This window comes from Callospermophilus lateralis, chromosome 14, assembly GCF_048772815.1.
Source record: "Callospermophilus lateralis isolate mCalLat2 chromosome 14, mCalLat2.hap1, whole genome shotgun sequence".
Taxonomy (NCBI): Eukaryota; Metazoa; Chordata; class Mammalia; order Rodentia; family Sciuridae; genus Callospermophilus; species Callospermophilus lateralis.
Window position 1 is genome coordinate 71,341,825 of NC_135318.1, and position 576,716 is coordinate 71,918,540.

General features: G+C 37.2%; 5 protein-coding genes, 1 long non-coding RNA gene, 1 other non-coding gene and 5 pseudogenes across 10 annotated transcripts; 5 read left to right on the forward strand and 7 right to left on the reverse strand.

The window, feature by feature from the left end:
• Nucleotides 1-2,151: 2,151 nt before the first annotated feature.
• On the forward strand, nt 2,152-3,462 carry LOC143380022 (alpha-globin transcription factor CP2 pseudogene; annotated as a pseudogene).
• A 20,087-nt stretch (nt 3,463-23,549) lies between these two features.
• On the reverse strand, nt 23,550-58,209 carry Suclg1 (succinate-CoA ligase GDP/ADP-forming subunit alpha). Its single transcript, XM_076833984.1, has 9 exons — nt 58,098-58,209; nt 49,826-49,929; nt 44,778-44,894; nt 41,363-41,575; nt 41,148-41,205; nt 37,905-37,988; nt 35,995-36,146; nt 25,424-25,612; nt 23,550-23,798 (listed from the first exon to the last, which is right to left on the reverse strand). The coding sequence occupies exons 1-9, from the start codon at nt 58,192-58,194 to the stop codon at nt 23,772-23,774; spliced, it is 1,041 nt and encodes a 346-aa protein (XP_076690099.1). The 5' UTR covers nt 58,195-58,209; the 3' UTR covers nt 23,550-23,771.
• Nucleotides 58,210-87,561: 29,352 nt separating this feature from the next.
• Nucleotides 87,562-341,236, forward strand: Dnah6 (dynein axonemal heavy chain 6). The gene is made up of 77 exons (XM_076832916.2): nt 87,562-87,617; nt 88,368-88,600; nt 93,039-93,212; nt 96,210-96,472; nt 115,407-115,674; nt 118,593-118,727; nt 118,815-118,935; nt 119,977-120,106; nt 121,989-122,157; nt 122,583-122,699; nt 133,815-134,015; nt 137,188-137,308; nt 146,107-146,258; nt 148,067-148,219; nt 151,732-151,983; nt 156,346-156,474; nt 159,855-159,968; nt 161,622-161,765; nt 165,475-165,687; nt 166,398-166,490; nt 167,793-167,912; nt 172,096-172,276; nt 173,392-173,488; nt 174,744-174,963; nt 176,258-176,422; nt 176,539-176,652; nt 187,220-187,345; nt 187,432-187,587; nt 187,862-188,023; nt 192,144-192,281; nt 195,182-195,349; nt 197,148-197,296; nt 198,606-198,713; nt 202,936-203,491; nt 204,401-204,523; nt 213,345-213,527; nt 213,996-214,139; nt 225,746-225,967; nt 226,763-226,910; nt 229,539-229,696; nt 233,602-233,733; nt 238,036-238,207; nt 240,414-240,560; nt 241,047-241,120; nt 242,684-242,838; nt 260,066-260,297; nt 261,853-262,005; nt 262,802-262,942; nt 264,305-264,547; nt 265,800-265,967; nt 267,005-267,240; nt 268,232-268,493; nt 269,813-269,936; nt 270,466-270,662; nt 271,991-272,194; nt 272,877-273,002; nt 275,699-275,863; nt 278,302-278,369; nt 281,645-281,825; nt 285,626-285,805; nt 289,327-289,560; nt 296,426-296,561; nt 297,617-297,783; nt 304,069-304,259; nt 310,972-311,132; nt 311,368-311,456; nt 312,224-312,370; nt 314,289-314,427; nt 315,403-315,522; nt 316,379-316,500; nt 320,700-320,829; nt 323,085-323,212; nt 326,776-326,961; nt 327,450-327,522; nt 333,069-333,220; nt 336,195-336,417; nt 341,133-341,236. The coding sequence occupies exons 2-77, from the start codon at nt 88,376-88,378 to the stop codon at nt 341,234-341,236; spliced, it is 12,474 nt and encodes a 4,157-aa protein (XP_076689031.2). The 5' UTR covers nt 87,562-87,617; nt 88,368-88,375.
• On the forward strand, nt 317,418-320,498 carry LOC143380682 (phosphoglycerate kinase 1 pseudogene; annotated as a pseudogene).
• On the reverse strand, nt 328,161-330,381 carry LOC143380240 (ankyrin repeat domain-containing protein 13C pseudogene; annotated as a pseudogene).
• Nucleotides 341,237-349,728: 8,492 nt separating the features above from the next.
• On the reverse strand, nt 349,729-369,969 carry Trabd2a (TraB domain containing 2A; the record flags this gene model as incomplete). The annotated part of the gene is given in 7 exon segments (XM_076832766.1): nt 349,729-349,943; nt 358,012-358,092; nt 358,095-358,185; nt 369,450-369,591; nt 369,593-369,676; nt 369,678-369,759; nt 369,762-369,969. Coding segments are annotated over 7 exon segments (903 nt in total), but the record flags the coding sequence as incomplete, so codon positions are not given.
• Nucleotides 369,970-413,764: 43,795 nt separating this feature from the next.
• On the forward strand, nt 413,765-414,833 carry Tmsb10 (thymosin beta 10). 2 transcript variants are annotated; one of them, XM_076833281.1, is made up of 3 exons: nt 413,765-413,870; nt 414,169-414,283; nt 414,552-414,833. In XM_076833281.1, exons 2-3 carry the CDS (start codon nt 414,184-414,186, stop codon nt 414,584-414,586), a joined length of 135 nt encoding a protein of 44 aa, XP_076689396.1. In that variant the 5' UTR covers nt 413,765-413,870; nt 414,169-414,183; the 3' UTR covers nt 414,587-414,833. The 2 variants fall into 2 exon arrangements, with proteins under 2 accessions (XP_076689396.1, XP_076689397.1); XM_076833282.1 differs by having other exon boundaries at nt 413,806-413,870; nt 414,181-414,283.
• A 10,773-nt stretch (nt 414,834-425,606) lies between these two features.
• Nucleotides 425,607-430,204, reverse strand: LOC143380201 (heterogeneous nuclear ribonucleoprotein K pseudogene; annotated as a pseudogene).
• Nucleotides 425,607-468,543, reverse strand: LOC143380202 (uncharacterized). Of its 2 annotated transcripts, XR_013088597.1 has the most exons (8): nt 468,294-468,543; nt 464,564-464,621; nt 453,145-453,224; nt 450,512-450,631; nt 445,721-445,822; nt 435,872-436,016; nt 434,366-434,515; nt 425,607-426,641 (listed from the first exon to the last, which is right to left on the reverse strand). It is a non-coding gene; the product is annotated as an uncharacterized LOC143380202 (long non-coding RNA). The 2 variants fall into 2 exon arrangements; XR_013088598.2 differs by lacking the exons at nt 425,607-426,641; nt 434,366-434,515 and adding an exon at nt 434,723-435,744.
• LOC143380818 (U6 spliceosomal RNA) lies at nt 463,296-463,401 on the reverse strand. The gene has a single exon (XR_013088695.1). It is a non-coding gene; the product is annotated as a U6 spliceosomal RNA (small nuclear RNA).
• Nucleotides 468,544-468,728: 185 nt separating the features above from the next.
• On the forward strand, nt 468,729-547,231 carry Kcmf1 (potassium channel modulatory factor 1). 2 transcript variants are annotated; one of them, XM_076833014.1, is made up of 7 exons: nt 468,729-469,057; nt 514,271-514,438; nt 517,795-517,934; nt 535,717-535,818; nt 538,779-538,953; nt 541,117-541,399; nt 545,159-547,231. In XM_076833014.1, the coding sequence occupies exons 1-7, from the start codon at nt 469,042-469,044 to the stop codon at nt 545,418-545,420; spliced, it is 1,146 nt and encodes a 381-aa protein (XP_076689129.1). In that variant the 5' UTR covers nt 468,729-469,041; the 3' UTR covers nt 545,421-547,231. The 2 variants fall into 2 exon arrangements, with proteins under 2 accessions (XP_076689129.1, XP_076689130.1); XM_076833015.1 differs by lacking the exon at nt 468,729-469,057 and adding an exon at nt 469,466-469,553.
• LOC143380683 (cleavage and polyadenylation specificity factor subunit 5 pseudogene) lies at nt 484,294-496,308 on the reverse strand (annotated as a pseudogene).
• Nucleotides 547,232-576,716: the final 29,485 nt, after the last annotated feature.

Here is a 576,716-nt window from a genome sequence, read left to right on the forward strand (position 1 = left end):
TTTACAGTTTAGCAACATTAAACTAATATGCAAATGAGCTTTTAACTATTGAAGAATTTCATCCAAAGTCATTTTTATAGCATTGAGAGGAAGAAAAACAACTTCTGAAGAGAAAAAGAAAAAAACAAAGAATACTCATAAGACTGTGTGATACATGGTTTTATTAGAATTTCTGCTTCTGAAAAGGAAAAAGAAAGATGAAAGTTAGTAAACCAGAAAAAAAAAATTTAGGGCTCCTTAAATTGAAAACATGGACCTATCTAAGAGTCTGGGTTGTTAGGAAAAAAGCCAGGAGTGACTACCTCACCAAGTGGCCATGTAGCAGTAACTCCACTGAAGGAACTTTCTATATATGTCCTTATTATGACTGATTTGTCACACCCTTATTTTAATAAAAAACATTTTGTATGGGTAAAATACAAGTGGTCAGAATGTATGTATCTCATCAATCAAACAGTATTTTCTGGGATTTTGTTACACACACAGCACTCTGTTAAAGATCGAAGTGGCACCAACCTACTACAAAACATGGTCCCTGCCACATAAAACTCACAATGCAGTTGGAAAAGTAAGCCGGTCTTATTAAAATGGGGGGAAAAAAGCATATCAGAAGTAAGAATGATGTTGTTTATGATTTACAGAACAAGTCCTTTTTCTTTATAGTAACTCTATTTTTTAGTTTTATTCATTTGTTTAACAAATATGAATCGGGCCAAGTATTGGACTAGACTCTGGGCATAGAAATAGGGACATACTTCTTACCATTAAGAAGCTCCTGGTTTGAAAATAAAGGCATTTAAACATGTATTTAGCAAATATATGGTGAGAACCATAACAAAGAGATGCTCTAGGTACTATGGAAACAGAAGGATGCAGCAAATCATCCTGGGCTCAAAGTATCCTGAAAATTTTCATAGACAAGGTGACCCTGAACTGAGGCGTAAAGTACAAGTGGGAAATTGTCCAATGTATAAGTTGCATAGTAGAAAGAACTATGAACTCATCCCACAGATGAGTGGCACAGGCAAACCCGGGGAGGCCTAGCAAAGAAGGCATTCCAGAATTGCCAGTGAGGTCAGGCAGCTAGAGCAAGTGGCTGCAGGAGGAAGTTGCAGAAGAATGGTTACCTGTGAGCATGATGGGCTTCCATATACAGAAGCTGATAAAAAAGGAAGATAAAAAGCAAACACTCCAATTAGCAAAATGAATACAAGTATATCAGTAACTTTCACAGATATAACTAGAAGAAATTATGACATTAAAAGACATGGATTTTCAGATTAAACTAAAAAAATGTCAACTAAAGGTTGTGTATAGAGAAGTACCAAAAATATCAATACTCACAAAAGTAGAGTAGGGAAATAAAAATTTTCAGAGACAAAAAAAAGTAGAGCAGGGAAATGAAAATCAAGGAAAGCAAATGTAGTAATATCAAACAAGACAAACATCAAGTCAAATAGTATCGTTGAGAGTTTTTTTAAAAGATCATAAATGATCAGAAAGATTTAATAATTTAGAATTCAGTAGTCACCAGCAGGGAAAGGAGGAGGGTGTCATGATTAATTGAACGGTATAATCTGTCTGGTTTCCAAACCATGGGGGCCTATAGAGAGCTATGAGTCAGTTACTTGGCTTTGGTTCTAAGAGCCATGGATGATCAGAAGTGATTTTTAACTCACTGGAAGTGAGGCCTGGAGGTGAAAGAGAGAGCAGTCCTGGAGGGAGAGAACTTCCAGCAGGAGCAAGAAAGGGTGCTGGACAGGCTGCAGGTAAGGAGGTAAGTCTGTTGCTTCTAGAGGTCTATCTGGGAAGCAGCAAGCAAACAGTATGAGCCCAAGAGGATAATCCAAGGAATAGGAAAGGGAGAGTCCAGGGCTGCTTCTTTGAAGTCTGGAATAGTTGAGCAAAGAGGACTGTACTCTGCTGAGAGCTTGGCAGAAGGGATTTTAGATGTCTGAGCAGCCCTGAACAAGGAGCCATGAGTTAAGAGATTAACTGGGTAGACAGTGTGGGTAAGGTTTGGAGCTAAGAGAGAGAGGGCATCGAGTGGGAAATCATTGTTTGTAGTTTTCTACTAGCTTGTCGCTTTCTGTTTTGCCTTTATAGAAAAAAAAAAAAAATGGTGTCTCTTGGGTCAAGGAAGGAGCCAGGATGGCTTGGAATCTGAAGCTACCTCTGGCTGATAAAATCATTGCCTCTGGACAGCTGCAGCACTTTGATGCTAACCTATTTAGGATTAGTCAGGAACTGGGTGTTCACACTTCTAATTTTTAAGCAAGAAGAGTCAAGTTTATTTCCTAATTATAAGGATAAAAATCCTAACTTTTTGATCTGTATTGCACTGATCCCTCTACAGCAATACCATCATGATAAAACCCTAACATATCTTGATCAAGGGCAGTCTTGTGAAATCCAAATATTAGACATCAGGAAACTTCAAAAACTTTAAGGAATTGAGGGCAAAGTAGTGAAGAGTATATCCCATGTAGTGCTCCAAGACAGAGGGTACAATACACTGGACATGAGTAGCTGAAGGGCTGGACGTGGAGCCAACCTCAAGATAGCATTCTTGGCATAAATATCCCAATGTCTGTGAGTACAATCAATTTTAGAGCTAAGCCAACCCAACTGAATGGAGAGGAATCCCTAAGGAATACAGCAAAGAGGACACCTGTGTTTATTCATTAACACAGCGTTTATTATGAGGAAACATGGTGGGGCAAAGCGGGTGCTGTTCTGAATGATTGTTGAAGGAGAATGAGAATGGGAAATATACTGAGCACTTACACTGGGGCAGCTACCAGATCAAGGTCTTCAAGCCCAAAGGTACAGACAAAAACAAAAACAAACGGGGGAAATGAGAAAAATGAACACCTCATGAAGAAGAGAACTATCAATCTTCCTATGAGACAACCATATTCACAGAGTGCACTTTATGGCCCCTATTAAATGTCAATAATGTCTCACTCTCTGGCTTCAACAGTCTCCATAGAAGTTTTTCTTTGGAGGAAAGAAATGGTTCATAAGATACCAGCCAGAGCCACTCCCTCCAATCACATATAACCTCATGCCAACAACCACACCTTAGGAAACTCATTAGTGGTTGCCTGGGGAGCATTTTTCTACATTGTCAAAGCTTTTTGCAAACTTTTCAGGGAAAGAAGTATATTGAAACTAACTAGAATTGATGTGACCCAAATATGCTGATGGAATCAGATTTTTTTAATGTATTAAAAGGCCAAATGGAGCATCCAAGGTTAACCATTTATGTTTGTCAGGAATCATTGCCGTTGAAGAAGCAGCAGCAACAGTAATAAAAGCATAAGGATGGAGATTCAAATGATACTCTTCATGTCTGATTCCATCTATCTAAAACAACTAAAATCTGTTGAAGTGACTAAAAAGGATAGAAAAAGAGCAGGTATCGCATGCTCCATTGCCAGTGTTTCCTTCACCTCTTGAAAACTGCCCTCTTGAAGAGGGACACAAATGGAGATTTTAAAGTCTATAGGAACCTGACCCTTCTCACTGTGTATGGGGATTTGTCCAAGCCATGAAGGCGGAATCCCAGGCCTCTGTGTTGGCCCATGCTTTTGTGGCACACACAGACTACTGCCCAACATGCAGCTCTGCAACTATATCTTAGTTAAAATTTCTAGACCATGTTGTTGAATATACTAGGAATTGCACTCATTTAGAGTATATGTGTAGGAAATAATAATGATGAAAACTGTGTGACATTCAATGGTAAGATGTTAAATGGAGATCTTCAAATATTCATTCTTGTCCCCTCTTCAAATATCAGAAATGGATATTTTCTCAGATGAGCCATGAATTTCTTTTTCTAACATATAAATGAGCAACTGTATTTATCAGACTATAACCTCAATCTCCTTTGCATCAAACATACAACTGATACTTTTGCTTTATGCCACAGTTGATCCCCGGATTCAATGAGGAGAAATAGAGGATTTTTCTTTTGTTTCCCCTGTGATACTACAACAAATAGTAGTCTTAACAAACATGTATTGAGCTAGGCAGTGTGATAAATTCTTTGAATGGATTATCTTCTTTAATCCTCTTAATAACCCTACACGAAGTAGATACTATAGTGATTCCTAACTGCAGACTAGTGAGTGGTAACACACAGTGGCTAAGCAGCTTGATAAGTAAGAGGCAGCTAGCAGGTGGTGACACTGAAATCTAAACACTGGCAACTTGTCTCATATTACTCACCATCCAGTTTTGCCAAAGGCACCCTTGATAGTCCGGGTTCAGCATTGTTCCTTGCTGTGGGTCTTCTGATGAATAGGACATAACACTGAGTGTGAATTGACGAATCGACTGCTTAAAGAGACAAACCATACCTGAATAATGAGAAGCACCTCAATACCTACAAAGAAATGAAAACATCGGTGCTTTCAAAGTATCATCAGGTATCAGAAGTGGATCTTTTCTCAGATGAACCTTCAGGTATAATCCCAGCAGAAGACCTAGTCAGCTAGTACCTGGATTCCTGGCCAGGGAAACTGTCTTAAGTGACTGTGGTAATTTGTTGGCAGCAATGAAAACTAACCCAATCTCCTTCCGGATCCTTCAAATCCTCTTTCTTCTTTCTGTCATTATGTCTGCGGACATTCATTCATTCATCAAGCCACTATATATGTGTCTCTGTACATACAGTACACCACAGAGAGAGTGGAGAGGGAAATAGGGAAAGGGAGAGAATGAGAATCTATTCTGTTTAATGTCAGATTTCTGGACCAGGTTTCAAAGATACAGCAAGGATTAGAACAGAGAATATCCTTGTCCACTTGTAATTTACTTTCTGTTGGAGGAAGTTAGACAATAAGAATATAAACAACTAGAAAAAATGTTTCAATAAAAAATGATGAACAGAATATAAACAACTATTTTTTAATTTTGTTCATAGTGATAAGTAGTTTGAGAAATTAAAATAACAGGGCGCCATGATTTAATCCATTCCTATTTGGGATGTTTTTAATTTCTACTCCCCTTTCCTATCTCTTTTTCAACATGGGTTAATATCCCTTGAGCAAAATAATAAAATTCAAGGTGTCAAGGGTATGACCCAAGCATCATTAATTTACCAACAGAAAGATGTTTAAACTAGTAGATGAAGGATACATTATGGTGAAAAGAAAATGTTGAGACTAGGAAAATAAACATAGCTGGGACTAGGACTCTCATTAAATAAGGTTTTAAATCACATATAAATCACCTTATTCAACCTCCTTTTTGCTATGCTTTTCTAAAGATTCAGCCCATTCTGACACCTTCAATAATCCCTGCCAAAATTAACAAACCCCCTCCTCTTCTTTCCTCTCATCTTTTACCCACTTTTTCAACCAGTTGAACACACTGTTAAAGAATCTGGGAACAACGTCACAGAAGCAACTCATGTAGGAATTTGAGTTTTCACCTAACAGAAAACTAAACCAGTATGCTAACAGGACACTAAATCAAAGGGTTCAAGTTGCAAACAGACTAATTCCAGACAAGTATGAAAATTTTTTTTCTAGAATTGAAACTTGTTCAACATGAAACGAATTGCCTAAGAAACTTATCCTGGGAGGAATTCAAGCAGAGCCAATCTGTCTTCCTTTTATAGTTGTTCTAAGTCATTTCCATCATTTTTAAAAATGGGTCCTTTAAGACCCTTAAGTTTAATAATGTAATTTGAGTTAGAATGTTAAAGACTGTTGATGAAGTAATGTATTAACCCTCTGTATCTGGGTTCAGATGCAGAGGTCAGAATCTGTTCTAGCTACTTCAGGCAGAAATGAATTCATTGTGTAGTATTAATAGCTGGCAGAAATACCAGAAGAGCATGCTCAAGACAGACTTCAGGAACACTTTCAGCACCACACAGCTGAACTCACCCTCTGAGAGAGGCTCTGCCACATCAGAAAGAAAGTTGAGGAATTAGGAAGCTCCCACCACATCTGCTGGCTTTGGGACCACATTGCCATGCAAATGGAAGCCTCTGTCTCCTGATATCTGCTCTGGCCATGGGGGACAATCTCCTGGGGGTATGTCTGCTTGATGGAAGTTAGGACATCTGCAGAGCCCAAGACATAAGAAAGTCTGGGAAACACAGGCCTCTGATTCAAAGGAGGCTCAGTAAGACTTGGGGATTCAGATTCAAGTTATCTAACTCATCCCAAATGTAATCACTTTCCACTTTAGGTTCTTCTCTTTCACATCAATGCTTGACTTCCACATGTGAGCTAGTGAGGATCTCCGCCTGTGCTGTAATGACATGGCCCCTCCCCCACACACGTGCAGAATCCACAACTGATCTTGACTAGATCAACTCTGCAGCAACAAGAGATGGAGATTGTTTTAGGACAGAAGAAACATCAGTTTTCTGGCTGAGTCTTGGAATCAGAATTTTAAGATTCTAGTCATTTGTTTAAGTTATCAAATGCTATTATATGTAGCCAGCTCAAACCCATGGTGCTTGTATTGCTATCCCACTGTACTCAGAATGGGATACCCATGATTCCAATAAGCACTTTATTCCTAGAACTTATATAACTTAAGTAGCTTTTGTCTCTTCCTACCCTGGTCTATCAGTAGCCCATCCATCCTCTGTTGGTTATCAGAACTTGGACACTTTCAAACTCAACCATGCCATATAAACCACCCCAGGTTCCCATCTCTGAATTGCTGTTGCCTGCAATCATTTCTAACACCAATTTCATTACTCTATGTTCAGGGAACTCAATAGAAGTCACTTTAGTTACTTCTAGTATAAAGAAATTTAATACTCAAGAGATAACTTGTAAAAAAAAAAAAAAGTGGCTTGTAAAACAAAAACTAGAATAGTTGAGTGGAGATTACAGGAATGAAATGACCCACAGAACAATGCAGAACTTGGCCACCCAGGGAGTGCTGCCTCTGCTATGCTTAGGAAGCTGGGCTTAGAAGTCACCTATTAGCATCGAAACCATCATACTTCTTCTGTAATCCTCATCAGCAAATTAAATATCTTGCTTCTTAAAACGCCCAAAGCTGAAAACACACACTAGAATTGGGGGCAGAGGGCAGAGTTCCTTCACAACTATATTCTCCTCACAGTGTTCATTCTTTCTTCCTTGTAAACTCGCATAAAAGGGTCAGCTTGGAGGAAGCTGGATCATCTATAAAATAAAATCTAAGGAAATCTCAAAAATGTGCTTAGCTTTCCAGACTCTAGCATTTACTTAGACACAATGATGTCCAGGTCTCAATCCAGAATATGAAGACTGGACTTTTATTTTCTATAGTTTGAATGTTTGTGCCCCTCCAAAATTCATGTTAAAACTTAAGTCCCCAATGCAACCATATTAAGAGGAAAGGCTTTAGGAGGGATTAGTCATTGAAAGCTCCACCCACAAGGATGGGATTAGTGTCTTATAAAAAGACCTGAGGAAGTTAGCTGCCCTTTTCCTCTCTTCTGCCATGTAAGTACACAGTATTTGTCCCCTCCAAAGGAAGCAGCAATCAAAAGTGCCACCTTGGAAGCAGAGTCTGGACCATCACCAGGCATCACAGCCAACATCTTGATCTTGGATTTCCTAAGCCTCCATAACTATGCTAGTAAATGTACACTGCTTATAAGTCACTGAGTCTACAATATTTTGTTATAGAATAGAAATGAACTAAGGAATTTAAAAAGCTGCCCAGGTAATTTAATGTTTAGTTAAGGCAGATCCTTCTTCTGCCTCAGCTAGGGGGGCACTAGCCACGGAAATAAGACTAATGTCAACATAAAGACTCAGTCCTTTCTAGGTTAGTGCTATGATGTTCAACTCTTACCAGGTTAGTGCTATGATGAGTGCATGCATATGGATGTTATTTCTGTCTTGAAGAATAGTATAATTTTTATGTGTTCCCCAAATTTCATGTGGTACAAGGGTCAGCAAACTATGGCCAGGTATCAAATTTAGTTCATTCCTATTTACAAAATAAAATTTGTTGGAAAACACCACACCCAAGCTTTTGTGTGGTATTGTGTGGTTGTGTAGGCGCTGTAATGGTAGCGCTGAATAGTTGCATCAAAGACCATTTACCTGCAAAGCCTAAACTATTTAGTACCCGGTCCTCTATAAAAAATGTTTTGCTGACCTCTGCTTTTATATAATGACTCTGTTGATAAGGGTGTGGTGGTATGCATCTGTAATCCTAGTTTCTCAAGAAACTGAGGCAGAAAGATCATGAATTGAAGCCAACCTGGGGTAAGACCTTGTCTTAAAAAAAAAAAAAAATGGGCTTAATAACTCTGTTGAGTGGGCCTCCTCCAACCTTGCACAGTAGGGAGTGACGAAACACCTCACCCAAGAGTCTCTAATCCACATGTCTGGGAGGCTAATGATATATTGCCTGTCTTGATAATTAGTACTAAGAGACCAAGTCTTTAATCAATTAATGATAAGTTCTTGAACCAAAGAGTCACTGGTGGAAATCCAGAGTCAACACTGCAGCAAATCAAAAGCAAAACCATGCCAAACTTCTAGGGGAGCAAAAAGCTCATGAATAAAGAGGAGAAATAATGGAATACAGAGATACTGAGACATAGTCCAAAAGGCCCAAGAGAAACTGAAGAAGTAGTTTTGGCTCTGGGCCTTCTGGTTTTAGTCTCCGTGTCCCCAAGCCATACTTTCTTCAAAATTGCAATTAAAAGACTGCTTGTCTAATCCTTAAGGAGTTTCTGTCCCTTATATACACTAATCCATACCTAGGACATAAAATATTATAAAATAGCAAGTAATCATTCATTGTAAAAACAAAAGGACAGATAGTGGATGAAGGATGAGATTAGAAAAAGGTGGGTGGCTTCATGAAATCTGGAGACATGAGTTCAAATCCTACCTCCAATTCTACCTTCTTATTCAATTTTAGAAAGTCACTTTAACTCTCAGTGATTTTTTTTTTAACCTCTAACATGAGAATAATGTCATCTGCTCAGTTTAGTTTCCTGAAGAGTTATATGGGATACTAAATGAGAAAATAATTTTTTAAAGTTAACTCTTCTATCAACAAAAAGGCATGGACCAAGTATAAAGCAAATATTCAATAAGTTATCCTGGACTTTAAGTTAATGACTATGGCAGGCTGGCCTAAGAAAGCAACTCTTGAGTTGGTGGATGCAACTGGTCATAGGGGATGCAGAAAGCAGAGTAAGCAGGATAAATCATGTTCACCTTCCCTAGCATCTTAGAAATACATTTAAATAATGTCTTAGTTACCCCCAAAGTGCTTAGTCTTCAGGAAGTCAAAGACAGAATGATCCTTGGATGATAAACCAGTGGTTCTTCAAATGTGATTCCCAGACCAGTAACCTTTAATGCCACCTGGGAACTTATTAAAAATGCAATTATTGGACTTTGCCCCAGGACTAATGAGGTAGTTATCTATTGCTATATTTAAAAAAAAAATTGTTCCTATGGGTCAGGGAATCTGGGCATAGCTTAACAGGATGCTGTTTTGTTTTGTTTTTTTTTTTTTTGCATTCATACTGGGAACATATTTATTGTTTTCCTTTTTATTTTTTGTTTTTTAGTTTTTAATTTTTTATTGCTTCTTTTTAGTTATATATGAGAGTAGAATGCTTCTAGCCTAAGTTCTATCATAAGGTTGCAATCAAGGTATGGACTAGGGCTGTGGTCATCTCAAGGAACAATTTGGGAAAGATCTATTTTCAAGCTCATTCATATGGCTGGTGGCAGGCCTCCTATCCTTTTGGCTTCCAGTGAAGGAAGAACATCAGCCCTGGCCATGTGGACCTCTCCAAAGAGCAGCTCATGACAAATAGCTGGCTTTCCTACGAACAAACAGAATGGGAACTATAGGCTTTGTAACATAACCTCAAAAGTGATATCCATCTACTTTTGCTGTACTACATTCATTAAAAGTGAGTCACTAGGCCTGGTCCACACTCAAGGGTAGTGAGGCACAGAAGGGAATGAATACCCAGAGATGGGATCATTGGGGACCATTTTAGAAACTGTGATCTCTGACCTATTGAATGAGCAACTTCGCACTGGAGCCCAAACATCTGTTACAATGAGGCTTCAAAAGTGATTGTTACACACTTCACTGGTCTAGAGCAGGCACAAGATTGTATGCTCAGTAGAAACCTACGAGCATTATCCATTTAATCCTCACAAGAATCCAGGGAGGCATATACCATTATTTTCATTTGGCAAATGAAGATGTTGGGGCTCAGAAAGTTAAGTGAGTTGCCCAGGATCAATACATATAGTAAGTAGCCAACTTGAGAATCAAACCCAGGCCTTCTGGTTGCAAGTTAAATGAAAATCTAGATTGCTATGCCCAAACACCTACAGCTAAATAAATGGTTCTTCTGTGTATTTCTCCTGGTGATATTTCTCTCTTTAATACCCTGACATCCCAAATAATCAAGTTTCAAATCACCTTGTCCCCATTAACTATGGACCTGATAAATCCTACCTGACCTATCTTGCTGATGAGAGCAAGAGTCAGGGGATCAAAAAAGAAACTCCAGGTCTCAGAGTCCTGTTTTCCTTCACAAACTTTCCAGCCCGCAGGGACTTCTTGGTTTGTTCTTTCCACACTAGTGAGAGGGGAAAATGGATCATAGGCTGAAAGCCAAATTTTCTGCTCGTATTTGTCACAGAAAACTGAGTTTCCAGTAGAGAGTCTATGAACTCTTCTTCAGAAAATGCCCCAACCGTGTTAGTTCCTCCAGAACAGGGTTTCTTGGCCCTGGCTGCACATTAGAATCACCTAAGTGTACTCAGTGGTGGACTCACTGAAGAGATCCTGCTGTAATTGTTCTTGTGAGGGGCCTAGGCCCTGATGCTCTGCCAAAACTTCTTCAGCAAGCCTCCTGTGCCCAATTTGAGGATCATAGCTTCAGTTTTTTTCAGACTCTCTTTAGAGCTGCCAATAAAGAGAATATGACTTTCTTGTACCCTCCTACTAAAATCCATCATCCAGGGTTTTAGTGAAACAGAAGCAGAAACCAGGAGGAGCAGGATGGGCTTGGAGGCTCTTCCCCAGCTAAGCTAATCCAGTGGAAAGTCAGACAGGCATACCGATTGCTATGGTTTGGCTGTAGTTTGTGCCCCAAAGGTTCATGTATTAGAGGTTTGGTCCTCAGTGTGGCAGTGTTGATGTGGTAGGGCTTTTAAGAGGTACACTAGTGGGAGCTCATTAGGTCTTGCTGAGGATACTGCTCTTGGAAGGGATTAAGGTAGTTCTTATAGGACTGACAATCATTTATCTCAAGAGGGAATTGGAAAAAAAAAAAAATAATAAGTCTGATCCCTGAGTCACACTATGTCTTCCTGTTTGCAATATAATATCTTTTTCTTGGATGTTCTTCAGGCTCACAGTCATTTTGCTATGAGGTCTTTACCAGGGTCAAAGTGATATAAGCACCATGCCTCTGAACCTCCAGAACTGCAAGCTAAAATAACAATAACAAAAAAACTCTATTTAAAATAAATCTACCCAATCTCAGATATTTTGTTACAGTAATGAAAAACTAATACATCCATGTAGGTCCTCAAGGTAAATAATTGGCACATATCACTGAATATGTATTACACTAGCACTGGGAAGGGCAAAAGATGATATTTTCTTAATTGTTATATTTTAGCACTCATCTATGTGCCTGACACAAATGATAAAGACATGAGTTCTATCTTCTAAGGGGAGAAATGTGCAATGAAATAAATAACAACATAAGAACACACAGCAAAATAAAACAAAAACTAAGCTATAAGGCAATGTGATTTTCACTCAATGCACCTGATCATTAATTCCTTAAATATTCAGTGTGCACACATGTGTGTCAGGTCTTGAGTCTGAAATGAATATGTGTGAACAAAATGCATTATCTCTACTTTCACCATCCTTGACGTCTAGGATGAAAATAGATAATTAAACAGATAAACATGTAAAAACTCAAAGCCAAGTATGTATGATAATTTTTAGGGTACAAATATAAGCAGACAACAACTAGGAAAGAGAATTAACAAGGAATGAGAAGGGTTTTAAGTGATGATTTAAGACTCAGAGAAGATAAACCTAAAGAACAGCACAAGGCTAATATGTGTGTCTGTGGGCCAGAGTGGGCAGAGAGAACTATATGTGAGGTACCCCAGAGGTGGTTACAATAACCCTTAAGTAAAGTAAGTGGACTGCTGTTAGTGAGATGGAATGAAGGGGAAAATAGGGGGTAGCTAAAGAAATCTAGGAAATGCACAGTATTTCCTTAATACACAGATCTTTTGAACTGGGCTTGAAATACATGTTGATCAAAACAGGTCTTAAGGAAATCAAAGTGGGATTTGAATGAGAAATGCCTTAGGTAAAGCCACGTTGGCCTGAAGTTTATGAAGCTATAAGGAAAAGAATGCAAGATGGGAAATATGAACTTGCTACAGCATTGAAGAGTCTTGGAAGCTTAGTTGACTTTGTGATGAATTAATTAGCCTAGTTACCTTTATTTTAATCTTGCTTTTCCTATTGCCTCACTCTCATGAAAGCCTCCCAGGGAGCTGCCTAAATAAAATTTACACCTCATTCTAAACACTCCCATTCGGGTAGCATCCTGAAGAAAACAATAAAGTGGGCAGTCAGGATTCATTTGATCATTTAACATATACATATATGTATTAGACTAGATCTAAAATGCATCAGTTTTCATTGAAAATTATAGCACACTTAGTAGGTTAAAAGCTTGACAAGAGGTAATATACTGGACTAGGTCTAGATGTGAGTTAGGTTAAGACACATGTTGGTCTCGTGGATTGCATGTCATACATCAGTCTGTCTTGCAACTTTTGAGTAAGAGAAGGCTTCGGGGCTTCTATGTTAATCTAGGCTAATGATCTGGCCATCATAACTAATGACTTCCCAGAGAGTATGACAACCTATGAAAGGAGGACAATCTCAAAGATTCTCATAGAAAGAGAGCCTACAGTGTATATGAAGAGTGCACATAGTACATATAAAGTCAATGTGCATGTAGCATGTAGACTCAACACACGTCAGATATTGAGTCTGTGCAGTGAGTCTGCTCCTACTTGTAAGACATTTTAGGTGTATCTAGCAACTAGTTTGATTTTGTAGGTGGAGATAAAACTTGGTGAAGAAGGTTTTATCTCTTTCCTAGTTGTTGCCTGCTTATATTTGTATCCTAAAATAAACAGCATGCTTGGTAAACACAGGACAGATATAGGAAAGATAAATGACAGGAAGGAAGGGGCTTAATTTCTTTAGGGGAGTTTCCAGAAGATTGAGAGCAGAATCCAGCTGTGGCAATGGCAATGAAGGCTGGATTCCCAGAAGCTTATTCTGAATAACCAACGGACTTGAAATAACTCAGATAACTAACGACTCTGAGAGAGAAGAGGGGAAATGTCAGGTCAGCGCTTATTTTTTAAAAAACGTTTTTAGAAGGAGACACATCCTCAACAATTATCATTATCTAGTGCACAAAAGTAGAGTGCAGGCTAATTTGAGTTCAGGCTAAAAGTTCAACAGATTGACTTTGAATGTCCCTGCAATGGGATGTGATGGAGAGTTTATAGGTTTAAATAACCCAGACACAGAATTTGGATCATTCAAAATCTTCTACTGTTTTCTCCCTTTCCTCCTTTCACAGAATACACCAGTATCTCAGATGGCATCCATTCAATGACCTCCAAGTAGTTCCTGTATCAGAATGTCATATTGCCATTTCACCTAGAATAGACCTAACCAGCATTGTCCCAACTGACTAACTGCATTCAACATATCCAGAATTTCTGATGATTCCTTCCAGTGTGAATTAACTTTATGGGACATAATTATTCTGGTACAGGGTAAAAGCCTTTAATAAAATGTTCAGGTGTGATTTGTTTTAGATATTACTCCAGCAGGTTTTGTATATGACTCTAGGTGACTGGGGGCCCTGTACCCTTGCATGTCACCTCCTATCTGTTAGATAAAACAGAAATATAAGGTAATTTGGAGTATATTAGAGGCATAAAGAATCTAGAAAAACATACCTTTGAGACATCATCAAAATGAAGAATGCAAAAAGAAACGATTTTGCTGGGGTTTTGGCTTTTTATTTCTGAACTTGGTGCATAAAACAATTCCTCGGAGTTATACAGAGCAGGGTCTAAAAGTGCCATTTTCCTTTAGTATTTATTGAGCACCAAGCAAGTGTAGGGCATGACACCACGAGACACAAAGAGAAATAAAATGCAAGCTGTGCCCTTCGAAACAAACAGTATGCTTGGTAAACACAAGACAAATATAGGAAAGATAAATGACAGGACCCAGTCAAACACCACAAGGAACTTAATTTGGGTTGTAGGAGGACAAACATCAAGTTTAGTCCCTAATGGCTTTGAGGCAGGTGACATATGACAAACACCGATGGAAAAGAAGAAGGAAGCATTTGGGTTAAGGTATAGGACAGTTAGACTTGTAAGAAGATGGATTTTCAGCAGGTGAGGTGGTCAAAGCCAAGGGGAAAACATACATAGTTCATCTCAGGGCTTGCCATAGCACCAGTCTTAGATGGTGTTTAAGGATGACTCTTTCTCTCATGTAACACTTTCTTGGATTCAGCACCATCTTACCCTTCTGGAAAAAATCACCTGCAGGTGATTTGTTGAAGAAAACACTTTCCTGAAATCACTTCTTAACCTTCCCCAGCTACTAGGAATTTCCACAGTACAAACCCGATCACATTTCAGAGGACCCCTCTACTCCCTGGGGTCAAAATTAAAGTTCTCAAATATTGAAACATCATTAATTCAGCTGCTAAGAAGATGTGTTCCTTTCCATATCAGAATACTAATGAACTAAAAGTTATTAAAGCCAGAACTCCTTTATTTGAATAAAATCGTTGAGTACTGACCTTCACATTGTCAGTTCGATTTTCCCTTGGGTTATAGCATACCTAACCAGGCTTTGATCATGAGCAATTTCTAATTTCAGTCTGGATTGGACAGAACTAACATCAAAGATAGCCAGACCTGTACAGCTTTGATGGAATTCATGATAAAGTGAAATTGATATGGAACTGCAGTTCCTTTCTTTGGTTAAGGCCTTTCCTAAAGCTCTCACAGCATCCCTGCCGCCCGCCCGCCTTGAATCATCCATCTCAATGGATGAGGAGAGTTCCAAATCACAAAACCAAAAGGCAAGGCCCTGACTCTTGCTTGGCTCTCCAGTGTTACTTCATATTCTTAACTATGCCCTTTCCTAGAGTAAATCTTTATATTCTAAAATATTTAAAATTGCAAGAGAGCAGGTCACATGCATGATTCACACTGAAGAACTTTTCTGTGGCCAACCATATCCCAGAAAATGCTGACTATTCTAAGCCCCTTCCCTTTTACCTCTGAGTCACTTTGTGATAACTGATGGGTATGCCCTCCTTAGGCTCCACCAAGCAAGGCACAGAACCGGGAGCTAGACGAGGTGACCTTAATTCAAGTTCCAATTTTGCTGCCAATTCAGCTGGACTTTAGGCTTAACCTCCACGAATCTTAAATGAAAGATAAAATTAGGTCAATCTTGATCTTCTCTTAAAGACCCTTTCCATTATCCAGAAAACATGGGACAAAACAACTATCTGAAAACCATCTAAAGAATATTGTATCCCTGGACAGTACTACCTGTCTGTGAATCTCAGAGATGAGTCCCATTCTGCCTCTGTGTTCTGGGCAAGAGGCTCCTGGTTGAGGGACCTGAGGAGGAAAAGCCAGAGAACTGCCTGGGCCTAGACACAACTACACAAAGTTATCCCACTAGGGATAACAAAGTTCCCAAACAGTTCTCTATTTTCTATCTGGGAACTACAGAGTGTGAATCCTGGACTCTCCAGTGCTTTGCACTGGCCCAGCCTCCTGTCCCTGCTGCTCTCAGATCCCAGGCCCCTCACCTCCAGGGCTCCAGGATATTTGTCTGTAGCTATCACCTTCACTCCCTGGAACAGTCCTTTCTTCTCTTGTCTCATCAAGTCCTCGAAAACCCTAATACCCCAATAAACTCCCTTGCAAATGCCCTTTTATCTTTCAACACCTCCAAGAACACATAAAAAATGAACAGCCCCCACCTCTCCAGGGGAAAACCCGCTTAGTAGAGAATATAATGCAAAAGTCTGCCAAGCACTTTCCTGGAGTGTTTTAATCAGTTTTTTTGCTACTGTGACCAGAAGACCTGACAGGAACAATTTTAGAGGAGGGAAAGTTTATTTTGGGATTGATAGTTTCAGTAGTCTCAGCCCCCTATATGGCTGATTCCATTTCTCAGGGTCTGAGACGACACAGAACATCATGGTGGAAGAGTGTGGTAGAAGAAAGTGGCTCAGTACATCACACCAGGAAGGGGGGAGAGAGAGAGAGAGAGAGAGAGAGAGAGAGAGAGAGAGAGATATCCATTCAATAAAGACACAATATAAACCCCAAAGGCACACCCATAGTGACCCACCATCTCCAGCCACACCCTACCTGTTTACAGTTACCAGTTAATCCCTATCAGCAGGTGAATGCAATGATTAGGTTAAGGCTCTCCTAACTCAATCATTTCACTTCTAAACTTTCTTGCATTGTCTCACACATGAGCTTTTGGAGGGGGGCTAGGGGGGCACCTAATATCTAAGCCATAACATGGAGGCATCAGGTGTTGTTCCAGACATGCTCTCTGCTTACCTCTCACAATGCTTAATATCTAGTTTCTCTCCAATTTCCCCCCAAAGGGATCTGCTGCTGCTCTGCCAACTGTGAGGGTCAAAGAGGGTGAAATTGTGATATTCTAAATGAGCCCCTAGATCTATTATCCACCTTTCTCCACCTTTTCCACCCTTGTGTGTATCCCCCAGGAGACTGCTGCTCTGGGTAGGCATCATCTGCACTTGCGTACTCTCTGCCTTGCAGTGGAGTTCATCCAGTTCTACTAGCAGGATGAGAGGTGTGTGAGGTCAGGGCATTCCTTTTCCTCACTTCGTCTATGAGAGGCCTTGGCTTGGGCAGTGGTGGTTCCTCTATGCAGGAACTCAGCTCTGCCAGGGGCTTCACATAGCACTAGTCTTGGCAGCTTCAGAACTGGCTCCCACCCCTTGTCAATTCAGGTCTAAAGGTGGTAATGGCTTCTCAACCCAGGGTGTTTCAACTTTGAGCATGTCATGTGTTAGACATATACCAGGGACAACTCAGGATGCTAAAAACCAACAGGTCCCCCAAATAAAATCCACTGACGAGAACCAAAGTGAGAGAATAAGTCATAATGCCCAATTTAGGAATCAGTCCAGGAATAAAGTAGGAAAAACGGAACCAGAAAGTCAGAACCTACAGAAGACTAGACCAAATGAGTGAACCTGGTCATAAACAGGCAAAGGATCTTCACCTTCCAAAGGGATTGCCAGTGGGAAATCATGTTCATTTTCTTGCTAGCAGGTACAAGTTGCTTAAATAGGATAGAGTGGCTTCAAGGATGAGGGACACAATGAATCCTGTAAATCCCAGGTGAGATTTTGGTCTTTCCACTCAATATTAAAAGGCAAATGCCTCAGGGAAGGGTCTAAATCAAGCATTTTAACCCTGAAACTCGGGTTGTGAAGGTGATTATTTCTGGAAAAAAATCCATACATTCATCAGATTTGAAAGAAATCTGTCATCCAAAGTGGTAATGTTTTCCAGTTAGCTTTACAGTCCATCTTACTCTCAGCCTACTCTTTTTTCAGGGGAAGAAAATTAGCTCCCTTCATTATCTCAGCATTGATATTGATGTACCAGCAGGATGGTGCACTCCAACTCCATGGGGACAGAAGCTCCTGTCATATTCAATGGTCACATGTCAATGGTCTTGTCATATTCTCCTCTTCAATCTGTTTCTGAGTTGTATTTTTTTTAAAAAAATAAAACTAGAATCATAAGCCTAATGTTTTCAGAGTTCTGTGAGTCATCCTAGCATATTATTGAAACTAAGGGGATATGGAAAGCCTCAGATTTGTAGCCAAACAAGACAGAAATGTGAATGGACACAGGGACTTGCAACTGGCATCTGAGGTAGGGGCATCTTGTGAGACTGGGTCCCCTAACCTGTAATATTCCAAGTGGGTAGTATCAGAATCAAAGTGAACCTTAGGACAGCCAGTTGGTGTTGGAGAATTGGTGTTAGGATATGGACAGAGGTTGGGAGTTTGGGAAGCAGGACAAGAGAAGAATTCCATCTTGTTCTGACATCAGAATTCCTTGCTGGGGACACCTGTGATTAGGATTGTTTAGAGCATTGTTTATAGATTGTTAATGTGTTTTATCTTGAAGACCAGGACTTCCTAGAGAGCTGGGACATGTAGGAATAAGACACAAAAAGTGCTGAAGGCTCTGCAGAAGAAATCAAGAGTGATTTTCAGAGCTGGCAACAGCTGGAGTTGGAGCAGTGGGGAGAGGCAGAGCTAACTTAATGGCAGGGGAACTTGGGTGAGAAAGGGAAATTGGCAGCTCAGCCTGAGATGGGAGAAGCAGTGGGACAGGCCCTAAAGAAGAAAGGTTCCCTGGTTAAGAATTTCTCTGTAGCCTTGGCATAACCAAGGAAACGAGTAACTGATACTTGCTCCTGGCTTGAGCACACACTACGTCTTCTCTTGGCAGGTCTATCTATGACATGAGAAGTCTCTAGAATAGACTGCAGAGAATGCAAGGAGAAGAGGTTATGTTCTGTTTGGGGTGTTTGGACCCTAGGAGAAGGCAAAATGTGTGAGAAGTTCAAAGTAGTAAAACATCAGCATTATAACACCAGGCCAAGTGGCCAAGAGAGCTATGGACCACGGAAATCACTTCAAACGGCCTTGGACTTGAACCATGATGTGAAGTATCACAAAGCCATTGCATGTGATGATCACAGAACGGGGTGAAACCCAGATATCCACAAATCTGAGTATCTCTGAGAATGATGTGCCTCACCCTGTTCATTACTATTCCATTCCAGGGCAGGAATGAGAGGTCTGGAACAGAGGGCCCATTTCACTTCTGTGAAGAGAGACTTTATATACAACCAGAGATATGAAAAATTGTGCTGTATATGTGTAATAAGAATTGTAATGCATTCTACTGTCATTTATTTTTTTTAAAACAATCAATAAAAAATAAAGTCATTTCTTAAAAAAAAAAAGGAAGAAGAAGATTCAGTGGAGGAGTTCCAGCTTCCAGCAATGATGGAATAGTTTGATAGCTGAAGATAATAATCACTGTACCTGGACAAATTATTCCCTAAGAAAACCGTAACCTGAAAATACTGCATAGTGACCAAAGTTATGCAGAAGATACAATAGATTCCCTGAGAGAGAGGAACAACAAGGGAGAGATTACTGAGTTTGAAACTGTTGTCTAAGGGCCCTCCCCAATGTTTAGTAGATGATAAAAACTTTACAAAATAAACTAATATATGTATGTATGTATATATATATATATATATAAAACCATGTCCAATAGGAAATCTTGGAGGCCCCTAATCTACCAAAGAAATTGAATTTGCAATAACAACTGTCACAAAGTACATTTCAAACTAGTGAATTTTCCCATTTGATAAGGGACAACTATGAACATCCTTGTGCTACCATAATCTATCAATCTTTAAAACAGGTATGAAGATTATAAAAGAAACAAGATGTATCCTATTCATAGATGATATAAATTTTTATAGAAAAAAAGTCCTAAACAACTTATTTTTTAAAACTAATGAATGCATTCAGCAAAGTTTTAGAGTACACAGTTAGTGTACAAAAATCAATTTATATTTGTATATTTTTGCAACCCAAAACTGGAACACAAAAGACTCAATTGTTAAATGACAACTCTTCCCAAACTAAAATTCAGCTCAATCACAATCATAATCTTATAGGAATTGACAAGTTTATTTCAAAATTTATATGGCAATACAAAAGACCTAATAGAAAACAGTTTAGAAACAGACCCACAACTGATCTTTCTACATAAATGAAAGCAATTTATGGGCAATAAAAGGAATTTTTAACAAACATTGCAAGACCCACTTAATATCTTATCAATAAGGAAAGAAACCCAAAGAACACAACCTCATACCACTCACAAAAAATTAAATAAAAGGTGATAGGAGCTAAATGTATAGGCTCTTAAATAGCAAATAATAAAATTTTACAAGAAAGCAGAAAACTATCATCATGAACTTGGGATAGAAAAACATTATGTATAATAAGAAAGCTATAAACAAAAAAAATGATTTTTATTCTTTGTCAAATTGAAAACTTCAGTTCATCAAGACATAGTCAGGAAATAAGGGGGTAACCTGTAGAAATGTGAATATTCATAAAGTATATATCTAAGTCTCATGTCCAGAATACATAAAGAATTGTTACAACTCAGTGGTTAAAAACATAAAGTAATACAAATTGGGCCAAAGATTTGAAAAGACATTCTAGGGGAAGAAATACATTAGAAAGTGCTCTGCATCATTATTCTTCAAGGAAATACTAATTTAAAACGTGATGTCACTCAAACTCCTACTAGAATGGCTAAAAAAATCAAAAGATCATAAAACACCAGATGAAGAAAACCATACTTTTGTATCTTCCTGGGATAGAATGTGAAAAGGTACAACCAGTTTTTTAAAAAAGGTAATTCAATATATGCATGCCATTATATCCAGCAATTCAACTCCTAGGTATCTCACCAGGAAAAAAAAAAGAAAATTTATGTTCACAAACATAATGATTCAGAGCAGTTTTATTTATAAATAAAACCAAAAAGCTATAAATAACACAAAAGGCCAAGAACTGGATAATGGATAAAGAAAATGTGGCATATTCATACAATGGAATAATACTCAGCAACAAAAAGGAATGGATTACTTAGACAAGCAATGGCATGTATGTTTAAGAAATTATGCTGAGTAAAAGAAGCCAAACAACTTATGATTTCCTTTGAATAAATTTCTAGAATAGATGCAACTCACTTAAAGGTGAGTAAAAATATAGTAATGATCACCTATGGGGGGAAAGTGTTTGGGATAAGATGGAATTTTCTGAGATGACAGACATGTTCTATACCAGGAGAAAGACATGGTTGCATTGGTTATTCCATTTGTCAAATATGTAGAGCTGAGATTTATATATTTCAATGTATGTAAATTTTAATTCAACTAAGCAACTCTAATAACATCACCAAGGAAGTCAGACTGGAAATACAGATCATACAATAAAGGCAATGTGTTGAAAATTTCCAAAGCTAGATTATGAATGTATTAGACTTTTTTTTTTTTTTTTTGGTGGTATTGGGGACCAAACCCAGAGCCTCCCACATGCCAGGTAAGCATTTTACCATTGAGCTACATCCCTAACCCCAATTATACTCTTTATTTCATGTGTTTGAAAGTTTCCTTAACGAGGTTTTAAAACTGCACTGGAGTAATGAATTGTACTTTCACTTTTTGTTTGTAAAACTGAAATAGGAAAAACCAGAACTAAATACCCTGCCTGTTATTTGAGCTGCTGAAAGGAAGTGGTGATGATTGCAGGAGGAAAGAGGGGAGAGGTGGTCAGGAGGGGATGTCTCCACAAGATCCTGGGAGGGGGGAATGAGTGTAAGTAGGAAAATGAAAGAGAATGGAACAAATGAAGGCAGGGGTTGAAAGAAATGGAAAGGTCATGGGGCCACTAAGTTCCTTGATTTATCCAAAAGAAGCAGAGGAGTGAGGACAGAGAGGTTGTCTTGGGATGGATTTTTAGGGTATAGGGCAGGGTGTTGACTTTCCTAGTCAGGCCTGGAAAAACTCATGGCTGAGGTGGACCCTGAAAAAGATCACTCCTGTCAGGATTATTCAATGGACTGAATGTTTATACCACCCCACAACTCTGCGCCCGTCCCCCTCAATCCATTTGTTAAATTAGAGGTAATTAATTACAGGTAGGGTCTTAAGGACATAATTAAGTCATATGAATGGGATAAGTGAGCTTGGAGACCAGAAAGCTAGTGAGCTCTTTTCACTATCTAAGGACATGACAAGATGGCTTCTGTAAACCAAGGAGGGGCCTATTCCTGATATCTTGGACTTCCCAGACTCCAGAATTGTGAGAAATAGATGTCTGTTGCCTAAGCCATCCAATTTATAGTATTATGTTAGAGCCTCCCAAGTTAAGACAGGTCCACCTCTTCCTTATCTGAATTGTGTCCATCACAAAGCTACAGTTGAGTTAGACAAAAGAACATTTGTTTTATAGGGACCTTGAGTTCAAAGTGACACAGAAATGAAGCATCTTCCTCCCTGGCAGGCAGTGCCAGCCTAGGTTGTCCTTAGGACAGCAGGGGACATGGAGGAGAGAGAGGAGATAAAAACATAAGCCCACTATTCAATGAGCACACCCCACTTTATATATTTTACCCAGGTACCCTGTGGGATTGTCATTATCCTTGTTTCCAAGATGAAGAAACAGCTATAAGGAGGAGCCAGTTTAATCAATTCCAAAGTCAATGACTATGTATCCACAGAAGGACGGAATCTCTTGGGCTGTGAATCTACTCCTGACACCTGTTCTTTGTAACCTCTCTGGCAGCCTGGGTACCACAAGGTCATGTGAGTTCTCAGAATGGGTTTCCCCAAGACCCCACAAACCTCCTCTAACTCCTCCCAGTACACCTGATGTTTCTTCATCTCCTGAAAATGAGCTCTTCTTTCCCTGCCTTTGTACTGATGGTTGGTTCCCCTTACCCGTTGTTCATCTTCCCTTTTCCATTTCTGATGCCTTCACAGCCCTCAGATCCTCTCCCCGAGGAAGGCTCCCCAGTTAGTCTTTCCTCAAGTTTCTAAGGAAACTTAATACCTAAGTTCTTGTTTGTTTTCTTCAGAGCAATTATATAATGTGAGAATATTTTGTGTCTCTCCCTCTCCAGAACATATGTTCCTATGGACAGGCACCCTGTCTGTTTAGTGACAATTACCCATTGGAATTGCTTCTTGTCCCTTTTAAACACAAAGCAGGAAAGCTAACAGTTCGCCTGCTTTCTTGCAGTGAAATGTCCTAAACCATAAACAAAGAATAAAGCCTCTGGAAGGGGAAGGGGATGGCTTTCTGCAGAATCACAGAAAAGCATGGCATTAGTGAAGACACTTTGTTTCTCAACTAGGTAAAGTTTCCTAACTAGGCAAAAACTAAAACACAGATGATTATAGGTTTCTGCCTATAATCCTGAAGACAATCATGGTGACAGTAATGGTGGCCTTATTACATGCCTGGGACTTTATATACTTCTCTCTGAACTACCCTGCAAGATGGAGACCTACATATGCATATAAGAAAACTATAAATTCAAAAGAGACCTAAGGTCATTCTATTGATAGTTCGACAAACGTCATACTGAATATATTGCAATCTTATTCTCTCAAGTTTTAGTTACAATGTTCTCTACATGGCCCATTTAAACACACAAACATATATTATTGCATTTCTCCTACTGTCTCTCATCTCCTCCCTGGCCCGCGCCACAATGGAATAATAAAAAGTCTCCAAAATCATATTCAAATCAAATGGTAGATTTATTGGCCATCTCTGTTATACAATAGGTGAAAATATCTCAATTTAGGACATTCTAAACTTAACTTTGGCTTCCTGTTATGCTGAAAGACCAGGGCCAGGCACAAAGGCTGACAATCAGTGGACAACAGAAGTAAACTGCTGATGGTTCACAAGTCTACATGATTCATTCCACAGTTTTAGGATCTTTTTGTTTTTGTTCCTTTCATAGCATCTTCCTCTTTTCAAATTCCTTCAGAAACAGAAGAAAAGGAGGAGAGAGGGGAGATAAAAATATAAAAGATCCAAATTACATTCATAGTCACAATGATTCTCAAACCTATTATCTTTAAGATCCTTTGAAGAACCAAATTAGAAGAATTAAAATATACCAGAAAAGAGGGTGCTTAATACAAAATAACAGCTTTCAAATCAGTCTATGTCAGCTTAAATCTAATTAAGCTATATGCAGAGCTTCAACTTTATGTCTCTCAACTCAGAAGTTAGAGAGAGGCTATAAATAATACTTATTTTTTCACTGGAGTGTTATTATTAGGAGGGGACAAACTTTGTTGTGTTTATCCAAACCACAACAGGCCTTTTACTAAGGCTATGGAAACAGATTTGCTTACTTTCTCACAGAAGAAAATTAAGTAAAGATTCAGTTAGAATTGGAACAAACTGTCAAAAAACATTAGAAACACTTAAAACAGAAGAATACCTTAAAAGAAGACTTTGTTTAAGGAAACAATACTGAAAATTACATTTTTCTAGATTGTAACAAATAGAACCAGATAAAATGTATAGATGCCTGCTGCCACTTACTGGAGCAAAATGGTAACACACATCTCCAATGTGAATTTAAACATTTATTTTTCTCCTTTTCCTCCACTTTCAAAAAGAATTCTTCCTACACTTTATTAATCACCCAGACTGATTTCAAACATTATGGCACACAGTGTTATATTCCAAACGATAGGATATGAAAAAATTCAATACACAAGTAGTTCAGAAAATTATCTCTAAGACAAGAGCAAAGAAGATTACATATAGTCAGGATTTTTAAACTCTATCTGAATATTGTTTCTTTCTGGGAAAACAATTTTTCTTGTTTTCACCATGCTTGAAAAATAGGGTTTTTGTTTTTTTGTCAAAGCTATAGTCCTGACAAAAACAGAGGTAGAGAAGCCTTAAATGATCACTCAAAGAAACAAGCTAATAATCACTATAGAGATTATGGAAAACAAAAGATCATTTATAATATTTTAATCATAATATGGTATTAAAAAGGAAAAGCAAAGAAAATGGTTTAAAAGTTATTTCTCCAACCTATAAGTGACATGGCATCACAGAACATCAAGGCCAGAAATGAGAACCTGAGTCTCCCCACTCTCCTCTTTAGACTTCCCTCCACCCCAACTCCCTCTTTATAGTTTTAGTTTCTTGTTACTCAGCCTTCAGCCCCTCTCCTTGGAAACAGAAACAATAAAACAATATGGGGTCAGGTGACTATAACCTAAAGGCTTCTTTTCCTTCAGGGGAAAAGAAGAAGAAACATAAGGCAGTTTTCTACACACACTCTCTCCATTCCCAAAATCATGGGAATGAAGAAATCATGGCATTCATGGCCTCCAAAATGTCATTTTTGCATGTCATATCTTATTGTTTATAGAACAGCATATCCCAATATTTAAAGAAGACCAATTTTTAAATGAGAAAGTTTCTTACTTAGGGGATAAGAACATTAATAGAGTGCAATCAGAATGAAATAAAAAATTAAGACCCAGAAGAAAAGACCATGATTTCCAGGCATCCAGTGTCGTCCCACACTGAGAAGTCCCATAACTTCAGAGCACTTGGGCCATTATCAGTACTCACCTTGTAAATGGTGGTGCCCAGTTGTGCAGGAGACATGCTGACTACAACTCCTGCACTCTGAAGGGCAGCAATCTTCTCTTTAGCTCCACCTTTTCCTCCAGCAATAATTGCTCCTGCGTGACCCATTCTCCTGCCCGGGGGAGCAGTTAAACCAGCAATGAAGGACACTACAGGCTTGGCATTTGGACCCTGCAGAGAAAGCGATAACGGTAAACAATCTAATGAAGAAGTTAATCAAAATCATGACTGTTGGCAAATGGTAAAAGCCCCTCATTCATTCTAAAAAAAAAACCCCATACAAATACTGAACTATAATTGAAACCACTATATGCTTCTTAAAGATGACTCAACTTTCCAAACAAACTCAGGAAAATAATCCTGATCAAATTTTTATATCTGTTGAATATTAACAGCTTCGCTGGCACAAGCTGGTTTTTAAAAAATTATTATTTTTAGTTGTCTATGGACCTTTATTTTATGTGTGGTGCTGAGAATCAAACCTAGTGCCTCACACATGCTAGGCAAGTGCTCTACCACTGAGCTACAACCCCAGCCCCACAAGCTGTTTTACAAATATATATATATGAATCTTACATTTGAAAAACACAAGAACATACCTGAAAATTTGTTATATGACTTATAACAATAATGATCTAAGACCCAAGATTGGTTTGCCTTATTTTAATGGAATTTTATGTCTCAATTCCTTTTTAGTTAATGCTTAAAAAATGTGTAAAAAAAAGGGGGGGGGATACACTGTTAAGACCTAGGACTCAAGATTCAATTTCATATTGACTAAAGTGGATTGCCCTTGGATAAGACACATCACTTCTCCAGACCTCTGCTGCTTCATCCAGAAATAAAATGGCCGAACTAGATTGGTGGCCAACAGCCCTTTCCACTCAAATTCTATAGTGTCTAAGAAGATTAGGATTGCTTTTATTCAACAAAAATTCATTTTAATGTGCCACCTCTGTACATATATCACTGTACTAGATTGAGGTTTAAAAAATGCATGAAAACTTAAGAATTTCTGGGCTTTGAACTTACAATATAATTAAAGAAATGATATTAAATAGGTTTTCATATTCATCAGCCAAGAAATGACATACAGCAATGTATGAATATATGGTTAAATTTTACATCGAATGATGCCATATAATAATACTTACTATCTTAGAAATTAACACTCAAAACTTATAAGTATATTTCAATTCATCTGAAAAGATAACTTTTTAGAATGGTATTAAAAACATTCTTGTGAGAAGAGTGGCATTTAACAAGAATTTTGGAACTCCTGTTTAATAAATGACAAATGATACTGCTTTTGCATTCAATCTGTTATAAACGTTATTTTAGTTGAATTATTTTAGATGAAAATCTGGACTCACCCAGATATGCAGCTGAAAATGGAAGAAATATTTTAATTGCTTTACAGATAATGGTGGATATTCTTCTTTGATATTACACACTTCTATTAAAATGGCAATTTTTTAAAGGTTAGATGCGATGTTAGAATCTGACACCATAGTAATGAACTTTTTGTCCTTTGTTATTTTGAAATCTATTAGTCTGTCTTGTATTTTGAATAACTCTTCTACTCACACAATTTTATAGCATGCATTAAAAACTGCATGAAAATGTAAGAATTTCTGGGCTTTGAACTTACAATATAATTAAAGAAATGATATTACATATTCATCAGGTGGAAAAATATCCTAAATGCTGACATACTTCATTATTCAGTTTCAACAAATCACAGCCATCGTATCACTACCAATCTCACTGGAAAAGCCTTTTCAGTAAAGGGAAGTTACTAAACTTCCTGATGATGGCAGGTAGAAGTTTTCCAAAATTTTAATATTCATTTGAAAATTCAAATTTTATCAGTACCCATAAATACTATCAGTTGTTTGATAGTATGGTAAGTTTGCTTTGTTTATTTTTGAGAAAACTTCTGCCAAATAACCAAGTCTGAATAATTAGTTTGTTTGCTGGTCATCTTTTCAAGTAAAATTGGTGTTCCTTAAAGCAGTTTGTTTAGTTCACAGCTCAACTGCAAGAAAACTTCTTTCCTATCTCGTCACAAAATACTGATGAGGACCAAGATTTAATAAAACCAGTAATTTTTATTGCTTCATCAAAAACTTCTTTTAATTAAAACTTTTTTATTTATTAATTTATTTTTAGGAAAATGTATCAAATGAAACAAAACAAGTACGTTTAGCTTTTTTTTTGCTAAATTCTAAGCTACTCCACAGATGCAGAGTTAGGGAGATCAAAGATGGTGGATTAGAGGAAGCCCATATAATCCAGTCACTCTGTCTTGAGATTTATGCAGTGGAAGTACTACTTCTCAGGAAGGTGGATGATGAAGAAACTCACTGAAATTCAATAATGGATAGAGAAGCATAAAGACCCAGAAATGCAAGTGCTACAAAAAGAAAACCAGAAAGAGTACATTGGAGTGAACCCAATGGCAGCAGTGGTGCCAGTTCACTGCAAAGAAATGCAACACAAACAGGGAGAGAAAGACACAGCAGACAAATCTGCCAAGGGAAAACGTGTAGAAGAAAAACCAGTTTGAACTTAGGTGAATCAGAGGCTGCACAGCAAGCTGGTATTTAAAAAGTGCTCCCTGTTTTTCAACTGGCAAGTAGAGAACTGAGACAGGGAGTCATCTTAAAGAAGCCACACTGCAGCTTGCTGCTATGGGAGCCCAGAAGATCATAGCAAATACTGTCATACTGTCATGCAATTTCATACTGCATAGCCTAGGGTGTGCCTAGCAGAGTGTGACTGAAACAGGCAGAATGCCTTATGCCTAGGAAAAATCAGGTTAGGAATATGAGGGGGCTTGTTTTCCCTTTGAGTCTGGCAGCTCACAGGAAAAGCTGAGAGGATCCTGAAAGTAAACAGGTGGGTGTGACTATAATTGGGAACTGAGCTTGGGAAGGCCACATACATGGGTAGTGAAATGTGTGAAACCTGTGCAAGGTTGGTCATCCTACTCCCCAATTCTCAGAAGGCCTGAGATCCAGATGTTCACATCTTCTCAGAGCTAGAGTGTGTTGACCTAACATCTCTGGAGCAGATATCACCTGACAAAGTTCTGAAGTTTCAATCAAAGCTTAATCCCAGGCACTGAAACTTTCTATTTAGAACTTTGCATCATATTTCTTATACTTCTGTGTTGGATTTTATGCATCTGTTGAGATGGATTTCTCTTCCAATAATAAATGCTGGAAAGGTTATAGAGAAAAAGAAACACTTTTACACTGTTGTTGGGATTGCAGATTCGTACAACCACTGTGGAAATTAATATAAAGTTTCCTCAAAAGACTAGGAATGGAAACCGTAAGACCCAGCTATATCACTCCTCCATATTTATTCTAAAGAATTAAAGTAATCATACTACAGTGACACATGCATACCCATGTTTATAGCAGCACAGTTCACAATAGCTGAACTACAGAACCAGCTTAGGTGTCCATCAATAGATGAATGGATAAAGAAACTGTGGTAATGTACACAATGGAGTTTTATTCAGTCACAAAGAAAGATTAAATTTTTCCATTTGTAGGAAAATGGATGGAATCTGAAAACATTATATTAAGCAAATAAAGTCAAACTCATAAGGTCAAGCGTTGTGTTTTCTCTCATATGTGAAAGCTAGAGAAGAAAAAGGAAAACAAAAGAATGTGTGTGGAGAGTGATTTATGAAAATGAAAGGGAGACAGGTAAAGGAAAGGGACCAGGGGGAGGGAGAAGGGGAGAGAAAGGGGAAATAGTGGGGCATGATATTAAGCAAATTACATTGTTATATTGTGCTCTTGTATGAATATGTAACAACAAATCCCATCATTAATACAACTATAATGGATCAATAAAATAATATGGGAATAAATATATCAGCTCTATTAAAAAAAAAAAAAAAAAAAGCTGCATCAGCCCCAACCTGGGAGTATATCAATCTATAAGTACCAAACTTCAATTGACAGTACTTCCCTTCTGTACTACCTTATACTGGTGAGAAAGGGAAGCTGAGAGCTGTTTTAGATGCTTGAGTTCTAGGACACTCTAGCTGGCAGCTTGGTAAGCAATATTAAAAGAGGTTAATAACCCTCAACACTTGTTCTCTCTAAGGGATATGTAGTCACCACAGTACAAAAAGAAATACAAAGAAGGGCAGTCTGGCATAGGCAGTGAACATTCATCCTGATTGACAGTTTTGATCACTTCAGTGGAGAAAATTCTGTCAGTTCTTTTTTTTTTTCCTTTTCTCCTTCTTCCTCTTCCTTTTTTTTTCTTGTTCTTGCTGTGTTGTTTTGTTTGTGAATATACACATAATTGTCTTCTATTTTTTTTTTCACTTTTTTCCTCTCTTCTTTATGATTTGTATTTTGCTTTGTCTTTTGAGGATTAGAAATTTTTGTTTGTTTGGGTTTAATTTTGTTTTTCTCATTACTCTTTCTCTAACAGCAAACTCTCTTGTTCTTTCTCTATTCTATTTCTTTCACTTATTTTTTCTTCTTCTTTATAAGTATCACTTGCTACCTCTCTTCTGCTTCATCTCTATTCACATTTTAAATATTCTGAATTTTCTTTTTTCTTCCCTATGTCATTTTTTTGAATTGTAATTTTGTCAACTTTTATAATTTGTATAATTCCTTCCCTTACCATTCATGTTATTACAGTTATTATTATGTGGATAGTGTTGTTGACACCTACTGCTAACTTTAAGGTTAGATCTTACTCATGGCTATTTATTATTGTTGATGTTGTTAACTGCTGACCTCACTATTCCTCTTTTTGTGGTAATTTGTTTTGTAGATATCATACTAGGCACTGTGGGTGTATTTTAGTGCTGTGAATTGCTGTTGTTTGTTTCTCATTTTTAAAAGAGGTGCTGGTAATCTACTGGGATGCTACAAATTCCTAGTGTGGAGGCACTGCTCTGAACTACACCCACAACCCAGCTGAGACACAGTGCACTTTGCCCACATACAAACTAATCCTGCTCAAGCTTCAATAATACTTTAATGTGTAGAATAGGGGAGAGAAAAACCTCAAATCAATGACTAGCCCCTCAGAGAAAATGGCCTAGGGGACTCTTAAAATCCACTCATGGATACCCACTCCTATAGCAAAAACACAGGTGGCTCAGAGGAATCCATAGTGTTGAAGCAGTTCTCCAAGAGTAAATTAAATCAGCAGGTCTGCAATGGCTAATTAGAAGCATCGAAGGTTGAAATTAACGCTTGGAATACTCTAGGCCTATGTGTTAAAGCTAAGATATACAGACAGCACAGAACTTATTACAAAAGAGACAACTGCTCATAAAAGGAACTCCTTGTGAAAGAGGAAGAGGAATCCCATCTCACACAAAGAAACAGGAAAACAAGTCTCCTGCCCAAATTTATAATCCCCTAACAAAGGAACACAGACATTGAAGAGAATGAAATTCCAGAGAAAACGAATTATTAAAACAACTAATGAGCTAAAAGAAGATCTTAGAGATGATCATCTCTTCAGTGACCCTGATGTGCTTTTTACATATGTCTATTATTATATTCAATACAGTGGCTGTGACATACTTCCAATGTATTCTCATATTAAACAATAAATTCCCTGAAGACAGGAACACTGTTCTCACTCATTTCTGTATGTCCAGCAACTACTGTGGTACCTGTGGAATAGAATTAAAAGGACTCCACAAGTCATTTACTCATCTGCTGGTGATCTCTGCATAGAAATATGAGAATCTTATATCTGAGTGATAATAATTTCCACTTGATCCCTCCCTGACAGCCCCCCAAAAGTGGGGATATGAATAGGAAAGTGTTGGGTTAAATATTAATCTGTGCTTAGGAAAGCTTGCAATAATATAAAGTTCTAAAGAATGTAATAAAGAAGGAAATGGAGAGTGGAAGCTGGCTACTTCTCTTGTTTCCAATCTTTAGGTGAGGATCAAAGCAGAGGGACTTTGTTGTAAAGTAAAAGAATGTACTCATTAATATCTGAAGAAATCTACTTGAGCAGTGGGTATGCAACCTATTCTATACATTCCCCCTGCTTGTAGGTGTGATGAGGCCCTCCATTGTATCCTGGCCTACCACCATTGAGTGAGCAATAAAATATCCAAATCCTCTCCATTGAATCCTCCAAGTTCTTTCTTTTGAATTAGTTAACAGTATGCTTGGGACATTTGCAGCCCTGGGGTTGCAAACTACCCTTGTCTGCTGATGACATGATCTTGTATCTAGAAGATCTAAAAAAACCTCCACCAAAAGACTCTTAGATCTGATAAATTCAGCAAAGTAGAATAAAATCAACATACAAAAATCAATAGTTTCTCCCACACTCTCATAACAAATCTGCTGAGAAAATAATTAGGAAAAATAATTTTATTCTCAATAGCCTCAAAAAAAAAATCTAAGGAGGTGAAAGAACTTTACAATGAAAATTATAAAACTCAGAAGAGAAAATTGAAGACTTTAGAAGATGGAAAGACCCCAATGATTCTGGATACACAGAATAAACATTGTCAAAATGGCTATAATACTAAAAGCAATCTACAGATTTAATGTTAACTCCATTAAAATATCAATGACATTCTTTGCAGACCTAGAAAAAAGTCCTAAAATTCATATGAAAGAATCAAAGACCTAGAATAGTCAAAGCAAACCTGAGCAAAAAGAGCAATCCTGGAGAAATTACATTACCTGATCTCAAATACTACTACAGAAAAAAAACAAATTATTCTACAAAGCTATAACAACAAAAACAACACAGTATTGGCATAAGAACAGACATGAAGACCAATAGAATAGAAGACACAGAGACAAATTCCACATAAATACATAGAACCTTGACAAAGGTACCAAAAACATGTGTTGGAGAAAAGATAGCCTTTTAACAAATGGTGCTGAGAAAACTGGATATCCATATGTAGAAGAATAAAACTAGGTAGCTATCTCTCACCCAAAGTTTATCAAAGACCTAGAAATTAGATCAGAAATACTGCAAGAGCTAGAAGAAAACCTAGGATCAATACTTCAATATATTGGCACAGACACCAACTTCCTTAATAAGATTCCTCAATCCTAAGGAACCAAAACAAGAATCAAAAAGTGGAATGGAATCCAATTAAAAACACAGCAGGAAATGACAATGCAAAGAGAAAGCTTGCAGCATGGGAGAAAACCTTTGCCAGCTATTCTTCCCTTATATATTCAGAATTTATAAAGAACTCAAAAAACTTAACTCCCCCCAAAATTAATAATCCAATAAATAAATGGACAAATGAACTAAACAGACATTTCTCAAAAGAAGAAATACAAATGGCCAACAAATTTATATATATAAAAAAAAAGTTTAACATTCCTAGCAATCAAGGAAATGCAAACCAAAACTATGTTGAGATCCATCTCACTCCCACTAGAATGACAATCATTAAGAATATCTGCTGGTGAGGATGTGAGGGAAAAGGTATATTTATAAACTGTTGATGTGACTGCAAACTAGTATAACTACTTTGGAAAGCAATATGGAGATTTCTAAAAAGAATAGGAATGGAACCATCATATGACCCAGCTATCCCATTCCTTGGTATTTATCCAAAAGAACTAAAATCAGTATTCTATAGTGATACAAGCATATCAGTATTTATAGAAACACAATTCACAAGAGCCATGTTATGGAACCAGCCTAGGTGCCTGTCAATAAATTAACAGATAAAGAAATTGTGGTATACATATACAATGGATATAAAGAAGAATAAAATTATGTGATTTTCTGGTAAATGGATGGAATTGGAAAATATCATATTGAATATAATAAGTCAGACCCAGAGAGTTAAAGGTCTAACCATTTCATATGCAGAAATCAGAAGCCAAATGGATTGGGGGGATAGATAAAGAAAGCAGGGATCTCATAAAAACAGAAGGGAGACCAATAGAGTAGAGGAAGGAGATCTAGAGGAGGGCATGAGGAAAAACTGGGAAACAAAATCTACCAAATTATGCTATATACATGTACAAATATGCCATAATTAATCCTGCTTATATATAAAATGATAATTTACTAATTAACATAATGATAGTAATAGAAGACAGTTCAGTAGAATAGAAAAAGGGGATGCAAAGGGAGGAGAGAAGGGAAGAGGGGAGAGAAAGGAAAGGTACTAAAGAAGGAGAGTGAGCAAATTATGTTAATGTGCTCATATGAATATGGCATAATGAATTCCATTATTATGTATAATTATAATACACTAAAATCTGTTTTAAAAATTTTTATTCTAATTTGCTATATGTGACAGAATATATTACAATTCATATCACACATACAGAGCACAATTTTTCATATCTCTGGTTGTACACAAAGTATACTCACACCATTCGTATCTTCATACATGTACTTAGGGTAATGATGTCATTCTCATTCCACCATCTTTTCTACCCCCATGCTCCTTCCCTTCCCCTCCCACCCCTTTGCCCTATCTAGAGTTCGACTAATCTTCCCATACTCCTCCTCCCAACCCCACTATGAATCAGCCTCCTTATAACAGAGAAAACATTCAGCATTTGTTTTTTGGGGATTGGCTAACTTCACTTAGCATTATATTCTCCAACTCCATCCATTTACCTGCAAATGCCATGATTTTATTCTCTTTTATTGCTGAGTAATATTCCATTATGAATATATAGATCACATTTTTCTTTATCCATTCATCTACTGAAGGCCATTTAGGTTGGTTCCACAGTTCAGCTATTGTGAATTGTGCTGCTATAAACAATGATATGACTGTGTCCCTGTAGCTGTTTTTAAGTTCTTTGGGGATAGATTGAGGGACAAAAGAGGAAAAAAAAAAATGGCTAGGCATGGTGGCCCACACCTATAATCCCAGCAATTGGGAGGATAAACAAGGAAGACTACAGTTCAAAACCAGCCTCAGCAACTTATCAAGACCCTGTCTCAAAATAAGAAATATAAAGAGCTGTGGATGTAAAGCACCCCTGGGTTCAATCCAGTACCAAAACATTTAAAAAAATTAAAAATTGAAAAAAATATAGACAGAAAAGAGTCAAAGAAGAACAAGTAAGATAAGACGCAGACCCAAACCAGAACAGAGGAAATAACTATAGATGGAATTCTAACTCTAGACATACCACTAATACACAGCTTAGCCACTGGTAGAAATGGGAGTAAAGAGAAATAAAAGATGGTTCTGAGGTTTCTGCCATGGAAATTGTATAAAATACAAGGTTAATTATGCAAGATAATCATTCACATCTAATGAACAGACACATAAAATAGATCCAGGGGAGGAAAACTAGGAGAAAAACAAGAGGACTTAATGGACAGGATGAAGAATGAATGGAAGCCACTGGAGACTTCTGCAAAAAACTGTCAGAAGAGGAAGGAGATTAAGTAACAGTAAACAGCCAATAAAAGGGCATATTATGTACCTGGCACTACTTTGCTATATGTTATTGAGTCATTTTAACTTCACAACCCTTAAAAAAATTCTAGAAGGCTTGTACTAATGCATGAAAACTAAGACAGCAAGGTTAAGAAACATTCTCAAGATCACATCACTTCTATGACAGAAGCCAGATCTCTGGGGATTAGGTAGAGAATAACAAGTTAGGAAAAAGATCCAGAAATGTGTGGAAGGTTGAGTCGTATCTTATATTTCAATTAGGGCTTAAAACCATGACAAAAGAAAATCAAGTATACTTCAAAATAGCCCTTGAAAATTCCTTAAATAAATGTGCACTGTTTTTTGTATATGGGCCTGTAGGTGACAATATTGGCTCCTTTAACAATCTAGTATTCATTTTTTCCCTATGACATTTAACTTATTCACTCCTTAATTTTTTTCACAAGCATTAAGAAAAAATTATATCCAGTCTCTTGTCTAGTCTTCTGAAAATGCTTTTTCACTCACTCACTCATCAGTACCAGAGAAACTCTCAAAATCATTTGCATGTTTTCCCACAGCTCTGAGACACAACAATGTCCAGAGTACAGTTAGTGAGTGGGGAATGTGGGAAGGGAACTGCGTCAGTCATAACTAAGCCTCTTCCCAACCACTCACTTCACCCTAGGAAAGGAGCTTAATTATAATTCTTTCCTTCAGTTAAATGAAATTATAATACAACTCCAAATTTACCCCTTCACACATTTAATTCTAAGACAGAGGTTTTTTTAAGGAAAGGCTTCAGAGGACATGGATAGAAAAAGCTTTTCTACATGATCTTTTAAGGAAAGTGCCATTCTACAAGAAAAGATTGAAACTAGGAGGAGGCAAGATCTTACCAACCACAATGTGAGAGGTGATACCTGGGAAGGAGGATTCAGAGTAGGGAAACAAATCAGGCACTGTGGGAAAAGAAAGCGAATCAACCCAGAAAGAGGAGTCCAGTAGAGAAAGCCCTACTCAGAAAAATTGTTATCTTTCATGTTTTCTTGAAAAACTCATCTTTGAAAAAATAAAACTAATTCCTAAAACAAAATTCTGATATTATTCAGAGCAAAGAGCTATATTCTTAAAAATTTAAACTTACTGAATTATTTTGCTTCAAAAACTCTGCAGCATTTTCTTCTGCATCACCACCAATTTCACCAATCAATATTATGCCTTCTGTGGTTGAATCATTCAGAAAGATTTCAAGGCAGTCAATAAAATTAGTTCCATTAAAGGGATCACCTCCGATACCTGGGACAATCAAAGAATATCAACATCAATTGAAAATTTAAGGATAAATTATGAAATTCAGGTAAAGAATATTGTTTCAACTGATTTTCTTTCTCTTGGATCTTTTAAAACTTATCATCACTTTTGCATTTAATATTCAAAAATCACAAAATGCTACACTTATTTCTGTTTGTTAATATTAGGCAAATGTAAATGGATGTTGGTTCCTGGTCTGCACAAAAACAACCCTCTTTTTGTTTTAGCTCTTTCATATAAGCTTCTTCTCTAGCACAAAGTTACTACAGACTCTTTAGAATGATCATTTTAGAAAATGTGGCTTTGTGCTATAAGTTGATGTTTCACCATAAGAGATTAAATATTTAGCAAATTTCTTTCCTCAGAGGAACTAATTGATAAAACAAACTCCAGTATTTCCACTTACAAGTTTCAAGGTACAAGTATCATGAGTGACAGAGCATAGGGTATCCTGACCCTCTTTTCTTTAGATTCAGAGTGACTGATGAGATAGCCTATACATGACATTTAAGAATGAGCACTTTGAAAGGATTAAAGTAAGTGTTCCCAATAGACTGGGTGCCTTTTTTTTTTTTAATTATAAATTCATTAAGAGCACACTTGTATCTCTGAAAAGTGAAGTTGAAGAAGGAAACTAGCATTTATTAGGTGCCAACCATTGTATCAAACCATATACTTTATTTAGCATACTTTACACCTGGTATTTGCTAATTCCTCCTCCAAGCTTTCTGTAAGATAGGTCTTATTATCCTACATTTACAAATTAAAAAACTGAAGCTGGAGAAGATGGAACTGGCAAATCTATTTCCAAATCTGTTGTTGTTCTACACATCACATTAAATAATCCTGTGTCAAGATCATGCTTTAATGTCTTCAATTTGAATTTATGGATTCAGAGAGTAACAAAACTACTCCAGAGCTATGTTTTATAATCTTTTATTACATAAAAGATATTTCTAAAAGATATTCTAATGGGCTAGGGATGTGGCTCAAGCCACACTCGCCTGGCATGCGCGGGCGCTGGGATCCTCAGCACCACATAAAAAAAAATAATAATAAAATAAAGATGTTGTGTCCACCGAAAACTAAAAAATAAATATTAAAAAATTCTCTCTCTTTCTCTCTCTTTAAAAAAAAAAAAGATATTCTAAGGCTTTGAAGAAATATTATAAAAATGAGAAACTGGCTTGGCTTTTCGCTAAAAAGACTAAAATTATTCTAAAATGTAAAACTTGTAAGCATTTTTATTTTTTGAAGTGGGAGACATTGTGGTGTGGCAAAAAGAGATGACTTAGGGCTAACTCAGCCCTCCCCAACCTTGACTTTATGCCCCCAAAGGCTATAACCAACTTTTAGCTGAGAGGTACCTCAGAGGGTTGCCTTAGGAACAAAATAATGAATGGCAAAGAATTTCACAACTACAAAGCACTGAAAATAATTACAATAATAACAAAAGTTCTAATATAAGGAACCATTTCTTCACAGTTGCAAAATAGTGACATTTTCAGGGAGAAGAGCTCTCCCCAGGAGCCACACATCAAAGGATGGTTGTTTGCAACCTAAAAATCAAATCTCGGACTAGGAAACTTGAAAAAATACACAAAAGCTTCACACTTAGGCAAATTAAACTTTTTAATAAAATGATATTAAAACCTCATAAATAATCAAATAAATAATTATTACTCTATTCATTCAATAAAGAGACTACATTCCAATAAAATGATTTTAGCAAAAATCTCTCACCAACACACAAAGATTGCCCCAATCCAACTTGTGTTGTTTGGTGAACTGCTTCATAAGTCAAGGTGCCAGATCTGGACACAATACCTTAAAGTAAAAGAATTCAAAGATATTAGATTGCATTTATGTAATAGATTATTATGTGGTAAACTACATTAAATATATTCTGAATTCATCCCATGATTTGCCATCCAAATCAATTCCTTCAAATGACACGGTGAGAAGAAAAGGGAAGTTATTAATATTAGATGAATAAAGTACATTATTAAGGTTATTTTATGGTTAAAAAGCAATGCAAGAAAATCTTCTGAGAATCTTTATGAAGGAGATAATAATATCAATATAAACTTGGCAGACACAATTCTGCTTTGGATGGTAGAACATAACAGATTGACTTCAGGAACCCCAACCATTAAACCATCAAAACCAGGATGAGTCATATTCAGCAAGGCTATCTACCTTCCCCACACTATTTTCTGAAGAGTTTTCCAACAATACATAAGCAATATCCCTCTGAATTCATCAAGTCTCCTTTATCCGCAATTTCCCTTATACAATAGTCTTCTCTTATAGTTCATAATGCATGATTGAGTTTCTGCAAAGGTAATTTATCCCCATGCCACAATCTGTACAATACATTAGAACAAAAGATACATAATAGGTGTATCTCTAATTTGAAGAGGTTGAAAAGTATGAATAAATAACTTTAATTGTTGAACATATTAAATTTAATTTTAAAAAAACACAAAACTTTATATGGGCTAAGATCAGAGAATTGGCTCTGGAGTATAACTATAGCATGTCTATGGTTTTCCTTTTTTAAACTTCAGCTATGGAGCACATTTTTAAGAACTCAAAAGACCTTTGCTAACATTATGATGCCCAAGCAGATTATTGCCAGATTGAGACAAAAACGATAATAACCATAAGCTTCCTTAGATTCAATGCAGCATATTCACATTTGTAAGAAAAGTGTTGTGTCATTGTTGTTGTATATTCGGGGGGTACAAAGTGTGTGATTGGTGATAAATACACATTTTCCCACTATAAATTTAGGTATACGTAACTTTAGATTCTTTGCATCAGTCAGTCGAATGAGAGAAAGGCATGCAAGTATCTTGGTCACTGCTAGACAGTACCTGACAGCACATGTAGTTCTTTCAGATGAATTCTACCAGACAGTGACAGCTAGGTCTCTCCCTGAAAATGCCTCACTTCATGTGGAACTCTTCTCTAACACAATCTAGCACAGGCCTTGCCTCCCTTCCCAGACTTGATTCCCTTTATTTCCCTACTCTGTAAGAGTATTAGGTTATTTCTCACTTCATGCTTTTGTATCTTTCCATATTTGTTCTATTTAAAATGGAACATTTGACCATCTCATAAAAATTCTCACTATCTTTCAAGGCCCACATCAAAATCTTAAATGTTATTTTCTCTTAGAAGTCTTTCCTGATCATCCCAAACAGATGGAATAAAATCTCTTTCTCTAAATCTCCTCAGTATTTATATATTTCCTGTCACCCTTAATACTGGGAGATAAGGACAAAATGTTATGTTTTATCTATCACAAAGAAACCATAAGCATTTTTTTTGTGTGTGTAGAAACAATTTCTTCCACTGAATGGTTTACTATTATCCCCAATGTTAGTATAATGCACTGTAAGAGGGCACACACCACAATCAACTCCTTCCTCTTGAGATCAAGGTTGGTACTATTGCCAAATATTGAGAATAGAGGCAGGATTATGAAAAGAATAATGAATGTCCTACAGTGATCTACAGGTAGCTATTTTTTCCCCTAGTGTCATAGCAAATGCTATGAAGTATTAACAGTACCCATTCAAAAAAGCAGACCAAAGAATATAAAGAATATTCAAACATGTATTAGGATAAGACATCAGTGACTATATGGATCAGGCCCCAGTGGAGTTCAGATGGCCTATGGAGTTTCCTGTAATGTCCCTAAGCAAAGCTATCAAGTTTACTATTGGCAGAAGGACTGACAGCTCTAAGAAACATTAGTAATAAACAAAAATCATGACCTTTAACCCAATTCTGCAAACTATGCCATCAACATTTACCTACTATCATGATTATTATTTAGTTTTAAGAGCCTTGGTATATAGACAGAGAACACTGTAATCATCCATTATTGTAGAGAAACAGTGTATCTTAGTGACAGTTATGAAGAGTCTAAAAACAGTCATAATGAACCTAACTTTGAAATATTAGTTTGGCCATTTCCTTAAAGAGCTAACCAACCAGCAGGACAATTTTCCCAAAGCATTTTGAAAAAGTTCGTGATATCTAAGAGAGTAAAGTAATTTTCAGGATCTTGGAAGACTAAGGGTAAAAAATATTCACAACACATATATCTGACAAAGGATTTATATCCAAAATATTTATAAAGCCCCTCATAATCAACAATAAAAAGACAACCCCTAAAATATAACAGGCAATAAACTTGAAGTGATATTTTGCAAAAGAAGATACACGCATCCTCTAAAGCATAAGAAAAGATGCTTTACATGATTAATCATGAGGGACGCTAAAATTAAAAACACAAAGAGATTCCATTTCATTGCCCACAGAATGCCAATAGAATGAAATTTAAAAAGGCCAATAACACTAAATGTGAACATGCAAACAACTGGAACTATCATGCATTAGTTGTAAAAATATAAAATGATATAGCCAGTTAGTTCACTGAACTATTTGGTAATTTCTTAAAGAGTTGAATATACTTAACCCTCTGATTCAGCAATTCCATTCTTTGATATTTTGCTTAAGAGAAATGAAAATGTGTCCATAAAAAAAGCCTACAGACAGATGTTAGCTTTATTCATAAAGCTTAAAACTAGGAACAACTCAGATGTTCATTACAAGAGATCAGATAAACAGCAGTAAAACTACAAATAGAATACTATTATATAATCAACTACTGACATGTAAACATATGAAAGAGTCCACAGACTGTTTTACAGGAAAAGAATCTTTAAAAACTCCAAAATCTTTACTGATTCTATAGAATTATAACCGCTTCTCAAATAAATTAATTACATTTGGGATATAGAATTGAGTCACTATAAAACTTCTTTGGTAAATTCTACTAAATTAAATTAATCAATAGAATAAATTTGATTTTCAGAGTCACAAATTCTCTGAGTTTTGAGCGTTTGGAGCACAGAGTTTTTTGTTTGTTTGTTTGTTTTAAATCTACAATTAAGTAACAAACTAACTCACCAATTCTTCCTTTCTTGTGAATATGGCCAGGCATGATGCCAATCTTGCATTCTCCAGGCTGAAAGAAAATAAATCACTGTCTCAGAAAAGTTAAAAAAAAAAGAAAAAACTGTAAATCATAGATCATATACATAAGTACCCTTAGACTGGTTCAAAGCTGTTTAGCTTTGTGAGAGGCTAAATCTGAGCTTCTTTTTTATTTTTTTTGCACTCACATTGATGACTCCAGGGCAGTTTGGCCCAATTAGCCTTGTCTTTCCCTGACGCAGCAGTTTGTGCTTGACCCGTACCATGTCCTGTTGTGGGATACCTTCAGTAATGCACACAACCAAGGGTATTTCTGCCTCAACAGCTTCATCAATGGCCGCAGCAGCAAAAGGAGGAGGGACATAAATGACAGAAGCTGTTGCTCCTGTCTGTTCTTTGGCCTGAAACATTAACCATAAAGCACTTCATGATTGGTTAAGTCATAAACATTATATAAATTCAATACTATGATTTTATTGATGTCTAGGAGTCAGGAAACAATGCCACCAGGAGACAACACAGGTTGCCCTAATTCCTGCCATCCTCCAGTTCACAGTGTCAGAAAATAGCACAATCAAAGCCTCTTCTCTAACTCCTTTGAATGCCACTGTGGATTGAAAGGTTCTGTGACATCTCATTCCTTCAAATGATGGCATGTCAGTAGACCCAAAAGCACTGCTTGTCTTGCATTTGTGTCCCCTCATTCCTGTTTATTCCAGACTTATCATGATTAAGAAATTATACTATTCATTAACAAAGCCCCTGTACTTCTCCAGAAGGACTAGTGAGCTCCAAATGTTCAAAACTCAGCTCACAGATACCTGTTTAAAAATATATTATATTCAGAAGAGAGATCAGTGGAGTAGAGGGAAGGAATCAAAGGGGAGGAAAGAGGGACAGGAAAAGGGAGGAACTGTGGAATGAATCTGACCAAATTTTCCTACATACATATATAAATTTTCCTACATATATATATATATATAAATTTCACCTTTATGTATATTCATAATGTGCTAATTTTATGTATATTCATAATATGCTAATTTTAAAAGACTATAAATAAATAGAAGGAAGATCAGCAGAGTACAGGAAAGAAAGTGAGAAGAAGGAAAGGGGAAGTACTAGGGATTAAATTGAAGCAAATTATAGTCCATGTTTGAATGTCAAAATGAACCTCAACATTATGTGTAACTGTAGTGAACTAATAAAAGCAGAAAAAAATATACACTCAGTAAATATTCACAAAAAGAATGAAGTTTTCTTACCTTTTCTACTATGAATGCATATTTATTAGAAATATACCAATTACACAAAAATGCACATTGCAGTTTTAACACTGTCATCTTTCACGATGCAAAGCACTTGGAGGCCACCAATTTGACCACCATTATTCTCTCTGTGGACATGAGCCTGGTCTATACATTTGGTCTTTACATAGTATCTACATATATCAATGCAAAGGTATCCTTCTACCCACTTCTCTGTGCAGCTAAGTCTTCTACTGTAATAGAAGCTCCCTGAAGATAGAGACTGTTGAAGATTTCCCTCTAAGAGTAGCAGGACTGCATCACAATCCTGAATCTTAGTATCACCATTTTACAAATCAAGATAGATGCTGAGGCCAAGATATATTAAAGAACCGTTCAAGGTCACATAAGGAAACAGCAGAGATAAGATTTAATCCTGGGTATACCTGATCCCAAAGTATCCACTCAGGTCTATTATAGCAGGAATCTCCACATAAATGATAAAACTGTTGCTGAATCAAAATGGAAATCAAAGAATTTTGTAAGGCTGTGCCATGTGATGTATATGAGTACTAAGCTAAAGAACATACCAGTTCAACTAGAAGAAGGGACAGAAGTAAAAGACAATATCTTCAAGAATCATCCCTGAATAATTCCTCACATTTCCAGATATCAAAGAGCTTTCTCTACTACATTCCTAATAAAGACTTTCTTGACTATGACAGAAGAAAAACTACCAAGGATGTTGATAGATCATCTACAAATAATGCCAGTTTTATAAATAATTTTTTAAAAACTCTGTTCAAGATGTTGATGGAGTGGGTGAACAAAAGTAAAGAAATATGAACTAGGTTGGAACCAAAAAGAAGTCAGATCATGGGCATAACTTTATTGAAAAATGATAGTTCTCAACTCTAAGAGTTATAAATACTGCCAGAAGTTAGACAGTGACAAGTACTATGTGATGGGAAATCAGACTGGATAAAAAGTATCATTCCTACTCATGCAGAAAATTCTTTCTAAGAACTGAACAGGTAAGAAATAAACAACATCTGTCAAAGAATTTACAGAACATTCCAAATGCCACATCTACTTGTGTCACTATGAATAACAAATAAATTGCTTAGCAACAAAACTTTCTTTTTTTAAAAAAAGCCCATGACAAAAGAAAAGTCTGTCTCAAAGAATTCTGACAAACCATCTCCTCTCTCTGTTTTGAGGTTATAGTCAGCCACAATAGAATTTAAAAGGAAAAAAAAATTTTTAATTTGAAGAAAAAAAAATCTATATAATTCCTTTACAGAATATGATTTCTAATATTTTATTTTATTTTTTTAAATTTAAATACAGCACACTTGAATACATACACATAATACAGTCTATATTCTAGCTTAAAGTAAAACGAAAAATTTCAATTTGAAGGATACTTGCTTTTTTCTGCATTTTAGGATTAAGAGTATCTTCTATTCAGCCAGTATTTAGATCTAAGAGATTAGGTCTGTAAATCTGTACTTTAAAAAAAGCAATACCTTAAGATATACCTTTAAATTTTGCTAAGAAGAGGAGAGGAATACAGTTAGGATTGATCTATATGCCAATCCTAAGTATTGTTATTCCCTATAATTATTTTTATTAAATAACCCAAGAATTTGTACTATGGTTTCTTTTAAAAAACTGTAATTTTTATATAAATTCAGATAAAAGTAGAGACTAGAAGACACACTGAGCTTAAATTAGTCCTCTAAAGCAGCAAAATCTGAGCTGTGGAAAACATTATAATATTAACTTAAGTTAGCTTTATCTACACTTTATAATAAGCACATATTAGTTTTATAACAAAGACCTAAAGGTTAATTTAATTCATTACTAAGAAATCAGCGATTTAGAGAAGTAGGACCCTGTGATTTGCCAATCTGACTTTATAATTCAGTTTCTTTTACTCTGAGCCTGTGAGACTACTTGTAAGACCCTTAGCCTCTTCACATTAGTACCATCCTTGGCTTTAAAACAGGGATGAAAACTACAGGTTCCTCAGGGGATTGTGATGAGGCCTGAATTGGGCATTGTGCATGAAGTACCCAGAGGTACTGCTGACATTTATACTACTATCATCCTAGAAGAAAAATAAGAAAAGACTAACAAGCCAGATGGAAGCCAGGCCACGATGCTTTTTTCCCTGAATAGATGATGCATGTCTATAAGCCAAAATGACATCTTGGTTTTTTACCACAATTCAAATTTCTTCATGTTACTGAGTATTCAAATAGCAAATGACCATCCCAAAAGGGACACAATTAAGATCTCTGTCTATTCCCCTGCTTTTCTTTTCTTGCCAAACTCATGTACCATTAATTACCTCCTTCACAGTATTAAAGACAGGTAAGCCCAGATGTGTCTTCCCTCCTTTCCCTGGAGTGGTTCCTCCAACAAGTTTGGTGCCATAGTCCAATGCCTGCTGGCTATGAAAGGTGCCCTGAGGAGAAAAAGCAAAAGATACATGAAGAGGCAGACCAAGAAGCCTATAGAGAAGCAAAGGCAATCTTAGCAACTTAGGAAAAGAAAAATAAACAAGTTAACTATTCTCAGGTAATAACACATATCCATATTCCAGCTTTGCACTTCGGAGCAAAACAGGTGTCAGTGAAGCCAAAATAGCTATTAAAACGGTCTTTTTGAAATTCGGTTTTCAAATTTGGCTGATCATCACAAACAACCTGTTATTTACTTAAAAGATGATCTCCTTTTCATTGTTCCTCAACAACTCATGTCCTCGAATACTTCTTTATCCAATTTAAAATCCATAGTTGATCAGTACATTCACATAAAAACCCTGGCTCGCTCACACTTCAATTTACACATATGACAAGATGACAACTTGGTTAAATCCAAGTTTCCATCTACTCTAAGAATGCACATGTGCCACCAAACAATGGTTAGAGAAAAACAAATCCATTCTCAAGTTTCTCAATTTAAGTTAATAATCAGTCTTTAACAGTGTACACCCATCATTCTTTATTTCCCTATCCATTCACTTTCCCTCCTCAACCAAAGCATTAGTAGTAGTAGCAGCAGTATTTTGTACCAGGAATTGAACCTAGGAGTGCTTAACCACTAAGCCATATCTCCAGTCCTTTTTATTTTTTATTTGAGATAGGGTCTTGCTAAGATGCTTAGGGCCTCGCTAAGTTGTTGAGCTAACTTTAAACTTGCAATCCTGCTGATTTAGTCTTTTGAGCTGCCAATCACAGCATTATTGATATTTTGGACATAATGATTCTTTGTCATGGGAGATCATCCTGCACTTTGTAAGATATTTACCAACATTCCTAGTCTTTTCCCATTGGGTGCCAGTATACCCTCCCTGCAAACCTGTCCAGTTGAAACAACAAAAATGGCTCCAGGGATTGCAAGATTCATTTCACTTGACTTCTGGGGCTCACTTTCCCCGGTTTTCTTCTTTTCTTTTTCTTTCCTTAGCCTTCTCTTTTTCATCTAAATGTGTGCCTTTGGTGATATCATCTCTTATCAGGGATGTATAGTGACTCCGACCACTCCACAACCTTATATACCTAACCAAGACCTTTGTCTTAAATTCCATACTTACATTGTCAATTGCCAACCTAACATCTCCACATCTCAAATTTAACATGCAGCAAATTGAGTTCCTGATCACTCCCCTTCTCAATATACCCTATCTCAGTTAATAACAACTTCATACAAATGTTCAGACCAAAGTTGCTGAAGTTATCCTACATTCTTCTCTTTCTTATATCACATATTATATACATTAGTAATCTTACTGTTCCACTTTCAAAACATAATCAACAACTTCTCCCCCGTCTAGTGCTAGCTACCACCTATGTTTGTAAATATAGCAGTGTGACACTGCTGCAACTCTTACTATATTTCTACAAAAGTACTGATCCACATTAGATAGAAATTAAAAATGACCACCTAAACCGATCTTTTACTCCAGATAGTTTTGAGAAGCACTGTCCTAGACTACACTACTAGGTAAATTCAAATCACCTTAACTCAACAGATCATTACCTTGTCCCCTATGAATCTGTTCTTCATAGCAACCAAAGTGATCCTGTTAAAATGTAAGGAAGACCATATAACTCCTCTGTTCAAACCCTTCAGTCTTTTCTCATTTCATTCATAGTATAAGCCAAACTCTTATACTGGTTTACAAGTTAATATACAACCTGTCTCCCACAGGAGACAGAACCTCTTATCTGAATGCCCTCATTTACTGTTCTCCCATTGCTTACTTCAGCCACACTGCCCTTATAGCTTACACATGGCAGGCTATGTCTGCCTAATGATCTTGCTATGCTCTCTCCATGGAATACATTTCCTTACCTATCCAACCAGTTCACTTTTACATCTCCTTTAGATCTTGCTATCCCTGAAATCAAACTATCCCTGACCACTTGCTGTAAAAATCTCCTTCTCCCCCATTCCAACCACAACTCCACATACACTTTCCTTTCTCTGGTTTGTTTTGTCCATAACAATTAATACTTTCTAACAGACCACAAAATTCACTCATGGATTTCATTGATGAATTTCTCTCAACCATAACTTAAATTCCATAAAAAAAAATTTCTATTTTGTTCACTGAAACAAGGCACTTAAATTACATACAGCAGGTACTCAATAGTTATTGAAAACTAAATGAGTCTGTCTGGTCATTCTACAGGGACCTAAAAATGCTGAGCCAACTATTCAAGTTCTTAATTATTTAAGAAATAAAACTTAAACAAAGTGACAGAGTCTTAGAAAGAACAACAGGCCAGTGTTCTTTCTCTTAAAACAATGCTATTCAAAGTATGATGTGCAGACTCTGCTAGTATGCAAGGAAGCAAAACAAAAGAAAAAGAAAATGATCCAAGGAAGGAAGGGAGGGAAAGAGAAAATTAAAAATCTAATAAAAATCTAGGCAAGGTGATGCACAATTGTAATCCCAGCAACTAGAAAGGCTGAAGCAAGAGGATCCCAAGTTAGAGGGCAGCCTCAGAAACTTAGTGAGACTCTAAGCAAATTGGTGAGATGCTGTTTCAAAACAAAAAATTAAAAAAGGATTGAGGATATAGCTCAGTTGTAAAGCGCCCCTGCATTCAATCCCCAGTATAAAATAAATAAATAAATAAAAATTTTTTAAAAAATAAAACAGAAAATGTTTTTAAGGGTTGGAGCTGTGGCTCAGTGGTAGAGTGCTTGCCTAGTACGCATGAGACACTAGGTTGAATTCTCAGTACTGCATATAAATAAATAAAATAAAGGTACATCAACTAAAAAAAATTTTTTAAAAAAGAAAATGTTTGTAAACATAGCAGTGTGACACTGCTGCAACTCTTACTATATTTTTACAAAAGTACTGATCCACATTAGATAGAAATTAAAAACGACCACCTAAACCGATCTTTTACTTCAGATAGTTTTGAGAAGCACTGTCCTAGACTACACTACTAGGTAAATTCAAATTTTCCAAAATTTTAGGCCTAAAAATGGTGCTAAACAGAGAGCATATCCATTTAATATGTAACGTACTTTCCTTAATTTTCCATTAACAGCATCCAGTGTACAGTTAAGAATAGGAGTTATTTTGCTCATAAAAGCTAGAGAAATCAGATGGTACCCATTAGAAATGTGCACTGCACAGTCCAACTTATTTATAGAATCTACTCCATAAAACAAACAATACTCCTTCATATATGGAACAGTGTGTGTACTAAAGAAAGAACTAAAGAGAATTGAAGACTTCCTTTTCCAGTAGAGGTAAGCTCTAACTTTTACACCTTATTATAACCTCTATAATAATAGAATTTCAATCAACAAATCTAACTGGCAATTAAGGCTCTTCACCTTAAAAACCCCAAACTAGGAAAGTGAATGAGAAACATTTGATTGCAGGTAACTGAAAGATAATGAAAATGACCTTAGTTTTAAATATTTAGGTAAATCATTACCTACTTAAGAAAGTAAAGATGTTTCCAAATAGTGCTTATACCATAGGAAATGTTCTTACCAAAAAAGCTCAGAGGTCAAAATGGCATAAGATCACACAAAGTTTAGCAAATAGAAAAACAAAATATGTATTATTAACTTAAGTGAGAAATTTGTGTTTATCAAGCATTTGATTATATGCTAATAATATATTGAGAGATAAAATATATATGCAAAAATAGACTGAATGTAATTTAGAAGAGAATGACAAATTAAAATCAAATCATGAGCATCTACTTCCCTTAGAATGTATATGTAGAAGTGATACTCAGAAAATGTCTGGCTATTTAGATATCACCCTCTAGATAAGGGTTGACAAACTATGGTCTGTGGGATTTGTCCTGCCATCTGGCTTTACAAATTAAGTTTAATTGGAATTCAGCTATACCCATACACAGTTCTGTAATATAAACTCTGTAAAATACAAATAATATAGGTATAAATGTTTGTATTTTTAAGAAAAACATCTGGAAGAACACAGACCAACTTATTTACAGAAGGAATTCTTGGTGAGTAGAACCATAAGAAAGGAGAAGAAGAGATTCTTATGTTGTATTTCATTACAGAATCACATCACAGATTTATTTAAATTCATGATATAAGCAGGGAAGAGGGAGAGAGTCTAAATATAAGTGGCAAACAAATTAAAATACTTTAAGCAATTCTGCCTACTGACTTCTTTGATGAAAGTTTGTGCCAGAGAGATTATAACATGGGAAAAAGTCAATGTGCTTGTTCCTCTGCCTGTTTCTAAAAGGCTCCCTGGGTTTATGTACTTCTTCACACTGAATGTGGATTTCATGTTTAAAAATGAATATTTCTGTGTACAAAGACCTAGACACAAGTAACCTATTTTATCTTGTTTAAGACCTAGTCACAAGCAATCTACAGTGACCTCTCTCAACACTGGAGGAATAGGGTGTTGAGTCTCCAACATAGCCTATTTCTATGCATTTTCAAGGAAGTTTAAACACAGTTTTCATCTTACAGGCTAACTATGGCACCTCTTCCTAAGATACAATCCCATTTCTGCACAACAAATTTTTCTGCATCAATCATATATTATTACAGGTAGAAAATAGCAGCCAGTGCACACTGTAATTTCAGGAACTCAGGTGGTTAAGGCAGGAGGATCACAAGTTTGAGGCTAACCTCAGCAACTTAGAGAGACCTGTCTCAAAAATAAAAGAATTGGAGATATAGCTCAGTGGTAAAGTGCTCCTAGGTTCTATTCCTTATAACAACAACAACAACAAAAAAAAAACCACCACCACACACACACACACAAAACAAAAACTTGTTGAGTGAATCAATTTTAAATAAAGTAGAAAGTAGCAAAATTATTTGATATTTTTGAATCTACACTTTAAATAAAAATCTACACACACATACCTGCTTACCAGTGAAACCCTGGCAAATGACCTTCGTATTTTTATCAATATAGAGATGTTTCCGGGAAGCTGTATAGGAACAATGCCGAATTGCATTCTGTTGCACTGAGAAGTAAAGAAAATATGACATATTAGAATTTTTCCAAACTTTTGAACAATGAATTTAACTTGGTCACACATACACACAAAATCTCTAATGCAAGAGCTGTACTGTCATTATGGTAAAGTTAAATGTCACTTTTAAAATGAGACACACAGACCACATAAATAAATTATAAAAACAAACAAAAAAGGCCCTACTCTATTCTCCAGGATCTTCTCTTTATCGAGAAAAAGCTACAATCTTGAAAAAGAAATTAAAAAAGAAAAGATGAAGTTTCTCATTTTCAAACTGAGGTTCAAAGACTATGACTCAAATTAAACCCAGGGACTGAAACTAGTAATTATCCCCACTAATAATGTTTACAAAATAGTCACAAGCTCTCACTAGACCTAACTTTTAAAAGTCTAATACCTATAAATAATAAGCTAAGAGGCAAATTTTGTCACAAACTATGAATAAGAACTACTCTAATGTTCATTCCCCAATAACAATATATTAAATGTAAAGGTGTAGAATAAAGTTTGTCTAAAATATAATCCAAAATCACCTAAATTGATCTTTTCTGGTGAAAAATTCAATAACCCACTATAGAAGAAACAGGGAAAATAAAATAAATAGAAAAGTAGATGAGAGAAGAAACTTGTTTAAAAAGGAAAAAAAAAGTACGTAATTTTCAGCATCCTACCTCAAGGACAACTTACTACAACAACTCCTCCCACTTCAAAAATCAGTAGGAAAAGGCACACGTTACTTTAAATTTGTGGGCTACCTCTAAACCTCCACTAGAACCACCAACCCACCACTCAAGGGCTACTTTCAAAGTAGCCAAGCCTTCTATCTACTGCTGAGTAGCCCAAGAAAGCTAGCTCCAGAACAAAAAATATCTTATCATATTTTTCTCCAGGACCCACCCAATGCTTTCTGCTTTGAATCACTATAAATGGCTACCTCATGCCTCCTAAATCTTTAGACTTCAGGTGCCACAACTAAAAGAACATTGATATGTGCTTCCAGCAGAGGTACCTGAAGTCCCCACACCTGTAGGGTACAGAAAAACCCAGCTTTCACTCTTACCATCCAGAAGAGGAATGTTTCTGTGTGCACACAGAACTACTAGGTAACAGCTTTATTCTTAGACTAGACTACGCTGCAGGGGTTGAGGAGCGGGTGTCGGGGGTGTGGGGTGGAGGGCATGGGGGGGGGGTCAAGAACTGGCACAATGGGCACAGCAAGCACCTGACCCTAGGTCACAATAGTATTTATGGCCTAAGAGACCGCCCCCACACATCTGTACACTAGGGCCCACCCAGTCAGTGCTATCAGAGATTATACTTGCCCTAAGCTAGCAGACAAACCAATAAAGGCCATAAACAAGAAACATAACTGATGACAAATGGTATTATCAACATATGATGAGATGTCTAATTTTACTAATAATGAGAAAATAAGCATTTTAAATTAAATATCAGGGCAAGGCCTGAACTTGGCCACCAGTTATATTCTGATGGTCAGGGCTATAGCTGCCACATTCTGGGTCAACTCTAGAGGATAAACTAGCATCACCTTCTCTTCAAATTCTTAGAAACTGGTCAGCCTAACCTTTGTAATATGACCCAGGAGCAGCTGAGAACATTGTCTCAGGAATCAGACAGGCCAGGGCTTGCGTTTAGGCTCTACAGCTCACCAGCAATGTGACCCAGGGCATATCTTTTGATCTCCCTTAGCCTTGGTCTTCCCATCTGTAAATGGAATAACAGCTGCCCACAAGAAGACTGTGATCTTAATATGAGATGATGCCTGTAGATTGAGAATCAAAGTGCCTTGGTACACTCCCCAAATCCTACATGAGCACAAAGGTAAATCTTTTCCTAAAAAGAGAAAAAATATAGTTCATATTTTAAAATCAAATAAGTCCAACCAGAAATGTTCTAAATATGTCCTCACATACACTCTATATACAAATGTTTATGTATAAATATAAATATGTGTAGCACACACAAATATATTTGTAAGTTTTTAATTAGGAAACATTTTTAAGGTGCAGCCTCATGCTAAAAATGGGGATGATAATATATACCACATTGGCCAATGTAAGAATTAAAATGAGTTAATATAGAGAACATGTAAAACAATACCTAGAGTACAGTTAAATGCTATATCACTAATGGCTTATTTTATTATCATTATTTTTTACTGATAAAAAATGAGCAGATAAAACTGTTTTGAAATGTTCATGGTGGCAGGCTATCTGCCATGTGCTAGGGATTCATGAGTAAATTAGACTAGGTAGGGCTCTATCCACCTGGAGTTTCTTGCTGTGTAATAGCTAAATGTTAACAAAGAAATACAAAATTACAAAAAACACAACCTGCAAAAAGGATGCTGAAATAAAGGGACTGAGTAACCTGCAAGAGATGTGCTTTCAACCGGGGTGGTGAATTTATATCAGTTAGGCATAACTGAGTCCTATTTCCCATAGATAGCAACCACTTAAAAGATGTATGGTGGGATTAATATTGCAATCTATGGCTAAACAGATACCATGGCCTTGTATAGACTAGTACCATGCTCCTAACAGGTAACCTGAGATTCTGTTAGTGAAAATACTCCTTCTCTAACTCACAACTTAAACTATGTCTGTGTTACTAATTTATTTATGCATATATTCATGAATTTAACAAATGCATACTTATTAACTGTATCAGCCCATTTTCTTGATAATAAAATACCTGAGGCTAGCTATTTATAAAGAAAAGAGGCTTACTTAGTTTACAGTGGCCAAAACTCCACTCTAAAATTCCTCATTTGTTATGCTTCTGGTAAAGGCTCCCTTGGCTACATCATAATATTGCAGAGAAGCAAGAAGGAAAACAGCCCCATGCAGAAAGGGCTAAGCACACAGGGTTGCTTTGCTTTATAATAATCCATTGTCTCAAGAACTCACTCCAGGAGACTAACATTAATCTATTCTTAGGGTGGTGCCCCCAATGACCTAGCTACCTTCAAATAGCCCTAACCTCTTAAAGGTGCTACCACCTCTCAACATGGCCACACTGGGGAATGAGCATTTGGCCCATGAATGCTTGGGGGATACACTCAAATGTGTATAAATTATAGCATTAACCATATGTATTATGTATATGTAATTTACAGGCTCATGTGGTTCCCACGTATAGTATCCTAAAATACAGCAGCATAATTTAGCTGTCACTTACCCCCAAATCCAAACAACCTACTATTCAAATACAAAATTATATATTCATTGATTGTAAATACCACATTTCATCAAATCTAAAACATCACTGGTTTTCACAAAGCACTATTAACAGTACTAGTAAAAAAGAAAAAATACTGCCAATATTGGTAAGATAACATCAATTACAAGATACATCCTAATTTTAGAAATTTAATAATGTAAAAAAATATGGATCTATAGATTTATATGTGGCAGATCTTACTGTCTCTACATATTTGGAAGTGTTAGTTTGTTAAAGAAATGATAGAGGTTTTGAACTACTAACAGTCTTAAAAATGAATTGAAAAACCTTTCACACTTTTTATGGTGTTAGTTTCTTTTACTCCATGATAGTGATTCAGATGACTCTGGATCTTGAGATAATGGCTTTTCAAAGGTTTCTTATATTTTGTATCTCTTCTGAACATGAATCACCATTTTAAAGTTTTGACATTTGTATCAAAAGAGAAGTTGGGGAAATCTTCAGAACATCAATAACTTAATTCTGCTTTAGACTTGGGAAGTATTTGATTATGTTTGATAAATTCTGTCATGCATGCATTTCCTCTTCTGCCAGCAAAATCAAGGGAACACAGCCTTTTTTATATGAGATAGGTCACTTCTAGAGGACAACCCAAGATTTATTAAAGAAAATACTTCTATATTGAGAGTATATTTAAATATGTATTAATGATGTGTTTATAATTTGTTTCTTTAGTTAAATTTTGGAATTTGTGTATATTGAACCATAAGCTTTGGAAGAGGTATGTAAATTAGGAAAGTTTTATTTCTGGGAAGTTGTGTGGTTCACTATTTGGAGACCTAGGAAGGTATTTCTTGGTAAGAGTAAGGGTTCATCAGCACAAGAAATAAAAACAGTGATTTTTTTTTTTTTCTTAGTGTATAGTTGTTTTACTGGCAATATTTAATGTTAGATTTCTATTTCAGCATATAAGTATATGAACTACAGTATGAATTACATTCCCCAAATTAGATATCTGCTTCAGTAGATTTGTTTGCTGTGAAGATTACTTTTCAAAAGACAAATGTTCATATTGGCTTAACTTTTTGATTTAAATATTTTTGTAAATGATATATTTCTTTTGACTAAACATGGAAAAAGAATGTATTATATTGAAAAGTTTTTTTACAGATTTTGATTGGAGATCATTTTTGCAGAGATGGTATTTTATATGCTCCTAGTATTTAGAAAAGAATTAGTTAAAAGGAATTCATATAGTTTAAATATTGATAAATTAATATCCAAATAATGTACTTGTTTGATTTCTTAATAAGCTAGGGGAGGTGGGGGTGGGAATTATAATGTGTAAATAAGTGGTGATCTCTACATTAATTTTCAAATCTTTAATATATATAATTGCTAAACTGTAACACATTGTTACTTTTATATATATATATATAAAGAAGTATTACTGTTAGTAAAGCTGCTGATGGCTTAAAAAAAAAAGGAACTCATCATGTAAGTATTTTCTGTATGTTATGTTGTGCCAACAGGTTTAACATTAATTTGCTAAAAAACTTAATGATCTTTTTTGATTTAAAAAATTTTCTGTGAAGTAATTTATTTACAGACATGTTCTTCTTCCCTTGTCCTTTTAACCTTTATACACACTACAAAATCAACCAAACTGTTTTTCTAATCTGAAACTGAAATTTAAATCTTAATGATAAAAATTTAAAATTTGTTGGCACATCACACCTTAAAAATATTTTTATTATTTTGTAATTTAATTTCCAAATGTACCATAAGTTTATAATTTAATGTCTTAATTGTAATGCTCCAATAAAAACTACGAACATTAGTTGAATTATAACATGAAGGGATTTTCATCTTGCTCTTTTGCTGTATAAAGAATAATTGTTCTCATGTTGGGGGTAAAAACAACTTTTTTCACTATGTAAATTTTATTGAGGGTTCTTCTGTACTAATAAAGCGATTATTGAAAAAAAATGTGGGTCTAAGATAACAAAATGTCTATCCTCTAGTGAAATAAAATTGTTCCCTTGTACTTAAGAAGATGATTTTCAATATTCTCTATGAAACAAGTTTGAGATGGGAAAATCAAATCACTTTTTCATGGCTACATTACACTTTTTCATCTTTTTTTTTCTTTCTGAAATAAAAGATTTGGTTCATAGAGAAAAATGGGAAAAAAATACTAGAATCAGAAACATTACTGTGAGTACCTCCTTTTCTAAACTACACTTTTAAATGCTCCCCCAATTCAAAAAAACAGACCTATACAATTTGACAAACACATGAAAAGTTAAGTGGTACCTTTGAGCAGGGTTGTGACCTTTTCAACAAACCACTGAGAATACCCCCTCCCCCCAAAAAAATCAAAGCTTCAAAAAAGGAGGCTCAAACTATCACACAGCCCACAAAAGTGGAAAGGACAGACTGCAAGTTCTAGTACTCCTTCTGATACTGCATAGGAAACCTTCTGGATTTATTTTCTCATTTGCCAAACAAAGGTGTGGGACCAGTTGAATTTTAAGGTTCACTTTCTGACATTAAAATATAATTCTGAGACTGAAAAATAATTGCTCTCATTTCCTATTTATTCTAAAAAGACTCAATTTACAGGAACTCCTGACATGTTTAAAAAGACCTGATTTTGTACTTCTTTTTAAAAACTTCACTATTTCAACCTCAAAGTACTATAAAATTTTTAAGCTTTCTTATAGAAGAAATATTTCTCTTTCATCTTATTTTCTCTTTGCACTTCAACTTTCCTTTCTATCATAAGGTATAAAACTGAAGTGGATGGGGGGGTTGGTACAGGAATTTCTAAACATTCTAATTTGCCCCTCCAACAGGGATCTGGAAGGCATCTTGCTTTTTTTTCTTTTAACGAAAATCAATATTGCAACATGTATGACCTTAGCTGTAATGTGCCACCAATTGAAACTTAAGAGAGCAGAGGGAATAAAATTCCCTGGCATCTCTAGTTCTTTTAACCTCAGACTTATGACCATTTAAAAAAAAAAAAAAAAATGAAAGGGGGAAAAAAAAAAGTTTGCCAGGTGATGTTGTGGCTATTTTCCCAGTGGGAATGAAAATAGGCTTAGAAATATGCATACTGACTTAGAGGTTTTTATACAAGAAACACTGCCATTTGTAACCCCACCTCTAATATAGGAGGTATCTTGGTTTAGATCTAAGACCTCCCAGAGCCTTAAAAACAGGTTAATCCCATGATTTAGATGATTCAAGCACTCCAACAACAGAAAGCTAGGTGGGATGGTCTCAATAAGGATTTAGGAAGAAAATTCAGTTCACTGCTGCTAGGGTGGGTTGAGGAACCAGATCTTTTAGACACACTTTCTTTTTTCTCTATGTTCTTTTTCCTGTTAGGACAACAGATCTACTAAAGGGTATGATCTTTCAGACTCTCAGACCAGCAAGACCTCAGGAGAAAAAGACATCCTGTGGGCAAATTCCTTCCCCGGTTTTCCTATCACAGTGGCTGTGCTGCACATCTGGCCTTCTACATCCTAACCCATAACCAATGCAGATTAAGCTGATTTAGGCCTGTATCCAATCTGACCTCATTCTTGGTGCTCACACTCTATTGAGCAGAGAAATTAATGAGTACATCTTTTTGGGGTTTTTTTTTTGTTGTTGTTGTTGTTTTGTTTGTTTTTCCTTTTGCCTAAAACACCCTCCTAAGAATTCCATAAAACTTTTCCAAATAAACCCAACTCTTTCCTACCTGCCAAAGTTATCTAGCCAGACCTTTGTCCTCAGGCACTTTGGTAACTAAGTGTAGCTGTTGAGTACACACTCATTATTGCACACTTTTAGAATACAATCTTCTCAAGAAAAGAATTAAGTTAGAAGCAAGGTGGAAACAAGAAAGTAAGGAAAAACTTTAACTGAATGTCTAGTTTATATGAGGTACTTCATATAAATTCTGCAGTGCACACAAATCGTCCTATGTATTATCATTTCTAAAACACAGTTTTTCCACTTTTTAACATCTTTTAAGTTAAGATGTATCTGATAAGCAATCACTTCACAATTTCAATTAGCAATTGTTTACACTGTTTATAGTAGGCCAAATAATGGTGAACCTTATAAGTGGCAATGCCTCAAATCCATTAAAATATGGTATTATTGGCACGTGGTTTGAAACATTGGTTGAAAAAACTACTAAGAAAAAAACCTAGAGTCATAACACAGACTGTAAAGGGACTAGCCAAACCCTGATGTGACTGATTTTAAAGTTTCTTTCTTCAATCACCCATCCACCAAACACAGAGACTTTGAACCTGACAAGAATTTTCAACAGTCAGCATTACTCAGACTAGCAACCTTGGGTGATAAATTTTCAGGAAGTGAAATGAAGTGTGCACACTGCCGGATGGAGACAGCGCAAATAAGTTGGTTAAAATCCCTGATTTTAACCCAGTTGGTTAAAATCCCTGCATCCCTCAGGATGCAGAAAACGCCTTTCCGCTGACCCTACAATCCACAGAACGAACAATTCGAATTCTTTTCAATTCTCCAATTTCCTACCGACATACTCTTCCCCTACCTCTCAAAATCAGACATTCACTCTCCCAACTGAGTTTATCTAGACCTCTTCACCTTTAGCTCCAAATAGGGCCAGTCTAGACGCCACCTCCAACTCGCCACTTGTCACCATGGAGGCAAAAGCATGATCCCAGGTCTACTAAGCTCCTAGACCCGCATCCTGACTGAGCCACCCAGGTGGCCATCTGGCCCACATAACCAGCAAAACTCCCTCCACCCTAAAAGGGTCCACATGAGGTTCGGGCCCCCAATGGCTTCCTCGCCCAGGCCAAGGTTCCGCCCCGGAGGGACAGCCGTGGCCTGAGCCTGGACGTTATGTTCGGCGGGGCCAGGAAGCACGGAGGTCAGAAAGACAGAGCCCCGGCCCGACTCACGCAGGAAGGCGCGCGTCAGCTGGCGAGCGGCAGCTAGGCCGCTGCTGCCGGAGACCATGGTGGCGGTGGCAGCTGCAGAGGCTAAGCCTGCGGTCATCCCCCAATGACACTCCCAGGACCCCCGGGGACCTGATAGGGGCCGAGGCAGGAAGAGGAGGGTGGCTGTAACAATAGCCTGAAAGAATTTCTCTCAACAGAGGACTCTTCACTGAACATAATGGGTCGCATGTGGAGAATAAAAAGAAGCACACTATATAATATGTAGATAATAATTTGTCTCTTCCCTGAAAGTGAGTTTGGTTTACTTTAACTACAACGGCAATTTAGGGCAAACCCTATGCGAGCCTGGTTGGCGCGGGGCGTTGTGGGAAATGTAGTTTGAAATCCCGATTTGGAAGCTTAAAACGGGAGCGGGCTGGGAGCGCTGCAGAATGCTTCCGGAGTCTAACCCAAGGGCGGAGGACTGACGGAAGGAGTGAAGAAACAAGTGAAATGCAAAGAGTAATGCCGGGTCCTAGGCCAGTCTTCTGCACCTTCATTTCCCTCTTCTGGCGTCCAGAGAGGATGAAACCCCTTCCACCCTTTCAAGGACCCGGAAGAATCCCCCCACTCCCACCCCGTAATAGTGAATCTATTCTCCCCCAAGAGTCTAGTAAAGGAAAAACGCGACGAGAAAGACCAAAACCTACTGACTGTGTCTTCTAATGTAAATCCCTTGGTTAAGCAAACTATCATACACCTTTGATTATGACTAAGTTTATGAGTGCCTCTTTCCTAGGGATCCTAAAGACTGAAATTCGATGTCAAAAGTGATTTTGCCCAATTTTGCCCAATTTAATAACTTCTGTAAGAGCTTTGGAAAGAAACTCAAGAGTCCCAGAGTCAAAAGGTAAATAAGAGATAAAGTAATCTGCACATGATATTCCTCATCATTATCATTAATAAAATTTTTATTCTACTTTACTAAAGTAGTTTGCATCAAGTCATGCAATGGGATTGCCGAATGAGATTGCCCAATATTTTCTCTATGACCCAGATATCGTCCTAGACAGAACAAGACTGCAAACTCTTCCCTTATCTAGTGGGTCCTGTCCATGGGATAGTTAAATAGTATCAGTGCATTCCAAATATGAAGACTCATTTCAAATAGCTAAATTCTTCCTGAGCCTTCACTTGCTAAAAGTTACACATTTAGTTTCACTTAACTGGTAAAATGCATAATGCAATAAATATAATTTCGGTATGATTTAAATGAATTTGTATTTTCATGAAGAAAGGGATTTTAGTTTGGTTTATATGCTATATCCTGAACACCTTGAACATTATCTGACACAAAAATAGAACTCATTATGTGTAAAACTGGATTGATATAAGAAATAGTGGTATACACATTATTTATTGAATCCACAATAGTTGATGAGCATAAGGATATTTCAATCCCTTGTGAAACTACACTCCACACCAATTCTCTAGCTCATAAGTTGGGGACAATTGCACTAAACAGTAAGTGTATCATTATATATGTACAGATTGAGTTTTGGAAACAGATATGGATTCAAGTTCTAATTCAGCCACTAGATATGTGACCTCTGGGTTACAGTTTTTCTCATATCTCATGAGTATTGTAAACAATTAATACATTCAGTATGTAAAGCTCTTGATGTATTTCATAAGCATTTGGTAAATGGTAGTTATTAAAGATTAAAAAAAAAACTTTTCTTCATATAGCAGAGTGATGTTGAATTGATGTGAATAACCAGATGTAGAATAGGATATTTCCATTTGACTCAAAACTTTGGCTAAAGCCCTAAAGCTGAGGACAACAGGATACAAATACCCCCACATACTAAGGAGGGCAGTCCAAGAGCACTCTGTCTCCAAAGTTTGGAGAAGTTTGGTAAGAAGTGCCAAACTTTTCTTTGGATTCTCACCATCACAGCCCAGCCCACTCTAGTAAGAAAGACAGAAATTCACTGTGTCAGATCAGTCGGGGGAGACTTTATTGAGATATCACTCCCTGGAGGAACTCGATCAGACCCACAAGAGGGGACAGGGGAAGGGTCTGAGGAGAAACCGCGTGGAAGCTCGGGGACTGGACTTTTATGGGGCTTACAGGAGGAAGGGAAGGTCTTGGGACAGGAAAAGGTGTTTCTAGGGTCCCTTGCCCCCTTGAAGTTGGTCAGGGGAGTTGGCTGAACTCCAGGATTGGTCAGGGGGTCCTGTTGATTGGCAGGCATTAGTCAGGAGATCTGGCTGATTGACAGGCGTTTCCGCCTGCATCTGATTGATGTTCTTTTCCCGGTGCGGGCTGCTTTGTTCTAAGTTGCCACTAAGTCGCCACCAAGTCGCCGCCACCGACCTAACACACTGATTGAGGGGATTGATTCTTCTGGGTCTTCAGGTGTCAGCTTAATATTTCCCTTTCCTTCCTCACCCAGCTAAGCTGATGAGGAAGGGTTCCTTACCAGAAGAAGACTGGCATTAAATTCCTATAAAACTGCAGAAATTCATGACCCCACCTCAGTGCCCTAAGGTACAATTTGATAAAGAATGCTTGGGAAAACTTGAACTTTGAAGGCAGACGTAAACATGGAGAATTATGTCAGCTTCCTGCTTAGAGAATTCTAAAGGCAGGAGGCTGATTGGCAGATAAGACAGTATTTGGTATAGCAAGATATATAGCATTCCCAGTAGTGAAATTGATGCCAGGAAGGGAAGCAAAGCCCCTTCACCCCAGGAAGATCGTCTTTTGGGGCGAGGAATCCTATCTTTTAAAATCATAGAAGACCCCTGGAGAAGTTACAAGAAATAAGCCAAAGAACACATAACTCACATTATTAGGGTGCTATTTAGATGAAGGTACTAGGCAGAGGAATGGGAGAGGAGCTTATAGAAAAATCGATAAAGTGTCCATAAAGATCCAGTGTTCCAGAGATTATGAACCAGTAGGAGAGAACCACAAATAGCACCATTAAAGAGATTTTACCTAGACTTCACTCTGCTTTTAGAGGAGCCAAGAGCAAATGGGGAACAGGAGGAGTAGTAGAAGAGGAAGGAGGAGAAAGCAGGCACTGACCCTTGCCCAGCTTCAAGATTTGAAGCCAAAAATCATGCCAGATCTGAGAAGGAAGGAGAAGCTTTAAATTAGGTCTAAGGCTGATGTTTTCCGTTGGCTCAAATGGATCAGAGAGAGAGAGGAAAAAAAAAAAAGAAAGGTCAAAAGTCTGATGGGCTTTCTGCTTGATAAGTAATTTTTATAGTTTTTGTTGTAGTTGTTATAGTTCAGTATCTTACCTTGATTTTAATATAAGCCTCATTTTTTCAGGATTTTCAGATCCTCTAGTTTTCATCAGAGTCTTATCCAAATCTCTGGACTAATGCTAGGGTAGGGTGGATGCAGTGAAAGAAGGATTTGGTCTTCTGGCTTGCTGGCATCACCTGATATGTCCATCTTTCTACAGCTGATGGTCCAAGTGATTGCTACATCATCCCTTGCTTCCACTTGCAAGGCCCCTTTGTTCTGGCTCTGTCAGCTCCTTTGAGCTCTTCTCAGGCACGTAGAGAACCTTTCAGCTTCTCTGAGCCACCAGAAACATCTTTGCTTGCCCAGGAATACCATTAGCTGCATCTTGCCACTGCTTCATGGACCCCTCAAACCAGTCTAGTGATGCTAGGGATTACTTACCTCCTTCCACTGCAAAGCTGAGGACATGGAGGTAGGGGATCAACACCTAAGCTTTCCTTCTTCTTTCCTAGCCCAAAGACCATTTTCTGATCTCGGAGACATTAATTCACAGATTTGTCCTAAATCTAAATTATTTCTGTCCTCAGGTGTCTGTAGTAGACTTGTTTTCCTGGAGCAGTGTACCAAAAATAACAAATAGAAATTGGTATGGGAAAGAGGTATAAGTACTGGTGATAAGAGGGTCAGAAAGTAGAGGGAAATTGGAGGAGGAAAAGCATCTATTAGTATTATAAAGTATGTTCCTGGTGTTATTTGGCTGTGCTAAGATTTTGTGTGTATTCACCCAGGCAATCTGACTCTGACATGTAGAACTGGAATAAGAAGAACCTTCTCTAGGCCCATTGTTTGGACTTCTTTCTGGGGAAAAAAAAAAAAAAAAATCTGTCTTCTAAATGCAGTAATGTCTGCTTCATCCCTAGTGATAACAAGCACACTTGAAGAGAAACCTATTGTAGCCAAGAGAGGCTGGGACCTCTAGGGCTGATGAGCCAGCTTAAGCCCTTAGGCGCCACCACAGGTATCATTGATCCCTTCATCAAACAAATAGGCTAGGAAGTTGTACCCTTGTCCTTTATTATAGAAGATGGTGTAACTTGCATCAGAAACACCTAAACCCAGACAAATCTTCAGCATTTGAAAGTAAGGAAGAGAGATGAATCAAAAAGATTTGATGTTATTTTCATCTAAAGTACAGTCTCAAAGAGAGAGAGAATGAATCACAATGAACCAGCTAACACTACTTGCTAATTTGAGCAGAGAATTTTGAGCAGTCCCTGAAAGGTACTTGAGCTACTAATTTGGTTGCCTTTCTTAAAAAATAAGGACAAGGAATTTTCTGAAATGTACTTACAGAGTTCCCCTCAAAGCCAATGACAGTTAATTGAATAATTTATCTACTTAGCACCTCTGAAGAGGTAGTTACCTTTACACTGCACCCTAAAGGAATGTCAAAAGCTTTGATCTTTCCTCTAGAAGAAATGAATTCCAAATACAATTTCTTTTCCTCATACTTGAGCTCTACTGTGGATTTATTTCATGGGAAGCAGACTGAATATTCTGGACAAGACTACCCTAGGGACCAAACCTATTAAGGAGTGGGGAAGAGAGCAAGATAGGTCAGAAAGAGGTCCAGCTATTTGTCACAAGCATGATATATGTAATTTTGGCTAAAGCCCTTAAAATGCTCTGAATTAGGCCAACATGGCCAGGCCTCTGTACCTCCACATGGATCATCAGCAAATCTGAGCATCTCTGGAAAGGGGCTTGATCATGGTTGAGGTATCTCTCTTCATCCAGGAAATGCCTGAAAGGATGAGCAGACAGCTGAAGGGTCTCTACTAATAACACTTCCAGTAGGAGGGCAGCATCTCCTTCATTGAAAGGCACCTGGGTGTTGCATCTTTGTATCCACCCAATGTTCCTTCAGGAGAATATTTGATGTGAAAGTAAGAGTCAGTCCTGAGCAAAACTATAAAAAAGATAATTTGGTTTAGGTGTCCCTCCTTTTCCCACTCAGTGACCATCTCCTTCCTCTGAAAGTGACCATTTTTCCCTAAATATCCAATGTTCTCATACTATCCAGCACACGCTACCACTAAAAATTTTAGACTTTTGCCCTGTTTCTTGGGGCAGTGTTGTCCCTTAGGGATTAGAAACACCAGGCCAAGTCTTTGACCTAGTTTAATATATTCCTCCCAAATTACATTTTCAGTTTAACAGAAATGGCTGATTTCTTTGCAAAAATTTATGAATCATGTTGAAAATTCTAGAAAGACACCGAGAAAGAACAAGATTTCCTGAGACCCTGGAATAGAGCTAAAGACATTTAGACCCACTCTGCAACTATGTGGAGTGGGGAGTGAGGAGGGGACCAATAGAGTCTTAAGAGTTTCTACTATAAAAATAAAAAGAGGAAAGATAAAGTCCTGGGGCCTATGGAAAGGAATGGAGAGAGTTCTTGGAAAACTCATTGTGGCCTGAGAAAGAACTCTCTAAGGTGGAGAAGAATGATCTATGATCCTGAAGGACAAAGGATGCCTTAGAGAACATCTCCAAAGACTACCAGGTTATAGGAGTTTCTGGCTGTGGCTCCATCACTAATTTTGCTCAATATTTTCATTGCTAAGGGCTATTAAAAGTTGCCATTTTCATTGGGACTTTATATAATTTTAAAATTAGTGAGAGTTGGGTTTTGCAGAATGATATCACCTGACAAAAATTGATGGGGTCTGTTTGGACACAAGAGGAAGCATGCCCTTTCTGTGCCATTCTGGAACATTGTCTAACAAGCCCACCAAAGAGTTATTTCATTCCCTGCAATGATGAGCCTTTATTGACTTAATTTCATAGTTCATGCTATAGTTTGGAATCAGAATGTTCCTCTGAGGTCCATGTGTTAAAGGTTTGGTCCAACTTGATGCTATTGGGAGGTGATGGAACCTGTAAGAGGTAAGTCCTCGCAGGAGATCTTTAGGCCATAGAAGATGTGTTCTCAAAGAGAATAGTGGCGCTCCAGCTTCTTCCTTTCTTTCACTGCCTAGCCACATGGTGAACAAATTTACTCTGTTACATGCTCCCACCATGGTTTGCTGCCACAGGCCCAAAGCAAAAGATCCAAATGATCATGGACCCTAACCCTAACCCTAAAACTATGAGCCAAAGTAAACCTTTTCTCTTTTTAAATTGATTACTTCAAACATTTGTTACAGTAATATAAAGCTTACTAATACAAAAGTAATATGCTTTTGTTAATTATAAATTTTATAGATGATTTCTATTTTGGGATTTGTTCTTTTAAATATCTTCTAAGCTTTTCCATTTTCCACATTACTTTTATAAACAGAAAGAACATTTAGTAGTTTTGCTTGTTCATAAAAATGATGTAGTTAGGATCTAGACTTTGAAAGCTTGTAGATTTTTGCTGACCGAGATACAAATTGTTTATACCCATCAGGAAAAAATAAATAAAAATTATGGTTTTGTTTCCCCATAGATCATTTCCCAGTTTTATATTCACCTGGAAATCTGTGTGCTTCAGTTTCCTCACTTATAAAATAGGGATAATAATAGTCCCTACTTCATAGAGTTGACATTTAAATTAAATAAGATAATCCATGTAAAATATTTAGAAGAAAGACTAATAGTAAACAATAAATGTTAACCATTATTTCCATAGACTAATTTAACTAAAAAAAAAAAAATAGGGCATATCTCTCAGACAGCTAGGCCCAGTTGCTCAAATAGTCATGAGGGCTTGCCTCACTCTAGTCTTATATCTTCAGAGTTCCAACCAGATCCTTTACTAAAAAAATGCTTCTGTCTTGGTTCCCATTTCAAACATCAGTGTTAAGAGAAAGGCACGCTTGTACTTTTAGATGCAGATGCCAACAGTGGGCAGCAGATGGCAGCACACATTCTAGGCAGAGGTAAAGGCACAGAAATGGCTCCATATCCTGGAATCTGTGTCCTGCTGCTATTATTTGAGACCCAAAGGCTTAGGCTTTCAAATGCTTAATAATAACAAAATGGTATCCCTATTTTAAAAATTATTCTTTTTGAACTTAGCTCAAAGAGAGACAAGATACGGTAGTAGACAGGAAAGAAACAAGGGCCTGGAAAACAAATAAAAATAACCTCTTTATATTAAAAGTGGAAGTGGTACTGCTCACTTCATCAGACAGTCTAGAGCTCTGATCTGGGCTCCAGCACTGTAGTAGTGTCAATTTGGGAAAATCACCTAATGTCTCCAAGTCTAAGTTTCCCCACTTGTGTTTAATGAGGCTGAAGCAGAGTTCTGCTTTGTTCCCCATAAATAGCCAGAGGTCAGCATCCATCGTTTATTCATATTTCTACTTCTTGATGTTTATGACAATTCTAAGAGAGCAGGAAGTCCTCTGTCATTCTGCCAGAAAGAGTTAGAGGTAGCAGAGGTTTAGACTGCAGAAGTCCATGTTGCCAAGCAACACTGCCAAACACCTACACTCTATCACCTTACAAGCCCACCATCCTTCCTGGCATGAGGTGACCCACTCTTTTCTCTATACCATCTCTGGCCCCTCTACACCATCTTCCAAGAGAAGTCATATCTTGTGATCCTAAAAGGACACACCATTCTCATATAAGAAATCTGTTTTCAAAAGCTCCCAGGTGATTTTTCTGCCTTTACTTCTGTTATGACAGCTGAAAACTCCTTTTGCCAAAGAAAAAGAACCAAGCTGTGTTTTTCACCACTGGGACAAACTACCTGAGAAAATCAACTTAGAGGAGGAGTGATTTACTTTGGCTCATAGTCAGAGTATCAGAGTATCAGTCCTTAGTTAGCTTCATTGTTTCTGGGCCTATAGTAAGGCAGTACATCATGGTAGAAGAGTGTGGCAGAGCAAAGCCACTCACCTTTTGGAAGCCAGGAAGCAGAAAGAACAACAAAAACAAAAACCCTTTCAGGACACCCCCAGTGACTCACCTCTTCTAACTAGGTCCCATCTCCTACAGTTTTCCATCTCCCATTGATGCTATTCAGCTAATAATAATCACTCAATGGATTAATTAATTGATGCGGTTAGAGCCCTGTGATCCAATCACTTCCTGAAATCCCTACCTCTGCATTGGGGGCTCAGCCTTCAACACATGGGTCTTTGAGGGACATTCCAGATCCAAACCCCTCACATGTATGCACACACAGACACACACACACACACACACACACACCCCTTTACAAATTTAATTTGGGAGGGTAACACTTTTGTATGGCTTACATTGTATATATTATAGATCACAACACCTATTCACAGGATCATTGCAAGGTATAGAAAAAAAATGACAATTCCAAAAGTGCTTTGCACACTTCTTGTCCTGCAGAAGGTCTTTCATAAATGCCAGTTCACCTTCCTTCTGATCCACTTATTTTTATAATGGTATTATAACTGATATTAAATAATGCCTCCATGTGGAGTAAATGGTTAAAAGTTTTGGATCTTCCTGAAAATGAAATAATAGTAGACAGTCACTTCATGAATCAAGCTATTGAATATAGCCTTATCTTATTTTAAAACGATAGACTTAAGAAAGAGTATAAGCTGTTCCCTCCTACAGGAAGCAAAGCATGTTTTGTCTTCCTGGAGACTTAAACCAGCTTAATGATTATCCAGTCCAATCATTGTCTCACTTAGAGCAGGCAGCAACCCCAAACTCACAGCTCTGTTTTCTCTAACAACTATTCTGGAGGCAGATCCACAGAGCAGATACAGTTGTAACTTAACACACTAGGTTTTGTAGTAGATTTGCTCTCATTGGAGACCAACATAGTGCTCAGAGATTACAACATTAATATAGGAGGACTCCCAGGCCTCTGACTTTCTTTACGGTAGGGGACCTTCACTGCCAGTTAGGTACCCAAGAGGAGGCATTTTAAAATGCGAGTGTTTGATAACCCTGTCTCAGACTTCCTTTAACTCAGTGTTATTTTTCACAAGGTTAAGCTTTGCCTAAACATTCCTCTATCACAAGGCAACTAGCATCTGTTAGTGTCCTACTCCTATGTGCACTGGTAATGGCTGTGCTATTTGTTATTTAGAGCATTTGGGGGAGGGGGAATGATCAAATATTTATGAGTTTCTGAAGATGTCCAGAAACCAGTTTTCTACAGTTATACCCTAAACCCTTATGTTCACTTCTACAGTGTTACTTCTTCAATGAAGATTAAATAAATGCCTTCCACATTAAATAAATAAATAAGCAAGACAAGTGGGAGGTTAACAAAGCACTGAGGGCAACATGTTTTATTTAGCTATAGTCCTTTCTTGCATTCCATTTTATTCTGAAAATCTGCATAAACTGGGGAAGTAAAACCTCTCTGTCACTACAAACAATACAAACAAACAAGAAGATACCAATAAAAGAAGAAAGAAATGGCATACCCAAGGTCATAAAGAGAGAAGTGCTTCATACTTCCTACCAAACAGGAAACAACTAAGTTAGAAATATAGACTGCAGACTTGAATATGGATCTTAGCAATGTGCTCAGTCATGTTGAGTTGGTCACTTTCTCTCTCTTCCTTCTCCTTTCCTCACTCTCTCAGTATAAGCATGAGAGGATGAGAAAGAATATAGCCAAATTTTTGGGATAGAAAAAACTTTTCATTTTGAAGTAGTTATAAATTTAAAGCAATAGTAAATTATAGATTTACAGGAAGTGCAATAAAAAATAATCAGGAGCTGGAGGATGCTGAATGGTGGTAAAAATTCCAGCTTCCCGTTTGGCCTCCCTTGACACCACAGGCCAAGAGAGAGAAAGGCACTTCATTACTTCTGGGTGAGGGTAGAACTCCAGCATTCACTTCCCTGACCCCTTTAAATGAGGGTTTCATTATTCGTAAGTAGAGGTGACAGTCTTAAACTCCCTACTCAGGCATCTCTTCCTCTCCTCTGTTAAAATTAATTTTAAAAAATATAAAACTAGGCTAATTTTTTTGTCTCTGATGTTTCACTGCACTATCCTTTCCTAATCTTTTTTTTAAGAGAGAGAATTTTTTAATATTTGTTTTTTTAGTTTTCGGTGGACACAACATCTTTATTTTTATGTGGTGCTGAAGATCAAACCCAGCGCTCCACGCATGCCAGGAGAGCGCGCTACCGCTTGAGCCATATCCCCAGCCCTCCTTTCCTAATCTTTTGGTTAGAGAGAGCATGATTTTATAATCTTATTGGTGTTTCTGGGTGGCTGGCTTCTCCAGAACCCAGTCCAGTATATATGAGGCAAGAAACCCCAGGAAACATACCATCATCTCATCCCTTGAATCCCAATATTCCTAGTCAGTATCCCATCATCTCTATACATTTTCAGAGTCTTCTTTTATATTTAAGCATAGGAATTTTACTTGTACTTAATTGGAGTAGTTGGGAGAAGTGTGTCTACTATAGTTTGGTCTCTAAACAATACCTGACAGCAGAGTTTTGTGCAACCAAATGCAGGCACAGTGTTCATCAAAACTGAAAGTTGATATTTGAGCCCAGCTCTTAAGACTTAAAATCTCAATAAGTCCCTTTCATCTTTTCATATTGTGAGAGTTGGTGCTGGTAAAATATTCTAAATATATTGTTCTAAGATAAAGAATGAACACCCAGTCTAGAGGCTAAGAATTGTATGAGCACAGGCTTGAAATGCTTGGCAGACCAGGTGAGGGATGATGGTATATCAGTGTTCTAATAAGTTGATTTTGCTAGGAAAGTGCCGTGTTCTCCAGCAGCAATGGTTTTGTTGCTCTTGTTTTCAATAGTCATTGAGATAACTCCTTATATTCAATACCAGGTTTGGGTCATCTTGAATCTTAAAGGAAATGGGGGAATCCAGGTTAAAGTAAACTTGCGCCTTCCATTTGAGTAGCTTGTGATTTCTCTAATCACGAGACTATGATATCATCATCATTGTCATAGTGTTACTAGTGGTTAAAGGCAAAAGGAAAGTTGGCGGGATGTGGGAATGATGAGGTGCTGAAGGATTTATAAGATTTGGCTAGGTAGAAGAAGAGGAAAATGGGAGGCATTGGCATAAAGAGTAATTCCCAGATGGTAGAAAGGATCTGTACAGAGAAGTAAAGATGGAAGGAAAGCTGAGGCCGAAATGCACAAGCCTTGAAAACCAAGCAGACTGAGGAGCTTTGCTTTGTAGTAGCCATGATATCAGAGTTTATCAATTCTATCTGGCTTTAGTATTATGATTTATCATTACTTACACTTTTTTCTTTCTTTTTCCCCACCAGTACTGGGGATTGTACTCAGGGGTGCTCTACCACTAAGCTACATCCCCAGCCTTTTTTATTTTTTATTTTTGAGACAGGGTTTCATCAAATTGCTCAGGTTGGCCTCAAACTTGCAATTCTCCTACTTTAGCCTCCCAAGTTGTTAGAATTATAGGCCTGTGCCACCTCACCTGGCTCTTACTCTTGCTTTCTTACAGATCTGATCTCTGAATAATAATTAAAAGGGGCTTGAAGACATTCAGTCTCCTCCAAAATGTAAATGTTTAGCATGTGTAGTAATCGGCTTTCTTTCACTGTTATGAATCACCCAAGACAAACAAAGTAAGAAAGGTTTATTTTGTTTCATGGTTTCAGTCCACAGTTACTTGGCCCCAACTGTGGGCTCATGGTAAGGAATAATATCAAAAGCAGGAAGTATATGATAGAGCAAAACCGCTTTACCTCATGGCAATCAGGAAGGAGGTGGGAGGAGGAAGCAGTAGGGGGGCGGGGTGAAACAAACAACGGGGACAACCTTCAAGGATGTGGACTCAATGATCTACTTCCTCCAAGTAGGTTCCACCTCCCAAGCACCACCAACTGGGAACCATGCCTTCATCATATGAACCTTTGTGAGACATTCCAGATCCAAATTATTATAGCATGGTACGTGCATGATAGACAAGAAACGCTTTGCTTTATCAATAGTCAAGAAGGAAAATGCCTCCTCCAGTCACAGTCAGAACTCTCTCTCTCCTGAGACAGTCTATACTTTCAGTCCAGATCAGAGGAAAACGGGAGGCATTGGCATAAAAGGCAGATTTCCCCAAACAGCCATTGATTGCCAGCATTTAATTGAGTGTTAGCAGTTAAACCCAATGATTTGGGGTCAAATGTGAAATTGATGGCTATGTCCTCGTAGCTTATCTCTACCCAGTAGTTTAAAATGCTGACTTGGTTCTTTTCCTCCCTGATCTTTGGAGAAATGATATTTTAGCTTAAAAAGAGTTATACTGATACTATGAAAATGAACTTCATACAGGTAAACTCTCTGGTATTCTAAAATAAAATAATGTAATAAGGTGTGATTTCACTTTACACAGCTTCTTGAGAGGTGTTGGGGGAAGTATTGTGAGCTATTATATACCTGTGCATGGCTTTGAGCTTCTCCTGAGCAAAACAGAAGTTCAAGAACCAACTGAACTATATTAGATGTATAGGAGAGATTTTAGGGTACACACACTCCTTTTAGGGAATCCCTGCCCATAGGAACTTGTCCTACAGCCCTTAACTGACTGGGGCAGGATAGAAAATCTAACTCACAAGTATCCCTTGTCAGAATTGCCATTTACTTGTGTGGAATTGGGAAATAGAGACCTGTGATGCTAAGTTTTGAACAATCAAGATAGAAAACAATACAGAAGAGTGAAGCTGCCATTTGGAGCCATGAATAATATCACTATAGCTTGGATCTTAAATGTCCCTCAAAGGCCCATGTGTTGGAGGCCCACGTATTGGAGGCTTAGCCTATGGCACTTTGGAGAAGTTGTGGAGCCTTTAGGAAGTGGAGCCTAGTAGATGGAAGTTAAGTCACTGGGGGCATGACCTTGAAGAAGATGTTGGAATTCTGGCCCCCGTTCTTCCTTTCTCTCTTGCTTTCTAACTGCCATGAGGTGAGCAGCTTCCTCTACCACATGCTCCCATCACAACCTGTCTTGCTTCAGGTCCCAAAGCAGTGGAACCAACCAACCATGTACTGAAACCTTTGAAACTATGAGCCAAAATTAAGTTTCCCTTTAATAAGTTGATTATTTCAGATATCTTGTCACAGTGATGGAAACCTGACTAATACAAATATGAAAACAGAAAACTAGATTATCATAAATTTGGTACATTACAAAAACACTAATCTCTAATGATTTTGGGAGTCTCACTAAGTTGAAATTAAAATGATGGGGTTATATTTTCTACTGAAGGCTGTAAGTGAAATTTCATTTTCTTGTCTTTTCCAGCTTCTGGAGGCTGCCTTGGCCTGTGGTCTCTTCTTGCATCTTAAAGACCAGTAATGTGACATCATTTTTAATATTCTTCCCTAGGCACATCTCCCTCTGACCACAGCCAGGAAAGGTTCTCCACTTTTTAAGGACTACATTGGAGCCACCTAGATAATCTGAACCTCATTTCCAGGTGCTTAAGCTTAATCACATTAACAAAGTCCCTTTTCCATGGAAGGTAGCACAGTTACAGGAGCTGAGGATTATGGATAGCCATTATTCTGCCTACAACACTCCAGTAATTCAAGTGTGCCAATAGACTTGAAAACACTGAACTAAATGATATTCCAAAGGTTCATTGTATTATAAAGATTCTATAATTCTGTGATTGCCACCAGTTCCAGTGTGGGTGCTGTGAGGAAATCAAGAGAAGGGAAACATTTAGTGCCTACTAACAGCTGAAATGGAAATACTAAGTCTAAGATATAAGAAGCAGTTAAATAACTGTATGATGGGATTACTAACTTCCTTTATTTATTTTCCTATCAAAATCTCTAATGGAAAGTGAGGTTAAGTAATGATACATTGAATTTATGCTATGACAATTGGAGATTTATATGTAGATGCTATATGATAAGAATTAGCTTATTAGTCTTTTCATTGTCCTTCCGGGATGGAACCTGGAATGAGTTTCACTAGTCTCAAACACAGGGTGGAGGTGAGGCAAGCTGTAGGTAGAATTCTGCAGAGGGCAGAGGGTTAGAAGGTGAAGAAGAGAAGATGTCCCCTCAGGACTGACTTTTTAGAATGAAAAAAAAAAAAACCTACTGGGGTCAGTAAAGAAGTGATTTGTACCATCCTCTGGGATCTAGCTGGTTTTATGATCTTCCTGGAATGAAAGTAGGGTGAATAAGTAGCAGTGAATAGCATGCACAGAGGAGCAGAACAAGAGGATTGTGTAAGGCTATGCAAGTGCCACTGTAAACACCCAGTAAGAAGCTCACTCTTCCCTGCCCAGAAATAGATTTCTTTTTCTTGAACATTGAGAAAAATATTTCCATTCTTCCAAGCTCATTCTGAAGGCCAGTCGTGTGCCCAGCTCAGTGTTCAACTCAGCTGTGTCCCTTCACAGCTAGAGTGGACTTCGTGAAGTAGCTCTCTGCCCCTATAAATTGGTGTCCTCTGTGGGATCTTCTGCCCCTGTCACACTAATGGAGCTCTCACTCCTCCTCCTCCTGTGCATCTGTTGGGCTTGGAAATATTTCAGGTCACACAAGATGCATTGCTGGCTTTCTCCCAAAACTCTGACCACCTGATTATATTTCCATGTGTTCAGAAACAGAATCGAAAGAAAAGCTTTAAATCGTGTCTCATATTCAAAAATTTGCAATCACCATTGCACAAATGTTTAAGATGCTAAGCTTTTAAAAAAAGTTTTGTGTGATTAGGTGGAAAATATTTTCTCTTAACTACTGGCCCTTATCCCTTCCCTGACTGGCTCACTGCCTTTTCTGCCCCATTTCCATTAGTTTATCTCACACACTTCACTTACACTATTCAACCTTTCTCAAACATCTTAACATTTTCATGATTCTATACCTTTAAATGTAAAATGTAAGGACTCTTATAATAGGAATAGACTAAGAGGAAGGAGGTGGAGAGGGAAAAAGGAAATACCGGGGAATAATAATGGCTAAATTTTATTGTTATATTGTGCTCACGTACAAATGTGTAACAACCAATCCCACCATTACATACGATTATAATGCATCAATAAAAATATGGAAAAAAATATAAGGACCCCAATGTTTTGAGAGGTTACCAGTGAGGAATTATGTTGAACTTTGCCTTAATGGTGCCAAGACAAGTTTAAAGTCATCAGTGTCTTGAAGCTCCCTCTCTTCCAGCGTTATAACCCCTTGGTCTACCAACTGCCTGCCTAGCAGTGACTTCCTGCACCTCAGCCTGCCTAGTATTTATTAAAACCTACTACTGCCACCTAGATCCAGTTGGAGAAGAGGAGAGAAGACAAATGTACACTGTGATTGCCTAAGGTCTTAATCTGCCTTACCACCCTTGACAGAAAAAGTCAGGCAGGGGCCTCCATAGGGAGGTGCCTAGAACATAATAAGTGGCTGACTTATTTTGTCTACTGGTTAATAACTAACTAGCTTGTCTCCTTTATTGCCCATTCAGATCTAGATATTTTCCTGGTCTGTGCAGCTATTTGTCTTTCCCACAGTAAGAAAATATTTTCTTTCACTACAAGTGTAATAGAAGAATAAAACATTGAGAAGACAAAAGACGAATACCAAGGGAAACCTATTCTACAAAACTATTTGCAGCATCCCTGGATTTGTGGCTAAAGGAAATTTAAGAGTTAGAATTCATCAATCACTTATTTATTCAACAATATTCAGCACTTTCTGTGTGTTGCAACAGTGCTCAGTGGTGGGTTATATGGTGAGCTGGGGATAATACCACAGGAGGCCAAAATAGACAGGCCACAAGTCTAAAAACCTGTATAAGTTGGCTTTACACAGGTTTTTATTTTTCTTTCTTACTCATTTTCCTTGAACAGAAGTAGAACTATGGTCTGGGAGTCAGGAGCTATGACTATGGTCAGAACTATGGTCTGGGACCTTGGATTTGAGTCCTGACATTAACTAATTAATCAGTGCTTGCCTAGCATGTTTGAGGCCCTGAGTTCAGTCCCCAGTACTAGAAAATAAATATTTTTAAAGGTGCAGTTTCTCCATGCATTAAAGTCCCATCTGTTAAAAGACAATATGTATTTCTGCCATCCCATGATTTAGAACTATTTGGGGGATGTGCATTGATATTCTACTGGACAATATAAGATGCTATATAATGGAGGATATTATCATATTATCCAAATGCTTCAAATTCTGGCACAACAATTTTAAGTGGCATAGCCTGGGACTTGATAAACCCAAATAATCACTGTCATCTTGATCAAATGCAATGTTATATATGCCCCATAGTCACAGGGAGGCTAGGTCATGTTGTATTCCCAGATGACAAAAAGTAATTTCTGCAGAGCAAATGAGCTATCACCCCTGACCTTTGGAAGGAGGAGACAACACAAAATTATTTCCTGCATTAACGTCATAGACAAAAATAAAGCTATTAATTGGGGACCTAAAGCCTGCTATTGCTGGGATTTCACAAACATGTGGGCCCAGTGGTGGAAGAATTCAGAGAGCAAGGTCAGGTCCCTCTCCAGGTTAGCAGAAAAGCTGAAGTCAGCAGTTAAAGCATGTTACTGAGTTGCTGACTAAACTCTTTGGACCTGGTACCAAGTTTCTGCCTATGAGGAAAACTGCAGAGGAGAGTACATCCCTGGGGTCAAACACCCTACTCTAGGACACCATGAAACAGTGGGATAGATGTACAACTCATAGCTGTATTTTTAAAGGAGTTCTGTCTCTTGTCAACTGGTAACTCTAGAAACTCCAGTCCATTTTAGGGAATATAAATTGGGTTCTCTGTTCTTTTTTTATTATTTTTTTAAAATTATACATGACAATAGAATGTGGCATAATTATAGAAGCATGAAATATAATTTGTTCTAATTCAGACTCCAGTATTTTCTCTTTCCCTCCCTTACTCCCTACCTCCTGTTCCCTTCCCTCTTCTCTATTGATCTTTCTACTATTTATTTGTAGTTTGTTTTAAATTAGTGTCTTGTAGATGTACATGATGGTGAGATTCACTGCGGTATATGTACACAGGAAAGTTAGGTCACATTCATTGCACTGATATTCCTATCCAATCCTCCCTCCCTTCTTTCATTCCCCTTTGTTTACTCCTCTGATCTTATTTCTATTCAATTTTTTTATCTCACTCCACCCCACTTTATTTTAGATTAGCTTCCACATATCAGAGAAAACATTTGACCTTTGATTTTTTGGGACTGGCTTACTTTACATAACACAACAGTCTCCAGTTCCATCAATTTACTAGCAAATGCCATCATTTCATTCTTCTTTATAGCTGAGTAATACTCCATTGTGTGTGTGTGTGTGTGTGTGTGTGTGTGTGCGCGCACGCGCACGCGCGCACGTGCACGGGTGTGTGTGAATCACATTTTCTTTATTCTTTCATCTGTTGAGGGGAACTGACATTGGTTCCATAGCTTAGCTATTGTGGACTGTGCTACTAGAAACATTGATATGGCTGCATCACTGTAGTATACTGATTTTAAAGGCTTTGGATATATACCAAGAAGTGGGATAGTGCAGTCATATGATAGTTCCATTCCTAGTTTTTTGAGGAATCTCCAAGAGTGCTTTCCAGAGTGGTTGAACTAATTCACAGTCTCAGCAACAATGTATGAGTATACCCTTTTCCCCACATCCTTGCCAACATTTATTGTTATTTTTATTCTTGATAATTGCTATTCTGACTGGAGTAAGATGAAATCTCAGTGTAGTGTTAATTTGGATTACTCTAATTGCTAAAGATGTTCACATTTTTCCATATATTTGTTGATTACTTGTAGTTCTTCTTTTGAGAAGTGCCTGTTCAGTTGCTTTGTCCATTTTTTTGATGATGATGAGGAGGAGGAGGAGGAGTGTGTGTGTGTGTGTGTGTGTGTGTGTGTGTGTGTGTTTTAAGTGTTTTGAGCTCTTTATATATCCTGGACATTAATGACCTATCTGAGGAGCAGGTGCCAAGGAATTTTTCCCATTCTGTAGGCTCTCTCTTCATGCTCTAGATTATTTTCTATGAGGAAGCTTTTTAATTTTATGTCATCCCATTTATTGATTCTTCATTTTACTTCTCATGCTTTAGGAGTCTTATTAAGAAAGTCAGTTCCTGAGTCAAAATATTGGAGTGTTGGGTCTACATTTTCTTCTAGCCAATGCAGCATTTCTGATCTAATTCCTAGGTCTGTGATCAACTTTGAGATGACTGTTGTGCAGGGTGAGAGATCGGGATTAAATTTCATTCTTCTACATGTGAGTTTACAGTTTTCCCCACACTATTTGTTAAAGAGATCATCTTTTTTTCCATCATATGGAATACTTTTATATTGATGAATAGTATAATCCATTTAATAAATGTATTGCAGTTTGATTATCCATTCACCAATTGATAGTTTTTGGATTATTTCTAATTTTTGCAGATTAAAAATGAAAAAGCAAGAAACATCTGCAACACAGTTTTAAGTAGACATAGGCTTTTAAATTTTCATTTGGGTAAATCTCTAGGAACAGAATGTCTAGGTCATATGAAGAGTATTTTTTAAATTTCCTATGAAACTGACAATCTGTTTTTCAAAGTGTCTGAACCATTTTGCATTTCCTGCAGCAATGAGTGCAATGAGTTTAATATTTTAACCTGCTATCCTGTGGCAGACATATTTCCCATTCAACACCTTTTTGACTATTCTTCCTTATTGTAGAGTTCTAACTGTGTATGTGGTATGGAGAGATAGGTAGCAATACATCCAGTTTTGGGCAATAGATCATGATTGTTACAAGCCACTCATACCAGTTCTATTTCCTACATTCTCTGTCTTCAAGTTATATGTGACTTTTGGATTCAGTTCTGGTCAATGAGACATAAATTGAAATCTGAGGGGCTTCTGAAAGAGCATTTGATACTTTGCCATAAAGGAACAGATATATATATATATATATATACTTCAACTTTATTCCCTTCTTCCTTAAACGTAGACCTATGGAAAGGGCTGCATAAAAAGAGGATTCTCTTTCCCAGATCCACATTTTAAAATTCAAGAGAAAGTCTTATCATTGCAGCTTGAATCATGCTTAAATTGCTTTTTTAAATTGCTTAAATTGTTTTTTCCTGTTTGAATATTTTGATTTATCTTTTGTATTAGAGGCCTTCCTTGTATAGTTTAACAATCCTCAGTTGCCTACTTAGTTTTGAGAGAGAGGGTCTAATGTCACCATTGGAACCTCCATGCACCTGGTGAAGCTTGTTCACTATGAGCCTTACTACAAGGTTGAGTTGAGTGGGCCACTTTGTTATAGAATGTCTAGTGTCCAAACTTTCATGTCTTTCCCTTTGGGCTGCTCAAATATCCCAAAGGAGATATTCCCAGCTACCTGCCTGGAAGGTGGAGGTATAACTGCCAGTATTTTGAGGCTAGAGTGACCTTGTTTGTTCAGGACCGTCATTGACTTAAAACTGAATGTTCCAGTTCTTGGAATGTCTTTAGTACCAAGGACACTGAAATGGTTGGACACCCTATGCCAACATTCTGGGAGCTAAGTAGGGAAAGAGTACCATCATGTATGCACACATTCAGGTAACCACACTGTTTCAACATGGTATCCACTTTCAAATGTGCCTATATGTCCTAAGTCTAGAGAGGCTCTGTATTACCCACCCCAGAGAATAAACTAGTTTTCTGGAGGTTAGGAAAGATGGCACAGAGTTAAAAACCTGTCCACTTATTGAATAGATCATCAACCAACCTCCTTAGAGAAGTCCCATCTCCAGAGACATCTGGTACTGCCAATTCCAGAGTCTTTAGAGACTCTGTAGTGTATATCATATTGGGTAGGTATTAGGGGAACAGAATCAACAGAAAGTATAATTATAAAATGGGACTCTTTAGATTGGCATATGCAACCCTCTTTAGGTTGGCATATGCAACCAAAAGCTGGATGGATAGTCCACAATGGCAGTCTGTAGGCTGGAGAGCTAGAAGAACCAGTAGCTGCACAGTCCAAGAGGCTGAAGCCCCAGAACAAGAGGGCTCAATGGTGCTAGGCTAGTCTGAGACTGAAGGCTTCTGGGGAATCACTAGCAGAGTCTACTTTGGAAGAGTGAAGAACGAGAGTCCAATATTCTCAGACGATGGCAGCAGCAATCAAGAACCCATTCAAGAAGACTTGAGCTTGTATCTACTGCTGCTTCCTTGTTCTTCCAACTTTTACTCCATCCAAACCATCATGCTATTGGACAGTGCTGCCCAAACTTAGGGAGCATCTTCATTTTAGTTGGCTATCCCACATGACATTCATTCATAGACACACCCTCATCGACACACAGGAAGCCTCTTAATCCAATCAAGTTGGCAATTCAAATTAGCCATTACAGCTAGTCTTATTTCCCACCATTGCTTAGAATCCACCTTTTGTTTGTGTCTGTTAAGTCCTTCACCACTCATATTTCTGCCTTCCAGATACCAAAGTTTTAGAGTACAATTTCTTCTCCTATACCTTGAAATTCTCTATGTTTATAATTTTAAGTTACATATTTTAGTGGAGTTTTAAGAGAAAATGTTGATAATTTGGTATATTCCAAATACTATATTTGCCCTATCATCTATAAGAATAATCTTTTTCAAGCATCTTTTAGCCAAGTGACTTGGGAGAAATGTAATTCTCAGAGCTTCCTACTCTTGCCCACTGTGTGTCACTATCTTCTTACAATTTGAAAGCACAATCTCTAGAGTAATTTTGGCATTAACTGAGTTCCAGTGTCTCAAGATAAAAATTAATGAAACAAAAAATAAGTAAAAAATAATGATACAGATTACAAAATCATGACAGGGAAAATTTAACAGCAATGAGACATTTCCTAAAAGACATAATCTACTGATGTTAGAATGGTAATTTTTACCTTGAACTGGTAACTACTTAATACACAACACACACACACACACACACACACACACACACACACACACACACACACCAGGAGTTGGCAAACTACTCATTTGAAGGACCAGAGAGTAGATATTTTTTACTTTATGGGTGATATGGTTTCTGTCACATTTCTCACTCAGTTATAGAAATTCAAAAACAGTTTTAGAAAATATGTAAACAAATTGGTGTGGATTTGATCCAATAAAACTTAAGTTACAAAAACATGGAGCAGTCTGAATTTGACCCATAGAATAGTTTGTTAACCTCTGATCTATACTATGTATGGACATTATATGTATACAGATTCTACAGTATATGTATAGACTATATACAATATGTATGTCTTTTCAACAAAATGTAATAATGCATTATTTGAAATTCACAATTTCACTTAATGTATTGAGTAAATTTCCCCATTCAATACAAATAGCTCTACATCATCATTTTACTGACAGTGCCATTTCAATGTGCATCGTATTTTATTTAAATGTACATAAAAATTAAAAATCCTTAAAATAGCCTTAAAAATCCTTAAGTAGCCAGGTATGGTGGTGTAAGCCTGTAATCTCAGGGGCTCAGGAAGCTGAGGCAGGAGGATCCCAAGTTCAAAGTCAGACTCAGCAAAATCAAGTTGCTAAGCAACTCAGGGAGACCCTGTCTCTAAATAAAATACAAAATAGGGCTGGGGATGTGGCTCAGTAGCTGAGTGCCCCTGAGCTCAATCCCTAGTACCACCCCCCAAAAAATCCTTAAATGAAATATTTATATAAATATCTTTGCCCTTGATTAAATATTTTAAGGCAGATTCCTAAAAGAGATGTGTATACCTTTAACAAATCAACAAATGTTATAAAATTTCTCTCTAAAATATAATGCTAATTTGAACTCTATGGGCAAGAAACTTTGGCTAAGCCCAGATTATTTAAATTCTTGGAGTAAAGAGGTGAGTTAAAGAGTTAGCACTCAATTGAAATGTTTTATATGGAATAGACATGTGAATACTATGCAAGTGGATCAAATGGTCCAAGAGGAAGCCAGGGTGGGATAGCCTAGGTAGACACAGCAGCCTCAGGCCCAAAAATGGGTAAGAGTGGGATGCTGAAACAATATTTAGAGAATAACTGATTTTGAACTGGCCAGGATAAGATGCTTGCTTAGTTTTTAGTGACTGACAAGAGGAAAGAATTCCCCAAGGTACACAGCATGGTATGGTCAAGCATAAGAAACTAAGCGTACAGGAAGAAAGACAGGAGTGGTCTCATTAGTTTGAATTTGGAATCAAAGGCAGGAGTGGACAGGCTGAGATCAGAGGCAGCAGGTGGGGTTTGGAGGTTTTCCCTGATAGCCACAGAGAAAAGGGCCATCTCCGCTGGATATGGTCCTAGGAGAAAGGGTTACGGGACAGGAATATGATGATGCTGATGCTGTTCATCCACGGATCACACTTTGATTAGGAAGGTCTTATGCCAAAGATATCCAGAGTTGGCTGCACATTGGAATAACCTGGAGGAGAGGAAACTTAAAAATGCTGATGCCTGGGTGCCTCACTCTTAGAGAGTTTAATTAGTATAGTCTGTGGCCTGGACATCAAGATTTTCAAAACTCTCCAAGTAATCTTAATATGCAGCTTAATTGCCTTTCAAAAGACCTTTAATTCCTGGAATATAATTTTATCTGGGCTTGGACATGGCTTTTCACTTATATTTATTCATACTGTATCAACATTTTGAGGAGAACTTTGTAGTAATTTTTATTTCTCACAATTTGTAGGACATTAATACCTCAAGTCCCTTCCAAATCTAAGGAACCACTGCCTCAGTTCAGTCTTTACCTTCTTTAGCAGTACATTCATTTAACCACAAGGTGGTAATGAAGTACACAAAATACAGCATCATGAACTCCTTGAAAAGTTGAACAACTCCTCTGTGACCTACTTTAACACTCAAGGACAGCACACTTGCTGAGTTGGTATAGTTCCCAATTCTACAGAGTGATAGGTCACAGACTCCCTAAAAGTCCGATCAAAGTTACAGGGAAAAGAACAAACACACAAACATTAATATAATTTTAAGCACTTCACAGAACCTGAAATTAGAATATTAACAGCCAAGACTAAAGAATGGTTACTAATTCCCCATATAAATTATATGTAGCTTCTACCACTTCCCATCTCTATCCTTCTCCACAGCAGATTGTAGCACATCCTTCATAGGGAAAATACAAATCTGGCCCCAAATATTCCAATTTACCTAATCCACTGCCATTTTCTTTCCATCAGATAGAATGATTCCTCTGCAAAATTCAGGCTTTCTTATATTTTTTGTGCTTATTGTGAAATAACTCATTTTTCTCAAATTTAAAATATTATGTGGCCTTTATTTTTATATACATAGATGTATCCATAAATCTCTTAAAAAGAGATTGTTTTTATATATATTTGCTTAAGAGATTATATATATATATATATATATATATATTTATTTGCTTATAAAAATATAATCATGTTAGGCAAAATGCTTTTATGACCTGACTACTTAATTCAATATAATTTTAAAACTTTTTCACCTTTTATCTGCAGATGTTGTTATTTAACTAGTAATGTTTATATGAATCATCTATAAAGATTTCTCAGCATATACTTGCCTGGACACTAATTCCAGAAATTCTAATTTACTGAATCTGGCATAAAGCCTGAAAATCTGTATGTTTAGAACACCCCATTTGTGATTTTGAGGTGTAATATTAAGAATGTAATTTTAATCAACTTTACTGTTATAATTTACATATGATAAAATACATTCTAAGATATATAGTACATGGAATTTTTACATATTTGTATACCCATGTAACCACCAAAATAACCGAGATGTAAAACGTTTCTATCATCCCTCAAAATTTTATTGCTTTGTCAGTCAATCTTCTACCTGACTCCCAGGCCCCAGCAACAACTAATCTATTTCCTTTTATTATTGATTAGACTTGCCTTCTCCAGATATTGATATAACTGTAAGTAGACAGAATGTACTCTTTTGTGTCCAATTTCTTTTGATCAGCACAATTTTCATTTTAGATTTAACCACACTGTTGCTTATATGAGCAGTGTGTTCTTTTTTATTGCTGAGTTAATAATACATTATCCCATGGTATTTTTATACTACAATTTTCCTATCCATTCACCTGTTGATGCCAGGATTTGGCTATTATAAATATAGGTGCTATGAATATTCACCCTTACAAGTCTTTTTATGGATACATGCTTTCATTTCTCTTGAGTAAATACCTAGGAATAAAATGCCTGGGTCATGGGCTATGTCCTCCTTTACTGACAACTCACTGGTTATGTGACCTTGAGAGAGTAATTTTACTTTTCTGAACCTTAGTTGTCAAATGAGATTAGCAAACCAGAATTTCAAGCCATTGACCTGCCCCAGGATTCTGTCATAGGCTATTGTTAGGGAGTGTTTAGAATAATAAAAAATAAGTTGAAAACTTGGCTTTTTATAGCTCAAGAATTCAATATGATAACATGTTTTTATGAGTAGATATACTGTAAGTTAGTAGCAAATGCATTATTAAATAACCAAAGTCCTAATATTAGAATAAAAATAAACTTCAGGAAGGGACTAGTTAGGGGTGGTAAGACATCTGGTCAAACTGGTGGTATATAGCATTAGAATTGTAGTCACAAAACCAATAATGATCCTTTGGAAAGCCACGTGGCCTTTGACTCAACCTTTCCCCACCCTTTGGCATTTTGGTTTTATCCTGTCCCTTTCCAGCCTTCCAGTTCTCCACTGTGAACTTTGGACTGTTTGCTGTGTACAGGAACGTCCTTCTAGACAGGGTAGGATTTTGTACCTAAACTTCAGCAAGACCACCAATCAGGCCCTGCATTGAACAAAACAACTTGCCCAGAACTTTCCTGAACTTCCCAAAGGTCTCAGAGAAACCAGATACTACAGGTGGGATTTTTTCCCCATTCTTCTTTCATGAATCTGTAGGCTAAGGTACCCACCTATACTACCCAGTAGTAGGGTTCTCAACTTTGCTCCTTTGGTAGCATCACTGGTCTTTAGACTTTCAGCCTGGACTTTGCAGAGGTAGTTGGCCCCCAACTTACTACATATTCAGAGCATGTTCAAAAAAATCTTGTTACTATATATAAAGCACTAGCATTTGTTAAAGTTTACTTTTTTGGTTTTGGGGAAGTTTTATTTGTTGTTTTAGAAAAAAAGCCTGCTTACCAAGCATAGTGGCTCTTGCCTGTAATCCCTGCAGCTCAGGAGGCTGAGGCAAGAGGATTGCAAGTTCAAAGCCAGCCTCAGCAAAAGTGAGGCACTAAGCACCTCAGTGAGACCCTGTCTCTAATTAAAATGCAAAATAGGGTTCAGGATGTGGCTTAGTGTCTTAGTGCCCCTGAGTTGAATCCCTTATACCTACCCACCCCAGCACCCCCCCAAAAAGAAAAGAGGCCTGCTCAAATTTTTAAAATTGGAAATATGTTTTTTAACTTCAAATACTTTTAAATTCCAAATATCTGAATTACTAGCCTGGCTTTACAAATATGTTCTAAGTTGGGCAAGATTGATGGATTTTCTAAAAATAATGTTAATGTCTTTTGTTTTATGTTGAAACAATAAAATGCAGAATTCTCTATATAGTCATTATTTTGAAGTATTTAAATAGTTTTAATTTTATTACATTACAAATTGATTCATTTTATATTTACTAGTTTTGTAGGAGATTATAGCATTTTGTTTATTTTTATGTTGTTTTAATTAATAATAATATAAAAATTGAACATATTTAGGATGCCCATGTGCTATTTTGATATATGTATAAATTATATAATTTTTGAATCAGAGTAAGTATATCTATTCAAACATTTCTCATTTCTATGTGGTGAAAACACTCAAAATCCTTTCTTTTAGCTCTTTTGAAATATACATCATCATTATCCATAGTCACCCTTGTATACATAGAATACAAGAACTTATTTCTCCTATCTCACAGCAACTTAGTACCCACTGGCCAACTTTTCCCAGTCCTTCCCTGCCCAAAGAAATTGGCTTTTTTACTTACTAAGTGATTTAATGAGGTTCTAGATAACATCCAGAAATTCAGGCCAAGTCTAAAGACTTGATGAACAGAGTTGAAAAAAAAAAAAGTAAAAATAGTGCCAGACATGGATGTGCACACATTAATTCTAATGACTCAGGAGGCTGAGGTAAGAGGATCACAAATTCAAGGCCAACCTCAGCAAGCGACATCCTCAGCAATTTAGTGAGACCCTGCCTTAAAATAAAAAATAAAAGGGGTTGGGGATGCAGCTTATTGGCAAAGTGCCTTTGGGTTCAATTCCCACTATAAAAAAATCAGTAAAAATATGCAAGAGCACAAATAACCCAATCAATAAATGGGCCAAGGAACTGAACACTTTGCAGAAGAAGATATACAATCAGTCAACAAATATATGAAAAATGTTCAACATTTCTAACAATTAGAGAAATGCAAATCAAAACTACTCTAAGATTTCATCTCACTCCAGTCAGAATGGCAGCTATCAGCAATATAAACAACAATAAGTTTTGGCGAGGAAGTGGGGAAAAAGGCACACTCATACATTGTTGTGAGACTGAAAATCGGTGCAGCCAATATGGAAAGCAGTATGAAGATTCCTTGGAAAACTTGGAATGGGACTACCATTTGATCCAGCTATCCAACTCCTCAGTTTATACCCCAAAACAGCATACTTATAACAGCATACTGCAGGGACATAGCCACATCAATGTTTATAGCAGCACAATTCACAATAGCTAAACTGTGAAAATAACCTAGATGCCCTTCAGTAGATGAATGGATAAAGAAACTGGTATATATACACAATGGGATATTACTCAGCATTAAAAAAGAATAAAATTATGGTATTTGCAGGTAAATGGATGGAGTTAGAGAATATTATGGTAAGTGAAGTAAGCCAATCCCCAAAACACAAATGCTGAATGTTAGCTTTGTTATGAGGATGCTGACTCATAATGGGGATGGGGAAGCATGGGAGGAATGGAGGAACTTTAGATAGGGCAAATGGAATGGAGGGGAAGGAAGGGGGCATGGGGAAAGATGGTGGAATGAGTTAGATGTCATTACCCTAAGTACATGTATGAAGACACAAATGGTGTGAAAATACTTTGTTACAATCAGAGACATGAAAAATTGTGCTCTATATGTGTAATATGAATTGAAATGCATTCTGCTGTCATGTATAACAAATTAGAATAAAAAATATGCAAAAGCAACTGCAAATGCATTACCTATTGTGTAAGCCAAGGTCCCATCAGACCTTTCTTCCTACTTATGTGCTGAGTACCAACCTGTCTCATATTCTGCTCACACCATAGTAATGGAGTTTTCAACCTTTCTCCTTTAGTAGTGTCACTGGTCATCACCAGTTTAAAAATAAAGACCACTACAGTCTCAGAGATGCAGTTCACTTTCCCCGTTTTTGGTAGCTATTATCCTTCACTTTGTCCCTAGGGTTTTCCTAGTTGACTACATTATCTCTCTCAAGCGAGACACTCTCCTATCTTTTATTTACCTTTTGTTTCCAAAGAGAGGCACACAGTTTTATTCAAAAGGTGTTATTGAATATCACAAGAGATAAATAGGAGCAAGTTGACACGAGTTTTAAAAAAAATCTACTGAAATGTCAAAAGTCATAGTGCCTTTTCTATAGTTCTTGAAGCTCCTTGAAAAGATTCAGCTGCTCAGTAATTATGAGATCCATTCTGCTACAATTCTACATCTTAATCATTTGGATACCATGAGCTGAAGCATAATCTAATTCTGATAGAATATCATCATCTCAAATAGGTTTTATCCACCTCAAGGCCAAGTCTAATCTAACTTCAGCTCGGGAAAATTCTCAGAAAATGTCCTTATCTGCCAGTATCTCTGAAAATACCCCATTTTTTTCTTTCCTTTCCTTCTTAGACCAGATTTTAGTGAAATTTAGACCTTCCTTCAGAATCCTCTTATGAATCTTACCTTCTGTATTTTCCATCATTAGATTTTTATGCCTTATTTTTTTAACTTCTTTCTAATCTTCCAGATAACTTATTTTCTCTTGAGTTGTGTCCAGTCTGCAATCTATTCAACAAATTTGTGTATTAAACACAACATTAATCACTACCGATATTTAGTACATTCACACTATTGTGCAATTATCACCATTACCTAGTTCCAGAATATTTTCATCAGCCAAATGGAAACATCGCACCCATTAAATTTCTTGCCCTGGCAACCACTAATCTGCTTTCTAAATCTCTACAAATTTGCTTATTCGGGCTATTTTATGTCAATGAACCGTACAGCTTGTGACATTCCTAAGGCCTTGGGGAGCATCTCGGTGCGTGGGGCAGGGACTAGGATGGTGGCCCTTGGAGAGTGGGATTTCAGCTTTCTACACAACACATCCCTCCCCTGAGATTTTTCAAATCTTCCAACTAGCGAATTTGATATTAAAGCGAACGTCAAGTCAGTATTTAGCCTCTTGAGGGAAAACAGAAAAGAGATTCCTGTAAAAAGAGGTTGAGATAAGGAAACGAACAGAATTAATTCTGCCCTTGCCCTGTCCTGCAACACCTAGACGGCACTCAGTTACCTGCTGAGAGAAGAAACTGGGCGACTACCGCAGGCTACCTACCAACCAGCCACCTAGGAAATATTCCGGAGGCACTGATTGGCTCAGCTACTGGCAGCGCCTCAGGACCGAGAGCAGTGGCGTGCTAAGGCGTTACCGTGGCAATGGGTTACGCAGTGGCGCCGTGGCGCAGTGGGTGTCGGTAGGGGGCGGGGGCTGGTGGCTGCTAGGCAACAGGAAACAGTACAGACCAGAGCTTCCAACTCCTAGACCAACTCCTAGACCAGGCGTTGCTCGCTGTTTGGAGACCCCTCCGCAGTGTCTGCTCTAGTCGAACCTGGTGAGTCTTATGGGACCGAGCCTTGGAGCCGGCCTCCGACTTCTGGGCCAGAAACACAGCATAGCTTTCGGAGCACAGAAGGAAAGGTTAAGGGAGACATAGAAAGTCATCGTAAAGGCATTTCACTAATTACCTATTTACCTATCATATTCCAGGGGTGGAAAGTGAAAAATAGCAATATAGGGAGTGGTCAAATATTGACCTTTCGCTATTCAATATGGTAGCCGCTAGATATGCGTGGCTAGTCCTGCATTGAATTGTGCCCAAAATGAGGCTTTGGATATGTTAGATAAAATATAGTTAAAATTAATTTCACCTGTTTTGTTTCTTTTTTCCTAGTTACTTGAAAAATTAAAATTGCATAGAAGGCTCTCAAATTTCTATTGGCCAGCACTGAACTGGATTAAGACCTAGGTATGCCAACACCTGGTTTAAGAATTTTTGTGTTATAATACTATTTTGAAGTATACCCCCACCCATCAAATGGGATGAGAGTGTGGGCAATGATAAGGAGTGCAAGATTTCTACAAAAGGCTCACAGTTCTAGTGTTTTAGGACTTTACTACTCAAACTATATGAATCAGAATCTGAATTTTAACAACCTCTTCATGTGATTGTCCTGCACAGAAAAGCTCCAGAAACACTATTAGAATTTAGTCGTCAATTCTTTGTTTCTTGTTTTTTTTTCCCCTTGAGTATGTAGATTTTTATTTCTCAGATTGTAGGTATTAGGATCACCTGCTTAAAGAAAGAAAAAAAAAGGTTCCCAGGAGATGTTTTGCATACTCAAATCTAAAAAAAAAAAAAGAAAAACATTGATCTCAAAACACTGATCTTAATGCATTTCTCTTCATCCTTTCAAATCTCTACCAGTGTGGTTCCCAGATCAGCCCCATCAGCAACAAAACCCAAGCACTTGATAGAAATGCAAATCCCTGGGTTCCACCCCAGGGGTTCTTGTATCCCAGACATAGTTCCTAATTTTTATTCCTCTGGTTTAAGTCCTCAGTTTGTAAAGACTGGTATAACTTTGATTGGTATTCTTTAGGGGATTTCAGCAAATTAATCTCTTCCCTATCCTTAGGTCCTCCTCCACCATATATCTCCTCCCCCAATCCTTCTGCTTGACTTTTCATTTTTCTTTTTCTTACCTGTTCTTTCTAGAAGTAAGGATGTCTTTTCAGCCCACAAATGATGAAATCGACCTGGAAGATACTGAAGATACTGTAGAAAATATTGTGCTTTCGAGACTGAATAGTATAAAAGCAAGGGGAAGAATGAGTTCTGTAAAATCCACAGGAATTGAAACTGATACACAAACACTGACATTTAAGCACACCACAAAAGCACAGGAGAGGACAAGAAAACGACAGCAACCTATAAAACTGGAACCTCTGGTAAGTTAAAAACCTAGTATTTTACCCACTTTCAGGCTACAGAGAAAGTTGCAAAATTGCTTTAGGGGAATGGATGTCATTTCCAGCCTTTTGACCAAGAAGGCATGAAAACCTTAAAAGTTAAGAACTTGTTTATGAAGTTATACACACTGTAAACATTTATTCAATGAATATTAAGTTTTAGGCACTATTTAAATTGGTGGATACAGAAGTGAACCAAGTTTTCTAGCAGATAAATCCTATCTAGAATTATGTAGAATACAGATTCCTAACTATGTAGATTATAAGACTCTTTTTAAATATCAGTGTATTTATTTAATACTCCCCAGTATAATTATTACATATAGTTGTGTAGTTTTTATTATTTTCAAAGTACATTTCTAGTGTCCTGAAAATTTTTCAGCATTTTTGAAAATACTATATTTTAAGAAATAAGTTATGTCCTTGAGTAATTGTCAATGCATATAAAAGGAACTGTGAAAATATATAAGGTAAAAAATAAAAGCTCTTATCCCTTATCCTCAAATATTTATTATAACTAGTTGTTATGTGCTCTTCAAAATGTTTTGTATGTTTTTAACTATATTTGCATATATCAATGTCTATAAATATGTATAGTTTAAAAGTAAGATTATGTAATATATACTGATCTTCAAGTGTTTATTTTACTTAAATATATAAAAAGTGTTCCAATTCATGCACATGGAGATATCTTTAACAGGAGAATTGTATTTTGTTGCAAGGATGCCCTAATATGGTACACATTAACTGGTCAAGGGGAATTCATTCTTTTTGTTGTTGTTGTTTTATGTTTTGATTTTTTGCTATTTCAGATAATGTTGCATTGAATGACCTTGTCTTTGTACATAAAAAGATTCCTAGAAGTACTGTTTTGTAGGTCACAGAATATTGCCCATTTGCCCTCCAGAAAGGTTTAAACAATTTTTCCACTAACAGGGAGGAGAGTGCCTGTTTACCCACATCTTTATCAAAGCAGATGTTATCAGTTCTTTTATTTTTGCAAGACTGAAAGATGTTAAATGACATCACTGTTCTTGTTGCAATTTGCATCTTATTTTTTTATTAATTATTTTATTAGAACTAGATATTGAACTTAATCAAATGCCTTTATTGTATGTATGGAGATTATCATGTGGTTTTCCCACAATTCACATCTAGCATTTTCTTATTTTTTTGCAAGTTTTGTTTTTCATCCTCAGTGAGACTAAGAAGTTTCCTTTACTAAAGCTGTGTACTTCTCAAATAAATTCTTAACTACTTTAGTTTACTTCACTTTATACTTTATTTTGAAAAGATTTCCCTCCGTTTATTTTCAGTACACAGAAAAGCAAATGGATTTTGTATGTTTATTTTTAACCAGAATTTCACTAATATCATTTTAAATTCTTATATTTAGTGTTAAGCTTTCGTTTTTTCAAGATATATAAGAAACATCATTGACAATTAGATAAATTTGCCTTTTTTGTGTGTTTACACCAATAACTTTATTTTCTAGATTAGAATTCGGCAAACTGTGGCCCACAAGTCAAATCCAATTCTGTAAACTTTTTTAAAATAAATAATGCTTTATTGGATCACTGCTACATCCATTTATTTACATACCATCTAAGACTACTTTTACAGAACTATGGTAGAGTTCAGTAGTTGTAACTGAGACTGTATGACATCCAACCCTAAAATATTTACTATCTGACCCTTCAGAGAAAAACTTTATTCTAGATGCTCCAAATAATTTTTTTTTTTTAGAAAAAAGAAAAAGAAGGTTACTGCTTTGCTAGCAAAGGAGAAACACAGGGGACTCCTGTCCCAAAGGCTGTGATTCTCTAAATTAAGAATTTAATTATATAGGTGAGAGTGAATATAATGATCTTATTCTTGACTTAATAATGGCCTTAAGGTTTTCCTATTAAGGGTAATAGGCATGTGCTATTGATTTTTATAAGTACTCTATAATTATATTAAGAAATTTATTCCTATTTTATTGAAAATTTCAAATACATAAAGTTAAGAAAAATATGTAATCAAAATAATGTTGGATTTTGCCTAGTTTGCTTTAATATCTATTTTTAAAGGAATACCCTGATATATAGCTCAACTGCCTTTTATGCCTCGTTCCAATCTTAATGCTGTCTCAGAAAGAGATAACCACTACTAGGATTTATATGAATCTATCCCACTGTTTGTGATTTTGACACTTTATTTTTAATATTCAACTTCTTCCAATTTTTTCTTATGAAAACTTTCAGATATACAGGAAAGTTAAAAGAAGAACACAATGAATACTCATATACCTTCCACTTATATTCCAAGAATTGTCAGTATTTTGTCATATGCTTATGACATATTTTGTTATATATGCTGTTACTTCATTATTTGAAGTAAATTGTAAACAAAGTAACACTTAATTCTCAATACTTAGGCATGCAATCCTAAGAAGTTTCCTGCATACCATAATTCTATATTCACACCTAAGAAAATTACTAATTCCATAGTATCATCCAAAATCTAGTCCACACTGAAATTTCTCCATTTGTTCCTGAAATATATTTAATAACTTTTCACCCCTAACAAGGATCTAATTAAGATTAAAGTATGGCATTTTGTAGTTATGTTTCTTTTTTTCTCTTTATCTAGAAGAGTCCTATAACTAATTTTTTTGGTAATATTGACTGAAGAGTCCCCGCCTACCGTGTAACACCATTGCACATTCTGGATATGTCTGATGTTTTCTTTATTGTGTCCTTTGACTTTACACTTTTTTCTGACTCTCTGAGTCTGATAAGAGTCAGCTTAAACATTTTTGGTAGTAATGCTTCATAGGTTATATTGTGAACTTTATATTTTACCAGATCAGGAAATATATAACATCTCTACTCATGATGTTTAAACACTTGTTTAAAATTGTGACTGATGGGCTGGGATTGTGGCTCAGTGGCAGAGGGCTTGCCTCACATGTACGAGGCACTAGGCTTGATTCTCAGCACCACATAAAAATAAATAAATAAAACAAAGGTATTGTCCATCTACAACTAAAAAATATTTTTAAAAGTAAAAAATAAATAAAAGATTGTGACTGGTAAGTTAATAGGTAATCTGCAGCTGATATTTTCACATTGTGCAAATGTCACATTTCCCAAAAACATTTTACAAAATAACTTTAGTCTCCACTGATGATTCTTACCTGAATCAAACATTACACTGGAGAAGGCAAAATATGGGTTTTCTAATTCTATCATAACATTTATGATTATGAGTTATGATCTTCTAATAATAAGAACATTACCTTCTCTCTCTCTCCTCTGACATTAAAAAATCCATGGATTCATGGCTTTTATTTATTTAATATATTTAAATTGACTATGTACTTTGATACTCAGATTATTCTATATACTTAATTAGCATTCTTTTATAGAGAACAGCTGTATTTCCTATCTTAAATACTTTAAAATATCAGTATGGATTTATAACTTTTAAAAAATTTAGTATTGTACTTAATCTGTATAATTTTTCATTTTTATATTTAAAGTATCTGGGGGCATATCCTTAAATTTCTATATCTTTTGACATGTCGACAACAATTTTTGAATACTTCCTTGCTTTCCAGCATGACAAGAGTTCAAGGTTTACCTTGTATTTTTCATGCCTTCAACAAGGAATTAGGCACTCATTTTAGCAAGAAATGGAATTTTATAACCCAAGATGTAGTCACAATGTGTACATATTACTTTGGACATAATTGCATTTAGAACTTTAAATACATAGGACTAAAAGGTGTGTATATGTGTATGTTTGTAATTTTTTAAATCTTGAATTCACACTAACATTTTTAATTCCAATCTAAAGCCTACAAGTTTTTCCTTACCTTCTCCTTTCTGTATTTGTATTCTAATCTTCAGTCTCAGTAACCTGAGAATTTGAGTTTGAAGAATGCATACATAATTTCCCTTTTATTCTATTTTTCCTGCCATATTTTCCACTGAGTATTTGTTGGAAAAATTAGGGCTCCCCATTCTCATAGCCATTGCTTTCCCTAATGACTTCCCTCTGCTTCCTCAAGTTCACAGATTGTTATATTGAAAATTCCTTCTCACAATAGAGTGATAATGAACAGTGGTAGTTTGTGCTGGACACTTAGGAGACATATGATTTCATGCTGCTGAGCTTTTCTGTGATAATCTTACTCCCAGAGGTATTCATTAGTAAATTAAAGTACAAAATTAATGGAAACCAAGTAGAAAACTCTTATTTAAGCAATAAGTGAGGGATAGACAATGGTAGTAGTTGCTGTTAGGGCTGAGGCTTTTAGGAAATTAGGAAGGAGATTAGTTTCCTACAGGGAAAGAGTGTAAAGGTAATGAAGAACACAGCAGGTTCACACTAATGTTAAAAGATTAACATGACTCTGTATTCCCCAAAGCCAGTGCTAAAAGTCTATCAAGATCATCAGCAGCCAGAATACATATATGAACAGAACCGATCGCAATTAAGAACTCGTGGAATCCTTAAACGATCACCAAGCTCAGCAGAAAGAAAATCTATCAAATCACCTACTTCATTTGCTGAGCCTCAAGATGATGTGAAAAAAAAGCAGGTATGATACTGATACTTTTAATTTTAATTTTGTACAGTGTCACTAAAATGTTTTTAACTCATAAAACAGGAGGTAAATCATTTTTAGAAGGCTGCATATGTGATTGGGAAACATTTCTCAGTTCTTCCTACTTGAGGAAAACTTGGACAGTAGAGGAGAAACATGAAAGAAATTTTCAGCATATGCATAGTGTCTTTTATCTCTTTCATGCTAAAAAACAGTGTATTGAATGTTATATAATTACTTTAATTTTTTCATCATTTTTTACCAAAAATGGAAATCTTTGAGGACTTGGGTGACTGGCACTAAAATAGACACTGAGTCAGTTCAAAAGACAATGTTTGTAGCTGGTGAGAATTGAAGAGTGGGTAAGTTGCCTTGCAAGGCCAAATGTAACTTAGAGGAGAAATTTATTAGAGCTCGGCTTTAATTGATTATCTATAGATAAAAAGAAAGAGAAATGGGAGAAAATGCAAAGACCATACCTATAGTAAAGATACCAATAGAGCCAAGATTTCTCTGAGCTTTTGGTTGGAGGACATTTTGATACTTGATTCAGGCATTGGGCTATAGTGCTAGAAATACCAAGTTGAAATTCTGTTCTTGAGAACTTCAGAGTTTGGAAGTGGATAGGTGGACAAGTGAACACTCAAGAACAGTAGGGTGTAGTAATAATTGTGCTCATTTAAGATACAAAATGATGAACTGAATGAAAGGAATACTTCCACCAAAAACCCCTGGTGACCAGGGGACAGTCAGTGGAGGAAAAGCCACCCTTGAGAGTTGTTCTAAGCTCAGAGGAATGAGTGGAAAGTTTTTGAGATTGAGAAATTAGGAGAGATAGGGGTTTGGGGAGAATCCAGGTAGACAGGAGCTCACCATGGGTTTGAGTGAGGTCAGTCCAAGAGAAAGAAAACAGAAGAAAAATTATATAGAATTCTATAGCTTCAGTTAATAGGGTTTTTGTGAGGTGAAGAGAGACCTATCTTAAATACAGCCAGAAAAGATTGAATGCTCATAGACTAATTAACTTGACATAAAATGGGTTCCAAGGGCTTAAGTTTGAAAAGGAAGAAAAGAATAATTGTATGGATATCGGGGTTGCAAAGGGAGTTTGAAAGAACTGTTAGGTCCTGTTAGACTATGCTTCCTGGTTGTATCATTCCAGGGAAGAATTCAATAAAGAGTTAGGGCTTACAGGAAAATGTGAAAAATAGATTCCGTGCAAAAGGAGAAGGTATTTATTCTAAGGAGAAGGCAATTTTTCAGGTATTGACTTCTTACGATAAATTTAGAATGGAAATGCACAATAAAGATTTCCTAGAAGAGGTAGGAAGGAAGGGAGGGAGAGGAGGGAAAAGAGAAGAAATGAAAAGAAAAGGGGAGAGAAGGAGAGGAGAAAGAAAAAAAGAAGAAAAGAGAGGAGAGGAGGCCTCTGGTAATTAAGGAAGATATTAGGCACATCCTATAGGTGTTCTATATTTTCTGAATAAACGCTTCCTTTGTTCCTCATCGTAACATATGTAACTGCTAAATCAACATTTTCCCACCATTACATAATTAGAAATAAGTCCTCAGATGAAAATGTGTAGTCCTGTTTCTAAAGAATGCAGTAAAACTTTTTTTTAAAAAAGACACAATAAAGAAAATAAATGTATTTCTGTTAAAATGTTGATACTTTAATCTTACAAAAATATTAAAGTTGACTGTAGCCCTTGTTGAAACATTGAGATAAGATGATACACATTTTCCCTGATCTGGGTATCAGTTTTGGCCTATTCTTTCACATCAAAGAACAGTGTCATTGCTGCCATCTCTGGCCAATAAGTAAAAGAAGCATATTTTATCTTTAGGAGTTCAAAAATGTGTTTCTTTTAGCCCTGTTTGCTGGGTTTCTCCTCTCAAACTACTATTTAATTGGGTATATTTAACCAAAAATGGAGAATAACAATCCCTCTGAATATAAACTTTCTGGGAAAATTGTTCCACAGAGTTTGTGGTAATAAACTTTTATAGAAATGACATCCTCTATCAATTATGCAGCAAGCAATAAAGTAATCATATATATTTTTATGTTAGTCATTTAACAAAGCAGATCCACTATGGTTATTCTATTATCTTTAAACTAGTTACCCTTGTACTCTCAGAGATATAAGGTGATAACTTTTGGAGGTAGGGTCAAATTTCCTCAGACAAGGAAACTTTATGAAAGGAAAGAATGTGGCCAATGCCACCTCAAAGGGTTTTTGTTTTTGTTTTTTAAGGAACAAAAGGGTGTGGGTGGTACAGAAGACACAGGTAATGAAACCCAAAGAGAAGAGCAAAGCTCAAATATGTGATTGTGACAAGGATGATACTTAGCCTTGCTGTTCCAAGTGTGGACAGTGGGCCCACAAGACTCACATTGCTTATGATCAGGTTAGAGGTATAGCATCCCAGGTTCCACCCCAGTGGTACTGAATCAGAATCTGTAGTTTAACAAAATATGTGCACATTTATGTTTGAGAAGCACTGGCATTCGGAGCAGGCAATTATTTGTTACTAAAATAAAATCATTACAGCATGATTTCTAATACTGATTGTATTCACCCCTCACATTTATCATGAGTAGTTTATCATGAGTTATGATAACAGATGTCCAAGATTTCACTCCCTGAAAAACATCAAGGTTGTCAGAACAGCTGAGGAAGTTAAGTGGAGATGCCACAGCCAGGATTGAAGCAGAGCAAAGGAGAGTGGTGAGCTCTCCTGAACACCAGAGAGTTTATAGTATTTGGATGTAATAAACATGGACTTAATAGAGAGGAGAAGGGAATGGGAGCTGACACTGGTGGGGGGCTGTTTTGTGGGAATGGAGTGGGCATATGGATAGGGAACACTGAGAAGGACAATAGTTTAAAATTTTTAAGTTTCAAAATGCTTGACTTTAAGGGTAATATTTCATATTTATCCTTTTTACCTGACAAAAACTCATGTTTTTTAATTGGCTTTGTTTAGATCCGTCGATCCTCTGAAGAGGCATTCGCTCCTTCTCCTCAAAAACAGCCTCGTACAGGTATTGGAAGAAGAGGTCTTTTTGGGAGTAGGTCATCAACTTACCCCACGTATATTTTCCATGACCCGGAAGAAGTCATTAAAGCCAACATTCGTGATCCTTTGCAAATCATCAAAATAATACGTGAAAATGAAAATCTTGGATTTCTTTATATGATTCCTGCAGTGCCAAAGTCTTCCATTGAATACAATACATATAATCTAAAGTGAGTTCTTTTTTATGAATTAATTTATTCAGCATTAAACATTACAGATAAGAATATAAATATTATTCATAATTGATTAGATATTAATGATAAATGTGATAAAACAATTTTAATTATCATCAATGATAAATAAATCTTGATTACAATTCTGTTTTTCCCATTTATCTTCCCTTTATCTATTTATAAAAATTAACTGTTTTATGGAACACTACACTGTTGTACTTCTTATTTATTTATTTATATAATGCTAAAACATCTATTTTAATGAGTTTTACAAACATTTTTGGTATTTTGTGACTAATGAGAATAGTAGATGACAATTTATAAACAGTAATGATACTTGATTCGTTTATATGTCATTCCAGCTTCCCTTCATAGAGTAGAAATAAGGAACTTTTTAAATAAAATGAGCTTAATAACTTAGGGTATTCATAGAGATTAATAGTACATACATGCTTTGCTTCCATTGTTGCTTAACACACATTTTTTGTTGGTATAATTTGAACAATCACATAATTGTGACTCTGATTTGCTTTAATGTTCAGCCTCATAGATGATAGTTGGTTAGAATAGTTGAAAGATGATACTGGTTTTTCTCTGTTATTTAGTTGAGCTGATGGCAATTGTTAAAACAGTCTTCCTTGATGGTGATGATAGTTTAGTTTTGCCACCAAATTCCTTACTTTGCCTTTGCCATTCTCTGTTCTATTATTTCTCCTTACTCAGGGCTGTAGTTTTGATTAAATCAGATGACACTGAAAAGTTTTCCTTCTGGGTTAAAGGAAAAGAGAAGAAAATGTTCTAATCAAAATGTAAAATGGGAGATTTGTTGTAAATCTAAAATATTTTAATAAGAGTGAGAAATAATTTGTAGAAAGATCAAAGATCCTTAGAAACATCCAATAAATTACTTTAAGTTTACTGAGAACCCTTTCTGGAACAGGAACTTGTTGAGGTGCCAGAGATATATTAGTGACCCATTCAGATCAGAATTTTTGCCCTCAGGGAGCTTGCATCTCAACAGAGGAAGAAAATAATAAATATAATACATGAACAAATTATGTAGAAAGCTAAAGGATCATAAATACTGTAGACAAAATCAAGTAGGATAATAGTGCTAGGTGAGAGGCTGTAAATTAATTGTGATGGTCAGCAAGGGCCTTATTGAGAAACAGGTATTAAAATAAGGACTTGAAGGAGATGTGAATTATGTGATGGTGCAGGGGAAGAGTACTCCAGGCAGCAGGAAAATGGATGCAAACAAAGTGGGAGCATAGCTGACATGTTCAGGGAGCAAAGAAGAGGATGATATGCTTACAATAGAGTGAAAGAGATTGGGGACGGATCACATCAGTTTTTATTTTATTTTTCTTAGTTGTGGATGAATCTTTATTTATTTATATACAGTGCTGTGAATCAAACCCAGTGCCTAACACATGCTGGGCAAATGCTCTACCACTGAGCCATAATCTCACTTTAGCTTCTACTGTGAGGGAAAAAAATGGAGAACCATTGAAGAATTTTTAATAAATAAGTGTCACATTGATTTAAATTATATTCTGAAAAGGATCACTCTGGCTAATGTGGAGAAAAGGCTTTGGAAAAGCATGTGTTGAATCAGGAAAAGTAAAAATCAAAGCCTTTAATTATTCAAGTGAGAAATGGACCAGGTGGTAGTTTGTGGTCAAGTGGTGGAGATGTAGGACTGATTCTGGAATTTGAAGAGAAAACCAACAAGATGCTTTTACAGATTACATATAGGTAGAAAACTAGAGAAGAGTCCAGAATAACCTCGGTGAGCCATTTGAGCAAGAGGAAAAGTAGAGTTGCTCTTAACTGAGACACGGATGACTAAATAGACAAGATTCATCAAGAGAAATAGCCATTTGAGTTTGAACATTAATTTTGAGATACCAAAGGGAAAAAATAAATGGGATGGTAGAAGAAGGAGATTTGGGATCAAGAGAGAAAGAAGGAAAATAGAGAAAATTAAAATAGAGAAAATTAACATAACTGAACTTAAGGCCCGTAAAGGATCTTAAAAATAGTTTTAATGTTTAATTTGACATTTTAATTCCCATCAATAACTTACTACTTTTTAAAATATCTCTTTTTTATTAAAGTATTTATTCTAATTTGTTACATATGATGGCAGAATGCAATTCATTTCATATTACACATATAGAGCACAATTTTTCATGCCTCTAGTTGTACACAAAGTATTTTCACACCATTCATGTCTTCATACATGTACTTAGGGTAATGATTTCTCATTCCATCATTTTTCCCCATGCCCTCTCCCTTCCCCTCCATCCCCTTTGCCCTATCTGAAGTTCCTCCATTCCTCCCATGCTCCCCACCCCCATCACCTTATGAGTCAGCATCTTCATATCAAAGAAAACATTCGACCTTTGGTTTTTTGGAATTGGCTTACTTCACTTAGCATTATATTCTCCAACTCCATCAATTTACCTACAAATATAATGATTTTATTCTCTTTTAATGCTGGGTAATATTTGATTTTATATATATATATGTGTGTGTGTGTGTGTGTGTGTGTGTATACACCAAAGTTTCTCTGTTCATTCATCTACTGAAGGGCCATCTGGGTTGGTTCCATAACTTAGCTATTGTGAATTGTGCTGCTATAAACATTGATGTGGCCATACCTGTAGTTTGCTGTTTTGAAGTCCTTTGGGTATAAAACAAAGGAGTGGGATAGCTGTGTCAAATGGTGGTTCCATTTCAAGGTTTCCAAGGAATCTCCATACTGCTTTCTAGATTGGCTGCACCAATTTTCAGTCCCACCAGCAATGTATGAGTGTGCCTTTTTCCCCACATCCTCACCAACACTTATTGTTGATAGCTGCCATTCTGACTGGAGTGAGATGAAATCTTAGAGTAGTTTTGATTTGCATTTCTCTAATTGCTATAAATGTTGAACATTTTTTCATATATTTGTTGATTGATTGTATATCCTCTTCTGCATAGTTTTTGTTCAGTTCTTTGGCCCGTTTATTGATTGGGTTATTTGTTTTTATGATAAGATTTTTGAGCGCTTTATATATCATAGAGATTAGTGTTCTATCTGATGTGCTTGTGGTAAAGATTTGCTCCTATTCTGTAGGCTTTCTATTCACCTCACTGATAGTTTCTTTTGCTGATAAGAAGCTTTTTATTTTGAATCCATTGCATTTATTGATTCTTGGTTTTAATTCTTGCACTACAGGAGTCTTGTTAAGGATGTTGGGACCTTATATGACATGATGGAGATTGGGGTCTACTTTTTCTTCCATTAGGTACTAGGTCTCTGGTTTAATTCATAGGTCCTTGATCTACTTTGAGTTGAGTTTTATGCATGGTGAGAGGTAGAGGTTTAATTTCATTTTGTTATATGTGGATTTCCAGTTTTCCCAGCACCATTGTTGAAGAGGCTATCTTTTCTCCAATATATATTTTTGGCACTTTTGTCTAATATGAGATAGCTGTAATTATGTGGGTTTGTCTCTGTGTCCTCTATTCTGTACCATTGGTCTGTTTTGGTGCCAATACGATGCTGTTTTTATTACTGTTGCTCTGTAGTATAGCTTAAGGTCTGGAATAGTAATGTCACCAGCTTTACTTTTTTTGCTAAGGATTGCTTTGGCTATTCTGGGTCTCTTATTTTTCCAGATGAATTTCATATTACTTTTTCTATTTCTGTGAGGAATGTCATTGGGATTTTGATTGGAATTGCATTGAATCTGTATAATGCTTTTGGTATTATGGTCATTTTGACAATATTAATTCTGCCTATCCAAGAACAAGGTAGATCTTTCCAACTTCTAAGGCCTTCTTTAAGTTCTTTCTTTATTGTTTTGTAGTTTTTGTTGTAGAGGTCTTTCACCTCTTTCATTAAGTTGATTCCCAAGTATTTTATTCTATTTTTTTTAGGCTTTGTAAATGGGATGGTTTTCCTTGTTTCTGAGGGTTTGTCACTGATGTACAGAAATTCCTTTGATTTATAGGTATTGATTTTATATCCTGCTATTTTGCTGAATTCATTTATTAGTTCTAGAAGATTTAGGGTGGAATTATTCTAGATATAGAATTACATCGTCAGCAAATAGTGATAATTTGAGTTCTTCTTTTCCTGTCCATATCCCTTTAATTTATTTTATCTGTCTAATTATTTTGGCTAGAGTTTCAAGAACTGTTAAGTAGAGGTGGTAAAAGAGGGTGTCCCTATTTTGTTCTAGATTTTAGAGGGAATACTTTCAATTTTCTCCATTTCGAATGATGTTAGCCTGGGGCTTAGCATAGATAGCTTTTACAGTGTTGAGATATGTTCCTGATATCCCTTGTTTTTCTAGTGTTTTGAACATGAAGAGGTGATGTATTTTATCACATGATTTTTCTGCATCTATTGAGATGATCATATGATTTTTATCTGAGGCTATTGATGTGATGAATTATATTTATTGATTTTCATATGTTGAACCAATCTTGCATCCCTGGAATAAACCCTACTTAATCATGGTGCACTATCTTTTGATATGTTTTTGTATTTGATTTGCCAGAATTTTATTGAGAATTTTTGCATCTATAGTCCTTAAACATATTGGTCTGAGGTTTTCTTTCTTTGAAGTGTGTTTGTCTGATTTTGGAATCAGGGTGATATTGGCCTCATAGAATGTGTTTGGAAGTGTTCCCTCTTTTTCTATATCATGAAATAATTTGAGGAGTATTGGTGTTAGCTCTTCTGTAAAGTTCTTGAAGAATTTGGCTGTGTATCCATCTGGTCCTGGACTTTTCTTGGTTGGTAGGCTTCTGATGGCATCCTCTATTTCCTTGCTTGAAATTGATCTGTTTAAATTGTGCATATGATCCTGATTTAGTTTGGGCCTATCATATGCCTCTAGAAATTTGTTGATGCCTTTGATATTTTCTATTTTCTTGGAGTACAAATTTTCAAAATAATTTTAAATTATCTTCTGTATTTCTGTGGTGTCCATTGTGATATTTCCTTTTTCATCATGAATGTTAGTAATTTGAATTTTCTCTCTCTTTCTGTTCCTTAGCATGGCTAATGGTTTGTCAATTTTATTTATTTTTTTAAAGAACCAACTTCTTGTTTTTTCAATTTTTTCAATTGTTTGTTTCAATGTCATTGATTTCAGCTCTGATTTTAATTATTTTCTGTCTTCTACTGCTTTTGGTGTTGATTTCTTTTTCTTTTTCTAGGACTTTGAGATGTAATATTAGGTCAATTATTTGTTATGAACTAATTAATGGACTCTATGCAATGAACTTTACTCTTAGAACTGCCTGCATAGTGTTACAGAGATTTCGATATGTTGTATCAGTATTCTCATTTACCTCTAAGAATTTTTAAATCTTCTCCTTGATATCTTTTGCAACCCATTGTTCATTCAGTAGCATATTATTTAGTTTCCAGGTGTTGGAGTAGCTTTTATTTTTTATTTTATTATTGATTTCTAATTTCATTCCATTGTGGTCTTATAGCATGCAGGGTAGTATCTCTACTTTGTGGCATAATATATGGTCTATTTTGGAGAAGGATCCATGTGCTGCTGAGAAGAAAATGTATAAAATATTCTATACATGTCAGTTAAGTTTAAGTTATTGATTGTATTATTGAGTTCTATAGTTTATTTAGCTTTTGTTTGGAAGATTTAGCCACTGGTGAAAGAAGTGCATTAAAGTCACCCAGAATTATTGTGTTGTGGTCTATTTGACTCATGAACTCTCAGGTTTGATTTATGAATGAAGATCTCCATTGTTTGGGGTAGATATATTTATAACTGTTATGTCTTGTTGATGTATAGTTCCCTTACACAGTGTAAAATGTCCATCTTTATCCCTTTTGATTAACTTTGGCTTAAAGTCTACTTTATTTGCTATGAGGATGGAAACCCCTGCTTGTTTACACAGACCTTGTGAATGGTACATTTTATCCCAACCTTTCACCTTCAGTCTGTGGACATCTTTTCCTATGAGACGAGTCTCTTGAAGGCAGCATATTGTTGGGTCTTTTTTTTTAATCCGATACCTGTCTGTGTCTTTGATTGCTGAGTTTATGCCATTAACCTTGAGGGTTATTATTGAGACATGATTTGTATTTCCGATCATTTTTGTTTATTTTTGGCATTTAACTTGACTTAGTTTCTCCTTTGGTTGGCTTTTTCTTTATTGTAGTTCTTCCCTTTGCAAATTTTCATTGTTGTTTTTCATTTCCTCCTTGTGAAATATTTTGCCAAGAATGTTCTGTAGTGCAGGCTTTCTTGCAGTAAATTCCTTTAGCTTTTTATTTATCATGGAAGATTTTTATTTCATCAACAAATCTGAAGCTTAATTTTGCTGGATATAAGATTCTTGGTTGGCATCCATTATCTTTCAGAGCTTAGTATATGTTGTTCCAGGATCTCCTGGCTTTGAGGGTCTGGGTTGAAAAATCTGCTGAGATCCAAATTGGTCTTCCCTTATATGTAATCTGATTTTTCTCTCTTTTGGCCTTTAAATTTCTATCTTTATTCTGTATGCTAAGCATTTTCATTATAATGTGTCTTGGTATAGATCTGTTGTAATTTTGTACATTTGGTGTCCTACAGGCCTCTTGTATTTGATTTTCCAATTCGTTCTTCATGCTTGGGAAATTTTGTGATATTATTTCATTGAAGAGATTGAACATTCCTTTGGTTTGATTCTCTGAAACTTCCTCTGTCCCAATAAATCTTAAATTTGGTCTTTACCTGTTGGAAGTATGCTCAGAGAGAAAAGAGGATGGGTTAGAAGTTATTGGCAGAATTCTTTTATTAACTGATACTGTGGATGTCAATCACAAAAAGTTTACTGGAAGCTCTTTTCTTTAATCAATCCTAGACATGCAGGGCACAAATCACTGTTTGCCATAAATACAATATATGTATGAAGGAAAGGTGCTGTATAATTTCATATTCCAATTATCACTAAAAAATTGTGCTGTAGGAGTATTTTCATTTAGTTGTGAGCTAGGATTTAGGCTGGAAAAGGTGGATGAGAATCAGTAGCATCTGAGCACTGAGTTGTGCTCCAAGAGAATATTGACGTCCAACAATTTGCCTTCCATTCTTGACTTTGTTGACAAACAGAATGAAAATTGTGAATCTTATAAAATAAAACTATTGAATATGTAATTTTCTACCATCATATTCATGAAATAGCAAGTAAGATTTTGTTTCCATCATGAAATATACAGACTGAGAGTAACCATGCCCATACAAGTTTTTGAAGTGAAGAGTAAGATTTAAAACATTTTATGAAACTAATAATGCTAGTAAAGACAATTTCTATGATCTAGGTGTTTTGCTTAAGGGATATGCCTTAGAAATGTATTTAGTATTTTTCATAGATAACCTTATCAAAATTTTCCATTTTTAGTTATACATGAGAGTAGTGTCCATTTTGATATAATTATACAAACATGGAATATATCTTATTCCAATTAGGACTCCTTTATTGTGTTTGTTCACAATAATAATGTGATATATTTATATATGTACATAGGAAAGTTATGTCCATTACACTCATTCCTTTTCTTATCACCCCTCGTATTCCTTTATTCCCCTTTGTTTAATCCACTGAACTTCTGTTTTCCCCTCCTCCTACCCTTTATTGTATGTTATCTTCTACACATCAGAGAAAACACTTGACACTTGTTTTATGGGGACTGGCTTATTTCACTTAGAATGATCACTTCCAGTTACATCTATGTACCAGCAAATTTCATAAAGCTATTCTCCTTAATGGCTGAGTAATACTCTGTTGTGTATATAGACCACATTTTCTTTATCCATTCGGGTATTAAAGGGCACCTTGGTTGGCTTTATATCTTAATTGTTATGTATTGTGCTGCTATAAACATTGATGTGGCTGTGTCACTGCAGTATGCTGATTTTATATCCTTTGGACATATACCAAGGAGTGGGATAGTTGGGTCAAATGATGGTTCCATTCCTAGTTTTCTGAGGAATCTCCATACTGCTTTTCCAGAGTGCTTGCGCCAATTTTCAGTCTCATCAACAATGCATAAATGTACTATTGTCCCAACATCCTTGCCAACATTTATTGTTACTTGTAACTTTGATAATTGATATTCAGGCCGGAGTAACATGGAATCTCAGTGTAGTTCAATTTGCATATCCCTAGTGGCTAGAAATGTTGAACATTTTTTTCATATATTTGTTGACCATCTATGTTTCTTCTTTTGAGAAGTGTCAGTTTAGTTCCTTTGCCCATTTATTGAGTCAATTCTTTGTGGTTTTGGTGTTACAATTTTTTAATTCTTTGTATATCCTGGAAATTAATGACCCATCTCCAGTGTAGGTAGCTAAGATATTTCCCCATTCTGTAGGCTCTTTCTTCATGTTTTTGGTCATTTATTTTGCTGTGAAAAAGCTTTTTAGTTGATGTTATCCTATTTATTAATTTTTTATTTTAATTCTTGCTCATAAGAGGCTTGTTAAGGAAGTTGGTTCCTGAACTGATATGTTGGAGTGTTAGACCTACATTTTCTTCTGGTGTGTGCAGGGGTTCTGGACTAATTTCTAGGTCTTTGATCCACTTTGAGTTGATTTTTGTGCAGGGTGAGAGATAGGCATTAAATTTTTATCCTACTACATTTGGATTTCCAGTTTTCCCGGAACAATTTATTGAAGAGGGTATCTTTTCCCCAATATATGTTATTGGCACTTTTGTCTAGTATGAGATAACTATGGTTTTGTGGGTTTGTCTGTGTCTTTTATTCTGTTCCATTGGTCTTCATGCCTGTTTTGGTGCCAATACCATGCTGTGTTTTTACTATAGCTCTATAGTATAATTTAGAGTTTGGTATTGTGATGCTTCCTGCTTCACTTCTCTTGCTAAGGATTGCTTTAGCTATTCTCTTATTTTTCCAAATGAATTGCATGACTGATTTTCTGTTTCTATGAAGAATGTCATTGGAATTTGGTGGTAATTGCATTGAATCTGTATAGCACTTTTGGTATTGTGGCCATTTTGATAATATTAATTCTGCCTATCCAAGAACATGGGAGGTCTTTCCATCTCCTATGGTCTTCTTAAATTTCTTCCTTTAGTGTTCTGTAGTTTTCATTGTAGAGGTCCTTCTCTTCTTTTGTTAGATTGATTTCCAGGTTTTTTGTTTTTGTTTTTGTTTTTTTGAAACTATTGTGAATGGAATGGTTTTCCTAATTTCTCTCTCACATAATTCATCATTTGAGTTTAGAACACAATTAATTTATGGGTGTTAATTTTGTATCCTGATACTTTGCTGAATTCATTTATGAGTACTAGAAGTTTCCTGGTATAGTTTTTTGTGTCTTCTAAATAGAGAATCATGTCCTCAGCAAAGAAATAGTTTGAGCTCTTCTTTTCCAATTCTTATCTCTTTACTTTCTTTCTTTTGGCTAACTTCTCTGACTAGAGTTTCAAGGATTATGTTGAATAGAAATGGTGAAAGAGAGCATCCTTGTCTTGTTCCTGTTTTTAGAAGGAATGCTTTCAGTTTTTCTCCATTTAGAATGATGGCCTTGGGTTTGTCATACATAGCTTTTACAATGTTGAGTTGTGCTCCATCCATCATTTTTTGTAGTGTTCTAAACATGAATGGATGCTTGTGTTTTGCCAATGCTTTTCTGAACCTATTGAGATAATCATGTGATTCTTGTCTTTAACTGTTTATGTGATGAATTACATTTACTGATTTCTGTATGTTGAACCAACCTTGTATACCTGGGTTGAAACCCACTTAGTTCAGGGTGCACATCTTTTTAATATATTTTTGTATGGAATTTGCCAGCATCTTATTAAGAATTTTTGCATCTATGTGTTCATCAGAGATATTGGTTTAGTTTTGGTATCAGGATGATATTAGCTTCATAGAACGAGTTTAGAAGGGTTCCCTCCTTTTCTATTTCATAGAACAATTTGAGGAGGATTGGTATTAGTTCTTAAAAGGTTTGGTAGAATTCAGCTGAGAATGCTTCCAGTCTTGGGCTTTTCTTTGTTGGCAGGTTTTTGTTGCCTTCTTCAATTTCATTACTTGGAATTTATGTGTTTAGAGTTTCTATACCTTCCTGGTTCAATTTTGGTAGGTCATATGTCTCTAGAAATTTGTCGATGTCTTCAGTATTTTCTATTTTAATGGAGTATAAATTTTCAAAATAGTTTCTGATTATCCTCTATTTCAGTAGTGTCTGTGGTGATACTTCCTTTTTCATCACAATTTTAATAATTTGAGTCTTCCCTCTGTCTTGTGTTAGCTTGGCTAAGAGTTTATCAATTTTGTTTATTTTTTCAAATAACCAACTTTTTCACTGATTTTTTTGAATTGTTCTTTAAGTCTCAATTTAATTGATTTGGGCTCTGTTCTTATTTTCTGTTTTGGCATTGATCTACTTTTTTCTTTTTCTAGGACCTCTTATCAAAATATCTTTAAGGGAAGAACACAATATTGGAATTTTAGGCCAATTAAAATCTAGTGAAAATAGCAAATGTTTCTTACTCTTTCCAATTTTGCTGATTGAAGAAAAATAATTGATTATGTATTAATAGGCATACTCATCCAAAATTATCTGTAAATGGAAAATTTGAGGAGATACTTTTTAATTCAAATGCAACCAAGAGTTGATAAGAATTTTACTACCATAATAGAAGTCCTTGAACTTGCAGCTTTAGAACATAGTGTACTTGTCAACATAGGTATCAGATTCAATGCTAAAAGAAGACTTGAGTGAAATGATCAAGGAATTCTGGATCTACAAATTGTCCAGAGATCCACAATTATGAAACTGACATTGCAGTTACATGCTGCTCATTTCCAATTACAAAATCGTCACTTTTCTTTTAATTAAAAAAAACAAATGATAAGACTGGGAAAAGGAACCAGCTGAGTGTTAACTCTCATCTATGGCTCATACTACTCTTCATTGAGCTAGAAAAAGAGAACCTTGTTATTAATTTTAAGCTATTATGGCTTATATTTATTATTTTCAAATTTGTGATGAGACATTTATAAAATTTACATAAAGTTTATGGCCTGAATAAGTGCTGAATGCTCACTAAGTTGTCCTCAAGTGCCGAATGAGTAGTGTTAAGTATGGAGGGCCCAAGGAAGGCACTTGAACCAGAAAAAAATGGGTACTGATTTACCTAAGTTATTTATGGAGACCAAATTTATTTTTTTAATTACAATTATTCAGAAATTTACCACAGCTGATATTTTTTCCTTATATCCATATGCCTACCTGGTTAAAGTTCCTGAATTCAGAAAGTATTTTTGTAGGTAAGACTATATGGCCCCTTCTGCCAGAGATCAGCTTTGTGGTGAGAACATGGCACCCTGCCTGTTTCCTGTAGAATCATCCCAAATAATTTGATTCTACTGAGACAGTAGACCCTGTCCTTAGAATCCTAAAACAAGTTCAATTTATCAGTAAAATTCTGTGTTTTGTGTGCAAGAGAAACAAGAAGGAAATTCTTGTTTAATTTTGTTTTTTATTTTGTTTGCTTTCTTCAGTCTTCCTATTAATACAGATACACAAACATACATATGTATATTTATATGACATTGCTGTTATTTTCATAGTATTATTTAGTAGTAGGTGTTCCTTAAAAGTAAATAAATGTTTCTGATTATTTTTTTCAGCTCTTTACTTTCCTCTCATTTAGTTTTTGATGTCATAAGCTAGACAAAATCTGACTCTTAATTGAATTTCAGAAGTACTTGTTTTTAAAAATTAAAAAACAAATTTTCAAAACATAATTTGTAAATGTAATCTAATAGTTTGGAAAAAGAACAATGTCGGCCTTTGTAATTTTTAAAATGTTTTTGTCCATTCAAAAGCATAAATAATAATTATATTTTAATTTTTTTTCTTAATTTTATTTAAAAAAATAGTTGTAGATAGACACAATACCTGTATTTTATTTATTTATTTTTTATGCAGTGCTAAGAATTGAATATAGTGCCTCACATGTGAGAGGCAAACACTCCATCACTGAGCCACAACCCCAGCCCAATTTTAGCTTTTAATGACCTTTGTATCTCAATGCTTTACCACGTCCTTGAGTTTTTAAAATACTTTAAACAATTTTAAATTCGAATTACATAAAATATTTTTAGAAGTTCATTTTTATGACACCATTATGGTCTACAGTTCTTTCAAATACTTTATGATTAAATGGATTTTATTTTCACAAACATCTTTCCATTTACCATATTGAACAAATTTTTATTAAAGCTGGAATATTAATAGATATATAAGGCAAACATAGTAGTTTAAAAATATTTAAAATTATATAATATAATTAGAATTATCTCAAACTTGGTTTTTCTAGTAGCTGATGGATACATATCTATGTAGTGCCTCACCTCAGTATTATTTCAGTTAGATAATGTTATGCTCGAATTCGGGACCCCCAAAGACCACCAGAGACCCAAGATCGATGCAAGCAGCAAAGAGGTGTTTATTGCGAGCTAGCTCGGTCCTCCGTGCGCACACACAGCAACTGGTGATGCTGAGAGGCCCCGAGCCCAGGGTTTGCAGCAGTTTTATACATTCTTTGGAGAAGGCAGGGACTTCACATACATCATAGCAAATCATCACACACCTCGGGAAAATCAAATAACAACTCTAAAACATGATTAGTACATTCACTGGCGGGATCAAGTTGGATAGGGGTGATTGGTCAGTACAAAAGGGGTATTCATTTGAACTGATTGGCTTAAGCCAAGAGGGGTGTACGTGCTGAACTACATGGTTTCCCAACACCATAAACTACTGGGAGGGTCATCTGGCATCCCAGGTATTTCCCTGTCTCATGCTGATTGGTGGCTGCTAGGGGGCTGCTATGGATCCCCACCTAGCCTGACTGAGTCAGGGACACCTGGTGCAGCAATCTCTCCTGTTATTTGTAGATAAACAACTCAGCAGGGTGGGAATGTGCTTAGGAGTGCTCTGTGGGTTTTTCCAAGAACTAAGGTCATGTCCCTTCCTTGGACAGGCTTTGCTCTGAGGTAGAGGCTGGTTTTTCAATAAGTCCATATTTTGCTCTTTTATTCATAGAAAATAAACTTGGTCACCCCAGTAAGGGTATTAAGGCAGCCACATTAGGGTACTAATGTCAATGAGTGAGTACTGCAACATGACACTATCAACACTAACTCTAGGGTCTACTATCTCAGTAGGATCAAATTATTTGGGATGATTCCACAGGAAACTGGCAGGGGCTGTGCTGTGTTCTCACCACAAAGCTGATCTCTGGCAGAAGGGGCCATATAGTCTTACCTACAAAAATATGTTTTGAATTCAGGAACTTTAACCAGGTATGAGTATAAGGAAAAAATATCAGCTGTGGTAAATTTCTGAATAATTGTAGTTAAAAAAAAATTTGGTCTCCATAAATAACTTGGGCACATCAGTACTCATTTTTTCTGGTTCAAGTGCCTTCCTTGGGCACTCCATACTTAATACTACTCATTCAGCACCTGAGGACCACTTAGTTCTAAATGTTTTATATATGTATTAACTAATTTAATCTTCATAGCAATTCTATAGTATAGGTAGAATTAAAAAATTCATTTTACAAATGATGCAGCATTTGAGGCCCAGATATGTTTAACATTTACAGTTAGTGAATCAAATAGTGGAACTTTAGAATTCAAGCTGTCATGTACTATGCCTAATATAATAAGCCTCATGATAACAACTACTCTTGACATTTGTGCTGCACATACTATACTAGGCATTGTACTTAGTGCTTTCAGACATTAATTTTATTTCATCCTCATAAGGGCATCATTAGAAAGGCATTATCCTCAGCTGAAAGAAAAGAGGTCTATATACACTGAGGAATTTACTACTTGATGTTGTTTTGTGATTTGCACATAGGAAATTTAGGATAATGTCTGATACTGTCTTCCAATTCTATGACTTACTACTCTGTCCAATGTCAATTTTAAAGCTATTAGAATTTAATGGCTAGGTCAGACTATATGACAGACCCCTCCCCAGATACCAAGCATCTCTAAGGCCCATGGAAAGCCATGAAAGAGGACACCATATCTCACACTTCAGTGTTTCCCAGTGTATTTTTTCTAGGAACATTAGACCTAAATTACATTAATAGGTATATGTTAAAAAATGTCTTCTTTGATTATATAAATTGTAAAAACATTTAGTTAATCAGAGGTTGAGATTAGGAACCTAAGGAAATAATTATATATGGTGGACTGTTAAGACTATGTAAAGTCTCCTCTGAGCTCAGAGTAGATTTAATCACTTTCTAAGTGATTGGAGTTAATTCTTTGATTTTTGTTTTACAAACACTTTCTAAGTGATTAAGTTGATACCCAAAGTATTTCTAAATCTGATATTTAAAAGTATTTTTAAGCAGCTTTTTAAATTTCAAATTAAAGCTATTCTATCCTTTAAGATAGATTGCATTTTTAGTGGCCTAGAATAGATAATACAGAGAGTCACCAGCTTGACATATTCTCATATGGCAGCATTCTGGTTTCCATGTGAAGTTATAATTATTTTTAAAAACTCTACTATGAGGTTTATATATTATATATTAATAGATCATTTTGAAGACATCAGAAACTTCACCAAGTTGTCTAATACAATGACAGCTTTCTTAGGCTAGAACATGAGGAAACTGAAATCTAATAAATATAATGTTGGTCAGCAGAGACTCTGTAGGCCTTTGAATTTTCATTTGTGAATGTTGAAGATCTTTGTCTCCAGATTGTCTTTCTATATTTCTTTCATATTCTCTCTCTCTGTCTCTCTCTCTCTGTCTCTCTCTCTCTCTCTCTCTCTCTCTCTCTCTCTCTCTCTCTCAATACACACACATTCTGACACTGCCCTGGAGCTATGACAATGTATTGAATGATAGCTTCCTTTCATTAAAAAAATGGAAGAATCTATAGTAACATCTCTAAGCTTTAACTCTACCCCCAGTGATTTATTTAATTGATTTGTGGTGGAACGTGACGAACAAACAGTATGTCTTTAAAACTCATCAGATGATTCCATTATTCAACCAGAGTTTAACCCTATAGACCCAGAACAGTAAGTTCTCAAGCAAGCCCCAAAGGACTTGTTAAATCACAGATTATTAAGTTCCCAGAGTATCTATAGATTTGGGAGGAGGTCTGGAAATCTGCTATTCCCACATAATGCTGATGCTGCTCTTCAAAGAATCATCTTCTAAGAATCATTGTCCCAGATCACTCTCTTCTGTTGAAACTTTACAATTTCCTTTTAGTTGTGTGTTTGTTTAATTTGTAGGTAAAAAAGGAATTTTTATCAGATAATTTATTATCTTTGATTAATCAAACCAGAAGTAAAGCAAGCATTTATCTTCCCTAGTTTAGGTATAAAATCTAGACTCATATTGAATATGGTGTTGACTATCATGAAACAAAACTCATTTCTTCCCAGGCATGTGTTTTCTTACTTTCATCCAATAAATGGATTCAAATCACAACAATTAAAACTGTGTAATAATGAAACTAGAGAACTTGAAATTGCAGAGGGCGACAGGAGCTTATCTAATTAAGCAGGAATTACTCTTTCTACTTGTAGAAATCAGAAACTTGATGGATGGAGGAAATAGTGAACAGACATATGCATGCATTCACATATGACCAACAAAGGACATGATAAAAAAACAGCCTGATGAAAATGGGCGATTTGTGACCACCGAGAAGCAACTAATGTGAAACAGGAGAATGCCACAAACATCTGGCACAATAATTAGGACTTAGCAACACAAGCAATCAGAGGTTATTCAAAGTTCCTGAGCAGAAGGGTCACCTGAGGCAAACCATGTTTCAGCTTTATTGGTCTGGCGGACTGGTTTAAAGATAAACAGAAGTATTTCCCATCACTGCAGGGTATAATAGAGCTGCTTCCTGAAATAACAGATCGAAATTAAGTTTTATTGTTTTGCAAAAAGTCAAAGAATTAACTCCCAAAGAAGACTTCCAGTAGGGAATCACTTTGATTTGTAGATGAAATGAAAAATAATAGGACAATTTATGATTCACCACAAGAGCCAGGTAATTTTCTCACTCCATTGGATTCTTTCAAACAAGACACAAAAGTTGACTTAAAGATGACTTAAAGTTTCGTATCAGATTGATAGAGATTGTATAGTAAAATCATTAGACAAGGGACCCCTTGATCCTGCATTGAACAACAAATCATAGTAGATATTTTTTCTAGTTTGAAGACAGTATAGTTAAATGTAATTTTATTAAAGATCTTTTTCTTAGCCTGATTCATTATCTAGCCAAGGATCTCTGTTTAGGTAAATGTATCATAAAGTCATCTTTTTTAGCAGCAAAGTAGGAATTTTATTCTTGAAATTTTTTTAAGTTCTCTCTTCAGGTTGTAGGGGAAGTTCAATGTTTCTGATTATCTTGTCAAAGAGAGGACTAGCAGAACAAACATCCAAATCGACTATCCAGGAGGCAGCTGAAGTTGGAATCCTGAATGCCAAGAAATGCTGAATGGGCAGTCACCATTATAAGTGGTGGTTCAACTCCAGAAACTTCTAAGTACTCTGAGGCAGAGCATATACAGCAAAGCACCAAAATCCAGCAGGGTCAAGGAAAAGCTTTCTACACACAAGAGAGAAGTTCTGCACAACTTCAGTTACAGAGGAAAGGTAGTCAGAAGACTAGGAGAGTTAGAAAACAACAACAACAACTTCTCTTTGGAGGAAAGCATGAGATATATACCTAGGAAGGAAAGCATAGTATGTAGATTTTTAAGTGACAGTATGAAATAGAGATCAGGTTGTTAGTTCTGTTTTTGTTGTTGTTTCTTTCTTTTTAGATACAGTTTTGTGGTTACAAACTTTGTACATTAAAATCACCCAGGCAGCTTGTTAAATCAGGAGTCTCACAATACATGAAGATTCTGCTTTTGACCCAGACATCTAGATTCTTAATAAATACTCCAGATGATTTTGATATTGATCAGTTAATCTTTGAAAAAGACTCACATGTGTTCATTTACTGTGTTAACAGTAGAGGTGTGTAGAGGGAAAAAAGCATAGGGGTTTGAGAATGAATGTCTTAGAAGAAAGAAAAATACAAATAAAATAATTTCTAAGTGGCATTGAGGGCCAACAAATTGAAATTCAACATCAGGGATCACATTTGCTGCCTTCTAGCAGGGCTGTCAGTAGAAGATAAACCACACAGAGCAAGTGTTCCAGACTTGAACCAAGGGGTTGGTCAGCTATTCTAGTTTCTAGGTTGGTTTGATGTTTGATGTTAATGAAACATCTGAAGTTGATTATAATTTCACTGGCAAGTGTTACGTTTTGAAGTTTAACATTTTGAAGAGAATCACTCCAAGAACGTCCTATTTATATCTTTAGCTATTGAACAGGGAAAAAAAAATTGATGTTTTCCATGTATCTTAGAGCATCATGCAATGCTTGACTTTTGCAGAAATTTCTGGTGTGAGTTAATTAGAACACATAAAAAAGTCAGTTAGTGGGGCCAGGTAAAAGCAAAAGAGGTTTTCCATTGCAGTTCTGAAATAGGAGAATAATCTTAAAGTTAGTTATCAGCTCCCTCCCACACTCCACAGTACCACTGCCCCTCAGTTTTCTTTGTGGGCTCATATGAACAGCTCTTGGGTTTGCTTTCGTTTTGGTTCTGTATGTCACAATTTACAAAAATATTCTTACTGTTTTATTATTTTTTAATTTTTAAAATTACTTATGCCAACAGTACCTGGCTTTTTGACAATGGACCCAAGAATTTTGTTCCAGTCCTTTGAAAACTGACTATGCAAATGCACGTGAATTTGTTTATATACAGCAATTTCAATCATTTCATTCCAGGTTCAGAATACAGAACAAAGGAATGCAAGAGAACACAGACAAGGGAAACAATTCATTTGCACTGGAATGTTACTAATATACATACTTTTGCATAGTTTTAACATAAAAAAAATTGGGTTTTGTATATTATTTAACCTTTATCTTATTCTAAAATCTCAGAGAATCTTCAAGGAATATTACTTTCCTAAATTCCTAAGTGCATATTAATAAGGCGCTACATCATATTTTATATTTATTTTAATATTGATTAAGTTGCATATAATATGTAATGTTATAGCTAATATTATAGGAAATGTCTTTTTACTGTAAATTCTTATTTTAAAATTTTTTAGAGAATTAGACCTTTCTGTTCTTGTTACTTTTTTTATTTCTTCTGCTCCAGTTCCTGTTTTTATACTGTTCTTGATTTTCTTCTTTACTTGATCTGTTTCCTTTTATATATACAGTTAAGGAATGCCCTTGACGATCATTAAAGAAAGACATAACTTGATCTAAATAATTTCTGAATAATAATTATTTTGTATGTGATGACTTAGGCAAAAATTTTATCTTAATTTGGGTCAGTTCTTATCTAATTTATGTTTTCTTTCACATATTTCATAACTGTGAATACTAGATAGTTTAAAACTATTTTATACTATTAATATTGAATAATTTCCAAAGAATCAATAATAAATTAAAAACCCAGTTCCCAATTGTTTTCAGTCAGAATGATTAAGCTTTAATATTTATAGTAGGTTTTTTTAATTGTAAAAATCATGTAACTTTGATATGGGCATATTGCCAAGAATGTGAAATCTTTATAATAAGACCAAAGCTCCCCTTTCTTTTATTGAGTAAATTATTCAATCTGAAAGTAGTTAGAATTTTGTTCAATTTTAAATAATATTAAATTATAAAATTTAAGTAGTATTAAATTTTAATAATTTTCAAGAAATTTATCTTCTTACAACAAAATAACTTCAATTGCTTGACTTTGTATTGAACACTTTATTCATTTGTCTAAATCTCTATTTTTTCATAGAGTTGTAGCTTATGAGAACATCAATAAAAATGACTACTATACGATTAGCCAAAAGGCAGTGACACACGTTTACAACGATGAGATTGAATTTATTGAAATTGATCGATGGGAACAGGAATACCTATATCACAGAGAACTCATTAAGATCCCCATATTTTCACTTTTCCGGAAATGGAAGGCTTTTAGCGTATGGAGGAAGAATGTACGCTCCACGAAAATCAATGAATGTCGAAAATCTCTACAAAAAGATTTGTTCATTGTTCATCCTGTATGTATTTATTAGTTGTAATTTAAAGAATTACAGAAAAAGAGAATGTGAATCTATTATAAGCATAGATAGTCTCTGAAATGGAATATTTCACCTTTTTAAGAGAATTCACAATTTTTAACCTGTCTAGTCTATTAGGAGTTTGGCAATCCAGTGGCATTTCTATATTTTAACTATGGTTGCAAAATGCAGAAGTACAAGAGAGTTGTACAGGTCCCCTTTGATTAGAAACAGGCTCAAAGTCTTGGATTTGTAATCCCCTTTGTTGTTGATCAGAAAGCTGTATGTCTTTTGAGAACAGTGAATTGGCAGCCCTATTACTTCCCCTCTTCTCTGAAACCTTCTGGACTTCATGGCCCCAAATAATCTGTTACTTGTTTTCATGGGCCAGTACCTCTCAGTAGATCATATAGGTTCCTTTACCATGGATTCAGACAATTGGGGAAAATTTAACTTTTACTTTGAATGATAGGAGATGATAGGAAAAAAAACTGCTAAAGAATGTGTGGCCATATTCAAATTCCACTCAATGAATTTCAACTTACATTAGAATTTTTGTACTTGACTCCTGGGAATAACTGAAATTATTACTGGCACATTCAAGAGTGCTATATCCTCAGCTGTCTGTTTCTATGACACTAAGTCACTACTTTTTCCAATCAAAAGCCTTTAGTTTTCTTTTTACCTTCAGTTCCTTCACTTTGCATAAAGTAATCTGAAAGATTTATCACCATGTTAGTCACACAATCAAGGAATATTCAGAGACTACACTTAACACAGATATTAGTGCTAAACAAATATATATACCATCTGGAGTCCTCCATCTCATCCAGCATTCTGAGTTGTGGGAAAATATTCTAGTCGTTGATATAAAATTCAATCCTTACACACATCTACTTTCTTCATTTAAAGATATTTCACTACCTTTCATCTTTTACCATGTCTTGAATACTATCCATATTATAAATTTGTTACTAAACATGCAAAATAGTTCTTCCTAGAATTGCCTCCAAATCAACTCACTCAATCAAAACTCACTCTCTTATTTTGTGTGCTTAAAAGTTATCATTATTTCCTGTGCAACATTCATACCAGTGGTGCATTGGCTTTGATAATATCTCCTCTTGAATTGATTCTAGAGGACTAGAATGTTTTCATGCTTTCAAGCTGCAATTGACATAAATAGCTGTCCCATTTGAAAGAAAAGTGGCACAGAATGATCACACACACCTGGGATAAGAAACAGATTTATTGTCAAGAGCCTGACAAAGCTACTCTGCACAAAGAGAGGGATAGTGGCAGCAAGGAGGGAGAGCAGTAGCAACTCCCCCTTGAATGTTACCTTTTATAGACTAGAACCATGGCCATGCACTAAGGGCAGGTTTAGTTTTCCTCTGATCTTGTGGAAGGCAAGTTTGATTCTTGGGAACAGAGATAGGCAGTTTTCCTATCTCTCAGAAGGGGGAACAAGGAAACAGGCATGTACCTTTATCTTCTCAAGGAGAGAGCAGGGAGAGACCTGCATATCTCTAGACCTGCATTATCTCAGGCTATTTTCTATTTCTTGGGAATAAGAACAGTATTCATAAAGTGGGGGTGGGGAAAAGGAAGATGGCTACAATTATGCTAACACCATTGAGATGGTTTGAATATCTGTTAGATGCTAACTCACACTTATCACAAGTCTTATAATTACAACTACTTGACTAGAGTGGCTGATTCTTCTAAACTGGGTTGAAGAAAGAAATATTGAAAGAAGTTGTTCCAGAAATTTTTATTTTTAGACATTTTCAATAACCAACTTTTTTGGCACCTGTGCCTATATTTTCTCGTAACAACTTTATGGATATGACATTTATATACCATAGAAATCACCTTTATAAAGTACTTAATTCAATGATTTTTAGTGTATTCACAGAATTTACCAATAATCACTACAGTCAATTTTAGAACATGTCCATTATTCAAAAGAAAAACTCCATTATTCACATTCCCTCTTTCTTCCCAATCCCTCTTTTCTCCCTCACCCCAGCTTTAAGTAACCACTAATCAATTTTTGTCTCTATAGATTTGCCTGTTCTTTACATTTCTTTTAAATGAAGTCACAATATTTTTGTTTGTTTGTTTATTTGTTTTTTTGTGACTGGCACTTTTCACAAAACATAATGTTTTTAAGGTTCATCTATGCTATAACATTTCTTTTCATTGGCATTTTGTTCCTTTGTGTTATTATGCCTATTTATTTGCCCACCCATCTATTAATGGAAATTTGGACTGTTTCCACTTTTCGGCAATTATGAATAATGTTGTTAAAAACAATCATGTATAAGTTTTTGTCTGAACATATGTTTTTTATTTCTCTTGGTCATACCTATAGGAATAAAATTTCTAGGTCATTAGTTACTCTATGTTTAACCTTTTCAAGAAACATAAGTTTTCCAAAACTACTTGTTGCCCACTAAAATTTAAAGTCAAATTTAACCTTGTTTTCTGTCATAGCCTTTTAGATTAATAGATGCTTCCTTCTGTTATAGTTGTGACTGGATATTGTAAAGTTCTTAAAGCATCACAAGAATCTTTATTAGCAAAAACTAATGAAATGTAAGATATTGCCCAGTTTTTTTTACTTGCTCTCATTTTTGTTCTTTAAATAGCAGAAAGACATGTATGTATTTTTAAACTGAAAAGGAAGGAATTTGACAAACTAAATCTGATAATTCAAAGAATTAGTTTACAAAAAAAATTTTCAAAAGTGTTTCTACATAATATATGTTTTTTGTAGTTGTAGCTCAAGTTGACATACAGAGCTGTTTATTTTCCTTATTAACCATTTTTACTATTCACAGGCTTTTATACTTTTAAAATACAGAACTTTTTTTTTTTTTACTAAACAATGATAAATTCTTATTTTCATTCAGTATTTGCGACCAGCTCTTCTTAAAATAAATGAATTGTGTTATCAATTGAGCTTTATGGGACTTTATTATATTGAAAAATGTCACACCTACACCCTGCAGGAGTTCAAGGCTGCACAAGTCGCAAGACTACAGGAGGTAAGAAATTTTGCCTATAAGGATTAAGTTTTTTCCCTATTATTGATATTTTGATATCACTAATTATGCATATTCATCAATCTCTAGGTGACAGAGCGCCTAGAAGAATTTCGAAATGAGGCAAAAGAAGTGGTCAGGAAGGCATGTCGATTTGCTTTGCGTGCTGCAGGATTTATTCCTGATGACTGTGCATTTGAACCTACTGAGGGTATGAAGGGCATGGAACCTGGGTATATTAGAAATGTCCGCTTTCTAAAATATCAGTTATTCTGTATTCTCCTTGTCCTAGGTTTAAATAATGATCCTTTTTCAGTTCTTTCAAACTGCTTCTTGGTATGTTATAAATTCAATATACTTTGTGGAAGGGGATAAAATGATAAATATTGCATCTTCTTGCATTTCTCTCATTTACGTAAGTATTGTTGAATTGTACACAAAATATTAATTCATAAGCCTTCTATAGTGGACTCTGGTTGAGACTGTCTTCTTAAATGTATGTCTGGCCTACTGTTGGAGTCAATAGGTTTGTTAAAAATTAGGGACTGAATGGATCTCAAGACTGGTCCCAGTTGGCATGGATTGTAAAGGATGATAACAATACAGATGGATCAAATGCTTGAGAGTCAAGGTATTCCTGAGAAAGGTAACATGGTCTACTGATCATCTCCTGTTAAGGAGCATGTTAAAAACTATCTATACTATTTACTTGAATTGAAATCAATTGATAAAAAATTCCTTTGAATAATTAGACTTCTTTGTAGGCTTTAAATGCGTTATGAACCAAAGGATTTTGTTGTTTTTACATTTTATTTGTTCTTTCTTTGAATGTATATTGAAAGAAATGGAATTTTTTCATTTACATTTTAAAACTTTTAATAATCTGTACATGAATACACATTAGATAAAAGTCTGTGAATTATTAATATATTAATGCAGTATTCTAATCTGATTCAAAATGGGGTTGGGAGGGAGAGCAAGGGAGGAAGATTAGGGAATAGGGGTGGGAGGGAAAGAGAGGGAGAAGGGGAATAGCATGACTAGTGGAAGGAGACCCTCATCATTATACAAAATACATGTATGAAGATGTGAATTTGGTGTCAACATACCTTATATACAATCAGAGATATGATAAATTGTGGCATAAAGGTATATTAAGAATTGTAATGCAAAAAATAATTTGGCATGAACATACTTTATATAAGAAATGAAATTTTTACACAAAAATTCTTGTGTCTTCTGTTGTTTTTAGCTTGCTATGCAAAAATAAGTGGAGTAGGTTTCAGTGATGTGCTGGTTGAGTTGCCCTCTTATGGAGATTCTGAAAAAATGACATATACAGAACAGGCCAGCAAAAGGCATCATTGCATGAGGCTAACATGGTAAATGACTAGTATTTATTTTAAGAAAAATTAGATCATCCATCCTGCTCAAGTTTCATTAAAAATTAAACCTTGGAAGATGAGGAATATGTTAATTTGTATGACTGGAGTAATTATTGTGTTCTGTATGTCAAAACATCTTGTGTCCTACTCAAATATGTACAATGAAAAGTTAAACCAAAACATAGAGATATTTTAATGTTTTTAATTTTTTTAAAAAGGCAATGTTCATTTCCAAACATCTCCTTTTAAAAAAAATCAAACCTGTCACCATAGAGTTCTCTAATAGTTATGAGAATTTAAGGAATATGGTTACCTAAATGCATGCTCCAGAAACCCATCCCTTCAACTGCCACTCAGCAAAGTAGCTGCTGGGACAGGCAGGCTGATAGTAAATCCAAGTCCAAGAGCTCCTCTTTGATATCTAAGGCTATGATTCCCTCTGGCCTAGCCTGGAACAACTCCCTGCAGTAAAACAAGTTGTGCGAAGGAGAAGCCAGGCACACAGAGATTTGTGAACCTCCGCAAGTAGGTTAGGAGGGCCTGCTCTAATGCTGGGTGACCAGCACCCCGCCAAGGTAGGTTCCTGCTCAGGAGGTGTGAGCAGCCTGGGAAATAAAAAGTCTGAAATAGTAAGATATAAAGCCAGAGCCAGAAATTAGATAAAAAGGGGAGCGCATCTGATGGGAGCTGGAACTGAACAACTGAAAATTGGCCCTGATTCTTTATTTAAGGAGGAGTACATCAAAGGCAGGAATAAGGTTTCAGGGAAGGAGTCTTTCTTCTCAGTGTGGCAGGGTCTTGCAGTAAACAGGTCGATTGGCATTTTGACAAGCCACACCCACTTCCAGAGTCTGCATAGCTCCAGGGGGTCATTCCATCTCTGATGCTGTGCTGAACTTGTGATGGAGCTAGGTAGGAAGCCACATGGACCAGGCATTCTCAAACCAGCAGGGTTGCTGCTGGGAGTTCTGATACCCTACTTTACTACCTCATGGTTTCAACATTGTTTTAGTTCACACACAGTGCATGGATGACTTCCTGCACTGCTCCATTCTTTTGGTCACTAAGGAACTATGGCAAACTGGAAAATCACATAAAGTTCCACCCTATCCCTAAGGCAGCTTTTACAACTGGGAGCCTGGAAGGGAAGTGTTCCTCCTAGTACCTCACCAGGGAACTTGCTATTAGCTGTGCCATCTGTTTACCTAACTCCATCTTGAACTTGACTATTTCAGAGTTTAAAGTTTCCATCATTCTAAAGCCTTATGATCACAAATAACTCTTACAAACAAAATCACCAAAGATTATCTGAAAAATTGTGAAACTATAAAGCATTGATTATTACTATTTGGTGTTCACTAACTTAATCTATCAATTAAAACCATTTATTTAATGTACCTTAATTGTGTACTCTTTTATATATGAAAATGTCTGCATCAATGAAAGTCAGTGAAGCTGTCTCAAAGGCCACCATCAGGTCCTAGAGATACAAGAAACCCTAAGGCTCCATTTAAGCAAACTAAAAAGTTAATCTAAATGTAACAGTTGTTGTATACATTAAGTTTCTCTTTAAAATACTTAAAAAATCATATAGCCCTTTGCATTTTCCTTAATAGCTATATTGCTCATTAAATAGACTATAAAGAGTTAGAACACCTAGCTAAAAACTGATGTTGCATATTTGAATATAATTGTGTTCTAAATGGAAGAATGTCTAAGAAAAACTCTTCTGGACAATAAATCTCTGATGTTATAATATAATTAGGTCACAACTCAAGGAGAAATTATATTTTAACATTTAAATACTTGCTTTAGAGTCATGATCAAAAATATATAGTGATTATAGAGAACTGAAACAATATTTACTTTTCTTTTCTAGCTTTATCTATCTAAATGATTATTTAATTGAGAACACACTGCATATCTTAACAGTAAATTCTGCTAACTCTCTTCTGAATTATCTTACTGATAAACTGAAAAGAACACCTTCAGCAGATGTCATTCAGAAATGGATCACTGAGGAGAAGCCTGAAGTCACTGACAAAAAGGTATATTCAGATCAAACTAAGAATCACTATCAACACTTATTGATGAGTTCTTACTATAAATCATTTTCTGTATACTAGAAAAATAGAGAAATTTTCTGTTGAATGTTTCTCTTGAAGTATTTGTTGTTAGTTTTATTTCTATTGAGTATATGAATTCCACTTCTATTTAAATATCAACTTTGTTGTATACATTATTAATGTTTTCCCAGTTTATTGTTTGCCTTTCCATTTTGTTAATAAGTGTTTTTATAGGAGAGACATTATATGATACTATATCATCTTTAAATATTTACCCTTTCTCTTTTCTTTTCACATGCCACGGTTATAAATTCAGCTAATTATATAAACTTAAGTTTACATGTCTTTGTCTTAATTTATGCCTTGGTACTAACGTCTTTATAACACTGCAAATATGCTCATTTTAGGGGGCTCCTGTAGTGGAAAAGCAGGAAGAAGATGAGTCTCTCGTTCCCATGTTCATCACAGAACTGATTTTGACAGTCCAGTCACTACTCTTTGAGCCTTCAATGGAAGATTTTCTGGTGTGCTTCTTTATATAATTTCTGCATTATGTACACATTTTCTGGAAAATAAGCAACTGCTTTACTATCAAAAGATTGGCAGGACTATTATCAATTCTCCAAAACAGAGGAAAGCATTGTTCTTTCATAGCATTCCCTATACATAAAATCTATCTAAAAGTATAGCACATTTTCTTTAACTTGAGGAAAATTAGGGGCTTGGTAAGGTACACCATCAAGAGGACATGTTCTGGACTGGGGTTGTAGGTCAGTGGTAGAGCACTTGCCAAGCACGTGTGAGGCACTGGGTTCGATCCTCAGCACTATGTAAAAATGAAATAAAGATATTGTGTGTCCACCTACAACTAAAAAAAAAAAATATTAAAAAAGAGGACATGTTCTACATAAACTTTATAATGGACTATAGGCATCCCTCTAATAAGAGTCCAAGAAATCATTCTTGCAAACACCATTTTTAAAATATTTTTAAAAGCATTCTGCATCTGAGGGAACTTAATTGTTTTAGTTATTCATTGCTCTGTAACAGATTACCACAAATTTTGCAGCTTAAAACAATCATCATTTTTCTCAGTTTCTATAGGCCAGAAATCTGGGAACTTGCTAATTAGCTCATCCTCTGCTTTAGGACCTGTCCAGGCTGTAGTTCAGGTGTCAGCTGAGACTGAGATCTTTTTTATCCCACACTTGATTGGGAAGACTCTACTTCTGAGTTCCCTCAGATTGCTGGAAGAATAGAGCTCTGTCCAGCTATTGGACCAAGATCCCCATTTTTTGCAAATGTCAGCCAATGATGACCCTTAGATATAAGAAGTACCCTGTAGTCCCTTGGTATATGACCCCTTCTGTAGGCAGTTCATAACATAGCTCTTGTCTCTTTAAGGTCTATTAGAGAATTTCAGGAAGCCCAATCTCTCTTTGAAGTCTTTCCCATGATTCAGTCATGTCTACCCAGGATAATCATGTTTTTGATTAACTCAGAATCAGTTTATTTTAGACCTTGATTCTGTCTGCAGAATCTTTCTGTCTTTGCCACATAATGTAACCTAATCCCTGGAGTTATATCCCTTTATAATCATAGGTCCACCCACACTCAAGAGCAGGGCATTATATAGGTAGGTGTGTGTGTGTACAGTGGTGAGCAAGAATCTCAGGGGCCATCTTATTTTGTCTACCACATTTGTGTACATGTGTAGAATAGTAAACCAATCAGTCCATATTTTCTGTTGTTAACTGGTATATATACTGTAGCGCAAAAACACTAGTACTTGGTATCTCTAGATTTTAGTCTTGGCTCTACAATTAATAAGCACCCTGGGGTTTAGTTTCTTCATTTTTAAGATGAGAAGGCAGATGAGTTCTTGGGTTGCCTCCTCTTGCAGCAGTCTATGATTCTGTAATTTATGAGATAGGATATTTTAAGACATTTACAATGACAGGCAGACTGATAAGCTCTTAGTGTCTGGAACTGCTCTTGGGAGATCCCAAGCAGAGAAGCACTGAGCAACTATGTTTTCTCCTGGCCACAAAACTCATGTCCTTCACCTGGGATGCAGGTACCCCTGTGTTACAAGTGACACAAGGAAGCTGTCCCCAGCAAGCAGTTTGTTATCTTTACTCCCAAGTGACAGGTCTCAAAAAACTCAACACTCTTCTCATTTTCTGTTGTAGAACTCTGCTTCACATATAGTTATTTTTAATTCCTACACATGACTGAGCTCTGGGAATAATCTGCAAGTCATGTGTTCATATCAACGTAAGATTTTACTTCACATACCCAAAATTGGAAGTGTAAATAAGATTTTCATTCATGAATTTTCTCCCTCCCCCCAAATTATTTTGGTCATTAGTCTTAATCATCTCCATCTGGGTTTCAAATACACATGCATATATAGGACTGCAAGAAATTATATGCTTTAATTTTTTTTTTAATAATGACTCACTCTTTCTATTCCTTTATTTTAATTTATTTATTTTTATGGTTTGCTGAGTTTGAACCCAGTGCTTCACACATGCTAGGCAAGTGCTACACCACTGAACTACAACCCCAGCCCAGAAAATTATATGCTTAAGTCATGACATTGTTCTTGCTTAGGTTATCAATGTATTGAATTCTTGATTCATATTTACTTTTCAATTTTCTTCTGGTGTTTGACAGATCTCCTATTGCATGTGATTTTATTTATTGCTTTCACCTCATGAAATAGATTCTTGGTTAAATTCCCCTTGGTTCTATTCTGTATCTACATTTTTTCTTTCCAATTCTTCTTTTTAAGATCTTTTATGTCTGACCCTTGATTGATGCTCTCCTAAAGTGTTCCCTCCTCTTCACACACTATGAATTTCTCTTAGGTGCTCTTTTCCATGCCTATTGTTTTAACTTCTAGGTTACTGATTCATAAGTATATATTTATATCCAGTAGTTTTTTCTTAACCCCCAGACTTAGAGCCAACTGCAAATGTCCACCAAAATGTTCCATGATCAACTCTAATTCACCAAAATTAACTAAATTATCAACTTCTACCAAAACTTGCTCCTTCCATGCTTTTGCCATCTCAATGAAAGGCATTATGCAGCTGCCCATGTCAGGGATCTGGGAGATAGCTTAGATTCTCCCTTTGCTCCCTGAGGTCCAGTCACCAGGTTTTATGTGGAGCTTTAGTTGCTCTCTCACTCAAAACCTCATCATCTCTATCTGGCCTAACATAATAGTCTGTTTCGATTTGCTTGTTTCTCTTCCCCATTTTCCACATTTCTGTTAGCAAGTCATTCTCATAGGCAAAGCTAATCATGTCACTTTCCTGCTTAAAATTTCTCCATTACCTATGGTAGCATTTTTCAAAGAGTGCTCTGTGAGATGTTGCTAGTCATTCTAGGAGAAAGGGGGTTATGATACACTTACATATTAACCAATGTGAAAGTCCTGTTTAGTGTGTCCTGAAAAGACTCCTGTTTCCTCAGTTCTTGTCTTCTTGAAATATTTAAGTCAAGAGAATTAGAGAATAAGCATAAAGTATTTGTTTAGTTTAATGGAGGTAAGCTCTAGGAGAGCCTTGCCTCCCTGAGAATAGACTCCCTCCCAGAGAAGAAAAGACCTAAGGCTTTCCACAGGAAGAGTTTTGTTTTATAGGTACTAGTGATTGAATCCAGGGGTGCTTTACCTAGTGACCTGCATCCCCAGTCCTTTTTATTTTTTGTTTTGAGGCAGGGCCTCACTAAGTTGTCCAGGCTAGACTGAAACTTGAAATTCTTCTGCCTCAGCCTCCCAAGTGACTGATTACAGGTGTGCATCATATCACCACACTCCCCATACTGGGTTTTTATACTTAGTCTTGGAATCTCCTTCCCCTTCAATGATGAACTAACTTGCTGAGGTGACTGTGGTTTGGGGGCCATGGCCTACTTCCCTGTGCTGGTTTCACATGTTGGAAAGTTTACATTGATATCCCAGAAAAACCTACCCAAGTTTTAAAACCATAATATAAATTACAGTGAATCAGGATCTGGCAAGCAATGCCTCTCTGCATGTTTTGAAGTTGGAAGTCTCTTAAACTGGCTATACTCACTTCTTCTAGTTTAAGAAGGTAGTACCTGAGCAAGAAAAAGGAAGGTTTGTGGGTGGGATTTCCTGTCCTCTGAGGGAGAGTTATTTTTCATCACTCAAGGTGGGGAGAGCCCTATGTTTCCTTCCCCTACCTGCCTGCTCACATCCACCTATCTGTTTACCTGTGTTAACACATCTGCCGCACACTGTTTGTCCACACTGGCTCTGTGCTCCAACACCTCTTGGTGGGGGCCCCTTCATACACAATGACAGAGAGAATGGGACTTCTAGGAGTTTTGTACTCTTGGCAAGCTCCAGCTCATATTTTAAGACTCATCAAGAAGTACTTTAACTAATTTTCTTTAAGGTATTTGTTCTAAATTATAAACTAATCCATGCTCATTGAAGAGAATTTGAAAAACACAAAGATCATTAAAATCATCCAAAATCTTGTCAGAAATAGAAATGACCACTGTTTTTATTGTTTTCAGCATACTTACTTTATCATGAGATTATATATATAGATGTAGATACATTTTTAAATAGGGATAATATCATACATCAGTTCTCTCTCTCTAACTTAACATTATATCATAAACTTTTTCCCATGATATTGACCAATTTCTGGAGACATCATTTTGAAAGGGTATGGAATTTTCCATTGTATAATGCACCATAACTTGTATAACCATTCTATTCATTTTGAATACTTCAGTATATCTTTTTATGTAAATTTTTAATTTACATATGACAGGAGAATGCATTACAATTCTTATTACATATATAGAGCACACTTTTTCATATATCTGGTTGTATTCACAGTAAATGCACACCAATTCGTGTCTTCATACATGTACTTTGGATAGTAATAATCATCACACTCCACCATCATTAATTACCCCATGCCCCCACCCTTCCCCTCCAACCCCTCTCCCCTATCTAGAGGTCGTCTATTCCTCCCATGCTCCTGATCACTATCCCACTATGAATCAGCCTCCTTATATCAAAAAAACATTCAGCATTTGTTTTTTGGGGATTGGCTAACTTCACTTAGCATTATCTTCTCCAACTCCATCCATTTACCTGCAAATGCCATGATTTTATTCTCTTTTATTGCTGAATTATATTCCATTGTGTATATATGCCACTTTTTTTTTTTAAAATCCATTCATCTATTAAAGGGCATCTAGGTTGGTTCCATGATTTAGCTATTGTGAACTCTGCTGCTATAAACATTGATGTGGCTGTGTCCCTGTAGTATGTAGTCCTTTGGGTATAGACCGAGGAGAGGGACAGCTGGGTCAAATGGTGGTTCCATTCTCAATTTTCCAAAGAATCTCCATACTGCTTTCCATATTGGCTGCACCAATTTGCAATCCCATCAGCAATGTATGAGTGTGCCTTTTCCCCCACATCCTTGCGAGCACTTATTGTTGTTTGTATGCATAATAACTGCCATTCTGATTGGAGTAAGATGGTATCTTAGGATGATTTTAATTTGCATTTCTCTAATTGTTAGTGATGATGAACATTTTTTCATGTTAATTAATTGTACATCATCTTCTGAGAATTGTCTTTTCATGTCCTTGGCCTGCTTATTGATTGGGTTATTTGTTTTTTTGGTGTTTAGATTTTTGAGTTCTTTATGAACCCTAGTGATTAGTGCTCTATCTAATGTGTGAGGGGTAAAGATTTGCTCCCAAGATGTAGGCTCTCTATTCACCTCACAGATTGTTTCTTTTGCTGAGAAGAAACTTCTTAGTTTGATTCCATCTCATTTATTGATTCTTGATTTTAATTCTTGTGCTACAGGAGTCTTATTAAGGAAGTTGGTGCCTAACCTCACATGATGGAGATTCTTCTATTAGATGCAGGGTCTCTAGTTGTATTCCTAAGTCCTTGATCCATTTTGAGTTGAGTTTTGTGCATGGTGAGAGATAGGGATTTAATTTCATTTTGTTGCATATGGATTTCCAGTTTTCCCAGCACTATTTGTTGAAGAGGCTAACTCTTCTCCAATGCATATTCTTGGCATCTTTGTCAAAAAAAGATAATTGTAGTTTTGTGGATCAGTCTCTGTGTCTTCTATTCTGTACCGTTGGTCTACCAGTCTGTTTTGGTCCTAATATCATGCTGTTTTTGTTACTATTGCTCTGTAGTATAGTTTAAGTTTGCCACCTGCTTCACTCTTCCTGCTAAGGATTGCTTTAGCTATTCTAGGTCTCTTATTTTTCCAGATGAATTTCATGATTATTTTTTCTATTTCTATAAGGAATGCTATTGGGATTTTTACTGGAATTACATTAAATCTGTATAGTGCTTTTGTAAGTATGGTCATTTGATAATATTAATTCTGCCTATCCAAGAGCAAGGTAGATCTTTCCATCTTCTAAGGTCTTCTTTGATTTCTTTCTTTAGGGTTCTATAATTTTCTTTACATAGACCTTTCACCTCTTTTGTTAAGTTGATTTCCAAGTTTTGTGTTTTTTTTTTGAGGCTATTGAAAATGGGGTAGTTGGGGCTGGGGATGTGGCTCAAGCAGTAGCACGCTCGCCTGGCATGCATGCAGCCCAGGTTCGATCCTCAGCACCACATACAAACAAAGATGTTGTGTCCGCCGATAACTAAAAAATAAATATTAAAAATTCTCTCTCTCTCTCTCTCTCTCTCTCTCTCTCTCTCTCTCTCTCTCTCTCTCACTTTCTCTTAAAAAAAAAAGAAAATGGGGTAGTTTTTCTCATTTCCATCTCAGAGGATTTGTCACTGATATACAAAAATGCTTTTGATTTATATCCTGCTACTTTGCTGAATTCATTTACTAGTTCTAGGAGTTTTTTGGTGGAACTTTTAGGGTCTTCCAGCTATAGAATCATATCATCAGCAAATAGTGCCAATTTGAATTCTTCTTTTCCTATGTGTATCCCTTTAATTTCTTTCATCTGCCTAATTGCTCTGGCCAGTGTTTCAAGAACTATGTTAAATAGAAGTGGTGAAAGAGCGAATCCCTGTCTTGTTCCAGTTTTTAGAAGGAATGTCTTCAATTTTTCTCTGTTTAGAATGATGTTGGCCTGGGGCTTAGCTTAAATAGTCTTTATGATGTTGAGATTATGTTCCTGTTATCCAAATTTTTCTAGTGTTTTGAACATAAAGGGGTGCTGTATTTTGTCAAATGCTTTTTCTGCATCTATTGAGATGATCATATGGTTCTTTAAGTCTATTGATGTGATGAATTACATTTATTGATTTCCGTATGTTGAACCAATCTTGCATCCCTGGGATGAATCCCACTTATCATGGTGCACGATCTTTTTGATATGTTTTTGTATTTGATTTGCCAGAATTTTATTGAGAATTTTTGCATGTATGTTCATTAGAGATATTGGTCTGAAGTTTTCTTTTTTGTTTGTTTGTTTGTTTTGATGTGTCTTTGCCTGGTTTTGAAATCAGAGTGATATTGGCCTCATAGAATGAGTTTGGAAGTGCTGCCTCTTTTCCTTTTTCCTGAAATAAATTGGAGAATATTGGTATTAGTTCTTCTTTAAAGGTCTTGTAGAACTTGGCTGTGTATCTGTCCAGTCCTGGGCTTTTCTTGGTTGGTAGACTTTTGATGGTGTCTGCTATTTTGTCACTTGAAATTGATCTATTTAAATTGTGTATATCATCCTGATTCAATTTGGGCAAATTATATGACTCTAGAAATTTGTCAATGCCTTCGATATTTTCTATTTTATTGAAGTACAGGTTTTCAAAATAATTTCTAATTATCTTCTGTATTTCTATAGTGTCTGTTGTGATATTTCCTTTTTCATCACATATGTTAGTGATTTGAGTTTTCTCTCTCCTTCTCTTCATCAGCATGGCTGAGGATCTGTCAATTTTATTTATTTTTTCAAAGAACAAACTTTTTGTTTGTCAATTTTTTCAATTGTTTCTTTTGTTTCAATTTCATTGATTTCAGCTCTGATTTTAATTATTTCTGTCTTCTGTTGCTTTTGGTGTTTATTTGTTCTTCTTTTTCTAGGGATTTGAGATGTAATGTTAAGTCATTAATTGTTGACTTTTTCTTCTTTTAAGGAATGAACTCCATGCAATGAATTTTCCTCTTAGAACTGCTTTCATAGTGTCCCAGAAATTCAGATATATTGTATCTGTGTTCTCATTCACCTCTAAAAACTTTTTAATCTCCTCCTTGATGTCTTCTGCAGCCCATTGTTTATTCAGTAGCATATTATTTAGTCTCCAGGTGTTGGAGTGGACTTTATTTTTTATTTTGTCATTGATTTCTAATTTCATTTTGTTATGATCTAGTAAAATGCAGGGTAGTATCTCTACTTTTTTATATTTGCTAAGAGTTGCTTTGTGGCATAGTATATGGTATATTTTAGAGAAAGATCCATGTGCTGCTGAGAAAAAAGTATATTCTCTTGTTGAAGGTTGGAATATTCTATATATGTAAGTTAAGTCTAAGTTATTGATTGTATTATTGAGTTCTATAGTTTCTTTGTTCAGCTTTTGTTTGGAAGATCTATCTAATGATGAAAGAGGTGTGTTAAATTCACCCAAGTGGCTGGGGATGTAGCTCAGTTGGTAGAGTGCTTGCCTCCCATACAAAAGGCCCTCAGTTCAATCCCCAGCACCACAAAAAAAAAGAAAGAAAGAAAGAAAAAAAATTCACCCAAAACTATTGTGTTGTGGTGTACTTACTTGACTCTTGAACTTGAGAAGAGTTTGTTTGATGAACATAGCTGCTCTGTTGTTTGGGGCATATATATTTGTAATTGTTAAGTCTTGTTGGTGTATGGTTCCCTTGAGCAGTATGTAATGTCTTTCTTTATCCTTTTTGATTGACTTTAGTGTGAAGTCTACTTTATTTAGATATGAGGATGGAAACCCCTGCTTGTTTCCACAGTTTATGTGATTGGTATGATTTTCTCCAACCCTTCACCTTCAGTCTGTGAATGTCTTTTTCTATGAGATGTGTCTCTTGGAGGCAGCATATTGTTGGGTCTTTTTTTTCCTTTCTTTTTCTTTTTTTAATTCAATCTGCTAGTCTATGTCTTTTGATTGTTGAGTTTAGGCCATTAACATTCAGGATTATTATTGAGACATGATTTATATTCCCAGCCATTTTTGTTTATTTTTTGGTGTTTAACATGACTAGGTTTCTCCTCTGATTAAATTTTCCTTTAATGTAATCTCTCCCTCTGCTGATTTTCATCATTTTTTTTCATTCCTCTTCTTGGAATATTTTGCTGAGGATGTTCTGTAGTGCAGGGTTTCTAGTTGTAAATTATTTTAACTTTTGTTTATCATGAAAGGTTTTTATTTTATCATCAAATCTAAAGTTTAGTTTTGCTGGATATGAGATTCTTGGTTGGCATCCATTTTCTTTCAGAGCTTGGTATATGTTGTTCCATGATCTCCTAGCTTTGAGGATCTGGGTTGAAAAATCTGCTGAGATCCAAATTGGTCTCCCCCTATATGTGATCTGATTCCTCTCTCTTGAAGTTTTTAGGATTCTATCCTTATTCTGTTGCTAGACGTTCTCATTATAATGTGCCTTGGTATAGATCTGTTGTAATTTTGTACATTTGGTGTCCTGTAAGCCTCTTATGTTTGGTTTTTCCAATTTGTTCTTCATGCTTGGGAAATTTTCTGATATTATCTCATTGAAGAGATTCTGCATTTCTTTGGTTTGAAACTATGTGCCTTCCTCTATCCCAGTAACTCTTAGATTTGGTCTTTTGATGTTGTTCCATAATTCTTGGATGTTCTGTTCAAGGTTTCTAACTTTCTTCACTATATGATCAACTTTATTTTCCAGATTATATACTTTGTCTTCATCATCTGATGTTCTTTATTTCAAGTGATCTGGTCTGTTGGTTATGCTTTCTACTGAGTTTTTTATTTGATTTATTGTATCCTTTATTTCAAGGATTTCTGGCTTTTTTTTTTTCAGGGTCACTATCTCTTGAAGTAATATTTTGCTACCTGTATTTGCTCTCGTATTTCATTGTTGGAGTGATCAATTTTTGCTTGTATTTGTTTATATAAGTCATTCTTTAATTCATAGATCATTTTAATTATGAACCTTCTGAATTCCTTCTCTGACATTTCATCAACTTGCTCCATAGATTCTGTTATTATAGTGTCCTGGTTTGTTTGAGGCACTTTCCTCTCTTGTTTTTTCATGTTGTCTATGTGTCTTCCTTTCTTGCAGTGTGGATCTGAGATATTACAGTTTCTTCTCTATATTATTGTAGTATCTTGCAGATTGTCTGTAACTCACCTTGATGTTTGGCTTCCAGACCCTGCTGGTGTCCCTCAATGGAGGTTACTGCATCCTGTGTCAGTTGGAGTGGGTGGATCTGGGCCATTGGGCTTGACCTCCCAAGATAGGCTGCTGGTAGGAAGGGGCAGTCTTATTCCAAAGGCTAGACTCTGGCAGTGTCTGCCCTGCTGGGGGAGGGGTAAACCCGACTTAGTGAAATCCTGGATCCCACATGGGCTGTTGTGAGCCATCTAGAATGAATTTCAGCTTTGGGGTAGTGCACTGGTCAGAAGGGGTGGTCCTGCACCAGAGGCTAGGCTCTGGTGAGTGTCTATCCTGCCGAGAAAGGGGTGGACCCAGCCTGCTGTGCACCTGGGCCCTGCAGAGGCTTGTGTGGGTGGATCTGGGCTGCTGGGCTTGACCTCCCAAAGTTGTCTGCTGCTAGGAAGGGGTGCTCTTATGCTAAAGGCTCTGGCAGTGTCTGTCCCGCTGGGGGAGGGGTGAACCGGGCCTACTGAAATCCTGGATCCCAAGTGGGCTCTCTGGGCTGGATCTCTCTGCTCTCGGGGTAGTACATTGGTCAGAAGGGGTGGTCCTGCCACTTCAGTATATCTTTAGGTATTATTATGAATAATACTGTATTGAATGTACTTGCACAAATCTTTGTTTATATGTCTAAGTTTTTTTTTTTTTTTTTTAATCTCAGGTTATATATTTTTTCTTTGTGGTACCAAGGATTGAACCCAGGGACTCACATACACTAAGCAAGTCTTCATCTCTGTACATCCCTAGCCCTAGATCTCTAAAATATAAATTACTACTCAAACAACTTCTTCTCACCATGCCCCCACACATACTCATTCTCCTCCTTCTCCATCTTGGTAGTATTTTTCTAGATTGCCCAGGCTGACCTGGAATTTGTGATACTCCTGCTTCAGCCTCGGGAACAGCTGGGATTACAGGCATAGGCTACCAGCCTTGAACACACAAGTCCTCCTCTCTGCCAACAATCTAAATTCCTTTAAACTTTCCTTTGGCTTTCCTTCCTTATGACCCTCTGGTGTTTTGTTCACACTTTGAATGTGGATCTCTTTATAATGTGCTACTTTTTAAAAAAAAAAAAAAATACCTCTTTCTCAGTTAAAAAATATGTGTCCTAAGCAGGACTGTGTTTTCCAATTCATCAAAGAATCAACACAACATCTGGCCTGGTTGACTGAGTATTCATGTTTAGTAATTCAGAATATTCATAAATATAATCATTTGTCTTTTCATTTATGTTTATGCTTTTCTCTCTAACAGGATGGTATTTCGGATTCAGTTGATAATTTTCAAAACACTGTGTTATCAGTTCCTAATCTCGTGCCTGATACGTATTTTGATGCTTTCACCAGCCCTTACATTAACAACAAACTTGAAGAAAAAACATGTGGACCTGGGCCAAGTTTATCATCTGTGTTTGATGATGATAAGAATTATCACATAATTGTCTATCAAATAAAGGTAAATTTACTTTTACTAAAACTGTTTTATATTTTCAATTTTTAAGAAATTGAGTAATATATTTTCTTTCTGTCTCATCTTTAAATATTTTATTTGTGAAAATTGGAATAAATGTAATCTCTACATGGTAAAATTTGAAAATAATGTTGATACCTAAAATATTGCCCTGTTAAGCAAGAGATAACTTTTTAATAACATTAAAATATCTGGCAAAGCAGTTACATATCATTAGCAATCTATATGCATGTGCTTCTAGTGAGGCAATAATGGCTATTGAGAATTCTTACAGACACAAGCAGAACCTGGATGACGTACCAGCTAATACAATATTTTTAATTGAAGTCATTTCCTATTAAATGTTTTGTGCTTTATAAAAGTATAATGTAATTATTTGAGGCTCATTAGAAATGTAATAATATCTCTTGATAACTCTTCAAAAGCACTGTATCAAGTATACTTTGAACTTAGCATTTCATATGCTAACATTTTCAGCTTAAATGTCCCAACTTTTAAAAACAAAAGCACATTTACAGAGAATATTGATGTGAGAAGGGAAAAAGCAGGTCTATTCTTTGGTTTAATTGCCCAGATATCAGGAGAATTGCAAGTTCAAAGCCAGCCTCAGCAACTTAGTGAGATCATGTCTCAAAATAAAAAATAAAGAGCTAGGGAGGTAGCTCAGTGGGTTCAGTCATCCATGAAGAAGAAGGAGGAGGAAGAAGAGGAGCAGCAGCAGCAGCCAGTTGCTTAGATATGGAATTAAGCAAGATGCATTTTACCTGATTAATGAATTTAAAAAATGTGGTATATATTCACATTGGAATACTCTGGCCAAATAATGAAATCCTATTCTTTACAAGAACACTGATGGAATTGGAGATCATTATGCTGAGTAAAATAAACCAGACACAGTAAGATAAGGACATGAGATCTCCCTCTAAAAAGATTGATCTCATAGAAGTTACTAGAGGTTGGGGAGAGCAGTGGGGAGGGAGGGCTAGGGAAAGATTGATCAATGGGTATAAGTTACAGTTAGATAGAAGGAAGAAGTACTGGTGTGCTATTGCACTGTAGGGTGACTACAGGTAACATTTATGTACTATGTATCTCCAAAAGCTAAAAGAAAGGATATTAAATGTTTTCACCATGAAGAAATGATACATGTGGAGGAGGTTAACTATATCTCCTAACTTAATAGTTAACCTAACTTAATCTAAACATAACATGGTACCTTAATAATGTCCAATTTTATGTCTTTATGTTTTCAATTAATAATAAAAATGAAATGAATATGCAAAAGTATGATGAGAAACAAGATATTTATATAAGTTCAGAGCTTCTCTTCATAACATATTTAGTGATTTCAAAGGGGAAAGTAGTGTGAGTTTACAATGATAAGCCTAGCAGATGCCACTGTAACTAATCTGTTAACATTACAAATAATCACACAAATTCACATTGTGTATCTTTTGATAGGATGGCCTGAAAACACACATCATTTTGTGATATTATAGCCAGAAATGTATAGCTGAATCTAAACATTAGGAAACATAAAACACAAATGCATACAGACAATCTTAAAAAATGTAAAGGTCATGAAAAAAAATAAGATTGAGAAAGTCTTCCAGATTAAAGTAAACCAAAAAGCTATAATAAGATGGCATATGATATCCTACATAGAACAGTGGACTAGTACTATTTTTTCTTTCTTTTGTTATGAAAAATATAATGTGACAAATGACTGACTTTCATAATGTTTATAGTTGGATAATACAAATATCAATGTTCATTTTCTGATTTAGACCATTGTATTATGTTTATGCAAGAAAATATCCTTGCATTTGATAAATAAATTCTGAAATGATTAGGGGTAAAGATGCCACATTTGTAATTTTCTCCCAAATTGTTTAGAGTAAAATAATAGATATAGAAAGAGAATAATGAAGGAAATGTGGCAAATTGCTGAAATTCCCGGAACTAGGGTAAGCAATGGAATTCTTTATACTGATCCAGCAACATTTTTTCAATAGAAATTATCTCAAAATTAAAAAAAAAATTTAAGTCATTTTGAATATCAGTGGAGCTTTCCAACTATAGGCCTCATATTATGTTTTTGTCACCCATATATATGTTTATATCACACACATATCAGTCAGCTCAAAAGAGTAACAGTTTGACATTGAATTTTAAAATTTTTATTGTAAAGGCACAAATATTCTGTAAGATTATATAAGAGCCTAATAAAAGAAAATAAATGAAACAAATAATTAATATAGACATTTAAGGTATTTACCATTTTTTGTAAGCTAAATTTTCTAGTACTTGTCTACCATCTATAAAGCATGACTCTGAAACATTTTCCCTATCATTGGTATGTTGGGTTTGTGTAATTCCATTAATTGTCTTTAGTTTTCCATGAGAAAAAAAATGTTCACTTGCAAGAAGTCTTGAAAGGAAATAAAAAGGTAAGTTTTGGGGTACAACAAGGAAGTCACATGTCAAGACCAACAACAAATTTAAACTGCCTTTTATAAGCATTAAACATGTGATAATATATGTCAATATAGGTATTAAAGAGACTGAAATAAGTGCAAGTAATTATTTTGGGTTGGCAGGGGTTGTGGGGAAATAAAGGTTGGAGCCAAATGTAAAAAGTGAAGGAAAATGTTTTATTAGGGCAATGTATGAAGGACATTTTGGAATGAAAGACTGGTCAGTGCAGAGAATTTGTCAGTAAGTATAACAAGTGATTTTGTAGGCATGCCAAATAGTTTTGCTTTTACTCAAAAATACATCCACTAAAACATAAAATTTGCAGCTTGGAAAATGAAAAGGCATTAACTCTTTGCCAGGTTTACTAATGATTTATTGTCTACCATGAAGCAGAAAAAATTGACAAGTGTTCTTCTTTTCAATCATCAGGAATAATTCTTCAAAAATCAAATTTAAAGAGTATTTTAAAAAAATTTATAAGTTTCTTCTTGAGTTCATTAACTTCCCCTTGACATCAAGGATGTGCCTTTTCTAATTCATGTATTCCCAAGTCAAAGCATATTTCTGGACACAGAGGCACTACTTGTGTGTGCATATATGTATGTGTCAATGCTAAATTGAATTCTGCTTAAGAAAAATATAATGGTTTTATTTTCATCTGCTTGTTTATAACATTTAGGAAACTGTTCATGCAGCATTTGAATCTGCCTACTTATATGCAGCTACTTTTGAAAAGATCCATTTATTCTTTAAGGAAAATGAGAGTCTTGATTTGCAAGCTCTTAAACTTCAAGAACCTGGTAAGTCTTTCATTTGTCCATACTAATTATTTTTTATAGAAATACCAAGTATGTGGTCTTGTAGTTTTCTGTATGGGGGTATTTGGTGACAGAAAGAGTAGCCCTAAAAAGTCCCAACAAAAGTCAAGAATTTATTTATTTATAGATTATTTTCCATAGAATTACTTTCCCCCTTTATCTTTACTCAGTACTGCTATTTTATTTCAGGAAATTTGGGGGAGCAATTTCCTCCTAATGGCTTATCTTTTAATATGATCTTTTATTTGTGCTAAGGCTGTACAAACTGTATATAGGAATGAGTTGAAAATACTATATACATCTCTACCAGTTCTATTAAATGAAGCTTATATAACTTTTTTCTTTCTTAGGAATTTGAGTAATCTTTTTTTGGGGGGGGAACCACATTGAGACCTGATGGGTGTGAATTAACAAGTCTTAGTCATGAAATTATACCAGGGGGAATTATTTTAGTAGACATATTATCTTTGAGAAAAGAAAATAATCTAGAATATTAGATTGAAATTTTAGGCAAGGAAATTTAGATAATTATAAAAATTAAGTACATATTATTTGTTATTGCTATTTAAAACATAAAGTACAGTTCTTGTTTTATGAACTGGTTTTATTGCTTTCTTTTAATATGCAAAATAATCATTTTGATACTTTGCCTCATGAACCAGCATTAATTTTTCTATAAGTTTTATGTTTTTATTTCAATCCTTTATTATGTTAAAGTATTTTAAATTAGACTTTCCATCTCTAAGTTAAATAATTCAATATCCATCCTACAGAACCAAAATATTAGTATCACATACCACCCCCCCCCCAAAAAACTTAATTGTTTAAAAAATTGCTAAACAATTGTTAAACTTGTTCCATATTCAAAATTTCCCAGGTAAACCAGATTATATCTGACTTGGCCCAAGATCTAGTACAAGACCAGGCGTTGTATCTGGTTGTTATGTCCTTTAAGTTTTAAAAATCTGTAACAGACATTTTTTTTTCTATTTACTAACTTAATAAAGACCTTACTTTAGAAAAAAAATTGATAAGTTTTATTCCATTGTTCTTTGGAAACACTCTCAATTGAGACAGTGCATGTTGAACTGAAGTGAACTGACAGGGATACAGGACATCATGCCTTGTGTGCTGGGCCATTGCATCATGGGGTCAGTAAAGTAAATAGCCTGACATTTCAGCACTATGTTAGTAGGCCTAATTCAAACAACTATTTAATCAATTAGTTCTTCTAAATTTTCAGAGACTGGAGAGTACAAGATTTTTTCTTAATTTTTATTTCTTCTTTTTAGTTTTATATGACAATAGATTGTATTTTGACATATTGTACGTGCATGGAGTATAACTTCCCCTTCTTGTGGTTGTACATGATGCAGAATTACACTGGTTGTGTATTAATGTATGAACATATTGAATTATGTCTGATTCATTCTACTGAAATTTCTATTCCTATTCCCCCTCTCTTCCCTTCATTCCCTTTTGACTAATTCAATGAATTTCTATTCTTCCTCCCACTCCACCCATGTTTTGGTATTAGCAGCCGCACGTCAGAGAAAACATTCAACCTTTGGTTTTTTGGTCTTTTCAGGTTATTCTATATTTCTTATTTCACTTAGCACAGTAGTCTCCAGTTCCATCTATTTACTAGAAAATGCCATAATTTCATTCTTTTTATGGCTGAGTAGTATTCCATTCTGTATGCATACCACATTTTTCTTTATCCATTCATCTATTCAAGGGCACCTAGGTTGGTTTCATAGTTCAGCTATTGTGAATTGAACTGCTATAAACATTGATGTGGCTGCATTACTATAGTATGCTTATTTTAAGTCCTTTGAGTATATGAAAGGAGTGGGATAACTGGGCCAAGTGGTGATTCCATTCCAAGTTTTTTGAGGAATCTCCATACTGCTTTCCAGAGTGGTTGCACCAATTTGAAGTCCCACCAGCAAATGGGACAGCAAAAACCATGTATGAAATGTATGAGTATACTTTTTTCACCACATCCTTGCCAATCTTTTGTTACTTGTATTCTTGAATTACCATTCTTACTGGAGTGAGATGAAATCTCAATGTAGTTTTAATTTGCACTTCTCTAATTGCTAGAGATGTTGAACATTTTTCATATATTTGTTAACCATTTGTATTTCTTTTTCTGTGAAGTGCCTGTTTACTTCCTTTGCCCATTTTCTGATTAAGTTATTATTTTTTGGTGGTAAGGTTTTTGAGTTCTTTATATATTTTGATATTAATGCTCTAAGATGCAGGTGGCAAAGATTTTCTCCTATTCTGTAGGCTCTGTCTTGATGCTTTGGATTGTTTCCTTTGCTGTGAAGAAGCTTTTGAGTTTGATACCAACCCATTTATTGATTCTTGTTTTTACTTCTTGTACTTTAGGAGTCTCATTGAGGAATTTAAGCCAACATGATGGAGATTGGGGCCTACTCTTTCTTCTAGTAAGCACAGGGTTTCTGGTCTAATGCCTAGATCCTTGAACCACTTTGAAGTGATTTTTTGTGCAGGGTGAGAGATAGGGTTTTAATTTTATTTTGTTACACATGGATTTCCAATTTTCCCAGCACCATTTGTTTAAGAAGCTATCATTTCTCCAATGTATGTTTATAGCACCTTTGTCTAACATGAGATAACTGTTTTTATGTGAGTGTCTCTCCTCTGTTTTGTATCATTGGTCTTCATGTCTGTTTTGGTGCTAATACCATGGCATTTTTGTTACTATAGCTCTGTAGTATAGTTCAAGGACTGATTTTGTGATGCCTCAGCTTTGCCCTTCTTGCTAAGGATTGTTATGGCTATTCTGGTTTTCTTATTTTTCCGTATGAATTTCATGATTGCTTTTTCTAGTTCTATGAAGAATGTTATTGGAATTTTAATAGGTAATGCATTAAATATGTACAGCACTTTTGGTAGAATGGCCATTTTGACAATATTAATCTGCCTATGCAATACTATGGGAGATCTTTCCATCTTTTGAGGTCTTCTTCAGCTTCTTTCTTTAGTCTCTGTAGTTTTCATTGTAGAGGTCTTTCACCTCTTTTGTTAGATTGATTCCCAAATATTTTTGAGGCTATTATGAATGGAATAGTTTTTCTAATTTCTCTTTCAGTTGATTCATCACTGATATATAGAAACATAATTGATTAATGTGTGTTAATTTTATATCCTGCTACTTTGCTGAATTCATTTATGAGTTCTAGAAGTTTTCTGGTGGAGGTTTTTAGGTCTTCTAAATATAGAATTACGTTGTCATAAAATAGTGATAATTTGAGTTCTTCTTTTCCTATTCTTATCCCTTTAATTTCTTTAATCTTTTTAATTGCTCTGGCTTGAGTTTCAAGGACTGTGTTGAATAGAAGTGGTGAAAGAGGGCATCCTTGTCTTGTTCCAGTTTTTAAAGGGAACACTTTCAATTTTTTTCCATTTTAAATGATATCAGGCTTGGGGTAAAATTTGTAGCTTTTATAGTGTTGAGGTATGTTTCTAATATTCCTAGTTTTTCTAGTGAATGGATGCTATATTTTGTCAAAAGCTTTTTCTGCCTCTACTGAGATAAACATGTGATTCTTGTCTTTAAGTGTATTAATGTGATGAATTACATTTATTGATTTCTATATATTGAACCACACTTGATCATGGTACACTGACTTTTCAATATGTTTTTGTATGCAATTTGTCAGAATTTTATTGGGAATTTTTGTATCTATGTTCTTAAGGGATATTGGTTTGAAGTTTTTTTTTTTTTCCTTGAGGTGCCTTTGTCTGGTTTTGGTATCAGGATGATACTAGTTTCATAGAATGAGTTTGAAAGGATTCCTTCATTTTCTATTTCTTGGAATAGTTTAAGGAGGATTTAAATTAATTCTTCTTTGAAGGTCTAGTAGAACCCAACTGAGAATCCATCTGATCCTGGGATTTTCCTTGTTTGTAGGCTTTTGATAACATCTTTAATTTCATTATTTGAAATTGATCTGTTTAAATTTGCTATGTCCTCCTGATCCAATTTGTGTAGTTCATATGTCTCTAGGAATTTGTTGGTGTCTTCATGATTTTCTATTTAATTACAGTATAAATAATTTATTATTATTATCTGTATTTCAGTAGTCTCCCTTGCAATATTTCCTTTTTCATCACCAATTTTAGTAATTTGAGATTTCTCTCTCTTTTTATTCATTAGTTTGGCTAAGGGTTTAGCAATTTCATCAAACAACCACCTTTTTTGTCAATTTTTTGGATTTTTTTTTGTGTATGTGTGTTTCAATTCTATTGATTTCAGCTCTGATTTTAATTATTTCTTGTCTTCTACTGCTTTTGCTTTTGATTTGTTCTTATTTTATTAGGGCTTTGACATGTAACATTAGCTTATTTATTTGTTGACATTCCATGCTTTTAATGAATGAGTTCAATAAAATGAATTATCCTCTTAGAACTGCCTTCATTGTGTCCCAGAGATTTTGATAAGTTGTATTGGTATTCTCATTTACCTATAAGTATTTTTTTTATTTAATCCATGATTTCTTCTACTATTGATTGAGGTCATTCAGTAGAGTATTATTTAGTCTCCAGGTTTTAGAGTAGCTTCTATTTCATTATCATTGATTTCTATTTTCATTTCATTATGATCTGATAGAATGTTTTGTAGTTGCTAAGAATTGCTTTGTGGCACATAATATGGTTTATTTTAGAAAAGGATCTATTGTGCTGCTGAGAAGAAAGTGTATTCAGTCATTGATGGATGGAATATTCTATATATGTCTGTTATATCTAAATTATTAATTATAACTTTTAGTTCTACATCTTCTTTGTTGTTTAGATGACATAGCCTGTGGTGAGAGAGGTGTGATAAAGTCCCCAGTAGTGTTATGTTGTGGTCTATTTGCTTCTTGAAATTGAGAATTGCTTATTTGATGTATGTAGAAGCTTCATTATTTAGGGCAGAAATATTTATGATTGTTATGTTGTATTGATGTATAATTCCCATAAGCAGTATGAAATGTACTTCTTTGTCCCTTAACTTTGGCTTGAAGTTTATCTGATATTAGGATAGAAACCCCTGCTTGTTTATGAGATCCATATGAATGATATGTTTTTCCCAGTCTGAATGTCCTTGCCTATCAAGTGAGTCTCTTGGAGACAGCATGTTGTTGGGTCTTGTTTTTAATCCATTCTATTAGTCTGTGTCTTCAGATTGATGAGTTTAGGCCATTTACATTAAATGTTATATTGAGAAATGATTTTTATTCCCATTCATTTTTATTTGTTTATGGTTTTAAACTTTAATTAGTTTCTTCTTTGATTGACTAGTCATCTAGTGTAGTTACCCCCTTTGGAGATATTCTTTTTTATGAGATATTTTATTGAGTATTTTATAGTGCAGGCTTTCTAGATGTGAATTCTTTTAACTTTTATTTGTCATGGAAGGTTATTATTTCATCCTCAATTCTGAAGCTTAATTTTGGTGGGTATAGTATTCTTGGTGGGCGTTTTCTTTCAGAGCTTGGTATATATTATTCCAAGACCTCCCGGCTTTGAGGGTCTGGGTTGAGAAATCTGCTGAAATCTGGATTGGTTTCCCTCTAAATATGAAGTGTTTTTTTCCCTCTGGCAGCCTTTAAAATTGTATCCTTGTTCTGTGTGTCAGGCATTTTTATAATAATGTGCTTTGGAGTGGGTCTGTTATTATTTTGTGTATTTGGGGTCTTTCCTTTATCTGATTTTTCCATCTTGTTCTTTAGTTTTTGGAAAATTTTTAATATTATTTCACTGAAAAGATTGTGCATTCCTTTGGTTTGTATTTCCCAGTCTTCATCTATTCTGATAAATCTTAAATTTGGTCTTTCCAGATTATTCTATATTTCTTGGAAGATTTGTTCATGGTCTCTTAACATCTATACTCTTTGCTCAACTTTACTAAGAAGATTGCCTGAAACTCTGTCTTCCAAGGGGTTCTAGTCTGTTGGTGATGCCCTCCATTAAATTTTTAATTTGTGGGGCTGGGGTTGTGGCTCAGTGGTAGTGCACTTGCCTAGCATGCATGAGGCACTGGGTTTGATTCTCAGCACCACATACAAGTAAATAAAATAAAGGTCCATCAACAACTAAAAAAATTCTTTAAAAAATTAATTTGCTATATTGATTCCTTCATTTAGAGGATTTCTGCTTGATTTTTTTTCTGAGTCTCTATCTCTTTATTGAAGTGATCTTTCACTTTCTATATTTTCTCTCCGATTTCACTGCTTAGATCATCCTTTACCTTGAAGATCAGTTTAACTATGTACATTCTAAACTCCTTCTCTGACATTTCTTCCACTCTAATGTAGATGGAGTCTATTATTGAAGTATCTTGGTTTGTTTGGTGCTTTTTCATAACGTTTGTGTGTCTACCCATCTAATAGTATGGCTCTGAGGCAGTGGAGATTCTACCCAGTGGACTTATAGTGTCCTGGAAGGTTTCTAGTACCTCACTGTTTAGGGGGAGACAAATAATTACAACAATCAATGCAAACAGTATACAGCATTAAACCAAATCGTTTCTGCTACGACATCTATAGTTTTAATTGTCACAATAAACAGAAAAGATATAATCAACTGTTGCCTACAATAAAAAACAATAAGTTTGCAAAATGGTTTATAATTTGAATGGTGGATAGGGAGAGAACAGAAGGATGTATGATGTGATGATTATCAGGGAGGAGGAGAAAAGGTGTAAAAAATTAAAGGAATAGTGAAAGAGGAAACAATAGAGATTGGCTATTAGCAGAAGAAAAGAGAGAATGATAATCAAGGGAAACAAATAAGTAAGAGAAAATATATATATATATATGGTAAAAAAAATTAAAAATAAATAAAAATTAAAGAATACAAAACAAAACTGAAATATACTAATCAAACTCCCTAGTCTTCAAAAAATGGATCCATGAATAATAACTGGTTTCAAAAATGCTAGAAATGAGGAAAAACAGCAGATATGAATATGTATAATGTCCAAGAATCCATTATGGTCTAGTTAAACAGAGAAAAGGAAAAAGGAAAAAAAAATCAATGAAGGGTTAAAGAATTGTTTCCATTGTAATTCAAAAAAATTCTCAGCTTCCCTTCTCCAAAGGGTTAGGTGGGCTCCTCTGGAGTATGGTGCTAGTTCTACCCTCAGGGTGGGGTTGCTGAGTTTGATTTTCTCCTGGTCACTTGGGCACACTCTGTTATGCAGTGTGAATTTTCCAGGCACATATTTTAGGCTAATCTTGGGATTGCCAGGAATTGGCTCTTTAGCTGTCAGCTCCTGTGCTACAGTTCCAAAATGATTCTTTCCTCTGTCCTCCACACACACCTGGGAGAAATGTAGATTCTTCCCCACACAAGGATATTGTGCAGCATATCTTTCAGTTTAATCAGGCAGTGTCTTTAATCTCTAAATTCTCCATACCCAGACACACCTAAGGCCTCCTAAAAATGTGCATTCCTTGAATTCCCTCATTCTTCTACTTTGCTTGCAGAAGGACTGCTTTGGCTGGTGTACATTCTAATCACAGCTATAGCAGTGATTATGGCACTGGAAATTTCTTCCTTATTTTATTATATCCAACCTCTTGATTCCCCAGTCTGCTTTTAATGATCATTATTAAATTCCAGGAAAGTCCCCTCCCTTTTAAATTTTTATTTATTTATTTGTTTAATGACCTTGTGGAGAAGCTGCCTATCTGCTTTCTTGGTTTCATGCCACAGAACCACCAGAAAAGAGACTCTCTTTTCCACCATCTTGAAAACCCCCATGATTTTCAAAGACAAGTGTCAGAGTTTGGAATTGTATATGCATTAGAAGGAGTTGGTTTTTAAATAATGACATGATAAAAGTGTATTCAAATATAATCAGGCTTCAATTGGTTCCAGGTGAACTGGAGAAAGAAAAAAAAAGGAGACTGGAAGATTGTCCAAATGCAACTGCAATTTATGACAGATGCAAGTTGTCAAATGCCTTAACATAATGTAAAGAGTAGGAATGGCAGAGAAGTGTTAGGAAGATGAATGGAGATAACTTTAACTATATTATATTTGAGCTCCTTTGTTTTAAAATTTTGTTGTGAATATCCTCCAAAATGCTTTCCTTTCAGATATCATGTGAGAGAACCCTTAGATTAACCCCAACTTCAAACCAACCTATCTCTAGAATCTAGTCCACTCCAGAATCACTGCAATGATTCATAATGAATAATAATTCATCAAGTCACATTGTTTTTGTTTTCTAGTGCATATAAAAGATACAAAAGTTATGTTTACACTATAGTCTATAAAGTGTGCAATAGCATTATGTCTAAAAGCAATGTATAAATCTTAATTTAAAAATACTTTGTAACTAAAAGAGTGCTAACAATCATCTGAACTATTGAAAAAATGTCACCAATAGACTTGCTTGATGCAGGTTGCTACAGAACTTTAATTGGTTAAAAATTAATTATCTGTGAAGTGCAATAAAGTGAAGCACAATGAAACAAGGTATGTATGAAGAAGTTATTCTCGTCTGTTCTTTCTTAATAGGAACTGGAAAACATGTTTATATTGTAAAATATTGGACTTTTTATTATAATAATAAAATATCAAACATTCTGAGTTAACAGATAATGTACAATATTATCTAAGTATAATATTATCTAAGTATAGATAATAACATTATAAATGCATGTATATTCAATTATTTTAATATATTTTATAATGACCCTTTAAAATCCAATATGATATATTTTATGATTTATGTGAATTGTTTTATGTAGATGTTAAGTACTTTAGTGACCAACTGGAAAAATATCACAAACAGCACAAGGATGCACTGGCTCTAAAACCCACCAGAAATGTAGGATTGCTGCTCATAGACACCAAGCTGCTAAAAGAAAAATTAATTCCATCACCTTTGCGATGCTTGGAGGTAACTATAAACTAGGAAAAATTTTAATTATGGTCTCTACAATCATTTCTTGGTTTCAACAACAAAAGTAAAATAATTTTCTTGTATTGTAAAGATAGAAATGAATAGAAGACTACTTGTCATCCTTAATTTCTAAGAAAAATTTTGTGTTTTTTCTATCACAAGCATAATCTGCTTATAGATTTAATAGAGAAGAGATCTGCAAATGTCAGACTAACCTCTTACTCCTACTTCTTTTTCTTTTGTGGGAATGTTTCAAGACTTCCAGGTAAGAGACACTACTGTTACATTTCAGTGTCCTAGTAGCAATGCTGGTTGATTCTATGATATTGAGATCTAGTTTAAAGAATCATTTCCTTATTTGGAATATAGAATAATTCATACAAACACGACAATAAATTCCTTTGGAGGCAGCATGTATCTGTATTTTCTCAAATGACTCCAGGGAGACAAAGCTATAGAATAGAAATTGGAGAAATAAAAGGTCAATACAGCCTGCCTCTTGCTTTATACACAAGATTATCAAAATGCAACTACAATCATATGCCAGATGGAGACTGACAAATGCCTTAACCATTATGTAAGGAGCAGGAATGGCAAAGAAATGTGGGGAAGAAGAATGGAGCTCTTGAGTTTCAAAATTTTATTGTCATTCTCAAAATGACTGGAAGACAGTTGAGACACATTGTCTATGGCTGCTTTCTTGCTGTTAAGGGCAAAATTGAATGATTACAACAGAGATTGTATGTCTTGCAAATCCCAGATATTTACTATATGACCCTATGGAATATCCTTGCTGACTCTTTATGTAGGTAACAGAAAATAGAGTAATGCTCTAAGTGCCAGTATGTTCTGTCATTAATTAGTTGTATGACATTGACTTTACTCCTAGGTCTTTACTTCTTCATCTGTTAAAAAGAAAATGACTATACATATAATTAGAGAAAACTCAACTTTCACAAACATTTTTGAGCACTAGTATATACCAAGCGAAGAAAATCAAACTCAAACTCTTTTTTTTTTCTTTCTTTTTTTTTTATTGGTTTCAAACTGTCTTAAGCAATCAGAAAATGTATGGGTTTATGCAACCAAACATTCCAGGGATTAGGTAGACAGGAAGTTTCATCTAATGGTCTGATATTACCATGGACCAAATTTCTTTCATTTTTCTTTCTGGGCTCTCAATGTATCATCTTCATACTAAGGTGAGCATTTTTTTTTCCAAATATTTGTTAAATGGTTGTTGAAAGCTCCTCAGGCCAATTATCTCCTTGTTTGTATACAAAAAGAAAGTAGAGATTGGGCTCCTGTGTACACATTCCTCTCAGCCGGGAACAAAAGTCCCAGGATCAGTTAAGGGAAGACATCCATCCTAATCCAATCAGCATGCTCATGTTTGCCTAGAACACTCAGACCCTCTCTTTGTTCCTGAAGTAGAGATCAATTTCTCCCAGACCATATAGCTACCACCCAACATGAAAGGAAAGAGAATAACGCTGGAGAGAGCAGCACAGAGCACACTACATAGAGCAAAGAAGCAGAAAGTACACTTGTAAGATTTGAAAGAATTTAGGGAAACTGTTTAGTAAGCTGTGCAGCCTATTTTGTCTAAAAATGATCTATAAAATTTGGTCTTTTTAGTTCATTTGACTAGCAATGATTTAATGAGAAAAAATATTCCCTTCATATGTATTGCTGTTTCCAAAACTTGACGATTTAGCATATGTCCACTTACGACTTATTTAAAATATATAACAAAGTAGAAATATTCATGTATTTATGATTAACATTTTCTTTCTCTTTCTTAGGTGCTGAATTTTATGCTTCCTCGTTTAAGCAAGAAAAAAGTGGATGCCATTATCTCTGAGGCCCAAGATGCAGAGTATAAACTTGAATTTGTTCCAAGCACTACCATAGAATATGTTAACAGTTTAGTATTTCTTGATGAAATTCAGGAACGGGTGAGTTTATTAGCTTACATAACTTAATATTCTTGTTCTTAAGGTAGGAAAATAGTATGTGTGATAAGAAAACTTGAGGGACTATGAGTCAGAACCACTGTCAAAATATCAGAAATACTTTCAAAGTAAAGGCACCCTACATTACAGCATTAATGCCCCCTTACATTTACCAAACTCTTACTCCTAGTCAGGAATTTTGTTAATTTTTTTACATGTGCTAAATTTTTAATCCTCACAAAAGCTTGAGAAGTATGAATAATTTTATCCTGATTCTACTGATGAGGAAACAGGGACTAAAATAGGTTATGCTGTCCAAAATCACAGAACTTGTCTGTGGTAAAGCTGGAATTTTGACCACAAAAACCAAAATTCTCAACCTTACTTTATTGCAATTCTAATTTTTAATAAATGGTAATAGAATGGTAACCAGATATTAGTCACAACAGAAGTCTTAACCCTTAATACATAGCTGCATAATAGTCAGTAACCTTTCTATTAAAAATGGACAAAGTTACAAACTCTGAACAACTTAAGTGGGAAGGTGGGAGTGGGGAGTAAAATGTATATATGGATACTGAAGTAATGCAAATGAAAGGGTCAGGCTCTCTCTCTCTCTCTCTCTCTCTCTCTCTCTCTCTCTCTCTCACACACACACACACACACACACCCTCACTCAAATCTTTTGTCTGCCTTGCTTCTTTCTCCTACAAACTTGATTTACTTCTGTCAGTCTGTGGCAGGCAATCCAGCTTTTGACTTTAATAGTTGGTTTTTCAAAACTTTCATTCATAGCAGTTTGGCATTGAAATAGAAATAAATTACTTTCTTAAATGCCTGAAAATTGAAGAAGTGTTATGAATGAATAATAAAACTGAAAAAGTCATTAACAACTGGGCAGTTTGTAATGTATTATTAACAAAATTAACAGTAAAGTCTATTTCTCATGCCTACAAAAGTAACAATCTTGTGTATCATATTAAGAATAGCATTTCTCCAAGGGACAGATAATTTTTTATTTTCCCCAGATGTGCTTTTACATCATCCCATGGGTCTACAGATGGCAAGAATTTATCATTATTTGTATTTATTAAGCTTTTTGGACAAATAAACAAAACCCAGGTAATTTATCTTAAGCCAAAATAGGGCTCTCATTTAAGAATTCAAAGGTGTTTCATGGATCCCTTCACTCTTCAATAGCGTAATTAGGCTCAGGAACTGATTAGAATCCGTACAGGTCAGCTTTAGGAATCCTAGTTAATCTTCACTCTCCATCTCTTCTCTCTGCATTTCTCTTCCTCTCTCTATATCTCTTTGAAGGTCTGCTTCACTTCTCTTCCAATACAATCAGGCTGCTACTTCATCCTGTAGTAGCAAACGTGGCCACCAGCAGCTCCCAAGTGATAGGTTGCAAGTCTAACAGCCACAAAAGAAGATAATTTATCCTTCCAATAGTGATTCTACTATCTAGTAAATGGATTTAGCCCCCATCCCGCTCCAATTTTATCAACTATGTTAGGAGGCTTAGTGTGGTTCTAGAATAGGAAGTTGCTGTGTACAGAAAACAAGACTGTCTCATCTCCAGGAATTTATTCATGGTTTCTGGGTAGTATGTTTGGGAAGTAGCTTCCCTTAAGGAGATGCTCTTCATACATAGATAGCTTTTTTTGTAACTTCATTAATTCAATCACCAAATTTAGAGAACACTTACTTAGAAGAATACAAGGATTACAACAATAACCAAACCTGTTTTCAAGGAGATCAGAGTCTAGAATGAAAGTAGATAATTATGATACAATTAGTAGAGGTACAAGAAACAGTTGTAAGGAGTAGGACTTTTTTAATCACTCTTGTCTATGGGTCACAGAAGACTTTGTGGAGGATAGCTTATTTAAGGTATGTGCTAAAATACATCAAACATTTGGCTAGGCATTTCAAGGAGAGGAAAAAAAACAATAACAAAGACATGAGGCAAGATGGCAAAAACAGGATTTGGGAACTGGTGAAGTGCTATGTAAACTGTGTGTTGCTAAAGCAGGAGAGAAGAAATGAATTCTAGAAATGTTAAGTATAAGTGAAAGGACAACTGAATAAGAGGACAAGCAAAGAGTCTGAGATGACTCCTAGGTATCTTTCTATAGTTGATGGGCTGATAGTAGTATCATACCAGCACAGGCAGGTTAGGCTGCATAATACATTTCTGAGAGTAAAAGAGACATCATAAAGTATTATACCAGGACAATAAATATAAACCAAGACACTCCCAGGAAACCTGGATATATGCTTATCCAAAATATAAGAAATACAGGATGATTAACAGATCTTGGTGTAGAGAGATTTCTATTTATAACTTGTTTGAGATATTAGCCATTTTGTTGAAAGCAATCAAAACTAATACAGATAGCTTAGAAAGTGGGAACGTTTACTCTAAGTTTGCTTGGAAATCTTTTGGAATACAAAGGAATGAATAGAGAGAGGCCTTTAAAAGGACAAGAACTAGAGTATAGAATAGCATAAGGAAACAGAAAAGGCCTCTCCTCCTTCTCTCATCTCTGTTCCTCTCTAGAACATGGTTCTCAAAGGTGATCTTTAAACTAGCAGCATTATTAGGTAGAAATGCACATCTTGGACCCTACCCTAGATTTTCTGAATCAGAAATTCCAAAAGGGCTCGGCAATCTGTTTTAATAAACTTTCCAAAGTCATTTCTGCATAAGTTACAGGTTGAGAACTATTTCTCTAAAAGACTCTCTGCAATTATCTTCTTATGTTAAGGACCTACTTTTTGCTTCCACCTGAAAGCATATGGCCTGTACCTACAACTATGCTGCTTAGTTCAGCTTATGGCTAGAGACTAACATGGCAGCTTCCTGCCTAACAAGGAAAACTTGGGGGCTGGGGCAATTGGAGGATTTCTCCCAAATTGGAAATTTAAGAGAAACAGGAACTTTTTGCCCATAGAAGGTAGGAAATCAAAATGAAGATGTTAAGTATCACTTGGATATAACAAAATAATTTAAACAATAGTGAACCTAGATCATGTTCTGAACTTATGCAGCCAGGAACAAAGACTGTCCATACCACAGGGGCTGTTCTGGGACTAATCACTGCTCAGCATACATGCCTGAAAACTAAGACATTAAAGCTGAACATCCCCACAGAATATATTTTCTTGAAAGACATTAAATATTAGCACTGCTTAATGCTGCTAAAGAAAAATGAAGAGAGGGGCAGAGAGAGAAAGAGAGAGAAATAACATTTCTATGTGCATTACTAACTTCTCAGCTCTGACCACTTACCTCTTGGGCCTGGTTTACCTGTGTTCCATAAATGACTGTATTTATCACCCAGCCAACTTCAGCCAGTTTAATTGTAGTGTTAAAAACACAACTCCTCCTGTGCTGACCATTCATAGCTTGATGTTTATATTGCACAGTGGTTGTCTCCTATTAAAAAAACTTGAAGGGTAAGATAGAACTCTACTACATTTAATGAATAACCAATGTTTCCATTTAGATTGAAAGCCTGGAAGATGAAGGGAATGTAGTGGTTCAAATGTACAAGCTTATTGAACAGTATCAGATAGCTACACCTCCTGAAGACTTCGCTGTTTTTGCAACTATGAAGCCATCCATTATTGCTGTTCGGAATGCCATTGACAGAGCAGTGGGTGACAGAGAAACAAGCATTAAGCAATTTTCTCTGCATTTGGGTAGAGATCTTGAAGATCTAAATGAAGAAGTGAATGAAATAAAGCTGCAAGCACAGGTAAGATAAAGCAGGATTTTTTAATCTGAGAAAAGTTTGATTATTATAGTTCTTTAAAATTAAAATATAACTGAAAAATTGTATATATTTATAGTATCTTACATGACATTTTGATACATGTACATAGTGTGAAATATATTAAATATATTAAGCTTATTAACCTGCCCATCACTTTATACATTTATTTTTTGTGGTAAGAACATTTAAAATCTATGCTTCAAACCATTTTGGAAATACCTTCACTTTACTTTATTTAAAATTTGTTTTTATTAACTGTCAACAATATCTTTGAGCTGATATTTAAAGTGTTTCTGAACTTCTGTTTTTATATACTGAATAAATTCCAGACTATCACAAGAAAAGTCTATATGTAATATTGAATTTTCTAATCTTCCTAGAATTATTATTTTTAAATGAGTGTTTTTATTACATTTTCAAATATTTATAACTGTTTTCACAATTTTAAAATTTGCTTAGCATATAAAATTAAACTAAATTAAATTAAATGAAATCAAAGATTATTTGGTTAAATTGTATCAATTTTACCATAGGAAAGATTCAGAATTTAGAATAGATCTAGGTGACTCTTAACTAAAGTCTGCCTGAAAATAATCATTTTGTAATGATTTATTATTTTATTATTAGCACTGGCTAAATCTTACCACAGAATTATAAAACCATGTAATGTTATAATAAAAGTTTAAAAAATGGAAAAACTCAATGTCCATCAACAGATGATTAATAAAGTACAAAAGAGATTAGTAAAATACATGAAGGTAATTCACTCATAAATAAAATACAGGTATTAAAGATTATAATATACACTTGTGCACATTGACATGGAAATAGTAAAGGCAGATAACATTGTGTTTGTCGTATTTATCAAGCTCTGTTTTAAGGACTTAACATTGTTTTTGGTTTGTGTTGAAGAATATTTGTATTTTCTCAGATGAAAGTATGTATCAATGTAATAACTGTGTACTTCAATGAATTATCAGAAAGTGAACACATCATGTATCTGCATCTCAGAATGTCAAGCACTATAGCCTTACTGTTACCTTTAATGCACCCTCTCCTATTCATTAATTCTTTGTTCTGTTCCAGAGGCAGCTACTACCCTGAATTCTAATGTCATAAATAAGTTTTGCCTATTTCTGAACTTATGATTAACTAGAATCATACAGTATTTCTTTTACTTTGTTTTTGGTATCTACCTGAGATTTGTCCATGCTGTGTGGATATAGTTTATTCTAATTTTTTGGCTATGTATTATTTCACCATATTTTACATTTTAATTATCCATTCCATGGTTGATGAACATTAGGATCATTTAAAGCTTTTGGGAAAGATGAATAATGCTCTAGAAGCATTCTCATATGTTTTCACATGTTTTAACTCAGTTAATTCTCAAAACACCTATAGGTTTTATTAGTCACATTGTACAAGGAAGGAAATTAAGGTACAAGGAAGTTAAGCTATTTGCCCAGGACTGCACAGATAATAAATTATGGAAAAGGATTTTAAGCTAAGGAAATCTGCTTTTAGTAGTTAATATTCTGCTGTTAAAACAGGAGTGATTATCCTTGGTGCATGTAAATAGATAATTAGAAAGAACAAACTCCCAGCACATGATTTGTTTGTAATCATGCATTTTAAATAGAATAATGTACATACACAAAAATGATAGCATGAGTTCCCCTAGCATGCTTTCTCTATTGAGGGTTTTAAATTAATTCACTGTCACTCTTGGACAAAGAAGTGTAACTTCATTCTTTCCATACATAATAGCATCTTTCTGTCAAGAACCCCAATCTTGCTATTGGAAGAAAATTGAGGAGAAACCTAATGTGGAAATTGATGATATAAATGTTTATTTTATTCTAACTTGATCTCTTATATATTTTAATTCAATTCATAATCCTTCAATTTAATTCAAATCATAATCCTTCCTATGGGACATCTCTTCATCCTTACCACCATTTCCTCCCACCTATTGCATTTCCTTATGGTAGATGGAAAGGATAGATAGCTGGTCCTTATGCTATCTTGTAGACCATAGCAATTTTCATTGCAGTGTGACTGGATTCAGCCTGGTTGTCCCACAAAACTTTTAACTAAGGGTCCTTCCTGTTTCTTTAAGCACCATGCTAGTCCATACTGCTGCTATTTATTCCTTTTTCTTAAAGAGTTAAATAAACTCTGACTTTCTCATCCTGGCCTTAGACAGCTTCAGGTTCACCAGTTCTTTCAAGAATTCCCATTACCAGAATCAAGACACACAAGAACTTCAGGATTCCCAACATATTACACCAGAGTTTCAACACAATTATCTTCTGCCTGGACACTTCCCTTAACTTTTTCTAATCTAGAGCACATTGTCATTTTGAATGTAGGGCCATACTGAACAAGAGATGGAATAACTATCCTCCCTAAACTAGGGCTATAATAGTTTCCAGACTACTCCAATTTTCTTAGATTCTCCCAAACTTTAAGTTGTTTCTACTTTGTTCCTCAACTATTTCATTCTCATTACTGGATTTTCAACCCCAAAGTGTCAGTTAGAACACATGTCTTTTTATTTATTTATTTATATTGGGAATTGAACCCAGAGGTGCTTCAGCACTGAGCTACATCCCCAGCCCTTTTTGTTTTTTACTTTGAGACAGGGTGTAAGTTGCTGAGGGTCTCCCTAAATTATTGAGGCTACCATGAAACTCGTGATCCTCCTGACAGCCTACAAAGTTGCTGGGTTTATAGGCATGCACTACCATTCCCGACATGTCTTAACACTTATATTCTTAATTTTCTTTCTTTCTCTTTATGGTGTGTGTGTGTGTGTGTGTGTGTGTGTGTGTGTGTGTGTGTGTGTGTTTCCTTCCACAGTTCCTGGCTCATAACTTCCATATCCCTTGTTGTTTCCTAAATAACTAGAACACTGAAGTTAATATTTGGTCTTTTGTTCTTGGTTCCTGAAGGTGCTTTGGTAAACTTCAGAGGATCAGGGGAAAGACAATCTTTTGTTATAATGTTGAGGCACTTTAAGATTCAGAAGAATTCCTCAGAAAGAAAAATACGTTCTCCAAACTTCTGCCATCCTTTCACCTGCTCCTTTTTTTCCTCAAGGCAGACCATAGAAACTATTATTTCTCTTCCCCAAGACAGGCTGTAGAAACTAAAAGTGTTCTCTATAATCCTTCTCCACATTTCTATCTTGGAGCTAGCCATAAAGAAATTCCCTGATAGTAGATCATAGCATCTCCATTTCAGAAGGAGTTCCACCTCATAGCTGATAGGAAGGAATGCTGTTTAGAGAGGTTAAGAAAAATTTGGATGGACATGCCCTCTTTCCCTGTGCAATCTATTAGCATTAGACTTTTTTTTTCCAATCACATTTCAGTTCAGTTGTCCATGCTTCAATCATGCTTATGCAATAAAATCTCCATAAAATCCTGAAAGGACAGGTTTGCAGAGCTTCCAGATAGCTAAACATCTGAAGGTTCCTGGAGGGTGATAACCTAGGGAGGACATGGAAGTTCCTTGTACCTTCTTCCACACCTCACCCTATAATTTCTTCATCTGTATGCATTGTTAAAAAAACAAACAAACAAAAAAAAAACTTTTAATAAACTGGTAAGCCCAATCAGGTATGTTCTTAAGTTCTGTGAATGAGTCTTATAAACTAGTCAAACCTAGGGAGGGAATCATGGGAACACCAATTTAAAGCCAAAAGCACATGTCAGAAAACCTGGGATTGCAATTGGCATCTGAAAAGGGGAAATTGTGGAGACTTAGCCTTCAACCTGTGGGCTAACTCTGGAGTTGAATTGGAGGATACTTAGCTGCGGTCTGATTGGTCACTTTGGTGTGTAGGTAATCCCACCCCACATCCCCGAAACACACATATCTGGTTTCAGAAAAAAATGTTGGGAGAGTACAATAGGAATAACTGAGTTTGTTTTTCCTTACTGTCCTTAGACTCTTCGGAATTCAAAGGGCTTTCCTTTTATTTATTGTAAAATGGGAATTTTTCTTATGTCCTTTTTTCTTCTCTTTTTTGTTACATTTACCTCTCCTTTTTTGAAGTTATATTAGGTAAAGAAATGTAGAAAATAAAAGCATATGATGAAGAATACATTAGGTAACCATGTCAACATTTTACAATATATATGCTTTCCCTTAATATTCAGGAAAAGCATTTGTCTTTAACATGGTTTCTGACACTCAGAGAGAAAAAAGAATTCAAAATTTTTTTAATCATTATTAATCGTTTTTAATCATATTTAATCTTTATTAATTGATTTAATTTAATTGTTCTGCCTCAAAAATAGTCATTACTAACCAAAATCTATCTTAATTTTATAGGATCCACAGATTTTGGATATTAACACTGATCAAGAAAAAATAAAGAATATTTTAAGTGATCTACAATGTGTTCTAGATGATCTTCAAAAACGTGCCTTTCAATATAAATCCTACCAGAAGAATTTCAAGGTAATGACAATTCTGTATATCTGTTTCTAAAATGTGTGCATAGAAATAGTACATGTAACAATGTAATCATAAACACTTTGTGTTTGGTCAACTATGTGTTAGTTATTATGCTACAGTGTCAATTACAAAATTTGATATGTTTCTGCCTTTTATTTATATATTTAAAAGGCAGAAACATAAATATTGCCTGATTTGGCTTGCACTGATGTTCTAATTTAATGAAAGAAGAGATCCTCACCTAAACCAGGCAGTAAAATGGCCTGAAAGTGTGGATTTAAAAAGCTGAAAAAAAAAGGTGTCTTTAAAAAATATGAAGACAAAAGACAAAGAGATACAGGTGCTTCTAGCAATTTTTAGAAAGACTACCAGGAAAAGAGAACAGTCATAAATATGCTTAAAAATTTCAGGAAGATGGTGCGTGAAAAGTGAGTAGTTCAACATAGAGATGGGGAAAATGTGTATTTTTAAAAAAAACAAAATTTATGGAAGTGAAGAATACAATAAATGAACTGAATAATTTACTAGAAAAATTTAAAAGCAAACCTGATTAAGCAAAAGAAAGAATTAGTGAACTCAAAGACAGATTACTTGAAATTATCCAAAGGAAAAAAAATTTAAAAAGTGAAGATGGGCTTATAGGAGATAATTAAGGGCTTATAGGAGATAATTAAGCAGACCAATTTTCACTTTATGAGAATCCAAAAAGGAGGAGAGAGAAAAAAATAAGATAGAAAGCTTATTTTATAAAATAATGGCTGATAATTTCCTAAATGTAGAGAAGACTAAAGCCCAAAAACTTTTCAAAAAAGATGAACCCAAAGAGGTCCACATTAATAATGACATACATCATAATTAAAGTATCAATGGACAAAGAGAGACTTTTGGAAACACCAAGAGAAATGTGACTTAAAATATACAAGGGATTTCAATAAGACTGTCAGTTGATTTCTCAGCAAAAACCGTGCAAGCCAGAAAGGAATGAAATGATATATTCAAAGCTCTGAATGAAAAATCAGTTACCAACCACTACTACTATATCTGGCAAAACTACCCTTCAAAAATTAAGAAGAAATAAATACCTTCCCAGATAAACAAAAGCTGAGGAAGCTCATAATCTCTAAGCATACTTTATAAGAAATTCTAAAGAGAGTCCTTCAATTTGTGACAAAAGAATGCTAAACAGCAACATAATAAATTCCTAGAAGACAGGGAAATGACACTGTTCTTGGCTATTATTTCTTGGATATGACACCAAAAGTCAAGACAACAAAAACAGAAACAGACAAATGGAACTAAATCAAACTCAAAAGCTTCTGTATTGCCAATGAAACCATAGATAGGGTTGAAAAGTCAACCTACAAGATAGGGAAAAATGTCTTTTAAGCCACATATTTGATAAGGAGTTATCAAAACATATGAGGAATTTCTACAGTTCAACATCAAGCAGCAAATAATATGATATTTAAATTGGCAAAGGGATTGAATAGACTTTTCTCCAAAGAAGATATAGGAATGGCCAATGGGTAGATGTAAAGATACTCAGCATCACTAATCGGCAAAAAAATGAATAAAAACCAAATCAAGGTATTGCTTCTTACCTATTAGCATGGCCATTATAAATATGAAATAAATAGCAAGTGTTGGTGAGGATGTGAAGAAATTGGAACCTTTTATACTGTTAGTGGGGATGTAAAATGAAATCACTATGAAAAACAGTATGGTAGATTCTCAAAAAATTGAAAACAGAACTAAAATATGACCTCTCAATCCAAATTCTAGGCATATATTCATATAGATTATGAATCCTGATTTACATCCAAGATTTTGAAGAAATATTTGCACTCCCAAGTTCATTGCATCATGATTATGATTATGATTATGATTGGTACTAGGAATTGAACTCAGGGGCACTCAATCACTGAGCCACATCCCCAACCCTATTTTGTATTTTTTTTGAGACAGGGTCTCAATAAGTTGCTTAGTGCCTTGCTTTTGCTGAGGCTGGCTTTGAGTTCACAATCTTCCTGTCTCAGCATTCTGAGCTGCAATACCTTATGGTATTACAAGTGTGTGTCACACCACCCGGCCATTGCAACATTACTAACAATGGTCAAGATGTGGAAACAACCTCAATGTCCATCAATTGATAAAAGGATACAGAAAATGTGGCATTATGCATTCAACAGAATATTATTCAGTCTTTAAAAAGAAGGAAATTATGTTATATGCAACATAAATGAGCCTGGAGAACATTATGCTATATGAAATAAGCCAGTTACAGAAGGACAAACACTGCATGATTCCACTTACATGAAATATCTAATATAGTCATACTGTAAATGCAGAGAGTAGAACAGAGGTTGCCAGGGACTTGAGGTGAAGGAAAATGAGCACACAGTTTCTGTTTTTATGCAAAATGAAAAAGCATTAGAGATTTCCTGTATAACATTGTTAATATTGTTATAGTTAACAATCCTGTACACTTAAAAATTTGTTAAAAAGCTAGATCTTATTATGTATTTTTACCACAATAAAAAGAAAAACGTAAGTTTAAAAGTATTTTAAAAAAACAGCCTGAAATAGAAGTATACCCCTCTTTGTACATGCTTCGTCTACACTTGGATGATTCTGCCTTCATGAATGTCTCTGACTCAACCTTTCTGCAGCTCTTAACTATTTGAAGAATAGGAATGAAAACCTAAACGGTCTTGGTTGCAGGAAGTCATTTCCAGCTCTTAATGAAAAACTTGCCCCAGTTCACCACAAAGCCCAACAATTTCTGTGCAACCAACTCCCTGTAGGTTTCCCACTTCCAAGCCAAGACAATCTTAAAACCCCTCATTAAAATACTTTCTTCAGATTTTCTTGAATTCTTCTTTTTTTTTGTACATGTATATGCAGTTCATGGGGGTTAGAACAAAGTAAAAAACCAGATCGTCCTATCTTAAACTTCACTATCCTGCCTATCGCCAGCTACCACACAATCATCTATCATCCAAATACAGAAGCCCTGAAGGAAATCAATACCTCTGAATACTCATCTGTTTTTCAAAAAAGAAAGGCATGTACATGTGTGTCTGGTCCAAATAAAAAATGCATGCACATGGGGGTCTTATAGTATTTATGTCTTTGGAGAAAAATATATTCAAGTTTTAAAAAATATTAAGAGTTATAGTTTGTTACTCAAATGAAAAATGTAATATGTGTGGGATTTCATGGTGTTCTAAATTTTCATGTGTTTCTGTCTTTCCTTTTATTTCCCCATTTAGGATCTATCTTGTGCCAAGTAGTCACTGTATTAAGTATTACTAATAGAAGGATAGCATAAGGTCTTAATATCTGAAAATAAGTAATATACTTTATTTGTTATGCTTTTAAAGGTAGAAGTGTCCAAGTTTGAAGCTTTGGAAGAAGTTAGCGCTGAACTGAAGCTCAAACAATTGCTTTGGGAGTCTTACTCTGAATGGGATAAACTCCAACAAGAATGGTCAAAGGTAGGTAAAAAGTTCTCATTCCTTAAGTTTTTATTAAATTAAACTTAAAACCCTAATAACATCAGTTATCATTTATAGCAACCTGGTATATTCTTATTAACATTAAAAATTCAATGTTATAATTTTACAGGAATTTTTGTTTGTTTTCCAGTAAAGTACAAGAGGTCTTTTTGTCACTAAATGACAAAAAGTATGTTGGCAGGGTTCTTGGGTCGTCCATTTCAGGAGGATAAATGATGAAGGCACCAAAGGACCACATTTAATGATACCTAACTTCTTTGTGCTTTCAAAACATGTTGTCTTGATATACTCCAGTGGTCTTGAGGACTATAGGATTTTTATTATCTACATGCTTTAGGTTTCTGTTTTCTAAAGTTATATTCTTATTATTCTTTTAAAAAGGAAACTCTTTTATTCAGTGTGATAGAAGATTAGAAAAAGAAGATCTGGAATCCTCTCTAGAGAGTTCAGTAGTTCGTTCTCTCTCTCTCTCTCTCTCTCTCTCTCTCTCTCTCTCTCTCTCTCTCTCTTTGTGTTGGGAATCAAACCCAGGGCCTTGTGCATGCAAAGCAAGCACTCTACCAACTGAGCTATATCCCTAGAACCTGTTCAGAAGTACTCTCTTAATCAGGGAGCCAAGTACCAATATCCATAATAGTTTCTAGGATGTCCTTGTATTCAAACATTGATAAGGGTCAGCCATCTAGGAGGCAGAATATGGCCACTGATACTTTCATATGTGATATAGACACGTTGGAAATACCATCAACTTCAAAAGTCATGTTTTATACTTTATATTCATCCTACCTGTGCTGAGCCTATACTTACAAGGGTCAAAAAACAGTGACACAAGAAACATTTCTCAAGCCATGTTCTAGCTGTGGGTAATAACAGTGGAGAATAAGAAGGAGAGAGTCTAAGCCCTCATAGAACTTACCTTTTTGTGGAAGGAAGAAAAAAAAAGCAAAATATATGGTCTAATATAAGGGAATTTTAGTTATTCTCCTATAATTTTTTTGTCACTTATCTCAGAAGTAAAAAAAATTCTTCTGAGAAGTAAGGAAGAAGCTTAGAGAATTTTATGATTTCCATGGTATTTTATAGCACTCACCTTAGAAAATGCACAAGAAAATTCTTTAAGGAACAGAAGGAAAATGCTGAATCTAGGGGGGAACAAAGAAAATTGAAGATTTACAAATTTTCTATTGCCCTTAATCCATAAGATTGTCTGATATCAAAGTGTGTACTTATATGCTAATATAACAATACTATTATAGATGTATGCATATAGTAGAAGTACACCTTTAAAATATTTGCCTTACATGCATTAATTTGAAACTTCTGATTACAAGAGTAAAAATGATTATTTTTTTCCTTAGAAGACTCTACAAGTATTAAGCCTCAGTAATAAATTCCAGGGATTATAATGCATTTAATGATAAGAGAGACAAATATATGAATAAATAGTTGATGTCTGATATATTATTAGCAATTTTGACAAGTAAAGCCTTTTGAAAAATACAGAGAGAGTTGATTCAGATTAGCAATATAAGTGCTAGAAAAATAACTGTAAAGTAAAATACTTTTTGCTATTTCAAGCTTGACTGTTATCATATATTTTAACTTACTTTTTTCTTTTTCTAATTTGTATAGTCCAAATTTGACTCCCTGGATCCAGAATTCCTAAACAGTCAGGTTTCTAAATATGCCAAAATTGTGAATCAATTGGAAAAAGGCTTGCCACCCAACAATGTAGTACCCCAGATCAAAAGTAAAGTGGAAAAAATGAAAGAAAAGGTAAGGTTGTTAGAAATTATTTCAGAAATTCAGGTGAATCTGCTGTTAATTGATGCTTAAGATACCAAAAATAAGGAAATATTTCCTGATTAAGTTAATTTTGCAGAGAGAAGAAAGTCCAATTCATTTGTTTTCAGTAGCACAGATTGCATTCATAGCTTCAACTGACCAACCAAATCATACAATTAAATGTCTTGGTTAAAAAAGCATTCAGAATACAAATTTCCCAAGTGATAGGATACATAATGCAGGAATATGAAGTATTTGTGCCAAAAAACATATCTGCTGTGCCCTCAAACAGCCAGGTAAGGTGAAGACAGCCTTGTCCATTTGCTCCTGTGCACCATACAACAACAGCATTTTCCTGTTGTGTTGTGATGTGAAGAAGGCTGAGAAGCTAATCAGTAGGTGTTCAGGGCTGACTCTTTGAAACTGGTAGGAAAGGGAAATTTTGCCATGGTTTTTTCTTGTTAAGCTTAAATATATGGATGAAACACTTTCCCAAACTTACATGTCGGTTACTTTCTTCCCTGTTGTCTTTAGTGTAGTTATAGCAGACAGTTGTAAATAATTCCATTTATCATGGTCTGCATTCCATCTTGGATACCCTCAAAATACAGGGTTTTTTTTAAAAAAAAAAAACTTGCACATAGGAAAGGTCACTTCTTGTGGTATATAGTCCTATGGGTTTTTACAAATAGGTGGTCAGGTACCCAACACAACAATACCATACAGAAGTTCCATCAACCCCAATTCTCAGGATAGAAAACTTTATAGCCAGCCCCTCCCTCCATCACTATCTCAAGCAACCACGGATTAGTTTTCTGTCCTGACTGAAGTTTTTTACAAAGTGTTATATAAATAGAATAGTAACAAATGCAGCCTTTTGGGTCTAGCTTTATTCACTTAGAAAAATGCATTTAAGATTCTTCCATGTGCTTGTATTAGTATTTACAATGCATAATATTCTTCCATGAGCTTGTACTAGTATTTACAATACATAATATACTCTTACAACTAAAATATAAAAAGGTAAATAACTTTTTAAATTGAGAAAAATATCCAAAAGACATTTCTTCAAACAACATACGATAAGATGCTGAACATTGTTAGTTTTTAGGGAAATGCAAATCAAAGCCACAGTGAAATACTACTTCACAACTATTAGAATGACTATGATCAAAAAAGATTGTATGTAAATTTTGGAAGAGAGCTGGAGAAATTGGAACCCTCATATGTTTCTGGTAGGATTGTAACACAGTACAGCCACTTTAGAAAACAGTTTGGAGGTTTCTCAAAATGTTAAACATAGAGGTACCATGTAACTAAGTAATTCCACTCCTAAGTATTTACCCAAAAGGATTGAAACCTATGTTCACAAAAATTTTGTATTAATGTTCATAGCAGCCTAACATAGGAAAAAACTGAAATGTTCACAGCTAATAAATAAAATATGATATCCATACAGTGACATATTATTTAGCACTTATATATTATTTAGCAGTAAAAAGAAATGAAATACTGATACACTGCAACATAGATGGAATCTCGAAAACATTTTGGTAAGTAAAAGAAGCTATTCACCAAAAGTCCTTCATGGTACATGATGTCATTTATATGAAATATCCAGAATATCCTTTTAAAAAGATGGATTCCTGGTTACCAGGCATTGTGGGGAGGGAGAGATAGCAGTACTAAGAGATACTGTAGGTATTGGATGTACTGGGGTGATGAAAATATTCTAAGATTAGATAGAGTTGATAATTGCATTAACTGTTAATTAGCATTTTTAAAGATTCCTTCATATTTACATATTAATAGTTTGTTTTAACTGATGGTAGTAGTCTGTCATATAGATGTACCACTTTATTCATCAACTCTTGAAAGACATCTGGATTTCTTTGAGGTTTTTTTAAATGATTCTAAACAAAACAGTTATAAACATCCAAGTATGGCTTTTGTGTGAATAAGAGTTATCAATTCATGTGAGTAAATAACTATTAATTAGAATTTTTATATTTTATGGTAAATATGTGTTTAGCTTTATGTGAAACTGCTAGTTTTCTTTGCACCAGCAAAGTATAAGAATCTGTTTCTCTTCATTCTCACCAGCACTTATTATTGGGAGGGAGCTTTTTTGCTTTGTTTTTTGTTTACTTGTTTGTTTATTTTAATTTTAGTCATTCTAATAGATATGTAGTAGCTTGTCATACTGTTCATAGTTTGCATTTTTCTAGTGAACATCTTTTCATATTCTATTTACCATACACCTAGTTCTTTGATGAAATGTCTGTACAGATCTTTTGCCCATTTTAACCCATTTTTTCTCATCCCAGATATAGACCACTTATAAAAACTTAAATTGAGAAACAAATATACTACTTAGTAACTTTGAAATAATTATGTTTTAGAGCTCTATTCAAATATATGAATGATAAGAACATTTTTTAAAAAGCATTTCCATATGTGTGTGTATGTATGTATATATATATATGTATATATATATACATATATATATATATTTATGAAAAAATGAAGGACATATAAGCTCTAGATTTTGAGTTCCAACCTATTACAATGCACCTGTGTCAATTTTGTTAAAATATTTACAGAGTTGAAAACTTGGGACTTAATGGGCTAAATGGATTGTTTGTTTTATTATAATTGAATCTTAAGAGTTATTAAAGTATTTTGGCTAGGATTCTTTTTTTCAAATATATACTGAAATTATTTTCTACCAGTCAATGATTTTTAATCCTTGCAAAGTAACTTTTACAGAGCAAAAAGATTTTAATTTGGATAAAATCTACTTAATTTTTTTTTCTTTTGCAGATCAAGCTTTTAGTATAGTATTCAAACACTTTTTGTGAAATCTAAGACAACATGTAGGTTTTCTTTGTGTTTTCTTCCAGAAGTTTTGCAGTTTATCTTTCTGTATCTAGGTAAATGGTTTATTTTTGCATAAAGTATGAGGGTATATGTAAGTTTTACTTTTTTACATATGGATATCCAATTTATTGAGCTCCATTATTTGAAAAGTCTATCCTTTTTCCATTGAATCACTTTTTCACTATTGCCAAAAGTCATCTGACTATTTTCTTTAGTCTATTTCTGTATACTATACTGGTTTGTGGTTTTTGTGCTTATATTCATGAGGAACATTGATTTATGGTATTCTTGTAATCTTATTACATTGCTTTAGTATTAAGGTAATGCTGCCTCATAAAATGAGTTGGGAACTGTTCTCTCTTGGTTTCTAGAAGATATTGTATAGAATTAGTATTATTAGTAAGAAATGGGGGTGTCCTGCCCTTTTTATACATTTTAGAATGTCTTTGTTCTCAGCCCTCCTTCTTCCCTTATCTTTCCATTCCCTCTCCCTCTCCACATCTGTGTATGTGACTAAAAGGTGAAGGTGGAGTGATCCAAGGGTGGAATGAAGCTGTACAGGGGTAGAGGTAGGAGAAGACCAGCCCAGGAAGCATTAATGAACAACTCCTACAACTCCCTGCAGGGAGAAACAATTCCTGGGACAGATTACCTTAGCAACAGATTGGAAGTGGGGAAGGGAGTTGGAGATGTCAGCATTTGATTTTCTTTCCTTTCCACCCAGACCCCATTTTCCAAGTTGGACCAAATTATTTATTATCTACATTGACTGCCTTTTTGTCCCCCAGCATTGGTGTCTCTGAGAATGTTTGTTTTCCAGCTTCCAGTTATCATTGACTTGAGGAACCCAACTTTGAAGCCTAGACATTGGACAGCTATTGAACAAACCGTTGATGCCTCCCTGGTGGATACTGAAATTCCATTAACCTTGGAGAGGCTCTCCGAATTGCATGTGTTTGATTTTGGCCAAGAAATCCAGGACATATCTGGACAGGCTTCTGGAGAAGCTTCCTTGGAAATAATTCTTAAAAAGGTAATTCTGGAAAATACATATTTATTCTTAAAATCAGAGAATTAAAGGTTTTCAGACTCAAGATAAGTATCACCAATTTTTATTATCTAAGTGGATTTTTTACCATTGCAGTTTGTACCCTCTTATTATCAGCATCCCTTTATTCTCTTCTTACATTTATTATGTATTATTAATTATCAACTATTATTAATATTATCTCTGTAAGTTCCCTCTTTCTGTCTCACCTGTCTCCCAACAGGAACTTGATGGCAATAAGATTTGAAATGTGCATTCTTTTATAGGAAACCCATATACCAAGGAACATCTGTTAGATGTTTAGAGGAAAAATACATTATTTGCCAAACTACCAAAGAAAACTGTGTTAAATATTTCAAACAGCTTTCCTACTTACAACACTATCTCCTTGCCCTTAAATGCATACAAAACTTCCAGTTGCCTACATAAAAGAATATTTTTAATTTAAAGCATAAGATGATAGGCAACGCATATTGAATTACCATGAGTTATTTTTATGTGTCAACATTAATCAAATAAAAGTAAGCAAATCAATATCATCATCTTACCAAGAAGACATGTTTAAGAATTTTAGGGGCAGTAAGAGGGAAAATAGGATAATTATAGAGTTTTTTCTTATTTTATTTCACATCCACTGATTGAATACCTAAACATAAATGAATTTAGATTTTCTAAAATCTTGTATTATTTCTAAGGTGGAGGACTCTTGGAAAACAACTGAATTTGTTGTTCTACCTCATCGTGACACTAAAGATGTATTTATCTTGGGAGGCACAGATGACATACAGGTGAGTAACTGGGTTGTTAAAATTTATGGTAAAGGTCGAGATCATACTTCCAAAATTTTTTATGATATACTGAGATGAGTTGATGAAACATAAGTGAAGGAAAAATCAAATTTGGAAAGCAAGATATGAATATGAATAATTGACTTGAATACTTATACATGAAATATTTATCAAGGAAATGAAAGTGAAATATATATTTAAGAGTTACAGTAGTTGTAGTTGATAGCACCATAAAAACAAAGAGATCAGTTATGGCTGAAGTGATCATAGAATTCTTCATACATCAGCCAAGAAAAGCCAGACCTCAACAGTGGCAGCTGAGAAATACCAAAGAGAATAAAGGGTGTTTTGAAGTGTTTCAATGAAGCAAATAAACATAAATGAGCACAATAAGAGTTCACCTTAATTTGCTGATATAAGGAGTAGATGGTCATGCTGTATCAATCACAAAATAAGATAAATCTAACCCATGGTTGAAATATTTTTAGTCACTTGAAATATAAAGGCACATTTGTTTGGCAAAGGAATTTGGGTCATATAGCCCAAATTAAAAGGCTAAGCCCTAGTCTAAGGAAAAAATTGGAAATACAATGACTTTTTCCAGGTGTAGGCTGGAAGAGCAAGACTAGACATTACTTTTGGCAATAGATGGAAGAGCAAATTCAAAATAAAGGGCATTTGGTATGTGGCCAAGTAACGCCAACTGATGGGGTTTCTGCTTCCAGAAAGTTTATAATTAAAACAGACAATTAAATCTTCCAGATTAATAGACAAATCTTTTTAAGTCCACATGTTCTGTGAGAATATTGTTATGTAAAGGGGAACAGTAGGGAGGAAGGTAACAGGAAAACTACCTAGACCTTCAGAACTTGATATGAATTTTAATTTCATCTTACTTGGAATAGTTGAAGGAAAAATGTTAACTATTGAACAGAAGAAAGCTAATTTTACAAATATAATGTATGATGACAAATGAAGGTATGCTTGTGTGACTAAATTATACAAAGAAGGTGCCACTTACTGAGTAGTAAGCAGGGAAAAAAAAGTGTTGAACCCAATAAAATGTCATTAATAATTATAGGAACTGCAGAGATTTGGTAGTCAAAAGTCCCTGCATGATAGAGTTGTTGCCAGAGTGAAGGGAATAAGAAGAGAAAATAGATGGGTAGAAAGTAGTTAAAGCTACAATTATTCGTTCCAAAAAGTTGGCCTTTAAATGGACTCTTGGGATTGAACATCTGAAATATCACTAAAAGCACAAATGCATGGTATTGCATGTATTTTCTCCACTTTTTCTTAAAGGTCCTTCTTGATGACAGCACTATCAACATTGCAACCATTGCCTCATCACGTTATGTAGGTCCCCTTAAGGCACGAGTGGATGATTGGCAAAAACAGCTTGCTTTGTTTAATCAAACATTGGTAAGTAAGAGAGTAATTTCAATACAGAGCCTCCAAGAACTGGAGAGCCATAAGGCCCTTAGAAATGTTTGTTTCACTATTTAAATACCATATAATTTAGAAATGTATAATTTAATTTTTGATATTATTATATCTGGAATGTAAGGAAAATACACATGTATTGAGCTCTTTACATAATTATGCAGCTTGTATTATTCTTTTTCCATGAAACGAAATATCACAAACTTAAGCAAGGTACATTTATTGATAGTGTAAAACAATATATATTTATTATCTAAGTTTCTATGGTCCAAGAGTTCAGACATGGTTGTACTGGGCCTGTTCAGGGTCTCACAAGGCTGTTATAAAAGATGCCAGCCAGACAGGATTCTCAGCAAAGGTTCATCTAGGGAAGGATCCACTTCCACCACTTCCAGGCTCCCTCACTTCAAGAAATGATTTCCTTGCAACTCTGGAAATAAAGGCTTCAATATCTTATGGATCTCATATGGAGGTCATCCTCAGCTCCTAGATGTTACTCAGTTTTTCTTTGGGTGGATTTCTGCAACATGGCCACTTACTTCATCAGTCTAGCAAGGAAAAGAAAATCTCCTGGCAAGATAGCTGCTTCAGTGTTATTAAACACAAATGTAACCATGGACATCCTGTTGCCTTTGCCACATTCTGTATGGGTAGAAGCAAGTCATAGGTGTACCACACTCAAGAGGGGAGGATCCCACAACGACCTGAGTACCATATCCTGGTCCACCTTAAGCATCTTGCAACAACAACCTATGTTTACTGGAAGAATATTTATTGTTGCTTGAAGCCCCTTGGAATGCTTCTTGTGGCGCACACCTCTTTTTTATTCTACCTCAACTTATCCCCAAACAAGACAAGAACCCATTCATACCAATCTCACTTTCTTCCTATCCACTTTCTTCTCTTTTACACATCAGATGTTTAGCTTGATTTAATTATATTTAAGTTTTCTACATATTCTAATATGAAAAGTTTTATGTGAAATAATAAAATCAGTAATTGGAAAAATGTAACTTATTCCAGGATAGATAGATAGATAGATAGATTGATTGATTTTTTTTTTTTTTTTTTGCAGTGCTAGAAATCAAACTCAGGGCCTCACACATACTAGGCAAGTACTCTACCACTGAGCTACTCCCCTAGCCTTCTCACCTTTATTTCAAAGGAAACTTTTCAGAAAACCATTCTGTTCAATGAATACTACATAGCTGACCCAGGTCCAGCCTCTGTACTAATGATGAGCCTTATGAAGGGACTACAGACCAAAGTCAAAGGGCATATTTTCACAGAGGGTTCTTAAAAGAAGCCTATACTGAATAGTGGGGACCCTCAGAGAATTCATTGTCTGGAAAGTATGAGACCATAGAAAAACCAGGTTGAAACACATATAGGTGTAACTCCCATCTCTAGAGTGAGAAGTGAGAAGTAAGAAACTCTCTAATAGATGTTGGGCCCACACTTGCAATGGCAGGAGACCTTAAGGAAAGGTAAAGTCTATAGACTTTGATTTCTGACCCTGCATTTCTGGTTTCTTTTATTTTTATTTTTTTCCTTTTATTCATTTACTTATATGTGGTGCTGAGAATCAAATTCAGTGCCTCACATCAATGCTAGAAAAGTGCTGTACCACTGAACCACAACCCTAGCCCTCATAAGTTCCTTTTTTTATTTATATATAACAGCAGAATGCATTACAATTCTTACTACATATATAGAGCACGATTTTTCATATCTCTGGTTGTATACATACTATATTAACACCAATTTGTGTCTTCATACATGTATTTTGGATAACAGTGATCATCACATTCAACCATCATTAATTAACCATGCCCCCTCCCTTCCCCCTCCCACCCCTCTGCCCTATCCAGAGTTCGTCTATTCCTCCCATGCTCACTCTCCCTATCCCACTATGAATCAGCCTCCTTATATCAAAGAAAACATTTGGCATTTGGTTTTTTGGGATTGACTAACTTCACTTGGCTAACTTCACTTAGCATTATTTAAATCCATTCTTTAAATCCATCCATTTACCTGCAAATGCCATGATTTTATTCTCTTTTATTGCTGAGTAATATTCCATTGTGTATATATGCCACATTTTTTAATCTATTCATCTATTGAAGGGCATCTAGGAGTTCCACAATTTAGCTATTGTGATTTGTGCTGATATAAACATTGATGTGGCTGTGTCCCTGTAGTATGCTGTTTTTAAGACCTTTGGGTATAGACTGAGAAGAGGGACAGCTGGGTCAAATGGTGGTTCCATTCCCAGTTTTCCAAGGAATCTCCATACTGATTTCCATATTGGCTGTACCAATTAGCAGTCCTACCAGCAGTGTATGAGTGTACTTTTTCCCCCATTCTCGCCAACAATTATTGTTGTTTGAATGCATAATAGCTACCATTGTGACTGGAGTGAGATGAAATTTTAGAGTGGTTTTGATTTGCATTTCTCATGAAATTCAACTGGAAAATAAAGACTCAGAATAGCTAAAGCAATCCTTATCAGGAAGAGTGAAGCAGGTGGCATCACTATACCAGACCTTAAATTATACTACAGAGCAATAGTAACAAAAACAGCATGGTATTGGCACCAAAACAGACTGGTAGACCAATGGAACAGAATAGAGGACACAGAGACTAACCCACAAAATTACAATTGTACAAATATAATTATTAGACAAAGGTGCCAAGAACATGCATTGGAGAAAAGATAACCTCTTCAACAAATAGTGCTGGGAAAACTGGGAATCCATATGCAACAAAATGAAATTAAACCCCTATCTCTCACCATGCACAAAACTCAACTCAAAATGGATCAAGGACTTAGGAATACAACCAGAGACCCTGCATCTAATAGAAGAAAAAGTAGGCCCTAATCTCCATCATGTGGGATTAGACCCCAACTTCCTTAATAAGACTCCTGTGGCACAAAAATTGAAACCAAGAATCAATAAATGGGATGGACTCAAACTAAAAAGTTTCTTCTCAGCAAAAGAAACAATCTGTGAGGTGAATAGAGAGGATAACGTACATCTTGGGAGCAAATCTTTACCCCTCACTCATCAGATAGAGCACTAATCACTAGTGTATATAAAGAACTCAAAAAAATAGACACACACACACAAAAAAAACCCCACAAATAAGCCAATCAATAAATGGGCCAAGCACCTGAGGAGACACTTCAGAAGATGATGTATAATCAATCAACAAATATTTGAAAAAATGTTCTGGTTCCTTTTATTAACAATAGTTGTCTCTAAAAGGAGATGCAATGCATGATTTTCTTCATTCTCCCAGTCTTTTGTACTTTCCACATGTTTTGTTATGAGCAGGTTTTATGATTTTTCCTTTCTTAAAAAAATGCAAAGGGCTGGGGCTCAGTGGTAGAGCACTTGCCTCATAAACAAGAGGCCTTGGGTTCAATACCCAGTACCACATAAAAATAAAAAAATAAAAATAAAGATATTGTGTCCATCTACAACTAAAACACAAATTTTTAAAAATGCAAAGAAAAGCTTCATGATTTAGAAAGAAAAAAAAAAGCCAAGCACAATATTGCACACCTATAGTCCCACCTACTCAGAAGCTAAGGAAGCAGGAGGATTACAGATTTGAGGCCAGCCTCAGCAACACAGTGAAACCCTAATTCAAAACAAATTTTTTCATGGTATCCCAGGGTAAATTTGGAATAGTCACTAAACTTGCCACTTTCCCAACCCTTCATGTTAATTAAGTAAGCATCTCATCTCCCCCTAGCTTGTTTCTTCCAGGCATTTAATCATGCGGCAGACTCATTGTAACACTAATCAATGGACAGTGGGGTGAAATCAGGTGGAGGTGAGTCTTGGACCCTTTAAGAAAATTTCATTTCAAAATTTCATTATGGAAGGAACCATAAATTCTCAGGATAAAAGATATAGTAATTCCTCATTTGATAAGGTTTTTTAAATATTTTTTTTAGTTGTAGATGGACACAATATATTTATTTATTTATCTTTATGTGGTGATGAGGATCCAACTCAGTGCCTCACACATGCTAGGCAAGCACTCTACCACTGAACCACAACCCCAGCCCCACCATGTGATAGTTTTTAATGTAACTGAATATCTTAAATTTGAAAGTTAAATTTTGATAGATCCCATATTTTTCTCCTAGGAAGAATGGCTTACCTGCCAGAGAAACTGGCTCTACCTAGAAAGTATTTTTAATGCTCCAGATATTCAGAGGCAATTGCCTGCAGAGGCCAAGATGTTCCTTCAAGTGGATAAATCATGGAAAGAAATCATGAGGAAAGTGAACCGGCTGCCTAATGCTCTTCGAGCTTCTACTCAACCTGGTATAAAACAAAATTTTAAACACAAGTAAAAAGATTTTGCAATCATCTAAAATGTTTGTCACCTATAAGAATTTAATAGTATATGGTACTTTTAACACTTCATGGAACACTGTACTTTTTATTATTATCATCTCTCAGCTTAATGTGTAATGTTGGAAAATAAGTATTTACTTCTCTTTTTTCTATTTTTATAATTTGAGGATGTTGATACAGGGTATCAATAATGTTTCTACCTCACATTTTTTTTAACAATTTTGACTTTTTTTTACAATTTCACAATGTCAACAAGACATATATTTATATTCAGTTGACTTACTGTATCCAAGTTTCCCACAGACATAAGCACAAAAATTTCCACACCTTATTTTTAATTCATTAATTAATACTAGTTAAAATATTACCACTTACTGCAATTCTAGTCTCAAGGTTGAAATGTTTTAATAAATTCTGTTCTCTGGGTATGAAACCAGTCTTTCTGGGTGCATATACATGGTAATACTACTCTTTAGACCAAAGTCTCATCAAACCTGCTTATCATATAACAAATGGCAACACTTAGACTATCTTGGTGAATATTCCAAGACAGCTTCCCTGCCAAGCAAGGGAAGGTTGTTGGATTGTGCTCTCTTTCCAAAAAATCTTATATAAGAAACAAACAGAAAGAAAAACCTATATGGAAAGATAGAACCAAGGATTAGTAATGAAGAAATAGTGTTCCATTGCCCCAGTTTTGTCCTTTAAAGATAGCAGAGGATACAGAGGATAGTAAAAGTAAGAAAGTGACAGAGAATGGGGAGGTTCTTGAGACTGGCTTTATTTGGAAAATGAAGGAGAAGGCAAATACCTGGCTTTTGTTTGTGTTCTCCCAGACTTCTAAAAATGGAAGCCAACTATATTTCAAATATATTTGTTAATATATGGTAAATATTAAAATTAATGTTGTTATTAAAAGTAATGTTAAATTCTTAGCCAATTCCTCACTTTTATTAGTCCATTCTTCTATTAAATAAAGCTAAGGTTTTTAAAATTTGAGTATTATATTTTACTTTCATTTAAAGTCATATTCTCTATTTTAATACAAATTTTGACAATATTATTTTTTTTTCAATGAACAGGACTTCTGGAAACTTTTCAAAACAATAATGCATTACTTGACCAAATTCAGAAGTGTCTAGAGGCCTATTTAGAGTCCAAAAGAGTTATCTTTCCAAGGTAAGTTTATAAGGCAACCTAAGGCATTTTTTAATAGTTGCCAGCAGAGAGAGAAGCAAGAAAGATTTGTGACAATGAAAATCCAGCTTGTATTTTGACTGGGAGTATAAGTCTGAAGAATAAGTTATCAATATTTGGTAAAGATTTAAGTGGATAAGTGCTGGAAGGATTCTTTTTATTCCAAATAAGTTTTTATTTAAGTTGTTGTAAAAGCATTACAAGCATTGTTTTTAAATAGCATTATAAAGAAATCAATCAGAGAAATAAAATCAGCAAGGCATACTGGAATTAAGGAAACTCAGATTAGCTATACATGACAATCAAATACTTTTGGATAAATTAAACATAATATAGAAAGTGTATTACTAAAGACAAATTTAGAAGACTATTTCATTATTTAGAGCAGGGATCAGTCTTTCTTTTTAAATAAAAGCCCACCAAGTAAATATTTAAAGATTTGCAGGCCATACAGTTTGTTGCAAATACTCAACTCCCCTATTGTAGCCCAAAAGAAGCCATACAAAGTATATCTGCATGTCAGTGTGACAAAAGATCTTTATTGACAACAACAGATGGCAGGCCTGATTTGTCACGTGGGCTATAACTTGCCAAACCCTTATTCTGTAAGTTCACATTTTTTTTAAACCCGTCTTGCTGATAATGACAATAAAGCATATACAAAATAGTTTTCTTTGCACAAGTATAGCCTTTATATAGTTGTAAATGGTTAATTGGCAAAATAATATTCTGTGACTTTCCACATAGCACATGCTGCAGGGACCAGCATATGCTTTTGAATCATAATGATTACCCATTATACGTTAATAGAACCAAATAAGGTTCCTGAAAACACTCATTCACCTGTTGAACAAATAATGTATAGAATAGTAGGTATGTGTGAGTTACTAGGCAAGATGGATTCTAGGGAGAAGAAATAATATATCTTCACCCTAGGAGCTCAAATGCTAGTAATACAGATGTTAATAAATCAGTATCATAACAAAAGCTAGCAATTTTATAATATTTTATGAAAAATATCTATGTTAATTCTAGGTATTTGAACTGCATCATCACTAATATTTATAGAAAATTTGTTAAGAGAAATGTGATTTCCCCAGGAATCCAGATCTAGTATAAATAAAGGTCCAGGAAATTAGTGGATTAGAAGAGATGTACCTAAGTAATTTATCTTCTATATCTGCCTAAGGCTTAGCTTCAATTTCAAGTTATATTTTAAAGATTCTCTTGAATACAGATTTTACTTCTTGTCAAATGATGAACTTCTGGAAATCTTGGCCCAGACACGAAATCCACAGGCTGTTCAGCCTCACTTAAGGAAATGCTTTGACTCCATTTCAAGGCTTGAATTTGCTCTCATGCCTCCTGCTGAAGGAAGAATTCCTAGTATTGATGGAGAGCCAGAAAAGGTTTACACTAACGATATCTTAGCGATGCTGTCACCAGAGGGAGAAAGGGTGAGGTGCTTTTGTTTATAAATCCTCAAAGATAAATTGTTACTCTCCCAGTGCCAGGGTAGATATCTGCACATTCTCATTCTAAGCATGCCAGGTGCTGTTCGAGCTCAGTGGTTTCAAGATAACCAAGAAAAAACCTTTGTTCTGACAGAACTCAAACTCTAATGGAGAAATTATCAAACAATTAAAAATCACACAGAAAATGCTGTAACAGAGACATGTGTTCTGTTCTTAGAAACAAAGTGGAGAAAACACGAAACATGTCTTACCCAACTCTCCACAAGAGGCAAAATAGTGGATTAGTTTAGAGTGCCAGTTCTTTGCCAGGCCACCTAGATTTAAGACCCCATTTAATCAGGATTAGTACCTGATTAGTGGCGTGATAACTTTCAGGTATTACTTTATATAAATTTTACTGGGTACTTAAAGCAATACCCAGTGAGCATTGTGTGTTAGTTACTAGTGGTAGCCTCTCCAGGGCATTTCACAGCACCCAGAATATGGTGAACACTAAGAGAATGAATATATTGGCCGACTGTGAGGAATCAAGCAAGTGCCATGCATGTACACACACACACACACACACACACACACACACATACAGTCAAAAAAAGGTGAGAAGTATCTGTTGTATGGTCACAAAAGTGAAAAGCATTATAGACAGAAGAACTATGCAAAGAAATGCCAAGGAATTAGGTTCAGTTGCAGCATAATAGTGTATCTGTAGGAGAAGTGGGACCCCATAAACATTTATTTTTATCCTGAATTGAATTTCTTGCAAAAGATTTTGCTCATGGTGCAGAAGAAGAAAAAGGGGAGGATTAAGGATAGAGTCTTGGGGAAACATGAAATTTAAAGGGAGGTTAGAAGAACAGATGAAGGTGTCCAAAACAAGCAAATATTTAAGTCATTTGAAGTCTAAGAAATAAATATGAGACGTACTAAAGAGTGTCAATTGGACCTTTCAGTTGGGAGGACATGGGTAACTTTAATGAGAACAGGTTTAGAGGAAGCATTGGGAATAAAAATCTGATGAGAAGTACAAAAATGGAAATAATTGAAGAAATTCATGTAGCACGTATATATTCCTCTTATAAGGAGTTGGCTCCAAGAGTAAACAGTAAAACAGTGCAGTGTTTATCTGTTGGAGGAGGGTGATGGGATGGCAATAGAAAATTCTGGTATTTGTGTTCAGCTTTCAGTATTTCAGGGATCTGTTATAGAAATAAAGAAGATGTGTGTAGCTTACAAGTCCTACCTGCACCATTATATCATTGCTCTGATTACCTTCTAGGTTGGCTTGGGAAAAGGCCTCAAGGCTCGAGGCAATGTGGAGGAATGGCTGGGTAAAGTGGAAGAGGCCATGTTCACATCTCTGCGGCGCCTGAGCAAAGCTGCCATTGCTGACTATCAGGGGAAACCAAGGACACAATGGGTGGTGGCAGGCCACCCTTCTCAAGTAACACAAGCAAATTGGTTAAATTTCCATTTCTGGATTCTTCTTCTTTGGTGAGATACCTCAAAATTATTGAGGATGTTTGTTTTTGTTTTCTTGTCTCTGCCCCCACCCCTCAGGTTATACTGACAGTTTCTCAAATCATGTGGTGCCGTGATTTGACTGAATGTCTGGAAACAGAAGACAGCAATCACATAGAGGCCCTAGAAGCTTTTGAAACAGTAAATTTTGAGGTGAGATTTTTAACAGAGTGACGTGGAATATATTCACATGAGGTACAGTTTCAGTGGTTTTTATTGAATGGTTAGTTAGTATACATTTGTTTTATTTCAGCAATTCTAATGCTCTGACACAACTTTTCAGAGCTTTGAGATTCTTACTAAAATCGTGCATGTACAACTATTCTTAGGAACATTACCTTTATGTTTGTTTAGTATTCATATGAGTACTTAAAAAATAGAAGAAAAACAGTTCAAGAGGAAAACATCAGTTCTCATGATTTGCAGCTTTTAAGGAATAACTGTGCTTAGAAGGTCTATCTTCTTTAAAACTTTTTAAGTACACAATACAATATTGTTAACAATAGCATAATGCTGTATAACGGATCCCTAGAACCTAGTCATCTTGCATAACTGGAACTTTATAAAGCAACTTCCTATTTTTCCATTTCCCCATCCCTTGGCAACCACAGTTGTACTCTGTTTCTATGGGTCTGCCTATTTAAGATACCTTATATAAGTAGAATCATTCATTATTTTTTTCTCTGTGACTGGCTCATTTCACTTAGCTTAATGTCTTTTAGATTCATCCAAATTATTGCATATGATTTCCTTCTTTTTAAGGCTGAATGATATTCTGTTGTATATTTATGCCACATTTCCTTTATCTATTCATCAGTTACTGGACTTTTAGATTGTTTCTGTATCTCGGCTATTGTGAACATTGATGCTATTAACATAGAACTAAGATACCTCCTCAAGATCCTGATTTCAGTTCTTTTTTATATGTGTCCAGAAGTGGGATTGCTGAGTCATATAGTAATTCTATTTTAAATTTCTTTGGAAAACTCCTATGTTATTTTCCACAGCGGCTGCATCATTCCTATGTTCTCTTATCTACACATTCTTGCCAACACTTGTTGTCCTTTTATTTTAGTTTTATTTTTTAAATATCTATTTATTTATTTATTTTTTAGTTTTCGGTGGACACAACATCCTTATTTTATTTTTATGTGGTGCTGAGGATCGAACCCAGTGCCCCATGCATGCCAGGCGAGCACACTACCGCTTGAGCCACATCCCCAGCCCCTCCTTTTATTTTTGATAGTAGTCATCCTACCAGTTTTGAAGTAATATTACATGCTGCTTTTGATTGTCATTTTCCTGAGGATTAGTGATGATATTGAGCTTTTTTAAAAATTTGTTCTAATTAGTTATACATGATAGTAGACTGCATTTTGATACATCATACATAGATGCAGAATAACTCCTCATTCTTCTGGTTGTATATGATGTAGAAATATACTGGTCACATAATCATATATGCACATAGCACACTCATACATTGCTGGTGGGATTGTAAATTAGTGCAACCAATCTGGAAAGCAGTATGGAGATTCCTTAGTAATTTGGAATGGAACCACCATTTGACCCACCTGTCCCACTCCTCCATCTATACCCAAAGGACTTAAAAACAGCATATTACAGTGACACAGCAATATCAATGTTTATAGCAGCACAACTCACAATAGCTAAACTGTGGAACCAACCTAGATGCCCTTCAATAGATGAATGGATAAAGAAACCATGCACATATACACAATTGAATATTACTCAGCATTAAAAGAGAATAAAATTATGGCATTTGAGGTAAATGGATGGAGTTGGAGAATATCATGCCAATCCCCCAAACCAGGGGCGAAATGTTTTCTCTGATAAGTGGATGCTAATCCATAATGGTGGGGGGGAGGGTACATGGAATTAGTGGAAGAACTTTGGATGGGGCTAAGGAGAAGGGAGGGAGGATAGCAAGGGTGTAGGAAAGATGGTGTAATGAGACTGACATCATTACCCTAGGTACATGTATTATTGCACGAATGGTACTTCACATACTTCATGTACAACAAGAGAAGTGAAAAATTGTGCTCTGTTTGTATATACATGAATTGAAGAGCTTTCTACTATCATGTATAACTGATTAGAACTAATAAAAATATCATAGAAAACAAAAAAAATCATATATGCACATAGGGTAATAATATCTAATTCATTCTATTATCATTCCTACCCTCATAACCCTTCCCTCCTTCATTCCACTCTTCCTAATACAAAGTACCTCTATTCTTCCCTTCCTTTATTGTAAATTAGCATCTGCATATCAAAGAAAACATTTGACCTTTGGTTCTTAGGGATTGACTTATTTCACTTAGCATAATAATCTTCAGTTCCATCCATTTACTGGCAGATGCCATAATTTCATTCTTCTTTTTGTTTTTGTTTTAGTTTTACTTGCAGAGGTAGTTTATTATAAGCAAAACAGATGGTTGGCTCTTGATTACACCTGCATATACTATCATCAGGAAAATATTTATGGTCCAGTTAATCTTGCATAGGCCTAAAGTAGCTGTGGTTCAATCATTCAACAAATAGAGTGGGTCGACATGGTGGGTAATTTCACCAATACTGCTGCTGAGACACAGGAGCAAGCTGCTCCTGTGTGACCTTCACAGTCCTGGACACTGAAAGGTGCCCTTGAATCACCATTTGCAGGATGGGAATTGAGAAGAGAGTTCCAAGGGCTATCGCCCTTTTCTTCAATGTCCATCTGCACACCTAGAAAGGAGGGTGGATTTTGCCTTAACCAAACAAACGTTTCTTTTTTTGCCATTATACATGAGCTCTCTTATTATTATTATTTTGCATTACAATTCTTAATACACCTTTATACCACAATTTATCATATCTCTGTATATAAGATACGTTAACACCAAATTCACATCTTCATACATATATTTTGTATAACGATAAGGGTCTCCTTTCACCATCCATGCTATTCCCCTTCTCCCTCCTTTTCCCTCTCACCCCTCTTCCCTATCTAGAGGTAATCTTCCTCCCATGCTCTCCCTCCCTACCTCATTTTGAGTCATCCCTCTTATATCAGAGAAGACATTTGTTTTTTGGGGATTGGCTAACTTCACTTAGCATAATCTGCTCTAATGCCATCCATTTCCCTACAAATGCCATGATCTTATTCTTTTTTAGTGCTGAGTAATATTCCATTGTGTATAAATGCCACATTTTTTTATCCATTCATCCATTGAAGGACATCTAGGTTGACTCCACAGTTTAGCTATTGTGAATTGTGCTGCTATAAACATTGATGTGGCTGTGTCCCTGTAGTATGCTGTTTTTATAGATAGAGTCCAAGAAGAGGAATAGCTGGGTCAAATGGTGGTTCCATTCCCAGCTTTCCAAAGAATCTCCATACTGCTTTCCAAATTGGCTGTACCAATTTGCAGTCCTACCATCAGTGTATGAGTGTACCTTTTCCCCCGCATCCTCACCAGCACTTGTTGTTGTTTGTCTTCATAATGGCTGCCACTCTTACTGGAGTGAGAATGGTATCTTAGAGTAGTTTTAATTTTCATTTCTCTGATTGCTAGAGATGATGAGCATTTTTTTGTATATTTGTTGATTGATTATATATCCTCTTCTGAGAAGTGTCTGTTCAGGTCCTTGGCTCATTTATTGATTGGATTATTTGTTTTTTTGGTGCTTATCTTCTTGAGTTCTTTATATACCCTAGAGATTAGAGCTCTATCTGATGTGTGAGGGGTAAAAATTTGTTCCCAGGATGTAGGCTCCCTATTCACCTCACGTATTATTTCTTTTGCTGAGAAAAAACTTTTTAGTTTGAATCCATCCAATTTGTTGATTCTTGGTTTTAATTCTTGGCTATAGGTGTCTTATTAACGAAGTTGGGGCCTAATCCCACATGATGGAGATTAGGGCCTATTTTTCTTCTATTAGACACAGGGTCTCTGGTTTAATTCCTAGATTCTTGATCCATTTTGAGTTAACTTTTGTGCATGGTGGGAGATAGGGATTCAATTTCATTTTGTTGCATCTGGATTTCCAGTTTTCCCAGCAACATTTGTTGAAGATGCTATCCTTTCTCTAGTGCATGCTTTTGGCACCTTTGTCTAATATAAGGTAGTTGTAATTTTGTGGATTAGTCCTGTGTCGTCTATACTGTAACAATTGGTCTACCAGCCTGTTTTGGTACCACTACCATGCTGCTTTTGTTCCTGTTGTTCTGTAGTATAGTTTAAGGTCTGGTATAGCGATACCACCTGTTTCACTCTTCCTACTTAGAATTGCTTTAACTATTCTGGGTCTCTTATTTTTTCAGATAAATGTCATGATTGCTTTTTCTATTTCTATGAGTAATGCCGTTGGGATTTTGATTGGAATTGCATTGAACCTGTATAGTGCTTTTGGTAGTATGGTTATTTTAATAATATTAATTCTGCCTATCCATGAGCAAGGTAGATCTTTCCATCTTCTAAAGTCTTCTTCTATTTCTCTCTTTAGGGTTCTATAGTTTTTATTGTATAGATCTTTCATCTCTCTTGTTGATTCCCAAGTATTTTTTTTTGAGGATATTGTGAATGGGGTAGTTTTCCTCATTTCCTTTTCAGAGGATTTGTCACTGATATACAGAAATGCCTTTGACTTATGGGTGTTGATTTTATATCTTGCCACTTTGCTGAATTCATTTACTAGTTCTAGAAGTTTCTTGGGTCTTCTAGGTCTAGAATCATATCATCAGCAAATAGTGTTAGTTTAAGTTCTTCTTTTCCTAGAGTTTAGTCCTTTAATTTCTTTCATTTTGTCTAATTGCTCTGGCCAGTGCTTAAAGAACTATGTTGAATAGAAGTGGTGAGAGAGGACATCCCTGTCTTGTTCCAGATTTTAGAGGGAATGCCTTTAGTTTTTCTCCATTTAGAATGATGCTGCCCTGAGGCTTAGTGTAGATGGCTTTTACCATGTTGAGGTAAGTTCTTGTTATCCCTAGTTTTTCTAGTGTTTTGAACATAAAGGGATGCTGTATTTTGTCAAATGCTTTTTCTGTGTCTATCGAGATGATCATATGGTTCTTATCTTTAAGTCTATTGATATGATGAATTACATTTATTGATTTCCATATGTTGATCCAGCCTTGACTCTCAGGGATGAATCCCACTTGATCATGGTGCACGATTTTTTTGATATGTTTTTGTATCCAATTTGCCAGAATTTTATTGAGGATTTTTGCATCTATATTCATTAGAGAAATTGGTCTGAAGTTTTCTTTCTTTGAGATATCTTTGTCTGGTTTTGGAATCAGGGTGATATTGGCCTCATAGAATGAATTTGGAAGTTCTCCCTCTTTTTCTATTTCCTGAAATAGAATGAAGAGTATTGGTATTAATTCTTCTTTAAAGGTCTTGTGAAACTCGGCTGTATATCCATCTGGTCCTGGGCTTTTCTTGGTTGGTAGTCTTTTGATGGCTTCTTCTATTTCCTCACTTGATATTGGTCTGTTTAAGTTGTGTATATCTTCTTGAACCAATCTGGGCAGAGCATATAAATTTATCGATGGCTTCATTATCTTCTATTTTACTAGAGTATAAGGTTTCAAAATAATTTCTAATTATCTTCTGTATCTCTGTAGTGTCTGTTGTGATATTGCCTTTTTCATCCCATATGCTAGTAATTTGGGTTCTCTCTCTTCTCTTCATTAGCATGACTAAGGGTCTGTCAATCTTATTTATTTTTTCAAAGAACCAACTTTTAATTTTGTCAATTTTTTTCAATTGTTTCTTTTGTTTCAATTTCATTGATTTCAGCTCTAGTTTTAATTATTTCTTGCCTTCTGCATTTGCTGCTGATTTGTTCTTCTTTTTCTAGGGCTTTGAGATGTAGTGTGAGGTCATTTATTTGGCTTTTTCTTCTTTTAAGGAATGAACTCCATGCAATGAGTTTTCTTCTTACTACTGCTTTCATAGTGTCCCAGAGATTTCAATATGTTGTGTCTGTGTTTTCATTTACCTCTAAGAATTTTTTAATTTCCTCCTTGATGTCTTCTGTAACCCTTTGTTCAATCAGTAGCATATTGTTCATTCTCCATGTGATGTAGGAATTTTTCTTCCTTTTTATCGTTGATTTCCAATTTCATTCCATTATGATCAGATAAAATGCATGGTAGTATCTCTACTCCTTGGTATTTGCTAAGAGTTGCCCTGTTGCATAATATATGGTCTGTTTTTAAGAAGGATCCATGTGCTATTGAGAAAAAAAGTGTATCTGCTTGACGTTAGTTGATATATTCTATATATGTCAATTAAGTCTAAGTTATTAATTGTGTTATTGAGTTCTATAGTTTCTTTATTCAACTTTTGTTTGGAAGATCTGTCCAGTGGTGAGAAAGGGGTGTTAAAATCACTCATGATTATTGTGTTGTGGTCTATTTGATTCTTGAACTTGAGAAGAGTTTGTTTGATGAACATAGCTGCACCATTGTTTGGGGCATATATATTAATGATTGTTATGTCTTGGTGGTGTATGGTTCCCTTGAGCAGTATGTAGTGTCCTTCTTTATCCCTTTTGATTAACTTTGGATTGAAGTCTATTTTATTTGATGTGAGTATGGACACCCCTGCTTGCTTCCAAGGTCCATGTGAGTGTACCTTTCACCTTTTACCTTTCACCTTCAGTCCCTGTATGTCTTTTCCTATCAGATGAGTCTCCTATAGGCAGCATATTGTTGAATTTTTTTTTTCATCTAGTCTACTAGCCTATATCTTTTGATTGGTGAGTTTAAGCCATTAACATTTAGGGTCACTATTGAGATATGGTTTGTATTTCCAGCCATATTTGTTTATTTTTGTTATTTAAATTGATTTGTTTTTTCCTCTTTGATTAGTTTTTCCCACTGTTGGTTTTCATTGTTATTTTTCATTTCTTCTTCATGTAATGTTTTGCCAAGGATGTTTCGAAGCGCCAGTTTTCTAGATGCAAATTCTTTTTAACTTTTGTTTATCATGAAAGGTTTTTATTTCATCTTCAAACGTGAAGCTTAATTTTGCTGGATACAAGATTCTTGGTTGGAACACATTATCTTTCAGCATTTGAAATATGTTGTTCCAGGATCTTCTAGCTTTCAGATCTGTGTTGAAAGATCAGCCGTTAACCTCATAGGTTTACCCCTAAATGTAATCTGCTTACTTTCTCTTGTGGCTTTTAAAATTCTCTCCTTGTTCTGTATGTTGGACATTTTTATTATAATGTGTCTTGGTGTGGGTCTCTGTGGTTTTGTACATTCGGCATCCTGTAGGCTTCTAGGATTTGGATTTCCATTTCATTCTTCATGTCTAGAAAGTTTTCTAAAATTATTTCATTGAACAGATTGCTCATTCCTTTGGTTTGGACCTCTATACCTTCCTCTATCCCAATAGCTCTTAAATTTGGTCTTTTTATACTATCCCATATTTCTTGAATGTTCTGCTCATGATTTCTTATCAGTCTTTTTGTGCTGTCTACACTCTTTTCGAGATGATATACTTTGTCTTCGTTGACTGATGTTCTGTCTTCTAAGTGTTCTACTCTTCTGGTGATACTCTCATTTGAGATTTTAATTTGGTTTATTATTTCCTTCATTTCCAGGATTTCTGTTTGTTTTTTTTGTATAACCTCTATCTCCCTGTAGAGTTGATCTTTTGCTTCTTAGACTTGTTTATGTAATTCATTGTCAAAGTGATCCTTCATTGTCTGCATTTGCTGTCTAATGTCTTCCTTGAGACTCCAGATCATCTGAACCATATATATCCTGAAATCTTTATCTGACATTCTTTCTTCTGTAGATGTTACCTCCTCTAATGTTGAATTGCCCTGCATTGTTTGTGGTCCTTTCTTTTCTTGCCTTTTCATGTTGTTCACGTTTCTTTCCAGGTCTGTGTGACTTTTGTGTTATTGTTTTTTCCCCTATAGATTTGTATTGCTCTCATATAGTTCCAAGATCTCTCTTTTGTGATGGGAGACAATGTAAACTGTTCCCAATATCAACTATACATCATCTATGAGCTAGTTTCTGTCATTAATACATTTATCGTTAGTCTCTATGTTTAGAGATGTTGGATTCAATTATAATTTAAAATATACTCATTAGTTTCATAAAAGGCATAGTTTCTGGTGGCGTATAGAGAACTGAGGGTCGGGCGTAGGATGTTATGTTAAGGGGGAAAGATGAGAGGGTATGGGGTTAATATATGTTAGCTACTTTGGAGGATAACTCTAATGAAGGAAGTTATTAGCAGGAGAATAGACAGGAGATATTTTACGGTAGTTAAGTATGTGGGAGGACAATAAAAGCATAGAAACAAACACCTATTTGCATTTAGTAAATTATACGTAATAGAAATAGTAACACTTGGGAGATTGAGAGAGGAAGAGAATGAGGAAGAAAAGTAAAAAGAAAAGAAGAAAAAAAGGGGGAGGAGAGAGAGAGAGAGAAAGGAATGAAAAAAAGAGGAAAATAGAGAAGAAAAAGATAAAAAAAAAAAAAAAAAAAGGAAAGAAGGAAACAAGGGGGAAAATGCACTGTTAGAATTCTGTTTTCTTCTCTTCCAGTAGGTGGCGTTGTGCACTCCAGGTAGGGTCTCTGCCCTCAGGGTGGTGGAAGCAATCTGTGTGAAGCAGCTCTCTCTCACCTGCCAGGTGCCTCTCCAATCCTGGTCTCTTTGGGTTGCTTCCAATCTCTATCCCCCTCCCCTCTTCTGCCCACCAGGCCCCAATTGATGGGTCTCTTGTCGGAAGCCCTGGGTTCACTCTGGGTGGGTGGCACCCTGGCCGCCCAGCGCTTCTATCTACTGAGCGCTATCTCTGTGTTGAGTAGTCACCAAGTCATCACAGATGTGGAGAGGGGGAGTTGGAAACCTGCAATCTCTTCTGTCATATTCCCCCGGAGAGCTGGTGAGAAAGGTTTTGAGGTATCACAGCTGCTTGGGGGGGGGCTGCGAATCACACACCTGTTTAGATGCCCATCGTGCCGTCAGCTACACCCGCCAAAAGTTGATGAGGTAGATTTTCCAAGATGGCAAGCACCCATTTCCACATCAGGGTGTCCTGTGAGGTGGAGGGAACTGGGCTGTTCCTACCCTACGTCCAGAATTCGGTCCTTGGTCTGGTGCTCTGCAGTGTTGTGGGTCACAGTCTGGCCCGCACCAGCCCTGAAGGATCGGTAACCCTGCGTCTCTGTGCTGCCAGAAATCCTCAGTGCTCAAAGTCTGCCCGTCTGCCGGGGGTCCCATCGCCGCGCTGCTGGCCGGCATTCGTGGCAAAGAGCAACTCTGGTTTCCCCGCGTCCTGGGCTGGGCTTGCAACAAACTGCTGTTTAAAATCCTGACACATGCTCCATGAAGCTTAAATTCATGAATGGGAGCCCCTGTGAGGGAAAACATCCTACCACTCACTGGGAGTCACTCCAGTAATGGGTTCTTTTCTACTTCACCATCTTGGAACCCAAACATTTCTTCTTCATTCTTCTTTAAGACTGAGTAATATTCCATTTTTGTTTATATACCACAATTTCTTTATCTACTTATCTGTGGAAGGACATCTAGGTTGGTTCCATAGTTCAGCTATTGTGAATTGAGCTATAAACATTGATATGAATGCATCACTGTAATATGCTAACTTTTAAGTCCACTCATAGTGGATTAAAGATTTAAATGTAAGACCTGAAACTGTCAAACTCATAGTAGAAAACAGGGAAAAAGCTTCAAGGCATGGGCCTTGGCCTTTATTTGTTGGACACAATAACAAAAGCATAGGTAACGAGTGGGATGGCATCAACAAACAGACAAAAGAGCTTTTTGTGGCAAAGGAAACACTTCAGAGTGAGAAGGCAACCTAGATAACAGGAAAAAAACATTTGCAAACTATATATCTTACAAGGACCTAGACCTAATCTTTAACCCAAATTCAATTACATTTCCAAGCAATATTGCAGTTTTTAAGATTCACTCTTAAAACAAAAAAAGGAGAGAAAAACTTTCTTGAAATAAGAGAAATTACTCTCATGAATGTCCTCAGTGAAATTTCATCTCCAGAGCTGTAGGAAGGGGAAATGACCCACCAGAGAAAACTCCATTAACCTCTATGCAGTGGTGGCATCTGATTAGGGTTGTGAGTGAAAATTCAAACCAGCTGTGCAAGACCTTCAGCGGCACCACTCTTCTTTGTAAACAGTTTAACAACTTAGGTGAGAATCAGGAGCTAAAATTTTCAAAAACTGTTTTTATTTAATCATCCATTGGCCTGATTAAAATGCTTAGGTGTCCTGATTATCAATAAAAAAAAAACTGTCCCTGAAAATGAAGAGCATTACCTTTAACTACATCCAATTTTTAGACAGAACTGTCTTCCTTCGAGATATCATAGTAGTTAAGAGTATGGTCTCACGTTCCTTGAAGCAAATGTCTATTCAAGTTTCATTTTGCTACTTCATAACTGTTTGACTGTCATCAAGTAGCTTTACTCTCTTTCTGTTTCCTCAAATGTAAAATGGGAGTAAAGACAGTTTATACTTCACAGAAGTCTTATGGAAATTAAATGAGTTAATGCATTGTTTGGTCAAAGAACTATAAATTTTTAAAACTAGATGATTTTAGAAAATGTGTAACTTTAATAGTAAAAATATGTGTATGCAAGCTAATGTTGAAAATTCACTATGACAATGACTTTTTTTTTTAATTTGTAGAGATTAAATGCCCTGGCTATAGTAGTTCGAGGCAGTCTACCTAAATTGCACAGAAATATCATAACTGCATTGATTACTATTGATGTGCATGCAAGAGATATAGTCACTGAGCTTGTTAACGCCAAGGTAAATGTTTCATTTAAGTAAGATCACATACTTCTTCCTGAAATTATTGTGTCTAATATACATTTCATCTATAATCACTTATGTAGGTAGACAAAGTTGAATCCTTTGACTGGCAGAGACAACTGCGCTATTATTGGGATGTAGACATAGACAATTGTGTGGCTAGAATGGCACTATCTCAGTACACTTATGGCTATGAATATTTGGGAGCATGCCCAAGATTGGTTATTACTCCTCTCACGGTGAGTGACTGATCACTTAGGTTAATATTGATACAAGTGCTTTTTTATCAAAACAATGAGAAGTTTCATCTAACAATTTTAAAGGAATTTGCTGTGATACATCTTTGTAGAGCAGATATTTATATACTTTAATTATGTACATGGACCATTGAGTATACTTCAATTGTATCAAACCCTACATGGAAACCAGTGGCCCTTCTATAGAAAGGAAATGACATAAATTTGTAGCTAAAGTCAATTCCCTTCAATGATGACAATTTATTAATTTCTTCAGGATCGCTGCTATCTTTGCCTCATGGGGGCTTTGCAGCTTGACCTAGGAGGTGCACCAGCTGGTCCTGCTGGCACTGGAAAAACAGAGACCACCAAAGACCTAGCAAAAGCTCTTGCCATCCAGTGTGTGGTCTTTAACTGTTCTGATGGTTTGGACTACAAGGTACATTTCCCTTATCTGAATACTAACGTTAAGTGTTTCGTGTGGCTTTCAATATTTGCAACACAACATAACAAAACAAGGAAACAATGAGGTTATGTCAAATAACAGAAATGAAGCAGGGCAAAGAATGGTTAAAAGTGAAAAAAAGAGAACAAGGAAGAAGAATCAATCTACATTCAGACTATCGCATTATGTTATTTTGCTTGTAATATTTTAAGAAAATCTAGCCTGACATAGAGATGTATTGTTTAAAGAGACAAATATTTTAATAATGTTTTAGGTAAATTGTCAATATTATTTGAAATTATATCAAAACTTGATGAAGAATGGTTTCTTAATGGTAATTTACAGTGTAAAAACTGAAATCATATCAGTGATGCTTTTCTACTCTGATGAGAGAAGGAGATTGGAAAAGGCAAATAACACCTTAGTGTTATTATAAGAACACTTGGGTTTTGCATACTGCTGAAAAAAACTTTTTGACTTACAGGAATCCTTACTTGTTTTCACTTCTTCTGATAGTTGCTTTTAAAACATAAATTTATTTCTGTATTTTCAATACATTAGTGGTGAACATGATCTGCCAGCTCATTAAATAAGACTTTGTTCAATGCAACCTGCCAACTTTCTGTTCCACTTTCACATTTCTTTTCACTTCCAAGGCTGATGAAATTTACATACTATTTTAAAACTATAGTTATGTTGTCTTTGTTTTGTCTAGGGGTTGAATATAAAAATGTAAACCCTTAGCACAGCACAATCAAGGATTGTTCATCACGGAATTTAACAGAATATTAAACCCATAGAAAAGAGCCAACACACCATCATGAAACCTCTGCCATTCAAAGAAAGCATTCCAAGTATCAGGGCTAATAGATTGTTTTTTCATTTCTATTCTACTCTCTCTGCTTCGTTTTAGAACAGTGTCTTTCTAACTTTAGTATGCGTATGAATCCTCGGGCTTAACATCTCCTTCTCCCTGACAACCAGCGTAACTGCTACATCTTTACCACTGACAGCTTCAGGCAGGCTGTCCTGCAGCCTGATAGACAAGTATTATTAGGGTATGCATTATAGAATTGTTTCTGCTTTCTACCAGCACCTAATTCAGAGTGGTGTGGATTGATTTGTGTCTTCCTAAAAGATGTTCAAGTCCTAACACCTTGCATGTGTGAACATTACCTGATTTGGGGATAGAAATCTTCAGAGAGGTAATCTAGTTAAAATGGGATCCTACTGGAACTGGATGAACTAGTGTCCTTATGAGAAGAGGCAAATGTGGCAGTGGTCACACAGAAAGAGGAACACCATGTGAAGGTACACAGAGGCATAGATTAGAGTGACGCAGTGCAAGCCAAGGAATGCCAAGGATCACCTGCAAGTCCTAGAATCTAGAGTCAAGGAAATGTCTTCCCCCGAGCTTTTGTAGTGAATGTGGCTTTGCCAATGCTTTGGGTTCAAGTATGTAGCTCCCAGAACTGTAAAAGAATAGATTTCTGGAGCTTTCACCACCCAGTTTATGCAAATTGTCCCAGCAGTCCTAGAAAACTAATATACAGCCCCAAATTTTTATTATTAAATGTTCCCCCAAATTTCCTAATATAAACCCAAATCCTATAACTCCTCCCAAGGCTCCTTTACTAAGACAACCCACAGTTCCCTCATGGTTTCCAAGGTTCCCCGTAACGTGTGATCTCACTTGTTGAAATAAATAATATGCCCATTTGTGTTTGACTATAGGTGTGTTTCTGGCTTTCACTTATAAGCACTGAGTCCTTTACATGGGAAGAGAAGAATTGGAAACTGCCTGACTTGCAAAAGTGTTTATTTCCCAGTCAGTCAGTGGAAATGTTCCTTTGTTCAAAATTACTATTTGGAATTTTTCCTTTGTTTTACAGGCTGGAGGTTTTCACATTCTGGGGCAGTATTCCAGAATAAGATTTAGTATGAATGAGAGCATGGAAGCTACTAGGACCCATTGGGTCTTTGCACATGTGGCACTTGACTTAGTGAATACAGCCATAAGGAGGCTGAATTTCAAAACCTCGCTTTCCTCCTCTCCTAGGCACAAACTACACAAACAGGAGTGAAGGAAAGAGGACCTTTTGTGGAGGACAGATAGAAATGAAGAACCAGTGTGAACACAGCCATGTTCTCAAGAGATACATTATAGCAAAGAGTCTATATCAAAGATAAAGATCTAGAATTTTCTCTTTTACTTCCTTTAAAACTGTCCATTCACAAATATTCCTTGAGAAATCTTTATGTACTCCAGGAAGTAAGCATAATCTCACATACAAAGACCATTGCCCTGGAGTGGTCTCCACTCTTATAGAAGAGTTCTTCAATTTTGTTGTCTAGAATACCAACCTGATCATTAGTACTATCCATTCTACCATTCTGTGCACCCATTTAATTCTCCATTTATTTTTTTATCATGGCTATAGTATTATTAATATTCAAGAACTATGTCCAATCTTTGAAAAATTTGTTTTTAGAGCATACGATTTTATGCTCTAAAGTACAGTTTCCTCTCAGATCTCAAGGATGCCATATGAGTTTTCAATATTCTGTTCTGTTCCATAAATTACCTCCATTTTTACCAGCATTGCTCATTCAGTTCATCCTTCTCATTCCTTCTTTTTCTTGAAATTGATTTCTCTCAATTGTCTGTTGTTCTTCACTTTTCAGTTCAGAAGTATGGCTTGGACTAGTGTGGGTAGCTTGTTTACTCAAAATGTCCTTCTCTGAATGAAGGAGCTATTGTGAGTATTGTAGAAGTATAGGATGTGTGGACAGCATGCTTCCTCAGTTTATGCAAATTGTCACAGCAGTCCCCCTATTAAGTGTCAAATAAAAATTTTTCTTTCAAAGATGTATATTTCAATGGAGTTTACCCTTGGATGGAGCTGTCTTTTCTTTATTATCTTTGAATTTCAATAACTAAAATAGAAATTTGAATTTATCTTTCTTTCCTGTCTCTTCTTCCTTTATCTCTCTAGATAATGTCTTCTCCCAGTAACTCCCCAAAGCATATCTCTTTTCTAGAGAAGGCAGTACTTGAGTTTTAGCTTGGTGAAAGAAAGTCAGTACTGAAATCTCAAGAGTCCTGTTACAGAGAGATAAAGGACCCAAAATCCTGATTTTTCCAAGTGTTGATCTTTGGCTAATTTCCAAAGATTACCCTAAAACCTGTTCCTGATTTCCTTACATGTACTGATTTTGGGTTTGGAGTTTCTTGTAGGTACCACTAAAGGGCAGTTCTCTTCCCTCTCTGCCTTGGGTCTGCAATTTTCCCTTCTCAATTAGGTAATCTGTTTCCATGTATTTTCCATCTTCCAATAATTTTTTTTCAAAACTCTCTTCATACTACTAGTTTCCCTTTCTGTTATGTTTCTGTCAAACCGAATACGAGTATAGACACAGAAATGTAGAGAGATACACACATATCCATCTGTCTTTCTGCAATTTATGGGAATTAGAATAAGGTGAGGTAGTGTATGCTCAGTTGAACACCTAAGAGACAGAAAACCCATTAGCTCTGTTTTTAAAGAGATGGATAGTGCAACATGTATCAATGCAAAATTCAAGTCTCCAAAGAAATTGTACGCTTTAGATAGCAGCAGTACATACTCATTTTCTTCTGTCATGAGGATTCTGCTATAGAAAAAAAGCAAGAACCTGTACTTTAACCTGTGCAGTGATGCCTTCTTCTCAGTAGTAGTCATGTGCTGTCAACCACTAGAGTGCCTTTGAAAAATAACAAAAGCTTACATTAATAAAATTTTCTAAGGGTTTTTTTAAGTCTTTAAATTTGTGTCTCCATGTCTTAGAGTCTTGAGAACCTCTCCAGTATTTGTGGAGATGAGTAGGATTATTTTTAAAAAGAAAGAAAATTGGTCAGATTATTTTGTTATTTAAAAGTAAAAATTAGATTCAAAGCTTGGAGAGAGGCAAAAAGATTTCTTGTAGAAAACTTCTTACATCTGACAGCCCACTATTAAAACCACTGCTTATTTGTAGATAACACCTCTTCTGTTTAATACTTCAGCTCAAAATTTAGCTTTTGAAGGAATTAAACTGTGTAATTCAAAGGTGAATGACTTTATTTTGATTTCAGATGATGGGGCGCTTCTTCAGTGGTTTGGCCCAGTCAGGAGCCTGGTGCTGCTTCGATGAATTTAATCGAATAGACATAGAAGTTTTGTCAGTGATCGCACAGCAACTCATCACCATTAGGAATGCCAAAGCCGCAAAGGTAAGGATTGGTCAATTCTCTATCTTAAGTTTGTAGCTAACACACAGCTTGTTGTATTTGAGGAAGGAAAATTCTAGATTTAGCCTATCTAGTTCATATTTCTGGTTTAATTGATGAATGCTACAGCAAAAGGACTTAATTGGATGAATTAATTCTGCATCCAAGCAACACAGAGAAAAATCAGTGCTGTGACGATACAGAGACTGTGAGACTCAGTCCCATAGTAGTCACGTGCTGTCAACCTCCTAGAGTGCCTTTGAAAACTAACAAAAGCTTACATAAATAAAATTTTCTAAGGTTTTTTTTTTAAGTCTTCAGATTTGTGTCTTCCATGTCTTAGAGTCTTTAAGAACCTGTGAAGTTCTTCCTCACATACTCACACCCTGTTCCTCTGCTCTCCACTTTCTTTTTCTCTCCTTTCACTTCCTTTTTTGCGGGGAGGGGCATACCGGGGATTGAACTCAGGGGCACTCAACCACTGAGCCACATCTCCATCCCTATTTTGTATTTTATTTAGAGACAGGGTCTCGCTGAGTTGCTTAGCACTTTGCTTTTTGCCAAGGCTGGCTTTGAACTCAAGATCCTCCTGCCTCAGCCTACCAAGCCGGTGGGATTACAGGCATGTGCCACTAAGCCAGCTCCCTGCCCTTCTTGTTTCTGTTTCTCTAAGATTGCCCCTTATGAACTTCACTGCCTTCATTAGAGCCCCCAGGCTTAGCTTACTGCTGGTGGAAAAATGGGTAGAAATCCTAGGAAATCCAAGAGGACCTTGGCTCTCCAGAGCTCACTGGACTAGAAAATCTAAGGAGTATAGGGTCATATGAATGTTTGTCGTAGTCTTGTTATTTAAAGTTTGTTTCAGCACATATGAATATGTTCTGAACAAGGGGATATTGTATTGGAAGCTGATTGCAATGAAAGATGAGACCAAGACTCCTAATGCTCTGTATTGACCTTCTGAGCTTTAGTCACTGAAAGGCAGCAGTGATGCACAGCCCCTACAAACCAAATCCCTTCAAGCCCCTCAAGGGTCCCCCACTATTCCCTAGGCCCCTGTCAATAAAGCCTCAGATGTCCTCAAGCTCTATAAGTAAGGTTTTACCTGACAGAGCAGGAGACATTTACATTCAACTCCCCCTCTGGAACGGGAACCACTCATATCTTTTAAAAGGGTCCCTGATAAAGAGTTGTTAAGTTTTTGGTTACTGTCTCTATAAAGACACAAATTATAGAACAAATAAAAAGAAATGAGGAATTATACTTTAATAACTGATAAAAGTCATTGTGGTATACTTTACATTTATCTCATCTTTACACCAAACTTTTGTGTAGTATATGGTACTTTCTCAAAGTTATAGGTAAGAAGGATTAAAAGTTAAAAAATATTTAGTAGACATCGTAATGCTAAGATACACACCTAAATCTATGTGACCCTGAAGTCTGAACTCCTTCATCTACCCACCCTCCTCCTTGCGACATACTCTGGGGATGTCTATATTAATGACAAGGACTTTCAGATATAACCAGTAAATCATTATCATCCTGCTGAGTAACTGAAAACAAAGCTGGATGGGGGGCAATGACCAGAGAAAATAGAAGCACTGCCAGTTCAAGAGCTACCATGTGAGGATTAGGGAAAGTAGGAGGACTCTGAGATTAACCAACCTTGTCCTCAATTTCTAGTGGCCAGATGAGATACTTGGGAGTGGGGTGCATCCCCTGGTATAGAAGAAATAAAGCACAGAGATGGAGGATTTGAATAGCACATTTAGTCTTTTAACATCAGGAGAATTGGCCTCATCTAGGCAATGACACATTGCCCTAGCTCTGCCCTGGTCTTTCCCTTATTCCTCATGTTTGTTATAGCACCTTCATACAGTGGCCCAACTAGAAACCCTGAATTTGCCTCTTATTTGTCTGTTATCAACCCAGAGTCTAAAATGTCACCAAATTATATTAATTATACCTACTAGGTGCCTCTCATCCCCACTTACACCTCTCAAATTCTGGCTTTCATCTTCTTGCTAGTGACAGTTCCTTAGTGGCCTCCCTGTCTGTAGTTTGCCCAACCTCTCCACTACCATCTTTGTTCCTGTCACTCTGCTTACAAGAATCCTCTGTTTCCCCTCAACCAGGGCACTAAAACTAAATTCTTCAGTTTAGTGTGCAAGACTCTAAATGCCCAGGCCCCAACCTAGCTATACTTTTACTTTGTAGCAAAGTGGATTGCTGGTCATTCCTGGAACATGCAGGGCTCTTTCTTCCTCCTGCTCATTTTTCCAGGAAAGGCTGCTCCTGCTTATGTAGCTGAAATGTCCTTTTTAATTCTTCAGGTCTCAAGCAAACTGCCTCTCCCAAGGGAGGCTTTGCTCATACCTCCACTGTAATATTTTTAGCACCATGTTGTCATACTGTCTAGGTCTGATGGCACACAACAAACCTAGAGCTTCTCAAGAGTCAAGTTTCCTTCAGCTCTGTGCCTCCATGGCTAACTTAGAGCCTCATCCACAATAAGTGCTTAATAAGCCTCTGCTGTTGAATGAAAGTGAAAAGGCACCAAAGATTAAGAATAGATTAGAATTTCTTGGAAAATACCAGAAAGTGGGAGTGGAGAACGTTGAACTGAAGAGTCTAAGCAAAAGATATTGAGGCCTAGAAGATTTTAGGATTGGACGAGGAAAGAAGAGACATATTGGTCAAGGAAGGGGCAGGGAGGCAGAGAATATGAAACACTGAACCCAGAGATTGGAAGTAGGTAGAATAGAATCAGAAGAGAAATGCTCCCTGTTGTCCCAACAACAGGATTCAGTAGTCTTTGCTTGAATGTTTCATGCTCAGTTATTATGTGAGAATTTACAAATGCCTGGAGAAGGGTTAATTTATCCTTTCTTTTTAAACAGCTCTCTAGATTCATGTTTGAGGGAAGAGAAATAAAGTTGGTTATGACTTGTGCAGCCTTCATCACAATGAATCCTGGATATGCTGGCAGAACCGAGTTGCCAGATAATTTGAAGGCTCTATTTAGACCAATGGCAATGATGGTTCCAAATTATGCTTTGATTGCAGAGGTAAGCTTTCTATTTTTTTTTTATTATTAAGAAGCAAAATTTTCAACGTGATTTCTTTTATTGTAGATTGTTTGGTTTTGGTAGTTGTTTTTTACTGTGATTATAGTAGGCCCCTAAAACTGGAATAAATCCATGAGTTTCATTAACCAGTTCATTTGTGGTTTTATCAGTTCATCTCTAGGAATTAAAATGTAAGGCATGGTTCTTGAAATACTGTATTATTCTCACTTCCCTTCATGCATTTTTTGTTGTTGTTAGAATCAAGGAATGCTGAGTAGAAACTATATTAATCAATATGATGGAAGGATTGGTTTGTCAGTCTATAACAATTAGTAAGAAAACAGTAATCACTAATAAATTAATTGTGATATTGTTTGTTCTGCCTTTATCTAACAAGACATATTTTATTTCTAATTTCAATGGTATTTATTCCTTAATACTAGCTAAGAATAAATGTTCTTAAGTATCATTTATTTTTCAAGGAACTTGGATTAAGGTACGGTCTGTATGCAATAAAGGGCACAGGCTCACAAGGGTAAAACTCAGTGAATTCTTACACATGTATTCATCTGTCTGACCACCAAAACCAAAATATTGTCAGACTCCAGGAGGCCCCTTATGTTCAGCACTGCTTTTCATAAGGAGACACCACCCTTTTAAGAATGGAATTTCTTAGAAAACACAGATTATTCCTATAGCTAATAAATTCCTTTGATAACAGATAATTTTAAATATTCTCTATAAAGTTAAGGTAATTGATTAACATCAGAATAGACCATGCCAAGTCCTGTCATTGCAAGAATTACAACTCAAAAACTCAGTATCCTCAATAACTTTTGTAGGCATGGTGGGGTGGGGGAAGCAGTTAAGATGGGTGTTGGCTTCACTCTGATTCTCTCTATGGACATGGATGATTATTTCTTGCTCATTGTCCCACCTGGTGGAAACTAAACTGGGTTTAAAACCCAGTGCAATATATTTTTTTCATATCTCATATTTTGTACTATTGCTGTTAGTCAGTAATGAGGGGGCAAATTTAAAAATCTCATCTTCTGAATGTTACTTCTCTTGTTACAGATTGAGAATAGTCAGAGTCTGTCATCAATAAACATTTTTATCACCTGTGAGCAAAACACTGCAAATCAGTAATTAAAAGCAGTAAACAAAACAGGCCTTGTAAGACATCTATGCATCCTTCAAATTCTGCAGTGGTTAGGGCAGATTATGGGTAAAAAGAAGGGTCCATTCCTACCTCCACTGTCAAAGATGTCAGGCTTTATTCAACTAATTTAACCAAGGATGCAGAAATTTTTCAGGAGCAAGGTAGTCTTATAGGGAGAAGCTACAAATCTTTATGTAGCTTCCCTTGATTCCCAGGGAACCTAAAGAGAACAAGTGGCCATCACTGGTACTATCCACCAAGGTGGCCTTTTTGACAGATTAGAGAAGTCCAATTCTTGATTTTGTACTCAGGAGTTATGATACCATCCAACCTCTATTTGTACATTTCCAAAAATTGAACTCTGCTATTCCTTGAACTAAAAGTCACCAAGCCCACATCTTCATTTATACAGAGAAAGAAAATCAATTTCCTGCTATTACCTATAATATTCTACCTGACTCCTTCTTGTGGCCCTGAAAATTCTTTTCCCTTCAATCTTCACATGTCTTTATTAAATAATATAAAAACATGAAAAGGCATGAAGTCAAGAAGTTGATTTTTAATATATTGGTATCATACTAATATATTGTCATCAATACAATATAAGAAGTATTGTGTTAAATTTTTCTGTTATAGGTAATCCTATATTCTGAAGGATTTGAATCCAGTAAAACATTAGCAAGAAAAATGACCCAGATGTATAAGCTTTGCAGTGAACAGCTCTCTCAACAGGATCACTATGATTTTGGCATGAGAGCTGTGAAGTCTGTATTGGTCATGGCTGGGTAAGAAACCAAATTAATTGAGAGTGAAACTTCCGAACTCTGTAATCAAATGCATTAAGTGGGTCACTCACAGGAGGCTCTTACAGCAACACTTAATCCATAGCAAGTGACTAATAAATGTTAGTGGCTGCTTTTGCAGCATTCTTCCTGTGACTCTCCCATAATATGTGACAGATCTTCACTGAGTCCCAATATGGTTGCTCTCCTGAATCCAACTAGGCTTCAGCTAAGTTTCATTTTCCCTAAAATCATAGCATATATTGGGTTTTAGTGTACAAAAGCCTTTGATACCATCAGACAGGATGACAAGACTTAAAAAGCTCATAGTTTGATATGCATATATGCTAAGGTGAGTTATACGTGTTGCCTTAAAAATCCCCAAGAGTTGAAAGAAATTTTGTCATCCTATTTTCAGTTCAGGTTTATGTCATACATTCTATCTCTGTTTTTGCAGTGCAATCCAAGATTGGACTACATTCTAGTTTCTAGCAAGGCAAGAAAATGAGGAATTTTCAAACCCTAAGTTTTCTCTTTATAACTACCTGAAATGACAATATTTGGAATCCCCAACTTGCCTGGAGTCTTTTGGAGACTCTAGTCTTTCTAGTCCTTCCTCTTGGGAATGACTCACTGACTCAGGCTCAGAACATCCAGGGCCCCTGTTGTGTGTGATCCTGTAGCTTTGCACAAATCTCTTTTGCCCTTTCTAGCCTCTATTCTTTCTTTTATCCTCCTAGATTCAGTACATATCCTCTTTACAGGATTGCCAATAAGGGACTAGGGAACTAAGAGTTCAAATACACTGAACAAAAAGTTCAGTGGGCAAAACTTACAAATATTCAGTCACCTATACAATGTGGTAAGGGCAAAATTGGGCTGTGCCCCAGGTTCACTAGAGTGTGAGACAGAAGATGGAAGACTTTCTAGAGAATAGAGTAAGTGGGCTAGGTTTTGAAAGGTAAGTTTGAGTGGGAAAAAGAGCAAAGCAGGGCATTCTGGGCAGATAGGAAAAAAAAGTAACAAGGATGAGAGTCATGGTGATGCATTCAAGGAACTATAAGCTAAAGTTGGATAAAAGTCTGGGTTAATGGGGAAGGGCATTTGAGAAAATGTTCTTCTCATTCTCCTCAAGACTGTGTAGCCAGTGCAGGACTTAACATGTGATGTAATAGAGATGGATACATTTTGGAAATAGAATGGGAATCATCCTGCAGCTTTCTACAAGCAGAAGCCCTGGCCCATAATTCCAGAAAATCACATTCCATCTCATATTTTTGGAACATAGCCTGAAATATTTCCTTGAATTTAGGTCTTTAAAAAGAGAGAACCCAGACCTAAGCGAAGATGTGGTTTTGATAAGAGCTTTACGAGACTCCAACTTGCCAAAATTTCTAACAGATGATGCTATTCTGTTCAGGTAAGTTTCTAGACGTCACAGAATAAAGCATAGCTACCATATAGAGAAAAAGAATGGTCTTGTTTTCATTATTTCTAACAAATTAATAATTTCTCATCTTTTCTGAAGATATTTATTAATACTAATTAAGAAATACTAGTTTACAATAAAGATAAAAGTTTACAACTTTTAGCATTATTCAAATCACTTTTTTTCAAAATATTGATCACCAGGCTGTGTGCAAATTAGCTTTTGGTAAAATTTCTTATCTAAGAGAAATTTCTAGCCTAAAACAATCAGGCTTGGTCTTAACATAAATTATTATTTATTGCTCCTATCCATTTTTTTATTATTTAATTTTATGTTTCTTCAACTTATATATGTGTATAGTCTTAAAAACAAAATAGTTTTGCAAATTAGTCTCATTGAAAACAATTACCTGCCTTTTGCCAACTACTGCTTCTAAATACAATCATTTTTCAACAATTTTATTTTGTTATTCCCCTTCATACATCTCAGTACCATGCTTATGTTGCTTCTTGATTTTTCAGTTTTAGATATTAAGTAATTAAAGTGAAATGAGGATATGCAATGCACTTTTTTCCTTTCCACCCGTCCTCTGTATGGCTAGATTATACTGTGACTTGAGCTAAATATCCAATATTTTACAGAATTTTTTAACTATATAAATATTACCCACTGCTGAACTATGTTTTCTTTTCTGTTAATTTATTCAGTTTTTCTGTTTTTCTTGTAGTTATTCATTGTCTTGGTTTATTATTTTTTATGTGTGTGTGTGTGTGTATAATTAGAAATACATACACATTTGCCTAGGGGATATTCCCAGAAACAAGTTCCCTGGGTTTGCACATTTTTAATTTTAATAGATTTTATCAAATTGTCCTCCAGAGACATTTTATAATAATGTGTCTTGGAGTGGATATGTTTCATAATAATGTCATGATTATGTGTCTTGGAGTGGATCTGTTGTGGTTTTGTATATTTAGAGTCCTATATGCCTCCCATATTTGATTTTCCATTTCATTCTTAAAGTTTGGAAATTTTCTGATATTATGTCATTGAAAAGATTATGCATTCCTTTAGTTTATATATCAGAGCCTTCATCTATCCCAGTGAATCTTAGATTTGGCCTTTTAATGTTATCCTAGATTTCTTGAATATTCTGTTCATAATATCAACATCTTTCCTCTATGACCTACTTCATTTTCATGAATAGTTTGTCTTCAAGGCCTGAAAATATATATTCAAAGTGGTCTAATTTATTGGTGATGGTTTACATTGAATTTTTAATTTGGTTTATTAATTCCTTCAAGATTTTCTGTTTGGTTCTGTTTCAGAATCTCTATCTCTTTATTGAAGTGATCTTTCACTTCTTGGTATTTTCTGATTTCGCTGATTATGTCGTCTTTTATCTCATAGAACAGTTTAACTCTGAACTTTCTCAATTCCTTCTCTGACATTTCCTCTGCTGTGGTGTCAACAGTCTGTTGTTGAGGCATTCTGGGTTGTTTGGGATGGTTTGGTCCCTTGCTTTTTTATGTTGTTTGTATGTCTACCCTTCTATCAGTATAGTTCTGGCTTCTTCTTTTAAGTGAAGGACTACTTTATGAATTAATTTTTTTTAATTCAATGTGGGACCTCTTCTACTCCCCACTTTAAGAGATGCCACTGAGCCCTATTTACTATAATGATTTCTGAGCCATGCCTCATTCTACTCAACCTTATAAGATCAAAAACTTGCTGCAATTGTTCTCTATAGTCCTCAATTTCAGGCATAAACCTATAATAAAATTCTGGAACAGGTTAAAATATTAGTTGTTAAATTTGGTAAACTTATTATAACCTTAAGTGAGGACTAAAAGGAGAGAGCATGAAAGATTGGGGTGGGGGAGAGAATGAGAATGAATAAAAGGGCAATTTACAAGAAAGCAGAAATAGATGAATGGGTGTTATTTGAGGTAGTACCAGATAGTACAAGTATAGTGGGTAAGAGAAGCAGGTATAAACTAGAACCAGGAACACAAAGATAGGTAGATTGATTCCAATTGATGTTTTAAACCATTAGATAAAATATATTCAAATGGGTTGAGGGTACAATGTTGGCAATTGGGTTAACAATTATCATTCGAGTTAAGAAGTTATTTATATAATCAAAATTGATATTAGAGTACTTTATAGCATACCATGTCAAGGTGAAGAAAATTCTTGTTGAATCTGGTTTGGACATTTAGCAGATGTCCATCAGTCTTTAACAATGAACCTCTTCTGAGTTGCAGGGGCACAAGAGCCAGTTCCCTAGTTGTTATAAACCTCCTACCAGCAGCTTCTGGTTTCTCAGCTCCGGGGCCTGCACCTCACTGCTCAGAGAGTGTAGTGTTGTGGATTGGCCGATTCTGTTGTGTGCAATAGTTTATAATTCAGCCTCTGAAGTGCCCCTGTGTGTGTTGTGGGTACCTATTCTCCTCTACTGGACCCTTTTTGCAGTAGTGAAGATCCTGGTGGCTGTCTGTGAACATAGAAACTCTGGTTGTGGATTTTCTGTGAATGATCTGTGGTACAGAGGTATTACCCTGGCTGATGTTGCTCTCTGAGGTACTGTCTGAAGGGTTTCCAGTGGTTCACTTGGATTCTCATTTCTGCTGCCCTGAGCTGTGAATGGCAGGAATTGATTCTCTATGTTTTCTAAATCTGATGCAAGGTCCTACAAGTGTCCACAGTACCTCCCCATGTTGTCAGTGGCTGAGGCCTGGTGAATCTATTTTCCTTTTTTGGGAGGCCAAAGGTGCTTCATTGTTGTCTTAGTCAAGCAAAGGAGTGAATGCTGTGTAGGGAGGGAAAGAGGGTGGGGGTTTCTGCAATTTATGGCTAGTAGTGGTCCTTCTAGAAGTTCCTTCTGGATGGATTTATAAGAGGTCCCACTGCAGGGGGCTTCCCTCTGCTTTAATTTGCAGCTGTCTGGGCATGGGAAGACACCATGCTGATTTAAGAACTTAGCTGGTTGCAGACTCCCAACTCTTTACACAATTTGGTTTTAAGCTATTTGTGCTGTTTAAGAAGCCTTCTATATTACCATTGCAGTTTAAATTTGGTCTTTTCAACAGTTTTTAAGTGAGTGAGCTTAAAAGAATGTCCACTCCCCATCCTTTCTCTCTCTGGTGCCCTTCAGTTTGGGTTCAAGTTCTGAGTTTTTTTTATCTCCTCTGGTAACCTATCTTCCAGTCCCTTCAGGTCTCAAACTTTGTAATGATGATACTTAGAGGATTTATTTTGCCACCTACCTCTCAATTCTGCTTTTCCTTTACTGCCTCCTTTCTGTGTTGTGATAAGATCAGGACTCACTGCCTAGCTCACTTCTGCCATCTTCCTTCACCTCCACAACCTTATACATTTAATATCCTTAAAGCATGTTTTTATTGTGCTCTTTTCTTGTAAGAACTCATAACCTTGATCTGACAAAAACATTGGAAAAATACAAGCCTCTGGTTCATTCTTTAAGTTTATGTATAAAGCCTTTAATCTCATATAAATATATTTTTTGTCTGTTCGGTTTTATGTTTTCACTCTATCAACATTTTTTTTTCAGTTGTAGAATTCCTGTCTTTCTTAGATCTCCTTACCACAATATAGCAAAATTCATTTTTTCCATACTTTCACCTTATACTTTTGTCACTTTATGTAAGGTCTTTACTGTATATCAAGTGTATTTGGGTATAAAATATGAGGTAGAGATTTAATTTCTTTTCTCCCATAAAAACGTTCCCTTAAAAATGTTCCTCATAGAAACAGCCAATTTTTCCCTTTCTCCCATTTTTACCCCGTATTCATTGTCTACTTAAATTCTCATCTACTTTTCTGAATATCTATATATAGTTATAAGTGTAGGTAAATACATTTGGAAAAAGTTGAGACACAAATATAATTTTTTAAAGAAATTTATAAATTTATCACCTTCTATGTGTTTGGTACCATACCACATACTATTGGCAATACAGAAACATAAGACATATTGCATATCCTCAGAGAGTTCCTATTATACTAAGAACATTGGTCTACTGTACAGGAAACAAAATTATACGAGATATCAGAGAAAAATGATTGCTTCTGTTACAGCATATAGGACAAACTAATATTGTGCATATTCAGAAGAATCAAGTAATTGTAGAAATATGAGAAAGTATCAATGACCTCTGCTTCCTAATAAATTTTATTTTTGTTTTCTCAGTGGAATCATATCTGATCTTTTTCCTGGAGTCCAAATTCCAGAACACGACTATGGTATTTTGCAGTCAACAATTGTGGATGTCATGAATGGAAAAAACCTTCAGCCTGAAATCTGTATGGTTGAAAAAGTGATACAGTTCTATGAAACTATGCTTGTGAGGCATGGTGTTATGTTAGTTGGGCCAACAGGAGGTGGCAAGACCACAGTTTACCAAATACTAGCAGAAACTTTAGGGAATTTACAAAAACTTGATTTAGGCAATCCTTTTTATCAAGCAGTTAAAACATATGTTCTTAATCCTAAATCAATCACCATGGGTGAATTATATGGTGAAGTTAATAACATAACCTTGGAATGGAAAGATGGTTTGATGGCACTAAGTGTCCGAGCAGCTGTGAATGATACTTCAGAAGACCATAAATGGATCATCAGCGATGGACCAGTGGATGCTCTTTGGATTGAAAATTTAAATACAGTATTGGATGATAACAAGATGCTTTGCCTGGCTAACAGTGAAAGGATTAAACTCACACCTCAGATCCACATGCTCTTTGAGGTAAATGTATGACTTACTGTGGAATGAAATCATTTCTTAAAATCGGCATGCCATCATTAATTTTTTTACTAATGTATCATTTACCATCTGTGCTATTTTGTTTACTTAATAAGTACTTATTAAAATATCCTTTTGAAATAGTTGCCAATCCTGAAAAAGCTTCTCAAATGTTCCTGTCTCTATAAATGGGAAATAGAATTCATTCTGGTTTTCCTAGCACTTGGTTTCTTTGAAATTCTTCCTCATTAAACAATATTATTTTATATGAATAAATTATCCTACTGTGATATGAATGTTTGGCAAGAAATTAGAGAAAGGATGTGGAACCAAATACTGCTACAAAATATGGAAGAGACCACTTAAGGTCTAGTCATTCATTAATTACTGATTAAATGTCCACTGTGTACTATGAATTTGGCTAGCTATTGGGACACAAGAATGAGAAAAGTAAAGAAAAGAAAAGAAAAGAAAAATAAATAAATGCCTATTCCTGCTGATATTTTTTTCTTTACTGGGGATTGAACCCAGGGATGCTTTACTACTGAGCTACACCACCAGCTCTTTTTTTTTTTTCCTTCTTTGAGACAGGACCTCACTAAATTGCCCAAGCTGGTTTTGAACTTGTAATCCTCCTGCCTTAGCCTCCTGAGTTGCTGGGATTACAGGTGTGTGCCACTACACCCAGCTCCTGCCCATAAGGATTTGACAATGTCCTCCTACACTCTTTTTTTTTACCCTATGCCTCACTTACATTTGCTTCTCCATTTCGAATTACTTATTGCCCTCCCACTGTCCTTCACATGAAGCCTTTTGGTGTTAAACTTTAAAGGGTCTGAATCACTACCACTGAAATTGGATGAATAAGAAAGTATAATTAGCTATTTCCTGTTCAACTTTTTTCAATTTTAGGTGCAAGATCTAAAGGTTGCCTCTCCTGCAACAGTCAGTCGATGTGGAATGGTGTTTGTGGATCCCGAAGAACTAAAATGGATGCCTTATGTTAAAACATGGATGAAGCGGGTTTCTAAAAAGGTAAGTGCAATCAAATGTGCAACCAGATATTTCCCAGTATCTTCATCTGTTGGGGCTCACACTTCCCCAGAGTGCACAAATAGCAGTAGGTTATAGCAGCATTGTTCTCAGTTGAGGAAATTTTATTTTGTCCTTCTCCCTAAGAATTCCTGGGTCTTCCAGGAATGTTTATACTCCCCAAGTCTTTCCTCATTACCTGTTACCTCAGCCTGCAGAGTCACTCTGCTTCCAGTCTGCTCTTCCTGGCTTCTTCTTAGACTGGTTCCTGTCAGTAGAAACACAAGACACTTCCTGAGTCCCTAAAAATACAGATAGAATAAGGCTGAACCATGGAAAGGCTTTGCAGAAGGCACAAGGGTAAAAAGAGGAAATCACTATGAATAAAAAGAACTGTTAAATACAAACACTAACTGGATTTTATATTTTAGGAACCCCCAACTCCTCTGAGAGCCAGAAAGGAAAGAAAAGTTTCCACCCTTGTCAGAGGTGCAAGACCCATGACACATTCTGACCTCAGATTTATATATATATGAAGGAAATCCTATACATTATTATCCAAAACAACTCAGTTCCATGCTAGCCCCTGAATTTCCTGCATTCTAAAATAGGATTTTTTCTTTACCTTAACAACATTTTAACATTTATAATAATTCTCACTATCCCATTACTTCTCCAAGGGAACAATCTTCTTCTCTGCCTCTCCCACTCCAAAGATGAATTAGAGCAAGAGAAAGAAGAGAAAGGAAAGAGAAAGAGATAAGGGGGATGGGGTAAAGGAGGAGATGGACCAGAGGGAACTATCATTCTCCATTGGAATGGCCTTTGCTCTTTGTCAAAAATAAGTTGACCATATTTGTACGGGCCTCTTTCTGAGCTCTGTTCTGTTCCATTGATCTATTTTTTAATTCTTTTTCCACGTCTTGTTATTATAGCTCTATACTAAATCTTGAAGTTGGGTTTTGTCAGAACTTCAGCTTTGTTCTTCAGTGTTGTTTTGTGATTTGGGGGGTTTGCCTTTTTGTATAAACTTTAGAATCAGTTTTTCAGTATCTATAAAGAAATTTGCTAGAAATTTGATTGTTGAATTTATAGGTGAAATTTAGAGAAACTGACATCTTTTTTATTATTGGTTGTTCAAAACATTACAAAGCTCATGACATATAATCTTTCATACATTTGATTCAAGTGAGTTATAAACTCCCATTTTTACCCCAAATAAAAATTGCAGAATCACATCAGTTACACATCCACATTTTTACATAATGCCATATTAGTGACTGTTGTATTCTGCTGCCTTTCCTATCCCCTACTATCCCCCCTCCCCTCCCCTCCCCTCCCATCTTCCCTCTCTACCTCATCTGTTGTTGTTCAGTTCTCTCCCTTGTTCCCCCCCCCACTTTCCCCTATAACGTTGAGGGTTTCCTTCCGTTTCCATGTAATTTCCCTTCTCTCTCCCTTTCCCTCCCACCACTCATCTCTGATTAATGTTAATCTTTTCCTCATGCTCTTCCTCCCTGCTGAGTTCTTAGTTGCTCTCCTTAAATCAAAGAAGACATTTGGCATTTGTTTTTTAAGGATTGGCTAGCTTCACTTAGCATAATCTGCCCTAATGCCATCCATTTCCCTGCAAATTCCATGATTTTGTCATTTTTTAGTGCTGCATAATACTCCATTGTGTATAAATGCCACATTTTTTGTTATCTATTCATCTATTGAAGGTCATCTAGGTTGGTTCCACAGTCTAGCTATTGTGAATTGTGCCGCTATGATCATTGATGTGGCAGTATCCCTATAGTACGCTCTTTTAAGGTCCTCAGGGAATAGTCCGAGAAGGGCAATAGCTGGGTCAAATGGTGGTTCCATTCCCAGCTTTCCCAGGAATCTCCATACTGCATTCCATATTGGCCACACCAATTTGCAGTCCCACCAGCAGTGTACAAGTGTACCCTTTTCCCCACATCCTCGCCAGCACTTGTTGTTGTTTGACTTCATAATGGCTGCCAATCTTACTGGAGTGAGATGGTATCTTAGGGTGGTTTTGATTTGCATTTCTTTGACTGCTAGAGATGGTGAGCATTTTTTCCTGTACTGATTGATTGTATGTCCTCCTCTGAGAAATGTCTGTTCAGGTCCTTGGCCCATTTGTTGATTGGGTTATTTGTTATCTTATTGTTTAATTTTTTGAGTTCTTTGTATATTCTGGAAATTAGGGCTCTATCTGAAGCGTGAGGAGTAAAGATTTGTTCCCAGGATATAGGCTCCCTATTTACTTCTCTTATTGTTCTCTTGCTGAGAAAAAACTTTTTAGTTTAAGTAAGTCCCATTTGTTTATTCTTGTTATTAACTCTTGGGCTATGGGCGTCCGTCCTATTAAGGAATTTGGAGCCTGACCCCACAATATGCAGATTGGAGCCAACTTTTTCTTCTATCAGGCGCAGGGTCTCTGATTTGATATCAAGCTCTTTGATCCATTTTGAGTTAACTTTTGTGCATGGCGAGAGAAAGGGGTTCAGCTTCATTTTGTTGCATATGGATTTCCAGTTTTCCCAGCACCATTTGTTGAAGATACTATCCTTCCTCCATTTCATGCTTTTAGCCCCTTTATCAAATTTAAGAAAGTTGTAATTTTGTGGATTGGTCTCTGTGTCCTCTCTTCTGTACCATTGGTCCACCTGCCTGTTTTGGTACCAGTACCATGCTGTTTTTGTTACTATTGCTCTGTAGTACAGTTTGAAATCTGGTATCGCTGTACCTCCAGATTCACACTTCCTGCTTAGAATTGCTTTTGCTGTTCTGGGTCTTTTGTTTTTCCATATGAATTTCATGATTGCTTTATCAATTTCTACAAGAAATGCCGTTGGGATTTTGATTGGCATCGCATTAAACCTGTAGAGAACTTTGGGTAATATCGCCATTTTGATGATGTTAGTTCTGCCTATCCATGAACAGGGTACATTTTTCCATCTTCTAAGATCTTCTATTTCTCTCTTTAGGGTTCTGTAGTTTTCATTGTATAAGTCTTTCACCTCTTTTGTTAGATTGATTCCCAAGTATTTTATTTTTTTTGAGGATATTGTGAATGGAGTGGTTTTCCTCATTTCCATTTCAGAAGTTCTGTTGCTGATATACAGGAATGCCTTTGATTTATGTGGGTTGATTTTATATCCTGCCAATTTGCTGAATTCATTTATTAACTCTAGCAGTTTCTTTGTAGACCCTTTTGGGTCTGTTAGATATATTATCATATCATCCGCAAATAGTGATAATTTAAGTTCTTCTTTTCCTATTTTTATGCCTTTAATTTCTTTTGTCTGTCTAATTGCTCTAGCTAGTATTTCAAGAACTAAATTGAATAGAAGTGGTGAGAGAGGGCATCCCTGTCTAGTTCCAGATTTTAGAGGGAATGCCTCCAGTTTTTCTCCATTTAGAATAATGCTAGCCTGAGGCTTAGCATATATAGCTTTTACAATGTTGAGGTTAGTTCCTGTTATCCCTAGTTTTTCTAGTGTTTTGAACATAAAGCATTTTGAACATTTGAACTTTGTCGATTGCTTTTTCTGCATCTATCGAGATGATCATATGGTTCTTATCTTTAAGTCTATTGATGTGGTGAATAACATTTATTGATTTCCGTATATTGAACCAGCCTTGCATCCCAGGGATGAATCCTACTTGATCATGGTGCACAATTTTTTTGATATGCTTTTGTATTCGATTCGCCAGAATTTTATTGAGAATTTTTGCATCCAAGTTCATTAGAGATATTGGTCTGTAGTTTTCTTTCTTTGAAGTGTCTTTGTCTGGTTTCGGGATCAGGGTGATATTGGCCTCATAGAATGAATTTGGAACAGCTCCTTCTTTTTCTATTTCTTGAAATAGCTTGAAAAGTATTGGTATTAATTCTTCTTTGAAGGTTTTGTAAAACTCTGCTGTATACCCATCCTGTCCAGGGCTTTACTTGGTTGGTAGTCTTTTGATGGCTTCTTCTATTTCTTCCTTTGTATTGGTCTGTTTAAATTGTGTGTGTCTTCCTGACTCAATCTGGGCAGATCATATGACTTAAGAAATTTATCGATATCTTCACTATCTTCTATTTTATTGGAATATAGGGTTTCAAAATACTTTCTAATTATCTTCTGTATTTCTGTAGTGTCTGTTGTGATATTGCCTTTTTCATCTCATATGTTAGTAATTTGAGTTCTCTCTCTTCTTCTCTTCATTAGCATGGCTAAGGGTCTGTCGATTTTATTTATTTTTTCAAAGAACCAACTTTTAGTTTTATCAATTTTTTCAATTTTTTTTGTTTCAATTTCGTTGATTTCCGCTCTGATTTTAATTATTTCTTGTCTTCTACTACATTTGATGTTGTTTTGCTCTTCCTTTTCTAGGGTTTTAAGATATAGTGTGAGTTCATTTATTTGTTGTTTTTTTTCTTTTTTTGAGGAATGAACTCCAGGAAATGAATTTCCCTCTTAAAACTGCTTTCATTGTGTCCCATAGATTCCGGTATGTTGTGTCTGTATTTTCATTTATCTCTAAGAATTTTTTGATTTCCTCCTTTATGTTTTCTGTAACCCATTGATCATTCAGTAACATATTGTTCATTTTCCAGGTGATGCAGGATTTTTCCTTCCTTCTTTTATCATTGATTTCCAGTTTCATTCCATTATGATCAGATAAGATGCATGGTATTATCTCCACACCTTTATATTTACTAAGAGTTGCCCTATGGCATAATATATGGTCTATCTTTGAGTAGGATCCATGTGCTGCTGAGAAGAACGTGTATCCACTTGATGATGGTTGATATATTCTGTATATGTCGGTTAAGTCTAGATTATTGATTGCGTTATTGAGTTTTATAGTTTCTTTGTTCAGCTTTTGTCTAGAGGATCTGTCCAATGGCGAGAGCGGTGTGCTGAAGTCCCCCATAATTATTGTGTTGTAGTCTATTTGACTCTTGAACTTGAGGAGAGTTTGTTTTATGAACGTTGCAGCACCATTGTTTGGTGCATACAAATTGATAATTGTTATGTCTTGATGATGGATGGTTCCTTTTAACAGTATATAGTGTCCTTCTTTATCCCTTTTGATTAATTTAGGTTTGAAGTTGATTTTATTTGATATGAGTATGGCCACTCCTGCTTGCTTTCGAGGGCCATGTGAGTGGTATGATTTTCCCCAACCTTTCACCTTCAGCCTGTGTATGTCTTTTCCTATCATATGAGTCTCCTGAAGGCAGAATATTGTTGGATTTGTTTTTTTAATCCAGGTTACTAGCCTGTGTCTCTTGATTGGTGAATTTAAGCCATTAACATTTAAGGTTACAATTGAAATATGGTTTGTATTTCCAGTCATGTTTATTTAGTTATTTATTTTAGTTTGGCTAGTTTTTCCTCTTTGGTTATTTTTCTCCCCCTTTACTGAGATACTTCCCACTGTTAGTTTTGGGCGCTATTTTTCAATTCCTCTTCTTGTAGTATTTTGCTCAAAATGCTTTGCAGTGCTGGTTTTCTGGCTGCGAATTCTTTTAGCTTTTGTTTATCGTGAAATATTTTAATTTCATTGTCAAATCTGAAGCTTAATTTTGCTGGATACAGTATTCTTGGTTGGAATCCATTATTTTTCAGCGTTTGAAATATGTTGTTCCCGGATCTTCTCGCTTTCAAAGTCTGTGATGAAAAATCAGTCGTTAACCTAATTCATTTACCCCTGAATGTAATCTGCCTCTTTTCTCTCATAGCTTTTAATATTCTCTCCTTGTTCTGTATGTTAGCTATCTTCATAATTATTTGTCTTGGAGTTGGTCTATTATGGTTTTGGATGTTTGGGGTCCTGTAGGCTTCCAGGATTTGGCAATCCATTCCATCTTTCATCTCTGGGAAGTTTTCTAGGATTATTTCATTTAATAAGTTTTCCATTCCTTTGGTTTGAAACTCTGTGCCTTCTTCTATCCCAATGACTCTCAAATTTGGTTTTTTTATGAGATCCCATATCTCTTGGATAGATTGCTCGTGAGATTTAAGCATCTTTTCTGTGTTGACTATATTCTTTTCAAGTTGATAAACTTTGTCTTCATTATCTGATGTTCTGACTTCTACTTGATCTAGTCCATTTGTAATATTCTCATTAGAGTTTTTAATCTGGCTTACGGTTTCTTGCATTTCCAGGATTACTGTTTGTTTTGTTTTTTTAAATCTCTATCTCCTGGTAAAGCTCGTTCTTTGCAGCTTGAATTTGTTTGTTTAGTTTGTTTTCAAAATATACTTTCATTGCTTGGACTTGCTGTCTCATGTCTTCTCTAATATTCCATTCCATCTGAGTTAGGTATGCCTTGATTTCTTTCCCTGTCCATGTTTCTGATGCTTCTAGGTCCTCCTGTAGATTTAAGTTGTTCTGCATTGTTTATAATCCTTTTTTCCCTTGTTTTTTCATGTTGTTCATGTTACTTTCCAGCTCTGTTTGACTGCTTTGTAACTGCTTTCTCCTATACATTTGTTTTAGCTTTGTATATCTCTGTTGTCCCTCCTTTGTGGTGGGAGATTATGCCTAGAAATGTTGGGCTTTATTGTACTTTAAAGCTGATTCATTCAATTCATAAAAGGCTTCCAGGTTCTGTATGCATATAGTGATTTGTTGTTTGTCTTAGGACTATATGTTTAGGTTAGGTGCTATGGTGGTACGATGGTTAGTATGTCTTGGCTACTTTAGAAGATTGCTCTACTGAAGGTGGATACTAACAGGCAATTGGATCAGGATGTTGGTAGTAGGTAGGTATTTAGGAGCCCTATAGACAGCCTCGAGACATTCACCTATTTACATTTAGACAATTACACGTAATGGAAGTCGTAATGCTTGGGATGAAAGTTGCGGGGTAGGGGAATGAAGGTGCTCTTAAAAAGAAAGAAGGAGAGAGAGAGAGATAGATTAGAAGAGAATGAAAAGAACCATAAAACTTGAAATGGGAAAGAAAGAGAGAAGGAAAAGGGGAGAAAGGAACAGAGAGAGAAGAAGAAAAAAAATATTGAAGTCTTAGAGATCCACTTTCTTCTCTTCCAGTAGGCGGAGCTGTGCCCTCCGAGCGGAGCTTCTGCCCTCCACCTGCCAATAGCAATCCCTGTAAGGCGTCTCCTGGGAGTCTCTCAGACTTGTCAGTCCAGAGCCGTTTCACTTCTCCGGCCCTTCCCCTCCTTCCTCCTGTCAGCCAGCCAGCCAGGTCCTGTTCACCAGAAGCGATTCCCCAGAGATCTAGTTACACTTGCAGCCCCCCCTCCCCCCCTCACCGTGTGTCCCATTTAAGCCCCAGTGCTATGGTAAACTGGTGGCTAAGACCTTGGGAGTCACCGCTGGTTATATGGGGGGTTGGGGGTCTGGGATCCCCTCTGCTTCCCTACAGACACGACCCCTGAGAGGTCCCTGAAGTTTCCTGGCTGCTTGTATCTGGATGGGGAGGGAGTCACACACCTGCTAAAGTGGATTCTGCTGGGAAGGAATTCCATCGGCCGAACTCCAATAATGTCACCTCTCTGCTATGGCGGGCCCCAGGCTCCTTGCCAGAGTGTCCGAAGGGGGGGTGGGACTGGTCCGTCCCCGGTTGGCCTCAGCTCCAGGCTCGCTATTTCATGAAGGCTTGGCTAAAGACTTCTTCCTGCCAAGCTGCGTCTCGGAGGCTAGCGGGACACAGTCACGTTGGCTGTGGGCGGACGAGCCGGCAGCCGCACTGCAGCGAGCCAACTGCAGCTGGTGAATCTGGACCTCTGCGTCTCATTGCAGGGATTTGTTCATCTGGGGCAAACTGTCGCTTCAAAAAATCCTAGTAGCCCCCGGCCGTTCTCTCTTCAGTGGAATTTTGCTAGGAGATTCTCAGTTGGTAGAATCTAAGCGTTATCTATGCGTCTTTATGACCCCATCACTGGGAGGGTATTGAAAGCGCTGCTTCTCCGCCCGCCGCCATGTTGGATCTCCTCGAGAAACTGACATCTTAACACTAGTTTTCCTAGATATGAACATGGTTTATCTGTTCATTTATTTAGGTCTCTTTGGCTTCTTTTATCAGAGCACTGTAGTTTTTCTCATGTAGATCTAGTACATGTTTTATTGGATTTAAAGTTATTTCATTTTTAATGCTAATATATAATCATGTTATATTTTTTATTTCAAATTCCACATATTCTTCACTTATACTTGACTTCTTTATATTAACCTGTATCGGGCAAACTTACCATCATTATTGGTTCCTGTTTTGTTTTGTCATTTGGGGGTAGATTTTATATATAGACAATCATGACATCTGTGAACAAAGTGTTTTACTTCTTTCTTTCCAATCTGTATAGCTTTTATTTCCTTTTATTGCTCTATTGCATTAGCTAGGGCTTCTACTTGAATAAGACTGTTAAGGGGGCTGAATTCATTTTTAAATCTTTGGAAATTATTCCTTTTTGCCTGACAGGGAGATACTTAAATGATATCTTCTGTGTTTCTTCTTTTTTAATTGTTTTTAATTATGAAAGGTTGTAAGTAAAGAAGAGTGCATGAAATATGTATTGGCAGTTTAAGAAATAATTATAAAATGAACACCTCTGTATCCACTATCAAACCAAGAAGTAGAATGTTTTCAACTCTCCAGTAATTCTTTCCTGTGTTCCTTCCTAATCATATAAGGTTCCCTTAAAATTTGTTTCATACTTTATGATGCTTATATCCTCGGGTCTAAAGGTTACTGAATGCAATGAATATATGGATTTTAGCCAACTCCTTTCTAAACATAATGATATGTTTCATCTGATTTTGCTAAACTTTTATTCATTTGTTTCATTTTTAGCTGAATGAGGAAGCCCAAGAATATATATTGAACCTTTTCCAACGTTATGTTGATGAAGGTTTACATTTTATCAACAAAAAGTGCACCCAAGCAATCCCACAAGTGGACATCAGCAAAGTTACTACCCTCTGTTGCTTATTAGAGTCTTTGATATTGGGAAAAGATGGAATTAACTTGACAATGGTATGAAGGGTTTTCTTACTGTTGTGAAGCTAAGAAAATGAAATATTGTAAGATACTTTTCAAATAATTAACTCTAAATTTTCTGAAATATAGGTCATTGATTTTAAAGTTAATTTTTCAGAGAAGTAATGACTATTATTAGTTTCATAGAAGCTCAAAGTTAGAAGAAATGTTAGAGGTCCTATAGTTTAGTCCTCTACTCAATTTTCAATTCACATGCAGTGTACAACATAGTCTCAATCTGCTTAAATAACTTTATGCATGCATTTAGAAAAGTTATAATAGGCAGCTGAAAGACAACTTTGAGCTGTTTTTTCTACATATGCCTTTCCATTCATTGTCTCTTCAATATTTAGTTATGTAGATAAGAAAATTCCATTTTGTGAGCCATTAAACATATGTGGTACAACTTAAGATTTTTCTTATGTTTATTTATGAAATATTAAAACTATTTTCTTTATTTTTTAGGAACAAGTGAAATTGAACACTGTGCTATGCCAGACATTTGTATTCTGTTACTTATGGTCTTTGGGTGGAAACCTAAATGAAAATCATTGGGATTCTTTTGATACATTTATCAGAACACAATTTGATGATAACCCTGATGCCAGAGTAAGAACAAAATAAATTTAAAATCATAATTTTGAATCATTAAAAATAAATTTTAAGATTACAATTCTAAAAATCTTAATTCCACAAAATAATTATTCACTAAGAAGATTTTTTAAATTTTATTTATTTTTATTTTTTATTTTTATTTTTTTAAGGGAGAAAGAAAGAGAGAGAGAATTTTTGATATTTATTTTTTAATTATCGGCGGACACAACATCTTTGTTTGTATGTGGTCCTAAGAATCGAACCTGGGCCGCACGCATGCCAGGCAAGCGCGCTACCACTTGAGCCACATCCCCAGCCCTATTTTTTATTTTTTAATTTGTTCTAATTAGTTATACATGACAGTAGAATGTATTTTAACACATGGTATACAAATGGAGCATAACTTCCCCTTCCTCTGGCTGAACATTGTGTAGAGTCACACCAATAGTGTAAACATACATGTATATCGGGTAATAATGTCCATCTCATTCCACCATCCTTCCCATCCCCATACTCCATCCCTTCCCCTCACTCCCCTTTGTACAATCCAAAGTTCCTTTATTATTCCCCACCCCTGCCCATTATGGAATAGCATTCACTTACCAGAGAAAACATTTAGGCTTTGGGTTTGGGCATTTGGCTTATTTTACTTAGAATGATATTCTCCAGCTCAATCCATTTACCTGTAAATGCCATAATTTCATCTTCTTTAAGGGTGAGTAATATTCAGTTATGCATATGTATCACAATTTTCTTTATCCAGTCATCTGTTAAAGGACATTTAATTGGTTTAGCTATTGTGAATTGAGTTGCTATAATCATTGATGTGATGTAGCTGCATTACTATAGTATGCTGACTTTATGTCCTTTGGGTACAAACCAAGGAGTGGGATAGCTGGGTCAAATAGTGGTTCCATTCCAAGTTTTCTAAGGAATCTCAATACTCCTTTCCAGAGTGATTGCACCAATTTTCAGTCCCACCAGCAATCTAAGAGTGTCCCTTTTCTCCCACATCCTCACCAACACTTACAGTTGCTTGTATTCTTGATAATTGCTATTCTGACTGGAGTCAGATGAAATCTTAGTTTTGATTTGCATTTCTCTAATTGCTAGAGATGTTAAACATTTTTTCATATGTTTGTTGATCAATTGTATTTCTTCTTCTGTGCAATGTCTGTTCAGTTCCTTAGCCCGTTTATTGATTGGGTTATTTGTTTTTTTTAGTATTAAGTTTTTTGAGTTCTTTATACATGCTGGAGATTAGTGCTCTATCTGATGTGCTTGTGGTAGATTTCTTCCATTCTCTAGGCTCTCTCTTCATGTTATTGATTGTTTCTTTTGCTGAGAAGAAGCTTTTTAGTTTGAATCCATCCGATTTATTGATTCTTGCTTTTACTTCTTGCCCTTTAAGAGTCTGGTTAGGGAAGTCAGTTCCTAAGCCATCATGGTGGAGATTTGGTCCTACTTTTCCCTTTATTGGGCACAGGGTCTCTGTTCTAGTGCCTAAGTCTTTGATCCACTTTGAGTTCATTTTAATGCAGGGTGAGAGATAGAGGTTTAATTTCATTTTTCTACATATGGATTTCCAGTTTTCCCAGCTTCATTTGTTGAATAGGCTATCTTTTCTCTAATGTATCTTTTTGGTGCCTTTGTCTAGTATCAGATAACAGTATTTATGTGGGTTTGTGTCTGTATCTTCTATTCTGTACCATTGGTCTACATGTACATTCTGGTGCCAATTACTATGCCATTTTTGTTATTACTGCTCTGTAGTATAGTTTAAGGTCTGATATATGGTGATGCCTCCTATTTGCTAATGAATGCTTTGGCTAATCTGGGTCTCTTATTTTTCCAAATGATGAACACTACTGAAATGCAGAAAATAATTAGAAACTATTGAATATTTATACTCCAATAAAGCAGACATTCTCAAAGACATCAACACATTTCTAGAGACATATGAACTACTCAAACTTAATCAAGAGGGAATACACAATTTAAATAGATCAATTTTAAGCAATGAAATAGAAGATACTATCAAAAGCTTACCAACCAAGAAAAGCCAAGGACCAGACAGATTATCAGCCAAGTTCTATAAGACCTTTAAAGAAGAATAAACACCAGTACTCCTCAAATTATTCCATGAAATAGATAAGGAGGGAACCCTTCCAAACTCTTTCTATAAGGCTAGTATCACCCTGATACCCAAACCAGACAAAGACACATCAAAGAAAGAAAACTTCAGACCAATATCCCTGATAAACATAGATGTGAAAATTCCCATTAAAATCCTGGCAAATCACATATTAAAACATATTAAAAGATAATGCACCAGGATCAAATGGGGTTCATCCCAGGGATGCAAGGTTGGTTCAATATAAAAAAAATCAATAAACATAATTCATCACATCAATAGACTTATAGACAAGAATCATATGATCATCTCAATAAATGCAGAAAAAAAGTGTTTGACAAAATACAGCACCTCTTCATGTTCAAAACACTAGAAAAAAACAGGAAGAGTAGGAACATACCAAGCCGAACATCATTTTAAATGGAAAAAAATTGAAAGCATTCCTCTAAAAACTGGAACAAGACAGGGATGCCCTCTTTCACAATTTCTATTCAACATAGTCCTGGAAACTCTAGCCAGAGTAAACAGACAAAAGAAATTAAAGGAATACAAATAGGAAAAGAAGAACTCAAATTATCACTATTTGCTGACAACATGATTCTAAATTTAGAAATCCAAAAAAATTTCACCAGAAAACTCCTAGAGCTAATAAATGAATTCAGCAAAGTATCAGGATATAAAATCAACACCTATAAGTCAAATGCATTTCTATACATCAATTATGAATCCACTGAAAGAGAAATTAGGAAAATTATTCCATTCACAATAGTCTCAAAAAAAAATACTAAGATTTTTTTTTTTTAGAGAGAGAGAATTTTTTAATATTTATTTATTTTTAGTTTTCGGTAGACACAACATCTTTATTTTATTTTTATATGGTGCTGAAGATCAAACTTAGCGCCCTATGCGTGCCAGGTGAGCGTGCTACAGCTTGAGCCACATCCCCAGCCCCTAAGATTTTTTATTTCATTTTTTCAACCATAGATAACATTTTATTGTATTTTTTAAAAATTTAGAAGTCCTTTTTCATTATAAAGAAATTAAGGTGTGGAGTCCATTAAAACTCTTTACAATAGATGAATATTAAATTCTAGCTTGTTAATTTATTTTACTGATTTTTAGACTTGTATTTTCAGCACAGTATTCCATAAATTGCATGAGATGGTCAATAATTAATATAAACTGGTTTTGATTTGCACTTCTCTAATTGCTAGAGATGATGAACATTTTTTCATATATTTGTTGATTGATTGTATATCCTCTTCTGAGAAGTGTCTGTTCAGGTCCTTGGCCCATTTATTGATTGGGTTATTTGCTTTTTTTAGTGCTTAGCTTTTTGAGTTCTTTATTTATTCTAGAGTTTAGGCTCTATCTGATGTGTGAGGGGTAAAAATTTGCCCCTCAGGTTGTAGGCTCTCTGTCACCTCTCAGATTGTTTTTTTTGCTGAGTAGAAACTTTGTAGTTTGATTCCATCCCATTTATTGATTCTTGGTTTTAATTCTTACACTATAGGAGTCTTATTAAGGACGTTGAGGCCTAATCCCACATGATGAAAATTAAAGCCTACTTTTTCTTCTATTAGACGCAGAGTCTCTGGTTTAATTCCTAGGTCTTTGATCCATTTTGAGTTAAGTTTTGTGTCTGGTGAGAGATAGGAGTTTAATTTCATTTTGTTACAGATGGATTTCCAGTTTTCCGAGCACCATTTGTTGAAGAGGCTATCTTTTCTCCAATGCATATTTTTGGTGCCTTTGTCTAATATAAGATAATTGTGGGCTGGGGATGTGGCTCAAGCGGTATCGCGCTCGCCTGGCATGCGTGCGGCCTGGGTTCTATCCTCAGCACCACATACAAACAAAGATGTTGTGTCCGCCGAAAACTACAAAATAAATATTTAAAAATTCTCTCTCTCTCTCTCTCTCTCTCTCTTTCTTTAAAAAAAATAATTGTAATTTTGTGGGTTAGTCTCTATGTTCTCTATTCTGTACCATTGGTCTACCAGTCTGTTTTGGTGCCAATAGCATGCTGTTTTTGTTACTATTGCTCTGTAGTATAGTTTAAGGTCTGGTATAGTGATGCCACCTGCTTCGCTCTTCCTGCGAAGGATTATTTTAGCTATTCTGAGTCTCTTATTTTTCCAGATGAATTTCATGATTGCTTTTTCTATTTCTATGAGGAATGCCATTGGATTTTGATCGAAATTGCATTAAATCTGTGTAGTGCTTTTGGTAGTATGGTCATTTTGATAATATTAATTCTGCCTATCCAAAAGCAAGGTAGATCTTTCCATCTTCCATGGGAAGCAGTATGGAAATTCCTTGGAAATCTGGAAATGGAACCACCAGTTGACCCAGCTATCCCTCTTCTCAGTCTATACCCAAAGGACTTAAAAAGAGCATACTACAGGGACACAGCCACATCAATGTTTATATCAGCACAATTCACAATAGCTAAACTGTGGAGCCAACCTAGATGCCCTTCAGTAGATGAGTGGATTAAAAAAAATGCGGCTTATATACACAATGGAATTTTACTCAGCATTAAAAGAGAATAAAATCATGGCATTTGCAGGTAAATGGATGGTGTTGGAGAAGATAATGCTAAGTGAAGTTAGCCAATCCCAAAAATCCAAATGCCAAATGTTTTCTCTGATATAAGGAGGCTGACTCATAGTGGGGTAGGGAGGCAGGAGCATGGAAGAAATAGATGAATTCTAGATAGGGAAGAGGGGAGGGAGGGAAAGGGAGGGGCCAGAGGATTAGCAAGAATGGTGGAATGTGATGGACATCATTATCCAAAGTACATTTATGAAGACATGAATTGAGTGTCAACATACTTTATATACAAACAGAGATATGAAAAATTGTGGTATATATGTGTAATAAGAATTGTAATGCAAAAAATAAAAAAGGATTTTGTTAAATTGTTTGGCCCAACAATAGACTAATGTAAGTGTTCTGAGCATGTTTAAGGTAAGCCAAGCTATGGGGTTCAATAAGTTAGGTTTATCAAAAGCATTTTGAACTTATGATATTTTCAGTTTGCAATGAGTTTAGCAGTATGTAACACTATCAAGAGTCAAATTTATACATACATAAATTTCCTAGTTTTGTGTGTTGAGGAGCTAGAAATAACACTTTGATGAAAATGTGCATACCTAGTATGCTACTTTCTAACCACTGTTCTCCACAGAGAACCTACCATCCTTAGTGAAATAATCACTTTCAGAACTGAGGCAGAGAAAGTACACAATAACCTCAAATATTTTATTTCAGATAGTAAAAACAAAAAGTGCTCAAAAAATGTTGAGACATGTCAGAAAAAATGCAGAATGGAGTCCAAAGGGAACTCCAACCAGTCAAAACTGCATAGTTTTGAACATCAAATACTAGTAGAGTGGAATTATGACCCTCTGAAGGAAATAAAAATCTATGAGGTCATACTGATAACAAAACTATGCTTAATCAAACAAATTAGTAGAAGAAAAAGCTCTTCCTAATCTACAGTGAAGGAATTATGGATACAGTTAGAAAATCATCACCTTGCAAATATTATTGTAAAATTGATTAAGGAAGACATATTCAATGGATGACAAATTAGCGAGTGAATGTTTGATCAGAAGCATTATTTATGTAGTTCCAAAGTATCTCCACAAATTTCTGATTAATTGCAAAAATAAAAATAGTATCTTTAGTAAAGAAACATTGAAGACAACACCTTAAGAATGTGATCAGTTTAACTTCATTAATATCAGGACACCCCTGTGCCTTCCTCCCAACAATGGTACACTACAAAGTGTACAATGTTGCTTCTGTGAAATCCTTTTGAAAAATGCATCACTTGAATCTAATCATGAGAGGGCACCAGGAAAATCCAAACAGGGACATTTTTATCAAATAAACTAGCCTGTATACTTTAAATATGTCTATGTCATGAGCCACAAAGAAAGTTGAAGAGCTTTTCTAGATGAAAAGAGACTAAAGATACATAGCCTAATGGAATGTATGATTCTGGACTGGATATCAGACTTGAAAAAACATAGCTATAAATGACATTACTGAAATAGATGGCAATATTTGAATATATAAGTTAGTTAGTTAGTATGTCAGTGTTCAATCTTGATTTTGATTATTTTATAAGTGTTATGTAATAAAATATTCTTGTTCTTAGAAAATAAACACTCAGCTGTTTAGGATAAGGTGGAATAATGTATACAACTGACTCTCAGGAATAAGTTAATGAGAAAGCAAATAGGACAAAACACTGAACAATCCATTGATCTAAGTAAATGATATATGAGAATTATTTGTACTATTATTTTAACTTTTCTAAATTTTGTAAAAATTGTATCAAAATTAAAATTTATCAAAAAATTTAAAAGGATGTCCCAAGAATAGAAGACCTAATGAACCTAAGATTTTCTAATAGATATGAAACCCTGCTGCATCTTTAAAGTGATTGTATTATAATTAAGCAGTATAAAACAGATTGGGGACTATAGGGAGTTTGAGACAGACAGACAAACCCCAACTAGCTCCAGAGAAGTGATCTGGATCATCCACAGTCAGCAAGAGGTGACCCAAATCAATTATTCAGCGTTCAAATCAGTAAATATGTATTTAAAGCCTATTAGATCATAGTACCATTCTGGAAACTGGGGGTAAAGCAAGTAACCAAAGTATCTAACTTTATACAGCTTACATTTCAGTTAAGGGAGTCAGGAATAGACTAATATACAAGACATTAGTTGGTGATAAATGCTTTAGAGAAAAATAAGTCCAAGTAAAGCTGATAGGGAGTGCCAGGAAGTAGCAAAGAACTGGTTCATTTATGATAGGAAAGTTTTAGTAATAAAGGCCATATTTTTAGAGTCCTGTATTAGTCAGATTTTTAATGCTGTTACCAAAACACCTGACACAAGCAACTTACAGAAGGAATGATTTATTTTGGCTCATATTTTAGGAGGTTTTAGCCAATGGTCAGCTGGCTCCATCACTTTGGGCCTACGTTAAGGTAGAAGGACAATGGTGAAGGAAAAGTGCTCATCTCATTGCAGCTGGAAAGGAGGAAGAAAAGGAATGGGCCAGGGAGCAGATATGCCTTTCCAGATCATGTCCCCAGCAACCTACTTCCTCCAAATAGGCCCTATGTCCTACAGTTTCCGCTGCCTTCCAATAATCCCTTCAAATTATTGATCAAATTATTGATCAATTCAATTATTGATCAATGATTATTCCACCAATGAGGTTAGAACCCTAATGGTCCAGTAATTGCCCAAAAGTCCCACCTCTGAACCTTGCTGCATTGGGGAACATGCTTTCAAGTATATGAGTTTGGGGGAGACATTTCAGATTTAATTAATAACAACTCCTGAAGAAAGTCAAGGAGCTAGCAATAATTTAAGGGGCAAGTATTTCAGTTAGAAGGAAAAGTACAAAGATCATTAAACACTAAGGCACTTGGCAATTCTGAAAAATAACGGAAAGGGTAGTGAGCTCAGAGTGGAATGGCCAAATGGGAAGGTACTAAGAGATAAAGTTAGAGGTGTCTTAGCGAGGGGAGGGATGAATATGTAGAACTTAGAGGCTATTGTACACTTTGAAAATCTTTTCATTTAGTTCTTTTCCTTTGTTAGTGAATAGCCATTGATAGACTGTGACCAGAGGATATTTGGCAGAGCAGTTCGAGAAAACTGTCCTGGCAGTAGTCATTCCATCTGAGCAGCAGGAGGGAGTCCAGATGCAAAGTTGGATTCTTTTTCCTGTCTGCAAGTACCAATGAATGAGTTACTAGATTTGTGTTCCTTGTCTCAATTAAGAGCCTTATAGCCATGTAATACTAGTCAGAACTTAAGGTTTGTTACAGTCTCAACTCACATCCCTATAGCAAGTGAAACACTAAATTCAATGAACTTTATCACCTAAATATTTTTTCAAATATGTTCTCTCTTCATCCTCACTGTCTCTGAATCATTTATGTACTTACCATTTCTTCTCTGAGCTATAGAATAGCCTATTTCTTTTTAAAAATTAATTAATTTATCCTAATTAGGTATATATGACAGCAGAATGCATTTTGATTCATTGTACACAACTGCAGCATAACTTTTCATTTCTCTGATTATACACAATGTAGTGTCTCATGATATGTGCAGTCACACATGTACCTAGGGCAGTAATGTCCATTTCATTCCACCATCTTTCCTGCCGTTGCCATGCCCATGTACCCTCCTCCACTCTCCCTCCCCTTTGCGCAATCACAGTTCCTCCATTTTTCCCATCCCCCTCACCCACGTCATACGTCAGCATCCCCTTATCAGAGAGAACATTCAGCCTTAGGTTTTGGGGGGACTGGCTTATTTCTCTTAGCATGATATTCTCCAACTCCACCCATATACCTGCAAATGCCATAATTTTATTCTCTTTTAATCCTGAGTAATATTCCATTGTGTATATATGCCATGATTTCTTTATCTATTCATATTTTGAAGGGCATCTAGGTTGGTTCCACAGGTTAGCTATTGTAAATTGAGTTGCTATAAACATTGAGGTAGCTGCATTTCTATAACATGCTGACTTTAAGTCCTTTGGGTACAAACCAAGGAGTGGGATAGCTGAGTCAAATGGTGATTCCGTTCCAAGTTTTCTAAGGAATCTCCATACTCCTTTCCTGTGTGGTTTCACCAATTTGTAGTGTGTGAGTGTGCCTTTTCCCCCATTGCTGGTTGCACCAGCAATGTGTGAGTGTGCCTTTTCCTTCACATCCTCGCCCACACTTATTGTTGCTCTTGATAATTGCCATTTTGATTGGAGTGAGATGAAATCGCAGAGTAGTTTTGATTTGCATTTACTAAAGGTGTTGAACATTTTTTCATATATTTGTTGATCAATTGTATATCTTCTGAGAAGTGTCTGTTAAGTTCCTTAGCCCATTTATTGATTGGGTTATTTGGGTTTTTGGTATTAAGTTTTTTGAGTTCTCTATATAATCCTGAAGATTAGTGCTCTATCTGGCATGCGTGTGTCAAAAATTTGCTCCTAAAATGTAGGCTTTCTCTTCACCTCATTGATTGTTTCTTTTGCTGAGGATAAGCTTTTTAGTTTGAATTCTTGATTTTATTTCTTGCACTTTAGGAGGCATATTAAGGAAATTAGGGACAAATACAATGTGATGGAGATTGGGCCTACTTTTTCTTCAATTAGGCACAGGGTCCTGGTCTAATTCCTAGGTCCTTGATCCACATTGAGTTGAGTTTTGTGCATGGTGAGAGATAGGGGTTTAGTTTCATTTTGCTACATAGGGCTTTTTTATTTTTCCAGCACCATTTGTTGAAGAGGCTATCTTTTCTCTAATCGATGTTTTTGGCATCTTTGTCTATTATGAGATAACTGTATTTATCTGGGTTTTTTCTCTGTGTCTTCGAGAATAGTCTTTCTTATTTCCTGGACCTTTGTTCAGTTATATATAATTCACCCTCTCCATGCTTTTAAAATTATAAGTCACAATCTATTAATTTACCATGAAAGTATCATAACTAGTTTTTGGAAATGAAATAACCATTATCACAACATTTAGTCAGCACTATATTGGAGGTTCTAGCCAGTGTGAGAAGGGCAAGAAAAAGAAATAAAACATACAAACTTTGGAAGGAAAGAAGTACACTCATCATTATATTCAGGAAACAATATTGAATATGTAGAAAATCCTAAAAAAATTCACAAACAAATTATTAACATTAATAAGTAATCTTGCAAAGCTGTTGAATTTAAAGTTCACAGAAAGTTAACAAGTGAAATTTTAAAGCAATACCATTTACATTAGCAAGAAAATATTAAAAACAGATAAATCTAATTAAAGATGTAAAAGACTTCCCTGAAAACTTAAAAACTTTGCTGAGAGAAACTTTTAAAGATCTAAATAAATAGAGATATGCAGATTACATTTGTAGGTTAAAATATTCATAATTATTAAGGTTAGCTCTCCCAAATATATTCTGAAGATTCAAGGTAATTCCAACCTCAAAACCCCAATAGGGTTTTTATGGAAACAGATTCTCATTCTAAAATTTGTGTAAAAATGTAAAACCCTATAATAACAAAGATAATCTTAAAGAACACAAACTTGGAGAACTTAAACTACATGATTTTAAGAACTCAAGGACCTGGGGATGAAGCTCAGTGGTAGAGTGCTTGCCTAACATGCACGATACTTTGAGTTCTATCCCTAGCACTGTCAAAAAGAAAAAAGAAAACAAAAAGATTTTAAACCAATAAAGCAATTGTAATGAAGAGAATGTGGTATTGATGAAAAGATAAGTATAACAAATAAACTAGTAATTACTTCATAGGAGAATGCAGGTGTAGCTAGCATTGATAAGGAAGGGGAAGACAGTATTGAAGTGCTGGACATGTTTTATGTCTTGATCCAGAGGTAAATGTATACATTACTGTTTGCATATATAACTTTATAACATGAGCTCTTTAAACTGAACTCTTAAAATCTGGCATAAGATGTTGTGTTCTGCCTCAAAAGAGTTTTTTTTTTAATAGGGTGAAATAGAAAACAGAGTGAATTATACATTGCAGGGGCAAATATTATACATTTGTAGATGTGCTTGTATGTCTGTACAGGATCCCCATGTAAAATTACCTTCTTACTAAGAGTCAGTCACTATTATATGAGCTTAAAACAACACTGCTTTATATAGCTGCCAGAATGAACCTTCTAAAATACAATCTGATTATGTCACTCACCTACTTAGAATCTTTAACTGAGTTCTTTGATACATAATGTTTTGTGCAATCTAGCTCCTGTCTGTATTCCCACTCTTATCTCTCACTTTGCTTTAATGGTTCTCAGTATGCACTATACTTTCCACGGCTTCAGTCTTCATACTCTATATTTTTAACCTGAATTTGATCTCTTCCTCCCCATCCCTATCCTCCTTTACCAATCTTATTCCTGCCTGCTCTTCAAGTCTTAGCTGTAACATTACTACTCTGAAAGCTTTCCTGCATCTCAGCCAACACCATAATTCCTCTGCAAGTTGAAATTAGCCATCCTTCCTTTGTAAATGTAGCAACTTCACGAGACCTCTCATTTCCCCATGGATATTAGCTGAAGTGCATATGTCTTCCATGTCATTGAAGACAGAAGCTGGGTCTCATCCAGCACATGTTTCCAGCACAAAGCACAATATTTGGCACAGAGTAAGCCCCTGGATTTTGAATTGCATTAAAAATACTTTGAATTTCTGATATGGGATTTTAATATAATCAGTAAATTGAATTTTCCATGCATTATGTTACATGATTCTGTTTTTAAAATTAACCTCTGATACTTAAACACCTACTCTTCACAAAGAAAAAAGAAATCCAAATAAATTCATGTTTTTTGACTTCCCTTTGTTTCTATGAGAATATGTCTATTGCAATTTGCTGCCTTGCCTTTTACCTATTGAAAATGGTGTTTAATTTTATACTTTAGCTTCCGAGTTCTGGTGATCTTTGGAGCATTCATGTGGACTTTGACACTAAACGGATGGATCCCTGGGAACGAATTATACCTACTTTCAAGTACAGCCGAGATGTTCCGTTTTTTGAAATGCTTGTCCCCACAACAGACACGGTGCGCTTTGGGTATCTAATGGAAAAACTACTTGCAGTCAAGCATTCAGTTTTATTTACTGGAATAACTGGAGTTGGCAAGGTAGGAAACCTAAACATTAAGGCATGATGAACTTAGAATTATTCTCACCAGAAATAGCACACATTTCTCAGGGAAAATTTTTTAAATTTTGTTATATTTTCAGGAAGTCTATGGCTGTACGAAATCTATACTGACCCTAGGAATTATTTCAAAGTTTGCCAGTTTCTGAATAAATCCTTGAGCTGATATTGTGTAAACCATAGTAGATTTTCAGGTCAGAGTTTGTGTTTAGGGACTTTATTATTCTGTCTGTTGGTATTCGTGGGACTGCTACCGCACTGAATTGGGTAAGAATTGTCCAGAATAGTTTGTGTCCTCAAAGCACTATTGATGAAATTCAGTTGGTTCCCTCTTGCCTGTTTACTTCTACCTGATATAACAATAACATTATTTTCATATTTTTGAAAAAAGTAAGATAGTGGGAGGATTCTGATTGCCTGGTCTTTATTTTGGAAGATTCCACATATGCGGTGGTTCATTATTTCCCATCTAAGTTATTTCCAAAAAAGTTTAGATCTTCCTGTAACTCTCATTATCAAATTGTCTTGGATAATAACCAAGATAACTTTGGGTAGGCAACTAAAATAAGATTATCTTTCTGAGATAGAGCTGATTCGAATATTTTTTTGGTTCTGATAAGTATAACTAAATGGAATATCTAATAATAGAGAACATTTCAGTCTGAACTTCTCTCTTATACTATTTCTTACTCAGTGTACAGGATACTAATATAGGTTATTGGAAAATATGTTATGTTGAATGTGAAATTAACAAACTGATTTTTTAAATCTAAAGACTGTTATTGCCAAAGGATTGCTAACTAAAATTCAGGAATCTGCTGGCTATGTCCCTGTTTATCTAAATTTTTCTGCCCAAACTTCATCTGCAAGGACACAAGAGATCATTGAATCAAAACTGGAAAAAAAAAGAAAAAATATTCTAGGTAAGAACTGTCATTTTCATTTGTTCCATATAAACTACTCACTAAGCCAATAAATTATATAAACACCACACATAGTGAAGGACAATTGGATATTTTCTTACTTTATTTGTAAAGATGTGCCTTGGTTTGATTTTTGTTGCAACACTAAAATACCTGAGATTGGTCACTTTACAAAGAAGAGAGAGGTTTATTTAGCCCACAGTTATAAATGTCCAAGAGCACGATGCCCTTATCAGCTTCTTGTGAGGGCCTCAAGGTGGACAGCATCACGTGGCAGAAACACATGTGTGAGAGAGGGGTCACATGATGAGAGAGAAAGAAAGTGAACAAGAACTTACAACCCACTCTCATGGCGATCAATGAAGTCCCTTGAGAACCAAAACTCACTCCCACAAGAAAAGCATTAATCCCTCATATAGGTCCTAGTACTTCTAAACACTATTAGAGTCCAAGCCTCAATGTGAGTTTTGGTGGAGACAAAGCATATTTAAACCAAAGCAAGGACCTATTATATCTATTAGTGATATTTTTCCTGTACCAGAAATCTAGATATCTTTCTGTTATAAGCAAGCCGTTTATTTCTACCATCCCCTTAAAACCAGAACATCTTCAGTCTTTGCTTCTTCATGGCTCTCACTCTATCCACCCAGGCTTGAATTGATTTCCCTTTATTTAAAATTAACAACTCTGATTTTACCTAGCACACTGAGTTTCTGAACTCAGTGGGGAATAAACATGAAACTATTTGGGTTTTTGCATCAGTCAGCATTTTAAGTCAGGGATCTCCTTTACGCACCCTTATTAATTATTTAAGATAAATAGCTTCTGGTCACCTTCAGATGTTTTGAGCCTGGGCCAATGTAAAACTTCAATCCCCAAACCTAATTTAAAGTTCACCTTATCTTCTGTCATAAGCCAGCGTTGTGGCTCCAGGTGCTGAAGATAGAGGGGGAAATGGGATACTCTTTACCTCCATCCCATGCCCATTCCACATAGGAAAAACTGATATGTTAGGATGGGAAAAGAAGAAAGGACAGTGTCTTCTCCCTGACTGATAGTTAAATAGGCATGTGGGCATGTGGATGATTTCTGCTTCTCTGGCTGGTGCTGAATGACTGCCCAACCTGTCTGAGAGGCACTGTAGGCTCTTGTGAGGGACTCCTATAAGGTCTGTCCTCATTTTAGGCATTAAGCCTCCCCTTTGGAAGATTCCCTGAGGTTGGGAATCAGGGTCTCAATCTTCACTCAGTTTCATCCTCCAGCCTCTTGCTGCTAGAGTCCACCTGCCCAACCTACAGCCCTTCTGGGTGGGTTACCAGTCAGAACTCAGGTCCAGCTGCTTTGTACAGTATACAGCATCTAATAGGCTCTGTTATGCCAAACACTGGAGTTGCTTCCTGCCTCACAGCTTTCTTTTACCTGCTCAGTTAGACACAGGACATTGGTCTATTTTCTGATGAGGGATCCAGATTTTTAAAAATAATTCCCTTACATCCTTTCCAAATCCTGGTTCATGCTTCTCAGCTTTCAGGAACCAGAGAATAGAGTAAAATTCTGAGTTATTCTCAGTTACCTTGGAATTACCATCCAACATTAATACCAACCAAAGAGAAATGGCTATTTTTCCTTTAGCCTTAAGTACTGGGTACTGAATAGGTGAAGTCACCTCCTATTCTTCAGTTGGCACTTTTTCTCTGCTATCACTAATTATTTTTTCTGATGAGTATATTTATTGGTTTTCTTTAAATGTGGCATTGTGTATATACAATCCTGGATTTCGCTTTGATTTCCCTTTGATGCAATGGGAATGCTTTTGAATTTTTGAACTGTTTTCCATGTGAGGGTGATGAGATGGCATTTTTGTAAGAGAACCTTTAGCTTTCCACACCCATGCCCTGGCCCCATAATTAGTGAGGGCACTGGTGTGCTGAGACTTGAGAATGGTCCAGACCTCACTGGAGAGCTACCAGTATTATGGGCTCTGAGAGTAAGGGTGAGAAACAACCTGACATAACAATGTGGGCCTCGGAGACAGATCTACATCTCGCTGAAGGGGCCTGTATGGGGCCAGAAGGAGATATGTCTCCTTGGAGTGGGACTCTGCTAGGTCTCTCCTCACTCTTGAGAAAAGAATTAAACTCAGTATGACTCTCAAGGTATCATTGAGTGCAAAGCCATACCTATGCTTTCTTTCTTTTTTTTAGTCCATTATCATAACAGAATATCTGAGACTGAGAAATTTATAAAGAGAAAGGTTTGTTAGCTCCAAGTCTTGGAAGTTCAGGAGTGTAGTGCTGGCAGCTGCTCAGCTTCTGGTGAGGGCCTCATACAGGTCAATTCTTGGCAGAAAGCAAAAGAGCAATCAAGCACATGCAAAAGACAGAAAAGAGGGCCAAACTCCTATAATATAAACCCATTTATATAATAAAAACATTAATCCATTCCTGAGGGAAGATCCTTCATGACCTCAGATGCCTCTTGAAGGCTTCATCACCTCTTAACATCATGTTATCAGTATATTAGGAACAAAGCCACACATGAGTTTGGGTGGGAACAAACCACAGTATTTTGTTCTGTACTTTCTAAGAAAAAAATATTTAATTACTAAATTGAATTTTGTTTTCACAGGGGCACCAGGAAATAAGCAAGTTATAATTTTTGTTGATGACTTAAATATGCCTAGACTGGATCGCTATGGCTCTCAGCCTCCCATTGAATTACTTCGCCAGTATCAAGATTTTGGTGGATTTTATGACAGAAACAAACTCTTTTGGAAAGATATACAGGTTACTTTAGGTTTTAAATCATTAATTAATATATTCAAATTTAAATGGCAAGGAAATATGTGGTACATTAATTTTATATAATTGCCATAACAAACCACAGACTGGGTAGTATAAACAACCTATTTTCTCATAATTCTGAAGACAGGAAGTCCAAAGTCAAGGTATCAGCAGGATCAATTTCTTCTGAAACCTCCATCCTTAACTAGTAAATGGCCAACTTCCCCCTGTGGCTCTCCATGGGTATATTAATTTGCTTTCTGTTGCTTATAACAATACCACAGATTGGGTAAGTTCTTAAGAAAAGAGGTTTATTTTGGCTCATGGCTCTGATTCAGAGGTAAGGGGCCGTATCTAGTGATGGCCTTCTTAATGGCAGAGTCCTGGGACAGTGCAGGGCATCGCTTTAGCATGACACAGGGAATACATGTGTGTGTCATCTCTCTTCCCCCTCTTCTTATAAAGCCACAAATATTCAATCATGTGGGCTCCACCCTTTGCATTATCTGCTTCTAATCACCTCCCAAAAGGCCCACATCTAAACATCATAGTTAGATTGAATTTCTGCCCTTTTAATTCCTTATAGTGGGGGAAAACTTCCAACATGAGTTTTGGTAGAAAAATACGATATTCAAACCATTGCATTTCTTGTCTGGCCCCTGAAACTCAAGTCCTTCTTATATACATCATTCTAATAATTCATTCCACCCAAAAAATCCCAGAACCTTAACTCATTCCAGCATTAATCACAAGCCCAAATTCTCATCTGAGATTCAATGCAAACTGCTTCCAGCTGTGAGTCTGTAAAACCAAAGCTGTCTACAAAGGTGGGATAGGAACACAGTATACATTTCCATTCTGAAAGGAAGGAGTAATCATCCCAAAGCAAGTCTGAAACCTAGCAGGGCTGGCATTAAATCTTACTGCCTTCAATTCTGGCATCCTGTGTATACCATGGGGCTGCAAAGCTTCAGGAAGCCCCAGACACACAATTTGCTGGTTTTGTCCCACTTAGTTGCTTTCTTGGGCTTCAAGTTGATGGCCACAGCTTACCTAAGCTGGTATTGCACACTGCTCGTAGCTATTAACTTCCTGGTGTCTCAGCTGAGGCTCCACTCCCATGGCTTCATTAAGCATTGCTCCACTGGCAACTCTCTGTGGTGGCTCCCCTCACAGCAAACTTTTGCCTGGCTTCCCTGACTTTCTTTGACATCTTGGTGGAAGCTGCCATGACCCCATTACTCTTTCATTCTGTGCATAAGCACTGCGTGAATGCTGCCAAGGTCTGCCATGTGCTAAGAAGTGTCTGGACCTACTTGAACCAGCAGTGTCTGTGGGGTGTTTTTCTGGAAAACAAGGAACATAATCCTGTAGAGTCCCTGAGCAGCCCATGAATAGTACCTGGGGCTCCTACTTCAACCAAGTCTAGAAAGCTTCTGGGCCTGTGATGGGAGAGGCAGTCCTATAGACTTCTGAGATGTTTTCTAGGTCCTTTTCTTATCTCTTAACAACTGATATCCCTGCTAATCTTAGCAAATGTTTTCTCATCCACATTCTTTCAGATTTTTTTCTTTATTCTTTCCCTGATCAAGCTGCAAATTTTCAAATCTTTCCATTGTTTCCTTTTGCCCTTGAATTACACTAAAAACAGCCTTAAATAGTCCTTCTATATATTACTTAAAATATTCTCCACCAGTTTTTCATCATTCTTAAATTTGAACTGCCATAAAACTCTGGGACATAGACATAGTTCAGCCAAATTTTTTGCAATGATGACTTTTACTCAGATTTTCAATAGGATCATCATTTTCATCTGAGACTATTTCCCTGTCTCCTCATTTCTTGAGCCCTCACAAGAATCACCTATCATGCTCCATTTACAGAACTCTAAGTTTTTCTAGTCAACTTCTCCAACTTTTCTACCTATACTCATTATTCAATCCCAAAGCTGATTGCACATTTTCAGATATTCATTATTGGCAGCAGTCTCACTTCTTGGTACTTACTAATTTTCAGTGTTTGGCCATTTTATGTTGCTGATAACACTATATCACTAATAGTAAGTTATAAATAAAAATAATTAGTTTTGGCTTATGATTTGGGTCCCTAATTGAGTGGTTTCCTCTGTGATAGCTTCTTGCTTCAGAGTACTGGGCAGTGCAAAGCATCACATAACAAGGCACGGAGAACATGTGTGTGTATCTTCTTGCCTCTTTCCCTGTTCTTATAAAGCCACCAGTATTCAAAAGGGAAGGTTTCACCCTGATGATTTTATCTAATCTTCATCATCTCCCAATTTCTTACCCTAAATACCATAGTTGTATTAAGTTTCCATTCTCTTAATACCTCAAAATGGGGGTTAAACCCCAACATGAGTTATGGATCAAACCATATTAAAATCATAACAATGGACTGCCCTCTGTGTTCAAATCTCTTCTTATAAGAACACCAATTATATTGGAGTAGGGCTCATTCTAATTACATCATTTTATCTTCATCATCTTTGTGTACCCTATCTCTAAATATGGTCATATTCTAAGGTACTGAGAATTAGAATTTCAGCATATTATTTGGGGCTAGAAGACATAATTCAGCCTATAACAAGGCCTTGGTATTTCTTAAATGTGTAATGCAATTCATTCAATTTATATTGAGTTCTTGCCATGGTTGAGTTGGGAAATTCATAGGCAAGTAAGACAGTCCTCACCCCCAAGAGAATTCAGCTTTGGAAAATGGGCAGGTATTTACAGTTCAGGGCAAAAGACATGGGAGAGACAGAGGTTTGGATTGAGGATGAGAGAAGCCTTCCCAAAAGAGGAGATCTTGGAGTTGGGTTTTATAGTCAGAGCAAGTCAGAGCAAAGAAAGGCATCATTTTATATCTCAGAAGCAGGGAATGTGGGGTATCATAGTGGTATGAAATGTGAGCCCCAAAGCAGCAGGAGATACAGAAGTTACATCCCAGAAAGCTCTGGCCCCATGATGAGGCATATAGATTTATCCTGTATATGATAGCGAGTCTTGAGGAAAATGATATAGGGAAGGGATGGGCTAGAGAGGAAGTAAGACCAGAGGAACTACAGTACTAATAGCAGAAGAGATGAGGGTCAGGTCCTCAATGTGATGATGAAGTGTACAACCAGCAGGTTTTAGGAGGAAGATCAGCAGGTCTCCTGGGGTGTGGACTCAGAGGGAGAAAGGCAGCTTAGGTTGACTGCCTTTCTGTTCTGGAAAGTGGGCATGTCTAGAGTGACTTGCGTTTTACCCACAAAGGCAAATTATACCAAGCACTGTTCTCAGTGGCTCCCATTTAATCCTCCCAGCATCCTTATAAAATAGGTTATTAAGATAGTATAATAGAGTTATTCACCCAAGAGGAAGGAAGACACAGCCCAAATTCTAGAATTTTCCTCTAACATATAGACTATTCATTATACATATTTCTATAATCACTTATGTCTTTTCATCTCCATGGCCATTATCTAAAGACAAGCCCACTCTCTTCTGGAATATTGAAATCAACACTGTCCATCTCATAGGGATATTGGGAGATTTAAACTGGCACAGTTGCTGGTCTTCACATACTTACACTCTGTTCCCCAGTCTGCAGACATCCCAAATAACCTTTTCAAAATGCAGCTCTGCTCCTGCCAATTCCTTGTTTGATCTTAAAAATGTATTTAACAATCCAGGACTTTGGGTCTTATTTTCATACATGAAATGAGAATAAGAACAGTGACCTCCTGAGGTGTCCATGAGGATTAAGTCATTTAATGTGTACAAAAATTTAATGCAATTCTGGCTCATGGCAGGTCCTCATAAAATTCTGGTTCTTTGTCTGCCATTGGGAAGGGCATATCTCATCTCTTTCTGTGGCTGGGTGACCCAAGTGAATTTCTCTCTCTGTAGGATGTAACAATCGTATCAGCATGTGCACCTCCAGGAGGTGGTCGCAATCCTGTGACCCCTCGTTTCATCCGACACTTCAGCATGCTGTGCCTCCCGATGCCCTCAGAGCACAGTCTGAAACATATTTTTTATGTGAGTATGAATTTAAACGTAGACAATAGAAGAAAAATAAAACATGTCCTGGGCTCCCACAAAGTGACCTACCATATTTCTAGGGAGCCCATATTTCTAGGGACCTTTTTTTGAGCAGAAAACTAGTAGCTATGGACACCTGGAGAATAGTTAGAAGATGTTTGAATCTCTACCTTCTGTGTTTACAGCCTCAGAGATAAGTTTTAGGAATGCAAAATAATTGTCCAAACATGACTTCTACCCATAAGGAAGGTTGTGTCTTAGGCTTCTTCCCCTTAGCACTCTATACAGTTAGCAGGTCTGCCTACTGGCTAGCCCTCACTTGTATGCACATCTCAGACCTTACCTTCAGGTATATAAGAGTCCATTTGCATCAAATGCAGCACATGACACCCTAGAATGCTAGGGTGGTCAAGCTCAACACACTAAGAATTCATCACTTCTCCCACTGCCACTACTAACAATAACCCATATTCCTGGGTGGAAACCAGTACTATTTTCCCTATAGGGTTACTTCCTTGTCTTTTAAATGGATAAAATAATGGTATCTAACCTGCAAGTGTTCAACAAAAATGTTCAATAAATATGAAATATTATATTAAACAGAATGATGAGAGAACATAAAGCAGTATGACTACAGCGTGCCATAACCAACAAGCCAAGGGCCTCGAGAAGATAGATTGTAAGCTGGGTCTTGGAGAAAGATGGGAATTATCAAGGAGGAAGAGATCCCAGGAACAGATGGTACTTAGGTGAATGCAATCACAGAAGCAGGAAACAGAAAATGGGCATGCAGGTCAAATAAGACAGTTTAGGTGACTAGTCTGGAGAAACTGACTTTGTCAGTAATTGTTCAATGATGCCAGAATTATATGAGCCTCTACATTTACCAGCATAGGCCTCTTCTTCCAATGGAGGCTGTCTTAGAGGAGAAAAGGGAGAAGAGCCAGCAAGTATATTCTTTAGAACATGCAGATGATTTTTTTAATTCACACTGACATAGCTTACATTCATGGGAAATTATTTTTAATTTGAATTTAATTTTTATATTTGAATTAATTCCAGTAAGTTAAAAGCTAATGCCAAAGTGATAGGTAAAAGTTTTTGGAGAATCTTTAGACTGTGAAAGGATGGGAACTTATTGCTTATAATTAACATATCTAAACAAATATGTCACTCATGAAAACATCATCCAGCAAGAACCTCACAGCTGAAAACAGACTGGGATGAAGCTGCTGCTTCTCACTGTGATTTACAGACTTATAATTAAAACTCATACCTTGTGTGGGTAGAAATAGAAAGGCAGTAAAACAGAGATTCTGGGAAATACTGGCAGGTACTGGATTTAAATAGGACACATACTTCCCTCCTTACCAAAGCAAGATATTTTACTTGTAGAAAACAGGGACTTGCTATAGGCCCATGGATCTCAAACTTTAATCACAATCTGTCTAAGTTAGACCCAAGAGTTCACAGCCATCGCTCCCTATCCTTTGTCATTGAATGACAGTAGAAGGACCTGGGATTAGCCAAGAACTTAAGAACAGGACAATAAATAAGTTAAATTTATTAGCAACGTATATAATAAAAATTGATTTATTTCTGTATAAAAGAGGTCTATGGGTCTAAATAGTATATACATATGCTATATATAAAAGTTTATAATTTGTAATGTAATATATATAATGTTTTTAATTGCCTATTATTTTTAAGCAATGATATTAAAGTGCTTTCTTTAATTCTCTTTTGCAAGTTTGTTGAATGTTGCATATATGCAGGGGGCATATCACTAATGATAGGTCAAGATTTGCACAGATTTTGAGCCACATTCACATACACTCGAGTGTCTATTTATTGGAAGTTTATATGCTAGAATAAGTGTCCCTAGATATTATAAGGGCAAACTAAACAATACACAAGTTAAATTGATGAAATTGCCACCAAATTAAATGTCATTTCTAGTTAGAAATATTTAACAGTGGAATATCAGTCAGTTTTACGTCACTATGACCAAAATACCTGACCAGAATAACTTTGAGGAGGAAAAGTTTATTTTGGTTCATAATTCCAGAGGTTTCAGTCCATTGATAGCAGACTCCATTTCTGTGGGCCTGGGGTAATGCAGAACATGATAGACAAAGGCAAGACAGAGGAAAGTTGCTCAACTTCTTGCAACCCAGAAGCAGAGAGAAAGTGAGGTGCCAGACAAAATATAAACCCCAGAGGCATGCCTGTAGTGACCTACTTCCTCTAGCCATACCCTACCTCTTTACAGTTACTACCCAGTATAGTGATATTACTAATCCATCAAACGGATTAATCCACTGATTGGGTTGTTACAGCTCTCGTAATCTAATCATTTCACCTCTGATCATTGCTACATTGTCTCCTAAGCTTTTGGCAGACACCTTATATTCAAACCATAACAAGCATTTTAAAACAAATTCATAACAAGTAGTTGAAAACCATGATCAGTTCTATAAAATACTAATAATATCCTCTTACCAAAGCTTCTTTCCCCAACTGTGAGAACTATGGCTCTATTTTGTGTGCATATCCTTAATAGGAGCTCTACAAAACTGTCAAGCAAATTGTGTAAACCACAAGTAGAATACCAAGCTATGGTTTTCAATAACTTCTGTAATAACCTGCTACTTTTAATTTATGAATACCAGTTTAATAGCTATAAGTTCACTCATTGAAAATGTTTGTTGAGCACTTATCATGTGTCAGATGGCAGTGTATTATTTTGAACAAAACAGATATCATTCTGTCTTCATAGATCTTCCATCATGGAGAAAGATAATAAAAAATGAATGAAATATACAGATAAATATAGTTACTAATATATATGTTAAAAACTGTGTGATAGAGAACAGTTAGGCTGAAACTTTTCTTATATTTGTAATGTAAATTTTATTTGTATATATACATATATTCCAATTTGTCTATTCTCCATTACACACATACAGCTGCATATTATCACCAAATTTAAAGATTGGGTTTGGGATGCTTCTACTCAAAACACTGGCCATGTGGAGAATGGTAAACTCATTTGGGATTCACAAGGGAAATACCTCAAAAAGACAGATAGTCCTTTTAAGCTACTGAAACTAATATTCAGCAAGAAGCCCACTGAACTTTGGTTTATTTTTAACAATCTCATATATGAGACCCAAATATGAAATCGTAAGAAATAATTCATAACCATTAATAGGCATTCTGAAAGCTTCTCTTGTGAGTAACTTCAAGATTAATGGTGATGAAAATTTATCTATTTAAAAACTATAATGGCTTTCCTGAGCAACTGTGGGTTAGAGACTAGTTAGGCTTTCATACTGTGCCAATTTATGTGTGAGAAAGTCAGAGAGACTGATAGGAGAACTTATTTTAAATTGGGTGGTCAGTGAACGCCTCTCTGAAGAGATGACATGGAACCAAAAATATGAAGGTTGAGAAAGCACCTGCAAGAGAGAGCCATGTGGGAGTGGGTATTGGGAGGGAGGCACAGCAAGTGTGGAAACCTAAGGGAGGAAGGAGTATGGGCTGTTAAGGCCAGTGTTGTTGGGACATAGTGAGCAATAGGGACAGAGGAGTAAAATAGGGACGTTGGGGGATAGTGAACATCAGAAGATGGGATTTGTATCATTAAAGAGAGAGGAAAGTAGAAGTGAAGAGGCCAATGAATGAAAGAAGAAGGAAAGGAGTCCAGATGGAAGAGCAAAAGGTACAATGGGGTGGTGTCATACAAAACCGAAGGATACAGATTCAAGAAATGAATTCAAGATTGTCAGAGGTAGAATCAGGGAGGTTTCAAAATGATCTTCCAAGCTCCTGATCTGAGTGAACCAGGGCAAGGCCGCTTACTGAGGTAGGGATGAGAGGCAAGGGAGTCTATACAAGTCACCCTTTAAATACACATGAAAATGAAACCTATGGGCTTGCTGGTCATTCACCCATAAAAATGAGAGAGAAGACAGTTCATTTCCAGATGAGTTTATTTCTTTTCAGTGAAGACCCTCTGGACTCACAGTGAGCAGAAGTCTAAATGACCTGAGAGTAGGGTCATGGTAAATTCAAAAAGATTTTTATGAATGTTGCTCAAGCAACCCAGTCACAGAAGACAAAAATGGGCCCCTTCTTGGGATCAAATTCTGAAATGAATGGAAGAGCTTTGACATTCAAGTGTCTTTGTGTTAGAATTTGGTTTTATAGTTATTATTAGAAAACAGGATCATATCTAGAGTAATTTGAAAAATATTTGATTTAAAAAATGCAACCCTCTCATGTTTCTGGTTCTAGGCCATCTTAAATGGCTTCCTACTTGAGTTTCCACAAGCTGTAAAGCAAACCGCATCAAGCATCGTAGAAGCTTCAGTTGAGATTTATAACAGAATGAGTATTGATCTCCTGCCAACACCAGCCAAGTCCCACTATGTCTTTAATTTGAGGGATTTATCCAAATGTGTGCAAGGTAGTGTATTAAACCCTCACTCTCTGATTTGCACCCTCCCTTCATGTTCTTTGGCGTAAACTCTCTTATTAAAATTGTGTGTACCCAAGTGTCTGTGACTCGCCTAGAAATCCCATAGCATGTCCTCATACAGGTCACCCTTTACCCCCACCCCAGGCTGAAAACTTTATAGCTTTTTCAAACCACCAATATCTCTCCCATTTCTCACTCCCAACTCATGATCTTTTACTGAAAAGAAATGGAAACAATCAGACCAGAGCTGCCTCATCTTCCAAATCTCTCAGACAACCTGCATCTTCCTTCCCTGTGCTGAGCTGTCCCCTGTTCGTATCAGGTGCCACCCTCTGACACTGAATCTTATCCCCTCTTGCAGGATTTTGCTCTTATAAATTTCTTATCTATTGGGTCATTCCTAACAATATTGCAAAAAAACCATGCTGTCATACTTCTTATCTTAAAAATTTAATTTTCCTTAGGCTCCATTTATCCCTGATATCATCCCTTTATTTATTTTCTCCTTTTAGAAAGACTCCTCAAAAAACGGTCTCACTTCACTATCCCACTTACTCCCTCTAGGATAACTTAACTTGTTTTCTTCCTCCTCTCCTAAAAATCTTCCCCTCTATACTAGCAGTTTTATCCAGGGGTTTAAAAACCCATTTTTCCCCCCAGAAAATTGTAGAATGTGGCTTTGTTTCTTTGGTGAACTTCTTCAAACTCACTTTCTGGTCCTCAGACGTTGTCTAATCTAGTCATTTATTTATTGGCCTCCCTCATTGCCTTTCTATTTCTGTTTTGTAGATAACTTCTGAGCTTCAAAATTTAGGGCTCATTTTATCTCCAGTGATCGTACATCAAAGTATCCAGAAATTTCCAATTTTTAATATTTTTCTGCTTATTCTCATTAAAATTTCCTAGAAATTCCCTTATTTCTATAAATATTAACTGAAAATTATTAAAACTTTAAGCACTTCAAGAAATACACATTTCAAACACACACAAACTTTAGATGCAAAGAATTTAGATAAAGAATTATTATCTCCAGAAATTCCTTGTATTGCAAGGCAATGTGGACAGTACTTACTATGTTGTGTGTGGTACACACTCTGGTGCAACTGTGTACATGGTATATTGTGTCCTTGCCTCATCTGCACAGTGTGAGAAACCATGCAGAAACATTTCCAGACAGTGCTATATATCACTGCTTTTGTGGTAACTAAGTGTACTCAGTCATTTGAGTAGCAGCTATTAGCATTTGGTGAGAATTTAACATTGGGGAAGAAAGAGGGAATTGATGTTTTGAAAACAGTATAAACATCATGATAAAAGTTTGATAAGGTTGATAACGTTGGCTTTTGGGGACTGGTTTATTTCACTTAGCATGATAGTCTCCAAATCCAACAATTTACTGACAAATGTTATAAATTCATTCTTCCTTGGCTGAGTAATACTCCATTGCATACATATATCACAATTTCTTTATACATTCATCTGTTGAAGGGCACCTAAGTTGGTTCCATAGCTTAACTATTGTGAATTGAGCTGCTATAAATATTGATGTGGCTGCATCACTGTAGGGAGCTGATTTTAAATGCTTTGGATGTATACCAAGCAATGGGATAGCTGGGTCAAATAGTGGCTCTATTTCAAGTTTTTTTGAGGAACCTCCATAATGCTTTCCAGTAGATTAGACAATGAGGAATGGAGGGTAGGGAGGAGGAATAGGAAAAGGAAATCTGACACAATTATCCTATGTACATATATGAAAACAACACAGTGAATCACACCATTATGTATATCGACAATAATGGATCCTAACTAGAATAAGATATATTCCATGCTTATATAATTATATCAAAATGAATTCTCCTGACATGTATAACTAAAAATAACCAATAAGTAAATTTTAAGAAGAAAGAAATATAACCTTTCTCATTTGGCGTACTGCCCACTGCCCACATGTTGAGTTAAAGAAAGAAATGGGGAAAAGGAAAAAAAAAATTTGTCACATAACATATCCCAGTTTTGCTTCCAAGAAAATGAGTTCACCATTATTATATGTATGTATCCACTGGGGAAGCATTCATTTCTGCTAATGTTTGGGTAAATTTGGACTTCAGGATTTCCTAGTTAATTAAACTATTATTAGAGATACCACAAATGTAGAATTTTCTTTTCTTTTTTTTTTTTTCTTCTTACAAAACAGGTATCCTCCAGTGTGACTCAGGAACAATAAGAGAAGAAATGCAGATATTTAGACTCTTTTGCCATGAATGTCAAAGAGTCTTCCATGATCGTTTGATTAATAATGAAGATAAACACTATTTCTACGTTATTTTAACAGAAATGGCCAGTAAATATAAATCTTTATTTTGCTATTCTTTTTTTTAGCAGAAAAGCAATTTGATTTTTATAAATGAAAATTAAAATGGATTTATGAATTTTAGGTACTCATGAGAAAACATTATTTGATAACTCAAACATATGAAATATTCTAAAATAATTTTATTGAAATTAAGGAAGGGCTACTCTATTTAATTCAATAGAGACTTTTTAAGTATAGGAAGGGAAGTAAGAGAAACAGTATTTGTCTGATAAGATGCCAGGATAATTATAAAGTACTTCTTAATAAATATGCAATATTTATTATTTAGCAAAAGTTATTTTAAAAGTTATTATATATTCTTAGTCTTAAATCTGGGAAATGATCAAACAAACTAAAGTGACATGATGTTAATGTTGACATTCACACTAAGACTTTTAGTTTAATTATATCTTTTTATTAAAATACTACATTCAAGCTTTTCATTATATCAAAATTGTTTTTGCTTTTTAACAGACAAACATTTTGGCATTGCAATAGGCCTAGAATATTTTTTGGTTAAGCCCATCATATTTGGAGATTTCATTAAGGCAAGTATATTGTATTGTCTTGAATACATTTGAAGGTTATAAAGCATTCACTATTTTTCAATTCAGATTCATGTTCTGTAAGAAGTTTACATCTATGAAGATCAAATATCTAGGCCAAGTGTGTACAAATTATGGTCCCCATAAGTCAAATCCATCTGCTGCCTATTTCTGTAGACAGAGTTTTATCAGAACACAGTCATAGCTGCTTGTTTGTGTACACTTTATATGAATCCTTTTATACATTGTGAGCAAAGTGCAGTAGAAGCCACAGAAACCAGAAGACCTGTGACCCTTTAAAGAAAAAGTTTGCTGACCTTTGATCTACCTATGTTCTTTTGTTAATAGTTTGAATTAGAGAGTCATTCGATAATTTGATGTGGAGGAAAGTAGGGAAGTTTAGTCTCAACTGCAATCTTAGGAAACTTAATCAGTCTCAGAACTGGAATCCCTATTGAATTCTAGGAAGCTGTTCAGCCCTACTTAAATGCTTTCAGTGATGGAAGGTAGATTAGTAAACAGAATTGTCCTATTATTCCAGGGCCACCTGTTTAGTAGCAAACTTTCCCTTGTATTAACTTCCTTTATTTCCTTATAAGCTTCTCAAGTCTATTCCCCCCATGTACAAATAATATTTATACTTGTTCCTGATTTTGCCCATTGGGACTTCCTAAAATATATATTCCATCTAACCACCACACCTTCCTTGACAGACCGCCATTTTCTTTTACCAAGTTGATTCTTGATCAGGTAACACATTCTCAGTGTCTCTCCAAGAGGGCACTGTTCTCCCTAAGTCCCCAGCTTTCTATGTAGACCTAGATACATAGCATGCTTCAATTAATACTGGTTCAACAATGAACAAGCTCTTTATATTATGTGTCCATTACCTCATCACTCTGAACACCCCTCCAGATAACTGTCAGGATGGTTATCACCTGAAAGATTAAAAAAAAAAAGATAATCTATTTGTGTGAAATACATCTTTTTAAATTTGTCATTAAAAATAAAATCCAAGGTTTGTTTCCAAAGATTGTATTTCCTAAGTGTTTGTGGTGATGATATTATCTTGAGGGAATAAAGCAAAGGAAAAAGAAGAGATAGGCTCTTGCATTGCCTAGATAATTTTAGTAAAATCAAAAGTGTCCCCAGGGAAGTTGCTACAGCAGAGAAAAGACAGTCTCAATAATTTCAAAGAGGGACTCAGTTCCCTGTAGTTACATCTGATTTTTTATTCTCAACAATTTTTATAACTCTAGATGACTGCTGTGTAAAAACTACATGTAGTTGCCTCATGATTGTTTATACGATAACAATCTGCCATGATTTTCAACTAGTTAGCTTTTCTAATATCAGTAGACTAAAAGCGAAAGTATGGAACCAGAGCGTGGGATTATATGAAAAATTAAAACTCTATTCTAAGTTTGTGTGTTTATTTTATTGCAAAGATTATTGAAATTGAAATGTAACACTTGAATAAGTTAAATGGATTTCCCATATTATGCATATCTTGTACACTTACATAATTGATCCAACTTGATTTTTCTCCCATCTCTCATCTTATAGTTTGGAGCAGATAGAGCTGATCGGATTTATGATGATATGCCTGATATGGAGAAAATTGCAAATGTTCTACAGGATTATCTTGATGATTATAACCTTATAAACCCCAAAGAAGTAAAGTTGGTGTTTTTCCAGGATGCTATAGAACATGTTTCAAGGTATAATGCAATCAGGTGCCAATTATGCATTGATTTTATTTCTTTTTTTTATTAATTTTTATTGTTGGTTGTTCAAAACATTACATAGTTCTTGATATATCATATTTCACACTTTGATTCCAGTGGGATATGAACTCCCATTTTTACCCCGTATACAGATTGCAGAATCACATCAGTTACACATCCATTGATTTACATATTGCCATACTAGTGTCTGTTGTATTCTGCTGCCTTTCCTATCCTCTACTATCCCCCCTCCCCCCTTGATTTTATTTCTTATGCATTAAAAAATAAAAATTGGGGCTGGGGATGTGTCTCAAGTGGTAGCGCGCTTGCCTGGCATGCGTGCGGCCCAGGTTCAATCCTCAGCACCACATACAAAGAAAGATGTTGTGTCTGCTGAAATCTAAAAAATAAATATTAAAATTCTCTCTCTCTCTCTCTCTCTCTCTCTCTCTCTCTCTTTTAAAAAAATAAAAATTAAGTTGTATAAAACTCTTTAAATTGCTAAGCATACTAAAGTCTTTTAGCAATTAGCAATATAATTTAGAAGGTATTTTAAATAAATATAACATGAAATTTCTGTGTAATTCAGAAGCGATCACTTTTGCTATATATCAATAGATTAATTTTGTTTTTATGTGTTCTATCTTGTTACAAAAAGGACCTGAGGTGGTTTACAGATGCATATAAAAAATAACCAAAGCTAATTGTATGCATGCCTAAAGAAAGAAGGGGTTCAAGATTGTAGCAAAACAAATTGAACCCTGATCATAGATTGGACAATTCTTCATGTTAAAAATGACCCTTCCAGTACAAGCCAACTTTTATTTCCTATGACTTCTGGTATCAGTTTCATCCTATGGAGCAATAATAATAATGGTACTCAGTGTATATGTAAAACCTTGATATGGAGCATCTCATTTAACTTTCAAAACACCTCTCCTTAACTTGTTATTATAATCTCTTTGCAAATAAGACTCAGAGAATGTTCCAGTGGTCTTTTTTATTGGTTCTTTTTAGTTATACATGACAATAGAATTCATTTTGGCATAATTATAAAAGCATGGAATATAATTTGTTTTAATTCAGTCCCCAGTATTTCACCTTTTCCTCCCACCCCCTGTTCCCTTCCCTCTACTTTACTGATCTTTCTGCTATTTACTTATTGTTCTTTTTTAAATTAGTGTCTTGTAGACCAACATGATGGTAAGATTCACTGTGGTATATTCATATATGTACATAAGAAAGATCTTTTTTTTTCTTTTTTATCCCCTACCCCGCCCTCCTTATTTTGAATTAGCTTCTGCATATCAGAGAAAACATCCAGTAGTCTTTTTAGCCACTCCAGCACTTAGCACTTTCATTTTATCATTATCTCTTGTGGTTACTAGTGAAGGAAAACAAATTTTTGACAGTACAGTACACCATAGAGAATAATATTAGGTAAATTGTCGAAGGCTGTTAGCTAGCAAACAATAGAATGGGCCCACTATTTTTCATAACAGCACCATCAAATGTCTGAAAATTATTTCTAAGTTCCTCTTAGCTTTATCTTCTCCAGGAAAAATTATCCTAGATCTTTCAAATTGCCCATTAGAAAGTATTTCTAACCTTTAACATACTAAGTATTTTATAAATTTTCAATGTTCCACTTAAAAAGACAATACCCACATTTAATATAATATTCTATGGAATAAGCAATTCAAAATATGAATGAGAAGAGGATTTTCCATGATCTACTACTGCAGAAAAATTTTAAAGGCTTTGGTTTTTTTCCATGTCAACTACACTCCTTATTAAGACTGATGATTCAGTCCCCAGAATTTTTTTCACACAACACATAAGCAAATAAATCTTCCACCTATCCTACATTTCCATACTTTAATTAAATCTTATTCAAGAATTTGTATTCTTCACAGCTTACATTAGGATATATATATTTGATTGAGTTGTCAGGATACAACTGGCAATAAACTCACATACTATCCCCTAACAACTTTTATTCCCATACTCAGGCAGGCAAAGTCTGCAAATAATAACAATACCATCAGCAGCAGGAGCACTCTGGTCTGAGAGCCTTCCTAGAGAATACACCAGATGACAGGCAAATCCAGCTTCATTATTTTACTATCATCTTTCTTACTTTTGTGAAAGAGAATTACCAACCACTCCGTTTTTGAAATAATATAAGGAGAAATTTAAAAACCAATTGTAGAATGGTGGGAATTTGATTTTTAAGCATCCAAAACACCCTAGACATGTTGCTTTTTTTTCTAGAGATCAGTAATTAAAAATCTGAGAAAATACATTTCTACTTGTAAGAGGTTTTAAACATCTATTGCTGGTTAGAAATAAATGTTATAAGCATTGGTATTAAGTAATTAGTAAATATTTAGTAATTTAGCACATTAAATTTGTTGGTGACATTTTTGGGTTTTGTGTTTTGGTCTAGGGTAACTTGGATAAAAGTCTCCTGTGATTTCAAAGTATAAATGCACCAGGTCATCTCATCTCTACCTATTACATACTCCCAAAGTTGTCACCACACTACTAGGTTGGTAGAATGGATCCCTTTATTAAAATACAAGCTATTCATATTGGATTTTTTAAAAGACCCAACAATATGTTGTTTGCAAGAGATTCACCGTATAGTCAAGACATCCAAAGTCTGAAGGTTGAAAGGATGAGAAAAAAATATAGCATGCAAATGGTACCATAAACAAGTAGCTATTCTCTTATTAGACAAAGCTATTCTCATAATAGACAAAGTAGACTTCAAGCCAAAATTAATCAAAAGAGACAAAAAAGGTCACTTCATACTAGTTAAGGGAATCATTCAATAAGAAGATATAATGATTTTAAATATTTATGCCCCAAACAGTGGTGCACCTACATATATAAAACAAACCTTATCAATATTAAAAATCAAATAGACCATAATATTGGAAAAGAATAGATAATACCTTGAATCCTATCAGATCATAATGGAGTGAAATTAGAAAGGACAATATATAAAACAGAAACTACTCTAACACCTAGAGATTAGATAATACACTTTTGAATGACAAATGGATAGCAGAAGAAATCAGTAGAAATAAAAAAATTCTAACAAATAAGAATAATGATAGATAAAAATAAATAAAAACCTCTGGGGCAGTATGAAATCACATCTAAGAGGAAAGTTTAGCACTGAGCTCATACCTTAAAATAATAGAAAGATCCAAATAAATAATCTAACATTATACCTCAAGGTCCTAGAAAAAGAAGATCAAACTAACACCAAAATCAGGGAAATACAGGGAATTATTAAAATCAGAGCTGATATCAATGAAGTTCAGAATTAAAAAAAAAACAATACAAAGGATCAATGAAAAAAAGAGTTGGTTCTTGAAATGATAAACAATATTAATAAACCTTTAGTGAAACTATCCAAACCAAAGAGAGAAAACTCAAATGAACAAATTATAGGTGAAGGATGAAATATCACCATATACACTACAGAAATCCAGAGGATCATTAGAAACTATTTTGAAAATTTGTATTCAAATAAACTGGAAATGTTGAAGATGCTGACAAATTCCTAGAAACATATGTCCTGCCCAAATTGAACCATAAGGATATGGAAAACTTAAACAGATCAATATTAAGTAATAAAATTAAAGCATCCATCAAAAGCTTTCCAACAAAGAAAAACCCAAGACCAGACAGATTCTCTCACCTGAGTTCTACCAAACTTTCAGAGAACTAATACCAATTCTCCTCAAATTATTCCACAAAATAGAAAAGGAGGAAACTCTTCCAAACTCATTCCATGAAGCCAGTATCACCCTGATACCAAAACCAGACAAAGATATCAAGGAAAGAAAACTTCAGACCAATATCCTTGAAGAACATAGTATCAAAAATTCTTAATAAGGGGCTGGGGGTTGTAGCTCAGTGGTAGAGCAGTAGCATGTTTGAGGCACTGGGTTTGATCCTCAGCACCACATAAAAATAAGTAAATAAAATAAAGGTATTATGCCCATCTACAACTAAAAAAAATTTTTAAATATTTTAAAATTTATTAAATTCTTAATAAAATATTGGCAGACTGCATACAAAAAGCATATTAAAAATATAGTGTATCATGATCAAGTGGGTTTCATCTCAGGGATGCAAGGTTGGTTTGGCATATAGAAATCACTTAATATAATTCACCATATAAGTAGAATTAAAAGACAAGAATCACATGATTATCCTAATAGATTCGGGGAAAAAAAGCATTTGACAAAGTACAGCACCCGTTCATGTTTAAAATAGTGGAGAAACTAGGGATAGAAGGAACTTACCTCAACACTGTAAAGGCTATATATGACAAAGCTAAGTCCAACATCATACTGAATGGGGAAAAATCACTTCCTCCAAAAACAAGCAAGCATGTCCACTGTCACCACTCCTATTCAATATATTCCTTGAAACTCTAACCAGAGTATCAGGCAAGAGAAGGAAATTAAAGGAACACAAATAGAAAAAAGGGAGGTCAAATTATTTCTGTTTACTGATGACATGATCCTATATTTAAAGGAACCAAAAAACACCAGAAGACTTCTAGAGCTGATAAACAAATTTAATAAAGTATCAAGGTACAAGATCAACACACATCAATCAGTCTCATTCCTACACTCCAATAATGAATCTGCTGAGAAAAAAATCAGGAAAATTACTGTTTTGGTCATCTTTTTCATGCATGACCAAAAAGACTTGACAAGAACAATATAGGAGGAAAGTTTATTTGTGGGCTCATGGATTCAGAGGTCATAGTTCATAGATGTCCAACTCTATCATGGCAGAAGATTGAGGCAGAGAAAACCAGCTCAGGACATGGACAATCAGGAAGGAGAGAGAGAGAGAGAGAGAGAGAGAGAGAGAGAGAGAGAGAGAGAGAGAGAGAGAGATCTGTTCAAAAAGGACAGAGTATATACCCCAAAGACACACCCCTAGGGACCCACTCCTCCAGCCATATCCTACCTGCCTACAGTCACCACCCAGTTAATCCTTATCAGGGAATTAATGCACTGATTAGGTTAAGATTCTCATAACCCATTTTCATCTCTAAATTTACTTGCAGTATTTCACACATAAGCTTTTGGAGGACTCATAATATCTAAACCATAACAACAACTCCTTTTACAATAATCTAAAAATAAAATAAAATACCTACAAATTAATCTAACAAAGGAGGTGAAGGACCTGTACAATGAAATCCATAGAATGACACAGAAGAAAGGAATTAATGAACACTTAAAAGATGGAAAGGTCTCCCATGTTCTTGGATAGGCAAAATTAATATTGTCAAAATGCATTACACAGATAAAGTGCAATCCCCACCAAAATACCAATGACATTTTTTACAGAACCAGAAAAAAATATTTTAAAATTTATTTGGAAAAATAAGAGAACCAGAATAGCCAAAGCAGTTCTGTGCAAAAAGAGCAATGCTGGAGGCATCACAATACTGGACCCCAAATTACACTACAAAGCTATAGTAAATACAGCATGGTACTGGCACCAAAGCAGACATCAAGATCAATGAAATAGAATAGAAGACCCAGAGATGAATCCTCATAGATACAGTTATCTGGTACTAGACAAAGGTGCCAAAAAGATACAATGGAGAAAAGATAGCCTCTTCAACAAATGGTGCTGGGAAAACTGGAAATCCATATGTAGAAGAATGAAACTTGACCCTTATCTCTCACCCTGCACAAATTCAACTCAAAGTAGATACAAGACCTAGGAATTAGATCAGAAACTCTGCAACTGCTAGCAGAAAATGTAGGCCAACACTCCAACCTGTTAGCAGAGGAAATGACTTCCTTAAATGGCAAGAAATAAAACCCAAAATCAGCCAGTGGGTGGCATCAAATTGAAAAGCTCTGCACATCAAAAGAAACAATTAATAATGTGAAGAGGGAGCCTACAGAATGGGAGAAAATCTTTGCCACTTGCTTCTCAGGGAATTAATATCCAAAACATAAAGAATTCAAAAAACATGAAAAAAAAAAACAAAACAAATAACCCAATTGATAAATGGGCAAAAAATTAAACAGACACTTAAAAAAGAAATATAAATGACCAACAAATGTCTAACAATTAAGAAAATGCAAATCAGAACTATATTTAGATTTCATCTCACTTTAGTCAGAATAGCAATTATCAAGAATACAAACAATATAAGTGTTGGCAAGGATGTAAGGGGAAAAGTACACTCATACACTGTTCATGGGACTGCAAATTAGTCCCCATAACTCTAGAAAGCAGTAGGGAGATTCCTTAAAAATCTAGGCATGGACCCACCATATGACCCAGCTATTCCTCCTCTCCTTATATATCCAAACGGCCTAATATCAGTGTATTACAGTGATGCAGTCACATCAATGTTTACAGTAGCACAAATCACAGTAATCAAACTATGGAGCCATCCTACATGCCCTTCAACAGATGAATGTTTAAAGAAATGTGGTATTTACACACAATGGAGTATTACTCTGCCATAAAGAAGAATGAAATTATAGCATTTGCTGGTAAATGAATGGAACTGGAGACTATCATGCTAAGTGAAATAAGCTAGATACAGAAAGTCAAGGGTCAAATATTTTCTTTGTTATGCAGAAGCTAATCAAAAATAAAGTTTAAAAAGGGATGAGAAATTCCATAAAAAATAAGAAAAATATCAGTGGAGTAGAAGAAGAGGATTGAGAGGAAATGAGGAGAAATTGGATAAGGGAAGAACAGTGAAATAAATCTGACTTAACTTTCCTATGTATATATGAATATGCACCATTCATGAGACTCTCGTCGTTCACAAGACACTAATTTAAAAAAAAAAAACTAAGTAAATAGTGGAAATATCAGGGAACTGGGGAAGGGAAAAGGGAATTACTGGGGACTGAATTTATACAAATTATATTCCATGCTTTTATAATTATATCAAAATGAATCTTAATGTTATGTATAACCAAAAAGAGCCAATAAAAAATAAGCCATAGATTAGGAGATTCATCTCTTGCGTATTATATTACATAGAATGTAATTTGCCTACAGTAAAGGATGCTTACTTAGAAGAGATTTCTATCTGTTTATATGTAAATTGCCAGAAAAAAATAACACTGGGAAGCAGAATGGACATGTTATTTGTCCCCAATAATCCCAGATAGAAATAATCAAATTACTATGAGTAATAATGTATATTAAACAAGAAAAGCATGACATATAAAGTGCAAGATTTTTACAATACTCAATATTCCATCCACTTAGAACACTTGTGTGATATGGAAAAAAAACATTATTATGTATCCATTCATCCCTCAATTTTATATTTACATGGGTAGCTGAAGAGAAATTAGCAAATGGATGATCTATTTAGATGTGAATAATGGAGACATAACAATGAAAATGGTGTCTATGGATCTTCTGTGTTCTATGGAAGGAGTTGGCAAAAGATTCTGGGTAAGAAAGTCAACAAATGTCTTGCAAAGAGTCAGATAGAAAATATTAGGCTGTGGGCCACAAGTCCCTGCTACAACTATTCAACTCTGCCATTATAATGTTTAAGAGGTCACTGACAATAATGAATGAGCATGTCTATGATTCAGTAAATCTTTATTTATGGACACCAATATTTGGATTTCATGACTTTCACAAATCATGAAGTGTTAGACTTCTTTTGCTCCCCACTACCCAACCATTTTTTTTTTTAATCTGAAAATCATTCTTATCCCGTAGATCATAGAACACACACAGTTCAGGGACAGGATTTGACCCACAGGCCATAATTTGGTGAGTCCTATTCTAGACAAAGCAGTATTATCAAGATGTTCTGAGTGTGGAAAGTGCAGACCTGCCTGAAGAGCAGGAGAGGGTATAAAGATGGAGTCAAATTTGAAAGCTTGATTCTGTAATTAGCAATGGCTAAGAGTCCGGGCTTTTTCCTGGAGGAACACTTTTTAAATAAGTCCTCCCTGTGCTCCTTTATCCTGCCACCAAGGATGATGATGCTTTATAAATAATTGGTTTCTTTATTTGACAGCTTTGAAAGTCTCTAGAAGTTGGTCTCTTGAATATAAATGATTTATGAAGCACCTACCACACATGCTATGCACTATTTATATTGAGAACTGACCAACATCCAGGCCCTTATGATGGAGTTTACCTGTCAGAAAGGGTTGGCAATAGTCTTCTTTCTTGGGTTACAGTAACCATGTTATACATTTGTAGTTTTAAAACTAACAAAGTATTATAGTTATAAAATATTTTAATCTAGTTTTCTGCAATTATCAGCATCATGAATAAAATCAGATAGATAGATAGACTTCCTATTAAAAAAGAAAGAAAGAAATTAAGCTTATTTTTACATTTCTCTCATGATTTCTAGTCCTGCTGATCGAATCTGAGATATTTGATGATGATAATTTTTAAGAAATTACTTTTACATTTTCATTCTTTTTAAAGAATTTATTGACATTATCATTTTCTTATATTATCTGCTTAACACTATATAGACTTCACTCTCATACTGCTCACTTTTATAGAGACATTCCTTTCCCCTTCTTGTATTTTCAAATTTTATTCATATTTCTGTATATCATCAAGGGATCTTTCGGAAAAGATTTGCAGGTGACTTAGTCTCTGACCCTGTAACATAATGTTTACCTCTAACTATCACCTTGTAAAATGTCATCTTGTGAAATTATTTATTTCATTGGAGATAATCTATTATTTCTACTATAGATGTTCAAAAAACATTCTGCTTACATCTAAAATATAGATCCCTATGGTGTGTTTATATATGTGAATTTATGTTATATATTTGTATAACATAAATGTTTTCTATTTATTTGTTAAATATAATGTATACTTAAATATTTAAATATTTCCTAGAAAATATTTACTGTTTTGCCTCTGCTGTTTGATTTCCTCTCCTGACCTTCAGTGGCTCTGCTCCATTGGATTTGTGGGCTCACCTCAAGTCTTTTCTATTATTTCAGTCACCATTGCATTAGTTCTGTTCCTTCTTGTCTCTCCTTCCGTACTTTCTATTATGTAGCCTCTGTGATCCCATTTTTCCTCCTAGATTTGTCCTTCTTTTATTTTTCTCTCTGTCGCAAGGGGAAAAGTTGCCATGTATGCAGTAGACAGGGAGAAATAAAGCATGTCCACGCACTTTTGCCCTCTTCAATGCTTTATTCACTCAAATCACTCAATACAATTTCACTCTATAGGTTCTTAATCAAGAAAAAGATAATCCTTAATGCTAGGCACTACAGTAGACATAATCAATTCACAGCAAACAATTCTAGATTAATTCTAAGCATGGTAAACACACTTGATCGTGACAGGCTAATGACAGGCATTCCCTCTGCGTGCAAAGTTCAAAAGTCTCAAGCCTTAGGCTTTAAGTCCAGCAGATGCACACTCACTCAGACCACAGTGATTAGGTCAGGAACCAAGGCAGGCTTCTCCTGGGATAGAGCTGATGGACAGTCGAAGAGAGGGTTGTAGGGAGAAGTTGCACCTCTCACCAGGGTCAAGATGTGGCCGTAGAGATAAAGAGCAGTGAGGATCATACAGAGGATCAAATAAATGATGACACGTGATGGGACCTCAGTCGGAGTCCTCTTCAGGTTCTCAGCTGGAGTGCATCCTTGTTTCGGCTGGCTGAATCCCTGTTCATTAGCTTTGTTATTTATACTAAATTTTGGGACTTTTTGACCCCCTCTCTTTCAATCCTTACCAGTTACCACCAGATTTCTCAGTGACATCATTCAATCTGGGGGTTAAAACATCTAGTCTGGTGGTCTCCACCCTGATCTTCTCGCCTTTCCCTCTTATCAGGCAAGGAAAGCCTGCCAGTAGCTTCACTCTGTTTATCAGGGAAAGTGACTTGTCGGAGGGCTATACTGGAGGGCTCTGTTAGGCATGCTTGGTGAGACTGCAGGTTTCAAACTAAAGTTTTTACAATGAAGTTGGTTAGGCTCAGGCCAAAGGCCATCCTCACACTCTTCCACCATTTTTTTTTTTTTTTGATTCATGTTACTAGAAGGTCCAGAAGTTTATTCTGGTTTCTTTCTTTCTTTTTTTTTATTAAATTCATGACAATAGTGGAATGCATTACACTCATTATTACCCATATACAGCACAATTTTTCTTAACTCTGTATATAAAGTATGTTCTCGCCAAATTATGCCATTATACATGTACTCTTTTTTTTTAATGGGAGGAAGATTTTTTCTAGATAGGGAAGAGGGGTGGGAGGGAAAGGGGGGGAGAAAGGGATTAGCAAAGATGGTGGAATGTGATGGTCATTATTATACAAAATACATTTATGAAGATTTGAATTTGGTGTCAACATACCTTATATATACAAACAGAGATATGAAAATTGTGGTATATATGTGTATTAAGAATTGTAATGCAAAAAAAAAAAAAGTACATCTCCCATCATTTTGAGGTCACTATTGTTCTCTGAGCTCTGGGTGCATCCCTTAAGCTTGTTCTGTTTTCTTCCACAGTACCTCTCTTGTGAGATGTATCTTCCACTGGGGTCTTCAGTTTGGTGGTTAGAATTGCCATCTCTCCAATTTCCCCTAAACCCATTTTTATTTACTCCTTCTTTCTAAGTGCTTAAAATAACAATATCATGATTACAGTGCTTTTTGAAATTCTTAACATGAATTTCTAAACTTTCATTGGTATCTTGCAGTAATTGTTCTCATTGATTTATCTCTCTGAACTATGGTGTCTTTTCATAGCTCCAGGAATTTTATGCTTGCTCATAATTTTTTATTGGTTTTATTTTTTAAATACATGATAGTGGAATGTATCATAATTCTTATTACATATATAGAACAATTTTTTATACCTCTGTTTGATATAAGTATGTTCACACCTATTCATGTCTTCATACATATACTTTGGATAATGATGTCTATCACATTCCACCATCCTTGCTAATCTCCTGCCCCCACCCTTTCCCTCCCACTCCTCCGCCCTATCTAGAATTCATCTAATCCTCCCATGCTCTCCCTCCCTACCCCACTATGAGTCAGCCTCCTTATTATCAGAAAACATTCAGCATTTGTTTTTTGGGGGAACTGGCTAACTTCACTTAGCATTATCTTCTCCAACGCCATCCATTTACCTGCAAATGCCATGATTTTATTCTCTTTTAATGATGAAAAGTATTCCATTGTGTATATATACACCACACTTTCATTATCCATTTATCCACTGAAGGGCATCTAGGTTGGCTCCACAGTTTAGCTATTGTGAATTGTGCTGCTATAAATGTTGATGTGGCTGTGTCCCTGTAGTATGCTCTTTTTAAGTCCTTTGGGTATAGTCTGAGGAGAGGGATAGCTGGGTCAAATGGTGGTTCCATTTCCAGATTTCCAAGGAATCTCCATACTGCTTTCCATAATGGCTGCACCAATTTGTAGTCCCACCAGCAATGTATGAGTGTGCCTTTTCCCCCACATCCTCACGAGCACTTATTGTTGTTTGTATGCATAATAACTGCCATTCTGACTGGAATGAGATGGTATCTTAGAGTGGTTTTAATTTGCATTTCTCTAATTGCTAGAGATGATGAACATTTTTTCATATATTTATTGATTGATTGAATATCCCCTTCTGAGAAGTGTCTGTTCATGTCCTTAGCCAATTTATTGATTGAGTTATTTGGGGATTTTTGGTGTTTAGCTTTTTGAGTTCTTTTTAATACCCTAGAGATTAGTGCTGTATCTGATGTGTGAGGGATAAAAATTTGCTCCCAGGATGTAGGCTCTCTATTCGCCTCACAGATTATTTCTTTTGCTGAGAAGAAACTTTTTAGTTTGAATCCATCCCATTTATTGATTCTTGGTTTTAATTCTTACACTATAGGAGTCTTATTAAGGATGTTGGGGCCTAATCCCACATGATGGAGATTGGGGCCTACTTTTTCTTCTACTTTTTTTTCGAGACCCTGGGTCTCTGGCTGTATTCCTAAGTCCTTGATCCATTTTGAGTTAAGTTTTGTGCATGGTGGGAGATAGGGGTTTAATTTCATTTTGTTGCATATGGATTTCTAGTTTTCCCAGCACCATTTGTTGAAGAGGCTGTCTTTTCTCCAATGCATGTTATCGGTACCTTTGTCTAATACAAGATAATTGTAATTTTGTGAGTTAGTCTCTGTGTCCTCTATTCTGTACCATTGGTCTACCAGTCTGTTTGGTGCCAATACCATGTTGTTTTTGTTACTATGCTCTATAGTATAATTTAAGGTCTGGTATAGTGATGCCACCTGCTTCACTCTTCCTGCTAAGGATTGCTTTAGCTATTCTGGGTCTCTTATTTTTCCAGATGAATTTCATGATTGCTTTTTCTATTCCTATGAGGAATGCCATTGGGATTTTGATCGGAATTGCATTAAATCTGTATAGTGCTTTTGGTAGTATGGTCATTTTGATAATATTAATTCTGCCTATACAAGAGCAAGGTCGTAAAGGCTATCTACACTAAGCTCCAGGCCAAAATCATTCTAAATGGAGAAAAATTGAAGGCATTCCCTCTAAAAACTGGAACAAGACAGGGATGCCATCTTTTACCACTTCTATTTAACATAGTTCTTTTTTTTTAATTAATTTTTATTGTAGGTTGTTCAAAACATTACATAGTTCTTGATATATCATATTTCACACTTTGATTCAAGTGGGATATGAGCTCCCATTTTTACCCCATATACAGATTGCAGAATCACATCAGTTGCAGAACCATTGATTTACATATTGCCATTCTGGTGTCTGTTGTATTCTGCTGCCTTTCCTATCCTCTACTATCCCCCCTCCCCCCTCCCCTCCCCTCTTCTCTCTCTACCCCCTCTACTGTAGTTCATTTCTCCCCCTTATATTTTTCCTCCTTTCCCCTCACTTCCTCTTGTATGTAATTTTGTATACCCCTGAGGGTCTCCTTCCATTTACATGCAATTTCCCTTCTCTCTCCCTTTCCCTCCCACCTCTCATCCCTGTTTAATGTTAATCTTCTTCTCATGCTCTTCGTCCCTACTCTGTTCTTAGTTACTCTCCTTATATCAAAGAAGACATTTGGCATTTGTTTTTAAGGGATTGGCTAGCTTCACTTAGCATAATCTGCTCTAATGCCATCCATTTCCCTCCAAATTCTATGATTTTGTCATTTCTTAATGCAGAGTAATACTCCATTGTGTATAAATGCCACATTTTTTTTATCCATTCGTCTATTGAAGGGCATCTAGGTTGGTTCCACAGTCTTGCTATTGTGAATTCTGCTGCTATGAACATGGATGTAGCAGTGTCCCTATAGTGTGCTCTTTTTAGGTCTTTAGGGAATAGACCGAGAAGGGGAATAGCTGGGTCAAATGGTGGTTCCATTCCCAGCTTTCCAAGAAATCTCCATACTGCTTTCCAAATTGGCCGCACCAATTTGCAGTCCCACCAGCAATGTACAAGAGTACCCTTTTCCCCACATCCTCGCCAGCACTTGTTGCTGTTTGACTTCCTAAAGGCTGCCAATCTTACTGGAGTGAGATGGTATCTTAGGGTGGTTTTGATTTGCATTTCTCTGACTGCTAGAGATGGTGAGCATTTTTTCATATACTTGTTGATTGATTGTATGTCCTCCTCTGAGAAATTTCTGTTCAGGTCCTTGGCCCATTTGTTGATTGGGTTATTCATTATCTCATTGTCTAATTTTTTTAGTTCTTTGTATATTCTGGATATTAGGGCTCTGTCTGAAGTGTGAGGAGTAAAGATTTTTTCCCAGGACGTAGGCTCCCTATTTACCTCTCTTATTGTTTCTTTTGCTGAGAAAAAACTTTTTAGTTTGAGTAAGTCCCATTTGTTGATTCTAGTTATTAACTGTTGTGCTATGGGTGTCCTATTGAGGAATTTGGAGCCCGACCCCACAGTATGTAGATCATAGCCAACTTTTTCTTCTATCAAACGCCATGTCTCTGATTTGATATCAAGTTCCTTGATCCACTTTGAGTTAACTTTTGTGCATGGCGAGAGAAAGGGATTCAGTTTCATTTTGTTGCAGATGGATTTCCAGTTTTCCCAACACCATTTGTTGAAGATGCTATCCTTCTTCCATTGCATGCTTTTAGCCCCTTTATCGAATATAAGATAGTTGTAGTTTTGTGGATTGGTTTCTGTGTCCTCTATTCTGTACCATTGGTCCACCCGCCTGTTTTGGTACCAGTACCATGCTGTTTTTGTTACTATTGCTCTGTAGTATAGTTTGAAGTCTGGTATAGCTATACCGCCTGATTCACACTTCCTGCTTAGCATTGTTTTTGGTATTCTGGGTCTTTTATTTTTCCATATGAATTTCATGATTGCTTTCTCTATTTCTACAAGAAATGCCGTTGGGATTTTGATTGGCATTGCATTAAACCTATAGAGAACTTTTGGTAATATCGCCATTTTGATGATGTTACTTCTACCTATCCATGAACAGGGTATATTTTTCCATCTTCTAAGATCTTCTTCTATTTCTTTCTTTAGGGTTCTGTAGTTTTCATTGTATAAGTCTTTCACCTCTTTTGTTAGGTTGATTCCCAAGTATTTTATTTTTTTTGAGGATATTGTGAATGGGGTGGTTGTCCTCATTTCCATTTCAGAGGATTTGTCGCTGATATACAGGAATGCCTTTGATTTATGCGTGTTGATTTTATATCCTGCCACTTTGCTGAATTCATTTATTAGCTCTAATAGTTTCCTTGTAGACCCTTTTGGGTCTGCTAGGTATAGAATCATGTCATCTGCAAATAGTGATAATTTGAGTTCTTCTTTTCCTATTTTTATGCCTTTAATTTCTTTCGTCTGTCTAATTGCTCTGGCCAGTGATTCGAGAACTATGTTGAACAGAAATGGTGAGAGAGGGCATCGCTGTCTTGTTCCAGATTTTAGAGGGAATGCCTTCAGTTTTTCTCCATTCAGAATGATGCTAGCCTGAGGCTTAGCATAGATTGCTTTTACAATATTGAGGTGTGTTCCTGTTATCCCTAGTTTTTCTAGAGTTTTGAACATAAAGGGATGCTGTACTTTGTCGAATGCTTTTTCCGCATCTATCGAGATGATCATATGGTTCTTATTTTTAAGCCTATTGATGTGGTAAATAACATTTATTGATTTCCGTATATTGAACCAACCTTGCATCCCAGGGATAAATCCTACCTGATCATGGTGCACAATTTTTTTGATATGTTTTTGTATCCGGTTCGCCAGAAGTTTATTGAGGATTTTTGCATCTAGGTTCATTAGAGATATTGGTCTGTAGTTTTCTTTCTTTGAAGTGTCTTTGTCTAGTTTAGGAATCAGGGTGATGTTGGCCTCATAGAATGAATTTGGAAGTTCTCCCTCCTTTTCTATTTCCTGAAATAGCTTGAAAAGTATTGGTATTAGTTCCTCTTTAAAGGTTTTGTAAAACTCTGCTGTATACCCATCCGGTCCTGGGCTTTTCTTAGTTGGTAGTCTTTTGATGGTATCTTCTATTTCCTCAATTGATATTGGTCTGTTTAGGTTGTCAATATCCTCCTGACTCAATCTGGGCAAATCATATGACTTAAGAAATTTATCGATGCCTTCACTATCTTCTATTTTGTTGGAGTATAAGGATTCAAAATAATTTCTGATAATCTTCTGTATTTCTGAAGTGTCTGTTGTGATATTGCCTTTTTCATCCCGTATGCTGGTAATTTGAGTTCTCTCTCTTCTTCTCTTCGTTAGTGTGGCTAAGGGTCTGTCGATTTTATTTATTTTTTCAAAGAACCAACTTTTAGTTTTGTCAATTTTTTCTATTGTTTCTTTCGTTTCGATTTCATTAATTTCAGCTCTGATTTTAATTATTTCTTGTCTTCTACTTCTTTTGCTGTTGTTTTGCTCTTCTTTTTCAAGGATTTTGAGTTGAAGTATTAGATCATTTATTTGTTGGTTTTTTCTTTTTTTAAGGAATGAACTCCAAGCAATAAATTTTCCTCTTAGAACTGCTTTCAATGTGTCCCATAGATTCCGATATGTTGTGTCTGTGTTTTCATTTATCTCTAAGAATTTTTTAATTTCCTCCTTGATGTCTTCTATAACCCATTGATCATTCAGTAACCTATTGTTCATTCTCCAAGTGATGCATGATTTTTCCTTACTTCTTTTATCGTTAATTTTCAATTTCATTCCATTATGATCAGATAAGATGCATGGTATTATCTCTACTCCTTTATATTGTCTAAGAGTTGCCCTGTGACATAATATATGATCTATTTTTGAGAAGGATCCATGTGCTGCTGAGAAAAAGTGTAACTGCTTGATGTTGGGTGGTATATTCTATATATGTCAATTAAGTCTAGGTTATTAATTGTGTTATTGAGCTCTATAGTTTCCTTATTCAACTTTTGTTTGGAAGATCTGTCCAGTGGTGATTAACATAGTTCTTGAAACACTGGACAGAGCAATTAGACAATGAAAGAAATTAAAGGGATACACATAGGAAAAGAAGAACTTAAATTAGCACTATTTGCTGATGATATGATTCTATACCTAGAAGACCCAAAAAGCTCCACCAGAAAACTTCTAAAACTAATAAACTAATTCAGCAAAGTAGCTGGATATAAAATCAACACCTTATAAATCAAAAGCATTTCTGTATATCAGCGACAAATCCTCTGAGAAGGAAGTGAGGAAAACTATCCCATTTACAATAACCTCAAAAAAATAAATAAATAAAATACTTGGGAATCAGCTTAATGAAAGAGATGAAAAATTTATACAATGAAAACTACAGAACCCTAACAAAAGAAATCAAAGAAGACCTTGCTCATCATTTTATATGTAGAACTGGGCTTATTGATGTAATGGTTCATTTAATTTGCAGCCTAGATCAGTCAGGGTCCCTGACAAAATCCTTTACACTTTGGCAAAGGGAGAAGAAATTTTACTTCATTTTAAATCCATGATTCTAGGGAAGACAGCCACCAGTCTGTAGGGAATAGTGGACATATGGATAAAGGGAAAGGCCCCACAATATGGTTCATCCAACAGTGAGCCTCAAGAGTAGCCTGTTCTTTTCTTGTAGCATCCTGCTCTACTGGCCACCAGCATTCCTCACTAGGGAGTACTTCTGAGCAGAAGCCATGTCTGTGATCTTGTAATCAATCTTTCTCTACTTTCTGCAGGATTGCCCGGATGATCCGTCAGGAAAGAGGCAATGCCCTGCTTGTGGGAGTAGGAGGCACAGGAAAGCAGTCTCTTACAAGACTTGCAGCTCATATATGTGGTTACAAATGTTTGCAGATCGAACTTAGCCGTGGATATAATTATGATACTTTTCATGATGACCTGAGGAGGTTGTACAAATTGGCTGGTGTAGAGGACAAAAATATGGTTTTTCTTTTCACAGACACCCAGGTACATATTTTAACAGCTCACTTGTAAAATCAGAAAGTATATGAGTGTTACAATACAGCATATACTTTGAATAGTTTGTAGGATGAAGTTCAAGGATTATTGTCTCTGAAAGCAGATTATCTGCACTGTATAAAAGGCTTTTATAACATATTTTTATTTATCTTTCCAAGTTTTATTTATAAACTCTAAGTAATTATGATAAAGGTTAAAGAGAAACTTTTTTGTGTTTTTTATGTTTTTATTAGTACATTACAGTTATACATAATAGTGGGGTTGAGAGAAAGTTTTAACTATTCTTTGATTAAAAGGACAAAGATAGCAGACAGTAAGTAAAATCAGATTAACTCTAAAATTAAAATAAGATTACATTTACATCTAAAAGAGCCAACCTAAATGCTATACTTGGGTGTTTTAACTTTAGGGAAAAGAAACCTTCTAGAAAATATGATAGATTTAACGTATAAATATTTTAAACTTCTTTGTAATTTTTAAAACATTGTGACAAGGATTGAGTGCAAACACAAGATAGGGAAAATATTTTCACCATCTACATGAAATGAGTTTATATCTTAGTATAAAAATACAAACAAAAAAAAGAAATATAAAATTGAAGAAATATAAAAATGTAATAGAATGTGAATTAAAAGTTCCTAAAAACAAATATTCAGCCTAACCAATAACTAAAGAAATGTAAATAAATAAAAATGCCATGAGCTTAGCATACTAAAGGCTCTGGATTGGATCCCTAGCACCACAAAAATAAATAAATAACACTTGCCTGACATGTGTGAGGCCTGGGTTCAATCTCCAGCACCACAAAAACAGAAAATAAATGTGAAAGCATTAATGTGAAAATGCTTATAATGTGTTGTTATATCACCATATGGGCTCTTGAGTTTTATATAAACAGATGCCATGTGTGCAACTAGAAATGTCTGGATCGTGGGATTATGAGTGATTTTATTTTTCTTAGTTTTGCTTATTTATAGTTTCTAATTATTCAAAAATTAAAATATTTCTTATTTTTTTAGTATTGCTTTTAAAAATCAAGGAAGTTATATAAAAAGATTCTAAGTATTAAAGCTCCAAAGATAAAGTCATATTGTCTTGCTCAACTCCAAACAAAAGCTATATTATACTCTGTTGAAAACCCCAATCTCAAATGTTCTACAGTAATGAAGAGTAGACATAGCTATAACTAAATCACATGTATACATGTGTATATACAGGAGTGTATACATATGTATATATGCAAAAGTATAAATGTGAAAAGAAATTGAGAGAAACAAATGTTTAAAATAGTTTAACTTGAATTAAGTAAAATATAAATGCTTTTTAAGAAACAAAGCAATAAAGAAAAAGGATCAGTATACTAGCTAGAATTTTAGGATTAGAATATACTTGTTAGAATTTTAGGATTCTATCTAGTTTTTAGAACCATTTTCTCTTAAAGGTAAAATTAACTTATGTGAATTTTAGAATAAATGTTTGCTTTATAATTTACAAGTAGTAACTGTAAAATGAATTATAACAATCATTCTGCTTTCTTCTACAGATTGTAGTGGAGGAATTCCTAGAAGATATAAATAACATCCTGAATTCGGGTGAAGTGCCTAATCTATTTGAAAAGGATGAACTGGAACAGGTGTTAGCAGCCACCAGGCCAAAAGCAAAAGAAGTTGGAATTTCCGAGGGGAACAGAGATGAAGTAGGACATGCCAGAATAGTTCCATGGCTTTCTAAACAAAAAGCTGTCTTAAACTTTTATTTAACAATCTCTAAGTCCCCTTAACAGATCCATGAATGAAATTTCTTCAGTATAATTAGCTCTCTTTGTAATTCTGCATTTTATTTTCTATGTCTAAAGTGTGGGTTCATCAGCCTTCCAGAAAAGTGATGGAAGCAGAAAGTAAAAACCCTCCGGCCCTACGGAGATCATAGACTTGTCCAAACTGGACAGTTTCCCTTATTCTCCTTTAAGTCCAAGTTTATTTCTCACACCTGCAGTGTCCTTCCTGAGAAGGGCTGGTGGGAAGTTCTAGTACTTTTGATCGCCTTGTGTATCAGAATGTTATGCACAAATGAAACAGAAATGTGTTTTCTCTCACTCTCTCAGGAACAACGTAGCTACCATTCATCTCCATTTCTCCAATACTGTGATTTCATTTATCTACCCCAATCTTTTTCTTTCTTCTTGGGTCTTCATCTTTTTGGCTGTTCTTTCTCCTCAAATATACCAATGAGGATAACCTAAATAACATCCAGAACCCTAGTTGAAATGAAGTCTACAAAATGTCATTTTTAACCTTTCCAACTGTAAGTCATTCGTTCAATCAAGAAATATCTGTTGGACAACTTCTCTAGTTGGAATGGATGTTCAACACAATAATTCACATATCTACTGTGCTAGCATTTTTATTTAATAATGCATTAGCCTCAGATGGATTAGCCAACACTTATTTTCATCCTTATTTTAAATTGAAAAATATTGTTGCTTTTGTCAGGTGTTTCAGTACTTTATCAGCAGAGTTCGTCAAAAACTGCACATTGTTCTCTGCATGAGCCCAGTTGGAGAGGCCTTTCGGTCCCGATGCCGGATGTTCCCATCTCTTGTGAACTGCTGCACAATTGACTGGTTTGTCCAGGTTGGTGACTCAGTAGGACAGCTCTTTAAGAAGAGATTTTAGAGAAGTAATGTGTCGAAAATAACTCACAGTACTTGAATTAACTTTAAAAGCTAATAGGAAGTTATTCATACAAGGGATAACAATGACAATGAGCCAAAGACAAAACAGAACTTATGAAGAAAGAGGAGATCTTGAATTTAGCAGCACAGAAGTTATCAGTGATCTTGACGAGCTGTTTCAATGGATGATGGGGGAGAGGGATCAGAGACAGTGATAATAGGCAACAACTTCAACTTCAAGAAGTTTTGTCGAAATGAAATGAGGGTGAGAGAGGGGCTTATGAGATCAAGAATAAAGTCTTTTTGAGTGAGAAATATAAGCAGCATGTGTGTGTGATGAAGGTGAAGATGTTCTAGAAAAACAGAAATATATTGATGATGTAGTATACGACACTAAATGTGTGGAACCAATATCCTTTAGTAAATAACTGAACCCATCAATTAAGAGGCTGACTTGGGCAGAAAGCATAAACAGCTGCCCCTGAGTAATTGGACAAGGGGTACAGACCCAGGTGGCAGAAGACACAGGGGTAAGGGCTCACTGAGTTTGTTTGCCTTATTTCTTTTTCTTTTTTTGATGAGGGAAAACAAAGTCATAAATTGAGGATAAAGAAGAAAAAGGAAGTGAGCAGTCTAAGGAAGTTAAGTAGGATATGAAATACTCACTTAAGAGAGTACAAAACCAAAGTGTTAGAAAATGTGGAAGAAATTTTGGGCTGCATTAAGGAGTTAATTGTAAATTTTAAGTGCGGCACATCAAACATGACTGTGTTTTGTTTTGTTTCCTTTTCTTTTCTTTTCTTTTCTTTTGCTTTGTTTCTCTGGTCAGCTACACCTGCTCAGTTGCAGGCATGGAATAACATAAAGTTGTGTTTTACTAGGGTTCAGGCAAGCTCAAGAAATAAGAAAAAAGCAAAGGAGTTAAGATGTGTGCAGGATCATGACTACAATGATGGTCCTGACATCACAACTGTATAATAAATAGAGTGAGGTATTGAGGTCCTCATAACAGATGATTCTGTTTATGGAATTCTAAAACTACACAGTCATTCATTCATTCAAGAAATATCTGTTGGACAACTTCTCTATGGCTGGCACTGTCCTAGGAACATACTGGTCAGCAAATGCAGATTTGGGCCCCTCTCTAATGAACAGAGAGAGCCATTTCAGTTTATTAAGCACCAGAAACATGTATAAGAGATAACTTGGTGAAAGGAGGGACTAGACAAGAAAAAATTCCAGAGAAATAGTTTTCTTACTTGTTACTCTGCATGTTGTTGAAATGCCCAACAGATTTTCCAGATTGCTTCTTTATTTACAGTGGCCCAGAGAGGCGCTTCTTTCTGTGTCAAAGACATTTTTCTCAACTGTTGACACTGGAAATGACGAACTGAAAGAAAAGCTTTCCCTTATGTGTGTCAATGTTCACTTGAGTGTCTCCCAAACAGCAGACCGCTATTACACTGAGCTCCGCCGGCGGTACTACACGACGCCCACCTCCTACCTGGAGCTCATCAACCTCTACCTGACTATGTTGACTGAGAAAAAGAAGCAGTTAATTTCAGTATGTTTCAGTCCATTAATTTTGTGGGGTTTTTTTTTCTCAAACTGAAAACTCTGGGAGTGAGTGGATGATCTGTGTACCTGCCCTTTTCATCCAGTCCTGTGACCCTGACAACCTGAAATGTGGCCAAAAAAGGGTCCTGTGCTCTCAGTCCAAGGGCTCCCTATTCCTGGATATTTATATTTTCCTTCTATCATTTACATAAGTATCCTTGACTCAATAGAATGACAGGGACATAGTAATAGCATTAAAGTTAAGCAGAGATCTGGTCATCTCTGCAGTATTTAATATGGAGGGAAACTTTGTTTTAAGCAATCAAGATAAGGTTTTAATTGTCTAACATGTGCCAAGGACTTGAGTGTCTGCCAAACTACATGTAACTTTTGCTGTTGAGCATGTTATACAATTTCTTTAAGGTTTAGTAGGAAATAAGTTTTAAAATATCTAAATATCCCTCTTGAATTTCTCTGGAATTTAAATAAGATATTGTTCATGAAGTTCTTAGACTATGATCAAAGATATATGAGGTGCTCAAAAAATAGTGGCTGACATTAGCAACATCATCTGACCATTAACATGGTCTAAAATATTCAATGTTTAAACACAGTAAAAATGGAAGCATTTCCCAATAGATATTTAAAGTGTTTTTCAAATGATTTTTACGTCATAAAATAAATGCATGCTCTTGTAAAATAACTTGACAGGTATTTTTGAAAACTGTCTATTTGAACCAATCTTTCTGACTCATTTTCAAAAAATGGTTCTTCTCAGGTGTCTCCTGTACCACATCCTACTCTTTTGGTACAAGTCAAAATTTCTCACTCCTGGGGAATAAAATTCAGATATAGAAACTAGAGTTAGGTGTCCAGGACCTTGTTTCCTTGGGGTCTCAACCCTGATGAGAGTAACCAAACTCCCAGGCCTCTGGGGATCCCTGCCTGAACTTATACCTCACTCATTCAACATGCTACCATGAGGATGATCACTGCCCTCAGTGAGTCACAGTCCAGTGATGTGATGTCCCACAGCTGTCACCAGGGGACCCTTATCCACACACATTGTGGAAAATGGCATGGCCATTTCCTGGAGTTCTGTTACCTGAAGACTTTGCAAATTGCAAAAATTTTACAACTTGAAGTATTACAAACTGATGTACTAATTCCGTAGCTATAAAATCAATTTATGAGTATCAGGCCAGTAAAACCTGTAATTTATAATGCCCATTATAATAGAAGTTTTTGTTGTCATTTAGGCAAGAGATCGGGTGAAGAATGGTCTCACGAAGCTACTACAAACAAATGTACTGGTAGATAATATGAAATTAGAACTTTCAGCTCTAGAACCTGTGCTTTTGAAAAAATCACAAGATGTTGAAACCCTGATGGAAAAATTGGCAGTGGATCAAGAAAGTGCCGATCAGGTATGATATATTACCTGACAATGTAGGTGAGGTAATAAATCATTTATAGAGTGACCCATGAGCAGATTATTTTATTATATATCATTCAAATATTGGGTGTCATTTAAATAAATAGTTTTGGCAATACTATTTTTTCTAGAAATTTAGCAATGTTTTTAAGCTATAAACAATCTCTCTTTACCAAATCAGCCTAGTTTTGTCCCAGAGAATTGGTTGTAGTTCACTGAGTGGGGCAGAGAGCGTTCTGAGAAAAATACCACCAACATATATAAGGCAACTCTCCTAGAAGGAACTACTTATTATATAAAAATTGGATCTCTTCAATTCTGTCAATGTGGTACATGGTGAACACAGAACATCAAATGCAATCTAGTTAATTCCTTTTTATCTTTAATCTAATCCAAAGGGTAAATACAGCTTATTATTGACTTTGTTTTAAAGCTCTGAAATTCAACAGGGATTGGTGGCACATGCCTGAAATCCCAGAGACTCAGGAAGGTAAGACAGAAGGATCATAAGTTTGAGGACAGCCTGGGAAACTTAGGGAGATCTTGTCTCAAAACTAAGGGGGAAAAAAAAGATCTAGGGATATAGATCAGTGGTAAAGCACCCCTAAGTTCAATCCACAGAAGCTAAATAAATAAAAAATAAATAAAATATTGGAATTCAAATGCAGATTGGATATCCTTTATCCCAAGTGGTTGGGGCCAGAAACAGTTTGAATTTTGGATTTTTCCATATTTTGGTATATTTACATATACATAATGAGATATCATGGGGATGGGACCCAAGTATAATCACAAAATTCATCTGTGTTTTATATACCCCTTATAGCACATAATTTTATATAATCTTTTATTGTGCCTACATTTTGCTTGTGGTGTATCAGATGAGGTCGGTTGTGGAATTTTCCATTTGTGGCATCATATTGGTGCTCAAATGTTTCAGATTTTGGAACATTTCAGATTTTGGATTTTTTGATTAGGGATGCTCAATGTGTAATGAGACCACCTAAGCAGTCACATTTCAATGGTTAGGTTCGTAACGTTGTGCGAGAAGATGAAGCAATAGCAAAAGTGAAAGCTCAAGAAACCCAAGCAATAGCTGATGATGCTCAGAGAGACCTCGAAGAAGCATTGCCTGCACTTGACGCTGCCAATAGAGCACTGGATTCCTTAGATAAAGCAGACATAGCTGAAATCAGGGTTTTTACAAAGCCCCCAGATATGGTCATGACTGTAATGGAAGCAATCTCCATTCTCTTGAATGCCAAGTGAGTAATACAAAAGCTTGAATTATTAGATTATCTGGTGGTATTTCTTTACTATTTTTCTCCATTTTCATATTTTTATATATGTATGTTGATTCTCTTCTCCAACTTCTCATTAATTTGATTGGCCATTCAACAAATTGATTCACCAATTTTTCCAACATTTATTTTGTACTATATTATAGAAGATAAAATGATGGTTTTTTCACTATAAGATGCAGACAATTTAATGGAGAGATACAAGCTGATCTTTTGGGAGATGATGCACACAGTTTGTGCCTGTAAAGAGAGCTCAGGCACTTATGATGCTTGTGAAATAGGGTTGAAGCTGAGTAAAAAGGCAGTGATCACATCATGAGAAATCTTGTATGCTACACTAAGCAATCCAAATTTCATCTTAAAGATGTGGTTTTCAAATTTTCAGTAATACAATCCTTTTTTCAATACAAATTATGTTATAAGAAACCTTTCTATGTAAAACGAGCAAAGCACCAGAAATACCCCTTAACCACCAGGCCTCCCTACAGACCCTCAGGTTGGCATAATGGTAGGTCCCAGGGATCTCTGCAGAGCAGAGATAGAGAGTCCCCATGTGCAGAGGGAACTGAGAACCATTGAACATTTTTTTACCTAATCAGATTTTCACAGTATAAAGACCAATATGGCGAAAGTTCTAAAGGGCAAGGTTGACCAAGAGACCTAAGTCCCAGTTAGAAGGACATTATTTTTGGCAGCCTACCAAGAGATTTTAAGTGTTGCAACTAGGCAAAGAAGATGAAGTGTGAATTACACTCTATTATTTTATAATTCTTTCTCTACCAAATCTGAGCTGTATGGGGTGATGCATGGAACTACCAACTTCTGGGATTACAATACTTAGATTAAAACTACCGATCTGTTGGGATGATACTGTAATGTTCTCAGAGGAATACATCTCTTTTGTTCTTATGTTACTTGATTATAATGTTGTTAATCTGTTATCTCTGTTTTTTAGGCCTGATTGGCCCACAGCAAAGCAACTTCTTGGCGAATCTAACTTTCTAAGAAGGCTTTTAGAATATGATAAGGAAAACATAAAGCCTCAAATAATAGCAAAGCTTCAAAAGTATATTAATAATCCTGATTTTCTTCCTGAAAAAGTAGAGAAAGTATCCAAAGCATGTAAATCCATGTGCATGTGGGTAAGAGCGATGGATTTGTACTTTCGAGTAGTCAAGGAAGTGGAACCAAAGAGACAAAAACTCCGTGCTGCCCAGGTATGTTATCCATATTATGATGTTTTGGAGTCTTAAAGGTCATCATCATCAATCATCCAAGCTCTCCGTGTAGTGCCACTTTGATTTTAGGCAATATAGATAGTGACAACACTTGAAAAACCAGCTTTTGTTTCAAACAATAGCTGGCAAGGTTTTTTTTTATTTTTTAAGTTTTCTCTAAAGTCATCCTTCTTTTAGCATTAAAGAAAAATAAGTCCTTAGTATAATTCATCTGAAAAAAAGAGAAATTATATTTATGATATTTTTGAGGTGCCTCTATCATCTGATGATCTACATTTCTATTTGCTAAATACCCTCATACCTGATGGTGTTATCTGAGATTTTAGAACCAGCTTAATTCACAATCATGTGTGAGGTCCTTGGTCTTCCCAAGAACAAAGAATGATCATTTAGAAGAGCAGATTACCAAAATAATGGTGAATAGAGAGCAGGAATAAGAAAATTTTCTATGAAAATCCAGATATTTGAGAATTGAATTGGAGCAAACTATGTTATATGCATTTATGAATATGTCAAAATGAATGTATTCAGAAGTTATATTGTTATATATAACTATAATGAACTAATAGGAACTTTTTTAAAAGATCAAGATAGTAAATATTTCAATTTGTGGGCTAAATATTTCAATTTTATTGTGGACTACATGATCTCTGTTACAAGTACTCAACTCTGTTGTTGCCCAGAGAAATAGCCATTAGCAATACATAAACAATAAGTATGGCTATGTTCCAATATAACTTTATTTATGGACAACAGAATTCCAATTTTATACAATATCACATGTAAAAAATACTTTGTGTTTATTTCTAATTAGTACAAAATGTAATAATCATTCATAGTTCATAGGCTGTACAAAAGCAAGCATCAACGGAGAGGTGGCCTGCAGGCCAAAATTTTATCTACCCCCTGACACAGAGAACTAGTAAAGAAAAATTAGTTTTTATTATTCTAAGAATATTTATTTTATCATTTAAAATTGATATCCATCGTAGTAGTTTATTCATCTTATATGCTTGGCACAGCTGTTTCTCTATTCCTTTTATGACTTATTTTGTTGGACTTTTTGTTTGGTCTAGATTGGTTCTGCTCATGTATTTTACTCAGTAAATGTTTTAACTTTGTACAATATAGCAAAATATTTACAAACATGAAAAAGGGAACATAAAAAAATCTTTATTATATAAATGGGCAAATTCAGCCTTCTTTGTTATATATAACTATATTTATATATATAGTTATATATAACAGTTATATATATAACTGGGTCTATTTTTAAATATTTGCTTGATTTTTACTAGGCTGAACTTGATGTTACAATAGCTACCCTAAAAGAAAAGCAAGCATTACTAAGACAAGTGGAGGATCAAATACGAGCCTTACAAGATGAATATGACAAAGGTGTGAATGAAAAAGAAAGTTTGGGTAAGTAACTCATAAAATTTGCTTTGTTATAAATGTCTGATTTTTAAAAGTTTGAAATTTTTCAGGCAATCTGATATTGGATTTTATTTAACATGTAGAATACATTTGGACTTCTTTCATTAGCTTCCTAGTATAAAATGAGAAAAACTACATATATTGTATGTATTCAACATCTTATATCTGAACATAGCTTCTTGGAATATATTGCATTAAAACTCAGAGCAACAGATAAATTTTATCTACAAAAAAATGCTACAAGGCACTGAGAACACACAAATATTATAGGGCAAAGAGAAAGCCATCTTCAGTTAGTGTAGTGTAGCATTAAAAAGAGCTCTTGAAATGGAAAAATTAAACTTTGACTTGGTTCTGAAATGGGAAATAATATTGAATTGTTGCGATACTTCTTAGCAATATATTGCTATACTTAGCTAAATAATGCTAATTATGCTACAAACAAAAGCAAGTATATAAACTTTTAATAGTTTACTAAAATATTGAATAATCTAAGGTTCTTAATATTTTCTAGCAAAGAATATGGCCCTGACAAAAGCACGCCTGTTACGTGCTGGAAAGCTGACAGCTGCATTAGGAGATGAACAGGTTCGATGGGAAGAAAGCATAGAGAAATTTCAGGAGGAGATATCGAACATCATTGGGAACGTGTTTATAGCAGCAGCTTGTGTGGCTTATTATGGGGCTTTCACAGCCCAGTTCAGGCAATCAGTGAGTAAACCTCCTGTCTGTAAATAGTGGTGAGAAGCAGTGGGTGGGTACAGAGAAGCGTTCATTTTTCTGAGGTCAGATGGAGGCTTTCTACTATGGAGTTCACCAGAGGGGAAATGTACATGTCCCACAGGATCCCTCTTTCCCATTGGTCCACCCTTAGGCTTTCTTAACGTGTTTCTTCCTTTCCTTCTCCAGTCTTAGAAAGTTCTTTATCACTTATGCAGCATAAGAGCCTGGGGGAAGTGAATGAGACAGTAAGTGCCTAAACTTTTTTGTCAGAACTAGCATGTAAAATCAACCAGGGTACAATGTCCTGCTCCGGACGACTAGGAAATGGGAGGGAGCAGGATTAATTTGAGATTTCTTGGGCTTTCATCTTTATGAAAAACTTATTATTTATCAGGGAATAAAATTCCCATCTACATGCACTTTTTAGGAAAAAAATATTGGGAAAGATTTTATAGTTATTTTTATGAAATACTTCCAGTTGCACCCACAATCATTATGACAACCCTGAACTTCTCCACATGCTTCCATATTTTCTCAAGAGAGGCAATACAACCCTGGTTGAAAATTACTGTAACAACCCAGTCATTTACATGTGAGAAAACTGAGGTCCAAACAGAGGGAGTAAAATACCAAGGGCATAGTTAATTATTTAGTTCTAGCACCAGGTCTCCTGATTTTTAGTCCATTTTGGGGGGAGGAGAGTGTCCCATCCTGTTTCCAAGATGTCTATGGAGACTGGTAGGGCCTACCTGTTCCAGCCACTGCATGTTAGACAGCTTTTCATCACTGTTACCAAAGTATCCATGAAAGAACAACTTAGAGGAGAAAAGTTTATTTTGGACTCACAGTTTCAGAGGTTTAGTTCTTGATCAGCCAGCTCCATTGCTCTGTGTCTAAGGTGAGGCAAAACATTATGGCAGAAAGGCATGGTGGAGGAAAGTGCTCAGCTCATGGCAGCCAGGAAGAAGAGAGAGAACATAGGGAGCCAGGGACAGAATACAATCCCCAAGGCTCACCCCCAGGTGACCCTATTTCCTCCACCCATGCCTCATTTGCCTACAAGTACCACCTAATAATCCATTCAAATTATTAAGCCATGAAATAGATCCACTGATTAGGTTACAGTTCTTATAATCTAATCATTTCACCTCTAAACATTGCCAAAATAGATACCATATTTCCAGTACATAAGTTACTGGGGGGACACTTCATATCTAAACCATAACATATTGGTTTCCTCTGCCCTTCATATTTTGTGTGTGTCCTAGTTTACTGAGTATTCCTGATTATACATGTAAATTTTCCTCCCTTTTCAGCTTATAGAGTGTTGGATCCAGGACTGCCAGTCTCTGGACATCCCAATTGATCCTTCCTTCAGTCTCATTAACATACTTGGAGATCCCTATGAAATACGGCAATGGAACACTGATGGGCTGCCACGTGACATGATATCAACAGAAAATGGCATTTTGGTTACTCACGGGAGACGGTGGCCTTTGATGATTGATCCCCAAGATCAAGTATGTAACAAATGCTTGAGATTAAAAAGTAGCCAGTTAGCTCTGTTTAATATTGATCTATTAAAAATTATAAAAGTAGACTTTAACATATTTATAAGATCATGGAAATTTAGAAGAGAGTTTGGAGCTCTTTCAGTGTAGGTTCCTCATCTTATGGACATAGAAAGTAAGGGATGTAGGTAAGTATTCTCTATTCTTGATTTTAACTGGTTAAGTTTAGGGGATTGGCCATTAGTTTTCCGTTTTCTATGGGAATAGAAATTGACAGAAACTCATTCCATGAAGGTCTGCAAGGTCTAAGGAATCAAAATGAATTCAAGGAATGATAGGATTTAGAGAAAGTCTGACCAGAATTTTTATAGTCCCATTATCTGTGTTCCTAAATCCACAGATCAGATTATACTAATCAGGGTTCAGAAAAGGGAGCCATTGTAAAAGCAAGAAAGAAACATGAATACTAAGATAAATATGAGCTTTTTTCTGGATGGCTCTTTTCTGAATTTGTTTTAATTTGGGCTTGATAGTGTTTTTATTGGGGAAAGGAGTTTTTTTTTTCTTTTTAAAATGTTTTCAATGTTTCTAGATTGAAAAAAAAAATTCTAAACTTTATTCTACAACTTTCACTTTCTAGTCATGTATCCTACTCTAAAGCAAATGCTCTGCTCTGTGCTTTCTCATACAGGCAAACCGTTGGATAAGAAACAAGGAAAACAAAAGTGGTTTAAAGATCATTAAGCTTACAGATAGTAATTTCTTACGAATTCTTGAAAATTCCATTCGACTTGGCTTACCTGTCTTACTGGAAGAGGTTTGCTTTTCACATTCCTCATGTTAGTTCTTTTAGATTATAGGCCACATCCACATCATGATAAAGACACCAGTCAACTTTCTTTTCAAATTGTCAAACCAGTTGCTTTGTTCCTTAAATGGTACTTTTTCTAGGAGGAAGAATCAGTTGGTTGAATGATTTTCTGCTTCAGTCATTGTTTTGGAGTTAAGAGGGATAGCCTCTGTTTTCTGACACTGCTCATTCTTAAACCTCATTGTGTACCTTAAAGGTTAGAAAAATTCAAAGCAGCAGTGCCCCCAGGAACCACTGTCTACATACACAAATGATGTAAAGTCATAAGACATGCTAGTAAGTGTAAACATTATTTTCTATGTGGCATTCGCATCAGAATTGGATTAAGTTATGAGTGGTAAGAATAACTATTGTTTAAAAGTGGGAATTGTTGAGTCTATATGTTCCATTTCTTCAGATACCACTTGGAGAACAGATATTTTTCACATTGTTCACTCAATCAATAAACATTTGAGAACAAATGGCAAATAATATAGATGTGGTTTCTGTCCTCGATTACTTAGAATCTAGTTGAGGATAGGTAGAAAACAGAGAAAAAGTAGATGAGATAGAAAATAAGAGAGTGGGGGAGGACGAGAACTTGTAATAAGGGCTTTGAAGGAACAAGCAGGGTGTGGATATGGCCAGTAAGAAGAGGCATTAGGAGCCTGACTTAAATGCATAGCTACAGGGGATGAGATTTAAGGTCTAACCTCTGTGATGAGCTCAACTATGTGAGGAGCTCAGTGAGAGGGGCTTCCCAGGAAAGGGATCAGCAAATAAAAAGCCATAGGCACAAAGAGATGGCTAATGACTGTGTATTATCCTTAATTTATCATTCCATTTATAAGAGGAGAATTAGTAAGCAAACACATGGGCTGTGAGCCATTTAGCTGTACCAAAAAGTATCTCTGATCAGCAGAAAATCAGAAAATTCAGGAAAGAGCACTACCTGGGGCAACTTGGCTGCAACCTTTGCATGGTGACAAGCAATAATAATATGTAATCACCCACTAACTAATTCACTATTTCACTAATTAACATGTGCACTCCTTTCCAAACTTGGTTCTCAGTGTTTTAACTTACTAATCCTCCCTGCAAACTTATGAAGTAGTTGCTATTATTATCCCATGTTACCAGTGAGGACATTGAGAAAGGTCAAACTGAGCTGCCTTGCCACCTAGAAAATTCATAGCAAGTTACAATACTCCCCACTCAAGCCATAAAGAGCACAAGGGGCCTTGTTGTAGCCAAGCTTTGGCATTTAGCAACACAGAAAATGTTTTGTAGTGGATTCCAGATCCTTCTTCAAACTCAGAAGTCACAGAAGAGAGTGAGGTGTCTGACAAACTTTGGCACAGTTACCTTAGTCCAAGCCGAATTCTGGATCCCAGGTTTAGTTTGTGACTCAAGAGGTCTTGAGGGACTTTTCTCACTCATGGCAGTGGACAGAAGTCCTTCTATAATGTTCTGCCCCTAGAAAGGAGAGTATTTTAACTACAAATATAATGAACACTCTAAGGTGTTAGGCCCCTTCAGGAACAGGACACTCTAACTGGACCTTCCCTCTCTCTGGGTCTTGGGGTCATTAGCATTATACATCTAGCTGATTTCTACATTTGTTAGGGTGGTGTTTGAAAACTTGGTCTCCATCCATTCATGGGTATGAAAGAAATTTAGTTTATCTCAATCACCAGTTATTAATAAAATAGAACAAAATATTTATAACAAAATTTTATCATGGATAAGAATAAGTAAGAATTAATGTGTGTAGTATCATGTCACAATGTGAAATGATTTGTTACTATGGATTATGGGGAGGAGGCCAACGCCTCACTAAGGGGTCCTTCTTTCTGCTTGTGGAGGTTGTAAGCTATTGGAGAAAAATTAAAGTCTAGAATAATTAATGAGTAACAAAAGACACAGTCAGAAAAAAAAATAGTTTTAAAGGAAGTTTGGAGCACCTGATAGGCCCAGCCCACACAGAAACTGGAGCTTAACAATTAGAAAATGACCCCTGTGGTTTATTTAAGGGGATACATCAAAGGCAAAGATAAGGTTTCAGGTTTTAGGAATGGAGTCTTGCTTCATGATGTCTTGCAATCAACAGGTTGATTGGCATCTTGTTAGGTCATACCCATCTCAGAGAGGTTGTGTGGCTGGCTGGCTGGCTGTAGTAGGTCACCCGATTTCTAGTGCTGTGTGGGACCTTTGGCAGAGCTGTGTGAGAATTCACGTGTATTGGGGCCATCTTATAGCAGGGTTGCCACTGTAATTCTCAGATAGCAGATTTTCCCACTCAATAGCCTTCCATGCCAATCTGGTCCACACATAGTCCACAGATGGCTTTTAACAATGAATTGTAGTCAAATTTTGAAAACCGTAGGACCCCACCTGACATAAAAGTGACCCTGTAGGGTACATGGGCAATTCTTGCATGCCTTAGTTCTAACCAACCATCATATTTGCTTTGAGGGATAAACAATATTGTGGCTAATAAATGAATCAAAGCTTACCTGAGAGTCTATGGCAGTATGAGGAAGGGGTACATTATATAGAATAAGGTTTATTCAAAGTAAAGTTGAAACCTATGGAATTTTGACAAGTTGATGCCATCCATTGTAACTGCTTGCTTTTTGCATTGTTTTATTTCCATTTTGAAGCTCAAAGAAACCTTGGATCCATCTCTAGAACCTATTCTTTTGAAACAAACTTTCATCAGTGGTGGACGAGTACTCATTCGCCTTGGAGACTCAGATATTGATTATGACAGAAACTTCAGGTTCTATATGACAACCAAGATGCCAAATCCTCACTATCTGCCTGAGGTATGGACCTCTAATCTGAAATTCTCACCCTAACTGGAATTATTGTGTGCAGTGAGTCTCTAAAGTTTGGTGGGTTTCTATCTTTTGGGAGGAAAACTAATAACCCTCTTTCTTTTCTCCCTCTTCCCTTTCCATTTGCCCCCTTTCCATCCATGTCTCTCCTCTGGTTTCACTTCTGAGTCCTGATTCTAACTCCAGTCACCCTTCTCCTCTCCATCTAGTTGGGAGTCAAGCCCCTGCCCACTGGGTCCCAGATGCACAGCATTGTGCTTTCTCCAACTCCCTTCTGGTCCACAGCTGTTCCTCATAAACTGTGGTCACCATTCCTTCTAATCATTCTCCTCTCTCTTTCAGCAAAGACTATTTATGTCCCTATTATCCCTTGTTATTTGTGGCTGATAAATGAACCAGAGCTCAATTAAAAGTCCATGGCAGTGGCTGGCAGGGTTGGTGGGGATTCAGTGTTTAAGTGTGAAAGCCCATAGCATACACCCCCAAATAAAGTGGTGGTCTGCTTGAAAACTCTCGTAATAGGGTAGAGATGAGAATTTAATCAACTCTGAGATGGAGATAAAGACTACCTCAAATGTTTTAGATGGCTTTTTTTCTGCTGTAACCAAAAGACCTGGCAAGAATAAATTTAAAAAATAAAATTAGAGAATCGTGAGCCAGATGTCCAGTGTCTGTACTTAGAGATAAAAAGGGGAGGAGCAGCTTCTTGTAATCTTCCTGATGCTTGTAGACTCTCAGGGATACTATGTGAGCCCCACTTCCATACATCCCTGAGCCACACAGCAAGCAGGAGAACCCCTATTCTAGAGCTCTATAACCGAAGGCATTTGCAAAAGAAATGAAGGCAGGTGGGACTCCACATTCCCCCTCCCACATGTGCTCTCCCTAGCCACCTTACCGCAGGTGCCCTGAGTGCTACCCAGGTATGGGCACATTTTCACATTCTTCGGGTCTTCATAAGGAAGGACCTTTACATCAGACCCCCCCCAAAATATTCTTGAACATACCATTCCAAATAGTGTCATTTTTTTATCTTATTTATTGAATTTTCTCATAGCCTTGTGTCTTCGCTAGATGTGGTCATGTTGAATGAAATTGACACATTTCTAATATGGAGAAGGATCATTAAAAGGCTACATTAGAGATCTCCTTGTCATCCTTGAGGAGATTAATTACACAACCACTACCAAGTCTCATGTCCCAAGTTCCATTTCAGAGCTTAGAAAAATGACCAGTGTGTTAACTTGCACTCTTTGATTTCTCATTTTCTCATTTGTTTAACTTTTGAGAGGGAGTGCTGCACATAAGACCCAACCCATCTCAGCATCCTCAATTTAATCAACTCTGAGATGGAGATAAAGACTACCTCAAATGTTTTAGATGGCTTTTTTTCTGCTGTAACCAAAAGACCTGGCAAGAATAAATTTAGAAAAGGAAAAGTTTATTTGGGGGCTCATGGTTTGAGATGTCTCAGTCTATAGAAAGTCAACTCCATTGTTCTGGGCCCAAAGTGTGGCAGAACTTCATGGCAGAAGAGTGTGGTGGAAGAAAGCAGCTCAGGACATGATACCAGAAAGCAGAGACAGAGAGCCCCACTCAACAAGGACAAAATATATATGCCAAAGGCACACCCACCATGACCTACCTCCTCCACTCATACCCTACCTGCCTATAGTTACCACCTAGTTAATCCCTACCAAGAGATTAATGCACTAATTAGTTTAAGACTCCCATGACTCAAACATTTCACCTCTGAACTTTCTTACATTATTTCACACATGAGCTTTTTGGAACACCTCATATTAAACCATAACCATGAAGGATTTATATTATATGTTAACTGCATGGCTTATTGTATTTATTGGTTTTTGCTATTGATTTGTTCAAGTGATGTAAGAATATTATGATAGCATTAATAACAATTTTCCATAAAAACATTGAGATAAAATATGTAATGCTTGGTTTAACAAAGACACTATAAATCAATTACTACAATTAAATTATTTTACCTCATTTGGTCCTCACAACTCCCCTATGAATAGTTACTACTATTATATCAGTTTTTAAATATCAGGAACTAAAAGCTTAACACAGATAATGACTTGTCCAACATCAGACATTCACCCAAGTGTACAGCTAGAATTTGAACTCAAGCTGTTGATTTTAAAATTTGCTTCTAACCCTTTTCTAACTCATCAAGTAGACTTCTGTAACTGTGAGGTTTGCAGAACAAAAATGTTACTCATAACAGTGAGGAAAATCAGAATTTTGAAAGCCATGTTATGCTTGAGTGTGTAGGGGTGTGCCTGTGACAATCAGAGTTGAGACACATTCACCATTATTTATTAATAATGATAAAGCAAGCACTTCTTGTTTTACTAGTCTTGCATTTAAGCATTTTTATGTACTCCATACTTCTCTTCCAGGTGTGTATTAAAGTTACCATCATCAATTTCACTGTAACCAAATCAGGTCTGGAGGATCAGTTGTTAAGGTAAAAAAGGAGTTTGGGAATCAGGGATGTCATGAGTTTCCTAATGTTTTTGTTTTAGAAATTTTAGTGAAGAAAAAATTTTAACATGTAAAAAAATCACACATGACTCAATCAAAAAGATAAAATTATATGGCCAAGTTCTTTGTCACAATTGCTTACAGTCACCAATCTTGTCAAATCTTCTCAAGATCATTCCTACCCATTGTTTAGGAAAGGCTGGCAGCCCAGCCTGCCTCTTTTTCTCGCTAGGATCTCCAATCTTGACAAGTGAATGAATTCAGTTGTTCCATTGTTTCTAAACACTCACTGCTCCAAATCTGTGAAAAAGTTAGCACTCCAAATTTTCTCATTTTCCTAGTCTCTTGATATTTTACTACTTAATTGTTTCTACATTTGTCCACTTCACAAAAACTAAATATCCCTTCCTCAGTATATTCTGTATGTGATTAAATTCCCATATCCCCAAAATGGGGTTATGAATTATTAATCTTTGGAATTAGTCAAGATATTCAGAAGGCAAAATTTTAAAAATATTTATTAAAATAATAATGTTAATGTTTATTTAAACTAAGTATATCTGTATAAATATGCCATAATAAACTTACATGTATATATACTTGCATACACACACACACACACACACACACACACAGATATATACATATATATGGTCATACTGCACTTACTAACAAGGATACAACCTTGAGAGATATGTCATTAGGCAATTTTATTGTGAAAAAATAAAGTATAGTTACACGAATGCAGCTACAGTACTAGGCAACTTAATCTTATGGGACTCTGTTATATATATACCAAACGTTACAGCATACTGCATGACTGCATTTAACAAACATTCACACACACACACACACACACACACACACACACACACATATGAGTATGTGAATGTGTGCATGTGTTCATTAACTCTAAAGGAAAATAAAATTTGGAACCATCTTCAAAACTACATATAATTTGGCTGGGCATGGTAGTACATGCCTATAATCCCAGAGACTCAGGAGGCTAAGGCAGGAGGATTGCAAGTTCAAAGCCAGCCTTAGTAATTTAGCGAGACCCTAGGCAACTCAGCAAGACCTCATCTCAAAATTGAATATTTTTAAGGGCTGGGGAATGTGGCTTAGTGGTTAAGTGCCTCTGGGTTCCATTCCCAGTACCAAAAAAATAAAAACGGGCTGGGGACATAGCTCAGTGGTGGAGTGCTTGTCTAGCATGCAAGGTTCCTGGATAGATACCCAGCATTGCAAAACCCATATATACACACTCAAGTCAGGATTATTCAGTACTTGCACCTGCTATCACTAATAAGCTTAAGACTTATTTTCCTAGTTTCTTTTAGAAATTATTCAGCCAACTGATATCTTGCTTAACTTCTTGCCAATTAAAGGGTATCTCAACACATTTTATGCACATATTCTAAAGTCATGACTGAACATTTTACTTACAAGTTTATTCCTTTGAATAGCTAAGTTTAGCTGTGTGGCTATATTGTCAGACTGCCTGGGACAAGGAGAACTACCCTAATGAGAAAAAAGGCAATGCTTAGATCAGTCATGGGGTACAGAGTCTCTCTGAAATTTCTTCCTGACCAACAGCATTGAAAAGGGAGGCTGACAGCCTGCAGCCTGTGTGAGGATGTAGCTCAGTTTGCCTAGTGGTCTGACAAGCCATCACTATTCCAGCCATTCCCTGCTCTGCTGAGCTCCCAGGCAGGCAGCACTCATTGCATTCAATTGGATGAAATTTCCTCCAGGATATTAACCATTTTCAAACACTGCCCTTCAGTCCTTCAGGGATTAGACAAGTCCCCTTTCCAGCTTTGAGAAATTCCATTAAATTACCCAAACAGCTCACCTCTGCCTTACTTTCTACTTTCAGAAGCTGTAACTCGCCCTCAGAGACTTTCTTGGCCATCCCTTTTGATTTTTAACTTGCCTGATTTGATTTATGCTTCTCCTAAGCTGTTATCTGAGCTCACCTTTATCTTTTAAAAACTCTCCCCGAATTCCTCACTTCTGAAAAAGTTATTTAAACAATCGAATTTGAAGTGATAATTTCTTTTATTTTTCATATAACGATGTTAAGGTGTCTGAATTCAGCATGTACATAACATACAATGGGTTATTCTATGAGGCAATACATCATAGTGTACTAGGGTCAGCAGACTTAGGTGCAAGCTTGACTCTGCTTCTCATAACTGTGTGACCTCAGGAAGTGGTCCACTACTGAAGGGGAACCACAGTGTCTATCTCCAGGAACCTTCAAGTGGTTAAAAGAGATAATTCACATAAAACTCATAGTAGGGTACCTGACATGCATGATGCTTAATGAAGATGAGTTCCTACAAATCACAGACTGGGAGCAAATTATAAAAGGAAAAGTAAAAAGAGATGAAAGTTCACATGTTTATATTAGACAAGGGTAAAGCCTCTTGTTTAGATACAGTCAAGAACTGTTGATGAAGAGCTATTTGGCAAGACACCTCATGTTCAGGAACAGAAAGATTAAATAACATAAAGTTACACTCAGGACATACAGAATTCTTAAAGAAGGCTTTTAAAGAAAACATATGTGGTGTCAGACTATAAATATCATTTTGAGGCATTTTTTATTTAACAGTTTATCTTTAAGTTTATTCTCTGTCTGTACACATAAATATACACCTAGAGAAAATGCTTTTGGAAGGATGTATGTCAACTAATGGTTACCTCTAAGGAAGAAATTAGATTTGAAGATGGAGTTGATGAATAGGAACTTTTACTTTACTCATTTATTTTCTTTTTTATAAAAATGAATTCATGTATTGCTTATGCAAATAGTAATAAACATATTTTAATAATTTAAAAAAATACTTTTTTCATAGAGGCAATGAGATTTCATAATTTCTTGTGTCATTATAAAAAAGAACATTCCAAGAATTATTTTCACTTTGGCACAGCCAAGCATTAAAGAGAGAGATTGAATGATGAGAGAGCAGCCAACAGGCTCTCTACAGGATGAGTAGAAGTGACAGTAACTGTGATTGAGTGCATGTCTCTGAAATGTAGGATATAGAATAAGAACTGACATTGTTCTGGTGAAAAGCCACTGTATAAATCCAATGAAAGAGGGGCATTGTGTATTCAAATTCAGCTAATAGCATGAATATTTAGGTAGACAGCACTGAGAATAAGGATAATTCCAAACAGAAAAGAAAACAGACTCAACTATAGGGCACTGACAAAGGCACAATTCAGTTATTCCAACCTTGGTTCTAGTGATGTAGTACGACTTGAAAGACCCGAATTGGAACATCAGAGAGTCCAACTTATTGTAAGGATCAACAGTGATAAAAACCAGTTAAAGTCTATTGAAGACAAGATCTTAAGAATGCTCTTTACATCTGAAGGAAATATTCTCGACAATGAAGAACTTATTGATGCACTCCAGGACTCAAAGGCAAGTGAATATATTCAGTGTGTATAGAAAATGTGTCATTTTCAAAAGTTATAACTACAGTCTTTGAGGGTCCTGCAAGAGCTTATAAAGCAAGAATGAGACCACCTATAACCTGCTAGGGGCATGCACAAGAATGTGCCTGGCCATCAGGCCTCCTCACAAACCAGGGAACAGTAGAGAATTTGTAGACAACTGATAATTTCTTCTCTTCTCTGTGATTTTTAGAAAAGTATATAATATTTAAAAAGCGGGAAAAGATAGACATTAAAAGGAACAAATATTTATAAATTTGTATTAGTGTCACCTTTTCCAAGAAGCCTCCCTAGTACTCATAGCTAGAATTAACCTCCTGCTCCTTGGAACTTCTGTAGGGCCTTATCCAAACCTGTATTATAGCACTTTTTGCTGTTTACCGATCTCACGGTTATCTAGTTCCTTGTCCTGTCTCTTCTGTTAGATGACTGATTTCATGCAGTGGGAATCTGTGACTCATCTTGATAGTCCTTTTCCAAGGGTTAAACATGATGGTTGCACACAAATAATAGTATGATAAAGTTTTACATTAAACATACAATCCTGTAGTGAATTAGTTCTCAGATTTAAACCATCATTTAAGAAATGTATATCAATTCATGAAAAACAAAATATTTTAGGTAAAAAAATCTCCCTTTGACTTTACTAGATAAGGAACACATAGGTATGTTTTTGCCTCTTGTTGATGTCTAATATGATTTGTTGCTTTATATCCTACAGTCTTTTGAGAACTTGGTATTGAAAGAATGAAAAACAAGTTATTCTGGGTCTGTCATTTCCCTTCTCTTTTTTTTTTTTTTAAAGAGAGAAGGAGAGAGAGAGAATTTTAATATTTATTTTTTAGTATTTGGCAGACACAACATCTTTGTTTTTATGTGGTGCTGAGGATCGAACCCGGGCCTCACACATGCCAGGCGAGCGCGCTACCGCTTGAGCCACATTCCCCAGCCCCTCCCTTCTCTTTTTATTTGTTTACTGGTCTCTATTCTCCTTTCATTCATTCTTCCTTGGGTTTTTAATTTCTGGAAAACTATTAACCCATTTATTTTTATATTTTACCAGTTTTACATGCAAACTGTTTAAAGAATGAAGGCTTTCTATAAAGCTTATTATGATAAACAGCATTCATTCCTTGTCCCCACTCCCCCCACACACCCGTGGCTCCCTTCAGAGAGGTAAGTACTTTCATTTTACACATTAACCTTGCCTGTGCTTCTAACACACACACACACACCACCACTACCACCACTACTACCACCAACTACAATAACCTTTCTATAGCCCAGCCTCCTACTATAGTTATTCCCTGATCATAACCTGGAGTCGATATTTCTATTGCCTCAGGGTGGAGATCTGGCTGTAAGTGTTTGGGAGGCTGAACGGGGAGGTATGCATATATTTACCTAATTATTGTTTTCAGAATGGTACCCACCTCTCAACTGTGCCTGATTTCCTCCCATAAAAGGGATGGGGGTACGTTTTATACCTTCTCCAGAGGGGGAATTTTTGTTTTTTTTTCTGATAGGGAAAAGACAACACTGGCTGGATGGTATGAGAGACACAATCTGGGAGCTTTTCAACCAATTTATATTTTAGGCCCTTCCCACTTCCAGCAGTGCCTCTTATTAAATCCTCTGTCTTTAAGGAGAATTGTGTTTTATAAGTTGGTAAATTTCTGCCTTTCCCCTTCCTTCAGGTTAAGAATCCATTTTTCCTGGGTCTTCCAAGTCACAACACTCTTTAGTATGGTCTACAGATCCCAACATTTTATGGATATTTTCTCTCCTGTTCGCCCATATTTGTGGGTTTGCACTGCTTTTTAAATACCTTTAGTATAATTTTATCATTGTTTCAGTAGGGAATGAAGCAGTTGCATGTGTTCTTACTGCCATTTTTTCCTATCAATACCAGGTTCTTTTATTTATTTTCAAGGAAATGCTTTGGAGACATCCTTTTTTGTAGAGATCAGACCAAGTGATCATTGCCTATATTTCCTGCTACTTTCTACCTATAGTTCGTACTTCTTCCAACTCCTACAATCCTTATTTTAAAATATGTCTTATATTCTGTAACTATTGCTGAAGAAGCCTCATGTCTCTAGGGCATAATTTCTGTAAGTGGTTGCCAAACCCCCAAGCAAGGTATATAATGTTCTAACATTCTCAGATCAAAAAAAAGAAAGAAAGAAAGAAAATGATCCACTACTCTTTCTCTTCAACAATGGGTTCTGAATTATCAGGGCTTTGTGCTCTTCAGAGAATAAAGAACCGTTTGCTAGTGGGTCCTCATGATTGGATTGCTCCCATACCAACTTTCTTTTTCTACTCATTTGTGCAAGTTTTAGTTGAGTACATTATGAAGATTGGGGGACTGGTGCTGTAGCTCAGTGGTAAAGCACTTGCCTCCCATGTATGAGGCACAGGGTTCAATCCTCAGCAACACACAAAAATAAATAAAGATACTGTGTGTTCATCTACAACTAAAAAAAATTTTAAAAAATAAGTTTTTTATTTTAACAAGGAATTCCCCATTTGACTCCACCCTTTATTTCCCCCCAGCTTCCTGAGGGGCAGTAACAAGGAGACTTTGAAACTTCTGATGCCCAAACAGCTTCTGCACTGAATCCCTCCCCTTCTTTTCCTGTGGGCTGGAGTGAACAAGTCTAGACTTATAGTCTTCCTTATGGTAGGAAGCCACTAGCCACAGGTGGTTATTGAGCACTTACAATGTGACAAGTCTGAGTTAAGATTTGTTATTATAATATACACACCAGATTTCAAAGATTTACATAAAAATGTAAAACAGCTCAATACTTTTAAATATTAATTGTTATATAATATTTTAGTTATATTGAGTTAAACAAAATGTATTATTAAAATTCATTCCACTTGTTTCTCTTTATTTTTAATGAGTTTAGAAAATTCTGGATTATATGTGGCTCACATTATATTTCTATTGGAAAGCACTGTCTCTTGATTCCCAGTTAGCTCTCCCTTCCACTGAGCAAATACTGAGCAGCCAGTTCCCATACAGATTTTTCATGGTCCTGCTGAAAGCCCTTTGACTCTCTAGAGATAGAGAAATAATAGGGGAAGGAAGAAGAAACAGGAACAGATGGTAACAGAAAGAGAGAATCTGAGAGACACAGAAGGCAATCTTGGAAAGTCCATTGGCTAAAAGACTCCCCAGAGCCATAAACTCCAAATACAGAAAACCTAAAGAATATCCAAAGACTTTAAAATGTCTCCAGCTCACTTAGGTTTATAGCACTTCACACCTGGGAGTGCTGGGTAAAGAACATTATCATCCTATTTATCCAGGGTGGAATTTAGGACCACCTTTATCTAGCCTCTCTTCACCCACTCTGCTGGACATTGTTCAGGGTGTCCCTTCTTCCTTCAGACATTATTTCACCATGTGTACCATGCACTGTTCACATGGAAGTTAGGGAGCAATTAGGCATGCTGCATTAGTGTTTCCATTTAAGAAGTAACTCAAAATATGTGACTCAGAGAAGTCCTGCTCCAATATTTTCAGAGCTAATTAAATTGCTTATTTCTCTTCACCTTTTCCAAACTCTGGAGGGAACAAGGGTCAGCTTAGTCAGAGGAGAATCACTGAGTTCTGACCCACAATCATTGCATCTGGAGTCTCCCTTATTATAATCACAAACTCATTCCATTCTTCTTTCTTAGTCCTGACTGGATATATCAAAATTCCCACTGTTTTTCTTAATTACACCCTTAAGAACTTATATGTTTATTCAGATCACTTCCGGTGCCATTAAAACCAGGTTGAAAGAAGCAGAGTCCACTGAGCTGATGATCAATGCTGCTCGTGAGAAGTATCGTCCAGTAGCCACTCAAGGCTCTGTTATGTACTTTGTTATTGCAAGTCTCTCGGAAATAGATCCTATGTATCAGTATTCATTAAAATATTTTAAGCAGGTAAGTAAATTGTTGTTGTTAGTGAAATTCACCTTTTTTATTTCTTTTTATACCTTGTTGTTTCTTGCCTCAGACAAGCCATGAGTCTAGTTCTCAGATAAAATCCTCCAAGAATTTGGGTCCACACAAATGGTTCAAGTATGGCCCCATCCACTGTGTTTCCTAAAGGATTGGAGGGCTCCATACAGAACACTATAGAAGAAGGGAAGAAATCTGCTTTGCAAGTTTCCTTTTCTCTTGATTTCCTCCGTTAAGCAGCGTGCCTTTTTGCCTTCTTTCCCCGCTTTCTTTTAAGAGTCACAGCTCTGCACTACTAGTTCTTTTTTTTAATTTGTTCTATTTAATTATACATGACAGTAGAATGCATTTTTATTCATTGTACACAGATGGAGCACAATATTTTATTTCTGTGGTTTTACATGATATAGAGTCACACTGTTCATGCAATCATACCTGTGCCTAGAGTAACGATGTCTGTCTCGTTTTACTATCTTTCCTACCCCCATGCCCTTTCCACTCCCCACACTCTCCTTTCCCCTATCTAAAGTTCCTTCATTGTTCCCATTATGGATCAGCATCCACTTATCAGAGAAAACATTTGGCCTTTGGTGTTTTAGGATTAGCTTACTTTGCTTAGCATGATGTTTTCCAACTCCATCCATTTACCTTGCCTATTTCTTGCCATAATTTTATTCACTAACAGAGTGTAAAGACACTTTCTCTGTAGTAGTCTACTTTTCTTCCTGCTATTAGTGTTTTCTTTGGTGCACATTAGATCTTTAACAACACCAGCTTAATCAAATTGGTTTGTGTCTCTTTTTTCTTTTTCTTTTTAGAATGTTTTCTACAACAGGCTGCCCCTTCTTCTCCACTGGCTTTGATTTTGAGGGATCTCTTTCCTTCTTTGCTTTCCTTTATCTCATATTCATAACTGAATTTCATCTGTTTTCTTATGAAGTAGGATATTTTTCTCTGGGTATCAACACTCCATTATCTACCAAAAGCAAATTAGATGTTACAAAGCTTTCAGCAAGCTTCGTCAGTTTTGCTGAAGACTTCCATGGGACACAGAAAGTTTGCAGTGTTTATAACACGCAAAATTTATCAAGCATCCCCAGCAAGCTCCCATTTGCCTCCAGTTACTACTAGGTTCCAGTGGCCCCTTCCTCTCAGCCCACCCACACATGCCTCACTGACTCAGTCTTTGACCTTCCAATTAAAAGCAAATAAACTGGCGGGGTACAGCAGTACATGCCTGTCATTCCAGCAGCTTGGGAGGCTGAGGCAGGAGGATCACGAGTTCAAAGCCAGCCTCAACAAAAGCAAGGCACTAAGGAACTCAGTGAGATCCTGTCTGTAAATAAAATAGAAAATTGGGCTGGGAATGTAGCTCAGTGGTCAAGTGCCCCTGAGTTCAATCTCTGGTACCCAAAAATAAACAAACAATCAAACTTTATTATGTATATTTAAGGTGTACAATGTGATGTTATGAAATACATATAGATAAAAGGTTACTACATTGAAACAGATTAGCCTATCTGTCATCTCACATAGTTACCCATATTTTTGTTTTTATGGAAAAAGCAGTTGAAATCTATTCATTTAATATTATTCTAAATACAACACATGTTGTATATTAGATCTCTAGGCTTATCATGCTGTATGTCTTTTATTTTGTGGATACAGCCTACATCTCCCTATTTCCTTCCCTTCACACTGCCTGCTCTCACCACCCTTTCCTATGCAGAAAAATTTAATTTACTCTCATTTTTCTAATCCTTTGTGTTTATACCCATAACACAATGCAAAAAAATGAAGGTCTTGTCTTATTTATCATCACTCACAGTAGAAAAGAGTGGAAAACTGTAAATATACCCTCTTCCTCTTTAGCATATCAGCTGTACTGATTCCTTCCAAAATGAAATCATGGCATTTGCAGGTAAATGTATGGAACTAGAGAACATCATGCTAAGTAAAATAAGCCAATCCCAAAAAACCAAAGGGCAAGTGTTTTCTCTGATAAGTGGATGTTGATTCCCTGGGGTGGGGGTTGGAGGGTATGGATAGGGAAGAATGAAGGCACTCTGGATTGTGCAGAGGGAAGTGAGGGGAGGAGTGGGGCTGTGGTGTTGGCAAGGACAGTAGAATGAGATAGACATTATTACCCTATATATATATGACTACTGGTGTGATTCTGTACCATGTACAGCCAGAGGAATGAGAAGTTGTGCTCCATTTGTGTACAATATGTCAAAATGCATTCTACTGTCATGTATAACTCATTAGAACAAATTTTTAAAAAATAGAAGGGAGACTGGTAGAATAGAATAAGGGTATCAGGGGGAGAGATGGGAGGTCCTGGGGAATGAAATCAATCAAACATTATAGTATTTTATTGTGTGCACATATGAATATATTATATAACAAATCCCACTGTTGTGTGTAATTATAATGCGTCAATAAAAAGGGGAAAAAATGCCTCCCTTGCAAGCTTAAATGCCACTTTCCTGCTGCTGGAGCTGCACACATCTGCAGGTTAACCAGGCTGGACATCTGAAATGCCTCACTCACATTACTGGGCTGTTGGCCCCAGTGCCTACAGTGGCCTCTCCATGTGGTTTGGCCTTCTCACTACAGGGCAACTGGTTCCAAGAAAACATCTCCTCAAAGCACAGGTGCAAAGAAACAAGGTGGAAAATCCAAGGCTTCCTCTGACCTAGCTCTGGATGTCATGCAACAGCACTGCTGCCACTCTGCTGGTCAAGCAAGGTCACTAAGGATACCCCAGATTGGAGAGGAGGGAATTTAGACTCCATCTCTCACTGGAAGGAGCAAACATTTCAATGGTCTTTCATCCAGCACATTTGATATGCTGCATATGATGCTTACTCACCTCACATTGCTTTGCATGATAGCATTTCCCTCTGGCTGCAGTCTGACCTACCAGGAGTAAAACCTCAGGCAGGAGTAAAACCTCACCCATCCCTATATGATCTAAGGCCACCTTTGATCCTATTGTGCCTAATCCCACAATGCCACCATCTCTACTGTCTTCCCAATGTCCTCATAATGTAGGGCACCTTTACATTTCAAGACAAATTCTAGCACATTGTTTCCACATCCTAAAAGTTATCTTGGGAAAGTGCTGAAAAGAGTGCACGACCTTGCCTTGCCCTTATGGTTTTCATCCTAAATTAAAGAGTTTGTCAAATCTCAGTTGATGGTGTGAAAAGACTAGTAACCTCCCTTTCCAAAACTTCCTGTCTCACATCAAGATGATCCATTTTAAACATTGTCAAGAGATTGGCATTGGTCCATTTGTGAAAAATGGGAAAGGAAGGGGAGTGCAGAAAATAAATATCACATTTCAATTTTGGATGAAGCCTAGGTTTTTCAGTATTCACCTCCCATGATGCTGCTTGCTCACTGAATCTAGGGTGGGGAGGGATAGGAGGGACCAGGTTTTTCTTTCTTCACAGAAAATGAATTAAATCAGACATATTTTTCCCTCTTCCACACAGTTGTTCAATACAACAATAGAAACTTCTGTGAAGACAGATGATCTACAGCATCGCCTGCAAATACTACTGGAACAAACTCTCCTAACTGCTTATGTCAATGTTTCAAGAGGACTTTTTGAACAACATAAGCTCATCTATAGCTTTATGCTCTGTGTTGAGATCATGCGTCAGCAAGAAATGCTAACTGAAGCTGAATGGAATTTCTTTCTCCGAGGTTCTGCAGGACTGGAAAAGGTACCTATTACACATTTGGATGGGGCATGTTATTGTAGATAGAGCCCATAAGCACATACCAGTGCTCCATGAAGACCATGGTAGCTGAAGATTATACACTTGACCTCCAGGTCAGGAGGCCCATTATTATTACCTCCAGCTAGCTGCAAAATTTTGGTAACACTTTACCTCATTATGCAACAGTGCCCTCATCTGCAGAAAAGGAATATCAGGAGTAACCAGTGAGCTGGTAGAAGTGAACCTGTTTTTAAAAGTTAACTATCTTGTAAAATAGGAAGAGCTAAAAATCCAGCAAAAGATAAGGCTTCACAGATTGGTCAATACTCTTTGTGAAATCATGACCTCTCTTGCCTAGAGATCTTTCTCACTAGAAACTATGGGGCAGTATATAATAATTTGATTGCTATCTCCTGTGATACTGTAATACAAGTTCTAAAGTTCTCTTCTTCATGATCATTCTTTTGTCTAATTTTCTCTAGCTGCTTAAACTGACCTAACTTGTCTATGTACTATAAGCCTTGCACCTCACAGAAATGAGTTCCCACCCCTTCCCTTGAGATTCCCTCTTAGCTCTACTCTAAACTCTTGATTTGGCCTTTTGTTCTCAAGTCCTGTCCTTGGATCCTGCACACCTGACATATGAACCTGTTTGCTAGGATTCAGTCCTCAGTATATCACTGAGAGGCTGGACTTGATGTTTTTATTTGACTCTCAGCATCCCATGCTCCCAAGACAAGCCCATCTAAGACCTTCCTCCCCAACTCCTGCCCATCTTGCAAACAAACATATTCTGTTAATTCTCTTTGGATGTATCTTATCTCTATACAGTTCATATGAACAGAGGACTTTTTTATATATCATAGACATACATATGTATATCATCTCATTTATTCTTCTCAATATTATTCTTTTTAATCTTTTTTTGGGGTGGGGGTACTTAGCCACTGAGCTATATCCATAGCCCTTTTGTTTATTTTTTATTTTGAGGCATGATCTCACTAAGTTGCTTAGGTTCTCACTAATTTGCTGAGGCTTGTGATCACACTAATTTGTTGAACTTGTGATCCTCCTGCCTCAGCCTCCTGAGCCACTGGGACTAGAGACATGTACCACCAAGCCTGGCTCAGTATTATTCTTGAGTAGGTTCCTGGTGTTATCTCTATTATAGGTAAGGTAATAAGGAAGGCCCATAAAGGTTAAGTTACTTTATCATAGCAGCCTCGTTTACAGTTTTCTCATGTAGAGGTTTGAAGGATTTTCCAGAATCACACTAATGCATGGCAGGGTCTGATTAGTCCAAGCTTCCAAAGTCCTTGCCCATTTCAGTATCAGCTACTGCTTTTCATGAGCAGTATATTTTGAAAAGGAGTTTAAAATATGTTTTAAATATGAACAAACTAGAAACCTAAAATTACCCATAAATCATCTTTCCTATAGCCTATTTGTACTTCACATATTTGTCACATTTTGGTAATTCTCAGACTATTTATTTTTATTATATCTGTATGGTGATCTGTGATCACTGACTTCTGATGTTACTATTATAATTGTGTTGAGATGCCACAAACCATGCACATAGAAGACAATGACTTCTTCACTGTCCAATTTCTCTTGCTCTCCTTGGGTCTCCTTAAGTTTAGAGAAGAAGGCATGTTGAAAGCAAACACAGGCCAAAAGCTAGGCCTTTTACACCAAGCAGTAAGTGATACTATAAATGCAAAGAAAACGTTCTTGGAGGAAATTTAAAGCAATACTCTAGTGAATACAGAAAAATTATATGTAGATGGATAGATAGATAGATAGATAGATAGATACACACACACACACACACACACACACACACACACACACACACACATATGCAACCTTACTGCTCGTATGGCATATATCAAACTAGCCACAACATTCCCAGAGCAAGACGCCAGCTCTTTTCAATTTGCTGAAGATCAAGAAAGATGAGGAAGCTGCAGAAGAAAAGTTTGAAGCCAGCAAAGTTTGGTTTATGAAGTTTAAAGAAAGAAGCCACCTCCACAACTTAAAAGTACAAGGCAAAGTAGGTGTGACTATAGAAGTGCAACAATTTATCCAAAAGATCTAGCTAAGATAATTGATGAAAGTAGCTACATTAAACAACAGATTTTCAATACGGATGAAACAGCATTCTGTTGGAAGAAGATGCCATCTAAAGCTTTCATAGCTAGAGAGAACTCAATGCCTATCTTCAAAGATTCAAAGGCAGGGCTGACTCTTGTTAGGGGCTAATGCTGGTAATGGTTTTACATTGGCCAATGCTCAAAAATGCTACGGCAAATAAGAATTATACTCTATCTACTCCACCTGTGCTTTATAAATGGAACAACAAAATACAGATAGCCTGATTTACTGCATATTTTAAGTCTGCGGCAAAACTTACTGCTGAGGGGGAAAAAAGTATTCCTTTCAAAATAATATTGTTCACTAGTAATGCACATACTCACCCAACATTTTTGACAGAGATTACAATATTAATGTTTTCATGTCTGCTAACAACCACAGATCAAGAAGTAATTTTGACTTTCAAGTCTTATTACTTAAGAAATAAATGTTATAAGACTACAACTACCAGATCTATCTACCTCTAATAGACCTGGGTAAAGTAAATTGAAAAGTATTCAACATTCCAGAACCCATTAAGAACATTTGTGAAATGTGAGAGGAAATCAAAGTAGCAACCTTAACAGAAGTTTGGAAGACATTGTCTTCATCTCACATGGATGGCTGACTTCAATGGTAGAGGAAACTGCAGATGTGGTAGATATAACAAGAGAACTAGAATTTGAAATGGAGCTTAAAGATTTGGCTGAATTGCTGCCATCTCATGATAAAACTTTAACAGATGAGGAATTGATTCTTGTGGCTAAGCAAAGAAAGAGGTTTTTTGAGATAGAATCTACTTCTGGTAATCATGTTTTTGACATTTCAAAATAACAACAAGGGATTTAGAAATATAAATTAGTTTATAGAGAAGCAGTATAGGAGGGACTCTAATTTTGAAAGAAGTTCTACTGTGTATAAAATGCTGTCAAATATCATCATATAATATAGAGAACTCCTTTGCAGCAAACTTCTTTGTTTTCTTATTTAAAGAAATGAAGTTAGGCACAGTGGCACAAGCCTGTAATCTCAGGTACTTGGGAGACTGAAGCATAAGAATCACAAATTTGAGGCCAGCCTCAGAAATCTAATGAAATCTTATCTCAAAATAAATAATTAACCAAACTTTCCTATGTACACATATGAATATACCATAGTGAATTTCACCTTTATGTAAACCCATGATGTGCTAATTTAAAAAACTGTAAATAGAAGAAACATCAATAGAGTAGAAGAAAAGGAACAGGAAGGGAGGAGGAGAGGAATAGATGACATATCAGGGACTGAACTGGAACAGATTATATTGCATACTTTTTGTAATTATGTCAAAAGTAACCCCAATATTATGTATATCTATAATGAACTAACAACCCCAACATTATGTATATCTATAATGAACCATAAAAAGATTGGGGATGTAGCTCAGTGGTAGAGAAGAAGGGAAGGGGAGGGAGGGAGGGAGGGAGGAATTGACACAGCCACTCCAGCCTTCAGCAACCACTACCTTGATCAGTCGCAGCCATCAACTGCAAGGCAAGATCCTCCACCAGCAAAGAAACTATAACTTGCTGAAGGCTTAGGTGATTGACTGCATTTTTAGCAACAAAGTATTTTTAAAGTATTTAAAGTATTTTTAATACTTTGTTGCTGAAGTATTTTTAATACTTCATGGTATGTACATTATTTTTTAGACATGATGCTATTATACACAATAGCATAGCATAGCATAGCATAATCATAACTTATATGCATCAGGAAATCAAAAAATTCATGTAACCCAATTTATCCCAATATTTATTTTATTGCAGTGATCTGGAATTGAGCCTGAAATATCTCCAGAGTATCCAAAGTACTCCTGTATAGTTTCTTTTTTAAGAGAATTAAGTCTTCCAAAACTGACTGTGGTAATAATGGTAGCAACATATCTGTTAATATACTAAAATCATTGGATTATATATTTTAAATGAGTGAATCATATGACATGCCATTTTTATCCAGTAAATCTGTTTTTATACATTCAGGAAACTCTCAAAGAACTAGTTTAAGTCTGTAATCACAGCTGTTTCTCTCTTTTTTTAACTATTTACCCACATGTAAGTGCTTCATAGAATGTTGCCAGATTACATAATAATCTTCCTAGAGATGTCTAGGACTGAAATAATTAGATATGAACTCAGTAATGTTATATTATTACTTGTCAAGAACAATCCATACTATGTATGTACCAGATCAGCATGGAAATCCATTGAGTGGGGAAATCTGGTGTCTGGGAACTTGGCAACCCTGCTGTAAGATGGCCCAAATACATGTGAACTCCCACCAGCTCTACCAAAGATCCCACACAGCACTGAAGATGGAGTGACCTGCTACAAACATCAAGCCACACAGCCTCTCAGAGATGTCTGTGACCTGCCAAGATACCAGCTAACCTGCTGACTGCAAGATAGCATGAAGCAATACTCCACCCCTGAAACCTTATCCCTGTCTTTGATGTACCCCTTTAAATAAATCCCAGTAGCCAATTTATTTATTTATTTATTCTAATTTGTTACATATGATAGAATGCATTACAATTCATATTACACACATAAAACACAATTTTTCATATCTCTGGTTGTACAGAAAGTATAGTCACACCATTCGTGTCTTTATACATGTACTTAGGGTAATGATGTGTGTCTCATTCGACCATCTTTTCTACTCCTATGCTCCCTCTCTTCACCTCCCACCCCTTTGTCTTATCTAGACTATACAGATTTAATGCAATTCCAATCAAAATCCCAATGACATTCCTCATAGAAATAGAAAAAGCTATCATGAAATTCATCTGGAAAAATAAGAGACCCAGAATAGCTAAAGCAATCCTTAGCAAGAAGAGCAAAGCAGGTGACATCACTATACCAGACCTTAAACTATACTACAGAGCAGTGGTAACAAAAACAGTATGGTATTGGCACCAAAATAGACCTGTAGACCAATGGTAAAGAATAGAGGACACAGAGAAAACTCATGTAATTACAATTATCTTATATTAGACAAAGGTGCCAAAAACATACATGGGAAAAAAGATAGCCTCTTCAACAAATGGTGCTGGAAATCCATATATAACAAAATGAAATTAAATCCCTATCTCTCACCATGCACAAAACTCAAAGTGTATCAAGCAAGGACCCTGGAATTAAATCAGAAACACTGCATCTAATAGAAGAAAAAGTATGCCCAAATCTTCATCATGTTGGATTAGGCCCCGATTTCCTTAATAAAACTACTTTAGCACAAGAATTAAAATCAAGAATCAATAAATGGGATGGACTCAAACTAAAAAGCTTCTTCTCAGCAAAAGAAACAATCAGTGAGGTGAATAGAGAGCCTACATTTGAGGAGCAAATTTTTACCACACACACACACAACAGATAGAGCACTAATCTCTAAAAACCCAAATAACACAGGAGCCATTATTTTTATTTTAAAAAATTTTTAATTGATTTTTAAAAAATAAATGGCAGCAGAATGCATTACGATTTTTATTACATATATACAGCACAATTTTTCATATCTCTGATTGATGTTGACACCAATTCGTGTCTTCATATATGTACTTTGGATGATGATGTCCACCACATTTCACCATCCTTGCTAACCCCCTGACCCCTCCCTTCCCCTCCCACCCCTCTGCCCTATCTAGAGTTCATCTGTTCCTTCCATGCTCCCCCTCCCTACCCCACTATGAATCCACCTCCTTATATCAGAGAAAACATTCGGCATTTGTTTTGTTTGGGATTGGCTAACTTCACTTAGCATTATCTTCTCCAAAACCATCCATTTACCTGCAAATGCCATGATTTTATTCTCTTTATATTGCTGGGTAATATTCCATTAGGTATATATGCCACATATTTTTTTATCCATTCATCTATTGGAGGGCATCTAGGTTGGCTCCACAGTTTAGCTATTGTGAATTGTACTTCTATAAACATTGATGTGGCTGTGTCCCTGTAGTATGCTGTTTTTAAGTTCTTTAGGTATAGACCGAGGAGAGGAATAGCTGGGTCAAATGGTGGTTCCATTCCCAGATTTCCAAGGAATCTCCATACTGCTTTCCATATTGGCTGCACAGGAGCCATTTTCTAATTGTTCAGCTCCAGCTTCTGTGTTGGCTAGGTCTATCAGGTGCTACAAGCTTCCTTTAAAAATATTTTTATGACTCTGTGTCTTTTGTTCTTCACTAATTATTTCTGACTCATCTTCTCCTGTGGCTTCTACCCTCCATGGGCAGGAAGAAGGACCCCTGAGCGAGGTGCTGGCCACCTCCCCTTAGTTATTTGTTTTGGTATGATATTGCTCACTACTCAGCTTTCCTCACCTTCTAGGTAAGATTATTCAGAATCTATTTTGGACTCTAGTTCTATAGAAAAAAATCATTAACCATAAGAATATTTGTGAAGTTGAGGAAGACTGGTGTAAGATGTTGGAGAAGAGCCCAGAAATAGGCTTTTAACAGATTTAATTTTAACCCTTCACCAGATCAACTTTGTACTCTGCAAAAGTCAACCTGAAAAGTTTTTGTCAGCTGTACTTCTATACAGAGGTCTACTATATCTTATTAGTTGTCCCAGAGAAATGGTTATTTTTAACATACTATTGTAGCTTGAATTTTCACTTAAACAAGGTAAAAGAGCATTTTATTATTGTCTTTGTGAATTATTATTGTTTTTTTCCTGTCCTCTGGTAGGATCGCCCTCCTAAGCCTGAAGTTCCCTGGTTATCTACTGCCATGTGGTTTGCATGCTGTGACTTAGAAGAGTCATTTCCAGTTTTTCAAGGAATTACACAATATATATTTTTGCAACCTATTTCCATATGCTTAGGTAATATGACAAAAAAAGTCTGCTGTAGGGCATTTGTAAACAGACTCTTGAATCCTAGCTTTAATATCTCCTGTAACCCTCTTCTGAAATGTGAATGTTTTCTACTAGGAAATTATTCACCTTTAAGAAACTGAATTAACTGTTTTCACAATTTCATGAGTTCAATGTTTGGCCCATCGATTTTCAATATTTTATCTTTACTATTACACCCCTTTTAAGAATATAGATTTAACTGTAAATATTGCTTTGGCTGCATCCCATAGATTTTTAAAAAATTTTTTATTTAAGGATAACATACATACAGAAAGAATATAAAAACCAAAATCATACAACTATCACAAACCATATATACTCATGAGCCATGACCCAAATCAAAAAATAGAACGGTACCAACATCCCCAAATCCCCCCATACTGCTTTTTCCCCACAGAAAACAACTGCTCTGAATTAAAACCTTCTATATTGTTTTCCCAACAAGTCTCAATATGTAGTTTTTCAATTCTAAAAGTATACTTTTTATTTCAAAACCACTTAGTATTGGGGATCATATTCTTATTGTTTACAATCCAGTTATATTATGGAAATTATATTCATAGTTTTCATGAAATTGATTCTTTGTAATTATTTAGACTTTTTTGCTGGTACATGTTCAGATGGTACATTTTCATTTCTATAACTATTCCATGTGCATCATTTCTTGGATACAAGTTTCTATATATAACATTTAGCTCAAACTTATTAATTATGATGTCTTTTTCTGATTTTTTCTCATGCTTGATCTGTCAAGCATATGACAAAGAGGGATATTTCTGTTATCTTGTGGAGATTTTTGGAGAGTAGAGGCAGGGTCTTTTTTTTTTTACTTCTTTCTTGACTTTAAGTGGATCATCCATACTCTTATTTATTTAGGCCCCCTTACTAATTTGAAATTTTATTTGTAATTTTATGATAATCACTCATGCTTCTAATATGATCTTTTAAAATTACCAAATATACATTTATTTAATTTTAGAGTCAAAACATTCAAATTAAAGCTTTTAAAATTGTGTTTCCAGGATCTTTTAAGACTTATATTAACTCAAGCCAGTTGGAAGACTATTTTGAATTTCAAAAGGAAGACCAATCCATGAGAGAAAAGGAGGCCAGACTCCTGGAATATTGGATCTCAGAATTGAGTTCTTTCCACAAACTAATTCTTATTAAATGTTGCAAAGAAGAAAAGGTAGGGTTTTTTTAATTAATTAAAGAACTGTTATAATTGTTTCTACTAAAGCTCACCAGTCAGTTATGATCCATAAGTTTGTTTGAGACTAACAATGGCCAGGCCTCTAAAAAATAGAGACTCTGTATTATTACTAGAACATGTTATTTTATACAGAAGATAATGAAAGAGAAGACTAGAGAGCCATCCAGGAACTTCATTATCACTTACCTATTGTGCGCTGTTAGGGAACTTATGCCATCTGCATAAATGGTACAGGAGTCTGTTGGAGGCTTTAACAGGGAATTAATCTTAGCAACAATGGGGAGGAAGCATTTGAAGGGTATAAAACAAGTCACCAGACATATTTGAAAACTATTGAAGTAGTCTATGTAAGAAACTGTGGCAACCTGAAATAAGACACAAGTAGTAGATTAAAGAGATGGAAGGGGATGTGATGAGGTGACTGGTGTGGCTCACATTTTTCGTTTTGGTGCCAGTATAGATAGTGGTACCAAGAACTAAGCAAACATAAAAAATATGTATAGAAAGATGTCATTGAGTCTACAGTGCTTGTCAGCTATCAGGGACATCTTCTTTGCAACATTTAATAAGAATCATCAGCATTGAGTTGAAAAGTAAAACTATTGAGGTTGTTGGGACTGTAGAGGAATAATACACAGTAGAATAAAGGCTCAGGTGTACAAAGAGTGAAACTCTGATGAGAACCAACTTTCAAGAGGCACAGAGGAGGGATGAAGGGCTTTGAGAAGGAATGAGTCACATGGGCAGAAAAAACAACAGGAGAAAGAAGTGCTACAGGAGTCAATTAGGTATGGAATTTCAGTACACAAAAATTATCAACAAAATGAATGAAGTATTGCAGATAGTTCCAGTTTTTATATCTCTAATTTTATTATTCTAAATAAATTATATTTATTTACCTGCTAAGAACCCAAATAGTGAAGTTGGGAGGCACTGGAAGAAAATGGAAGCTGATTCTTTGGGGAGACAGATAAGAGCAGGAGAAGGGAGAGAGAGAGAGAATTAACTGGAACTAACTGGAAAAGGCCAAAGTGTAGTTGGCAAATATTAATACATCTTTGAAGAACTTTTATTTGTCTTCACAGGAACATAGAAAATAGGTTATGGGGTTGACCTGGGATACATATGATTGCAATAAAAGTATAGAAGATACAAGTCCATTGAGAATGTTGGTAAGAGAAGTTCTGGGAAAAGCAAGAGATAAGAAAGCACTTATAAACAGAAAAGGAAATTTCTTTGGAAGCAGATAAAGTTGGACTAGAGGTGTAGAAGGTCTGGAAGAATAGAAGTGGTTGTGATGCAAGTTGAGCTTAAAATTTCTAATGTGGAACAGTTCTAAGTAAAGAAAATGTCCTGAGGTTGGCTGTGAGTGTGGGTGACTGTTCATGAGATAGATGATATGCCCTGGAGTTAGAGGTCAAGAAACTGAGATTGGTATGGTGAATGTCCACATGGACTCTGAACCTCCCATGGACTCTGATGCTGTCAGGAGAATGCCTGGGACACAGTGGTAAATCATTTACATTTTGTTCAATGAACAGACATACAACGAACCAAGTGAAACACCTTCATTGAAAATGAAACAGTAGCTACCAGACTGCATGGTGATGAAAATGAGAGAATTACTAGATGGCATGAGTCCCAAAGAAAAGGAAGCTTTAGAGATAAAACCATGAGAACTAAAAAATTCTGGACTATGAGAAATTTTGCACTCATTTCTTTAGCCACCTATTTTGTTTAATGTTTGCTTATTAAGAGAAAAAAAAGATAAAGGATGAAGATTTTAGGTTACAAAATATTTAGGAGACAAATCACCTAATCTCTATGTATAAGTTTTATTTAGATTTGATTAAACATACAGTTATTTAAGCATATATACACATACAATTTAATATCAGAGAAAAGTGAATACTGCCTATATATTTGGTGATATAAAGGAACTGTTAATTTTTAGATGTGATTATAGTACTGTGGTTATGGTTTTTAAAGTCTTTATCTTACATAAATATTGAATTACTTAAGGATAAAGTGATATCATGCATGATATTTGCTTTAAAATAATCCTGAGGGCTTAAGGAATGGGTGGATACATCAATGAAACCATGATTGGGCATACCTTAACAAATGTTGAAGTGAGGTAAAGTATAAGTTTTATTATTCTTTCATTTTATACACTCTTAAAAATTTCCATAATAAAATGTGTTTAATTCCTAGTCATATCCTTCTACAACTGGGTTCTCTAGCAACATGTCATAGGACAGCTCTCCAAATATGATCAAAGTTATAAATGTTAGACAGTTATACCAATTCACAAAAGGTTAATTGAAAACTCTTAAACCAATGCACTCAACCTAAAATCTTATGGGTTATTCTACCAAACAAAACTGGCTTCAAAATTAACACGGAGGAGTCAAGGAAACAGATTAGGTTTCAGAAAATAGAGTTAGACACTTGTTCCAGAGAAGCCAGGAACTAAATGAGTCAACACTATTGATGGGATCACAATGAAAAGACAATTCAAGTATGGCAATGTCATACCAGCCTTACTTCTTCCCAATTATATTTAGAACAACTTGCTAAAGAAATTGCAGTTTGAGAATAAAGAATCAAATTTAGTTTCAAAACTGAAGATCTAGATTCCTATCCAGAAGCAGAAACTTAAAACAAAGATAAGATCTCAGTGATGAGGGATTTCAATGTACTCAGCCTGTTTTCCCAGAGCTGTTCCCAAGCAGGTCAGATGATCCTATCTAATGGAGTCACTGCTTCTTTGAGAGAGAGAGAATACAGGTGGCTTCCAGGAATACTACAGTCTTGCATGTGCATGTGCACCCCCCCCCACATACACACACACATATAATACAGAAGTAGAATAAACATTCTAAACACAGAGATGAAATTCCATTTTGTAAAAAAATGTCTTAGTAAAATGGTGGTAGACTTATTAGAACTGCATCAGAAAATAGAATGACTATCATCTCAACAATTCTTTTTTAAAAAAATATTTATTTTTTAGTTGTAGTTGGACACAATACCTTTTTCCATTCATTTATTTTTATGTGTTACTTAGGATCGAACCCAAGGCCCTGCATGTGCTAAGCGAGTGCTCTACACCTGAGTCACAATCCCAGTGCCATCAACAACTCTTTATTTAGTATAAATATTATTGACACCTACCAGGAAAATTTTTACACATTTGAACTGGCATGAGAAAAAAGAAATTATCATTTAATTCAGAATGACAGAGAATAGTTTATTACTACAGAATAAAAATAAGGAAAATCTTCTACACTGGTGTTCTCAAATTTCAATATGCTTCAGTCACCTGGGAGATTTATTAAAACGCAGATTGCTGGGGACTGCCCTCACAGAGTTTCTATGTCTGGAATGAGACCTAAGAACTGCATTTCTGACAAGTTTCCAGGTACTGCTGCTGATAAGCCCGCAGCCATATTTTATTTATTTACTTTTTAGTTGTAGTTGCACACATTACCTATATTTTATTTATTTATTTTTATGTAGTACTGAGGATTGAACCCAGGGCCTTGCATGTGCTAGGCTAGCCACCAACCCCAGCCATGTTTTTAAAACCACTATTTTGATGTAATTAAATATATATAGGAAGAAACAATTATTCTTGAAGTAATTAGAGGGGTGAAGAACATCAGGATATATGTCATGACCTACAGCATTATTAGTTTCCAAGTTTAGATTCACCAGGAACTCTCTCCTCCACAGAACTAATGTTTTAATCCAGTCTTCCTTCACCTAAGTAAGGTGGAAATTTGAGATCCAGTTTCCTCTTACAAAAAACTATAGTGTCACCAGGATTGCCAAGGATGAATTCTTCTCAGAGAAACAATTGCAAGGTTTTCCCAACTTGGGAGATACCAATTGGAGGAATACACCTTTAAATCCTTGTTGTGAATTCTGCTATGTACTGATTGTTTATTTAAGCAAAATACCTCATGAAAGAAAAATTCCCCACCACATTCTCATCAATGCATGGTACTCTGCTTGCTAAACAAAACAAAACAAAACAAATATCTGCATTTTAGAGGCTAATCAAGAGTTACTTGAAAATGTTAAAAATGTCAGTTAAGCTGTTGTAGATATATTCTCTGATCGTGTGTAAGAAAGACCCTCAAGAGTTTTTTTTTCCAACAGCTTTATTGAAGTATAATTCATATAACATAAAATTTACCCATTTAAGATGTTCACTTTAACGACTTTTAGTATGCTCACAGAGTTGTGCATCATTGATAAATCAATTTAGATCATTTTCATTACCCTGAACTATCCATTGTCATTATTGACCAATGCCATCGGCACCAGCCCCAAGCAACCACTTCTACTTTCTATCTGTACAGATATGCATACTCTGGCTTTTTAAATTTATTATTTCATTTAGCCTAATGTTTTCAGCATTTATCCATATTGTACCACATGTCAGTATTACATCCTTTTTTATTGAAAATAATATATGATAACATGGATATGCCACATTTTGTTCTTCCCTTCAACAAATGATGCACATTTGTGCTGTTTCCACCTTGTGACTATATGAGCCATACTTCCTCCCAATTATACTCTTTATACCCATTAGTACCATAATAGGTATAAACATTTAAACATTTTGTACAAGTTTTTGTGTGAAATGTGTTTTAATTTCTCCTGGATATATACCTCAAAAGTGAAATGGCTAAATCATATGGTAATTCTGTTTAACTGAGGAGCTGTAAAGAGGCTACACCATTTTACCTTCCAACAACTATATATGAGAGTTCCAATTTTTCTGGATACTTGACAACATTTGTTATTACCTGTCTCTTTATTAAAGTAATATTTCTATATCCATAGTTTTAATTTTCTGGGGTTCCAGTTACCCAAAGTCAACTATAGTCTAAAAACATTAAATGGAAAATTCCAGAAATGAAAAATCACAAATTTTAGGTTGCACATGGTTTTGGGTATCATGACGAAATCTCACACTAGCATTACACCCTTCTTGGGATATGAATCATATCTTGGTCTAGTTTATCCATGCTGTATACACTACCCACCCATTAATGGCTATCACTTAGTAACCATTTCAGGTATCAGACATATTGACTCTATAACACTGACAGTTTCAGGCATACTGGGGGATGTCTTGGAACATATCTTCCACAGATAAGCGGGGACTACTCAATTGCCATCCTAGGGAGTATGAGGTGATATCTTGTAGCTTTGCTTTGCATGCTCCTAATGACTGCTGATGGTGACCATCTTTTCTTGTGCTTATTAGCTATTTGTAGAAATGTCTGTTCAGATCCTTTACCATTTTAGTTATATCATTTGCTTTTTATTGTTGAATTACAAGAGTTCTTTATAAATTTTAGGTATGATTTGCAAAAATATTTCCCCATTCTGTGTGTTGTCTTTTTCCTTTCTTTATAGTGTCCTGTGAAGCTCAAACATTTTCTAATTTTGGTGTCCAGGTTATTTATTTTCTACTTTTATTGATTGTGCTATTGTGTCACATCTGAAAAGCCTTTGCCTAATTCATGTGAGGTTGTATCTCACATGCTAGGTGAGGATGTGCCATTATACATCCTAATTTATATGGGTAAGCACCTGAACACCTTTTCCCAGGTGACCGTACAAGGGAAATATGATCCTAGGCCATAGCTCTAGACCAGGTTAGGATACTCCTTCACTTCATCTCTTCAGGTAGACTTTGTATTAGTTCATATCATCACAAGAAGAAGGATGAACACAAATGAGCTATTTTGAGAGAGACCAAACTCACATAACCTGTATTGTAGCATATTGTTATGCTGTTTATTATTAGCTATTATTAATCTATTAATATGCTAATTTAGAAATTATTGTAAGTATGTGTTATTGTAAGTATGTATATATAAGAAAAAGCATAGTATACAGAGGGTTGAGTAATATTCATGTTTTAGGCATCCATTGGAGGTTTTAGAATATATCCCTGGTAGATAAATAGGGACTACCATAAATAGAATGATGAGGAACTTCCCTCTTATCCAACAGTTCTTCTTGCTTGTGAAGTCATGAGAACTATGTCAACAGATATTGGTATACAAATCCACAGATTATGTCCATAAAAAGAAGTCTACCAATCACAAAAGATTAAGTGCTGAAGTATAGAGCCACCACCACCAGAAGTCAAAGTGGAAATTTAGGATAAAACTGTGAAGGAACCTCATCCAACATACTATTTTTTAGATTTTTTTTCTTTTCAACTTTCAGGTGGTTTTTGCTCTTACAGAATTTGTGATAGAAAATCTTGGAAAACGGTTTATAGAGCCACCACCTGTGGACCTGCCAACCCTATACCAAGACATGTCATATAACACCCCCCTGGTGTTCATCTTAAGCACAGGCTCAGATCCCATGGGTGCATTTCAGAGGTTCGCCCGGGATAGCGGGTATTCAGAACGGTAAGGTCACATTGTGCAGTTTTTACCTCTTTGTTAATTTGTCTTTGTTCTTACCTACTGTGGAGCATGAACACTACCATTCCAGTATTTCACTAAAAAAAAAAAAAAAAATTAAGATGTGTTAATATTTCTCTATGTATATTATTAAAATGGAATAAAAATTATAAAAGCAAGTATAAACTTCATTTGAGCATAATGATTGTTTTAAGTCTTAAAGTATAATAATGAAATTGAACAGTGATTGAAACGTTTTTAGTATTTAACATAATTTTTTTGCAATAATGGGGATTAAACCCAGGGGTGCGTTACCATTGAGCTACATTCCCCAAACCTTTTTTATTTTTTGTTTTGAAACAGGATCTCACCAAGTTGCCCAGACAGGCTTTAAACTTGTAATCCTCTTGTTTCCACCTCTTAAGTAGCTGGGTCTTTCTCATGATAGCTTTTAGTTCTGATGCAACCTGGTCCCAGGACTAAAAATTACAGGAGGATGAAAGATCCAGTCTCTTCATTTGGAGCTTATGGTCTGCATATAAGTATATGTATATGTGTGTATATATGTACACACACATACACACATATAAACACATATATTATTATATGTTTATATATTTATATATATGTGAATGTGGTCTCTCAAAATATCTTATATATACAAATATAATATGTAGTATATATGTGTGTGTATATATGTGGGCATATATATGTATACATATACATGTGTATGTACACACATATGTTTAAATGTATATATGTAATAATATATAAATAATATATTTAATATATTTTAGTATAGTCAATATATATTTAAAATATGTGTGAATATATAATATATGTGTGCATATATGTACACACATATGTTCATGCATATATGTATGTATATATGTATACACACATATATATTTTTTAATAAGGAATTGACTATGAAGTCCCAAAAGCTGGAGATTCAGAAGAGTTGATAATGTGTAGTACCAGTCTGAGTCCAAAAGCTTGAGATCCAGGAGAGCTGTTGGTACAAGTTCCAGCCCAAAAGTCAGCTGTCTTGAGACACAATAACCAAGGTGTCATTTGAGTCTAGTGGCCAGAAAAGACCAGTGCCTCAACTCAATAGTTAGGATAAGTTCCTTTGTACTCAGCCCAGATGAGTGTTGAAAGCATGACCCAAAACACACACAGAGCCCACATACAAATCTTGGAGATTGTCATTCTAGGTATTTAATGAAATCACTATTGAATTACTAGCTGATTACTAAGCCAACCAAATAGAGATGTCATGTCTACATGTCAGTATCAACATGCAACAAATAATACAGTTTTTATAAAAGTGATTCACAAAAGTCAGTAAACAAACCATGAGTAGCAGCAACAAACACTGGAGAGGGAACAATCTGATTTTTATAGTTGCCACTTTATAATATTCAAAATGTCCACCTTTCAAAAAGCATTGTAAGATATTCAAGCAAACAAGAAGTATGGTCCATTTACAGGGGAAAAAAAATCTTAACAGAAACTGAACCTAGTAAATGGTAGGCATTGAAACTACTAGATAAAAAAATGTATTTTATATACTTCCATTTTAAATGATATAGAATAATTATAATTTATAGGGTATTTAAATTTATAAATTGTAATTTATAGTGATGTTTCAGTATATTATACAATGTATAATGATAAAATTAAGGTAAATGGCATATCTGTCACCTCAGACATTTATTATTTCTTTGTGTTGGAATCATTCAAAATTCTCTTTAACCAGTCATTTGAAATAATTAATTGTTGTCAACCATATATGTATGTATATATATATACATACATATATGGTTGTAGAACACTGGAGGTTATACCTCCTATACAGCAGCACCCCTGTACTCATGAACCATCCTCTCTCCAACCCTCCCTTTCACATCCTTCTCAGGCAGTAATAACCACTATTCTATTCTCTACTTCTTGACACTTTTACAAATAACAAAGAATATGCAACATTTTATAGACAAAAACTTTAAATCAATTATTTTAAATATACTCATATAGCTAAATAAAACATCAACAAAGAACTAAAGGAAAACATGAGAATGATGTCTCATCAAAATAGAGAATATCAGTAAAGAGATAGAATTTATAAAAAGGAACAAAGTAGAAATTCTGGAGATTAAAATTATAATAATTGAAATTTAAAAGTCAATAAAAGGATACATATGGGAGGAGGCAGAAGAAAGAATCAGTAGAGAGAAAAATAGGTCAATTTAGATTCCTCAGCTTCTGAGGAGCAGAAAGGAAAAAAAAGAATGAAGAAAAACAAACAGGGCCCAAGAGACCTGAGAGATACCACCAACCCCACCAACACACACATAATGAAAGTACCAGGAGAGAAGAGCGGAAGGAGATTCAGAAAAATACAACAACTAAGACACTATTAAAGAAGAAAAACAAGGTGAGAGGACTTTTTTATTACATGTCAAGATCTACTATAAACTTATTATAAAATGAGAGTCATTTAGATGTTGTGGTACCAGAACAAGTCTAGACTGATAGATAAATGAAAAAAAATAGATAATTCAGAAATGAACTCAGGTACATTGGGATCCTGTTTATGAGAAGTCAGAGTGAGGAATAAAAAAGGATCTTTTCAATAAATATTCCTGAATTTGCTGGAACAACCACACAAAAAATCAATTTTGACATGTATATATAAGGCAGATATATAAAAGGAAAAACAATAACTAGAAAATGATAGAAGAGAGTGTCATCCTGGGCAGTGACATTTTTTTCTAAATACAAAAACGTGATCATTTTTAAAAATTGATAAATTAGACTGAAGTACATTAAAATATAGGATGTTTATTCATAAAAGGCAGTATTAAGACTGTTTTAAAGAAACAAGTGACAAAGTGGGAAAAAATACTTGTAGTAAATATAACAGAGGGTCTATATCCAACCTAAAGAACTCAATACAAAAAAGCCACTCAGGAAGTACCACCCAAAGGTAGACCCTAATCTAATCTATAGGCTTTCATTATATAATATTGTGTCGATATTACCTCATCAATCATAACAAATGAATCACACTAACACAGGATATTAATAAAAGAAGAAACTTTGGGAGGGAAAGGGGGCTATATGATAACTATACACTCATTGTAAACCAAAATTTGCTCAAAAAATAAGTAGTGTCTATTAATTAAGACTAAACTCAAATAAGTTTGAGGCTGAAGAGGATTTTAACCAAAAAAAAAAAGAATAAAATGGGGGATAAAAGACAATAAAGGACATAGCCAAACAGTCAATTTAAAAAAGCAAACAATTTAAAACCTCAGTGAGACACCACTACACCAGACGTTAACCAAGAGGTGGAGAAAGAGAAACTCTCATCTACTGCTGGTGGAGGTATGGAAGGCAACACCATCTTGGAAAACAGTTTGATATTACACAAAAGTTATATGTACACATACTCTGTCAAACAGCAGTTCTACCTCAAGAAATATTGACACAAAAAAATGGAGTGCCAACACAGACCAAAAGGTATATAACAAAATGTTTTTGAAATCTTAACACCAAAAAATCAAATAACCCAATCAATAAATGGACCAAGGAACTGAACAGACACTTCTCAGAAAATGATATACAATTAATCAACAAATATAAGAAAAAATGTTCAATATCTTTAGCAGGTATAGAAATGCAAATAATCAAAACTACTCTAAGATTTCATCTCACTCCAGTCAGAATGGCAGCTATTAAGAATACAAATAACAATAAGTGTTGGCGAGGATGTGGAGAAAAAGGCACACTCATACTTTGCTGGTAGGATTGCAATTGGTGCAGCCAATATGGAAAGCAGTATGGAGATTCCTTGGAAAACCTGGAATGGAACCATCATTTGACCCAGCTATCCCAAGGACTTTAAAACAGTATACTACAGGAACACAGCCACATCAATGTTTATAGCAGCACATTTCACAATAGCTAAACTGTGGAACCAACCTAGATGCCCATGAGTTGATGAATGGATAAAGAAAATGTGGTAAATATACACAACGGACTACTATTCAGCATTAAAAGAGAATAAAATCATGGTATTTACAGGTAAATGGATGGAGTTGGAGAATATAATGCTAAGTGAAGTTATCCAATCCCAAAAAAACAAATGCTGAATGTTTTCTCTGATGTAAGGATGCTTATTCATAATGGGGGTGTGGCATGGGAGGACTAGATGAACTCTAGATAGAGCAAAGGGGAGGGAGGAGAAAGGGAGGGGGCATGAGGGTAGGAAAGACATTAGGGTAGGAATGAGATGGACATCATTACCCTAAGTACATGTATGGAGACACAAATAGTGTGACTCTACTTTGTGTACAACCAGAGATATGAAAATTTGTGCTCTATATGTATAATATGAATTGTAATGCATTCTGCTGTCATATATAACCAATTAGAATAAAAAATGTTTTTGAAGCATTGTGAAAAATAACCAACAAACAAATAACTCAAATATTCAAGAATGAATAGTTAATAAATTGTAGTCTAAGAGCACCCTAGAATATTATGCAGCAATGAAAAATGCATGGACTATAATAACACACAATAACATGAATGAATCTTTAAAAACATAATGTTGAAGGAAGAAGATGGGACTAGGAGGAAACCGGATTTCTCCTCACTCAGTAACCCTAGATGCAAGCATCAGGAATACTGTGAGACGGGTGAAAGAGGGATTTCATTAAAACTCAATCTGGGCAGACAGAGTGCCTGAAGAAACATCAAAATCCTAGCAACAAAGAAAAGCTCAGGAACAGATGGATTCTCAGCCCAGTTCTACCAAACCTTTAAAGAACTAATACCAATCCTCCTCAAATCATTCCATGAAATAGAATAATCTTCCAAACCCATTCTATGAAGCTAGTATTACCCTGATGACAAAAACAGAAAAAGACACATCAAGGAAAGAAAATTTCAGACTAATATTCTTAATGAACATAGATGCAAATATTCTTAATGAAATTAGCAAATCACATACAAAAACACAATAAAAAGACAGTGCGCCATGACCAAGTGAGTTTCTTCCCAAGTATGCAAGGTTGGTTAAATATACAAAAATCAAAAAACATAATTCAGTACATCAATCGATGGAAAGACAAGAGTCACATGATTATTTGGATAGATGCAGAAAAAGCATTTGATAAAATGCAGCATCCATTCATATTTAAAACACTAGAAAAATAGGGATAGAAATAATATACCTAAACATTGTAAAAGCTATAAACAACAAATCCAAGGCCAGAATCATTCTAAATGAAGAAAAAAGTGAAAACATGCCCCCTAAAACCTGGAACAAAACAGGGGTGCCCACTTTTACCATTTCAATTCAACATTGTTATTGTCAGAGCAATTACTCAAACATTGTAATTGTCAGAGCAATTAGGCAAAAGAAAGAAATTAAAAGGATACAAATAGTAAAAGAAAAGCTCAAACTAGTTCAACTTTGTAATGACATGATCCTTTATTTAGAAGACCCAAAAAATTTTACCAGAAAACTTCTGTAACTCATAAATGAATTCTGCAAGTAGCAGGCTACAAAATTAACAACCATAAATCACTGCATTCCTGTACTCCAATGATGAATTAGCTGAATGTGAAATTAGAAAAACCATCCCATTCACAATAGCCTTAAAAATATATAAAATACCTGGGAATTAATCTAACGAAAGAGGCAAAAGACTTCTACAAAGAAAATTACAGAACACTAAAAAAAGAAATTTAAGAAGACCTTAGAAGATGGAAAGATCTCCCATGTTGTCAGATAGGAAGTCAAAATGGCCATACTACCCCAAGTGCTATTCCATTCAATGCAATCTCCATTAAAATTCCAATTTTCAAAATTCTTCATAGAAACAGAAGCAGCAGGCATGAAATTTATTTGGAAAAATAAGAGACCCAGAATAGCCAAAGCAATCCTCAGCAAGAAAAGCAAAGCAGGAGGCAACACAATCTTGGACCTTAAATTTACTAAAGAACTATAGTAACAAAAACAGCATAATACTGGCATCAAAACAGACATGAAGAGCAATAGAACAGAACAGAAGACACAGAGACAAGCCCACATCAATACAGTTATCTCATACTAGACAAAGGTGCTAAAAACATACATTAGAGAAAAGATAGCCTCTTCAACAAATGGTGCTGGGAAAACTAGACTAGGGTCCTTGTCCTTGCCCCAGTGAAATTGACTGATGGGGCCAGGCAATGAGGGGCTATTTAGGAAAGGTGGCTAGGTAACCAGTGAAGGCCAGTGATTCTCCAAAGGAGCAGTTCCTCCCTTGATAGATAACACTGATAAAAGTGAGTTCCAAGACTAATTGCATATTCATCTTGTTCCCAGAAACCTGAGACCCCTAAAAAAGAGCTCTGGATATCCTAGGATCATTGCTGGTTCTCTTGGTTCTGTACTTCTTTTATTTTATAAATATTAATTTTCTTTCTTTAGCCTAAGTCTGTTTTACTATTGTTTTTGACCACTCCATATGAAATATATTTCAAATTCAAGCAGTCTCCCATAATGGTAATATGAAACAGAAGTGATCCAGTGGATGATCCCATTAACTTGGCATTTGAAGACTATCATAGCATATTTACATTTTTAAAATATCTGCATTGCTTCAAAATAGTATAACACAGTCTCTTTTTTTTTTTTTTTTTTTTTTTTTGTTCAATTCAGAGTGCAGTCAATTTCACTAGGACAAGGACAAGGACCCATTGCTGAGAAAATGATCAAGGATGCAATGAAATCAGGAAACTGGGTATTTTTGCAAAACTGCCATCTTGCTGTTTCTTGGATGTTAGCCATGGAAGAGCTAATTAAATCCTTCATAGATCCAAGTATGTTGAGCACATACATTTGCATAATAATACCATTTTATCAAGTTCTTAGAGTAGATCTTTATTGTAGGCATTGTGTTTGCTCTTATTATAGATAAGAAATTTGAGTACTAGGCAGGTTCAGTTAAGTTACACAACTAGGATTCAAAAAACAGTCTATTTCTTATTTTAAAAAAAAGTGCTACTACAAGCTAAACATTTTCCTTTTTTGTTATTTTGTCTTTGTTTTAAATAGCTCATGCTATCAAGGACACTTTTCGACTTTTTCTAAGCTCTATGCCTAGCACTACATTTCCTGTTACAGTTCTTCAGAATTCTGTCAAGGTAATGTATGCACATGGTTGGAATGGGAATGGTTGGTCTCTGAGTGTTCATTTAGGAGTTCCATGGAGTTCAGACCTTGCACAGAACCACATTGAAGTTTATGTGGTCAGGGTGAGAAGGTGGATATCCATATCCTTTCAAATGATAAGCAGGTGGAGGAAATTAGGTCGCAAGACAGTGACTATCTTTGCATCTTCTAGTCCTGTTTGTCATTCAATTCTTCCAGCTCTTACCCTTCAAAAGAAAATGCTAAGTGTACAGTGATGACAACACATCCTGTCCCACAGGAATGGGAATGCTTCAGCATTTGAGAAGAAGGCCTTCAGGTGGTATAGCTGCTGAATTTCAGTGCAGGAAGTTTCCAATATGTGGGAAGGAATGAGGAATAAGAGATTCTTCTTTCCTCCCTGCCCTATGTCATGGGACAAAGTCTGGAATGATGTCATATTTTGAGATAACTGAAAAATCCAATGGAGAAAGTCTTAGCATGCTTTTTGGCCCATGTTTAGAAAAATGAACACCAAATGGAAGTGTCTAAGGCTCTTATGCAGACACTTCCAATGTTCTAGATCTGAGGACCCCGCCAGGCCCTATTCTTCCTGGACTGTGGCTGAACAAGATATGAAGTAGGCTTGCACATTCCAGGAAGGCCCTTGTGGGAAAGTTAACTAGATCATCTCAGTGTCTTCAGTCTATGTGTATTATTCAGAAATAATGCAAGTCTATAAAATCACCCTCTCTTCTGGATATGTTCTATCTTAATCCAGGTAACCAATGAGCCTCCCAAAGGGTTACGTGCAAATATCAGGCGAGCGTTTACTGAAATGACACCTTCATTTTTCGAAGAAAATATCCTTGGAAGAAAATGGAGACAAATGATATTTGGCCTTTGTTTCTTTCATGCAATCATTCAGGTATGTTTAATTCTGCTTTTTAATAGCAACAAAGATGTGTACTATCTTCTAAGTAAATAAGTACTAAAAAAAATAAGTGAAAGCTTACGAATGGCACTGTGAAACACTAAGGACCCTATTCTGGATTTGAATCCAAGTTCTTTTAATTCAACTAGTGATCTATATACTCAGTTTGCATGAGTATCTCACAGCTATACTGGCTCCCACTACATGCTATATGCCTACAGGACACCATCATCTGAATCAATGGAGTAGGGCCAACTCAACAAATACAAAACTGATCTCCTCAACTCAACCTCACACTCAAAATCTGCTTTCCCTCCTGTTTTAGTCAGCTTTTTACCTGCTGTGACTAAAGTATCTGACCAGAACAACTATAGAGGAGGAAAAGTTTATTTGAAGGCTCATGGTTTCAGAGGTCTTAGTCCATAGAAGTTCAACACCATTCCTCAGGGCTCCGGGTGAGGCTGAATATCATGGCAGAAGAGTGTGGATGGAGGGAAGCATCTCCATCACTGAGAGCAGCAAGCAGAGAGAGAGAGAGCAAGTCCACTCTCAAGATACAGAATGTATACCCCATAGATACACCCCAATTTCCACCTTCTCCAGCCATACCCTACCACTCCAGGTAATCCCATCAGTGATTAATTCACTGATTGGGTTAAGACTCTTACAACCCAATCATTTCTCCTCTGAACCTTCTTGCATTGCCTGAGCTTTTGGAAGACACCTTACATCTAAACCATAACACTTCCAGTCTCTAATTCTGAAATCAATGGTTCCATTCTCTCAATTAGTGACAATCAGAACTTCAGGATTATTTTTATTCTTCCTCTTCACCCATATATTTTTGTCAACCATCAAGACCTCAGTGTTAATTTTACAATAATTTCACTTTTACTTGTTCCTTTGAGTGGACTCACCAACCTAGTGGCCTCCTCTCCACGTATTACTGAAGCCCCAAGTCCCCCAAAAGATGACCTCAACTCAGCAACAGTCTCCTTCCCCTGATCCAGACTCTGCTTGGTATGGTATTCATATCCGTGACCTTGTGCTCTAATTCTGACTCTCCAACTACGTATCATTAGGTGGTATCTTGATTAGACTGGCATCCTGGTCTTCAACTGTGTGTGTTCTATAGAAAGAGAATCAGTAAAGAAAAAAGGAAGATTAAAGGTGCAAGATATGGGATAGATAAACAAAAGGGTCTTAGAAGAGGTCTGAGAAATTGGAAATCAGAGGCTCCAGCTATCAGGAGCTCTTTTGTTGTTCCACTAATAAAAGCTGCTAAGATGAGGAGGTAGTTTAAGAGTAGTGAAAATTCGAGACCAAGAGGAAGAAACTTGGGACCAATAATTGTCAGTTTAGAATTAAGAAATTAAGGTAGGATAAGAAAATAGCAAAGAGGGAGGGATATCATAAAACAAAGATAAGGATTATGTGTACCATTTTCTTTTTAAACATCACCATGGAGAAGACAGTATGTAATAAGCATAATATGGTAATGACAGAAAGCCCTGAATAAAACTCCTTATAAGAATAGGGAATAGTTCTCTCTCACCAGATATATAATTATAGCATCAGTATTTTTATGCCAAAAGACTCTAAATAAGATTATTTTTCCTGTTCTGACAGGGAAATATTTTATTTTACCCTGAAAAACAGATTTTTTTAAAAACAGATCTGATGAATTTCTAGTAATAACAAATTTTCTGCAGTAAATATGGGGAGGGTCCAGTATTGAAGAAGATGTGATCCTCCTCTTTGGTGAAAGCCTAGTTAAAGTTGAACTGCGTGACTTTAATTGATTTTGCAGTGTAGGAATGCCCAGTTTTAATATTCGCTGTTTCTTTTTCACTATTTTAAACATAATTAATTTTATCAAATTTTATTTCAGACTATTTATTTTCTATTCTAGGAGAGAAAGAAGTTTGGGCCCCTTGGATGGAATATATGCTATGAATTTAATGACAGTGATAGGGAATGTGCTCTACTGAACCTCAACCTTTACTGCCAAGATGGAAAGATTCCCTGGGATGCACTGATTTACATTACTGGTCAGTATGTCTGTGTGGCCAGGGCATCCAGCTGTGGACCACAGAGTTGTTGATTCACCCCTACTTGACCCTTATGAAGATGGGGTCCTCCCCCGGTGTTTAGTGTGATAATGATGCCTCTTGAAATCTCTCTGTGAATTTAAGATTGTGATAAGCATATCATGAAGAATATTTACACATAGAAAATTGAAAAGATGTTTTCCCCAATAACAATAGTATGGAAAACACATTGCTCTTAATTCATGCCAGGCTCTATTGTAAGCATTTCTCATGAATTAGCAGCACTATTAGTATCACGGGTGAAAACCTTGCAGGAGCACTTCAATGATGAATGGTGACTTACAGCAATGAATCTGGAATTTTCCAAGGAGTTATATCAGCATTAGATATCATTCCAGTATGGTTCCTTCATACTCATAATTTTGGGATGACAATGAAGCATACTGAAAGTAGCTTCTCTGTGGACAGAAAGAGTGTAAAATAAGTTTTAATTCCTCCTATCATAATTTATGTGAGGCAAGTTCTCTATGTCATCATGGATCTCTTTCCTCCCAGGCTTGTCAGCAACAATTTATAAAGTATGTATAGAGTTTAAATGTCTTGCTACAAATGTTTGGTTCCATTTTATTTGTGGACCCTGAGTGGAAGCACTGTTTCATGCAAAGTGTGTATATTTTAGAATGTTACAGTCAAGGAAGAGATATGACTCAAAATGAATATTTTTGAAGCAAAACAAGAAAAAGGAAAAAGTATGTAAATAGAGATCACTGACTTTAGCTTTTTTTGGAAAAAGCAAAATGACTAGGATAATATACATGTACTAGATTTTTTTTTGATTTATTCTTTTTTGAGGGGGTAGTGGGAGGAAATTTTGATGTGCTTTTTCCAGTTTAAGTACCAAATAAACCTATTATAATTAAGCTATGTTTGTCAATTTAAAAAATAATATATTTAAAAATGCAAACTCCTTTTCAGGTGAAATTACATATGGCGGCAGAGTTACAGACACATGGGATCAAAGATGCCTTCGTACTGTCTTGAAAAGATTTTTTTCTCCAGAAACATTACAAGATAGTTATCAATATTCTGAATCAGGTGAATGACATTTGAATTTTTTTCTCAAGAAGCCATTGACAGCATCTTTCAGTTTTCCATCCAGGGGACCTCTGTGTCTAATCCTTGCAACTCAGTCCATTCCTATACTTGATACCTTCAAAGCCAGTTTGATAGTAAAAGCACAAATATATTTTACAGTAAATACTTTGAATTATTTCTGCATTAAAATTGATTTTATTATTTCTAAATATGTTTTCAAAGTTATATTTTAGAATATTTTGGATGTGATTAAAGAAAATTTCCAATATGGCAAATTTAATTTAAAAAACAGATCTATGAATTGGTAATAGCTCATCAAGGGTCAAAAAGCAGGTAAATTAATTGTCCTAATCCCATTAGAGGGAGCAATCTGATTAGGACAGTAAGCTCATAAAAGCTTCTACCACTGAGAAGGAAATCATTGATTACATTCAAGTTGTATGTTGTCATCACTAGGAAAATTTGAGTAACACTACGTTTCAATGGTTTGCATTTGCTTTGAGGAATTAGAGAAGATCATCATTGTTTATCAAACAGAATGTGAAAGTATTTCTAACACAAGCATAAATTTGGAGCTCTTAAAGAGGCATACCTTTCAGCACTGTGTCCCTGGATTCTCAGAATATTTAAACATTCTGAAGGAGACATCCTGAAAAGTTAAGACACTAAACTGATGCTCAAGGTGTCAATAAATAGTAACAAAACTAGACACATCAGTGAAAGCAAGGAGATTTAGAAAAAACAATCTCCTTTTCACAAGAGAAGATATTATTTGAATGAGGCAGAGAAAAACCAAAGTTGGCAACACAGAGTCAGTTTTTTTTAAGACATGTTTTCCTTCTGTTTTTAATAACAGGCATATACTTTGCACCCTTGGCTGATAACTTACAAGAATTTAAGGATTACATTGAAAATCTGCCTTTGATAGATGACCCAGAAATTTTTGGAATGCATGAAAATGCCAACCTGGCTTACCAGGTATGTGGCCTTTAACTGAAAACATTTATTTATTTTGTATATATAAATTCAAAACATCAATTGTCACCTCACTAGCTTTGTGACTTATAAAATAGCATTAAGTAAGTAAGTAATTGTTTCACCTTATATTCAACAGTAGTTCCAATTTAGACAGCTCTCTCTGGATCCTTTACAGAATCCTAAGATTATATATTTTTCCTATCACCAGCCAACCCCCTCCATTTCCTCTATTCTCAGGCCTCCTGTTTAGTCCATAATTGTTTTAGTTAGCTTTTTCATTGCTGTGACCAAAAGATCTAACAATAACAACAAAGAAGAGCAAAAGTTTACTTTGGCTCACAGTTTCAGATGTTCACTTCATAGTTGGCTAACTCCATAGTTCTGGGCCTGAGGTGAGGCAGTACATCAATGTGAAAGGGTGTGATAGAGGAAGGCATCTCAGGACATGACAACCAGGAAGCACAAAGACAGCTCCACTCACCAAAGACAAAATATAAACCCTAAAGACACAACCCCAGCAACCTACTTCCTTCAGCGACACTCTATCTGCCTATAGCAGCCACCCAATTAACCTGCTATGAGGATCCACTGATCATGTTACACTTCTAATAATCTAATCATTTTACTTCTGAAAATTTTTGTGTTGTCTCACATGTGAACTTTTGGGGGGACACATAACAATAATCTACCTATTCACAGTCACCAGAACATGGGGATTCATATAATAATATAGTCCTTTCTCTGCTGCCCTTCTCCCTCCATACTGGGTGCTTTTATCACATGTTATACAAAGGCTTGAATCTCTATATGATTAAATGATAAAAGTTCAGAAATATATTTAAAAATTCAAACTCTTCTTCAAGTGAAATTATATATCGTAATTTGTACATGATTAGAACATAATAGTATAATTGCAAATGCTCATAGCGGTAAGTCCAAAGAACAAACTGGATTATTATACTCCTCTGGGCAAGACTTTCTGATGCTACATCATTACCTACAAGTAGTCAAAACTCCTAAGCATGGCACTTGAGGATCTCTCATGACCTGGACACTGCCTACTCTTTCAGGTTCATCATGCACCATGCACAGATATCCATGGTGAACCAAAGCCTTGAAAAGAAGGGTATGTCCCTGTGGGGCTTTGGACGTCTCTAAAGCTTAAATATTTAGCCTCACAAGGCTAAGGAGGTCATCTTTTGACATAAATTTTGCTGCTGGAAATGTTAGAAGGTGAAGTCTGCCTAGACATCAAGGAATCCACACAAAACAACAGTGGAACCTCCAGAGAGAGCACAAAAGGGTCATTGTTTTGACACCTGATTTTATGTCCTCTACCAGTGAAATTGCTTTGCCTTTCAGCAAGGAATTAGAATAATGCATCAAGTTTTTCCTTATCTTATTTTCAGGAGGAAAAAAAACTGGTAGCAAAACCTACTGTCAATGTATTTCCCTCCTCTGATTGTTTGCTGTGAAGGGGAAAGGAAGCGTGAGGTTAAAAAGGGAGGGTATAAGAAGGAAAAAGTGAGTGTGGATATGGTTACGCTAACAGCAGAAAGATAGCTCTGTTGGTAGGGGTAAAACTCTTAGAAGAGTGTACCAGAAATGTAGATTTTTGTGTTTTCCATTGGTTTCAGAATGACTGAGAGAGAAGGTATATAGTGGGCTCCCAAAGGTGTTTTTCTATGCAGCCTCCCTTCCTCCATTTTTCTGGATTAATACATGCCCCACCCTAACCTCTTTCCTTGGAGCAACTGCCCCTTCCCCATTGCACAAACTCCTGATAAGACTTCCAACCACTCTCTACCTGAACAGAGGTGGATATGTGACACAAACCTGGACAAAGGCAGTGAGTGCCCCATCCCTTAGCTACTCTAGCTCGTCCAAGGCGTACACCAAGCTAGGTGAATGACAGTCTTTTCCTGAGATAACATACACAGATACAGGTTGGCAGGAGGGTGCTCTCTTTTCTCTGGAATCATTGGCTAGATGCTATATCTCTGCAGCCATCTGTGACCTTGTCCCTTATACTTCATCTCTTCCTAACAACCACATGCAAGCAGCCCATATTCATTAGGAAAGAATTCTGAGAGCCATTTAGAGAGGAAATAGTTAAAGCATGAGCAAGAGAGATTGTTGTTAGATCCATTCATGCCTGTATAGGGGAGGCAAAATTTTATTTCTACACTCTTAGGGTCTAAGAATTAAATTGATATAATATAGATTAACAGGAGAAAAACTTACAATTTAATACAAGCTTTCATTTCATTAAGGAAGCCCCAAAGAACTGGTAAAACCTATATGGCTATGTGTTAGGTTGAACAAAGAGAGGCAATTAATTATAGGAAAGTCCCTTAATTATGTTGGGTGGCTAAAGAAGATTAGTATGGTCAAGGTCTGTTTATACAACAAGCTCTTGACAATGAGAATGTTTCTTTTCTCCTGGTACAGGGAGGATATCTTTCATATAAGGAGGTCTTCTGTTTTGTTTTCAGAAAGAGGGGAGATTAGAACGTCCTTCCATCTGGTATTTTCCAAGTGGCCTTTAGTTTATGGCAATCCTTAGGTCAAAGTGGCTTATTTTGGAGTAGCATATTCTGCTACCATTCATCTGAGACTCACGTTAGGTTAGGTAATTCTGCCTGTTGCAATTAATAAAGTCTTGGCACAAAATTTATAAATTATTTCTTCTACCCAGCAAGTTACATAGATGCCTATCAGAAACTAATAAAGAGCTGGGAATGGTCAGGGAAGGAGATTGTTCTACACATTCAGAGCATATGTTGGTAGCTGTCGTTCCTGCTGTCTGAGCCCCAGTTTTGCATTATATTGCCAAAATGTCACTTTCTTATAGCTGACTCTGAACAAGGTGAATGTGAAGGGGAAGTAAGTTGTTATGAGAATGAATTATAATGTCCCTATGAATAACAGTCAGATAACAACCAACCAGAAAATCAAGGTTGCTGTCTCAAACATCCAGTTAATACTTGGACATTGGAGACAAGTCAGCTGTATTTATGAGTCACCTAAGGCATCCTGACAGTATCCTCATGCCTGACAAGTAATCTTTTGTTTGTTTTAATAAAATAAATTTTTTTAACATTTTTATTTTATAAGTGTTTATTGGTTCTTTTTTAGTTATATATGACAGCAGAATCCATTTTGATATATTATACAAGCATGGATTATATCTTATTCTTGTTAAGAGTCCCATTCTTATGGATATACATGGTGGTGGGATTCACTGTGTTGTTTTCATATAGGTACATGGGAAAACTACGTCATATTCATTCTACTATCTTTTCTTTTGCTTATCTTCCTGACAAGTAATCGTTTTAAAACTTTATTTATTTTAACTAGGTATATATGACAGCAGAATGCACTTTGACTCATTGTACACAATTACAGCACAACTTTTCATTTCTCTGATTGTACAAGATATAATGTTGTACCATATGTGCAGTCATACCTAGTGTAATAATAAACATCTCATTCCACCATCTTTCCTGACAAGTAATCTTTAGAGCCAGTTGCCATAGAATTCAAATTTCTGCTGAGCAAAGCTGTTCTGTTCTTGAAAAACCATATGGGCCCAGAAATGGAAGGACGCTGTACTGGCCAGCTGCTGGGTCTGTCATTCTGCTGGAGAACTTCCACTTTCCTATAAATGAAGAAGGAAAGGGAAAAGATGATTCTGGGAGCAGGGCTAAAGCCAAAATAGAAGTTTTCTGAGGTTTGCTTTCCAAGCTCAGGAGATTTTTTTTTTTTTATCAGTGGTGCCTTGGGCACTACTCATTCAGTCCACAGTCTCATGGTGTGATCAATTTGCCACAGAAGGCTAGTGGGGTTTTGTTGCTGTATGTTTGTTTGTTTTTATGAAGAAGGAATTGAAGTACTTTGCCAAGAAGGGTAGTTTGCCTTAGGGAGCCTAAGCTAAAGTTGTAGACAAGATCCAGCTGATCAACAATATACTAGACAAAGTCAATGAAATGATGTAAGAAATGTAGTAAGATAGCTTGTCTTTCTTACTAATCAATGAGCATGAAGATGAAGTAACATGAGATGAATAAACAATAGAGAGCTTAAATTAAATTAAAACTTAAATGTATATTTGTTTCTATAAGGTAAGCTATATGTGCTGTAAATTACTTTTTGGGAAATTTGAGTCATCAGTGTTCTCTCTCTTACCATCATTATAGTACAAAGAAACCAACACTTTAATCAATACCATACTTGATGTTCAGCCAAGATCATCTGCTGGTGGACAAGGAAAAAGCAATGATGAAATTGTCCAAGAGCTTGTTTCTTCTGTCTGGACCAGAGTTCCAGGTAATAAATAATTCCTTGCATCTGTATAAAATGGGAATTATAGGAATTAACTCAGATAATTGAGTGGTAGGCAGATGTTTAGACCTCCTTATTACATAGACTTTGCTTTGCCAAGAGAGCTTATCTGACATGGAGTTCTCCACTTACCAACTAGAAACCTACATTTCTTAAACATACAGATGCCAAAAGTATTAGGATCCAGTTCTAGCCCCATGTAACTTTAACCAGAAATTGTCCCAAGTTTTCCTTGGCTTCATGAATTCTAAAGTCTCTAGACCCGCCCTGTCCAAGGCAGTACCCACTAGCCACATGTGGCTACTTAAACTGAAACTTAGATTAAATAAATTTAAAATTTAATTTCTCAGTTGCACTATTCACATTTCAAGTGGGCAGCACAGAGGGAAAGCATTTCCATCATCATTTGAAGTTCAATTTAACAGTCCTTTCATTTTTCTCCATTCAAGAGAAATGGCTGTCACTTTCACCTTGACTTCTGATGAGTTAAGGAACCTGTCTGAATGATCACAAGAGATCCACCCTCATACTTTGCTTAGAGTGGCCATAATTTATACTCCAAAATTTAGTTGCTCATGGTTGGAAAAGATAATAGGAAAAAGAAAACTGAGGAGGAAAAAAAACAGTTACTGAGTCCTGACAATACACTTAAGACCTCCAGAAGAAAAGCAACCATGTGACCTCAGAACAAGCCAGTTATCTACCCCAAAGGAGCAAGCCTACAAAAAAAAAAAAATCGCCATGGGTAGAGAGTTCTGATGATGTTGAAGTGTAGAGTCAGTTATTTTGGGAAGCAATTTCTAATCAAATTTAAGATAGAAAGCTACGTGGAAAAGAGATGAATAGACAAATGAATGACTGCAGAGGTCATGAACTTGTTTCACAGAGTCTCATTGACACTGAGGAGGTTTTTCTCTCCAAGTTTCAGGAAACTTATACTTTTACTATGAAAATAATAAGCAGTTCATCTGCTGAGCCTGAGGTGCAATTGGCTCAACAAAAGAACTGAGGTTTTGGAATTTCCCCTGAAGGGAATGGCAGACAGGGACTACCAGACACATGTAACTGCAGTTCTATGGACCCAAGAGATGGGACTAACTATACTACTAGGTTATTTTTTTCTCCAGCAGCCAAATTGTGGGTGCTTAAGAAGGAATTTGATGTACATATTTTGGAGCCCCTTATTTACTCCCACTTTCCTTAAATATGCAAGGAAAATGCAATTCTTCCTTTTTTATAGTTCATGTGGTTCTTCATCTAAGTCTCCATTTGGTGAATTATAAGGGGAAAAAAAGATCTACTTTTTCTTAATCCTGATGGAACCATGAATCTATTTAATAATTCCACTAATTCCTTTAAATAATGTTTAGCAACTTGGGATAAATGTTGAGTCTCTCACATCTCTGAGTCTCCCACCACCAAACCCTCCTTTCCTGGATACAATATAGATATGCAGGGAAGAACAAGGCTTACATAACCATAAGGTAGAGGGGAAGACATGGATCGCTGGCCCCTCTAAGCCCTGGAATGCCCCTTGTCTATCATGTAGCTGCTTTGACCTGCAAGCATTTGTCACTGAAGTCTCTAGGGCCCTATCTCTCACTTATCCAAAGCTAGGCACACAATCTCATGCCCTCTAGCCAAGCAACCTCTGGAGAGTCTTTCAGACAAACCCCTCACTCAAGGTAAGCAGAAACCACTGAGTCATGCTGGCCTTCTGCTTCTTTCTCTTGTCTCTCAATCCTTCTCCTCATCTCCATAGTCATCCAGAATGAAAAGGAGTAGTCTTTTCTTTACTGTCTTCTGTTCAAGTCCTACTTCTACATCAGCACAGTCTCTCTTTATCTTACTTAAGCAATCAAGGACCTATCTCAGAGTCAGAGACCACATACTGGCACAGATAAAAATACCCATGGTGAGAAATAAAATGTGCTAGTATAATGCTTTTTATGTACACACACACACACACACACACACACACACACACACTCACTCACCTTTCCTCTGATACACGTGAATTTAAGCTTGCATTTCTGTGATTGCTTCTATGTAAATGGGTGAATCACCAAAGAGTTATAAATTAAAGAAATTTTGTCACATTTAAGCCATGTGTGTCTGTCTTAAATAATGAAAGAAGTTGACTTTAGAAAAAAATGTTAAGATAAGCACAGGATACTAGAATGTAATGAGAACAGAAATCAATGATGACTGATCTGAGGAATCAGCTGTGTATGTTTCAGAAACACTGGAAATGGAGGGTGCTTCTGAGAGCCTTTTCGTTAAAGATCATCAAGGACGCCTGAACTCCTTAACCACCGTTCTTGGCCAGGAAGTGAACCGGTTTAACAATCTACTAAAGTTAATACATGTATGAGAGCTCATCTACATCATTGCTACTGGGTATCAAAACCTTGTAGGGAACTATATAATATAAGTGATATAAGTGTCCTTAGTGTTTTCAATTCCCATCACTTCACCATTTTGATTTGGATGTGCTAATAACTCTTCAGATCCAGCTTGTCTATTGAATTTATCCTCCTCTAAAAAGTCTGTATTCCCTTTTTCTAATAATGACTGAGTGATATGTAACATTACAAATTCTTAGTCTCTCCATTATCCTTAGAATTCCACTGACAAACTAGAAATTGATCAGGGGCTTATGTTCTCAATTGAAAGTGAATCAGTACTTGTTTTCACTGTCCACTTTGCATTTAATAATATAATTTTTATGCAAGACAGTGAAAACCAAATTTTATCAAAATGTGGGCTACAGATTGCCTGCACTAGAATCCTCTGTGGTGTGTGTTCAAAATGTGGATTCCTGAAAATGAGCACAGCAGCAGACACAAGGAACTAGCCTGAGCAACATATCAAGATCTTATTTCAAAAAGAGAGAGAGAGAAGAAAGAAAAGAAAAAAAATGTATTCCTAGATCATATTTCAGACCTGCTTAATCAGAATTTCTTCAAGTGTAGGGCCTGGGAATGTGAAGCTTTTCTTTGTTTTCAGTAATGTAGGAATTGAACCCAGGGCCTCCTACATTCTAGGTAAGTGCTCTACCACTGAGCCACACCCCAACCCCATGAGTTTTAAGTAAACTCCCCAGATGATTTCAGTACAACTAAAATTTGCAAATTGTTAGATCATTTGCCTTGTGTTCACAGATTCATTCCCTCCCCCAACCCACCATCTCTCTTAAGATTGCCTCACATTTTATTGGTGGTCAAAGGTCTTCCTAATTTCTCTGTGTGTATCTTTGATGAGAAAAGAGAAAATACTATTATAATCCAAGTGTGGACCCTTAACCAGATAGTATTACTATTCAGTAGGGAACCTAACACCTGGCCAATGAATGGGCAGGACTTGGGGATAAGTTGGGGAGAACTGAGTTAGATTTTTTTAAAGTCAAAGACCATTTCTGTCCCCTATTGAGAAAAATGTCTCCATTTGTTGCTGCTTGGCTTGACTTGTTAAGTGGGAACTGGATCAGATGAATGTGTGAAATTCTCACCTTAGGACCATGGCTCCTCAACATGTACATTCCAGTGTCAGCCAGTCTGGTGACTAGGTCAGTGTTTAACACCTTTTCTATTGAATGAATAAAGGTACATGTTATGTTACTGTGATAAAACTGTCAATACAGTACAAAACAAGGTGGAAATTCACTTTATTATCCCTTCACACTTCAGAGGAAGTCCTATCTAGGGCAGGTAACTCATTCTGCTTTGTGAGTTCTTCCACGGATAAGCAGGTTGGCTCTTGCAGCCTCAACAGGTAACTTCCATCTTAGGGACTAGATGCCTACTCCACTAATATCTTTCACCAGCCAGTGAGAAAGAAGAAAGGGAGAGCCAAGGAAAAGCAGTTTCCTTAGAAAATGGTGATCTAGAAGTTATATATGTCATTTCTTCTTGTAGTCCATTAGCCAAAACTTGGTAATATGGCTACACCCCAACCGCAAAAGTGGCTGGGAAATATAGTTTCCAGGAGGCTTGTCATGTGCCTAGCCAAAACTAAAGGGGTGCTGCTGTTCTAAGGAAGAAAAGGAGATGGGTGCTGCTCATCTTCTGCCTTTTCCAGATTATGATACGCCACCTAATTGAAGATGTCAAAGATGTTACTTCCTCCATAATGTGTTCCCGGAACACCAACACTTCCCTGTACCACCAGATGATCTATAAGCCCTTTCTCAGGGCTCCAAAATTTCAGGTGTCTCTACCATTGTACTTAATACTTTTGTTGTTGTTGTTTGTATATTACCCTAGGAATATCACTGCTCCAACAAAAACTTCTTAAAACAGGGAACTGGTGTATTGGTCAATTTTACTTCCTTAGTAACTGACATACTAAATCATCCATAAATATTAGAATGTACAGTGAATTAATGTGATTTCTAGCCTCAGATCACATTCGGTTACTCCCACCCCTGCATGCTGACCCTGTACGGGACGTCTTCTTCCTCCTGAACTCTGACCAGTCCTGGCTTGCCCTGGCTTTGTCCCCTTCACCTTACTTTGGGAGCAGCAAGGCAGCACTGTGCTGGAAATCAGAAAAGCCAAGGGAAGGAGGCAGCACTTGCAGGCCTTGAGGACTGCCATCTTGGAGAGCTTACTTTCCTCTAGACAACTTCAGAACTGTGAGATGGGTCAGGTCCTGGGGGTAAGGACCCTCTCACCCCTGCTGTTGAGGCTTCTAGCCATAGGGAAAGGGAAGCATTTAAAGTATGCTATGCTTTTTCCCATTTAAAACATATATGTATTAGCTATTTCCTTTGGGCAATATCGCTGCCCCATGGCCTCTGTCCCTGCCTTAAGCAGGCCTTGAAGGTCCAAGAGTCTTTTCCCTCTATTTTTCTCATTTCATGTTTCTCTTTGCTACCTTCCACTTCTACTCTAAGCTAGAGAATTGTCTTGGTCTCCTTCCTTCCTGCACTCTGTTGCAGATGGTTCTTCAGATCCTAAGGACAAATTAATTGGAAATCCCCGCCCCCTTTCTTTTCCTCCCATTGCCTCTTGTGTAAAGAGGTGCCAAGAGGAAGAGACCAAACTTAATCTAAGAAGGAATGAAAAGATACTGAGCCTTGTTTCATCCACACATTACCTGTCTCTAGGACCATGTGCATTTGATCCTTAGGCCTTATTTTTTGTTTAATCAACATAAATTTTGCCTCTAAAGTCTAACTATTATATTTTCTCAAGACATGGCAGTTTTCACAAGCCTGAAACCCAGAAGGGCCATCACCAATCTATGTACTCTGCCTTTGTCATTAGCCAGGTAGCAAATGTCACCCTGTATTCCCTGTGGCTGCCACCAGCCCAGCATCTCCCAGGTCCACTGCCTGCTTCTGCCTTTTGTTGAGGAATAAAGGGTAAAAGAAATGTTTTAAGGAAGTGTTTGCAGCACAAAGAGACCTTCTGATATCAGCTTCTATAAATCTTGGGGATTTGGGCACCCCCTAATAAGTCCATTCTATTCATTTCTCAGCCTCAGGAAACTACTCTCCTATTTCCCTTCTTTCCACTGGACTTTGCTATTAACTACCTAAAATTTCTCCTATCCCCAAGTCACATGTTATAATATATAAAAATGTATGAAATAGTTGGGCAGGTGGCACACTCTTTTGATACCAGAAATTTGGGAGGCTTAGGCAGGAGATGGCAAGTTTGAGGCCAGCCTCAATAACTCAGCAACTTTGTGAGACCTTATTTCCAAATAAAGATGACAAGGACTGGGGATGTAGTTCATGCACTGTAAAACACCCTCAGGTTCAAACCCCAGTACCCCAAAATAATGTATGAAATATTGCAGCCTGACCCAGAAGACAGTGTGCAAAAAGGATGGAAAACAGCCAGTAGGCCCTTTGTGTAATGAATGTCATCTACACTTGATAATTATATCTGTAACAGGACACCAATCTTTCTGTCCTTTTAGACTTCCCTAGATACACTCAACAAAGCCATTGCTGGATTAGTGGTGATGTCTGAAGAAATGGAAAAGGTGTACAACAGTTTCCTTAACAATCAAGTTCCTTCTCTGTGGTCCAACACAGCATATCCATCCCTGAAGCCACTAGGATCATGGGTCAAAGACCTTATTCTGAGGATTGCATTTATGGATGTAAGAAAATTCTCTTCTTTGTAATTTGATAAATCTCATGTGGCCAACCCTAAGATCCCTGGGAATCTCTGGCTAACAACTATTGAGGGATCATCTAAGCCCAGAGAAATAGAAACTACTAGAATGGCATGACTTTGAAAGTTTTGTACTGATTCTGTCATTTTCTCTAGGTTCTTAAAACCTCATGTTCAGTTTTAATCCCAGTCCATTCTTAGGGTCTTAGCTGTGCATGGGACCCCACTGTCAGGTACAGAGCAAATCCAACATGGGTCCAAAAAGTCAGATGTGACTTTGTTGCCATCTCCCTCTCATCCATCCCTGAACTAACCAGGTTCTGGGTTTGCAATAGGACTGGTGGATAAGGGAGTACAACAGGGCAGGCAGTCAAATGGAGATAACAACTAACTCCTAAGAGGCCCTTTCAAATATGTCTTTGTTTAGATGACAAACTCAGAAATAAAGTGCCTAACCATATGTTTCTCCTTCAGTTGTGGCTCAGAAGAGGACAGCCCAAATCCTTCTGGATCTCTGGTTTCTTCTTTCCTCAAGGATTTCTAACAGGTACTGGTGCTTTCCCAAGGAAAATCTCACAGAAAAAGATTTTCATTTTGTTTTGTTTTATACACCGGGTTTCTAGGAGCTGGGGAAATGCATGTCTGCTAATGGCCTGAAAATGGAGTTTCCTTGAATATTCATGGGGGTTTGAGGATGGTGGAAACACCAGATATTCACTAGCAACCTAATTCCTGCCCCCTCAGATTACCTAAGAGTGGGCATTCATGAATACATGAACAGACTGTGTGTAATTCAATTCTCCATTTGACCCACACTCAAGGGCATCAACTGCTTTCTACTTGTTCAGGCCCCAGCTCTGAGCAGTCTCCTTCGCTCTAAAAATGCTCTTGATGGGGGCGGGAGTTATAGCTCAGCGGTACAGTGCTTGCCTCGCACATGTGAGGCACTGGATTCTATCCTCGGCACCACATAAAAATAAATAAAATAAATAAAGGTATTGTGTCCATATTTAAATTTTTTTTAAAAAAAATGCTCTTGATGTTCCTCCATTGCCCTTTGGGGAATATGGCTAGAGAGCTCCAAAGAGGATGGGATTTGGAGCAACCAGATTCTAATTAGCCCAGCCCTTAACTTATCTCATTCTTTTTTTTTTTTTTGCAATTGTTTTGTTTAATGGTTACCATTTGGTTCATTCATCTACAGAAAATTGCATTCCTTCTAGTTCATTATACTGAACAAACATTCAATTTACTGAACTATACATAATGTTACATAGTTTACATTTTATGAAAACAAAGCTTGAAGGAATATTTATAAATGTCACCTTGAATATAAGATGACAAGTTTTAAAGGGCTTCAACATCTCTTAAGACATTTAATTTATGTTAATGGTCCAGGAGTGTTTTAGATATAGATATATAGATATATTTATATGCATATATATTTCAACAAGTGTAAAAAGTTTTAAAAACAAATCACAGCACTCATAGCTGCTTTACATACGAAGGTCTTAGGGTTATTAAGGTGTCAAACTATTACACTTATAATAAGTATATTTTTAAAAAGACTGAAAATGGCACATCAGGAAACTTGCTAAAATTCATATTAGAGGCCCATTTCTTTATCATTACTGATGTGTCAATTCAATGTGTAATTCCCTTTTCTTTACTGAAAGCATTTGTCCCTTCTATTTGGATTGACCTCCAGGGTATCTCATTGTTTTTCCTTGGTTAGATGGCATATTTTCCCTGTCAGTTAAAGGTCAGGAAAGCGGCTTGGATCTTCCTTGTAGTCATCAGGTATAGTAAAGATGGAGCCATCAAATTCATCATATCAAAACTCTTGAAAAGTCACAGTGGCTGTGATGGTGGGAAACACAGGTATATCTAATTTTACAGGAAAGCCTGGAGGAAGCTTCATCTGAACAAATTCTCTAAGCTTGTTAAAGTGCTCGAAGGGAGCTATTACTTCTAAAACATTCAATAATGACTCAATCCCTAAGGGAAATTCCTGGCTCATGGCTATGGTGGCTTTAAAGGTTTTCTTACTCTCTTTGCACACCAGCTCTCTACCCAGATTTGGAGCTTTTCCATTTTCAGCAGATATATATTCTTCCCATGTAATAGTGTTCTGAGGAGGAGGGGTAAGGGACTGTCTTCGAACAGGCTCAAAATTCTGTTCCATTATGTTTCCACCTTTACTCAAACTCTCCATGATGGCCTTATTTCGAAGGATATCCTCTTCACTGAGATGTTCTCTTCTTTTCCTTGATTCTAAAACAAGTCCATTCACCAGATAAAAGTCTGCCAAAAAGTTTCCTACTCTTTCCGTTTTATCTTCCCGAAAAAGCCATCCAGTTTGGGCACGAGTGAAAGAAATTGATTTGGTTGATAAAGTTGCAGAGTAAATATCGCTGCTCATTAAAATGTCAACCTCTTCTTCTGTTTCCATCTCTGATTCCTCATGGTGTATTCGCTGATAAACTTTCTGTTCATTGTCTAATACTACAAAAGATTCAGAGGGTGCCGCATCCCCATTGAAAATGAAGCTTAAATCCCCTCCTTGGCACTTCATGTCAGTAAAATCTATGAGAGTTGTATCAAGCCTGATATTAATACCTTGTTTGTATATTTTACATGCGTCAGAAGGCAGAATTCGGGAAAGTAAAGGCACCCAGCTTTGAAAATCCCAGTGAAGTTCTAGATAAAAGTCACCTAGCTCTTTCAGGGCTTTTAATAATCGAGGTCGTTTTTCTTCAACACTTTCCCTGGATTGCTGCTTAAGCTTTCTTAAAAGAGCTGTAATCATCTGTCTGTCTCCATAGCTGATGGCTTCTGCCAGAGGGCTCCATCCCTGAGCATTTTTCACCTTTACTGGAGCATTGTGAGCCAAAAGTAAATGGGCACATTCTTTATTTCCTAACATCACAGCAAGATGTAAAGGAGTGTTTCCGTGATTATCTTTCTGCCCGATATTGTGTGTTCGGATGAGAGAGGAAAGTCTCCTCACATCCCCCTTGAAGACGCACTCGTGCACCGGATAGTGTGCGGGGCAGTTGCTTCCATCCGCGACGACTGCAATAGGATTGGTGCCGGCTAGGAGAGCCCGGGACTGAGAAGTGGTAGTCACGGAATTGTGCAGCGGCAGGACCGGGGCACCAGGGGGATTGCAGGGGGATTGGAGGAGGCCGGAGTTGCCTTCAACTGCAGCCGGTGGTGATGGTTACTGAAGATCTTATGACAGGCTTTGCCGCCCTTGCCGCTGCTGCCATGCCAATCCTGCCTCCCGTAAAGGTGCCGCCGAGAGCAGCTGCCGCTTCCTCATCTCCGGGCTCCAGCAGATCCCCCTCTTCTTTGCTGGGCTTGTGGTCCCTCCGCAATGAACGGATCTTCTCCCCGGTCATCACCGCCGCGAGGGGCAGGGAGTAGATCCGGCAGGCTCACCGCGGGCGACGGAGCTGGCGCTGCGGCGACACGAGGTGACTAGAGCGGCGGCCAGGAGCCTCCAGCGCAGCATGAACTCCCAGGGCACCTCCGAGCCCGGGACAAACGCATCTCCTGGAAGAAAAGCCAGCTCTCACCTAGGCACCAAGAGACGCAAGCTCGCTGAAGGGAGCCACAACTCTGGTACCCACGACACCAGGATTCCAGTCCCCGCCGCCGCAGCTGCAGCAGCCACCACCGCAGCCGCCGCCACTGCCTCCCTTATCTCATTCTTAATCCCTAATAAACAATCCATATAAAACAAGCTGGGTAAAATTCTAAAGTTAAGGGTATTTAAGGAGGTGAAAGACCTCCACAATGAAAACTACAGAACATTGAAAAATGAAATTAAAGAAGACACAAGAAGATGGAAAGACCTTCCATGTTCATGGATAGGGAGAATTAATATTGTTAAAATGGCCATGTTACCAAAAGCAATTTACAGATTCAGTGCAATCCCTATCAAAATACCCATGATATCATTTATAGAACTATAAAAAAAACAGTCCTAAAATTCATTTGGAAGAATAAAAGACCCAGAATAGCTGAAGAAGTTCTAAGAAAAAAAAAAAAAAAAAAAGCAAGGCTGGAAGCATCACAATACCTGACTTAAATTACACTACAGACCTATAGTAACAAAACTTGAATGGTACTGACATAAAAATAGACACATAGCAATGGTACAGAGCAGAAGACACAGAGACAAACCTACACATCTACAGTCATCTGATCCTTGACAAAGGTGCCAAAAACATATATTGGAGAAAAGACAGATTTTTAATCAACAGTACTGGGAAAACTGGTTATCTATCTGTAGAAGAATGAAACTAGACACTTATCTCTCATCCTGAACAAAACACAATTCCAAATGTATTAAAGATCTAGGAATTATACTAGAAACTATGAAAATCCTAGAAAACATAGGATCAACACTCCAACATATAGGCACAGACAATGACTTTCTCAATAGAACCCCTAAAGCTCAAGAAATAATGCCTAGAGTTGATAAATGGAATTGCATCAAGTTGAAAATCTTCTGCAAAGGAAACAATTAAGAATATGAAGAGAGAACCTCCAGAATGGGAGAAAGTATTTGCTAGCTACTCTTCTGACAGAATTTAATATCCAGAATATATACATCTCAAAAAAAAAAAACCTTAACACACACACATAAAAAAGAAAACCAAATAACCCAATTAATAAATGTGCATATGACACTTCTCAAAAGGAGAAATACAAATGACTGACAAATATATGAAAGAATGTTCCACATCATTAGCTTTAGGTAGCTGCAAATTAGAATTACACTGATTTTATCTTATACCAGTCAGAATGGCAGTCATCAAGAATACAAACAAGGGGCTGGGGATGTGGCTCAAGCGGTAGCGCGCTCGCCTGGCATGCGTGCGGCCCGGGTTCGATCCTCACCACCCCATACAAACGAAGATGTTGTGTCCGCTGATAACTAAAAAATAAATATTGAAAATTCTCTCTCTCTGTCTCTCCCTCTCTCACTCTCTCTTTAAAAAAAAAAAAAAGAATACAAACAATAGTCAGGCATGGTGTCACACACCTATAATCACAGCTGCTCTGGAGGCTGAGGCAGGAGGATTATGAGTTCAAAGCCAGCCTTAGCAACTTAGTGAGGCCCTAAGCAACTTAAAGAAACCCTGTCTTTAAATTAAATATTAAAAAGGGCTAGTGGTGTTGGTCAGTGGTTAAGCGTCCCTGTGTACCAAAAAAAGAAGAATGAGAGAGAGGAGGAGAAGGAGAAGACAAACAATAATAAATGCAAGAGAGGATGTAGATAAAAAAGAACAGTTTTACATTGTTGGTAGGATTGTAAATTGGTACAACCACTGTGGAAATCAGTATAGAGGTTCCTCAAAAGACCAGGAATGGAACCACCACATGATGCAGCTATACCACTTCTTGGTAATTATCCTAAAGAATTAAAGTCATCATAGTGACATAGGCATATCCATGTTTATAGCAGCACAACTCACAATATCCAGCCTAAGGGCCCATCAACAGATGAATGGGTAAAGAAATGTGGTATATATACAATGGAGTTTTTTTTCAGCCACAAAGAAAAATGAAATTATGCCATTTGCAGAAAAATAGATGAAACTTGAGAACATTATGTTAAAAAATAAGCCAAATTCAGAATATCAAGGGTCATATATTTTCTTTCATATGTGGAATCAGAGTGGAATAAAGAAAAGAGAGGTGAGGGGGGATCTCATGAAAATCAAAGAGAAATCAGTTTGACCAAGAAAAGGGACCAGGAAGGGAGGAGAAGAGGGAAAAGGGAAATACTGGGGAATGATATTAGCCAAATTATATTGTTATATTGTGTGCTTATACACATTTGTAACAGCAGATTCCACCTTTATGTCCATCTGTAATGCACCAATAAAAATATGGAAAAAATAGAAAGTTAGGGATATTTGGCCATAAATTTTTTTATGTTGAGTATTAATAATTGCTTTTTCTATGGAGAGGAAGCTCTCTAATACTAGAGCAGCCTGGTTGGGGTGCAGGGGTTCAGTGTATGTGGAGTAGCAGTGTTATCTGGAGGATCTAGTCTTCTGGTTTTCATATTTACAGGAACTCTTCAAAACCATGCTCGGAAATACAATTTGCCTATAGATGAGCTGAGTTTCAAGTACAATATTATTCCTTCCTACCGAGATCAGGCTGCAGTAATAGAAGCTGCCAAGACGATACAGTTTGGACACGAACTGCCCATGGACCTAGAGGTACTGTCACCTGGTCTTGGGCAAAGAAACTTCTATCTCACTGTATTCAAGAATGTAGTCAATCTCCCTTGCCCTAACCTCGTACCACCTCCCATTTTCAGGAGCAGGAGGGGCAGAGTAGTAATTATATCCCCAAGACAAGCTCCCCCATTGGTAGTAAATAGATGGGAACTAGCTAATTTAGTCTTATTTAGAGTAACTTTCCTAAGCAATACTATTTTATTTCTTAGATATATACATAGTGATTTTTTTCTATCTTGCAGAGATAATATAGCAAAACAATTAAAAACAAGAGTTTCACAATCAAACACACCTGAGTTTGAATTCTGATGCTGCCCACCACCAGCTGTGTGTACTGTAGCCATTGCTAACATGTCTGCACTTCGGCATCCTCATCTGTAAAATAGGGCCAATGACACCAACTCAGAGTTGAATGCAGTATAAATGAAATGGCAAATGTAATGTGGCCACATAGAACTCCAATAATAAATCACTAGTATTATAAACTAAATTTGTCTACATCATCTACTCAGTAGCCTCCTAGCAGAATTTTTATGATAATGTTATACATTCTCTAGCTATAGCCATATTAGCTAACCAACAGAAATGTGTTATGGAAGCAGTTTACTCTAGTGCAATAATTCTCAGTGTGCAGTCCCCAGACAAGGAGCAACATCATCACCAAGGAACTTGCTAGAAATGTAAATTCCCAGGCCCCACCCAGACCTATTGAATCAGGTTCTCCATGCTGAAACCCAGAAGTCTACACTTTAATAAACCCCATAGGTAATTCTTAGCCCACTAAAGTTTTAGAACAACTGCTCCAAAATACGAGTAATTCTCAATCTTGGCTGCAGTTAGAATCACCAGGTGAGCTACTTAAACATCCCAGATCCCACTCTAGGATGCAGACTCTGATTGCATCAGAATCTCTGGAGTAGTTCCAGGCATTGTTTTTGTTTTGTTTTAAAATATCCTGTTTTAACTGCCACTGTTGATCTGAACTGCCTGGCTTATATATGCAGAGACATTGATGGGGGAAGGGAACCTCTGCCTCTAAGCATCTCTCCACCCAACATGCCTTATAAATATTGTTTTTTATATGTGCCGTGAGATCAAAGACCTGCTTCTGATTGCTTTTGTCAAGAAAGTATTCTCTAACCAATCAGAATAGTTGGGGTGAGTGACTTATGAAAATTTCCTTAAAATATCATGGTCTTTATTAGTAGAAATTGCCCCCAGGTAATTGAATCAGTATTCACCCAACTTAGATCTAATTGATCTACTCCTTTTTCTGATTAACAAAACATAAAAAGTCAGCCATATTCATGGCTTATTCTATGAAATACTCTAAGATGAATACCTCTTAGTTGCCTGTATCTTAAAATAACAATAAAAAGGCATACATGCTTAAAGAAATTTGTTTTAGGATCAAAATAATTTTCAAAATTAGGAGAAAATTTGGAGGTGCACTCCTCATTATTTTGAAAGCTTTCTTGGCCAGAATGGTGTCCCAGGCCCGTATCAGGAATAATTGAGGTGGCAGGAGAGCAAAACAACATCTACATAGAAGCCCTAACCAAAGCATTCCAGGATGGTGTCCCTGCTTGTGCCGGGCACACACTTTCTGCCACAGAGGCAGCCTAACAGACAGAGTTTACAGTGACAACCAGGACCTCTTACACTCCATCCCACCCATGCTGTGCACTGAACCATGACAATGCCTTAGAATCTCTGAGATCTCTGGGGATCTCAGATTATCTAGCTGGCCTGTCTTTTGATCCACCCAGAAAATGTCTGAAAAAGAAGCCAGGGTGTGTGTTTAGACAGCTTTATTTCTGTTACAATCAGGCAAGAACACTGGCAGCCAATTTGCCACCTTTATGCCACTTAGGAAAATGCTCTCCCTCTGTGTGGATGTCCAGATTGCTCCTATACATGGTTTGGTAAGGAGGTGGCAAGATGACTTTTAGACAAACCTATAAATACATAGCACCTAAGAAAACAAGAGGCCCACCCCACACTGCTGCACCCAAGAAACAGAAGGACACCAAACAGCAAAGACCAGTCAAAAAAATTCATTTATTATAACCTGTACTACATATTGCTAGTGATGTTTAATCCTCTGTCCACAGGCATGATTCTCCTTTTATTCAAAGGCTCAGGGCCAGGCCCAGATTTGGAAAGATGGCACAGGTGTACCCATGGAGACATCTAATCCCAGAACACTAAAGGATACGGTCTCTCTTCTCTCTCTCTTCCTTTCACTAGTAATATTATAAAGTAATCATATTTCTAGGTCAGGCATGGTGGCTCATGCCTGTGATTCCAACATCTCAGGAGGCTGAACAGGAGGATCACGAGTTCAAAGCCAGCCTCAACAAAAGTGAGGCCCTAAACAACTCATTGAGACCCTGTCACTAAATAAAATACAAAATAGGGCTGAGGATGTGGCTCAGTGGTCAAATACCCCTAAGTTCAACCCCTGGTACCAAATAATAATAGTAATAATAATCGTATTTCTTTAAGCAGAAAGAAAGAAAGAAAAAAAAGGAGTTTTCCTTAGACACTCTGCAAATATTATTGCCAATATACAATATATAATCTGTCTTCAAAGAGGGCATCCAAATTCATGAAAGACCTTGATAAAAGATGATAATCCCATTCCTCTTATCCTACTGGATTCTCAAGAGAAAGGGAAAGTTATTTTATCATAATATCAGTCTGAAAGCCCATAAATGGACTTCCCAGGGGCATCCCTATTGACATCCTGGTGGAGTATGGAAATTACAAGATACAGTATCAAACTAAGAAGCAAATTATTTTATTTCCCAGACTCTTGGGATGCCCCTCTTTAAAATATAGTAACAATAATTTTAGGGTGTTTTTAGAATTACTTTTTAAGGATATGAATGACCCTAAATGTTGATCATCTACTCCTCCTGTCACCTCTAATCCTGTGAGTATCTTTCAGTTGCCTTCTCCTGAGGATGGTGTTCTTGTTCATGGGATGTTCATGGATGCTTCTCGATGGGATGATGAGGCGATGATTATAGAAGACGCCTTGCCTGGACAGATGAATCCAATGCTGCCTGTTGTGCATTTTGAACCACAACAAAACTATGAGCCAGACCCAACACTTTACCACTCCCCACTCTATAAAACAGGGGCCCGAGCAGGAACACTCTCAACTACAGGTAAGGATGTTCTTAAGATTAGTACAGATAATGACCAAATAAAAACTTCAATAGAAGCCCAAACACTAGCTGAAATGCACAAGGGAGTTCTTGGGCCAATTAACTAGACTTATAATAAGGCCACCTGTAACTTATGAATTTATAAATGTTGTAAATTGTATTTGTTCTAATATTGAGTGTAGATTGACATTACAACACTAATGCTTGTTTCTGTTAGAATCTAATCAGTAGAAAAAATAGAATTTAATGAGCAGAGACTTCCATTTTCAAAATGATGGACTGAATAGACACTAAAATCTCTCACCAAATCCATTTTGACAAATCTAAGAAAAGATATTTTTTAAAATAAACACATAGATGGAAATCTGTGTTACAAAGCTCTGGACCTGAAACTCTGATACAGCCCTGAAAAAGGGAAGCAGATAGAAAGGAAACCATCTCAAAGCTGAGAGACAGCTAAAGAATGAACAGAAAAAAAGTCCCTCAAAATATAGCACCATGGGGGCTGGAGATGTGGCTCAAGTGGTAGCGCACTTGCCTGGCATGCATGCGGCCCCGGTTCGAACCTCAGCACCACATACAAACAAAGATGTTGTGTCCGCCGAATACTAAAAAATAAATTAAATATATATATCACCATATAATAGGAAAAATTGAGATTGTTCGAAGAGCCAGAATCTCCAATATTTCTCTAGTAGGCAACCTAGAAGAAGTGAGGAGAATGGAGAAGAGGGAATAGTTGAAAAAAATAATGGTTGATAATTTCCCAAAACTAATGAAGTACTTGTATCCTTAGATTAAGAGATCTCACACAGTTGAGGGGTGATTTTTAAAATAGTGAAGGAATGTGTTGATATATTTAAAGGGTGGTGTCCAGTACAATACATAGTAAATACCACCTAAGTAAACTGCAGGCAGAACAAGCAGTCATGATGAAAATTTTGTCTGAACAGTGATTCAGCTTTTTCCCTGGATTTGGATGTGAACTTATGGGTAACAAAATTAGATTTAAGAACTATGAAATATTTCACTTAAAGAAAGGAAACTGCTTATTTAAATTCTTTTTAAATGGTAATGTAAACTTTAGTCATGATCCAAGAGTTCTGGCACAGAACAATATTAATCTTCTCAGATATGAAAAGGGCAAACCTCGAGTAGTCAGCATCTCTGGTATCTGAGCCCTGCAGCTAGGAACTCTGGGAGGATATAAGAAGCTTCTCTGTGAGGAAAGGTAATCTCGTCTCACAGAAAAGGATGAGGTGGTCTTCACCCACTAATCAACATCCAACTTGAGACAATGATGATATCAATTCAATAGTTTTCAAATTCAATGAATAGAATACTTACTGGTTAAATGTTACAGCCTCTGATTAAGGTAAAAATCCATACCAGGGTACTTACTCAAACTCCTGCATTATTCAGGAAGTCCTAACCAAATCAATAAGAAAATGAAAAAAAAAAAAAAGAGAATTATTTGCAAATTTAATTAATTAAATGGAAAACCCAAAATAATCTACAGAAAATCTGCTAGAAATAGAAGTCCAGCAGAATTGACAAATATTTTAAAATATTTGTAAATTTTAAAATCAATAGAATTCCTGTGTTCCATCGAAAACAAATAGAAATGAAAGTGAAAAAAAACATTCCATTCCAATAAAAAATACAATTGATTAGAAGACTAGGACCAGACCAGACAAAAAGGGGCAGAATCCTTTTTGAGAACTTCATAAAATGTTATTGAGGGCCATAAAACAAGACTTTATAGAGGAACTATATCATATTTAGTGGGAAGATTCCATATTGTAAATATTCTTAGACAATATAAAGGAGTAGAGATAATACCATGCATCTTATCTGATCATAATGGAATAAAACTGAAAATCAACGATAAAAGAAGGAAGGAAAAATCATGCATCACTTGGAGAATGAACAATAGGTTACTGAATGATCAATGGGTTATAGAAGACATCAAGGAGGAAATTAAAAAATTCTTAGAGATAAATGAAAACACAGACACAACATATCGGAATCTATGGGACACATTGAAAGCAGTTCTAAGAGGAAAATTCATTGCTTGGAGTTCATTCCTTAAAAAAAGAAAAAACCAACAAATAAATGATCTCATACTTCATCTCAAAATCCTAAAAAAAGAAGAGCAAAACAACAGCAAAAGAAGTAGAAGGCAAGAAATAATTAAAATCAGAGCTAAAATTAATGAAATCGAAACAAAAGAAACAATTGAAAAGATTGACAAAACTAAAAGTTGGTTCTTTGAAAAAATAAATAAAATCAACAGACCCTTAGCCATGCTAATGAAGAGAAGAAGAGAGAGAAATCAAATTACTAGCATACGGGATGAAAAAGGCAATATCACAACAGACACTTCAGAAATACAGAAGATAATCAGAAACTATTTTGAATCCTTATACTCCAATAAAATAGAAGATAGTGAAGGCATCGATAAATTTCTTAAGTCATATGACCTGCCCAGATTGAGTCAGGAGGATATAGACAACCTAAACAGACCAATATCAATTGAGGAAATAGAAGAAACCATCAAAAGACTACCAACTAAGAAAAGGCCAGGACCGGATGGGTATACAGCAGAGTTTTACAAAACCTTTAAAGAGGAAATAATACCAATACTTTTCAAGCTATTTCAGGAAATAGAAAAAGAGGGAGAACTAATGCATGTCCAGGTCTTCGGAGTAAGGAGTAAGGAGTGATGGAAACAGGCAGTTCATATCTTTTTTAAAAATATATATATTTATTCTTTTTAGTTGTAGTTAGACATAATACCTTTATTTATTTATTATTATGTGGTGCTGAGGATCGAACCCAGGGCCTCACATATGCTAGGCAAGTGCTCTACCACTGAGTTACAACCTAAGTCCCAGTTCATATCTTAATACAAGTCAGTGGAGGCCTGAGTTAATCTTGGGTGCAAAAGATGTTCATTCACCGAGGTACAGCCCCCACCCCATTAAAAGCTAGTCCAGCTAAGACCACTGACAGCATCTGATCCTGTATGGAGGCAGCAAGCTTTCCTTTAACCTGGCTTCATAGTTCTAAGGCCCATTTAACCCTTCCTGCCAAGTTCTCAAATATTGCATACAAAGCACCAATGACCCCTGAGAAAAGACAATCTTTATTTTTACAATTGTTCCAATTGTTCAGCTACTCATAAGCTCCTTCTAGTCATCCTATTTCTTTCCTAGCTCCTATAAGAAAACTGTGGCAAATTCCTTTTAACCACGATTCACTGGTGGAATAGCAGTATAGTTTCTTTAACGACCCTTGTTTTGCAGCCACTGGCACAGAACCTGATATCCACTTTCTAGGGCATGTGACATGTGGTCACACATACCAATCCCAATCACCACTGTTGGAGATACTTGTATATAACTACTAAATCATCTCTATATTGTACAATGAACCCCTTAGAAAGCAATGGTGAGATGTGGAGATTAAGAATTATTGTAAATCAGCTAAATTCATTTTTGGACAAGAGCAAACTGATTCAGCTTAAATCAGATTCAATGGCTGTAGGAATTTGGTTATGTCCCCAAGTACTTCCTCATACCTAGAGGAGGCCTCATACAGTTGAGGCACTGATTATCTGAGCGGGGGCGGGGGTGTGTGTGTGCATGGAAGTATGGGAAAGGGAAGGGGAGGTTGTAAGGGGATGCTTAGAACCTTGAACTAAATTTCTGTGTCCCATGAAATCAATAAGACTATCTAGGCTTGCTTTCCCTCAAACTGGGGCTGGTGGCATGGGAGGCCTATCACAGACACCTCAAGGCCACCATGCAGGGGATGGCATACAAAAGTAAGGAGAGGGAGATATAGGCATTATCTACTGGGGGCATCAGGGCTTTCCCCAAAGTTTACACAAATGGGGGCTGCTGTGAAAGCAGTGTTATAAGTAGCAATCCCATTCCAAGGGCGAGACCCTATTCTCAACCTTATCCTGGTCCCCTCACAGAGACCTACAATCGAAAAGTTGCAGAAGTGCTCTTTTATATTGTATGTGTAAGAGCTGAAAATAGAAAATACCTGTAACTATGCTTATTCAGCTCAGGAGCCCAAGTGCCTAACACTACAGAATAGAACAAAGAATGCGTGGATGGATGGATGGACAGGCAGATGGGCTGGATGCCCAACCCACAACTACATCCTCCTTTGTGCCACTGAAAACTCAATCTTGAATCCTAGTCCAGTGCCATAGGTTTAGACTGCAGAAAACTTAAAACATAGCTCATAAAGTTATAAAGCTAAGCTGTAGAGGTCATAAAAGACCATTATTCTCAACTCTTTTTATGTGTGTACATGTGTGTAATTAGGCCTTGAATTCAGGACCCTAGAGCGTGCTATATAAGATTCTACTACTGAACTATACTCCCAACCCACCTCACCACTTTTTCATTTTTGGAGATAGGGTTTGGCTAAGTTGCCCAGACTGACCTCAAATTTGTAATCCTCTTGCCTCAACCTCCTGAGTAGCTGGTATTATAGGTGTGTGCTACTATAGTTGGCTTCAAATCTTCATTTTATGGCACATAAACCTGAAGCTCACAGAGGACTCTTTGCCTACAGGCTAGAGGCAGTCTGGAACCCAGCTGTTTCAACTCTCATTATCTTGTCTCATTATATCTGGAAGTTATTCTTTAAATAACAATTCTTCCTCCCATCCCATCCCCTATATCTTTAATTAGGCCATTCAACCAACTTTGTGGTGACTATCCTTTTACCCTCCAATCGGTCCAAAGACTACTGGATTGCTAAGGGATCAGCTTTGCTCTGCCAACTGAATGAGTGAACAAATGCCACATTAGTCCAGAGATCTTCCCTGATGGAGGGGAAAGTTTGACCAATTTACATTGGAGCAAAATGATGTTACTTCTGATTTGACTTAAGGTAGTAAGTAAGTATGGCTGTTTCTCTTATGACTTAAAATAAAGTGTTCTGAGTTCTTTCTGTTAGTAATCCAGGCTTTGATGTGAAGATGGTGGGTTCTGCACCCACTTATTAAACCTGTTCCTTCATCCATGTGAGAGTCAGGCCTCTTCCCATCAGTAACCTACACAGGCTCCCTTCTTCATCACACTTATATGAAAGGTCAATGTGTACTTTAGTCACATAGCCCTGGGTGCTTCTGTTTCTAGACTAATTAAGGCTCTCAGAACCCAGCACCTGGGGAGTGAATACAGTGGTTGCAACAACTGGTAAAGCAAATGAGCAGGAAGATAAGATCTGGGTCATGGTGCCAGTTACCCCATTCTATGAGGTTATATTACAAACCTTGGAAGGGCCTTCATTTTCATAAAAGTGCAGGTTGCTCCTGCCCAAGTACAGAGGAATTTTCCTCCTTTATTTTAATATAAACCTGGGTGAAAACTAACCAAGTTCCCACCAGGTATGTTTGAGCCCATCACCTCAAAAGCAGAGGCCCAGTGAATAAGTGGAGCAGCCCATTTTGAGAAACATTTTATGCCAGCCCTTCCAACAAGGACTATTGCTTCCTTGGCCATAACATAACCCAAGAAATTGGGGAAAACACATATATGAGCCTCTAGAAAAAGCCACACCACCCCCTTACAAAATGTTGGCGGAGCAGGATCAACCACAGTGATCCTACTATCCCATTTTATCTCTGCCCCCTACCTTTATCTCCACTTCTGACAAAATTAACTCAAGGACTTGAGTGGGACCAATAAGAAGTAGTTGTGTTTGCTCCAAATCTGGTTTAGGGTAAGTTTGATTGTCTGGGCTTGTAGCTTTGACTTCCCTTCCTTTCCTGAGGTTTTCTTGTGAGCTCATTCTCAATCAACTTGACTCAAGTTGCAAAAAAGCAATGGAATACCATTTCTATCAGAGCTCAATGCACTACTCAATGCAAAGACTACTCTTGGGTATTTCAAGCAGAAATAGGAGCCAACAAAGGCACTTCTACAGTTACAGAAGTCAGAGGGTCAATATCAGGCACCATGGAAGCTATAATCCAAAGTCAGAAAGCTACAGGAAAGTGTCAACCTCATAGGTGCTCCACACCCATGAAGGTGACCAGAGTATGAAGCAGAGCCTGGCCACTGCACAAACTTATGTCTGCTGGAGACTGCATGACTGCTGCCACCAATGAAGAAAAAGACACTCTGCCCACTCCTGCCTTCCAAACCTTACTCCTTGAGTCTCATTAGGAGAATCTAAATCTAGCAGCAAGGAAATCTGGAAGTTTTTAGCCCTCCTACTTCCTATAGTACACGGGACACAAAATGAAACAAAGGATCCTAAGTGCCATTGCACTACTTTTGTTAAGGCCACAAAAATGATTGAGAATGAGCTCACAAGAAAGCCTCAGGAAAGGAAGGGAAGGCAAAGCTATAAGCCTAGGCAATCAAGCTTACTCTAAACCAGATTTGGAGCAAACACAACTACTTCTTATTGGTCCCACTCAAGTCTCAAGCAGACCTACTTGGAGTTTTGTGAGCTACTCAGAGGGCTAGGAGGACCAGAAGGGAACCTTGCCACAGGGAGGAGATCCTGGTCTGAAATTAGGGGATTAGAAGAAGACAGATGAGCTGTGTAACGTTCCCATTTCAGACACAATTAGGGCAGTTTTTCAATTACTTCTAGAGCTCCCCCATAAGATTTTATTTGTAAAAGGCATTGTCAGTAAACATGTAAATAATAAATAAGACAGGAGTGAGTAGTTTAAAAACCACTTCTTTCACAACATCCCTGAAAAGCCTGTCCATCCCCCCAGTCTCCAGCATGTCAGAAAGTCACACTCATATATGTAAAGAAGTACCTATAAGAGCACAAGGAGTACCCTACTCACCAGACTTTAAACAGAGACATACATGGCCTACTGACTGCCCTGCATCCAAAATCTGGGGCAAATTGGAAGGACAGCAGAAGGAGGGTGAGACAGGTCAAGATCTGCAGCTGAATAGTGCAAAGCCCAGGAAGAAAGCTATGATAGTTTTCAGAGGGTGTGAACAAAAGTTATTTGCCTCTTAGATTCACATCATAAAAAAAGTCTACACAAAAACAGTATTTAGTTATTTCATACCATTCATTTATAATTTATTTTCATACAACTCATTATGTTACAAAACTGTACATCTCCTCCCAACACTGTTGGATAACCCAGGTCATTTGTTAGGAGGAGAAGAATCACCACTGGGCTTCTTCAGTTGTCTTCTCTCCTGGGTTGGGCTTATCAAGACCAGACCAAAGTGTGGAGTGCAGGAATGGCAATCCTTCAAGTAAGGTCTTGGCCTGGCTCCTCCCGTTGCTACAAGAGGGATGTCTCTGTTGGGAAAGCAACTACCAGTCCCAAGAACACAGAAGTCCAGAGAGACAGGCAGGTGGTACTGGCCACCATCTGGCTGTGGTGGGAATGTCTGTGGTGAGGGAACCACAATTCAGCAGAGACATGCCTGTCCAGGACAGGGACCTGGAGTTGTGGGGCTATAGCACTAGGAATTCAAGAGCGGGGCACAGCAAAAGCCTACTGTATACTCCAATTCCTCCAAACATCCCCTGGGTTTTAAATCCCCCCCCCTTTAAAGGCAGAAATAGATATTAATATGTGGATAGGCTGCCTATATCTTTGGCCCTATTTTGTGACTTGGGCCACTACTCCCAGAAAACCAAATGACAGAGGACTTTACCAGTTTTGCCAATTACCCCCACACTACATGTACACCATTTGATTCTTGATTCAAGGATTATTTTAGGCAGGCTCCTCCTGGTCACGCTCCCCACTCATACACACAGTACACACACACACAGCACCTACACTTTCTTTGCAGATCATTTACTCAAAATCTAGCTTCATATGCATACTGTGAGCTCCTTGAAGGCAGAGATCAATGTCTATGTGGTTCACCCCACAGACATAGCACCACTACAACAGCAGACTTAGGAGGAACTCAATGAGCTTGGGTTTATTTTAACTGGATTGTGGATCCCAGCCTTTCTATCAGCTTTTGCCCTGAAGAACCACACTTTTCTATCCAACTCTGATCCACCCATTAGCCCTCAGAGGGCACCTTGTTTAACCACTTTCAGAAAACAAGCCCATTCCTACAGAGTCAATTTTAGCTCTGCAAAACTACAAAATTCTCCCAGATCTGCTGGGAGAAAGGGCTGGAAATTTAAATTCTTCACAACTTTCATTCTACTTTAAAAAAAAAAAAAAAAAAAAACCTACCTTTACCCTCACATTTGTTGTTTTTTTTTTTTTTTAAGATGTTGATGGACCTTTATTTTATTTATTTATGTATATGTGGTGCTAAAAATTGAACCCAGTGCCTCGCACATACTAGGCAAGCACTCTACCACTGAGCCACAACCCCAGCCCCCACATTTGTTCTCTCACAAGAATAAACATATGGCCCTCGCCCTGGCTTGAAGCACCAACCTTAGATCTGGATTCACATCACAGCACAGGACAGAAGAGAAATGACTGGGAAAGGCTGCTCCCTGATTGGGCAATTCCCAGCCCTCCCAGTTTAAGAGTCACCTAGGTCTGCTCACCACCCATATTTCAGCGGAAGGAAAGATGCCAGCATGGCTCTGCCCATCTGTCTCACCTCTCTTCCAGGAAGACCCACAGGTTGTTGAACCACTGCTTCAGCACCAGGCACCTCCACTTCTTCCTGAACTTTTGTCCCGACTAGCCAAGTTGGTTGGCACTTCCAGGCAGGGGCTCATGGGGCAGCGCGTTGCAGACAGGGCTTCCAGTGCCAGTGCTGCCAAGACTGGCACTTCCGAGGCAAAGATGTCCAATGGAGCCAGTGTGAGATGGGCTTCCACTAGGGTGGAAGGGGAGGGCTGCATAGCATGGTCCTTCCTGCTCCTGTGGCTCAGGACCTCATGATCCTGCCAAGGACACCTGGTTCACAAAGCCACCTGGAAAATTGGTCATTTTGACACCTTTATTTTCCCTCCACATTTCTTCACCCTGTTCTCTTAAAATCTCCTGTCCTTTGGGAGAAAACCCAAAGATTTTTTTTAACTGTATATAATTACTGCACTTTCCCAACCATGAATACATGAGTACTGTCTAGAAAGTCAATGAAGATTATAGCATTTAAAGATAAACTGTTTAAGTGCCATTTGCTTTAAAAAAAAAAAAAAGTGACCCTTGACCCTCTTGCATTCTTTTGAGAGGTTATATTGGAATAGAAATAGGTTCTCTGTCCCTTGGTGGCCACCCAATCCCCATATGAAGTGCTGGCTCATAGGGCTGGCTTCTAACACTTCTCACCAAGTCTGCCTTTAAACCATCTCTCCCAAAGATAACATATATTTTTACAACTTATGGGAAACTCAGACTTGCTTCTAGTTTTCCCCTAAAGGTAATTATAGTCCCCAAACACCACTTTCAGTGAAAAAAAATAAGCCATCAGAAGGGCCAAGTTTCTTCCTACAGTAGGACTTTTATCAAGGATTTAGTTGGGGAATAGAAGAAGAGTGCCATAAGAGAAGAATTCTACTCATTATCTCCTGATGTAGGCCATGAGGGATTTTATGCTCACATCTATCTACCTAAGAAGGGGAGCAGGGGGACTTTCCTTCCCCAGTGTTGTGGGTGCAGACAACCAGCATATAAGAAATCATTTACTCTGCTCATGATTCAACCTTGATGAAATGTCTACCTGCCAGAAGCTGGCCTCAGCTCTGACTAACAACCTGGCAGAGCCTCACAGGTCAGTTACTATTAACCACGATGTGTGAAAAAGGGAAGAGAGGTATAAGAGAAGTAAACAAGGGAAAGATCTATACAAGGTTAAAAAAAAAAAAAAAGTAATTCCTCAAGTGGAAGAGAAAGAAAACAAAAGGCCACTACTCTTACTCTGATTCTGAGGACCCCATAAAGTCACAGGTAGAAGGTTTCTAGAGGACAGGAACTATTATAGTCATTATTCTCCTTAGCACAATACCTGGCACACACTGCGACACCATTTAGATGAATCCTTCATTGCAGCAACAAAGAAACTGGGCCTGCAGAGGGAGGGTGCCCTACCCAAGGCTCTCCAAGATTTGGAGAATTTAAAGAATGTGGTATCTAGAAAAAAGCCCAGGCTTGGAGCTTTGGATGAGATTATTAACCTTTCTGAGTTTCTGACACTTGGGTAAAGTTAACCTATCTCACCTGTGAGGATCAGACAACCTATGCAGTATGTTTCAATCAGTGCTAAGCACACAGTTTTTCTACTCTGGCCCTTAACCCTTCCCCATTGGCCCCTTCTCTCTGATGCTCCTTTGGTGATCTTATCCTCCACCTTTGCCTCAAAGAACCACAATTAGCAAGTTGATCACTAAAATCTCTCATATACCACCTCTGGTTAAATGAGTGCCCATGGGTTATCACAACAATAATAATATTTACAAATCAACCAACTCTAGTTGAGACCTACTTTATGCCAAGTGCCAGGATAGAGACTTTTGGAAACTTAGTTTTGAAAAAAATAGATACTTATCCTGAAGGCTCTAGAAGAAAAAGAGAGCTCTTATTCAAAACCATACAGAAGGACAAACCAAATAGCTTAGGATCATGAAGAGGGTGACCCCAGGCTGTAGGAGTAGAGGATGTGGTGTATGCACTGAAATCACAGATTCCAATAGCAAGAACTGGGATTGAGGCTAGTGAATGAATCCCTAGCAGAGGAAAATACATGAACAATGGTGAAAAGGCTGGAAACTAAAAGATGGGAGAAAGGGCAAAAAGAGAGGGTTTTGGAGGTGAAGGGGTCTGACTTCTATCCTGGCTCTGACTAGCTGTGTGACCTTTCACAGTGTTTTCATCATTAAATAGAAATTTCCACCTGGCAGCTGGTTTTGAGAATTAAGCAAGAGTCTACAAGAACCTGACTACCACCTGATAATCCATCAATAAATGTTCTGTTTTTCTACTGAAAAAATGTGAGCATCTCAGCTTGATGAGAGAACAGATTCCCAACCCTCTCTGTGCATCACAATCTCCTGGAGAGCTTTTTAAAATAGTTTCCATCTGTGAAGTGTCTGTTCAGTTCCTTTTACCCATTTATTGTTTGGGTTATTTGTGGGGTTGTTTATTTTGGTGTTAAGTTTTTTAGTTCTTTATCCCTGAAACTAATGCTCTATGTGAGGAGCAGGTGGCAAAGATTTTCTCCTATTGTGTAGGCTCTTCACACTTTTGTTTGTTCCTCTGCTGTGAAGCAGCTTTTAGTTTGATGCCATCCCATTTATTGCCCATTTATTGATTCTTGATTTTACTTCTTGCACTTTAGGAGTCTTATTAAGGAAGTCAATTCCTGAGAGGATGTTAGAGTGTTGTTAGTTAGATGATATGTTAGTGTTTTCTTCTTGTATGTACAGGGTTTCTGGTCTAATACCTAGGTCCTTGATCCACTTTGAGCAGAGTTTTGTGCAGGGTGAAAACAGGAGCTAAATTTCATTCTACGGCAACAGACACTTCACAGAAGAAGAAGAAATATAATTAGTCAACAAATATATGAAAAAAATGCTCAACATCTCTAGCAATTAGAGAAATGCAAATCAAAACTACATTGAGATTCTTCCTTGCTTCAGTCAGAATGGCAATCATCAATAATACAAGTAACAATAAATGTTGGTGAGATGTGCGGAAAAAGGTACATCATACATTGTTGGTGGGACTGCAAATTGGTGCAGTCACTCTGGAAAGCAGTATGCAGATTCCTCAGAAAACTTGGAATGGAACCACCATTTGACCCAGCTATCCCACTCCTTGGAGGTATATCCAAAACATTTAAAAATCAGCATTCTACAGTGACAGGACCATATCAATGTTTATAGCAGCTCAATTCACAATAGCTAAACTATGAAACCAATAAGTTCCCTTCAATAAGTGATTGGATAAAGAAAATGTGATTCACATACACACACACACACACACACACACACACACACACTAGAGTATTACTTGGCTATAAAGAAGAATGACCTTATGACATTTGTAGCAAGTAGATGGATCTAGAGACTATCATGCTAACTGAAATAAGCCAATCCCCAAAAAACCAAAGGTTGAATGCTTTCTTTGATATGTGGAAGATAACACAAAATATGGGTGGGTGAAGGGAAGAATAGAAGTGCAGTAGATTAGACAATGAGGAATTGAAAGAAGGGAGGGGGGATAGGAAAAGGAAAGACAGTGGAATGGATCTTACATAATTTTCCCACGTACATATATGAAAATAACAGTGAATCCCACCATCACACCATCATGTACATCCATAACGATGGAATCCTAACTTGAATAAAATACATTCCATGATTATATAATTATATCAAAATATATTCTGCTGTCAAATATAACTAAAATAGCTGAGTCAAATGGTAGTTCCATTCCAAGTTTTCTGAGGAATCTGCATATTGCTTTCCAGAGTGACTGCACCAAAACAGAATCAATAAATAAATTAAATACTGTTTCCTCACCTTCCTTTCACCAGGGGCTGATATCAGGGTTAGAGGCAGAATTAGACAACTAACAAGACATAGAACAAACACAAACACACACACACACACCATGTACACCACATGTGTGCACTCCACACTATCCATCACACAACAGACCACACATGCACACCACATACACACTCCCTGAGCAAGTCCTCTCTAGTACCCCGAAGGGATAGCTGTCAAGTCCCAGCTCAGTCAGCACCCCAGCTTTCCTGGAAGTCAATCCAGTAGATGGAGACCCACAGTCTCCCTGCCTCAAGCAGAGAACCACTCATGGCAGGGCTTTCCCTCCAGATCTGAGAAAAGAACAGGCAGGAGAGTGGCTGGGCAGGCAGTAGAGCTGACTCAGGGAGGAATGGCACTTCCGTCAGGGAAAAGCAGCATTAGCAAAGGCAGTAACATAGCAGGAATAGAAGATTTTCTGATGCAAGTGGTAATGCTAGAAAAGAGATCTGAATGCCAAGACACTGGACTTTTAAAGAGAACAAGTAATCTTGGAAGGTTCTGAGTAGAGGATAGATTAGACCCACAGAATGGTAAAGAATGAATCAGAAAGAGAAACGCCTGGAATGAGCCATGGCCATGGTAATGGAGAACAACAAATCCCAAGGAGGTTTTTCTGGAAGAAGCAAGTGCCTTGTGGAAAATGGGAAATGGAAAGAGCATTAATCCCTGAGGCCTCCAGGACCCTGGGCAACCTTCCCTCCATGTTCCCTTCCCCCTAAATGCTGCTAAGAAACACCCTCAGCAGTCCCAAGTGCCCACCCGGTCACCCATGTCTGATACAACCCCAGCCATCTAATGTCCGTCAGTGTCCATCTAATGACCATTCTCCTGGGCCCCAAGGAAATGACCATGCTGTGGTCCTCTGGAACCTCTGAAGATAACAGCCACCCTGGCGCCCAGGCAGCCAGTCCCCTTGCTGCTGTCTACCCAGATACAACCAATTGTTGATGGGACATCTAGCCAGGGCATGTTCTCATGGCCTTTGCAATGCAACACATCCAGCACTATGTTGTTGCCCATAAAACAGCCTACAGTGAAAAAAAATGAGCAGAAACACTATAGTTCTCAGGACCACCCAATATACTCCCCAACCACACATCCAAGAACAAAGAAATCATTCTGCCTATCCCTTTCCCAACTGTGCAGCACAATACTGTTTCAGAGAGGTTCTAAAATTGAGCCTCATGACAGCCCTGCAAGGCAGGCAGGGCATGATAAGTGTGTTTCAGAGACGAAGACACTGAAGATCAGAGCAATGTAAGACCAGAGCTGCACAGGGGGGAAGGCAATGTGGAGGGAAGGGTGCCCAGGGTCCTAGAGGCCTCAGAAATGCTCTTTCCATTTCCCACTTTCACTGGAGATGAGGACACTAAAAATGAAAGCAACGGGAGAGTTTTCCTGGAGTTACTGAATGAGTAAGCACTCATTCAGTCCCACAGCTAAGGATAGAAAGAACCTGAACATCAAATTCCCAATGTAGTCAGACTTCCCAGAGGAGGTGACATTTGCACAGGATTCTAAAGGATGGGAGCTGGTCTGGGGAAAATGAGAAAGTTTCCACCTATGGAGAAATGCAAAGGTGCTCCCTGGGGAAGCAAGCAGGCTGGTGGGATTGAATGAGTGCTTACCACCCTATCATCACTTTCCAACAAAAGCAACCTAGTCTGAGAAATTCTCTTCTTAGATGTTTCTGCATAGGACAGGAGGCATTATAGTTTAGGAGCCACAATCAGGGATCCCAGGAGCCTACAGCACCATCACAAATAATAGCAAGATCAACCAGAAGGAACACAGAAGCCCTGGTTCCTAGTTTCACTTATGGAAATCCTCATGCATAGAAGGGGTATCTGGCTCCATATGTGATGTTTCTTGGCAACCACTGTGCCCTTGGGTACCCCTCACTCTAGGCCTTCCTTTGAGGATTCCCACTCCAATGATCTTTTTAGTAAAACCATTAGCTCCCAACCCCCTTCTCCCTGCAGCCTAGACCAACTCTAACCAGAAGCAGACCTAATAATTGGGAGTGGGGAGAAGCTATCACCACTGGCAAGGTAACCCTGGCAAACCAGGAGCCCAAAAGTTAGCATGAGCTGATTTAAGATTAACACAACATCTAAATAAGAAAAAAAAAATCTTGTCTTTAACCACTCATAGTATTTTATTTATTTACTTAAGAATGAGGAAATGGGAATTGGAACAAGTGATTATAGCTTCTGCTGAACACCCTTGACTTTTCCAAAGGTGAGCTCCATTTCTTATCTTCATACTTTGTCTCCAGATCCCAATGACAAAAGCTATTGTTTGATATTAAAGCTTCAGTACTTTCAGTTTTTGGTTATCCTCATTTTGCAATCAAATATTTTCTTAACCACACTGATTTTTTTTTGGGGGGGGGAGGGTATTGCTGGGGATTGAATCCAGGGCCTCATGGATTCTAGGAAAGTGCTGTATCCCAAATCCAGCTTTTTAGATTTTAAAATGCTGGAGGTAAGGGTGTCAGCAACCCCACCTGAGAAGGCACAGGGAGAAAGAAGCCACAGAAAAATAATTATTCTAATAAGAACCATCCTGATCCCTCCTGACACCCGGGTACCCAGGGGCTATGAGAGTTCCATTCAGGGATACATTAGCATCATAAATTATATCCTTAGAATCAGAGAAGCCCAGGTGTTCCAATGTCACTTCACACCATCTTCACCAGCACAAACCTTATCCAAAGGCTCACCCTCTAAACTACCCAGATCAAAATATGCTATCTAGCCTCCCACCTGCCCAGAACACACATCTAACTTAACCCTCCATTGAGCACCCCATTAATGTATTACTGGATGCAGGGGAAGCTCTTGGGAAATCAATTGAGTCTGGCAAGAGCAGAAGGTAAAAGCTCCAGTGCCCAGGCACTTTGCATCTCCTACCCAGATGTGTACTTTAGTAAGACAAAGCTTATGTTCACACCAGGGAACAAGCCAGGGGAAACTGGGGCCTACACCACTGACAGGTACCTAAAGAGTAAAACCCTGGCTAACAGCTTTGTTTGAAAAAGTCATTTGTTGAGACAGGAAGGAGTTGGACATAGTGTAACAATCCAAATATGAAACTTAAGTCTTATAAAAGAGGGAAACCACTCACACAGATTTGAGAGGCACCATGAAAGGCAGAAACAGCAATTTGTTTTGTGGCAGAATTCTTCAATCAATAGGATATAGAAGACAAACCTTTCATTTTTTTTATAACAGTTTTATTCAAACAATTACATAAAGTAAGATCTATTATTTTTACGTGAAATTCTATTTTTTATTTTAATTTGTTATAATGACAGAATTCATTACAATTCATGTTACACATATAGAGCACAATTTTAAGATCTATTCTTTTAAAGCATACAATTCAGTGATTTTTTACTCTATGTGAGAACATATAGAGTATTTAGACAAATTAAGATATCTATGATATCTCTAGATTATACAATCTAATTGGTCTACCATTGTATACATAGTCTACCTGTATTAGCTTTTTTGTTGCTATGACTAAAAGACCTGGCAAGAACAATTTTAGAGGAGGGAAGTTTACTTGGGGGCTCACAGTTTCAGAAGTCAGTCCACAGACAGCTGGCTCCATTCCTTGGGACTCACAGTGAAGTAGGACACCATGGCAGAAGAGTATGACGGAGGGAAGCAGCTCACATGATAATCAAGAAGCAGAGAGAGAGAGTCCACTTGCTAAATACAAAATACATACCCCAAAAGCACATCACCAAGCACCTTCTCCAGCCACACCCCATCCACCTTCAGTTACCACTCACTCAGTTAATCCCATCGGGGGACTAATTCACTGATTGGGTTAAGGCTCTCGTAGCCCGATCATTTCACCTCTGAATGTTCTTGCACTGTCTCACATGTGAGCTTTTGGAGGACAACTAATATCTAAGCCATAACATTATCACTAACAGAAACATTGTCATGCAGCACATAACAATATTTACCGTAGTTCTCATTACCAGATTCATGTCCAGCTTTCAATAAAAATGTAAAATTATGCTAAAAAATGAGAAAAATAACAGTCCAAAGAAACAAAGTAAGCATCAGACTCAGACATGATAAAGATTCTTGAATGATCAGATAGGAATATGGCTGAACTGAAAAGCATTATCAATGAAATGGATCTAAAATTTATATAATACTTCATCCAACAATGGAAGAAAACATACTCTATTCTACTCATGTGGAATATTCACCAAGATAGACTACATTCTGGGTCATAAAACATGCCTCAGCAGATTTAAAAGAATAGAAATCTTACAACATAAGCTCTCAGACAATTAAATTAAACTAGAAATCAATAACACAAAGGTACCCCTCAAACCCCAAATACATAAAAATTAAACAGTACATTTTAAAATAGAACATTGGTCAAAGAAGTTTCCTGAAACTTTAGAGAAGATTAAACTAAATGAAAGTGGAAATAAAACATTAAAATTTGCAGGAAGCAGCAAGAACAATGTTTAGAGGGAAATTCACACAATATGTATATATTAGAAAAGAAAGATTAAAATCAATAAAACCTTTTATTTCACTTGCCCTATATTGAAGACTTTAATTCTGACAACTTTATGACGTGGATACCATGTGCCACCCCATTTTACAGTCAAGAGAACCAAGGCACTAGGAGGTAGGAGGCTTGTTGGCCAAGGTTGCACAGGTATAATGGCAGAGCTGGGATTTACATCCAGGCAATCCCACTCCAAACTCCACATACTTTAAAAAAAAAAAAAAAATTTAGTTGTAGATGTTCACAATAGCTTTATTTTGTTTATTTAGTTTTTTTGAATGTGATACTGAGGATTGAACCCAGTGCCTCATGTGTGCTAGGCAAGCACTCTACCACTGAGCCATAACCCCAGCCCCAAACCCTACATTCTTAACTCTCTGCTACAGGCCAATCTCATGAGAGACCCACAACCTCTGTGCCTGAACTGAACAGGTGACATGTGCTAATGCCTATACCTACTCACAAAGATAGTTTGGTGACATCTATGGAGAACAACAAGAAACTCTCCCAGCCCCTGAAAGGGCAGACAAGTCATTTCTCTATTCTTTTAAAAACAGGAAATTCTTTCATCCCTGAGATGTTTTTTCTTATCTTCAGAAAGAGATTTGACAGAGGGGGAAAAATGTCTTTCTTCCTTTTTAATTCAAGGCTAGCCTGGACAACCTGGCAAGACCCAGTCTCCAAACAAAAAAGAAATAAATTTAAAGATTTGGGGATGAGTCTCTGTGGTAGAGCATCACTGGTTCAACCCTCAGCACTGCAAAAAAAAAAAATGACTAATAAAAATAAAGTGATACCATCTTATAAAATGTGTTACCTTGAGGAGAGAACCCACACAGAAAAGAATTTTGAGAGATATAAGTTGTTATAATACCACAAATATCCTCAAGTGTGGGAGGCCATCCTTGCATGTGATTTGAGTTACCCCCCTGGCTGGGTGAGAGGTGCTTAGGCACAGCTGTGTCCAAAGCTTTCCCCACCCTTCTCAGGTCCAAGGGCTTGCCCGTTTGGAGGCGTGTCTGGCCACTACCCTGAAGACCCAATCATCGCCCCTGACCTTGGGATGCTGCCCCCCTTAATCTTCATTGGATGGGATTTTCCCCAGAATTTTTTCTTCCCCAATAAAAGTCCACTCCCTGGCATGTTTTCTCTCTCTCTCCCCTCTCTCCCCTCTCTCCCCTCTCTCCCCTCTCTCCCCTCTCTCTCCCCTCTCTCTCCCCTCTCTCTCCCCTCTCTCTCCCCTCTCTCTCCCCTCTCTCTCCCCTCTCTCTCCCCTCTCTCTCCCCTCTCTCTCCCCTCTCTCTCCCCTCTCTCTCCCCTCTCTCTCCCCTCTCTCCCCTCTCTCCCCTCTTCAGTAAACCTCGCTACCACAATGGGTAGCTGAAGACTGGAGCTAGGAGGAGCCATCCTGGAGCTGGTTTAAAGGTAATTAGAGTCCTGTCTCTTTAATTCAAAACTCCCTAAAGATTACTCATGTGTTGAACCTTCATTCATGAAGCTGGTGCTGGTCGCAGGTTAAACTCAAGACAATGGACAAATATAAGTTTGTACCTTTGACAGAGCTCCCTGGCTGCCATGCAGTGCAGGCAGCCTACTGGTCTCTGCCAAGAAGTGGCAGTGGAGTATGGAGCAGCACAGTAGCAGCATGGAGCCCATAATATAGGCAGGGTAGACCTGAGGTGCAATGAGCCAGCACCAAGATGAGCCAAGCCATGCTGACCTGTCACCCCAGCATCAGCATGGCCGCACACAGTGAGGTGCTGCAGCCCCATCTCAAGGCCTTAAAATCCCATTCCCTGACCTGCCACAAAAAAAATGGAAGTGGGCAAACTTGAATGGAAGTTGGGATTCAAGAATTGACCAATAGTGTTACTATGTTTCCAAGTCCTAATTAGCATAAGTTTGGACCAATAGCAGTGAATCAAGTGCTATACAAACCCCTAGATTAGCACACTCCCATAGAGAACACCTGCTATTGGGTGCCCTCTTGCACTGCAAGAGTGCTCTTCCTACATTACACTCACTCATCCTGATCAGTGGCATTCATTCTTCAAATTCACGAGACAAGAACCCTGAAAGAAGAAATAGATGATGAACCGCTGGGGTCTGCTGCAACATTGGAGGGCATGGCCCACCATTAAGAACTGCAACACTTCTTGGCCGCAAAGGCCTGCAGCTTGTGCAGACCCCACCTGGCAGCAGAAGCAGTGGATCAAGATTCATCTCAAAACTCTAGTTTCACCTTCAAAAACTACAGAAAGAAGAGTAATTTAAGGATAAATCAAGCAGAAAGGAAATAAGAAAAATTAAAGCAGTAATCATGAAAATAAAACCATGAAATCAATACAGAAAGTCAACAAAACCAAAAATTGGTTCTTTGAAAAGGTCAATATAATTAATAAACCTCTCGTCAGGCTAACAAGGGGGAAGAGAGAAGAACAAATTGCTAATATTGGAAGTAAAAGAGGAGTCATCACTACTGATCCCTGGAATAGTAAAAGGATAATAAAAGAATATGATGAACAACTTTAGGTCCACAAATCTGGGAACTTAGATGAAGCCAACCCTTCTTCCCAGGGTACATCATTGTTGTTATCTGCTGTTGTTATTGTTATTTTGCCATTTGTTTGTTTGTTTGTTTAGTCACTTGCCAGGACTTTCTGTAAAGTCAGGATTCTTTGATAGGTGTGGCCACTGAAGTCTCTAGTCAGTTAACTTAGTGGTCAGCTAATGACTGTTCAGAGATTTCCTTAAACATCTTCAACCAGTAAGTCTCCCAGCCTCTTCAAAGAGAGGCTATATGAGTTTGGAGCATGCCTTCAATGCTCCAGCAGGCAGTTTACAACCCTGCCTTAGTTTTTCTTCTGTGCAGACAGAGGTAAGAGATTAGGACCTTCTGAGGTCTTTCCTGGGCATGTACACAGCCTTTCTCTTACACTTGGCCCTTTGAGATTCCCAATAATATGTGAGAACTTTTCAAAATCCCATATGGTACATCTCATATCCATTTTGCTTTTTTTTTGGGGGGGGGGGCGGTCAGTCTGTTATAAGCCCCAATTATTGCTGTCATGGGCAGCTATGACTACTGCCACTGCCACTGACTATTTTCAACAACCCCCCTAAGAATATGGCTATTTAGAGAATGAGTCAGGTCAAATGAACATAAGCTTGGAATGAAACTTTTAGGGAACTATGAGATAAATTAAATAATGATGATTCTTCAAGGATGGAGCCTCAGGGAAATCCAAACCCATTATCTCCTCTCCAGTAAGTATTAAGCAACCAGTTGTTATGGCTACTGAGTTTAAAGGTTGTGGATTTTCAAGACAAAGCTAGGAAGAAGCTGGGACAAAGAGGATAAAATAGAGCAAGTTAAATGCCACTAATCTCTAGTTTTCTTAAGTAAACATACCCTGGGTTGTTTCAAGCCTTTATTTATTTTCTAGAACTCTGTAAAAGTTGATATTGACCATTTTTTCCTCGTGTTCTCATTGCCTTTTATGGAGGAGCATGTTTGGAGCAGCCTTTACTCTGTTATTTTGCAAGTGTTAATCTCTAAACTCACATTTTGCTGGTAAAGAAACTGAGAAAGGTGACGTGTCCTAATTAATGAAGAGTTATGGTTTGGATTTTAAATGTGTCCCAAAGGCTTATGTGTTGTCCCCAGTAGGTGACACCACTGAGAGGAGGTTGGACTCTTTAAGAGGTGGGGCCCAGTAAAAGGAAGTTAGGTCATTGGGGTTCTCCTTAGGGGAAATACTGGGACCCTACACTCTTCCTCTTTCTATTTTCCTACCAGAGGTCATGAGGTGAGCAGTTTCCTCCACCACATGTGTCTGCCATACATGATATACTGTCTCACCATAGGCCTAAAAGCAAGTAAGCCAAGCAATCATGGACCGAAACCTTTGAAACTGTGAATCAAATAATTCTTTTCTCCTTTTAAGTTGATTTGTCTCAGGCATTTGTTACAGCAATGGGAAGCTGACTGACACACAAAAACTGACACACACTGCCCAGCCTCTGGCTTTTCTGTCCTTCATTTCTCAGGCTCCAACGAATTATGGGTTAAAAATCATTCAAAAGCAGAATAGAAATTATTTCAAAAAGCCCAGAAAAGGAAATAATTTTCCCCCCTCCATGTGTTTATTAATATTTAACAATGGCTTATGTGTCAACCCCAGGCCTAACATTGGGAGGCTCACAGGAAGGGAAATTAAGATAAACAAACATTAGTGACAGTTTAAAAAACAAAAGGTATCAGAAAGAAGCTGGGATTGAGTACTGAGTTCAGGACAGAGAGATGCCTTCCCAGCTGACTCATATGTCACTAAGTCCCTGTGTGGAAGGAAAGCAATGAATAATGTCACATACACTGGGCCCTCCAGCAACATTTCCACCACATTGGATTCCCAGAACCAGCTGGAGCTACTCTGCAACTGAAGTGAGTCCCTACTGATGTCAACATAGGCCCTGAGTAGGGGCTTTGCCTCAACATTCCCCCCCACAGAGGCAGCAGATCCCAGAGTCTATCTAATCAGAGGCTGCCAGCTCAGAAAACAAAGAAAAAGCCCTTGTCAGGGAACTCCTCCAAAAGTGCCTTCCCTTGCTCCTCCATTCTCTCATTCCACTGTAGATCAGCTCTTGACAGAAGTGACTGTTGATCTCCTGAGCAGTGATGTGTTCCTGAGGCTGGAGCATGGCATTTATGAAATTGGGAACCTCTACCACAAGAAAAAGAAAAAGAAAACAAGGGCAACAGGGTAACTAACAAAGTTGCTTCATTTAAGCATCTAATCCTGCAGCCTGGATGACAAGTTAAGAGAAGGGTGAGGGGGGACACACTATTCTTGGTGTCTCCTGTCTGCTACGCTTCTGACTATAACCAAAGTGAAATAATATTAAGTGAAGTTCACTGAAAAGCCTTAAAATAATAATTAAAATAATAAAAAATAATAATAAAAAGGCTTAAAACTCTTAGGTTTAAATAATACTTTCATTACACTTAAAATATTGTTTTTGGTGCTATGTATGTATTAGAGACCATATCTTTGTATAGTCCATGCACAGTTTTAACTTGATTCACACTTTTTTTCATAAAAGAAATGTTGCATGATTACATAATAATTTTGATTCCACTACCCAAAACTAGTGTTTCTTTTTTAAAACTAATTTTTTGTTTTAATTAGTTGTACATGACAGTAGAATGCATTTTGATACATCATATATAATGGAGTATAATTTCTCATTCTTTTGGTTATACATGATATAGAATTATATATGTACATAGGGTAATAGTGTCTGATTCATTCTACTATCCTTTCTATCCCCATACCCACTCCCCTCCCTTCATTCCCCTCTACATAAAGTACTCTCCTCTTCCTTAGCTCCCCACATTGATATGCATCAGCATATCAGAAAACATTTGGCCTTTGGTGTTTGGGTATTGGCTTAGGTGACATTAGGTGACATTTTCCAGTTCCATCCATTTACCAGCAAATGCCATAATTTCATTTAAGGCTGAGTAATATTCATACACACACACACACACACTCACACACACACACTTTTTTTAATTTTTTTATTCATTCATCTACTGAAGGGCACCTAGGTTCATTGCATAGTTTAGATATTGTGAGTTGATCTTCTATGAACATTGATATGGCTGCATCACTGTAATATGCTGATTTTAAGTCCTTTGAGTATAAATCAAGAAGCAGGATAGCTGGGTCAAATGGTAGTTCCATTCCAAGTTTTCTGAGGAACCGTACCACTTCCATAATGGTTGTACCAATTTACATTCTCACCAGCCTTTTTCCCCACATCCTGGCCAACATTTATTGTTATTTGTATTCTTGATAATTGCCATTTTGACCCAGGGAAATGAAATCTTAGAGTAGTTCTGATTTGCATTTCTCTAATTGCTAAAGATGTTTTACATTTTTTCATTAGTGTTAAGTATTTTGAGTATATCCTGAAGATTAATGCTCTATCTGAGGTGCATGTGGTAAAGATTTTCTCCCATTCTGTAGGCTCTCTCTTCATGTTATTGTTTCCTTTGCTAAGAGGAAGCTTTTTAGTTTGAATCCATCCCATTCATTGATTCTTGATTTTCCTTCTTATACTTTAGGGGTCTTGTTAAGGAAATCAGATCTTAAGCCAACATATTGAAGATTTGGGCCTACTTTTTCTTCTACTAGGTGCAGGGTCTCTGGTCTAGGACCTAACTCTGATCCACTTTGAGTTGAGTTTTGTGCAGGTTGAGAGAGAGGAGTTTAATTTCATTTTGTTACATGTGTATTTCCAATTTTTTTCAGCACCATAGTGAAAAATAGGCTATCTTTTCTCTAGTAAATCCAAAAACATTTCAATAAACATTTACATGTTTTATAAATTTTATACATTTTATACATTTAACATTTTCATTATTTCTCCACTTCCTATTTCTCTCTTTTGGGCAAATATTTCATGAGATGAGGACACTGGTCCTAGAGGGGAGAGACAATACACTCCACTATTTCAGAAGCTGAGTTAGCACTGGCCACTTACTTCCACAAGATTCTAGAGGGGGAGGGGTGAAGAGAGGGGAAGAGAGTGTTCCAGAGTTCCATGGCAGCTTGCTCAAGAAGCCTAGAAAACATCTGTCTCATCTTTCTCCTTTTGGGGGACTGAGATCCTCTGAGACCTGACAAGTCACTTTGCTCCCCTTGATGGTCCACAGCAAAAGGCCTGTCCTAGTCATACACTGACACCACCACCACATGGCCACACTTATTCAGTAATAATGCAGGATAGAATGATCTATGTCTGTAAACACTGGCAGTGCCCCATAAGAATTCCACAAGCATTCTAGGTTCAGTGTGCATACCTGTAATCCCAGCTCCTCCAGACACTCAGGAGGATCACAAGTTTTGCTCCATCATTTCTCAAAAGTGTCAAGTCGATCAAGAAGCCAATGGATTTGGATCCCTTCCTCTCCCTGACACCTGATTCATGGGGCCTGCTGCTGAACCCTCTGAAACTTCACTCTGTAGGAAACCTCTTTTATAAGGACCTTAATGCCTTTCCTGAAGGAGAAGGCCTGTTACCCTTTTAAGGTCCCCACCTGTCAATACCATCACATTGGCAACACCTGGAGTTTGGAAAGGACACATTCAAACCATAGCACCTCCCTGCTTCTACCTTCCTTCAGTTATTCTAACTTTCTTCTTCCTGTCATGCAGTCTTAACCAAAGACAGATGCTTTTTTTGTAAAATCCCCTCCCCTCCTCTCTTTTCTGATACTTCTCCTGTTCTTGCATAGGCACCTTCAGCCTCTCCTGGGAGGCATTTTCCCCAGGGCCTGAAGACCAGCTCTTCTATCTAGGCCATAGCATATTCCCACCCTCCCAGTCCTTTATTTGTGACAAGCCCAGAGCTGAGCTGATGGCCTGTCCAGCTGGTCATTAGTGGTCACAGCCTAGATAAAAAAGTAAATACACTCATAATTTGCAAATTATGGTATAAGTGAGGCAATTCAGGCTTTCACAGTTATGAGCCCTGCAGTTATGACAATCAGGACCTACCCCAAACCATGGGGAATTGCTGACTTCAGATTACCTAAAGGAAAAACCTTTGGAGGAGAGGATTAGAGGCATTATGAAGCACCTGTCAGGTGTGCCTAGCCACAGGCCAAGTTTTCACACATTCTTTCTCAACTCAGGCTATCTTCTCTCAAAGTTTTAATGGCTCACAGATACTTCCATATGGGCTTTGCTATTCTTCTAAAGGCATTCAGAACAAATTCAGGTGACCTATTGCTAATAGACCTTCTTCCAAAGGTATTCATCAATTTTTTTCAAAAAATTTCTTGGTATTTAGAGCCATTTATTCTAACAGACTTGCCAGTCTTCAAACAAAGGAGGGAGAGATAATGTATGGCCCACATCAGATATTAATCAAATAAAAAAGGATTTTGTTTATGCAGCCCATTCTCAACACACTCAAATGTCAAATTCATTTTAAAGACATTTAACCTTATCATGAAAGGTTTACAACACCTGTTAGAATTTTTTGTTTATTTTTTATGATTTAAGCTTTAAAGAAGTTTGTATCCCAAACAAAGCTAATAACATTAATAATTTTCTGAGTGTTTCTGACTCATATCAGGACCATGCTATGTGCTTAGCTTAGGTTCTCATTTATCTTTTCAATATCCTAAAAATAATTTAAAAAACTATTGTTTTTTAATCATATTTTAAAGATGAAAAAAATGCTGAGCCTAGTGGCAATGCCTGTAATTTAGCTATTTGGGAGGCTGAGGCAGGAGGATTCCAAGTCAAGGCCAACCTGGGAAACTTAGTAAGACTCTAAGTTTTTAAAATATTTAGACTATAACTTGCCTCTATTCTTTGTATCTTTTACTTTTTGGATATGAAAGAATTCTCATCATCCATTATGCTATATTGGATGTTCTTGATGATACTTGGTATCTCAATCACTCAGTTTCCAGAATCCTAGAGAAATGTGATAGACATCATTATGCAAAGTACATGTATGAAGACATGAATTGGTGTCAACATACTTTATATACAACCAGAGATATGAAAAATTGTGCTGTGTATGTGTAATAAGAATTTTAATGCATTCTTCTGTCATTTATTATTTTTAAAAATCAATTTAAAAAAAAAAAGATCTGCTTTTAGGGAGAGGGGGAGGCACTTCTCAAAACTTGGAACTGAGCAAAAGGACTCAAGCACAAATTCCAGAGATAAACTGCCATTGGGTAACACTTCAACTTGGGAAAGGGCTATTTTGTACATGATGATTTGTTCCTGAAGGTCTGGGGAGCATGGAAGGAAGTGGAAGAATGCACAGGGCAGACTGGGCCTTCCACTTCTCTTCCTGACATCTCCAGAATGTCTGCAAAGCTTTCCCCTTTCTTTGGTTAGGGCTCCTGGCCACTGTTTCTCTTTTCTAACTAACCAAAGTCCTGCCCTGACCAGCAGCCAACTGAGCACGTCCATCTCATTCTATTATGGACAGAATTGTGTCCACCCAAATTCATATGTTAAAACCTCAATCCCCCCTGAGTGTACATGGAAACAGAGCCTTTAAGAAAGTAATTAAGGTTAAATGAGATCATAAGAGTAGAGCCCTGATCCAATAGAACTGCCATCCTTATAAGGAAATGAACAAATGCCAGAGCACTCTGCCTGCCCAGTTCCCCCACCCCCCACCCAGCTCAAAAAAATGGCCCTGTGAGGATGAAAAGAGAGTAGGTGAGGAGGGGAGTGATGGGAAGAGGCTAATCAATAGGAATAAAGTTATAGTTAGATAAGAGTAAGGAGTTCTGATTTTGCTATTGCACAGTAGGATGACTATAACTAAAAATAAAGTACTGTACATTTCAAAAAGCTAGAAGAAAGATTTGAATGTTTTTACTATAAATAACTGATAAATATTTGAGGAATTATATGTTTAACCTGATTTAACTATTATGAAATGTATACATATATCAAAACATCACATCATCCATTTATATGTATAATTTTTATGTTTTATTTATCAGTTTAAAATTTTGAAAAACTAATAAAAAATTCTAACAATATACTATAATAAAAGTCATATGAATGTGATGAATCTTTTCTCTCTCTCTCATATATATATATATATATATATATATATATATATATATATAAAATATGGAATTTTCCACTTAATATTCCATGATAGAAACCATAGAAAACAAAACTGAGAATAAGGGAGGATTATTGTAAGAATAAAAAGTGCTATAATGCCTGTGATATGTGATAGGATACTATACCATTAACAACCACCTCCAAGGTCCAGGGAAGCCTCCTGGCTCCATCCCTGAGCCAGGAAACACCTAGAGTACCTGAACCCACTGAGACTTTAACCAGCTCTATGGAGGGTCCCAGGTAACAGCTGGTTCCAGCTCACCTGACTCCTTGACTTGTCTCCTCTCTTTTCTGCCTCATTCACCCCTACCCAGGAGGTAGATTCTTTGGAGAAGAGCTGAAGAGCACCCCTCTCACTCTGTCTGCTATAGAGACTTGCTGGGAGTTACTCCTAAAGTCTATAGGTGTCCTTGAGCTTACCCATCAAACAGATAACTAGAAAGACCTTGCTGCTAGAGGTGTGAAGGAATTCCCTGCTCTCAACCTCATTCACCAGGGCAAAAGGTGGAGATATGGGTTTCAGAATCCATGATGTACTTCTTTTATGACCTATTACCCCAAAGGCAGCTGGGCAGGACCAAATCTAGCCAAGACAGGGTCTAACACAAGCAGCTTGTATGGTATCCATATACGAGTGCAAAAATACCTATTCTTTTTACAAAGTCTACTTTGGTCTTTAAGAGTCAGCCCAGAGTTGAGGGAAGGCAGAATCAACATTTGCTTTGTCTTTGAGCTCCCCACCCCACCATAAGAAACAGAGTGCCTCGTCCAAGCTGAGGGCTTAATAAATGTAAAGGCAAGTCTTAAGCCTGACCTGTTCCCAGGTGGAAACACAGAATTGTAGTGTGCACCTAGAAGTTCATGAACATCATAAGCAGCCATAAGGTTCACAGTTGTTTTATTTTCCATGTCTGTTTTTAAAAAAGTCATTAAAGGGATGACAAAATGAAGAACTGCTGTGGAAACCCCCCAAAACCAGGAGAGCTAAGAGTCCATCAGACTTCCAATTTAGGAAGAATATTCACCCACATCTTTTACATGCCTATGTAAAAACAGGAAAAAAGGCTTATTCAGGAAACAGATGTGATGGGCTCCTGTGACATTTATAGTACTATAGTATTTCTGCCCATCTATGCCTAGGAATAAGAACTATGGTACATTAATGCTGGGAAAGAATGTCAAAAAATCAAAAAGGGAATCAAAGCAAAACATAAAGATTAGATTCCCTATGAATTTTAAGATGATGGTTCACATGTACTCAGCTATTAGAAGGGCTGTATTCAACTATTCTGTCTTGAGGACTCATTCATATTGTGTCCTCTGTTTGCCAAGGTTCTTATAAATTCACTGATGCCCTTGGTTCTGCCCCAGAGCCGTATGTTGAAATCTGACTATCACATGTCCTATCTGGCTGGCACATTCCACAATGGCTCACTCATTATCCAATAACCATTCATGAGTACCTCCCACTGGTGAGAGCTTGGCACATAAGAACCAAGAGTATATGGTCCAGCCTCAAGGGCAGATCAGGATCCCAGCACAGGGATTCTGTGCAGACTGCAGAAGGTCATCTCTGGACTTGGGAAGTCTTCCTTCAGAAGTTGTGAATAAGGTGAATGAGCCGCTAGCCAGAGCAAAAGCATGAGGCAGGGCTCCAGGCAGAGGGCACAGCATATGCCTATAACACAGCTTACCTATCTCTCAGAGGTTTCTACTGAGAATGTTGCATCACATGTACATGAACAGATCTGCACATATTTTAGCGATCAGTTCCCTTCCAAACAGTTCACATAATTTTCCTAGACCTTTATTTTAAACTAAACCTACCCAGGAAAAAGAGAATATCAGATGTCCATGTTCCAAATAAATTGTGGAAAATGTGGGAAAGTCCCTCCATCAGCATCACAGTCAATTTGAAAGATGAGACCTCCCTAGCTTTTATTAGAATATAGGCTGAAAGAACCCCTCAGTAAATCAAACTTCTAAAAATGGTAGGTGATAGCTCTAAGAAGCAGAACTAGATTAGAAACAGGAGACCTCATAGCCCAGACCTGCTCTGCACCAATTCTCATTATGTCTCACCCTCTGCCTCTAGCTGGGCCTGTCCATGGTTAGTCTAGGAAACTGTTCCCAGTGCTGGCTGGCCTCAGCCTATTTGCCTCCCAGTGCATCAGTGCAAGAATACATGGGGAGTACAACAAAAGGAATCCCTAGAACCTCTCCTCAGACCAGCCAGACTACCTCCTCTTCAAGGAGTTTGACCCCCTCCTCCTCATGAGGCTCCTCAGGCTGCCAGCCCCTCCTTATCTCCCACTCCTCCAGCATTCACCTGGCCCTTACTAACCAGAGAGTGGGAGAGATGGGATCTCTGTAGGAATTTTCCCAACCTCTCCAAGCCAGACCACAAGCTCCTAAAGCAGTGGCTGCCTCCCACACCACCATGCCCTGCATATTTCCAGTAAGTCATCCTAAAGCCAGTTGTTTCTTCTGTAAGGTGACTGACTAAAGTAAATACAACTTGCTCCAAACACTGATTCCTATCTTCCCAACACCCCAAACTATGGTTTAAAAAACTCACTACTTCATAAGATCCAGAAGTATATCTACCAGGCCTAAATCATTGCTTAAGGTTTCATTTTGTCAGACTCATAAATAAATAAATAAATAAGGTGAGGAGGAGGATGGCTTTTCAGACAAGAGAGGGAGTTACTAGTCCTAGAGGTAAAGAGGGCTAATACATTCCATATTACTGAAGATACAATTAGAAAAGGGATAACTGAGAAGGCAAATACAAAATATGTTAGTGCCATCTATTGGCAAGAGAAAATGACAAACCCATCTTTGTACAACAATTCATATCACACTTAAGCATTCACAAAAGAGCACTTTAGGGTCTGCAAAAGACCTCTACATCCAACTAGCTGATTCTTAGAATATAGAATGCCCACACTGCAGGCCCTTCTTGTGAAAAGCAGAGGACAACCCAGAACTGGTGGCTGCATTCATATTAATTTAGGGATCCATGATTCAGACTCCAAACCTAGAGGTGGCTGGGTCCCAAAGGACAGAGTCCAATGCTGAAGAGACTGGGGTGTCCAAGATGCCCACCGTATCTCACTGTGACATCCAGTCCATTGTGCAGAAGTGGGCAGGAGAGTCTTCTGGTTAGACAAGTTCATTTCTTCAGCCTCAGAGGAAGCTGACATAGAAATGCCCCATTCCCAGAGCCTGTTCATAGATGCCTAGTGGTGTGTAATCATGGACATTGGATTTAGGAAAATTGTTTCTCTAGGGGAACCTGTATCTTTAAAGGAAACCCACTTGCTGACTTGGTGGAAGTGAGGAAACCTCCAGCTCCCATCTCACAAACTTCTTTTACATAGATACAGAAACACAGCCAGCAATATGAAGTAGACACAAACTCTGGGTAACAGAAAGTAGAAGTCACAACCCAACTCCATCCTGAAGGGCAAGGATGGTCTCTGCCATGAACTGGCAAGATAAATCCAGGTATCCATGTCAGGCATCTATTCTATTTACAAATTTCAGTTAGTTAATCTTAGGGACCTGCACCACACAAACCAGGAGCCATGAACCTGATTGGAGCCTTGGAAGACAGGGTGTATAGGAGTCAAGAGGGCTAGATGAAAGGCAACAGAGAAGAGTGGGGACTGAAACTAATGAAGTAACAGTACTGGCCCCATTTGGGGGGGCAGTCAGGAGCTGGAATGTAACTCAGCAGAAGGATACTTAAAACTGTGAAACTAATTCATGCTCCAAGATGTCAGGATAAACAGCCTAGATTCATAGTGCAATGGTTACCACTCTGGCCTTACACACACAAGATATCAGGATAATAGTTGTCCTTAAAAGACAGGGAGCTGGTGCTATTGTTTCTCACCCTGGGTGCTGAGAGCATGGCTACATTTAAAAATTCATCAAGTGAACTTTTCTGTATAGAAATGCTGCAATAAAAACTTGGCAGTAAAGGTTGGGGTGTGGCCCAGTGGTAGAGTGCTTGCCTATCATGAACAAGGCCCTAGGTTCAATCCCCAGCAAGGAAGGAAGGAAGAAAACATTTTAAAATAATTTTATGCAATGATGGAAATCCTACTGTGCATGATAGTTATTTGTATATATACATATGTTAAAAGTTAATGAATTGGCTGGGATTGTAGATCAGTAATAGAGCACTTGCCTGATAGGCTCAAAATCCTGAGTTGAGGGCTGGGGATATAACTCAGTTGACAGAGTGCTTATCTCACATTCATAAGACCCTGGGTTCAATCCCCAGCACCAAAAGGCAAAAACAAAAACAAAAGCCCTGGGTTGAATCCCCAGAACATAAAAAAAAAAAAAAAGTCCCTGAGCTGTATAGTCATTTTAGTTTCAGGATCCCCCAAATCCATGGGTATTCAAGTCCCTTGTATAAAATGGTGTAGTATTTGCATATAATCTATATACATCCTCCCATATACTTTAGATTGTCTCGAGATTATTTGTAATACCTAATACAGTGTAGATGCTATGTAAATAGTTGTTAACTTATATTGTTTAGGAAATAACAATAGGCTAAAAAAGTGTGTGTGCATATTCAATCCAGTTCAGTTCTTTTTTCTAATATTTTTGTTCTGCTGTTAGTTGAATCTGCATGGATACAAAAAGTCCTTAGGTTATGAATATTTCACTGTTTATAAATGAAATGTGGGGACTTTACCTTTAAACAAGAATCTCAGGAATAAGTTGTATAGTGTTTTCCTTCTATATTTAAACTCTAACTTTACTAGCTTAACCTCAATGTCTTACAAAAAATTTAGTTTATACATCTTAAATTCCTTTATGACCCTGAAGAATTTGTTATGAAATTCATAACATGAATGACATGATACTCTAATTTGTCCAGGTGCCATGAACAGGATCTGAGCATGTAGGAGGTGAGCACGTACCCTTAGCCTTGAGCAATGGAGGTGTGGAACTGGCTTCTGCTTGCAGTGGGAAAGCAGGTGGACTCAACTTCCTTCAGCAAGGAATTTCAGCAATGGGATTGAGCTACACCCCCCTGAAACCCAATCCTTTGTCTCATTTGGGTTGAACTTTCACGAATGTCTTCCCCTCAATAAATAGAATGGTCTCAGGCGTGCTCTCTCTTTTTTGCCTGCCTCTCTTGCCTCCCTTGTGGGAGCTAGGGCAGAGAAGCCATCACTGAACCTCATGAAAAAGATACTTTCTGTGTCTGTGTGATTATTTAGTGCCAACCCAGTTCACCTGGAGCAACCCTGACTGATTTAGTTGCATGTCCTTACATCCTTTAAATAACAATCCTAGTTCAACATTTCAAGGTTTGCTAAAGCAAATATTTGGGTTAATGGCCATCCCAAATCCTGAGGACCAACATCTCAAGGCTACTCACTGAGAATATTCACAAAACAAGATGTATTTCATAATATAACATCCCACTGGCTCCCAGAAGCATCTAATGCCTTTTTTTTTAATGCAGTGCTGTGGATCAAACTCATCTAATTCACTTTAAGACAATTTTCACCAAATTAAATAAGCTCTTTAATCAAGTATTGCTTGTTTTATAAGAAGTGAAGAACTTCCTACCATCAATCAACCTAAATTCCAGTGCTCTGAGGTATAAACCATGAGTAAGTGGAACATAACTATACCTGGAAAAGGCACTGTCCAGGGGGCAGTGTCCTGAAAAGGCACAACAATGATCTCCAAGGGACTGCTGTTACCCAAAACAGCTACAGCCAGCATCATCTCCAAACTAGGCCATACCCTGTGACAACCAGTGTGGCATTCATCTGTCCACAGTCTCTCAAAGCAGCTTCCTTTTTTTTAAAAAAAAAAAAAAAAAAAAAAGAGGAGAGAGAGAGAGAGAGAGAGAGAGAGAGAGAGAGAGAAAGAGAGAATTTTAATATTTATTTTTTAGTTATTGGCGGACACAACATCTTTGTATGTGGTGCTGAGGATCAAACCCGGGCTGCACAAATGCCAGGCCCGCGCACCACCACTTGAGCCACATCCCCAGCCCTCAAAGCAGCTTCTTAATGAAATATCTGAATTAAAAATGCATAACATTAGCACACAATATTTGTTGACATGACAAGAAAAAATGTTTTCTTTTTTGGCAATACTCAAATAAGTGATAACAAATAGGCTTATTTTTTAATCCTCAGAATAGCATTCTTGAGCAAAGATAACTTTTAAACAAGCAGTACCTCTGGTCCATCTCCTTACTGAAACTCAGTAAATCCACCCACACAACTAAATACCACCAAGTCCTTCATGTAGTCTTACCTGGGAAATGTTCAGCACGTGCAATGGATGGCACTGCTCTTCCACCTCTTCCACTGCCCCAGTCTGTTTCCTCAGCTACTCTGCCTCCTTGGCAAGGTTCAGGTCTAGGACAGGTAACCTCCAGGACTTATTGTCCATTTCAGATCATGAGCCTCTTGTGTTCCTAGTTCCCCACAATGGCAGTGAAGAGGTACTCTACATACAGCCCCTTGCCTCATTGGTCTGATCATCCACAAGGGCATCCTGAGCTTGACAATCTCCAAGTGGCACTTGAGGCAGTCCCTGGTGAGCACATCTTAGAGGTTCTTGCTTTTGGCATCATCTGACACCTGCTGAGGACAGAGATTGTGTAGGAGTCCATGAGGTCCAACTCAAAGTACATAATGTTGCTCTGCTGGAAAGCCTTCTTGGAATTATTAGTGATGAAGTCCCAGACTAGGGTTTATGGGACATGGATAATGCTAAAGGAGTAAGATGTGGGTCTCACTTTATGGATCCACAAGAAGTAATTCAATTCAATTTAATAAAAAGAAGAGAGACAACATCAAAGTATGATACAGGAGGGAAGAATGAGTCAGGAATCTAAGAGGAGAAAAGGAATTAGAGAGATAAACTGCACTTCAGGATAAAAATGATCAAAGTAGGATTTAGACTTTTGAGTCTACGTAGATTAATCTGCCAGGAGCAAGAGTCCGCATTTGCCAACAATATTTCAACATCCTTTCTCATTTTTCCATCAAAATGTTGATTCAGGAAAGAAAAGCAGCGGAAATAACCAGTTCAGAGGTTTACCCTTATCTGCCCTACAATGAACTGCACAGGGATTGGAGAGGAATCTAAAGATACACCTGATATCACGTAAGAGACATTTGAGAAGGTAACTCACAAAGGTACAGGGTAGACCTGATGACCCTGTTTATTTTTTTAACTTGTTCTTTTTAGATATATATGACAGTAGAGTGTATTTTGACATATCATACATACACAGGGTATAACTTATTCTAATTAGGCTCCCATTCTTGTGGTTGTACATAATTTGGAGTTTCACTGGTTGTGTGAACACAGGAAAGTTATGTCTGATTTGTTCTACTGTCTTTCCTATTCCTATCTGTCCTCCTTCCCTTTATTTCTCTTTGTCTAATTCCGTGAACTTTATTATTCTCTCCCCTACCCTTATTGTGTGTTCTCGCATATCAAAGAGAAAGAAGATTTGGCCTTTGGTTTAGGGTGATTGGCTTATTTTACTTAGCATGATAGTCTCCAGTTTGTTGACCTTGTTTCTTCAGATCTCAAATTCAACATTCCCAAGTGCAGAGGCTCTCAAGTCTAGCTGTACATTAGAATCACTTGTAAAGCCTTTGAAGTCCAATGGCTGGGTCCTGCCCCAAACCAATCACATCAGAATCTCTGGATGTTGGGTCTCAGAAATAGGATTTTTTGTTTGGCAGTGCTAGGGATTAAACCCAAACTTTTGCTAGGCTTATTATCACTAGACTTTGCTATCACTGAGCTACATCCCTAGCCCCAAAGGTGGTAGTTTTAAAGCTTCCCTGATCATTCCAAACTACCGTTAAGGTTGAAAATATGGTTTTAATGAGCCTTGGCTTCCTAATTTGTTCTTGTCCCTGTACTGTTTGATTGCATTTCTTTGTCCTGGTTCAACAGAAGAAAACTAGACAGAATTCTATGTATCCCTTCCAGTATTCTCAAAGACTTAATGTTGGTGAGTGTCCATCTAATGCCAGGTCATTATGTCCTTTGCTCCTGAGTGTCTCTTAGTAATTTATGAAGTATCTGTTTATCAAAAAGTATTGTTCAAAGAAGTACACAGGACAGCTCTTAAGGAGTTCAAGAGTAACTTGAAGGCCAGACATACATGTGGGATGAACCATACATCACACAATCCAGAATATGAAAAAATTGGATTTATATGAAAGAAGATTTGGAACACATCCAAAAGGCTTAACCTCCTTTTATGTAACATACTTCCTTGGATTGTGGAGTTTCAGTCTATAACCAGTTCTCATTATTCATGGATTATATAAAGTCCCCATAAACACTGGATTCATGAATACCAAACCATTGCTCCCAGAGGAAATACATGGCTCAATTCCTCAGAGCCTCTGGTCATAACATTTGTGTCAACTGGTCAATATACAACTTTGTTCCATGTGTGCTTCTGTTGAGAGGCACTTTACTTAGTATGTAACACTGAAAAACTTAACACATATTTTCTCCATTAGGCACATTACACCATTCTCACAGAACACTAGCAAGCAGTTCAATACCATACTTGGGGCCATTTTAAACAGTAAAATTACCTACAAAAATGCAAAACCATGGCATTAAATAGGCCACAAAAAGGATATTTGTTAACAGTTTGGGAGCAGAAACAAGAAGGCACAGAACAACCTTGTTCAGTGTCAGCTTGGAATGTGCACATTGGCAACTCAAAATTTTCCATTTTGCATGCAACAGCAGTTGACCACAAAAGTATCAGGAGTATTAGCTTGAGGGTTACAGATAAATTTTAGCAAACAGGAAAATTTGCAAATATGGAATTGGCAAACAACAGGATCAATTGTATTTGCATTTGTGTTATTGTTCAGCAGCAACAACCCCTTTCAAAGGAAGTTTGCATCACAAAGAATCTCTAAATATAAGATGAGCAAGAGTAGAGCTGGCTAAAGTTTTCTCCCACCCCATGCTGTCTTTCACAGAACCACCATTTGAACAGGACTGCACTCACAGGTGAGAGCAGAGGCAGGCAAGTAAACACTGGGCTGGGGGTGAGATGAGGCCAGGGGAGCAGCAGCAAAGAAGCCCACAACTCTCCATAAACTCGACTGGCTAAGCAACCCTAGGACTAGCCACAGGCAACAGAGCCCTGTGGCTCCAGAACAGACTTTTTGAAACAGGGAGTTTCTGGTTTCCTCCTACTGAAAACAAAAACTTCCTTGTGAGGACAGATGCCAAGGAAATTAAAACTGACATGTTCTCTGTCTAGTATAGCCTATCTAAATATATATCAATCACCTGGCTTTTGTTTGTGCAACTGCTGTGGTACCAGTGAAGAAGCAATCTAGCTATTTCTCCCCAGCTCAATTAAACTGCCTAAAATTCCCTTTTCCCTTTTCCATCATTTCCCCCTCTCTCTCTGGACTGGGAACTAAACCCACAGATGTTCTGCACCTGAACTACATCCCCAGCCCTTTTTATTTTTATTTTGAGACAGGGTCTCACTAAGTTGCCAGGCTGGCCTTGATTTTGTGATTCTCCTGCTTCAGCCTTCTAAGTAGCTGAGATTATGGGGATATGCAAAGTTGCCCAACCTATTTGCCTGTTTTTTCTTCAGCCAGCAGGCAACTGAATCTGGCCAGCAAGAATCCTGGTAGCCTCCCTGGCTTAGCTGCCAGCAATACTTTTACTAAAAATTGTGACATTTAAATAAAATTTTCCAATTTATAACTGTTGCCTCAATATCTTAAACCTCATGCATGACAAGAGAATCCATCTCAGCCCTCAGCCTGTGACTTTGTTATTTAAAGCATTCAAATTGCAGTTCTATCTACTCACCTAACATTTTAAGAATGCACTAACTGGGTAAAATGAGTCTAAATCCTGCTTCTGCTTCTGCTTCAGCTCACCCTTGAGATTTTAAAAAGCTACTTGATGGGCCTGGGGTTATATGGTTCAGTGGTTAGAGCTCCCATGAGTTTAATACCTAGCACTGCAAAAAGAAAACAAAAAAAGATTAATTGTTGAAGTAATATTAAGAGATAAACAACATACAGAGTCTCCAGCCCCTAGGCATCCTCTTATGGAGTGATGAGGGTCTCCCTCTGTGGGGTTTTGTTTTTGTTTTTGTTTTTGTTTTGTGGTGCTGGTGAAGCCAGATTTAAAATTAGGTAGTCAGTGTAGTTAGGTAAATCGGGTCTAATATCGAGTGAAATCTAAAATGGAGGCCATGCTGGGAATGACTCAGGGAAAACACAGGACAACTCAAGGAATGTTAATGAAGTCCTGAAAAGGCCCTAAGCCAAAGTCCACCTCAAAGAAATGTTAATGGAGCTCAGGAAACAGCCCCCAACAGATTTGGAGATAGCCCATCCTAGAGAAATGATAAGCCCATCCCAAAAGGTGATAATTGGGCCCACCTGTGTCCTAACCCCTTCAACCTACATTCCATCACCAAAACTACAAAAAGGGGAAACAACCGCACTTCCACGGATTCCACCTCTTGGGTCCCCTTCTTCCTCCGGGAGAAGTCTTTTCTGCTATCCTTTAATAAACTTCTAATTTCTACTCTGACCTTGCCTCGGCGTGTGCTTTCTGGTGTTATTCTTCAACATTGGGGAAGCAAGAACTAGTCACCGGTCAACAGCGGTATCACTGGGATCAAGAGCACCATCAGAGCCTGTGAGTACTAAACAAGTACTGTACCACTGAGCTACATCTCCAGCGGTGCCAAGGTGCTCAAAAAAAAAAAAAAAAAAAGAAAAGAAAAGAAAAAAGAAACTGCATGTCTACCAAGATATGGCTGCCAAGGCTAATTAATTGAGCAAATGCCTCACTGTTGGTTAGAATTCCAGCAATCTGATAGAAAACACTGTTTTTTTGTTTGGTACCAGAGATTGAACCCAGGAGTGTTTGACCACTGAGTCATATCCTCAGCCCTTTTGTTTTTTATTTTGAAACAGGATTTCACTAAATTGCTTATAGCCTCCCTAAGTTACTCTGGTTGGCCTTGAACTTGCCATCCTCCTGCCTTCCAAGTGTATGGAATTACAGACATGCATCACTACACCCAGCTGATACAAAACACTGTTTAAGTAAATGCTAATAAAAAGCTGAGATTGACAGTTATAGCTTTGGTTCATTTAAAATGAATAACAAAATAATTATTAGCTTCAAAGGCAACTGGTTTGCTAGAGGTATCCTTCAAAGCACAATTTTAGTTTGGTTTGTTTTTTTAATTTTAGGGTAAGATTTGATCATCAAAGAGGTCCATCTGCTGAGCTGACTGGGGACTAGTTACCTACAGACGACAACTAATTATACAACTTCCACACAATCTATCAAAGGACTTTGTACACAGTTTTAAACAGGGAGATATGGCAAAAAAGCTAAAATGTTAATAAAAACCCAGGAATTCCCAATTCATTGTCACTGTTTTTGTTCTGTCATTATCAGGACCATGGTGTTAAGCAAATAGACTTTGGTCTGCTTCTATCCAATATAATCTGCCTAATACTCCATCCTACCTTAGAATACCTGCACTCTTATTCATTTTATTCAATATGCATCAATTTTTATTTTATTACTTATTTTATTGTCACTGTTACAACTATTGTTAATCTACATATAAGGCCATTGTATGATGTTTTCACTGAAAACTGCTCAGATTTTAAAAAAAACAAATGCTTGCATTCTGGCATCTGACATGTAATAACAGTAGTGAGGCTAAAGGCATCCTGTTCACTGTGTACCAGGCACTGTCCAAGAATTACATGGATTGTCCTACCCCCTTCATTCAACACTCATTTGTTCCTCAATTATTTCTGCTGTGCCTACCATGTGCCAAGTGCTATTCTAGACGCTAGGAATACAACAGTACATGAAACATAGGGCCTGACTTGGGAAATGTTAGTGATAACTGCTGTGGAGAATATGTGAGTTAGTCAACTTTTCATTGTTGTGACCAAAATACTCAACAAGAAACTTACAGGAGGAAAAAGTTCATTATGGGCTCATGGTTTCTGAGGTTAAGTTTGTAGTTGGCCGACTCCATTATGTGAGGCAGAACATTGTTTTGCAAGGGCAGAGTAGAGGAAAGCTGCTTACCTCAAAGCAGCCAGGAAGCAGAGCGAGAGACTAGGAGCCAGGGACAAGACATAACCCCCAAAGGCATACCTTGTGACCTACTTCCTTCAGCCACATCCCACCCACCTATAGTTACCACCCAGTAATTCATTCAAATTATTAATCTATAAAATGAACTAATTTACTGATAAGGTTACGGCTCTCATAATCTCATTCCACCTCTGAACATTCCTACATTGCCTAACATGAACTTTTCAGGGAACACCTCATCTCCAAATTATAACAACATGTAAGCAGATCTGGTGTGAGGGTGGGGTACAATTTTTCTACAAGGGAATCAAGAAAATCACTGAATGTCTAGAAGAACATCTAAGCCTTACTATGAAGGAGATTGAAGAGCCAACAATGGGGATATCTGAAAAAAGAACAGTCCCTCCAGAAGGAGAGAGTAGCAGTGCAAAGGCCCGAGGCAGGGAGGTCTTTGATGCATTGGAGAGGCAAGGATGCCACATGATTCCAGAGGGATAACTGATGAAAAAGTGGGATGCAAAACTGGGCCATGCAGGGGCTCTGGGCTCCTGGAAGGGCTCAGGCTTTTAAGTTGAGCAGAATGGGAACTAGCCCAGGTTTTTGAGAGAGTAGTGACATGAGCTGCCTTCATGTGTTAAAAGTACACTCTGGAAGCTGTGATGAATAAGACTTCTGAGGGATGATGGCAGACACAAGAAGATCACTTAAAAGACATTACCAAAATAACCCAAGTGAGAGAACAGAGTGGAAATGATAAGTCTGATGAGGTGATTCAAATACTGGATATATTCTAGAAGTTAGAAAAGAGGATTTGCTGATACAAGAATGAAACTGCCATCCACAGGATGAAATAGAATGAAAGGAGAAGGTTCCAAGTTTAGTGTTGGAGCTGATCAGTTGAGATGACGGACAACCTATAGGTGAGGTCAGGTTAGTAGGCCTACATGAGTCTGGAGTTTGGGACAGGCTGAGATCAGAGATAAAAATAAGGGCATCATCTCTATTTAGGTATTATTTAAAGTCATGAGACTGGATGATATCGCCAAAGGTCCAACTGTCAATAGAAGGAAAAAAAAGTCTGGGTTTGGCCCCTGAGGCCCTCTAACCTTGAGAAATCAGGGGGAAAAAAATGCAGTCAGGCAAGACAATAAGTGACCAGTTTGAGACTGCTAGAGAACTGAGAAGGAAAAAAAAAAAAAAAAGCAAGTGGATTAAGTGATGTGCCAGAGATGAGTGACAGCTTGAGAATAGACCTTAGCATTGGGTAACAATGAGGTCACTGGGGACCTAGACAAGAACAGTTTGGGTGGCATGGTGGGGCAAAAACCTCCCCTGTTCTATTTGGGAGAGAATAGGAATGGAAAAATTGTAGGGAGAAAGAGCAGGGAATAGAAAACTAAATAGGACACAACTCCTTTCCACATGGAGAAACTGAGACCTTGCAAAGTTTATTATCCTCCCCAAGACCTCATAGCTGTCAGGTGGTGGACCCATGATCTGAAGCCTTTCCAGAGTCCCAGGTTTCAAACAGCATACCACAAGGCCTTGCCATACAACAGACTTTGCTTGCAATTCAGTCAAATTTTTTTCAACTAATAGCCTACTGACTATTGCTCAGGAGTGCCACGTGACTCCAAGTCTAAAAAGGCTCTGCCCAGTCCCCTTCCCTATCCCAGATAATCTGCCAAGATAAATACCATACTGACATCATAAAATTCTTCATAACCATTCTCTCATTTTAGGTTAACCCAATTCAGGGGTTTTTCCATTAATTTTATAATGCCAAGAACTGTATCTTACTCTCACATTTCCATATAGTGTAATAGTTGCCATGTACACAAAAGTTCAAATCGTGTTTTTAATGAAATGAACCTTATTGTGTAGGGCATCTTCAATAAGTTCTGTTCTGACAAACGGGGCACTTGCTTCCCACTCTGTATACCAGTAACCATTTCTTCAGTTTATTGACACTGTCCTCCTCCCCAGGCACTTAAAAGGGCTCATGCTGGAAGAAGAGTCTTCAGGGCTTCTGATCTGGCAGCTCTTACTTTTCTCTGCCCATTGGTAAGCCCCCAGCCCAGAGCACAGACTACAGATGCAACTGCCTCTTAATTCCTCAGACTCATATTCTCAGGAGTATCACTGTTTGTTTCCATGGGAGAAAAAAATTACCATCCCATTTCCTTGTAATTATGACTGCCATGTACTATTAGAAGAAGCCATGTATTTTAATGTTATGAAAAATTGAACACGATGAACATGTCCCTTCTAAACCTTGTTGTAATAGTCCTCAAAAGAGAAAGACAAATCCAGGGAAGATGAAACACAAATTTTAAACAGGTACCTGGCAGCTGTATGCAATGAAAGGAACAAAGGAGCACAATGACATTTGTAGTGCAGCCAACTCCCTAAGACCATGCACCCTTTGTGTCGTCCCATTTTAGCATCCTGGGACCTGTGATAACTACACTTTTCCAAGATTACTTTTCAGCAGCCCACTCAGGTTGATGCTCAAGTAAACTGGCTTTAGTTCACCCTTTTCTGTCAACAAATATTATTGTGCATCTATTATGGCCAGGCACACTTCTGGCACTGAAGAAAACAAAACTGACAAAAATCCCTTACCCACATGAAGATTACATGGAGTGAAGTGGAAGTGGGTGGGAGGAAAGCAAAAAAAATAAAATGTTTTAATTAGAGGGTGCTTAAGAGCTACTGAGAAAAATAAAGCAAGGAAAGATAGAAAGGGAGTGGGTTCTGACATCACCTTTAATAGAGTAATCAGGAAGGGTTACATTGACAGACATTTGAACCATGATCAGGTAGACATAAGGGAGCAAGCACAAGAATAAGTGGGGGAAGAACTTTCCATAGGGAAGAAAAAGCAAGCATAAAAATTATCAGGAAGAGACAGCAAAGAACACTCAAGTGTTCTGTTTGAATATTAATAAGAGACACAGCCTTCCTGGTGTTCAGAGTCTCTGAGTGGACTTGTACTCAGACAACCTAATAATTAAACAGTGATAGAATCCAAACCAGTCCTCCAATCCAACAGTGTTCCAGAATCCTAACCTAGCCAGCTGCTATGTTAGATTGGAGGCTGGATTCCAGAGTTTCCAAAAACCTAACAAATTGAGGAAACTACCCTCAATGCCCTCTTCAGCATGTGGCTCAAGCATACAGCCCTGCTTACTGACTGGCCTTCCAAACTTCTAAGAGACTAAGAGAGTTCATTCACAGAATAGAATAGGAATTCTCAAAGTGTTGTCCAGGGAACTGTGAGTGTCCCCAAAAACTGTTCCAGGAGACTGAAAAGTCAAAAGTTTTACATAATATTAAAATACCTTCCTCTTTGACCCTCATTCTCTCACAAGCTTGCGGTAGAATTGTCCAGATGCTGCATGAATGTAAAGACATCACCCTGCTGGATGGTTAATGGAATAATGCACTTCCACATTCTTATGTTTAATATCTCCTTTAACCCACATAAATAAAACCTCTTTGAGGTCCCCAATACTTCTGTTGTTTGTTTCTTTTGGTCCTGGGTCCAAAAAAAAAAGTGGTTAACCGATAGAATAAAAACTTCTTGATAAATTCAAAAGAAAAATGAAACAGACCTTATCAAGAGCCTCACATCATAATATAATTGCAGACTGATATCAGATTTGGCAGGAGTGAAAGGTATTATACCTTCATATCAAGAGGTGGACTCCAGCTCTGTGAAACAAGCATGCAGCATCCACATTTCATAGAATTTGAAACTATGCCTGGTGCGAATTTCCGTCTCCTCTAGGGCACCCCTTAGGCAAAGGCAACGGCAAGCCTCACGGTGTCCACTGCCCCACTGCACCTTAGAAAACACAAATGGTGCTGGGAAAACTGGAAACCCATATACAACAAAATGAAATTAAACCCCAATCTCTCACCATGCACAAAACTTAACTCAAAATGGATCAAAGACCTAGGAATTAAACCAGACACTCTGTGTCTAATAGAAGAAAAAGTAGGCCCTAATCTTCTTCATGTGGGATTAGGCCCCAACTTCCTTAATAAGACTCCTATAGTGCAAGAATTAAAAATCAAGAATCAATAAATGGGATAGAATCAAAAAAATTTCTTCTCAGCAAAAGAAACCATCCACATCCTGGGAGCAAATTTTACCCCTCACACATCAGATAGAGCACTGATTTCTAGGGTATATAAAAAACTCAAAAAGCTAAGCACCAAAAAACCAAATAACCCAATCAATAAATGGACCAAGGACCTGAACAGACACTTCTCAGAATACAATCAACAAATATATGAAAAAAGTGTTCATCATCTGTAGCAATTAGAGAAATGCGAATCAAAACTACTCTAAGATTTTATCTCACTCCAATCAGAATGGCAGCTATTATGAAGACAAACAACAATAAGTGTTGGTGAGGATGTGAGGAAAAAGGTACACTCATGCATTGCTGGTGGAACTGCAAATTGGTACAGCCATTATGGAAAGCAGTATGGAGATTCCTTGGAAATCTAGGAATGGAACCACCATTTGACCCAGCTATCCCTCTCCTCAGACTATACCCAAAGGACTTAAAAACAGCATAGTACAGGGACACAGCCACATCAATGTTTATAGCAGCACAATTCACAATAGCTAAACTGTGGAGCCAACCTAGATGCCCTTCAATAGATGAATGGATAAAACAAAAATGTGGCATATATACACAATGGAATTTTACTTAGCAATAAAGGAGAATAAAATCATGGCACTTGCAGGCAAATGGATGGTGTTGGAGAAGATAATGCTAAGTGAAGTTAGTCAATCCCCCAAAAAACAAATGCTGAATGTTTTCTCTCATATAAGGAGGCTGACTCATAGTGGGGTAGGGAGGGGGAGTGCCGAAGTCTGGCTGGGCACAAATAACCAGGCCGCCACAAAGCCTTGTAGGTTCAAACAGCAACAACTTCATTTTCCAACTCACACCGCTTCCAACTCACATGGGGCTCCGCTTGCCCAATCTCATCCCCCGTGAGAACTGCCCCGGAACTTCAAAGTAGTGGGGCGGAGGGAGGCAGATTCCCCCAGAGCTGCCCTATTCCCAGAGCAGGGTCCATATACAACTCAATCAATCCAGCATCACAGCAATTATATACAGCTTAACTCAAATCATCATCTCAATGGTTCGCTGGTGTCACCTTTCAACCATTTCCTCTGGCAATATGCCAGGCATCATTCTGACTGGGCTGTGGCTCTCAACAGGGGAGCATGGGAGAATTAGATGAATTCTAGATAGGGAAGAAGGGTGGGAGGGAAAGGGAGGGGCAGGGGATTAGCAAGGGCAGTGGAATGTGATGGACATCATTATCCAAAGTACATGTATGAAGACTCAAATTGGATGTCAACACATTTTATATATAAACAGAGATATGAAAATTGTGGTATATATGTATAATAAGAATTGTAATGCAAAAAAAGTACATGTATAAAGGTATGAATTGGCGTGAACATACTCTATATACAAAGATATGAAAATTGTACTCTGTATGTGTAATAAGAATTGTAATGCATTCCGCCGTCGTGTATTTAAAAAATTAAGATCAATAAAATGAAAGAAAGAAAGAGAGAGGGAGGGAGGGAGGGAGGGAGAGGGGGAGAGAGAGAGAGAGAGAGAGAGAGAGAGAGAGAGAGAGAGAGACAGACACATAAAACACAGTAGGACTTCAGGGCCAGGCCCAGAAGCCAGAAACTAGTCAATTAGGTCACCCTCTCATTTGCTGTGGTTAGCAGGATGAATTAAATTACTGATGTCCAGGGAGGGGGGGCGGCCCGGGATCTGCGCAGGTGTCAAGGAAGGAGAGCCAACACCTGAACTCTGGCACCTGTCATCTGGGGGCACACAGGCCACCGGAAATGGCTAGCCAGGTATCACTTTCTCCAGTGACAGGAACGCACAATGATAAAACCCACTAATTCAACTTCCACTGCATTCTGCGGACTTGAGGACCTCAGAAAACTTCAAGTGTTTAAAAAAAATAAAATAACTGATCAAAATAGGAAAACCTTCATCTCAGAAGAGGTCCAGCCTGGAGACGCAAGACCAGCCTGACCGACCTGAGCAGGTTCCCCGGGTGTCTTCCCATTGAATTCCCTCACTCACAAAACGCTGACGCGAATATCAAAAGAAGTTCCTTATGGGGGAGTGACCACTTGAGTGACCACGCAAGGCTGTCAGATAGTGGTCACTCTGTGAATAAACTCTGTGTTTTGGGGCACCGAGACAGTTTCCCAGAGCGGTAAAACAAAGACCCTTCTAATCCTGGCATTGGATCATGCAGAGGTTGAATCAAGCAGCTGTGGGGTGCTTTTATATTCTTCTACAAAAGCAGGTGAAATTAGACTCAGTTAAGAACAAACTTTCAAAGTAGAGGTGCCCAAGCGTTAGCCCGGCTCTGTCCCATAAGGACTGTCGCCGCTGGAAAGGGTACCCGAGCGCCATAAAAGACAGGCGAACGAGTAAACCCTGCGGTGCAAGGTGGAAGCCCAGACCCTAGAGTTGGCTCCCGATCCGATTGAATGCACGGTGCTTCTCAGGGTTTGGAGGGAAACCATCTCGGGGAAGCAAGGAGAGGCCTTCCTTCTCGCCCGGTGTGGACGCGCTCTTGGGGCTTGAACTCCCAGTTCAAGGAGGTGGGCGCCCGGAGCCTGGGGGCAGGCAGAAGAGGGTTGGCAGCCGGAACCATCCTCCTCACAGCTGCTTCGCGACTCGGAACCCGGAAGGAACACGCGACGCAGCGGTAGCCGCGGGGTTGTGGACTCAGTGGGCTCTAGCTATACGCGCCAAGCTGGCGGGCCAGGAGCGGTTGCCTCCTGCCCGTTGCCTCTCGCCTGCTGCTCTGCAGTTTGCGCGGCCACCTTCGGGAGAGCTCAGGCGACCGTGGCGTCAGTGGCCACGTGGGCCCAAACACCCCTATCTAGCCGTTTTGGCCCCCAGAGTCCGGGACCGTTCAGGGCCGCCGCCCTCCTTGTAAGCTAGCTAGAAGGAAAAAGAAGTTCCAGCACTGTCCTAAATCCAACCTAAAGTCTTATGAGTCTCTGCCCCTTCCTCTGTATTTTGAGGGACTCCCATGATTGAAAGACACATACCAAATAAATAAATGAAAAGTTATTTATATAAAGGAAAGTCCATTTAAACAAAAAGAAACTGCGTGGAAGTTTTGTTTGTAAAAGAAAGGGGAACGGAACGCGTGGGTATCCACACGGACCGCAAAAGCCGGTCATTCTTAAGGGTTTTGGGGGAGTAACATTAAGGATGTTAACACTAACTCAGAACCCTCCTGCAAAGATCAAATGAGGACATTCATGAAAACTACGCGGTTCGGCGGAGCACAGAGTAGGTCAGCGAAAAGTCGTTTTTTTCCCCCTTCAACCCCGGTGCCAGGATTTTTCAAAGCGTTGGTCTTCAAGGAAAAAAAAAAAAAAGTATAAAAGCATTTGTTTGAGCCCCGCTTGTGCCTAAGGGGACTTTACTGTAATCTTCCTTTATAGCCAGACTTATAAATGATTAAATTCTGAATGGGCGTTAAGTGGAGCATTTGTTACAGTGATTCTTAATTGTTTAAGTCACTGTCCATTTTGAGATTCGGATAGAAACCGTCGTAACCTCCCAGCAAAAAGGGGAGGGGGGAAAGCAGCTTAGATTTGTATATAATCGGGGAAGCGGACAGGGGAGATCTGAAACGCGTGACTCCGTTTGGCAGGATTCCTCCAGCTTTAAAGAGCTGTTTTTCAAGCTTCGATTACACTCATGTTTAGGGTTCTGATGTTTTAGTGAAAAGGCTTTTTTCTGTCCTAAATCCAAGTGGCGATTTGCTTTCTGGTGTTGACTCCAGTCTTCAAAAGACACTCCTCTACCCCGGTGGACAATCATTGGTTCCTAAGCCGTTAAGTCACGCTACCTTTCCAGGTTTCGGGTGCCAGCGCTGCCACCTACTGGCAAAACCTTCTCCTCCAGTGTAGGGGGGGGGGGGGGTCTCACTCTTTCCTGAATCCATATGAATTAGCCGCCAGTTAGTGTGGCTACAGCGAAGCTGGAAGTAAAATGGATCACAAAATATGACTTAATTTGTTAATTTTCTTTTACTGTATTTCTGCTCTTACCTGTGATTTGCATTTTTTTTAAGAGAGAGAGAATGTTTTTAATATTTATTTTTAGTTTTCGGCGGACACAACGTCTTTGTTTGTGGTGCTGAGGATCCAACCGGGTGCAGGCATGCCAGGAGAGCGAGCTACCGCTTGAGCCACATCCCCAGCCCAGTATTTACTTTGATCTTCTTGCTTCTTAAGGTGGACCCCTGTCCTCTTTTCTAATACAAACATTAAAGCTATAAGTTTCTCCTTAAGAACTGCTTTAGCTGTATCACACAAATTTTTGAAAAGTTATATTTTCATTGCATTCATTATCTAATTTCCCTGGTGTTTTTTTTTTTTTTCCTTTGATGGTAGATTGTTTAGAAGTATGTTGTTTAATTTTTCCAAATTAGGGAGTTTTTCTAGGTATCTTATTGTTATAGATTCCTACTCCAATTCCAGTGTAATCAGAGAACATATTCTATACAATCCAATTATTTTAAATTTAGTAGGACTTTTTTAAGGTCAATGTATGGTGAGATACTGAGTTTGACATGTCTAGTACAAGGGTTAATTTGGTTCTGACATTTTTTTCAGTGAGTTTCTTGTCTTAGCCAATCCATCATGAAGTAGGTTTATTCAATAAGACCCTTGGGGGGTCAGTCAGTGAAATCATCTACTTTATATATATATTGCCTCCACAAACATTCCTAAGTCTACTATCCACAGTTCTAATCTAGATCTGGTGACAGGAAGGATTACGTGGCCTGGTCCTCACCTGCCTTCTGAAGACTTCTGGGTTAAAGGCCTTCCTGGTCAGGAGAGAGATCCTGAATATGCTTATGGCATCCTCTCTGCCTATCCAGAGTATTCACATTGAGTTTAACTCCCTGAATTGAGCCTTGTTACTAGTTCAAACCTCTGACTAGTCAAGGCCTCTGCCAGGGGCCTGCCTACATGCTTCTGAACCTTTTCTTGCTCCTTTCCCTTTATCCTTTAGGAATAGTTGATACCCTGGAATCCCTTCTTGGGTACATCTACTCTTCACTTCTTTCCTTGTGCCCCTACTAATGACTTCATAAATTTGGATAAACCTATGGGACTCATTTCTTAATAGCAATTGCCTGAGAAAATAGCAAATGCCTTTTTGCTCTTTCCTGAAAAATCAGAATTAGCCTCAAAAATAAAGGCCTCAGGCTGGGGATGTGGCTCAAGAGGTAGTGTGCTCGCCTGGCATGCGTGCGGCCCGGGTTCGATCCTCAGCACCACATACCAACAAAGTTGTTGTGTCCGTCGAAAACTAAAAAATAAATATTGGGATTCTCTCTCTCTCTCTCTCTCTCTCTCTCTCTCTCTCTCTCTCTCTTTAAAAAAAAAAAAAAAAAAGGCCTCAGGGCATGCAGAGGTGGCATCACATCACCTCTGTGCCTTTCCCTGCCAGGCCTGGCTGACCTGCTGCCATCCTTTTCTTGAATCATGTAATACATTCTATAGATTTCTCCAGGTGGTCAGGACAGCCAGATGTGGTGGGCAAGCTGTAAGTAGGGGACTCAGTTAAGCTCCTGATCCAAAGAGTCTAAAACAATATGTGCTGTTTTAAGCCATTGAAGTTAATGGTAATTTATTATACCATAATTTACAATAATACACCAGGAGAAGAGGGCATCAAGCACATTTCTGGGAACTCCAGTATAGTGCTCCCTCCACCAGCAGGGGTATCCTCCAGGTGAGCAGTCAAAGCCCTAAAATAGTAGTATTATAGAAATATCTACTTCCTCCATTGCCAGATATACAAGCTCCCTATGTTCCTAGATGGAACTAGCATATTGGTACAGTCCTTCAGTCACACAATATTGGCATCACAATTTTTAGGTAGGAAAGAGTGTCAATTATCCCAAACTGGCGATTGCTTAGCAAGTATACTGTTTGCACCAGACAGTGAGGAATAGAAAACATCCTCTGACAGCTAGGAGCTGGGCTGGCTCTGTCAGGCTTTGGTATGGCTACAAGCTGGCCTGATACCCACAGTTAGGCCTGGTGTTCTCCTGATGGACATAAACAAATTCATAGAACATCAATATCAGACAGTTCTATTCTTTGACCATGATGAGTGAAGACAAAAACATCCATAATCACAACTAAATACATACAACACATACATTGCTCAAATCACAAAAAAAGATCTGAGATTCTCCCTATCCTATCTAATAAGTGGTTGTTTTTTCTTTACCAATTCTAACTTCAGTTTTCTTTCATTTCTCCAGCCATATTGAGATATATTAACATGTCATCTGAGAATGAATTATTGTCGCCCACGCACGTCTCAGCAGGTGATGGATTCAGGATCACACTGAGTGAATTGGGCTGGCAACGAAAAGACCATACAAACACAAAATACCTTTTTGGGGGGTCAGTGACAGCTCTGAGACCTCAGGTGTCACTGGAGGGCAAGAGGAGCGAGGGAGACAAGAGGCAAGAGAGAAAACACGCCCTGAAACCCTGTTTTTGTTAGGGGAAAGACATTTGAAAGAATATTACACACAAATAAGGCAAGGGGTATGTTACAACAAACGAGGAGGGGGTGTAGTCCAGTCCCATTGGGTGACGCCCAATCTCAAAGAGGCACTTCCTTGCCCAGCGAAGGTAAGACCCACTTGCTTCACACTGCATGCGATGCTTGTTCCACACCCCCATTACACAAGGCAAAGGGGGTGAGTTCAGCTCCTGCTCAGGGCGGCCCCCAACAAATTATGCCCCACCTCTCTCTCTTTTTTTTTTTGGCTGGTAGTGCTGAGAATCTAACCCAGAGCTCAGGTATGCTGGACAAACCACTGAGCTTACATCCCCAGTCCTTTTTATTTATTATTTTGAGACAGGGACTTGCTAAGTTGCCAGGGTAGCCTCAAACTTGCCATCCTTCTTCTCCAGTCTCCTGAGTAGCTGGGATTATGGATAGACAAAACCACATTTGGCTGTGTAAGCCCTGCCCCCCCAAATTTATTTGTTGAAACCCTAACTACTAGGACCTCAAAATGTGACTATATTTAGATGTGACTATTTTTAGCAATAGGTCTTTAAAAAGGTGACTCAGTTAAAGTGAGGCCATTAGGATGAGCTATAATCAAATCTGACTGGTGTCCTTAGAGGAAAAGGAAGTTTGGACACAAACACCAGGGATACATGGACACAGTAAGAAGACAGCCACCTCTAAGCCAAAAAATAGAAGCCTAGAAGAAAGAAAGGCTGCCAACACTCTAATCTCAGACTTCTAACCTCCAGAACTATGAGGAAATATATTTCTTTTGATTAAGCCCCCCAATCTGGAGTATTTTTATGGCACCCCAAGCTAATGTGGATAATCAAAAATTATCCACACTTTCTGAGAGCACCCCATCCAGAGTGAAGCCTCACTTCCTTGACCCTTCCTCAGAATCATTTGATGACACAAATCTGAATCCTACAACAAGCCCCTCCTAAGGCCCACTCACTGCAACACCCTCAAGGTATAAGGAAATCTAAACAAAGAGGAGACATAAAGAGAGAGTGTTCTCCCTCACTGCAAAGAGCAACAAATACAACTAATTAATTCAACTTTAGGTTTTAGCTGAAGGGCATTGATAATTGTATGTCTACTTGGGGTGACGTTGCCCAGCCCCCAACATATCCCTTGTGGTGCCACTGGTCTTAACCCCAGACTTTAAAGGAGGGTCTCTTGGTATTAGTATATGATTGTTCTGCTCCCTTGTTCCTCCTCACCTGCTCTTGTCCTCCCCATATACTACATGGGTGATACTGTGCAGAGGTGACTGCTACCCTGTTCCTGAAAGCCTGATACAATATTGGTGCCATTGTGATTCCCAATAGAAAAAAAGCTTAACAGTATGCCAGGATGAGCTAAGGCCTCCAGTGAGAGCACTAGAAAAACAATGGATGGTCATTGTTCAGCAACCCTTAGGCTTTTCTTTACTCAGTGGAATTTGCACGTAAAGGGGAAGAGCTGAATTGCTGGGCCATTCCCTGGCCCTGAAGGGTTTTTTTGTTTGTTTGTTTGTTTTTCCCCAGAAAAGTAGGAAGGGTGAAGAAACTGGAGACAACTCTGGGGGAAAACAGGGCAGAGGTATTGACCACCTGCCAGCTATGAGGCCTTGGGGAGGATAATAAACTTTGCAAGGTCTCACTTTCTCCATGTGGAAAGGAGTTCTGTCCTAATTGGTTTTCTATTCCCTGCTCTTTCTCCCTACAATTTCTCCATTCCTGTTCTCTCCTGAGTAGAACAGGGGAGGTTTTTGCCCCACCATGCCACCCAAACTGTTCTTGTATAGTCCTCATTGGCTTTCAAAGGGGGCCCAGCCACACACAAGTGACAATGGTCCCAATGTGTCATTTTTGCTATGAATTCCAAGTAAACAAACTACAAACATTCAATAAACAATAAAAGTAAAAATTTTTCCTGGGGGGGGGGGGAACAACTGACCTGAATGGTTGGTTTTTAACCATGTTAGTAATTGTTCTACAGATCCTTTTAAAAACTCTAACTTGATACCTAATGCATATTTAGTGCAACCAGAAGCTACTTGGTTCATTTTTTCAATACCTTTATTAATAGATGTGACTCCTGGCTCCACCTTGGCTAGTTAAATAGTAATCTCTGGTGGGTGTGGCCCCAGCATTGGCATTTAAAAAGTTGCCTGGCCATTCTAATGTGCAGGCAGGATCAAGAAATAAACAGGCAAAAAGAAAATTATAAGAGAGTAATAGGACTAATAGGATAAGTTATACTCCATGTATGTATGATATGCCAAAATATACTCTACTCTAATGTATAACCAAAAAGAACAAATAATGTAAAGGAATATTTGGAGACTTAGGGATAATCATTTTTGAGGCATCTCAAACTGATAATTAAAAAAGAGAGAGAGAGAGAGAGATAGTAATGTGTGACCAGGATTCATGAGAACCCATAACCAAACCATTATTCCTGAGAGTTTTCCACTGAAAGGTCATTTAAACAAAGAACTAAAATTTGAATAGGAGTTTACCAGAGTACAGCATTCCAGGGATAGGAAATAACACAGTTGAAGGTCTTGAGGCCTTCAGAGTGAGCTATAGAATCCAGTCAAAGCAGGTAAGGATGAGAAAGGCAGAGAGAACAAGACCAGAGGTGGAGCCATGAGCAGGGCTGAGGAGCTTGTAGGGGAATTGTACAACCAAATGTACAGTTTAGAAAGATCATTCAGGCCACAACATGGAGGGGAATTTGGAAGGAGTGAAAGTGGAAGTGGTGAAAGAAGTTAGGAGAGTGAGGCTAGGTTCTGGCAGGAGATAGGAAAAAGGGTGATATTACACAAATTAACATCCACTCTGCTCAGTGGTTGATTGGACATAGGGGAAAGAGTTTCTTGTTCTAGAAACTTCCCAGAATTTGAACCCAGAAAGGCCTCCAGACCCTACCCTGTGACATCAACTTTGCAGCCATAGTGGCAAAATGGGTGTAAATGCACACAGGACCCCATATTTATTTTCTTTCTTCCTTCCTTTCTTTCTTTCTTTCTTTCTTTCTTTCTTTCTTTCTTTCTTTCTTTCTTTCTTTTCTTCCTTCTTTTCTTTCTTTCTTTTCTTTTCTTTTCTTTTTTTTGTACAAGGGATAGAACCCAGGGATGTTTAACCACTGAGCAACATCCCCAGCCATTATTATTATTATTATTATTTTTAAACAGGTCCTCATTAAGTTGCTGAGGCTGACTTTGAACTTGTGATCCTCCTGCCTCAGCCTCCCAAGCCACTGGGATCACAGGCTTGCTCCACTGTGCCCAGCAGGATCCCCAATTTTATATGCTTTTCAAAGATTCTTTATGTAACAAAGCCAATAAGGGAATAGGGGAGATTGCCTTTAATTTCCTCTATGCTCATAAGCACCAACTTCTAGATTCCCCTAAACTTTTCCCCAGCTTCCTCCTGATATCTCCTAAATGTCAATTTTTAGATACCCTGCAAGTCTTGCCTGCACTCAGTAGAGTGTCACCTCTTAGGCAGCTTCCCTTTGAACTGAGTGCTGTGAAAAGAACTCTGGCCTTGGAAATGGATGGAACAAGTCTCAACTTGTCTCTGCCATGTGACCTATTAGCCATGTGACCTCAGACAAATCACCTAACTCTTAGAACTTTAGACATCTGCTATATGGCAATAAGAATACTTGCCTTATAGAGATGTTGCAAAGATTAGAAATAATGCAATATACAAGGAGTCAAGTGATATATATAAATTCACATTCATAATGTGGAAAAGCTCCTAAATTTAAAGAGAGAGAAAAAGGAAAAAGAACATTGGCTTAGTTAGGAGATCTGCGAGGATCATAAAGAGATAAAAAACAAGGAAAAAGAAAAGAAGGGAGTAAGAAAAGAAGGAAGAGTGGGAATAAAGATGGAGAAAGGAGGGGGAATATAGTAGTCAACAGAGAAATGAAAAAAATACTAGCTAATCAAATTAAAGCAAATTAATTCTGGAGATGGATGGTGTGCTTGCCCAACAATGTGAATATATTTAATGCCACAGAACTGTACAGTACACTGAAGAATGAATCAAACGGTAAATTTTATGTTATGAATGCTTTGCCACAGTTAAAAAATAAATTTGTAAAGGCAAACTAAAGCAACTAGGTGCATTTTTACCTCTCAAATTGGCAATAAATAAATAAATAAATAAATAAAAATAAAAATTGGCAACATCGGAGAGGAAAAAAAGTTTTTTTTGTGAAGCAATCAGCACCATTTAAAATGTGCATGCCCTTTAACCTTCAAATTCCACTATAGGAATCTGTCCTAAGGAAATATTGACTAATATGCACAAACAGGCACATGCACACACACAAGGCACAGTTTGGGAATCAACAAACTCAGTCACTGCAGCACTAAAACATGAGCAGTTTCAATCCTTTGGTACATCTTTAGGTTCTGGGATGTAAGAACACACAGCAAACTGGTGACTTCCCCAAGGAGAGAATAAGATAGGTGTGGTTGGGAAGTAAGGAAAAAGGGCTTTCAATCTTGATTCTCCAATCTTCTGTATTGCAGTGTGTGTGTGTGTGTGTGTGTGTGTGTGTGTGTGTGTGTGTGTGTATTTTGCTGGGGATGGAACCCGGGGCCTCACACATGGTAGGCAAACATTCTACCACTGAGATACAACACCAGTCTTTGTCTTGCTGATTTTTTAAATAGAAAGTTCACCTTTTATAATTTCTCTAATTCTAGTTATTTTTTAAAACTGGCTGCTTCTTGAACAAATGTCACATGGCCAGTTAAGTCGACTCTGTGCCTTATATTTCAAAATATAACTACCTGCTCTTTCTTTCCAATGGCCACAGAGCTTTCTACAAAGTGGCTTATTGGCTATTTTTTATGATTATATACAATGCTGCAAGGAACAATGCGGTGAAGAAAATCAGTGTTGCAGAAAACATCAGGACTATCTGCCGCAGTCTCGCTGGGCACAAATAACCGAGCCACCACAAAGCCTTGTAGGTTCAAACAGCAACTCTTTATTCCCCAACTCTCACCGGCACTGCACACACACTACTCGGGAACACACTCCTTTCACTGCCTGGGAACTCCAAAGTAGTGGGTGCCTGAGGCAGATTCCTGGAGCCGCCCTATTACCCCCGCCCCAGCAGTGTCCATATACAACTCAATCAATCCAGCATCACAGCAATTATATACAACTTAACTCAAATCATCATCTCAATGGCTCGCTGATGTCACCTTTCTATCATTTTCTCTGGCAATATGCCAGGCATCATTCTGACTCAGCTGTGGCTCTCAACAACTATCGTTCTTGCAGTTCTGACTTGTTTGTTGGGAGAAATGGGCCCAAGTTGTTGAGGCTGGTGGCCCAGCAGGTCCTTTGAGTGATACAGTGTGCCGTCAGCTCTTCCTGCCATGGTTTGGCTGGCTGGCTGACTGCTGTGACCCCCATCTGGACCCCGAGACTCCATCAGTCTTTGGAATACTGCCCTGGCATCTGGCAACTGATACTTCTATAAGTGGGTTGGGGAAGGGTCTTCTTTCTGCTTTACTCATTTATTCATTCCTTGCCAGAGATCCTGCTCGGTTTTTGCTTTGTTTTGTTTTGTTTTGTTTTTGTTTTTGGTAGAAAGCTCCTTTTGCACTTGCATGACAAAATCAGTATAGGGCCTGGACCCACAGGCATTTAATGTTAGTAGCTTTAGTTGAAGATACCCTTCTACCTGCAGTTTATAAGCCATCCTGGCCACTGGGGAGTCAGGGATCTGCTCTCACTCTTGCTATGGCCACTGTGAAACCTCTTTTGGCCCACAATTCCAGCCCAAGAGGCAGCTTTTCTCTAAGTGTGCAGAGACGTGCTCACTCTAATAAAAGATCTATCTCTACAAAGGAAAATATGGCTTGCACCCTACCAGAAATGAAGCATCAATACAATTATTTTTTCTATTTGATCCTTTTTTTTTTTTTGGTACTAAGGATTGAACCCAGGGGTGCTTAACTGTAAGGGTCTGGTGATGCGCGGTTTCCCGGCCAACGCACCAAATGTAAGGGTCCGACGAAGCGTCGGAGGAAGAGACCATCAAGAGACTGACTCATGCAGTTAGCAGAAGGGGATTTATTGAGGCTCCAATTCAGCGCGCTGAGGCTCCAGGCTCACTCAAGAAGGGAGAGCAGCCCAGAGCCCAGAGCAGAGGTCAAGCAGTGCTTAAGTACACTTTTTGGGGAGGGTGGGGGCTTTGCATACATCAGAACAAATCATCATGAGGCACGGGAAAATTGAACAACAACTCTGAGACATGATTAGTACATTCATTGGTGGGAACAGATTGGGCGGGGGTGATTGGTCATTCCTAAGCGGGGTACACATTCAAACTGATTGGTTTTAGGGCCTAAATGCCTACATGACAAGCTACACAGGGTCCCAGGTTATTAAACAAGCAGAGAGTCAGTGGGAATATTTACTGGGAAGTTTGGGTATTGTCCTAATAGCTACAGGAATTTCAGGTTTTGGGGGTAACAGAGGAACTTAACAATACCTGGTATTTTACTTTTTAACTCAGGCCTTGCAGCTTAGAAACTTTACAATGCCCGGTCTTTTACACTTTAACTTCTACACTTTAACTTCAATTTCTTTTACCCTTACATAACCACTGAGTCATATTCCCAGCCCTTTTCATTTTTATTTTTTTATTTTGAGACAGATTCTCACTGAGTTGTTTAGGGCCTCACTAAGTTGTTGAGGCTGGATTTGAATGCACAAATCCTCCTGTCTTAGCCTCCCAAGCTGCTGAGATTACAGACATAAACCTCCATGAACAGTGATCCTTTTTAAAAAGGATTTTTAAAAAAATATATATTTTAGATCTTGGAGTGTAACTCAGTGGTAGAGTGCTTACCTAGCGTGTGCAAGGTCTGGGTTCCATCCCCAGCACCATAAAAATACATGTGGTGCTAGGAATGATTCATATGTTCATGCTTCATATGTTCACGCTGGATCTCAGCCAAAAGGTTGAGAAGCAATACACACTTCATAATTTCTAAATAATTGTCCTGGACAGGCCAGTAACTCAGGGTTTTATTCTAATGGAAGTCATACTGCACCCAGCTCTTGTTCAGGAAAGTAGGACTCAGCATAGGGAAATTAAGTTACTTGCTCAAAGTAATTTAGTAGGTGTTGGATTCAAACTCCCATTCTAACTTGAGAGTCTAAACATTCACCTACTTTCCTATATCACCTCCTCTTACCACCAGTTAGCATTTTCTTCAATATATGTACATAACGTATTAGCATATATATATGTATATATAAAAAATTCCATATATATGGAATTTTTTGAACATACATAAAAGAGAGGCGAGTACAATAAACCCTTTATGTACATATCACCAAGGATTTTTTTTTTTTTTGTATCAGAGATTGAACCCACAGCACTTAACAACACTGAATCACCTCCCCAATCCTCTTTTATATTTTATCTACAGTCAGGTTCTTACTGTGTTGCTTAGGGCCTCAATAAGTTTCTGAGGCTGCCTTTGAATTTGCAATCTTCCTGTCTGAGCCTCTCCCTCCAGAGTTGCTGGGATTATAGCCAAGCGCTATTGTACCTGGCCTCACCTACCTTTGAAGGACATATTTGTTGCTCCAAATCTAGGTTCCGTGGAACAGTCTGGGAATCACACACCTAAGTCATCATGATTGACTCCTCCAGAACTTGGTCAGAAGAGCATGGTATGGATCATGCAAGTAGAGCCCAGGAGACACTGGCCATACTCACAGAGGAAGCAGACTGTATAAGAGGGAAGCATGAGTCAGAAAAGCAGGGGGAAGGAGAGAAAAACTCCAGCCACAGGCTAGTTCCAGCCCTGAGGCATTCTCATTCAATCCTCTGTCATGGACCTGCACATCACTGTCCAGATCCTGCCTCAAGGGAGGACTTGTCCAGCTTGCCCACAGAGTTGCCAGCAAACAGCCTCCAGGTCAGCACCTTCAGCAGCAACTGGTGCAGAGTTACCTTGCCCTTTCAATGGCCATAGTTCTGAGGAACTACGGTAGTTATTAAGCCCACATGGACATCACATTGCAGTTTAACTTCTCCCTCTGCTCCATCCCACTTCCTTCCTCCCCTTCTGAAGAAGTTCATATAGGGGAACTCCCAAATGAACATTTTGTTCATTAATCCTGTCTCAGAATTTGTTTCTGGGAAAACCCAACCTGCCACACCCCATTGCTTGAGGGTGCCTGACAGAATCTGTTCCATAAACAGTAAACTAGAGAGACACCATACTAGAGCTGTGATTTCTACCACACTCTCCTTTACAGAATACGCAGGAAGCTTCAAGATAAAAGAATGACATGGGAAATGGGAGAGACTTTAAATTGTACATGCAGCAGGGTAGAGCAAATTTCCTGGAAGTTATACAAACTTAATACAAGTCAAAAATGGGGGGCTGAGGCTGTAGCTCAGTGGTAAAGTGCTTGCCTCGCATATGTGAGGCACTGGGTTCAATCATCAGCACTACATAAAAAATAGATACTGTGTGTTCATCTGAAACTAAATAAATATTTTTTTTAAAAAGTAAAAAATGGATGAAAATTGGTGAAAGTGGGATGGCATCAAACTAAAGAAAAAAAGAAGCTTCTGCATAGTAAAGACAACAATTAATATGCAAAGAGAAAAGTGGGAGAAAACCTGCCAGCTACACTTCCAACAGAGGATTAACATCAAAATATAAAATATAAATACAAATGTGCTTATAAAAAGAACTTAGAATATAAGTTAAATTTTAAAGAACTTAACACCAAAAAACAAACAGCCGGATGCAGTGGCGGCTTAGAAGGCTCACAAGTTCAAAGCCAGTCTCAGTAAAATCGAGGCACTAAGTGACTCAGTGAGACCCTATCTCTAAATAGAATACAAAAAAGGGCTGGAAATATGACTCAGCGGTCAAGTGCCCCTGAGTTCAATCCCCGGTACCAAAACAAACAAACAAACAAATAACCCATTCGATACATGGACAAAAGAAGTACAAATTATATGGAAGAAACATTCAACATCTCTAGACATGAGGAAAATGCAAATCAAAATTACACTGAGATTTCATCTCACTCCAGTTAGAATGGCAATCACTAAGAAGACACATAACAGGGGCTGGGGCTGGGGCTCAGTGGTAAAGTGCTTGCCTCATATGTGTGAGGCACTGGGTTCAATCCTCAGCACCACATAAAAATAAATAAATCAAAATAAAGATATTGTGTTCATCTATGACTAATATATATGAATACACATAAAAATAAATACTGACAAAGATGCAGGGAAAAGGGAACTCTTAGTACAGTCATTATGGAAATCAGCATGGAGGTCTCAAGAGACCAGGAATGGAACCACTATGTGACCCAGCTATCCAATTTTTTTATGGTTTGAATATGAGATGTCCCTCCAAAAAAAAACCTCATGTGTTGTCCAATGTGGTAACATTCAGGGTAAAATGTTTAGATTATGACATCTGTAATCTTATCAATGGATTAATTCATTTGATGGATTAATAATTTGAATGGATCACTGAGTAATAACTGTAAGCAGGTGGGGTGTGGCTAGAGGAAGTAAGTCACTGGGGGCATTCCCTTGGGGATTATATTTTGTCCCTGGCTCCTTGTGCTCTCTTTCTGCTTCTGTACCATCTTGAGCTGACAGTTTTTCTCACTGTGCACTTTTTTCAAGATTCTCTGTCTCACCTTGGACGACGGAGTCAGCCAACTGTGGACTAAACCTATGATACTGTGAGCCCAAAATAAACTTTTCCTAGGAAAGACAGTGGAGTGAATCTGACATAATTTTGTTTGTGTGTGTGTGTGTGTGTGTGTGTGTGTATGTGTATAGACACACACCACATGAATCCCACCATAACATGTACATCCACAAGAACGGGGTTCTAATTAGAGTAAATATATTCCATGCTTGAATAGTTATATCAAAATGGATTCTACTGTCATTAAATTAAAAAGAACCAATAAAAAATAGACTAAACTTAAAAATAAATAAAATAAACTTTTCCTCCTCTAATTTTTTTTTTTTTTTTTTTTTTTTGGAGGGGGTACCAGGGATTGAACTCAGGGGCACTTGACTGCTGAGGCACATCCCAGCCCTATTTTGTATTTTATTTAGAGACAGGGTCTCACTGAGCTGCTTAGGGCCTCGCTAAATTGCTGTGGCTGGCTTTGAAATCGCCATCCTCCTGTCTCAGCCTCCTGAGCCGCTGGGATTACAGGTGTGCGCTTCCTCACCTGGCTTTAAGTTGTTTTTGCCAGGTGTTTTGGTCACAGTTACAAAAAAGTTGACTAACACATCACTCCTTGGTACTGCACAAATACATGTGTTTTCATGTTTATAGCAGCACAATTCATAATAATTAAGTTATGGAGCCAGTTTAGGTGTCTGTGAACTGATGAAAGGATAAAGAAGATATGGCATATATAGACAATGGCGTTTTATTCAGGCATAAAGAAGAATGAAATTGTATCATCTGGAGGAAAATAAATGCAAAATAAGTTAAGCAAAATAAGCCAAATTCAGAGAGGAGTCAAGGGCAATATGTTTTCTCTCATATGTGAAAGCTCTCTGGTCCTCTCTAGAAAAAAGGGACCTCCTGAAAATAGAAGAGAGACAAGTAAAGTAGAGGAAGGGGACCAAAGTGAGGGAAGAGGGAAGGGAAAGGGGAAGGATTGGGTACTGGGGATTGAACTTGACCAAATTATGTGCATATATGAATAGATGACAATGAAATACATGATTCTGTATAAATATTATGTGCTGATTAAAAATGAAAAAAACCTAAGAAATTCAGGAATCCAATATTGTAACATTCTGTGACATAGCAACCCAGTTAATTTAACAACAACAAATTAAATAGCTAAAAATTTGATAAAATTGCTATACTTTCTTGGGGAAAATACCAGGGAGTGTTCTCTGAAAAATAACCAGTAACAAATCAGAATCAAAGGAAACTGACCATACTTGTCTTGTATAATAGAGGAAGAAGAGTTGGTACCAGATACCCAAAGTATGTTAATAGGAATACCACCAGTGACTTTCCATAACCTTGCAACCATCTGCAGGTGGTTCCTTGATCAGTTAAAAAAAAAAAAAAAAGAAAGAAAAAAGAAAAAGGTTGAGGGGGCGCTGCTGGCAGATCTCTGCAAGCTTCCTTCAATGTTTCAATGTGCACCCACATAGCTCTAGGAACCAAGCCAAGGAATACAGATTTGTATAATGGAATGTGGCTTTAGCCTCTCCTATTCTGAGGCTTCTTTGTGTAGGTGTTGGCTACCATTGCTCATAAATAAAATATCACAAATGTAATGATACTAAAGAAATGTATATAAATCAGATTTTTGTCTGAACCAATGTAAGACATTTCTAGTCAGAAGAATCCCTTAGCCTATTTGGAAAGAATCTAGAGGTTTCTGCTGTTCATGTAGGATCCTCTTAATATTTAGCTTCCTACCATTTTTTTAACCTTTTGAATCTTTCATCTTTCTTCTCACCATTTGTTTTCTTCATTATAAATAAGGCTAGCTCTTTCTGTTGAATTCTGTATGTTTCCTATTAGTTACTTATTTGAGTAATTACATGAGACTGATAGATAACTAAATCCACAGAAGTTCATTATTTTTCACATAAAAAGCTCTGTTATAATCTGATTTCTGCAAGTTACAAATAGATAATGACTTTATTTTTGTTCAAACTCAGAAAATGAAATAAACAAAGAAAAAGCAATGTTTTATGAAGCTATAATGTGCATATTATTGATAACAACATAGTCAGGGAAAATACTATCAATTTCTCAAAACGAAATTTGGAATTTTATAAAAAATTCTGAAATCTTAAGCAAAATTATTTCATGAACACCAGCACAGCACAGTTGACCACATTCACTGATCAAATTTCATGCTATTCTAAATCTTTTTCTTTCTTTCTTTCTTTTTTTTTTTCTTTTTTTTTTTTTTTTTTTGGTACTAGGGATTGAACACAGGGGGCCCTTTACCACTTAGATACACCCTGGTCTTCTTTATTTTTTATTTTGAAACAGGGTCTCACTGAGTTCCCAGGCTGACCTTGAACTTGTGATCCTCCTGCTTTAACTTTCCAAGTAACTGAGATTAAAGGCATGTGCCACTGCACACTGCCAAACATTTTTTTAATTGAAAGGCAAAATATGTTATTGAAGTGTATGTCTGAACATTTAGAAAGAGAAAATTATACTTACATATTATTTGGAGCAACTATAAGTAAATGGAAAACAATGGGATCTAAAAATGGAAAACAAATCTCACCAGTATAACCATTTGATTATGATTAAAAAAAAGAGAGAGAGAGAGAGAGAAGAAGAAGAAAGAAAATAAAATGCATCCAACTATTACTTTCATAGGTTTTATTGGCTTAGTTTCTTTGTTTCAATCCACTGCAGCTGCAGCATTAGGCCTAAGCAAGGGAGACAGGCACAAGTAACATGCAGGCCCTTGGCAAAGGCTTCCCTGTTCTGTAGCCTGGAAGCAAAAGTGACTGCACTTCAGTACCAGATTTGTTTGTGGGGGCGCCACTGCAATCCTTAAAGCTTCTGTATTTGTGATTGGAATGATGGAAGCACTTACCTAAGAACTTTCCTGCCATGCCAACCTTCTTTCTCAGAGATTCTTCTAGTGGTGCCAAGTGTCCATTTTATTCTTCTTTTCCTGTTCATTTTTGTGGCTATAAAAATTAGCCCAGGGATTCTAGGAACTACAGAAGTGACTCGTGAATTAGGAATTAACAGTTTCTGAATAGTTGTATATGAGAATGGAGGAATATTTTGCTATAGTGAATAGCTCATATTATTCTTAAATCTTTATGAATGTCAGTCTGAACACAGCATACATGAAGTGAAATAGATTCTTCACGTTGGCCACAAGATGAATACTGAAGGCTAGAATTGCAAATAATTTAGTTTAATAAAATGATAAATTAAACTTAATTTCATCTGCAATTTTTTTAAGTCCTGTGGATTGAATCCATGATCTCATACATACTAGGCAAGCTCTTTACCATTGAGTTACATCCTCAGCACTTTTTATTTCATTTTTAACAAGACAGGGTTTTGTTAAATTGTCCAGACTGGACTTTAATTTGTGATCCTCATGCCTCAGCCTCCTGAGTAGCTGGGATTACAAGGCATGTGCCACTATACCTGGCTCATCTACAAAATTTTTAATGAAATATTTAATTTAAAATGACTTTGGTTGGCACTTTGATATCAATAATTAGTCATATTTTGGTTTAGAATACTAGATAGTTGTAAATATTTTAGAAGAAAGTAATTTTAACATATAAAGTTTTAGCTTTTTTATATAACTGAATTCACACTTAAAAATTTTTTTTTAGTTGTAGATAGACACAATATCTTTATTTTATTTGTTTTTATTTTATGTGGTGCCAGGAATCAAAACCAGCGCCCCACGCATGTTAGGCAAGTGCTCTACCACTAAGCCACAACACCGGCCCCTGAATTCACATTTTTAATAACACTACAGTTGATACTTATCATTTGTGAATTCTGTATTTGCAATTACATGGCTTGCTAAAATTTATTTGTTATCCTAAAATCAATATTCTAGGCACTTCCACCATCATTTGGGGGGCATAAATAGAATGTAAAAAACTGAATCACCCAAAATATACATTCCCAGTTGAGGACAAAAAAGGTAATGCCTTCTTATGTTAGCTCTCAGACTACAAACAAGCATCATTTTCAAGTTCAATTTAGTGCCCCATTTTCCACATTTGGTGCAGTTGGTGATTTAGATGTATAAAATGGTATTCAAGGGGCTAAAGTTGTAGCCTAGTCTTAGAGTGCTTGACTAGCATATAAAAGGCCCTGGGCTCAAACCCCAACACTGAAAAAAGCAAAACAAAACCAAAAACAGATGCCGAAGTGTACTGTTGAAGTGCTGTCTAGTGTTTACAACTTCAGGAATCTATAATGAGCCTTACAGAGAAAATATGTGTGTTAGACAAGCTTCATTCAGATGCATGCTGTTGACCATATGATTCATGACTCAATGGTATATATTATATAATGTGTCTTTGAACAGGAAAAACACATAAAACAAGGTTATTATTGAAGAGTTGATGAAAATGTACCCATAGGCACACAGGTACCTTATTCTATATTTCCCCTGTGAGTTATGGCTCAGTATTCACTAATTCAATGTTTACAGAAATTTTATAGAAAATAACTATCACAAGTAATAAGATTTTGTACACTTTGAACATTATGTTTTATTTTTAATCTTAGATCATTAGTAATTGTGTTAAGTGAAAGCAAAAAAATTGCAGAATAAATTTCTAATATTTTATGAATTATATGCATCTTTATTTTCTTGTTCTTTTGAATATCTCCAGCCCACTTACAGAACACTCAGACCTGCATAACACATTAAATCCAGTCATCTGTGATTGTTTGCCCACTCTTATGCATATAAAAAACCAGTATTTTTCAAATTTAAAAATTCATGTTAGAAATTATATCTTTCATGCAGAAATACAGAATATTCTTTATTAACAGCATGTTAACTTACTTTATAAACTAAATATTTACACATGCATCATGTGAAACTCTACTCACATAAAAATGTTAGGGATAACAATTTGTAATAAATTGCTAAAAAAATGTAAATGCAGACCAATATGATACTGATTAAATAACCCAGGGTACATCCATTGAATAGGATATCACATAACGTTTAATAAGAAAAACAGTGGATTTGGAGACCAGCTTCTAGGGTTCAAACCCTGCCACTACAACTTATTGGATATGTAATCTTAGTTATTTAACCTCTTTGTGTCTCAGTTTCTTGTGCTATAAATAAGGAAGTAATAGGACTTATGCTCATAGGGCTGTTGTGAGATTTAAAGAGTCAATACATATAAGTGCTTAAAGTAACAGTGCTCAGGTAGTAATATTGTATATACAGTTATCTATGAAACTAGCATGAGCATCATTTGTCCTGATATGATACAATATCCAAGATGTATTAAGAAGGTAAGGTGAAGTCCAGTAATATGCTATCATTTGTAAAAAACAAAATTTAAAAATATGTAGCTGGGAATGGTGGCCCAGACCTGTAATCTCAGCAACTCAGGAGGCTGAGGCAGGAGGATTCCAACTTGAACTTGAGTTCAAGGCCAGCCTGGGTAATTTAGTGAGAACCTGTCTCAAAAGTTTTAAAAAAATTAATAAATAAAAAGGGCAAGGATGGGGGCTAGGGCTGTAGTTTAGTGGTAAAGCACTTGCTTAGTCCATGTGAGTCTCTGGGTTCCATTCTCAGCAGTACATGAAAATAAAAAATAGATAGAATAAAGGTATTGTGAAAAAAAATTCTAAAAAAACAAAGGGCAAGTGCTGCCCCCATCCAGTGTGAGCAACTGAACCAAAGTCACTTGTGTGAATTTGGGGTGACATGAAAAGACCACACAGACATGGAATACCTTTTTCTATGAGCTTCAGGATGGTTCCCCTCCACCCTGCCCTCAGGCTCCCACAAGGGGGGCAAGAGAAAGTCAGGAAAGGCTGAAGACAGAGAGGGAGCGCAAGTTCTGGAGTTGGCTTTTATTGGGGGAGGCTGTGTCTTAGAACATTCTATCCAAAAAATGGCAAGGGGTAGGATTTTAAAGGAACAGGTGAGTGCAACTCAATTCCACTGGGTAATGCCTAGTCCTGGTGCCACGCCTCATTATCCCAGCAGGGGTAAAGCCCAATTTATTGCTGGGGTGCAATAATTGTTAGTATCTCTTGCTGGACTTAAGGAGGTGTAATTCCAGAGCAGTTCCCGACAGGCAAGGATGTAGCTAGACACTATATGTATGCATATGTATATACATGTATGCTTATATTTATTGTGTTTGTATGTGCATATGCTAGTATCTCTTAAAGTGTACAGAAGCTGGTAATAGGTTGTTTTAAGGGAGGGAAATGAGAGGTCTGGAACATGGGAAAGAGAATTTTCACTGTCTATTACAGTGACTGACTTTTTTATACCCTCCCCCCAAAATTTAGTGTCTTAAAACAATAGCAATCCTGTACAATATTGCATGGCTTCTGTGGGTTAGGAAGTCATACATAGTCCAACAGGTATGTCTCATCTCTACAAATATTTTAGGTTGATTTTTCAATTCTGTATGCTCTACCAGATTGTACAGTCCTTGAGGACAGAAACCACAGTTTATTCATCTCTATATCACTCCCAGGGCATGGTATTGTCATAGAAAATCTTGGAAGAATAAATGGAAAAATGAGGACACATGTTCTCATTTTCTTCATGGTCCTTTTATTTTTCAATTCCTGATTCCAAGCATGCCCTCTACTTCTTAATTGGCTAAGACTATGACACAGATTGAAATTTCACAACTCTAAGAACAAAACTTCTTCTGTTTTTCAGTAGACACATGTTATCAAAGCAACTTTCCAAATAATTTTATCAACTTAGAGCACTGGTGTAGAAAACAGAGGACAGAGTCACCATTGGCAAGTACTGTGTTGAGAACAGACTTCACACACAGATGAGAGGTAAGCAAAAATTCAAGGCCTGGGGACTTACCATTATGAAATATATAATGGAGAAGGAGGATGATGTTTATTTGGAAAAGAAAAAATTACCTCTTTAACATTTATAAGAAAGAGAGAAACAAATGCCAGACTATTCCTATGAAAAAGTAAAAATAGTATTATCCTAACAGCTAACGCCAAAATTCCCTGAAGGAAATGTCTTTGGGGAAATACCTCGATTCCTTGCTTGTACTATAAAGGGAGGCCCGTAACCTCCTCCAGCGCAAACCAAGGTAGCAAAAAACAAGTGCATTGTTCTCCTTGAGAAGGGAGTTATTTCTCAAAAGTAAGAATTAAGAGAGGAAGGAGGGAATCAGAAAGGGGAGAAAAGTAGATAATTAAATACTGCAACTTTTGGGTTATCTGGGTCCCTCACAGTACAAGAAGTACTTTTAAGATCAAGGATGCGTCATTGATAATGTTTGCCTTCCCTTTTAATCTATAAACATCTGGTAGATTTGTGCTGCACACATCAGCCTTATGTAGTTGCTTTGAAGAAGGAAACAAAGGCCAAGGGTCTTTTATACTATGATGAGATGTGCATCAATGAGGAGACACAAAAACCAAAGAGATCAGAAATGACCATAATAACTAAATATTCCTGAAAATTCAGAGATCAGCAGAGGGGCAGGGGACAGGACACTATATGTATGCATGTATGTATACATGTATAAAAACTTCAACAGGAGCTGGAATCATTTTTAGCTATATGTTCAAACCCCAGAGAACATCTGAGTGACATAAAATTTCAGAAGTGTCTGTCTGTGCAAGTAAAAGAAGAATTTAGAGTTAAAGACATAATTTCTAAATGGTCAATACTAAAGAATTGCTTGAAATGATGATCTCACTACAGCAGTGTTTGAACTAGTCACAACCAATTAGTTGATAATAAAATTAAATTGGCAGGTCATAATCTACATTTTAATGAAATATTAAGATGGAAAAGGATAGTTCAATGCTGGTAGCCACTAGGAAAATTCAAATTAAAACAATGATGAGTCAAATTAATGCCATGGAGGCACATGCCTATAATCCTAGCAATTTGAGAGGGTGAAGCAGAAGGACCACAAGTTTGAGGCCAAACTTAGCAAGATCCTGTCTCAAAATAAAACATACAAAGGGCTGGAGATGTAGCTCAGTAGTAAAGCAGCCCTGAATTCAATCCCCAGTATGAAAAAAAGTGATAAAACATTATATTCCACCTATTAGAACAACTAAAATTAAAACAGAGATGATACCAAATACTAATGAGGATAGATTTCTTATATATTACTGGTGGGAATGTAAAATGGTACAAACACAATAACTCTGCAAAATTGTTTGGCAATCTGTTATAAAACATACATTTACCATATGACTTAGTGATCATCCCCCTGAGCATTTATCCTAAGAAATGAAAACCTGTCCACACACATATATAAATGTATACAGTGGTTCATCATGGTTTTATTTCTTACAGCCCCAAACTGGAAACAACCAATATGCTCTTCAACAAGTGGTATATTCACATTATGAACACCACTCAGAGATAAAAACAAATGAATTATTGACACATTCAACAACTTAGATGGATCTCAAGAGCATTATGTTGAGCCAGTATCAAAAGTATATATATACTGTTTCCATTTGTATAATGTTCATGAAAGGAAGATAAACAGATTGGTTGCCAGGGGTTACTTTTGGGGGACGGAGATATGACTAAAAAGAGCAGTAGAAGGGATTCCCATAGAGGTGATGAAATAGGTCTGTAACTGGATTGTGGTGGTGGTTATATAACTCTATACATGTGATGAAGTTGCATAGATCTTCACACATGTACAAATGAGTAAATGTAAACACTGGTGAAATCTGAAAAAAAACAGCCTATAGATTGCAACAATGTCAATTCCTGGTTTAAATATTGTATTGCAGTTGTTCCCACTGGAAAGAGCTTGGAGAAGCGTACGGGAAACATAAGAGTACTACCTTTATAACTTCCTGTGAATCTATAATTATTTCAAAAAAAAAAAAAAAACAAACTTTCAAATTAAAAAGCACATAAAAGGCCAGAGTGTCTCATTAACAGTAAGAGTGGGTATAATAGGGCTGGGATTGTGACTCAGTGGTAGAACACTCACCTAGCATGTGCGAGGCCCTGGGTTCGATCCTCAGCACCACATAAAAATAAATACATAAAATAAAGGTACTGTGTCCAACTACAAATAAACAAATAAATATTTAAAAAGATAATAGGCAAAAAAAAAAAAAGAGTGGGTATTGTTCTAGAGAAACTTTGTGCTCATGTGAGTACTAGTCACAATGTGAAAAGTACAAAATGTACTTCTTAGGTGTAAGGGTGGTCTCTGAGTCAAAAACAGTTTGTAAACTGCTGCTCTACAGCAAGCTCAGTTGACTCAAAGACCAATAGGAGCCAGGTAGACATGTAAAGAAGTTAAAATAAGCCTGGTTCGTCAAGAATGTTGTCACTCACTTACTCACATTACCTATATACCAAAGTTCTTACTATCGCTGGTAATACTTTGGTATTATAATGATATAAATATCCTTTATTTCCACAAATAAATATGTTCTTTCTCATTTTTCTTGAGACATATAATACTCTTGATCTTTCTTCCATTTTCCCACTGTTTTTCTTTATTGTATAAATATACATAAGATAAAATTTACTATTTTAACCATTTTTAAGCGTACAGTTCATTGGTAGTAAGTATATTCACATTATTGGGCAACCCTCAGTTTTTCCTTTCTAGAACTTTTTCATCATCTCATGCTGAAATTCTATACCATTAAATAAGAACTCCCCATGGGCTGAGAGTGTAGCTCAGTGGTAAAATGCATGGAAAGGCCCTGGATTCCATTCCCAGCACCAGAAATAAAAAGAATTCCCTATTATCCATTCTTCCTTTCCTCAGCTGCTGAGAACCACTGTTCTAATTTCTGGCTCTATGTATTTTCTTCCTACTTTTGAAAGTGAATTAGTTTATCTATCACTGAGTAACAAATAACCCCAAAATGTAGAAACATAAAACAACACAGTTTCTGGGAAAAGTTTAGCTAAATAGTTTCTGGCTTGGGGTCTTTCATGACATTGCAATGGATTTGCAGACAAATATGTGAAGACTGGATTAGACCTAGAGGACCCACTTCCTAGCTTACTCATGTAGAGCTTGTTGGCAAGCCTCAGCTCTTCACTGGCTATTGGCCAGAGACTTGAGTTCATGGCCACCTAGGCCCCTCTCTCCACAGGGGGCTCACAGCATGGCAACTGGCTTCCCCAAAAATGAGATATCAGAGAGAGACATTAAGACAGGTGAACAGAGAGAACGTGCTGCCACCACCAAAATGGAAATTAGTCCCAGGAATGACATATTCTTTTGCCATATATCACTAGTTGCACACTGCCACCTTGATGAAATACAGTGGGTGACTACTTAGGTAGATAGGACTCACTAGAAGCCATCTCGAAGGTTGGCTCCCACAGAATTATTTCTGTATTGTAAGCAGAACACAGGCCCAAATATGGTAAGTGGCAGTTGGCACTGCTTTCCTTGCTGAGAAGACATTAGGAAATAGTGGTAAAGCCTATAAAGTTAAGAGGGAAAGCTGCTAATCATGATGATGCCCCTGAGAAACTACAGCTACATTGCTTCTAGATCAGTTTGTGAATTTTTTAATGTTTGAGTATTTGAGTATTAGCTAATTTTTTTTTGTTATTAAATTTAATGGGGCCAAACAAAGCACATATATTAATTAGATACAGGCTGCCAGTTTGCAAACTCCCCTGCAAGAACTAGGCAAGTGATGGCAGACACGATGGTGCATGCCTGTAATCCCAGTGGCTCAGGAGGCTGAGGCAGGAGGATGGCGAGTTTAAAGCCAGCCTCAGCAATTTAGCGAGGCACTAAGCAACTCAGTGAGACCCTGTCGCTAAATAAAATACAAGATAGGGCAGGGGATGTGGCTCAGTGGTTGAGTGCCCCTGAGTTCAATTCCCAGTACCAAAAAAAAAAGAACTAGGGAAGAGGGCAAGTGGTGCAGTAGTTAAAACAAAAACAAAAATAAACAAAATCCCTCCAGTTTTGCCAATATTGTATGACTTTACCAAGTTTCAGGTTTCTACACTGTAAAGCGGAAGTTAAAACTGCCATATCACACTATTTTGGTGAGAATTGAGTGAGAAAATACATGCACGGTCCTCAACACACAATCTGGAGCCTCAAAACTGCTCCATAGGATTAGTTGCATCATTATTGCTCTTCTAGTGGCAGATGTGAAAACCGAAATAGTAATATTCTCCCTCACACTGTGGCCATTAGCCACTTGGGCTACTAAGAAACTGCTAAGTTAATACACACATCTGCAGAACAGAACAATAACTACTGAGGCTGCACCTCAAGGGACTACTTTACTTTCATCATAATTTTATCTTGGACAAGCCTTTAACTATATGACCTACCAAAACAAACAAAACAAACAACAAAAACCCAGTATTTTGATGTTGTGGAAAATATAGAGGTCCCAGTCTGATTTCCTTGTTTTCCAAACCTTCTTTATGTGAAAATCACAACTACTTTCAGGCTGCAAAACTGACACTCAAAAGGAATCTGTTTCACAAATGGAATAGAAACAATAGAAAGACCAGGAATGTCATCTAGGAAGATGATGTTCTGCTATTTATGAGCCTATACCAGTTCCACATATGAATCATCTTTGTAAGCAGTCAAAATACTTGGCTATCCTTTCTCATTGAATGCCTCCAGTGACAGAGAACTCATCATCTCCCCCAGAGTAGATCATTGTAGTTTGATTAGGATATTTATGTATTTATTCAAAGAATGCTGATTGACCACTTAGTGTATGCCAGGCATTGTATTTGGTGCCAGGGCTATAGGGGTAAACAAGATGGATGAGGTCTTTCATTTCTTATTGCAGGATAAAGAAACAAAGAAAAGAAAATATAACATTTTTGGTTATATATTGGTTAGAGGTAGAATCTATGAAGAAAAATTAAACACAGTAAAAGGATAGAGAATGACAATGGTATTACTCTCTAAGGGTGATGAAGGAGGGTTGTCTAAGTAAAGGGATACTTAAGCATGTTTCTAAATGAAGAAGAAGGTGCATAAGATAAATATATCTACCAAGATATGCATTAATAAGGACAAAGGACAAATGCAGGAGTAAATGAGTTCCTTATACCCAAAGGATACCTGGTCTGGACTCTTTCTTCCTATCCATGCATTCATAAATAGCCATAAATCTCATGGCTATTTGAGAGTTAACCATGTGCATCATATTTCCTTGTACTGGTAGCACTGATATTTACTCCAAGAAGACTCCATATCTATCCTCATTGGATTCATCTAATCACATTTTTTTCCATTTCTCCACTGGATCCAGCTCACTTTGGGACTTCCACATTTTGACTTTTGTAATGTAATCAGCATTTTACCTACATCTCTATTCCAATCTGATGATAATGTCAAATGGAACAAGTCTGAGGAATGAAGCCCCATGCCAATCTCCAAAGGATCCTCTGCATATACCAGGCTCTCATTAGTTCTACATTTCCCAGAGCATCCTTTTCAACAAAGAAAATGGAAATATAATTGGAGGTGAGTGATTCAGTTTTCTCTATATCATCCATGAGCAGCACACAGTTTATTCCAAGCAGTAGGCTAAAATGTTGTCACATTGGAATGGGATCCCAAGCCTTAAGTAAGTTCAAGTGATGAACACTGTTGATGACACAGTCAATCATCTATGACACCAGATTTGCATTTGGAGAGACTTATTATTATACCTTCCACATCCAGAACACTGCCAGATACTTTGTACACATTTAGTAAACATTTATTTAGGTATATATGAATGTTATGGAAACTATTTGGAAAAAAAATCTTCAGATGGGACCTGTGACCCTGGCACCACCAGGTTATGATTTTTCTGACTCATGGGTGTTCCAGTTATCTATAGCTATGTAACAAAACATGCTGAAACTTAGTAATTTAAAACAATTACAACAACATTAATCGTGCTCATGAGTTTACAATTTGGTCAGGGACAGCTTGTCTCTCTTTGCTCAATGGAATGCTGACATGTGACTTTTTTCCTTGTAGATGCTTGGTTTCCTCAGAGCCTAGAGGCAAAATGAGAGGTAGTCATGCAGAACCATGTGGTCTTTGATGACATGGTCTCATGTCACACAGCCTCATTTTTTTTTTTTTTTTTTTTTGTAAAAAACCTTATTGGTTCTTTTTAGTTATACACAACAATAGAATTCATTTTGACATAAACATAAAAGCATGGAATACAATTTGTTCTAATTCAGTCCCCAGTACTTTCCCTTCCCTTCCCTTTCTTTCCCTTCCTCCTACTCCCTGTTCCCTTCTCTCTACTCTATGATCTTTCTGCTATTATTTTTTTTTAAAGTTTTGTCTTGTAGATATACATGATGGTGAAATTCACATGTATATTCATACTTGTACATGGGAAAGTTAGGTCAGATTAATTCCACTGTCTTTTCCTAACCCATCTCTCCTCCATTCCCTTCATTCACCTTTTGTTTACTCCACTGATTTTATTTTAGACTTTTTTTTAACAACCCTCCCGCCCTCACCCCCACCTTATTTTGGATTAACTTTCTCATATCAGAGAAAAAAAATTCAACCTTGGGCTTTTTGGGTCCAGCTTATTTCACTTAGCATTATACTCTGCAGTTCCATCCATTCACTTGCAAATGCCATAAAGTTATTCTTTATAGCTCCATTGTGTATAAATACCACATTTTCTTATCCAGGATGCCTGGGTTGGCTCCATAGTTGGCTATTGTGAATTGTGCTGCTATAAACATTGATGTGGCTGCATCAATGCAGAATACTATTTTAAATCTTTTGGACAGATACTGAGGAGTGGGATAGCTGGGTCATATGGTAGTTCCATTCCTAGTTTTTTGATGAATCTCCATATTACTTTCCAGAGTGGCTGCATCAATTTGCAATCCAACCACAATATATGAGTGTATCCTTCTCTCCACATTCTTACCAACATTTATTGTTATTTGTATTCTTAATAATTGCCATTCTGACTGGAGTGAGATGAAATCTCTGTGTAGTTTTAATTTGCATTTCTCTAATTGCTAGAGATGTTGAACATTATTTTCATCTATTTGTTGACCATTTGTATTTCATCTTTTGAGAAGTGTCTGTTGGTTTCCTTTGCCCATTTTTAAAAATTATTTGTATATCCTAGATATTAGTACCCTATCTAAGGAGCAGGTGGCAACGATTTTCTCCCATTCTATAGGCTCTCTCCTCATGTTCTTGATTGTTTCCTTTACTATGAAGAAGCTTTTTAATTTGATGCAATACCATTTATTGATTTTTGATTTTACTTCTTGCACTTTAGGAATTTTGTTAATGAAGTCAGTTCCTGAGCTGATATGATGGCACGTTGGGCCTATATTTTCTTCTAGCATATGAAGGATTTCTGGTCTAATTTCTCAGTCTTTGATCCACTTTAAGTTGTTTTATGCAGGGTGAAAGACTGGGTTTAAAATTCATTCTTTTACATATGCATTTCCAGTTTTCACAACACCATTTGTTAAATAGGCTATTTTTTTCTCTAATGTATGTTGTTAGCACCTTTGTCTAGTATCAGGTAACTGTATTGATGTGGGTTTGTCTCTGTGTATTCTACTTGGTTCCCTTTGGTCTTCTTGCCTGTTTTGATGCCAGTACCATGCTGTTTTTGTTACTGTAGCACTCTATTACAATTTAAGGTCTGGGATTGTGATGCCTCCTGCTTCACTTTTCTTTGCTTCGACTAATCTAGGTCTCTTATTTTTCCAAATGAATTTCATGACTGCTTTTTCTATTTTTGTGAAGAACATCATTGGAATTTTGATGGGAATTGCATTGAATCTATATTGTGCTTTGGTAGTATGGCCATTCTGACAATACTAATTCTGCCTATCCAAGAACACAGGAGGGCTTTATACTTCTAAGATCTTCTTCCATTTCTTTCTTTAGTGTTCTACAGTTTTTCATTTTGGAGGTCCTTTGACTCTTTTATTAGATTGATTACCAAGTTTTTCTTTTTGAGGCTATTGTGAATGGGATAGTTTTCCTAATTGATTTTTTTCAAAAGATTAATCAATGAAGTATAGGAATGCAATTGATTTATGGGTGTGGATTTTGTATCCTGCTATTTTGCTGAATTACTTATGAGCTCTAGAAGTTTTCTAGAGTTTTTGGTCTTCTATAGGTTCATATCATGACAGATAATATGAGCTCTTATTTTCCTGTTCATATCCCTTTAATTTCATAAAGCATCATTTCTGCCACATTTTCTTCCTTAGAAGAAAGTCACCATGGCCAAGCTATACTTAAGAAATGGTAGGAGAAGTGTCAAAGAATCTAGATGTTTTAAAGTCACTTCCCATAGGATTAGATGAAACTAACAGATCTGTCATTGTTCTTGAGCAATGAATGCCAAAAAGGCTAGCTACTTTACAGAAATGGGTCACAGAGCTGCACTGAACAGAATACAGGTTGTCAGCAAGTTCACTAAGAACTCCTTTTTGGGGGGGGGGGATTCTGCATGCTTGCTCTTTCCCCAAATGTTTGTCTCCATCGCTATATTTAGGAGATTAGATTCCTTTGTTTCCTAAATAAAGGAAAACTAGAATTGAAGTTCACCATGGATCCAAATTGGGATGATTGAATTTTTCCATACTCAGTAAGGACCTAGGAATTCATTACATGTGAAGAGTAATCAAGTACCAGTGAAACCTTCCAAAGAGTAGTAATCTCTGGATATTTTTATGTTCAAGTTTAGCAAATTCTTTAATGGTAGGCAGCAGAGACTGCTTCAAGTCTAACACTGCTTTCTTTTTTCTCCAGAGTATGGCTAGTCTACATTTCCCATCCTCCCTTACAGTTTTGTGAGACCATGAGACCAACTTCTGACAAAAAAAAAAAAAAAAGGACAGAGAGTAATAGGGACTACTTCTAAGCCTGGTCCATAAAAATCTGGAGTAGTCGTATTAGTATAGGTAGCTAGGTATGAGCTGGGAATGGAGGGAAAGTAGGGCTAATTTTATCTTGAGTGACAAAAGATCATTCCACCTTGCCCATAAACCAGCCTCCTTCACCACCAGATGCTACCTTCTAAAAACTAAAAAGAAAAAGATATAACCACCCTAAGGGAGTTTCCAACTTTAAGGCCTGCTCAGAGCACCAAGGCACTAAGCCTTGGTGAGAAACCATGGTAACCACCCCAAATACATAATATATGAGAAGGGAGGTTTCCAGACCAATATAAACACCAGCCACATGGAAAACCCCAGGACATTTACCTCTTGGAGGTGGCCTGTTCCATGTACTTCCATTTTACTTAATATTTTTGTTTTTCTATATAAACCTCTTGACTGAAATACTTTTCAAGAAGATAAGAACTAGAAAGTGATATCTCTTGCTAACAGTCCTTTATCCTTTCCTCTTTCCTCATACACTGGCTGGATGGAATGGACTTCCAGGACTTAGCTGGTAACAAGAGAGAAGGGGCCTGGAAGCCTGAGCCACCAAGAAGGAAGCTCACTGATCAGAAAATTAGCATAGAATGTTGCTGCACAGGTAGAAAATAAACTTTTATTTCCTTAAGCCACCTTGTTTGTTTTCCAAACCAGACTGTGAAGTTTGATTTTCATTCAGGAAATGTTCACTCCCCTTTCTCTCCTACCATGACTGGAATATACTCCATGCCATTAATGACAGGCTTAGCCAGTAGAAAGTTAGCAGATATGACATGTTTTTACACTTTAACACTTCTATATTCTCCTGTTCTATAGCCCTCTGGCTGGCTTGCCATCATCCTGAGAAGAACAAACTCCAGCTAACCCCAAGACCAGAGAATGAGACACCTTTGGCTAGGAGCCAAGCATAAGTTGACCTGCAGATACGAATGAGAATAAATGTTTATTTTAAGTCACTGGTTTTTGGGGTGCTTTTTACACAGTATTTGTACATGTGTTGACCAGTACAATAATAAAGTGACCTTCTAATGGAACTGCATATTAAGCACCCACTTGGTCCCTATTATTTATATCATTTATGCTTCGCTATTTTATGGGTAAAGAAACTAAGGTGCAGGAAAATACTTGCCTAATATCTCACAGGAGTTTGATATAACAAATCAATAAATCTAAGCTTTCTTCCCACTGTTCCAAACACACCGAGGGAGTATGAGAAAAATAGATAAAATAAGGCAGGGACTGAACAGAAGTTAGAATGTTTCCACCAAATCCCATTTTAATAGAGCTTGACAATACTCCTTGACAATGGAAAAAAAGAAAGTTTAAGACAAAAAAAGGAGGAGGAGGAGGAGGCAGATGACAATGGTGATGATGGTGGTAGTTACCAGCTTCATCCCTGTGCAGCTAAATAATGGAACTTACTATTAAAGGTGTTGCACAGGGTGAAAATCCACGTTTCTAGGGAAGATTTGAATAATTACATTATACCACTCCTGCCTCGGGCTAATAAAGAATGTTTGTAGAAATGAGGTTTTCCACATCATCTTCAAGGTTAATTCAAGGAGGAAAGCCGCACCCTCCGATATAGTGTTCCTGGGAGGCCTGCGGGAGAAGGAACAGCGTGCTCCTTCTAGGCACTCCCGGCTCCCTCCTCCGCCCTTCAGACCTTGCTTGTAACAGCGTTTAAGGAGCACCCGACATAAGAAAAGGGGAAAGAGAAGGGGATTCTGGAGGGGCAAATGCAAGAGACGTCGGGTAACACGGGTGGGGAGTCGCCTGCGAGCAAGGGTTGCTGCAGCGACCCGGCACGCCCGCACATCCACAACTACTCACTACTACACAAACACACACACACACTCTCTTTCACTTTTTCTCTCTCTCTCTCCCCCACATCCCTTCCCCCACCGCCCCCCACGCCCTTCCTGCGGGTTGAGCAGCCAATTCTCGGAGGAAGGGGTAGGAAGCCCCCAAAGAAAACCCACAGGCGCAGTGCCTCCTCCCCCACCTCGAAACACAACGAGCTAGGGTTCGGGGCGCGGGAAGGGCGGCGCCCAGTCCAGCCCGCGGCCCGGGAGGGCGCGGTGGGGAGTGAGCCGCCTTCACTGCCCCGCCCCTCCGGTGCCGGCGCCTCCCCCGCTGCGGCGGGAGAGAGGCGGGGCGGGGCTCCGGGTATATAAGGCGAGGGGCGGGCGCCACTCTTTTGTCTCTTGCTGCAGCAACGCGAGTGGGAGCAACTGGAGGTCGGTTTGGAGCAAGAATTCACGGTGAGCGCTACTCTGGGGCGGGAATCGGGCCTGGTGGGGTCAGGGCTAGTGCTACCCGTTGGAGCGCCGCAGCCGCGGCAGCGGCCGCAACAGGCACCCTTCCCTGGCGGGACTCCAGAGCCCGTCGGCCACGCCCTGGGTCTTCTTGGGAGGGGGGTGCTGGACGCACCCAGAACCTCGGCTTCCGCGCTGCGGGGAACGCCCGGGAGGGAGTGCCTAGTCGAGAGGCGTCGGCGGAGAGTGCGGGGAGGGGGCGCTGGCCCCAGCCTTTGGCCAACTTCCGTGGTTTGCCCACTAGTATTGTTTTAAGAAAATGGCAGACAAGCCGGACATGGGGGAAATCGCCAGCTTCGATAAGGCCAAGCTGAAGAAAACCGAGACGCAGGAGAAGAACACCCTGCCGACCAAAGAGAGTAAGTGCGCCCCAGCCTCCGGGTCCGTGGCCTCCCTGCACAGTCCCCCTACCCGCCCTTCCCGTGACAACCCCACCCCCACCCGGCCAATGCCCCTGGTTTGGGCGGCCCCTCCTACCTTTAAGGTTACACAAAGTGCTCTGTCTCTTCCGCCCCAAGCCTCTTAACTCCCAGACCTGGTGGGTGCCTCATCCACATCAGGTTTGGCATCACTTATGGGGATTGTAAGGTGCTTCAACCCCCAGTGCCCGCTTCCCGCTCTCCGCAGCCATTGAGCAGGAAAAGCGGAGTGAAATTTCCTAAGAGCCTAGAAGATTCCCCACCCCCATCATCTCTTGAGACCCCCGTCGTGATGTGGAGGAAGAGCCACCTGCAAGATGGACACGAGCCACAAGCTGCACTGTGAACCCAGGCACTCCGCGCCGATGCCACCGGCCTGTTGGTACCTGAGGGGACACCCAATCGGACTGCCAAATTCTCCGGTTTGCCCTGGGATATTATAGAAAATTATTTGTATGATTAATTAAAATAAAACACCTCGTGGCATGGCTGGCGTGGTCTGAATCTATCTTGGTTGAGTATGCGTGGGCAGTGCCGCTGCAGCAAAGTCCAATTCACTGGAGTGGAGTTATGCTGCAGAGTAGAGGAGGGGGTCGAGGAATGGGGTGGCTCGGAGGGACCATTTTTTAATTTTGGCTTTACCTTCTCCACAAGATTTCATGGGTTCTTAGCTGCTTGGCTTTTGCTCACCACCCACGTAAATTTAACCCCACTTTGTCTCCCGCTCTGGAAAATGCTTTCTCAAAAGAGGATCTGTTTTGATAAGCTTTTTAGAGTCCTACTTTTTCCCTCTGGACTCTTAATAGCTCTCATTCACACTAGAAAAAAAATTTTAAACGTGATTTAAAGTCTGTGAAGAAAGGGGGGAAATACTCTATAAGAAATGTTGGAAATGGGCGAGGCCGGAGTCTCCAAAAATATTGTGAATTAAAAAAAAAAAAAAAAAAAGGTAAAGAACAAAAAGGTGGGACCTAGGGAACCAACAGCGGAAAGGAACGTTAGAAGCAATATTAGGTCCAGAACCATGGGGGGACATCCTGGCGTTTTTATCTTTTTAACTCCAGCTCAAAACCTTCCACCGAAGCATTACCAATAGAGGGAGTGTTGGCTGAGCAATGCTGTGATTTGCAGAAAGGGTGGGAATGTAGTGGAGAGGGGGATGGATGCAGGTTTCCCAGCCCGGTAAGTCACACCCTCTGGACCCACAGGGAAGGGGGCCTATGGGAGGAGGGACCTGGGACACCCGGGCCAAAAAACAAAAACAGACTTGTGATTTCGGGGGTGGAGTGTTTTTTTTCCAAGGAGGGAGGGCAGGGAGATACATTGCTTAAGAGATTTTCCTCACATTTTTGCCTGACCCCAGGGGACTGCACATGCCTGAAGACAGTTAATTTGAATAAGGTGCACTGCAGTCCACAAGGAATTTGAAATCTAGTGAGTGAAACAGGCAAGACACAGCAGACCATTGTGGGGACACCAGGCCAAGGGAGTCACTTAAAGGAGTGACTTGATAGAATGCTGAACACATTCTCCCAGCTCAAGTCTGCACTCCTTTCTGTCACTTGGACACATACCTCTCCTTCCAGATTAACCAGAGTGGAGGATTTTTGTTAATTGATTTGGTAATTCCCATAGGATATAATAGGCAATACTGAATGCAACTGAAATATGCTAAAAATGAGCTGCTACCAGGACTTCCTCCTTGTTCTCTAGTTGATTCTGTTGTATCTTGACAGAGTCCCAGCATGGTGAACTTGTGAATTTTACTGTGGTTCAGGGAAGACAATAATTTCCTTCCTTGAGTCCTGTCCAAAAAGCAATCTTACAATGAGAGGAAGGAAGTACCATTAATTCACATTTGAAGCTATTGGAGGAAACACTACACAGTGTTAGTTAGCTGTCACTAAAATGACTGAAATAATTAAAAAGAGAAAAGATTTATTTGAGCACACAGTTTTAGAAGTTCTTGCACATGATTGATTGGCCCTGTTGGTATGGGCCTCTATGTTATGCACATGATAGTGGGAGTACATAGTAGAGCAAAATCGCTCATCTTCACCTCATGGCCAAGAAGCAAAAGAGAAAGAGGAAGAGCCAGGGGTCCCACAATGCACTTTGGCATTCTACTAGGACCCATATCATTAAAAGTTTCTACCACATCTCTATACTATCACCTGGGGAACAGGCCTTCAACACACAGACCTCTGAGGGACATTTAGAATTCAAATCATAGGAAAAACTATAGGTCTCAACCAGTTAAAATATTTGGATATTGGGTTGTTGATTTCTGTGAAATTCAGTGGCTGTGTTCTTGTTCAATTTAACTCAACAGCATTTTTTTTTTTTTTTTGAGCACCCAGTGAGTGCCTATCACTATAGTAAGTTTGTGGAGGCTGTAAAAGATTTGTGCTAACTTACTATGAAGAAAAAGCTGGAGAGAGATATAAGTAAAATACCCAGGGGTTGGGGTTGTGGCTCAGTGGCAGAGCACCTGCCTAGCACATGTGAGGCATTGGGTTCAATCCTCTGAATCACATTAAAAAATAAATAAAGAAGGGTAGTGTGTCCATCTACAACTAAAAAATATTAAAAAAAAAAAAAAAAACACAACCCATGGCAGGTAAACAAAGGAGAAATTTGTGATAGAAGTTTCTTAGTGGAAGAGGAAGCATTTGAATAAAGAAGTAAGAATGGAAGTAGGGTTTTCTCAACAGAAGAAGCATTGCATTGTGACTCCAGAGCATGTTAAGTGAAGGGAAAAGGCAACGTTCAATGAGAATAAAATCAGCCTTAAAATAGTCTAGAAAGATAATTGAGTGTGTTTTATTCTGTAGATGATTGGAAGCCACTGCAGATTCTGGAAAATGAGGACAAAGTGATCTGAGATATTGGTGAGAATGTGTGTGGAAGATTCTGTGGCATACACAGACGGTTATCTAACCAATCATTGCTACCACCACTACTGTCACCTCTATCATCACCTCCACCATCATCACAATTAATACCACCTCTACTATCACCACCACCTCCACCATCACCATTACCACTACCAGAGGCACTCAGGGGCACTCAACCACTGAGCCACATCCCCAGCCCTTATTTTTTTTTTTTAATATTTTATTTAGAGACAGGGTCTTACTACAATAACACCTACTGCTCATTCCCTTCTACCCTGCCTGAGAAGACTGACCAATGAAAGACTAATTTTATTTAGATATCAGGCAGTCAATGAGCTTCAAGCAGACAAGCCCAGGGAGTGAGTCTTGATTAGGATAACTTAAGGCACCCAGGGGTTCACTGTTATAGAAATTTGTGATAAAATTTTGTTTGGTGTTGTCATAATCATTTAGGGACACTACCTACTGACAGTTCATGGACAATGACCAGAAATGCTTGATATACTGTAATACATAAGACAAACCCACACATCAAAGATTTGTCCCACGCCCTGCATGATTATGACTACAGTGTAATATACATATAGAAAAATATATATTGGTGTACAGTTGATTAATCTTCACAAACGGAACACACTTAGTGCCTTCTTCCAGTCACACATTCATGTATGTTCTAACAGCATGTATATGTTTTTAAATTTTTTGTTACTGGGGATTGAACCCAGGGAGACTTTACCACTGAACTACATCCCTAGCCCTTTTTATTTTTTGAGACAGGGTCTTGCCAATTTGCTGAGGGTCTCATTTAAGTTGTTGAGGCTGGCTTTGAACTTGTAATCCTCCTGCCTTAGCTTCCATAGTTGCTGGGATTACAGTGTGTGCCCCTGTGCCCAGCCCATTTTTGAACTTTGTATAAATAGACCCATGACTTACATTCATGTAGATGAAGGATTTCTTCATAATTATATAAGTCTGGCAGCAACCAATTTTGCCAAATTTTATTATAGTCTTCATTTTCCAGGATGTAAACTACTATATAAATTGAAAGATGCTTATTTTGGGTGGAGTACTGGGGATTGAACTCAGGGGCACTCAACCACTGAGCCACATCCCCACCCCACCCCCCTTTTTTGGTATTTTATTTAGAGGCAGGGTCTCACTGAGTTGCTTAGCGCCTGCTGTTGCTGAGGCTGGTTTAGCAGCTGGGATTATAGGTGTGTGCCACAGTTCCTGGTAGGATGCTTTTTTTTTTTTTTAACTTACAGCTTCACTAAGAGTTGATCACCACTGCAGAAAATCGTGGCACTAATAGAAATATCTTGGTTTCTAAATTCTTTCATTGGTATCAGTGTTTATCTAAAGCTGCTGGGTCACAAAACATAGGTGAAAACATTCATCAAATGCAGACTTCTTTTTTATATGCTAGAATATCTTATTTCATATTGTGTTAGTCAGATTTTGATAGGTTATATTATGGTAACAAACAGCCCCTTGCCAAATCTCAATGCCTTATAACTACAAAGATGTATATGTTTACATATTAGTTGCTATTTTGCATCTGTTCCACAATTTTTCATATGGAAAGCCAAGTAAAACTGTTATTATGGCAAAGGAAAAGAGGAATACTGGAGTCATTTGATGGCTTTTCAAGCTTTTCTCAGACGTGCCACTTTCTTTCATATAACATTGGTCAAAGCAAGTTGTAAAGCAAGCCTTATCTAAATTGAGATAATGTAAGTCACAAGCCATCAGGCTGAAGTGTATAATTCTGATATAGGGAGAGCAAGAAATAATGGGGACCCATAATACAATTTGTCATATATATTGAAATGCACATACATATAATTTTTTTTTTTTGGTGGTGCTGGGGATTGAACCCAGGGCCTCGTGTATGTAAGGCAAGCACTCTACCAACTGGGCTATGTCCTCAGCCCCTTAATTTTTAATAATTATCTTTATTTCAGGTTTATATCCCAGTTAGGGTTTATAGTGATTTATATTTTTATATGTGTGGGTAGGTTTTATCATCTTTGATTTTCATTTCAAAAAAGGAGTATTATGAAATATTTAATATATAATAATATGTTCATTTTAAAGGGTTGGGAACCAGTGATCTGAACCAATCCTGGTAATTCTATTACCTTAGTTAGTAATTGTCTTAAGAACCAGTGTGGATTGGGTGTAGTGGCACATGCCTTGTAATGCCAGAGGCTTGGGAGGCTGAAACAGGAGGATCAAGAGTTCAAAGTCAGCTTCAGAAACTTAGTGAGACCCTAAGCAACTCATCAAGACTGTCTCTAAATATAAAAAAGGGCTGGGATGTGGCTCAGAGGTTAAGTGCCCCTGGGTTCAATCCCTGGTACCAAACAAAAAAACAAAAACCAGTGTGGGTTTTGATTCTGTCAAAAGAGACTCAAGGGGAAATCTGCTTACTGGCTTTTTAGAAAATTGTACATAGTGAAAATATATAAATGTCATTACGAAAGGATGTGATATTTGAATCATGACAGTTGTCTTAAAGCCATTAAGGGAAATACTAACAAGATGAGAGGGGCAATGTTGAAAAATAGAAAGAATTTGGGCACTTGGTGAGCCTGTGAGGTGTAGGGTTTTCTTGAAAGTGCCCTATCTTTGAACTTTTTGGTATGTGAAATAATATTTTTTTTCATATTTGAGAAATCTGTAATGAGGTTTTCTGTTATTTATAGTAAAAAATACTCTAAAAATTTGCTAGAATGAAAAGGATCCAAGTGCAGAAATACTGGTTAGTAAGATTTTTTAACAGTCCAGGCAAAAAGTATAAAGGGGCTTGGGTTGTAGCTCAGTGGTAGAATGCTTGCCTAGCATAGGTGAGGCACTGGGTTCAATACTTTATTTTATTTATATATGGTGTTGAATCTATATGGGTTTTTATAAATAAAATAAAGATATTGTATCCATCTACAACTTAAAAAAAACTAATAAAGACTTAAATTAGGGAAAGACCTATATGTGGTGAGATGCTGGTAAATGTCTACCCATCTGCTCAGTTCAGGCTAAAGATGAGAAGCAGTTGATGTGTATCATTTGCTGATTTTTGTGGTATGAATTATTACCAATATTACCAATATTTCAAGATGTCAACCATATAATAACCGACTTGACCACTTTCTGAAAATTAAGTATTAGCTCTTTCAAGTTCCATCACACACCACTGACTATAGGAATAGGAAAGCAAGAAAGATATAAAAGATATTTCAGAGGGAGAATTAGCAAGACTTTAGATACCTGGGCAATTATAGAAGTTGTAACAGAAAACAAAAAATTTTACTCATTTATGTGATTTCATTTCTCTGTTTGAAGTTCCAAAGCAGGATTCTAAAGTATCCAGGACATTTTCCACAAAGTACATAGGGTGAGACTCAGTACTGCCTGGAAGAGAGAAAGTTTTTCAGGTTCCCATATAAATAACATAAATTAATTTTATGGCCAACACATTGTATAAAGAGATGATAAAATGAGATCATGAAGCCAGGCATGGTGGTGCTACCTGTAATCTCAGCAGCTCAGGAGGCTGAGGCAGGAGGATCACACGTTCAAAGCCAGTTTCAGCAACTTAGCAAGACTGTCTCTAACTATATATATATGGCTCAGAGGTTAAGTACTCTGGGTTGAGTGAGAGAGAGAGAGAGATCTCATAATAAAGTTGGTTGATTCCTATGGCACTGATCCCTGAAAAGGAAAGGATGAACTTGCTAGATATCAATGTGTCATAGAATCTGTATCAGGCAAGACCTAGGAAGCCAACACTAGTGAAAATCTGTGCTAAAGCAAATGGTGGAAGAAGCAAATGGTGGAAAAAGCAAATGGTGGGTTGGTGAAACCCAATGGCTAGTGAGTTAGTCAGATTTTTATTTCTGTAACATAATACCTGAGATAAACAACTTAAAAGGAAGAAATATTTATTTTGATGCATGATTTCAGAGATTTCAGTCATGGTCAGTTGACTGCATTGCTTTGGGTCTAAAATGAGGCAGAATGACCATGGCAGTGGGAACTTGGGAGCAGAAAAGGCCTCTTACCTCTTGACACACAGGAAAGGAAGAGAGAAAAAGAGGAAAAGAAAGGAGACTCAGACAAGATATGACCTTCAAGGACATCCCCCATTGACCTAATTATTCCAACTAGGCCCCATCTTCTAAACTTTCCACCACCTCCCAATATTACTATCAGCTGGGGATCAAGCCTTCCACAGAGGAGCCTTTGAGAAACATTCCAGATCCAAACTATAACAGTTAGGGCCAGAAAAACAGAAGGAACTATGGCTATTCACTATAGTAATTTCGTTGCTTTTTCCATTTATTCAACTACAGTTTGTCAGGCATCTGCTAAGTCCTGGGTCTTAGGCCCAGGTCATAGCTTAGGATAAACAAATATACTCTTCTAAACCTCACTTTCTTACAGGTAAAATGAACAGAAAACCTAGATTACTGACAAAATATGGGATTGTAGAATTCTGTTTCCTGATTTAAAACTGAAAGGACAGTGAACTTATTATTTTTTTTTAAACTCCCTGATGAAATTCAGAAGACTAAACCTCAATGCTAACCATTTGTTCTGTAAATACCATTTAAGGCTATCAAACACCTAAACTTACTAAAGAATTTTTGTACATTATAGAGAAACACTTTTCTATTAAGGCAACTCTGCCAAGAAAAAATGCTCACTTTTAAATCAGAGTAGTCAAAGACTAAATCTGGCTAAAAAGAAGCTTTTCAGCTGAGTGTGGTGATGCACACCTGTAATCCCAGTGGTTTGGGGGGCTGAGGGAGGAGGATCACAAGTTCTAAGCCAGCCTTAGCCACTTAGGAGTCCCTAAGCAACTTCATGAGGCCCTGTCTCAAAATAAAAAATAAAAAAGGGTTGGGTATGTGGCTCAGTAGTTATGTGCCCCTGGCTCCAATCCCTGGTACCAAAAATACATAACTAAGTAGAAGCTTTTCTCTGAATTACTTTTTTAATACAAATGTTATCACTATTTTGTTTTCTGCTGCTCAGATGTCCAGGTTATTTGATCTGACTTTTTCATGCAAAAAAATATCAATAATGTACATGATCTTATCATGGAGATTCTTTGGTTTGTGACCAAATGATGATGATGATGATGATGATAACAACAACAACAACAACAATAACAACTATACAACCTGTTTTAAGCAAGAGGATTTATTTACTCAGATAAATAAGAAGTCCAAGGAGTTGGTTTTGCTTTCAGTGTGCTTGCTGGAGATAGTCCAACAATGTTATAGGGACCTTTCTCTTTCTCCATGTGCTTCTTCATTCCCAAACTGACTCTCCCCTTATGGTTCCAATATGGCTGCTGCAACTCAAGGAACCTCTGGGGTATAAGAGTAGCAGAAAAGAATTTCCCTTTATTTAGTTTAGGCAAAAATCCTGAACCAAATGTGCACTGGCTCATTGTTGACCCAATCATACTGACTAGGGCAAGGGAAGACAAAGATAGGTTTGGATGTAGGTCATGTGATATTATTTAAAATAACAAGAAGGCTGGGGACTTAGCTTAGTGGTACAGCACTTGCCTAGCATGCTTGAGTCCCTAAGTTTCAATTATGATATTCCTGCCAAAAATGTATAGCCTGAATCCAAGCATTAGGAAACACAAGACAAACCCAAGGTAAAGGGCATTCTGCAAAGCAACTGGCTATTTTCTTCCAAAATATGAAGATTACAAGGCAGACTGTTCAGATTTTAAAAGACTAAGTGATATCACAGCTGGATTCAGCATTGAAAAAATAAATGCTGTAAAGGATATTATTGAGTGATTGGTGAGATTTGAATGAGGATTATTATTAGATAATAATAATATACTGGCAATGTTGAAGTTCCTGATTTTAATCACTTCACTGTGATTATGTAAGTGAATGTGTTGCCCTTGGGAGACACAAGTTGAAGTATAGGAATGAAGGGTCATTTATGTGCAACTTACTCTCAGTTCAGTAAAATAACAACTCTCTCTGTGTGTGTGTATGTAGGTGGAGGGAGAGAAAGTAAATGTAACAAAATACTAATAGTTTATGAATCCAGGTGGAGAGTACATGAGAGATTTTTGTATTGTTCTTATAAGTATTTGTAGGTTTAAAATTATTTCTAAATAAAAAGCTTAAAAAATAAGAATCAGAATGTATCAGATCAGCATTCATAGAAAGTGGCTTTTTTAAAAAACAGAGTAATGTATAAGTACTACTCAATGAGTCCAACTCTATGGAAGTCAGATCTGTGGTCAACATGATAATGGATTTCACTTATCACAAAATTATTTTATCTTCTGCCCTAATTTTGAAGAAATAAAAATCTAGCAAAGTGAACTAGGCTACTGATAAAATATTTACTCTCAGTGAGGTATGGTTGCATGATCCTGTAATCCCAGCTACTGCAGAGGCTAAGGCAAATTGAAGACAAGCCTGGGCAACTTAGAAAAACTCTGTCTCAAAAAGAAAAGAATTGGGGTCAGGGAGTAACTCAGTAGAATGTCCCTGGGTTCAATTCCCAGCATCCGCCCCCCAACACACACAATTTACATTTAGAATGATTCATTAAAGCACTAATAGAAAACCACACCATAGATACAGCAATACTAACAACTCAAGACAGTCTAGGCTGAAAACCAGGGTGGATGGCCTCAGCAACATGGCTTGGGGCCCAGTAAAGAAGCTGAATCCCAGGGGTTGTGTGAACAGGCCTCAGAATGACATGACATAAATAGTAATGGCTGGGAGGAGGGATGTAGCTCAGTGGTAGAGCACTTGCCTAGAATGCTGGAGGCCTTAGGTTCCATTCTTAGCACCAAAAAATAAAAAAACACTAATTGCTGAAGCTGTTCTGGGGTCCCAGGAGCATGTTTGGTACTTGTATCAGTTAGGGAACAGAACCAATAGTGCATACGCATACACACTCACACACATATGATGGAGGGTGGTGGTGATTTAAGGAATTGGCTCCCACAATCCCTGGCTAATCTTAAGTCTATGGGTCAGATCTATAGGCCAGAACCGTTTTTCTGTTATACTCTTAGATTCGAATTCCTTTTTCTCAGGGAAACAGTTTTGCTCTTAAGGCCTTTGCTGATTGGATGCCGCCTGCCCACAAAGACAACCTCTTTTACTTCAAGTCAACTGACTGTAAATGTTAATGACACAACATACCTTCACAACAATATCTAGACTGTGTGATTAAGTTACTGGGCATGGGGTCTAATCAAGTCTGCACATAAAATGAACCACCACTGTTTGAAGTTTATTTCCCATTTCCTCCTATAAGCACCTGGATTCTGTCAGGCATTTGTCTTTCTGGATATGGGCACCAGTCCATGTCAGGCCAAGCCTAGCCCACTCTCACCCAAGGCCATGAAATGTCCTAAGGAGAAAAATTAAATGTTGGATCATGGAGCAGAGAGCTAGAAGATGCTTTAGTTCTGAGCCTGTGACCTCAGAGCCACTATAACAGGCCTGAATGCTACTTCTAGACCTCTTTATCTGGGAGAGGAATATGCTTCTGTGAAATTTCAGTCACTTTTTTTTTTTTTGAGGGGGGTACTGGGGTTTAAACTCAGGGGTACTCGACCACTGAGCCATGTCCCCAGCCCTGTTTTGTATTTTATTTAGAGACAGGGTCCCACTGAGTTGCTTATACCTCTCAGTTGCTGAGGGAGGCTTTGAACTCACAATCCTCCTGCCTCAGTCTCCCAAGCCACTGGGATTACAGGCATGTGCCAATGCCCAGCTCAGTCACTGGGTTTTAAGGTGCATTCTGTCATATGCAGCTGAGTACAATTCTATGTAATACAAAAAATTTAAGAAAAGATGATAAACAAAGGACTAAATGATAAAACATTTTTTAAAAAAAGCATAATTCAAGGAGAAAAATAGATAAAATTAAGACTTCAATGAAATTATCTTTTGAAAAGAACAAATCATTTCAGAAGAAAACATATGAGAAAAATATATATTTTTTAAATTTAGGGGACAAATGTTTTATTAGGGAGGGTTCTCCACAGAGAAAAAACCAATAGGATACACACACACACACACACACACACACACACACATATATATATATATATATATATATATATATAGAGAGAGAGAGAGAGAGAGAGAGAGAGAGAGATGACATTAGCAGTATGATTCTTAGTTCAAGTCCAAAGGCCTGAGAGCCCAGAGAGTCACTGATATAAGTCCTGGAATTCAAATGCCAGAGAAGCCCAGAACTTTAGCTGTTTGGACAGTGCTCACCTACATTGGGTGGAAAGCAAATCTTCCTTATTCAGTCTACCAATTGAAATACCATTCTCTTCCAGGAACACCCTCTCAGACAGACTCAGAAACAACACTTTATTAGTTATCTGAATATCCCTCAATCCAGTCACAATAACATCTAAAATTAACCATCACAAATGTTCACATTATCAGAAAAACATCTTATAAACCTACAATAAATTTTAAAGTTTGGCACTGGTGCTAGAATAGCCAGCTAGATCAATGGAATTGATGGGGGAAATAGATTCAAACATTAATCATTGTATATATATAATAAAAATAGTATTTCAAAGCTGAGGGTGCAGCTCATTGGCAGAGCGCTTGCCTAGCATGTATGTGCAAGGCCCTGAGTTCAATCAGTCCCCAGTACTGCAAAAACAAAAAAGTACTTCAAATGAGTGTTGGAAAAAAAATAAATTATTCAATAAATGGAACATAAATACCACTTAAGTGAATAAATGATAATTAGTTTAAAATTTTTAATAGATATTTTAATAATATACATCAAAAGAAATTCCAGTCGAATGTGGTGGCAAACATCTGTAATCCCAGCAATTTGGGATTGGGAGGCTGAAGCAGGAGGACTGCAAGTTTGAGGCCAGCCTCAACAACTTAGCAAGGCCCTAACAATTTAAAGAGAACCGTCTTAAAATAAAAAATGATAAGGGCTGGTGATGTGATTTAGGGGTAAAGTACTCTTAGGTTTAATCCCCAGTACCAAAAAAAAATAATAATAATAATAAGAAACAAATTCCAGATTATATTAAAGATGTTTAATGTAAAAAAAAAAGAATTGTAATGTAATTTAGAAAAATGTAAAGAGTATCTTTCCTAATCTTGAAGCGAGAAGGGTTTTTTACACAGACACCAAGTCTGAGAACTACATAATACTGTTTCAAGGGAGGCTGAAAAGGCATGCCTCTGTACATAGCCCCTGCTGAGACTGGCTGCCCTAGTCTCCAAAGGTCAAGGAGGCAGCCTTGAACTACCAACGGGTGGGATGGTTCCAAGAGTACTAAGGAGGGCTGCGGATGGAACTAAGTGAGAGAGTGCTTACCTAGCATATGCAAGGTCAATACCCAGCACCTGAAAAAAAAAAATAAATAAAGGTCCTAAGAAGCAACTCTATCCTGATGGGAGCACCTGGCCACTTTGGGAAAGTTAGATAACTTTTTCAAGTCTCAGTTTCTTCAGCTGCAAAACTGAGTTCCAATGCACTATACACACCCAAAGACATATTTATAAAATTGCCTTTCAACATTTTCTATCCACAAATCTCACCATTCTTGATTGATGTATCGAATGACTTTATATCTTCACTTCATCATGAAAAACAAGTTTCTGAAAATGGGAGCATAAGTGTCATAATCTGCTAAGGTTTAGATGTGAGGTGTCTCCCAAAAGCTCATGTGAGACCATGTAAGAATAGAAGTGAAATAATCAGATTATGAGAGTTATAATCTAACCATTGTTTTAATCCATTAATAGGAATCAACTGGGTGATAATTGTAGGCAGGCCGGGGGTGGCTGGAGAAAGCAGGTCACTGGGGGCATGCCTTGGGGTTTATATTTTGTCTTTGGTGTGCAGAGCTCTCCCTCTGCTTCTTAGTAGCCATGTCCTGAGCTACTTTCCTCTACTATACTTTTCTGCCATGGTGTTCGGCCTTACTTTGGGCCTGAAGCAATGGAGCCATCTGTCTATGGACTGAGATCTCTGAAATCATGAGCACTGAATAAACTTTTCCTCCTCTAAAATTGCTCTTGTCATGTCTTTTGGTTATGGCAGCAGAAAAGCTGACTAAAACAGAATCTTTTCTGGACTGGGGATGTGACTCAGGGGTGTTATATTTGCCTAGCAAGTGTAAGGCCCTGGGTTCAATTCCCACCACTACACACACAAAATAGAATCTTTCCTAAGGACAGGTATTATTGGAAGGAGAGGATTGAGTTAGAACTGTATACTTCAAAAAACAGTATTCCAGAATGAAATCAGAAAGAAAGATCAGAATATGATCTTGGAATACAAATTGGTGTTGCTGGTAATGCCATATTCATCTGTGCCTATCCTTTACCATGATCAGCCCCTCTCCCCTAGTCTGCCCTGCCTAGCCCTAGCCCCAATGTTTTATTTACCTGGGCTTTGTGTCTCCTTTCTTGTTCTCTCTCTGTCCCTCCCTTCTTGTTTGTAGTTTATTCTTTTATACTTATTTTTTTGTCTTTTAAATTTTATTCTTTAACATTTTTTTCTTAAAAAATTAGATTCACCTGAAATTGCAAAGACAGTTTCTACTCTGACATGATTATAATATCAAAATCAGAATTTTATATTGGTATATCATCTGTGTATATGTCATTTTATTACTGCGAGTAGATTTGTATAATCACTGCCTCAATCAAGATAGAGAACTGGGATTAGGGTTTGGCTCAGTAGTAATAGGAAGCATGAGACTCAGGTTCAATCCAGACAAGTCATCCAAATAAGTAAGTAAATAAATAAATTCTTTATTAAGGAAATAGTATTTATCAATATATGTAATAATCTTTAAATTATTATCACGTTAGTGGATAGTACAGTATATCCTTTAAGTTGGCATTTCAATGATTACTAATGAGGTTGAGTATTTCCTATAAGCTAATTGGTCAACTGTATTTCTTCTTTTGTTATTTACCTAATCATATAAATTTGCTCTCTTTTTTATAGGTTCATTAAATTTATTTTAAAAGTAGGAATGTTTCTTACCAAAGAGCATTATATTCTGCACACTGTTTTGAATAGATGCCAGGGACAGGTAGACTATTGTTACTTTCCTTCCTGTCCCATCCCCTCAAACATTTACAGAGACCACAAAGTAAGGTGCTCACAATAATTATGGGGTAGGGGTTGGAGGTTAAATCACCAACAATGAACAAAAATTTAAATTCACTCTCTCTGCTGCTGTTTCAAAGTTAAGTTTTTGCCTGCCTTTCCCTCCACCAACCATGTTTAGAAGGAACTAAAACATTGTATCTGGGTGAACAGCAGAGATTTCACTGCACCTCAAATGCAGAGAGCCTGTGAATCATAGGACTGCTACTTTTTTAAACAAAAGTAGGTTTTTAAAAAGATTGTAGGATTCCTTCAGTTCGTCACGAGTCTTAGAAAAACGTTCCAGAATATTGTTTCTCTCTCTCTCTCACACACACACAATTATCCTGCATTAGAATCCTTCAACATTTGCTTACTGATTCACACTATTCTGCAGAAAATATGATACATTCTGTATGGGTCTTGTGTTCCTAAAATGGTTATGCTCCCATCTTCAGATCCTTTTAAAGTTTTATCAATTTTGATTGATGTTCCTAATTCATGGTGGGTTTGTTTAATACACTGATCACCTTTGCCAATAATAGGTCTAGCCAAATCTCTGGTGATAGTTATTTATGTTGTAATAATAGGTCCACCAAGATCACCATATAAACCAGGCATAGTGGCAATTGCCTGTAAACCCAGCAACTCTGGAAACTGAGACAGGAGGATCACAAGTTCAAGCAACATAGCAAGGGCATAAGTAATTCAGTGAGACCCTGTCTCAAAAATAAAAAAGGGCTGGGGACCTAGTTTAGCAGGATTGAACCTGGGTTCAATCCCCAGTATCTCTCCCACATAAAACATGATTCCCTGCATAAGAACTATTGCAGAGTTCCAAGTTCATCTGCCCTGAAAACTATGCCATCATAGCAGTCTCCAGGTCTTCCTCCCTGTCATAGGTCATTAGGTCTCCCTTTCTAAGAGCTTGGGAGAGGAAGATTCCAACACCATCTACCACCCAGACCACCTCCACCAGGAGGAGGAGGTGGTGATCTTGATGAGGGTTCATATCATATTCTCTTCTAGAATGAGGATTGGGCCACCCACCCTGACCAGGGACCATTCTGTCAAAACTACCTCTTTCCATATGGGAAATCCCACAGGACATCCAGAGTGGTGATCAAAACTCACTGTAAAAACACCAGAATCATAAAAATTGAGATTATAAGGCTGAGCATATCCTTTGATGGGAGATTCAGATATAAGATCAAGGACGATCTTTATGTGTTATATCATCCTATCAGGCTTTCCTCCAATAGAACAACTCTGTCAGTGGAATGAAGACAGAATTCCTGGAAAAACTTGATTTTTGTCTTGATGTTCCCTCAGAGTTCTTTTAGACCTTTGACCCCAAAATTCCTTCTCCCAGACTGAAGAATCACTGTCTCAACTTGTAGTCAAAGGTAATTTAAACATTCCATAGCAGATTCAAATGGTAGATTGCAGTGGGTGATGGCAACTGCAGGCCCTCTTCCAAGGAAGATATAATTTCCTTCCAAATTTCTCCAGTTATTTCAATATCAGCACTGATATTCAATATGTGCGTGGGGCCACTGCTGTCTAGGATTGAAACAATGGTATTTTAGTCTAATATTATTTTAGCTTTAATAGCATCATCTCCTTTTCCAATTGCTGCCCAGCATTCTTGCTCTGAAGCAGAATGCATAATTCAACCATCTCATCTCTCTTTTTAAGACCTTTTAAATGCTTGTTCCTCTTTCGTATCTTCTACAGCGCAATTACCAAATTTGCCATTGGTTTCAATGTTGGGGAAGATTTCATCTGGTCATTCAGTTTCCATTTTCTTGTATTAATGGACACACCAATCTATAGGCTACAAATAAGTTGGAGGCAGGCAAGACATTGCTGGTCTCTTTGTCCTTTGGCTATGGATAAGTAGGGGTTTGGGATGTTAATCAGAATTAATCTATGTTGAAAATATTTTCTCTCAGCCTATTATAATGTAATTTATTCACTAAAATTATACATAACTCTGTTCAGCATTTCCATTATGTCTTTTAATTTTGTTTCATGTTTAAGAAAGGATGGTTCCTTTATATACTATCCTGAGCCTTATGTCTGCCCCAGGTCTCTATCATCTCTATCTTCTGGCCTTCCATGCTACTTAACTTAATCCTGTACCTGACTCCCAGCTCAGACTCCTTCACTTTAAAGGCATTGCTCATATACCCTAGACTTGGTGCTGGCTCCTCTGTCTACATTATTGTATTTTCCTTTTTTTATAATTAATTAGTTTTTTGATAGTGGGCATTTAATCCAGGGGTGCTTTACCACTGAGCCATATCCTCAGTCATTTTTTTTTTTTTTGAGACAGGGTCTCACTAAGTTGCCAAGGGCTCGCTAAGTGGCTGAGACTGGCCTCAAACTTGTGATCCTCAAGTCTCAGCTTCCCAAGTTGCTGGGATTATAGGCATGTGCCAATACACCCTGCTACATTACTGTATTTTTCTAAATGAAATTAAATCTGAACCTGGATCTCAACATAGCCATGTACCAAATAAATGATGTTTCAGTCAATGATAGGACATATGATTGTGGTCCCATAAAATTGTAATAGAGCTGAAAAGTTTTTTCTTTTTGCAATCTTATAGAACAAAGCATCATTCTCATGTATATGGGGATACTGGTAGAAATAAATCTACTTTTCTGCCGTTTATATAAAAGTACAGTACAAGCCAGGCATGGTGTAATGCATCTGTAATCCCAACTAGCTGGGAGGCTGAGGCAGGATTGTAAATTTTAGGCCAGCCTGGGAAATTCAATGAGTCCCTATCTCAAAATAAAATAAACATGGTTGGTGGTATAGCTCAGTGGTAGAGCACTTGTCTAGCATGCGAGAGACCCTGGGTTTAATCCCTAGCACACCACAGGAAAAGAAATAGTACATACAATTATATTCAGCACATACTTGATAATGACAATAAATTATTAAATTACTGGTTTACCTACTTACTGTCCTGTTATGGTTTGGAATAAGATGTCCTCCCCAAAAGCTTATGTGTGAGACATTATAGGAATGTTCAGAGGTGAAATTATTAGATTAAGAGAGCTGTAATCTAATCAGTGGACTAATCCATTTGAATTCTTTGATGGGTGGTAACTGTAGGAGTGTAGGGTATAGTATATAGGAGGAAGTAGATCACTGGAGGCATACATTTGTGGTTTATATTTTGTCTTTGGTAAGAAGAGCTCCCTCCATCCCTGCTCTCTCCCTGACTATCTGTTTCTTGGCTATCGTGAATTGAGCAGCTTTCTTCTGTCCCACCGTTCTGTCATGATGTTTTGCCTTACCTCAGGCCCAGAAATATAGAGTCGGTGATCATTGACTGAATCTCTAAATCCTTGAGCCAAAATAAACTTTCCCTCCTGTAAGTTGTTATTATTGGGTCTTTTTGTCACAGTGACACAATGCTGACTAAAATATGTACTGTACTTTTTTTTTTTTTTTGAACTACTGAGATCGAACCCAAGGGTGCTCTACCACTGAGCTACATCCTCAGACATTTTAATTTTATTTTGGGACAGGTTCTCACTTAGTTGCTTAGACTGGCCTTGAACATGTGATCCTCTTGTTTCAGTCTCCCAAGTCCCTGGGATTACAGATGTGCATTGAGGCACCTGCCTTCCTATAGCTCTTGACTACATATAGGCCATAACAAGGAGTGACTGACCTATGCCATATAGGTTTGGTTAAATGCACCCTATGCTATTCAAGAAATGATGAAACTGCCTAATGATTCATTTCTTATAACCTGCCCTGTTCTTAAACATACAAGACTGTATCAGGTATACCTACCAGACTGGTGCTTCTGGAGGGAAAGACTCTTCCTTGTATATGGAGAGTCGGGGGAGGGGTGTCTCAGCTTCTTGAGTACATTTCAGACTTCTGAACCTTCCTAGTCTTGGAGAGTCTTCCTAAACCTTCCTCCTTTTATCTTGACACTTCTCCCACCTTTTCCCTTTAAAGTCAGTCCACATAATATCTCCTCCATTGGTACTCAAAACACCAACATTTTTTTTTTTTTTTCTGGTATTGGGGAATGAACCCACAGGGCATGTAACCCCTGAGCTACCTTACTAGTCTTCTTTATTTTTATTTATTTATTTTTGAGACAGTTCTCATTCCCAATGTATTCCTTGCTGAAGTGGCCCAATTGGATGCTAAAATCAATCACATTTCCTTATTGCCAACACTGCTCACGAACATCCCTTTCAACCATAGCATGATTTGTATCAAGAAATGCTTGCCTCTCTATAATCTTGATCAATTTTATAAATCAAATAAACTCTTATAAGAATGTCCACATGTAAGTGTGAATATGGCATCTATGGGAATGCTGCTGTTTGTATTAAGTTGTAAAACAGAGTCCTTACTAGGCTCACAAAGCAAATTGGTAGGTGTTCTCCTGATTTCTCATCACCATTCAACCAGATTGTTTCCCTGGAGCCCTTTCTTTTTAGAAATTCTAGAGGTATTCCTGACAGTATGAAACAATACAGAAGAAGGGCCCTTTAGTCAAACTATTGCCGCCTTTAATGCCTAATTACCTTGGGAAGTGCTAGAGCTGACAAAGGCCCGCTTTGACTAGATTCTCCCAATCTGGGCAGAGGCTCAAGGTGCTACAGAAACCTTTGGAAGCCTTTCCCTCCACCACCACTCTGGGAAGTTGTCTGCCTAGCCCACTGACACACAGCCTCAATTCTTGATCCCCTATGCCAGGAAGGAACACATGCTGACCAGTGCAGGTCCAGGCAGTGGTGGCATGAAGGCTGTTACATTATGGGTCTAATCAGTCAGCAAGCAATTTCCCCCAGTACTAGGGATCAAATAAATCCAGGTGGCTCTTTGCCTCTTTTTCTTTCTTTCCTCCTTTCCTTGTTGGCAGTTCTCACTATGTTGCTCAGAGTGGTCTTGAACTTTGTGATCCTTCCACATCTGTCTCCTGTGTCTCTGGGTTTACAGGTGTTTGTCACCACACCCATTCTGGGAGCAATTTCTTAAATCCACATTATCCATGTGAGAAGGAATTGTGGCTGAGGGCTGTTAAGGAGCAGCTATGTAGCAGAATGCAGGGTAAGGTTGCACCTCAAAACCTGCCTCTACTGGGCTCAGGAGATCCAAGGTCATTTGAAACAAAGGGACACTTGAGACCCCATAGTACCACCAACCTGAACATAATCCACTTCCTCATCAACTTTCTTGTGATTGCAGAGCCCCTGCAAGGTGGAAGAATGTTGTCTGGAGGCTGGTGGTAGAGGTGAGCCCAGAGAAGAGAGACCCTAGCATGCCTGTCAGCAGCATTGTACAATCCTTGGAACACCAGGGGCACTATCCTCACAGACTCCAATGAGAATGGTCCCCCTTAGAATTAAGCTGCTATATGTGGTCCTGCTTGTGCCACCCTGGGAGGTCCCCACAACACATAGTAAGAGATTTGGATGTTATGCTGGTCCAAACATTTTAAAACTATGTAGCTTTCAGATGTATTTTTAAGCCAGCATAGTGTCTTAAGCAGTTTTGAATTTAAATAATTTCATGAAGAAATTGCTCTTCCATGATACCTTAATTACCTCCCCCAACAGCTGCACCTATCACATGCCCTGGAGGCAAATGCATTTGTGTCCCTGGATGATTTGGGAGTGGATTTCTCATCTTCTTCAAGGTATGATGATTTCAGGGACTCCGTTTCCCAAGGAAAGGCTGCCATCCTGATCCTTACCTGGTCTTCAGACACAGAACTACAGGATCAGCCTTCCTGTCCTCATTTTTGATCTGCACTTTCTGGGTTAACCCGGTTTTAAAGATGCCTTCACCTTCAATGTCCCAGTATACCATCTTTATGATTCAGCTCTCCCTTCCTAAAGAACCATTGGATGTTTTAGAAGGAGAATAGACAGTTTCTCTTTATGCAATGTTGATAGACCAAGAAACTTAAACCACCTGGTGGCTGGCAGCCCCAGGATGCAGGTCCTCCTTACTGTACCAATGTCTTTAGACATTTGAAAGGAGGGGAGGACTGCCATCTGGTGGCCACTTCTGGAATGGCAGCACATAACTGGAACACATTTTGTTATTTTGTTGTTCCATGACCTTGAACAAAGCAGAAAAAAATTTATTATAGAGTTGTACAGTACTTAAGAGCCACACCAACCCAGAAACAACAATAGCAAAATACCAAAAGAAGTTCTTTAGGGAGATGGTAAATTATATAAATAAAAACTCAGGTCCACATAAAGAAAGAATGAACAAGAAGGAATAAAAAAAGGTAAAATAAAATTCTTATTTTCTTTATTCTTTTTTTCCTAGTTGTAGATGGGAAGCATGCCTTTATTTTTTTATGTGTGCTAAGGATCGAACCCAGTGCCTCACACACGCCAGGTAAGTACTCTGCCACTGATCTACAGCCCCAGCCCCTCTTTATTCTTAATTGATCTAATAGTTAACTGTTCAAAGTTAAAATAGCAACAGCATATAAATAAGTGAAATGGATTGACACCAATGTTATAAAAGAAATACCAAGAGTCCCATTGATTCATAAGAAGGTGATTATTTTTTAGAGTCTTGACTATAACATTCAGAATGGATTTAGAAGACTATTCAATTAGGTTGGGTCAGAATTTCCCTTTGGGAAGCAGGAACAAATGTTCTGAAGTAAGAGAGATAGAGATAGATTAGGGGTTGGGGTGGTGGTGGGAGAGATTGAGGGGAAACAGGAAGGAAAAAGAAAAACAAGAAAAAGATCTGAGAAAGGTCCCAAGCTACAGTAGAGGCCAGTGAGATGGAGCAGTTAGAGCAACCTGAAGAGGTTTTCATGATTGTCTGAGGGCAAGAAGGCTTTCCCCTTTCTTCCTGATGGAGTCTGGGGAGGGAATAGCTTGTGGAATTCCCTAGCATACAGCAGGGAAGAGGCCCAAGACAGCCCCAGCCCTTGTGGTCCCATGCTAGGGAAGATCTAGGATCAGCCAGATTTTTCCCATAGGGAATGAGCTGCAACCATCCTGGGCCCAAAGGGCAATATCTTCCCCAGGGTGAAGGTGGGAGAATCTCCAAAGACAACAGCAAGGATGAATCCTCACCTAATGCTAGCATCCTCTACACCTTCCTCACAAATCAAAAAAACACTAACTGGCTGGCTGGGTACGGCAGCACATGCCTATGATCCCAGCAGCTTGGGAGGCCAAGGCAGGAGGATCATGTCTTCAAAGCTAGCCTCAGCAAAAGCTAGGCGCTAAGCAACTCAATGAGATCCTGTCTTTAAATAAAATACAAAACAGAGCAGAGGATGTGACTCAGTGGTTGAGTGGCCCTGAGTTCAATCCCTGTAACAAAACAAAACAAAAAACATTAACTACTGACTAAGGAACTGTAACTGAAAAATAGGAATTAGGTTGAGATTTTTTTTTTTAAATGAAATTTAAAAATATAGAACATAACATTTTTCAGTACCTGAGTCTGTGGTCAGTACTCAGTTCCACAAAGCATCTGCTCAACTTTCCTTATTCCAACCTCAGAGGTGAAGATTCTCCCTCTCATTTACTGCTCTTTGGTACTCCTTGTTCACCAAAAGCATCCATCATTCTTTTCAAAATGCCTTAGAGAAAAGACAAAAATGGTTCCTTTTTCCTTTAAGAGCATACTAAGGGTTGGGGATATAGCTCAGTTGGTAGAGTGCTTGCTTTTCATGCCAAGGCCCTGGGTTCAATCTCCAGCACCACATACACCCCCCCCCCCCAAAAAAAAAGAGCATATTAATGCTTTATCTGGTAAAACAGTACACTGGAAAACATTGGAAGTACTCTTGAAGACAGCATTTGAAATCCTCCCTTAATAAGGGAAGCAGCAACTTCTTACAAGAGGCATTTCTTCTTCTTCTTCTTTTTTTTTTAATATTCACATTTTTAGTTGTAGTTGGACACAATACCATTGTTTTATTTCTTTATTTTTATGTGGTGCTGAGACTCGAATCCAGGGCCTTGCATGTGCTAGGTGAGCGCTCTACCACTGAGCCATAACCCCAGACCACAAGTAGCATTTCTGATGTGCAAAAGGATGACAAATTGAACTGGGCATGGTAGCACACTCCTGTAATCCTAGAAAGTCAGAAGTTGGAAGTGAGCCTTGGCAACTTAGCAAGACCCCATCTCAAATAAAATTAAAAAGGGCTGGGGATGTGGCTCAGTGCAGAGCATTCCTGGGTTCAATCCTAAGTACCACATGGCAAACAAAAGTGGGTGGGGTGGTGAAGAACAATGAGTGAAGTATCTTAGCTGTCATTGGTAACAGGAATGATTCCAACAGAGAGCCTCAGTCTCAGAAGCTTCTCAGTATGAAGGGTTCTACCCAACCTCCATGCCACCAGCCCACACCTATTCTGATCCTGCCTTTCATGCCTGGAACTTGGAATGTATTTTAATTATCACACTTTTCTTACCTTGTTTAGTCCCAGTTATAGGATTATATAAATGTATGTTATATTTTCAGAGGAAAAAAAGACAGAGACATGAGACATAGAACTGAGCACTTTGGTGTAATTGAGAATAGTTAACTTTTACTGGGGACTTCCTATGTGTCAGTTTTCACATTTATTAACTCTGTTAGTGATCTCACAATTCTTTAAGTGTTATTATCCCAATTTTTTTTTTTTTTAAAAAAAGAACATTAGGCCAGGCGTGGTGGCACAGTCCTATAATCCCAGCAGCACCAGAGGCTGAGGCAGGAGGATCACAAATTCAAAGCTACATTTAGCAACTTATCAAGTCCCTAAGAAATTTAGTTGAGACTCTGTCTCAAAATGAAAAATAAAAAGGGCTGGGGATGTGGTTCAGTGGTTAAGTACCCCAGGGTTCAATCCCCAGTGCAAAAAAACAAAACAAACAAAAAAACATTAGGCACAAAAAAGCTTTTTGTTAAACAAGGCCATAAGCACAGGAATCAAACAGCAGAGACCATGCAATGATGTTTACATATCTTCTTACTTTTCTTATAGTAAGTTAAACCTCATTCCCAATTTTCTGATGATGAAACTGCAGCCCAGAGAGGGCAAGTGATTTTCCCTGAAGACACTCAGCTATTAAGTGGTAGAAATGAATTCCATTTTTCAGAGAGCATTTCATCAGGCCAGTAGAATGCAAATTCAATGAGGACAGGAATTCTTTTACTGGTGCTGGGTTTCGCATCTGCAGCCTCACACATACTAAGCACATACTCTACCAATGAGCTACATCCCCAAACCTAAAGGACAGGAAATTTTGACTTTTCCTCATGGCTGAGTGCCCAATGTCAGAATAGTGACTAGCTCATAGTAAGTACTCAATATATTTGTGATTAGATAAATATTTCTATTGCTAAAACTGCAGAAACAGTGCAGCAATTATTATCAGGAGATTATTCAACAACCCTAATTTCAATGTTCAATATTCAGAGGTCTCCCACATTTTAACACAATATATCAAACATGTATGTGTGGGAAGGTTATTTGACATCTACCCATTTAATTTCCATCTTGCTCTAGAGGTTTTAAGGTTTTTCTAGAGGGTTTTGTTTGTTTATATATACGTGTGTATGTATGTTCTTATGTATGAATGTATGTATGTATTTAGTGCTGAGGATCAAACCCAGGGCCTTAAGCACACTCAGCAAGCTTTTCACCATTGAGCTACACCCCCAGTCCCAGTTTATAGGTTATAACAAGATTGTTGTTAATCACCTTTTGCATCACTGTGACCAAAATACCAGACAAGAACAACTTAGAGGAAGAAAAGTTTATTTGGGGCTTATAGTTTCAGAGGTCTCAGTCCATAGAAGCAGCACATCATGGTTGAAGAGCACAGTAGGGGTGCAGGAGATGCTTAGCTCACAGCAGCTCCAAAGCAGAGAGAGTTGGGGGAAGGGGTCTCAGGAAAGAACTGCCCTCTCAGGGAATGTTTCTAGTGACCAACCTTCTTGAGCTATGCCCCAATAGCCTACAGTTACCACTCAGACCATTCAAATTAGTACAATTAGGTTACAATTCTCACAATTCAAATTCACCTCCATACATTCCTGCATTAACACAGGAGGTTTGGGGGGACACCTCCTATCCAAACCACAACAAAGACAGAAATTAAGACTGAGGCAAAATAAAGCAGTGTCAAGCCAGAATGGTGCTCAAAACTTCAGAGCCTAAAGAACTCAACGTTTACCAGAGCTGGGCCATATTATCTGATTCCAAACAGCTTAACAGCCTCCGTTAAAAGAAATATCTGCTTTGCTACATGCATGATTCACCTATCTGTGTGATGAAGACAGTTTCTTAAATTTTAGAATGTTCCCTCCAAAACTTATATTGAAATTTAATTGCCATCATGATATTGAGGTAAAAAAAAAATCTATGAGAGATTGGATCAAGAAGCCTCTGCTTTCATGAATGGATTAACGTCATTATTGTGGGCGTGGGTTAGTATATCTCCTTCTTACCCTCTCCCTGGCTTATACATGCTTGCTGGCCCTTTTGCCAGATTATGACAAAGCACGAATTTCCACACAATGCTCTTGGACTTCCTAACCTCCAGATCATAAGACAATGAACTTGTAGCGTTGGTTGTCACCCAGTCTGTGGTATTCTGTCATAGCAACAGAAAATGGACTAAGACAACTATTCTTGGTATTAAAATCAGAAATAAATGTTCTATCTTGGAGTTTCTTATAAAGATGACTTGAGCTGGAGGTATATTTCAGTGGTTCTTGCTTAGCAGGCCTAAAGCTCCGGGTTCAATACACAGCACCAAAAAGAAGAAAAAAGAAAAAAGTGAACCTAGAGGAAGAAGGTCCTGACATAAGAATTGAACTGAGTACTTACATTCTGAAACAGACTTAAGACATCATCCCATTGAGTTATATGCTAAAAAACAACATTCTATACCTATAGGAGTATATTTACACCACAGTAACAGAGTCCACAAAGAGCTTCTAGTTTATGGAGCTGAGGACACATCAGCAACCTTGAATAGATGGGATGTTCCTGGCAGAGCTCTCTGGCCTCCCTTAGATCCATAAGATACACTGGTGACTCTCTTAGTTATTCCGAGACATGACCAATGTTAATTCTCTTTAGTTATTAGTTGCCTCCTTTCTTCAACTAAGTCTTCTACAGATAAGTGGAGTTTCAAGATGATCTTGGTGGTGATGGTTGTGGTAGTGATTGTGGCAGTGGTGATGGTAGTGAAGAGAATGGTGGCGACTGATGGTAGTGGTAGTAGTTTGAATAACACAGGGCGTTCGGAAGTAGAGCCAAAGGAAATGTGCTGGCTTCCACATTTCTCTAAAGTTGGTCTGTGTGGAAGGAAGTGTGGGAATGGAGGCTAAGGATTTACAGACTGTGACAAATAGCTGAGGGAGATACATGTCCAAGTGAAGGATGAACTACCTCTTCTCCAAGGCAGTATCTGTGGGCAGGGCCAGAATTGCCCTCAGAAGACATTTCTAAATTTCTATGAATAGTTTATTCTAAATGGCTTGGGCAAAATGGTTTTGTTAAATAATTTGCAGGGGTGGTGATATGGCTCAGTGGTAAACTTGTACTTAGCATACATGAGGCCCTAGTTTTAATCCCCAGCACTATCCAAAAAAAAAAAAAAAAAAAAAAAAGGAGGATGGGGGAAGAAGACAACAAATTTGTAAAGGCAGTTGTTGAAATCTGAAACCTGGCCTTGGGCAAAATAAACATTCCTTAAATCACTGGAAAACCATCATTAAACCTAGCTTGCAAAGTTACTTCCTATACCCCTTTTTACCTGTAAGGTGTTTGCAGAACTACTATAAGACAGCATAAAAAGGTGACAACTCACCACCAAAACCCCAGCCTGAGCAACTTAGGAAGACCCTGTCTCAAAATAACTCAAAAAAATGACTGGGGATGTAGCTTATGGTACAGTGCTTGCCTAGCATGTGCAAGGACCTGGTTTCAATCCCCAGTACTGCGCCCCCCCAAAAAAAATTATATATGAATATCACACACACACACACACACACACACACACACACACACACACGATATATACACATTCTGTTTTGTTTTGTTGGTACTGGGAAAATTGAACCCAGAGGTGCTTAACCACTAAGCCACATCCACAGCCATTTTTATTTTGTTTTGAGACATAAGGGTCTTGAGGGTCTTATAGGTTGCCAAGGGCCTTGATAAGTTGCTGAGGCTGGCTTTGAATTTGCGATCCTCCCTCTTTAGCTTCCCAAACTGGTGGGATTACAAGTGCATGTCACCATGCCCCCCTGTATGTATGTATAAAATGGCAACTTGTTTGCCTGGATCAGATGTTAACAATCTTAAAGGGGCAGAAGGCAAACAGACTCTGCAGACAATGCACTCTTTGTTGCAACTATTCAGCTCTGTAGCCACAGACTAATACACAATTGGACAAGCCTGGCTGTTTTCTAATAAACTTTCATTTATAAAAATTACACTTTTTTTTTTTTTTTGTGGTGCTGGGGATTGAACCCAGGGCCTTGTGCATACAAGGCAAGCACTCTACCAACTAAGCTATATCTCCAGCTCCCTATGAACATTATTGATTTACATATAAATATTACAAGTCCTCCAGTGTAATTCTTTAATTTTTTTCAACCACTTTAAATGTAAAAACCATTCTAACTTCACAAGTCCTACAAAAAGAGGTACAGCTGGGAGTCTATAATCCTAACAACTGGGGAAACTGAGAGAAGAATTGCAAGTTTGAGGCCAGTCTTGGCAGTTTAGTAACACTCTGTTTCAAAATAAAAAAAATAAAAAGTGCTGGGGGTACAACTCTGGGAGAGTGCCCCTGGGTTCAATCACAATACTATAAACAAAAACAGGTAGGCAAGCCACATTTGACCTGGTACAGGCCATCGTTTGCCAGCCTCTGGCTTAAATTTTTGAGTTTTGGGTCAAGTCTAGAGTTTGGGAGCATCAACCCAAAATCAGAGGTTGAGTTTTAGGTTCACTGAACTCTGGGCTCCTTTTTCTAACAACAATTCTGACAGCTGTGAGCCTGCCTAGATACTTTAGTGTGACAGAACATCTTCTCATCTGTGGGAGGAAGCTTATTTGTCTGATCTCCACAGCAGGGGCTGTGCTTCCAGCCATTTCAAAGCTGGCCAGGGTTACTAAGAAGCAAGTTATAAAGAAGGTAAGATATGGCTCCCCAGAGACTCTTTGGAGGTCCTCACTGCTTTGTACCCAAGGCTGCTGGCTCTGCTGACAGTGTTATCCTGTGGGTAGAGGCAGAAACCAGGCTCTAACTTCTGGAGGCAGGAGGGCTGCTACTGGGGAAGAAGGCTGGACCATGGAAGGGGGTGGGAGGGAGGCTGACCCATTGGTTGGTTAGTTGGAACTACAGCACATTACTTCTCTACTACCTTTTGACTTAAAAGTTTTAACAATGGTCTTGTCAACATTTAACATTAAAAATACAAGGCTGGGGATGTGGCTTAAGCGGTAGCGCGCTCGCCTGGCATGCGTGGGGCATTGGGTTCGATCCTCAGCACCACATAAAAGTAAAATAAAGATGTTGTGTCCACCAAATTAAAAAATTCTCTCTCTTTAAAAAAAAATAAAATACAGTGAAAGGGGGTGGGGTGGTAGAGCTCAGAGGGAGAGTGCTTGCCTAAAAATAAATAGAAAAAGAAATATTGTGTCCATATACAATTAAAAATTTTAAAAAATTTAAAAATACAGTGAAAAATGCCAGGTGTGATGGTGTACTTGCGTAATCTCAGCTACTTAGAAGGCTGAGGCAGGAGGATGGCAAGTTTGAGGCCAGCCTCAGCAACTTTGTGAGGTCCTGTATCAAAATAAAAACTAGAAAGGGCCAAGGATGCAGCTCAGTGGTAAAGTGCCCCTGAGTTCAATTCACAGTACAAAAAGAAAAAAAAAAAAAAAAAGGAAATATTAGAATCAAATACTCCATGCCTTAGGTATGTAATAAATTTTGTGTTATTTTTTCCTGTTTTTTTAAAAAAAACACATATTATAGAATTCCACTTACTTGAAGTAAGTAGACTAGGCACATTCATAGAATACAAAGTACAGTGGTAGTTGCTAGGAGCTAGTCATACAGCAGCACCCTAGTTGGATGTGGTGGGGAAATAGCTAGAGGTAGAATGTGGAATTATTGTTTAATGGGTAGAGTTTCATTTGGAGAAAATGAAAGAATTCTGGAGATGGATAGTGATATGGTTGTATAAGAATGTAAATCTATTTAGTGCTTCTGAACTATACCCTTAGAAGTGGTTGAAATGGTAAATTTTATATTAGGCATCTTTACCACAATTTTTAAAATTATTACCATTTTTTTTGAAATGAGTTAAGTATAAGCGAAACAAATGCAGTTCTATAAATTCAAGCAAAATATTTCATAAATTTAATAAAATATTCAAATATTAAAATCATTTAAATCCAGCCATAGAGATCAAATAGCCTTTGGTTGTACATGGGCAGTCCAGCAGACTGAAGGTTGCAGACTGAGGGGCAGGTAGGAGAAAACTAGCAGAAGTACAGACCTATTCCTGAACTCACAATGCTTTATTAAAGACTGCCAAGTGTGGTGGTGCACACCTGCAATCCCAGTTACTCAGGAGGCTAAGACAGGAGGATTGCAAGTTCAAAGCCAGCCTCAGCAACTCAGTGAGGCCCTAAGTGAGACCCTGACTCGGGCCAGAGATGTAGCTCAGGGGTTAAGTGGCCCTGGGTTCAATCCCTGGTACCAACAAAAAACCCAAAACAACATTTTAAAGATAATTGGAGGTATATAATAAAAAATGCAGTCTGGGAAAAATAAAAAAGATAACTGGGGGCAGTAGTTTGATGGTAGCATGTGGGAGACCCTAGGTTTAACCCACAGAACCAAAAATAAATAAAGATGTGTGGAATTTCACAACAAAATTTCATGTGCCTCTTCTCACCACACACACACAAAATCCCAGGTTCCAATATAGGTTGGGGCAGAGGTTTTTGGTATATGTGGACCATCCCTCAGTCCTTACAACCTCACCTCCATCATACCCACACTTCCACTGCCATTATCTCACTCCAAGTGGCTACAGTCATTTGTTTTACTTCTGTCGTCCTTAAGAGCACTTGCATCCTTAACTTAAGGGTTTCCAGAGAAGTCAGGAAGATGCCTCCTCAACCCTCCTCTTTGGAGAAAGACAAGATCACCTACTGGCTTTCTTTCGACTTTTAAAATACTTCTGCAATTCTTGGCTAAATTTAAAATGTGCATCATAAAAGAAAAGCATGGGGGAGGGGGCAGGGGACAAAAATCCCTCTCTGGAGGAAAAATTTATCTAGATTTAGAAACTGCCAGGAGCTGGATTCCTGGAACCGCCAGGGCCTGGAACTTCTTAGGAAGAAGGCCAACTATGAGGATTTAAAGATTTAAGAGGTACTTAGGAACCTATAGAGGGTGGAGACATGATGGGTGTGGGGACCCGCCTTTGTGGTGGCCAACTGGCTGTTATACATTGGTTTCAGTTTTAAGCATGTAAGGGGACTTTCCCTATTGGAGCAGGAAGAAGAGCCAAGAACTGGTACAACCCTGAGCAAGGCACAAATTTAACCCCAAATAGCTACAGTGGTGAGCAACACAGGTGGAGACACTGGAGTGTTTCAGCTATCAGCAGAGAGAACCAACCAGGAAACTGTCACGTTCTGAGACACAGGACCTATCCTGGACCAAAATCTAGTCTGTGAAAGATCAAAGCTTTTCATAGGGGGAATAACAAGGGAATGAAAGTTTATGATAGGTTAAGCATCTCTCAGTAACAACAAAATTTCATGCCAAAGATGCTCAGCCAGGCAGAGGTACACACCTGTAATCCCAACGACGTGCCAAAAGGACCACAAGCTGTAGTTCTGCCTGGGAAATTTAGGGAGGACCCTGTCTCAGAGTTTTATAAAAAGGAATTAACGGTACAGCTCAGAGCTAAATCTCTAGTACCACCTAAAAAAAAGTTATTTCCTACATGTGCAAGGAAACAGTTCTAAAAGACAAAATAGTGGCACACTTTTATTAGTTATTGCCAAATTGCCCTTCATAAAGTTTATGCCACCATGAACATCAAACCCTCCCATTTACAATGTAGTAGGGTGCTCCTGGTGTGAAGAAAGAGTATTTCAACCCCTGTGTGCTGGCTGGAAAACTGCTTTTCAGAGGCTTCTAGGGAATACAGCAGTGCTGAGTACATAGCTGAGCAAGCTTCTAGTGCAAAGGGGAATTCTTTCCTGCCAAAACTTTACCTCTACATCTTTGTTTTCTGTTTGTTTGGTACCAGGGATTGAACTCAGGGGTGCTTTACCACTGAGCAATATCCCCAGTCCTTTTTATTTTGAGACAGGGTCTCAAACTTCTGAGACTGGGCTTGAACTTGCAATCCTCCTGAATCAATAGGATTACAAGCATGTGCCACCATGCTGGGATCCTATATCTTTGCTACTTGAAGTCATCAAATTTTCAGTGAGTCTGTGAGCTTCTAGAGAACTAACACTGGGCCTTTATGTGTGTTAGATGAGGTAACAAATTAATAAATTAGGCTTCTAGGTTTTATTAAGAAAAATAATTGAAAACTATTTAAGGACTAAAGCTCTAATTAAGAGATTTATTGACTCTACAACCTTCCCATATTTGAGATTTTTTCCCCTCACCTGCATTTCCCCAGAGATTAGTTATTAAATAGCTAAAAGAGCTGGGAGCAGTGGCACATGCATATAATTCCAGCTTCTCAGGAGATTGAGACAGGAGGGTGCGAGTTCAAGGCCAGCATGGACAACTTAGCAAGATCCCATCTCAAAATAAAATTTATAAAAAAGGTGGGAGAAGTAGAACAGAAGTAGAACACTAGAGGGTTCAATCCCCAGTACTGGGTTGGGGTGGGTGGGGTGGAGGGAAACAAAAAGGGCCTGTGCCTTGAAGGCATGTAGATAGTCTTGACTCAGCCAGCAGGACTTGATTAGTCCTTTGGTTCCACACAGAAAAAGCAAGGATATCACTTCTGTCTTAGAATCGGGAGTCATGACTCAGTGGTACCATATTTTCAGGCAATACAGAAGTATCTAAAAGAGAGCCAGGCAAGGTGGTGCAGGCAAATCCCAGCATTTGGGGAGGCTGAGACAGGAAGACCAAAAGTTTGAGGCCAGCCTAGGCAATTTAGTAAGATCATCTCAAAATAAAATAAGAAAGTTTGGGGATGTAGTTCAGTGATAGAGCACTCCAGGGTTAACTCCTGCCCTCCCCCCTCAATAATGTTGCAATGTACCAGACTCACTGAAAATTTGATGACTTCAAGTAGCAAAGGTATAGGAGCCCAGCATGGTGGCACATACTTGTAGTCCTGTCCATTGTGCTGGCAATATTTGAGCTCCACCTCCTGGGAGGGAAGGATTTCAGCAAGTTAGTGAGTATCTGTGGTTTATCCACCCCCCAGCCCCACCCAGGCCTGCAGCAGTCCCTGATCCAGAGATCATTCAGAGGCCAACAAACAAACCTACCAGCCACATCAGAGCAACTCTCTGGACTGTTGTTGCAGGCACAGATAGATAAAAGGCTTACTCTTTTTGACTTGATTTAAGCATAAAAGGAACAGTCTATGGCAACTGCAGCCCGCCCCCCCCCCCCCCCCCATCTCCCTTGCACTGCATGGAAAGAACCTCCTGAGAATAAAGATGAGAGATAAGAAGTGACCCTGAGTCATCAGGAGTGAAAATCAGGGCCTGACAGTATTTATATCCCTAAATGGAAGCATGCCTTAAGTTAAGTCTATTCTCTGGAATTTTCAGTTTGGTGAGTCAATAAATTCCCTTTTGGGTTATACCTGTGCATTCCAGGCTTTCAGTTATATGCATGAAAGAGCCTTGACCTATATTCTGTAGTTCTTCTGAATATAGAAAATGGATCACATGAGAAACTTTGTTCACAAAGCTGCCTGAGATATGGGTAGAGGTGAGAGACCTCTTTTTAGTAATTGACAGATCCCTAGATAAGTGGACAAACCAAAGACACTAATTAGTGGAAGTTGAAAAGGAGGCATTCTGCAGAACACTGAAAACCACAAGACTGTAAACACATGGAAGAGAATTGGGAATTGGTTAGTAAAAGCCAAGTCCTGTAGGTATTTTGCGTTGTCAGCTCAGTCCAAGAGTGGAGATGAGGATGCCCATGCCAGTGAACCAGAAATAGTGGTTATCGTTTTGTGTCACTCTACATGGTAGCTGAAGGAAATAGTCTTTTTTCTCATATCTGTTCTTCTTATCTGTCACCTAGTTTAATGGCACTACCACCTCCAGTGATAAATGTAAGCTCCTAAAACCCTGGGAATCTCAGGAATGAGGAAAGTGTCTTTCGCATGCAAATGAGATGACTGGTGGTTGGGGGTTCTTCATAGTTTCATGATGGGGCTAGCCACAAGCAACAGCCAGCCTTGACAAAGACTTGGAACTTTCTGCCCTATCTCCCAGCTTCCAAAAGGGGAAAAGGACTAAAGGTTGAATTAATCATCAATAGCCAGTACTTTGATCAATCATGTCTATATAATGAAACCTCCATTAAAACCCATATATATCTCGGTCTATTCTCTAAAGACCTAAATAGAGCATGCTACAGGGACACTGCTACATCGATGTTCATAGCAGCACAATTCACAATCGCAAGACTGTGGAACCAACCTAGATGCCCTTCAATAGACGAATGGATAAAAAAAATGTGGCATTTATACACAATGGAGTATTACTCTGCATTAAGAAATGACAAAATCATAGAATTTGGAGGGAAATGGATGGCATAAGAGCAGATTATGCTAAGTGAAGCCAGCCAATCCCTAAAAAACAAATGCCAAATGTCTTCTTTGATATAAGGAGAGTAACTAAGAACAGAGTAGGGACGAAGAGCATGAGAAGAAGATTGACATTAAAAAGGGACGAGAGGTGGGAGGGAAAGGGAGGGAGAAGGGAAATTGCATGGAAATGGAAGGAGACCCTCAGGGTTATACAAAATTACATACAAGAGGTAGCGAGGGGAAAGGGAAAAATAATACAAGGGGGAGTTATGAACTGCAGTAGAGGGGGTAGAAAGAGAAGAGGGGAGGGGAGGGGAGGGGAGGGGGATAGTAAAGGATAGGAAAGGCAGCAGAATACAACAGACCCTAGTATGGCAATATATAAATCAATGGAAGTGTAACTGATGTGATTCTGCAATTTGTATACGGGGTAAAAATGGGAGTTCATAACCCACTTGAATCAAAGTGTGAAATATGATATATCAAGAACTATGTAATGTTTTGAACAACCAACAATAAAAAAAAAAAAAAAAAAAAAAAAAAAACCCATATATAATATCAGGGGTGCAGAGGTACCTGCCTATAATCCCAGCAATTCAGGAGGCTAATACAGGAGGATTGCAAGTTTGAGGGCAGCCTTCACAACTTGGTGAGACCCTGTCTCAAAATAAAAAATAAAAAGGGCTGGGGATGTAGTACAGCGGTAGAGCACCCCAGTAGAGGGTCTGGGGGAACTATATGATAAGGTTCAAAAGAGCTATTTGGTTGGTGAACACACTGAAGTGCTAAGAAGGTGATGTGCCTTGAAATGACAGAGAAGCCCTGAATGCCTATTACCTTGCCTTATGCATCTCTTCCACCTGGCTATTCCTGCGTTATATCCTTATACATTTAAACTCATAAGTATGACTAAAATGTTTCCCTGAGTCTTGTAAGCCATTCCAGCACATTTTTGAATGTGAAGAAGGATGGTCAAGGGATCCCAGGGATTTATATAGCTGGTTGGTCAGAAATATAGATGTCAACATGAGACTGGTCACTGGTGTCTGAAATGAAGGCTGTCTTGTGGGACAGAGCTTTTTAACTGGTGGGATCTGACTCTAACTCTAGGTAGAAAGTATCAGAATTAAACTGAATTGTTGGATACTCAGTTGTGTGTCTGAGAACTGGGCAATTAGTCTGCAAATCCTATACACTCAGCATCTAAAGAATTATGAGTAAAAACAGTGTAAATGTCCCCTGCACCCAAACCAGAAAACCTGGGATCATTTTAGACACCACCCTGTCACCAGTCCTGCCCAATCTCTTGCCAAGCAATTCTAATTCAAGCCCCCAAATCTCTCTCAAATTTTCATCTATTCTTTACTCATCCAGTCACAGTTATTTGCTATTTATCTTCTTGGTGTCAGACTTTCTCTGCTAGGTGTTGAAGACACAAAGAGCTGGGCATGGGCACATGGCCTGTAATCTCAGTGACTCAGGAGGCTGAGGCAGAAGGACTGCAAGTTCAAAGTCAGCCTCAACAACTTAGAGAGGCCCTAAACAACTTAGATCCTCTTTCAAAATAAAAAATAAAAAGGGATAGGAAGTTGGGGTTCAATTCTCAGTACAAAACAAACAAACAACAATAACAACAACAAAAAGATTAGTGAAACCTGGCCCCTGCCCAGTGAAAAATCATATTATAATGGTAAAGAAACCAAAACACAATCCTAGAGCCATGGAATTGATTCAGAGACAGGGAAAGGCACAAAGCATTCTGGAACCCAGAATACCGGTTCCTTACTCAGTTTGAGAATGACAGGGGCCATCTGAGAGGTCAGTGAGTTTTTCTAGGTGAGGGTCACACCTAACTTGTTTTGTGGCACTAGGGATTGAACCTTAGGCATCCCACAAGCCAGGCAAGACTGAGCTACCTCCCCAGGTAGTTTTTTAAAATATTTTTTTTCGTTGTAGATGGACACAACATCTTTATTTATCTATTTATTTATTTATTTTTATGTAGTGCTGAGGATGGAACCCAGGGCCTCAAGCATGTGGGGCAAGTACTCTACCACTGAGCCACAACTCCAGCACCCCCACGTAGCTTTTTATTTTATTATTTTGTGTGCATGTGTGTGGTACTAGGAATTGAACTCAGAAGAACTTGACCATGAAGACAGAATTAGACAGGCACTCAATATAATTTGAGTGAGTCCTGGAAGTTGGAGACTGCCCCCTGAGGGACTGAAATGCCTCCAGAGCCCTTCCTCCACCCTTATCACCCTTACCAGCCCCTGCTCCAACTAGTTACTAAGGTAACCTGTCCCAGGAATTGTCCCTCCCTACAGGGAGTTATAAAGTTGTTAATTAATGTGTCCTGGGCTGCTCCATCTGGCCCTTCCCCCATCCATCAGCTTTTCACTTTTTGGCCATCCCACAGAGCATCTCCTGGGCCTAGTCACCTATGCAGGAAGGAGAGAGATAAAGGGAAAAGAGCAGGAGAACAAAGGAAGCCTAGGACATATAAAAAGGCAAAACACCTTGGCTTCTTGGATACTAGGATACCAGCTATGGCCCCCTTCTCCCTCCTGGGAAAAGTCTGTTACCCCTTTTTACAATAAATTCTGCTTTATATGCTTGCTTCTGCGTGCTTCTTTAATGTTATACTTCAAAATGTGAGGAAGCAGAACTCATCACTGGTAACCAGCGATATTGCCACTAAGCTACATACCCAATCTTTTTTAGCTTTTGAGACACCATCTAAATTGCCCAGGTTGGCCTCAAACTTGCAATTCTCCTGCCTCAGCCTCCAAGTAGCTGGAATTACTATGGTGCGCCTCCATGCCCCGCTCACACATTAGTTTTAAAACTCAAAGAAAGAAGGAGAACTGACCATTCCAAGAGGAGGGGAGAGGACACAGGAAGCAGAAGGTGCAGCTTTGGACATGGCCCAGAAGTGAAGAAAGCAAAGTCTTAATTCCACCATAATGGAGCAGAAGGGCTAAACTTCTCACCTGGACAAGAAATCATTAACTGCTTTCCTCACACATTCTCCTCCCCTACCACCAGAAAAATCTCTCTAGCACTCAAATGTGACTTCCTTTCTCCCTTTCCGGAAACTCTGCTGGTTTACCTTCCTGATCTGTAACTGCTAGCCTTGTCTTTGTTCATCCCTTACTTCTGCCTGCTTGAATTCCTGCCCTGCCTTGGGCAATATGGCAGGCTCCTACTCAGACTTCAGAGTGACTTAGATGTGACTCAAATGTGACTTATTCTACCAAGACCCCTCCCACTGGCACTCACCTTCATGCGTGCGTTGTGTATTTATCTATGTATAGTCTTCCTGCTATGGCTGTGAAAGTGCATGAGTCCTCTTTCTGCTTCAGGACCTGGCCTGGAGAGGGTTCCTGGCAAAGGAGAAATCTGGTAGGAGCAAATGCAGTTAATGACCAGGAAGCTGGAAGCTGCTGCACATTCCTGAGTCCCTGCAGATCTAGAAAGATGCTTGACATGATAGCGTTGCTGAGGCTGTCCCCAGGATCCGCAGAACCTGTCTCCAGATACAGCTGGTTCCCAGCTAAGGCATTGATCTGACTTTTCAATTAACTATCCCTTATTATGACCATGAATCTGTTTAAACCCCCATTTACAACTGGGCATGGTGGTGCATGCCTGTAATCCCAGTGGCTCAAGAGGCTGAGGCAGGAAGATTGCAAGTTCAAGGTCAGCATCAGCAATTTATCAAAACTAAGCAAATTAGCAAGACCCTATTGGGGATGTGGCTCAGTGGTAAAGCGCCCCTGGGTCCCATTTCTGCCACCAAAAGATACAAAATAAATAAATAAACTCCCATTTAAAGCCATAAGTAGCTGAGGTTATAGTCACTTTGTTAGTGATGATTGGGAGTTATTTTAATTGTGAAGTTCTTAGATTTTATGTAAAATACAAGCTTATATACATAATGATTAAGGCTAAGAAAACTTTTTTTTTTTTTTTAACTTTTAAAACAAATCCCAAGCTGGGCATGGTGGCCCACGCCTGTAATACCAGCAGCTCAGGAGGCTGAGGTAGGAGGATCATAAGTTCAAAGCCAGCCACAGCAAAAACTAGGCACTAAGCAACTTGGTGAGACCCTATCTCTAAATAAATAAAATACAAAATAGAGTAGGGGATGTGGTTCAGTGGTTGAGTGCCCCTGAGTTCAATCCCTGGTACCAAGACCAAACCAAACCAAACAAAAAACACAAAAAACAAATCCTAGTTGCATTTTATTTAATTATATCAAAGGCAAGGCTCTCTCACAACATAATATTCAATAATAAGGTAAGGATGGGCTGGGATTGTGGCTCAGTGGTAAAGCGCTTGCCTAGCATGTGCGAGGCCCTGGGTTCAATCCTCAGCACAACATAAAAATAAACGAAATAAAGATATTGTGTAGAACTAAAAAATTAAAAAAAAATAAGGTGTGTGTGGTCTGGCTACTGTTAAAAGTTGAGCATGTGTCTTTTCAGGCTCTTTCTGACCCATACAAATACAGGTATGTGGCTGGGCATAGTAGCACATGTCTGTAGTACCAGCTATTCACAGGCTAAGGCAGGAAGATCTCAAGTTCAAGGCCAGCCTGTGCAACTTAGCAAAGTCCTGTCTTAAATAAAATTTAAAAAGGGCTGGGGATTAACCTCAGATACAAAGTGTCCCTGGATCCAGTTCCCAGTACTACAAACAAAATGTGTATGTGGAATTTTGACCAAATATATATATATTAATATATGTATTAAATATATGTTAAATGTATATATACATATATATATATATATGTATATATACATACACATATATATATATGTATGTGTGTGTATGTATTTATTTACTTATTTTTCTTTTGTGTTAGTAAATCCAGGGGCATGCTACCACTGAACAATATCCCTAGCTCTTTGTTTTTATTGTTTATTTATTTATTTTTGGGGAAGGAGTTATTGGGTATTTAATGAAGGGGCATTTCACCATGGTGCCACATCCCCAGCCCTTTTTTATTTTGAGACAGGGTCTCTCTCTTGCTAAATTGCTTAGGGCCTTGCTAAGTTGCTGAGGCTGGTCTTGAACTTGTGATCCTCCTGCAGAAGCCTCCCAAACCAAGCCACCAGGATTAAAGGACTGCAACACCACACTCTGCATCTTTTTGTTTTTATTTTGAGACAGATTCTCACTAAGTTGCCTGGGCTGTCCTCTATCTTGCAAATCTCTTGCCTTGGTCTCCTGAATCACAAGGATTACAAGGGATGCACCATCATGTCTAGCTTATATAGTTTCTCTTTTAAAAAAATAAAAACTTGATGGACATTTTTGTCCGTATATATATATAATTCTATTTGATTTTTTTAAATAGTCATAGAGTGAAAGTTCATTACATTGGGTCCAGCAATTTATGGCCTATAGGCCTAATATGGTCTACCTCCTAAATAAAATTTTACAGAAACATAGCTATGATGCTTATTAATTTATATATTGTTTCTGTTTTAATACTACAACAGGAAAATTGAGACGCTGCATCAGAGACTCTGTAGCTCCCACCTGACCCTTACAGAGAAAGTGTGTTGACCCCTGCAACATATAATTTTATCACACTTTATATAACCAGTTCCATATTAATGAGTTAAATTGTTTCCATTGGTTCAGCATTATAAACAACCCCAAAATTAACACCTTTAACATTATACTAGCTGATGATCATCATGGGTAACAATGAGTGTGAACATTACTAATTATGAACCCAATGTGTTTATACAAAAAGATTTTCTTTAGAAAAGGCCTTTCAAATTAACAGATAGTGTGGCTCAAGGGGGAACTGAGGAAATATGAGCAACTATCAAAGTCATTAGGGCAAAGGACTATACAGAAAGATTATATTTTCATAATAAAAGAACCAGAACACTTACCAAAGGGTATCCAAGCATACTGCAGGGATGTTTCAGGGATACAGGACAATAAAAAATGGATACTAGCCGTCAGCAACCTACTGTGAATGATCAGGAACATAAAGGAGCCCAAAAGAGAAGAAAAGGAAATTAGTAATTACCAAGCACATGCCAGATTTACAAGTTTGATTTTCTATAAGGAGGTATGGCATTCCAAATCTCAATAATTGTTATGGCACACATATTAACCAAATCAAAAAAGATGCAGCCAGGTACAATGATGCATGCCTGTATTCCCAGCAGCTTGGGAGACTGAAGCAGGAGGATTATGAGTTCAAAACCAGCCTCAGAAACTCAGTGAGGCCCTAAGCAACTCAGTGAGACCCTGTCTCTAAAATACAATACAGAAATAGGGCTGGGGATGTGGCCCAGTGATTAAGTGCCCCTAAGGTTCAATCCCCTGTACCAAAAAACGAAACAAAAAACAAATAAACCTTCAATATTAGTTATTACTAAATAGTGTGAGCTGCTAAATACCACACTGCCCATATTTAATAGTCAGTTCAATCCCCACAGTAATATGCAACTTGACAGCCACAAGAAATAACTTTGAGGAACAATATTAACCCATAGAGCATTCCTTCCTCAAGTAAGTCTCAGCATTTGCCCCCTCAACTTTAACCATCAATGGTATCTGAAAAATAATGATCAGAATTCATGTACAGTTTCAAACCATACTGGGAAATATGAAAATGTGTATGAAGAGCTGAAGTTATATATTGCTATATATTTCAGTCAGCTTTTTCACCGCTGTGGCTCAAACACCTAAGAACAACAATTTTAGAGGAGGAAAAGTATATTTGGGGCTCATGGTTTGAAAGGTCTCAGTCCATAAAATGGCTGACTCCATTGCTCTGGGTCTGAGGGTACCTGAACAGTATGGCAGAGGTAGACAGTGGTCTCTATCTTGGAAATCTCTTGCCTTGGTCTCCTGAGTCATAAGGATTACAAGGCATGCACCATCATGCCCAGTTTATATAGTTTCTCCTTTAACAAAATAAAAACTTGATGGACTTTTTTTTTTTTTTTTTTAAAGAGAGAGTGAGGAGAGAGAGAGAATTTTTAATATTTATTTTTTAGTTTTCGGCGGACATAACATCTTTGTTTGTATATGGTGCTGAGGATTGAACCCGGGTCGCACGCACGCCAGGTGAGCGTGCTACCACTTGAGCCACATCCCCAGCCCTTGATGGACATTTTTGTCAGTACATATAATTCTATATATATAGTGTTTATAGAAACATTATTCACAATTGCCACGAGGTAAAATAACATAAATATCCATCATCTGATGGGTAGACGAACAAAGTACACCTTCTCAAATAAAATATTATGCACCCACATAAAGGAATGAGAAGTACTAGTACATGCTACAAAACAAATTAAACTTAGAGACATTAAGTGAGACAACAGATACAAAAAGTCACATGTTGTATGATTTCATTTTTATGACATATCCAGAATAGGCAATCCATAGAGACTGAAAATAGATTAGTTGGTGGCCAGAGGCTAGGAAAGGGGAAACTGGAAAATGACTGCCAAAGAATAAAGGATGATGGAAATGTTCTAGAATTAGATTATGGGGATGGTTGTATAACTTTACGAATATACTAAAAACCTTTAGTAGAAGGACTTTTAAGTTATGTGAATAAAATTATTTTAAAAGTTATGCACTGTTATACCAGTAACTTACATCCATTTGTGACTTGTCTTAATTTTTTATTCCAAAGATATTCTTGTACAAGAGAGAATGTCTGCTTCATTTCCTTAATTTTGGAATAATGTAAGAAACACTTATAGAGACTTGACTTTGGGTGGGATACTATTCTGGGTATAGACATGTAAAGTGCTTTACATGAGCATGAACTCTATTGGGTAGGAGAAGCTGCTATTTATACGTCTGGACCAGTAGTCCCTAGTGTTTGCCATCTGAGTTCTGAAGAGCTGGTCTCAGCATTAGGATGGTTAGCAGTAGTAGTGGGGGAGGAGAGTGGAGAGAGGACAGGGCACTGGGTTTAAAAGAATCAATCCAAAGAACATTCAGAACTTTTTATAAACAATCACCCAGAACCAGCAAGAAGGGAACAAAGTGAAGTTAAAAAAGCAGGAACCAGTCATGAACTAGGATTAGTAAAGAAATCAGGGTGGGCTCTCAAAAAGAGATGACAGTGTTTAGTGTTCCATGAAGATGGTGCTACAGTGACTGATCCCACGGAAACAAGGCAGATTTAATTGAGGTCCACATCAAGAGTGCTTGGACATGCACATGAAACCAGACTGGGGCCAAGATATGTGAGGTGAGAAATAGATCGGGACGTGACAGCTTTGATTTCCAAGCCTGGCAGTTTCCTGGGTTCTGATGGAGAACAGTACCTAGGAGGAACAAAGGCAGGATGTAGTGCTCTGGAATAGTACTCAAGAGTTAGAGATCCAGTGCATAGGGCAAACATTGAAGACAGCAAAACGTAGCAGGACCCAGGTGTGGATCATGGACAAGAAATCATCATTTTTTTAAAATTAGTTACTATTAGCAAACATTCTACCATTTAATTATACCCCAGGCCACAGGCAAAGGTTTCTGAAAAAACATGTAAGCCCACTGGCGGTACCAGCACTGCTGGCCCCTGGGGCCAGAATATAAAGCAGCGGTAAGCAGAAAAGCAACACAGGACTCAGGGATCAGTCCAGGGCTAACAAAGTAGAGTCTACTCCCTAAGTGCTTGCTGGAACTCAGGTGAATCTGTGAATTGTATAATAGATGCTGAAGAGACAGCAGGACAATATGGGAGAAAGCTTAAGGTGAGCCTAGCAGGCTTTTTCAAAAGTGTCACACTGTAGAAGCTGAGCAGAAACCAAATATTAGCAGGTAGGACAAGGACTAGAGCTGTCCAGCTGGAATTAGTGTATTAAGAACAGAGAGGGGAGACACCCTGGAGAAACTCCACAGATCTACTGAGGCAGGTCTAAGTGTGGCTTTGAGGCTGGGGTGGTAGTTCAACAGTAGATTACCTGACCAGCCTACATAAGGACCTGGGTTCAATTCCCAGCACTGCAAAAACAAACAAGCAAACAAAAACACCAGGTGAGGTTACTGATAGAAGAACCACCACCCAAGTTGACACTGCTTACCTGGTTCCCTGCCTCTAGCACTGGTCAAGAGTTAGGGTCACAGGAAGTTGCAATGGGCCCTAGGTGTTGCTGTGGGCAGAAGCAGATCTAAGGATAACTCTAATAAAGACTTTATCTTCCCAGATTTCCCACTTTTTTTTTGAAAGAGAGAGAGAGAGAGAGAGAGAGAGAGAGAGAGAGAGAGAGAGAATTTTAATATTTATTTTTTAGTTTTCAGCGGACACAACATCTTTGTTTGTATGTGGTTCTGAGGATGGAACCCGGGCCACACGCATGCCAGGCGAGCGTGCTACTGCTTGAGCCATATCCCCAGCCCCAGATTTCCCACTCTTAAGTGAAGTTTATTTTTTACTATTACTTAGTACTTTGACCTAAATCAACCACAACAGTTGATTTAGGTCAAAGTACAATTATCTGTTAATTAGTCATGTGCATATTAGAAAGAAAATGATAGGTTGTCCTTTTCTGTTAAGAAAAAAAAAAAAAAATCAAAGATGCTTTTTGAGCTCTCCAGCAGTGAGACATTTTCATATAAGCGGCTCTTCATTCTTTCCTTTTTTTTGGTGTTAGGGATTGAACCCAGGGCCGCATGCATGCTATGCAAGATCTTTACCACTCAGCTACACCTTCAGATGTTTTATTTGTACTTTCAAGCCCCTGAGATTTTGAGGTGATTATTAAAGCAGTGTAATTTATCTTAACCTGACATATAAAAGAAAAGAGCTGAAGATCAGGACAGGGTTTATAGAAAAGCTCAGAATGATGAAGACACTCGAATAGTAGATACTACAGAAAAGGAAATTCCAGTGAGGGGTTGGGGGTACAGAGTTGCAGAGCTGTACAAGCCTAGCCCTGTGGCCTGTTGTAGCTGGTGTACAGGACACAGAGAAGAGAGGGAATGGAAAGAGACAAAACAGATGAAGACAGGTGCCAGGTTGTGACAAATCTTAAAAACCTCATATGAAGGTTACAGGAAATGAGGAGCCAACAAAGTTTCTGTAGAGGGATTTATATTTTTTGTTTTATTTATTTTTGGTACTAGGAATTGAACCCAGAGGAGTTTTACAACTGAGTCACATCCCTAATCCTTTTTATATTTTGAGACAGGATTTCATTAAGTTGCTTGGTAAGTTGCTGAGGCTGGTAGTGAACTTGTGATCCTCCTGCCTCAACCTCCTGAGCCACTGGGAATACAGGCATATGCTACTACCACAATTAGCTATTTTTTATTTTTTAAAAAAACAATTGAAGCCAGGCACAGTAGTACACACCTGAAATCCCAGTGGCTGGGGAGGCTGAGGCAGGAGGATGGCAAGTTCAAAGTCAGCCTCAGCAACGTAGTGAGGCCCTAAGCAACTTAACAAGACTCTATCTCAAAATAAAATATAAAAAGGATTGGGGATATGGCTCAGTGCTAAGTGCCCGTGGGTTCAATCCCTAGTATTTAAAAAAATAAACAAAAAACAACAACACAACATAAACAAAACAACAATAAAACAGAAACCAAAAAAACAAAACAAAACAAAACAAAACAAAAAAAAAAATGAGTGCAGAATAGAGGAACAACAGAATGAGAGAAAGATCAGAAGCTTAGGTATCAGTTAAGAGGCAAGAACAAGTTGAGAATATAGTGATAAAGGCTAAAATAAAAGATTGATAAACGTTTTCTGAAGAGTATGAAAGATTCTATAATTCCTTCATTTTTTTTTTTTTTTTCCTTTTAGTACTGGGGATTGAACCTAGGGGCACTCTGCCACTGAGCTACATCCCAAGAGCTCCCCTGCCAACTTTTTTTAAAAAAAATTTTGAGACAGGGTCTTGCTAAATTGCTCAGGCCGGGAACTTGTAACCCTCCTGCTCCAGCCTTCTGAGTAGTTGGAATTACAGGCATGCACCACCACATCCAGCAAGACATACCTAATGACTTCACCTTCTGGATTCTACATAGTTCACACTTATACCTCTGGAATGAGTCATTACCACCTTCTTAACCATTATATTATAGGGCTCTTTTCCAGGCTATATTTTAACTCTTTACTGGTTTGGGGGACACTTAGAATAGACACTTGCTGCAGGAAGATTTGTTTGTGCATTCATTCCTTGTGTATTCTATCCCTTAACTTTCAAATGACTCCCATTTTCTGACCTTCCTTAGAGCAACAAGTCCACCAAGTCCTCTTTTTCCCAGGATCTTTCTATGTGGATGTATGAGGTTTTTTACTGGCATATGATTTTTAGTCACTGTTGAAGCAGGAAATGCCTTCATGAAGAATTCATCAGTTTCCAGAGTCAAAACATGTGACAGGGCAAACTGGGGATCAGGACTGCTGGGCTCCAATTTTGGACACATGAATTTCACAAATAAGCAAAGTCTACTATGAGAGCTAAGTGCAGGATTGCGCTAGAAGTAAGCAAATGATGAGAATCGAGCACAAGAGCAGCCCAGTTGGGGAAGAGAATGGTTTATTGGCAGTAATGGAGTAGTGTAAAAGGAATCAGGAACACTTAGTGGGGTGGTTCTCTAACTATTCCATCATCAGGATCCCCACCTGGATGTTCTTTCAAATGCAGGTGGTTGGTCCCATCCTCAGCGATTCAGATCCAGTTGATTTAGGAGTGTTCAAGAACTTTGAATATCTAACACATGACCACCCCCCACCCTCGCTGAGGGTGACTGCACTGGAAGTGGCCCTAACTCACACCTTCTCCATGAAATGGTTCAGAGGCAGGTGTCTACAGTTTTCTTTTTCTTTTTTTGCAGTGCAGGGATTGAACCCAAGGCTTCCCTCATGCTATTACTGAGCTACACTGTAGCCCTTTTCCTCTGAAGACAGGGTCTTGCCAAATTGTCAAGGCTAGCCTCCTGAACCTGCCATTCTCCTGCCTCAGCCTCCTGAGTAGCTGGCATACAAGTGTAATGTATTTGTAATATATCAGTCTTTACTTATTTGCTTTGTTAAGAAACAAAAAATGGCCCCATACTACATGTACATAATTTAGAAAAGGATAAGTACAGTTTCAAATCCTTTTTTCATTAAAAACATATCATAAGCTGGTTGTGGTGGTGCATGCTTATAATCCTGGTGACCCAGGAACAGAGGAAAGAGGATCACAAGTTAGGGGCCAGTCTGGCCAGTTTAGCACAAGTTAAGGGCCAGATTGGCCAATTTAGCCAGACACTGCTTCAAAGTAAATCCCCACCCCACCCCCCCAAAAAAAATTAAATTAAAAAAAAACAAATAAAATAAAATCACAAATTAAATGGGCTAAAGTCCAAGGCTCTTGAAACCATGAAATCCTATTTGGGAATGCTTATAACAACTCATATTCTCCGTGATAGCCTCACTTATCATTGACTATTGTTAAAAATATTTTTCTACCAATTTGAGAGGCAAAATATCCCCTTTTAACTCATATTGATTTGATTCCTAGTGATAAAAGTGTTCTTTCACACACTAATTTCAGTTCATCTTTTGGAAGTCCTCTTTAGTCATTCTCTGTCTATAGGCTTTTCTGGACTTTCTGTGTACTGCAACATGGCTTCTGACCCTATTCCTCCATTGACAGATAATTTCTGGGGCCATACTACAGACATCATGCGATGTCTCTGTTGTGACAACATTGCTCCTTTGAAAAAAAAAAAAACAAACAAAAAAAAAAATTGCTCCTTTGACCAACATAGCCTCTTCCTACACCTTTGTTCTTTTGCACAGACTTCTTCTCTGGGAACCCCTCCAGTACCATTACTGCTCAGGGCTTGTCCCATGGCCTAATGGCCTCTATCTCACACCCATTTCCCTCTTACCCTGTCTCCTCACATGGTATTAACTGCCACCTGGAGGCTGATGATCTTGATCTTCAAATTGAAATAAAATTCTCCCCTGAATTTTACTGGATGAAACAGGCTTCTTAAACTCCGTATCTAAAATCGAAACCTAGAACTGAGCTAATAATAGCTCAGGGGTAAGATGCATGTTCAAGGCCCTGGGTTCAATCTCCAACACCTAAATAAATTAATTAATAAATAAAACTGAACCCTTCATCTCTCCCAACCTCAACCTCTTCTCCTCTTATACACTTGAGCTCAGTAATAGAACATCATGCACTGGGTTTCCAGCCCCACCCTGGGAGTAACCCTAGATTCCTTATTTCCCTCATCCCCATATTTACTTAGTTACCAAATCCTGATAATTTCATTTTCAGGGTATTTCATGGCTCTTGTTCAGGTTGTTCTCATCTCTCCTGTACACTCCCTCTCCATCCCCCTACTTCCTTTAAATGTTCATTTGTTCACTAAATATTTACTGAGTTCCTGTGAAGAAGACAGAAAAGAATTCTGCCTTAAGGAGTCTACACTGCAGTAGAGTGATCTAGAGAATACATAAAATAAGCAAATGCAAAGGACCTGTGGCAGGAAACAAAGGAGACCCTACTGCAGCCAGGGCAAACCACCTAACACTGGTTATGTGGTGGGTGGCAGAAGATGAATTGAAGAAGTGAGCAGGAGTAGATCCTATAGGGAATTCAAACCTTAGTATGAATTTGAGTTATAACCTGGAAGAGCATTGAGGAGAGCCATCAAAGGGCTTAAAGCAGAAGAATGATATGACTGTTTCTCTGAACAATAGCTGTACGAAGAAAATACATCAAAATATACCAATGTTTACCTCTGAATGACTGAGTGGTAGGGTTATATGTGATTTTTATTTTTTCTTCATGCTTTTTTAGTATTTCCCAAGATTTCTGTAGTAAGCATGTATTACTCTTTTTCTTTCTTTCTTTCTCTCTCTCTTTCTTTCTTTCTTTTTATGGTGCTGAGTATTGAACCTAGGGCCTCACCAATGCTAGCTAGGAGCTCTACCACTGAGTTACGTACCCAACCCAATATATTAACTTTTTTGATTTTGCAGGACTAAAAATTCAACCTAGAGCCTTGCACATGCCAGGCACGTACTCTTATCACTGAACTACATCTCAGCCCTTTTTATTTTATGTGGGGCAGGTTCTCACTTAGTTGCCCAGGCTGACTTCGAACTTGTGATCCTTCTGCTTCAGCCTCCCAAGTAACTGGGATTATAGGCATGTGACACCACACCTGACCCAATGCATAACTTTTATGCTTTTAAAAATATAGTCAAAAAGAAAATCTGGTTGAAATTGATATGAAGGGCCACAGAAAGGAGTACAATTGATGGTGAAGCACTAAGATCACTAATTATGAGGAGATGTGGCAGTGGCCTGTAATGGTTTGGTGGTTGTGGAAATAGAGAAAGAGGCAGAGCTGCCAGATATCTAATGTGTAAAACTTATAGGATTTGGTGACTTATTAGCTAAAGGATGCAAGAGTGTAGGATGACCACTGGGTTTTGTAGGAAATCAAAGTATTTCTCCCCAAAATACTGAGGATTTTTGAGCTGAAGGAAGTTCAAAAACATCAAGTATCTGACTCTTTCTCTGCTTGATGTCAGGACAGATTCAGAGAAGAGTCTTTCTGCTTTCTTCCCACTTTCCCACCAAAGCCAGATATGTAAACCCTACTTCACTAGAGACGGATGCAGATCAGCCTAGAGATGGGATCAGCAGACTACACAGGATGCTGGGTGCAGATCTTCCCTCCTTCCCAGAATTCTCCTGCTTCGGAAACCTCTTGCTTCTTTGTTTTCTCATGGTGAAATTTACTGCTTTTCATTAAAATACTATTCATTTATTTACGGTACTGGGGACTGAACCCATGAGCGCTTAACCACTGAGTCACATCCCCAGTCCTTTTTATTTTTTGAAAAAGTATCTCACTAAGTTGCTTAGGGCCTTGCCAATTTACTGAGACTGGCTTTGAACTTGCAATCCTCTTGCTTCAGCCTCCGAAGATGCTGGGATTATAGTTATGCACCAACATGCCTGGCTGAACCTGTCCTGGCTAAAAATTTAGACCGCTTAATAAAATTTTATTTTTCTCCTTTTCAGATTCATCTTGAATGATTAACTAGGTTGATGGAGACTCCATTTAACCCAACAGGGCAAAGAGGCATCTCATAAGAGATGAGCTTGGCATCACAGAAAAGAGAGTGGCCAACAGCACCAAAGTCTCAGCCATAAGATCCACCCAGATATAATGCTGAGGAAGAGGAGTGGCAATTCTTTCAAGAAGCTCTTCTAAAAAGACAAACATCAGGGCAACAACCAGAGGAAATATAGGATTGAAGAAGTATTTTTTGGTTGAAGAAAATGAACCAGTAGAAGTCAAGTGGTTCAAAATACACTTACTTAAAGGGGTGGGTGAGAGCAAGAGCCCAAAGGTGGGATAAATTATCATAAGCACAAATGAACAAAACAAGAAAAAGGACATCTCCTTTTTTCTGGGATGGAAGTGAGGATTGGGAAAGTAGAATAGATTCCTTCTGAGGCTCATAGCAGGAAGGGGAAGAAGTTTCTGCTTTGGGATTTTCTTCCCTCTATGAATTGGAAGGCCCGGTAATCTTCTGGGGATGTGGGAAAGCAGTTGGAGACAAGCAGTCAAGATTTATAACAATCTAAGAATAGGAGAAGGGACCGGGTGTGGTGACACACACCTGTAATTCTAGACATTGGGGAGGTTGAGGCAGGATGATCTCAAGTTTGAGGCTAGCCTGGTAACTTAGAGAGACCCTGTCTCATAGTAAAATTTTTAAAAAGGGTTTAAGATGTAGTTCAGTGGTAGAGTACTTGATTAGTATTCACTGGATTCAAAGGTGGGGGGGAGGGACAAGAGAGCCTGTATGAATGCCAAACAAAACCAGTTCAATGGCTCAATGGTCCAGAGGTCCTGGGGTCCTACTATTGTTAAATCCTCTAGATTTCTAACAGCCCAATCTGTGTGAGAGTGTGTGTGTGTGTGTGTGTGTGTGTATCTCCTCCCCCACTCCTTTTGCAGTGCTAGGTTATAAACCTAGGGCCTCATGTGTGCTATTCAAGCACTCTGCCATGCAGCTACATCACCAGCCTGCAATTTTTTTTTAAGTACTTTATAAATTTGTGTGTCATCCTTGATCAGAGATGCTAATCCTCTCCGAATTTTTCCAAGTTTTAGAGAATGTGCTGCTCAGGGAGCACTGGGAAAAAATGAAAGGTAGCTGTTGTTGTTGTTTTTTTTTTTTTTTTTTTTGGTGGTATGGTACTGGGGATTGAACCCGTGACCTTGTGCATGCAACACAAAAGCACTCTACCAATTGAGCTACAGGCCCAGCCCTTGCAAGGTAATGTTTAAAAACACTCAGAAGAATTCGGAATGAAAACTGTAAAGCAAATTTAAGGCCTCAATGACTTAAGACCTTATGGTGACTGAAATTGGTAGAGAACACAGAGCTGATTAGGTAACCAGATGGCATAGGCCTTTCTGAACCTTTCCAGGCCTCAGGGAGGTGGCAGAAATTTGTGGTTAACGTTAGGGCATCTAGATGGAGTCCACTGAGGTCAAATCCTGGGCAAGCCAATTTAACTTCTCAGTACTTTATTTGAGGAATCAGTAAAATGAAGATACTAGTATAGCATTTATCTCAAGGCCTGCTATATGCACCAGAACATTACTTAAAATGTCAGAATCATTATCATTTCTCATTTGAACAAGAGGAATTTTAAGAGTCTCTGAGGCAGAGATTCTCAAACATTTTGGGCTCAGAATCCCTTTCCAGTTTTAAAAATGACCTCCTTTTATATATAAGTTGTTAATAGACCTTTATTTATATGTGGTGCTGAGAATCAAACCCAGTGTTGCACACATGCCAGGCAAGTGAGCCACAGCCCCAGCCCTAAAAATGACCTCTTCTAAAAAAATTTTTTTGAAGTACTGGAAGATTCAACCCAGGGCATGTTAGGTAAGTGCTCTACCACTAAGCTGTACCCCTAGCCATTTTAAATTTTTTAAGTCAGGTTCTCAGGGCATGCTGGCTTGAAGTTGTGATCTTCCTGCCTCAGCCTCCCAAATAGTTGAGATTACAGGCATGCATCACTAAGTACAATTTACTAATATATTTTTTAAGAAAAATAACTACATTTTTTTAAAAAAATAGAAGTGTGTTATTGTTTTTCCATTTTGCATATCTCTCTTGACTTTAATTTAACACAAGTGGGTCTTATCTGCTTCTGCATTCAATTGAGACATGTTCTTTGTTTGAAGTATGAAAATCCTAACACCTCACTAACCCTCTGAAACCACACTTGAGAACTCTTACTTTAAGGTTTCTCCCAGTTCTAAATCATTCAGTCATTTACTCACTGGTCAACACTCTGGATCCTAGAGACTGGTGAATTCTGTGGTTGCTGCCTGGAGGATCCTAATTGGAAAGAGAAAAACAAAAATGAACAAGCACAAATGAGGAAGTGTCAGGGTTACCTGTGAGCCTAAGGAGGCAGAGAAGGATTACTGAAGTAAAGGAAATTTGACCTTGAATTAGGGCGTGAATTTCCTGTGTTGCCTATAAGCAGAAGAGCAGTTGCAACAACCCAGAGACAGGAATCAATGTAGAGGCAAAGGGTGCACTAGCACAAGAAGTCAGCAGCTAGAAAAGCATGTTGGGCTTTTCTATAGGAAAAACATATAGGAAGTTATATTGCATCCTATACCAGGAGCCTGGAGTGACAAGAGCTTGCTTTCTTTCGTTTTTTTTTTTTTTTTTTTTCATTAGTGGGGATTGAGTTTAGGGTTTAGGGCCTCATGCATGCTAGGCAAGAGCTTTCCCACTGAGTCATATCTGTGGCCCTTGTTTTTCTTTTTTAAAATCAGTTTGATTGAGGCATAATTTATATAGAAGTAAAAAGTCATCTTTTTGGGTGTACAAGTTTTGACAAACATTATCCAGTTATGTAAACAATACCACAACAAGATATAAAATATTTTCTCATCACCACAAAAAAAGTTCTTTCTACCATACAGTCCTGCAGGCAATCATTAATCTGACTTCTATCCTTATAGCTTTTTACTTTGAAATAATTATACACTCACAGAAAGTTAGAGAATTCTCCCAATAGTAACATCTTACAAACTACAGAAAAACAAAAAACTGACAGTGATGCACTACTATCAGCTATACTACAGTGTTTACATGCATTTGCTCATTTTAAAGAATACAACTGGGGAGGGGGGCAGGCGAGTGACAGGAGGTAGAGAATGAGACATGAGAATCTCAAGTTCAAAGCCAGCGTCAGAAATTTAGCAAGACCTTAAGCAACTTAGGGAGACCTGTTGTAAATTAAAAAGCAAAAGGGCTGGAGCCATGGCTTAGTGTTAAAGCATCCCTGGGTTCAATCCTTGGTACCAACAAAACAAAATAAACAGTTTGGCCAGGCAAGGACACATATAAGTCACAGCTGTCAACAGAAGAAGAACTCAAGAAAGAGCAGGGAGAGGAAAGGATTTATGGAAAACACTTCTAGAGTGGAACGAAAATCAGTGGGTGGATGATTTGGTATAAGGGCTTAAATTAATTCTTTAAAAAATTTTTTTAAATTTATATACCATAACAGAATATTACAATTCTTATTACATATATAGAGAACAATTTTTCATATCTCTGGTTGTATACATAATATATTCACACCAATTCTTGTCTTCATACGTGAACTTTGGATAGTAATGATCATCACATTCTAACATGGTTAATTAAAAAATTTTTTTTAGAAACAAAAATTTCCATATGGCAGGACAACAAGTAGAAGATTGCTTTAAATTGAAGAACCTGACCTTTCAATTAATAAAGGGCATGGAACCCCACATAATCATATTTTTGCTTGCTTTTATTCGAACAGGAAAAAAGATTTTTTGGCCACATTCTTCCTTTTCTTACTTTTGCCTGAATGAAAACAATGAAATAGTTTTTTTTTTTTTTTTAAATAATGTACAATCATATAGTTCTGCATTACCTCTAAGTTAGGTTTAATTTTTGGAAACTGTCATTTGGTGCCAAATAGTGGTAAATAAAAAGAAAACAATGAAATAACTGTCAAAGATGTGATATTCCCCGGTAGTTTAGACAAAGTTGATTTGTTTGCTCCTCTAAACAGGGTTACCTAAACCTATAACATGGCCAAAGTAAACCTCTATACTTATTTATTTTGTGGTACTGGGGACTGAACTCAGGGATACTCTATCATTAAGCTACATTTCCAGCTCCTCCTCCTTTTTATTTTGGTCCCGGAAATTGAACTCAGGGGCACTAGATCACTGAGCCACATCCCCAACCCTATTTTGTATTTTATGTTGAGACAGGGTCTCACTGAGATGCTTAGTGCCTAGCTTTTGCTGAGGCTGGTTTAGAACTCATGATCCTCCTGCCTCAGACTCCCAAGCCCCTGGGATTACAGGCCTGTGCCACTGTGTCCCGCCCTTTTTATTTTTTGAGGTAGGGTATTGCTAAATTGCCAAGGTTGGCCTCAAACTTGTCAACCTGCTGTTTCAGCCTCACTGGGATCCCAGGTGTGCGCCACCAAGCCTGGTTCTATACTTACTTTTATTCCTTTCTTCAGCTTTTTTGTAGGCTTTCCTACCTGTGATAGCATTGTATCTGGAAAACTGATAATGGCTAAACCTTTATATAATTTATGTAAAGACATATTTATTCATCAAGACAGCTATCCTCACTTTAACAGCCCAAGACATTGAGGCTCCTAAGAGAAAGGTACCCAGGATCACATATGCAAATACTGTAAAATGCTTAAAAAGGTACTAGCACAGGGTAAGCATTCAGTAAATGTTAGCTAGGCTTCTTTAAATAAAGCCTTGCTCTTTCTACCCCACTAACCCCATTTATGGCCAAGTTGGATCACTTTCTCCAAAAGCTGTGCTACAATGAATTTGAGCAAAGCTCTATACATGCAGTGGAAATACTTCTGGTGATAAAGCTCTCATTTAAATCCTATTTTGTTTATCACTAGTCACTACCAAATACAGATCCCTGAGTAGACAGGAGTAACTAATGTCTATTTCCTTGACTTTAAGATGAGCTTTATAGTATCTTCGAAATAAGAAAGTTTCTTAAAATCAGGTTCAATAAAATACTGTTTTTACTGTCTCTCGTGCTGGATGTTTTATATACATCTTAGCATAAAATATTCCGAACGTCTACCTCTTATTAACGAACTATAGAAATGATCCCTGAAAGTATAGTCTTACGTCTACCTCTTATTAAGCATCTACCTATTATTATACCGATTTTTAAAAGCAAGGAAGTCAAGACAGATGTTAAGTCATTTGATCAGGTTATACAGCTAGTGAATGATGGACAAGACAAGATCAACTCCAAAGCAAGCAGTATCCTTACACCTAATTTCAGTTGACTTAGCCCATTCTATTTTGTGTCCATCATAATCTCCCAATCAAAATAAAAAAGCTAACTTTCAAACGGAGAAACAAGAAATAATCACCAAAACAAAGACAAACGGAACCTCTGCAAGATTAAGTAATTTAGACCAGAATCGCACAGCCGATGGGCCTCAACTTCAAGGCGAAATCTACTTTCACCAAGCTCTGCTACCACTGACAAATGATAACGCGCAGTTATCAATATTTGTTGAATTAATAATGTCTGCAAACAAAGTTGACAATAAGGAAGAGGGTAAAAGTAGAAAAGGCACATAAAAACCGCAAAGTTGTTCATGGGCAAAAAAAAAAAAAGACAAAAATCCCCAAGTTTTCGAGGCAATACGTTCATGGTGAGCCGAGGCGCTGGTACAAGCACACCTGGATAGTCTCTAGCAGAGTGTCCACTGAAAGGCCAAGCGCGGCCGCTTCCCTTCTGCGCCCCCTCGCTCACGCCCTTCTGACCGCTAATCTCCTGGCCTCCTAACACCCGACAACTGCAGGCCAGCAGCCTCCCTACTCCGCTGCTGGTTTAAAAAGAAACTCAAGCACCTGCCCCCAGGCGGTCAGCGGTCGGCGGCAGCCACGCGCCAGGGGACGCAATCTCCCTAGGGGTCGCAACTCGACCCTCGAGATAGTGCGGGCCACCTACAGCATGAACTCAGGCAGGCCTCAGGCGTGGGTTGGGGACGTGCGGGGACCCCATGGGCAGCGCTGGCGAGCGGCGGGAGTCCGCCGCTAGGCATTTCCTCTTCCTCTACGCGCGTCGCGGCGCGGCGCGGCGGAGGCCAGGCCAAGGCCGAGTTCGGACGCCCAACCGTGGCCTGCAGGCGAGCACGGGGCAGCGCCGCGCCCCGAGCCGTCGCCGCCGTGCCGCCTCCAGCCGCCCGCGGAGCCTGCGGGCGGCTGGGCCCGGCGCGGGCAGCGAGAGGCGGGGCCGGGGTGCGGGCGGCGGAAGGAGGCGGAGGAGGAGGAAGAGGAGGAGGAGGAGGAGGAGGAGGAGGAGGAGGAGGAGGAGGCGGCGGCCGAGAGCTGGGGGAGAGGGGCGGGGGGCGGGCCGGGGGAGGGGAGGAGCGGGATTTGCGGAGCGCGGCGCCGCTGCCGGGAGCCCGCGGGCCCGAGAGTGACCGAGTCACGGCGGGCGCCGGCGGAGCCGCGGCGTCGGACCCGCCTCCTGGAGGAGCTCAGCCCCGGCCAGGCCCGGCCCCAATCCCGCCCCGCGCCGCCTCCCCGCCGCCGCCGCCGCCGCCGCGGGAGCGCTCCCCTGCCCACCCCGCCCCCGCGGCCGAGCCCGGGAGTCGAGTGGGAGTCGGCCGGCCGGCGCGGGTAGCGCCGGGACCCCGCAGGGGACACTGCAGCCGGAGCCCGGGAGGGGCCGCGCCGCCACCGTCTGAACTAGGATGTCCCGACATGAAGGTGAGAAGAGCTCCCGCCCCCACCCCCACCGCCCGGGCCTCGGCCTACCCCGCCCGGGCCGGGCGCCGCGGAGGACGGCCGGAGAGCGGCAGAGACTTTGGCGGACCCTGAACCAGGCTCGAGGGGCAGAGCCCGGCTGCGAGCGAGCGAGAGCGGAGAGCCGCGGCGCCGCTGCCGCCGCGGTTGCGGCCGCGGCCCTGAGCTGGGCCTGGTGCCGGAGGCGGGGCGGCTGGGGCGGCCGGAGGGTTTGCACTGTCATGGGGCGGGGGAGGGGGAGGGAAGGCAGCAGGGCCCGTTACCGGCGGGAGCCCAGCCCTCGGAACTGGTACTGGACGCCGAGGCCCGGCGGGTCCCGGAGCCGCGGGCCCCATCGCGGCCTAGCTCCCGCCGCCCCGGAAGGGCCCGGTGCGGTCGCAGAGCTGGGCCACGGGCGGCGGCAGGGGCCAGGGGAGCTGGCCTGAGACCGGCGGGGGTGTCCGGTCGCCGAGAGACGACCGTGAGTGCCCCCGTCTGCGGGCGACCGCGGGGTGGGCGGGAAGGCTCTGTGACCCGGCACGGAAGCCTTCGCCTCCTGGAGCCCGTCCGGCCTCGCGGCTAGGCCTCGGCGCGTCCCTGGGCTTGGGTAACCAAGTTCCCTGGGCGGATCTGGCCCGGCCGCGGCGAGCAAACTCCCTGCTTGGTCACCCTGCCGAAGCTGGACTCCCAGGGCCCTCACCGGTGTGCACTGCCTGACTAGTCAGGCTTAGGTGGATGACCATCGTGTGGTCTGTTAATGGTCAGAGTCGTTTGGACTTTGTTTTACGATTTGAAAACACGCGTGGGGTACAGTTTCGAATAAGCAAGACTGCCCCAGCCCTGTCCCAGGGTACAAAGAGACAAATGTTTAGGGCCGATGTATTTGGCATGGAACTGCTGAAAAATAAGTTAACTTCAGTTTACTGCCATATGGTTTAGTAAAGGGGGAGGGAGGCAGAGTTTTCTTTGTTTCACTACTACAGGTTTTTAAATAAAAAGTATTAACCGACTTGGCGAAAAGTTTGTCCAGCTAAGGTTAATGCAAGATTGTAGGAGTGACTTGAAAGTATTGTATACTTTAAGATTTTAAAATCCTGTATAGGTGATGTAGGAGTGGAGAAAGTTTAGTGAGTCAGATTAGTGTGTGCTTCCCATCGAAAGGAGTGCATTCTTAGGGAAATACAGATTTCAGAACTCAAGGTTGAAAAACTCAGATTGATTAACATTACAGTATTTAGATCAAGTTTCAGAATTTGTATTACTAATTGCAGCATTAAGCTTGATTCAAAGGACATTTTGTATTCAAGGATTCTGTATTTTCAGAGTTACAAAACTGTTTTCTTCATGGAGCATTTATTGAGTACTAACTGTGTGCAAGTTTTGGACATTTTGAAATAATAGGATATTGGTTTAGTCTCATTGAAAGGGACATTGAAATATTTGGAAGTTAGACCTATTTTCCAAATTTATCTTCTTAATGGAATTATATTCCATATCTCTGTAATTAAAAAAGTTGTAATTCAGGTTATTCTCAAGTTGGAGTTGGTGAGGTTAAAGTTTATCTTAGAATGTAGTTGTATGTGTGTTAAAATGAAAGTGAGCAGTGGCTGCCAGCTCTCACTTATAGGAACTGGGAAAATTAATATTGCAGAATTACAGCTGTGGAAGAAGTGTGTTTGAGACTCATGCTTCTTGCCTTAAGGAATCATCCAGATAGTTCTAGAGTATTCTAACTGAACAGTGGCCTTGGAAGAAAATTCCCTTACTCTCAGTATTCTATTAGAGTAATTAAAATCCCCTAGTTGGAACATTCTTCAGTATAACATACATTCTGTAATTTAAGCCTATTTTCCCCTATTTGGTTCTGTGGAAAGGTGTGGCTATAAAACTTAGGTTATTATTACTAAACCTTAGCACAATAATAGCATACCTTTCCTGGTAACATATCAATGCCAGGTGTCTGAAAAAGAAACATTCCTAAATACATCTGTTGAATACTTAAAGTACAGTATTTAACAACTGATTATCTTGGAAGGTTTATGACCTGAGGCAGAAGTGGTGGTCTCATAAATCACATTTAATTAAAAAAAAATATGTGTGTGTATATATATATGTATATATATATATATATGTATATATATATATATATATATATATGTGTGTGTGTGTGTGTGTGTGTGTGTATCAGTAGGAATTTGATCTGTCAGCAATACAACTCTGCAAGTGTTGACACCAGTGCTTTCTCCTTTCTCTTTGGGTCAATTTATTCCGTTTCTCTTAGCATTTCTTTAGTTGTCTGATTTTTGAGCCCTTTTAATCATCTGTCCACCTCTAAGTTCTCTGTAGTTCCCCACCACCATCCCAAGTGTGACCCAGAACTGGATGTGGTAGTCTGGTAAAAGGTCTGTGCTGCCTGTAATGGACTTGAATACTCCTTATTTTCAGGGCCTCTTAGTACAAGTAACTTGTTACTTTGTCTTTCTGCCCACTCTGTTGAATTGTACTGTATTGTATGATTATATTAATGTTGTAACTTTGAACAACATAGCCCCAAGATGGACACCTGTCAAGCTTAGAGGCTCAACCTTGTGAAGCAGTGGACTGCCTTTGAGAAAAGAGATGCAGCTAGGAGCAGAAATGCTCCAGCCCAGGAGTCAGCATACTTTTTCTGTTAAGGGGCAGATAGTAAACATCGTAGGATCAGTGAGCTGTGAGGTATCAGTTTTATAATTGTCATTTGAAAGCAGCCATCCACATTGAGTTATGAAATAAGCATGGCTGTATTCCAGTTAAAACCTTACATATGGACACTGGCATTTGAATTTCATATTTTCATATGTCATGTAATATGATTCTTCCTTTGACCCTCCCCCAATTTAGAAAATGTAAAAATAATTTTAGTGGGGAATAAAAAAACTGCTGGTGGCCAGGCTGGTCCCTACGCCTGAGTTTGCATCCCTCTGCTCTAGAGCTTCAGAGAGTTGATGGAACTGGAACAGTTGGTATTCCAGAAAGGGCCCACTCTATTTGGTAGTTTCTTCATTTCCTTTGGGTAATGCAGTGAGTTCATTGACTGAGCCAATTCTGTATTCCAGTTTCCAGCAATAACATGCAGACTAGGCTAGAAGTAATTTTTCCATAGGGGTGAGTACAGACTCTACTTTCTCAGATCCTGTCTGAATTTTACATCAAGTTTCCTGCTTGCCTATTACAACTTTTTCAAGGGAGAATTTCAAGGCCTGTTTTAAATTCATTTTTATAATATTCTTGCCATGTTAACAAACATTTTACAGACATCAGCACCCAATCACTTCATGTTCAGTATACCAACAAAATCTAGTTTTGTGTTTTACATAGTGAAACCAGTCATTTTCTGTATTTCTTTTTTTTTTTAATGTCTCTGGCTGAGGGTGTTTCTTAGTAGACTGTGTGCTTAGCATGCACAAGGTCCTAGGTTCAATCCCTAGGATCAAGGAATAGAGCCAGGTTCCATACCATAGGGCCTATAGTCTCAGCTTCTCAGGAGGTTGAGGAAGGAGACTCAATCAATCTGGAGTTAGCAGTCAGTCTGGGCAATATAGCAATATACTGTCTCAAAAATAAGCAAGCAAAGTCTTACTACAATACTTAAAAATACATTTAAAACAGGTATGTTGTTCAGAATTTAAAATTCACTTAACATAAGCTTTGCAAAAATGAATACCCACGTATCAGATTACTCAGTGTTTATTAGCTAAAAAGAAGTTATGAATGCTTTTTCATGAGTTGGGGCCTAATTGATTACCTGGAGTTAATGCATATATGGCTTTATATCATTTAGCCTTTTTTCAGTTGCTACTATGTATAAGGTACCAAGGAATGTGGGACAGAAAGAATGAGACACAGCTCCTTACCTTGAGTCAGATGGGAGGATGCATCTGTAGACAGCTTCTGTAGCACAATGTGAGACATGCCATACGGAAGGGATAAACAAATTGATGGCAAAATAATTACCAGCTATCTTCTTACTAATTTTGCCCAGTTTTAGAGAGGGAATCTACTTTGATTCTAACACTTTTCCCTTGAATGCCTTCTTAAGTTTTTCTGTGCTACTCTTGATTATGGGTAAAATTGTTCAAATAGAGTCCTTGTGTTTACCTGATTTATAATTCCCTTAGCTCTTGAAGATTTTCACATAATGATAGCAGATAAATGGATGGATAATATATTGTTGTTTTTCTCAGAAGTATCTAATAATATTTATTTTCTAAGTAGAAAGTACAAGTTCTGTAGGCCTCTGATCTAGTTAGTCCCAATTTAATTGCTGTGCTATGGATCAAAACCAGGGCCTCACATATTCTAGATACTTATTCTGCCATTGAGCAACATCCCTAATCCTCAGCTTTTTCTTTTTTTTTTTTTTTAATAAGAATTCTATATTAAACAGGATTATCATGTGCAACATGATGTTTTGAAGTATGTATATATTCTAGAATGATAGTCCTAACTTTTTTTTTTTTTTAAGAGAGAGAGAAAGAATTTTTTTTAATATTTATTCTTTGTTTTAGTTTTCGGTGGACACAACATCTTTGTATGTGGTGCTGAGGATCGAACCCGCGCCGCACGCATACCAGGCGAGCGCGCTACCGCTTGAGCCACATCCCCAGCCCCTAGTTCTAACTTTTTGAAAGTTATACTTATGTTTTCTCTTCTAAAGAATTGTTGTTTGGCACTAAAAACACAGACAATCCCAAAGTAAATTGTAATAACTTTGTTTTCAGAATTTGGGGACTACAAAGCCATGCTTGATAATTAGCAAATAATTTTAATGTGGTAATTTTTGCCTTCCCGTGTCAGAGTGAACTCACTCCTGCTGAAAAGATCTTTACCATCAGGTTTTCTTAAATTTATTTTACTTTGACTACAATCTGTTAAAAGATTATGATGTTCTTATTTAGAATGTAATTTTAGGGAAAACACATCTTATGATAATTGAGGGGGGGGTCTTTGATTTCATATAAAATTCAGTTGAAAGTCTCTGTTCCTGAACTGGGCTTGGTGGCACACACCTATAATCCCAGTGACTCAGGAGGCTGAGGTAAAAATATTGCAACTTTCAGGACAGCATTAGCTGTCTGAAAAGAAAATGACTGGGGATATAGTTCAATGGTAAAGCACCCCTGGGTTCAATTCCCAGTACCAAAAAACAACAAAACAAACAAACCGACCAAAAAATACCCCCCCCCCAATTAATCCACATTTGACCCTTTTGTTTTAAGTTGAAAATGTAGTAAAATACAAATTTTTTGCTTTAACTTGCAAATTTAATTTAGAAGAAATTTCTTGAATTTTAAGATATATTAGCAAAAATTTTGTTTAAAGATGGTAAACTTTTTCACAGTAGAAACTTCTCACATAAAATTATAAAATAATTTTTTTATATTTGACTTGCAGTCTTTTAAAGATTTAATTTTCAGAATGTCAGCTTTATAAAACCTACCATACATATTTACCCAGGATGGTTTTTGCTTTATTTTTTTTTTAAGTGGACATTCCAAAAGTTAGTTATTGTGAAAGTTGTTACTGAATTATTGTACAAATAATTTTTTATTACGTTATAAATATTGCTGCATGGCTACTTTTATGAATTCAAAGAAAACATTGCCTATGTTTCATAAAAGTAGAATACTGTTTATAATGAAATTCTTCAGCTGGACGCAATGGTGCATGCCCTGTAATCCCAGCAACTCGGGAGTCTGAAGCAGGAGGAGCTTAGCAATATAAGGCTAGTATCAACAACATTTGTGAGACACTGCTCAGAAATAAAAGTAGAAAGCATTGGGGATACATCAGTGGTAAAAAGCACCCCTGGGTTCAATCCCTAAGTCGTCCCCCCTCAACCAAAAAAAAAAAAAAAAAAAAAAAGCTGTGCTTGGTATACCCCTCCTAAGGATTCTTTGCTAAAACTCCCCTATATCCCCATGGAGATTGAATCCAGGATCTCACAAATGCTAGCTAGGAAAGTGCTCTGCCACCTGACTACATCCCCTGTCCTTTTCATTTCTTATATTTTATTTCCAGAGTCTTGCTAAATGGCTTAGGCTAGCCTGGAAATTTTGATCCTCCTCTTTCAGCCTCTGTAGGAGCTGGAATTACAGATGTGTACCACCACACCCAGCATCTTTTCTCAATTTTTTTTCCTTCCCACATATTTTTGTTGGTGCATGAAAGTTGTATGTTATGTTGGCATTTGTTATATATTTGTACTCTAATGTATAGCCTTTTTAAGGAAATGAGATTATAGCACAAAACTAAAATTAATACAGAATTAATTTTATTACTGTTTTTCTTGGGGGGGGGGACGGTATTGGTGATAGAACTCTGTAATATTTTACCACTAAGCTACATTGCCAGCACTTTAGAGTTTTTCAAGTTGCTTAGGGCCTTGCCAAGTTACTAAGGCTGACCTCAAATTTGTAATTCTCCTGCATCAGTTTCCCGAGTCACTGGGATGAGTCACTTGGGATTACAGGTGTGCTCCACTGTGCCTGCCTCAGAACATAGCATTTAAAATTTTCATTAAATTATTTTTTGCCATTCTGGTGATCTAAATCCGGGGACTCATGCATGCTGGGCAAGTGCCCTACCACTGAGCCACATCCCCAGACCATAACATTTTTAAAATGTAATTTTTATGTATTAACCATGTCCTGATTCATGGTGGAGATATAGAATAAGGAAGATGGTTTCCTAGGGGAACATATTACTAGGTTACAAGGGAAGGAAATGAGTATTCAGGAAAAGACTGAGGGTATTATTGAAATAATAAGGATGAGAGGTCATCCAGGTATTGAGGAAGGAAAGACAAGGCAAGGTGGGTTAGAAGCTTGGAAATGATGTGTAGCTACAGGGTATTAGAAACAAAACCAACTCTTATGCTGGTTGGAATGTCCTGAGAGCTGGGTGACTTAGTGTCCCATGAAAAGAACATGAGATGAATTGCTTTGTTAGGTATCTTCCACAGAGCCATTCCAATTACTTTCCTCATACCCCTCCTAAGTGCTTTAGTTGTTATCTTCCTAAATTGTAGCAAAGCCATATTGCAGACCCATCAGTTCATGTACATGATCAGTTGACCTCATTTCTTCCATAGTCACAGCACCAGCTAGCAGTCCAGGAGACTTTGTAATGGCCATAGTGGGTATCAGGGAGAAGGTATGGATGGATCCCTATGAATCCATCACTGCTGCTAGGGGTGGAGGGATGGGGGATTAAAAAAAAAATCACAGGAGTGGGTCAGTTGTGTCACCTTCAACTAGGAGAGGACAGAACAGTAGGTGACATTATGGCTAATTAAGTTTGTACATTATCTTCTGGCAAATTGTGTGGTGGTTTCCCTCTTTTCTTTTGGCACTCAGTGTCAATGCCTGTGGAATGAACTTCATCTTCAGTAAGAGATTTTCAGAGTCACTTTAAGTGCTAGATTGGTGATGAGTTGATTCTTAGAGTAATTGTATGTGTATTTGACTATAATTTACTTTTTGGTTATGACTTTTGTTTCTTTTGTTTTTCCTTTGGGATTGTCCCTGGACACTTCATTCCAGCAGAGTTAAGGGTTCCTCCAGTATCATTCTTGTTTTACTCTTCAGGCCTTTTTATACTGAAATTGTTTACTTGTCAGCCTCCCCCACAATCTGCCAGAAAGACAGAAATAGTGTTAGACTTTGTTACCTTTGTGCTTTACCTCCTACCACAGTGTCTGGCCTGGGGGAGGCCCTGTGAACATTTTTGGGTAATTGTTAGATGTAGTTAATACTTGTCTAAAAGTACTGCAAGACTGGAAAACGCTCTTCTTTGCTTTTATCTGGGAAAGTGGGTTAACAGGGAAGGGACTTATAAGAAAGGGGACTTGAAACTTTTATAAAAGTTAAGAGGGATGAAAACTACATTAGGCAAAATTAACTAAGGGGAGCTGACTCTTGGGAATATCCTGGAATGAGATTTGGGGTATTGCTTTGTTCTACTACTGGCTTTGGTTTCAGGTTAGTTAATTGGTTATGGGTTCTGTATGTTAATTGCTCTGTGCACCTGTGCTTTTTGGTTCATTAAGTCATTTGTTCAGTGAGTATTTATGGATTTCTTACTCCAGTACCACTCAAAGGCATCTCTAGGTCTTGCCACAAGTTGTTGGCCTCTTGCTAGGAGATAATAATGTTTATTGGGTTTGAAACACATGTTTGGAAATTAAATACTTTTCTGTTGCACAGGCTCTTTCTCAGTGTTCTGGGATTAGTTCTTGAAACTTATCTTTTATGGCAGAGTAGTTAAATCATGTAAGTATTTTAATGTTTTAGCAATATTTTCATGCATCCCTACCCCTTAAGCTTGTTTTCATTTGTTTCACAGTTGAAATTCTGCCCAGAAGTATGTTTCCTTCCTTTATAGTGTTGTCCTTAAACTGTGGGGCCATAATGAAGTCTCAGTATAAATCTGCACACATTGAAGTCTATTCAGATAGCCTGGTGTGATGGTGCAAGCCTATAATCCTGGTTACTTGGGAGGGTCAGGAAGGAGGATCACAAGTTCCGAGGGCAGCCTGGCCAATTTAGCAAGACCCTGTTTAAAAAAAAAAAAAGTTCAAATAGATTATTCCTCATAGGTTTGTTATTAGTTTTTGATACTTTCCTGATGCTTAAAGAGAAAAGAGCTCAAAGGAGTAAACATTAATTGCCATTTGAAGTGAATGTAAACTGCAATATGCCTTTGTGTGACTGTAGATACAATATGAATAAACACTGGTGGCAGAAGTAAAACTAATCTTCTCTTTTCTAGAAAAAATGTTGATTAGACCTCAGGTAACGGTAGATGAGCACCTGACCCATGGTGTTCCTATATGAAGCTGGGATCAGGATCTTTATTTACTCTATGTCAGATGTACTGTATATCTTCATGTTTATTACTCTGAATCATTTTCTGCATTTTTTTTTTTTTTTTTAATAAAGCTAACTACTGGAAGGGGAGAGAGCAAATCTGCTTGCAGAATTGGGGTAGATCATTGCTATTCAATAGAAGTCAATGAAAATCACAAATGTAGTTTTAAATTCTCTAGTAGCCACATTAAAAAAATTAAAAGGTTAAAATTAATTTTAATTAAATAACAATATATCCAAATATTTCAATATGTGATTATCATAAGAATGCTTAATGGAATAGTTTTACATTTTTTGAGAAGTTTTAAATCTAATGTGCATTTTACATTTAGCATATTTTAATTTGGATGCTACATTTTCATCAAAAATACCTGATCTTAGCTGATAAACATCTTTAGATTTTTGCATTAAGGGTATGCTAATTCATCTTTTATTGCTGCCTTTTTGTAGGTATATTTTTGTACAGTATTGCTTTTTATTTATTGGGCCATTCATTTACATTCTGGTTTCCTACTTCTTCAGTCTCTGTCCCTTAAAACCTAGATACTGCATTTTTCTACCTTAAGGTTATTTTTAATCTAATTTAACAAAATATAAGCATAACCACAATAGAAACTTATTTTATAGCTAGCTAGCTACTATATATATATAAGTTTTAATCTGGGTCATTCAGGTTGGAGGAATAAGAACTTTGGAATGATTTTAATATGAGTTTGTGGTGGTATTTTATTTTATTTACTTATTTTTTGGTATTTGGGGTTTAGCCCAGAGGTGCTCACTGAGCCACATCCCAGCACTTTTTTTTTTTCCAAGTTTTTAAACTCTTGAAATAGGATCTCACTTAGTTGCTTAAGGCCTTGCAAAGTTGCTGAGGCTGGCCTTGAACCTGAGATCCTTCTGTCTCAGCCTCTCTAGTTGCTGAGATTATGGGGTGTACCACCTTGTCGAGCTCTGTGGTGGGTAGTTCCCTTTTCTGAGATGTGTACAGCTTGTAAAAACTGTTGCCAGTCCATTGCAAATTCTAGGAGAATTGTGAGTTGTTTCCAGAGTGATAGAATTTTCAGCACTTGAATGAAGTGAGCTCTAGGTTTGATAATTTAGCAAAGGGGTGTGTGTGTGTGTGTGTGTGTGTGTGTGTGTGTGTGTGTCTGTCTGTCTGTCTATCTGTCTCCCCCAGTACTGGGGATTGAATGCAGGGGCACTCAACCACTGAGCCACATCCCAAACCCTTTGTATATATTTTATTTAGAGACAGGGTCTCACTAAGTTGCTTAGAGCCTCGCTAAGTTGCTGAGGCTGGCTTTGAACTTGGGATCCTCCTGCCTCAGTCTCCCTAGCCACTGGAATTACAGGGGTGCGCTACAGTGCTTGGCCTTTGAAGGTCTGTTTCATTATAATGAATTTGATCTTTGGTATCATCTTTAAAAGACTCAATATCTAACAACAGAAAAACAGATGATATTGCTTCAGCTTTGTTTAACTCATTTTAATTCATTTTTTTTGAGGTGTGGTTTCACAATGCTAGTTTCAAACTTCTTGGTTCAAGCAATCTTCCTGCCTTAGCCTCCCAATTAGCTGGGAGTACTGGTGTGCCCTGCAATGGCTAGCAGAACTTTCTTTTTTTTTTTTTTAAATTTTTTAATATGCTGATGAATCTTTATTTAATTCATTTATCTCTGTGTGGTGCTGAGAATCAAACCCAGTGCTGTACACATTCTAGGCAGTCGCTCTACAACTGAGCCACAACCCCAACCCCTAGCAGAACTTTCTTAAAAAGTAATTTTAGAGAAACTGATTTGGAGCTAATGCTTAGGCCATATCAAGATTAGTCATTCACTGAATTCTCTTTTACCTGTTCAGCTTATTTTTTTATCTAGTCAAAATTAGATTTAAAAGACAGTCTGTTAAAAATTAAAGGCTTAGTGTTTTCTGCCTTTGTTTTATCTAACCAGTAGTTCTTTTGAGTAATAAGTTTTATAATTCTATTATTTTTCAGTCCTTCTCCAGAGAAATTATTGAAGCATCAGGAATTTGTCCTGTGATTTCCCCCCTCCCGCCCCCCGCAGTATAAAAATAGTAGAATTTTAGTTGGGTGCTTTTATCCAGTTGTTCTGTAAATGTGGTCCCAGGACCAGCAGTATCAGCATCACCTGGAACTTGCTAGAAATGAAAATTCTTTGACTCCTCACTCTAGATCTTCTGAATTAGAACTTCTTTAGTGAGCATATATAATCTGTATTTTTAATAGGTTCCTACTTGAACTCACATAGGATCAAAGGCAGTAATATGTGAGATGGTTATTTTTGATGAGGGGCACACTATGGTTAAGGGCTCATTGACCAAATGGGGATGAGCCTGTTGTCCTTGGCCTCATTCTTTTATCTCATGTGACTATCATGGTATTGTCACATGAGGAAGGGTAAGAAGAGTGTAGCTCCTCCCTAGCTCTTTAGTCTTGTACTTTTTTGTTTTTAGTAGTTCTGGGGATTGAAAGATTGTACTATTTATTCTACTTTGCGCACATCTATTGAATACATATTTGGGGCCAGGCATTGTTCTGGCCACAGGGATACCATAGTGAACAAATCAGAGAAAGTTCCTTTCCCTTTGATGCTCAGACTATATTAGAAGGGATATATCAGGGGTAGGCAATGATAAATGGGGCAAATAAATGCAGCCTGCTCCTATTTTTGTAAATAAAGTTTTATTGGAACATAGTCACATCTGCTTCTTTATGGATTGTCTAAGCTGCTTTTGTGCTACAATGCCAGAGTAAGAGTAGTTGTTACCGAGAAAGCTGAATATATTTACTATCTGCCTCTGTACAGGAAAAAATTGTAGATACCTAGATCTAGATCATGAAAGAATAAGTATGTCTTAGAATGTTAAAAGGTGACAAATGTTAGGGGAACCCTTAAAGCATGTTAACAGAATACATAGTAGGGACCTCTTGTAAGTAGAGCAGTCAGAGAGGGCATAACTGAATATGATTTTTAAAGAAAAACATGAATTGTGTAAATATATTTAAAGAAAGAAAGGATGTTTAAAAGGTTAAAGGAGAAAGGATAGAGCAAGTATTCATACCCTGATACTGGAATGTTCTTGGAACAGCAGAGACGCTTTCTGGTTAGAGGGCAGTGATTAAAATAGAGGAAATGAAGTTGACATTTTTGGGCCCAGATACTGTTCATGCTCATAATATATTCTGCAGTGAAAACTGTTTAACCATGAGTGCTTTAAAAATGTAATTCAGATGGTGTGCTCCTCTAATCCCAGCTGCTTCAGAGGCTGAGGCAGGAGGATTCAAAGCCGGCCTTAGCAATGTAGTGAGGCCCTAAGGAAATTAGTGAGACTCAGCCACTAAATAAAAAAATTTAAAAAGGGCTGGAAATGAGGCCCAGCGGTTAATCACCCCTGGGTTCAGTCCCTAGTACCAAAATGAAATATAAAAATAAAAACAAAAACACAATTCAGAAACCCTGAATCTATAAAGGGATCTTTTTGGCCAAACAGATGATAGAATCTAGAAAGTAAATATCTGGTATTGTCTTCCAAACATCCCTTAAGCAACACTTCTTTACAGACTTTCCCATTCATTAATTACTATTTATGTTTTGCCTTCCTTCAGCCCACATGTATTATATACTCTTATTTAGCTGATATTTCCTGGAGGGTAAGGGGTTGATAGAAATGTGGCAAGTACTTGGAGGCTGAGGCAGGAGAATTTCGAGAGCTCACTATCAGTCGGGGCAATTTAGCAAAACTTTGCTCAAAATTAAATAAAAAGGGGAAGGACTATACCTCCAGTGGTAGACTACCTGTGAGTTCAGTCTCCATTACTGTCCCTAACCCTGCCGCTACAAGGGAAAAAAAAAAGTGTGTGTCTATTAATATCTTTCAAACTTATAACATCTTTTCTGTTATGATCCAGTAGTCACATACTCACATACAAATTTATTGAAACAAGTTTTGCCAAATAGTATTTACCTTTACTTTAAAAAATGTACTCTGTTTTCTGTTGTTTCATTAGAAACAAAAATACTGGTTGTGACCTACTAGATTACTTATAGGTCAGGACCTACAATATGAAAAACAATGGCCTGGGCTGTCTAATCTAAAACGTTTTGAGTTTTTATGTGCAAGATGTTGTTATTTGGTATGGTTGGAGCAGAAAGGTACAAGTATATAAAATAAAATGATCATAGCACTAAGCAAAATAAAGTAGCCAAAATATGACTGGGATAATTTTTTTAAAAATGTGTCAAATCCCAAACTGCAACATATTCTATAATGTTGGCAAGTGTACTAAGGTGTTTATCAGATACCAAAAAGGTATCATTTGAACTCAAGACTTGAAGAAATACTGTATTTTTATAAGGAAGAATTGCAAAGGGGTATTCACCAAGTGAGAGAATGGTAGGGGTAAAGTGCAAAGCTAGGAAAACAAGAGGTGTGTTGGAGAGAATGAATGGGGCCAGTGATGAGAACAATTGTTTCTGAAACAGAAGACTTCTGTATGTAAGTGGGCAAAATGAGGAGTATTAGAAAGATTGATTGACTTCCCTAAGGTTTCCAGGGGGAAGTGGGACAAGGACTTATTGTTCTGACTTCCTGTTCAGTGCTAGAAGTCTGTTTTCTCATCTAAAAGAGGGATATTAACGCCTGTGTAGCCTCTCTCCAAGGGTTGTTGTGGAGATGAATTGCCAGTGCATGCAAAAAGGTTTTCTAAGCTAGACAAAGCATAAATGAAAGGCAATGGTATTTTTTATTTATTTATTTTTTTTAACATGGGAGATAAGTGGAGGTTGGAACAAGGTAGATAAGTGAAGGATTTTAATTGCCACACTAAGGTCAATCATGTTCTCTTTCCGTACAGATTGCAGGATGCATCTTCTTCTAGTAAATTCGGAAAAGAGGAAGGCACAGGATAAAGAATGATTTTCAGCTTTTGATATTTTGAATTTAAGATGATGGTAGTATATTTGATAGAAATTAGAATTGGAAAATAATTATGCTGGGGTTCAGGGGAGACACATCAGGGTTAGAGATAAGAATTTTGTCTTTTTTTTGAAGCCTGGGGATTAGCTATTTCTAAGGAAGAAAGCATAAAGGAGGCAGTAAATAGTGAGTTCATGTTTAGGAGCAAGAACAGGGTAGAAGTTACCTTAAGCTGGGTATGGTGGCACATGCCTGTAATCCCAGTACTCAGGAGGCTGAGGCTGAGGTAGGAGGATCACAAGTTGCAGGCCAGCCTCAGTGATTTAGTGAGGCCCTAAAGAATTTAGTGGGACTATGTCTTAATATAAAAAATATAAAGGGCTGAAGATGTGACTCAGTAGTGGTAAAGCGCCTCTGTACCAAAAAAAAAAAAAAAAAAAAAAGTTGTTGGTGAGCTAAGAGAACCAAGTAACTGATTTGGAAGCCATCTTCTGTAGTTGTATTCTCATACAAATACTGACTTGTTTGCCTGTCTTCTCTTTTAAATGTGGGCTTCTTGGGAATGGGGATGAGAGTTACAGAAGGTGAAGCATCAGAGGGGGAGAAATATTATTAAACAAGCATCAGCCATATGAATAGCAGTATTTATTGAGAACTTAATGTGTGCCAGGCACTGTCTCAGCATTTCACAGGTACCAACTCATTTCATTCTCACAAGTCCCTTGAGACGTCTATTATGACCCCATTTTATAGAGGAAGAAATTGATATGCCCAGAAGTTAAGTATCTTGCTCAAGGTGACACTGTATGTGATAGAGCTGGAATTCAAACCCAGACTTGGGTTCTCAGTATTCAGCTATACTCTGTATCAGTACTTTTTAGATTGGTTCCTGTAGCAGGGACCTCAGTAAATAGGCATATTAAAATTTCAAAATAACCTGGTAAGGTATGCTATATTTTAGATTACATATGGAGAGGTTATTTTTCCTAGATTACACAGATAGCAAGTGCTAAAGCCAGGATTTTGGACTAGGTTCTATCAAAAAAGTCTCTGTTTATTTATAAGTATTTTATAATAATTATTATTAAAAAACTTACTGTATTGTTTTAGATTTTTTGAAGTTCAATGGAAAAAATACAAATTCACTTTCATTAATGTTGCACAAAAATTATTACTAGAATCAAAAGTAAATAAACTACATTATTTACACCACTATCTAGTTCTTCATATTAACTTTACTATTTAAATATAAAGTAGGTATCAATTTAGGTATTGGAAAAGAGATAAAATAAAAACTTTCTTAAGATGTCTATTTTACACTAGGTATAGCTGTGCTCACTGAAATGGATTCTTTTACTTTTTCTGTGCAGGTATTCAATTGTATATGAAACTGAACTTGCTTAACAACTGAGGGAGAGTAGAAATAGAAGTGATGAGTTCGTATCCTGGCACATTGTCATACAATTCAAACAAAGGGGCATCTACCAACTTGTAATTTTTAGGGACTGTAAACAAGACTTTCTCTTGAAGCTGAATCAGAAACAACTACTTATGTTCCTTAGGCTTTGTAATGTTTGCAGGAATATGTCGACAACTGCAGAGGTTCAAAATTTGGTCTCCACCAGTTATCAATGCAGTCATCAGTGATTCAGCCTTGGAAGACTCTATCTTGACGATCCAATATCTCCATCATTTAGCATTTTAGTCTTTCAACTTCATCTTCTGTGTTTCGTTCAGTACCAGGTAATTTGAAGAAAGTCATCCCCATGTCACATGAGGTAGTATTGCTCATACAATCAGTACTCCTTCTACAATCCCTTTCATGTCAGTTTTATAAAATTCTTTCCTCATGTGTTGAAATCCGTCTGCAGCAGAGTTATGCTCATAAAGGAGCTCTTTTGTACCAAAAGTTTGAGTGGTAAGAGGTTGGTGGTATACTTGATCAGCTGCTTATGCTCATCGTGGAATGCCTGCTTACCCCAATCCCTGCAGCCTATCTGCTAGCTATTGGTTAGTGCTACAGACATGCTGGTGAGCATGGCCACTAGCAGAAAGTGGAAGGAGAGCAAAAAACTAGAAAATGGGAGGTAGAGGAAACTTACCCCTGTGCAGTACAGGCAGTGGTTGTCTGTGTCTTGCTAAGCCATTGTCACCTGCCATTAACAGAAGAGTGCAAGATCTTATTTATATTTAATTCAGAGGTCAGCACACTTTCTATACAGGGCCAGATAGCAAATGTTGCTCCGTGTTCTCAATTGCAAGTACTCCAACTCTGTTGTTGTAGTAGAAAAGCAGCTCTAAGACCATATATGTGTGTGTGTGTGTGTGTGTGTGTGTGTACACACACATAAACACAGATGAACATGGCAGTGAGCCAATAAATATCGGCATTGAAATTTGAAATTCATATAATTTGAATTTTACATGATATACCACTGAATATTCTTTTCTCTCTCTCTTTTTTTGGCAGTGCTGGGGATCAAACCCAGGACCTTGAAAGCTAGGCAACTAGGCAAGCTGTCTACCACTGAACTGCAGTGTAGTAGTGTAAATATTTATAGCTGTGTTATTATTATTATTATTTTCCAGTTATTTAAAGGTGTAAAAACCATTCTTAGCTAAAAAGTTGTACAAAAATAGATGATGGGCCAGATTGAACTGCATACTGTGGCTTGCTGGACTCTGCTTTAAACCATTAACTTATTAAGCATATATTGAATTCTTTATATGGAGATGGGCTGGGCACTGGGGAGTTCCAACCTCTTAAGATGAGACAAGTGTAGTAGGAACTATGATAAAGGTATACTTAACAAGGTATAGTGGGAAAACAGATATGGCAGGTTCCTTTGTTTCATGGATGAATTTGTGAAGGTACTCACAAAAGAAAAGGTTGTTGTTGAGTTGCCAGGCTCTTCGTGTAGGAGAAAGCATAGCATTACTAAAGCAGAAAAGGAGGACTGATGCCAAGAGATGAACTTTGTTGAGAGTAGGGAAATGGGGAATTAGTTTTTAGGAAATTTTGAGCCAGGGAGTAATATGATCTGATTTTTGTATTTTAGAAAGATATGCTCTGGAGAATGGATTTGCAGGGAGGAGAATAGGAGGGGGACGGTTTAAGTTACCATAAGATATTTGCTGCAGTTGTAGGGGCAAGTAGATATATTTTGGTGATTGATCAGGCATAAGGATTATGGAAGAAGGGAAAATTTAAGAAAACTCTTGGATTTGTGGTTTCATCAAGATATATATAAAGGACAGAGAAGTATGCTTTGAAGGTGGGTGCCAGAAGTAGTTAAAAAAGAAGTGTCTTTGATTTTCATCTTGTTGGGCTTGAGACACCTGTAGAGATGTTAGGGGGGCTAACTTATGAGATTGAGGTCTGCGCTAAGATGAATCAACCCATAGCAATAAAGTTAATTGCTCAGGCATGGTGAGAACATACAGATTGGGAAGATAAAAAGAGTAACCATCAAACCCTGTGGAACACTTAATATTGAAGGAATAGGAGACTGGCTGAATGGAAATAGCACAGAGAGTAGAGGAACTGGGAAGGAGTGTTGGTGGTATTGAAACTTGGGATGGTGGTTTTTCAGAAGGAGGATATGCTTAATATTGCTGCAGAAAAGTCAAGAAAATAGCGAATAAATTGTTCATTGGCCTGTGGCCTTGGAGTGGGGATGATTGTAGAAGTTAATGAGCAGTTTCAAAGGAGTAAGCTGGAGACCAGATTGTAATATGTTAAATCCTGAGTGTGCACGAGAAATTAGGGACCTTCCTCAAAAGAATTTTTTCTGTGGAGGGAGAGAGAAATGACAATAGCTGGAGGTTTCTCTAGCACCTAGATTAGGGTTTGGCATATAATAGAGATATCTAATTATTTCATCCCAATGGCCTACAGGTCTCCATTTGAATACCTTATGATATGTTTTTTTTTTCCTTTTTTTCTTTATAGTAGTACTAAAGATTGAACCCAGGCCTTTAAGTGCTGTATCACTTAGCTATATTCTTGACCTCCATTTGAATTTCTAATAGGCATCTCTAACTCAGTACATTGGAAACAGAACTCTTGACTTTTACTGAGATGAGGCCTGGGTTCTCCCTTCCTCATCTCAGTAAAATGGCCCACTTCTTTCTACTTACTTTTACAATGATGACCAGGCTGCAATCTTTGGCTCCTTTTCCTTTATCCTACATCAACATGTCCTGTTGGCTCTATCTGCAAAAGTATACCCAGGTCAGGACTGGGGATGTGGCTCAGTGGTGGAACATGTGCTTAATATGTAAGAAGCCTTGGTTTCAATCCCATGAAATGAATGAATGAATGAACGAACGAATAATTGAACGAACAAACTGACAATCAATTATACTAGGCATTGTTACTGAAGCTGGGAATAGTGATGACAGCTAAGAAGTTCCTCTCATTGTAGAGCTTACATCTTAGTAGAGATGAGGGCCAGAGATGAAATGTATGATTTTGGATGGTGATAAATATTCTGAAGAAAAATTCAAAGACTAAAGATTAAATAATTATGGAAGTTAGATGGATAGTTTGTGTGGGCTACTTTAAAGAAGATGATTAGGTATTTCAGAGGAGGTTAGATTAAGATAGGTTGGGAAGCTCTCTAGGTGGAGGATAAAGGTAGCTTGAATGGTGAGAGGTGTTCTGAGTGGCCGTGTGTGTGTGTGTGTGTGTGTGTGTGTGTGTGTGTGTGTTGCTGGCAATTGAATCCAGGACCTCACACATGTTGAGCACATGCTCTGCCACCGAGCACTTAACCCCCAACCCTGGTCTGGGTGTACTTTGTAGGTAGAGCCAACCGGACTTCTGGTATAATGTAGGGGAAAAGACGTGACCAAGGGTGACAGGTTGGTCATCCTTGTGAAAGCAAGTTATGAGAAGAGGGCCAATTATTGAAATGAGCAAGGCAGGAAGAAGGGAGTAACATTTGGAAGGCAGAAGTCAGGAATTCTGTTTCCAATGTATTAAGTTAGATATGTCTGTTAGATATTCAAATGGAGGTTTGTAGGTCATTGGGATGAACTGTAGTTTAGTTGGTTGGGTAATGAATATGAATAAATTCGGACTGAGCAAAAACGTTTAGGAGTCTTAAAGTCAAGACACGATGTGATTATTTTGCCCTTCTTTCCAGTTTATTGTGGCTTGAGTTTACCAGACCTTTTAGAAGATGACTAGTTTGGAGGCCTGTGAACCTTATCTTTTTCTCCATAGTAGCAGAAGAGAAGGATCCTAGAGGTAGAAAACCCACTTGTCTCATAATGTCAGTGTTGTAGCTGTACAGGTCTGATTTTGTAGATCTCACTGTGCATATTAGGCCAGTTTAACAGCTGGATAATGAATTAATTTATTTTAGTCCTTTTCCTCCAATAAAATCAAGAGGAAGATAGAATAAGACCTTTTGGTCCAGAAGGAAATCAGTTGCAGCAGCAGCCTCTACCTACTCCCATTCCTGCGTCTTTACCTCTAGCTGTGGTTTAGAAAGGCAGAGTCACACATACTTCTTGAAATCATACCTTAAGTTTGTGACAAAGTCAGGACTAGAATCTAGATCCCATTACTCTTATTCCAGCCCATTCTCTATACAGTACAGAGAGAGCACTGAGAGAACCAAAACTTTGGGCTCAGCGAATTTATTAATTCATAGATATCCCAAGGCCAGACTTCTATAGTGGATAAAGTTTTCCTATTTACTGTGAAATTTTTCCTCAGATGCTGAATAATGCAGTTAGGAATAAAGCTTTGGAGCTTGTTATGGTTTGGAAGTGAGGTGTCCCCCCCTAAAAGCTCATGTGTGAGATAATGCAAGAAGGTTCAGAGGAGAAATGAGTGGGTTGTGAGAGTATTAACCCAATTAGTGAATTAATGCCCTGATAGGGATTAAACGAGTGTTAACTGAAAGTGGATAGGGTATGGCTGGAGGAGGTCTGTATTGGGGATGTGACTTTGGGGCATATATTTGTATTTGGCAAGTGAAGATCTCTCTCTCTGCTTCCTGATCATGTGAGCTGCTTCCCTCTGCTGCACTCTTATGCCATGTTGTTCTGCCTCACCTTGAGCCCCCAGAAATGGAGGTGGCTGTCTGTGGACTGAGACCTGAAATCATGAGCCCTTAAATAAACTTTTCCTCCTCTGAAGTGGTTCTGGTCAGGTCTTGTAGTTACAGCAGTGAAAAAGCTGACTAAAATAGAGCTAGACTTCCTGGTTTCAGATGCCAGCTGGGTTACTTACTATGACTTTGGATAAGTTATCTCTTTATGCTTCATTGCATGAAATGAGCATAATGCGTAGCAACTTGAGGGTGGTTGTATTTGGTTATTACAGATAAAATGTTTAGAGTAGTGCCTGGCACATGGTAAGCACTTGTTTTTTAGCTGTTGTGTCTTCATCATTCTCATCTTGGATATAGAAATATCTGTCTATCTTCCTTAATTCTTTGCAGATGGTTTTCAAGTTCTATGTACAACATATTTTGAAATATATATACATTGTGGAATGGATAACTCAAGCTAATTAATACATGTACCACCTCAAATTTATTCTTTGTAGTGACTTTCCATATAATTTGAGTGCTAATAACATAAAAGATATCTTTCCTTATATAAAATAATGGTCCCTGCTCTTGAATGAGGCATTTATTGCATTCTAATAGGGAAGGAAGTTTAAAAACTAGATATATTACAAGGCTTATCTATTTAGAATTATAATGCAATGAGAGCAATAAATATTTTCTTTCTTTTCTGACATTATGTCAATTCAAAATGTGTTCAGATGAAGGCCAGGGGACTGAGAAGGGGTTTGTCTGGATAGAGTAGAAAAAGACTTTCCAATCAACAAAACTGGCTAGGACAGGAAAACACAAGGGAGAATTTGTGAACAGTGAGAATAGTTTTAGAATCCAATGGAGCTAAACCAAGGCCAAGTATAGCAACTATATCTCTCTTTTGGTTGTGTTTCTAAATTGGTGTATCAAAGTGTCACTATAGACATTATCAGAGACTGTCATTGAGTCCTTATGAACATGATAGATATGTCAGATGACATAAAAGGAACTTTGCATTGATTGAATAGTTCACAGAGTGTTGTGTCATATAGATGACTGTCAACCGGGTATAACAATAGCACCTCAGATGATTCTGTATCAGTTTTTTTCTAAGATGGTTTTTTAAATCAACTTAGAGTCTGGTGATGTAACTGAGTGTTGTAGTGCTTGTATGCACAAGGTCCTGGGTTCAATCCCCAGCACTGAAAAAAAAAATTGTCGAACACATACTTCATATACTCCCTCTTCATATACTCCCTTGTTCTGTTACCCATCTTCAACACATCACATTTTACCTTTTTTTTTTTTTTAATTGTCGAAATTGAGCCCAGGGCCTCATGTCAGGTAAGTGATCTACCGCTGAACTTATACTCCCAGCCTTTTTGCTGTTTTTATATCAATTTCTTCTGCTTTTTTGAATTTGAGTATTTTAAAGCAAATCTCAACCCCACATGTCGTTTTACTTATAAATGTTTCAGTATTTATCCATAGCCAATATTTGTGTATGATATTTTTGTTTTGGTATTGAGGATTGAAACCATAGGTGCTTAATCACTGAGCCTTATCCCCAGCCCTTTTAAATTTTATTTAGAGACTGGGTCTTGCTGAGTTGCTTAGGGCCTCATTAAGTTGCTCATGCTGGCTTTGAATTTGCTATTATCCTGCCACAATGTGAATACACAAAATTAACAATAATTCTTCAATATTATCTAATACTGAATTCATGTTCAGTTTTCCCATTTGTCCAGTATGTCTTTTTAAAGTTAGGTTGATAGCCAAAGCACAGTGGCACACTCCTGTAATCCCAGTGGCTTGGGAGGTTGAGACAAGAGGATTGTGAGTTCAAAGCCAATCTCAGCAATGGTAAGGCACTAAGCAACTCAGTGAGACCCTGTCTCTAAATAAAATACAAAATGGGGCCCGAGATGTGGCTCAGTGATCGAGTGCTCTTAAGTTCCATCCCTGGTACTCCCCCACCAAAACCAAACAAACAAAAAAATTAATAAAGTTATGTTGTTAAAATCAGGTCCACATACTTCATTTGGTTGGTATGTCCTTTGAAATGTATACGAATATATGGGTTGGGGATTTAGCTCAGTGGTAGAGTATTTGCCTAGTATGTGCAAGGCCCTAGGGTTTGAACCCCAGCAATGCAAAAATAAAATAAAAAGTACACTATTTTATAACAGCCCTTTACTTCCCTTTAAAAATGCTATTTATTTGCTAAGAATATTAGATCATTTTTTGATAGAACTTTCTACATTCTGGATTGCATTTTTTAAAAACATTAAAAAAATTTTAGTTGTAGATGGACACAATACCTTTATTTAATTTATTTATGTGGTGCTAAGGATCAAATCCAGTGCCCCACATGACTACCACTGAGCCACAACCCCAGCCCCTGGGTTGCATTTTTATGATACCATTTTAGCCTATTCTTTCACAAATGCCCTGCTCCCCATATTTCTTTTGAATGGTATTCAATTCCTGAGGCCTGACTCAGGTTTTTGTTTTATTATCTTTGGTAAGAATATTTCATAGGTACTTAATATTTTGTAGTATTCATTTTTATACAATATGGAGAGGCCCATAATGTCTAGTTGTTTGAGTGGGTTGGGCTGTCAGGCTCTCTCTTCACTGGTGGCCAGGGATGTGGATCCATTGTTTCATAGTGATTAAAGATGTTGATTTTCTTATCATTTTTGTTTTTTTATTAGAATTCTACAGAGAACTCTACTCATACTTTAGAATCACCAGAATGCTCTAATATAAAATAAAAATGAAATAATGAGTAATGTCTTTCAAATTATAAATGCTCAAGGGGCTGGGGATTAGCTTAGTGGTAGAGTGGTAGAGGCTCCTGGTTTGAACTCCAGCAGTGGCTCGGTGTCACATTCCAAGCAACTGTATTATTGATGATTTAAGTATATGTTAAAATCATGCAAAATTTGTATTTACTTGTAAAATTGAGCTTGATTTTAAATTCAAGAAACTATAAATAGATTTTTCTGTTGTGACATTTCAAAGCATGGGAAGGTGGGACAGTTCTTCATTGATTAGTATTATTGTCGATCACAACAGGTTTCTAGAATCCCTGATAGTGACCTTCCAAGTGTCAACATGACAATTATTGTGACAACCAAATTTTCATAGTACCTGTTAGGAAGTAATGTTATCCATGTCAAAAATCCCTTGGTCAAATGAATATAATGAGACAGGAAATTAAGTAACTAATATAAATATTTGAAAATAGGAGATTAAAAACATTGCTCTTTTGTTGATATTACTTTATACCATAAAACTCGAGACTTTAAAAATTATTAGAATTAACAAGATAATTTAATAACTGTCTCAATACATGCCTAGAAATGACAATTGCTAGGTCATAGGATAAGTGTACAACTTAATTTTTATTTAATTTTTTTCGGTTGAGTCATCCGCCACCCATAGAATTGCTTCTTTCTGATTAATGAAGGCCTTAACATTAAAACCTGACTACCTTGAAAGATTTTCATTTTCATGTAGATATATCATTTGGATTTCTGTTCATCTGTACTGGGGATTGAACTCCCTGCTACTAAGCTATATCCCTAGCCCTTCTCTGCTTTTTCCTTTTTTAAAAATTAAAATAAATTTTAATTTTGCTAAATTGCCCAGGCTGACCTCAAATTTGTGATCCCCCTGCCTTAGCCTCCTGATTAGCTGGGATTACAGGCAAGTACCTCCACTTCTTTACAGGCAAGCCCTTCTCTGCCTTTTCTTTATGCACCCTGGATTTCTTCAGGTCTAAAACGCCTGGTGCCATACCCATGGTTTTCTTGTTTGCTTTTAAGCAGAAAAGGTATTTTTGGTTGTTTTAAACACAATTGAGGGAATAACTTGAAGATGGCATAAATATAGGAAGTGAGAAAGATGAAAGCATCCACTTCAGGGAGAGGAGGAGGACATGGGTGGGATGAGTGGAGTGGGAAGCTAATCACAGAATAAGACTAGAGCTCCACAAGGGTTAGACCTTTATGTAGGAAATGGCAAATGAGTGTGAGGATCCTTGTAGGCTGCCCATACAAAGTTAAAAGACTTTGGAGCCAGGCATGATGGCTCAGCAGAAAGATCAAGAGTTCAAAGCCAGTCTCAGCAAAAGCAAGGTGCTAAGCAACTCAGTGAGACCCTTTCTCTAAATAAAATACAAAATATGGCTGGGGATGTGGCTTAGTGGTCAACTGCCCCTGAGGTCAATCCCTTGTACCTCCAAAAAAATAAAAATAAGAAAGACCTTGGGAAGTACTTCAGTGTGATTTTGCAAAATTATTTGTCCTTGGCTCACAGCAAAAAAGTTGATTTTTTTTTTTTTTTTTTTTTTCCCTACCAGACTTAGCACATGTCTGTAATCCCAGAGGTTGGGAGGCTAAGACAGGAGAATCACAAGTTCAAGGCCAGCTGCAGCAATTTGTGAGATCTTGTCTGAAATTAAAAACAACAACAACAACAAAAAACTCAGTGGTGAAGTGCCCCTGTGTTAAATCTCCAGTAACACTCTCCCCCCAAAATAAAACACCCCCAAAATTTTTGTAGCATCCAGAAAGCACATACCTAATAAAAATAAAAGTTTAGTGAAATAATACCCTATTTGAAGTATATTTTGATAAATTTCAATTCAGTTCAATTTTTAAGAGATTTTGGGGAGCCAGTGCATCATTTAGTTTCTTTTTCTTTTCTTCTTTCTTTTTTTGGCACTGGGGATTAAACCCAGGAGTGCTTTACCACTGAACTATATCCCTATCCCTTTTTATTTTTTATTTTGATACAGGGTCTTGCTGAATTGCTGAAGTCCTTGCCAAATTGCTGAGGCTGACTTGTGATCTTCCTGCCTCAGCCTTCCAGGTTGCTGGGATGTGACCTGGAGCATTTTATAACAAATATTTTTAATATCTATTGATTATCCTGAAATAAAATGAATAGATTGTAACTGCCTTACACATTACAGTGAAGTACTCAAATGCCTGCATTTCTGTGTAAGAAATAAGCTTGGTTTGAAAGGATAAAAACGTACCTATTAAAAAGTGTAGGAAAGTGGATATGTAGATAGATACTAGAATGGAAATTGTTACGATGAATAAAAAAGAACGATTTGTATATAGTAAGAAAGAGGGGCATCTTTTTATATATCTTTATATATATATATATATATATATATATATATCAATCATAAGACAAATTACAGACTGTCAACAAGGAGAAAGAAAAGTAGTGTCAAATAGTCACCAGCGTGTTTGACCTTATTTGTTAGTATCAGAACAATTCCTTGTGAAATAATCTCATGGAAAACCTGATGGAACTCGCCTTTGTCAACCTATATGCATCTGTGATATTTAAACCTATCCTTTTCTAGGTGATGAGGAATAAAGAATAAATTGGAAGAAGGAACAGCAATAACTATGTGGTAGACTTTAAGAGACCTTATTAGAGTAAAAAAAGAAAAATAATAGCAGCCCCAAAGTTTTTACAACATAGATTTCTAGTCATTTTGTCACAAATTAAAAAAAAATAAAAATTAAATATAAATTGCATGACATTGATGTAAAATTTTCAATGTTTTTTTTTTTTAATCAAAATCTTTAGCAAGAATTCTGTGTTTCATAAGTCTGTACTAATTTAATGTTTGGAGATAAATCTATTCAGCAGAGTCTCTTGCATATTTGGAAGTTATAGCTATAAAAGCATTCTGTACAGGTAATGTACTGTAAACTCAGCCTCTGCAAATGATTTGTCATCACTTTTTTTTGGGGGGGGGAGGATGCTGAAAGTCTTTAGTTTCCTTACTAATCTTAAATTTATGAATAATGACAGTATCAATCAGGATTCTCCAGAGACAGAACCAGTAGGATTTGTATATATAGACAAGTGAGAGAAGTAAGAGGAATTGACTGACATGACTGTGGAGGCTGAGAAGTCCCTTAACAGACTAATTGCTGGTAGCATGGCCCAATCTATATACAAAAGCCTTAGAACCTGGGAAGCCAGTGATGTTATTTTCAGTGTGAGGTCAAAAGCCAGAGAACCAGGAGGTTGCTGGTTTAAGTCCAGAGTCCCAAGGCTGAAGAATACGTAGTTTTCAATGGGCAGGAGAGAGTAGAGTGTCCTAGCCTCAGGAAAAAGAGGAATCCCTTTTCTCAATTTTTTATTCTCTTCAGGCTCCCAGTCCATTGGATGATAACTTCCCACATTGAGGGAAGATTTTTCTCACTCAGTTCACTGACTCACACACCCCTCTTCTCCAGAAATATCCCTCAGGGAGGGAAGGGAATAGCACATAGGTGCCTAGCAAATGGGAGGGAGCCCAGGATTTCATTCCCTAGCATACAAAACAAACAAAAATGCCTTCACAGAGCACCCCAAAATAATGCTTTCTTTACCAGTTCTATGGGTATTCCTTAATCCAGTGAAATTATCACCTCAAATTAGTCTTTTTTAAAATTTATTTTTATCTTTTTCAAATTTTCTGTGCATTGCAAGAAATCTAACATCTTTGGCACTTCCCCCCAGTGCTACTTGACCCTCAGTCATTGTGACTACCAAAAAATATCTTACACCTCCTAGTTCTACGGTGCCCCTTGGGAGTGGTAGTGGTACCTCCCAGTTGAGAGCTACAGTGACTTAGTTGATTTCACTGGGTTATGACCTGTAGTTGTAAAAGCTGGTAGAATTGATTATAACATTATTGCTTAGACAAGATTGTTACTTGTCCATTGTTTCAGTTGCTTTGTCCTTAACATTTTCATCTTCAGATTCCAAAGTAAATATTGATGGGCCCAGTAAATTTTTTCAGCCTCCAATTTAGATGGTACCCAGGTCCTGAGAAATAAGCAGAAATCTTTTCAAAAGCAGGTTTCAGTTTGTCTTTTAATTTCTAAGAACCTATTAATTGACAGAGCATGTACTACCTTATAAGAGAATTATCCTTTGAACCAGAAGCATCTTTTTTTAATTTTTTAAAAATAAACTTTTTATTTTGGAGTAATATTCCATTTACAGAAACACTGAAAAGATAGTTTAGATACCTCCCATGTACTCACTTGTTTTCCCTGAATGTTAACATCTTTTATTACCTTGACACATTTGTCAAAACAGAAATCAGACTGGGGGTGTAGCTCAGTGGAAGGATACCTGCTTAGCATTAGCAAGACCCTGGGTTCAATCCCCAGCTCCAAAACAAATGAACAACTAAGAAACTTAAAAAGTTGGTCTATTATTACTAAGTAAATTCCGGATTCCAGTTACACCCACTTTCCGCATTGTTAACCTTTTTCTGTTGCAGAATCCAGGATACCATGATGCATTTAATGCCTTCTAGTTTTAAGCTCAGTAGCTACAGAGTACTAGTTATTTTTGCTAAGGCCATGTAGAGCTATCACATCCCTGTAGCATTGCCTCCTCTTAGCTCTTCTACTTAATGGCCCATTCTGCCTTTTAGTTTCTCGTTTCTAGATACTTTGCCATTCAGTCACTACGTTGTACTATTTACCATTTAAAATAAGATACAAAGAACTGAATGTCATTCTTCACATAAAGTCTGGCAAGAGTAAATATTGTAGAAATTATTATAGTTACATAGCTTGTATGGCTGTTAATTCAGCTTAAATTTGCTTGTTTGCTGGCTCTTTAAATACCTGCATCCCATTTGGGCTAAATGTTGACGCTTATATTCTCCTTAACTATTTTTTATCCAGAATTTAAATGAATCCCTTTTAAAATTCATCTTGTTTTGGTACCTTCATTTCTTTCTCTTCTACTCTGTCCTTGGTATTTTAACTTTGTTTTCTTTCCCTCTTTTCCTCCCTTTCTTCTTTAACCCAGGGTCCAGTACATGCTAAGCATATGCTCTACCTCTGAACTTTACCCCCTGGTCCTGATTCTTTTATGCATAAGTTTATATAGTCTGATGAGTTCAACCAACTGTGGGTTGAAAACATTAAAGTTTTACCTGTATTAAACCTGTACAGACTTTTTGGGGGGACAGTGTTGGGAATTAAACCCAGGGCCTTGAATATGCTAAGCCAGTGTTCTACTACTGAACTATACTCCCCAGGGCCTTCTACATGCTAGGCAAGCACCGAACTACGTCACAGTCCCTCTTTTTAGAATTTTAATTTGAGACAGGGTCATGCTAAGTTGCTGAGGCCTCAGGCTTGGTGTCTTCTTGCCTCATCTTCTGAGTGGCTGGGATTACAGTCATGTATTTGCTATTTTAATGATATGTGGCCAGCCAGTTCTTTCCTTTGAGAATAGAATTGTTGTATATGTGTGAGGAAAGTGTCATGCATTCAGAAAAGTGTATAAACAGTATGTATTGAGGAAAAAAAAAGAATAAAACAAGCATCAATGGATCACTGCTCTTATTAAGAAATAGGACATCTCAGAAACATCTTTTTATTTTATTTTTTTTCTCTTTTTCTTTTGGTATCAGAGATTGAACTCAAGGGTGCTTAACTACTGAGCCATATTCCCAGCCCATTTCATTTCTTATTTTGAGACAGGGTCCTGGTTAATTGCAGAGTCTGGCCTCTAATTTGTGATTGTCCTGCCTCAGCTCTCCGAGTTGCTGGGATTACAATCATTTGCCACTATGTTTGGTTATTCACAAACATCTTCATAACCATGAATTGGAATTCTGTCTTAATCATTCTCTCACCTTTCTCTATAGTTTTATTTCCAACACATAATATTTATTCCTGTCTAGGTTCTGTGCTGTTAAGTTACTAAACAAGGAGCAGAGAGCTCATGTCCCATTGTGTAAGAGAAGGGTAGTTGAACCCTTAGATGATGCTCCTAGGAAAAGGGAACCTGAGCAAGGTCTACCTTCAATTCCCCCAGGAATTCCTGAGAGACCCTTCAAAGGAGTCAATATATAACCTTATTTTATGAAGAAGTCATAAATGGGCCAGATCGCAAATGGTCCTTGGAAACTCAGGACTCACCCTGGAGGGAGGGAGCTGTTGCTGGACTGTCATTGGATCAAGCTGGATTTCTAGCAGAGATGTGGTCAGAGAGCTCCTGATCACTGTGGCCTATCTCTAGCTCCTAGGAGCAGGTTAGAGCTGGGTGCTTCCTTGGAGTGAACCAAGTTCTGAGCCAACCCTTTCTCTTCCTGGAGGGCAAAGCAGAAATTTTATCAGCACACTTGCAAGACCAGCCAACTCCAGATAAGAAGCTGTACCTGGCCCATAGTCCTCAGATTCCATTATGTCATTAGGTTAAAAAGAAAATGAGAGAGGAGGGGGGAGGGAGGGGAGGGAGGGGAGGGAGGATGGATGAAAGAATGAGAATGAATGTTTTCATTTCTTTTTACATGTGATAGTTGTAGTTTGTAAAGTTGACACATGTACTGAGTTAGCAAATACAAACCTCTGTTCCTAGAGGAAATAAAAAGGTTAGGTTCCTGTGAGCTCTGACCATAATATATAACCTTATTTTATGTGTATTTCTGTTGAAGGATTCTTTTGTTTTTTTCCTCCCTCCCTCCCTCCCTCCCTCCCTCCCTCCAGCCCTTCCTTCCTTCTACCAGGGATTGAACTCAGGCACTTAAGCACTGAGCCAAATCCCATCCTTTTGTATTTTGGAACGGGGTCTTGCTAAGTTACCTAGGACCTAGCTAAGTTGCTGAGGCTGGCTTTGAACTTGGGATCTTCCTGCCTAAGCCTCCTGAGTTGCTGGAATTACAGGCATGTGCCACTGCATCTTGCAAAGGATATTTAAAAAATAATGTTGATTGATTAACATTGAACTCATGGCCAATAACACTATAACTCATGCGTAAACTAATTATCTAATTGATTTTGGGACACATGGCAGAACTTCATCATTACTGAGGCAGGAGGGGAGCATTTTAAGTAGTGAAATCCCCAACAAACAGCACAGGGGAAAACACTAAATAGGGCATGAAAAGTACACTTGTTTACAGTATGAAAGCTGAAACAAGGAAGCAGAGAATTGCCTTATTTTGTCTGAGCTGTGAATTTCAGCCGGAAACGTGTATCTCAATGACAGTGAAAGCGCTGCAAGTATTGATATATTTTTATGTATATATACATAAAGCAGGCAAATTTAACCTACTGTGTTTGGGATGATAACTTGGGGCAGTCAATAGAAATGGGCTAGGCCTTTGGGTTCTGGTAATGTTACGTGGTATAAAACATTGGTTACACAGGTGTGTGTTTACTTTGTGCATGGGAGTTCTCCCTGCATTGTCTACCTGGTGATTTTCATTGCTTTTCTCTCAGATTGGATCTCCTGATTTCTAGCTTCCTCTGTACATGACAAAAGTACATGCTTTTGTGGTTTACAGAGAAAGTGTGCATGGGAAGTAATTCTTTTCGGCCTCAACATGCTTGAAAATGTTGTTCTACTACAGTATACTGAATGATAATTTCCAGGCATAGAATTAATTTGGAAATTCTTTGGAACTTCGTTGACATTATCATGTGCATTACCTTTTAGTGTCCTATGTTCCTTTTGAAAACAGCAGATTTTTCATCTTTGTGTGATCTCTACTCCTTTTTCTTACCTGTCACGTGGAAGTTAGTAGAATCTCTTTTTTTGATTGCTCTTCTGAAACAAGAACAATTGGTTTAGGTCCTTTCTTTTTTTGTTTAATTCATTGTGTTGAATGCTTTGTGGACACTTTCAGTCTGTCATTTCATATTCTTATTTTGGAGAAGTTTCTTGAATTATTCTGTTGATTTTTTTTTTATTGGTTCAAAACATTACAAAGCTCATGATATATCATCTTTCATACATTTGATTCAAGTGAGTTATGAACTCCCATTTTTACCCCAAATACAAATTGCAGAATCACATCAGTTACACATTCACATTTTTACATAATGCCATATTAGTGACTGTTGTATTCTGCTGCCTTTCCTATCCCCTACTGTTGATTATTTTCTCCTTTTCAGAATTTTGAAGCTCCTGGACTTGTGTTCCTTTTATGTTCTATTTTTTTTTTTCTCTTTTACTCTTTTCTTCCCTTCCTTCTCCCTCCCTTCTTGTGAGGATTTAGTTACCCAATTTCACATCCCCCCTCCCTGTTTTCACTAAAGTATGCTTTGTTAATGAACCCTTGAATTCCCTTGATCAGAAATCCTCTAGTCTAGGATACATTTTCACAAAATTATGACTCAGAGTCTCAAATGCCATTGTTCAGTACATCAGTGTCCAATATAGTGGCCAGTAGCCCCATGAGTACTTAAAATGTGTCTAGTGCCATTGAGGAACTGAATTTCAAATTGTTAAGTTTAAAATATTCACATGTGGCTAGTGGCTACTACACTGGACAGCAAAGCTACAGTAAAAGTTGGAATTTAAAGTCATTATCAGTATAACTTCCATAAAGAAGACTCTTTATAATATATATATATATATATATATATATATATATAAAAAATAGATGGACATAGTCTTTATTTTTATATGGTGGCTGAGGATCGAACCCAGTGCCTCACACTGGCACTCTACCACTGAGCTATAGCCCCAGCCCAAGACTTTTTTTTTTTTTTAAAATATTTCATCCTCCCTGATTTATTTTTTTCTTTATATCAGTATGGACTTGTGGATTCCTTTGTTATTCAGTGGGTTATAAATCTGTTATTTCTGTTATTCATTTGATGTTCAGTTTGTGTCCAGTTTAGCCAGTGGGAGCCTCTTGAAGGTTTTTTTTCATGTCCTTTTGCCATGTCCTCATCAGTCTTTCTGTATCATTTCTGGATCACTCATTTCAGAAGTGTGTCAGAGTGGGTCAGGCCTATGGATTTGCCCTGCCTTGAGGTCAGCCATATCTCCAAGGAACTCTGCATCTTTCTAGTAGAAGATGCTGTTTAGACACCAAAAGCTGGGTGCTCAGTTGGTGTGCTCCTTGCTGCTGGGCCCTCAGCTGCCAAGGCACTTTAATTGCTTTCAACTACATTGGACAATTGAAGGACATTCCCATTATTGTAAAAAGGGAAAAGATGAGGGGAATGGGGTTGTAGCTTAGTGGTAGAGCCCTTACGTAGCACATGTGAAGCACTGGGTTGAATCCTCAACATCACATAAGAAAAGAAAAAAAGAAGAAGGAAAAGCTGGGGTTACTTATCTCCACATAGTTAGCTGGTACTTGGCCTCCTAAGTGGGTTGCAGCTGGCTGGCGTTGATGGGGCTCAAACAAGCTATTACAAGAGCCTCTGTGATGCTGGAGGAATACTGACCACTTTCTGGTTTTCTTTCTCCCTTTGGGCCTCCATTGGCAGAAGGTGAACCAGAAGACAGTTTCCAAGGGTGTCTGGATAATAGAGTTGGCAGATCCTAGGTCTTTGTCTTTTTTAAACTTGGTATCATTGACATTTTGGGGCAGGGGAATGCTTTGTATTATTTCCTGCCACCACAGAATTAATACCAGTAGCCTTTCCCCTCCCTGAAGAATGGGCTTGGAGCTGAGGTACAGGACTAACAACAATCAACATCCTACTTTATTTGAAATGCCCTTGGGGGGAAAATGGATGTTTATGTGCCTATGATAGTCCTGCAACATAAAGAGATTATTATATTTCCTCTTTTGTGTTTTTTTAATTGAAGAAAATTAAGATGAGTTAAGTGATAGCTTCATTCTGTATGTTAATTATTTCTGAACCTGTACAGAGCTTTATGTCTGCTGTAAGTCCCATTAAAATTGGTTAGCCTGGAAAAGAGGAGAAAGTTACTGAGTTCTTGTTGATGGTGTTTTTTTGATAGACTAGATTTGAAATAACCATCTTTGTACAGGGGGTTCCTGATGTTGTGTTTCAGTGTTTAAAGAGGTGGTATTTGAGGCACTGCTCTGTAAAAGAGATACTGAGGGACTGCTTGGTAGTAAGTGTTGCATTAGGGTGAGACTGGGACAAGTCAGTATCTTCTAATACATATCCAGGACAAATCTTTTTCCACTACTGTAGAAAGAGCTGTCTTGTGCCTTACTTTTACTGGGAATTTATTACAGATACATGTGCAGATATTTCTAGCTCAAATATCATTAAACAAATAACATTAAGCAAATAGTATGTTTTCTGTTCTGTTTATTAGGGTTTTCAGAAGTTTCTTCCTTTCCTCCTTAAATAGTTGGAGAAAATCAGTTTAAAAGTACTTGGCCAATAGACCAAGAAATTCCAAGATAGGAGGATCCCATTAAATATATTTCATCTTTAGTTTGAAGTAACATGCTTCTCTCTCAAGACAGACATGTAGTCTGTCTGCTAGGCCATAAGTTGCCTGTTATTCTTTGTACATTATTGGCCAAATATATGTTGAGAGGGCATTCTAAACATCTATAGATTCTATTTTCAAAGCCCAGTAGTAGGCTCTTCATATTGGCTTCCTAAATAACTAAACCCGCCTAGACATCTCTTAAACTCAATGACTATGTAGGAATCGGCAGGTAAGGGATATAGCATCTAGTTCTGGGGAACAAAAAAAGGATAGTTTTATTTCATTTTCTAGGTCATCTATTTTATCCATTTATACCTTATCACGAAACTATACATCCTGTCACTAAAAATCATCTTACTATTTAGCTAGTATGCATGAAGACCTGAGTTTGACCCCCCCCCCCAGTACCATAAAAACAAAAATAATCTCATATTCTCCTTTACACTCAGATGGATTAGGAAATTTGCTCACATTTTATTTTATTTTTTTTAATGAAAAGTTTTAAACATATACAAAGAAATACACATTAAAAATATAGGTAGATGGGCAGGCCCTCTTTTTTTTTTTTTGGCAGTGCTAGGAATGGAACCTAGAGCCTCTCCAGTGCTAGGAAAGCACTTGACCACTGAGATATATCCTCAGCCTTTACCCTTCAGAAGTCATCACTTTTTTGTTGCTGGTGTGTGTCATTCCCACACACATTTCAGTATGTTTTCCCATGTAAGTATGTATCTGTAAACCGTTATATATCATTGTTGTATATTTAAAAATTTACATAAATAGTTCCATAAATTATGTATCTATTGTACCTTGTTTTTGTGGGGATTTGTAAGTCTAGTTCATAGAGTGTAGTTTTCTAGTATTTCATAATATGTGATATCATGTGCCATAGTTTGATTTCCATTTCTGAAGATGTACTTAGGCAAGATTTCTTTATATATTTAAAAAGACAATAGTTGAAAATAAATCAATGTTTTTGAGAATTATATTGGTGCATACAAATTAAGGTTATGAAGGAGAAAGACCAGATACATTTCTTGTTTATTGAAAAAAAAACTTTAGGATAAATAAGATGGCAGAGCTTTGAAATTCTTATCACTAAGGGCTTGGGTTTTCAGAGTTAAGAAAACACTACTCTAGACTAAAAACTAAAAACATAGTGTCTTAGGTAAAACTATTTGATTATCTGAAAATAAATATATGTCCTCACAGTAACTCTTTAGTCTTAGGGTTGCATTCTGGAGAAGTGATGCAATTGGTAAAATTAAGTGTTCTAATATAAAAAGTTGAGGAAAGAAAGTAAATATGACACCAAATATATATCCCTAAATCACAGTAAATAAAAGTTCTGAAGACATTCACAAAATGAAAGGGGGATATCCAGATGGTTAAAAAGATAAGTGTCAGTAGGAGACTTTTACCTTTATTGAAAAAATATTTTTAGTTGTAGATGGATACAATACCTTTTATTTCATTTATTCATTTATTTTTATGTGGTGCTGAGGATTGAATCCAGTGCCTCGCAAGCACTCTACCACTGAGCTACAACCCCAATGCAGTGACTTTCATCTTTTTTTTTTTCAATATTTATTTTTTAGTTGTAGTTGGACACAATACCTTTATTTTTATGTGGTACTGAGGATTGAACCCAGGGCCTTGCATGTTTTAGGTGAGCACTCTACCACTGAACCACAACCCCAGTGACTTTCATCTTAATCACTGGTTTGTCACTTAATTCTTGTATGCCTTTGGAGCAAGTTACTTTGTGTCTATGTGTCTCAGTTATCTATAAAAGAACAGTAATAGTTCAGCAATCAAGTATTTAGCAGGTGTCAAGAACATCAAGGACAGTAAACCTTTATTTATTAAGGGAACATTGCTGGTTAGAGGTAATTTAAGGGAAATTCTTATGTGTATGTCAGTTTTTTTTTCTTTTTTTTGTACCAGGGATTGGACCCAGGGTGTCTTTACCACTGAACACCCCCCCCTTTTTTTTTTTTTTTTTTTTGTATTTTTATTTAGAGACACGGTCTCCCTAAGTTGCTTACGGCCTAAGTTGCTATGGCTGGCCTTGAACTTGTGATCATTCTGCCTCAGCCTTTCAGAGCCACTGGGATTACAGGCATGTACCACTGTGTCTTTCTATAATAGGCCCTTTTAAGTGTTTTTTTCTAGATTACTTCTACAAGTTTGAAATTTAATTTGTTTATTACTAGATTGTCCTTATAAGTCTCTGTAAAATACTCATGACATTGCTGGATATTTCATAAAATTTATCACTTTTCCTAAATTTAGGTCTTTTGTCTTTTAGGTGGTGGCTTTGAGCCTAAACCAATCTCTCTTTTTGGAGTAGTTTCTGTCTAGCATGTATTTTTTAAATTAGCTAGGGACATTTTACACTAGGGTTTTCCCTTGCCTCCTTTTGTGGTTATGGGAATTGAACCCAGGGCCTTATACATGGTAGCTCAAGTGCTTCAGTTTCTGAACTACCCTCCCAGTCCTGAAAACACTTTTTTGTTGTTGTTGGTTGTACTGGGGATTGAACCTCCTGGAACACCATCACTGAGCTGCATCCCCAGCCCCCTCCTTCTTTTTTTTGAGATTGGGTTGCTACATTGACAAGGCTGGCCTAAAACTTGTGATCCTCCTCTTGAGTTGCTGAGGTTACAGGTACGCATTACCACACCTGATTTGAAAATACTTTTCAAGTATTTTCAAATGTAAAAATTATTTTCAAATATAAAAGTACTTTTTTATAGTCTGATTTTTTTACGTATAAAATTACCACAAAACTATGGTTAACAAAGGATTGGTTTCTTAACCTGTTTCCCATCCAACTGCTACATTATCACTTATTACTTGCAACCAAGCTCTCCTGGGCTAATTTTATCACCTAGTAGCTGGTGCCTAAAATTAAAGGCATTCTTGCCTATTTAATTTTTTCCCGTCTTATAAGAAACAAGTACTTGGTCATCGCTTTCTTTTTCTCCCTTTACTTTCACCATTTGCTCATTTAATACCTTTTCCTCTTTTCTCTTTTATGATTAATGTAATGTTATGTTACATCAGATGAAATGAAGATGTCTTTTCATTCATTTTGTTCATTGAGCAGGTTTTCAATGAATTCCTACATTGTTCCAGGTACTCCTTGTATACCTCTTCTAGAAGTTAGAAAGTAGTTCTAATCATGGCTGAATCTCAATTGGTTGAGTAATGTAGAAACTTTCTATTTCTAGGTAAGAAACTCCGAGAGGCTGTTCTTAGGATCACTTATGATAACAAGACCATTGGCACTAAGATAAGTTTCTGTTTGCAGGCTAGGCATGCGTTACCTGTGAATAAGCATATAGATGAATTCTTTAAAGTTAAGAAAATCAGTCAGTTGTTCCTCTACCCCCCAAAACATAGAAATGAATTAAACTTTCTTCTTTGCAAAGTTTGCAAGGAACTCCTTAAATATAATATCCAGCTATCTATTCATCTACTTTTTTGGGCAGAGTTGAACTGACTTTGAATAAGTTTCATCACACTCTTTACCTACTTCTTGACTCAGTGAAGATTGATAAAGTAATATATGTAAATCATCTGGCATATAATTAATAACGAAGTTGCTACTAATACAAATTAGAGTATAAGCTCTGTGTGGCTTTTTTTCCCCCGGGGCGGGGGGGGGGGAGTATTGGCGGAACTAGGTCTTGAACCCAGGGCCTTGTGCGTCCCAAACACTCACCCTAACTCTGAGTGTCATTCTTAGTACCCTTCAGCAAATACATTGTTGTTTTTTGGCACTTAGTAGATACTTAGTAAATAAGGAAAGGATGGATGAATGGATGCTCCTTATAATACAAATTTTCCAGAATTCACCTGAGAGTAAAAAGAAAATATAGAAAAATGGATTCCTAGTACAGAAAAGATTGTTTTAAATTGCTGAATGAATGCATCAGAGTTTTGCACAAGAAAACTAAGTGGAAGAGCATACACTGCAAGGCCTACTTACTAAGCTTCTCTCTTCTCTAATATTCTTCTCAACTGTTTGGCTCCCTTTCTGCTGTATCTTATTCTTCCCTACTGTATATTCCCATCCTCATTTCTGTTTTTCTTGTTTGTATGGGTCTCTGCACCCGATTTTCTCTCTTGTAAAACATGGCATGCATTTTTAAAAATAAATATACAAAATTGTATACATATTTAATATATAAGATTTTGTTCTGTTTCTAATTCTAAAAATAATTAAGGTACTTTATTTTTTTCTTTAAGAAACAAACCCCCAAAATTACTCTTTACTTTTCCAAGACATCGTTTCTTTTTATTTCCCCTGCAGTTCTTTTTTTAAATTTTTTTTTATTTTTTTCATCTTTCATACATTTCATTCAAGTGAGTTGTGCACTTCCATTTTTACCCCAAATACAAATTGCAGAATCACATCAGTTACACATTCACAATGTTTACATAATGCCATATTAGTGACTGTTGTATTCTGCTGCCTTTCCTATCCCCTACTATCTCCCCTCCCAAGATATAAAGGAGGAAATCCCCTGCAGTTCTTACATAGAAGGGGGAAAAGCTTTCTACTCCTAATTTAGGATTCCAGCTTATGAAGTATTTTAAAATTTGTCTTTGATTCCTTCCTCTTGCAAACTCACTTCTGGACATATTCTTTTACTTTCTTCATTAAGCAACATAATTTTAGGTATTTCTTTAATTGCTTTCATGTTCATCTGAGGTCCTCTTCAAAGGGCTGCATGAGTTTATAGATGCAAGGAGCCTTTTCTTGGAAATTATCTTGTGAAGTTATTTTAATAGTATAACTTCTTTGTGCAGTTCTCAATGTTACGATTATTGTGTAGAATATCCATTCTTTTTAGAAAAGTCAAACTTTGAGTGATGTATGGGATTTGAAGAGATAACAATCTGATACTATCAACCTTTTAAAATTATTTATTATTTTAATAATAAATAATTTAAAAGTTATTATTAAAATAAATAACTTTAAAATTATTTTAAATTTTAAAATAATTTTAAAATTCTCACCTTTTAAAATTATTTATTATTTAATTTTTAATTTTTTTTTACTATTTTATTTTTGTTTGGGGACTGGGGATTGAATCCAGGGGTACTTTACCACTGAGGTACATCCCCCACCCTTCTTATTTTTTCTTTTTGAGACGTGGTCTAAGTTGCTGAAACTGACCTTGCAACCTTTCTGCTAAACCTCCCAGGTTGCTGGGGTAACAGGAGCCATTGTGCCTGTCAGGTTTTCCCCTTTAAAAAACTGTAAACCAATAAATATAAATACCTCTTTGTTTAATTTTTTCTTTAAATAAGGAAGAAAAATATTTTTACATATTATTTCAGTGGTTTTTAAAAAATCTGTTCCCACTAGAGGGAACATTCTTTCTCTCTGATTTTTATTCATAGCTTTTATGTATTTATTTTTCAGAACTGCTAAATATAAGGTAAAATGTCTAGGATAGAAATATGTTCAGATATAATGGGTAGGACATGTCAAATGTACACTGGTCTTTTTATTTGGATTTTACCTGTGTCCATGTCAAAATTGAGGTTAAACCATATTTCTTAGCAAGATAAATGAACTTGATCAGATAAAGTATCACAAATATCCCATCATCATCATATTATTTGGCTTGTGCTTGTTACCATTTTCAAACTAGAGATTGTCTGAACTTCCTTATAATCTGGTATGACTGAAGCTATATAATTAAAACAACAAATTGCATATTTTATTATTTGGTTAACTCAGATTTTGCAGGAAAACAGTACATGGAGTCTATATCTTTCTCTCTCTCTCTTTTTTTTTTTTTTTTTTTTTTTTGGTGCTAGGCAGCTCCTCCTCACCACCACCTCAACCCTAACAATTATTTTTAATCTAATAGATCTCAGTGCTGAATAGACAACCAGTGGTCCTCCAGCCTTGACTCTCAAAGCAAAACTTTATTGCAAATATTTTCATTTGTTTCTGTCCAGTACTTTTCTATAGAAACTTTAATTCTTAATATCTTAAATATAACATTGATTTCTCATCAGAAGCAACTTAAGTCTTTCTGTGAAGGAATCAATAGTTTTACATATGCCACTTAACTCTGTTTCAGCTTTCCCTGAGGCTCCAGGTATTACCACTTCTGTTAATCAAGAGACTTGAGCAAAGAGCTAACTTGTTTTCTTTAGTAGAAACCTTTAAGTTACCTGTAGTTAACACTAAAGGAACAAGTTTTGTTATTCTGTTCCATAAAATGACATAAATTCTTACAGGTATACATAGAAGGGACTGTTTTAAGTGGGAAACCTGATGTCTTTCTCAAAGCTAAATGAGAGTGAGTGATTCTGCACGCATGGAGTAGGGAGAGTAGGTTGCTGTTGAGAAACTGTGGCAAATGCCTCTGTACTTTCATTTAGAGACTTTCATGTCAAAGATAATATGAAGTCTTCTATAAAATTAAATATTAGCTGGGTGTGTTGGCATATGCCTGTAATCCCAGGTACTCAGATGACTTAGGAAGGAGGATCACAAATTTGAGACCATCCTTGGCAATTTAGTGAGATCCTGTTTCAAAATTTAAAAAAGGGGGGGGGGGGCTGGGGAATGTAGCTTGGTGGCAGAGTGCCCTGGGTTCAATCCCTATGTGCTGGGGGGAAAATGACACAAGAAGTTTGTGACTACATAAGGAATCGAAGGACAGGATTTACAGCTGTTATAAGCAGAGCGAGAAAGGACAGCAGACAGATAGACACACACACACACACAGACACACACACACACATACAACCCTGTCTAGACATCTTGCCCCATTAATTATAAAATCTGACTTGTATTTTGAGAAAACTGTTGAAAATTTTAATGTTTGTATTAGAAATAATGACCTTGAGTAATGTCTTTCATTGTTTAAGCATCTAGAAAAATACATATAGAAATGATAACCACAAAAATAGTTAATAAATTAAACAACAACAACAACCTGTTCCTTTTTTTCTTTATTTTATGGGGAGGATTGGGTCCTGGGGATTGAACCCCATGGTCTCACACATGCTCTAACACTGAATTCCACCCCCAGCCAAAAACCTCTTTCTTGACTGAGCTTGCCTGTCCAGTGATAGAATGCTTGCTTTGTGTATACAAGGCCATAGATTTGATCCCCACAATGCTGGGGGTAGAGTGGGTAGGCTTGTTACTTAAAGACTTAATTATTACTAGATTCAGCTGTGCTATGATTTGGATATGAGATGTCCCTGAAAAGCTCATATGTTAGATAACACAAGAATGTTCAGAGGTAAAATAATTATATTATGAGAGCTCTAACCTAATCAATGGATTAATTCACTTGATATAAGAACAATTTTGAGCAGATACTGGGTGGTAACTGTACCATCTGTAGGCAGACTGTGACTGGAGTAGGTAGGTCACTGGGGGTGTGGCCTGGAATACTATTTGTTGATGGTCCCTTCCCTTCTCTGCTTCCTGGCTGCCATCAGCTTAGTGGCTTTCCTCCATCATACTCTTCTGTAGTAATGTTCTGCTTCACCTTAAGCCCAGACCAATGTAGTTGGCTGACTGTGCACTGAATCTCTGAAAACTGTGAGTCCAGAATAAATGTTTCCTCCTCTTATGTTGTTCTTGTCAACTATTTTGGTCATAGTGGCAAAAAGCTGACTAACACAAGCTAGGCTGTAAGTAAAACACCATTTAGTGAACCATTTAGATGGTTTCAAATTAAATCAGAAGAATAGAGTAGATAAGGGACAAGCACCATCAGTTTCTTTTTATTGACACTGGATAGTGCTGCCTCGAACAATTAATTACCTTAGCCTTTGTTCATTTACATATGTCAGTAAGGATCTATACCATGGCAAACCCACAGAGTAATGTCAGACAGCCCACACACTAAATAAGTTAGTGTGCAGAACTGGTTTTACTTTCCTGGCATCTAAACTCATACTACATTTGTCAAGGTTATTATATCCAGTAATTAAATAGACATTTATTCCTGTTCAATATTTTTAGTGTTCTGCTTAAAGCATTGTCATGAATGGAAGCTATTTTGAATAGGTAAACTTGGAAATATATCATCTTCTTGTTCAAATATTACCTTTTTATATTAAGCTAAATTTTGCTCAGTTTTTCTCCATAGCTTCATAATCTACTTTGTTTTTATGCTGTTCATCACCCACTAAAATGTTAGCTCCTTGGGGATAGGGCTTGATTTTTTTCAACCCAAGAAACTAGAACATATTACATGGTGTACATGCAGAAGATTCCTCTGGGAATATATTTAAGAATGTATTATAATATCATAGAAAGTATACATGTTCAATTTGTTCAAAGTGATTTGGCTGAGGTATACGTTGATCAGCAAGGTCTAAATTATTTCTGTAATTGTTTTTTTTTTTTTTTGTGTGTGTGTGTGTGTGGTGTTACTGGGGGTTGAACTTTGCATCTATTGGGTAGGGACTCTTCTCTACCACTGAACTGCTTCCCCAAGCCATTTCTTTCAGTCTTGGTCTTTGTATCATATATCATATAATTACTAGTTTTTCAGATGTGAAATGATAGCTCATCATGGTTTTATTTGCACTTTTTTCTTCTTTATAAAGTAATAGGAATTGATTTCAGGGGTGCTCTACCACTGAACTATCTTCCACTTCTTTTTATTTTGAGATGGCCTCACTAGTTGCCAAGGCTGGTTATGAACTTGTAATTCTCCTGCCTAAGCCTCCAAAGTTACTGGATTATAGGTGTACATCACCATGTCAGGCTTATTTCCACATGTTTTTGATGAGTAGGGAGATTGTCTTTTTCATATGTTAATTGGATATTTTTGTTTGTTCTTTGAGTACTCATTGACAGTTTGCCTTTTTAAAATTGGGTGTTAGTCATTTTCCTATTGATACATCGGGAGTCTTTTTTTTTTTTTTTTGAGAGAGAATTTTAATATTTACTTATTTTTTAGTTATCGGCGGACACAACATCTTTGTTTGTATGTGGTGCTGAGGATTGAACCTGGGCCGCACGCATGCCAGGCAAGCGCTACCGCTTGAGCCATATCCCCAGGCCCTACATCGAAGTTTTTTTCTTTCCTTTTTTTGGTACCAGGGATCCAGGGATTGAACCCAGAGGTGCTTAAACAATGAACCACATCCCTAGTCCTCCTCCACCCCACCCCCCCTTTTTTTTTTATTTGAGACAGGGTCTTACTAAACTGCTGAGGCTGACTTTGAATTTAGGATCTTCCTACCTCAGACTCCCAAGCTGCTGGAATTTGACTCGGAGTTCTTAATGTATTATAAATAACAAACTTTGTTATGTATGATATATATATTGTACATACCATTAGTTTGTGGACCTTGTCTTTTCAGTCACTGTGGATTGTTTAAAGATGAAGAAAAAGTCTTATTGTGGTTGAATCTATTATGATATAGACTGTCGGGGGAGCAATGGGGAGAGAGATTGATTTAAAAAATCATTTCCTACTTTGAGTTCTTAAAAGTACTTTTCAATATTGCCTTCTGGAAATCCCCACCCCCCCTTTTGTTTGCATTTGTTTTTAAACCATGTGGAATTGATTTTTGTGTCTGGGATATGGGTCCAATATGAGTAATCACCTTTCCAATGCCATTTACTGTCTTCCTTTGTAACTATTACAACTTTATTATTCATCTTTGTATTTATTATTGCAGTTCTGAAAAACGTTAAACAAGTCCTTTCATTTTAGTTTTCTTTAGGGATCTCTTGACTGTTCCAGGTCCTTTGTAATCTGCTTAAAAATTTGAGCTAGTTTATCATGTTCCACAAAAAATTCTTTTGATTAGAATTTTTTTTACTGAGAATTCCTATCTTTGTTTAGATTTAGTCATAGGCATTTTTAAAAAATGCTATTGCAAATGGCCTGTTTTTTAAAATTGTAAAATGTGTGGGAGATATATAAAATGTATATATGTATATATATACACACACACAACATAAAACTTAGCATTTTAATCCTTTTGAACATGCAATTCAGGGACATTAAATATATTTACATTGTTGTACAACCATCACTACATATCTAGTTCCAGATAGTTCCACCTCTCCATCACCTATCTAAAACAAAAATCTGTAACCATTAAATAATAACTCCTAATCTCTGATAATCACTAATTTACTTTCTTTCTTGGAATTTGATTAGGCAGAATTATAAATGATATTTTTTAGTAATAGTTTTTCTCTTTTAAAGTGAAATAATCATGTTTTCTTAATTGGTGCCTAGAACTGTTGCTTAATATTTAATTCTAGTAGTTTGGCTATGTGTGAGTTTTGTGCATAAACAGGCATATCACACATAAGTAAAAGACTTTCTAATGTTAAACCTGCCCATTGAGTTTTAACTTTTAATTTAAGTTTTTTAAAAAATTTGAAGTCCTTTGGTTCATTTGTAGATCTGCAGGCTGCCTCTTCAATCTTCTTTCTTTCAATGTATTAAGAATTGTTACTTATTATCCAATTTTAGTATGAACTGTGACAATCTGAATCTGCTAGTTCTGCTAGTTCTTTCTGAGGTAGCTTTATTTCTTCTGTGTACTTGCTGAGTTAAAGCCTACTCATTTCTCAGAAGTTTATTCCTGCCAAATCTTTGTGGCAATACTAATATAAGATGGGCTTTAAATTCTTTTAGGTGGGGGCTGGGTACTGAGGATTAAATCCAAGGGCACTTTACTACTGAGCTACATCTTCAACCCTTTTTATTTTTTATTTTGAGACAAATTCTGACTAATTTGTCAGAATTTAGGCTGGTTTTGATGTCGGGAACTTCCTGCTTCAGCCTCTCAAGTTACTAGAATTATAGGAGTGTGCTACCACACCTGTCAACTTTAAATTCTTCACTCGGGTTTTTTTAAATGGTTTAATTTGGGCTCTAAACCTGTAAGAGGACTGCTTTGTGATTAAAATTTTTCAGTTTTTTTTTTTTGGTTGTTGTTGTTATCCCCCCCTCCCGCCTATCCTCTATGTGGGAATGGGGGAGCTTCACTAGAGCTTCACTAGAGGAATTTTTGTAATTCCCTTAGGAGGGTTTCTCACCCATATATTGAGAGTATATTAAGGTCTCAGTTTTATGAGGAAACTTCTTGTAGATACCCACATTTACTAGCTTTTAATCTTTGTCCTACAATGCTATGGAAATCTAAACTCATTTACTCAGCCATAAAGACAAATGAAATTGTCATTTGAAGGAAAATTGATGGAACTAGAGATTATTATGTTAAGTGAAATAAGTCAAACTCAGAAGGTCAAGGATTTTATGCTTTTTTTTCATATGTGAAAGATAGAGAGGAAAAAGGAAAAGAAACATGAAAATCAAAGAATTCCAAAGAAGAAAGGGACTAAGGGGGTGAAGGTTTGTGTGGGGGACACGTTCAAGGGAGTGATGTTGGCCAAATTATATTGTTATATTGTGTGCATGTATGAATATATAACAACAAATCCTGTCATTATATATGACTAGAAGACTCCAATAAAAAATGTGTGGAAAAAAATCTCAACTCAGATTTTTACCTGCTTTGGCAAATGCTCTTGGGCTGAAAGCTTTTTTTAATACTTTAGTTACCAGTTTCTCCTTACCTTGGTTTTTACTCTTTTGTTAACCTATCATGACATTTATTTGAGGGACTTTCACATTTTATGGTTTTTTTTTTTTTGGCCGATGGGGGGATTATTGGGGATTGAACTCAGGGGCACTTGGTCACTGAGCCACATTCCCAGTCCTATTTTGTATTTTATTTAGAGACAGGTCTCCCTGAGTTGCTTAGTGTCTCATTGTTGCTGAGGTTAGCTTTGAACTTGTGATCCTCCTGCCTCAGCCTTCTGAGCTGCTGGGATTACAGGTGTCCACCACCATGCCAGACTTTTAAGTTATTTTTATTTGGTGTATAAATTTGCTATATATCATACTGCTGGAAATTCCCATGTCATTTTATTATGTTGTTTTTAGTCATTTGGAAGGGATACTTGGGGTAAAATTAATCTTAAACACTTATAAAAATGAAATGAAAAGTGATCTTTAATAACTGCTAATTAAGGATTTTTTTTATAGGTGTCAGCTGTGATGCATGTTTAAAAGGCAATTTTCGAGGTCGCAGATACAAGTGTTTAATTTGCTACGATTACGATCTTTGTGCATCTTGTTATGAAAGTGGTGCAACAACAACAAGGCATACAACTGACCACCCAATGCAGTGCATATTAACAAGGGTAGATTTTGGTAAGTGTTTAAAAAAATTTCAATAAATGGTCATTTAGAATTTTATGTGTGCATGAAGAAGCAAAGGCAAAATGTTTTAAAACTATCTTTAATGGCAAATATGGTGGCTAAAATGCATTAAAAATAAATTGTGCCATTGTATTCTAAGTATTTCTGTCTCTAAATCATAGTTTACTTTTTTGTGAAGCCATTTCAATAAATACATACCTGGCAAGGTATGAAATAGAAAAGTGCTTTAATAAAGAAGGAATAAAATCAAACTATTCTCATCAGCAGCACAGAAGTACTAGTTCTTGGTCTAGTTATTAGAATGCAGATCATTTCTACAATTTACTAGGGTCATTGTTCATCTATAAGAAAAGCTATAATATTTCTGCTGTAATTTCTTACCTAGCCAAAACTTGTTATTAGTATTTTTTTTTTGTTGTTGTTTTTTGGTCATAGCCCTTCTTAATAATGGATATGAAGTAGTATCTCAAGTGCTTTTGATTTGCATTTCAAAGTTATTGACACTGGCCTTAGACTTTGGATACTTTTGCCTCAGCCTCCTGAGTAGTTGTAATTATAGGCACATACCACTGCCTGGCAGAATTTTTTGTATAGGGAATTGAGGTAGAGGGTCAGCTTTATTCTTTTGCGTATCCAGTTCTTTTGGATATCTTGTTGCCCCCAGCATCATTAAAGAATCTGTTCTTTTTAAAGAATATATTCTTTAAAAAAAAAAAAAAAAAAAAAAAAAAAAAAAAAAATATATATATATATATATATATATATATATATATATATATATATATATATATATACTTTTAATTTTTTAAATTTTTATGTGGTGCTGAGGATCAAACCCTGGGCCTTGCATTTGCAAGGCGAGTGCTTTACCGCTGAGCCATAACCCCAGCACCAAGAACCTATTCTTTAGCCAGTGAATTGTCTTGGTACTTTTGTTGAAAGTAAATTGACCATTAATGAGGTTTATTTCTGTTTATTCAGTGTATTCCATTGGTTTGTAAGTTTTGAAATTGTGTGTGGGTCTTCCAAGTTTTATTCCTTTTCAGCATTATTTTGGTTATTCTTGGCTCTTTGAGTTTCTGTGTGAATTTTAGGATCAAGTTGTCAGTTTTTGTAAAGAAACCACCAGGGATTTTGACGGAGATTGTATTTAATCTGTAGTTTAGTTTGGAGAGTCTTAATAATATTAATAACTATAATAATTAATAGTAATTAAATTGATGGCCAGTGAGCATAGATATCTTTTTTAGGTATATACTTAGGTATACACTTATTTATATTTATTTAGGTATATACTTTCTTTTGACAAAGTTTTATAGTTATCAGCATACATTTTGCACCTGCTTAATTGTATTCCAAAGTGTTTTTTCTTCTTTTCGTTTTTATAATTAAAATTGTTTTATTTTGGAGGAGTTATTACAAATGTATAGAAAAATAATTGATTTTTATATATAGATCTTGTATTCTACACTTTTGCTGAAATTCTGATAGTTTTTTATTTGATTATTTAGGATTCTCTATAAACAAGGTCATGTCATCTACAGATATAGTTAGGTCATTTTACTTCTTCCTTTCATTTTCTCTGGTTAGATCCTCTAGTAAAATACTGAATAAAAGTGGCAAGAGTAAACACCCTTATCTTGGATCTTAGGGGGAAAAGTATCCAGTCTTTTACCAGTGATATAATGTTTTTTTTTTATAAATTTATTCTAATTTGTTATACATGACAGCAGAATGCATTTCCATCCTAGTACAAATGTAGAGCATAATTTTTCATGTCTCTGGTTGTTCACAAAGTAGAGTCACACCATTTGTGTCTTTATATATGTACTTTAGGTACATGTATGAAGAACGAGATCTCCATCTCATTTCACCATCTGGTTGTGGGTTTTTGATAGATATCCTTTATTGGGTGAGGAAATTCTGTTCTTTTTATATACATATTCTTTCTTTCTTTCTTTCTTCTCAACTGCCCCAAATTTGTCTGGTGAATCTTGTTATAATAAACTGTGTCTGTCTGTCTGTCTGTCTGTCTGTCTCTCTCTCATATATATTTACATACACACATATATGTATATATATAAAATGCTATATATATATATTTAGAAAGTTTACAGCCCCTAAAGAATAAACAAATGTGTATCATGTAGTGAACACTTCCATTTTTTTTCTTCTTATAAAAGTTATCTTATGCTGTTCTCTTAAATATGGCCTGTTTAATGTTAAAGAAATATGTAGGGGACTGGGGATGTAGATTAGTGGCAGAGCACTTGCATGAGGCCCTGGGTTCAGTTTTTTGTAGTGAAGTAGAGTTGTACAGCATATTAAATATACTTTGATTTTCTTTTGTGCTACAAGTGAAGAAAAGTAGACTTATTTCCTAAGATAAACTAATGAGGCAAACATATTATTCCCACAGACTCTGTCTGGGTAGTTCTTTTGTAACTTATTTGGGCAGAGTATATTGTGATAGTATCCTATTCAAGTTCATATCCACAAAAATTGAATGCCTAGGATACTTTCTGCTCTAAGAATTTTATGTTCCGCAGACAAATAGTAGCATCTGGTAGTTGTCTGTTGATCATAGAGGTCTATTCTTTCCCTCTGAGTACATGTATATAGTACATTTTCCTGAATCTTATCTTGATATTATCGTCGCCACAGAATGTAGAGAGAGAAGGAAAAATTAATTACCATTAAATTAGATACACATGTGGAACGATCATTTTCAAAATTATATGAAGAGGAGTTCATTAGCTTTTTGTCATTGTGACAAAATAACTGAGATTATCAGTTTAAAAGGAGAAAAGATTTATTTTGACTCATAGTTTCAGAGGTTTCAGTCTGTGGATATTTGACCCTTTTGCTTTGGGCCTGTGTTGGCAGGAGCACATTATGGCAGGAACACATAGTGAAGGAGGCCTAGTCTCCTCATGACAAGCTGGGAAGCAAAGAGAAAGAAAAAGGGGCTAAGGTCCCAAACCTCCCTTCAAGGGCACATCCTCAATGACCCATCCCACTAGCACCACAGGCTGTTCAATGAGCCTTTATACACATGGGCCTTAGGGGGATTTTCAAACTATAGCAGGGAGAAAGTAGTTTGCTTTGTTTTCTTTGCCAGGTGTAGTAGGTTATCTAGGGAAAGAATTTTTGGGAAGGGTAGTCTGTTGCCCTGTGGGAATAAAAATGTTTGAAATGTAAACAAAGAGGGATTTAAGCACTCCATGGCAGAGTGAGGTGGATAATTCAGATGCACTTTTTTCTGTATTGTAACATATGGTTATGTTTTTATATGTTAAAAATCTATTAATAATTATATCTCAATTCAATTCTACTTTATTTTTCAGATTTGTACTATGGTGGGGAAGCTTTCTCTGTAGAGCAGCCACAGTCTTTTACTTGTCCCTATTGTGGAAAAATGGGCTACACAGAGACATCTCTTCAAGAACATGTTACTTCTGAACATGCAGAAACATCAACAGAAGTGGTATGTGAAGTTGTCTTTTGTCTAAAATGATATTGTGAAAAATGTTATTCCTAACATTGATAAAGTAAGGTCATTATCATCTATCTCTTACTTAGTATATTGAAAGTGTTTACATTATATTTATTAAAATTATCTTTTAACAAAAATTTTACAACTTGAGGAGGCTGCATTCATATGATATTTGTTCATTTTAACCTTTAATTACTGTGTTGCTGACAGCATAGCATGAAGTCTTGGCCAAATTCAGAGGAGCTTTATTAAATGCTTTGTGAAAAGGTTGAACAGATCCCAGCCAACCTTCAGTGCATCTCTTTTTAAGTATTGTTCATATTATTACAAACTTCATTTTTCTTATATAAGGAACTCTTAACAGGATATTTAAAAATCTATGGTTGTATATGGTTGTATATTAAACAGTAATCCATTGTCCACTCATTGTAGTGGATCACTGACTTCTTTAGTTTTTTCATCAGATCAAATCTTGTTTGCTAGGCAAGAACTCTGTGCAGTCCCTCAATTCTTCCTTCCTAATCTTTTTCAATAATGTAAAGTCAGATTCACAGAATAATACTCAAAGTGTTACCTTAAAAGCCTTTTGGAGTTTATATCTATGTTTTAGTTGTCAATAGACCTTTATTTTATTTATTTATATGCGGCACTGAGAATTGAACCCAGGGCCTCACACGGGCTAGGCAAGCACTTTACCACTGAGCCACACCCCCAGTCCCCTTTTGGAGTTTTCTTCAAGAAATGATGAATATACACAAAAGAGTCTTTCTCCCACCTCTTTACTATTGCCAATAAGAGGTAAATGAAGACTGTATATGGAACTGTAGGTAATGAATTTGAGGAATTTTGTTACAAACAATTGTATATATATTAATATAATCTTAAGTTTTATGTGTAAATTTGGGCTAATATTTCACATTATTTCTTTTCTGCTTATTTTCTGTCTTTAAAAGCTGTTTGAGAAATAATTTTAAATGGCTGTATAATTCTTGATTGAGTTACCATAATTTACTTCAAAGAATATAGTGGGGTTCATTGTAACATATTCATACACGTGCATAAAATTATTTGATCAGCTTCAATTCCCAGCACCTCTCCTTTTCCTAACTCCGCCCCACTGCCCCCGAACCCCCCTTCTCAATTCTACTGATCTCCCTTGTGTTTTCCTGAATTTCTTTTATTTTTTTTTTTCCTCTCCCTAGCTTCCACATATGAGAGTGAACATATAACTCATGACTTTGAATTTGGCATATTTTGCTTGACATGATATTTTCCAATTCCATCCATTTTCCTGCAAATGGCATAATTTTGTTCTTTATGGCTAAATAAATCTCCATTATGTATATAAATATAAACCATAGTTTCTTTATTCATTTATCTGTTGACAGTAGCTAGGCTGGTTTTATAACTTGGCTGTTGTGAATTGTGTTGATTTAAGCATGGTGTACATATGTCACTCTAGTATGCCGACTTTAATTCTTTTTGAAAAATACCAGCAGTGGTATACCTGGGCCATACAGCGGTTCTATTCCTTAGGCTTTGAGGAGACTCTATAACTGATTGCCTTAGTGGTTGTACTCATTTTAGAGTTCCACCAACAGTGTATAATGTACCTTTTCCCCCATGTCCTCACCAGCATTTAGTATTCCTTGTATTCTTGCTGATTGTCATTTTAACCGGAGTGAGATGAAATCTCAGTGATATCTTGATTTGCATTTCCCTAAATGCTAAAGATGTTGAACATTTTTTTGTGTATTTCTTGGCTATCTGTATTTCTTTTTAAAATTAATTTATTATTTTATTCTTTTTAGGTATACATGACAGTATATTTTGAAATATTATACATTCATGGAATATAACTTATTCTAATTAGGTTCCCATTCTTGTGGTTGTAACTCTGTAGTATAATTTGAAATTTGTTATTGTGATGCATCCAGCATTGCTTTTATTGCTCAGAATTGCTTTGGCTATTTTGGGTCTTTTCTTCTTCCATGTGAATATTAGGGATTTTTTTTTCTAGTTCTGTGAAGAATGTTATTAGTATTTGATGGTTATAGCATTGAATCTGTAGATTGCTTTTGATTTTATTTATTTATTTTTTTAGTTGTTAATGGACCTATAATTTATATGTGGTGCTGAGAATTGAACCTAGTGATTCACTCGGGCTGGGCAAGCGCTCTACAACTGAGCCTGGGCTCCAGCCCCCATTATAATTATTATTTTCTTTTTGTGGCGCTGGGAATTGAACCCGGGGCCTTGTGCTTGCAAGGCAAGCACTCTACCAACTGAGCTATATCCCCAGCCCCTTATTTTTTTAAATGTTGTACTGAGGATTGAACCTTGTGCCCAGCATGTGCTAGACAATCGCTCTATCACTGAGCCACAACCCCAGCCCCCTGATTGCTTTTGATAATATGGCCATTTTAACAATATTAATTCTGCCTAGCCATGAACATGGAAGGTCTTTTTATCCTGTAGTATCTTTTATTTTTGTCTTCAATATTGTGAAATTTTTCATTCTAAAGGTTTTTCACCTCTTTGGTTAGATTTATTCCTAGGTTGTGTTTTTTTGGGGGGAGGGGTTTGCTGTTGTAAATGAAATTGTTTTCCAGATTTCTTTGGTGGATTAATTATTGATGCACAGAAAAGCTATTGATTTTTGTATGTTGATTTTGAATCCTACTACTTGGTGGAATTTGCTTCTCAGCTCTAGAAATCTTCAGGTGAAGTTTTCTGGACTTCATGTGTTACAATTATATATAAATGTCAAAGTGTCCCCCTTTACTCCACACTGTTTTTCTAGTTGTGGTAAATCAAACATTTTTATTTGCATTATGGAGCTCAAGAGTGACTCATAGCTGTGTGTGGTGGCATGCATTTGTAATCCCAGTGATTTGGGAGGCTGAAGGAGGATTATAAGTTGACACCAGCCTGGACAACTTAGCAAGACTCCTGAATCACATTGTTTGGGTGGGCAATTATATTCACATGACAACTTGCTATGTCTCTTTTTCTGTTTCTCTTAACATTTTTTTTTTAAATGCCTAATTCACTGTCTTGATTTTGTTCCCTTGCTACCTTTGTTGGTCCTTTAGACCCCTAATTTGCACCTCCTTGTAGGACTCAAGAGTAGCATTTTTTTTTAGCCAGCATCCTTTTGGAACATTTAGAAGCAAGAGGATGAATCACTGAAAATATCACTGTCATCATTGTAAATGTTTACTGAGCTGACAGAGCTAGTAAAGTTTACTGAAGGATAATTTTTAAAACAATGTTGTAGTCCTTGTCTAACTAGAAACTTTATGGCCCACCACAAGGTATCTGCCTCTTTAAGATTAAGAGGTTTAATTCTGAGGGTATGGAGGAAGAGGAAGATCCTTCAAAAGCAGATACCATGAAAAACAACATGTGACATAGAATGTGTAGTAAAGATCTTTACTAGTTAAAAAGAAAAACCTAGGATGGTATAGATAGGTTATTAGTTTCAAGTAATCTATGTAAACATCAAATTTGATAAAAATTGTGCTTTTAAAATTAAGCCCAAGTTTTTTAAAATTAATATGCATCATTAATATACAATTTAGTTGGTTGGGACAACTGGCTGGAATATGGGTTATGGGAAGAAAGCACAATATGTAATTATGCAAATCCATCAACTGTTTGAAGTCAGCAGGAGAGGTCAAACAATATTGCAAATATGAAGATTCTATTGAAAGGGTCACGATTATGGAAGAGACATACAAGTTGGAAAAGCTTTTCTTTGGCATCTATTTGAGAGCATAAAGAATGGCATTAGGAGTGCTTTCTCTGAGGGCTGTGGCTGTGGCTCAGTGGTAGAGTGCTTGCCTTGCATGCATGAGGCCCTGGGTTCAATCCCTAGCACCACCCAAAAATAAAAAAATAAAAATTCCAGAGGAGCCATCATTTTTTAAATTATTTTTCTTAAATCTTTCAGTTGAAGTAACTGGCACTACAACTAATTAGAAAGCCTTTGGGACTGGCACAATGGCACATGGGTATAATCCTAGCAACGCAGGAGGCTGAGGCCAGGAGGACAAGAGTTTGAGGCCAGCTTCAGCAATTTAGCAAGCCCTGTCTTAAAATAAAAAATAAACAGGACTGGGGATGTAAGTCAGTGGTAAAGTGCCCCTGGATATAAACCACAGTAATATCACCCCACCCCACCCCCCACCCCTGGAAGAGGAGCCTTTGGGTTTCTGTTTTGGAATGAAACGTGTTATACATTTAATTAATGGTATATAAGTAATCCTTTCAGTTTTTTGTTTAGTAGACCTCAAAATTTATGTGAAATGAATAAATGAAAGATCAGTGGAGTAGAGGAAGGGGATTGGGATTGATGGGATAAGGGAAGAACAGTGGAATGAATCTTATGTGTACATGTATGTACATGTATGAATATTCTACAATGACTTTCACCATTATGTATACTACAAGACACTAATATAAAATAAGGAAGTAAATAATTATGATTAAGAGGTAAAAGTAACTTTAGGCTTACTTGTAAACAATTATAACACATTCTGTTTATAATCACAGCAGTTTTGTATTAATTCACTGCTGGGACCTTTTTGCTTTTTATTTTTTATTTCAGTTATTTATTCTTTGTTTTCATTACTCTCCAGAAAAGGAGTTAGACCAGTCTACAGGTTTTTAGGTTTGCTTGGTACATTTTAATGCTACTTTTCCTTCCCTCCCCTTTCGCTCCTGGAGATTGAACCCAGGACCTTTACCACTGAGCTTCAGCCCCAGACCTCATTTGCTCCTTTTGAATGAAAATCTTTATGTGTTTGCAAGAAATTGAGTTTAATTTTGAAATAGCATAGTGGTATTGTGTTTGAATTATACTGATGTGGTAAGACTTTTTAGGGAATTTTATTAGGGAGAGGGGTTTAGGGTGTGCCTCATTGATAATAGTGCTTGGTTAGCTATCAAGATAGAATTTTTATATGTCGATATATAGCACTAACCTGTCAATATATGTTTCCTTATTAGGAGAAATAATAGTTTGAACCACCATATATGTATTATATATATTGTATATTTTGTACAAATTTTATATTATGTATTTTCTTAAAATATTGTTTATACATTATTTATATATTAAATATTTATAAATGTCACCTATTTTTCCATTATAGTTGAATAATCAGAAAAGATAAGCATTTAAAAGCCAGATATAGAAAAAATAGACATTGATTGATTGTTAATTGCTTACAGTCTTTATCAAAGTGTGCAATTGGATACTTCCTGCTTTTCTGTAAGCTAACAATATTTTATTTAATAAGAGTGTTAACTAATTGTTTTGTTGAAATATTTTTTTTAACAATAGTGCCAAAATAAGAGTACCATATTAATATTATTCAGTTGCATTTAGCTGGAGACACTGTGGATCAGAGTATAATAATACTTCTTACCATTTGTACCTTTCATTGCGTGTGTGTGTGAGGGGGGCAGGGGGAGGGGTGTTGGGAGAATGCTGGGGATAGAACCCAGAACCTTACGAATGCTAGACACTCTACCAAATAATTATTTCTGTATTTAGAACTTGTTTGATTTGCATGTTTAAAAATAATATGTATTGAGCACATTTACTTGCTTAAAATCAGATAGTAATACTTTATGTTTTAAATATTATTTTAAATGTTTAGATATTCCATATTTGTTTTAGGGTAGCCCTGTATCTGTATGTCATAGTATTTGCAAAGCTATTTCTACAAGAAATAAATTCTTTAAGATGATATGAAAACCAAGAAAGAAATCATCTAAGTTATTATGAGAATAAAGTAATAGTATCTTTTTCATGAATCTAAGCCTAGTATCTGAGCCTAATACTAGAGAATATGGTGTTCTCTTGCTTCTGGGGAAGGGATTTTATTGCTCTGTACTTTCTTTTGTGTTGAAATAAAATCCCATAAGGCAAGATGAACAAGACAGTTTTCAGAGTGGCAAGTATGTCTGATATGAAGGGAGGTGCTAAGTAATATCTGCTAAGCAGGTATTAGAGACCTTCATTTGCAGTTCTTCTTTTTTTTTTTTTCCAGTCAGTGATCTGACTACTAGAAGAAAAAGTAGGCCCCAGACTCTATCATACTTATCAGCTTAGAAACCAACTTCCTCAAGAACAAGAAGTACAATCAATAATCGATAAATGGGATGGTATCAAACTAAAAAGCTTTCTTCTCTGTCCTATGAAATTCTGGTTTATCTGGTTCAGTGTCCAGACAGCTGATTTCCAGTCAGTGCATAGAAATGTGTTGCAGGACTTTTAGGAAGACCTATATTAGAGGTGGTATAAACTGAAGATGCTCAATGGCAACTGTTGACAAATCGTAATAAGGTAACTCATTAGTTTTTTTATAAAGTCTCTAGCCTTGTGAAGTGTGGTGGCACATGCCTGTAACCCCAGCTGCTCCTGAGGCTAAGACAGGAGGATCAGAGCCAGCTTCAGCAATAATGAGGTGCTAAGCAACTCAGTGAGACGCTGTCTCTAAATAAAATACAAAATAGGTCTGGGGATATGGCTCTGTGGTTGATAAAGGCTCTGTGCAATCCCCTGTTCAATCCTGAGTTCAATCCCCGGTACCTTAAAAAAATGTCTCCAGCCTTGTCTCTTCCCTCCTACTACCCCTTCTTTTTCTGCCCTGTCTCTCAGGTTTAAAAAAATACTGGTTAAACAAGAATTATTTGAAGATTTCAACCTCAACATTCATGGCTGAAATAATTTTTTTTCTAGGATGTTCTACCAAACTCAGCTCTGCTTGACAAACTGGTTATGACTTTAAAAATACAAAGCTTTGTTATCATCAAACTAATTTAAACTTACTACAAATAACACAAACACATAATCCCAGCAATTTGGGAGGCTGAGGCAGGAGGATCACAAGTTTGAGGCCAGTTTGGGCAATTTAGGGAGACCCTGTCAGAAAATAAAAAGAGTTTGGGATGTGACTCAGTACATATACCACTGAATCCAGTCTCCATTACTGGAGGGCGGGGGAGTAAATAACTCAAACTTTAATTTTGATGGAGTTCATTTCTCATTCTTCACTAAAATTGTTAGTAGCTAGTGTTTGGTCACTTTCTGTCCCATTCAGCTTTCACCCCTCTCCCCATTATTTATTTTGAGACAGGGTCTCACTGAGTTGCAGTGGTAGGCCTCAATCTTGCCTCAGCCTCCCAAGTTGCTGGAATTATGTGAGTTTGTATTATTTCTAATACAGTTAAATTAGTTTAGTGATGACAAAGGCTTCATCAGCCTCCAGAGTTGTTGGGATTATAGGCATGTGCTACTGTGCCCCAGTGTTTTCAGCTTCTTACATCTTTAAAACAGTTTCTATTTTTTTTTTCTCAAAGTCTACAAGTAGAATATATAACTATTCCCACTGAAGATAGAGTAGACCTTAAGATATAGGAGATTTCTTCCAGCCAAGATGGATGCTTACCTCTAGAGTGAATTATGGACAGCATAAAGAAATGGAACAATTTTGGTTCTTTTGGAGTTATTTTTATTTCCAGTTTTGTGAATTCCCAAGACATCAGCATACTCCTGGTTTACATTTTTGTATAGGAAACATGTTAAAAGACCTCTACAATGAAGAATACAGAAGACTAAAGAAAGAAATTGAAGAAGATCTCAGAAGATGAAAAGATTTCCCATGTTCTTGGATAGGCAGAATTAATATTGTCAAAATGGCCATACTACCAAAAGCACTATTTAGATTGAATGCAATTCCTGTTAACATTCCAATGACGTTCTTCATAGAAATAGAAAAAAGTCATGAAATTCATTTGGAAAAATAAAAGGCACAGAAAAGCCAAAACAATCCTCAGTGAGAAAAGTGAAGTAGGAGGCATCACAATACTAGACCTTATATTATACTACAGAGATATAGTAACAAAAACAGCATGGTATTGACACCAAAAGAGATATGAAGACCACTGGTGCAGAATGGAAGCCACAGAGACAAACCCACAAAATACAGTTTTCTCATACTAGAAAAAAGTGCCAAAAACATACATTGGAGAAAGAAAGCCTCTTCAACAAATGGTGCTGGGAAAACTGGAACTCCATATGTGGCAGAATTAAATTTAATATCTCCCTATCTCTCTCCCCCCCCCCCCCCCGGCCTCTCTCTCTCTCTGTGTCTCTCACCCTGCATAAAACTCAACTCTTTGGTTAAGACCAAAGACCCTGTGCCTACTAGAAGAAAAAGTAGCCCCTAACTCTGTCATATCAGCTTAGAAACTGACTTCCTTGAGAGCAAGAAGTATAGTCAAGAATCCATAAATGGGATGGTATCAAACTAAAAATCTTCTTCATAGCAAAGGGAACAATCAAGATTGTGAAGAGAGAATCTACAGAATGGGAAAAAATCTTTGTTACCTGCATCTCAGAGTTAATCTCCAGAGTATATAAAGAACTCAAAAAACTTAACACCAAATCAAAACAACAAAACAAATAACCCAATCCATAAATGGGCAAAAAATAAAATAAACATGCACTGAGAAGAAATATGATAGGTCAACAAATATATGAAAAAGTTTAACTTCTCTAGCAATTAGAAAAAAGCAAATTGAAACCACACTGAGATTCCATCCTTTCCAGGCAGAATGGCAGTTATCAAAAATAGAAGTAATGAGGGGCTGGGGCTCTAGCTCAGTGGTAGTGCACTTGCCTGGAATGTGTGAGGCACTGGGTTTGATTCTCAGCACTGCATATAAATAATTAAAATAAAGGTCTGTCAACAACTATCAATATATATTTATATCTATATATCTGTATATCTATGTCTATATCTGTATATATAAAAACAAGGACAAGTAATGATAAATGTTGGCGAGAATGTGAAGAGAAAGGTACACTTATACATTGCTGGTAGGATTGCAAATTGGTGCAACCACTCTGGAAATCAGTATGGAGATTCCTCAGAAAACTTGGAATGGAACCATCATTTGACCCAGTTATTCCACTCCTCATCATTTACCCAAAACACTTAAAATCAGCATAATGCAGCGATGCAGTCAGATTGGTCAATTCACAATAGCAGATAAATTCACAATAGCTAAGTTATGCAACCAACCTACGTGCCGTTTGACAGATGAATGGATAAAGAATATGTGGTATATATGGAATATTAATCATCCATAAAAAGAATAACTTTACAACTTGCCGGTAAATGAATGGATCTGGAGATGGTTATGCTAAGTGAAATAAACTAATCCCCCCAAAACCAAAGACTGAATCTTCTCTCTGCTATGTGGATGCTAACACCCAGTAAAAGAGGAGGGAAGAATAGAAGTTCAGTGGATTAGACAAAAGGGAATGAGGGAAAGGAGGTGGGAATGTGAATACGAAAGACAGTGAAATGAATGGGACATAACCTTTTCTATGTTCATATATGAATACACCACCAGTGAAACTCCATACCATGTACAACCACTACAATGGGATCCTAATTTGAGTAGGTTATACCCCACGTATTTATAATGTCAAAGTACACTCTACTGTCATGTATGTCTAAAAAGAACAAATAAAAATAAATAAAAAAGAAAACCAAATCTTAAACTTCTTAGGACTTTCTAAATCACATGTAAAGAAGATTTAAACTTTATGCGTGTTACAACCTTCCCCCAACATTCTGAATGTTATCATTGATCTTGGAATTGGTTAGCTCTATAATGTTGCTGCTTCTTTTTTCTTTCTAATTATAAGCATTATAGTACCAAAGTTCAAGGTGTTTTGTATCTTGTTTTTAAATTCTGATGGCTCTTTTTGGGTCGTTACTCTTCTGTGAAAGAAGCTGTTAAAAATTTGTTGAGTATGATCAGAAAATCTCCCATAGAAACCAGAGACATTTCTAGAGCTGAATTCTAAGAACAAAACTACATAAAAAAGAGTCATGTATTGTGATGCAGTTTGAAGAAATATTGAGAAATATGCACTAATTTTTAAAAAGAGATGAAATCATGTATGTGAACTTTCAAGGTGGCAAGAGCTATGCTAATTTCTTGATAGTGTTGAACATCAAACCCAGGGACTCAGCCTGCTAGTAGAGCTTTACCACTGAGCCCCACTTCCAAGCCTTGTTGATGGTCATCTCTTCATCCTCAAAATAACGACAACAAAAAATTTTCCTATACTTTCTTGACAGTGTGAAAGGCTGTGTATTTGTTTGCTAGGGCTGCTGTGAATAAAGGGGCCACATACTTGGTGGCTTAAAGCAACAGAAATGTGTTCTCATGATTCTTGAAGACCAGAAGTTCAAGATGAAGGTGTCAAAGGGCTGGTCTCTTGGGGAGAGTTGACTCCATGACTGTTCTCAGCACCATTGCTGATCAGCAATCCTTGCCGCTCTTTGGCTTATAGATGTGTTTCTATATCCATCTTTTCATGGCTACCCCTGTGTCTCTGTCTTCATATGGATGTCTTCTGGAAGATAGATATCGCTGGATAACCATCATTAACTTCCCAAACTTCAGTTTCTTCATCTCTAAAGTGGGGATAATGGTACCAAACCCACAGGTAAATTGGGACACAGGATCCCAGGTGGGGATGCACATCATCACTTCAGCATGGCAACAGTGCCCTTTTTTGGCCATTTTTTCATTGCTCCACAACAAAGTATTGACTAAAAGCTTGCTTTTGTGGGTCTGATTTCATGTCAGTTTGACAGATGCACATATTTCAAATAGTCATATATTTTTTTTCCTTATAGGAGATGATGGGGGAGGGAATGTCCCTGTCCTCAAGAACTTAGGACAGACAGATAGTGATTGAGGATCCCTGTCTTCCTTTCAGCTCCTGGCTTGCCAGAAATCCTTGACATTCTTTGACTTGTAGATGCATCACTCCATCATCACATGGTGGTGTTATCTCTTGATAGGGTTTTGTTGTTGTTGTTGTTGGTTTTTAAACTAGGAGCCATGTCCCTAGCCCTTTTTTATATTGTATTTTGAGAAAGGATCTTGCTAATTTACTTAGGGTCTTGCTGAATTGCTGAGGATGGCTTTGAACTTGTGATCCTCCTGCCTCAGCCTCCCGAGCCACCGGGATTACAGGTGTGCTCCAGTGCACCCATCTTCTCTTGACAATTTTTAAACCGAGAGTATAAAGTTAATACTGATGTGACACTCAGTAAATACTGCATATTTAATCCATGGTAACAGATTTATCCAATTAGAACTTTAACTCACCTGAATTTCATAGTACAGGTCCTTTTACTGGAAATAGGGATGCAGTTACAGAGTAACATGAGGGAATTCCATTTATTACAGTTATAGAATGGGCCCTATCTTAACCACATTTGTGATTTGACTTAGTTGTTTTTGCTTGCATTTATATAGGCATCTACATATTAGGTGGAAAAAAAGAAGACTCTAGCTTTAAAGGGGTCCATTTTGGGTCTAGAAGGTGTTATTCATGTGGCTCTGGGCTCTATTCCTAATACCACGGGGGTGGGGGGGGAAATGGTTATTTTTAGTAAATGTCCTTTGGACACCTGGTTTGAGACTAAGTACACAGTAAAGCAGTAAAGTTGACAGGAGTTTTATTTAAAGAAAGCTTAGGAAAGCCTATCTAACCTTTTATTAGAAAGTTAGTATAGTATGAAACAACATAGGAAAGTGACTTAACTGTGTTTTTATCTTTTTTGTGCTGATGTGTGTGGGGGGGGGCGCAAATTCAAAGAAGGATGAAAACTTAAAATGGAGCTATGGCAATAGGTGGATGGATTCTTCCTTGTATCCTAATATTTCTTCAAAAGTTAAACTCCTCTAAACAAGGGCAATATTTTAAAACTTTTTCGACTTAATTAATTTCATAATTTGACTCTGACAAATTTACAGGGGAAAGGACTGAGGAGTGGAAAGGGAGAAGGAATTTTCAAAGTAATGTTGGACAGAAAACAAAGAAATACAGGAGTGTGGAGCCTGAGCAAAAAGTAACTGAATTGTTAGCTATAAAAAGGGAAAAGCCTGGGGGAAACAACACTGCTTAAGAATAATGACAGAAGAAAGATTGTAATAGATAATTCTTGGGCTAATTATTAAAAAGCAGTTGGAAAGGGAAACATTTATTGTCCTTTTATAAGACAAATGTTTATAACTTCTTAATGTATCTTTTTGAGCATTATATTTAATGTATGTAAGGTGTAAAGTATTGCTTTCCAAAGACATGATGACCAGTTTCAAACCTGACTTCTGCACACAGATCTCATGGTGTGTGTGGCTAAAGACCAAACTAACTTATTTGACACAATTAGAGACTAATGTAGGAAGTAGTAAGAGAGGGCTTTGTGACTTAAGCTACTTTTTGAAAAAAGGAATTTCTAAAACTTAACCGAATGGGAAAGAAACAGAAGTATTCAGAGGGAAGAGACAAAAATCAAGATGCAGCGTTTAGAAAGTGAGTGGAGGGATGGAAAGGCATTGATTGTTTTGTGAAATACTGGGGTGTAAAATTGTGTTAGTCAAGTGAGAACAGATAAAAGAAAACCTTTAAATCAGAAAATTTGTTCTCTTAATTTGTTGAACAATAAGTTAGACATTTCACTACCTGTACAGAGGAATGACATTACTTTCTCTACCATCATGCTACCAAGGCTTTCCTTTTGGATGGAAGGATGATAAAGTCTGCATGATTCTGTAGTTCTTTGAAACAGATTCAACCTAGTCATAATGATCATGTGCATTAGCACAGACTATAGAAAAGGTAGAAAGTACAAAGAATCTGTCCTGACCCTTATAGGATCATAGTTACCAAGTAATAATTGCATCAAACACCAAAAAGTAGCAGAAAAAAATGATGCAGAAAAATCAGTATTTGAGCAGATAGTCTCAAAAGGAAAATAAACAGATTTAAGACTGAAATGAATTTATCAAGTTTGTGATCCAGAAACCTAGTTCAACAAATGCCAAATGCCAAGGCATTAATTTCATGAATGGTTTTTGCTGTTAACAAGAAGCATGATTACCTAGAATCTCAGTTCAGGGGCATTTTTGAATTGTCTGAGAGGATGGTACCTCAGAGTGAGATCCTGTGTGATGAAGAACCCACCTAGCTCTCAGTGTATGTCCAATTTCTTTATCATGCTACATTCTAGCTTGAGTGAAAGCCAGGTTTTATGATAGACCATATTAGCAGTTTTTAAAATGAGTCTTTCTGTAGCAGTGAACATCATGGGCAAGAAACTTCTTGTTAAGTGAAAAAAACAAAAAATAACAAAGCAAAAAAAAAAAAAAACCCAATAACAACAACAACAACAACAAAAAAAAAACAGGGAAGAACTTATCACATCACATGGTAGAACTTCTCTGTTGTTAAAGTTGTGCAGACTACCCAGATTAAGAACCCTGCCTGATGAGAAACTGGGCTGAGTGCATTGTTGCATTCCTGTAATCCCAGCTACCCTGAGGCTGAAGTAGGTGGATTTTAAATTTGAGGCCAGCCTGGACAACTTAGAGAAAAGCTGTCTTAAAAATTAAAATAAAATAAAATAAAATAAAAAGGTCTGGGGTATAGCTCAGTGGCAAAGTTCAATCTTAAGCATCACCAAATAAATAAATAAATAATGAATAAAAGAAAGACACTGGAGGAAATCTGAATTTGGTATGGGGAAGAATGTATGGAACTCTTGTTTAAAAACAACACTGCTGACTTTATATAGTTTTCTAATGGACGAATATCCTGTGCTGTGAAGTTTTCTTACATTGAGCAATGATATGGTGTTTATATGTGGAGTAGTGACTTCAAAAGATGTGTTTTAGACATTAGGAAAAAACTGTGTTTAAAATGTGCATTGACAAGTTGTTGGCAACTATTAACTAAGAACACCTGGAAAAATGAAAACTCTTATACTCCATTCACTCAGTTACATTCATCAAACTCATCTTGTTTGGTAAAGATTCCCCAAAGGGCTGCAGATAAAAAAGCAGGACTGATGGTGACCCTCAGTGTCAAAATAAAGAAGAGGAAGACTTGAACAATAGCAGAAACAAGACCAAGAATAGCAAGGACATTTATGAATAAGTGTTTTTTTGTTTGTTTGGTTTTGGTTTTTGGTTCTGTAAATAGCAGCATTTGGTGTTTCACATAATAGGGACATACAAGATTTTAGCACCATTGTATATTTAAGTGATATTTGCCAAACTTATTCAGTGACAAGAATAAGAATCATCTGGGACCCTTGTTTTAAAATTATAAATTCTCACCCCCCTCATGCACACCTGTATTAAGTCTTCAAGGCCTATATTTTTAATAAGTGTTCCAAGTAATTTATATTCTTAGCCAAATTTAGGAAATACTGATTTAAAACAATTCAATATTAGGTAGGTTGTCATAATTTTAAGCTAATGTATTATATGGAATTTTCCTGCGTGAGTAATAGATATTACCGTACCCTGTGGCAGAGGAAGTATAAATATGAATGTTGGCAGGCTATCATATTTTAGAGATGATAGCTTACCTTTTGTGTAGATTTTTTTTTTTTTTATGGTACCTGTCCTATAAAAGCATTAGGTACCATGATGTGGAAATAAAGGCTCTCTCAGAATTAAGCAGTATTTATGTGAGGCAGATTGCATCTCTGTTTCCCTCCTTTTAGCCCAACCCAACTCTTTTCTGTTTCTTGCTCTCATTTTTTTTCTTATTCCCTCTGTAATGGAAATACAGAAATGTAGCTTTGAATGAACTTAGAACCTCATAACATGCTAAAAGTTTTAATTTTTAAATATGATTTTACTTGTTAAGCATGAAATGTAAATCTTGAAAAATGGTTAGGCCTGTGGTTCTGGAGTTTAGTTTTTCTTTTCAGGTTCTCAACTGGGTTAACTTTATGTGGCCCAAACATGGCAACATCTTCTACTGTGAATCTAAATCTTTTCTCTTTATTTTGTGTGCCAGCTATGAAAGTAGGTGATCTTCCTATCTCAATAATTCCTGAGTCTCAGTAATTCTTTATCTCTGGTCATTATAGAAGTGAGTTGGTAGATTGCTTTTGTTATTATTGCTCTCTGAATAACTTTATCCTACTATTTAAAAGATCTGTTGTAGAATTGTAAAGGGGCCTGGTATGTAGCTTAATGGTATAGCACTCGGCATGTGCAAGGACTCAAAGCTAAGGAAAAAAAAAATGCTCAGAACTATAGTTATTGCACTATTGTGAATAATGAGAATCTTTATTTATTTTATTTTTTGGCCATGCTGGAGATCTAACCCAAAAGCCTTGGTCATGTCAGGCAGACATCCTGCCACTGAGCCACATCCGTAGTCCTTGATTTTGTTTTACATTCACTTCTCAGAGGTGTTTTTCTAGTTTGTAGATGATCTAATTGGGATATTTTTAGTACAGTTGGCATTTGTGCTTATTCTGTCTTTCTTCTAGAATATATTTCCATGAAGAGACTTCTCATGTGCTGAGTTGAGTACGGTAGCACACACCTGAGTATAGTACCAGCTACTTGGGAGGCTGAGGCAGGAGGAGTATTGCATGTTTGAGGCCAGCCTGGGCAACATGGCAAGAACAGTCTCAGAAAAATTAATTATAATTAATTTGTTTTTACATGTTTCTTCAAATTACTGAAACTTCTATTATCTTTGTGAAGTTCAAGTTGTTTATAGATTTTATCTAAAGACCAATCTGAAGGGACATCTCTTAGGAGAAGGATGTCTTTTCTTTTGATGGTAATTTTTCTCTTTGGATAAAAGTCTTATACTGTTATAAAGCAATCCAGTATTTGTTAATTGTCGCAAAATGAAGAGTCTCAAAAATACCTAAGCTAAGCTGGTCAGGGTGACAATTGGCCTATAATCCCACCTACTCAGGAGGATCGAAAGTTAGAGGCCAATGTAGACAACTTAGCAAGATGCCGTCTCAAAAATAAGAAGGGCTGAGGGTGTTGCTCAGTGATAGAGTGCCCCTGGGTTCAATCCCCAGTACTACCACCACCACTACCATAAAAAGTAAGCTGGCTTATTTTTATCTTCAAATAACTGGAACTTGTTTTAGTTTAAACCTCTATTCTTATTTGTCTTCTTTTTGGCAAGTCTGGTCAGTTAAAAATGAAAGATAAATCACATTGTCCTGCATCTCAAAAAATTTACAGTGTATCCAGGCAAGACAGAAACATATGAAAAGTAAAATAAGTGTATCAAATACTACCACTCATTATTAGAGCACAGGAATGATACCTAAATTTCTAAAAGAGAGAGTTGATAGTTTGTGAACATATGAGCAAATATGAGCAGATAGAATTACCATTCTCTCTAAGGCAGAAGATATGGCCTCAGTACCTTTCTGGCATCTTGTAAGAAAGGCACATATATATCTGTCTTCTACTTAGGCACATTCCATTGTGCTCTAATTCTTTTTCACATTATCATGCTTAGTCTTTATTTCTAGTGAGTATCTTTTAGATTTTCTTGAGGATACTTTTTAGAGTCCTGAGTTATATAATCAGGATAGCCGACCATTTGGGCATACGAGTCTGATATCAAAATAGAGTCAAACTCTCAAGAGACTTCTGGGGTTTTTTTTGTCATTGGAGAATGGGAAGTTGTGTTTGGTTAGGCTCTAGGAGTCAGAGTAGTTTTTCTATTTCATACTCCAAGCATTATCCCTCTCTATCTCACATTTCCGATTTCTTTCTTCCTCTGTACTCTAAGCAGACAATAAAGTCAACTGATGACCTCAATTTTACATATGGCATATGTACTGGTGAGATGAATTTACTATCCCGTCTTGTAGCCTTCTAACCCATGGAGAGGCTCAAGCCTTTAATAGCATTTCTTGGGACTGACTTTGGTCATTCCCCTTTGCACCAGGCCTTCTTTCTGGGCCCTGTTTGTTAAGCCATTCCTCTAATACCATTATTTGCCTATTTGGCTTTCTGGAACAATAAAGGCCTTTCTTCTTAAAGTTCTCATGCTTTCTGTTTCCTCCCTTCCTGTGCACTCTATTTCTTTAGTTCTGTTGAAGATTATTGTTACAGAAATTGGCTTCCCAAACTATCAGGCCTCCTGAATTCTGCCTGTGTACACTATTTTATTTTTGCTTTATCCTTTTATCTCTCACAAGACCCACAGGGAAGTTGATCTTGTATTCCTTGAACTTGGTCTTGTGACAAACTTCTGCCAAACTGCCTATCTCTCTGGGAAATAAGGTTCTAAAATGGGCCCCCATTCTGTTTTCCTCTGGGAAATTCCATTATGAATTCAGAGCATATTTGTGTATTATCAGTAACCATTATCTATCTTATTGTATTGCATTGGATGGATGTAAGTTTGCACAGTTACATTTTTGTCAGACTTCTTCCTTCTCATTTGGGGATCAGTCCTCAAGACTAGCTTATTTTGGAGAAGTATGCTATAAGCTTATGTCTGTCTTTAACATTCAAGACTAGACTTAACATAAAAGTGCACCTAAAGAGCATATTTTTATATATTTTTATGGAGATATTTTGAGAGACCATAAAAATATGAATTGGCCAGGCCATTAGAAGGTCTTTCCAGAGATCAAGTTTTAACTCTGTCTAGAACTGTTGTGTATGATTCTGAGAGATTGTGTTTTAGTTGTGAGTGATAGCATTGATGTACAACAGTTCTTGCTTAGGCTTCTACTAACCTTCACTAGTTAAAAGTCTACAGTGTTTTTGCCTGGTTGAAACTTACTAATGATAAAATTTATAACAAAATGCTGGTCCAGAAAGTCTGGTCAGTATCTATTTATTAAACTTGCTTTCTTTATTTTCATTTCAGATTTGTCCAATATGTGCAGCGTTACCTGGAGGCGATCCTAATCATGTCACGGATGACTTTGCAGCTCATCTTACACTTGAACACAGAGCCCCTAGAGATTTAATATCCTTTTAAGAGGCAACAAATAATATTTGTTATTTTGATTATTTTTAAGGACAATATCCCCAAAAGAGAAAAACTAATCTTTAAATTATTTTTATTTCTTTTACCTTTTCCTAAAAGTGACACAATGTGAAAGGCAATTTCTTCTCTTTTTATATACTTAGGATTGTTATATGAACCATATTTGTTAAGTGAAAAGTTGACTTGCCCATCATCTTTAGTTCATTACAATCAAATTTTTTAAAGACAATTTGATCTTATAAGTCTTCTGGAAAGGTGATTTCATACAAAAGAGGAAAAGTGAATCCTAATTAAAATTTTGATTAGTTAAATATGCAGGGGCTTTATGTGCTTTCCCTTCTCTGTTCCTCTGCTCCCTTACCCTTTTGTGGATATGGTATAATGGCAGGTGGGGCTTCTTTCCCTTTTGGGGTCCCTTTCTCCTGAAAGAGCCATTTCTTCTCTGAGAAGTATAAAGTTGAGTCTAGTTCTTTCCTACTTTCATTTCTGCATACTCTTCCCTTTCTTAATAGTTCTTTGCAGTATTCTCTGAGACTACTGGATTGGTTACCAGAGCAATGAATTTTGTGGACTGAATGTTTTATAACTAGAAAGTTAGGAATTGTTTTTCTAAAACTGTTACTTATTAGAATCTTTTCTTATGAAGAGGTCCCAGTGTTTATTGAAGCAATTCAAGAGCTTAATCAGAATTTTTTTCTCTTGACAGACTTTCTTTTTTTGATTGTCCTATGGCAGTCAAAATCCAACCTAGGACCTTTTAGAAAAGAAAATTATGATTTTTCTCATTCTACAGTTCTACAGTTCTACAGTTCTACAGTTCTCTTGCTTACAGTTCCCAATTTTCTAATTGGGATTATAGCTTTTTAGATTTAGGGGGAAGATAAGTGGGAAATAATTGAAAGATGAAGAAATGGTACAAGCCTGCAAAATTAGAAACCTGAGCCAGTCTAGGACCTGGTAGTCAATGAACAGAGGAAACCACTGAGACCTTTCTCTCTCCTCATGTGCAGGGGACACTGAAAGCAGCATGAAGAAAGCAGTGATTTAATTTTTTTATCTTTCAGAGAATGAAAAAACTCCAGATGGGGTGAGAATACTTAAGTCTTTCAATTACTATGCATTTTGTATAAAAGAACATTTTACAATATCCAGAAAGGTTATACTTGATACATACTTCACTCCATCTTCATGGAGAGATGAAACAAATTATTTAAAATCAAGGAGACATTCTGAAATTTTTAGCATATTCTAGAGATTCTAGTAATATTGGTGTTCATTCAATGGAATATTCCACATTATCTACATCTATTTTTTTACACAATTTTAATAAATGTCTTTGGTTACCAAGAAAAGATGAAATTATGCAAAAATATAAGAATAATGTTGTATGTTTTTTGATTTCTTAGAAAACAAAATGTTGCCATGGCATTATCCCGAAAACATGTTCATTTTTCAGATATTTCCAATGTTGTTATATAGTAAGTTCATATTCAATATCGGGGTATCTTCTTTCTTTACCTCTTAAGCACCAGACTTTTTTTTTTCCTTTCTCACCGTGTTGATGGATATCTTCGTAAAGTACACTCTACCTCCAGCTACTTTTTTTCAGTTGAGGATCCAGGGGGCATAATGGTCAACTAAGAATTCATCCCCAGCCCTTTCAATTTTTTATTTGGAGACATTTTGCTAAGTTGCCCTTGCTGACCTAGGAACTTGTTAATCCTTCCTCAGCCTCTTGAGTATCTGTGGTTCCAGGTGTGCACTGTCCCTGGCCTGCTTTTAAATATACTGATAATAATATCACTTTCTATGGAAACCAAACCATACTTATGAATGCCAATAAGAAACTACATGACAGTGGTATCCTAATGGCTTTGTGGAACCCTTCACTTATCCTTAAATGACTCCAAAACCATCAGCTGAAAAACTGGGAATCAGTAACACATTCTACATTATAAAGCTATTCTATTTGCTACTTTGAAAGTTTCTTCTATAATATTTGGCTTCCTACCCTCAACATTCACACACAATTGCCCATGTGGAAACACAAGGTTGTCATTTTCAGTTTTGATAGCTATTTGCTACTTCAAATTGACTCACACTCAGCTGTGTGAGATGGGTTCCACTGTTGGAAATCTGATTTCTTGATAAATACATGCTTATCTCTCTACGGTCCTCTGACAAAAGAAACTCAAGAAAAAGTTGAAGACAAAGATTAAAACTAATAATCAAATGTAGTCTTTCACCTACTGAATTCATAACTGTTCCTTTTTAGATGATAATGATTTCTTATTTTAGATGATAATGATTCAATGATTATATGTGAATACAGCTCCTCAGATATAAAACTGACTCTCATTAATTGTGGTTACTTGAATGTAAGCATGTATAAAATTCAGTACTGAAATCAGGATAAGGGAATGTTCATTCACCTTGGGTATTTAACCAGGCAATGTCTTTGACTTCATTTGGCAGCATTACTCTGGAGCCTGGGAAGAAATTCCTGTCCCTGCAGAGAATCTTTTTAAACTTTGTGCTTGTGCTTGCCTGCACTAGCATGCATACAAACACCCAAACAGTTACATAGGCACCATGCTTTATACTTGAGTATATTTTTAGCATTAATAGGTTTCCTAGAATTGGGACATTTACATTCTACTGTTTTTTTTTGTTTTTTTTTTTTTTTTTTTAATTCTTTCTTTTAGACAAGAGTCTCACTAAGTTGCTCAGGCTAGCCTCAAACTGTGATCCTTATGCCTCAGCCTCCTGAAGAGCTGGCATAAAAGGCATGTATTGTATCATATAGCTACTGTGTTCTAAATTAAATGTGCTATTTTAAAATGTTGGCAGCATAGGAATTAATTCATGTCTAGCAAGGGCTGATCTTTCTTTTTTAATTTCTGTGAAATATTTGATCCTTTTCTTAACTTTTGAGTTATGATGAATCGAGTGGTGTTCGACATGTACGTAGAATGTTTCACCCTGGCCGGGGATTAGGAGGTCCTCGTGCTCGTAGATCAAATATGCACTTTACTAGCAGTTCTACTGGTGGACTTTCTTCTTCTCAGAGTTCATATTCTCCAAGCAATAGGGAAGCCATGGATCCTATAGCTGGTAAGTTAGTTTCACCTTCATGAAGGAAATAGCGGGAGCTCATTTTAAAATGTTTTATGTGATCTTTGTCTTTCCTCTCAGATAATATGCTTATGTTTTTTAATAAAATTCCCAAATATTTATAAACATGAAAATTGTTTGTTTGTTATTCATGCATGCAGTACTATGATTCAAACCAGGGCCTCACATATGTTAGGCAAGTGCTCTACTGTTGAGCCACACCCTCATCCCCAAATGTAAAACTACTTTAGTAGTTTGCATTGGTCTGCATTTCTCTTAAGTCCTTAGGGGCATAAGATAATATAGAAAGGCCTAATGTGGTATTTATGGTTTCTTTGAAGCCCAAGAAAATCAAAAAGATTTCATCAGAGTGAAAGACTTCCAGAATTCCATGGTTCAACCTCTAGAAGTACACAGATTAAAAAAACTAATTGACAATACTAAACAATAAAGCTTTTTCTCATGGAAGAAAGTAGGAATTTCTCTGTTCTAGCCTTAATTTGAGAATCATATTATTGTGGAACACAGTTAAGGGAACATTTTTTAATAGTTTGGGGAAATCTGAGAATGACAATATTTTAGCCTGTACTTCCTGGCTAACTCACTGAGTCTAGGGAATGAACAACCTGGAAAGATGGCAGCAGAATACAAGGGTCAGAATAAAATGTCAGAAATCACTATAGCCTGAGAATCTGCAAGAAATCTCAAGCATACAGGCAGTAAGATTCTGGAAGACCCTGAAGATTTAAAACAACAGTATAGAAATGTGTTCATGTGGTAGAATATGTATTTAGAAACTGTGATGTACCTTAGAATTCCTGAAATATTGATACATCTAAATAGGCGATAGACATGCAGAGCAGTTTTACTCATAAAACGCTCTTAAAAATGGAAGATGTAGGCTGGGGTTGTGGCTCAGTGGTAGAGCACTTGGCCTAGCACATGTGAGAAGTTTGATCCTGGATTTAATCCTCAGCACCACATAAAAATAGATTAAAAAAAATAAAGGCATTGTGTCCAACTACAAATAAAAAATAAATATTTAAAAAAAAATTTTATAATTTTATAATTCCAGATGTGCTTTGGACATTTAGATGTAGAACAACAAAAAAAACCCTAGTGAACTGAGTTTTGGGGATTTGAAATTACCCTTTAGAGCCTTTTATAGAGGCTCTAAAGGGTGATTTCTGGAAACAAAAGTCAGAATTCAGAAATTCTCTCCATTACTTTGATTTTTTTTGAGGGGGGTGGTCAGGGGAAATGATAGTCTATATTTCATTAAATGGCAATGTTAAAAATCTGGGATAAAGCACCCATGAGCAAGAAAACAAACTGACCATGTTAGTTAGTTTTAATGATAAATCAGAGGCTTTGTTGGCCTGAGAGCATCTGTAAGATAATGGTCATTCTCTGGTAAGCTAGGTAGATACTCCATGGAAGATGGTAATTATTTTACTCTCCTTAGATGAGAACACAGTGATAAATGTCTACATTACTCTTGATCACTATAACCTTATTGACAGGAGACAGTCTGGATTATAACAGACTAAATAGATCACCCAATCAGGTGCTGCAGGTTTCCAGGAACTTACTGAGCCCTACTGGTGGCATTCTAGTACTCTGGCAGGACCAGAAAGTACCAGAGAAGGCAAAGGTGAGTGAGCAAGGGTCACAGTCAGAAATGCTCTAGGCTCTTGGATTTAATTCTAATAATTCCTTCAGTTATTTGAAGGAAGCAAACCATGTGAATTCTCAGTATGTGTCAGGCTCTGTTCTGAGAGCTGGAAATATAGTAAACAGTATAACTTGTTCTCTGTTTTTGTGGAACTTAGTATTGAGACGGCTTATATTATAATTGGACCTCTAAGTAAACTGCTTTAATCTAAATTTTTAGAGGAAGTTTACATTAGTACTCGATACAGATAATTTTAAAAATAGTCTCAAGTTTTGCTGAGAATAAAAATAATAGTGTGTAACGTTCATGTTTTTTTGCATTCCTGTACACAGTAATTTCTGCCTCCAAGAGACATTCTAAAAAGTATTGCACTCTTAGATGAACTACTTGTTGATACTACTTTTTATATTCTCCCAATAAAAATATCATCTGTAGCATATTTTTTTCTTTGTTAAGTAGATTTTGATCATCTTCATTTTCACTTGCAGAGCTTTTATCTCAGTTATCAGGAGTGAGACGTTCTGCAGGAGGACAGCTTAATTCTTCTGGCCCTTCCGCTTCTCAGTTACAACAACTGCAGATGCAGCTGCAGTTAGAACGGCAGCATGCCCAGGCAGCGCGGCAACAACTGGAGACTGCACGCAACGCAACCCGGCGTACTAACACAAGCAGTGTTACCACTACCATCACACAATCCACAGCAACAACCAATACAGCAAATACAGAAAGCAGTCAGCAGACTCTCCAGAATTCCCAGTTTCTTTTAACAAGGTAGCTCATTTATTATTATAATTTTTGGGGGAGAACTAGTATTTTATTGGTACTATACAGTCTAAAATTTCTTCCTTTGAGCTTTCCAATTAAAACTGCATATTTAGTAATTCCCCCAAGAATTTGAAACGTAGTTATTATGTTAGGTAAACTAATAATGTTCATCTTTTTCTCAAGGTGTACATCATCCTCTAATACGAATTTTGTTTTCCATACTATACATAAGACTTAAAACACTATGTATCATTTTATATATGGGCATATTAGGTACATTTATTATCATAATTAACATTTCTTGCTTCTACTTGCCAATTTTAGTCAGTTGTGAAGTATTAAAAGGTACAGAAGACTTCATCATATAGTAGTTTTCTCCTGTGAATTTCTAAAGAAGCTATATTTAAATTCTTATGGTTAATGCACAGAAGTAAGCATTTTTTAAAAATGGTGTATCACAGTAAAAGTAACATTTATTACACACAGTAAACCATTCCACTGGAAGAGTAGTGGTGACCAGAGTCTTAGGTGCAACAAATAACAAACCTGGACCAACTGGGCTTTTATTGTAACAGAGAAGAATATACAAATCATAAAGCGAAGGACATTAATGTATAACTTAGCTCTCTCAAACTCATTGTGTCTGATGGTGCATTGATTTCTTCAAACGAAGAAACTGTTAAAATATCTACTTATATTTTTTTTATCTCACACTTTAAAAAATCTGTTAGTACAATGGTACATGTGTGTACTTATAAAGAACATATTGTGAATTTGGAATAAAAAGTGTTTGAGGACCCTGGTCTATAGCCCTGACTGCTATTTACTAGGTTTGGGCTTTGTTACTTAACTAGTTTACTATTGTCAATATTCCAGGAGTTTTGCCACATGAGAGAATTAAAGAGGATTAAATGCATTGGTAGACATTATCATCATTTATTATGGATCTAAGAAGGAAGTCTCATGTGAGGAATTTACCTTTGAATTATCTCTGCAGTGTTAGTAACTGCCTGCTTATTACCAGAAAAATTTTATTATAAGAAAATCAGAGCCACAGGTGGATCTACCAACTGCTATATAGTATTACCTGTTAGAGATTAACCAATAGTAGGTTTGTAACTTGTCATCTGTAGGCTCTTAAAAACTGGAAAAGGAGACCAACCTGTGTCTATATTCACTGAGAGTTCACTGAACTATGAGTAGAAATTCTCACCAGCACCTTATTTTCCCCCACCCCTTATTTTCCCATTGTCTTTTAGCCCCAAACTACTACTAGTGTCTATATTCACTGAGAGTTCACTGAACTATGAGTAGAAATTCTCACCAGCACCTTATTTTCCCCCACCCCTTATTTTCCCATTGTCTTTTAGCCCCAAATTACTAAGTGGGCTTGGTCTGGAATTTTTATTCTATATTGGACATCCTGCTCCTAGGGTGCCTCTGAGTACTTTCCTTGGATTTGAGTTGTCATTTTTAAAAGACACCCCATATCATCTGAACATGCATGTTGGACAGTAACTTGTAGTTTGCAGATCATTTCTCACATCTTTTATTATATAATTTGATGTTGACTTACTTGATTTATCTAAGACAGTCTTTCCCAAAAAAAGTTTCCTAGGATTTTACATATTCTGAGAAATTTATGTTTATTTATTTATTTTTTCTTGTTACGAGTTTGGGGAAAACTAATTAACAGAAAGAAAGTTTATTTGCTGTTGGGCTCCTAAGAACTTCAGATACATTATAACATACATTATAAATATTTAAGGCAAGGAAAACATGTGCAATACTCACAGGGGAATTCCTGGTCTCACAAACACCAGCTAATTATGATATATGTAGGGCCTTATCTTTGTTCTCTCTCCTCTTTGACCAGGGGAAGTTTCTATTCATCTTGCCTTGAAACTGATGGTGTGGACAGTTTCTTGGGGGCTCTAAGGGAGATGACCTTTTAGTGTGTATGTTCAGGCTTTTGGTGCTAGGGCCAGCTAGTTTTGCTGTCCCAATATAAAGATTCTCACAAATTTGCAGTTCCTTTGGTTCCAAATCAAGTTTGTCCATCAGGAGATCAAGCCCTAATACCAGATTTTATCTGCCCTTCAAGAATGAGGCATGTTCGCAGTTATTTCCCTGAAAATCAAAACAGTAATATTGGAATCACATGCTCTACAAAGTGCCAAAGTCTTCAACCTATGTATCTTGTAATTTGCTTGATACTGACTACGTGGTCTTATGTATATCATCTCTATTTTTATTATAGATATGACTTCTGTAGATTTTTTTTTTTTTTAAAGAATCTTTTTCAAAGCTAGGAACATATAATACATTTCACTTCTTAACAAATCTCTAGTTTTGGATTGAGAACATGTACATTACTGTTCAATTTTATTTGTTTGCCATTCCCTGGTGATATTAATTTGATTTTAACTATGTATATTACCAATCATTTTATTTCAATGTGATTACTTCCAAATACTTTTGTTTTCTTTAATTTCTGAAACTTAAATCTTTATTTTTTGAGTTCTAGATCTAATCTTTCAGCAATGGCTTTTAACTTAATAGTTATGAGATTTTGAGCAAGTTACGTATTGTTTCTTGTTCCTTGACTTTTTACCAATAAGGTTTTTTTCTTTTTAACCTATTCTCTGTTTCAGTTTTCCTTAAAATGTTGATAATATGTCCTGATAGCAGTTAAAAGATTTTAATATATACAAAAGCACTTAGAACATACCCTGATCCTTACTACTGCCATTATGATTTTTTAATGCTTCTGGCCTTTCAATAGGAAGTGGGAGCTGGTTAGCAAGCAACATGGAGAATATCTGTCTCGCAGCTTGGGTACCCCTGGGCACCTGTCATGCATACCTGTCACACATGCATGCCTCTCAACTGTCCCCATATTTTCTCTGTTTTGCTACTTTTCCTGATCCCAGTGTTCCAGTTGGTTTTCCTTTCTTTCTTAGCCACTAAAAGTGTAGACAAATAACATTACTACTGAAACTAAGTAAAATTTCACATATTTATTGGAGAATTACATTTTAAAATCATTTTAACAAGATAGTAGCAAGTGTTAACTTAGAATTTTCTACTATTAACATCTGTCCAGGCCTTGTATGGATGAATCAAGTTTTCCAGCATAGCCCAGAACTCAGGAATTCATGCTTCGCTGAGCATCATGGGCAAGTGGTCCTCATATCTTCCCTATCACACTTGGGTTTTTAGTAGAGAAAGTGAGGACAATGTGTTTTCTTGCTCTTAGGTTTTTGGACGTAACTTTATTTTGGGAGGAATTAGTTGGAAGTAATAAAAGTCAGGAGAAACTTTAGAATTTTCTTTAAGTGAGTATCCTGGTCATTATAGATTTTGATTCTGTGAGTAGGGTTGCTGCTTTCCTTTTTTAACATCTCACAGGTGAAATTCTGGGTAGAGAAATCGCTATTTCCTCGAGCTTTTATTCTTTTAGAAAAAAAAATTTGCCCTTGTTTCCTCTAGAGGGAGTGGAAGTCTAATTGTCATCCCCCTCCTCCAATTGAATCTAATAAAGGCATAATTTTGCACCTCAGGGTAATAGTAGTATTGCTAAAAGTATGGGAAATTCATCTGAACTAAGGTAACAATTTAGAGCAAGGTGTTCTATTTATACATCTTAGAGTCTGAATGCTGTCACTTATAAAGCTTACACAGTGGAAGACATTGTTGAAATTTGTCATGCCATTGTTCCTTTGACTTTTTACCAATAAGGTTTTTTCTTTTTAACTTACACAGGTTGAATGATCCTAAAATGTCTGAAACAGAGCGTCAGTCCATGGAAAGTGAGCGTGCAGACCGCAGCCTGTTTGTCCAAGAGCTCCTTCTGTCCACTTTAGTGCGCGAAGAGAGCTCGTCCTCAGACGAGGATGAACGGGGGGAGATGGCAGATTTTGGTGCTATGGGCTGTGTAGATATTATGCCTTTAGATGTTGCTTTAGAAAACCTAAATTTAAAAGAGAGTAATAAAGGAAATGAGCCTCCACCACCTCCTCTTTGATGACATCCCAATTCGCAGACAATGTCCTCTGTGCTGTATTTGCCAATGAAAGTGGACAACAACTATCTTGGGTTTGTTTGGTGATTGTAATTTCAGGTCTGTCACTCTTGTTACATTGTGTACATTCAAAAGGAAGAGAGAAAATATATATGATAATCATTTCCACTTAACTAATTTTTACTTCTAGCAGGTAAATGTAGGTAGCAGTGCAGGGGTGATCTCTGCTTCCTGTACCTTGACATGCAAAAGGCTCTCCTAATACTCCACATTCAAACTGAAGAGGAAAATTGAAATCTCTAATGAAGCTGCTGTGTGTATTTATGAATATTAATGAATAAAAACTGCTTGGATGGTTTACCTTAACTACTGCATGAGGTTTTTTGCAGCGTGCATGAGTTTTAGTGACCTTGTTATTTAAAAAATTAAATACAAGGAGTAAAACTTAAAAAAACAAAGCCCAAAGCTTTCCTAAACATTATTCAATGGTTATGGGACAAAGTAGCTTTTGAATAATGTCTGCCTGAATCACCTTTCTTTGTGTGCCTCCTACTCACAAAGCCAGCTCTGCAGTGGAATCTGGGGTCGTGTAGCCAGGTGTGGCGCTCCACCCTCTGTGACTGTCCTGTCGCCCTGTTAGTCATTTTACCTGTGTGGAGCCCAGCCTGACTGTAGAAGACACAACAGTAAAGCTACTGTCAGAATCTGCTGCAGGGCCGTTTGTGTGCCCTAAAAACAAATCCTGTTTATGTTTGTTTAAAAGTTTTTACTTTTTGTGGTGGTTTAAAATTTTTTTGATTGTTAAATATGTTTTATTCAGGTATAGATGAATTTCATTTATTCACTGTTCAACAAAGTTAACCTGAATTACGTTGTCTTTGTTTTTGAAATTCTCACATTCTCAATCATATTTTGTGTTATTTATGTATTTGCTTTGTAGTTTGCTGAGACAGATCAGTATCAGAGGAGCTTTGAGGATTTGCCTTCCCAGGTTGTTCATGATATTACAACCAAATTCTTAATGCTAACTTTAGCACCTTTTATTTATTGGGTTTTTTTTTTCTGGCATAAAAAGTAAAGCCTTTTAATTGAATCATGCCACCTATATGCCTATATTATTAATCTTATATGTAAAAAAATGTACAGCTTTTTGGGGTTTGTTTTGGATTTGAGGGGCTGGGTTATTTTTTATTTTGTGTTTCAGTTTTTGTGCATAGATTTTCACAATAGCTCCAAGGCAGGGACAGTGGGTTTGGGGGAAGGGGGGCAGTTTTTGGAATGTAAATTTAGGACTTTTAAAAAAGGTGCGCACAGCTTCTGATAAATTTATACCTAGACTTAACCTAATCATGTCTTGTTCCAGTTCTCTTTTCTCTGAGCCCTTTTCTTGGTCTCCTCTCTCTCCATCCTTGTCCTTTCCTGTCTACGTTTCTCTGTTTCTTCAACATGACAAGCATACAGACTTGAACACCCCTCCAGTGTTCTTCCGAGAACTGTGAAGTCCATGTTCATCCAAATGTACCAAAAAAGAAGTCACCCTCTATGTCTAAAAAACTGTTGCTTCTCTGAAACTTCAGACTCCAATGATTTCCAAGTATAATAGCTTTGTTTCTGTAACAAAATGTTTTGAAAGAAAAATTTACACCAGGCTTCTTAGTTATACTAAAAGTCAAGTCCAGTAGGGATTTTCTTTTCTTTTTTTTTATTTAATTGGTTGTTGAGAAGTTTAAAATCCACTTTTCAAGCTGTGGTCTTTTCAAACACATCTTCTGCACATAAGTCACACATTTCAATAAAGCATTTTCAAGACTGTTGACCACTTGAATTTCTTTGGTGTTGTTGAATTAGCCTAACTTTTTCTCAGAGATTTTATATCTCAAATCCAGTATTTTTCTCTCTTTATGCTAAACATGGAGATCCTGATTTGTGTGAATGCAGTACTTTGGATGTGAGAAAGAAATTGCCAATTATGTGCTTTCCCTTTTCTGCACAAATTCTTGGAAAATGTAAGATCCTCCATTTTCTAACATGAATTTAGGGAACAACTGTAAGTCCATTCAGGGCAGTTTAATTTAGTTGATCAATTTAACACTTAAAAAGATCTAGAGATTCTTAAGATTCCATCTCATGTAGAATACTGTATATTATTTTTTATCAAATATTTTACAAATACCTCACCTCATCCTGTATGTAATCAATAATAATGTATTATTTTAGAGTAGAAAGACATAGAATATCAATATAAAATATATTTAAGCCCTTCAAATTCTTGTGTCCTTTTTCTTTAGTTTCTGAATCAACATCATATTATTGGATGTACTACTGAATAAAAATAAATCATAGAGACTTTGACGGAGAGAAGACATAATTGAACGTCACTATTGTTTTTTTTGGCTACACCTTCAAATTTCTGAGGACCATTTTCTGAGTTTTGAGAGGTTTTTGTTTTATTGAATTTTGAGTGTCTTAAGTTTGTAAATGTTCTATGGTGCTTGTTATTTCCCATTTGGAAATAATTTTTCTGCCCAAGGTGTTCTGGTGTTCTGGAAGTAGTTTTAACTTCTTAACTCAGAGGACTGTCTCCCCAACACACGCACGCGCACACACAAATTATACTGAACAGTGGAATTTACACAGAATGTTTGACAACTATTTGTTTTTGTGTGATTTATATAACGGAATATGCAGTGTATTTAAGAATCCTGCTAAACTATGTGAAGAATATCCATGGGCAATTAGAAAACCATGAAATAGCTTTCTTGAATTCCATTTACCTTTTTTCCTAAAAATTTTCAACTCTTCTAATACATACCCGTGCTTTCTTTTATGGCCACAATCATAAAATTTCTGTGGTTGGCTATAGTGAAATCTTCAGATTTAGATTTAAGTTGCATTGTTGTTTTAATTCACAGAATTAGAACCTAGATTTGGTAGTAATAAGATAGTGGATTTTTATTTCAGGTAAAAGTTTTGTCCTTGTTATCTCAAATGTAGTTTAGAATAGTTAGTTATATTAGTAGAAAAATAGAAGTAAGAAGAATTCATCCCATTGCTGCTCCCTACTTCCCTCTCAATATTTCATAATATATATTTTTTCAGTAATTACTAAAAAAATATTTAAGGTCTATTAAATTTTTCTGGTCTGTGAGCCATAATTAAAAGTAAACAAACCACAACCAAATAACAAAAGCCCAACAGGTTCTCAACAAGAGTTCTCACAGCAGGGCGGGGATTGTAGCTCAGTGGTGGAGCACTTTCCTCCCATGGGTGATGTACTGAGTTCCATCCTTAGCACCACATAAAAACAAAGTTATATTGCCCCATCTACACCTTGGAGGGGGATCCCAACAGATCCTAGCTTTAGTTCCCAGGAAAAAGATTCACCCCTCTTAGCAAGTTCTCCACTTCATAAATTTTACTTCCTGGCTATTAAGACAGGTACTGTCTTCAATTGTTTTTAATTCTTTTAAAGGATAAATGAGGAAATTGGGTGGGGATAGGGATGGTATATGGTATGGAGAGGATAAGGTAGCATAAAAGTTAGTGAGTTTTTGTTTTTTGGTGGTACTGGGGATGGAAATTGGGGCCTTGCGGTGCTAGGCAATCTGAATGGGCTTCCAGCAACTAAGGGGGTTTACTCTGAATACAATAATGTCTGTTGTAATTGGTTGTTATTACAGCCTTGTTACACAGGTATGTCAGGAAGAAAGCTATCCACGTATAATGGAGGAGTGGATGTTAGGAGTTAACAAATGTATCCATTTTGTAGGAAAAAGCTGCACAGCAATAATACTACCTATGAGACATTTGTCGTGTGTCTTAATTATTTGCGTGTTCAGTTTTGGGGATCCATGAAGCATTGATTTCATGTGCAGTGTAATAAAATAGTGGGTATGAAATTGCCCTAGAATTCTATGCAAAAGTTGATGTATGCTGGAAAAGGTAATGGTTGTCTGGGTTCTTTCACCTGAACAATTTTAAAATATTTCCCTGAGATGGGAGGAAAGGGGATGTGTGAATTAACATTACTAATTGAGGCCCTGTTTCAGTTTGGAATGGGGAGATCAGGATTGGAATGCAAGTTGGAGCGACCTTTTGCAGTCTTTCTAGGGGTGTGTGTGTGTGTGTGTGTGTGTGTGTGTGAGAGAGAGAGAGAGAGAGAGAGAGAGAAATATGTGGCATTACGCATGACTAATCTATAAATCACAGTATTCTAAAGTCAGATTTAAATTACTTCGTTTTTTCAGAGCAGTGTAAAAATCTACTTGCATATGCCTATTAGCTTCAATCATGCGGAAGCAGCGTTCCTTTCTAATAAGTACTCTTGGAACTCTGGTTCCTATAGGTTTTAAGCCCATCTCTGTCAAATAATATTCTGTAAATACCTCGGCTGCAGAATTTCTTAAATAAGCAACAAACTTCACATAAAAGATATGATGTTTAGGTGTGGGGTATAGATCAAAAGATTATTCTTCCAGAGAAAAATATGAACCTCAAGTCCATGTTACATTTTAATCAGGGGCTATCGAGTCGGTGGTACCTTGGTTGGGTTTGAGTTCTTAAGGTTTCTCTGAAGTCCTCAGGTTTTACAAAGTCAGTTGACCTTACAGCAACTAGTTTAAATTAAAACAAAACAAAACAAAACAAAAAAACAAACAACATGAAAAAGGACCCTTGAGTCTGTAAATCTGGCCACGCAGATAATGTGCGGGTGTTGATGAGTGTTTTGTGTGTTTGATTAGAAAAAACCCTGTGGGCCAAGTGTGCATAGATCGTCCAGGCTGCTCCACAGGCCTAGATGATTTCTTACTAAGATGTTACCAGCTGGGTGTGATGGTACACAACTATAAAGTCAGTAACTCTGGGAGCCTGAGGCAAAGGATTGCAAGTTTGAGGTTAAACTCAGCAGCTGAGACTAATTAAAAAATACGAGGGCGGGGAATGTGTTAAAGCACCCCTGAACCACAAAATCTCCAGTGCCACAAAGCAAAACAAAAACCCTTCACCAGGCACAGGACATCTAGTCTGGACTGTGTTCATTACTTTGGTATAAGCTAGTATCATATTCAACCTTCACTTTTTGCAGACATCTCCTGTAAGAGAATTCTTCAAAAACAACTTTGTAAAGGGGCCTTTCTCCCTTCACAGGTAACTAAGTCTATTGCTTGAGATGATCAATCTGATATGATGAGAACTCCTTTAAGTCAACTACATTAGAATGAAACTTTGAAATTCCATCTCATACGTGACAAGTCAGGAAACTGGCACAAAAACAAGATACCTCCCATTCTGTAAACTGGATAGAGTGCAGCTTTCAGATAGCTGATCACACCTTGTCTATAAGGTTGACTTGAGGCAGGTGCAGTAATCTCCTTGAGTGTACTGGACCAAGGAAGAAGCAAGCCTCAGTCACTGTCCCAGGGACTGAGCATACTTTGTTTATTCTTAACACTAGTCAGTGAAGCTATTCTGGCCAGTCATGAATGTATTTTATTTTGCTTACGAGAACCTCTCATGTTTAACAAGAAATTAATTTCACCAAGAAGAACCCATTTTTTTTTTTTTTTAACTTGCGGTTAAATAGAAAGTGTTGAATTGCAGGTGGGCTTTAGCTTCTTTTTGAGCTTGACCCAGTTGGATGGTAGCTACCACATTTGCTCGCCTACTTTAGGGTTAAAACTTACTTTGGAGAATCCAGGCATGTTAACATATGCTTGTAGTCCCAGCAATTTGGGAGACTGAGGCAGGAAGATTGCTTGAGCCCAGGAATTCAAGGACAGCTGTGGCAACATAGTGAGACCCTCATCTCAGAAAAATGAACAACAAAAACACCTTTGCTTGGAGAATATCATGCTTTAGTATTTTAAATTTTCATTTAGTAGTTGTGGGAGGCCATTCTCGCAGGAGTTACCTCCCTGGCTGGGCGAGAGGCCCTTAAGACACATCTTTGTGACCAGAGCTTTCCCCACCCTTCTCAGGTCCGAGGGTTTGTCTATGTGGAGGCATGCTTGGCCATCATCCCTGAAGACCCAAACATCTCACCTTACCTTGGGACACTGCCCCCCTTAATCTTCATTGGATGGGATTTTCCCCAGAATTTTTTGTTCCCCAATAAAAGTCCACTCCCTGGCTTGTTCTCTCTCGCTGGCCTCTTCAGTAAACCTCCCTACTCTAATAGATAGCTTGAGGCTGGAGGTAGGAGAAGCAGTCCTGGAGCTGGTTTAAAGGTAATTAGAGTCTGTCTCTTTAATTCAAACTCCCTTTTTGGATTTGTCATGTGGCTGAACCTTCATTTATGAAGCCTATGCTGGCCGAGGGCTAAAAGTTGTCAATGGACCTTTGTTTTATTCATTTATATGCAGAGCTGAGAATCAAACCCAGTGCCTCACACATGCTAGGCAAGCACTCTGCCACTGAGCCACAGCCCCAGCCCCTATACAGTAGTATTTACATTTACAGTAATAAATACATTCTAACAGGCTCCTACACTAATTCACACTGAATTCCTTAGGTAGATTGTCTTCTATAGTATCACCTGCCTTCCCAGCTTTTCTGTTATTTATCTCTATTAGTGGGCATATTATCCATAGATTGACTTTGTGTTATACACATCACTTTAATTTTGTTTACTGGGATGGTAGTGCTATGCTTCAGTCTCTGTATTGTGTCGTCTTAAGATACAAGTAATGCTCTACCACAGACTTCATCATCTGTAGCACTGGAGTTTCAGCTATTCTGTAGTTTTAAATGTCTCCAGTTTCCTTCTCTCCACCTGTGCTTTGTTAATGCTTTCAGTGACACCTGCAGTTTTAGCTCCATTTGTTTGCAGAATTTTAGGACCCACACAGATTATGCCTTAGCTGCACCCATTGCAGGTTTCTGTGGCATATGATGAGCCTCAGGGATAAAAGTGTTACCTATGTTATCAGCCCACAAGAGGACTTATTCTACCCATAGCTTCACAGGGCAAATAAGATAGGAGGACTTGAGAAGAAACCACCCAAACTTCATAGGCATGGATATTAGTCACAGCCACCCTGGGCCAGAGAGCAGGCAAGGTTTGCTTCTTAGCAAATTGTTTTTTCCTCTTCAGAGCCTCTATTGGCTTCTTTGTGTTGGTGGTGATAGAAGTGGTTTTCCCCTTTTTGAATATCCAGCTGCCTCCAGCAATTTGTAGGTTGAAAATTACAAACTTTAGTATTCTAGACCAAAGTCTTTCACTTTACCTTAGGGCTAGGTGTCCCCTAAATCATGGTATTTAAGGAAGGAGGGTAAATTGTATCACTTTCAGAGCATTTCTAACATATTTCAGTGAGTCTTAATCCTTAGTGTTGTTTTCCAAACATTGATCATTCTATGACTATAGAGACCGAGCTAAACCTTCACCTGCTAAACCCAAAAGCCACCTTGTAGATTCACTCAGGCACTTGTCCAGTGGCCCTGGATCCAGGCTTTCTTTTCACAGAGTTCCAATTTAAATTGCTGTTAGAGCCATGGAGATTGGCAGCCAAAGGTGGGGTACATTGGTTGATTATGCCACTAATCTTAATTTCTGTGTGTGGTATTGGGGATTATTATTATTTTTTATTTTGAGATAAGGCCTCACTAAGTTGCCAAGGCTGACCTTGAATTTGCCTCAACCTCCAGAGTCATGTACCACTTTTCACTTCTTAATACTGCTATAAGGAAGACATACTTTGCAAGCATTTCAAGTGGAATTTAAGGCAACATTTGATGAAGTATTTGTGAAGTTCTCAGTTTTGAAATGCTTATATAAATTCTGTGACCAGCCATAACAGATGGGGATCAGAAGAAAGGAATCAGGCTGATGAAAAGAAGTGGTTAGAGAGGTTATAATGACTATGATAAGAATGGATGTGAATTTTTAGTATTAGAAATTAGAGTTCAGCTAATCATCTTGAGGTTTTCTCTCCTATCTCAAAAGTATCCAAATCATGCCTGAACCAGGAGAAAAGTCCTGAACAACATTTAGTAGATCACTTCAGGACAGGAATCAAATACATAGAATTCCCTGTATTATGATTTTGCTTGCCCTAAGGGATGAAGAGTCTGTGATAGAGCATTACTTGTATCTTAAGATGACACAATACAGTCACTGAAGCATAGCACTACCATCCCAGTAAACAAAATTGAAAGTGATGTGTATAACACAAAGTCGATCTATAGATAATGTGCCCACTAATAGAGATAAATAACAGAAAAGCTGGGAAAGCAGGTGATACTATAGAAGACAATCTACCTAAGGAATTCAGTGTGAATTAGTGTAGGAGCCTACTAGAACGTATTTACTACTGTAAATGTAAATACTACTGTATAGGGGCTGGGGCTGTGGCTCAGTGGCAGAGTGCTTGCCTAGCATGTGTGAGACACTGGGTTTGATTCTCAGCTCTGCATATAAATGAATAAAACAAAGGTCCATTGACGACTAAATGAAAATTTAAAATACTAAAGCATGATGGTGTTCTTTGATGAATGGTAGAATTTCAAATTCATGGCTGGGATTAAGAAATGTAGAGTTTCATGTCAAAGGTAGTGGATGGGTCTAGAAATCAAGTTGGGTTAACAGTGAAGTTTAGGGAAAACATGGAGAATGGAGTTAATGCCCAGAGTTAAAAAGGTTTAACTGCCCTTTGAACACAGAAATTCCTACAGAAGCACTTCTATTACTACACCCATGCAGAGCAGGGGGAAGGTGAGAGCAGTGACTACAAGCACAGTTTCAATTGTGGATCTACTAGCTGATTCGTCCAAATTAATTATCCTTAATTAAAGAGGGTACCTCTTGTCTCATTGTAAATGGAGCTAATAATAGTATTGAATAATGTACTACTACAGTTCTCAGGTGGAAGCAACTTAAAAAAAAAATGGCAGTAATTATCTGAAGGTAGCCAACATAGCAGGGATCCCAACGGTGGCCAGTGAAAAGGTTGGGATTTGCATGGAAGCAGAGAAGACAGAGCCACATACAGTTGTGCAAACATGATTCATTCATTCAATTAGACCCACTTTCTTCAAACATTTGCATGTAGTTCTGGTGAACCTTGCTGTGAAGGTCAGTAATCTGATAAAAATCATAAAAGCTCAAGATTCTTATCTGAAGAGTTTAAAGTGTTGGGGAGGGAGGTGTCATTTTAGGTGAGGTAACTATAGGTATCAAACAATGAAGACTGACCAAGGGCTTCCTATGGGTTCTGCTATGTTTTGTGTTAGTTTATTGAGCACTTACTAAGTGCCAGACATTGTTCTAGGCACTTGGGATTCCATAGTGAATAAACTATAGGTATTCCTATTTCAATAAGTAACACAGTAGGTTTGGTCCCCAGCACCACTGTAAATAGGTAGGTAGATGATAGATAATAGCACAGCTTTTTCTTTCTTCCAGTTGTTTAGGCCCAAACTTGTTAGGGTCATTTTTCACTCTTCTTTTATCACACCTCACATACATTTCATCAGATAATCCTGTTTGCTATGTTTCCATAACTTCCATGGGAACTGAACATTCTCATCATTTCCACCATTGCCCCTGGCATAGGCCCCCTTCTTCTCCTCCAAGACCTTGCCATCATTTCCTGCTGGCAGCCCTGATCTGTCTTTGACCCTCCATGTCTTCTCAATACAGTAGTGGGGTGACCTTGTTAGAACTCAGGTAAGAGCCTATTACTATGCCTTAAATCTTTCTACTGGCTCCCATCTGTCTCAGAGTAGAGGCCAGAGCCCTCACCATGGCACCAGGGATCTGCAGGACATGGTTCTCATTTATTTTCTGTGCTCATCCCCTCTACTCTGGCCTCAATGGCCACCTTATTCCTCAGGCATGCCACAACTTGGGAATATTTTTGCTTTTGAAATACGGTTCTTAGAAGGTCCATATCCTTTCACCTCATTTTCTTTATCAGTGAGACTTTTCTGTTGTCCCATTTAAAACAGTAATCCCATGCCTACCCCTGTACTCCCTTCCCTCTTCCCTACTTTATTGTTTCTCCATAATTCATATCACTGTCTGGTCACACACCCCACAAATACAAGTTACACGAGGGCACAGCTCTCTATTATTCATCACTGTATTTCCGTGTGTTATAACAATGCTTGACACATATTTATAGGATGAAAGAATTCATATTGTGAGCCAGGCTATGCTAAAGAGTGTTTTTTTATTATTTCAAAGTCTGTGCTGATAATAAAATACATACTCAGTCATGTGGAAAGTTTGGTAGTTTTTCAAAACATTGAACATTAACTATATGACCTAGCAATTTCACTCCTAGGGATACACAAGAGCATTGAAAACATATATTCACATAAAACCTCACATGACTGTTCAGAGCAGAATTATTAATAAAGAACCATTGAATCATACACTTTCAAATGGTAAATTTTATGTAAAGTTTATCTAAAAATATCTGTGGTAGGTACTCTTAGTATCTCTGTTTCACAGATGATGAAACTAAGGGAACCCATGGTGCCTAGCAACCTGGCATGTCTCTGCAGAGGTGGCATAGAGAGAGCTTGGCCATGGTCAGGACATGAGACTCCTATGGTGGAAAAGCTGAGTGGTCTTGTGTAATAAGGTGTTTTCTCATCTGCCTCCTTGACATCAGAACCTGCTGTGAGCCCTGTTCTCATCTGCCTTCATGGTTTCTGTCAAGTGCAATACTTTCTAGCTCTGCTCAATTCCACAAGACATCTCTGTAAGCTCCAGGAGGTCTGAAACTCTGCTTGGTCACAGTTGGTGGTTGGCTACCATACAGCAGAGACACTCACTGCCAGTGCCATCTGTTGTTTAGACTCTCAGCTCAGTGTCATCCTTCAGGACTTAGAGACACAGAGAGCTGACACTATACTTACTTTGCTTTTGTTTTCTGTTTTTTTGTTACAGTACAATCTGTGAAAGTAAGACTGCCATCCTGGAACTGCAGGGGCAATCTTTGTAACTGAGATAGCCACAGTACTACTGCTTTGGCAATGTGTAATGGTAAGATGCAGAGAAGAAATGAATATTGCCAGGTCCTACCACTGCTTGAGCTGGGAACATGTCCCAAGTAGTCTGACTCAAGTTAGACAAAGTAAAATCCATTTGTAATGCTATCTGATAGTAACTTAAAATGAAGACAAATCTAGAAAACACAGGATTTTTTTTAATGGTCTCTTGCCTCTTCAAAATATCTGCTTTATCTTTAAAAGAACTCAGAAGTGAGTAGGGAAGACAGTAGTCCTTGAGGAAAATTCTGGATTGGATACTTCAGGAAGTGACCTGATATCTTAGAAACACTGGTCTAAGAACACACATAGACTTTTGCAGGATTAGAAATCAAACTGGTAGTCTTTAAATTTCCACTGTAGTGGCAGGAAGGCAGGAAGTCCTCCCTCATGAAGGACACTTTGAGACATGGCACTGCACACAACCCTTCACCTACCATTCTAATTTTCCAGTGCCTCTTCTGTCCTCAAATTGAACAAGTTGGCTAATTCCTGGAAACCAGAGTCAACATATCCTGAGAGGTTTTCGCTTGTTCTTGTGGTCTAGGAGACCACTTCAGCAGATGGGAGATATGCAGGCATGGGGTGATCTCCCCTCCTTGTTCTGTGGGGGTCGGGGACAGCCATCATGAAGCAGTTCCATGTTGTAAAAGGCTGATTAATGACACAGGACCATGCCTGGGAAGGACCAGACCTGGGAACAAATCCCAGCCTAGGCTCTGGCTGCTCTTAAAGGTTGCAGCAGCTCTAGTCGGAGCCTCGCTCTCCTGCCCTGTGAATCTTGGCTAGCTTTATGAACAGAAATTATGTCTTTACAAGTAGCTTGAAAAGGATATGGCCTCATGTGGTGTATCAATTCTTAATATTTTCCACTTACTACTTAAGGCAAAGTTAAAAGGATAATGGATGCTACCCCATTTTAGAGAGGAAAGACTGAGAATGACACTGACCATGACAGTACCATAGCTAAAGTTTATTAGGCCTTTAGTTTGATCCAGAATTTTTGGTGTATTATTGTATTTAATAATTTCAATGAACCTGGTGTCATCCAGTTTTGGAAAGAATGCAGTTGAGGCCCAGGAGGGATAAGGATTCTGTCCCAAGGCATAGATTGCTGTCTGAGGCCAATAGAAATGTGTTTTCCACCAAGGTGAGTGTCTTTACAGTTTGGGACCAAACACAGATGAAGTTCAGAATGTGGCCACGTGGGGGCAGTGGATCAATGTGAAATGGAAGAGCAATCCCTTTTTCAACCCTCTATTTTGTAGGTTTCCCAGGCAATTGCTGGAACTGGGTAAAAATGTGATTCTGGGACCAGACTGCCTGGTTCTGAAGCCATCTGTGTTATTTACTGGACATGCGATCTAAGGGAAATATTTACTATTCATGTTTGCCCTCCTTTGACCATGTCCCCTCCTCTTAGTGTGGGTCATTCAGCAATGAGGGGTTAAGACTATAAGAAACAGAGAGTATGTGTCAGGGCTTAACTGCTGGAACCAAGGGATTGCAATGACCAGAATGAACAGCAAGAATGGAATGGAAGCTCAGAGTCAGGTCAGAAGAGAGTTGCAAAGATGGTTCATAGCACGTGGCATAATGAGAGACAAATTAGTTGATTAGTGAACAAAGGTTCTACTCAGATTGGATGATTCAAAGAAATCAAGGATGGGTATTGATATGCTGAGAATAGTTGCACCAGTGAATTTATTTTGATTTCCCTGTATTCATGACCATCACTTGCTATATCTCTTCTGTTTTCTTTCTGTTCAAATTTGAACATTGTAAAACTTTAAATACTTCTTAGCACATTTTGTTTTTCTCCATATTTTTGAAGTGTTATAGTTAAACATAATAGTGGGATATACTGTTTTAAATTTATACATGCCCATGATATCACAACATAGTATGGCCAGTATCATTCCCCAGTATTCCTTCTTTCACTCTCCTCCTGCTTCCTCCTGGTTCCTCCTATTTCCCCTTCCTTTGGTTTCATGAGATCTCCTCCCCCTAACTTTATTTTCCTTTTTCCTCTCTAGCTTCCACATATGAGAGAAAATATTCAACCTTTGACTTTTCTGAGTTTGACTTATTTCACTTACATAATGTTCTCAAGTTTTATTTATTTTCGTGCAAATGTCATTTCTTTCTCTTTATGGCTGAATAAAACTTTATTGTGTGTGTGTGTGTGTGTATACACACCACATTTTCTTTATCCACTGACGGACACCTCAGTTGGTTCTACAGTTTGGCTATTGTGATTGTGCTGCTATAAACATGAATATGCCTGTATCCCTGTAGTATGTTGACTTTTATTCTTTGGGATAAAAACTGAGGAGTGGCATACCTGGGTTATATGTTGGTTCCGTTCTTCATCTTTTCAGGAAACTTCATACTAATTTCAATAGTGATTGTACTAATTTACAATCGCGCCAAAAGTGTAAAAATGTTTCTTTTTCTCCACATCCTCACTGGTATCTATTATTATTTGTATTCTTAATGACTGACATTCTGAATGGAGTGAAATGAAATTGCAGAATAATTTTGATTTGCATTTCTCTAATTGCTAATAATATTGAACATTTCTTATATATTTGCGGGATATTTGTATTTCTTCTTTTGAGAAGTGTTTGTTTAGTTAATTTGTCCATTTATTAATTGGGTTATTAATTAAATTGTCTATTAATTGGGTATTAAGTTTTTGAGTTATTTATATATTCTGGATATTAATTCTCTGTCATAAAAGTAGTTAGTAAAGATTCTTCTCCCATTCTATAGGTTCTTGTTTCCTTTTCTGTGTAGAGACTTTAAAAATTTATTTTTCTTTTTTGGAACCAGGGATGGAACCCAGGGATGCTTAGCCACTGAGCCACATCCCCAGCCTTTTTTTGTATTTTATTTAGAGACAGGATCTCACTGAGTTGCTTAGGCCCTCACTAAATTGCTGAAGCTGGATTTGAACTCAAGATCCTCCTACCTTAGCCTCGGGAGCAACTGGGATTATAGGTGTGCACCACCCTGCCCAGCTAGAGACAGTGTTGATAACATCTCATTTATTAACTCTGTGCATTTCCCCCTAAACTTTAGGGATCTATTGAGAAAATCATTGCCTGTGTATATATGTTGGAGTGTTGATACTACATTTTCTTATAGGAGTTGTGTCGTTTCTCATCTAATTCCTAGGCCTTTGATCCATTTAGAGTTAACTTTTATGCAGGGTGAATGATAAAGATCTAGTTTCATTCTTTTATGTAGATAACCAGTTTTCCCAGAACCATTTATTTAAAAGGCTATCTTTTCTCTAATGTATGTTTGGGCACATTTGTCAAGGATCAGATGACTGTAGATGTATTGGTTTGCCTCTGTTTCTTCTATTCTCTTCTATTGGTCTATGTGTCTGTTTTTATGCCAGTATAATGCAGTTTTTATAATTATAGCTCTGCAGTATAATTTGAAGTCAGGTATTGTGATGCTTCTATCATTGCTCTTTTGGCTTAGAGTTGCTTTCGCTATTCTGCATCTTTTATTCTTCCAAACATATTTTAGGACTTTTTTTTTTTTTTTTTTTTTTTTAGTTTTGTAATGAATGTCATTGGTACTTTGATGGGGATTGCTTTGAGTTTGTATATTGCTTTTGGTAGTATGGCCATTTGAACAATATTAATTTTGTCTACTCATGAGAATGGGAGTTCTTTAATTTCTTTCTTCAATGTTCTATAGTTTTCATCATAGATGTCCTTCACTTCCTTGGTTAGATTTATTTTCTTGATTTCTTTCTCAGTAGATTTATTTTTTTATATAGGGTAGCTATTGATTTTTGTATGTTGATTTTGTAGGCTGCTACTTTTCTGAATTTGTTTATTAGCTCTAGTAGTATTTTGGTGGAGCTTTTTGGATCATCTAAGTACAGGATCATATCATTGGCAAACAGTGATAGTTTGACTTCTTTCTTTCCAATTTTTGTCCCTTTCATTTCCCTCTCTTGCCTAATTGCTCTTGCTAGGAATTCTAGCATGACATTAAATGAGAGTAGTGAGAGTGGACATTATTGTTATGTTCCAGATTTTAAAGGAAATGCTTTCAGTTTTTCCTCATTTACTATAATGTTGACTTTGAGTTTATTATATATAACCTTCATAATGTTGAGGTTCTTTCCTTCTATCCCTAGTTTCTTCAGTGTTTTTATCATAAATGAATGCTGAATTTTTCAAACTTTCTCTGCATCTATTGACTGATTTTTGTTTTTAAATTTATTTGTTGATTTATTCATGTTAAACCATTCCCAGGGATGCAACCCTGTGATAAAACCAACTTGGTCACGTGGTATAGCCTTCTTAATGTTGTTGAATATCATTTGTTAATATTTCATTAAGTATTTTTGCATCTAAGTTAATCAGGCATTATTGGTCTGTAGTTTTGTTTTTTATCATTTTTACTTGTTCTTTTTAGTTATACATGCCCATAGAATATATTTTGACATATCATATATATATATGGAATATAACTTCCTATTTTTGTGGTAGTATATGATGCGGAGTTACACTGGTCATGTATTCATATATGAACATAGAAAAGTTATGTTTGGTTCATTCTACTATCTTTCCTATTCCCATCCCTCATCCCTTTCTTCATTCCCATTTGTCTAATCAAATGAACTTCTAATCACCCCTCCAACACACACACACACTTACTGTGAGTTACCATCCACATATGAGAGAGAACATTTGGCCTTTGGATTTGGGGGATTGGCTTGTGTAACTTAACATGAGAATCTCCAGTTCCATCCATTTACCAGTGAATACCATAATTTTATTCTTCTTTATGGATGAGTAATATTCCATTGTTTATATGTACCACATTTTCTTTATCCATTTATCTTTTAAAGGGCATCTAGCTTGGTTGTATAGCTTAGCTATTGTAAATTGAGCTGCTATAAACATTTGATTTGGCCATGTCACTGTAGTTTGCTGATTTTAAGTCTTTTGGATATATGCCAAGAAGTGGGATAACTGGGTCAAATAGTGGTTCCATTCCAAGTTTTCTGAGGAATCCCCACACTGTTTTCCATAGTGGTAGCACTGATTTGCAGCCCCATCAGCAATGTATTAGTGTGCCTTTTTCCTCACCAACATTAATTGTTACTTGTATTCTTGATAATTGCCATTCAGGCTCTAGTGAGATGAAATCTCAGTGTAGTTTTAATTTACTTTTCTCTAATTACTAGAGAAGTTGAAACTCATTTTTTATATATTTAAACTTGTTGACCATTTGTATTTCTTTTTCTGTGAATGCCTGTTCAGTTCCTTTGCCCTTTTATTGATTGGTTTATATTGTTATTATTATTTTGTTAAGTTTTTTTATATATTCTGGAGATTAATTCTCTATCTGAGGTACAGGTGGAAAAGATTTTCTCCCATTCCATAAGCTTTCTCTTTACATTCTTGATTGTTTGCTTTTTATATGTAGCCACTCATACCTATAAGCTTTCTTCCTAGAACTTCTTTCATAGTGTTACAGAGGTTCTGGTATGTTGTGTGATTATTATTTTTTTAGTTGTAGTTGGACACAATACCTATATTTGACTTATATATTTTAATGTGGTGCTGAGGATCAAACCCAGAGCCTTATACATGCTAGGTGAGCACTCTACCGCTGAGCCACAACCCTAACCTGACTATTCTTTTTTGATTCTAAGAATTTTTAAATTTCTGTCATGATTTCTTCGATCATTTATTCATCAATAAAAGCCATTTGTTCAATCTCCAAGTATTTACACAGTTTCTGTCATATTTTTTGTTCTTGATATCTAGTTTTTATTTCATTATGATCTGATAAGATGCAAGGAATTATGTTATTTTGTATTTGTTAAGAGGGGTTTTTATTTCTAAAATATGGTCTATTTTTGGAGAAAATTCTATAAATTGCTGAGAAGAAAGTGTAATTCAGCTGTTGTTGGATGAAATACTCTACAGATATCTAGTAAGTCCATTTGATTTGTGAAATTTTTTAGATTCAGAGTCTTTACTGAGTTTATATTTTGTTGACTTTAGATAAAAGTGAGAGAGATGTGTTAAAATTGCTCAGTATTATTGTACAGGGGTCTATCTGAGTCTAAATCAATTAGTGTCTGTTTTATATAATTGGCTACCTATTTGGGGAAAAATATTTTGTTATCATTATATCTTCTTGTTGAATTGTTCCCTTTATTAGTATGAAGTGACCTTATTTATCTCTTCTGATTTATTTTGGCTTGAAATCTTTGTCAGATATGGAAGTAGCTACTTCTGCTTGTTTTCAGATTGCATTTGCATGATATATAAATTTACATCTTTTCACTTTCATTCTCTTTGCCTGTGGGGTGAGTATTTTGCAAATGGCATATAGTTTTTTAAAAAAAATCAATTCCTATGCCTGAGTTTCTATTTCTTCTTCAATTCTAAACAATTGAATTACATCCAGTTTGCTGAATATAGCCACCTTTGCTGACCTTTCTTGGAACATATTCAAAGTCCTCATGCATTTTAGAGTTTTACAGAGAAATCAAAAGTAATTTTGATTGGCTTGTCTTTAGTACAAATTTCTTCTACTTATCCATTTTGTAATGAAATTTTTACTTGTTATTTTTAGATATACATGATAGAAGAGTGTATTTTGACATTATACATATATGGAGTATAACTTAATTCTAATTAGAATTCCATTATTGTGGTTGTATATGCTGTGGAGTTTCAATGGTGCTGTATTCATACATGAACATAGGAAAATTATGTCTGATTCATTTCACTGTCTTTCCTATTCCCAACCCCCTTCCCTTCCCTTAATTGCCCTTTGTCTAATACAGTGAACTTCTGTTCTTCTCTTCTTCTATTTTTATCCCTTGTTGTGTGTTAACATCTGCATATCAGAGAGAACATTTGAACTTATGCTTTCTGGGATTGGTTTTTTTCACTTAGTATGATAGCCTCCAGATCCATCCATTTGCTTGCAAATATCATAAAGTCATTCTCTTTTTTTATTCTTAGTTGTAGTTGTCACAATACCTTTATTTTATTTATTCATTTATACATTGTACTAAGAATTGAGAATCGAACCCAGGGCCTCACACATGCTAGGCGAGCGCTCTACTGCTGAGCCACAACCCCAGCCCCAACTCATTCTCTTTTATGGCTGAGTAATAATATTTCCTTGTGTATATGTACACATATATTCTTTATCCATTCCTCTATAGAAGGGCAGCTTGATTGGTTATATAGCTTAGCTATTGTAAATTGAGATGCTACATATATATTGATGTGACTGCATCACTGTACTATGCTGATTTTAACTCCTTTGGATATATACCAAGGAAACGTATAACTGGGTCATACGGTGGTTCCATTCCTAGTTTTTGAGGAATCCCCATACTGATTTCCTGAGTTGTTGCAACAATTTGCAATCCCACCAGCAGCATATGAGTATAACAATTCTCCCACATCCTCACCAACATTTATTGTTGCTTGTATTCTTTTTTATTTATTTTCTTTCTTTTTTTTTAAAATTAATTTTTATTGTTGGTTGTTCAAAACATTACATAGTTCTTGATATATCATACTTGTGATTCAAGTGGGATATGAACTCCCATTTTTACCCTGTATACAGATTTCAGAATCACATCAGTTGCACATCCATTGATTTACATATTGCCATACTAGTGTCTGTTGTATTCTGCTGCCTTTCCTATCATCTACTATCCCCCCTCCCCCTTCCCTCCCCTCTTCTCTCTCTACCCCCTCTACTGTAATTCATTTCTCCCCCTTATATTTTTCCCCCTTTCCCCTCACTTCCTCTTGTATGTAAATTTGTATACCCCTGAGGGTCTCCTTCCATTTCCATGCAATTTTCCTTCTCTCTCCCTTTCCCTCCCACCTCTCATCCCTGTTTAATGTTAATCTTCTTCTCATGCTCTTCGTCGCTACTCTGTTCTTAGTTACTCTCCTTATATCAAAGAAGACATTTGGCATTTGTTTTTAAGGGATTGGCTAGCTTCACTTAGCATAATCTGCTCTAATGCCATCCATTTCCATGCAAATTCTATGATTTTGTCATTTTTTAATGCAGAGTAATACTCCATGGTGTATAAATGAAATATTTTTTTTATCCATTCATCTATTGAAGGGCATCTAGGTTGGTTCCACAGGCTTGCTATTGTAAATTGTGCTGCTATGAACATGGATGTAGCAGTGTCCCTATAGTGTGTTTTTTTTTAGGTCTTTAGGGAATAGATCGAGTAGGGGAATAGCTGGGTCAAATGGTGGTTCCATTCCAAGCTTTCCAAGAAATCTCCATACTGGTTTCCAAATGGGCCGCACCAATTTGCAGTCCCACCAGCAATGTACAAGTGAACCCTTTTCCCCACATCCTCGCCAGCACTTATTGTTGTTTGACTTCCTAATGGCTGCCAATCTAACTGGAGTGAGATGGTATCTTAGGGTGGTTTTGATTTGCATTTCTCTGACTGCTAGAGATGGTGAGCATTTTTTCATATACTTGTTGATTGATTGTATGTCCTCCTCTGAGAAATGTCTGTTCAGGTCCTTGGCCCATTTGTTGATTGGGTTATTTGTTATCTTATTGTCTAATTTTTTGAGTTCTTTGTATATTTTGGATATTAGGGCTCTATCTGAAGTGTGAGGAGTAAAGATTTGTTCCCAGGACATAGGCTCCCTATTTACCTCTCTTATTGTTTCTTTTGCTGAGAAAAAACTTTTTAGTTTGAGTAAGTCCCATTTGTTGATTCTAGTTATTAACTCTTGTGCTATGGGTGTCCTATTGAGAAACTTGGAGCCCGACCCCACAGTATGTAGATCATAGCCAACTTTTTCTTCTGTCAGATGCCATGTCTCTGATTTGATATCAAGTTTCTTGATCCACTTAGAGTTAACTTTTGTGCCTGGTGAGAGAAAGGGATTCAGTTTTATTTTGTTGCATATGGATTTCCAGTTTTCCCAGCACCATTTGTTGAAGATGCTATCCTTCCTCCATTGCATGCTTTTAGCCCCTTTATCAAACATAAGATAGTTGTAATATTGTGGATTGGTTTCTGTGTCCTCTATTCTGTACCATTGGTCCACCCACCTGTTTTGGTACCAGTACCATGCTGTTTTTGTTACTATGGCTCTGTAGTATAGTTTGAAGTCTGGTATAACTATACCGCCTGATTCACACTTCCTGCTTAGCATTGTTTTTGCTATTCTGGGTCTTTTATTTTTCCATATGAATTTCATGATTGCTTTCTCTATTTCTACAAGAAATGCCGTTGGGATTTTGATTGGCATTGCATTAAACCTATAGAGAACTTTTGGTAATATTGCCATTTTGATGATGTTAGTTCTACCTATCCATGAACAGGGTATATTTTTCCATCTTCTAAGATCTTCTTCTATTTCTCACTTTAGGGTTCTGTAGTTTTCATTGTATAAATCTTTCACCTCTTTTGTTAGGTTGATTCCCAAGTATTTTATTTTTTTTTGAGGATATTGTGAATGGAGTGGTTGTCCTCATTTCCATTTCAGAGGATTTGTTGCTGATATACAGGAATGCCTTTGATTTATGCGTGTTGATTTTATATCCTGCCACTTTGCTGAATTCATTTATTAGCTCTAATAGTTTCTTTGTAGACCCTTTTGGGTCTGCTAGGTATAGAATCATGTCATCTGCAAATAGTGATAATTTGAGTTCTTCTTTTCCTATTTTTATGCCTTTAATTTCTTTCGTCTGTCTAATTTCTCTGGCCAGTGATTCGAGAACTATGTTGAACAGAAGTGGTGAGAGAGGGCATCCCTGTCCTGTTCCAGATTTTAGAGGGAATGCCTTTAGTTTTTCTCCATTCAGAATGATGCTAGCCTGAGGCTTAGCATAGATTGCTTTTACAATATTGAGGTATGTTCCTGTTAACCCTAGTTTTTCTAGAGTTTTGAACATAAAGGGATGCTGTACTTTGTTGAATGCTTTTTCCGCATCTATCAAGATGATCATATAGTTCTTATTTTTAAGACTATTGATGTGGTGAATAACATTTATTGATTTCCGTATATTGAACTAACCTTGCATCCCAGGGATAAATCCTACCTGATCATGGTGCACAATTTTTTTGATATGTTTTTGTATCCGATTCGCCAGAATTTTATTGAGGATTTATGCATCTAGGTTCATTAGAGATATTGGTCTATAGTTTTTTTTCTTTGTCTGGTTTAGGAATCAGGGTGATGTTGGCCTCGTAGAATGAATTTGGAAGTTCTTCCTCTTTTTCTATTTCCTGAAATAGCTTGAAAAGTATTGGTATTAGTTCCTCTTTAAAGGTTTTTTAAAACTCTGCTGTATACCCATATGGTCCTGGGCTTTTCTTAGTTGGCAGTCTTTTGATGGTTTTTTCTATTTCCTCAATTGATATTGGTCTGTTTAGGTTGTCAATATCCTCCTGACTCAATCTGGGCAGATCATATGACTTAAGAAATTTATCGATGCCTTCACTATCTTCTATTTTATTGGAGTATAAGGATTCAAAATAATTTCTGATAATCTTCTGTATTTCTGAAGTGTCTGTTGTGATATTGCCTTTATCATCCTATATGCTAGTAATTTGAGTTCTCTCTCTTCTTCTCTTCATTAGCGTGGCTAAGGGTCTGTCAATTTTATTTATTTTTTCAAAGAACCAACTTTTAGTTTTGTCAATTTTTTCAATTGTTTCTTTTGTTTCAATTTCATTGATTTCAGCTCTGATTTTAATTATTTCTTGCCTTCTACTTCTTTTGCTGTTGTTTTGCTCTTCTTTTTCTAGGATTTTGAGATGAAGTATGAGATCATTTATTTGTTTGTTTTTTCTTTTTTTAAGGAATGAACTCCAAGCAATAAATTTTCCTCTTAGAACTGCTTTCAATGTGTCCCATAGATTCCGATATGTTGTGTCTGTGTTTTCATTTATCTCTAAGAATTTTTAAATTTCCTCCTTGATGTCTTCTATAACCTATTGATCATTCAGTAACCTATTGTTCATTCTCCAAGTGATGCATGATTTTTCCTTACTTCTTTTATCATTGATTTCAATTTCATTCCATTATGATCAGATAAGATGCATGGTATTATCTCTACTCCTTTATATTTTCTAAGAGTTGCCCTGTGACATAATATATGATCTATTTTTGAGAAGGATTCATGTGCTGCTGAGAAAAAAGTGTAACTGCTTGATGTTGGGTGGTATATTCTATATATGTCAATTAAGTCTAGGTTATTAATTATGTTATTGAGTTCTATAGTTTCCTTATTCAACTTTTGTTTGGAAGATCTGTCCAGTGGTGAGAGAGGTGTGTTGAAGTCTCCCATAATTATTGTATGGTGGTCTATTAGACTCTTGAACTTGAGAAGAGTTTGTTTGATGAACATAGCTGCACCATTGTTTGGGGCATATATATTTATGATTGTTATGTCTTGTTGGTGTATGGTTCCCTTGAGCAGTATGTAGTGTCCCTCTTTATCCCTTTTGATTAACTTTGGCTTGAAATCTATCTTATATGATATGAGTATGGACACTCCTGCTTGTTTCCGAAGTCCATATGAGTGATATGATTTTTCCCAACCTTTCACCTTCAGTCTATGTATGTCTTTTCCTATCAAATGCGTCTCCTGAAGGCAGCATATTGTTGGGTCTTGTTTTGTGATCCATTCTACTAGCCTGTGTCTCTTAATTGGTGAGCTTAAGCCATTAACATTTAGGGTTATTATTGAGATATGGGTTGTTCTTCCAGCCATATTTGTTTATTTATGTTACTAACATGGTTTGTTTTCCTCTTTGATTATTCCCCCCCCTTTACTGTACTACCTCCCGCTGTTGGTTTTCATTGATATTTTCCATTTCTTCTTCCTGTAATGTTTTGCTGATGATGTTTTGAAGAGATGGTTTTCTAGCTGCAAATTCTTTTAACTTTTGTTTATCATGGAAGGTTTTAATTTCATCTTCCATCCTGAAGCTTAATTTCGCTGGATACACAATTCTTGGTTGGAACCCATTTTCTTTCAGTGTTTGAAATATGTTGTTCCAGGATCTTCTAGCTTTCAGAGTCTGTGTTGAAAGATCAGCTGTTATCCTGATTGGTTTACCCCTAAATGTAATCTGCTTCCTTTCTCTTGTAGCTTTTAAAATTCTCTCCTTATTCTGTATGTTGGGCATCTTCATTATAATGTGTCTAGGTGTGGATCTCTTATGATTTTGCACATTCGGCGTCCTATAGGCTTCTAGGATTTGGGATTCTGTCTCATTCTTCAAGTCTGGCAAGTTTTCTCGTATTATTTCATTGAATAGATTGCTCATTCCTTTGGTTTGGACCTCTATACCTTCCTGTGTCCCAATGACTCTTAAGTTTGGTCTCTTTATGTTATCCCATATTTCTTGAATGTTCTGCTCATGGTTTCTTAACAGTTTTGCTGAGCTCTCTATGTTCTTCTCCAGTTGAAAAACTTTGTCTTCCTTGTCTGATGTTCTATCTTCTAAGTGTTCTACTCTGCTGGTACTATTCTCAATTGAGTTTTTAAGTTGGTTTATTGCTTCCTGCATTTCTACGATTTCTGTTTGTTTGTTTTTTATAACCTCTATCTCCCTGTATAATTGATCTTTTGCTTCTTGGATTTGTTTATGTAGTTCATTGTCAAAGTGGTCGAAGTGGTCTTTCATTGTCTGATTTTGCTGTCTAATGTCTTCCTTGAGACTCCAGATCATCTGAAGCATGTATATCCTGAATTCTTTATCTGACATTCCATCTGCTTCAGATATTACCTCTTCTAAATTTGACTTGACCTGCATTGCTTGTGGTCCTTTCTTTCCTTGTCTTTTCATACTGATCACGTTTCTTTCTGCTTGGTGAAACTGTTGTGTTATTGATTTTCCCCCCTATATATTTATATTGCTCTTGTATAGTTGCAAAGTCTCCCTCGCAGGCTTTGGCGGTGGTTCTTCCCCTCCTCCAATTGGGGCAATGTGCCTACCACGCCGGCAGGCCGCTGGGCGTGTACTTTTGGTGGGCCTGTTCTTTCGGTGGTTGCAGGTCCGCCTACCTTGCAGGCGCAGGCGGCGGCTCAGACCCTCTGCAGGCTGCTGGGCCCGTTTTTCCGGTGGGTCGCAGGTCCGCCTACCTTGCAGGCGCGAGCAGCGGCTCTGCCCCTCCGCTGGCCGCTAGGCTTGTTCTGTCTGTCAGTTGCAGGTCTGTCTACCTAGCAGGTTCTGGTGGCGGCTCTGCCCCTCCCCCAACCGGGGCGATGTGTCTGGCTGGCCACTGGGCCTGTTCTGTTGGTGGTCACGGTTGTGCCTACCTTGTAGGCGCGTGGAGCAGCTGTGCCCCTCCGCGGGTTGCTGGGCCTGACCTGCCAGTGGGTGGCAGGTCCGCCTACCTTGCAGGTGCCGGGGGGTGGCTCTGCCGCTCTGCAAATTGCTGTGCCTGTTCTGCTGGTGGGTCACAGGTCTGCCTATCTTGCAGGCTCGCGGTGGCTCTGCCCCTCCCCCAACCGGGGCGATGTGTCTGGCGGGCCACTGGGCCTGTTCTGTCAGTGGTCATGGTTCCGCCTACCTTGCAGGCACGTGGAGCAGCTGTACCCCTCTGCGGGTTGCTGGGCCTGACCTGCCAGTGGGTGGCAGGTGCGCCTACCTTGCAGGCGCGGGGGGTGGCTCTGCCGCTCTGCAGGTTGCTGGGCCTGATCTGCTGGTGAGTCGCAGGTCTGCCTACCTTGCAGGCGCGCGGCGGCTCTCTGTATTCATTTTTTAAAAATAAATTTATTTATTTATTTGTTTGTTGTTTGGTGCTGGAGATTGAACTCAGGGGCACTCCACCACTGAGCCACATCCCCAGCCCTATTTTGTATTATATTTAGAGACAGGTTCTTACTGAGTTGCTTAGCACCTCACCATTGCTGAGGCTGTCTTTGAACTCTTGATCCTCCTGTCTCAGCCTCTGGAGCTCCTGGGATTACAGGTGTGAGCCATGATGCCCAACAGTTACTTCTATTCTTGATAATTGCCATTCTGGCTAGAGTGAGATGAAAAGTCAGTGTAGTTTTAATTTGGATTGTTCTTTTTGTTAGTGATGCTGAACATTTTTTTCATATATTTGTTTACTAATCATATTTCATCTCCTGTGAAGTGCCTGTTTACTTCCTTTGCCCATTTATTGAACTTCTATTCTTCTCTTCTTCTAAGTTTTTTTGAGTTCTTTATATCATCTGGAGATTAATGCTTTATCTGATATCCTGGGGCAAGATTTGCTCCCATTTATTTGTTGTTTTAGTACTAAGTTTTTTGAGTTCTTTATATAACCTGAAGATTAATGCTTTATCTGAGATGCAGAGGCAAGATTTGCTCCCATTCTGTAGGCTCTTTTTTCACATTCTTGATTCTTTCCTTTGCTGTGAGGAAGCATTTAAGTTTGATACTATCCCATATTGATTCTTTATGTTACTTCTTGCACTTTAAATGTCTGGTTGAGGAATTCAGTTCCTAAGTTGACATGATGGAGAATCAGGCTTACTTTTTCGTCAGTAGGTACAATACCTAGGTCCTTGAGCCACTTTTAGAGTTTTGTGCAGGATAAGAGATAGGGATTAAATTTTATTCTATTACATATGGATTTCCAGTTTTCCCAGTACCATTTATTAAAGAGGCTACATTTTTTTCCAATGCATGTTTATGGTACCTTTGTCTAGTATGAGATGACTGTGTTTATGGGGTATTGTATTTGTGTCTTCTATTCTGTTCCATTGATTATCATGTCTTTATTGTGCCATGCCATTTTTGTTATGATAGGCTCTGTAGTATAGTTTAAGGTCCATTATTGTGATGCCTCCTGCTTCACTTCTCTCACTGAGGATTGCTGTGGCCATTTTGGGCCACTTATTTTTCCAAATAAATTTTATGACTGCTTTTTTTTGGCTAGGAAGAATGTCAATGGAATTTTAATAGAAATTGCATTTAATCTGCATAGCACTTTTGGTAGTATGGCCATTTTGACAATATTAATTCTGCCTGTCCAAGTACATGGGAGATCTTTTCATCTTCTGAGGTCTTCTTCAATTTCTTTCTTTAGCATTCTATAGTTTTCATTGTAGAGATTTTTAGCCTCTTTTGTTAGTATTTTATATATTTTTTGAGGCTATTATGAATGTGATGGTTTTACTAATTTTAAATTCAGCTGATTCATTGTTGAAAGTATACAAATGTAAGTGATTTATGGGTGTTAATTTTGTATTCTGCTACTTTGCTGGATTCATTTATGAGTTCTAGAAGTTTTCTGGTGGAATTTTATTGGGTCTTCTACATACATGATCATGTCATTGTCAAAGCAGAGATGGTTTGAGCTTTTCTTTTTCTATTTTTTTTTTAAATTTTTATTGTTGGTTGTTCAAAACATTACATAGTTCTTGATATATCATATTTCACATTTTGATTCAAGTGGGTTATGAACTCCCATTTTTACCCCACATACAGATTGCAGAATCACATCGGTTACACATCCACTGATTTACATATTGCCATACTAGTGTCTGTTGTATTCTCTTGCCTTTCCTATCCTCTACTATCCCCCTCCCCTCCCCTCCCCTCCCTCCCCTCTTCTCTCTCTACCCCATCTACTGTAATTCATTTCTCCCCCTTGTTTTTTTTTTTGTTTGTTGAGATGGTATCTTAGGGTGGTTTTGATTTGCATTTCTCTGACTGTTAGAGATGGTGAGCATTTTTTCATGTACTTGTTGATTGATTGTATGTCCTCCTCTGAGAAGTGTCTGTTCAGGTCCTTGGCCCATTTGTTGATTGGGTTATTTGTTTTCTTATTGTTTAATTTTTTTAGTTCTTTGTATACTCTGGATATTAGGGCTCTATCTGAAGTGTGAGGAGTAAAGATTTGTTCCCAGGACGTAGGCTCCCTATTTACCTCTCTTATTGTTTCTTTTGCTGAGAAAAAACTTTTTAGTTTGAGTAGGTCCCATTAGTTGATTCTAGTTATTAACTCTTGTGCTATGGGTGTCCTATTGAGGAATTTGGAGCCCGACCCCACAGTATGTAGATCGTAGCCATCTTTTTCTTCAATCAGATGCCATGTCTCTGATTTGATATCAAGCTCCTTGATCCATTTTGAGTTAACTTTTGTGCATGGCGAGAGAAAGGGATTCAGTTTCATTTTGTTGCATATGGATTTCCAGTTTTCCCAGCACCATTTGTTGAAGATGCTATCCTTCCTCCATTGCATGCTTTTAGCCCCTTTATCAAACATAAGATAGTTGTAATATTGTGGATTGGTTTCTGTGTCCTCTATTCTGTACCATTGGTCCACCCGCCTGTATTGGTACCAGTACCATGCTGTTTTTGTTACTATTGCTCTGTAGTATAGTTTGAAGTCTGGTATTGCTATACCTCCTGATTCACTCTTCCTGTTTAGAATTGCTTTTGCTATTTTGGGTCTTTTGTTTTTCCATATGAATTTCATGATTGCTTTCTCTATTTCTACAAGAAATGCCGTTGGGATTTTGATTGGCATTGCATTAAACCTATAGAGAACTTTTGGTAGTATCGCCATTTTGATGATGTTAGTTCTGCCTATTCATGAACAGGGTATATTTTTCCATCTTCCAAGATCTTCTTCTATTTTTCTCTTTAGGGTTCTGTAGTTTTCATTGTATAAGTCTTTCACCTCTTTTGTTAGGTTGATTCCCAAGTATTTTATTTTTTTTGAGGATATTGTGAATGGAGTGGTTGTCCTCATTTCCATTTCAGAGGATTTGTCACTGATATACAGGAATGCCTTTGATTTATGCGTGTTGACTTTATATCCTGCCACTTTGCTGAATTCATTGATTAGCTCTAATAGTTTCTTTGTAGACCCTTTTGGGGTCTAGGTATAGAATCATGTTATCTGCAAATAGTGATAATTTGAGTTCTTCTTTTCCTATTTTTATGCCTTTAATTTGTTTCGTCTGTCTAATTGCTCTGGCCAGTGTTTCGAGAACTATGTTGAACAGAAGTGGTGAGAGAGGGCATCTCTGTCTTGTTCCAGATTTTAGAGGGAATGCCTTCAATTTTTTTCCATTCAGAATGATGCTAGCCTGAGGCTTAGCATAGATTGCTTTTACAATATTGAGGTATGTTCCTGTTATCCCTAGTTTTTCTAGAGTTTTGAACATAAAGGGATGCTGTACTTTGTCGAATGCTTTTTCTGCATCTATTGAGATGATCATATGGTTCTTATTTTTAAGCCTATTGATGTGGTGAATAACATTTATTGATTTCCGTATATTGAACCATCCTTGCATCCCAGGGATGAATCCTACTTGGTCATGGTGCACAATTTTTTTGATATGTTTTTGTATCCGATTCGCCAGAATTTTATTGAGGATTTTTGCATCTAGGTTTATTAGAGATATTGGTCTGTAGTTTTCTTTCTTTGAAGTGTCTTTGTCTGGTTTAGGAATCAGGGTGATGTTGGCCTCGTAGAATGAATTTGGAAGTTCTCCCTCTTTTTGTATTTCCTGAAATAGCTTGAAAAGTATTGGTATTATTTTCTCTTTAAAGGTTTTGTAAAACTCGGCTGTATACCCATCCGGTCCTGGCCTTTTCTTAGTTGGTAGTCTTTTGATGGTTTCTTCTATTTCCTCAATTGATATTGGTCTGTTTAGGTTGTCAATATCCTCCTGACTCAATCTGGGCAGGTCATATGACTTAAGAAATTTATCGATGCCTTCACTATCTTCTATTTTATTGGAGTATAAGGATTCAAAATAATTTCTGATAATCTTCTGTATTTCTGAAGTGTCTGTTGTGATATTGCCTTTTTCATCCCGTATGCTAGTAATTTGATTTCTCTCTCTTCTTTTATTCATTAGCATGGCTAAGGGTCTGTTGATTTTATTTATTTTTTTCAAAGAACCAACTTTTAGTTTTGTCAATCTTTTCAATTGTTTCTTTTGTTTCAATTTCATTAATTTTAGCTCTGATTTTAATTATTTCTTGCCTTCTACTTCTTTTGCTGTTGTTTTGCTCTTCTTTTTGTAGGATTTTGAGATGAAGTATGAGATCATTTATTTGTTTGTTTTTTCTTTTTTTAAGGAATGAACTTCAAGCAATGAATTTTCCTCTTAGAACTGCTTTCAATGTGTCCCATAGATTCCGATATGTTGTGTCTGTGTTTTCATTTATCTCTAAGAATTTTTAAATTTCCTCCTTGATGTCTTCTATAACCCATTGATCATTCAGTAACCTATTGTTCATTCTCCAAGTGATGCATGATTTTTCCTTCCTTCTTTTATCGTTGATTTCCAGTTTCATTCCATTATGATCAGATAAGATGCATGGTATTATCTTTACTCCTTTATAATGTCTAAGAGTTGCCCTGTTACATAATATATGATCTATTTTTGAGAAGGATTCATGTGCTGCTGAGAAAAAAGTGTAACTGCTTGATGTTGGGTGGTATATTCTATATATGTCAATTAAGTCTAGGTTATTAATTATGTTATTGAGTTCTATAGTTTCCTTATTCAACTTTTGTTTGGAAGATCTGTCCAGTGGTGAGAGAGGTGTGTTGAAGTCTCCGATAATTATTGTATGTTGATCTATTAGACTCTTGAACTTGAGAAGAGTTTGTTTGATGAACATAGCTGCACCATTGTTTGGGGCATATATATTTATGATTGTTATGTCTTGTTGGTGTATGGTTCCCTTGAGCAGTATGTAGTGTCCCTCTTTATCCCTTTTGATTAACTTTGGCTTGAAATCTATCTTATATGTTATGAGTATGGACACTCCTGCTTGTTTCCGAAGTCCATATGAGTGATATGATTTTTCCCAACCTTTCACCTTCAGTCTATATATGTCTTTTCCTATCAAATGCGTCTCCTGAAGGCAGCATATTGTTGGGTCTTGTTTTGTGATCCATTCTACTAGCCTGTGTCTCTTAATTGGTGAGCTTAAGCCATTAACATTTAGGGTTATTATTGAGATATGGGTTGTTCTTCCAGCCATATTTGTTTATTTATGTTACTAACATGGTTTGTTTTCCTCTTTGATTATTCCCCCCCCCCTTTACTGTACTACCTCCCGCTGTTGGTTTTCATTGATATTTTCCATTTCTTCTTCCTGTAATGTTTTGCTGATGATGTTTTGAAGAGATGGTTTTCTAGCTGCAAATTCTTTTAACTTTTGTTTATCATGGAAGGTTTTAATTTCATCTTCCATCCTGAAGCTTAATTTCGCTGGATACACAATTCTTGGTTGGAACCCATTTTCTTTCAGTGTTTGAAATATGTTGTTCCAGGATCTTCTAGCTTTCAGAGTCTGTGTTGAAAGATCAGCTGTTATCCTGATTGGTTTACCCCTAAATGTAATCTGCTTCCTTTCTCTTGTAGCTTTTAAAATTCTCTCCTTATTCTGTATGTTGGGCATCTTCATTATAATGTGTCTAGGTGTGGATCTCTTATGATTTTGCACATTCGGCGTCCTATAGGCTTTTAGGTTTTGGGATTCTGTCTCTTTCTTCAAGTCTGGGAAGTTTTCTCATATGATTTCATTGAACAGATTGCTCATTCCTTTGGTTTGGACCTCTATACCTTCCTGTGTCCCAATGACTCTTAAGTTTGGTCTCTTTATGTTATCCCATATTTCTTGGATGTTCTGCTCATGGTTTCTTAAGAGTCTCGCTGAGCTGTCTATGTTCTTTTCAAGTTGAAATACTTTGTCTTCCTTGTCTGATGTTCTATCTTCTAAGTGTTCTACTCTGCTGGTAGTATTCTCATTTGAGTTTTTAATTTGGTTTATTACTTCCTGGATTTCTAGGATTTCTGTTTGTTTTTTATAACCTCTATCTCCCTGTATAATTGATCTTTTGCTTCTTGGATTTGTTTATGTAATTCATTGTCAAAGTGATCTTTCATTGTCTGATTTTGCTGTCTAATGTCTTCCTTGAGACTCCAGATCATCTGAAGCATGTAAATCCTGAATTCTTTATCTGACATTCCATCTGCTGCAGCTATTACCTCTTCTAAGTTTGAGTTGACCTGCATTGCTTGTGGTCCTTTCTTTCCGTGTCTTTTCATACTGCTCGCATTTCTTTCTGCTTGGTGAAATTATTGTTATTGAATTTTCCCCCTATATATTTATATTGCTCTTGTATAGTTGCAAAGTCTCCCTTGCAGGGGCGGGCGGTGGCTGTGCTCCTCCTCCAATTGGGGGATCTGTCTATCACACTGGCGTGCCGCTGGGTCCCTTCTCCAGGTTGCGTGTTCTGCCTACCTTGTGGGCAA

Coding starts and splice junctions, on each gene's coding strand:
- Suclg1 (XM_076833984.1), bottom strand. CDS start 58,194: ATGACCGCAGGCTTAGCCTCTGCAGCTGCCACCGCCACCATGGTCTCC. Junction 25,613..35,994: donor TTTTGAAGCAAAATAATTCA/GTAAGTTTAAAT, acceptor CTTTCTCTGCAG/GGTCCAAATGCCAAGCCTGT. Junction 23,799..25,423: donor TGGGCACCACCATTTACAAG/GTGAGTACTGAT, acceptor CTGTTTCTGAAG/GAATTTGAAAAGAGGAAGAT.
- Dnah6 (XM_076832916.2), top strand. CDS start 88,376: ATGTCTTTTCAGCCCACAAATGATGAAATCGACCTGGAAGATACTGAA. Junction 148,220..151,731: donor TTGATGAAATTCAGGAACGG/GTGAGTTTATTA, acceptor GTTTCCATTTAG/ATTGAAAGCCTGGAAGATGA. Junction 233,734..238,035: donor GTCTGAAACATATTTTTTAT/GTGAGTATGAAT, acceptor TTCTGGTTCTAG/GCCATCTTAAATGGCTTCCT.
- Tmsb10 (XM_076833281.1), top strand. CDS start 414,184: ATGGCAGACAAGCCGGACATGGGGGAAATCGCCAGCTTCGATAAGGCC. Junction 414,284..414,551: donor CACCCTGCCGACCAAAGAGA/GTAAGTGCGCCC, acceptor CGCTCTCCGCAG/CCATTGAGCAGGAAAAGCGG.
- Kcmf1 (XM_076833014.1), top strand. Junction 514,439..517,794: donor ATTAACAAGGGTAGATTTTG/GTAAGTGTTTAA, acceptor TTTATTTTTCAG/ATTTGTACTATGGTGGGGAA. Junction 517,935..535,716: donor CAGAAACATCAACAGAAGTG/GTATGTGAAGTT, acceptor TTTTCATTTCAG/ATTTGTCCAATATGTGCAGC.